The 470266-nt window shown below is 45.7% G+C and overlaps 5 protein-coding genes across 6 annotated transcripts; 3 read left to right on the top strand and 2 right to left on the bottom strand.

Annotated features, from left to right (window-relative positions):
- Positions 1-17198: 17198 nt before the first annotated feature.
- Positions 17199-63039, bottom strand: limd2 (LIM domain containing 2). Its single transcript, XM_052038931.1, has 3 exons — positions 62828-63039; positions 28051-28187; positions 17199-22292 (listed from the first exon to the last, which is right to left on the bottom strand). Exons 1-3 carry the CDS (start codon positions 62828-62830, stop codon positions 22139-22141), a joined length of 294 nt encoding a protein of 97 aa, XP_051894891.1. The 5' UTR covers positions 62831-63039; the 3' UTR covers positions 17199-22138.
- A 59375-nt stretch (positions 63040-122414) lies between these two features.
- Positions 122415-140753, top strand: ccdc103 (coiled-coil domain containing 103). The gene is made up of 4 exons (XM_052038413.1): positions 122415-122474; positions 128645-128796; positions 135786-135882; positions 138463-140753. The coding sequence occupies exons 2-4, from the start codon at positions 128654-128656 to the stop codon at positions 138958-138960; spliced, it is 738 nt and encodes a 245-aa protein (XP_051894373.1). The 5' UTR covers positions 122415-122474; positions 128645-128653; the 3' UTR covers positions 138961-140753.
- A 7656-nt stretch (positions 140754-148409) lies between these two features.
- LOC127582846 (Ig-like V-type domain-containing protein FAM187A) lies at positions 148410-153812 on the top strand. Its single transcript, XM_052038412.1, has 3 exons — positions 148410-148623; positions 151823-151976; positions 153191-153812. Exons 2-3 carry the CDS (start codon positions 151945-151947, stop codon positions 153810-153812), a joined length of 654 nt encoding a protein of 217 aa, XP_051894372.1. The 5' UTR covers positions 148410-148623; positions 151823-151944.
- Positions 153813-165117: 11305 nt separating this feature from the next.
- On the top strand, positions 165118-302780 carry LOC127583130 (solute carrier family 15 member 2-like). The gene is made up of 21 exons (XM_052038912.1): positions 165118-165155; positions 193180-193267; positions 221324-221376; positions 222190-222271; positions 223237-223378; positions 227999-228085; positions 230015-230114; positions 238754-238844; positions 250116-250193; positions 253173-253255; positions 261415-261507; positions 263462-263629; positions 267641-267729; positions 272220-272301; positions 277135-277305; positions 278256-278302; positions 279179-279313; positions 281713-281833; positions 291020-291151; positions 293647-293754; positions 294806-302780. Exons 2-21 carry the CDS (start codon positions 193207-193209, stop codon positions 294995-294997), a joined length of 2115 nt encoding a protein of 704 aa, XP_051894872.1. The 5' UTR covers positions 165118-165155; positions 193180-193206; the 3' UTR covers positions 294998-302780.
- A 363-nt stretch (positions 302781-303143) lies between these two features.
- Positions 303144-448072, bottom strand: ace (angiotensin I converting enzyme (peptidyl-dipeptidase A) 1). 2 transcript variants are annotated; one of them, XM_052038907.1, is made up of 25 exons: positions 447694-448072; positions 411986-412150; positions 407498-407597; positions 401782-401925; positions 399696-399887; positions 398288-398385; positions 392483-392655; positions 391679-391902; positions 381335-381479; positions 381136-381234; positions 378694-378816; positions 372269-372480; positions 368291-368427; positions 365308-365466; positions 357317-357404; positions 355270-355413; positions 354302-354493; positions 347061-347158; positions 343437-343606; positions 341505-341728; positions 335102-335246; positions 331254-331352; positions 326864-326986; positions 325497-325678; positions 303144-305010 (listed from the first exon to the last, which is right to left on the bottom strand). In XM_052038907.1, exons 1-25 carry the CDS (start codon positions 447913-447915, stop codon positions 304889-304891), a joined length of 3780 nt encoding a protein of 1259 aa, XP_051894867.1. In that variant the 5' UTR covers positions 447916-448072; the 3' UTR covers positions 303144-304888. The 2 variants fall into 2 exon arrangements, with proteins under 2 accessions (XP_051894867.1, XP_051894866.1); XM_052038906.1 differs by lacking the exon at positions 303144-305010 and adding an exon at positions 320838-322653 and having other exon boundaries at positions 447694-448067.
- Positions 448073-470266: the final 22194 nt, after the last annotated feature.

Below are 470266 nucleotides of genomic sequence, written 5' to 3'. Positions count from 1 at the left end.
TAAATTACTGGCATTAACCAGCTATGTCCACTTTGCTGCAGACTTCTCTTCATCTTTAGTCCAAATAAGGATGAAACTGAATTCTAGAGGTGAGTGAGAGTGTGACTGTTCTCAACATCAAGGATGCATTTACTGTAACTTAATGTAGTATATAAGAAACAAAAACAATGCTGGAAGAATTCAGCAAGTCAAGCTGCATTCATGGGGAGCAAAATGGAATCAATGTTTCACATCAAGTAGCCATTATCAGAATCCAAGAATTCTGGTAAAACTGGGGTCAAGGATGAGGGGTAGCTGACTAGAATCTTACCTTGCATATAATGGAGGACATGGTTGTTGCAAACTTCTAATTTCCTCACCCACCCCATACCCCTCAGCCCAACTTTCTTCAGATGCTTTATTAATGACTTCCCTTTGGAAATGGGATAAAGTTGGAAATGGACTGGATGAAAGCAGAATAGTTCATCACATTAAATAGCATTAAATCACATTGAATGAGCATTTGATGAAAGTCAAGGTTAGGGATTGAGGGCTGGAAGGTTGGAATAACCTAAATAAACTCCATTTTTGGCCAGCATTGGATGAATAGCCTCCCGTGCCACATTTCTAGGATAATACAATTCCAGTTGCTGAGATTTCATAATCAGCATCCCTCTGGTCAGTGATCTGAAGCTTAGTTGGGACAGCACATAAATACTGTGGTTATAAGAGTAGGATGGAGATCTATTGTAGCAAGTGGATCATCTGACTCCAAAACATTTGTCATGAGCAAGGTATGTCATAAATGTCATGGAATTCTTGCTTAAGTGCAGCTTGAAAGACAAAAAACTTAACACTGCTGAACAAAAGTCAATTCACGGTTGGAATGAAAAATGGTCACTGAATCAGTCAAACAGCTAGGTGAACAACCAGATGTGGTGGTACATACAGGTACCAATAACATAGGTAGGAGAAGGGATGAGGTCTTGCAGCATGTGTTTCAGGAGCGAGGTAGCTGTTTAAAGAGCAGGACTACAGATGCACTGTAGAAAGCATCCTATCTGGATGCATCACAGCTTGGTATGGCAGCTGCTCTGCCCAAGACCACAAGAAATTGCAGAGTTGTGGACATAGCTCAGTCCATCACAAGAACCAGCCTCCCCTCCACTGACTATCTACACTTCCTGCTGCCATGGTAAAGCAGCTGACATATTCAAAGACTCCTCCCACCCTAGCCAGTCTCTTCTCCCTTCCATTAAGCAGAAGATACAAAAGCTTGAAAATACACACCTCTAGGCTCAAGGACAGCTTCTATGTCACTGTTTTAAGACTCTTGAATGGACCTATTGTACGATAAAGATGAACTCTTGATCTCTCTGCACCTCATTTCTCTAATTGCACTACACTTTCTCTGTAACTAACACTATTCTGCATTCTTTTATTGCTTTTTTCTTTGCACTACCTTGATGTACTTATGTTTTGGAATGATCTATATGGATGGCATGCAAAACAGTTTTTCACTGTATCTTGATATGTGACAATAATAAAGCAATTATAAATTACCTCAAAGGTTGTAATCACTGGGTTGCTTCGGGTGCATGAGCTAGTGATTATAGGAGTAGAAAGGAAGGTCATATGAATGTGGGGCTGAAGGGATGGTGCACAAGGATGGACTTTAGGTTGCTGGATCATTGGGGCTATTTCTGGCAAGTGGGACCTATACTAGTGGGATGGTTGCACCTCAACCAGAGTGCATCAACATCCTTGCTGGGAAGTTTGCTAGTGCTGTTGGGGAAGGTTTAAACCAAGTTGGCAGGGGAAGGGAGCTCAGCAGTTCAGATGGAGAGATACAAGCACCTAGAGGAGAAATAGTAAGTCCAGTAGGCTGAACAAGCTAGTAAGTGAACATGATTCCCACCCATTTTAAGACCACTATCATCCCAGTACTGAAAAAAAAGCAAGATAACATGCCTCATTGACTACCAACCAGTGGCTGTGACATCCATCATCATGAAGTGCTTTGAGAGGCTGGTCATGGCACACATCAACTCCAGCCTCCTAGACAATTTCAACCCACTGCAATTCACCTATCGCCAAAACATGTCTCCAGTGGATGCCATCTCCCTGGCCCTGCACTCAGCTCTGGAGCATCTGGACAGGAAAGACATATGTTAGACTTGTTTATTGACTACAGCTATGCCTTCAATACTATAATCCCAAGCAAACTTGTCACCAAACTCCAAGACCTAGGACTCAACACCTTCCTCTAACTGGATCCTTGACTTTCTAACCAACAGACCGCAATCAGTGAGGATAGGCAGTAATACCTCTGGCACGATTATTCTCAACACTGGTGCCCCACAAGGCTGCATCCTCAGCCCTCTACTCTACTCCCTATACACTCATGACTGTGGCCAGATTCTGCTCTAACTCCATCTACAAGTTTGCAGATGATACCACCATTGTAGGCCATATCTCAAACAGCGATGAGTCAGAGTACAGGAAGGAAATAGAGAGCTTAGTGGCATGGTGTCGTGACAACAACCTTTCCCTCAATGTCAAAAAAACAAAAGAGCTGGTCACTGACTTCAGGAAAGGGGGCAGTGTACATCAACGGTGCTGAGGTCGAGAGGGTTGAGAGCTTCAAGTTCCTGGGAATGAACATCACCAATAGCCTGTCCTGATCAAATCACATAGGTGCCACAGCCAAGAAAGCTCACTGGCACCTACTTCCTCAGGAGGCTCAAGAAATTTGGTATGTCCCCTTTGACACTAACTTTTATTGATGCACCATAGAAAGCATCCTATCTGGATGCATCACAGCTTGGTATGGCAACTGCTCTGCCCAGGACCTCAAAAAAACTGCAGAGAGTTGTGGACACAGCCCCACACGTCACAGAAACCAGCCTCCCCTCCTTGGACTCTTTACCTCTCGCTGCCTTGGTGAAGCAGCCAGCATAACCAAAGCCCCCACCCACCCGGGTCACTCTCTCTTCTCTCCTCTTCCATTAGGTAGAAGATACAGGAGCCTGAGGGCACATACCACCAGGCTTAAGGACATCTACCCCACTGTGATAAGACTATTGAATGGTTCCCTTATACGATAAGATGGACTCTGACCTCATGAACTACCTTGTTGTGACCTTGCACCTTATTGCACTGCACTTTCTCTGTAGCTGTGACACTTTACTCTGTACTGTTATTGTTTTTACCTGTACTACATCAATGCACTCTGCATTAACTCAATGTGATGGCACTGTGTAATGAATTGACCTGTACGATCAGTATGCAAGACAACTTTTTCCACTGTACCTCAGTACAAGTGACAATAATAAACCAATACCAATCTTTAAAGCTAAATTGCATCTATCGAGGAGTATGACTAGTAAAGGATTAATTCATATTAACACAGGGGTCTATGATATTGTGGCCATCACTGAGAGACATGGTTGAAGGATGGGGAGGACTGGCAACTCAAGATTACTGTATAGAATTTTCAGGCAAGGCAGAGGGTGGAGTAAAAGGGGAGGTATTGCAGTATTAGCTGAAGATTGCATTACTTCATTACTGAGGGAGGATATCCTAGAAGGTCCATATAGGTAGAGATTAGAAACAAAAAAGATGGTTCTGCAGACCTCCCAACAGTCAAAAGGAGATAGAGGAACAGGTATGTAGGTGGTTATCGGAGATGTAATTAAAAGTAGGGTTATTGTACTGGGGAATTTCAATTTCCCAAATATTAATTGGGATTGCCTCAGTGTTAAACACTCAAAGTGGGTGGAACTTTTGAGGCATGTCCAAGAGAAATTTTTGATGCAGTGTGTAGATAGAGCAGTGAGGGAAGGAGCATTACTGGACATTGGGGAATGTAGCTGATCAAGTGGAGTGAGTGCCAATGGGGGAACATTTTGGAGATGGTGATCATAATTCTGTACATTTTAAGGTGGTTATGAAAAGAATAGGGATGGACCAGTAATAAAGGTCTTAAATTGGGGTAACATAAGGGAGCCCCTGGCAAAGGTAGACTGGGAGCATCTACTTGCAGGCAAATCTACTTATGTACAGTGAGAAGCATTCAAAGGAGAAATAACAGGAGTTCAAGGCCAACATGTTCCTGTAAAGGTAAAAGCCAGGGTTACAAGTATAGGGAACCCTGGATGTCAAGGGATACTGAGGGCTGGATAAAGAGGGAAAAAAGGAAGCATATAACAGGTATAGGGAACTAATGACAGGGTGGGCCTGTCAAGAATATAAAAAATGTAGGGGCACTTAAGAAATAAATTAGGAAGGCAAAGAGGGGGTACAAGAAATCACCATCAGACAAGATTAAGGTAAATCTAAACATGTTCTATATTAAAGGGCAATAAAATAACCAGGGAAAAAATTGTGACCCATTGGAGACAATGGGGGCAATCTGTGTGTGGAGTCAGAAGGTCTTGTTGTGAAACAGATTCAGGGTCTCAGAGGCAAGGACTCTGAACACAGTCTTAGAGATAAGTGATTTACTTACAAAAGACAAATGCAGGGAAAGGTTAACAGGAATAACACACACACCTAGTTTATAGCAAGCGTGGGGAAAAATCATAACAGAGGTAAAATACACACACACTGAACCAGGTACAGACAATTAAGGAAAAACAATATGATACCAGCCACCCCTTGACTCAGTGCAGGCACGACTCTATGCTACCAGGGATACTAACTAGGATGCTCCCAACCCTATTAACAGTGCACACCTTAGCAACAGTTTCTCCAGCACCATTCCACAGTTCCTCAGCCTGGGATGAAGCAAGATGATCCCTCGGGGCAGGCAAGAGAGAGTTGAGCACATGTGGCATTCTTTTTCAAGAAAGGCAGCAGGGAAAAAAGTCTTGTAAGTATAGACCTGTGAGCCTAACATCAGTGGTAGAGAAGATACTGGAAAAATTCTGAGGGATAGGATTAATGATCACTTAGAAAAATATGAATTAATCAGAGATAGCCATCATGGCTTTGTCAAGGGCAGATCCTGTCTGACCAATCTGATTGAATTCTTTGAAGAGGTAGCAAAGTGTATCAATGAGAGCAGGGCAGTAGATGTGGTTTCCATGGACCTTAGTAAAGCCTTTGACAAGGTCAGACATGGGAGACTGGTTCAAAAGATTAGGGCCCATGGATTCAAGGGCAAATTGGCAAACTGGATAGAAAATAACAAAGCGGATGAGCTTAGAGCGTGGATCAGTACTTGAAGCTATGATGTGGTGGCCATTACAGAGACTTGGATGGCTCAGGGACAGGAATGGTTACTTCAAGGTTTTAGATGTTTCAGGAAGGACCGGGAGGGAGGCAAAAGAGGTTGGGACGTGGCACTGTTGATCAGAGATAGTGTCACAGCTGCAGAAAGGTGGATGTCATGGAGGGACTGTCTACGGAGTCTCTGTGTGTGGAGGTCAGGAACAGGAAGGGGTCAATAACTTTACTGGGTGTTTTTTGCAGGCCGCCCAATAGTAACAGGGATATTGAAGAGCAGATAGGGAAACAGATCCTGGAAAGGTGTGATAATAACAGTTGTCGTGATGGGAGATTTTCATTTCCCAAATATCGATTGGCATCTCCCTAGAGCAAGGGGTTTAGATGGGGTGGAGTTTGTTAGGTGTGTTCAGGAAGGTTTCTTGACACAATATGTAGATAAGCCTACAAGAGGAGAGACTGTACTTGACTTGGTATTGGGAAATGAACCTGGTGAGGTGTCAGATCTCTCAGTGGGAGAGCATTTTGGAGATAGTGATCATAATTCTATCTCCTTTACAATAGCATTGGAGAGAGATAGGAACAGACAAGTTAGAAAAGCATTTATTTGGAGTAAGGGGAATTAAGAGGCTCTCAGGCAGGAAATTGGAAGCTTAAATTGGGAACAGATGTTCTCAAAGAAATGTGGCAAATGTTCAGGGATATTTGTGTGGAGTTCTGCATAGGTACGTTCCAATCAGACAGGGAAGTTATGATAGGGTACAGGAACTGTGGTGTACAAAGACTGTAATAAATCTAGTCAAGAAGAAAAGTAAAGCTTACAAAAGGTTCAGAGAGCTAGGTAATGTTAGAGATCTGGAAGATTATAAGGCTAACAGGAAGAAGCTTAAGAAGGAAATTAGGAGAGCCAGAGGGGCTATGAGAAGGCCTTGGTGGGCAGGATTAAGGAAAACCCCAAGGCATTCTACAAGTATGTGAAGAGCAAGAGGATAAGACGTGAAAGAATAGGACCTATCAAGTGTAACAGTGGGAAAGTGTGTATGGATCCAGAAGAAATAGCAGAGGTACTTAATGAATACCTTACTTCAGTATTCACTATGGAAGAGGATCTTGGTGATTGTAGTGATGACTTGCAGCAGACTGAAAAGCTTGAGCATGTAGATATTAAGAAAGAGGATGTGCTGGAGCTTTTGGAAAGCATCAAGATGGATAAGTCGCCGGGACTGGATGAAATGTACCCTAGGCTACTGTGGGAAGCGAGGGAGGAGATTGCTGAGCCTCTGGCGATGATCTTTGCATCATCAATGGGGATGGGAGAGGTGTCGGAGGATTGGAGGGTTGCGGATGTTGTTCCTTTATTCAAGAAAGGGAGTAGAGATAGTACAGGAAATTATAGACCAGTGAGTCTTACTTCAGTGGTTGGTAAATTGATGGAGAAGATCCTGAGAGGCAGGATTTATGAACATTTGGAGAGGTATAATATGATTAGGAATAGTCAGCATGGCTTTGTCAAGGGCAGGTCCTGCCTTACGAGCCTGATTGAATTTTTTGAGGATGTGACTAAACACATTGATGAAGGAAGAGCAGTAGATGCAGTGTATATGGATTTCAGCAAGGCATTTGATAAGGTACCCCATGAAAGGCTTATTGAGAAAGTAAGGAGGCATGGGATCCAAGGGGACATTGCTGTATGAATCCAGAACTGGCTTGCCCACAGAAGGCAAAGAGTGGTTGTTGACGGGTCATATTCTGCATGGAGGTCGGTAACCAGTGGTGTGTCTCAGGGATCTGTTCTGGGACCCATACCCTTTGTGATTTTTATAAACGACCTGGATGAGGGATGGGTTAGTAAGTTTGCTGATGACACAAAGGTTGGAGGTGTTGTGGTTTATTTTGGTAGGTCAAATATGATGGCAGAATATAATATTAATGGTAAGACTCTTGGCAGTGTGGGGGATCAGAGGGATCTTGGGGTCCAAGTCCATAAGATGCTCAAAGCAGCTGCACAGGTTGAATCTGTGGTTAAGAAGGCACAGGTTGACTCTGTGGTGTATTGTCCTTCATCAATCATGGAATTGAATTTAGGAGCCGAGGGGCAATGTTGCAGCTATATACAGTGGCATGCAAAAGTTTGGGCACCCCAGTCAAAATTTCTGTTACTGTGAATAGCTAAGCGAGTAAAAGATGACCTGATTTCCAAAAGGCATATAGTTAAAAATGACACATTTCTTTAATATTTTAAGCAAGATTACTTTTTTTATTTCTATCTTTTATAGTTTCAAAATAACAAAAAAGGAAAAGGGCCCGAAACAAAAGTTTGGGCACCCTGCATGGTCAGTACTTTGGCAAGTATCACAGCTTGTAAATACTTTCTGTAGCCAGCTAAGAGTCTTTCAATTTTTGTTTGAGGGATTTTTGCCCATTCTTTCTTGCAAAAGGCTTCTAGTTCTGTGAGATTCTTGGGCTATCTTGCATGCACTGCTCTTTTGAGGTCTATCCACAGATTTTCGATGAAAATACCAAACATACCTTTGCTCATTGCGGCCAAAAAGTTCTATTTTAAATTCATCAGTCCACAGGACTTGTTTCCAAAATGTATCAGGCTTGTTTCAACGTTCCTTTGCAAACTTCTGACGCTGAATTTTGTGGTGAGGATGCAGGAAAGTTTGGAGAAAAAAGGGTGCAGAATTTCATGAAAAGAACACCTCTCCAACTGTTAAGGATGGGGGTGGATCGATCCTGCTTTGGGCTTGTGTTGCAGCCAGTGGCACAGGGAACATTTCACTGGTAGAGGGAAGAATGAATTCAATTAAATACCAGCAAATTCTGGAAGCAAATATCACACCGTCTGTAAAAAAAAAGCTGAAGATGAAAAGAGGGTGGCTTCTACAACAGGATAACTATCCTAAACACACCTCAAAATCACAATGGACTACCTCAAGAGGCACAAGCTGAAGGTTTTGCCATGACCCTCACAGTTCCCCGACCTAAACATCATCGAAAATCTGTGGATAGGCCTCGAGCAATGCATGCAAGACGGCCCAAGAATCTCACAGAACTAGAAGCCTTTTGCAAGGAAGAATGGGCGAAAATCCCCCAAACAAGAATTGAAAGAGTCTTTGCTGGCTACAGAAAGTATTTACAAGCTGTGATACTTGCCAAAGGGGGTGTTACTAAGTACTGACCATGCAGGGTGCCCAAACTTTTGCTTCGGCCCTTTTCCTTTTTTGTTATTTTGAAACTATAAAAAATGGAAATAAAAAAAGTAATCTTGCTTAGAAATATTAAAGAAATGTGTCATCTTTAACTTTATGCCTTTTGGAAATCAGGTCGTCTTTTACTCACTTAGCTATTCACAGTAACAGAAATTTTGACCAGGGGTACCCAAACTTTTGCATGCCACTGTAGGACCCTGGTCAGACCCCACTTGGAGTACTGTGCTCAGTTCTGGTCGCCTCACCACAGGAAGGATGTGGAAGCCATAGAAAGGGTGTGGAGGAGATTTACAAGGATGTTGCCTGGATTAGGGACCATACCTTATGAAAACAGGTTAAACTTGGCCTTTTCTCCTAGGAGCGACGGAGGATGAGAGGTGACCTGATAAAGATGATGAGAGGCATTGATCGTGTGGATAGTCAGAGGCTTTTTCCCAGGGCTGAAATGGTTGCCACAAGAGGACACAGGTTTAAGGTGTTGGGAAGTAGGTACAGAGGAGATATCAGGGGTAAGTTTTTTACTCAGAGAGTGGTGAGTGCGTGGAATGGGCTGCCAGCAACGGTGGTGGAGGCGGGATACGATAGGGTCTTTAAGAGACTTTTGGATATGTACATGGAGCTTAGAAAAATAGAGGGCTATGTGGAAGCCTAGTAATTTCTAAGGTAGGGATGTGTTCCGCACAGCTTTGTGGGCTGAAGGGCCTGTATTGTGCTGTAGGTTTTCTATGTTTCTAAAATTGGTTTGGCAATAGGAAACGGTGATGGTAGAGGGTTGCTTCTGCGATTGGATGACTGTGACTAGTGTCCCACAGATTTGGGGCAGCGATATTTGTTGTTTGTAATAAACATGAATGACTTGGATATGGATGTGGGAGACACTGTCAGTAAACTTGTGGGACTCTCTCCCATCCATAAACAATTACTATGCTGCTAGTGTCAATTCTAAACCAAATAGTGTTTGCCCAATGTTCTTTCTGTCATAAACAACATGAGTTCCATGTCTCCAGTTGGGGAATGAAGGACAAGATTGTGTTGGTGGTGGACTGTGGACAAATGGAAAAGGATGAGAAGGGTCAGCTGGAGTACTGATCACAGGTTTCTGGGATTGATGTTAGGCTCATGAAGATTGATGGAGTTGTTGATAGTGTGGACGGTAATCTTAGGCAGCAGAGAGGTATTGATGTTTTGGTGACATGGGCTGAAAAATGGTAGATGGAGTTTAATCCAGACAAATGAGATGATGCATTTTGTGAGTACCAATGAGGCTAGGGCATACACTATGAATGGTAGGGTCTTGGGGAATATTAAGGAACAGAGGGTTCTCAGTACAAGTCCATAGATCCTTGAAGGTAACAGAGCAGGTAGATAACATTGTTAGGAAGGGATGTGGGATACTGGACTCTGTTAGGCACTAAATACAGAAGTAGGGTAGTTATACTCCAACTTTATAAAACCTTGGTCAGACCTCAGCATGCAGTTCTGGTCAGCAAGGTATAGGAAGGATGTGATAGCACCGAAGATGGTACAGGGCGATCCACCAGGATGTCGCCTGGCATGGAGCAGTTCAGTTATGAGGAGAGACTAGAGAAACTACGTCTTTTCTCCTTAGTGTAGGAGAGGTTAAGAGGGGACGTGATTGAGGTATATAAAATTATGAAGAGCAGAGATAGGGTAGACTGCAGGAAACTTTTCCCCATATTGGAGGTAGATAAAACAAGAGGATATTGGTTCAGGGTAAGGGGGAAGAGATTCAGAAGGAATATGGGAGAGACCTTCTTCACCCAGAGAGTGCTCAGTACCTGGAATGCACTGCCTAAGAGAGTGGTTGAAGCTGGATCACTGAAAGCATTTAAGTGTCTGAATGAACACTTGAATTGCTTAGGCATAGAGGGCTGGGGACCAAGTGCTGAGCCATGGGGTTAATACAAAAGGGGGCCCACTGGTTGGCATGGACCAGTTGGGATGATTGGTCTGTTTCCATGCTGTATGATTCCATGATTCTAAGGATGGAATAGGACAGATGGCTGAAGACATTTTTAAAAGGAGAAGGAGATGTAAAAACTTAAGGACCAGATGCCAGAAGCAGAAATCAAGCTTCTGAAGATAGTACCAGCATGCAATAGACCAACAAACTGCTGGTAGGCAATACAAGGATGATTTAAGTTCAGACATTAGTGAACTTGAGGTCATGGAAGATTTAAGGATGAAGGTAAAGATTTCACACTTAGTAAAGAACTTTAACCTCCAAAAATGATGAGTTTTATTTTGGTGGCATGAAAAATATTTGAAATCTACTCACTTAACAGGAAGTGGGGCGTGGTTGGTTATTGAAACGTAATAAGGCTGCATGCCTCAGAATTTAAAAAAAAATTAAATTTGACCCATCAGCTAAAGGGAGATGAGGACTGCTAAATCCAGGAGGGAAGTGGCTTTACACTTAACCTGCACATCCATGTTGCCTGCTTCACCAGATCCCTGTGATCAGACCCCCAAATGATCCTTCTCATCCTTTTCCGATCCTCCACAGTCTGGTGAAGATCCCCTATCTCCACCACCCACACAGTCTTGTCCTCCTCTCCCCAACTGGAGACACAGAACTAGTGTTGTTAATGATGGAAAGAACATTGGTCAAACATTATTTTGTTTAGAACCGGACAGTAGCAGCATAATAATTGTTTATGGATGGGAGAGAGGTTGTAAGTGCTGGAAGTATGTATAAACTGACAATTTGTATACTGAAATCTTTGAAACTGGTGGGAGAAGTTGATAACGCACTTTAATAAAGGCATAAGGAATCCTTGACTTTATAAGCAGAGGGACAGAGTACAAGAGCAAGGAATTTATAATAAACTTTTATAATTCAGTAGTAACCTCTCAGATGGTGTTGTATGCCAGCCTGAGCAACACACTTTAAAAAGCTCTCAAAGAATGTAGGTGAGATGTATCATATAGTATCAAGAATGAAGGACTTCAATTTTGTGGAGCGGCAAGAGGAAACAATTGTTCTCCTTAAAGCTGAAAATGATGAAAGCAGATTAAATGTTTTGCAGTTTAAATTCAAAATAATGAAGGTTTTAAATAAGGAAAAACTGGGGGTGGTGACTGGGAGTAGTAAGCAGGAGACAAATTTATAGTAATTGGCAAAACCAAAATAAGAAGGTTTTGTGTTGTAGGTTCTGAAATGAACTGCCTGATAGATTAATGGAAGCAGATTCAAAAGTAACTTTTGAAAGGGGATTGGAGAAATATACAAAGGAGAGAAAATTCTACAGTTGTGATTCAAAACTAGAAATGAGGGAGTAATCTGAATTTTCACAGGCACATTGGCCAAAATGGCCACCTTATAAAAGTAGGAGATGGATATAATTATGCCAGTGAGAGTAAGCTGTTTGTGTTGGGAACAATTTAGTGTTTGAAGCTAAACTCAGTGTTAAACAAGATGCCAAGATTTGGTGAAAGCATATTCAGTAACTGGGAATTGAAAAGTAATCAATGCCATGGTATGCACTTTGTGGCAAGAAGTGAGGATGATGGATTCTTTTATTCCTAATGCTGAACTAGGATTTGTTATGATTAGATGTCAGAGGAGCACACCACACCACAGAGATGGTTATGGAGTCAAAGAAGGCAATGGAGGTAAAGCTGAGTGTCACTGCTGTTCAAATGGAATGTGTCTGTTCTTCATTTATATATGTGTGGCAGTCATTAAAGGAAGCAAGTAGGTGACAGTGTCAAGGACAGAGTGCCAGCACAATATCCGTACAAGGATTCCAAAAGTGTAGCACTGGGAAGGGGGAAGCCTTTGCTGGAGTGCATTTGCTGTGAGAAGGAATGGAACCTTACAAGGACAATCACAGGAAGCTAGATGACAAAAGGGAAGTGCTGGAAGATGATGTGATTAACTGCATTAACTACTGTAGACTGGGAGAATGAGGTGGAACATTGCATTGCAGTTGCAGAGAATGTCCTTTGTGACTTTTGTTTGCACTGCTGGGAGCAGTAATGAAGTGATTCATACAGGAAGCCAAGGAAAATATGGGCATGTGACATAGAGATTACATGGGGATGTAATCTCTGCTTCACAAAATGGGGTTGTATTTTTATGGTATTTAGAATACTAAGCTGTGATTTAATGATATGTTCAAGATACCATGTACACTAGACAGTGAAAAACTATTCATTTATCACGGATGAGGAGTCTGAGATTTGGGGATATAGCCTAAATATTAAATCCAATCTTTCAGTAATGATATTGGAAAACATTTTTTAAATGGTGGAAGATCCATAATTTTGTAACTTCTGTCTGCAAATGGTAATTGTTGCTGTATCAATTTTTAAATCGAGATTAACTAGAGATTTTAGGAGATGTGGAAAAAAGGTTTGGAGTTCTGATATTTATCAGCATGAATGGCAGCTCAGAATTAATAGCCTACTACTCATTCTGTGTTTCTTCCACACCGCAAATGGACAACACCTCATGTGCCCATCCATTTATATAGTTTCTTTTACAGGCCATTCCAGATAAATGAAGGAGGGGTATCAAAATGAGATTTTTCAGAACGTGATATAAAATTACTACAATTCCTAAAAGAATCTTATTCCCTGTGATGTTGGTAGTGTGATTATGTAGTGCACATTGGAATTAATTAATAGACTATTTGGCTTTTTTGCTTAAAATTACAGTAGAGAAGCCCAAGTCCTTTCCTACAGGAACCAAGAGATTCTTATGCACACTGGTCCCTACTGTGTTCTTATTGGACTGTTGTGGATGGGAACACATTCTATTGTGTATCTTCTTGGGCAGAAAAAATCTCTCAAATCTCTGAAAATAAAGGAGGAAGCAAGAGAGTCAAATAGTCTTTTTTTTCCAAAAAAGAAACCAAACCTTCTTTGGTACCATTCCCCAACTCTTTCTCCATTACGTCGGCAACTGCCTTGGTGCTGCTTCCTGTAGTCATGCAAAACTTGTCAGTTTTATCACCTTTGCTACTAACTTCACGCGGATCATTTCTGACACCTCACCCCCACTTCTGGACCTCTGCTTCCATCTCAGGAGACTAACTGTCCACCAACATTTTCTATAAACCCACTGAACCCCACAGCTAACTTGACTACATTTCTCCCCTCCCTATCTCTTGTAAGGATGCCATCCCTTTCTCCCAGTTTCTCCGTCTCTGCCACATCTGCTCTCAAGATGAGGTCATCCATTCCAGGACATCTGAAATATCATCCTCTTTCAAGGAATGTGGCTTCCCTTCTACTGTGGTTGACAGAGCTCTCTCTTGCAATTCCTCCATTTCCCAGACTTCAGCTCCCCTAGAGTTCCCTAGTCCTCGCCTCTCTAGCTTCTGCATCCAAGTCATCATTCCTCATTATTTCTACCAACTGCAGCAGGATTGCACCATCTTTGCAGGCCTTCCAGGTGAGGCAAGGATTCACATGCACCTCCTCCAACCTTGTCTACTGCATTCAGTGCTCCCAATGTGGTCTCCTCTAAGTTGGCGAGACCAAGTGTAGACTATGCGAATGGTTTGCAGAGTGTCTGTGCTGTCAGCGATGGCCATCCCGAGCTCCCACTTACATGCTATTTCAACAACCCTTCCCATTCCCATACCTACCTGTCCATCCTTGACCCTTGCCTCCTGCAATCCCCTCTCTCTCCTTCCTATTTTTGCTCCCTTTCCCATACACCCCTCCCCACTCCCCCAGCTCCATCTACCTACTACCCACACACTTCACTCACTGGTTTCACCCGTCTGCCCATTTCTCCTTTAATAATTCCTTTTATCACCTTCCTTACTCATCAGATTTCAGCACTTATAGCTTTTGTGTCCCTGCTCATCACCCACCTGCCTCTGTCTCCCAACTCCAACCCCCCCCCCCCCCCCCCTCCACCTGGCTACACCTGCCCATCATTCCTCACATCTCCTCAGTCCACCTATCACCTACCAGTGACTCTTCCCTCTTTCATCTTTATACAGGCTCCCTTCCCTATCCACTCTCAGTCCTGATGCAGAGTCTCAACCCAATATGTCAACAATTCCTTTCCCACCCACAGGTGTTGCTCAACCCGCTGAGTTCCACTGGCAGATTGTTTTTTTGCTTCAGATTCCAGCATCTGTAGATTCTTGTGTCTCCATTTCCTCTCACTTTGTGCTAACCAACCACTTTCAACCAAGACAGGCAAAGACAGGAGTACTGATTTAGTAAGTGTGACCTCTGGATTGTGGAGCAGGTCCATTCATTATGATACTGACGATGCTGATTTTCAAAGGCCATTATACCACAGGGGTGCAGCTGCCTTCAAGCATTTGGGTATTCCTCAGCTGACTCCACTCCATCATGTAAGAAATGACAAGCAGTCAGAATCTCAAGCTCTGTAAATTTATGACTAGGCTTAAGATTAATTTGGTGTGAAATCTCTTGAATGGAAAATTGTGGAGTGATCTAACCAAGATGTTTAAAATATTAAATGAATTCAATGGGGTTGGTAGGTGAAAATTATTTCCTCTGGTGATGAGGAGAAAGAACTAGTCACTTCTACATACATCAAGAGCAAGAGGAGGGTAGGACCCCTCAAGTATAAAGGAGGCAACTTGTGCTTAGGGGCAGAGGATGTGGGCAAGATCCTAAATGAGTACTTTGCATTGGTATTTACTGAGGAGAAGGATGTAGCGGATACTGAGATCAGACTGGAGCATGCTAAGGTGCTAGGGCATTTCAAGATTAGAGAAGAGGTAGTGTTAGGTTTCTTGAAAAATATTAAGGTGTATAAGTCCCCAGGGCCTGATGGGATATACTCAGAGAGGCAAGAGATGAGATTGCTGGTGCCTTTACTAAGATCTTTATTTCTTTGCTAGCCACAGGTGTGGTGCCATAGGACTGGCAGGTAGCTAATGTTGTTCCTTGGTTCAAGAAGGGAAATGGAGATAATCCTGGAAATTATAGACTGGTGTGTCTCACATCTGTGGTAGAGAAACTGTTGGAGAGGATTTTTAGGGATAGGATTTATGAGCATTTGGAGAAGCATGGTCTAATTAAGGACAGTCAGCATGGCTTTGTGTGGGGCAGGACGTTTCTGATTGACCTGATTGAGTTTTACCAGGAGGTGACAAAAGTGATTGATAAAGGTAGAGCAGTGGATGTTGTATGCATGGATTTTAGTTAGGCATTCATCAAGGTCCTGCATGGTAAGCACATCCAGAAAATGAGGATCCACGGTGACTTGGATGATTGGATCCAAAACTGGCTTGCACGTAGAAGACAGAGGGTCGTGCTGGATGGGTCTTATTGTGGATGGGGGTCCATGACTTGTGATGTTCTGCAGGGATCTGTACTGGGACCTCTGTTGTTTATCACATATATAAATGATTTGGATGAAAATGTGGTAGGGTGGGTGAATAAGTTTGCAGACGACACAAAGATTGGTGGCATTGTGGATTGCATAGAAGATTGCCAAAGGATACAGCGGGATTTAGATCAGTTACAGATATGGGCAGAGAAGTAGCAGATGGGGTTTAATCAGGCAAATGTGAGGTGCTGCACTTTGGGAGATCCAATATAAAGGGAGAGTACACAGTTAATGACAGGATCCTTAACAGCATTGATGATCTTGGGTCGAGGTACATGGCTCCCTAAAAGTGGCCACACTGGTTGATAGGATATTAAAGAAAGTGTATGGTATGCTTGCCTTCATTGGTCAAGGCATTGAGTTCAAGAGCCAGGAAGTTATGTTACAGCTTTATAAAACTCTGGTTAGGCCACATTTGGAGTATCGCATTCAGTTCTGGTCACCTCATTATGGAAAAGATGTGGAGGCTTTGGAGAGGGTGCAGAGGAGGTTTACCAGGATGCTGCCACGTTTGGAGGACGTGTGCTGTGAGGAGAGGTTGGACAATCTGGGGCTGTTTTCTTTGGAGTGGCAGAGGCTGAGAGGAGATTTGAAATTTGATAAAGTTATGTGAGGCATAGACAGACAGTATCTTTTTCCCAGGATTGAAATGTCTAGTACTTAGAGGGCATGTATTTAAGGTGAGAGGGGAAAGTACAAAGGAGATGTATGAGGCAAGTTTTTTTTACACAGAGTGGTGGGTGCCTGGAATGCACTGCCAGGGGTGGTGACAGATACGATAGAGGTGTTTAAGAGGCTCTTAGATAGGCACATGAATGTACAGAGAATGGGGGGTTATGGTTAACGTGCGGGGAAGAGGAATTACGTTAGTTAGGAGTCATTAGTTTAATCAGTTCAGCACAACATTGTGGGCTGAAGAGCCTGTTCTGTGCTGTATTATTCTATGTTTTATGTTCCATGGAAAGAGAAATATAAATCTGGAACTCTCCCCTAAAATGGTGCAGATTTTGCATTTGTTTGCTAATGGTTTTGATCTAATTTAGCTAAAATAAGATGCAGGACAAAACATTCATAATCTAAATGAATGGCAGATCAGGGTCTGAATACTGCTGTTCTAAATGTTCCTACTCTGGGTCTCTGTACTAACATGGAACCAATGTTTATCAAGCACAGTTGCTGATATAGTATGTTTAATTGATGGATTGGTACAATAAGGCCATTTCTGGAATTTCATATTATGGTTTCTAAGGGATCAAAATGTGAATGTACACTCTGGGCAACTGATTTTTTGGACATTAATTCTATCCACTGAATGTTGAAGAAATGAAGACAGATGTAGGGACAGAGAATCTTATCCTCCACCGCCGCCCCCCACACCCCCCCCCCCCCCCCCCCGTAAGCATCTTGCACACAGAGATTTACACAATGGATATTTTAATGTCAAAACTCTAACATTTGTAAAGCAGAGGTGCATTCACAGATTCAAAGCAGCACTTTTAACAGTCGTGATCAGAGATATACAAACAGTAAAAAAGATACAAACATACAATATTTATAAGGCATGTATATTGGGGGGAACATCTAGTGGGTAAAAATATATATTGTAAATGCAGTAACCTACCAGTGACAGCTTCCTTCAGGAGTGTTAGTGGAATACAGAGTGACCAAAAAGGCAGTGAATTGTTTTACATGTATTTGCATTAAGTTAGAACACAACAATTGCAAATAGAAGAGACAATTGTGACAACCATATATAACTGACAGACAAAATAAGATGTGGTCAGACTCTGATCATAAGCTACATAGCCTTCATTCACATTTTGTGTCTGTAATGTGTAACAATTCACAGTAATGTGTGCAATGTGTACTAGCAAATTTAGACCCGTATATCTCATGGGGTTAGTTCAATATGCAGTGTATGATGGCCCATTAATACTTGGTGCAGGCCAAATGCAATAGGCCGTTCACATTCAAAGTGTATAATGTGGGATTGTTTCAGGAGTTGTTTGGTAAATAATGCCCAGTTCACTGTAGTCTGATGCCTATGCCCTGGAGCAAATTGCCTGTTTCTTTCTGACCACTAAAAAATAGTTGTGCGATCAGCAAATACCTGAAAATGATTTTCTTGTCTTCTCCACCTCCTGAAGGGACCAGCTGCAGCTGCACACAAATCGAGGGCCTCATCTTATTGTGGCTTTTCTAACTTAAGCTCGCAGGTTGTTTGGCATCAAGTCAACCCCCATCCCATCCCTGTCCGACATCAACATGCAGACGTCTTGCTGGACACTGGGTATTGGTCATTGATCAAGTTTTCCGTACCATCTTGGCAACTCTGAGGCCCCACTCATGAGGGTTTGGAGATCATTACTCTATTTTTATCTTTGCAATTCATTTATGGGATGTACTAGTCATAGTCCAGTATGTCCATGGATGAGCTGTGTTAACTGTGGTTATTGTATTTAGTGATTTCCAATTTCAATATTGATTGGATCCAGTATAACTGGGTAGTGGGGGATCCTGGCCCACCTATCGCATTGTTGAGAACAAATGTCTAAAAGACAAGAACCACCAATATAACAAATTCATGCAACCATTACAAAACAGCACTCACTTCGGGGAGACATCATACACCACCAAGTCCCGAAATGCTGATCACAGATTTATGCATGCAATATAGATTTTCCTCAAAATAACATCACATTTTATAAAACTCAGTTTCCAGGTTGCATTAATCGTAATCTGCGAAAACTCGGCATTCCTCATCAAGTTGGCGAGAGTAGTATAAGTTTAGAATGAGTAAGGGTTTTTTTTATGGGGTACATATAGAATCTGGTGGGGAAATTAGAACAAGCGTGTAATATAAAATTTATAGTGATGGGACACTCGAGTAAAATGAGGCAAAATTGTAGAAAGAGTAATAGAATGCAATACCACATAAGAGCATGGATGAACGGCCACAGAAATTTTCAAGCCTGAGATCAGTGGATTTTAATTAGTTTAAGAGCATCAGCGAATATGAAGACGGGCAAAATGGAGTTAATATTGCAAACTGGCCATAATATTACTGAATGGCAGAACAGGTCTGGGTTTGAATGACTACCTGTTCTTCTCTCCCTATTGCATTACCTGAGAGTGTTCAGCTCACAGATGGACAGAATACACATGGTAAATGAGTGATTAGAGGTGAGGAATAGTACGTGTTGATTGTTAAATTGGCATTCTGCATAGCAGTTCTGTCAAAGGTCTTCAGTCTAAAATGTTAATTCCGTGTTTCTCTTTCCACAGATACTGCCTGATATGCTGAGTGTTACCAGCATTTTCTGTTTTTATTCTGTAGATAACTTGTGGTATGGAAGGACTCTTTGATTGTGGATATATAGATCTGGCTGCACATCAGTGATGGCAGTGTGAAGTTGGACAGGAGCATACCACTCCTGTGAAAGTAGAATTGTAAGTTTAAGGACTTGGGCCGGGTAATGGGAATGCAGATCACAGCAGCCTCAACAGGAGGCAATTAATCCGCTCCATGCCTGAGATGGAAATAGGTGGAAATGTGAGATGACTGTGAGGCTTTGGTTGTCTTGCAGCCTGAGCTCCAAAAACATATGTCTTCCTTTGGATAGGAACATCATGAACAAGGGAAGCTGAACAGCTTACTTTGGATATGGAATGCACTACGCTTCTCTTTAAAAGAGGTTGAAATATAGCCAGGGTATGATCGGTACAGCCTTTGTGCGTTTGTTACTATCAGTGATGTGCACTTCATCCAAAAGCATTGCTCAATGCATAGCTAATTGGAGATGGAGCATAATGCTGGGCCAGTGTGGAAGTTCCCATTGTCTGTGGTTCACACAGAAAGAGGTGAAGCTTCAGATGCAAAGTTGACTTCAACTGCAAGTAGTGAAAGATGATGGTAGGTGAAAATATCCCTTTATCTGGTCTTCTTGGTGACCTTGGCATTGTTTTGGACCTTGCCTTATTCCAGCTGACACCCTAATGCTTCCAGCAATCCATTGGTGGCATCCGCACCTCGCATACTGAGACATTCAAATCTCAATGCATGAAACGACAGGTGGCAATTAGAAGTTGTGGAAAAGGAAGGAGGTAGGTGGTGGAGAGCACAAGGGTCATTGGACTTCCTCTAAAGTGGAAGTACGAGTCACCTAGGCCAATTCTTAGGTAACCTTGTCTGTGTAGAGCATAAGTGTTGGTTGTCTTTCCCGTTTCTCAATGGGGATCTTGTATTGACCAGGAGAAGGTCATTTGGTCCATCAGATCCATGCCAACTGCCAGGAGAGCAATCCCATTGGCCCCATCACCCCACTCCTTATTTCTCTGTATTCCTGCAACTTATTAACTTTCCCCTTTGATTCTTTTTGCCTTTAACCCACACGAGGTGGCAGTATGAAACAGCCATTTAATTGGGATGTGGGAGGAAACTGAAATATCTAAATGAAACTTATGTGGTCAAGGAGAGAACTTGCAGACTCTGCACAGACAGCACCTGGGTTCAGGATGGAACCTGAGTCCTTGGAACTGGGAGGCAGCAACACTGAGTGCTAAACTGTCATCATTTTGCTGAATGCGTGAAGCAAAGTAGAGGATAACTGTTGATCACAGTGACATTGGTCCAGGTCTCACACTGGCCTTTGGTTTAAGTAGTATAGTTATTTTAATTTCTAGTATGGGGGAGAGTGACAAAGGTATTTTAGATGGTTTGTTAATCTTTGTCAAATAGTAACTGTTTATAAAAGACTGGTGATATTTTTTTAATGAAACCTGGAAAAAATCTATTACTTGTGAACTGTAATATAAAATGCATAGGTTCACAGACATTAAACATTCAAGTACCAAAATATTATTCTCAACATGTAACTGAGGCACAGTTTTAGTTGAAAAAATGCATTCCATCTGCTAAGCCTGTGCTTGAGGATGTCCCTGAAGTTCAGTGATATCACATTGTGATAATTAACACAACTGAAATCCCACGCACTTAAATCACATGCAACCTTTTCAAAAACGTAGCCAAAGCTGGGAAAATGACAAAGCCATCACTAAAACTGACAATTAAAATCATTGGCCATTCAACCAGCAATTAAGTGGGAAGTAGGGGGGTTGGTGTGGGATGGGGAAGGTCTGCTTTCTGTATTGAGATAAAAGTTCCAATTGGTAGCTCTGAGTCAAGGTAGCACTGACCTATACCATGGGGACCAGGGGTTAGCAGGGTCTTGACATCTACCAGGATGGGAGGATAAGGTGGAAATAACTTTAACTATAGTGGGGGAGGGTGCCTGGTCTCTTAGAGGAGCACTCTTCATTGCTGGGGGCACATGATGTCTGTAACATGGATACAGATTGGGGGTGTATGTGGGAGAAGAGAGGGGTGCATGAGGTGAGGGTCTGCAGTGGAACTAGAGTCCAGCTTTCTGATAAAATATCTGACTAAAGTGCTCAAGGCACCCAGCTAAAATTGCTTGCAGATCTGCTCTGTTTGTAGAAGGGACTGCTCCAAACAAAAATGATCTGGACACTCATGTTTGGGTCATAGCCATCTGGATAATGAGGAAAGTGTACAGTGTAGCAAGATGTGCAAGTGATGCATCATGGTTCTCAAGGTTCTACTGAAACCTTTAGCAGATAAATCAGTCACAGCTGATGTGTAGGTGGCGCTGTGTCTTCACAATCCTTTTCTATAAAGCACAGGTATAATATCTGGCATAACCAGACTACTGTGTTAAAGCCACCCCATTTAAAAAAGAGATAAATATATATATTGTTGAGAGTATTCTGTGCAGTTGCAAACTGTTCCCACCAGGATGGGCTATCATTCCAAAGACATAGCAATGTGTATTTGAGGGAAGAATTGCTCTGGTTACTGTGTGGTAGTACTGAGAGTTTTATTCAGCCACATCTAGCTGATAGTACAAGTTATCAGGCCTGTGAAATTCCGGTAACTCGGTTCCAGTTTTACTTTTTTTTCTGATTCCCGTTATTAAATTGTGTTTGGCTTAGTTGGTTGAAATAGATGTTAATACTAGGGATTTCAGTGAAGAGAGTGTGCCTCTGCCTTTGGCCTGGCATTCTCCATGGGCAGGTTTAGATACTGCTTGATCAGTACAAACCCAGCCATCCACTGGTTGGTTTATGTTACTACATCCCCATGACCCTTTTCACGATGTCACTACACACAATAACAACAGCAATCCTTCCCTCTTGTTAGCAATGGCCCCTAAATTACACGCTATTTAAAGCAAATTAACGAATCGCAGCTGCTGTGCCCCTAGTTAAAGAGAGGCGAGGTGCCAGTGCTTCACACTTGGTTAGCTGCTAGCCACCTGCTCTTTCCCCTGCAATGACATCGTGGCTACTTGGAGCCACTCTCAGCCGTCTTCTGCTGCCATAGTTCCTTGTGCTGCTTGCGACCGAAGCCCTCATCGTAATTCCCCTTGCTTTTGAACAATTGTTGGAAGTGAGGCTTGCAATAAAACTCACCCTGCAGTGCTGCATAGCTTCCCAGACTGAGGGGACAAAATGGGAATGTCGTTAATTTCAGAACTTCAACAGTGCTACACCCAAAATCATATTGATAAGCCAAGTTAGCAAATGAATGTCCATTCTGTTTACCTCCCTCATGACTTCTTATAGATTGTCAGTGCTGGCAAGTGTACAGGTGGCATACCACTGCAGCAGCACAATCAATTGTGTTATAAATTCTGGCCACTCATTCCTACTGAGATTTTGCAGGCCATGTAGGTGAGTGTCTTCATTAAATGAAGCAGAGAGGGGATTTTGATATAAACATGCTAAGCATTTGTAAATTGAATTCCAGAGGTCAGGTGACATCAAGGCAGCATTTGAACAAGTGTAGCGTCAATGAGCCCTGGTAAACCTCAAGTCAATGGGCATCAAGGGGAGAACACACTAGTGGTTGGAGTCATGCTTTGCACAAAGGAAGAAGCTGCAGTTATTGACGGTCAATAATTTCAGGAAATGACAATTTCAGGGTTTTGTTACAGCAATTCCATAGGTCCAAACTTCTGCAACTGTTTCATTAATGAGCTTCCTTCCATTCTTGGGTCATAAGTGGGTATGTTGGCTGATGATTGCACAACTGCTCTCAACTTTTCTGCAAATGAAGCAGTCAATACCAGCAAGACCTAGACAGCATTCAGCATGGATTATTAAGTGTCAATATACATTTGTGCCATAAAAGTGCCCAGCAGTGACCACCTTCAACAAGGGAGAGTCTAACCACTTAACCTCGTCATTCAATGGCATTACCATTTCCCAAATCTCCTCGTCTAACATCTCAAGAGGATACAAATGACTAGAAGTTTAACTAGACCAGAAAGTTAAATACTGTGGCTACAAGAACAGGTCAGAGGCTAGCTTTCCTGTGGCAATTGACTCACTGCCTGACATCCAATGTCCTTCCAGCATCTACAAGACACAAGTCAGAACTGTAATGGAATAGTTCTCACTTGCCTGGATGAATGCAACTCCAGCAACTTTTAAAAAAAAATGTTTGATACCACCAAGGACAAAAACCTACAACTGAAATTCATCTACCACCCTAAATATTCATTTCCTCTACCACCACAGTAGTGGCCACTGTGTACCATCTACAAAATGCACTGGAGTTAATTGCCCAGGGTATTCTGACAGCACCTCCTAAATCACCGAGCTTTACCACACCAGCAGGCACATGGGGACACTACTGCCTGCAGGTTTCTCCTCCAAGTCACACACCATCCTGATTTGGAAATCTGTCACTAATCCTTCATCAGTTCTGGGTCTAAATCCTGGAACTCCCTCTTCAACAGCACTGTGGAAGTCTTTTCACCACAAGGACTGGTGTGGTTTAAGAAAATGGAATAATCACCAATTTCTCAGGGCCAATTAGGATAGGAAATAAATGCTGGCCTTTCTAACCACATTCCTGGTCCTGAAAAATTAATTGTAAAACAGTTGCTTGCAGTGACTTCTACTCTGATCATTTTTATTAAGTTTCAATCTGTCTCAGTAATAAATGTTACTCCAGGTCCTTCCAGATATTTGGCCGCTTTGCCCTTTTGTGGTTGGTAGATAGAGATAACTCCATGCCCTTCATCCTTCCAAAGGTGGGTGAGAATGCTGTCTTGGTTTCACATTTGTTTGACACGTCATTGACATGATTAGGAATATCGAAGTCACGCAGTTGTGGAATCCATACCCAATAGAGTTTCTAATTGTATGAAAAGGAGTGCACACCCTGACCATGTATGTTCACTTCTCATTTACCTGTGAACTTAATTTAGGCTGGAGGAGGCTAGGGTTACAAGTCCCAGGTACTATTGCTGAACCCAACTAACTAGAGAGGTGTAACTTGACCACAGAGAGCGCTGGAGTTCTCTGCTTCCATTGATGTACTTGACTACCTGGAGACCTATGCTGCTTCATGGCATATGCCCCTCTCCAGATCTCATCAATGAGCCAGGCTCTTTGCCCTCAGTGTCCTCATTCATCCTGGCCCCAAAAATAAGACTGGTGAGCCCCTCAGAACTGCCTGAACACACTCTCTCACACACACACACACACTCACAGTTCCTGGAGTAAAGCACAATTCTCAGCATGAGAAACAAACTCTGCTGCTTCCTAGAGGAGTGAAACATGGGGGTGAAACTAAAAATATGGTCAGGAATGGGTGCACAAAATATTATTTGTAGGTACAATCACAGGGTGACAGAGGATAGAACAGGTTCTATGAGAGACCAAAATGGCACCTAGCATGTAGAGGTGCAAGATGTATAATTCCCAATAAATACTTGCATCTTTCTAGGGAATGATACAGATATTGACATTAAGGAGGAAGAAGGTGAAATATTAAAATGATAACACAGAGAGAGGACATGTTAAGGGGTCTAGCATATTTTAAAAAGGTGGACAAATTGCCTAGCCCAAGAACTAAGAGAGAATAGTGCAGATTACCATTTTCTAAACCCCTCTGGCTACAGCTGCAACTAGACTAGATGAGGACAAGGTGTACTACACGTTGATTAAAATGGTAAAAAAGGTATAGGCTGAGTGGTGGGGAAATTATGGTAAAAAATTATAAAAAGGATAATATAGAATTATAATTTAGGAAGACAGATTAATCAAAAATATTCAGGGAGTGTCACCTCCAAATCACATGACCAAGTAACAAGGAGTTGATAAAGGTGACCGATCTGATGTAACCTACATAGATTTTAGCTTCTGATGATGGATCTTCGACCTGAGATAATTATGCTGTTTCTCTTTTCACAGATGCTGCCTGACCTGCTGAGTGTTTCCAGTATTTCCTGATTTTATTTCACATTTTAGCAAGCTGTTTGATAAAGTTGATTGAGAGAATAAAAGCCCAGTGGATCCATGGGAAATGACAATATAGATCAAAAGTTAGCTGGGAGAAAGGAAGTAAAATTGGAATTGAATTTAGGCGCTGAGAGGTAATGTTGCAGCTGTATAGGACCCTGGTCAGACCCCACTTGGAGTACTGTGCTCAGTTCTGGTCGCCTCGCTACAGGAAGGAGGTGGAAGCCAGAGAAAGGGTGCAGAGGAGATTTACAAGGATGCTGCCTGGATTGGGGAGCATGCCTTATGAAAACAGGTTGAGGGAACTCGGCCTTTTCTCCTTGGAGTGACGGACGATGAGGACGGGGGGGACCTGATAGAGGTGTATAACATGATGAGAGGCATTGATCGTGTGGATAGTCAGAGGCTTTTTCCCAGGGCTGAAATGGTTGCCACAAGAGGACAGGGGTTGAAGGTACTGGGGAGTAGGTATAGAGGAGATGTCAGAGGTAAGTTTTTTACTCAGAGAGTTGTGAGTGCGTGGAATGGGCTGCCAGCAACAGCGGTGGAGGCAGATACGATAGGGTCTTTTAAGAGACTTCTGGACAGGCACATGGAGCTGAGAAAAATAGAGGGCTATGGGTAAGCCTAGTAATTTCTAAGGTAGGGACGTGTTTGGCACAGCTTTGTGGGCCAAAGGGCCTGTATTGTGCTGTAGGTTTTCTATGTTCTAAAATGTAATGCTGAAGTGGAATTTTTATGATGAATGGGTTGTGAGAAGCAAGGGAATGAAAGGTTACTATGGGTATAGGGAATATAAAGTTAGGCTTACAGTCAGATCAGCTATGATTTTATTGAGGGCAGGGGCTGAGTGACCGATTCCTGCTCCTGATCAATATGTTTCTATTGGACTTAATACGAAATCCTTTGTTTTTCTATAGTGTACTTTGATGATTTAGACTTAAATATAGAGGTTACAATTGAGGTGATTCCCAATAATACCAAAATTGTCAGTGTCCTTGATATTGAGGAGACAAGTTCTGGGCTGCAGGAAAATATCAACAGACTGGTTGGTTGGACAGAAAACAGGCAATTGGAAGTCAATCTATAAATAAGACAAAGAAAAAACATGATAAGAACTATGGAGGAACAAGGACTATTGATCACATGTGGAACTGATTAAGGAAGCTAAAAGGATTCATGCCTTCAGTGGCAGAGGCACAGAATTAATGATTATGCTGGAACAGAGGAATTAAGGAATGCGTATAAATGGGTCTTACACTGGTTAGTGTGATATGACCAGAGGTATACTATGTGGGTCAGTGCTGGGGCCTATCTTTTTCAGTTTATACAACTGGATTGGATGAAGGCATCAAAGATATAGTTGCATGACTTGCAAAAAGCTAGTGAGCAGGTACATCAAATAATTCGGACGGGTAACACAATGTTATTGTGTATTGTAAGGGGAACTGAATGCAAAACTAAGCAGGTTATACTTCAGTTATATGGGGCATTGGTGAGACCATGTCTATATTGATCATCTTATCTATGGAAGGATGCTTTGGAAGTAGTTCAGATAATGTTTACTGGAATAATACCTGGAGTGGACAAGTACCATTTTTAGCTGATATGAACATGATGGGCTGAATTGGTGCTACAATTACTATGGTTTCAATGACCTCCAAACATCGAATCCAAGTTGCTGGAGTTTCCTTATGGCCGTGTAGTGGTCAGTGTGCAGGAAGCAAAGGCAGTGCTTCAGACCACTGGACAAAGATATTTTTGGTCCAAGCATTCCTTCACTGGGAAAATGGAGGAATTTCCAACCCCCAACCAACATGGAGTCTCTGAGATTATCTGATCAGTGTTATTTTGCCATTGATTACCATTAACTTTAAAATAATTCCAAATGGAAAGTTCTGGTGCAAGTAACTGTTTCCCAGGAGAAGCCAAGGAGACAAGAGACGACTGCCGAATGCTGTTTATGGTCACAACTTTCCACAGTGAGCAATGAGAGGAGAGAAACCTACAGGAAGAGCTGCAAATGCAGTCTACTATGCTTAGTTACAGAGTGGCTGTGACCTTGGGTCTGGCAACAACTTGCCTCTCGTGCTTTCAGGAGGGAATTGTGGATCATGAAAGCGAATTGGGAGTGAAATAAAGAAAATTATTCAGGCAATAAAGATGATGAGGACGAACAAGGCTAAACCCTAAAGCTGCTCTATAAACATTATCTATTGATTCAGATACCTTCTCCCATTCTGAAAAATTCACAATCACTTTTCAAGCAGCAAGAATCCTGTAACATATTGGTATGAGACATTGGCGTGAGCTGGAGTTAACCCATTCAAAGCCTGAAGCCCTGGTGGCTGTGATTAGTTTCCTCAAAAGATTTTGTTTGTTTTTTTTTGGCTCCGGTCCTTTCTTGGAGGCATGAATATAGGTTCCTCACTAAAGCAGTTACTCTGTACTGTTATTGTTTTTACATGTACTGCATCAATGCACCCTGTACTGACTCAATGTAACTGCACTGGGTAATGAATTGACCTGTACGATTGGTTTGTAAGACAAGCTTTTCACTGTACCTCGGTACAAGTGACAATAATAAATCAAAACCAATAATGACCATGTATGAAACTAGACACAACAGATTGGTGAGCTGGTTGGTGACATTGATGAACTAGTTGGTGATGTTGGCATCATATCCTCAGAATTGTTGACCTTTGTGCACCTCTAGTCATAGCCACCTCCAGCTAGCTGTACTCACCTCAGTAACTGATGGAGTATGAGGCAAGTTCCAGTTGATGTAACTCAGCACAGACCAATAGTTAATTTGGAATGTTTCTGGTGTGATTTGTTCATCTACTTGCTGCTTAACTGTGCTGTTGGGGTTGGGGTGGGGCTGGTGGTGTGGGTTGTGATGCTGAATGCAAAATTTTACAAGAGTTTACTTTCATATCTCACCTCAGTTTAGCTTTGCAATGCTTACAGCAGAAACAGGTGGTGTGGAAAACAAACTTATCAGCAACCAGCCGTTCCATGGGATACACCGTTTTATTGCAGGAAGTGCAGAGTTCCTGCGGCGTGGTCCTCATAAATGCCTGGAGTGAAAAGTAAAGTACAGACACCTCGTTAGCCTGTGCCTTTGGGAAAACCAACACCAGTAGCAGAGACATGCACTGCTACAAGTTCCCGTGGAAAAATAGCTGTGATCAGTTGCACAACCCCCTGCAGTGAACTGAGACTTTGGTCAGAGTGCTGGAACAAAGGGTGGCTCCATCGTTCCACCGTGCAAACATGTGCTCACAGACAAAGCAGTCCATAGGTGGTGGTGGTACAAACACTGCACTGATTGAAGACCTGGATTATGCACTTCCTAATTAGTCACCCCCATCATGACCAATCTGAGAATCACACTGACTACTGCTGCTCTGAGATGCTCATCAATGTGGACCCTAACAGCAAGAAGTTGAATTCATTTAACAGATCTGTGGCTGCTGACTGGAAGAAGTGCTCTCTCTCACCCTCACCAACTGCAGGCAAGAATGGTACCAGGAGACACAAGAGACTGCAGATACTGGAATCTGGAGCAACAAACAAGATGCTGGAGGAACTCAGTGGGTCAGGCAGCATCCGTGGAAATGGACACTCTATGTCTCGAGTCAAGACCCTTCATCTGGACTGAAAGAGTAGAGGAGAGAGAGCCAGTATAATAAGGTGAGGGGAAGGGGTGGAGCAAACGCTGATGGATCCAGGTGAGGAGGGGTGATAGGCAGATGGAGGAGGGAAGAGTGGAAATAGCGACAGATGTTGGGAGGTGATAGGTGGGGGCAACAAAGAGCTGCAGATGATGGAATCCGATAGGGAAGGAAGGTGGAGCATGGAATATCTCCAGCATTTTCTGTTTCTATTTCAGATCTCCATTTTCTACAATATTTTGCTTGGTGATAATTCCGAGGTTCAATGAGAGTCATACGTACATCACTTCCAGAATCCACGGAGTGATGCCAAACTAGGGTATCAACATGTTCCTGCTGTTAGGAAGCAAAAATGTAATTCCTCCATCCGGAGTGGGGTGAGCAGATGGGAACAGTAGTGGGAGGGGACCCAGTGGAAGGAGTGTGTGGGTGATGGGGAGATGGAGTGGTGAAGGATGGTGCCAGGTTTCAGCTGACCGTCAGCATGAGTGTACACTCATCACTCCTATTGCTGGGCATGTGGTTCCCAACTGATAAGTTCCAACTGGTGTGGATGGAGGAATTACATTTTTGCTTCCTAACAGCAGGAACATGTTGATACCCTAGTTTGGCATCACTCCGTGGATTCTGGAAGTGATGTACGTATGACTCTCATTGAACCTCGGAATTATCACCAAGCAAAATATTGTAGAAAATGGAGATCTGAAATAGAAACAGAAAATGCTGGAGATATTCAGCAGGTCAGGCAGCATAAGATATTTATTTATTAGTCACATGTACATCAAACACACACAGTGAAATACATCTTTTTGCATTGCCTAGAATGTGCTGGGGGCAGCCGGCAAGTGTCACAAGTCTTCCAGTGCCAACATAGCATGCCCACAGCTCCTAACCTGTATGTCTTTGGAATGTGGGAGGAAACCGGAGCACCCGGAGGAAATCCACGCAGACACGGGGAGAACATACAAACTCCTTACAGGCAGCAGTAGGAATTGAACCCAAGTCATTGGCGCTGTAATAGCATTATGCTAACCGCTATGCTACCGTGTCGCCCACCTATAGATCTATGCACCTCCTTAGTGTAAAGGGGATAGATGGGATGGAGTTTGTTAGGTGTGTCCAGGAAGGATTCCTGACACAGTATGAGGACAGGCTGACTAGAGGAGAAGCCATTCTGGACCTGGTACTAGGCAATGAGCCTTATCAGGTTTTAGATCTATCAATGGGAGAGTATTTTGGAGACAGTGACCATAACTCCTTGAGCTTTAACATAGCCTTGGAGAGGGATAGGAACAGACAATATGGGAAAGTATTTAATTGGGGGAGGGGGAACTATGATGCTATTAGGCAGGAACTTGGGAGCGTAAATCGGGAACAGATGTTCTTGGGGAAGTGCATAGCAGAAATGTAGAGGTTGTTTAGGGATTACTTGCATGGGGTTCTGGATAGGTTTGTCCCACTGAGGCAGGGTAAGGATGGTAGAGTGAAGGAACCGTGGTTGACAAGAGTGGTAGAATATCTTGTCAAGAGGAAGAAAGAAGCTTACCTGAGGTTTAGAAAACATGGATCAGACAGGGCTCTGGAGAGTTATAAGGTAGCCAGGAAGGAGCTTAAGAATGGACTTAGGAGAGCTAGAAGGGGGCATGAGAAGTCCTTGGTGAGTAGGATCAAAGAAAACCCCAAGGCATTCTACACATATGTGAAGGACATCAGGATGACTAGAGTGAGGTTAGGACTGTATTGTGGAGGGTCGTGGCTGTCACGTGATAGCACTGCCCCCTACCTGGTTGGAAGACACACCACTGCCAATCAAGGTTTGGCCCTGCCCCACCCATCAGCGCAAACCTGACCATTGGCCTTTGTAATCAATTAGTCCTCGCTGGCACTGGGCCATTAGCCTTTGTAAATTACCTGAGCTGGACCCCCCAGCCCTCCAGCACTATAAAGAGTGCCACATGTGCTCAGCTGTCTCTCTTTGCTTCAAGGGCTCACCCTGCTTCACTCCAGGCCGAGCACCGTGAAACGGCGCTGGAGAAATCATTGGTGAGGTGTGCACTGTTAAAGGGTTGGGAGCATCTTAGTTAGCGTCCCTAGTAGCATAGAGCTGTGCCTGCACTGAGTCAAGGGGTGGTGGGTATCATATTGTTTTTCCTTGATTGTATGTAGTTAGTTTGTTGTGTGTGTGTGTGTGTGTGTGTATTTTACCCCCGTTGCAGTTTTCCCACGCTCGCTATAAACTGTGCGCGTGTGTGTTATCCCCGTTACCATTTTCCCATGTTTGTCTTTTGTAAATAAGTCATTTATTTCCAGACTGTGTTCAGAGTCCTTGCCTTCTGAGACCCCAAATCTGTTTCACAAGGACCAATCAGGGATAGAAGAGAAAGCATGTGCCTGGAGTCGGAAGAGGTAGGGCAGGTCATTAATGAATACTTTGCTTCAGTATTCACCACAGAGAGAGTGAGAGAGAGACCTTGATGTTTGTGAGGATGGCATACAACAGACTGATATGTTAGGGTATGTCGACATGAGGAAAGAGGATGTGCTGGAACTTTTGAAAAACATTAAGATAGATAAGTCACAGGGGCCAGAGGGGATATATCCAAGGCTGTTACGGGAAGCAAAGGAAGAGATTACTGCGCCTTTGGAGATGATCTTTGTGTCCTCACTGGCCACAGGAGTAGTGCCAGATGATTGGAGGGTGGCAAATGTTGTTCCTTTGTTTAAGAAAGGGCGTAGGGATAACCCTGGGAATTGCAGACCACTGAGTCTTACTTCAGTGGTGGGCAAATTACTGGAGAAGATTCTTAGAGACAGGATTTATGGGCATTTGGAGAAGTATAGGCTGATTAGGGACAGTCAGCATGATTTTGTGAGGGGCAGGTCATTGCTCACGAGCCTGATTGAATTCTTTGAGGATGTGACAAAGCACATTGAAGGTAGAGCAGTGGATGTGGTATACATGGATATTAGTAAGGCGCCGATAAGGTTCCTCATTGGAAGGCTCATTCAGAAAGTCAGGAGGCATGGGATCCAGGGAAACTTGGCTGTGTGGATTCAGAATTGTCTCGCTCATAGAAGACAGAGGGTGGTGGTAGATGGAGCATATTCTGCCTGGAGGTTGGTGACTAGTGGTGTTCTGCAGGTATCTGTTCTGGGACCCCTGCTCTTTGTGATTTTTATAAATGACTTGGATGAGGATGTGGAAGGGTGGGTTTGTAAGGTTGCTGATGAAACAAAGGTTGGTGGTATTGTGGATAGTGTAGAATGTTGCTGTAGATTACAACAGGATATTGATAGAATGCAGACCTGGGCTGAGAAGTGGCAGATGGAGTTCAAACCGGAAAAGTGTGAAGTGATACACTTCAGGAGATTGAATTTCAAGGCAGAATACAAGATTAATGGCAGGACTCTTAGCAGTGTGGAGGAACAGAGGGATCTTGGGGTCCACGTCCATAGATGGCCACCTCAAAGTTGCCATGTAGGTTGATAGGGTTGTTAAAAAGGCGTATGGTGTGTTGGCCTTCATTAGTCGAGGTATTGGGTTCAAGAGCCGCAAGGTAATGTTGCATCTCTATAGAACTCTGGTTAGACATCACTTGGATTATTGTGTTCAGTTCTGGTCGCCTCATTATAGGAAGGATGTGGAAGCTTTAGAGAGGGTGCAGAGGAGATTTACCAGGATGCTGCCTGGATTGGAGAGCATGTCTTATGAGGATAGGTTGAGTGAGTTGGGGCTTTTCTCTTTGGAGAGAAGGAGGATGAGTGGTGACTTGATAGAGGCATACAAGATGATAAGAAGCATAAATCAAGTGGACAGTCGGACCTTTTGCCAGGGCAACAATGGCTAACACGAGGGGGCATAATTTTAAGGTGATTGGAGGAAGATATAAGGGGGGGTGTCAGGGGTAAGATTTTTTACACAGAGAGTGGTGGGTGCATGGAATGCACTGCCGGCAGAGGTTGGGGGGTTGGGGGGGGGGGCAAGTACATTAGGGACATTTAAGAGACTCTAAGATAGACACATTGAATGATAGAGAAATGGAGGGCTATGTGGGAGGGAAGGGTTAGATAGATCTTAGAGCAGGATAAAATGTTGGCACAACATTGTGGGCTGAAGGGCCTGTACTGTGCTGTTATGTTCTATGGAGACATTGTGTTTCAGGTCAACGACCTTTCCTCAGAAATCAAGGCACGGTAGCGTAGCGGTTAGCGCAACGCTATTACAGCGCCAGCGATCGGGGTTCGATTCCCATCGCTGTCTGTAAGGAGTTTGTACGTTCTCCTGTGTCTATGTGGGTTTCCTCCGGGTGCTACGGTTTCCTTCCACATTCAAAAGACATACGGGTAGGTTAATTTGGGGGTTTAAAATGGGCGGCGTGGACTCGTTGGGCCGAAAGGGCCTGTTACCACGCTGTAAATAAAATTTTTAAAAAAATTTAAAAAGGCATTTCGAGCAAATCCAGAAAAAAGCAAATTTGAAGAACCGTGCACAACCAGTCCACCAGGAGAGGGCAGCCTTCCATCGTTTCCTGCCTGCCTGCCAGCCATCACACCCTGCGTCAGTCTGAGGATTTAACCAAATGACACCAGCAATACTGGATGTAGTGTGGAAAACCTGGAAAAGCTAGGAATTCCTGCTTAAGAACAGAGGCTAAGAGGAGATTGGGCTGAGGTGCTCAAAGTCATGAGAGAGTAAATAAGGAGAGGTTGTCAGAAGCATCATAAACCAGAGAACCCAAACTTCGGGTGATGGGGAAAAGAAGTAGAGACAACTTGAGGAAACTTAAAGCAAGAAACAAAGTGAATGTAATCAGGAATACACTAACTGATTGCTGGAAGCAGAAGCAAAAGTAACTTTCAAAATAGAACTGGTTAAATATTTGAAGGGGAAAATATCCACAGCTCTGGGGAGGGAATGCAGAGAGGGTTTAATTGGTTTGCTGTACTGAACAGTTGGTGTAGGCAGGAGGGGCTGCATGCCCCCCTCTGATGCTGTTTCAGTCTAGGGTTTCGAGTAGTTCAGCTTCACACTCCTCAGCTTCATTGCCAATGTCGCCTAAATCTGGAGTCAGCGCCCGGCATGAGACCAATGCAAAGCAAAAACTTGCAGATAAGGAAGACAGAGCTCTGATTTGCCTCAATCAGCTTGGACTTTGCCACTGGTTGTCCACTGGAGTTAGTGCAAAGATTGGAAGTGCTTTGCATCAATGCCAATCCTGTTGTGTAAATGAAACCACAGAATCATTTCACACAAAACACTGGAGGAGTTCAGCGGGTCAGGCAGCATCTATAGAGGGAAATGGACAGTTGACGTTTCGGGTCGAGACCTGTCACCTGGATTGGCTGGAGGACTCGCTTAGTTCCCTGGGCTCCCCGTCTACATTTGAGTGTTGTTTCAGATTCCACCACTTGCAGTCTCTCATGTCTCCACAGAATCATTTGCTGCGGAGATCCTCCAGGAAACCTTCCCTGTCAACTACCAGAATTTTGCCAGTTTATCTATGGTTCCTGCTGATCTTTCATCAAGAAAACTGTGGCCAATCAAGAACACCCTTCTCTGAACAAGTATCTAGTCACACAGAAACTTGCAGATCAACCAAGACTGGTATTGTTCACCACGAGTTCTTCATTTAATCCCACGTTGTGTAACCATTCTCTTAACTGAATATATGCAGTCTGCTTCACTAACTGTTGGCGGCAGAGAAATCCACATGGTTTCCAGCCCCTACATATCTTTTTTTTAAATATCCCTTTTTGTGTAATGATCTTAAAGTCTTGGTGCCCATTCTGTTTCAGTTACTCTCAAAATTGAATGTTGCTGATTTTATTCTATTTATGTTTGCACATTCTCCAGCTTTTCTTTGTGCCGGTCAGAAGCTCAAAACTGGCATCCAGCACCAGAATAATACCACTGGGACTGGAGCTCCAGTACATTGCGCAGTGAGAAGCAGATCTGCATTGTACGTGTGGCATTCCCCATCCAAGCCTTGACCTGGTGATGAGAGAAGTCTGGAACTCCCCTGGGCTCCCCGTCTACATTTTGCAACTGCCCACTTATAAAGCAGCACTAGTAACACTGTGTGCCCAGCCACTCAGGGTAGCGAGTAGCAGAAGGAACCAAGGGATGTAAACAGGAAATACAATCCAATTATAACCAGAGCATTTGGTGCAAACCTGACCTGCCTGCTAAATGGGGGAGAGAGTAAAACTACAGCTTGTTTCTGGTTGATGAGTTGGCTTGCTGTCACTGATATTGGTAACTACACAATGACTGCAGGTGATGTAATAGATTGTAACTATATATTCAATAAGTATTACTGTTGGCTCAGAGTGTGCTACATAGCCACAACGCAATAACTCTCAAACCGCAAGGGACTATATAATAGGCTGTGACCTATCCCTGCCAATTGCAATCTGATAACGCAGCGTGCAGTACTGTACCTTTTTTTGCTCTGTAAATCCATTAGGTCTCTTTATTCCCAGCTCCCTCACTTTTCCTCACTTCTGCAGTAACAGTAGCTGAGATGGTCACAGCATGTCTCCCAAACTATCAATCCCACACATCATAGGGAAACTGGGTCTACTGATTGTATTTATAATAAAAATATCAGGGTTATCTGGATTCCCAGGACTTCTAAGCAAAGCTTTGGGATGACATTTCATATTTACAAAGACAATTCAGCATCTTTGGATTGATTACTTACAACTTGGATGGAATGTTCTCACCTCAAGCTACAGACTAGATACAGCAACAGCAAAGGGATAATGACCAAAATGTGCTTGTTTTGTTGGTTGTAGATTAAATAATTGCAAAGGCCCCAGCGAGAATTCCCCTGCGAGTCTTTGAATTGTGTAATGGGCTGATGGAGCCCAAATACTGTCAGCCAGACTTTGTGCTCGAGTCTAGAAGTGGGACTTGAGCTGTCAGTCTTCTGACTCAGACAAGAAGCAAGTGTCTTATCTCTGAGCCGCAGCTGACATCAAGCTAAGAGTTTAATCCTATTGCCAGTTGCTGCCAAACATAGTTATGAAGCAAACATTTAAACAGTTCCTCCTTACAGCCAGGCTTGATGTAACATTTCTCAAAGTTAAAGCCAAGCTGTACAGGGCAGCCGGACTAATTAACCTGTTGGCTGGACCCGGCAATGATCAAAGCACATGGAGCTAAACTGGACTTGCCCTGTAAGTGAGGGCAAAAGTTACAGTGCATGATTAACCCAGCCCCGTTTGCAGAAGTGTCCAGTGGAATTTTCCAAGGGACTTGAACCACCCCAGAAATGTTCACCATGTTTCATTCATATGAAAATTGATTTTTGATTGCATCATGCTGAAGAACGGTGGTCTGCAATTAAATTTCCAGACAATGAAATCCTGTTCCTTCTGCTTTAATTTCTGTTAGAGAATCTATAATTTTTTTTAATGTGTCTTTTCCTAATTTGGCGTGGAACCAGTCACTGTTTCTGTGTTGGAAAATTTGGACAAGGCTTCAGAAGAAAGCCCTGTGTGAGATTGCAATTGGATAGCTCCACAGTACTAAACATTTAAGGCCTTGTGGCAGGCAGATAATGCCCCAAGGTACCCATCAGTGTTAGCCTCCAAGCTGACCCACCATCGTCCCCATAAGATTCCTCCGGGACAAACTGCTGCATAACCTTGCCTTCTGGAAGCTGGCACAACAACTACACTCCCACCCCCACCCCCCTCCCTCCACCTCCTCGGCCTGGTCTCATGCTGTTTAGGTTCTGCCTCTGAACTACCTGCTGAACATACATAAGGTGCAAGGACCTGAGCTGATCAGCACAAGTACCACATATTGTTTTATTCCTCTTCAGAAGCCTCAGGTTACAAGGCAAGAGACTTAGAGTTACAGCCCCAAGCCATTTCTGTCAGGACAGATAGACGTAAACAGGCTGTTTATGAAGAGTGGCCGTGTCTCTCGGGTTTACTGAGGCTCAGGCTGCCTTACAATTGTCATCGTTTGGTTGCTTTTTTTTTTGTTCAGCCTTATAGATCCAGCACAGAAATAGGCCATTTGGCCCAATGAGTCTGTGCCAACCATCAAGCATCTGTTTTTACACTAATCCTACCCTAACCCATTTCATTCCCCTACATTCCCAGGGCTGAGGAGACATTTCTTCAGTCAGAGGGTGGTGAATGCTGTGGAATTCATTAACACCCAGGGCTGTAGAGGCCAAGTCATTGAATATATTTCAGAAGGAGAGTGGTAAATTACTAGATGCAAAGGGTGTCGAGGGCTGTGGGGAGGGAGTGGGAATATGGTATCAGCCATGAACGTATTGAATGGCTGAACAGGTCTGGAGGGGCAAATGTCCCACTCCTGCTCCTGTCTTAACAGCATTCCATCGATCACCCTAAACACTCACTCCCTCCAGCAATGGCACACAGTGCCTGCAATCTGTACCGTCTACAAAATGCACCGCAGTTCCTCACCCAGGCTAGTCCAACAGCACCTCCTAGACCCGCAACCTCTACCATCAGGACCAACAGAGCGGCAGGCACAGGGGAACACCACCACCTGCAGGTTCCCCTCCAAATCACACGTCACTCTGACTGGGAAATACATCACTTTATTCATAAAAGAACTCCCTCCCAAAAACACAGTGGGAATGCCTTCAACAGAAGGACTGCAGTGGCAGCTCACTACCACCTCTCAAAGACAGTCAGAGTGGGACAATAATTATTGCCCTAATCAGTGATGCCCAGATTTTGAAGATTGAACACAAAAAAGCAACCACACAATGACAATTGCAAGGCAGTCTTGGCTAAGTAAACCCTAGAGACACAGCTACTTTTCATAAACAGCCTGTTTTTATCCCTCTACCCTGACAGAAATGCCTTGGGGCTGTAAACATCCAATCTGATGCTCGGAAATGAAGATCTGATGCCTGTTGTGAATTATGAGATAGCGCAATTCTGTGCCTCTGCTCCAGTGGGAGCCAGGCTGCCTGCTGTTGAAATGCTGCTCACTTGACAGGATGTGTGAGACAGAGAGGAAGTGAGGAGGCTTTGCACTCTTGCCCCAAGAGTTGGGCTTCTGCTTACTGTTCCCACTCCCCAAGAAGGATCGTCCTTTAAACCCCGCTTCTGATAGAGTAAAGCAATATTCACCCCCAGTGGCCAGTGCTCTGGGACCCAATCCTTAAATAAACACAGCTGAGCTGCCTAATAACTGGGCGATGCAAGGATTGGGTCAGGATTCCAGTATGGAAGAAGCAGATGGAAATGTTCCACAGAAAACACTCCTTGTGATGAGACCAGATCCAGATCAGCTATATAGAACATAGAACAGTACAGCACAATACAGGCCCTTCGGCCCACAATGTTGTGCTGACCTTTAAACCTCACCTAAGACTATCTAGCCCCTTCCTCCTACATATCCCTCTATTTTAAATTCCTCCATATGTCTATCTAGTAATCTCTTGAATTTGACCAATGTACCTGCCCCCACCACTGCCCCAAGCAGCACATTCCATGCCCCAACCACTCTCTGGGTAAAAAACCTTCCTCTGATATCTCCCTTGAACTTCCCACCCATTACGTTAAAGCCATGCCCTCTTGTATTGAGCATTGGTGCCCTGGGAAAGAGGCACTGGCTGTCCACTCTATCTATTCCTCTTAATATTTTATACACCTCTATCATGTGTCCTCTCATCCTCCTTCTCTCCAAAGAGTAAAGCCCTAGCTCGCTTAGTCTCTCCTCATAATGCATACTCTCTAAACCAGGCAGCATCCTAGTAAATCTCCTCTGCACCCTTTCCAATGCTTCCACATCCTTCCTATATGTGCTTTAATGTCTTGCAGTTGTCTACAACCATTTGATTCAGGACCAGAATTCCAATGCTTTAAATTATTTCTGGCTCCTTGTTGCTGTTGCTGAATCTTAGTTATATTCAGGAGGATCGGTATTCTGCCAGGCTAAGGTGACTGCTTCATCCAAACACCTCGGGCTGTACTGGAGTACGAAGGTGAATTCTCTGAGTCACCATGGGACTAATTTTCACCCTGTTGCTGGGCAGTAAAACTGATGATGTGGAGAACCCCATCATGGAGACCTCCCATCAGAATGAAAACCAGGCCATTTCAAAACGTGTCGAAAAACTGCACCTGTGTCGCAGAACCCTAACTAAATTGCAAAATGACATTTCAGAATGTTGCAATGTATCACTCAATGCTATCCTGTACCCTGCTCCCCTCCCAACCGTTGAGTAAAGTAATCACAGGATCCCGTACCACCAAAGGGGTCTAGTCCTTCTGTTGTGCTCCTTGCACTCACTATTCATTTAGCCCTCTCACCCCAAAGGTCCTTCTTCTGGGCTCTTGTAAAGTGAACTCTGATCCGTTCTACTGGATTTCACCAATCAAAGTCTGACAATTTTCATTTTATAGATTTACATGGGGCAGGCACTGTAGTGTAGCGGTTAGCATAACGCTTTACAGCCCCAGCAACCCAGGTTCAATTCCGGCTGCTGTCTGTAAGGAGTTTGTACATTCTCCCTGTGTCTGCGTGGGTTTCCTCCCACATTCCAAAGGCATACGGGTTAGGAAGTTGTGGGCATGCTATCTTGCTGCTAGAAGTGTGGTGACACTTGCGGGCTGCCCCCAGGACATTCTAGGCAAAAGATGCATTTCATGTGTTTCGATGTACGTGTGACTAATAAAGAAATCTTATCTTACTTGTAGGATTCTACTGTGTGGGTGTGTGAGTGTGTGAAAAAGAGAGAGAGAGAGATGGAGGGGCCATTGTCTCCAGCATATAGGCCAGATACAAAAGCTGACTAAAGGCTCACTGCCCACACTGTGGAGAGAGAAGTTGTCCAGACTCCCCTGGTGTCTCAGAAAGAAATTCTGCTCCACAGACACAAAGTGTGTCTGTTTTTTAGGGGAGTGTAGATGAGTCAGTAAGGAAGCATGATTCTGCTTTGTGCCAAAGCCCACAGTTACAGGAGTCACTGCTGGGATTTAGCTTCACTTTTAGTTGAGAGGTGGTTGGGTTGTTGGTGTGGCCCGATGATCATTGAGCCACTTGCCTTCCTGTTGCCCACTTGTTGCAGAAGCCTCTTCCTCAGCGTGCCTCGGGAGGGTGGGGTTCGGGGGCAGGTGGCGGGGTGGAAGCTCCCGGCCTTTGTACCTGGCTCACGGTGGGCAGCCTTCAACAGAGCAAGTCTCTGACCAATCCCAGTGTGTCTGCCTCAGTCTGGGACTCATAGGAGTGGGGTGACATTGATTAACATTGCCCGTATAATTATTTGCCTAAAATACCAGCAGAGGTAGTTTGTGCAAATGGTTAGATGAAGGCAGACACCAGCCCTAATTAATTTGAACGTTTTCTACACTTGTGCTTCCTCCCAGATGATCGATGTGGTAACCCCAGTGACATTCATCAGCGGGAGGGTGGGGGGGAGGGTGGTAGGTACAAAAGGCCAGTCCTGATACCACAAAGAGCACAGCCAAGAGATAGCATCATGGGTTTCCATGGCAGTTACCTGTAAAATACAGGAAGCAATGTTACCAGTGAGTGCTGGTCATGTGACCACCTTGTATATGGATCAACATCCAATGGTTCGAGCTGCACTGCAGGGTCACCTGCCCCGTGAACACCATTTGTGGACACGTTGTGGCCGCAACTTGCCAGTGAGTGATGGGCGGACATCAGGTTAAATGATCCAGCCCACTGTTCCTTGGGCACAGCACAGAGAAAGGAACAGTGAGCGCGATTACTGGCCACTTCTCCTGGACTGGATGCCAACAGGGAACCCCAATCATGAGGGACAGCTTGTGGGAGGGGATTGCCCAGATGTTGCCACAGGCTAGTTCTTTGCCAGCAGCTGGAATTATGGCCTTTTCCTAGAAGTTGTTGGACGGCTACAGGTTTTGGCCTGAGTCTGACCTCCATTTGCCCTGCACCAATCACCTGGGGAACTCACTGCACTGCAAAGTGCCCACAGAGTTCAACTGGTCAAGAGTAGCTCTGAGCCCTGTTACCAGCATCACAGGCAGTGTTGGCAAAGAGATGGTCCAACATATGTGATGAGTGGTGGGATGCAGAGTGTTGCAGACTCACTAGCCCTCCCAATCTCCAGCTTCCCCAGCCCTTCTCCGGACTTCTCCTGGGGGTGTGACCCCATGCCCCAGGCAAGCTTGACCTTGACCTTGGAGCCCTGGAGTAATGTAAACCAAGCTTCAGTTAGAGAGGCACAGATTAATCTGGGATAATCAGCAGGGAACTGAATAACTTGATTGAATTGTCTAAGCAGGTAAAAAGAAGGGTTGATGAGGGTAGTGTATTTGCATACATGCACTTTAGCTTTGGACAAGGTCCTGCACTGCAGGCTGGACTACAAAATGAAAGCCCACGGGATCCAAGATACAGTGGCAAATTGTTTTCAACATTGGCTCAGTGGAAGGAAGCAAAAGGTAATGGTTAACGGGTGTTTTTTGTGACTGGAAGGCTGTTAGCACTGAGCTTCAAAAGGGCTCAGTACTTGATCCTTGCTTGTGTGATACAAATGATCTTGACTTAAATGTAGGGAACTGGACGGAACACAGAGGTTTGCAGATGACACAAAAATTGGCCAGGAGGTTGTCATTGTGGAGGAAAGTGGTTTAGGCTGCAGGAAGACATGATGGTCTGGTCATTTGGGCAGAAGAGTGACGACTTCGGAGAAGTGTGAGAAAATGCGTTTGGAATGTAGCAGCGTAGCAAAAGAGTATACAGTGCTCTTGTGGAGGAATAGAGGGACCTGAGAATGTAGATTCTTAAAGGTAGTGGAGTATAAATGACGTGGTTAAAAAGGCATACAGGATAGCTAAGGCACTAACAAGGCAGGAACCCATTACCAAGCTCTGTGGAACCATATTACATACAACTTTCCAGTCATTAAAACTCCTGTTGATCATTATCTTTATTTTCTGTCACTTAGCCAATTTTTAATCAAATATGCAAATCTCCCTTACATCCCACAGAGTCTTACTTTCGTGACCAATCTGCCACATGACATTTTGATAACTGCTGTGCCAAAATCCATGCCACGTACATAAAATGCACTACCCTCAACTGCCTCCTCAGAAAATGTAATCTCTAGTCAGACACAACCGTCCCTTAACCATGCTCACTGTCAGGGACTAACCCTTGTATCTCTAAATGCTGATTTATACCATTCCTCAGAACTTGTTTCCAATAATTTAGGGCCATAGAATCACACAGCACAGAAACAGGCCCTTCAGCCCACCAAGTCCATGCTGATCATCAACTACCTGTATATACTAACCCCGTTTACCTTTGGCCTTCTTTATCTTGCGAATTTAAGTGCTTGTCTAGCTACTTCTTCAATGTTGTGAGCCTACCTGTTTCCAACGTCCCCTCAGGCAGTATGTTCCAGGTTCCACCCACTCACTGGGTGAAAATTCTCCTCAGATCCCCTCTAAATCTCCTACCCTTGCCCTAAACCTATGCCCTCTAGCTTTAGATAACTCTGTTACAGGGGACAGTTTCCCTTAGTCTGTATGCCCCTCTTGTATTTTTCCATCAGATTCCCCCTCAGTCTCCTCAGCTCCAGGGAAAACAAACCCAGTCTATCCAGCATCTGTAACTGAAATGCTCCATCCTCCAGTGCAGTCACCTCCTCCCTGTGGTGCGCTGACCAGAACTGCACGCAATGCTCCAGCTGTGGCCTCACCAATGTTTTATAATGTTGTACCATAACATCCCTGCTCTTATATTCTGTGTCCTGGCTACTGAAGGCAAGTATCCCTCAAGCCTCCTTCATCTACCTGTGATGCCAGCTTCAGGGATCCATGGACATGTACACCAAGATCCCTTTGTTTCTCAATAGTCCCTAGGGCCCCACCATTCATTGCCCACCACTAATGTTAGACTGAGTGGTCTGCACCCTTTCTCCTTTATTAAATAATGGTACTAGGTTAGCTGTCTTTTAAGCCTTCAGGGCCTAGTCAAAGAGGGCTAGAACACAAGAAAATAGCAGGAGTCAGCCACCTGGCTCCTCAAATGTGCTCCGCCATTCAATATAATCACGGCTGATCTACCCCAGTCTTCACCCCCTCCTCTGTTCCAGGTCCCCACAGCCCTCAATCTCCCAATCTTTCAAAAAATTATCAACGTCCACTTTAAATATTTCTAATGATCTGGTATCCACAGGTCTCTGGGACAGAGAATTCCAGAGATTCACCATCCTCTGTGAGAAGAAATTTCCACGTATCTCTATCTTAAATAACTGGCTCCTTAACTTGAAACCATGTCTCCTCATTTGAGATTCTCCCATGAGTGGAAACATCTCAACATCTACCCTGTTGTGACTCTTGAAGATTTTATATGTCACAATGAGGTCACCCTTCATTTTTCTAAACACCAAAGAATACAAACCCAACCTGTTTAGCCTCTCTTGTTCAGACAAGGAATTGGCCTGGTGTGTCTCCTTTGGATTGACACCAATGCTATTCTTAGGTAATTCTTGGGTAAGGGGACCAAAACTGTGTGCAGTACTCCAGGTGTGGCCTCACCAACATCCTGTAAAATTGAAACTAAACTTGCTTCTTTTTAAACTCGGCAGTAGGGACCAACATGCAATTTGCCTTCTTAACCACTTGCTGCACCTGCCTGTTAACTTTTTATGATTTTTTAATATGATTTTTTTTGCAGTACTAACAGCACTTTGACACTCATTCTGTCATCTTGGACGTTGCCCAATCGGATGAATATTTTCAGCAGTGTTTCTGTTTTTATTTCACAACCTTACGTTCTGAAATAGAACAGAAAAAAAATCTGCAGAGCTACCAGAAGAATAATTTCTAGAAATCTAATACATGTAAGAAGATTGTTCTGAGGCTTGAGCCCGTAACCACTCCCTGGCTGGGCTATCTATGGCACCAACCACACATTACCCAACCAAGCATGAGCAATCATTACTGCCTTGAGTACATTAAAGGAAGAAAATAAATGCTGCAATATTGGCCATACTGATCTCACTAGCAATTAACCAATTACCATTGCAGCTTCTGAATATCCAGTAATGATCTTCCATATACAACAATCAAGCCGCTTATAATCTACCCATCCTTGGGGTGACTGTGATGCAGAGTGCACCAGTTCTCAGACAAGGAAACAAAAAAAAATGCACATAAGGATCCGCTTTCAAGATGTCTGAAAGACATCATAGCCAATGAAGTACATTTGAAGCATAGTCACGTTTTTAATATGAGGAAGAAACACACAGCAAACAGCAGAGTAAACTTTCGGCAATGCTGGCTCAGGGATAGATATTGGTCAGGACACAAGTCAGAATTCCACTGCTCCTGTTCAAAAAGGGCTTTAGTTTAACATATAATAAATTATCAGCTTGGATGCACTGAAGGCAAAGTCAGGAGAGGAGATAGGAATTGAAGGATATGCTGATAGGGTTCGAAGAAAGAGTGTGAGGAGGCTTGTGCTGCATGAACAATGCATATATGTAGTGTTACATGTGCAGGTAATATCTCATCCAAAAGATGATTCAGTAGTGCGCTGGGGTGCCACCCTAGTCTTGTGCTTGTCCCCGGAGTAAGACTGGAGTCTATGGCTTCTGACACGGAAGCAAGACACCAGACCCTGGATCATTTTCAGTTAATGATGTTCCTTAGCACAGCAGTGAACACCTTGAACTGTGAACCACCATGGATGTCGTTAGTGGTTCTCAGTTCTGTGCAGAACTTACCACATATTAACCTTTCCGATACAAGGTAGGCACAAGCAATTGGCATTTCCCCACAGTGAGTGAGGATGAAGGATAAGATATCTTTATCAGTCACATGTACATCGAAACACACAGTGAAATGCACCTTTTGCATAGAGTGCTCTGGGGGCAGCCCGCAATTGTCGCCACGCTTCCGGCGCCAACGTAGCACGCACACAACTTCTTAACCCGTACGTCTTTGGAATGTGGGAGGAAACCGGAGCACCCGGAGGAAACGCACGCAGACACGGGGAGAACGTACAAACTCCTTACAGATAGCGGCCGGAATTGAACCCGGGTCGCTGGCGCTGTAATAGCGTTACGCTAACCGCTACACTACTGAGCCTGCCCCGAACTGGAGAAACTTCCACCTCCTATTATAGAGCACTTTATGGAGTAGCAATGATCATGACCTGGTACCTTCTCTCCAACCTCTGAAGCTTGTACGATTGATGGTGAAGAAAATTCACTTGACTTCCATCCAGCTATGTGACAATTAAAGACAGCAACACTGAGAAACAAAAGGAATAGCTTTAACCCAACTTGACCAGCAGAAGCAATCAATTATGTTACTTGTCAGTGAGGTCGAATGCTATTCTCAAATTCCAATCATAATCTGATCCCCTATATAGGGGAGAGTAGGACTACCAACTATGGTGAGGCATATCCCTCGAGGTTTCATCCCTCCCTAGCAACCCCACTCTCCCACATTGGTCATCACACATCCCTCTTTGTGACACACTGCCTTCCTGCACAAAGAGAGTGAGCAGTAACACTTTGTTACCTAACTTTATGATTCATGACTACCTGCCCTAAAACCACTTCCCCAAACCTCCACCCCCTCAACATCTCCAATATCATTCACAGAAATCTGGTGGGGTGGAGGGGGTGCAGAGGAAGCACATATTCTTTAGTGCCTCAATGATGACATGATGTTTCCTTGGTCTGCTCTTAGCGGTGTCCAGGAGATTCCAAAGTACACCTACTGTTCCAACCAAAAGTCTGCACAGAGGGACCGGCACAGCTTCACATCTGCAACACTGGTGAGGAGAGCACCAAATGAATGGACTTCCCTGCTGAAGAACCCATCCAAAAGCAGATGTGGCCCTAACCTCCATTGTAACCACTATCCAAGAATAAGGAGCGCACTCCTTCAGTTACAGAGGAAATTAACAATGTGTTAAAACAACTGCTTGACCTAAGCCTTCACCCAGTAGCGTAGATCAGCTAGATAACATATACATGTAATCATAAAAAATAAAATAAAAGTAAAATAACATAAGAATTTGCAACTTGACAATATTGAGGTTCCTGTTTGTCCTTTGCATATAGCCTCTTAAAGATCTGAACCTTAGTGTCAGCTATCCGATACTGATCACTGGTCGCTGAAAATGAGGCAGTTTTGTAGCAAGCTTTGTCTAGCATTCTCTTCAATTGCTGGTAAAATCCTGCATTCACCTTCATTAGAAGTTAACAATCAGGTGCTGAATTAAGTGTGTGGTATATACAGCATATCCAATACTGAATCCTGCCCCTCAGTACCAGAGCTGGAGTAATGAGTACAATATACATTCGTCACCTCCACTGACACCAGGCACATTGTTCAATACACAGGTTGTACATCAGCCCCCCTGCACAGTATGACAATCACAAAACATAAAGATGGCCACTCAGAAAGGATCACAGGAAGCATTTCTATGCAAGAACACAAGTAGTAGTAAAAATCCATTATATGTTCACACAAAATGGCTTGCTTCTGTCCTGTGATAACACTTCAAATAACGGTTGGCAATGTTTTCTGTTCAGTCTCCAGACTTCCCAAAACTCTCACATGGGAACAAGAGGTGAAGCTAAAGATTAAATAAAACAGAGATGGAGCTAAAGACACACCTGAACAAAACGATGCAAGTCAACCATCATCAGCTCACTTTCCAGCTGTAAGCTGACATTGAATCAAACTCAAAAGAAATTAAAATAGACACAATGAGAGGGTACAGAGACATTGTTGTGCCATTCAGTTAAACTATGGTTGGTCAATAACTCAACTCCATCCACCCATTTTTGATATTCATGAACATCGCACCAAGTTTCTGCAGGACTTACCCCAGTAAATCTAAAAGGCGGCCAATGTTGTTTCGACCAGTGGAGCCGGCAGTCTGATGATGACCATTGTAAATGAAGCCCAAAGCACATTAAAGTTGCACTTACTAATCAATTATGCAGAACTGCACCAAACTCATTAAACCTACCTCTGCAAACATAATAAATTTGATAGGTTTAATGCTTTACCACTAACTAAACTAAACAACTTTAAAAAAGTATTACTTTAAATTAATTATTGATAACATAAGCACACACTTACCGCAAGTTTGCAATCATTCTGATTACCCACTTATCACAGTGTGGAAAGATTCACCATAATACAGGCAGCCTGTTCCAAAAGGAACAAGGCATGTATTGTGCTGTACTTTCTATGATATGATATGATATGATATGATTTAAGAGAATCATACTGGTACTTCTTCCTTGAGGAGCAGAAATGAACACGGTTATGAACTATTTGGAGCTGTCATTCAGAAGAGACTTTAAATCAATGCCGAACTGACATTTCAAGTTAGACCTAAAGACTCGCTGAAGCCATCTGACAAAGAGCAGAGGAGTTCCCTCCCTGTTTACTGCACTAGCATTTCTCCCCTGGCCAACATAGAACAGTACACCACAGGAACAGGCCCGTTGGCCCATGATGTTGTGCTGAACTAATCAAACTAGTCATTAAATGCCTAACTAAACTTATCCTTCTGCCTACACAATGTCCATATCCTTCCATCTCCTGCACATTCATCTGCCTATCTAAGAGCTTCTTGAATGCCTCTATCATATCTGCTTCCACCACCATCCCTGGCAGCACATTCCAGGCACCCACCACTCTGTGTGTAAAAAACTTGCCCCGTACATCTCCTTTGAACTTACCACTGCTCACCTTAAATGCATGCCCTCTGGTATTAAGCCATGGGAAAAAGATACTAGCTGTCTATCTATGCCTCTCATAATCTTATAAATTTCTATCAGGTCTCCCCTCAGCCTCTGCCGCTCCAGAGAAAACAACCCAAGTTTGTCCAACCTCTCCTTATAACACATGCCCTTTAATCCAGGCAGCATCCTGGGAAACCTTTTCTGCACGCTCTCCAAAGCCTCCACATCTCTCCTATAATGGGGTGACCAGAATTGAATGCAATACTCCAGATGTGGCCTAACCAGAGTTTTATAAAGCTGCAACATAACTTCCTAACTCTTGAACACAGTGCCTTGACTGATAAAGGCAAACATGCCATACGCCTTCTTTACTGCCCTATCAACCTGTGCAGCCACTTTCAGGGAGCTATGGACCTGGACCCCAAGATCCCTCTGTCTTGCCATTAACAGTGTACTGTTCCTTTACATTTGATCTCCCAAAGTGCAACACCTTGCATTTGGCCGGGTTAAACTCCATCTGCCATTTCTCCGCCTATATCTGTAACTGATCGATATTCTGCTGTATCCTTTGGCAGTCTTCTACACTATCCACAACACTGCCAATCTCGGTATTGCCTGTGAACTTACTTTCCTTACACTAGACTCCAAAATGCTCCCGTGACCGTAATGCACCGTGCATCATGAGTGGAAGCTTTCTTTCTGTTCCTTGGGTAAGAACGTGTGCATTTTACACCTATTGACCCAGGAGCAGAGGAAGGAGAATGGAAGATAATGAGTTGTTCCTGATCCTGGTTTCACCTGACAGTCACAGAGTAGTGCTCTGACAACGGGGCTCAGGGCTAATGGGCAAACTAGGAAGCCTGGCTATTTTTCTCTCCCACTTCAACAAGGTGACACTGATGACTGGGGGGGGGGGGAAATATTCCATCCAGATCTAATGACCCTCCATTCTGGAATTCCTGATGCACATTCCCAGAGCAGAGAGTTGACATATGTGAAATATATCCTTGTGTGCCAGCACAAAAATAGAGACATGGAATTTTGCTGAGAAGTCTGAACTCCCACAGAATTCTCCATGTTTATTTATAGTCAAGTAGTTTACTTATGTGTCAAGTTTGTTATAGCACGTCCTTTTAGAGAAAAAGAATATCATTTAAATTAAATATTGAATCAATTAAGAACAGCGACACAGTTGAGAACTGCAAGCACTTCCTAAATAGGTAATAAAAGACTTGCAATACATTTCCACCAGACCATTTACCTACTTCCTCTTCTGTTCAACAGTGTTTTTCATTTTGTATCATCTTCTTGTAATTTATCAAAGTCAAACCAGTTTCCTGTTTACCATCACACAAAATTGTGGTATGTTTCCAAAGCACTGTGACTTGTTGTGTAGTGGTATCTGAATCGCTTATGTGACCAACAGTATGCTCAAGTTGGTTACCAAGAGCCCCAACTGCGTTCTCACACAGTGCATTTATGAAAGCCTTTTTTATGATTACCCATCGGTCCTGAAGGTGCAAACTTTTGCCGGGAGGGAATTAAGAGGTAGCCCCAATCTCAATACCATTCAATAGCTGGAACTTAACCTTTCCAACAAGAATTGCTTGGATTCCCTCAAAATTAAAATAAAGTCATGTCAATCTGCCTTATCCTGGGCAGCGTTTGGTTTGTGCCAAGTTCTGATCTAATGTTCTATGTTCTGATGAAGGGTCCTTGACACGAAACCTTAACTCTGTTTCTCTCTCCATTGATGCTACCTGAACTGCTGAGTGTTTCCAACATGTTCTGTTTTGACTAGACTTGAGTGATTTGACATGGACACGGGCGTCTCAGACCCTGTTACAGGAATGCTCAAAGAAAGCGTCAAGGCATCAGCCTTCGACAGCAGGGACACCCAGACGACTCAGACCGCAACAACTCATGGCCTGCCTCATAGAGGGAAGCCCACTTGAAAGGGGTTTCAGATATTCTATGATGGACGAGACTCAAGAACGCGTGCACTGTTGAACAGGCCCTTAATGCCTTGCCCAAACCTGAGATCTCAGAGCAAGAGAGGGGGGCTGGTCTGCACTGTCAAGATCAATGAGTGGTTGGAGGGAGGATCACAGGGTTGAGGGGTGGCATCAGGCAGGAGCTCAGAGGTGGGAGTCAGGGAGATGACCGGGTGGAGGTTGAGCAGTTGGTCAGGGAAGTCTGAGAGAGGTTGGGGCAGGCAACAGCAGGTGGGGTGCCATGAGGTAGAGGTGATGATTGAGCTGATAATTAAGAGGTGAGCTGGAGCTCAGAGTTCCTGCCGACTATTAATCACCCATTTACCCAAATCCCATGTTTATTCTCCCCCCCATTCTATCCCTTAACCACATACCGGGGCAATTTACAGTTGGCAATTAACCTACCAACCTGTAACCAAAGCATAACCTCCCTACCTTTGTATTTAAATCCTTCACAACAAACAGTAACATTCTGTTAGCTTCCTTAATTACCTTCTGTGATTCATGCACCCAGATCACTTTAGATCTCAGAGGTCTGCGATCCCTCAACATTTAGATAATGTGCATCTATTTTAAAAACTTTTCCTTCCAAATTGGACGATTTAACATTTCTCCGCATTATATTCCCTTTGCCAGATCTCTGCCGATTCACCTTGCTACAAAGGGACATGGATAAGTAAGTGGGCAAAGTTCTCTGTACAGATTGTAAACCATTGAGGCCCATGTGGCACACCACTTGTTACTTGGGAATACTGGAGAGTTGCAGCCTCATGAGTTTTGATGATATCGCAGAATATGGACAATGAACACTGTTCGCTCCTTGACATCACTGTGCAAGCCCAGTGGCCTTTGTAAGCAGTGTGTCACACATTTCACAGAGGTGCCACAAACAGCTTCAGCCTTCTGCCTCAGACCTGCAAATAACCCTCTAATCACAAAAATGTTCCAGCCCCAATATTCTCAGAGTTAAAAGAGATGACAGAACAGATAAAGAACTAGGATAGTCTGTAATCACAACCGATCCTGGAGTGACTGGTTGCAGTTAGTGGACTGCACCACATTATATGAGTGGCTGGAGAACAGCCAATGGGTTTGGACTTCAGTCAAGGTGGTGGCAAGTCCCTATCTGTGATTTTTGTGGTTTCTAACAGCAGATTTAAACAAGCTGGGACTGCAGGTTGCAATCAAGGTGTTATTGAGATCACTGGCTGGACTGGTGCATCATTGGCTTTCATATGGAGCAGGTGATGCTGGCTTTGTTACTTGGGACCGGCGAGGTGGGGGTTTGTTATTTTGAGCGGATGAGGTTTGTGGTCGTGATTTGAAGTGTGTTAGTCCTTAACCCTCTGTAACGTCTCACGAGCATGTTAGCTGCATACTTGGGTATGCAAAGCAATGTGCTTCTGCTTTGTGCGGCAGGGTTTTGCATCAGTGGGCAGGCACTACTGTCACTGATGTACTGACCTGAACGTGGTGGTACTGGCACCTTGGTGTTTGGTTTGCATTTTACCAGCTGACTGTATTGCAATAATTGTGGATTAATTTTCCAAAGTCCTATTGCTGTTTAAGTTGAGGTCACAGGTGTGTGTGTGTGTGTGTGTGTGTGTGTGTGTGTGTGTGTGTGTGTGTGTGTGTGTGTGTGTGTGTGTGTGTGTGTGTGTGTTATTTATCAGAGATAAATGTTTCCCAAATGAATTTGAATAAGATATTTGAAACATTCCACATCCTTTAATGATATTAGAGAGGGTAGAGGGTTCACTATATTAGAGACTGGTGGGTAGAAATGTCACCATTTGTCTTCAGTTCTGGGCTCTTATGTAACCCACTCACTGCAAGGTTCTCCCCGTCACAATATTCAGACATCTCCATGGATCTTTTCAGAGCTTTCTTCTTAGTTAACTACATACACCCATGAGGTCCTGGTCATTCACCAACTTTCAAAGCTGAATTTCCTGAAGTTTATCAACTGTTTCTCATTCTAGATAACACAAGAAGTTGTCCTCTTGAAGCTTAACGTTTCCCCTGTGTGCAGGTAACAAGGCCGGAAAAGTTTGTACCCAAGGCCCCACTTGGTCTCACACTTGTCTCCACTGATCTGATGAAAGAGCTCAATGCCATCTTCAATTTATTAAATGCTACTTTGCAAAAAACTTCACCTCCAGCAGGTCCAACCTTATTTTGTTAAGCATGAATTTGAGACATTTGGAACATTCAACATCTTTCAATGAGTTTCCCTTGCATTGCCTGATGTTTTTGAATGTAGCCCTGTATCTACTCAATCCCAGTTTCCAGTCATTTATCTACTTTCAATGTATAATAGATATACTGAAAATTCAGTGAACGTGAGATTAGGGGTCATAAAAATATAATAAGGAATCCAGGTCAAGGATCTTTATCCAGAGAGTGGTGAGAATTTGGAACCTGCCAGCTGTGTTGAGTAGCTCAGATACAGTTAAATAGAGGCTACTTAAGTGTCGACTGCTTCACTTGGTAATGCTGTACCTCCTGAGTCACAGGCTGTGAGGTCAAGTTCTATGGGAGAAAAATGATAGAGAGAGGAACGGAAGGATTTGCTGTGGGCTGGGTGGGGGAGAGAAGAGGAATCAAGTCAACCAGTTGACACTTTGTTGTGGTCAATGCAATATGTAAGAATCGTGAGAGGTTCTGCAATGGAATGCAAAAGGGTTAATTCTGTTTCGTTGTGCAGGATGCAGCCGACTTCGAAGTCTCGGCTTGAGAAGGATGTTTGGCACATTTCCACAATTTTCACAGACTTTGGGTGAAGCTTTTGGGGGTTGACTGCACAGAAGCACTTCTGTCAGTTTCCTGTCAGTGTCAATTAACTGATCTCAGCTGGTGGTAGCAGTAGTACTGCTCTCCGGCGCCTTTGGGATGGAGAGGGAAAGTGTGTGCATGTTCTTAGTGTTTCCACACTGTCTGTATAGTGCGTTCAAACACAGGACATGAGCTGAGTACTTCACAGGGTCCGTGGCGTTCAAAACTTCACATCGGGCCACATAAGGCAATACTTGGACCGGTGAGAAGGTAACGGTTAACAGGCAGTTGGATATTGCGACAGGGGAAATGCAGGTTTTGGTGCACAGACAACTATTGGGGTCTTTCCTTCTTTGGGCAGAGAGAGGAGGCGAGGTTCATGGTGGGAGTCGCAGGGTGAAGTGCCGATGCAGCTGAAGGCATGGCTGCCAGTGGTGAAAGGCTGAAAAAAAATCAGGGGAAGAGTAAGATCCCAGAACCGGTGGAGGGTGGTAGGTCACAGGAAGTGAATGAACATGGCTGTGGTGTCCTCATAGTGAGAATGGTAGGCTGGACTTCATAAGTTAATGCATCACAGGGTTGTCCATTCAGTGCACGTTCACTACTTTAGGGGCTGGTAGGTAGAAATGTCATCATTTGTCTTCAGTTCTGGCTCTTACGTAACCCACTCACTGCAGGGTTCCCGTCACAATATCCAACTGCCTCCATGGATCACTTCAGAGCTTTCATCTTAGTTACCAACATACTCCCATAAGGTCCTGGTCATTCACCAATTTTCAAGGCTGAATTGCCCGAAGTTTAAGAACTATTTCTCATTCTTGATGACACAAGAGGTTGTCCTCTTGAAGCTTCCACTGAACGTTTCCCTGTGTGCAGGTAACAGAGCCAGAAAGTTGTACCCAAGGCCCAACTTGGTTTCATACTGTCTCCACTGATCTGATGAAAGAGCTCAATTTGGCCTTTGATTTATTAAATGTTACTTTGCAAAAGTCTCACCTCCAGCAGGTCCAACCTTAGTTTGTTAAGCGTTTGCCCCAATTGTTCTAGTAATGTGCAAGACTCACGTGCACTGGACTTTGCCCTCTTGAGTTTGGACAGCCCAGGCCAGTTGAGTTCAAAACTGGTGGTAATCCACATCTTGATGAGAGCCCCAATGGGTCAACCTGGCTACACTACTATACAGGGTTAAAGTAACCGGAGTCTAAATCGACATTTGTCTCTATAAAAAGACACATAATGACTATCTTTAGTGCACAGACTTCCATGGTCCACTGATATTAATGGTCAGCGTTAACTGAATGTCAACCCAAAGTCCGTGGAAATTGTGGAAATGTGCCAAAGCATCCATCTCAAGCTGAGACTCTGAAGACGGCTGCATCCTGCACAACAAAACAGAATCAACCCCTTGCTTTCCACTGCAGAACCTCTCCCGATTTTTACATATTGCATTGACCACAACAAACAGTATCAACTGGTTGACTTGATTCCTCTTCTCTCCCCCACCCAGCCCACAGCAAATCCTTCCGTTCCTCTCTCTGTTGTTTTTCTCCATAGAACTTGACCTCACAACCTGTGACTCAGGAAGGTAACAGCATTATCAAGTGAAGCAGTCGACACTTAAGTAGCCTCTATTTAACTGTATCTGAGCTACTGAACACAGCTGGCAGGTTCCAAGTTCTCACCACTCTCTGGATAAAGATCCTAGTCCTGGATTCCTTATTATCTTATATATTATGACCCCTAGGTTGGTCTCCCCAACAGGTATAACACATTCTCCATTGTCAACACTCTCCCTCCCTACATCCTCTGAGCTCACACACGCTCATTGCCTTGAGGATCTGTTTCTCAGGTTTTCTCCTCAGTTCACCTTACCCTTCATGACCTTTAGCTAATCCAGGATCCTTTCACACAATCCCCTCTCAGTGCCCAGCCCCACTGCATGTACTGTGACAGAGGCATCAACTGGTTTTCAGACCTCTCTGTGGTCCCACTTCATCCACACTGGCCCACATTCAACCTGAGCCCTGAGCCTCTTGGACTCTGGGCCTTGGCTGGTTCCTTGTCCTCTTCACCCCCTCGTCCCGCAAATCAAACCCACAATGCAACAGTGCAGGAAGAAACTCAGTCCTGTTTATGCCAATATTTATTTCCCACCATTTGTTCTGTTTTGTATTTTGTGAGGCTGGAGGTTTCAAAAGAACTAATTTCAGAGGTTGTTGCCTCAATGGAGGTTTGGTCAGGGACAGAATCCTAAGTCACACTGCCAGGATCAGTTTGAATCAGGAGCCAAAGCTTGGACTTCATTCTTCCCAACAGGAACAAGACTCCCAACCAGGTGTCAGGGCTAAGACAGCAGCATATTGATGGCAATACAAAATTAACCTTTGGACCTGATCCCTAAGATTCCAGGTCAGCACCTAAACAACTCAGAGACAAAACACTGCTGCTGTAATCCCTCCTGCCTTGATTTAAACTGAGCACACTCATTGCTTCTGTTTAAGCTATAGTTCCCAGAAAGCTTGTGTTCACAGAGAGGATAGGGTCAGTATCCATAGCAGTCAGGCCACACTCCGCCTCACACAGACAGCTGATCACAGTACATAGCTCGGCACACGAGGAGGTTAGCAAATAAGCAAATTTAGCGTGAAATTCCCCTGACCGCAAGTTACAAAGAAGGGACCATTTTACCCAGTCGGCGTTAGTTCTTTTTGTCTTTGGTATCAACCGTAGCTCAGATGCTCCTGACTCTAATGCAAAAGGTTCAAGCCCCACTCCAGCCACCTGAACACTGATATCTAGACTGATGCTTCAGTGAAGTACTGAGGGGCTGTTGCACAGTGAAACTCACTGCCTGTCAGGTGGACCTAAAATAATTCTTTGTGCTTGTTTTTGAGGAACACGGCCTCACTCAGGTACCACAGAAACAGATTGTTGGCCATTTTCACAGTCGTGGGGGCTTGTGCGCGCAAATTGGCTTCCCTTAAAACACTGACCAGAAACTGCTCCATTGGCTGCAGAGTGCTTTGCAAAGATCCAATATGGCCAGCATGGTAGTGTAGCAGTTAGCGTAACACTATTACAGTGCCAGTGACCCGGGTTCAATTCCCGCCGCTGTCTGTAAGGAGTTTGTACGTTCTCCCCGTGTCTGCGTGGGTTTCCTCTGGGTGCTCTGGTTCCCTCCCACATTCCGAAGATGTACGGGTTAGGAAGTTGTGGGCATGCTATGTTGGCACCGGAAGCGTGGCGACACTTGCGGGCTGCCCCCAGCACACTCTCAGCAATGCAACAAGACACATTTCACTGTGTGTTTCGATGTACATGTGACCAATAAATAAATATCTTATCTATATCTTAAATGCCACACTGGGTCTTTTCTAAAGCAGCCATTAACCTTTCAGAGCAGTGCCCTATTCCAGATGCGATAGGTTGCCTGAAGGAATGCTGTGGGTCAGTTATCTCAAGCAGTTGGTGTCTCAGACACACACACCAAAGTCAGCTTCAATCCTGACCCATGTGGAACCTGAGTTCTGGCAGTGTGGGTTCCAGACCTGCGGACCACTTCCCCAAGGTGCAGCTCAGGTGGAGAAGCTAGTCACTGTCTGTGGAGGGTGAATCCATCCCCATCGACCAGTAACGGATGCACAGCGGAACACCCCACACTGGCTGTACTGTGCAGGCAGCCACAGGCCTATCAAGAGGTTCCGAGCAGACTGGGAGGATCGTTCCCAGAGCATGGGTTCTGGACACCAGGGCTGTGGGATGGCAGGTAGGCCTGGGAGGGATCTCTGTCAGACCACAGGCCTCAGACAGCGCAGCTGGGGAGGGAGAAATCTCTCAGCCTGCCACGGGTAGTACTGAACCTTTCCTGAATCTTAGCTCAAGCACCACTGGGCAGGCAGCTCACAACTGGTCACGCTTATGTACCCTTGCAATGAGGTGCAAATCACACAGTGAAAGGCTGGTGTAAGGAAGGCAGTTGCAGATAGAAAAGGCCATCGGCCCACTTGAGTTATCCCGCCACAGACACCCACACTTGCAGTTCGACATTTTAATCCTCTGCTCTTCTACCCATGGAGTCACGAGAGAGAGTCAGGCAGGAGGGTGAGGATTATTTAACTAATGGGCATCAGAGCCTTGCTTCTCTTCAGAGCAAAGTAAAAAAAATGTTTCTCAGCCAGTGAAGTTGTTCATGGTGTTCTCCATGTAGGAAACGGGTCAAATATTTTGCCCACAAAAGACGCTACAGACACCCATTGGTTCAATAATCCTCATCCTCCTGCCTGACTCTCTTTCGTGACTCCATGGGTAGAAGAGCAGAGGATTAAAATGTCGAACTGCAAGTGTGGGTGTCTGTGGCAGGTTAACTCAAGTGGGCCGATGGCCTTTTCTATCTGCAACTGCCTTCCTTACACAAAAGATCCTTACACCAGCAACAAGGGGGCTCAGCCCAGAGATGGAACTAGCTTCTCCTGGGAACACCAATCCCATCTAGTTTTAATACATCTGGAGAGTCTGCAAGAGACGGTGCAGAGGATAAGGATCTGGTCTAACCTCCTATCATTAAAGATGTTGGTTTCCTTTTACTTAATGAATTTGATCAGTCCCCACTGCTGTAGGGGTTATCGTTTCAGAGTACAATTGTGCTGACGCTGCCTGAGGTTTTGGTGGATGTTTGCCATTTGTGTTCCTTGGCTCGTATTCCTGGGCACATTGGAATAATATTAGCTACAGCCTTGAGGTAAAGAAATACACACGTCAGTACAGTTTGGTTCAGAACGAAATGTGATATGCCACAATTAATTATTACTGTCAGGGGATTGTGATATACAGACAATAGGAATTTCATGCATTTCTTAAACGTTTAAGAGACAACTAAAATTGGAAAGAGACAACAGCAAGGTTCAACTTTATTTGGGCAAAAAATAGGACTGTTTATATTTTCTGCAGAAAGACAGGATGATGGAGTAACTCTGCTGAGGACTGGCATGAATTTGATAAGCCGAGTGGCCTCCTTCTGTCACATAATGAGTAAGTAAAGATATTGTGTGTATTTGCACTTGGTCTCATGCAAAGGAAAGAGCTGCATAACAGAATCAGACCTCATGATTCAGACTGCCATCAGACTGTTCTCTCAGGACTAATAAGGATATGACTGGGCTGCCTGTCCTCGGGCAAAATCCCTCAGCTTTCTCCCACAATCAAAAACTTGCATTATCCTTTATTCATATATTAATTGTTGTTGAGGGAGTTGAGAGAGAAATATTGGCCACAGACATGGAGAGAATAGCCTTGCTCTTCTTCAAGTAATTCCATTGGGCCTTTTAAATTCACCTGAAGGTAGACAGAGCCTCACTTTAACAATCTCATCTGAAACACAACATTCTCTCAGTGCTGGCACAAGAGACTGCAGATGCTGCAATCTGGAGCAACAAACAATCTGCTGGAGGAGCTCAGCAGGTCGAGCAGCATCTGTCGCTGTTCTGGATCGAAACCCTGCATCAGGACTGAGAGTGGAGGGGAGATGGCCAGTATAAAGAGGAGAGGGAGAGTGGGGCTCCCCCTCTCTCAGTGCTGCTCTGAACTGACAGTCTGCACTCTGTGCTCAGATCCTTGGACTGGGACACCCAGACCCACCTTCAGATTCAGAGCTGAGGGCACCAGTCACTGAGCATGACCAGCATACTGTTGATAAGCAGGATCTGACAAGGATGTAAATGTTCTCTCTGTTGCCTTATAGCGAGGTAAACCCTCCAGGGGAATTGATCAGATGACTTGTCCCAGGCCTGAAGCCTCCGTAATCAGGACCATGCATCAGTTGTGACACGACATCCTCTCAAATCATGAGAATCATGAGCTTGGCATGTCCGTTGTACCTTGGGAGAGGGTTTCCACAACAAGAATGACGTGCAAAAGCTGGGCACAAAGCTTGATTAGACTTTGTACAGTGTAGAAACAGATGATTCAGCTCTAAATGATCCAAGGTGGTGTTTATGGTCCAAGTGATCAACATACCCAATGTCTTTCCTCAACACATTTAGTCAGCTTTCCCTAAATACTTCTTGCTATTTACCTCATCTAATTCATGTTTCAGCAAGTTCCACTAAGGAAAAGCCAAATGATATTTCTGAACTATGGATGGTCAGAAGAGATGAGATGCATCAATAAGTAATAACTGGTCCTCACTCCTAAAGTCATCGGTGGCCCCCCCAAAAAAAGAGATCAACTCTGGTAATGGAATCAAAACCCAATCCAAACCCAATCAACACCCAACTGGAACCTGACCCAAGTCAAAGTGGTTACAGTATTTTCCATATCCAACCTAACCTGACCTGGAGACATTTGCAGAAAAACAGAAAAAAGACTTGCAATGCAGAAGATCCCTATGGTATCACCATACTAACCTAGATAAAGCAGAGCTCTGGGATTGGCATGGCACAGCATAGCCAGACCTAAACCCAAACATTTCCTCAGGATGTAAACCCAACCCCAACCCAACACATAGAGTCACATTCCACTGGGCTTGGGTTGCACAGCCAGGCTCTGTCCATAACCAGAGGGAATGGGCTTTCATGGGGAATGTCTGCTGGTAAGGAAACAATCAATGGGACAACGCGAGTTATTTTGGCGACATGTTTTAGGCACCTCTGGGTTTGTGATTCTTATACTGGAGAAACGGAGGCTACAGGAGCAGTCTTCTCTGGACTGCCACATAAACGGCTCGTGTAATGGGGAGTGGGTTCCCTTGCACCATTTCTCCAAGGCACTGCTTATTTATCCCGAGCATGCAGGGCACTGCTGCAAGACCCAAATGTGTAGATGGTAGGGTATGGATCCTTCAAAACTGCCACCGTCTGCTGTGTGTGCTGGATGTGGGCTCCATGCCTTTCCCAGCTGGTCACATACACAGGGCAGTCAGACAGCATGAGAGACCAGGCTGGTTGGCATCAACTTCCCCAGAAGAGGATCTTGCACGATCTTCCTACATAAATCCTGGACCCCTGGCTGGTCTCCCTTGGACACAGAGTCAATGAGAGGCAGTTGCTCAGGGATCTAGAATCCTGGGCGGCCCCTAAAATGGTCACCACAGACAAGGTGCAATGAGATTGGTGGTGCCATAGTATGTAGACTTCAATAATTATTCAACAGTATTACATGTAATACATAGCAAAGACCAAACTGAAACCCAGGGTAGAGAACGCCTCTGTCCTACAAAGCCATCAGTTACTGGATTAGTCAGCAGAGTATCGATTCTCATTTCTCACACTTTCATACCATCCAGAAGGAGGCCTTTCAACCCATCAAGATTATGCTGGCTGTCTGAGCACATCATGAGTCCCATTCCTTCATGTATCTCCCCAAGCAGCCTAATCTCTCACAATCCCATCAACTCCCTGCAATTCTCCTGTCACCCACCTACACTAGAAGCAACTTGCAGGAGTCTGAACACTGAACACTAACAGGGTGCTGCCTCATTAATACATACTCAGTGAATTGGGAGCACACTGACTGAGATGAAGGTGATACTTATCCAAATTATTCTGCCCATCCTCCTGATGTACCATGTGCCTCTCCACAGTAATACATCCTGATATTCCACTATACACACCACACTCCCCTCTGTAGTATGACATCAATTCCCCATAGCAGTAGAATCTCCAGCATATCACACTCAAATCTGCAGTCCAATCAATCACTTACAACTCTTTGTTTTATAGTTTCCAATATAACCAATACTGAGGAAGGTTGCCTCGCTAATGGACAAAACGTAGTAAATACAGTGCAAAAGCTCATATGCTTTCGGCATAGTTCAATTACATTTAAGGAGAGTTTTGCACACTGCAAAAGACGGACCATTTCAAAAGAGATTAATTTGAGGACCAAGAAACAGTTATGATGAAAGGCTTTGTTCTTATGAAAGGGCATCAATCCGAAACATTAAAACTGTTTCTCTCTGCACAGATGCTGCCTGACCTGCTGAGTATTTGCTCCTCCTACACCTGGCTCATCATCCCTCACCCCTCCTCAGTTGACCCATCATCTACCAGCCCCTGTCTTACTCTGCCCCCTTTCTTCTTTATTCCGGCTATCTCCCCTCTCCACCCTCAATCCTGCTGCAGGGTTTTGACCAGAAACTCCAACAATTCCTCACCCCCTCCCACAGATGCTGCTCGACTCGCTGAGCTCCTCCAGCAGATTGTTTGTTGCTCCAGATTCCAGCGTCTGCAGTCTCTTGTGTCTCCATTTTATCAAGAGACGTTGTGTTAGCCATAACTCAACGTTGCACTCTCAGCCTGGAGTCAAAAGTTGCAGTTACTCCAGATAATTGAACACAAAAATCTATGTGCAGTACTGCAGAAAAAAGACATTATCCCAAGGCCTTGTCTGTTCTTTTAAGGTGTAAAAGATCCTAATGCACTCTATTGAAGAAGAACGTCACCAGCACCAGCTTCATCAATGGTCTTCATTCCATTACAGGGTCAGAAAAAGTTTGCACAATGTCCAACTCCATTCACAACTCCTCAGCAAACGAAGCAGCCTACATCTGCATGCAACAGGACCTAGACAATGTTCAGGCATGGGCTGATAGGTGGCAAGTAACATTTGTGCCACAAACAGTTTCAGACAATGACCATCTCCAACAAGAGAGAGTCTAAGCACCTAACGACATTCAATGCCAAGTATCCCTCGATCAACATCCTGGAGGTCACCACTCACCAGAAACTCAAGTGAACCAGCCACACCTTCCACCATCGACAAGGAACAAGTCAGGAGTGTGACGAAATATTCTCTACGTGCCCAGATGACTCTCAAGAAATCAACACCATTCAGGTCAAAGCAACCTGCTTGATTGCTGGTCTATCCTCTGCCCTAAACATTCATCCCCTCCACCCCTAGTGCACCATAGCTGAATATGTACTATCTGCAAAATGCACTGTGTTTACTCACCAAAATTTCTTTAACAGCACCTTCTGAAACAGCACCCTCTGCCGCCTTAAGGACAAGGGCATCAGACACACAGCAACACCACCATGCAGGTTCTCCTCCAAGATCACTATCCTGACTTGGAAATGTATCACAGTCCCTCATCATTACTGTATCTAAATCCTGGAACTCACTATCCAGCAGCACTGCGTAAGTAACTTCACCATAACGACTGCATCAGATCAAGGCAGCTTACCACTACCTTCTCAGGGCAACTGTGAATGGGTCATACATACTGGTCTTGCCAGTAATGCCCACGGCCCTTAAATGAATAGAAAAACATATGTGGTCCTTTTCACATGAGGTTTGTGTGAACTCATGATATACAAATTGGCTGCCCCATCTCCTACATTACAGAAATTTGGATATAAATTACTTTGGGACACATGAGTAGTGCGATCATGTGAACAAATTGCAAACACACACACACACAAACATGCATGAACACATATGGGGCATGTGTTAGAACAATGTATAAAAAGTGACGGTGCACAAACAGTATGGTTTGTGATTAAACAAACCATACACAATCACACGCACACCCATAATATCACACTCTACCCACTTGTATACAGTACACAGACACTTGGAATGCATGCACATACACGTTACGCTGCTTCACACATACACCAGCACACCAACACTCCTCACAGAGACAGATTACAACGCCACACATCAGACTGCTTGCATGCAAAAACCCTGTCAAACTGTGTGGTGGAGGTGAGGCGTTGGGAGCCTCTTGAGTCCTACACTCAGGTTACACCCATAGAGTGGGGTCAATGTGTGTGTGTGTGTGTGTGTGTGTGGTGGGGGGTGGGGTGTCACATTACCGATCACAGTGGCAACGGTCAGATGGGCTGAGAACATCACTCCCTGTGAGGATCTGTGATCGGCTTCACATCTGACTGCTCCCTCACATCCCCTACAGAAGGACCCCAGCACCGGGGATGTGGCTGGTCCCAGAGTCCTGGGCAGAACACACACAAAGGAGCACCGGCTGACCGTGTCCCTGACATCGAGTCCCTCCTACCTCACGCCAGAACGGTTCCAGTGATTCTGGGCACCCTTTCCGTGTTGGGACCCCCCCCCCCCCCCCCCCTCTCCACCCCACACACAGACACACTGTCTCCCCAGGGCTCGGTCCACGCTCTCACCATCCCCGGGCCACCTCAGACAGATCGCCTGGGGGTGCCGGCGGCAGGGGTAGGGGGTGTGCGGCCACAGCTGACGGCGGGGGTCCCGGAAGACGGGCGGCCGGGGCGGGCTATTGTTCAGCAGAGTCCCGCCGCAGCGGGAGGATCCCGGGCTCCGGCTCCGCTCCTCGGCACCGGCTGCCACGGTGAGAAGCGCAGCGAGCGGCGGCAGACCGAGAGCCCGGGGGCGGGGAGCTGGGCGAGCGGGGCTGGGCTGAACAATGGACGGCTGTGTGTGCCCGGGCACCGGGCGGGCTCTCTCCCGGGCACCCCCGTCTGCTCCGGCCCGTTGCATTGAGCTGGATGCAGATGCAGCCCGCGGGCCGGACCCTGCTCCCCCCTGCACCGGGCGCCCTGGCCCTCCCGCCGCATGCACTCACCATGTGTGTGTCCTCCGGGTGCAGATGGCCGTGGGCTTGGGCTCTGAGCCGAGTTCCTCCGACCGTCAGTGTGAAGCTCCCCGTGTGTCAGCCCCCGGCAGAAAGCAGCGGCTGTCAGCAGGACGCGGCCGCTGATTGGTTCTAACCATCCAATTCCTTTCAGACGCTGCCTGCTCTCGGCTTTCTCGCCATCGCCCCTGAGGAAAAAGAACCAGTTCCCTTCCTTACACGCCGGCTCCGGATGTGCTCCGTCCCTTAAAGCAGCTCTCCCCTCCCCGGGCGCTGCCCACCCTCACCCCGCTGATCCAGAGGTAATTGTACCTTGTGACTGGAGTCCGGGTTGTCCCGGGGTCTCCAGGGACTCTCCTGCCGGGGTGAAACGCAATCTTGTACTTTCTTGGCACAGAATGAGACCATTTGGCCCATCCATGCCATCAGTCCCTGTCTCTGCCTCCCAACTTCACCCCCTCCCCTACCTGGCTCCATCTGTCCATCATCCTCCACCCCTCGTCGGTGCACCCACCACCTAACGGGACCGCGTCTCACCCCCTTCCCCTTTTCTCTGCATTTGGCCATCTGCCCTCTTCACTCTGATGCGGGGGTTTTGACCTGAAACATCAATAATTCCTCTCCCCCCACAGATGCTGCTGGACCCACTGAGTTCCTCCAGCAGATTGTGTGTTGCTCCAGATTCCCATCTCTGGTGTCTCCATTCTCCCAGTTATTTCCCTGTAACCTATTCTCCCTCACACACCATCAACTCCCTCCATTTCCTACTACCCACCCATACCGGGTGCCAATTAACCTAAGAGGAAAATGGAGCATCTGATGGAAACCAACACATTCACAGGAAGAACGTGCGAACACCTGAGGTCAGGATTGAACCTGAATCATTGGAGCTGTGAGCCAGCAGTCCTATTTGCTGTGCCAGCCTGCCATCTCATACAGCCACAGAGAGGATTTTTTCCTCCATTTCGTTGAGTCTGGTCCAGTTGTGTTCCTGGTCAGTGGTAACCCCTAGAATGTTGATGGTGTCAGCAATAGTAATGCTGTTGGGTGTCAAAGGGAGGTGGTTAGACTCTCTCTACATGGAGTCATAAACTTGTACAGCATGGAAACAGGCCCTTTGGCCTAACATGTCCATGCTGGCCAAGTTGCCTTAATGAACTAGTCCCATTTGCCTGCATTTAGCTCGTATCCCTCTCACCCTTCAACGTTTCAGGAACAGCTTCTTTCCCTCCGCCATCAGATTTCTGAATGGTCCACCATCCCCTGAACACTATCTCGATATTCCTTTTTTGCACTACTTACTTATTTATGTAATTTATAGATTTTTATATCTTTGCACTGCACAGTTACCGCAAAACAACACATTTCACGTCATATAAGACAGTGATAATAAACCTGATTCTGATTTTCTTTCCTATCCATATACCTGTCCAAATGTCTTTTAAATATTTATATTTTTCTTCTGCCCACGTCCCCATCAACTGTTCCTAAACCCCACCATAGATTCCACCACAGCCACACACAAAATTAACTTCCGACTTTGAGAAGTGGGTGGAAACCGGAGTACTTGGGGAAACCCATGTGGTCACAGTGAGAACATGCAACTCCACATAGACAGCACTCGAGATCAGGATCAAAATTGCATCACTGGAGCTGAGTGGTAGCTGCTGTGGCTGCTGTACCATCCCTCTTGCTGAAGGTGGCCACTGCCTGACACTGATGTGGCACGTATATTAATTTTCATATATCATTCCAAGCCTGAATGCTATTAGGTTGCTTCATTTTTCTGAGGAGTTGGGAAGGGAATGGAATACCTTGCTATTGTCGGTGAACATCCCTGTCAACCCACCTTATTATAAAGTGTCTTTGATGAAGCAGCTCAGTAATTAGTTCAAGAGTGAAACAAATAAAGCTGCAGATCTGAAACAAGAACAAGAATGCTGGAAGAACTCAGCGAGCCAAGCAGCATCTGTGGAAAGAGAAACCGTCAAGGTTTCAGGTCAAAGACCCTTCATCAGTTTCTTGTTCCACAGATGCTGCTTGCGCAGCCGAGTTCTTCCAGCATTTCTGTTTTTGATTATTTCTGGGGGATTGCCCAGAGGAATTCCTGCCCTCATGCCCTAAGGCTGGGAAGATTAACTGGGAAGATTTAACAAGCTCAGCAATGTTATTTTGTCGTAGATATGTCTCCAGCCAGTTCAGGAACTCTCATTGTTCACCATGCACAAGGCTAATTCAGGCTTAGATGTGAAGAATGCCCAGCGGAAAAAGGCCAGGATGCTTGGAATTTGATCCCGGTGTGCAGTCGCACCAATAGGACACGAGAGAAAATTGACAGCAAACAAAGGAAAGGGATTGCAGAGGGGATGAAGTAAATTGGGAATGATGATAAGCTAACCCAGGCTCAAGTCAGAAAGACAAAGAATTTCTAGTGTATCGAGGACAGTTTTCTGAAACAGAACTGACAAGGGAACAGGCCATACCAGATTTAGTAATGAGTAATAAGCTGGAATTAATTAATAATCTGACAATAAAAGAACATCTTGCAATAACCATAAAGTAATCAAGATTTGTGTAAATTTTCCAAAGGAAAAAGATTACCAGAAATTAAGGTCCTGAATTGGGGGAAGGCTGATTTCAATGTGATAAAACAGGATCTGGCAGCAGCTACTTGCAGTTAAGTCTATTTGTGACCAGTGGGAGTTATTTGAAGATGAAACAGGCGGATTTCAGGGCCAATGTATTTCCGTAAGAGTGAAAGGTAAATCCTACAAGTCCAAGGAACCCTGGATGTCCCTTGCACCAAGGAACCCTTGCACCTTATTGCACTGCACTTTCTCTGTAGCTGTGACATTTTACTCTGTACTGTTATTGTTTTTACCTGTACTACCTCAATGCACTCCATACTAACCCAAGGTAACTGCACTGTGTAATGAATTGACCTGTACGATCGGTATGCAAGACAGGTTTTTCACTGTACCTCAGTACAAGTGACAATAATAAACCAATACCAATGTCAAGGAGTATTGAGGATTGCATAAAAATGTATCTTATGGCAGTACAGAGCACTGAAAACTGGAATATGTAAAATGCAGGGGGTTCTTAGAAATGCAGATAGAGGTGAAGAGGAAGTGTGAAAGAGTACTGGCAGGGAAGATTAAGGAGGGGGATACTGGAATTCTAGAACAAATCACTGTTGAAAAGGAAGAAGATATTAGACATCTTGGCAGCTTCAAATCCCCAGGGTCTGATGTGATGTACACCAGGCTGCTGTGGGAGGCAAGGGAGGAGATTGCTGGGGCCCTGAAGGAGATATTTAAACCTTCAATGGCCACAGGTAAGGTGAAGATAAATGAAAGTCAGAAAAGGCGATGCAACAAACAATCTGCTGGAAGAAATCAGTATCTGTGGGAGGATGGAGGTGGGGCACAGGGGTATAAAGGCGAGGCCTTTGCTGAGGAAAGACCCAGCATCAGAGAGAGGGTCGGGGGGGATGGTGACGAGCCAGGAGGGGTTGGAGCTGGGGCAAGGACTGGGGACAGAAGATGAAGAAGAGAGTTATGGGATTGGTTGCTTGGGGGAGGTGAAATGAGGGGAGGGGGTGAGGTGAGAGGAGGAGGGATCTCAGGGGAAAGAAGGGAGGAGGAAGTAGCGGGGGCTGGGGGTGGGGCACGAGGTCAGAAGGTGGGGGACAGTGGTGAGAACAGGGATGGGGGAAGGAAGAGAAAGATCCAGTGGAGCGTTGGGAACTCGGGGCTGGGTGTGGGAGACCAAGGTGGCACCGACGGAGTTTCAGGAGCCTGAGCTCAGGTGAAAGAGTGAGGAAGTCCAGATGGATCTTCAGCTGTGTGTAAAATATGGTAACTGTATTCAAGAAGAGCAGCAGAGAGAAGCCTGGTAATACCATAGAACCATAGAACAGTACAGCACAATACAGGCCCTTCAGCCCACCATGTTGTGCCACCCTTCGAACCACACCTAAGACTATCTCACCCCTTCCTCCCACATATCCCTCTATCTTAAATTCCTCCATATGCTTACCTAACAATCTCTTGAACTTGACCAACGTATCAGCCTCCACCGCCACCCCAGGCAGCGCATTCCATGCACCAACCACTCTCTGGGTGAAAAACCTCCTTCTGACGTCTCCCTTGAACTTCCCACCCATTACCTTAAAGCCATGTCCTCTTGTTTTGAGCATTGGTGCCCTGGGAAAGAGGCGTTGGCTGTCCACTCTATCTATTCCTCTCAATATTTTGTATACCTCTATCATGTCTCCCCTCATCCTCCTTCTCTCCAATGAGTAAAGCCCTAGCTCCTTTAGCCTCTCCTCATAATCCATACTCTCTAATCCAGGCAGCATCCTGGTAAATCTCTTCCGCACCCTTTCCAACACTTCCACATCCTTCCTATAATGAGGTGACCAGAACTGGACACAGCACTCTAAGTGTGGCCTAACCAGAGTTTTGTAAAGCTGCATCATTACTTCACGGCTCTTAAACTTGATCCCACGGCTTATGGAAGCTAACATCCCATAAGCTTTCTTAATTACCCTATCTACCTGTGAGGCGACTTTCAGTGATCTGTGGACATGAACCCCCAGCTCCCTCTGCTCCTCCACACTACCCAGAATCCTGCTATTTACCTTGTACTCCGCCTTGGAGTTTGTCCTTCCAAAGTGTACCACCTCACACTTCTCCGGATTGAACTCCATCTGCCACTTGTCAGCCCAGCTCTGCATCCTATCAATATCCCTCTGTAAGCTTCGACAGCCCTCCACACTATCCACAACACCACCAATCTTTGTGTCATCTGCAAACTTGCTAACCCACCCTTCTACCCCCTCATCTAAGTCATTAATAATCACAGACTGGTGAGTCTAACATCTATGGTGCGGAAATAATTGGAAAACTTTTTTAAGGATAGGATTAATCTGCACTTGGAGAGGCAGGGATTAATCAAGAATAATCAGTGTGGCTTTGTTAACGGGAGACCCTGTGTGACTAATTGAATTGAATTTTTACAAACAGGTAACTAAGTGTGTCGATGAGGATAGTACCATTGATGTAGTCCACGTGGACCTTTGACAAGATGTCACATAGTTAGAGTCCATAGGATCCAAGAATATTTGGCAAATTTCTCCTGATTTGGCTTGGCAATCGGAGACAGAGGGTGATGGTCAAGGGTGATTGGAAGCCCATGACCAGTGATGTACCACAGGGATCAGTGCTGGGACCTTTGCTGATTATCATATCCATTAACAGTTGGATGTAAATGTAGGATAAGATTAGCAAGTTTGCAGATGTTATGAAGATTGGTGGTGGAACATAGAACATAGAACAATACAGCACAGGAACAGGCCCTTTGGTTGTGCTGAACTAATCAAACTCGTAATTAAATTCCTAACTAAACTAAACTCTTCTGCCTACACAATGTCCATATCCCTCCACTCTCTGTACATTCATGCGCCTATCTAAGAGCCTCTTAAACGCCTCTATCGTATCTGCCTCCACCACCACCCCTGGCAGCTCATTCCAGGCACCCACCGCTCTCTGTGTAAAAAACTTGCCCCGCACACCTCCCTTGATCTTACCCCCTCTCACCCGAAATGCATGGCCTCTGGTATTAGAGATTTTGACCCTGGGACAATGATACCAGCTGTCTGCTCTATCCATGCCTCTCATAATCTTATAAACTTCTATCAGGTCTCCCCTCAGCCTCTGCTACTCCAGCGAAAAATTTGCCCTACCTCTCTTCATAGCACATGCCCTCTAATCCAGGCAGCATCCTGGTAAATCTCTTCTGCATCCTCTCCAAAGCCTCCACATCCTTCCTATAATGAGGCGACCAGAATTGGATGCAATATTCTAGATGTGGCCTAACCAGAGTTTTATAAAGCTGCAATGTTACTTTCTGACTCTTGAACTCAGTGCCTTGACTAATAAAGGCAAGCATACCGTATGCTTTCTTTACCACCCTGTCAACTTGTGCAGCCACTTTCAGGGAACTATGGACGTGGTGTTGTTGATAGTGAGATGAGTAGTCTTCACTACAGAATAATATTGATCAATTGGTAAGATTAGCAGAGAAATAGCAGAAGGAATTTAATCCTATTAATATGAGGTGATGGATTTTGAGAGGACTAACAAGGCTAGAACATACATAGTGAATCATAGAGCCCTAGACATCATAGAGGAACAGAGGGACTTTGGTGAGTATGTCCAATGATCGCTGAAGATAGCAGCACTAGCAGATAAGATTGTTTAGAAGTCATATAGGATATTTGCCTTCATAGTTGGGGCATAAAATATATAAGCAGGGAGGTTATGGTACAACGATACAAATCATTCAGCCACAGCTACAATTCTGGTTGCCACACTAGAGGAAGCATGTTATTGAATTTGAGAGCGCAGAGGAGATTCAGCAGGATTTTGCCTGGAATGATGTGTTTCATTTCTGAGGACACAAGAGATTCTGCAGATGCTGGAATCCAGGGCAACACACACAAAACGCTGGAGGAACTCAGCAGGTCAGGCAGTATCTATTGAGGGAAGTAAACAGTCGAAATTCCAAGTCCTGATGAAGGGTCTCGACCCAAAATGTCGACTGTTTATTTCCCTCCATAGATGCTGCCTGACCTGCTGAGTTCCTCTAGCATTTAGTGGGTATTGTTTCATTTACGAGGATGCTGCCAGGACTCGAGAGGATGAGCAGGTTGGGACTTTATTCACTGGAGTGTAGGAAAATGAGGGATGATCTTATAGAGGCGTATAAAATCATCAGGGGCATAGATAGGGTGAATACGCACAGTCTTTTTCCCAGGGTTGGGAATCAAGAACTAGAGGAAAAGATTTAATAGGAACTTGAGGGACAACTTTTTCACCCAGAGAGTGGTCAGTATATGGAACGAGCTGCCAGAGGAAGTGGTTGAGGCAGGTACATTAACAACATTTAAAAGGCACTTGGATAGGTACATGGATAGGAAATGTTCAGAATGTTATGGACCAAATGTGGGCAAAAGGGACTAGCTTAGATAGGAATCTCAGTCGGCATGGACTAGTTGGGCTGAAGGGCCTGTTTCCGTCCTGTATGAATCCTGAGACTGGATAGGTTGGGTTTGTTCCCCTTGGAGCAGGGGAGGCTGTGGGGAGACCTGACTGATGTCTACTGCATTCTGAGGAAAACAGATAGCTACAGAATGAGAAACCACTCACTTTAGCAAAAGGTGTCCATAACCAGAGAATGTAGGTTTAAGGCAAAGGGTGGGAGATTTAGAGAGAATCTGAGGAAGATTTTTTTAAACGAAATTTGGAGTGGTGGAGGCAGCACAACGTTTTAGATGAACGCTTGAAATGCCATGGCATTGGAGGCTCCAGGTTAAGAGCTGGACAGTGGAATTAGTATGGATGGCCACGCGGACATTGTGAGCCAAAGCACCTGGCTCTGCACCATGTGACTCTGTGACCCGATAACTCACTCTGAAACCTTGGCTTTAAATTCAAGTGACACCAATCTTGAATAAATGAAACGTAAACTGAACATGGAAAACTATGGAGAAATAAACCTGCACAGAATAATGAGAAGTGTTCAAAGATCTACTTAATACAAGACTAATATGTAGCTCTGAGGCACAGAAGTCCCACATACACAAGCAAATGCCAAGGCACTGATCCCCTGGAGTGTTATATATTTATAGGAAAGAACAAATGGACACAAAGAAAATATTTTTTAATCAAATAGTACATGTTTTTATTGTACAAGGTTGAAGTAAAATATAAAATTGTTTGTGACACACGATTAGTTGCTTTTGGCAAGCCTCATGTTTAATCACACAATTTGGGGTGGTGTTGATCAATGCACAATTGATTCCTCACCTGTGAAATGGATTCACATGCAAATACTTGCCGCAGTGAGGCCCACATCTCTGAATAACAAGAGGAAGCCTAGTCCCTGCACGATTTAGAAGGGATCATCAGTCAGTGTTATAGAGTCGCAGAGCACAAAACAGGCCCTTCAGCCCACTGAGTCCATACCGAGCATCAAGCACTCATTTACATTCGTCCCATTTTATTCTCCCCATATTCCCGTCCACTCTCCCAAGATTCTACCACTCTCTTGCACACTAGACACAGCAGACAGTGGCTAACTAACCCACCAACCTACATACCTTTGGGATGTGGGAGGAAGTGGGAGGAAGTGGGAGCACCCGGACGAAACCCTGGGAGAACGTGCAAACTCCGCACAGACAGCACCAGAGGTCAGGATTGAACCCGGGCTGCTGGGGCTGTGAGGCAGCGGCTCTACCAGCTGTGCCACTGAACCGGCGGGTATGTCAGGGAGTCAGTGGAGCAGAGTCTGTTGGAATCAGACACAGCAACCTTTAGAGCTGCATCAGACCATGTGAGTTCACCGGTTCCACATACTTACCAGTCCTTCTCTTGTTCTTAAAAATGTGGGTGGATTAGTTCCAATCCCACGGTGCCTCGAGCAGGAGAGAGGCCATGGGGGAAGCTACCCTTGCAGACTAAGGACAGGGAGATGGGCTCTGACCTGGTTTCTAGCTCAATTGTTTAAGAGGCAATGTATCTAGAAGCTAAGGTTTTCAAAGGGTGATCGGGATATGTTCCTTCTGCACCCAGAGCTCCAGCCTTATTGGAGGATGCAGGGAGGGTGGAGGCTGAAGGGCCTGGGACCAGGGGGCAATGATTCAGGGTGTCAGGTTGGCCGTTTAGGACAGAGATGAGGAGAAATTTCTTCACTTAGGGGCTGGTGAATGGTTGGAATTCTCTAACCCTGAGGGCTGTGGAAGATCAGCCGTCATGTTCATTCAGAACAGAGGTCAGTAGATTTCTGGATGTTAAGGGAATTACAGGATATGGGGATAGTGCAGGAAAGTGGTACAGAGCCAGAACCAGCCATGATCTTAACAAATAGCGGAGCAGGATGGTTGGATTAAACCTGCTGCTATTTTTTATGTTCTTATGTAGTTATACTTGCACTGAACTGCCCATGAAGGTGGAGATCACCACCACTCTGAATTCCCTGGACTCCAGATCATTCCGGGCAGTGGTGGATAAAATTCACCATGTGCCACAATATGCTGGATGTGAGGTCTCGGCTCGAGGAGTGGACAATTCATCCGGGGAAGCAGGCAGGGCAGCTCGTGGATAATGTTCAAGCTGTGGGCTTTCTACAGGGAGCGATAATCCCCATCCTTGTAGAACTCAGGGTTTCACATGTTAACCCAGAGGACCCTGAATTTGCAGATAATGTGTAACCATAAAAATCCACTTGATCAGTGCAGTGTTACGTTCATGGGAAGCTCACACAATTTGTTTGTCCCAAGACGGTCTGATGCACCCATTCTGTTTCAGCCACACTGCCACATCAGGGGCAATGTTACCTCATCTCTCTGAGGTAGCTCATTCCAGTGCAGGCTCTTGGTTGTGCTGCAGATCACACTTGCAACAGGAGCACCGGGAATCTGGTGGCAATAGCCATTGCACTCCACAAGTTGCAGTCCTACTCCCTGTACTGCTCACATCCCAGAGAGGCCCTCACACTCTAGAATGGTCTGCTGCATGCTATGCAACCTGGCTGTCGCAAGATCAGCGGCAGCAGGAGGAGGGAGAAAAGGAGGAGGAGCAGGAAAGCTGCAGCAGGTGGTGACACATGGAGCCGCTCCATGCACATTTGAATTCAGCATCACACACTGACAAACATTTACCTCATTCAGCAGAAAGCAGCCCCGCTGCATTGCCATCCATTAACCAACCTGACTATTCACTGTAATCCGGCATTGACACAATGCCTTCATTGTGCACTGCATACCATATAAGATCTTAATAATTCACCAACTCTTCCTCCTCATTATAGAAGCAGCTTCAACCCCGCCACCGAGAAAGATAAGGCTTAGCTGTTGCTTGGTTACTTTATCATATGCAAATTAAACTCAATCCACAAAACATCCTTATATGTAATTGTCTTGCAGGGTCTCTCATTCACTGTGTTGGAGCTGCTCCCAAAACAGCAATGTCCAAGTTCCTTAAAGCCTTCCAGTGGGTCAGGAAGATGGCTCCTCGACCTTCCCAGCTGCAGTTGGGAATGAGCAATAAACACATAGCCTGCCACGCCCTCACAGCCAGAGAAATCCAAATCCCCATTGTGATCCAGCTCCCACATCACCACCTCTCTGTTACCGACCATCTCAGTAACCATGTCTGCACAAAATATCAAAGCCAGAACTAAACAACAGACCAAACATCTTTATACATCCATTCAAAGTCAATACTTCATAAGAGTTGAATAATTACACTTGCTCCTGTCTTCTGCTTGCCTTAGGCTAGCCTAATGTGAGATATTCCTCATGCCCTTGGAGCAATAGAGGTTTCTGATGTCCATTAAGGGAATGAGAGCAGTTTTGGGTCTATGTGACCAAGTTTTTCCCTAGATTGTGCCCCGTGAGCATCAACAGTCCAGGCTGGCTGGCTAATTTATGGATGTGAGAGCTCTGTTGGACTCAGGATGCTGAGAGTGCATATATTGTCATGCTGAGAGAGAACGGCAGATGCAGAGCTCTCCAGGACCGGACATCAGCAGTATTGGCAATCTGCTAGAGGACCTGAGACACTCTCCAAGCCCCTTTCAACAATGGAATCTACAGTCATGAGCAGCAATCTCATCTTGGGATCTTGTCAAAAGCCTTGCTGAAAACTATGTGGACTACATCAAATTAACCCTCCTCACTAAAACTTCAGAGGTCCCAGGATTCAACATTGAATTGCAATTCAGATAACCAACCTTTTCAGTTTACATCACAACTACAGAATCAAAGTCATGAGCCTGTAACTTAGCTGAGTTTCTCTCTCCACATAGGCTGATGTGCTGAATTTCTCCAGCAGTTCCTACTTTTTTTTGAGGCCTTTCTTGCTACCAACTCAAAAAAATTCATTCAGGTCAAATCTTCCTTTGACAAATCTCTGCTGAATCCTTTTAGATACACATTAATCTTGTCTCTTAGAACAGATTCCAATAATTTGTCCATGACTGAAATTAAACTAATTGGCCTGCAATTACTCCGTGAACCTCTTCCCCTCTTTTTAAACAAGAGCACAATATTAAAGTTCTCTGATCACCTGGCACCATTCCTGCAGTCAGAATGATTTCAGAAAGTCTCCTCCAATGCTTCCTTTAACAGCCGAGGATATATTTCATCTGGCCCTGGTGACTTATTCACATTACTCTATTTCAAAGGTATTAAACTCCTTAATAGCTCCTCATTAATAACCCCACCCACATCCTCTGCCTCCACATACAGGATCCATAGTGGTTTATTTTCATATCATGACTTCTGGAGGACGCGACTTTGATTTGTGATCCACTTCTTGCTATAACGAATGTTTATTTTTGATTCACAATGTGTCTATTTGTTCCTCAGTTGCTCTTTCTGTACTTAGAAACCACCTTTGGATTTTTTTGGTTATTACTTGTTGGTATTTTTCATTCCTCTTTTAGCTTTCCTCTTTTCCCATTTACTTACACTGCTACATTTCCTATATTTTAAGGCTTTCTGCAGCATTAAGTTCTTGATTTCTGCCATAAATTTCCCATTTTTGTAATTTTTTTTTGCATTTTCCTGGTCTCTTTGGACCTTGTGATCCAGGGAACTTTCGACTTGGCAGCTCCACCCTTTCTCTTTATGGAAGCCTGTTTTCCCTGGACCTCTCCAATTGCCTTCTTGTTTGCCTCCCGTGGCTTTGAGATAGATTTAACGTGAAGTGACCTTCAATCTGGTAAAACTGGCCCCATTCCAATGGAGAACTTGTACTGCTGTCTTATCTATGTCCTTTTCCATAATAATGCTAACTCTGAATTATGAACAGTATCATAAACCCGTTCTCTCAGTGATATTCCTTCTTCCTGTCCAGCCCCATTCCTAAACACTAAATCCAAAGTTATTCTTCTGAATGCACTATTCTCTGTTCTTGTACAGTCATTCTTCAATTTATAGATGCTGGATTTACACATTTTCACTTTAATGTCATTGACTCTTTGGGGGTAGGTGCCTTTGATTTGTAAATCTGCTTCTTGCTATAATGAACAGGGCAACACTCTCTGCCCAGCAGAGTACAACATACCAAAATAGCCACAATGCATTTCATCCAGCCTTTACAATTCACAAATTTTACTCAACAAAATGATTTCCAGCAACAATTCCCTTTTATAAATTGAGGAATGATTGTACTAATTGTTGGGTGGCATTGGGAGCAATATGGAGACTTAAATGAGGCACCTAGATAAAATAGGAAGGGCCAGCTAAAGTGGGGAGGAGACAAGAACAGGCAGAGTAGATTTAAAGTACTTTGCAGAAGGATTAGAGTGGAGATGTGGAAAACGTGGTGAGGGTCAAATTCTCTGCCTAAAAGAATAGTAAAGGCAGACACCCTGAATAAACAGTATTTAAACTTGTGTGTGTACCTGAAGAGCTGTGACCCGCAGGGCTAAAGACCCAATGCTGGAAGATGGGATTGGGTTGGGTGGCTCATTGATGACTAGCACAGACATGAAGGGCTGAATGGTCTTCTTATGGGCTACACATTCCATGATTCTAAGATTCTACACTACTTTTGAGGTCCTGTTTCTCAACCTAACTCTTTAAAATCCACCATCAGGACATCATTCCATTTTCTGCCCATATTGTTGGTAGTGTTTGGACAGCAACCTCTGGCTGTTCACCCTCACCCCCGCCAGAATTTTCTGCAGCCCCCAATAATATCTTTGGCCCTGGTGCGAGGAGGACACTGGGTTCGTGTCTGTGACCAAACGCCCGTCCACTTCCCAGATTATGGAATTGCTTCAAATACTCTTTTGAACTCCCAGCTCCCTCTCTCTACAACTGAGCCATCCATGGTGTTATGGTTTAGGCTAGGGCGGCAGTCCCAGGAGAACTCTCTTCAGAACTGAATACTGCTTAGAGATTAACATGCCCTCAGAGGTTTCCTGTTCAACCTGCCTGTTCTTTATTTGTTTGGCTGGCAGTCATCCTTCTGTTTCTGTCTGCACACTTCTGTAAAGCGCTATTCATGCAACACTCAGCCTCCTGGATGCACAGCGGTGATGTCAGTAATTGCTCAAGCTCCTCCAGTCTTTAGCTTCTCGTACTCTAGGATCTGGGCATCACTGACAGATTCCTAACTGCCCTTGAGAAGGTGGTGGTGAGCTGCCTTCATGAACCCCTGCAACCTTTCTGACAATAGTGCTCTCACAATGCGGCTGAGCATGGAGTTCTGCGATTTAGGCATGACTACAGTGAACAATACGTCAGTACATCAGTGATGTATTTCCAAGTCAGGGTGGTGTGTGAGCCACAGGATGCCCAGTCTCTTGTTGCCACAGTATTTATGTGTCTGGTTCAGCTGGGTCTCTGGTCACTAGTGGCTCAAGGATGTTGTAGGTAGTTAAACTTTCTCTTGTTGGAGATGGTCTTTGACAAACACTTTTGAATGTTACTTGCCACTTATGAGCCCATTCCTGAATGTTGCTCAGATCTTGCTGATGATTTGGATTAGATTGGGATTAGAGACATTTAAGAGACTCTTGGATAGTCACATGAATGATAGAGAAATGGAGGGCTATGCGAGAGGGAAGGGTTAGATAGATCTTAGAGCAGGATAAATGTCGGCATATTATTGTGGGCTGAAGGGCTGTACTGTGCTGTAATGTTCTATGTTCTAGAACACTGCCCTGAAGAACTTCTATAGTGAAGTCCTGGGGCTGGGATGATTGTCCTCCAACAACTACAACCATCTTCCTTTGTGTGAGCCATGACTCTAACCACTGAAGTGCTTCCCATTATTGCCCTGTGGATTCAGTTTTACCAGGGCTTCTTGATGCCGCACTCGGTCAAATGGCGCGTGATGCTCAGAACATTCACTCTCAACTCACAACACTTCCTGCTCCAGGTCAATGGAACCATCCTAGAGATCCCACTTGGCACAAGATGTGCATTCCATAAGTCTGACATTGCACTACCTTGCCTTTAATTATTTGATTAATGCAACTAACAGACAAAGAACATATTTAAAATACACTTAGCATTAAATTACTTCCTGCTTTACTTGCTTAATCGAATATTTTGAATTTCTCTGCTCTCTGTCGAAACCAACTGCTTGTTTAAACTCTCAGAATCTTGGTGTCCTGTGCTCCTTTTGAACTCTTTCAGAAGTGAAATTGGGAGACAGTTCTTCCATCAAAGGAGAATAGAAATCTAGGAGTCCCTCCCCAAAGGCTATAGATGCCGGGCATGAACTGAAGGATTCAACCCGTGCTGGGTATGTAAGGGTAGCAAGGGACATGAAGTAAAAGCAGGAAAGTGAAGTTGAGCCACAGATTTGTTTGAATGCCAGTGGAGGGTCGAGCACTGAATGGCCTCCTCTCTCTGTAGCTGGACTTCGTTAATGCATAAGCTACAGTATTTTCCTCAATAAGTCTGGGTAGATTTTAACAAAGATATCACTGCAGTGTGATGGTTTTGACTGTTTACTGCAAGATGTTTATAATAGAGGATTTGTGGCCTATTTCATTTCCAGAATGTAAACCGCTGTTTCCTTGGCAACAATTCCCACACAAATAAACACTCCAAACCATCTGCTGGAGCTGATAAATGGTGAGTAACACTCAGGCCACAGCAGCGCCAGGCAACAATCTCTCCCAACAAGAGAGAATCTAACAACTTACCCGTAATATTCAATGGCATTACATCGGTTTCTCTTTCCACAGACACTGCTTGACTGGCTGAGGACTTCGAGCATTTCTGTTTTTGTTTCAGATGCCAGTGCATGGAGTTTTATTTGTTTTCCATCCACGTCCTGGGGTTCACCATTGATCAGAAATTCACCTGGGCCATCCACATAAGTCCCATGGCTACAAGAGCACCTCCTCACGTCCTAAAGCCTTTCACCACCTTCAAGGCACAGGCAGGAGTGAGATGGAATACTCTCCACTTACCCGGATGAGTGCAGTTTGAAGAACCTCAACAGCATCCAGGACAAAACTATCCACTTGATTGGCTCCCCATCAACCACCCTGAATGCCCACTCCCCCCCACCACTGGTACATAGTGGCTGCAGTGTGTACCATCCAGAGAATGCGCTGCAGTTATCCACCGACACTGCTCTGTGACCTCAACCACTGAGAACGACAAGGCAGCTGGTGCGTGGTAACACCGCCACCGGCTGCTTCCCCTCCAACTCACACACTGTCCTGATTTGGAAATACATCTTCATTCCTTCATTGTCACTGGGCCTAAATCCACGGTTGTGTAGCGGTTAGCGTAACACTTTACAGCGCCAGCGACCTGGGTTCAATTCCCGCCGCTGTCTGTAAGGAGTTTGTACGTTCTCCCCGTGTCTGCGTGGGTTTCCTCCGGGTGCTCCGGTTTCCTCCCACATTCCAAAGACGTATGGGTTAGGAAGTTGTGGACGTGCTACGTTGGCGCTGGAAGTGTGGCGACACTTGCGGGCTGCCCCTAGAACATTATGCAAAAGATGCATTTCACTGTGTGTTTCGATGTGCATGTGACTAATAAAGATATCTATCTTAAATTGTTCTGTGGTAGTACCTTCACCAAGGGGGACTGCAGTGGTTCAAGAAGGCAGCTCACCACCACTTTTTCAAGATTAATTATGACGGGCAACGAATGCCTATCCTGAAGCAAAAATCAGATTCTAAAAAAAATGAATAATTTTTTCAAAAAATCCCATCCCTCTTCTTTCAATTTAATAATTTTTCTGGAACAGACTCTCACTTCATTCTCTGTACGTAAGTAACCTGACGATCTACTGTACTGAAAGTCAGGCTTCAAGGTCAGTGACAGCCCCTGATGGCGATGCATGACCTCAGTGTTCCTTCCCTGGTGCCCAGTGACACACTGGTTACAGTTGTTCTCACTAGCTGGTGCCCTCTTGCAAAGCCCTTGCTGAGTTGATGGCATTGGGGGGGGTATTCTATGGGCAAGATGAGGCAACAACACTGCTGTGTGGGAAACTCTTGTGCCTACTGCCACCTTAGACGGGAGAGAAAAGGCAGCAGACCAACCTCCCTTCCCTCCAGAGAAGTCTGCTGCTTGACCTTTTCCAACCCTTTCCTATGGCAGCTAGAGGACAATTTGAATCGAGAGTAACATCTCCTCCTGGCTGACAATCAACACAGGCGCACCTCAAGGATGCGTGCTAAGCCCACTGCTCTATTCTCTCAACACTCATGACTGTGTGGCTAGGCACAGCTCAAATTTGCTGATGACACCACTGTTGTTGGCAGAATCTCAGATGGCGATGAGGAGGCGTACAGCAGTGAGATAGATCAGCTGGTTGAGTGGTGTCGCAACAACAACCTCGCACTCAACGTCAGCAAGACCAAGGAACTGATTGTGAACTTCAGGAAGGGGAAGTCGGGAGAACATGCACCAGTCTTCATTGAGGGGTCAGCGGTGGAAAGGGTGAGCAGCTTCAAGTTCCTGGGCATCAACATCTCAGAGGATCTATCCTGGGCCCAACACATTGATGCAATCACAAAGAAGGGACCCCAGTGGCTCTATTTGTTAGGAGTTTGAGGATATTTGGTATGTCACCAAAGACTCTTGCATATTTCCACAGGTGTACGGTGGAGAGCTTTCTGACTGGTTGCATCACCGCCTGGTATGGAGCCGCCAATGTACAGAATCACAAGAGGCTGCAGAGGGTTGTAGACTCAGCCAGCTCCGTCACGAGCACATCCCTCCCTGCCATCGAGGACATCTTCAGGAAGGCGGCATCCATCATTAAGGACCCTCACCACCCGGGACATGCCCTCTTCACGTTACTATCGTCAGGGAGGAGGTACAGGAGCCTGAAGACCCACACTCAGGTACCTGACCCACACTCAACGATTCAGGAACAGCTTCGTCCCCTCTGCCATCAGATTTCTGAACGGTCCATGAACCCACGAACACTACCTCGTTATTCCTCTTTTGCGCTATTTATTATTTTTGTAACTTATAGTAATTTTTATGTCTTGCACTGTACTGGTGCCTCAGAACAACAAATTTCATGACATATGTCAGTGATAATAAACCTGATTCTGATTCTTATAATTTTATCTTTTGGTGTTCACGGCTCTTCAAATGAATGAGGCTGGGACACGCATTTGCCTTCTACATTTCATTTCACAAACAACACAAGTCCCATATAGGCTAGAAATCTTGACCTGACCTGCCCTCTCAGTGGCCAGAAGTGTTGCACAGGATGGTTGGAGGATCCACCCCTTTCAAGATCACCCAGACCAGGGCCTGACATATCCAATTCATACCTTGCCATCTGTATTGTGAAGGGCCGTGGCTGTCAAGTGACAGCACTGCCCCTACGTGGTTGAAAGACACACCACTGTCAATCAAGGTCTGGCTGCACCCCACCCATCAGTGCACACCTGACCTTAAGCACCTTTGTACTTGGCCTCGGGTTATTGGCCTTTTTGATCGATTAGCCCCTGCTGGCACCGGGCCATTGGCCTTTTTGAACTACCTGGGCTGGACAGCCCCAGCCCTCCAGCACTATAAAGAGTGCCACATGTGCCTGGTTCGCTCTCTTTAATTGCTCCAAGGAATCGTAAAACAACGCTGGAGAGACCGTTGGTAAGGTGTGCACTTCAACTGGGTTAGGAGCGTTCTAAGTTAGTATTCCTGGTAGAATAGAGCCATGCCTGCATTGAATCAAGGGATGGCGGGTAGTGTATTGCTTTTCCTTGATTGCCTGTACCCAGATTGTTGTGTGTGTGTGTGTGTGTGTTACCCTTGTTGCAATTTTCCCACGCTCGCTATCACCGGTGCACGTGTGTGTGTTGCCCCCGTTACCTTTTCCCTGTGTTTGTCTTTGTAAATAAATCATTTAACTCTAAGACTGTGTTCAGATTCCTTGTCCTTTGAGACCTTGAACCTGTTTCACAACACCAACTTTCATCCAATCTATAGGACTTCCATTGAAGTTACTTTAGGCCAGAGGCCAGTGCTTTTGTCAGTCCAGGCTCTGGGTGGTTCTGTGAAGCAGTTGAAGGGCATGGGCCTTCAATCCTTCAATGAAATGCCAAACCAACATCTAGTCAGCCTTTGCATTCTCATTTCAGATTTGTGGAACAGCTCAAGGACTACTGCGATGTCGAGGGGGTACAGTCGTGAAGTTAGCAAAGTTCCATCCTAACCTCCAGTGCTGTCTGTGTGGAGTTTGCACGTTCTCCCTGCAACCATGTGGATTTCCTCTGGGTGCTCCAGTTTCCTTCTACATCCCATAGACGTGCGGGTTGGTAGGTTATTTGGCTGCTGTAAATTGCCCCTAGCGTGCAGGTGAATTTGGGGGAGTTGATAAGGACATGGGGAGAATACAATGTGATTAGTGCAGGATTGGTGTAAATGGGTGGTTGGTGGTCAGCATGCACTTGGTGGGCTGAAGGGCCTCTTTCTATCCCATAGGACGCTGTGGCTCTCTAATTCCTCCCAGTGTCCTGTCCAACATGGTGCATGTACAGAACAATCTCTGAGCAAGGGATTTCTAGCACTGAGAACCAAATACACCAATGCCCTAAGGGACATTGGGCACTGGCACAGTTAGAGCTATCAGGATTGAGGCCAACAGAATTGCCTGTCAGGTATCAAGGGATATGGAGTGATGTGGTTTCTAATGTTGGCTCCACCTGCTTGGTTAGAAACATAGAAACATAGAAAACCTACAGCACAATTCAGGCCCTTCGGCCCACAAAGCTGTGCCGAACACGTCCCTACCCTAGAAATTACTAGGCTTACCCATAGCCCTCTATTTTTCTCAGCTCCATGTACCTATCTAACAGTCTCTTAAAAGACCCTATTGTATCCGCCTCCACCACCGTTGCCGGCAGCCCGTTCCCCGCACTCACCACTCTCTGAGTAAAAAACTGACATCTCCTCTGTACCTACTCCCCAGCACCTTCAACCCCTGTCCTCTTGTGGCAACCATTTCAGCCCTGGGAAAAAGCCTCTGACTATCCACACGATCAATACCTCTCATCATTTTATACAGGTCACCTCTCATCCTCCGTCGCTCCAAGGAGAAAAGGCCGAGTTTACTCAACCTGTTTTCATAAGGCATGCTCCCCATGCATTATGGACTTTGTAAATCTTTCTCAAAGCTACCAACCAGGACCTGCTAACTGGATGTTACCTGTTAACTGGTATGAAAAGCTCTCTACTTCCTCATCCATATCAGTAATTACGATCAAGAGCTCAATACCAATTGGAACTGTTGCAGAATAACACTTATTATCCTTCACCATTCAGGGAACACTCCTTTTTATCCTAGCTTCTCCTCACTAGCAACCAGTTGCTGATCTGTGTCCCATCTACCTCCATTTCTGAGGGTTTCCCCTTTTGCTTTTAATGCCTAAGTTACCAGACTAATATCCAGAGATCTGGAAAGGTGGGCTTGAGTCTACCACGGCAGCCGGTGAAACTCGAATCCATGTCGTTAAAACTGGAATAAAGAGCTGGCATCACCGAAGATCATAGAGTCATAGAGTCGTAACGCACAGGCCTTTCGGCTCACATCCGTGCCGACCATTTTGCCCATCTACAGTCATCCCATTTGCCTGCATTGGGACTGTGAAACTTCTGGATTGTCTTATAATCCCACCTGATTTACTAAAGCCCGTCAGCAAATCAAGGAATTCTGTTTTCCTTACCCGGTTTGACCCGCTTGTGACTCCAGATCAAAGAAATGTGGTTGAATCTGGTGGCCCCGTAATAGCCTTATTAGGGCAATTCAGGAAGGACAGATTCTGCTACCCTGCCAGAAATACCTACACACCCTGAACCAATAAACTGCAAGAAGTACTCACATAGAAAACGCACACAGCTACTTCCCTCTGCTGACCTCTTCCGAGGCCTGTGGGTGAGGAAGTCTCATTGTCTGCATTTCTCCTACGTTAGCCCAGTCCCCTCCTGCTGTTGTGCTCTGAGGGTCATCTAACACGCTCAGTAACCCCTTCAAGATAAAAAAAAAGATGCAGATACAGGAAATCTGAAATAAAAACAGAAAATGCTGGAAAAACTCAGCAGGTCAGGCAGCAACTGTAGAAAGAGAAAGAGGGTTAATGTTTCAGCTAGGAGAGCTTTTGTCAAAAAAACTAAAGGTTGGGCTGAAGGATTAAAGAAAACCTCAGCGACACATGTGTTTTGACCCAGTTTCAGTTCAGCTTTCCCTCCCCAATTACCCTGCCAATTGACGTCAAGCTCTAACCTGCTGCACATGTCTTCCCCTTTTACTTGTAACTTATCTGAGCAATCTGCTTCCCCTTTCATAGTCCCTGTTTGTCTTGACACACCTTCACTGGGTGAAAGTTCAGGCTGGTTTATTATCCACAAGGCCATGCCAAGTGTTGCTGGAGAACTCAGCTCTTGCATCCACGGCAGCATGAACGAGATGAGTCTCCTCCCTCTCTTTCTCTCTCCGTCCTCATCGATTGGAACTCGAATTCATTAATCAGGTGGTTCCTCTACTCTGTAACACCTCCCAGAATACCCGCTGCCTTTATATGTGTGATCAGTGTTGCTTAAGACTGATTATCTTCTCACGTTCATGTTGCTGTTTAAGGGAAATTGCTGTGTGCAAACTGACTGCTGCATTCTGATACTACAACAGCAAACCACATTTCAAAAGTACTTGGCACTCAAGATGGCACTGAAACGTGGCGACTCTTTCCAAGTTGCTTTCAGTGGATCTATTCACTACATTTATTATGATCATTCTACTCTTTTAAATCACAATTCTAAGACTGTAAGAATTACCAACAATGTTCTCTTAGATCCGCCTACAGATCTGGCAATCTTCCGCTGTAACTGTTACACTTTATTCTGCGTTGTTTTGTTTTCCTTTTGTACCACCTCGATGTACCGATGTACAGAATGATCTGTCTGGGTGGCACGCAGACAAAAGCTTTTCACTGTACCTCAGTACATGTGACAACAATAAACCAATTACTAATTACCTCCCTGAGGTGGTGAAGGTTTTGGGGGCTGAAGTTAATGAGTAACTAGGAGCTGGAATGAATTTAGTAACTTCGACCAGAAGCTGTTGGAGACAAACATAACTGGGATACAGGCTGATCTCCCCTTAGCAACACCGCTAATTTCACCAGGAGGGAACCCAGTCCCTGGGGGAGATCTGTGTCAGTACATAAGCCCCAAAGTGGTGCAGCCGTTTGCAAAAGCTGTGGGCATGTGGGCTCAGGACAATCAACAATTGTGACAATGGACCTGGAACTTCAGAAATTATAAGCTACAGATGTGAAATTCGCATCACTAATGTGTGCAGCAGGCAAAGTACTGCGCCATGTGTTGCCGCCTTGGAGTACCTTGTCACGTCAAGGCGGACGTAATGTTCTAGCGAGAGTGCGGGCTGCTGCGCCTCTGCAACTATTGGAGGTGGTTGCGATGGTGGTCCCACAGGCTGTCTGTATGGTCGGGGGGCAACTACTGTCGTGCTTTTGGCCTGGTTACCCTGCTGCAGAGAGGCAACTTCTCAATCACTGAAATCAAAGGGGTGGCTGGTGGGTATCTCCTGGCAGTGGATATAACATACCAAATACTCTGCTCCAGCTGATCGATGTGTACTCCTCACCCGTGCGGAACGAGCGGCTGGCCGTCCTCCAGCAGCTCCCACTGCTGCTGGTGACATCCTGGCCGGTCGTTCTGGCCAATGACACCAACTGTATCATCGATGCGGCTGGACGATCCGGCAGTGCCGACAACAGACTGGACAGCAGCTCCAGACTCCTGATGGAAACAGGTGAAGGTGCCAAGTTGCGCGACGCCTTCAGCACCCCTGCAGGTGGAGCACAGCCGCAACACACCTGATCGGGATCGGACAGCTCAGCCTGGTCCCCGATAGACTTCCTCTTTGTGTCCAAGGCAGCCATGGTTAGATCCACCAATATCACACTGGTGTTACTGTCTGACCACTGCCTCCTTTGGGCTGACTGTCACCTACAGAAGGACAGGAAGGTAACGGGGGGACGTGGAAGTTGTAAGTCATGCTGCTGACCCCAGAGAACATCGAAGAACTAAAGGGGGATTTCACAGGTTGAAGAACCATGATGCCCCTTTCTGCCTCCTCGATGCACTGATGGGACACAACCAAGGAGAACATCAAGAGGTTCTTTATCCCAAAAGGTGTACAGAAAGCAATACAGAGTTAGAGGGAATTGCAACAACTCCGGACACATTTCTCCTTCTCCTCCTGCAGTCGAGGGGGGTGTATGTGAGGGAGTTACTCCAGGAGGTGAAGAGCCAACAAGCTGCGCTCTTTGCCTCTGAACCCTCCAAGATCATCTTCTGATCCAGGGTCCGCTCCATAGAGCAGGATGAGATGTGCTCACGCTTCTTCTTCCAAAAGGTTCATGGGGGAGCTCTGTGATCCTCAGCCTTAAGGAGATCCTCATAGATGGACATGTTGAGAGTCTGCAGATCCTACTTTGCTAGTCTGTACAACACAAAGGCCACAGACAGTACAGCCCCCCAGAACTTCCTGTCCTCTATCATGGGGGTCTTAGACAACAGCAAGCAGGAAAGTATGGACCAACCACTGACCCTGGAGGAGCTGACTGGCTCCATCCATGCCCTAGAGCTGAATAAAACTCCTGAAAGCAACAACTTACTGGTCAAGTTGTCCTCAGCTCTGTGGGACTGGATGGGTCCGGACCTTCTGGAAATGTACAATGCTATGCTTCTGGCTGGCAGTATGCCAGAATCCATGAAGAAGGGCATATTACCCTCATCCACAAGCAGAAGGGGGAAGAGGACGGACATCAGGAATTGGAGATCCACCTTGCTGTTGAATGTGGATTATAAGATCCTGTCCAAGGCCATCGCCAATCAGGTGATCCACCCGGACCAAACCTGTGCTGTACCCAGCAGGAAAATCTCTGACAGCCTTGCACTGCTCAGGGTTACCATTGCCTATGTGTGGGACCAGGAAAAGGACTTTGACAGGATATTGTACATATACATGATAGACTTTGGGAAGGGAATGAGGAGTTGGATACAACTGCTCTGCACAGATATTGGTAACGCAATCCAAATGAATGGGTGGGAGACAGATAGCTTCCCCATCAAATCTGGAGTCAGGCAGGGTTGCCCACTTTCTCCTGTCTTGTTTGTGTTCTGTATAGAAACTTTTGCTGAATCCATCAGGAAGAGGGGTGACGGTATCAGGCAGTGGGGGCATTCATATCAAAACCTCCCTGTACATGGACGACGTCACTGTCTTCTGCTCAGATCCATGGTCGGTCCACAGATTGATCAGCATCCGCAACCAGTTTGAGTTGGCATCGAGGGCCAGAGTCAACCGCTGTGGAACATCTAGTTAGGAGAAAGAAGGCAGCACACATAAGGTTTAGGCAGCAAGAATCAGATAGGTCTCTTGAGGAATATAGGGTAGCGAGGAAGGAACTTAAGAAGGGGCTGAGGAGAGCAAGAAGGGGACATGAAAAGGCCTTGGTGAGTAGGATTAAGGAAAACCCCAAGGCATTTTTCACTTATGTGAGGAGCAGAAGGATGACGAGAGTAAAGGTAGGACTGATTAGAGACAAAGGTGGGAAGATGTGCCTGGAAGCTGTGGAAGTGGGTGAGGTTCTCAATGAATACTTCTCTTCAGTATTCACCAAGGAGAGGAGCCTCGATGATACTGAGGACAGTGTTGATAAGGTAAATGTTCTAGAGCATGTGGATATCAAGAGAGAGGATGCGTTGGAGCTGTTAGAAAATATTAGGACAGGTAAGTCCCCGGGGCCTGACGGAATATTCCCCAGGCTGCTCCGCAAAGCAAGGGAGGAGATTGCTGAACCGTTGGCTAGGATCTTTGAGTTCTCGTTGTCCACGGGAATGGTACCGGAGGATTGGAGGGTGGCAAATGTTGTCACCTTATTCAAAAAAGGTATTAGGGATAGTCCAGGGAATTATAGACCAGTGAGCCTTACGTCTGTGGTGGGTAAGCTGTTGGAAAGGATTCTTAGAGATAGGATCTATGGGCATTTGGAGAATCATGGTCTGATCAGGGACAGCCAGCATGGCTTTGTGAAGGGCAGATCATGTTTCACAAGCCTGATAATGTTCTTTGAAGAGGTGACCAGACAGATTGATGAGGGTAGTGCAGTAGATGTGGTCTACATGGATTTTAGTAAGGCATTTGACAAGGTTCCACATGGTAGGCTTCTTCAGAAGGTCAGAGGGCATGGGATCCAGTAAAGCTTGGCCGTGTGTATTCAGAATTGGCTTGCATGTAGAAAGCAGAGGGTTGTGGTGGAGGGAGTACATTCAGGTTGGAGGGCTGTGACTAGCGGTGTCCCACAAGGATTGGTTCTGGGACCTCTGCTTTTCATGATTTTTATTAATGACTTGGATGAGGGGGTAGATGGGTGGGTTGGCAAGTTTGCAGACCACACAGAGGTTGGTGGTGTTGTGGATAGTGTGGGGGACTGTCGAAGATCGCAGAGGGACATTGATAGGATGCGGAGCTGGGCTGAGAAGTGGCAGATGGAGTTCAATCCGGAGAAGTGTGAGGTGGTACACTTTGGAAGGACAAACTCCAAGGTGGAGTACAAAGTTAATGGCAGGATTCTGGGTAGTGTGGAGGAGCAGAGGGATCTAGGGGTCCATATCCACAGATCCCTAAAAGTTGCCTCACAGGTGGATAGGGTGGTTAAGAAAGCTTATGGGATGTTAGCTTTCATAAGTTGAGGGATCGAGTTTAAGAGCCGCGAGGTAATGATGCAGCTCTATAAAACTCTGGTTAGATCACACTTAGGGAACTTTGTCCAGTTCTGGTCACCTCATTATAGGAAGGATGTGGAGGTGTTGAAAAGGGTGCAGAGGAGATTTACCAGGATGCTGCCTGGATTAGAGAGTATGGATTATGAGGAGAGACTAAGGGAGCTAGGGCTTTACTCTTTGGAGAGAAGGAGGATGAGAGGACACATGATAGAGGTATACAAAATATTGAGAGGAATAGATAGAGTAGACAGCCAGCGCCTCTTTCCCAGGGCACCAATGCTCAATACAAGAGGGCATGGCTTTAAAGTAATGGATGGGAAATTCAAGGGAGATATCAGAGGGAGGTTTTTTACCCAGAGAGTGGTTGGGGCGTGGAATGCGCTTCCTGGGGCGGTGGTGGAGGCAGGTACATTGGTCAAATTCAAGATTACTAGAGAAGCATATGGAGGAATTTAAAATAGAGGGATATGTGGGAGGAAGGGGTTAGATAGTCTTAGGTGAGGTTTAAAGGTCGGCAAAACATTGTGGGCCAAAGGGCCTGTATTGTCCTATGTTCTATGTAAGAGTGAGGCTGTGCTCTTCAGTAACTGGCCACCGTCCTCTTCACCGTGAAGTCTAACTACCTGAAGGTGCCAGGGATCTGGTGTGGAGGGGCTGAGGCGTGTATCAAGAATTGGCCAGAGTAGATGGGCAAGGTTCGACAAAACTTGTGACTGTGGGAGGGGAGCTTTCACCTAAGACCTCAGGTGAGAGGTGCTCTTGCTGTTGCTGTACGTGGTGTAGGTGTGGCCCATACCCTACAACTGTGCTGTGACAGTCACCACCCAAGCTATCTTGGGATCCAAGACAGAATGTGCCTGATGGGTCTTTATAAACTTTATTTATACAGCACGATAACAGGCCCTTCTGGCCCAATGAGCCCACGCCGCCCAATTACACTCATGTTAATCTACTAACCCGTGCGTCTTTGGAATGTGGGAGGAAACCGGAGCACCTGGAGGAAACCCACGCAGACACGGGAGAACGTACAAACTCCTTACAGACAGTGACCGGAACTGAACCTGGTTCGCTGGCTCTGTAATAGCGTTACACTAACTGCTACGCTACCATGCTGCCCTTCTTCATGGATACCACTCATGATGCATAAGTCTCCACATAATAGAGGGTAAAGTGTACCCAACATCACAATTGTCCTGATGGCCAAGCAGAGGAGACAAGCACCATGTGTCACTCAGTGCTGAGGTTCCACCTGTACTTGGTGCTGTGAAGGATGGGCCCTCAAAATGGCTGTGATGGGGATGAGATGGTCACCCACCTCTTTGTAGACTGTGCATTTGCAAAGAAGGTCTGGAAAAGGATACAAGGGTCCTCGTTGAGATTCATCCTGAGCACCTGCGTAACAGAGGACTCTCTGATCTATGGGCTGTTCCCAAGGATGTACACCGAGACAGACATCAAGTGCTGTTGGAAGATCATCAACTTGGTGAAAGATGCCCTTTGGTCTCCCCGAAACTTGTTGGTCTTCCAGTACAGTGGGATATCTGTAAGGGAATGCTGCTGACTGGCACATTCCAGGCTGCAGGAATACGTGCTGAGGGACGCACTGAAGCTCGGTGAAGCCAGTGCAAAGGCTCTGTGGGGAAGGACTACAGTCTGCCACCATGAGACATTGAAGGGCTAAGCCCTGTGTAAAAGCTGCTCAAACACTTGAAGTTTGTATCACCCAGTGAGGTCACATGAATGGCAATGGTATCTTGTTCATGGAATGTGTTCACACTACAGATGTATAGACCTGACAACACTGTGAATGTAAATAAAGCCATGTACTGTTTTTGTATTTCTTGTACATATTTTTAATGAATAGTTTATTTTTGACACCACAACAAGGCTTAGGGAACATCGGTAGAGGCACTCAGACCAGAGGTACAAGTCATAAATTACCTGTTTTAATGGGCTATGGAACTAAATTGCTGCATAAACTTGTAATCATTAAATTAGGTTTGGACCTTCTTGTTTGGATAGCACATTCAGTGACCTGAGACCATATGGTTCTGTGAGCACACCTCTGCGAAGTACTCAGAATTCCAGGGCTGATATCAGTCCTCATACAGTTGTTTCCTCCTGTGAAACTGGAAATGGAACTATTACACAGAGAGCACCGTGGCACGGGGGCAGCGCAGTGGCGCAGCTGGTAGAGCCACTGCCTCACAGCTCCAGTGAACCGGGTTCAATCCCGACCTCCTGCACTGTCTGTGTGGAGTTTGAACATTCTTGCTGTGACTGTGTGGGGATTTCTTCGGGTTCCCTGGTTTCCTCCCACATCCCAAAGACGTACAGGTTGGTTAATTGGTCCTGGTGTTCAAGTAAATAGAATCTAGGGAGTAGTTGATAGGAATGTGGGGAGAATAAAATGGGTTAGAGTAGGATTAGTGTAAAGATGGATGCTTGATGGGTGCAGACTCAGTGCAGACTCTATGGCCTCACGAGAGTTGTAGCCCCAAGGAAATTAAGTCTGAACAGCAGTGACAAGTTTTTTGAAGGGATTACCAACTGCTAGCAGTTAGTGAGATGGCTGGAGCCAAGGTTGACAGAGTCAGGCTTAACAACTTCAGGGATCTACAAAAATTTGAGTGTATCTCAAGTCCAAGTATATTGTCACAGGCACGCATGCACAGGGGATAAACGCCATGAAGATGAGCTTTTTGCAGCAGCAGCACAGTACATTACAAGATGTGAATGTATCTGAATGTTGTAGAGGTGAAGCTATCACGTTTTCCTGAATAAATTGGGTCTTTGGTTGTGGTATCCTTGGTCCTCTGGTACAATCGCAGCAGGAGGAGGGGGTGAGGTGTGGGGCCTGGCAGGATGGTCACAGTCAGTGCCGAACCAAATGGAAAAGGACAGAACATGATACCAGGCTCATGAATGAAGCCTCGAGGATGCAAGAAACATCCTGTTGAGGTACTATGCTCTTGATCTTCAGGCACCCAATGCTGGGATGCAGGGGGTATGGTTGAGGGACTTCCTTGCCTGGTCACTCCTGCGCCTGGCTGAGGTGGCCACTCACTGGCACTGATGGTGGGAGATGAGGAAAAACTTTTTTTGGGTGCCTGAAGATCAGGCACATCCAGAACCTGAGGAGCAGCCCCTTCAGGCATTGAAGTAAAAGCTCCACACTCAATGTACATTTCTCTGTCCAAGGGGAAATGCAGCTGCAGCAAGGTTTACAAAGGCAGGAGTGATGTGGATCTGCACCTTCTGCAGGCTGATCTGTAGCCACACACCTAGGCTTGGACTGTTCTGCTCTGATGGTCTGATGCACTGAACTTCTCAGCATCTGGACTGTTCCAGACTGTAGAAGATGATGTACACCATTACCCCGAAAAGCAGTCCCGCCATATATGGGAGCAGACAACACAAGGCAGTCTGGGCTTCTAAATTTGCCCTTGCTGTGGGCTTCCCCAAGATCCAGGGAAAGACATCTGTACGCAGGTTGTTGCAAACTCCATGAACAAATCCAGAGCCTCAGGAACTGCAAAGACTGTCATTCTCCAAACATCTGGATTTTGCATAATCATCAGAGTCTTCATGATGTCATGCCTTGTCTTGGAGTGTTGAGGATGGTACCCAATCAAACTCTCCACGGAGGGTCCCACTGTTGTCTGTTGGATGCTGTATAATCTGGCAATGATTCGGGAACGAGCCTTGCCTGCAGCTGGAGCAGGAAGAAGTGAAGGAATATGAGAATATGAGAATATTGAAATATGAGAACATCTTTCTATATCAAATTAGGACCAAAACCGTGTGACTGTTAAGTACTTACCGCTGTGTATTCGTTTACTGCTTGTGTTAAGCATGCCTCTGCCTGTCCCATTACTTACACCCTGTGCCTTCCTTGTGGCTGCAGGTAAAGTGGTGGCTGTCTGCTCCCCTGGAGTAGAGGAAGTTGAAGTGGCCTTGAGGACAACTATGAGAAGTATTGGGCATAAATGGCTTGACTTTGCATAAACTACTTCATCACGAACAGCAGTCATCTAGCTGGGCAACAGCTGGACGAGGAATCGGGAATGGGCGAAAGAAATAGCTGAAAGTAGCCCGTTCAGCCCCTGGTGTTGACTCTGCTGTTCAATAAGGTCATGGCTCATCTTTCACCTTAGCACCACTCTCCCGCATTAACCTCATATCTCTTGATTCCTTTAATTATCTACAAATATATATATCACTGCCTTGAATGTACCGAGAACCCACGCCTCCACGGCCCCCTTGGGTAGAGAATTCCAAAGGTTAACTACCCTCTGGGCAATGAATTACTTCTTACCCCCCAGTCCTGAATGGCTAACCCCTTATTTTGAGACTAGACCCAGTGGCTCTAGACACCCCAGCCACGGAAACATTATCTCTGCATCTACCCTGTTAAACCCTGTAAGAAATTTGTAAGTTACAGTGAAATCACCTCTCCTTCTCCTAAACTCCAAACCGTATAGAACATAGAACAATTACAGCACAATTCAGGACCTTCGGCCCACAAAGCTGTGCCGAACATGTCCCTACCCTAGAAATTACTAGGCTTACCCACAGCCCTCTATTTTACTCAGCTCCATGTACCTATCCAACAGTCTCTTAAAAGACCCTATCGTATCCGCCTCCACCACCATTGCCGGCAGCCCGTTCCACGCACTCACCACTCTCTGAGTAAAAAACTTACCCCTGACATCTCCTCTATATCTACTCCCCAGCACCTTAAACCAATGTCCTCTTGTGGCCACCAATTCAGCCCTGGGGAAAAGCCTCTGACTATCTACCCTATCAATACCTCTCATCATCTTATATACCTCAATCAGGTCCCCCCTCATCCTCCATCTCTCCAAGGAGAAAAGGCCGAGTTCCCTCAACCTACTTTCATAAGGCATGCTCCGCATCCCAGGCAGCATCCTTGTAGATCTCCTCTGCACCCTCTCTATGGCTTCCACATCTTTCCTGTAGTGAGGCGACCAAAACTGAGCACAGTACTCCAAGTGGGGTCAGACCAGGGACCTATATAGCTGCAGCAATACCTCTGGGCTCCTAAATTCAATTCCCCAATTGATGAAGGATAATACACCATATGCCTTCTTAACCACAGAGTCAACCTGCACCACCACTTTGAGCGTCCTATGGACTCGGACCCCAAGATCCCTCTGATCCTCCACACTGCCAAGAGTCCTACCATTAATACTATATTCCGCCAACATATTTGACCTACCAAAATGAACCACTTCACACATATCTGGGTTGAACTGCAACTGCCACTTCTCAGCCCAACTCTGCATCCTATCTATATCCCTCTGTAACCTCTGACAGCCCTCCAAACTATCCACAACACCCCCAACCTTCGTGTCATCCGCAAACTTACTAACCCACCCCTCCACTTCCTCATCCAGGTTGTTTATAAAAATCACAAATAGTAAGGGTCCCAGTACAGATCCCTGATGTACACCACTGGTCACCGACCTCCACTCAGAATACGACCCCTCAACAACCACATTTTGCCTTCTGTGGGCCAGCCAGTTCTGGATCCACACTGCAATGTCCCCTTGGATCCCATGTCTCCTCACCTTCTCCATAAGCCTCGCATGGGGTACATTATCAAACGCCTTGCTGAAATCCATATACACTACATCTACTGCTCTCCCTTCATCGATGTGCTTAGTCACATCCTCAAAAAATTCAATCAGGCTCGTAAGGCAGGACCTGCCCTTAACAAAGCCATGCTGACTATTCCTAATCATATTATACCTCTCCAAATGTTCATAAATCCTGCCTCTCAGGATCTTCTCCATCAGCTTACCAACCGCTGAGGTAAGACTCACCGGTCTATAATTTCCTGGGCTATCCCTACTCCCCTTCTTGAATAAGGGAACAACATCCACAACCCTCCAATCTTCCGGAACCTCTCCCGTCTCCATGGACGACACAACGATCATTGTCAGAGGTTCCGCAATCTCCTCCCTCGCCTCCCACAGCAACCTGGGGTACATCTCATCCGGTCCCGGCGACTTATCTAACTTGATGCTTTCCAAAAGTTTCAGCACCACCTCTTTTCTAATATCTACATGCTCAAGCTTTTCAGGCCATTGCAAGTCCCCACTATAATCACCCAGATCTTTTTCTGTGGTGAATACTGGCATAAAGTATTCATTAAGTACTGATTCTACTTCATGTCTCCTCACACAACAAGCCAGTTGTCCTAGGAATCCATCTGATGAACCTTTGCTGCACGCCCTCAATCACATGTATATCTTTCTTTAGGAATGCAGACCCGAGCTAAACACAATATTCCCGATTCAATGTCACCAAGTTTCTGTATAATTGGAGCAAGATACTTTTAATTTGAGATGTACCAAAAACCTCTCGCAATCAAGTCCAACGTACCACTTGTAGAACCTGCATGTTAACTTTCAGTGATTCATGTTCAAGGATACCCAGGTCGCTCTGAACACCCAAATTTTTCCTAATCCTTACATTTAAAAAATAATACGCCTTTCCAGTTATACTATCAAAGTGGATGACCTCACATTTCTACGCATATTTTCCATCGGCCAAGTCCTTGCCCATTCTCCTAATTGGTCTATATCTTGCTAAAACTCCCTATATCCTTCTCACAGTCCATGCCTGTATCATCAGCAAACCTGGATCTATTGCACTTGATCCCCTCATTTAAATCATTGATAAACAGCATAAATGGCAGTGATGCTTCACTCCCCAATGAGCTCAATAACTCTTATACATGCTTTGAAAGGGAGAATAGCACTACACCTGTGTGAATCCCCACAACATCCGGTGACCCTGTGATCTCTGTCTCGGAGCACCTCAAGGATGCATCTTAGCCCACTGCTCTACTCTCTCTACAATCATGACTGTGTGGCTACTCAAGTGCCATCTATAAACTCGCAGATGACACCACTATTGGTAAAATCTCATATGACAACAAGGAGGCATACAGGAGTGAGATAGGTCAGCTGGTTGAGTGGTGTCACAACAACAACCTTGCACTCAACATCAGCAAGACCAAGGAACTGATTGTGGACTTCAGGAAGGGGAAGTCAGGAGAACACACACCAGTCCTCACTGAGGGGTCAGCAGTGGAAAGGGTGAGCAGCTTCAAGTTCCTGAGCGTCAACATCTCAGGGGATCTATCCCGGGCCCAACACATTAATGCAATCATGAAGAAGGCACGTCAGTGGCTCTAGTTCGTTAGGAGTTTGAGGAGATTTGGTATGTCACCAAAAACTCTTACAAATTTCTATAGATGTACAGTGGAGAGCATTCTGACTGGTTGCATCACAGCCTGGTTTGGAGACTCCAATGCACAGTCTGCAGAACCATAGAACCATAGAACCATAGAACCATACAGCACAAAACAGGCCCTTCGGCCCACCGTGTTGTGCCGTCCATCAGACCACCCTCACACTACCTAACCCCTTCCTCCCGCATATCCCTCTATCTCACGTTCCTCCATATGCCTATCCAACAAGCTCTTGAACCTGTTCAATGTATCTGCCTCCACCACCAGCCCAGGCAGTGCATTCCATGCACCAACCACTCTCTGGGTGAAAAACCTCCCTCTGACATCTCCCCTGAACCTCCCACCCATAACCTTAAAGCCATGACCTCTCGTCTTGAGCATTGGTGCCCTGGGAAGGAGGCGCTGACTGTCTACTCTATCTATTCCTCTCAATATTTTATATACCTCTATCATGTCTCCTCTCATCCTCCTCCTTTCCAGTGAATAAAGCCCTAGCACCTTAAGCCTCTCCTCATATTCAATACCCTCCAATCCAGGCAGCATCCTGGTAAATCTCCTCTGCACCCTCTCCAATGCCTTCACATCCTTCCTATAATGAGGCGACCAGAACTGAACACAGTACTCTAAATGTGGCCTAACTAGAGTTTTGTAAAGCTGCATCATAACCTCGCGGCTCTTAAACTCAATCCCGCGACTTATGAAAGCCAACATCCCATTGGCCTTCTTAACTGCTCTTTCCACCTGTGAGGCAACTTTCAACGAACTGTGAATATGAAACCCCAGATCCCTCTGCTCCTCTACACTGCCAAGTACCTTGCCGTTTACCCTGTACTCTGCCCTGGAGTTTGTTCTTCCAAAGTGTACCACCTCACACTTCTCCGGATTGAACTCCATCTGCCACTTGTCAGCCCAGCTCTGCATCCTATCAATATCCCTCTGTAAGCTCCGACAGCCCTCCACACTATCCACAACACCGCCTATCTTAGTGTCGTCCACAAACTTACTAACCCAGCCTTCCACCCCCTCATCTAAGTCATCTATAAATATCACAAAAAGTAGAGGTCCCAGAACCGATCCCTGCGGGACACCACTAGTCACTGCCTTCCAATCCGAGGGCACTCCTTCCACCACAACCCTCTGCGTTCTACATGCAAGCCAATTCCTAATCCACACAGCCAAGCTTCCTTGGATCCCTCGGCCTCTGACCTTCTGAAGAAGCCTACCATGAGGAACCTTATCAAGTGCCTTACTAAAATCCATGTAAACCACATCCACCACACTGCCCTCATCAATCTTCCTGGTCACCTCCTCAAAGAACTCTATCAGGCTTGTGAGGCAAGATCTTCCCTTCACAAAGCCATGCTGGCCGTCCCTAATCAGTCCATGATTCTCTAGGTGTTCATAAATCCTATCCCTTAGAATCCTTTCTAACAGCTTACCCACCACAGACGTGAGACTCACCGGTCTATAATTCCCTGGCCTATCCCTATTACCTTTTTTGAACAAGGGGACCACATTCGCAATCCTCCAATCCTCCGGCACCACCCCCGTAGACAACGAGGACTCAAAGATCCTTACCAGCGGTTCAGCAATCTCCTCCCTAGCCTCTCGAAGCAGCCTGAGGGTTGTAGACTCAGCCAGCTCCATCACGGGCACAACCCTCCCCACCATCGAGGACATCTTCAAGAGGCGGTGCCTCAAGAAGGCAGCCTCCATCACTAAGGACCCTCACCATCCGGGACGTGCCCTCTTCTCGTTACTACCATCGGGGAGGGGATACAGGAGCCTGAAGACCCACACTCAACATTTCAGGAACAGCTTCTTCCCCTCCGCTATCAGATTTCTGAATGGTCTGTGACCCCATGAACACTACCTCGTTATTCCTTTTTTGCACTTTTTATTTATTTTGTAATTTAATTTTTGTCTTTGTACTGCACTGCTGCTGCAAAACAAAAAATTTCACGTCATGAAAGTCAACGATAATAAACCTGGTTCTGATACAGATTGTGAATAGCTTGAGCTGCAACACTGAATCCTGCAGCACCTCAAGAACAAAGCCTCCCAACCTGAGTGACCCATTTATCCCCACTCTCTGTTTATGTCTGTTTACCAACTCTCCATCCTCACCAGGATGTTACCTCCAATACTGTACACTCTTTTTGTTTTTATAATGTCTTGTATGATACCTAATTGAAGACCTTCTGAAATTCCAAATGTACCACACCATCTGGTTTACCCTGTTCCATTCTGGTAGTTACAAGATCAAAAAAGCAACAAATTTGTCAAACATGGTGTCCCTTTCATATTGACTCTCCTCTTATCAGTTTCTAATTGCAGGAAACATCGCAGGAGGATGTTGTGTAATGATGAACCAGAAGGTGTGGGGAGAGGGGAGATGCTGGCTGTTAGCTGCCTTGTGGAAGGGATGCTCCTTCAAACCTGCAGCTGCCGAGAGTTCTTTGCCTGCTCAGCCATTCAGGTTCTCACCCAATGCAGCTGAATCGGTACTATGTTTTATTAAGCCCCACATTTGTTGACTGGCGGTAAAACTAAAATTCTGTTTTATTGCTCAGCATTGGGAAATAGGTTGCAGTTTTCAGAACCTGGGCAGAGAAAGAGGAAGAGGTAGTTAGAAATGCTTTGCAAGTGCTTTTAGAAGAGGCAGTGTCTGTTACCCAATTCACTGTTGGGAAACAGGCTGAAGAATTCAGAACCTGGGCAATAGACGATTTTAAACTGCTTTTAAATTCTTTGTTAACAATCTTTGCTCCTCTGTAAACAAATCCTTCATGGAGACAGAAGAGAGTCTGCGGATGCCGGAAATCTGGACCAACACACAAAAAGTGCTGGAGGAACTCAGCGGGTCAGGCAGCCTCTGTGGAGGGAAATGAGCAGTCGACATTTCGGGCCAATCTTGGGGGGAATGGACCATCCTGGGAGACAGGCAGTGTAGCTGTGAATGGTGATGACCGGCCTCGAAGTCAGCAGGAAGGTGGGTTTACAAAAGATGGAGAAACTAAAACAAAAATAAGAAAAAGTGAACATTTCAGTGGAAGCTCTAGGACCACGTTGACGTGGGGCTGTGGACAATGGAAAATAGTGTCATCTGAAGTTGTAAATTTGCAATGAAAGAGCACCTGTAGTCCCTAAAGGAATGTCCTTGAACTGTTGGGATGTAGGAAATGGAGCAAACAATGTGTGCACAGCAAGGTCCCACAATCGGCAACCTATTACGTATGGATAATGTTTTAAGAAGGATTAAGCATGATACCAAGGTTTAAAATTTAATTGTATTGCCTAAGTCTGGCTTGTATTTCTTCAAGTTTAGAAAATTGAGGAGTATTGAATTAAGGTGCTTAGAACGTCGAAAGGATTTGATAAGGACGGTAAGACAAAAAGCCAGCCCTTCTTTTAGGGGGTTCTAGGACAGGGGCACAGTCTTAAAGTTGGACCCAGCTCAAGGGAACAGAGGATGGTAGAAATTTGGGACTCCCTCTTCCCAGGCAGCTGTGGATGTTGTGGGCCAAGTGAAATTCTCAAGCCTGAGACATTTTTTTCGTCATTCAAGGGATGTGGGCTTTGCGGGCTGAGGCAGCATTTATTGCCCACCCCTAGTTGCCTGTGAGAAGTTGGTGGTGAGCTGCCTTGAACTGCTGCAGTCCTTGAGGAGTGGGTTCACCCACAATGCTGTTAGAGAGAGAGTTCCAGGATTTTGACCCAGCGTTGGTGAAGGAACGGTGATATATTTCAAGTCAGGATGGTCTGTGGCTTGGAGAGCAAATTCCACTGATGAGACTATTAAGAGTCTTAAAGTGTTTTGGTTCAAAGGTGGGAAACAGCCGTTACAGGTGAGCCATGATCCAATAAAATGGTGTAACAGCCCTGAGGGGACGAATGGCCTGTCTGTTCACCTGAGAGGATTGCGAGGTGTGGAAGCAATGGTCACCGTGTATGATTCAACAGGGAGACCCATCGCAGTAAATCTCATTTCAACTCAGAATTAATAATTGGGTCACATGCTCCATTGAAAATACTTCTCAGTAACATAACCTCGAAGGAATTCCATGTCCACACTCACTTGTTGCGTTCCATGTGATAGCAGCAGGCGGAGCTCCAGTAGGCAATTCCCTGTTCAGCCTATGACTGAAAACACTTCTAGGGCAACAAATCCTTTGAGGCTTCTTGAGTGGAGCTCCATCTGCAGGTGTAGATAAATATTTTACAAGGTTTCATTCCCTGCTCAATTAGTATGTGTTCTCTGGGGATTGCAGAGAGCTCAATCCAATACACACAGGACACAAAGAGCTGAAGCCGGGGTGCCTCCTCCTTATGGAGACAAGGGGGACTGCAGATAAGATATCTTTATTAGTCACATGTACATCGAAACACACAGTGAAATGCACCTTCGTGTAGAGTGTTCTGGGGGCAGCCCGCAAGTGTTGCCATACTTCCGACGCCAACATAGCATGCCCACAACTTCCTAACCTGTACGCCTTTGGAATGTGGGAGGAAACCGGAGCACCCGGAGGAAACCCACGCAGACACGGGGAGAACGTACAAACCCCTTACAGACAGTGGCCAGAATTGAACCCGGGTCAATGGTGCTGTAATAATGTTACGCTAACCGCTACACTACTGTGCCTGCCCTAATACTGGGATCTGGAGCAGCACACAAACCACTGGAGGAACTCAGTGGGTCAGGCAACATCTGTGGGAGGGAAATGGACACTCGATGCCTCTGGATGAAAGGTCTTGACCCAAAATGTTGACTGTCCATTTCCCTCTGTGGATCCTGCCTGAACTGCTGAATTCCTTCACTGGTCTGTGTGTTGCCTCCTCTTTATTCCAGGGATTTCACTGACTTGCTTGTGGAACTATCTATAAGGATTATTCTTGCATAACAGTGAGTTACAAGACATAAACCTTAAATAAATAACAGCCTCAAAGCAACAATTATTGGTCACAGCCAATGTTAGACTGCTCCCATTTGTAAAATAGAGCACTCACACTGAAGTTACATCCTCACATTTACTGTACTTTACAGATATAACAGGCTTAAAAACTAGCACAACTGAGGAAGTGGTAGAGGAAGCTACAATTATGGTGTTTAGAGGTCAGGTACTTGGATTGGGGGGGAGTGGGGGAACGTGGGCCTAATGCGGGCAAATGGGTTTGGCATACATGGGCATCATGGGCATGGACGAGTTGTGGGCTGAAGGGCCTGTTTTTGTGCTGTTCAACTCTATGAATCTATGACGTCATGTTACAACCTTGGTTAGGCCACACCTGGAGTACTGTGTGAAGCTCTGGTCCACCATATGTGGACAATGATCTGGGAAGTCAGGGAACTTCCCGGTCTCCCTGATGACCACATCTGTGGGAGGTGCACCCAGCTGCAGCTCCTGATAGACCGGGTCAAGGAACTGGAGCTGGAGTTGGATGTACTCAGGAACATTGGGGAAGCTGAGGGCTTCACAGATGAGGCTTTTACCGAGCTGGTCACACCCAAGGGACAGGCTTCAGAGAGATGGGTGACCAGGAAGAGTAAGGGGAGTGGGCAGACAGTGCAGGGATCCCCTGTGGCCATTCCCCTCACTGACAGGTAAACCTCTTCAGATACTGTTGAGGGGGATAATCTTTCAGGGGCCAGCAGCAGTAGTCAGGTCTCTGGCACTGTGACTGCTCTGAGGCTCAGAGGGAAAGGGCGCAGTCAGACAGAGTGATAGTGATAGGAAACTCGATAGTGATGGGGACAGACAGGAGATTCTGTGGCCACAGAGGAAACACCAGGATGGTGTGTTGCCTCCCGGGTGCCAGGATGTCGTGAGCAGCTGCAGAAAACTCTCAAGCAGGGGGGCGAACAGCCAGTAATTGTTGCACATGTTGGTACAAACAACATTGGTAGAACAAGGGATGAGGTCCTGCAGAATGAGTATAGGGATTTAAGTAAGAAATTAAGAAGCAGGACCTGGAGGGCAGTGATCTCCGGATTACTCCCAGTGCCACGTGCTAGACAGGTCAGAAATAGAAGGGTAGGCCTGATAAATTTGTGGCTGAGGAGCTGGTGCAGGACACAGGCATTCAGGTTCTTGGACCATTGGGATCTCTTCTGGGGTAGAGGTGACCTGTACAAGAGGGACAGGTTGCACTTGAACCAGAGAGAGACCAATATCCTTGCAGGGAGATTTGCCAGTGCTACACGGGAGAGTTTAAACTAGATTGTCGGGGGGTTGGGACTCTGAGCAGGAGCAAGTCATGGGATAGACCAGCAGCCAGCAAGAGCAGGATAGCCAGGGGCACAGTAAAAGGCAGGGAAAGGAATACCCAGTTACACTGAATTTATTCCAAGGTTTAACAGGTAAGGCTGATGAACTCAGAGTGTGGATTGGCTCTGGGGACTGGAATGTTATCACCATAACAGAAACATGGCTGAGAGAAGGGCAGGACTGGCAGCTCAGTGTTCCAGGATACAGATGCTACAGGTGTGACAGAGGTGCAGGTGAGCAAGGAGGGGGTGTTGTTTTTTTGATAAGGGAGGACGTAACAGAAGTGCTTAGAGACGACATTTTTGGGGGATTGTGCAGTGAGGCCATTTGGACAGAACTTAGGACAAGAAGGGGAGGTCACCCTGGTGGGGTGTATTATAGACCCCCCAACAGTCAGCGGGAAGTTGAGGAGCAGATGTGTAGAGAAATTGCTCATAGTTGTGAGAATAATAGGGCTGTATTAGTGGGAGATTTTAATTTTTCCGGTATTGACTGGAGAACCCAGAGTGTTAAGGGCTTGAACGGGGTGGAATTTGTGAAATGAGTCCAGGAAAGTTTCCTGAGTCAATATATAGAGGACCCTACTCGGGAAGGTGCAATACTGGACCTCCCCTTGTGGAACGAGGCAGGGCAGGTAACCGAGGTAGCAGTCAGGGAGCACTTTGACTCCAGTGACCATAATTCTGTTAGTTTTAAGACAGTGATGGAAAGGAACAGGACAGGTCTACAGGTTCAGGTCCTAAACTGGAGCAGGGCTAATTTTGAGGGAATTAGGCAGGATCTAGCAGAGGTCGATTGGGTGAGCTTGTTTGAAAGGAAAGGAATGGATGGCGAGTGGGAGACTTTTAAGAGTGAGATATCAAGGGTCCAGGAGCAACATGTTCCTGATGGGGTGAAGGGTAAACTTGACAAGTTTAGAGAAACTTGGCTGATGAGAGGTATTGAGGCTCTGGTCAAGAAGAAGAAGGAAGCATACATTGTGTTTAAGAGATCGGGGATGAGTGAATCCCTAGATGACCATAAAAAGATTAAGAACACTCTCAAGAGGGAAGTCAGGAGAACGAATTGAGATGGATCCGGCAGATAAGGTTAAGGGAAATCCCAAGAGGTTCTATAGCTATATTAAAAGTAAAAGGGTGGCCAGGGAGAGAGAAGGTCCCCTTAGAGATCAATAGGGCCGCCTGTGCCTTGAGCCGCAGGAGATGGGTGGGATTTTTAATGAATATTTCTCCTTGGTGCTTACTGAGGAGAAAATCATGGTTGCTCAAAGAGATAAGGGAAACTAGTGGAGGTGTCTTGGAGAACATTCATATTACCAGGGAGGAGGTATTTGCAGCCTTACAGTGGATTAAGGTGGATAAATCCCCAGGGTCTGACCAAGTGCATCCTTGGACTTTGAGGGAGGCCAGAGGAGAAATTGCGGAAGCCCTTGTGGAGATTTTTGCTTCATCGTTAGTCACTGGTGAAGTTCCTCAAGACTGGAAGGTGGCTAATGTTCTTCCGTTGTTTAAGAAGGGGAGCAAGGACAAGCCAGGGAAATACAGGCCGGTCAGCCTGACTTTAGTAGTGGGGAAGTTACTGGAGCAAATTCTGAGGGACGGGATCTACCAGCATTTGGATAGACAGAGTCTGATTAGGAGGAGTCAGCATGGTTTTGTGCGTGGAAAGTCGTGCTTGATGAACCTCTTAGTGTTTTTTGAAAAGGTGACCAGAAGGGTGGATGAGATGTTGTTCATTTGGACTTTATCAAGGCCTTGGACAAGGTCCCACATGGTGGGCTGGTCTGGAAGGTTGGGTCCCATGGAATCCAGGGAGAGCAGGTTAGGTGGATTCAAAATTGGCTTGGAGGAGGGAAGCAGAGGGTGGTGGTTGAAGGTTGTTTCTCGGAATGGAGGCCGGTAAGTAGTGGTGTGCCGCAGGGGTCGGTGTTGGGACCCTTGTTATTCATTATTTATATAAATGATTTGGATGTGAATGCACAAGGCTTGATCAGTAAGTTTGCGGATGACACAAAATTAGGATGTGTTGTTGATAGTGAAGAAGGTTATCGTAGATCACAGGGGGATCTTGATCAGTTCGGGAAGTGGGCCGAGGAGTAGCAAATGGATTTCAGTACAGATAAGTGTGAGGTGATGCATTTTGGAAAGTCAAACCAGAGTAGGACTTATAATATGAATTGTAGGGGACTAGGGAGTGTAACAGAACAGAGGGACCTAGGAGTACAAGTGCATAGTTCGTTGAAAGTGACGTCACAGGTAGACAGGGTGGTGAAAAAGGCATTTAGTGCACTGGCCTTCATCAGTCAGGGCACTGAGTATAGGAGTTGGGACATTATGTTGCAGTTGTATAAGTCAGTGGTGAGGCCACACTTGGAGTACTGTGTAAAGTTTTGGTCACCCTGTTGTAGGAAAGACATGGTTAAACTGGAAAGAGTGCAGAAGAGGTTTATGAGCATGTTGCCAGGACTCGAGGGCCTGAGTTATAGGGAGAGGTTGGCCGAGCTAGGCCAAATATTCCTTGGAGTGTAGGAGAATGAGGGGTGATCTTATAGAGGTTTATAAAATTATGAGGGGCATAGATAAGGTGGACAGTAACAGTCTTTTCCCCAGGGTAGGGGGGTCCAAAACTAGATGGCATAGGTTTAGGGTGAGAGGGGAAAGGTTTAAAAAGGACCTGAGGGCCAACTTTTTCACGCAGAGGGTGGTGAGTGTATGGAACGAGCTGCCAGAGGAAGTGGGTGAGGCAGGTACAACAGTATCATTGAAGAAGCACTTGGATAGGTACATGGAGGGGCGGGGCTTGGAGGGATATGGGCCGAATGCAGGAAATTGGGACCAGCTGTGTGGGCACCGTGGTCAGCATAGTCTGGTTGGGCCGAAGGGCCTGTATCCCTGCTGTATGACCATACTGTAGGAAGGATGTGTTTGCACTGGAGAGGATGCAGGAGGAGATTCGTCAGGACGTTGCCTGGATTGGAGTATTTCAGTTCTAAGGAGAGACTGGATAGTCTGGGTTTGTTTTTCCTGGAGCGGAATAGACTGGGGGGTGACCTGATAGAGGTATACAAAATTATGAGAAGGGTCAATAGTAAAGATCTTTTCCCATGCTGGGGGTGTCCTAGACAAGAGGCTGGAGGTTTAAGGTGAGAGGCAGGAGGCGTAGAGGGGATCCGAGGAGGAACTTCTTCACACAGAGGGTGGTTGGAGTCCGGAATGCACTGCCTGAAGAGGTGGTGGAGGCAGATACTTTCACAGTATTTAAGGAGCATCTAGACCGGTTCTTGAACCACCCAGGCACACACAAAAAGCTACAGATCTAATGGGTTTAGTGTAGATATGTACAATGGTTAGCATGGACCTGGTGGGCCGAAGGGCCTGTGTCTGTGCTGTACAACTCTGTGACTCTGAACTGGTTTGTACAATTACTGTGACCTCCCCAAAGGTGTTGGTGGCACCTGCAATGAACTTGTAGATTCCCAGATATTGTTGGAGTATCATCCAAATCTGGACTCACTGATGTTGTCTCCTCATGGCACTTAGCAACAAGGCCACAGGTTGATTCCTCTTCACCAGTTCTGGGATGCACTGCAGAAACATCCTCCATCTCACAGTCCTCCTTGCTCTGCTCCCCGATACCGTGCACCATAAGTGACCCACACAGACTTGGTGGAATCTGTTGCTGATTTTCACTCAGTAAGTCCCGGTCCTGTATGCTTTTAGTATCCCCACAATATTCCTTCTTTACATCTACTGGCTAGTCACACCAATCACGTATGCTTGTCTGGACCAGTGTTTGTAACAACTTCTTTAGGCAAACTGTGCACAGAAAAAGATAGATCTTAATTCCTCAATTGTGCAGTCTGCAGTGGTGAAAAAGCCAACATGTTTGACTTTTGGACACCTTGAATGACTGTCAATCGGTATCTGAGGACGCTCCACTCCTATTTTACATTCGTTGCATTGGACCCACTGGAATGATCTCACGGATCACTTCCACAATATAAGTCGGGCTTCAGAAGTTTGTGTAAAACAGTCCTGTAGACTGTACATCCACTGCCGAGGTCTATGTCTTCATTCATGCCAGACTGACGCACAGATTCCCTGGTCACTACCTCACATGTACCCAAATATGGAGTTCACTTAAATATGCTTCTGCTGCTGTTTTAGTATCACTCCTTGCTTTCCTAATTTACACAACTCTTGTTGATGGATAATTCATACTACCTGCTGTGAAACAGCGTCATCTCTTCAGACAAACACGTGTCTGAATCTGTCTGTTCATCGTGTACTTGAACATTGGGTGTCTTTGTGCAACTCTGCCACATCTTCTGCTGTGACAGGAAATTCATCATCTTCTGCCTGTATAGTACATAAGTCATCTCCTTCTGGATGAAGCCACATTTGCTTTGATTGAAGTTGACACTACACTGACACAGTATGTGGAGGTTCTCCTCCTTCATGACTATCATCCTGATTATACCAACAGTGCAACAATGCTGGATCCCATTCAGCATCTGATCCAGGGTCACCTGGAATATTGCTGGTGCTGATTTTACCCTGTACGGTAGCTTGGTATATAATGCAACCTCTTGTGGATATGAGTTATCAACAAATGGTAGCTTTCCTCACCTGAGCATGAGAAGGGTATACCTTTGTAAAACTTTATCTTTGACAATGCCATACAAATTTGGGGATTTGGGAAGAGGCTATTGCTTATCTTCTACTGGTCACTTTGTAATCTCTGTAGAGCTGGGCACTTTTGTTCACCTTAGAGACTGTTATAATGGCTGCTACCCATTCACTTTGTGCCACTTTCACCAATATCATACACCATTCACTTCTGCTTAGCTCTTCTTCTATCTACATATTTATGAGCTTCAGCCCCTCAGTGTCTGTGCAGGTATTCTAAGCATATCCCATTATTATTGAAGAGCCCTTTCAAACCTGTTTGTGATCTTTTATTCTGAATACATTTTTCGAATCCATCCTCAACTCTTTCCACTAATCCCTTTCTAGCAGGTTAGTCTGATAACACGATCAGCCTCTATCATTGGTAAAAGATCATATTCTCATTTGTCTAATACTCTTGGGCTTTCTTTTCCACTGGGACCTTGCTTGACTGCCACCATTCTGCTTTGCTGTCTTTTTTCCAGTTTTGTATGCAGATACTACGTGCTTCTGCTTGCAACAATTAACGCATTTTCTAATTCTCTAAGTGAATCAGCATGATCTGAATGGTTCCCATGGCTGTGTTTTCCAACATAGTTGTTTTTTGTATCACTGGTGCGCACAGAAACTGGATTTCACCATTATTCTTGCTATTGCCTGAATCCTGAGTTTAAACCAGCATGCTCTGCTAGCTGAAGATCCTTTACATTTTTAAAGGCTGTTAAGGGCATTAAAGGTGGTTTCCCAGTGTCACATAAATGTCTATTTCTAATAAAATGCTTGCCTTCATGCACTTGTGTACAACCTCACTATGAGCATCTTCACACTCATTCTCTGTTCCAATAACGTCATTCACTTAGAAAAACATCTTCGTGTATGAATTGAGTAGCTCCCTCACTTTGTCAGTGCCTCTGAGATTTTCAGTCTATCTGGTCAGGAAATGGCCTGCCATCTTGCACTGTCTCCTGTGCCAACAGTTACCAGTCTGAAGTTTTCCTTGCATGCACTACCTTTCTTCCATGGTGCCCAAGTCTGCATCTCCTGCACTCAATGGAGAATGAATTTGCCACATTTGATGCTGTGGTTCTTCATCATCCCTTCCTCGTCATCAGTGTGGGATCTCTGTTCTTTGTGCATTCCTGACATCCAATGAAGTGCTTGTGCAGTCAAAATAGACAATGCATGTGACACACAAGGAGCTCAAAACAAGATGTGTCCTGTTTTATTCAGGGCTCCTAACAGACTGCCCTTCTGGTGTTTTCTGCAAACACTTCAGCCTAGTGAGTAGTCACATTGCTCAGCCTGTAAAGAAATAACAATCTTAAAGCAACAATTATTGTTACATATGGTGCACTCTTAAATTCAATGTTGCTTCTTTTCATGACGACTTTACCAGGTTAATTCCAACTCTTCTGTTTTCCTCTTATTACTTGCCCACCGGTTTCTATCCTTTGGGTATTTTGCCCTGGTTCCTGCCTTCCCAGCTCTTATCTTTTTTTTGCATGAGTGTTGAATCCTGATGGGGTCCGTCCTGCTGCTGGTGGCTCTTGTTCCCAGGTGTCCAGGAGTCTTTCGTCAGGACAAGCCCCGTCTCAATCTACACTGGAACTTTCTTCCAAATGCCCACACAACTTTGTGGTCCATTTCTCCTTTACACACCAACAATTTTTGTACTTCTTGCTGTCTTGGTGTAGCAACCAACATAATCAAAGACCCCACGCACCCGGGTCATTCTCTCTTCTTGCCTCTTCCGTCGGGTAGAAGATACAGGAGCCTGAGGGCTAGTACCACCAGACTTAAGGTCAGCTTCTGCCCCACTGTGATAAGACTATTGAACAATCCCCTTATACAATGAGATGGACTCTGACCTCACAATCTACCTGGTTGTGACCTTGCACCTCATTGCACTGCACTTTCTCTGTAGCTGTGACACTTTACTCTGTACAGTTATTGTTTTTACCTGTACTACATCAATACACTCTGTACTAACTCAATGTAACTGCACTGTGTAATGAATTGCCCTGTATGATTGGTATGCAAGACAAGTTTTTCACTGTACCTCGGTACAAGCGACAATAATAAACCAATACCAATACCAATACAAAAGGCTGCACTTTGTGACATCACAAGTCCCCAACCAGAATTTCCCCTTTAATCTTAACTGGAGGCTGCACGGTTTCAATGCCAGATTTTGAGCACGTAATTCTGTCACAAATTCTGTCCTCCCACTTGCTGTACTTTGGTGGAGAAATAAATGATTTTATTGGATGGTTTTTGGCCACATGTTCGATCGAGACTATGCTTAAGTAAACTGTTTGCTGTAAGACCTGCCCCAGTTTCAAACTTACTGGCTGACGAAACAAATTAAAATTAAGTCTTCTGTCTGTTTCTTCAATTGGAGGGGGAGGTTGGGAGCCTAAACAATGAAGAATTGAGGTCCAGAGGAGAGACTGAAGACAATGAGAGAATAATGGGGGTCAGCCGCTGGGAGATGGAGAGAATGAGGGAAATAGAAAGAGCTGAAGTCAGAGGCTGGTAAAGGAAGTCGGCTCAGTGGCAACAGATTAATAAAGCACAAAGTCCAGATGTCAAAGAAATGGGTTTAATTTCTGAGGTATATTAAGATTTTACATCTCTAGGCAACTTTTCTTACACAAATTCTGGCCTGGAAAGTGTATCATGTGGTACAGTGGTTTTGCGTGCAGCTTGATGGAACACGATTAAAAATTAAATATTAAAAACAATGAGGAGGTACCAAGTACCAAGTGCACACGTGATGCACTTCCAGGGTTTTGTCAGGAGTCTCCAGTGTGTCGGATGTTGGCCACCAGCAAATGGTGTTGCACCATGTCATGTCATCCTTTCAGAAAATGATTCAGCACAGATGTGATTTGTGACTGGTGAGGGCCTTGCATGCTGCTGTAGGTTTTCATCAAAGGATTGAGAGCTGCTTGCCCATTAGTTCCATGGGCCTGACTTACACAGGCCACTGACAGTCCACGCCATCCTCTGTCTGACAGAAGGGTTCTCCTTTGAGTTATTTTCTTAGTGGTGGCTCCCAACCCCCATCTTCTGCCAGTACAGGTAGTTTTGCTATAACACGTGTTTCCATAATGCTAATTAGATGTAACGTGATTGGGGATAGTGTTAGGGAACACTATTTGTATTACATGGGCTGAATTGGTTATAACGCAATTTCGATCAGGAACTAGCCCCACAGTAATCAGACACCATTGTCTCTTAAGAACACAGGCTGCCAGTTTTACTGCGGGAGGCCTTTTAAGAGAGTTAGTTTGGAAATTGACAAGCAATCGCTTCTATTGACACTGGTGCAAATTCTATTAAACAATGTAACATATAGCCTTTAGCATCTTTAGCTTGCAATAACAAAAAACTTATAGCTATTAAAAACACCTTTATTTTGGACAATCCTGTTTGAAAAATTACTTTGTTATTGCAAATCTGAAACTCCCTAGCCTCTAACTCCCTTTTTCCCATTGATACATTTGTTTATATAATGTGATGTTCTAATATGTGAGGTTTCTTAGGGAAGCAACTGTCACGTTATAGAACTACGTGTACCCACAGACCATTTCCTCCAATAATCATCTCCCCGCCAACCTCTGATCTTCTCATTAATCCTACAACCACCTTGATCACTCCCAGTAATCCTCTCTTCAGTTCCCAGTCCTCCCTCCATTCCCTGACCCACTCTTCATGTCATATAAAGGCCGGGATTTAGCTGAGTGGAATTCACCACCAACACTTGCCACTGAGATGTGGAATCGTCCCGAACCCAGCAGATGTTTTACTGAGCCCTGGCCTGAGGAAATCCAGCAAATGGAGCAGCAGCTGAAATCACGAGAGGAGGGGGTAGAGAAAGGAGGGGGGAGAAGGGTTGCTGGCCACCATCAACAGTGCAATAGCATGTACCACTGGAAAATCAGAATGGCAGGGTTTGCAGAACGAGCCCTTCTGGATATGCTATCAGAGATTGCCTGGTTTCTAACCCACTCATATATCTCTTCCGGTGATGCAGTAATTTCCCACAAATGTGACAATGTTATTTTTTAGTTCCTCATAAGAGGCCAAATTTCAAAGAACCTGCAGCATAATTCATTACTCTCTAGAAGCTATTGAAAGGCATTCATAACACTGCCGAAGTGCTCATTACTTGAACACAAGATTTACTTTACCTAATGTATAGATTCTTGTCAGTGGACGTGAATTACTGTGCTAGGAATTGAGTGATAGACACACAGGTTTTTAAACTCAAGATTATGTAAGTACACTATGGTTCCTCTGTGGTGGCTGCTGAAAATATCAGGCTAGATTTACTCAGCCTGGGCACAATATTATTTTTTATATTACTTTCAGACTAGATCAATCCCCTCATGGTAAACATCTCTTTTCTTTGAGAATCTTTGCATATTTCACTCGTCTGGCTCAATAGCTATGTAGCCAGGGTTACTTTCATGAGTAAAGCGGCAGACAATAGCATGTGTTATGAACGTTACTGTCATTTCCCTAGTAGATTAAGTGTCATGCTGAAGCATAATGAAAAAAATACTGATCCTATCAAATTTGGATCATTTCCCCTCAATAACTTCATGGGATTAATTAATTTAATAGACAATGTTGCTAGACTCACTGCAATACTGGGCTTCCTTTTCAGAAATGCAGTTTGCCTGCTTGTAGCTGAGGGCCAGTGACAGAGATTTGTGTTCCAGGTTAGGCAAAGGAAAGGCAAGCAGAACCATGAACTCCTGTCTATACTTAAAGGTGATCACATGGCAGATCTGGTAGTATGGATGTACTGACACTGAATGCCTGACATATCTCCAAGAAGTCTCCAGTATGGACCTGTGTTGCAAGTGCCTCATGGACCACTGATTCTGAGACTTTGATCTCTATACATAAGCATACTGTAAGGGACTCTAGAAATACAATGCTCCATATATGGATGGAATGGCAAGGTCAAGCTTCCTGTAATTTTTGCTTTTGTCTTTATGAGGGATGAAGCTGCTTTTACATATAGTAAATCATTAATATCCAATCTGTGCTTGGCTGTTCTTGATTGAAGCCCAATTTTTCAATGGAGACAAGTGCTGATGGTCACCATATAAAGCTTGCATTTTTTGTTAGTCTATTGCACTCTCGTGCAATGGCAGACAATGATGGACAATAGTATCCCACGTCATCAATGAAAATTATGTGCCTATTGAAGGGAGAGTCACTATTGTCCAACAAGCCACAGAACGAGCTTTGAACCTGAGATGTGTCCTTCCCTTTGATTATTGCTGTCCTTCAATGATTCCCAAGCCCTTGCCATGTTGCAAAGACTGAATCTGTTGGTTTAGATTACAATAAAGATTTGCTGTACTTTGTATGGTACTCGTGGTTCTGCACAATTTCTTTGCTTGACAGATAGTTCAAGCTAAAACAAAAATTGCTTTATTCAGCATTGTGAAAGAAAATATCAATTTCTGAATATAAAAAAGGCTATTAGAATACTTTATCAAAATGATAATGGATAAAATAATTACTACACAATGTTAAATGAATATTTAGAGCCATAGTTCTTTCCTATTATGCTTGCTGTCCATGCCAGCATTGCAGTCCTACCAGATTGTAGCAGTGAGCCCTCTCTGAGTGCCACCTGCCTGCTATGAAGCTGCCCCGTTCAGTGGTAGGGGAAGCAGATGTCTGTGCTGGATGTCCATGATAAACATGGTATTCCATTCGCTGTAGCTGCAGTTATGGGAAAGCTGGCTATGATGCATCACTGCACTGTCAGGTAATGTGAGCTTGGAGGAGAAGTCCTAACGTCCTGTGGAAGGACAGGATCTCAAACCTTGCATTGATACTGCAAGCTCATGGCCTGGCATATCCCTCACTCTACAATTAGTAAATAGCAAAAACAACACGTAACAAACAGATTTAAGTGATCTCATCACAAATCAATCAAATTGAGACTCTGCAGTCTCACCATATCCAGTCACGAAGAGTGAACATAGAACAGCAGAGCACAGAAACAAACCCTTTGGTCCACCACGCCGGTGCGGACCATGATGCCAAGCTAAACTAATCCCACCTGCCTGCCAGTGGTCCATATCCCTCCACTCCCTGTCTGTTCATATGCTTGTCTCAATGCTTCCTGAGCAGTAATATTGTATCTTCTTCCACCACGTCCCCTGCAGCACGTTCCACTCTCTGTGTAAAAGACTTGTTTGTAAATCTCCTTTAAGTTTCCCCCCTCTCCCCTTAAAGCTATGCGCTCCAGTACATGACATTTACACCCTGGGAAAAACACTAATCTACCTTATCTATGCCCCTCACAATTTTGTAAACTTCTATCACACTCCTGAGAAAACAATCCAAACTTGTCCAACCTCTCCTTAGAGCTAATATTCTCCAAACCAGGCAACATCATGGTGAACATCTTCTGTACCCTCTCCAAAGCCTCCACACCCCCTGTAATGCAGCAACCAGAACTGCACACAATACTCCAAATGTGGCCTAACCAAAGTTTTATACAGCTGCAATGTGCCTTCTGGACTTTTATATTCAAGGCACAAACCTGTATACTTGTGTTGCCCCTTTCAGGGAGCTATGGACTTGCACCCCAAGATCCCTCTGTACATCAATGCTCCTAAGGGTCCAGCCATTTACTATACTCTTACATTTGACCTCCCAAAGAGCAACACCCCACACTTGTCCAGATTAAACTCCACCTGCCATTTCTCTGCCCACATTTCCAATTGATCTATATCCTGCTGTATCCTTTGACAACTTTCCTCACTATCCACAATTCTGACTATTTTCGTGTTGTCTACAAATTTACTGATCAACCCACCTACATTTTCGTGCAGATCATTTTTATACATCACAAACAACAGAGTTCCTGCAGCAGGTTGTTTATTGCAGGGGGATCCAGAGCTCTTTTTGAGAGGCAACTTCTCCCAGGCTGGAAGCAACAGCTGCTGGAGACACCTATGTTAAAGAACAATAAAACTCCAGTGGCTCATTTTTGGATGAGAATGTTCAAGGCATAGTTAGTAAGTTTGCGGATGACACTTAAATAGGTGGTATCACAGATAGTGAAGAAGGTTATTAGAAATTACAGCAGAATCTTGATCAGCTGGGAAAGTGGGCAGAGGAAAGGCAAATGGAGTTTAATTCAGATAAATGTGAGGTGCTGCATTTTTGGAAGTTCAACCAGGGTAGGACTTTTACAGTGAACAGTAGGGCTCTGGGGACTGTTACAAAAACATATGGATCGAGGAGTACAAGTACATAGTTCCCTGAAAGTGGCATCACAGGTAGACAGGGGGTGAAAAAGGATTTTGGCACGCTGGGCTTCATCAGTCAGGGATTTGAGCATTCAAGTTAGGATGCATGCTGCAGTTGTACAAGACGTTGTTGAGGTTGCACTTGGAGAATTGTGTTCAGTTTTGGTCACCCCACTAAAGGAAGGATGCCATTACACTGGAAAGAGTGCAGAGGAGATTTACAAGGATGTTGACAGGGCTAAGTTATGGAGAGAGGTTGAGCAGATTGGGACTTTTTTCATTGGAGCATAGGAGAATGAGGAGTGATCTTATAGAGGTGTAAAAAATTATGAGGGGCATAGATAGGGTGAATGCACACAGTCTTTTTCCTAGGGTTGGGAATCAAGAACTAGAGGGCATAGGTTTAAGGTGAGAGGGGAGATATTTAATAGGAACCTGAAGAGCAACTTTTTCACAGAGGGTGGTTAGTATATGGAACGAGCTGCCAGAGGAAGTGATTGAGGAGGAACCATAATAACATTTAAAAGGCATTTGGACAGGTACATGGATAGGAAATGCTTGGAGGGATATGGGCCAAATGGAAATAGCTTAGATGGGCATCTTGGTCGGCATGGACGAGTTGGGCTGAAGGGCCTGTTTCCATGCTGTATGACTCTATGACACCCTCCAATGCTGGTATTGTATTTCCTTTTTTAAGTAAAAGGAAACTGTACCCAGTCCTCCAGGTGCAGACTCACCATCAGACATTCTACAATTGTAACAATACTTCCGCTGATTATCCCGCTCGCCACCTATGCCAGGACCAATTTACGGTGGCCTATTAACCTATCAACCAGCACATCTTTGGGGTGTGGGAGAAAAAAGTTGCACCTGGGGTAAATCGGTACCACATGCAAAATTCATGCAGACAGCACAAGAGGTCAGAATTGAACCCCTCACTGGTGCTGTGAGGCACCAACACTACCCGCACTGGTGTGCCACCCTGGTTATTTTTCATGCAGAATCTCTTACAGTCTATTTTTTATATTTCTTGCTTGTTTATTCTCATATTTTACTTTCTCTTTATCAATGTTTTAGTTGGCTGCTGGACTTTAAAATTCTCCAAATCCTTAGGCATACCACAATACTCTGTAGCATTAAAAATGTTTGCTTCCAATCTAACACTAGCCCTAACCTCTTTAAGTGGTCATAACTGGATTATTTTCCCCATAGAGTCTGTATGTGTATATATGTAGGCTTGCATGTTTGCTTATACTTATGTATGTATCTTCCCTGCCATGGTTCATCTACTGTCATTCATCTTAATCTCATTTTCAAGTCCAATTTAGTCACTTCTCCCTTCATACCTACGTAACTGATTTTAATTAAGACTCTCATTTCTGCCCTTTGTTATTTTCAAACTGAATGCGAAATTTAGTTGCGTTATGATTACTCTTTCCAGAGGACCCTTTACAAGGAATTAATTCAATCTCCTTTCACAGGACGAGATGTAAAATAGCCATTTCCCTCAGTCACTGTAACGTATTGTTATAAGAAGCTACCCTGAATGCAGTGCATGATCTCATCCTCGCGATTACCTTTGGCAATTTGATTCACCTTATCTTTACAAAGATCAGGCAGTATCTGTAGGATGAGAAACAGAGTTAACATTTCAGGTCAAAGACCCTTCACCAGAACAAGGAGAGAAAACAGGTCAGTGTTAAGTTGCAGAGAGGGTACGGGAGCAATGGATAGAACAAAGGAAATATCTTCGATAGGGCAAGGCTAAAGTTACCATAGTGATATCTGGTTGATAGGTTAATTCTGGCAGTTAGAGAGAGAGAGAAAACACAAACAGAGGAATATAAAAGCTGGAGATAACTTCATTGGAATTGATTCAATTTGCTGACTTCCTAAGCCAAACCCATTTCTTCCTATTGTCTGACATGCCTCATTATCAGATCAACTCCCTGCTTCCTTTTCCATTCTGCCTATCATGGGTGAACTAATTAATGTGTTTGTCTATGTAATGTCACTAAACATATTTAAATAAGACTTTAGAAAGGCACAGATTAATGAAGAACAGTCTCCATGGTTTTGTCGGAGGTTGTGTCTCACTGAAGATTGAGTTTTTTGAGGAGGTAACAAGGAGGGTTGTGAGAGCCATCAGTATGATGTAGTCTATGGAACGGTTTTGATAAGGTTCCACTTGGAAGGCTGGTCAAGGAAATAAAAGCCCACTTGGATCCAAAATTGGCTCAGTGGCAGGAAGCAAAGGGTAATGGTGGAAGGATGTTAATAGCAGGGTTCATCATGTCTCTTTTCCTTGCTTTTTGTTGATTTAGACAAATGTAGAGGATATGAAAATGAAGTTTGCAGACAATACACAAATTAGCCATATGGTTGAAAATGAAGGGGAAAAGCTCCTGAATGAAGAATACTATAGGTGATGTGATCAGTGAGCAGAGAAGTGACAAATAGAAGTTAATCCAGAGAAGTGTGAGGTAATGCATTTTGGGGAAGTGGCAGGTGCAGCATGGCAAGAGAATAATGAAAGGTGTGAAGCAAGAGGGACCTTGGACTGCATGGCCACAGAATTATCCCAGGCTGCTATAGGAGGCAGTGGAAAAGATTATTGGGGCTCTGACTGAGATTTTTTAATCTTTGCTGGCCACAAGGTACCATATGTTTGGAGGATGGCAAATGTGGTCCCCCTTTTCAAGAAGGCAGCAGGGAAAAGCCTGGTAATTGCAGACCTGTGAACCTAACATCAGTAGCATGGAAGTTCTTGGAAAAAGTTCTGTGGGAGAGAATTAATGATTACTTGGAAAGGCGGGTACTAATCAGAGACAGCAGCATGGTTTTGTCAAGGGCAGATCCTGTCTGACCAAACTGATTGAAGTTTTTGAAGAGGTGACAAAGTGTATTGATGAGGGCAGTGCAGTAGATGTGGTTTACATGGACTTCAGTAAGGCCTTTGACAAATTCCCGCGTGGGAGACCGGTCCAAAGGGTTAGGGCCCATGGGATTCAGGGCAAGTTGATAAACTGCATCCAAAATTGGCTTGGCAATTGGACAGACAGGGTGCCTGAGATTAGTGGTGTTCCACAGGAACCGGTGCTGCAACCTTTGCTGTTTGTAAATTACGAGGATGATTTGAATGTGATGTAGAAAGTATAATCAGTAAGCTTACAGATGATACTAAGATTGGTGGAGTTGTTAATAGTATGGAGGGTAGTCTTAAATTATAGGATGTTATTGGTGTGTTGTTGAAATGGCAGATGAAAATTAATCCACATAAAAGTGAGTATTTTGGGAGTACTAATGAAGCTGGGATTACACCGTGAATGGTAGGGTGCTAGGGAGTATTGAGGAACAGAGGGACTTTGGTTCATAAGTCTAAAGATCCTTGAAGATGGCAGTGTAGGTTAATGTGGTTAAGAAGGCATGTGGGAGGCTGGCCTTCATTAATTAGGGCGTTGAATACATGAGTAGGGATTCAGAGGGCATCTAAGGGGGATCTTTTCACCTAGTCTCCCAAGAGTGGTGATTACCTGGAATGCACTGCCTGAGAGCGGTGGAAATAATCGCTGACAGCATTTAATAAGGGTTTAGATAAGCACTAGAATTGCCCAGGTATTGAAGGGTGTGGGCTGAGTGCTGGAAGATGGGATTAATATTGATGGGTAGTATGGACACGATGGGCCAAATGGTCTATTTCCATGCTGTATTACTCTATGACCCAAACTGTGGCAGGACAGGTCAATAAATGGTTAAAAAGGCATACAGAAGCTTTCTTTTGTTAGCTGGAGCATGGAATGGAAGAGCAAGTTGGTTATGCTGGAATAGTTTGGTTCTCAATAAAATTCTGGTGACCACATTACAGGAAACAAGTGATTGCACTGGAGAGGGTGCAGAGATTTATGTGAATGTGTCCAGGACTTAAAAACAAAGTAAGGAAAGATTGCATAGGTTGGGATTGTTTTCTTTGTAACATAGGAGGTTCAGGGTAACCTTAATTAAGATGTATAAAATTATGAGAAGCAGAACAAAGTTAATGGGAAAGGCCTATTTCCATTGACAGAGAGATCAAAATGCAGAGGCATAGATTGAAAGTAGGATTACAGAGGAGATGAAGATGTATCTTACTGGACAGTGATAGGGGTTTGTAAATCACTTACTGGAAGGGTGGTGGAGGCAGAAACCCTCATCACATTTAGGAAGTATTGGATGTGCATCTGAAGAGCTGTAACCTGCAGGGATACTGGCATGTGCTGGGATGTGAGTTTAACCCAGGGAACAACGTGCCAATGGCCTCCTTCTGTGTCATAAGTTTTCTATGATTGGCCATGAAACACTTAGGAAGGTCCCGAGGATGTGAACAACACTGACTTCAAGTTCTTTTTCAAACTCATGCCTTTCAGTATTGTACAGAGAAAGTTGTAGGAAATAATGGAATTGTTAGAGCACATTGTAAAAGCAATCCAATTGGTCCCATTCCCTGGCTATTTCCCTACAACCCAGCACATTCTTTCCTTCAATTATCTTCGGTTCTCTGCCAACCCCCTGTCTTTACACACTTTAAACCTTTCACGACTTTTGAACATTTCCATGAAATCTCCATTTTATCTTCTCTCCTCTGAGGAGAATAACCCCAGATTCTCCACTCTCTCCATTCAAAGATCCTTTGTACCCAGGGAAAAAAACTTTAGTAAATCTTTTGTGTGCTCCCAGAATGGTACACAGTGTCCCAGTGACAGTAAGTCAGTGTTCACAGAGCTTCCTTGCTTTTGTATTCTGTACTTATAAAACCCAGACTTTTTTTTAACCTTTCCAGCTAGTTTCAAACATCTGTGCATACTTACCTACAGATCATTGTGATCCAGTACCCTCTTCCAAATTGTACCCTTCATATTATTTCCTCTACCATTCTTTTTACTAAATCTTTCTGTTACATGTCCCTGCATTATATTTCATTTGCCTGTATCTGTTGTCTAAATTTCTTTGAAATCTATCACAACTCTCCTAAGTTTGAAATAAACCACTGTACAAGGTTCAAATTGTTAAAATATCTGTAGAAAAGCGGTTGTCCCCAGCACCAGTCTCTGAGGCATGCCACTTTTCTGCAGAAAAACAATAATTCACAACTCTGTTTAGTGTTCCCCAGCCAGTTTTGCATCCATGCTTTCATTGCCTCTGTAATTTATTGGTCTCCAATTCTGCTGATAAACATATCATGTAGCATCTTACCAAATGTGCCAATATGGTCAGATCAACCACAATCACCTCATCAACCCTCTCTTAATTCACCAAAAAAATTCAGTCAAATCTGTTAAATACCATTTTAAAATAATCATTAATTTTGGCTTGGTATATTTCAAGCAGCTTTCACACCACCAAGATTAAGTTGACTGGCACATAGTTGGTAAGTGTATTCATATCATCCTTTTCAGAATAAGGGTGTAACATTTGCCGTTCTCTAGTCATGGGCCAGAAGTTTATATAGCTGTGGCTCTGCTATTTCCACCCTTACTTCCCCTCAATAATCTAGGATGCATTCTATCCATCCGGATAATTCAGCACTAGTAAATGCAGCTAGCTTTTCTAACACCACCTTCTGAACAATGTTTAGCCTACCAAGTATCTCAACTACCTTTTCTTTGATTGTGGCCTTGGCAGCATCTTTCTTTGTAGAGAGAGATGCAAAGTCCTCAATTTGTACTTCTGCCATGCCTTCTGTTGCAGTGTATACATGTTTTTTTGTGATTCCAAATCAGGCCGGAGAGACTGTCCCCTTATGTGTCTGTATTACATTTTGGTTTTCCTGTTGTGTTAGCTGCAGGTCTAATTTCATACTCAGAATTGCTGAGAAAAGGCCATTTCTCACCTAACTTTACTATGAAACCTCTTTTATACATTGTTTAATCATGGTGGCGTGATTACTTACACACTTAAAGGTCAAACTCTGCAGTTGTTTAAGCAATGCGGTTTAATTTACCTCCATCTTTATTCTTTTCAATCTGGATGGTGGACTTACACCACAATCACAATATATAAATATGAGATTGAGTGTTAACATTCATTTTGTACAGTGGTCTTAATCAATCGTTGGTCTGTTTTGCACAGGGGTCTCGGTGGTCTTGCCAGTTAGCACCCTACTGTTGCCATTTATGCTATTTCTGTGTAAACAATGTAATCTTTCCTCAGCATTTGTTGATTTATTGATGTGGGTGAATTGTACAAGCACGAGCAAACATCTCAACACAAATCTTTAAAAAAGGTTCAGAAATCAACATAAAAAATGACATGGTTATTAATTTATCATTTTAACTCACGCATAGTATTTGTCATTTATATTTTTGTCTTTCTGCAGAAGTGTTTTCCTTGCAGATTCCATGCTCCAGTAGCTTTGTTCTAAGTCTCTGTGGTTCTGTCTGCGTTGCACTTGTTTCCTCTCATTCGGTTTCTCTGAACTGGGCTCCTGCTCAATCTCCCTTTGCAAACTCACTTGCGCTCATTTAATTTCCCTCTGTGGGGCTGCTTGCCTCTCTTTCCCTCTTGGTGCAGTGTCTTTTCCCCACAACCGCTGCTTACTTGGGTGTTTGCTTTCTCTGTGGCTGCTGCATCTTTCCCTCTCAGTCTCCCTCTGCCATGCCACCTGCTCGAACACTCCACTGCAACGACTTTTTTCTTACTCACTTTACACTGCGCTGTCTGCTTGCTTTCCCTGTGTATCCAGCAGTCATTTTCTTATTATTTATCTTTTCTTTGCTGTGCTGTCTGCTTGCACTCTTTCTGGATGCTGCTGTACTTTTCTGGTCCCTCAGCTTCTCTTTGTTGGACTGACTGCTTCTATTCCCTTTGTGCACTGCTGAGCCTCTTCTGTCATTCAACTTTTCTCTGCTGGGCTGCCTGCTGGCTTTACCTCTCTCAGCTGCAGAATTTTTTCTGACTTTCAGACTCTCTTTGCTGGGCCGTTGACTTATTTTTCCTTTCTTGTCTTCAGAATATTTTTTGCCCTTAATGCTCTCTCTGCTGGGGGATCGGTTTCCTTGGCCCCTGCATTCTAGACTGTTCTTTCTATTATCTACACTCTCCCTGCTGTGCCGTCTACTTGCACTGCCTCCATGTATCGCAGTGCCCTTTTTAACATTCATATTTTCTTTGCTGTGCTGTCTGCCTGCTCTGCCTCTGAGTACTGGTGAAGGCTTTCCCATTTGGTGTCTTGTGCCCTTTTTAACCTTTGATTTATCTGTTCCTTTTGTCTGCTCTTTTATTGGTTTCTCTTTTCTCAAGTGCATACTGTTCCTCTCAAGGGAACTGTTCATGAAATGGATTTCTCTTCTATCACCATTGTCTCTATCACCATTCTCTCTGTTTCCTCTGTGGCGTAATCTATGTTTTGTTTGTTGTGTAAGACTATCATCTTCCATGCAATCTTTGCAGCAAAAATTTTGAAAGGCTTTGCAAAAATTTGAGAGCATTGTCATATCTTACTGGCTGGAAAGATACTGGAATCTTTACTTAAAGCTGTAACAGAAAAAACATCTGGAAACCAAGAATATTATTGAAATTAATGCTGATAAACCTTAAAAGGCATGGTCAAATATACTAAGTTACTAAGTACACAAAAAGTACACAGGATAATTTAATGGATTTTGTATAAATAGAATCGCAAAAGGCAAGGAACGACATAGACATCAAAGCAGGCATCAAACTGTATGCAAACCAGCTAAAGAGTATAAAGGGTAAAAAAGGAGTCAGTACTAGGATTGTTGTTGTTCATCATTTACGGAAAAAATATGGATGAACCAAATGAACAGCTTCTTAATGAGTGAAACATTCCAGATTTGTGGTGGTGGTGGCAGTAGTGTTATGCTTAATACCAATGAGAATTTTGACAAACTACAAGAAATTAATAAAACACTATGAATGCTTATATTCCAAAATGGAAGTAGAAAATGTTGGTAATGAATACATTTGCAAAATAGGTACCCGAGTAGAAAATCAATTTGAATTTTGGTAAGTGTTTTGGCAGAAGGAATAAGGCAGCCAATTATATTTTGGAAATAATTTAAATGATGTACAGGAACAGAAAACAAAAAGGTGCAGTTGCATTATATTTCTATTGTACAAGTTAAAAAAACTACAGAATGCATAAATAATTTATTGTATCTGGAGAAAATTAAAATGTAAATGCACAAAAATTATATCAAGTCGACCACACTTATGTATCTGGTCTTCCTTTTATAAATAAGCACATTAAAACTCAGATTTTCATTTCCCCTTGATATGCACACATCAAAATAACACACATGCTGCCGGTAGTGAAAAAATAGTAATTCCAGAGCTCAGAGCCTGGAACTATCTACAAAACTTGAAATAGACTACGATGCTTTTTATAAAAACAGATGAGGAGTGACCTGCATACATGCTTCATAACAGAGGTTAGCTGTTTCCATATGGAAGAATTCAAAACTTAGGTCCCGAAATACAAGATTCAATCCAATCCAGTCGGGAATTCAGGAGAAAACTGTTGCACTGAGAGGGGTTAATGTGTGAGAGATAGCAGGCTCAGTAGTGCAGCGGTTAGTGTAACGCTATTACAGCACCAATGACCCGGGTTCAATTCCGGCCGCTGTCTGTAAGGAGTTTGTACGTTCCCCCCGTGTCTGTGTGGGTTTCCTCCGGGTGCTCCGGTTTCCTCCCACGTTGCAAAGACGTACAGGTTAGGAAGTTGCGGGCGTGCTACGTTGGCGCTGGAAGTGTGGCGACACTTGCGGGCTGCCCCCAGAACACTCTACGCACAAGACGCATTTCACTGTGTGTTTCCATGTACATGTGACTAATAAAGAAATCTTACAGCACAGAGGCAGGAGGAGGAGGCAGGTGATGGGGTGGGGGACAAGGATATTATGAAGGGAGATGAAGAGGGGCCACCGTGTGGGAGCAGACACCAACCAGCATGGGCTCGATGGGCTGAATGGCCTGGTTCCGTGCTGTACATTCCAGGGAGCCGGGCAGCCCCCTGTCCCGCCGGGAGACACGGCCTTACGTGCCCTCGTCCAGCGAGCGGCGGCGGCTGCCCACTTCAGTCGGCCGCCGGGCGAGCTCCTCACACACCGAGCGCCGACCCGCCCTCCCCCACCCCCCGCAGCTCAGCGCCGCCGCCGCCCTGTCACGTGTCAGCAGGCCCATTGTCAAGGCAACGACACGCGCGGCCCAGTGAGGGGGCGGGGCCTGGTCCCATGGCAACGGCTGCAGCGGCCGGGCCGGGCCGAGCCGAGCGGGGCCGGAGGCCGGGGGGAGCGGAGCGGGGGGAGCGGGTCAGTGCTCGGGGGAGAGGAGGAAGGGGGAGGGAGACGGGGAGACGGGGAGACGGGGAGGGAGGATGGGGAGGGAGGGGAGGGAGGATGGGGAGGGAGGGGAGGGAGGATGGGGAGGGAGGGGAGGGAGGATGGGGAGGGAGGGGAGGGGGGGAGGGAGGATGGGGAGGGAGGGGGGGAGGGAGGATGGGGAGGGAGGGGGGGGGGGGGAGGGAGGATGGGGAGGGAGGGGGGGGAGGGAGGATGGGGAGGGGGGGGGGGAGGGAGGATGGGGAGGGGGGGAGGGAGGATGGGGAGGGAGGGGGGGAGGGAGGGGGGGAGGGAGGGAGGGGGGGAGGGAGGATGGGGAGGGAGGGGGGGAGGGAGGATGGGGGGGGAGGGAGGGGGGGAGGGAGGATGGGGAGGGAGGATGGGGAGGGAGGGGGGGAGGGAGGATGGGGAGGGGGGGAGGGAGGATGGGGAGGGAGGGGGGGGAGGGAGGATGGGGAGGGAGGGGGGGGAGGGAGGATGGGGAGGGAGGGGGGGGAGGGAGGATGGGGAGGGAGGGGGGGGAGGGAGGATGGGGAGGGAGGATGGGGAGGGAGGGGGGGGAGGGAGGATGGGGAGGGAGGGGGGGAGGGAGGATGGGGAGGGAGGGGGGGAGGGAGGATGGGGAGGGAGGGGGGAGGGAGGATGGGGAGGGAGGATGGGGAGGGGGGGAGGGAGGGAGACGGGGAGGGAGGATGGGGAGGGGGGGGAGGGGGGAGGGAGGATGGGGAGGGGGGGGAGGGGGGGAGGGGGGGAGGGAGGGAGGGAGACGGGGAGGGAGGGGGGGAGGGAGACGGGGAGGGAGGGGGGGGAGGGAGGGGGGGAGGGAGACGGGGAGGGGGGGGAGGGAGGGGGGGAGGGAGGATGGGGAGGGAGGGGGGGAGGGAGGATGGGGAGGGAGGGGAGGGAGGATGGGGAGGGAGGGAGGATGGGGAGGGAGGGGAGGGGGGGAGGGAGGATGGGGAGGGAGGGGGGGAGGGAGGATGGGGAGGGAGGGGGGGAGGGAGGATGGGGAGGGAGGGGGGGAGGGAGGATGGGGAGGGGGGGGGGGAGGGAGGATGGGGAGGGGGGGAGGGAGGATGGGGAGGGAGGGGGGGAGGGAGGGGGGGAGGGAGGGAGGGGGGGAGGGAGGGAGGGGGGGAGGGAGGATGGGGAGGGAGGGGGGGAGGGAGGATGGGGGGGGAGGGAGGGGGGGAGGGAGGATGGGGAGGGAGGATGGGGAGGGAGGGGGGGAGGGAGGATGGGGAGGGGGGGAGGGAGGATGGGGAGGGAGGGGGGGGAGGGAGGATGGGGAGGGAGGGGGGGGAGGGAGGATGGGGAGGGAGGGGGGGGAGGGAGGATGGGGAGGGAGGATGGGGAGGGAGGGGGGGGAGGGAGGATGGGGAGGGAGGGGGGGAGGGAGGATGGGGAGGGAGGGGGGGAGGGAGGATGGGGAGGGAGGGGGGAGGGAGGATGGGGAGGGAGGATGGGGAGGGGGGGAGGGAGGGAGACGGGGAGGGAGGATGGGGAGGGGGGGGAGGGGGGAGGGAGGATGGGGAGGGGGGGGAGGGGGGGAGGGGGGGAGGGAGGGAGGGAGACGGGGAGGGAGGGGGGGAGGGAGACGGGGAGGGAGGGGGGGGAGGGAGGGGGGGAGGGAGACGGGGAGGGAGACGGGGAGGGAGGGGAGGGAGGGGGGGAGGGAGGATGGGGAGGGAGGGGGGGAGGGAGGATGGGGAGGGAGGGGGGAGGGAGGATGGGGAGGGAGGGGGGAGGGAGGATGGGGAGGGAGGGGGGGGAGGGAGGATGGGGAGGGAGGGGGGAGGGAAGATGGGGAGGGAGGGGGGAGGGAGGATGGGGAGGGGGGGAGGGAGGGAGACGGGGAGGGAGGATGGGGAGGGGGGAGGGGGGAGGGAGGATGGGGAGGGGGGGGAGGGGGGGTGGGAGGGAGACGGGGAGGGAGGGAGGGGGAGACGGGGAGGGAGGGAGGGGGAGACGGGGAGGGGGGGAGGGAGACGGGGAGGGAGGATGGGGAGGGAGGGGGGAGGGAGGATGGGGAGGGAGGGGGGGAGGGAGGATGGGGAGGGAGGGGGGGGAGGGAGGATGGGGAGGGAGACGGGGAGGGAGGATGGGGAGGGAGGGGGGGGAGGGAGGATGGGGAGGGAGGGGGGGGAGTGGGGGAGGGAGGGGGGGAGGGGGAGGGAGGGGGGAGGGGAGGGAGGGAGGGGGAGGGAGGGGGGGAGGGAGGGGGAGGGAGGGAGGGGGAGGGGGGGGAGGGAGGGAGGATGGGGAGGGAGGGGGGAGGGAAGATGGGGAGGGAGGGGGGAGGGAGGATGGGGAGGGGGGGGAGGGAGGGAGACGGGGACGGAGGATGGGGAGGGGGGGGAGGGGGGGAGGGAGGGAGGGAGACGGGGAGGGAGGATGGGGAGGGGGGGGAGGGAGGGAGGGAGGGAGACGGGGAGGGAGGGGGGGAGGGAGACGGGGAGGGGGGGAGGGAGGATGGGGGGGAGGGAGACGGGGAGGGGGGGGAGGGGGGGAGGGAGGATGGGGGGGAGGGAGACGGGGAGGGAGACGGGGAGGGGGGGGAGGATGGGGAGGGAGGGGGGGAGGGAGGATGGGGAGGGAGGGGGGGAGGGAGGATGGGGAGGGAGGGGGGGGAGGGAGACGGGGAGGGAGGGGGGAGGGAGGATGGGGAGGGGGGGGAGGGAGGATGGGGAGGGAGGGAGGGGGGGAGGGAGGGGGAGGGGGGAGGGAGGGAGGGGGAGGGGGGGAGGGAGGGGGAGGGAGAGGGAGGGGGAGGGGGGGAGGGAGGGGGAGGGAGGGGGAGGGAGGGAGGGAGGGGGAGGGGAGAGGGAGGGAGGGGGAGGGGGAGGGGGGGAGGGAGGGGGAGGGAGGGGGAGGGGTGAAAGGGAGGGGGAGGGGGGGAGGGAGGGGGAGAGAGAGGGAGGGGGGGAGGGAGGGGGAGGGGGGAGGGAGGGGGGAGGGAGGGAGGGGGGGAGGGGGAGGGAGGGAGGGGGGGAGGGGGAGGGGGGAGGGGGGGAGGGAGGGGGGAGGGGGAGGGGGGGGAGGGAGGGAGGGGGAGGGGGGGGAGGGAGGGGGGGGAGGGAGGGAGGGAGGGGGGGGAGGGAGGGAGGGAGGGAGGGAGGGGGAGGGGGGAGGGAGGGGGGGGAGGGAGGGAGGGGGAGGGGGGGAGGGAGGGGGAGGGAGGGGGAGGGAGGGAGGGGGAGGGGGGGGAGGGAGGGAGGGGGAGGGGGGGGAGGGAGGGAGGGGGAGGGGGGGGAGGGAGGGGGAGGGGGAGGGAGGGGGGGGAGGGGGAGGGGGGGAGGGAGGGGGAGGGGGGGAGGGGGGAGGGAGGGGGAGGGGGGGAGGGAGGATGGGGGGAGGGAGGGGGGGAGGGGGGGAGGGAGGGGGGGAGGGGGAGGAGGGGGGAGGGAGGGGGGGGAGGGAGGGAGGGGGAGGATGGGGGGGAGGGGGGGATGGGGGGAGGGGGAGGATGGGGGGGATGGGGGGAGGGGGAGGGAGGGAGGGGGGGAGGATGGGGGAGGGAGGGAGGGGGAGGGAGGGAGGGGGGGAGGATGGGGGAGGGAGGGAGGGGGGGAGGATGGGGGAGGGAGGGGGGGAGGGGGAGGGAGGGAGGGGGGGAGGATGGGGGAGGGAGGGAGGGGGAGGGAGGGAGGGAGGGAGGATGGTGGAGGGATGGAGGGGGGAGGATGGTGGAGGGATGGAGGGGGGAGGGAGGGAGGGAGGGGGGGAGGATGGTGGAGGGAGGGAGGGAGGGAGGGGGGAGGGTGGTGGAGGGAGGGAGGGGGGAGGATGGTGGAGGGAGGGAGAGGGGGAGGATGGGGGGGAGGGAGGGGGGGAGGATGGGGGGGAGGGAGGATGGGGGGAGGGAGGGAGGGAGGGGGGGAGGATGGGGGGGAGGGAGGGAGGGGGGAGGATGGGGGGGAGGGAGGGAGGGGGGAGGATGGGGTGGGAGGGAGGGAGGGAGGGGGGGAGGATGGGGGGGAGGGAGGGAGGATGGGAGGGAGGGAGGGGGGGAGGATGGGGGGGAGGGAGGGGGGAGGGAGGATGGGGGGGAGGGAGGGGGGGAGGATGGGAGGGAGGGAGGGGGGAGGATGGGGGGAGGGGAGGATGGGGGGAGGGAGGGGGGAGGGATGGGGAGATGGAGGGAGGGGGGAGGGATGGGGGGAGGGAGGATGGGGGAAGGAGGAGGGGGAGGGATGGGAAGGGGGGAGGGGGGATGGGAAGGAGAGGGAGGGGGGAGGGATAGGGAGGGAGGGGGAGGATGGGGGAAGGGGAGGGAGGAAGGATGTGGGGGGGAGGGGGGAGGATGGGGGATGATGGGGATGGAGGGAGGAGGGCAGGGGGTAGGAGAGGGGAGGAGGAGAAGGAGGAGTAGGAGAGGGGTAGGGAGTAGGAGAGGGGTAGGGAGTAGGAGAGGGGAGGAGGAGGAGGAGAGGGGGACGGTAGAAGAGGGGGAGGAGGAGGGGAGAAGGAAAGGGGGAGGGGAGGAAGAGGAGAGGGGTAGGGGGTAGGAGAGGGGAGGAGGAGGAGGAGAAGGGTAGGAGGAGGGGGGGAGGGGGTAGGTTGTACAGCACAGACACCAGCCCTTTGGCCCACCACATTCTTGCCCATCACCACTAATCCCGTTTGCCTGCATTAGGTCCGTGTCCTTCCATGCCTCGCTTATTTAAATGTTTGACAGAGGCACCAGAGGAGCATCAGGCAACTTGCTGGAGGAACTCAGTGGGTCAAGCAGCATCTGTGGGGGGTGGGGACGGTCCTGATGCAGGGTTTCCACCAGGATTGCAAACCACAAATTCAGACTAACCAATCTTTGTGGTTGAGCTGGGCTTCCAACGACCAACTTCACTGGGAATCAAGAGGTGGGACTGAGGTGGGGAGGGTTAGTGAAGGGATTTCCACAGTGCAGCTAGGGAGGGAGTTCGGGGATTTAGAACAAAAATGCTGGAAACACGCAGTGGGTTGGGCACAGTGCTTCAGGTCAATGACTTTTGGTCAGAACTGGACTTAGGTTGGGCTTGCAGCATTTATGCTCTCCAAAATTGAAGGTAACCCTGGCCCTATGGAGGATGAGGCTGGAAAGAAGAGATATGCCAGAGATTCCAAATTATTATGCAACACACACAAAATGCTGGAGGAACTCAGCAGGTCAGGCAGCATCTATGGAGAGAAAGACATTTCAGGTCAAGACTCTTCAATCTTGACCCAAAACAGCTTTCCCTCCACAGATGCTGCCTGACCTGCTGAGCTCCTCCAGCATTTTGTGTGTGTTGCTCCAGAATTCCAGCATCTGCAGAATCGCATGTGTTTCCAAATTATTATTTTGGATTCATAAAAAACACTAAAAGTAAACCAATAGTAGGAGATAGTGAAGTAACTTTCAAGAAGAGAAATTACAGTGGCAGAGCGGTTAGTGCTGCTGCTTCAGCTCTGCAGACCCGGGTTTGATCCTGACCTTGGAAGCTGTCTGTGTGGAGTTTGCCCATGCTCTCTGTGATAGATTAGGTTGATTCCTGGGATGAAAAAATGTTTGATAAGTGATCTTATTGAGATATATAAGATTCTGACATGGCTTGACAGGGTGGATCCTGAGAGAGTATTTCCCCTGGAGGGTGTATCTGGAACACGTGAAGCATAATTTCAGAATAAGGGGCCTTCTATTTCAAATGAGGGGCAACTTTTTTCCCTTGGAGTTATGAACCATTACATTGTCTGCCACAGAGAGCAGTGGAGGCTGAGTGATTGAATATATTCTAGGTGAAGAATGACAGACATTTAAACTATGAAGGTGAAAAGATGAATGGGAGAGAGTGGGAAGAGTGACGTTGAGGCCAGGATTGGATCAGCTTTGATCTTATTGAATGGATGAACAGGTTACAGAGGCTGACGAGGCTGACTTGTTTACTCCGACTTCTGTTTGATATTTTCTTACGTTCCACCAAATGGGGTGGCGGATCATTCATCCAGTTTGGAATAGTGATGTCCAGATTGGTTCCTAATCTGAATTGGAGCAATGACCAGATTTATGATAGATATTAATTTCAGCGCTAGCACCAGGTGGTTGCTTTGGTCAACAACAGCTTTATCATTCTCCAAATGATGCACTGTCTATATCTTAACATGTAATTTTCATTGTTTTCCAGTAGGTACAAATGGAAGAAAGTGAGACCATTGATTTTCAAGCTCTGGAGAGGGAGTTACAGGTAGCCTTGGCCCTTGATGAGAAACATAAGCGAGAAAATGACGCCAAGTTTAGAGCAATTCATCAGAAAGTGGGATCATATGAAGAATTTAGGTAATGATTCGTTTAACATTGCAAAGGAATGTCAAAATCTGTAGCTGGATGTTGTGGGTGCTAATGCACTGGGAAGTTTGCATCTTTTGTAGAGGGCATTCAGTGCCTCTGACTCCTCTGCACAAGTAACAAGCTTCCTATGGGTACTGTTCTTCACCAGCCTGTCTGAGTCCCTCTGACTGCTCCCTCTTTCTCCCAGGAGCACTTTACCACCTCTCCAGTCATCATTGCCTCATTCATTCATTAAATGCTAACATTCCTCAGTAACTGGAAGAGTACTGCTTGTCCTTTGGTATGTTCTCTTCTACGTTGCTGCCAGGTCATGGCTGCTAGGCTAAGTGCGAGCAGCTGTGAGAACTTACACTATCAGATAAGATAAGATAAGATATCTTTATTAGTCACGTGTACATTGAAACACACAGTGAAATGCATCTTTTGCGTTGAGTGTTCTGGGAGCAGCCCGCAAGTGTTGCCACGCTTACGGCGCCAATATATCACTAAAGAGTGCATGCTGGCACTAACAGAATGAGATGTTACACAGGGATACCTGACAGTGCTCTCCTGGGAATCTCACCATTGAAAATCACATAATTTATAGGATTTTCATAAACGGTGTTAGAATAACACACAACTACAAGTCTGCTCAGATATGAAGTTAAGAATCTGATCTGACCACCACCAATCTAAGGGAAAGAATTTATAATTTTTTTGGTACCCAACCCACACATTATTGGGCCCTGTCGGGTTTGGGTTGTGAGAAGGGCTATGGAATCCCCTGTCTGTTTACGTGCCATTCCAGTCCAAATCAGATGTTATGCTGAATAGACTAGTTCTTCCAGGAAAATGTGAGCCCTAGCTATTGTTCCCTATTGCTGGAACTTAGTGTAAACAACTAAGATAAGATTAGGATATCTTTATTAGTCACATGTATATGGAAACACACAGTGAAATATATCATTTGCCTAGAGTGTTCTGGGGGCAGCCCACAAGTGTCGCCACGCTTCTGGCGCCAACATATCATGCCCACAGCTTCCTAACCCGTACGTCTTTGGAATGTGGGAGAAAACTGGAGCACCGGAATCCGATGCAGGTATGGGGAGAACGTACAAACTCCTGACAGACCGCAGCCAGAATTGAACCCGGGTCACTGGCGCTGTAAAGCATTACGCTAACCACTGCACTACCGTGCCTGCATAGTATTCAGTGGCTGCATGGTATTCAAGTGCATTGCAATTCTCAAATTCTCTATGAAATGATCTGTGGTCATTTATTAGATCGCATTAATTTGGAACATATTTCAGAAACACTGATGAAAATTCATTTTTTAGAAATCCTTCAGACACTGGCCAATTATGCCTAATCGTTTCTGATGCTGTCTTTTTTACTTCACAAATTCAGTGCCTCATTTTCTGGTCGTAGTTTCTTTTCTGTTTCGGCTAGTTGATTTGGGACTGTGCAGTTCAGACTCAAAGGAAGGACTGTGGGAAGCCGACATGTGGAGGTTTGTCAACTTACACAAAGATTCAGTGCAGACAGATTGAGAAATGGGAACCAATTTTTGGGTTGCCTGCATTCTGGAAGGGCTATTTGCAGCAGTCAGCCTGACCACATCCGAAACTACTGAGTGCATTTATTTATAAAGAGTCAGCCTGACTCAACGTGAGCCCAATGACCTGTAATTTTTTTCCTACCGATCTGATGGAAACCTGCCGCCTGTAGTCTGGTTTTATCAGGGTTGGTTCAGCTAGCTAGGGCTTGTTGTCATTAAAATGCAGCAAAACAATTTCTAAAGGTACTTTTTTGGAAGTTCTTTGGAACATTCAAATGCTGAATAAGGTAGATTATAAATACAAATTGTTTCTTTTAATGTTTTGGTTCAAACTCTGTATTTTTGGGTTGTATGCATTACAACTTGACCTCACAATCTACCTCGTTATGACCTTGCACTGCACTTTCTCTGTAACTGTTACACTTTAGTTTGCCTTTTGTTATTTTACCTTGTACTACCTCAATGCACTGTGCAATGAATTGATCTGTAGAACGGTATGCAAGACAAGCTTTTCACTGTACCTTGGTACATGTGACAATAATAATAAACCCAATTCCAAAAAAAACAACTTGGATAATCACAGAATAATGGATTAGGGGATCACATTGTGAATCAGTAGCCACAGCTTGAATGAAAGCCACAGTTCCATTGATAGCATACTTGTGTCTAAGTCACAAGGATCTGGGTTCAAGTTTCACTCCAAAGACCTGGTGGGAAAATGAACAAACTGAAGCTCCACTGCTGTACTCAGGGAATGCTGCATTGTTAGTAGTGTAATCTTTCAGAAGAGACATTAAACCAAGGCCCTGCTTTCTCTTTCACTTGGAAGTAAAAGATCCATAGCATTGCTTTGAAGAGTGGCAAGGTGTATTAATGATGTCCTGCATTATATTTATTCCTATGTAAATGTTTCTAAAATGGATCATTTGCTCATTGACAGACCGCTGTTTCTAGAAGCCTGCTGTGCACAAACTATTTGCTTCCTTCTACCGTCCAGCCTCTCACAAACTTTCCCTCCCTCTACATTCCTGCTTTTCTACATGCTAAAATTAGCTTTTGTGTTTCTTACATTGCAATAGGCAGCTACACTTTAAAAACACTTATTTGGCTAAAAAGTTTTTGTTTGATGTCTTGAAGTAGAAGTGAAGGGCACTGTGCACATCCAAGTCTTTCTGAGAAGCTAGTTTCGGGCAACACTTCCACTGCCCGGCTATGGGTTCATTTCACAACTAGCAGTGACTGGGACTGGTTCAGAGCAACACTCTAGTGTTTTGGGACCGTTTTAAAGCAGGACTGCAGTAATAAGACTATTTCAGAGCAGCAGTCATGGTGATAGGGAACTGGAGAGTGTTATATGTGGAATTATAAATGGACAATCCAGTCCACAAATGCAATGGGCTAAATCTTGCTACAGTAAGGCATCTAATGCACATCCAGTTAGAGCTTTTGATGCAGTTTCAATTCAAATATGATATACCTGGTTATAGTAAAAGCTGTTAATGTAAAGAAAGACAAAAGGACAACTCAGGCTTTAATGAACTGTTAGGATTGAGACAGGAAACAAGAGAAAGGAACAGGATGATTTGGAGTCAAATCACATACAGAAAAAGAATATAAAAGATTGGATTGAGAGCAAGAAGAAATAGAGAAGTAAAATAAAATGTAAAGTTTGAAATTTCAAAAATCGTCAAGAAAAATTTATTACCTACAGTAATGTGATGCCAATTTAAATTATTCACATGGGCAAAAGGATTAATTGGGATTACATTCACATCACATTATTAAGAGTCCTTGCTCTGTTATGCATGAGGTCTGCTTTCTGTAATGAGTTTAAATTAATATGCAAATCTAACATGTTTGTAAAACTAACAGTGGGCTAAAGGCACAATGCTGTTTGTGTGAAATAAACAGCAGAATGGGATAAATCAGCCAGCGTGGTCTGGGGATTCACAGCTTGCAGTGTAACCCTTCTTTCCTTAGACTTACTGCCTATTTGCCGATTAATTAATGTATATCATTAACATGCAATTACTTTTCAAGAAAGAGTTGGCCCAGTAATTAGAAAAATCTTTTTCTAAGGTTCCTTTGTGCATCTCTACAGAATAGCAATGGATGCAGATGGAGCTGGCATCAGATAGTTGAAGCCTCTCACCCAGTGCTTTTGCAGAAGCTGAAGTTTTTGTTTAATATTTTAACAAGCCCAGGAGTATTTAGTTATGTTTGGTATTGTCCATAACTTTACACTTTGGACACGTTGCATTCTACCCTCACTTTAGAATTCTTTGTGTCTCCCCTGTGCCAGAAAAATCACTCCACTCTAGTGTTATTACTGACAACCTGAAGCAGCTTCTGTTATGTTAATTTGAAATAATTGTTAGTTGAATCTCCAGCTTGATTAAAAGCTCCATAATGCTTTTTAAATGTGGTGTAGAATTCAGTGGGTGGGATACAGAGAAAAAGGTAATACAGGTTGGAACTACCTAGTCTGGTACCCTTAGGACCTGACTGGTACCGGACCACAGAAATTGCCCCTGATCATCTTCCTCTGAGCAGGAGAATGGTCCTTTTTAAGTATAGATACTCCCTGGGCCATGTAAGGGTTCCGAGAACTGTCCATAACCCAAAGTTTCTGTGAATTGGAAACGCTGTTGGCTGAGATCGCTAAAGTTGCACTGGTAGGTTAATTAGCTACAGTTTAGTACCAATCATAGTTAATTTTAACATTGTGGCCCTTTGGCCCACAATGTTGTGCCGACCTTTAAACCTCGCCTAAGACTATCTAACCCCTTCCTCCCACATGTCCTATTTTAAATTCGTTCATATGCTTATCTAGCAATCTCTTGAATTTGACCAATGTACCTGCCTCCACCATCGCCCCAAGCAGTGCCTTCCATGCCCCACTCTGGGTAAAAAACCTTCCTCTGATATCTCCCTTGAACTTCCCACCCATTACTTTAAAGCCATACCCTCTTGTATTGAGCATTGGTGCCCAGGGAAAGAGGCGCTGGCTGTCCACTCTATCTATTCCTCTTAATATTTTGTACACCTCTATCATGTCTCCCCTCATCCTCCTTCTCTCCAAAGAGTAAAGCCCTAGCTCCCTTAGTCTCTGCTCATAATGCACACTCTCTAAACCAGGCAGCATCCTGATAAATCTCCTCTGCACCATTTCCAACGCTTCCACATCCTTCCTATAATGAGGCAACCGGAACTGGACACAGTACTCTAAGTGTGGTCCAACCAGAGTTTTGTAGAGCTGCATCATTACCTCATGGCTCTTAAACTCAATCCCACGACTTATGAAAGCTAACATCCCATAAGCTTTCTTAACTACCCTATCACCTGTGAGGCAACTTTCAGGGATCTGTGGATATGAACCCCCAGATCCTTCTGCTCCTCCACGCTACCCAGAATCCTGCCATTAACTTTGTACTCTGCCTTGGAGTTTGTCCTTCCAAAGTGTACCACCTCACACTTCTCCGGATTGAACTCCATCTGCCACTTCTCAGCCCAGCTCTGCATCCTATCAATGTCCCTTTGCAATCTTCGACAATCCTCCACACTATCCACAACACCACCGATCTTTGTGTCATCTGCAAACTTGCCAACCCACCCTTCTACCCCCTCATCCAAGTCATTAATAAAAATCACAAAAAGCAGAGGTCCCAGAACTGATCTTTGTGGGACACCACTAGTCACAGCCCTCCAATCTGAATGTACTCCCTCCACCACAACCCTCTGCTTTCTACAGGCAAGCCAATTCTGAATACACACGGCCGAACTTCACTGGATCCCATGCCCTCTGACCTTCTGAAGAAGCCTACCATGTAGAACCTTGTCAAATGCCTTACTAAAATCCATGTAGACCACATTTACTGCACTACCCTCATCAATCTGTCTGGTCACCTCTTCAAAGAACATTATCAGGCTTGTGAAACATGATCTGCCCTTCACAAAGCCATGCTGGCTGTCCCTGATCAGACCATGATTCTCCAAATGCCCATAGATCCTATCTCTAAGAATCCTTTCCAACAGCTTGCCCACCACAGACGTAAGGCTCACTGGTCTATAATTCCCTGGACTACCCCTACTACCTTTTTTGAATAAGGTGACAACATTTGCCACCCTCCAATCCTCCGGTACCATTCCCGTGGACAACGAGAACTCAAAGATCCTAGCCAACGGTTCAGCAATCTCCTCCCTTGCTTTGTGGAGCAGCCTGGGGAATATTCCGTCAGGCCCCGGGGACTTACAGTATCTGTCCTAATATTTTCTAACAGCTCCAACACATCCTCTTTCTTGATATCCACATGCTCTAGAACACTAACCTTACCAACACTGTCCTCAGCATCATCAAGGCCCCTCTCCTTGGTGAATACTGAAGAGAAGTATTCATTGAGAACCTCACCCACTTCCACAGCTTCCAGGCACATCTTCCCACCTTTGTCTCTAATCAGTCCTACCTTTACTCTCATTATCCTTCTGCTCCTCACATAAGTGAAAAATGCCTTGGGGTTTTCCTTAACCCTACTCGCCAAGGCCTTTTCATGTCCCCTTCTTGCTCTCCTCAGCCCTTAAGTTCCTTTCTTGCTACCCTATATTCCTCAAGAGCCCTATCTGATCCTTGCTGCCTGCACCTTATGTATGCTGCCTTCTTCCTCCTAACTAGATGTTCCACCTCTCTTGTCACTCATGGTTCCTTCACCCAGCCATTCTTTCTCTGCCTCACCGGGACAAATTTATCCCCAACATCCTGCAAGAGATCTCTGAACAACGACCACATCTCCATAGTACATTTCCCTTCAAAAATGTCATCCCAATTTACACTCGCAAGTTCTAGCCTTATAGCCTCATAATTTGCCCTTCCCCAATTAAATATCTTCCTGTCCTCTTTGCCCCTATCCTTGTCCATGACATTGCTAAAGGTTAGGGAGCGGCGGTCACTATCCCCCAAATTCTTACCCACTGAGAGATCTGTCACCTGACCTGGTTCATTACCTAATACTAGATGTAATATGACATTCCCTCTAGTCGGCCTGTCAACATACTGTGACAGGAATCCGTCCTGGACACAATTAACAAACTTTGCCCCGTCTAAACCTTTGGTACTAAGCAGGTGCCAATCAATATTTGGGAAGTTGAAGTCTCCCATGATAACAACCATGATAAAAATATGAACTATTTTAGATCATAGTTAGATCTTAGTTAGAATTAGTTAATTAGTATAGATCTGTACCACAGATTCAAAACATGCTGGGCCACAGGAGTTGGCGGACCACAGAATGTTGGAGAAGAGAGTTTCAACCTATAATTCCTATTTAATTTTGTGACTGACTTTCCTTTTAAATTTGCTTGTGATGGCAAAATTAGAAGTTAGAAGAGATGGAAATGTGAAGAAATGCAGTGAGTAAATCCTGTCTAACCACTTTAAATTCTGTAGGGATATTGTGCTAGCTTCACATTTGAAGCCCCTGGAATTGCGAGACAAGTTGGGAGCAAGAAATCAACCCTGGAATACGTGTGCCAGATTAACGAGTGCAAAAAGCAGTGTTTAAAGTGGGATATCCAAGGTCAGTATTCAGTGCTCGAGTAAGGAGATTCTGGAGTGTTGGGGTCAATGGCATTTTCGGTTCATCCTTAGAACTCTGCAAAATGTGATCTTACTAAGATATTTATGAGTAAAGGATTTGGAAGGGTAAGTAGGAATAAAGTATTTTTCCTGTGGGAAAGTCCAGAAAATGGAGGCAAAACCTTAAAATTAGTGCCAGTAAAAACAATTGTTTCTGTAGAGGGTACTGGAAGTTTGAAGTACTCTTCCTCAAAAAGCAGTTGAGGTTGGGGATCAACTGAAAATATTAAAACAGAGGTTGATATTTTTGGTAGGCAGGGGCATTGAAGGGTAGGTGCGCAGAGGTTCAAATGACTATTTCTACAAATACCATATAATACTACATCAAAGTTCTCTGTGGGGAATGGTCTTTACTGACCACTATCCCGCCACCTCATGCACAGGGCTTCTTATACAGTCATGTAAGTAGCTTTTAAGGAATTCTACTGCCTTTTCTAAGTTCTTTTTTGATCATCTTGCTCTTCCTTTCCTCTGTGCAAAGCTACATCAAGTTCTAGCCACATTCTTTTTATCTCTCTCCTGGTCATTTTGATCTTCCTCACAAGATGGTGCAAGAGAAATATGAGGAATGCCATTCAACTCAAGAAGGTTCAAAATTCCAGAAAAGCAGTGACGCATTCAAACTGATAACTGCTTCTTAACTGATATTAGGACGTCTTTCCTAATATTAGACTTGTTTGACTCAGGTCCTCTGCTCGCTTAATTTAAGTGAAATTTGATTTTTCCTTTTCTTTACAGTGTTATCCTCCACACAGTTTCCCTTTGTTATACTTTTGCAAGGTGGAAAAATCAACTTTGTCCATATTATTTGTGCACCGGTTTCCTTTTTCCTTCAATTTCCCTTTTTCTGTGTTTTCATTTATTTCAATCTAATTTCTCTGTAACTTCTATTTGATTTTTACTTGCATCTTATAATTTTACGTGCCTGTGATGCTGCTGCAAGTTTTTCATTGTATCTGTACCTCACCGTCCTTGGAACAATAAACTCGAATTGACATTCCTTCTATGCCACTCCCTTTTCTCACTTGGTAAAGCAGCCTGTATAATCAAAGACCCCACCCACCCCGGACATTCTCCCTTCTCCCCCCTCCCATTGGGTGGAAGATACAAAAGCCTGAAAGCACGTACCACCAGGCTCAAGGACAGCCTCTATCCTGCTGTTATAAGACTATTGAATGGTTCCCTAGTACGATAAGATGGACTCTTGACCTCACAATCTCCCTTGTTATGGCCTTGCACCTTATTGTCTGCCTGCACTGCACTTTCTCTGTAACTGTAACACTTTATTCTGCATTCTGTTATTGTTTTACCCTGTACCACCTCAATCCACTGTGTAATCAATTGATCTGTATGAACGATATGCCAGAGAAGTTTTTCACTGTACCTTGGTACATGTGACAATAATAAACTAATTTACCAATTTGCCACTTTTTTTTGTTCAGTACTTGCTTCATTGTTTCCACCCCTACATCAAACCTTTGGGGGCAATTCCTGTATCTACCACCAACCTCTCCCAACATCCCTGACATCCCATCTTTTATTGTACAAGCAGTTAAACATTTCTGGACAATGGACAGAGCATGAGCAGGCATCCAAAGGCACAGACCTTCTGAGACTCATGCTTGCTGCCTTCAGCATATTTTCTTGTCTGTGCAAACAATCTCTTCTCAATCTCTCCTTTGGGCTGCCTCATGGAAAAACACAAACTATAGCTTTGATTTGGGTGAATACTGATATTGAAGGAAGCATTTGGGAGGAGGGGGCTGGTGTATGATGGTAATGCTGTGAACGGAAGTGCAGTGTATTAGTGCTTGGGTGTTACTTGCCATGGAGCAGGCCCAATGCAGTTATGTTCCCATGGTTACCGATGGGGTGGCTTCCCCAAATTCTGCTGTGGGAGGGGTGCTAGGCTCTTCTCCCAGGAAGGAGGTCCCTGTACTCTACAGTAATTCTCTAATCCCTCCTAACTGCTAGTTACTGGGCAGTATTGAGCTGGAAGATGTAGTTCCGGTAGCTGATTCAAGTAGCTTATAAATCCTGGTGCAAGTGAGCTGAATTCTGTAATAACATCAGACTGCTGTTTACGTGTTAATCCAGTCCTTCATCAATCAGAGTATTTTTCCCTTGGTTCCTTCCATTGGAACAGTCACTGTTTGTGTATTCATTGACATCACTGCAGGATTTTCGGACACCCAATGTTAAGATGAATCACTCCCATTACTCTGGAAACAACTACACTTACATGTAGAGCTCCATTTACACCATCTTAGTTCTCTAGTTCAGCTTCATCCTCAAAAGAACACTCGGTTGTCTTAAGTGATGGTTGAATGTAGCCTCTTTGAGTGAGAATGCTAAATTAATGAGATTGTGGACATGTTTTCTGCATCGAGTCCATGTCCCTGCAGAATGGGGTTGAGACTGCCTGACTGTCACTGTCATTGAAGCAGCATTGTTGGAAAACATTGTCTTATAACTCATGTTGCTTTAGAGTGAAGACAGTATCATGCTAACTCTTCCCAACTCACAGCACACAGATTCCCAGCCCAGGACAGCAGCGGAGTTTAGCCGTGACTGGAGAAGGTATTATTGCACAGGACCAGAGAAGTATGCCTTCCTTCTCACCTTAGGTGCCCAGCTCTTAGGAAACATATTCCATGCTGAAATAGGATTTGGACTCCTTGGTGAATTCCTGGTCATACTTTGCGATCATTTCCAACCGGGAGATGCCCAAGCTATTTATTGGATCCTGCTGCATCTCTCTCAAACTCAACGGTTCAGCCTGAATGTGGATTTCCTGAGCAGCAGAGAGAGGGAGAAATGCCAAAGGCTTTTTCAACTGCTGGAGGAGAAGCTGGGTGGAGTTGTGCAGCAGGGAGGTGAGACAGAGCAGGATCCTGAGGAAACTACAAAAGAGGAGCATGCTGCTGAGGAGGCAATAAATGTGATAACACTCCAACAATTAATGAAAGCATACAAGTTTAGCTAGTCCAGTCTTTATAACTCTGAACTACTCTATCCCATTTCAAATTTGGGAATTCCCCTGCATTACTGTCTGTACAAAATCTGATTTTTTAATTTCTAAATGGGAGTGTCAGTCTAAAAACCAGTATAAGAAACAGCAGCAAGTGTAGGCAGTGTGACCTTTCAGGCTTGTTATACATTTCAATAAGATCATGACCACATTTCAACATCAACTCTGTCCCCATGTCCCTTGATTTCTTGAGTGTCCATAATCTATTAACCTTGATCTTGAACATAATAGATTGAGCATCCACAGCCCACGATGAAGAATTCCAAAAATTTGTGGTATTTTTGCTTTGTTAATTCCCCTGTTGTCCATTCAGAGCAATTTAGTCCCCTCTGGAATGTAGACATTTGAAACAGGCAGTAGTTTGTACAAGACAAATGCAATAACCACAATCCGTCTGTGTTAATTTTGGTTTCAAAGTTGTCAGTTGCAGTGCCTTAAGTGCTCAGGTTGCCTAAAACAAAAAGCATTTCCAATGAATTTATGCTGATAGTTTATTGGCTTGAATCAAATCAATTAAATCACTTTTTGAACCATTGGTGTTTGAAAGTTAATAATAAGTAGATGAATTGAAAAAAACAAGCCCATCTGTTCAAGTACTTCCAGACCAGATGTATTTTTGAAGGACTTTTATTTTTACTGGTGTTTCAATATGTTTTATTACAGGTTTAATGTAAATAGCAGCTGAACTTTCGACGATAGCTGCTCTTAAAGTTTTTAATTTTTAATACAACCTCTATAAACCAGCCATTGCACACAGCAGGAAAAGTGTGCACCAACACTCTTGCTACATGCAGTAGGGACTATAACATTTAAATAGTTACAATGTCACATTTTGGCTGTTACTTGTTTTCTTGGGGTTGGCTAATGTCTTGATTACTGTGCAGATACATGTGCACCTTCTGGCAGTGACAGTATTCCTAGAATACTGTCTGCTGAGACTGGGAAAAATAAATTGATTTTTAAGGAAGTTAGTGATTTTCACGCTTCCCACCCATCACTCAAATAAGGAAAAAAATATTTATCAGGATTTCCATTTCTCCTCAATTTAGTTTCTAAAGCATTTTGTTTATCAATTAGTTGAAGCTGCTTGATGGAATTCATTACAGAGGACCCCTCATTACGTGCACATTCTGGGCAAGCTGTGGCATGTACATGCATATTAACTCAAGCTCTGAATTCTAGTTGTTGCCCTGGCCTCAATTCCTGCTTCCCTGCTCAGGGTTTGGTATCTATCACCATGTCCTTTCCTGGTCCCAATTCCTACTCCCTCTCCAAGCCCTGGCATCCACTCTTTCCAGACCTGATTTTTCCCATGAGTCTGAATGGATGACTTCGTGCCAACATTTACTGCTTTTTCAGATTCTGCCTGGAGCATATGGCTGAGTTATTAATCTGGAAGTTCTTTACTTGGGCTGTTCAGCTGGGGGTATGAGCAGATAATCCCAGCTCTGGAAGATCACATATGTCAACCTTCTTCGAGACAATCCAGATAGAGAATGTGTAGATGATTTTGCCATCCCTGAGGAAGTGGTCTTTAGGAGGGTGGGCATCTGATATTGAATGTCTTGCTCTTTGTGTCAGAATCCGCGATGTATATTTTGCGAATGTGTTAATGTCAACAGAATACACAGCCCCTTGGATAGGTTCTTAATGGCTATCGGATGTTTACTTTGAACAATAACACTAAGTCTGCTGTTATCTTTATGTTATCAAATTTTGTTTAATGCATAAAAAAACAAATAAAAAGATTACTTTCTTGACATTCCTTTTGTGTGAATTTTCCACTAATCCAGACAGAATTGTGAGTACTGAAGATTATAGGATATTTACCCTCCTTAGGAATTCAATGGGTCATTTAACTTCAGGCAATGAGAAGCGAAAGTGGCTGAAAAATGCCTTTGATGCGGGAAGTTTGTTACCTCTCTTTTATCCGATCAATCCCTGCATGACAAGGTAATGCTCCCTCTACTAAAGAGTTTCGGATCAGCATAAAAGTAAGTGAAGCTGCGGTATTGTAATTTATTTCCCCGACTGCAGCCATTCCGTGGTTTCTGCCTTGTCAGTGGATGCTGAATAAGGGATAGTTTTGATCTGTGTGCACAGGCCACTACCAACTTCTTCAAGACTGGCCTGCTCACTTCTGGGATTCTTACAAGGAGACTTCTAGCACATTATTAGCTGGATTTGAAGGCAGCCCCCAGGGATAAAGGGTTAATATTTAACCCAACCATATCTATCATGCATTAGTACCACATCCTGCTACTATACAGAACTTGAAAATGTCATCACTTTTGCTGCCAGTTTCCACCCTGCTCTCACGTTTACATGGTCCATCTCTGACACTTCCCTTTTTGAAGCGCTCTGTCTCCATCTCAGGTGATAGACTAGCCACTAACATCTTTTAGAAGCCCACAGACTCCCACTGCTACCTTGACTATACATTCTCTCACCCTTTCTCCTGTAAGGCCGCTGTTCCTTTTTATCTGTTTCTTCGTCGCCATTGAATTTGTTTCTGTGATGAGGCTTCTGCTCTGGTGGTGTTGAAATGTTCTCCTTCCTGAAACATGGCTTCCCCTCTGCCATAGTGGATGGAGCTCTCAACTGCATTTCTTCTATTTCCCATATGTCTGCTCTCTCCTCTCTGGGACAGAACAAAAATTGAGCTCCCCTAGTACTCCCCTTCCACTCCACCAGCCTGCACATTCAATGTAATATCCTTTGCAATTTCCACCAACTACAGGAAAGATATCAATAAGCTTGAAAGAGTGCAGAGAAAATTTACAAGGATGTTGCTGGGACTCGAGGACCTGAGTTATAGGGAAAGATTGAATAGGTTAGGAGTTTATTCCCTGGAACACAGGAGAATGAGGGGAGATCTTAAAGAGGTATACAAAATCATGAGGGGTATAGACAGGGTGAATGCATGCAGGCTTTTTCCCATAAGGTTGGCTGAGACTAGAACTAGAGGACATAGGTTTAGGGAGAAAGGTGAAATATTTAAGGGGAATTTGAGGGAGATCTTCTTCACTCAGAGGGTGGTGTGCGTGTGGAACGAGCTGGCAGCGGAAGTGGAGGATGTGGATTCAATTGTAACGTGAGAGAGGTTTGGATAGGTACGTGGATGGGTTTGGAGGGATGGTGCAGGCAGATGGGATTAGCCATAAGATCGGGTCAGCATGGACTAGATGGGACAAAGGGCCTGTTTCTATACTGTAGTACTCTATGACTCAAAACTCTTTAACATGATCCCACCACAGGTTACTCTTTCCCCTCTCCTCCCATGTTTGCATTTTGCAGGGACAGATCACCGTGACTCTCTGGTCCGCTCTTCCATCCCTACCAACCACTCCCTATTCCATGGCACCTTCCCGTGCAACTGGAGGAGATATCCATTCACCTCTTCCCTTCCTTGGACTCAATTCACCATTCCAGGTGAATCAGTGACTCACCTGCACTTCTTCCAATCTAGTCTACAGCATTCAGGGTTCATAATGTGGTGTCCTCTACACTGGAGAAACCAAATGCAGATTGTGTGACCCCTTTGCAGAGCACCTACACACAGTCCACAAAAGTGACTATGTAACTTCCTGTTACATAGAACATAGAGCATTACAGCACAGTACAGGCCCTTCAGCCCACAATGTTGTGCCGACATTTTATCCTGCTCTAAGATCTAACCTTTCCCTCCCTCATCACCCCCCATTTCTCTATCATGTGTCTATCTAAGAATCTCTTAAATGTCCCTAATATATCTGCCCCCCACAACCTCTGCTGGCAGTGCGTTCCACGCACCCACCACTTTCTGTGTAAAAAAACTTACCTTTGACATCTCCCTTATATCTTCCTCTACCTTAAAATTATGTCCCCTTGTGTTAGCCATTGTCACCCTGGGAAAATATCTCTGACTGTCCACTCGATCTATGCCTCTTATCATCTTGTACACCTCTATCAAGTCACCTCTCATCCTCCTTCCCTTTGAAGAGAAAAGCCCTAGCTCACTCAACCTATCCTCATAAGACAAGTGACCTACATTCGCCTTTAATTTTCAATCCACTGCCAGGTTGAGGCCCAACTTAAACTTGAAGAACAACATCTTGCATCTAGGTACTTTGCAACCTGGAATGAACACTGAATTTTCCAATTTTGGGTAAGCTGCTCTCTCATAGTTTCCCACTATCACACTTATGCCCCTTTCCTATCCTGTTACTTTACAAAACCTCGCTAATGCTCATGTGTGACTGCTGACTGGAGATTAAAGATAGAATACCAATCATCCTTGTAAGACATCACTAAGCATTTTACAGTCAGCACTGTGAAGTAAAATTACTGCTGTGGAAAGCTCAGCAGCTAATTTGCACAAAGCAATGAAATAAATTACCCAATCATATTTTAGTGTTGGTTCAGGGACAAATATTGTGCACAGTCTTAGGGAGAAGAACATTGCTCTTCATCGAATAATGTCGTAGGATATTTTACCTTGGCCTGAGAGGATGGATCTTTATATCTGTCTTGTTTGAGTGATGGTGCATTGCAGTAGTTCAATGCAGGTGTCACCGTCTTTACAGCAATTCTGGTAATGGAAATTCGCCCTTACAGAATTCACAGACAGAAACCAAAGATTCTGAGATACGGAATAAAAATTCACTCATGGGATTTGTGTCAACATTCTTTTATGTTTAGCTCGCACTTCTTGGTGCATACGCAGCTGATATGGCTTTGCATTGGAGAAAAAGATGATAAGAGTGGTTTGCTGGGAATGCAGCTATCTTGTAACATGTACTTCCTTAGTACTGGAATTTCAGCCTTTGTGCTCAAGTTTCTGGAAGGGGACTTGAAACCACAGTCTTCTGATTCAGAGTGCCACCTACTGACCTGGCCCATGTTTGAGGAAGATTGAAAATTGTGCCTGTAAACACTGAACCATTCTGCATTAAATCTTAAGAAAATTAAGTCTGATGCTGCTAAGTAAATGTTGAATCAGTGCATTCATATTCGAATGTATAACTTTAATTTTGAGGGTATTAAGATAAGATAAGATTTCTTTATTAGTCACGTACTTCGAAACACACAGTGAAATGCATCTTTTTTGCGTGGAATATTCTGGGGGCAGCCCGCAAGTGTTGACATGCTTTGCTTCTCGCATTTTCTATTCCTGGAGAGTTTGCCATTTATTGAAAATTATTTTGTTTGTCTGTACTTTTAAGTATGACACCAAACTTTATTTTAGACACTCTTTCACCCATAATGTGATGAGAAGAGAGGGTGCATATATAATCCTTTCAGAATGTAGGTTAGTAAATCCTTCGGAATTTAATGCCCCTTTTATATGAATGGGAAGGTAGTTGTTAGCACAGAGGATGCTAGCAGTGAAATTGATTGCTTCTAAGATTGGAGTATGCCATTAATATAAGCGATGGATGGGAGCATTGTGGTCCAATGTGAAGTGAATCAATCCTTTCCCTAGGTTCCCCTAGATTTTCTGTCAGGTTAATGAATATAGACCAACGCCAGGATGATGGAAGTACAAAGGTCCGAGAGAATGATGTCCAGGTATCAATTACATTTACTGTGGCACAGCTATCTTCCATGAATAGGACTTGAACATTTTAGTATTAGCAGATTAGCAACTGGAGAAATGGCCCTGAAGACTTAGCTTGAAAATCTTTTTATTCACCAATCCATCTTGGCAATGAACGTCAACCATGTAAAACCACCCAACACATTCATTTCCGCCACAGCTCTTGCAGGTTGGTTGCAGTGTGCAGCATCTACAAATACACCGCCGTTACCTGCTGAGGCTACTCCAACAGCACCTCCTGCCACCTCACCCCCAAGGATATGGGGAGCAGGTGAATTGAAACACCACCACCTGCGGGTTCCCCCCAAAGTTGCACATCATCCTGGCTTGGAAATATATCTTTGGTCCTTCCTCATTGCTGGGTCTACATCCTTGAACTCCTTCCCTAACAGCACTTTGGGAGTACCTTCATTAGTGGCTCAAAAAGGTAGCCCACTGCTACCTTCTCAAGGACAATGAGGGACGGGTGATAAATGCTGGCCTCGCCAGCTGTGTTCAGGTGCTGAACGTGAATAAAAAAAAGGAAAAAAAAAACATGGAAAGCACTGCAGGAGTACAATTTGGTGAAGAAATGGAATGAAAAAATAAAGTTCTTCATCATTACATGGAAATTATTATCACAATGTCATAGATTTTACAACGTGGAAGGAGGTCAGTTATTCCACTGTGTCTGTGGCACATGAAAAAGAGCCTCATTATCTAACCTCACCTTCTAGCCCTGGTCCTGCAGCTCTGCAGGACACGATGCTTCACCAAGTCCATTTAAATGTGATGAGGTCTTCAGCCTCTCCTACCCTCACACCTCTGGCTGAAAATATTCTCCTCATTTCTTCTCTAATCGTTCTACCAATTACTTCAAAACTAGTTTTTCACCATTCTACTAAGGGAAATAGGTCCTTCATACTACTTCATCTAGGCCCCAAGTAACTTAATAAACCTCAATTAAGTCTCCCCTCAGCCTCCTCTGTTCCAAAGAAACACAACCCAGGCCTGTCCAATCTTTCCTCATAGTTAATTTTTTTCAGTGTTGCCAATATCCTCATGAATTTCATTTGTCCCCCCACCAGTGTCACCACATCCTTCCCGCAATGTGTTGATCAGCACTGTAATCTGTTAAACTGTGGCCTAACAAGCATTGTGTACAATTCCAGTGTAACCTTCCTGCTCTTGAATGTGTTGGCTAATAAAAAAAACATGTCATTTTTTGACCATCTTATTAACATCCCTACCCAGGATTTGTGGACATATTCTCCAAAAGTATTTCTGTTCTCCACACCTCTCAGTATTTTCCCACTCATTATATATGCCTTTGTCTTGTTGCCTCTCTCCAAATGAATTCCCTTATACTGCTCTGGATTAAATTCCATTTGCCACTTTTCTACCCAGCTGACCAGACCATTTTTTATCCTTCTGAAGTCCAAAGCTTGTCATCCACATGGCTCATTTTAGTATCATCTGCAAAAAAAGAAAGGGACTCGGTGCTCAGCCTTATGGAACCCCACAGTTGTAAAAATACCTGCCACTGAGCCAATTCTGGATCCAACTTGTCCCTGTTCCTTGATACCCAAGGGCTTTTGCATTTTTGATCAGCCTGTCTTCTCAAAATCCTTGCTGAAATGCATGTATCAAATGCACTGCCCTCATTAACTGTCTTTATAACCTTCTAAAAAAATTCAATTGTTAGACCTAACCTTCTCTAAACAAATCTATGCTGATTATTGTTGTGTTTATTTGAGGAAAAGTTTATAATGTACCTCAGAATTCATTCCAGAAACTTGCCCACTACTGAAATTAAACTAACAGTCTGCTCCTCAATCTATCCCTTCCCTTTAAACAATAGCAGTCCTCTTATCCTCTGGCACCACTCCTATAGCCAGGGATGATTGAAAAATGATGGTCAGAGCCTCTAACCCCAATTCTAATGCTTCATTTAATAGTCTGAGATATAATTCATCTGAGCCTGGTGATTTATCCATTTTCAAAGATGCTAAATCTTCCAGTTACCTCCTCTTTTACCATGGTTACCTGATCCATCACACACACACACACACACACACACACACACACACACACACACACACACACACACACACACACACACACACACACATCTCTTCCACAGCATCAGTATCATTCCTCTCCTTTGTAAAGATAGCTGCAAATTGTCTAACACTTCGCCCACATCCTCTGTTTCCATACATAGATTACTTTTTTTTGTCCTAAGTAGGCCCTACTCTCCTTGTTCTTGTATTTTTTGTGCTTGGCAGGCACACTAATGTAGCGGTTAGCGTAACCCTTTACAGCACCAACGACCCGTGTTCAATTCCGGCTGCTGTCTGTGAGGAGTTTGTACATTCTCCCTGTGTCTGCGTGCGTTTCCTCCGGGTGCTCTGGATTCCTCCCACATTCCAAAGACGTACGGGTTAGGAAGTTGTGGACATGCTATGTTGGCACCGGAAGTGTGGTGACACTTGCGGGCTGCCCCCCAGAAGACTCTGCGCAAAAGATGCATTTCACTGTGTGTTTCGATGTACATGTGACTAATAAAGATATCTTACCTTGTAAGACATCCTTGAATTTTCTTTTATTTTACCTGCCTGAATTTTCTTATGCTTTCTCATTGTTTTCCTAATTTCCCTTTTACTTGCAGCCCAATGCTGTCTATATTCTTCTAGGCATTCTGCAGGATTAAATTCCCTGCATTTGCCATAAACCTCCATTCTTTGCTTTATTTTACTTCTTATGAACCTTGTAATTAAGGATCTCTAGATTTGTCAGTCAAAGCCCATTTGGATGGAAGGATTGCTTGGGTTCCTGGATGAAGGGAAAGGAAGAGGTAGAAGAGCAGGTTTTGAATTTTCTGTGGTTACATGGAAAAGTGCCGAGAACTGGTGGAGATGGAAGAGCAAATCGGGGATTTGTGGAGGAAACAGTCCCTTCGGAATGCAGAAAGGGGAAAGGGAGGGGAAGATGTTTTTGGTGGTGGCATCTCATTGAATGTGGCAGAAATTGTGGAGCATGATCGGTTGAATGTGGAGCTCGTGGAGTCGAGGCTGTGGATGGGAGGTGAGGAATGAGACAAATGGGCAGGAAATAAAAAAATAACAAAGGAGCTGGAATATACCAAGAAATTCATCAATATCATGGCTGATTTTACTGCTGTTCCCATATCCCTTGATTTTTCTAGTATTCAGAAGTCCAGCAGTCCCAGGTTTGCACGCAGTAGTTCTCTGGGTAGAGAATTTCAAAGATTCACCAAACTGTGTGAAGAAATCTCTCCTCATCTCAGTCCTGAATGGCTGACCATTATTTTGAGTCTGGAGAATTTTGCATGTTCAAATGAGATCACCTCACCTTTTCTAAGAGAATAGGGGGCTGACCAACTTAAATCTCTTCACACGACAGATTTGCTGTCCTAGGAACCAGCCTGGTGAATTGAACAACTACCCTTTCCTAATCATTCACCATTTAAAAAACAGATAATTATTTGTTTTCACATTAAACCCCAACTACCATTTTATTGCCCACTCACTTAACTTATCTCTAACCCCTTGAAACATCTTTGCATTCTCACATGCTCTAATCCTGTTTAATAATTTCCTATGTGAGACCTTATTAAAAGCCTCCTGAAAATCCGTAACACTATAGCCACCATTTCCCATTTACCTACTCGACTACATGCATTCTCAAAGACAAACATGGTTTCCCTTTAATAAATATTATTTTGCTCAGATTACAATGTTCTAAGTGTCTTGATATCTTATTTTTTATTACAGTGTAGTGGCTAGCTAGAATAAAGACATGGAGTCTGTTGCTTGGAGTCAGAAGTCGATTGATCGACAGGGGCGCAGTGTGCCTTTTAATACCGAAACTCTTCCCACGCTTCAGTTCCCGCACTGACGTCACGCGCGGGTTACCTGACCTTCCCGCACGGGGGCTTTCCTAGCCCAATGATGGAGAAGAAGGAGGGCCCGGCGCCACCTTGGGTCGGGGCCTCCTACGATGCTCGCGATCTCGGGAGCCGGTTCGATACCGGTAAGGTGAGTCGCCACAACAGATTCTCTCAAGTACCAATGTTTGGCTAACAGGTTGGTAGCTCCCTGTTTCCATAAGACCATAAGACATAGGAACAGAATTAGGCCATTCGGGCCATCGAGTCTGCTCCGCCATTCAATCATGACAGATTTTTTTTCAACCCCATTTTCCCGCCTTCTCCCCATAACCCTTAACCCCTCTCTCTCTCTCCTTTCCTACTCCATCCTCACTCTGGGATGTGGATTATCAGGTCCTTGATATATATGAGTTTTCAGGTTCATTAACTTCTCCCATAGATTTTCTGACTAATACTAATTTATTTTACTTCTTCATTTGCACTGAACCCTTGGTTCTCCACTATTTCTGGGAGTTTTCTTTGCAGTTTCTTCCATGAAGAGCACACAATGCATTTGTTTATTTCCTCAGTCATTAAATTTTTTCCATTTCTTCCATTTCTGTCTGTAAATTGCCCTAGCTTTTTACATGCCTTTCCACAAGCTTTTACACACCATATTTGTATGTAACGCTAGAATACACTCATATTCTGTTTCTCTTTCTTTATCACTTTCTTGGTCATCTTTTGCTTCTAATCCTTAAGCTTACTGCTTTTGCTGAAACTTTATGAATATTGGCCATAAAGGAATTAAAATCTGTAAAACATCTAACTGGAATGAGTCAAGGACGGTGGAAGTAGACAAACCAGGTGTCTTAGTTCTTGCCGTGTGGTGGGAGGAATAGAGGCTGCCATTTTGTGAGACTGTTCTTGCGGCCACCATTTTGTGAACTGTTCTGTGAACTGGTTCTTGCTCAGGGATAGTTTGATTAGAGAAATTGAAAGTGGACACAGTGAGGTCCCTACTGATAATCTGCTAAACCAGAGATCATTTCCAAATAAGAAGCTGTTTGTGATCTCATTTGGTAAGGTAGGAACTGCAGGGTTATAGAAAGAACAGCCTACGGCCTGAAGTAGCCTGAGCCCAGTGTTTGGCTGACCTGACTAGACTGGTCTGAACAGTCCTGACTCAAGGGGAACAAAGAAAGTGATGCGAGGCACAAGTCTGGTAGAAGAGCAATAAAGTAATATTGCTTGTAGCCTTGGGCCAGATCCAATGAGAAGCTGACACAGGCTAAGCAGATAAGCCTGAGTCAACAAAATCAAAACACAACAGTTTGTTCTGATAAGAAAAAGGATAAGAATGGAGGATTTGGGGAGTAGAAGCAGCGGAAACTCTGAAGACCAACCATCGGTGAAGTGGATGACCTCTCGATGGAAAGGTAGAGATTACATCGGGATCAAGAGGAATGCCTGCCTAGCGTCAACTCCTATTCCTGGGTGTTACCTTTTCTGTTCTTTGAGTGTTCAGGGAGGGTCAGAGAAACTTAGTGGGAGTGCACACAGATATTTAGTTTTGTATGACTTGCACCTTTGTTTTCAACTGAACCGATGAAGGTAATTGTCAGTTAATGCAGATTCTCTTTGTGCCGAACCAATCATTGTTGTTGAGGGTAAATACCTGCAACAAAAGTGTTTTGCAAATAATTTCAATGGTAATCCATGTTTGGGACTGGTTGGGCCTTTTCATGGAAGCGAAAAGATCTCTCAGCCCTTCCTAGTGCAGGATGGAGGTAAAGTGGGATTGAATATTCATGGCAGAGGTGAGTTGGTTGGAAACTGCAAAATGCCAGAGGGCATCAGAAATGTAAGAGGGAATTGACTGAATAAAGGAAAAACAATAGAGTCAAGGTAGGAAGAAATAAATTCTGTGGAATGAGAACAGACTAAAACATTGGGACTTCAAACTCGTGGATCTCGGAGATCATGAGGTAAAAGCAGTTTGTGCAGGTTGGGGGACTATGGCAGGAGTTGGTGGATTGAATATTTCATGAGGAAATAAAGTGATTGGGAGACACTGCCCTGGTAGTCAGTGTTGGGGTCAGAGTCCAATGTGAGGTATGAAGGAGTCTCTGAGAGGACGCAATCAGTTTTTGAAGTATTGCCCTTGTCAATAGGCTTGAGGACAATATTAGGACTGGTCCTTAGTGAGAGGATTGGACAGGAGACGTATTGAAATGGTTCGTGTTGCATTGGCTATTGCAATGAATATATCAGGAGTGGGTATGAGGCCAGAGGGTGGGGTGCAGTCAGGAGAAATGGTCCACAGCCTGAGGTGAAGACAACTGGCCAAAGAAATGGAGGTGTAGATAGCAGATGAAAAACACTTCATTATTTATATAGCAATGTCTCTCCTGCTTCCAAATTCTTCTAAACTGTATGGATGCAATCCATCTGGCCAGGAGTTTTGTCCTCTGAGTTTGTTTGGCTTATTTAATAGATCCCTTTTTTCCTATTTTAAATAAACTCATTTAATCCTTCTTATGTATTCCCTCAGGATTGAGGATGACTTGCTCCCACTGTGGGTTTGTGGATTCTGATCTGGGTATTGAGGCCAATGTGGGAACTGCAGACTCTTCCATAGATGAAGCAGGAACTGCCTGACCGGATGGTGGCTGGGTAGTTTGTACAGTGGTGCATTCCTTCCCACTGCTTACACAAGGCCTCTTTGTGTTCCCAATGCATGGGTTTAAGCTTCTCAATGCAATTCTCCACTTTGACCAGTTAATGGGCCGAAGGTTCCCAGGTGTCAGTAGGGGTGTTGCATTTCTTCAAGAAGGCTTTGAGCACATTCTTGAACCTTTTCCTTTCCTCGCCTGGTAATTCTTCCCATGACAATTCCCATGAGATTGCAGTAGAGTGTTGGTTTGGGGACTCAGGTTTAGTTCCCATTGCTGTATTCAATAATGAATCCACTGTCATTCAGCTTTTAATACACAGGGCTAAGAAGGAGTCCTGTGCACATTGAAGAAAATCCATTCCCTGTCCCCCTTCTCTGTTCTGTCCAATTAACCCTGGGATAGTTGAAATCCCTCATGATTATTATTCTATGACTTTTACTCATTTATCTAATTTGTCTACATATTCCATCCCCCACCTCCACGTTAGATGGTCACTAGACTCTACCTTTTAGTGTGATTGATACTTTATTGTCTTTTATCTTGGTCTGTATGATTTCTATTTTGGTTTTCATTTTAAGTGTATTCCTTTCCTTCATCAATTTGTATCACTATTTCACCTCCTCATTTTTGTTCTCCAGCCCAGAAGAAGGGTCATTTACTGAAACGTCGACTGTCCATTTCCCTCCACAGACGCTGCCTGACCCGCTGAGTTCCTCCAGCATTTTATTTGTTGCTCCAGGTTCTAGCATTTGCAGTCTCTTGTGTCTCCAGTGAAGAGCAACATGTTCCTCTGAAAGAAGTGGCTCTCACAGATGAGATATTGGAAGGAATTGGAACTGAACAGGTATGAAGCTGGGTTACGCATGTGTCCGTCCCACCTCTGTGGTTCACAATTCTTATAAAGTCATAGAGTCATACAGCACGGAAACAGGCCCTTCAGCCCAACTGGTCCATGCCAAGCAAGGTCCCCATCTATGCTAGTCCCATTTGTCTGCATTTGGCCCATTTACTTTCCTATCCATGTAGCTGTCCAAGTACCTTATAAATGTTAATGTACCTGCCTCAACCACTTCCTCTGGCAGCTCATTCCATATACTGACCATTCTCTGGGTGGAAAAAGTTGCCCCTCAGATTCCTTTTAAATCTCTCCCCTCTCACCTTAAACCTATGCCCTCTAGTTCTTGATTCCCCAACCCTGGGAAATCAAGAACTAGAGGGCATAGGTCTTGTTCATGCAAGATCTGTGTCAATAAGCACTTCCATCTGAACACCAAGCTGGCTCTAGAATTCCTACTGGCAAAGCATGTTCTTTAATTCATAATGGTGGTGTTCTAGAACCTAAAGGTACTCCTTCTAGAACGTAACAGTTTTCTGTTGGTCTTCACCCGCTTGCCTTTCAGTCTGTAGCAAGATTTGACCAGTCTTTCGGAAAATGTTGACCCCACACGTTGTTCTTTCATTTATACCCATTCTGTGGGCTCTATCTGCTTATGCTAGTGAGTTTGTAATAGAAGAGAAAGAAGATATATTCAAGATCCAGTCCTGTCCCGCCTTCTTAATGTTCCAGAATGCTGCCTACCTGGCTGATATGACCTTTGAACTACCGTGCCTCTGTAAGCCTGAGGGGGTGACCTCGGTTGTCTGGTATTATCAAAAGAAACTGGGCAAGGGACACACGAGGGTGCTGAGTGACTTCAATGGAACAAAGATCTTGGATACTTCCCAATTACGTTCTGGATCGCCAATTAATTCACGGTTCAGTATCTTGATGTTCAGCCTGGTGGTTTTCAATGCCCAGCCCCGAGATTCTGGGCATTATATGTGTGGCTCTGTGAAGGGCGATTATTTCTACGGCTATGACATCGATGTGCAGAGTTACCACAATGCACACATAACCTTCCAGGAGCAGAAGGAGAATCCTCAACCGGATGTGGAGACTAAGACCTACAGGATTTTTACATTGTACTGGGACTGGACAGTGTGCGATCGGTGTGGGGTGAGAGGGGAGCAACGACGCATTGGTTTGTGTTACTTCCACAGCCTGTACCTCTATTTCAGATACAAGAAGACCATACCTGATGTGGTGTCCTGTGGCTCTGCTGCTGTTCCCCGCAGGTACTGGCACACCGTGAAGAAGAGGAAAGCTGAGATCTTGATACGGAGCTGCTTCATACCATGCTCAACACATTACCCCTCCACCGAAGGGCAGAAGTTCGTCTTTGACCTGTTTGGCTACACCAATGACAAGAATAAAACGATTCCCAAAGTCCCAGTGCAGACGCACATCCATTCCATTACAAACCCCTTGATTCTCGCCTGCCCAGGAGCCAGAGCAGAGCAAGCAGTGGCCTGGGACAAGGGGCAACGACACCTCTACAGGCAGGAGTACATGATGGGTGTGAACCACAGCATGAGGATGTACATTGATCATGGCAATCACCTTGTTTTCCGTGCCTTCCAGCTGAATGACATAGGGACCTATTTCTGTTGGAGGCAAGGTCAGATGGTGGCTGGGATTAGGCTGATGGTTGGCCTCCCAAAGAGGATCCATAGAAATTTCACCGATGCCGAGTCCATCTTTGCGATGCAAACAATCCTTAGCTCTTTCTTCATATTGACGATAATATTTATCTTCATCAAGTGCATAAAATGTTTCAATTATTATCTTGATTGTTGTTGAAACAGGAGCTGGAGGCAGACATTTATCCCCTCAACTGTTCAAAGAAAATGGTCACAGTCGATGTCTGTTTTGAATTATGTTTGTCAGTATATGTTTATTGGTCTAGCTATTCATCTGGAAACCGAACTCACTTCAGTGGGACTCAGTGTTTCAGTTATTGAATAGGAAGGGTTAGGTCAGATGCCTGTGTGGTTTTGGCATTCTGTATGATGAGCACAAGTACCCAGAAAATGATTATAGTGATCTTTTATTAATATAAAATATATAACCCCATATTAAAGATTGGCTTCACAGTGGTTATAATGACTACATGAAATTTAGGGATATCATACAGGAGACTTTACCTCATTAGCCCAAATGTCATAAGAATGTAGTTAACCATCAATGGAGGGGAGGCAGCCATGTGAATCGACTTGTGTTGCAGACATTCGGAGAAGAGTTAGGATTCCAATGCTGAGGAAGCTAATCGAGTTTCAGACGTGGAAAATCCACAGTGCAGTAAGTAACAAGCTGGACGACAAATGGTTATAGCTAAGTTCATCACAACATGAGTTTGTACAGCCTAACAGCATTCTGCAGAACGTGGCCATATTTGGGATCCACATCTGTCTGTTGTAATTAAGAATGTTAGTGAAGCAAAATACTGGAATTCCTGGGGTATTGCTCCAAAAGGATTCCCTGGTATGTGAGCATATTCAGTATCTATGCCTCAGTTACAGTGCATGAAGGTTTTGTGTTTTAATTTCTCATTGGCTTGATTTAATAAAGAGCGTTAACCAGATATTTTGAATGATTCACGGTTCTCAAACTTTTATTAGAGATAAAGGATGGATGACCATATCCATATAAGGGCCATATGGATATTTGATAACACCTTAAAAGCAAAATGCTGCAGTTGCTGGAAATCTGAAATAAAACCAGCATGGCAGGCAGCATCTGTGGAGAGAGAATCAGAGTTAACATTTTAGGTCAATGACCCTGCATTGTTATGGCTCCCTCTAATGCTGTTTGTAAAAGTTCCATTAACTTATCAATCTTCAACAGCAAGCTTCACGCAACAGTGTTGCTGGATTTCCCTGTTTAATGCTGCCTTGTGTCAGTTCAATCTGTTCCAAGTCTCCCTGCTGCTGGCATTTAGCCAAGTAACTGTGACTCGGGAAGAGATATACAACACGGAAACAGCATTCTTCTGGCTACTGGGGAGGATTACTACTTAATGAACGGATGCTGGAATAATTGGCGGAGGTAGGGGTGTGTGGGTGGGGGGATAGAGGTGATTGAGGTGTGTAAGTGCTACCTGGGTGTCAGAAGGACCTGGGCAGGCTCATGAAGAACAGTACCTACAAAGGGTCTACAGTTAGGTGTGCCTGGTAAGTGGTTGTCGGGGGGGGGGGGGGGGGGGCGCGGGGGGGCTCTGTGACAAGTAATGCTATAAGATTGCAATCTGTGAGCACCAGCACTCTGGGGAAGCCTGCAATGCTGTGCCCAGTCTGCATTGAAGAGGAATTTCCCAGATTTTATTCAGCTTGATTTTCTTATCTTTCTTGTGAAATCACTGTATGGGTCAGGAGTCAAGGGAAAACATAATGATACACGAGGTACACACTAGAAGGAAAAATAGACCCTGGTGACCCCCCCTAATGCATCAGTGAAGCAGCCTAGTGAGCTGAGGCTAAGATCATACTGAGCTGGGAAGCAGACAGTGACCCTGACCTTGACCTCCGTGGGCAAAGCAATCCATGCACACGTGAGGGTGACACAGTGGCAAAACACTTAGTGTTGCTGCTTTATGGGTCTAGACCTGACCTTGGGTGCCGTCTGCATGGAGTTTGCACCTTCTCCCCATGACCATGTGGGCTTGGTTTCCTTCCACATCCCAAGTATGTGCTGGTAAGTTAATTGGCTACTGTAAATTGTCCCTCACTGTAGATTAATGGCAAAAAAGAATGAAAAGGAGTGTTGATGGACAGAGTGAGAGAGAATATTGCAGGGGTACAGGGAATTAAGGAGAAGGGGGAATGAGACTAATGATATTGTCTCCCATGTGACTCCTTCTGTGTCATTATAAGTAGAAGGAGAGGCAGTACTTGAGGTCACAGCAGGTCACATCTCAGTTAAGATAAAGAAAATATTTGGCCCAATGTTTCAGGACAAAAATAATTATTGAAAGCTGGCTGTCCTGTGAGTAAATAAGAATTGTCATTTTTCAGACCTGTGAGCTTGAAAAACATAGTGGAGATGAATTTTGGGTATTAGTGCTAGCACAAAGTCTGATGTTGAATTTCCCAATGGACACACTCAGACCCCCAGAAATGGGTGCAACATTGCCCTACTCCAGAGCATTGCACCCTTTGGAGTTGTGATGGACTTTCTAGCCCCCTCTGTTCCATCCAGCCTATTCCCACTATTGGGAAACCTTCCATATCGCTATGTTTCCTCTTGACAGCTGACCCATGCTCTGGGACAGTCAAGAAACCAGATAAAAAATCAGGGCAACTTGGTGAATAACTTCTGGGGAGTTCTCTTCAGTGTAACCCAGGCAGCCACGAAGTGATTTATTGTTAGAACTGTTCCCTTCCAGGTTCAGAAACTCGTTCAGCTCTTGCTTCAAAGGATTTCTTCAAGTAGGAATTCCTTTTGCAAATTGGCATCCATGACCTAAGCCAAAAAGCCCTTCCCAAAGTCCTATTATTCTCTAGAAAAAGAGGTGACCCTGACACCTTCCTTAATATGACCTGTGAATCCTGGTCCTCCCTAATCTGTTTAATTAGAATACGCTACCATCTTGAAAGCAAACTAATCACTTCATCTCTTCAGGGCACTTTAGGCATTATACTTCTCTAAAGTGTTGTATTCCAGCTCACAGACTATCTTGATAATCAAGGCTGATGCTCGGCTTCCCCTCCAACCTTTCCAAAGTTTCAGTAACGCCCATCATATTTCCCTCCATCCTCATGTCAGAAGTGGGGATGTCTGCTGATGACCGCACAATGTTCAATTCCATCTGCGACTCCTCAACAAATGAAGCAGTCCGTGCCTGCAGGCAGCAGGAACTGGTCAACGCCCAGACATTGGCCAGTAACATGGAAATGCCAGGCAATGGCCATCTCCAAGAAGAGGTGGCCATCACCACCTACCCTCGACATTCAATAGCATTACCATTACAAGTCCCCCACCATCAACATGCTGGTGGTCACCATTGACTAGAAGCTAAACTGGATCAGCCACATAAGTACCATTACTACGAGAGCAGGTAAGAGGCTGGGTGTTCTGCAGTGAGTGACTCCCCTCCTGACACCTCAGGGCCTTCCCACCATCTGCAAAGCACAAGTAGGGGTGTGAAGGAAAACTCTCCGCTTGCCTTGCGTGCAATGTCAACAACTCTCGAGTAGTTCAACGTCATCTGGAATAAAACAGCTTGCTTGGTTAGCGCCGTGTCAACCACCCAAAACAATAATTTCCCTCCCCCACCAGTGCAGAGTGGCTGTAGTGAGCATCGTAAATAAAATGCACTGCAGTTACTCACCCAGGCTACTCCCAAAGCACACAACCTCTACAACCAAGAAAGGCATGAGCAGCAGACACATTGAAACAACATCACCTGCAAGTTCCCCTCCAAGTCTGACGTCATCCTGACAGAAATACAGTATATTGCTGTTCCTTTGTCTTCAACGATTTTAAATCCTGGATCTCCCTCCCCAACAGTCTTCACCAGAGGACCTGCAGCAGTTCAAGGAGGTGACTCACTACCACCTTCACATGGGCTATTAGTGATGGACAATAAATGCTGGTCTCTCCAACTATGCCTAGATTTGGAAAATGAATTAAAACAACACTTGCTTTTGACAAATTTAGTAATCTTATAACACCACGTTGAATATGTCCTTCCCTATTCAAATAATTACTCCTACTGGTTTCCCCAAACCTCCTTTCACTACTGGTGTCAAACTATGGAGACCCAGGTCTGCTTCTTCACATTTTTTAGTTGGAAACAGCATTAACTACCAGCCACTTTCCTGCTGAGTGTGGCATTTGTTCCTAAGTGCGCTTACTCATGTGGTCCTCCAGAGGGCAGGCATGTACTGGTTCCCTGATCCAAGGTGCACAACCAAAAATAACCTGGTATCTGAACGCTCCTCGTAAATCACAAGAGACAGAAGGCCCAGCTGAGTTAACTACCCATTATCTGGCCATAGCCCTATATTGCTTTTACCAATACTTTTGGCCCTTTTTTGTTAAAGTGGAGCAGATTAGAGCACCTTGTGATTGAATGATCCAACAATAGTTGGAAGGTATTTATCACAACATGAATGAAAAATTGAAGGATGAATATTTGTTGCTGTTGTGTGTCAGCTTCTGTCTGTTATTTTAGTACTTGAGAGCTGGCACAAAACTCATGGTCTGCTGGGCAGTGGTGATCCCTGCTTCTGAGACCTGGACTACCAATAGCAGGCACCTCAAGGCAGTGCAATAATATCTCTCATGCTGTCTCTTCAAGATCCTCCAAGCTCACTGAAGGGACAATTTGGCCAATGTTAGTGTCCTCTGCCAGGCCAATGTCTCACCATTGAGGCCCTAATTACACTCAGGCCACAGTGGACAGATGCCTGATGTCAGGCGCTGAGATAGATGCTATTCTGAGATCTGTCATGAGAAGAAATTACCGGGGGAGCAAGTGGAGGAAAAGGTTCAAGGATGTGCTTAAAGCCTCCTTAAAAAAGCTGCAGCTTCCCCAATGACTCCTGGAAATCTCTGGCCCATGACTGGAGAAGGAGCGTTCGGGAGTGTACTGAGAACCTCGAGTCCATGCATTGGGAGGACACAGAAGCCTGATGTAAGAAGCAGGAGGAGTGCATCACCTCACTAGCTACCCCACCTGTAAAAGAGTCTGCGGATCCCACATCAGCCTCATTAGCCCCTCAGAACCCACAGTGGCAGAGTGAGGGCAAGTCAACCTCAATTCTGGGTGAATGCTGAAGAAGAGGAAGATTATTTATTTGTAGGGTTGCTAACTGTCCAAGATTATCCTTGGGTCCAGGAATTACTGATCAATCTCTTGGATGTTGTTGTGAGCAACATAGGAAAAGAACTTCAGGCATGCTATGAGAGAGGTGCCTGTTGCTAAGGAAATTCGGCATGCCTCCAATGATTCTCACCAATTTTTATCGATGTACCATACATATCATCCTCTCTGGATGCATCACAGCTTGATATGGCAACCGCTCTGCTCAATATCTCAAGAAATTGCAGAGAGTTGTGAACGCAGCCCCAGTCTATCATGGAAACCAGCCTCTCCTCCATTGACCTCATCTACACTTTCTGCTGCCTTGGAAAAGCAGCCAACATAATCAAAGACCCCTGCCACCCTGGAAATTCTCTCTTCTTCCCCCCTTCCATTGGGTAAAGGGTATAAAAGCTTGAAAACACGCGCGACCAGGTTTAAGGACAGCTTCTATCCTGCCGTTTTAAGAATCTTGAATTGACCTCTTGTAAGATAAAGGTGAACTCTTGACCTCACAATCTACCTCGTCATGGCCCTTGCACCTTATTATCTGCCTGCACTGCATTTTTTCTGTAACCGTAACGGTATATTCTGCATTCTGTTTTTGTGTTTCCCTTGGTACTACCTCGATGTACTTACGTTTGGAATGATCTGTATGGATGACACACAAAGTTTTTTACTGTATCTCGCTGCATGTGATAATAAACCAATTACTAATTTTTTTTGAACTTATCATTTATTAGTTTTACAAAAAAATGCAGGGTGGCAGAGAAAGGCTGTTTGATAGATTGCTGTTTACTACTTGGGTAACCCATGAGAGGCCAGCGTACCCAGGGATGGGCCAATCAAGGGAATGCGGTGATGAGGCAATTTGTGGCACTTGGTACGGAGGCTCCAACGCACAGGATCGCAGGAGGCTGCAGAAGGTTGTAGACTCAGCCAGCTCCATCATGGGCACAACCCTCCCCGCCATCGAGGACATCTTCAAGAGGCGGTGCCTCAAGAAGGTGGCATCCATCACTAAGGACCATCACCATCCGGGACATGCCCTCTTCTCGTTACTACCATCGGGGAGGAGGTACAGGAGCCTGAAGACCCACAGTCAATGTTTCAAGAACAGCTTCTTCCCCTCCGCTATCAGATCTCTGAACGGTCCATGAACCCATGAACACTCCCTCGTTATTTCTTTTTATTTATTTTTGTAATTTAAAGTGGTTTTTATGTCTCTGCACTGTACTGCTGCCGCAAAGCAACAAATTTCACATCATATAAGACAGTGATAATAAATCTGATTCTGATTCTGAAGTGATGATACCTACTGTAGAAGAAATCTCCAAATTAGAATTGGCACCCAATGTATCTGTGGAGAGAGCCTATTTATGGCATTTACAACTAACATTTGTGAAACAGCACAACACCTCCAGTTTATTTCCTACTTTCTGTCTGGTCTCATCCAGAAACTTGGACCTGGGAATCTTATCAGGACCCAGGTGATATCAAGGTCTGCTTCTGGTGTCATTTTTCCAGCCTATGCATTTCATTATTATTAGAAGGATTGGAAGGGGGAATTGGGAAGGATGGGCTGTGGGAGCTTTAGGGAATTGGGAGATTGGGTTTTGTGGGGAGAGCTGGGAACTGGAAGAATGGCTTTTTGTATCATTATCAGTACTGGAAGTGTTGAGATATCAGAAGAATGGGCTCCTTCAGGAGTGTTGTGGCACAGGAATTATTGGCTTTGTTGTATATTGAATTGGTGGTTGGAAGGATGGACTGTTGGGAAGTTAGGTTATTGGAAGTTTGAGCTTTGTTGGGGTGTTGGACAGAAAGAGGTCCCAGCTACGGACTGGAAGCGAACAGTAAAATGAAAACAATGGCACCTTCTAATCAGGCCCTTGAATTTATTTACATTTCGTACTCCAGACTTGGGCGCTCCACAGACAATGCTGAGAGCACTGGTCACTCTGGAAAAGCAAGCAGTAGAAATTATTGCAGCTCCTCTACATACCATCTACAGTATATTATTCGGTTAGTGTTTCTCATCCTGCTGCTTTATCTATTAGAATAGAATAAAATAAAGGTTTGTGTTTCTATATGTCCTCTGTGTTTTGGTTGAAAAACAACTTGGAGTCCAGAGCTATAGATAAAGCAAAAGCAAAAGCAAAAGGGAAACCAGGTGAAAAATCTCCCTGAAATTTACATACACTGAGCTTTATATTTTCTAGATACAAAGTCAAAGTCAAATTCAAAGTCGGGTTTATTGTCATATGCACGAGTACATGTGTGCACAGGTGCAATGAAAAACTTGCAACAGCATCGCAGGCACAGATCATCAGATATACGACATGCACAAGAAAAATACAAATTAGCAACATAAATTATACAAGAAAGAACACAATTAGTGGTCAAAGGGGTCATAATGTTGCTATACTGAGGTGGTGATTAACGTTGTGCAGGTTGGTTCAAGAACCGAATGGTTGAAGGGAAGTAGCTGTTCTTGAACCTGGTGGTGTGGGACTTCAGGCTTCTGTACCTCCTGCCCGACGGTAGCGGTGAGAAGATGGCACAGCCCGGATGGTGGGGATCTTTGGTTATAGATTTTGCCTTCCTGAGATCGCGCCTTATGTAGACACTACTGATGGTGGGGAGGGATGTGCCCCTGATGTATTGGGCTGAGTCCACTACTCTCTGCTTCTTATGTTCCTGCACATTTGAATTGCATGATGCAACCAGTCAGGACACTTTCAACAGTACATCTGTAGAAGTTTGTTGGAGTGTTCGGTGATGTGCCGAATTTCCTTAACCTTCTAAGAAAGTAATGAGGCTGGCACGCCTTCTTTGTGATTACGTCTATGTGCTGGTCCCAGGACAGGTCATCTGATATGCTGGTGTCCAGGAATTTAAAGCTATTGACCCTCTCCACTGCCAATCCACCAATGTAGACTGGCGCATGTTCACCCTCCTTAGATACAAAGATAATGCATTACATTTGATTGACAGATCAACAAATGTGACCATGATCACTTTTGGTGAGACGAGGTGGCCAGGTAGCCATCTGGAACCCCCATGCATAAGACAGAGACAGAGGGTATTTGTGTTCCAAGGGTGCCAAATGTTGTTACTCAAATGCAAAGACCATTCATCCATTTTTTCCCCCTTTAATAATGTTGTCTGGTACACTTCACATCTCTCTGTATTACACTGATTTCCTTCTGATCTCATCAGGTTCCTAAGTGTCTCTAAGGATTTGAGTGGAATCCAATTAACACATCTCTTTGTCTCAGCTGCCTTGAGAATGGCCTCATTATGTTTACAGTACCTTTGGCTAATTGTCCAGGAATACCTCATGGTCACGTCACATATTGCCCTGTACTGAACGAATATATCTATACACATGCACACACTGAGAAACCAATCGTTTGATAAATACAGTGATCAATTTGCAAACCATTTGTGTCAAATGGCTGCCTGCTGTGTAACTTTACAGCTGCTCTTCCTCATACAGAGTGGTCTTTGTTGTACTTTCTGATTTCAAAACTGCTTGCAGTTATCAATACATTCAATAGAAATGGTTTGAAGGCAGGCTCTTGACTGTTGCAATGATTCCTATATTAACTTCATATCCTCTGACTATGGCTCTCTCTACTCCCTAACACTGTAATATACCCAGGACTTCCCAAGACAACTAAGAGTCCTTGAAGTGTGATTTTGGAAACCTGACAATCTTCTACACATGGATATATACCAGCATGAGGTAATCATCAAATTATTGATGGTTGGTGTATGAGGGTTAAATATCGGCCAGGATACTGGGATGGTTTTCATCCTCTGGGGTTGCAGAGGATCTAATGGATCCATTACATCCATTTGAGAGGGCAGATCAAGCCTTGAGTTACCACCTCATCCACATGACAGCACTGCCAATAAGTGCCAAGGTTATGTCGTCACCTTGCTGCTGTGGTGAAATTCCATGGCCTGACTCAGAGACAAAAACGTTACCACTGAGCCATGGCTGAGCATGTGTCTGGGTGGAGGTGTGGTGTTACGTGCCTCTGCCATGTTCTCTGGAGTTTCATCGTCCAGAGAGTGGGTTGGTACAAGACAAAAGTTGACCCCTTGTTCCTAGTCCTTTTCACTATCCAGTGATCCCTGCCAATGAGGGAAAAGGCGCTGTTAGCAAATCACCTCAAGCAGGATTGCCTCTCAAAATCTGGATTCACACATGGAGATTTGTGTGTGGTAGTTGAGAGCTGAATGCCAAAGAAAGCCAATAATCCCACAAGTTTGTTCCTCATCACTTGAATCACCAAGGTCTAGAGGGCTACGGACCAAGTGCTGATGTATGGGATTTGTGTGGATGGGTAATTGATGGTTGACATGGACACGGTAGACTGAAGGGCCTGGTGTGCTGTAAGATTATAACTGCAGTGAGTGACTGCTGGTGTGTTTGGGGTTAACAAGGATAAACCAGCTGCTGTGTGTGTGGGGCGAGCTGGAATAGTCCAGGACAGTTTGTAGGTTGAGTTGGGATGGTACACAGACTGGGTGTTGCTGTGCATTTGGTGACACTCGAGGGACAGATGGTTCATGGGTGTGTGGGGTGAGGTGGGACAGGCCAGGGAGGGGACGTAAGATATAAGATATCTTTATTAGTCACATGTACATCGAAACACACAGTGAAATGCATCTTTTGCGCTTCCGGTGCCAACATAGCATGCTATACGATAGGGTCTTTCAAGAGACTGTTGGATAGGTACATGGAGCTGAGTAAAATAGAGGGCTATGGGTAAGCCTAGTAATTTCTAGGGTAGGGACATGTTCGGCACAGCTTTGTGGGCTGAAGGGCCTGAATTGTGCTGTAGTTGTTCTATTATCTATGTTCTATGCCCACAACTTCCTAACACATACATCTTTGGAATGTGGGAGGAAACCGGAGCACCCGGAGGAAACCCATGCAGACACGGGGAGAACGTAAAAACTCCTTACGGACAGCGCCTGGAATTGAACCTGGGTCGCTAGTGCTGTGGTAGCGTTACGCTAACTGCTACACTACCATGCCTGCCCATAAAAACGTAAGAAAATAGGAGTAGGAATAGGCCATTCGGCCCTTCAAACCTGCCCTACCATTCAGGGCAGGCTTGAAGGATCTTTCCCAGCCCTCAACTCCTCTGATGTGCCAGAGAAACAAAGGACCGCAGATGCTGGAATCTAGATGAAAAATACGATGAACTCAGCAGGCCAGGCAGCATCCGTGGAGAAAAGCAGGTGGTCAACGTTTCGGGTCAGACGCAGACTAGGTGACCGTTTCGCAGAACACCTGCGCTCTGTCCGTAACCGCGATCTGCATCTCCCCATTGCCAGTCACTGCAACTCCCCCTCCCACACTATCACAGGTTTGACAGTCCTCGGCCTCCTCCACTGCCAGGAGAAGTCCGAGCGCAAACTGGAGGAACAGCACCTCATTTTCCGTCTTGGAACCTTGCAGCCTAACGGCATGAACACTGAATTCTCCCACTTTAAGTAACCCCCACCCCCCTTCCCCACACCCCTCAACTGTGCCTCTTCTTTTCTTCCTTTTCCTAGCCTCTCTCTCTTTTTTCTACCCCTTTTTTTCTCTCCTTTGACCCATCCCCCGGTGGATCTGCTCTCCCCTCCTCCCCCGCACCTGCCCATCACAATCTCTTACCTGCATCTACCTATCACCACCCTGTGCCCACCCCGCCTCCCCTCTTTTGTCCGCCTATCACTGCTCTGCTTTTCCCTCCTATATATTGGGCTTCCCCTTTTCCTATCTTCAGTCCTGAAGAAGGGTCCTGACCCGAAACGTTGACCGCCTGCTTTTCTCCACTGATGCTGCCTGGCCTGCTGAGTTCCTCCAGCGTCATCGTGTTTTTCATCTCCTATTTAAATACCTTGAATCATGTTACCTCAGAAACCCTTTGGCGGGCAGAGAATTTCAGAGACTCATCACCCTCTGTGAGACGTTCCTACATATCTCAGTTTGAAAGTTTGAAATGACAGCCCCCAATCTTGGTGACTATGTCCACTCATTTGAGATTCCGGTGTGTATGGGGTGCTCCCACTCTGTGACAGATTGTGATATGTGGGAGGGTTGCCTTCTGTGTACAATTCTGATTACTGGGATTTATGTAGGGAGGGACAGCACAGCTATCTTGTGCGTGCAGTTGTTCCCTGCCCAGTTTTATTTCTAAACCTGATTGGAGGTGGAAAGTCTGAGCTGTCTGTAATGTGAAACTGGAAGAAGAATCAAAACTGGTTTAGAGCAAGTAGTTCACTGAAGGAACACGGAAAAGTATTTCTGGATTTCTAAGTCTGAAGTCAATGTAAGTATTTAAATATATTTATCAAAGTTAAATTTCTGAGCTGCCAGTTTCAGTCTGCTTGCTATTGAGCTGGTCCCCTGGTGTGCAGTGTGAGGAGGCAATAGACCCTCTCCAAATTGTTGTCTCTTGACTTAGAGATAGAATGTCTTTGACAAAATAGTAGGACTTGGTCTTCATAGAATATTGCAACATAACTGTACCACCTCTTTGATAGAAGTCCCCATTTAATCTTCCTTTCCTACAATTTACCTGTCACCACCAAAAATAAAATCCTTTTTAAGGCTATAAGTATTTCTGTATTGAAAAATGCGATTTAATCTCCTTCCATCATTTCTCCAGGCTGTGTATTTGCTTGTCTTTGTAATTTTTTAATCCCTCTATTCTGAAACCTCTTCCTGGGTTCAGGATTGATATGGGATTAGGTTCTGCATTCATTGCCTTTCACTGAGGTTCAGTTGGATGAGCACCACGTCTCACTGCGGGTTCATGTTCCTTGGTACTGTTTCACGTCGATGTCTATGTTCTGGTCGTTACCTCTCGCCTCGTTCTATGTTTGCTGTTAGACATTGGGGTCTGGTTCCGTGGGCAATGCCCCTTGTTGTAGTCTGGGTCTCCAGGGTAACGTATTCCACTGGAGTCCAATTCGACAGGCACTGCTCCTCAAAAGGGTCTGAGTTCCATGGATTCTGTTTATCACTGGTGCACTGTTCCAGGGAATGACTATTATTGGAACCAGGGATATGGGGATTATCCGACGCTGAAGGATTTGGGTTTATTTTCACTTGAGTTTAGGAGGAGAGCCGATTTTGTTGAAATAAATAAGAACCTGGTAGGAAGATGATGAGAGGCTATTTCCACTCGTTGGAGAGTCAAGACCAGGGCATAACCTGAGATTGAGGGGGGGTGACCAACTGGAACTGAGGTAAAGAGACATTTCTGTGCTTAGGTGGTTGCGAATCTTTGAAATTCCTTACCACAGAGGGTGATGGATGTTCACCTGTTGAGGATACTTATATCTGAGCTTGGCAGATTGATGGCACTAGAATACAGATGTTCTTACTGAATGGAGGAGCAGACCAGGTGGGTCAGAGTTCTGGCTCCTGCTTCTAACTCGCATGTTCTCATGACAATCTGGTGGACTGCGTTCCTGATTATTGCTGTTCTTTGTGTGAAAAATGCTTCCTACTTACACTCCTGTATGATCAACTCTAATTTTAAGACTATGCCTCCTTGTTGAATCGCCCAGCAGTGGAAATCATGTCTCTGTAACTACGCAGATTGCATAAATCTGGCTTGTATTCTCGTAAGGCTAGAAGGTGGAAGGATGATCTGACTGAAGTTTTTGAAGTTATAGTGATTTGATATGTTGATCACATTGTAGACATGAGTGGAGTCATAGACACTCTTTAAAGAGGAATAAGGAGGGGAGTACTTGTCCCTTGCCCACACCTAAAAACTGGTGACCATTTATGTGATTGCTGTGTGGGGAATCTTGTGTGGAAAGACTTGCGTCTATTTGCCTACATTACAACAGTAGTTACACTTCAGAAGGTACTGAATTAACTATGAAGTGTCCATTACTCTATACTATACAATAATTAGGGAGGATTTTAATATATATAGAGACAGGACAAACCAAATTAGCAATAATAGTGAGGAGGATGAATTCATGGCATTGTACATGCAGATTTACCATATTTCCGTGCAAGATAGAAAAGGCCATTCAGCCCATTGACTCCATGCCAGTAGTCAGTGCAATCCCATCAGCCCCATTCCTTGTCTTATTCCCCTGTAACCTATCCTCTCACACATGTCTGTTAACACTCCCACACACTTGGAGCAGCCAATTAACCACCAACTAGGGCACCTTTTTTGATGTGGGAGCAAACTGGAGCACCCAGGGCACATCCCTGCAGTCACAGGGAGAACGTGCAAACTCCACACAGACAGCAAACCGAGCTGCTGACGCTGTGAGGCAGCAGCACTACCTGCTGCCAGAATCAGTACATTATGGTATCAGACATGGAATGGATTATTTTCACTCCAGAATTGTGCAATCGGAAAGTGTTAATTAATAACCTTGTAGTTAAGCGCCTTGAGGGAAGAGTGATCATAATATGATAAATTGAGGGTAACTTAGTTCAGTTGTCGTAGATACTCTTTCCACATGCTACCTGACTTGCTCAGTGCTTTCAACATCTTCTGTTTTGATCTTAAATATAATTTCCTCTGTGGTTTGTGTAAAGTTGATGTTTTTACTGGCTGGAGAGTCTGAAACAAGGGGTCACAGCCTCAAAATAAGGTGCTGGCCATTCAGGACAGAGATGGGAAGAAACCTCTTCACCCAGTGGTGAATCGTTGGAACTCTCTACCTGGGAGGTTCAGTTTGTGAGTACATTCAAGACTGAGATCCATAGATATGGGAATATTAAGGATATGGGGTTAGCGCAGGAAAGTGGCTCTGAGGTCAGTAATGATGAAGCAAGAGAGCCTTCACCTGCCTATATTTTTATTGTTATGTGAGTGCTCATTAATATATTTGCGAAATCAAAAGGGACGAATGTGTTCCTTTGTTTAGACACGTACAGAGCACTGAACTGTGTGGACAGGAAGTCTTCAAATACTGACTCTGCAGCAGCAGCAGAGGGTAGGAGCTTTGGGTCTGGCTGGTTGCTCCAGGGTTAGGGTGAGCAATTCCATCGGTGGTTCACTAGTATAAATTCTTCACTCAGCACTGTTTGCCTGTGGGACACTGTTCACTGTACACTTCAGTTCAACAAATTGTCGCTGATTTAGTGTCACAGCTGGTGAGCACAGTGACTGCACGTTATCTGTAAAAGCTTCAGCTGGCGGGGTGGTTATCTGTCGATTAATAGGTTGGGTAAACAAGGCCTCTGGTATCAGTGGGGCTTTTTGTAAGTGTGGGTGGTAGGTGATACCGTGCAGCCTCCAATTTGATAGTGCTCTACCTAGCTCAGCTCCCGCTGAGAGCTGCCGAATTAATGAGGAGTCTGAACAGGTGGAGCTCAAGGGCAGGAATTATGACAAGGCCAATAAAGGTTGTTGAAGTAGCCAACACAAAAGGGTCCAAGGGTCAAATCAAGTGTTGTCTGTGGTATGGCTGGGCTGGGAAGATGGAGGGAAGGTGGGTAGATGGGGGTCATCTCTGGAGATGAGGTGAGACTGTCAATGCGTTAGGAGGAAACTATTGCTTTTATTGAGCGTCAGTCACAACCTCAGGATGTGCCAAAACATTGTACGGCCAATGACTATTGCAATGGAGCAGCACCCACAGCTGATATGTAGACAGTGAGATACCACAACATCAATGTGATAATGATCAGGTACTGTAATGTTGTCAACTGGAGGATAAACATTGGCTAAAACATCAAAGAAAACTCTTGCTGTTCTTCAGTATGGTTTGTGGGCTCCCTTACACAGGCCAGCGAGGGCAGTCACTGAAGCAGGAATTCTCCCACAGAGACCTTAGGTTTCTCACTTCTTTTGAACTGGCCAGGATTTACAGTGAATTCTCCTCAGTTCAAGCTCCCTGCTGAACGTTGGTGGAAATGTGTGGAAGGACTGATGCCTGTGGTGAAGGTGCATGGCGTTAGCTGTGTTGTGGTATTTTGTTTTGCTGTTGTGAGAACCAGTTTTTGACCAGCTGGTTAACTGCATTTCTTCCCCTGGGTGGTTCTAGTGCTGGAGAAGGGTGCAGTAACTCTCTGCATGATCTCATCGCAATTCAGTTTCACTCAACACCTTTATCACTTCCTCTTGCAGAACGCCTATAAATCGGGATTGCTAAATCTGATTGCATAGGCAACACAGCAGCTCATGAAGCCGTTTTCTGGTGACTTCCCTTCTTCATAGCTTAAACATTCCATGCCGGGAAACATCCTGGTGAATCTCCTCTGCACCTCCTCCAATGCAATCACGTCCTTTCTAAAGTGTGGTGAGCAGAACTGCGCACAACTGTGGCTAACCAATATGTTTATATGTGCTCATACGTGTACTTGAATGTGTTTGCATGTATCAGATCATGTGTCAGTCTCCCTCATTTCCTTCCACCTCCATTACAGTCTCTCTGAGTTCATCCTACACAGAATATCACCCCCTGCTCCCTTAATCCTTCTACTTAACTGCTCTCCACCAAATACCACCCCTCTCGCCCTGCCACCTCACATCTCCTGCCCCCCAGCTTGTTATTGCTGACTGCTTTCTCTCCTCAAATACTGAACATAGAACATAGAACACTACGGCACAGTACAGGCCCTTTGGCCCACAATGTTGTGCTGACATTTTATCCTGCTCTAAGATCTATCTAACCCTTCCCTCCCACATAGCCCCCCATTTCTCTATCATTCATGTGTCTATCTAAGAGTCTCTTAAATGTCCCTAATGTATCTGCCCCCACAACCTCTGCCGGCAGTGCGTTCCATGCACCCACCACTCTGTGTAAAAAACTTCCCACTGACATCCCCCTTATACCTTCCTCCAATCACCTTAAAATTATGCCCCCTCATGTTAACCATTGTTGCCCTGGGAAAAAGTCTCCTACTGTCCACTCGATCTATGCCTCTTATCATCTTGTACACCTCTATCAAGTCACCTCTCATCCTCCTCCTCTCCAAAGAGAAAAGCCCTAGTTCACTCAACCTATCCTCATAAGACATGCTCTCCAGTCCAGGCAGCATCTGGTAACTCTCCTCTGCACCCTCTCTAAAGCTTCGACATCCTTCCTATAATGAGGCGACCAGAACTGAACACAATACTCCAAGTGTGGTCTAACCAGAGTTCTACAGAGCTGCAGCTTTACCTTGTGGCTCTTGAACTCAATACCCCGACTAATAAAGGCCAACACACCACACGCCGCCTTAACAACCCTATCAACCTGCGTGACAACCTTGAGGGATCAATGGACGTGGACCCCAAGACCCCTCTGTTCTTCCACACTGCTAAGAGTCCTGCCATTAACCTTGATCTGACATTATTATTCACCTCCTCAAAACCTGGGCTCCATTGTCCATGCAAATTACAACCTCATCTATGACCTTCTTCCTCCAAAGCCTCCTGAATTTGGACCTACTTTTCCAGGAACCCTTTGCTTGAATACCCCGTGATCAATTTTCTAGCCCTGTCACAGGGAATGAAATTTCGCTGACAATAACCATACTGATTGTGGGTGGCGTGGTGGTGCCGCCGGTAGTGCTGCTGCCTTACATCTCCAGTGGCCCAAGTTCGAACCTGACCTCGGATGCTTTCTGCACAAAGTTTGCATTTTCTCTCTGTGACCGCTGGGGTTTCCCCGCCCCCGTGTTTTGTTACCTCTCACATCCCGAGGATGTGGCGGTTGGTAATCCGGCTTCTGTAAATTAACTGCACTGTCGGTAAGTGGCAAAGGAATCAATGGGCAGTTGATGGGTGTGTGAGAGAGAATAATGTGCAGGGTTATAGGGAAATGAGTGGGGGAGTTGGATTGAGGGATTACTCTTCTGGGGATGCCAGCATGGACCGGTGGATTGAATGGCCCCATTCTCTTTTGTAACAAGTAAACCTAATCTCTCCCTCCCCATTCTTCTCCACCTGCGATTTATCTGTGACCTTTCTGCCCTTTCCAGTTGGATTCATTCCATCTACCCGGCCATAGCCTGGCAGGCTCGGTAGTGTAGCCGTTAGGGTAAAGCTATTACAGCGCCAGCGACCCAGGTTCAATTCTGGCCACTGTCTGTAAGGAGTTTGTACGTTCTCCCCGTGTCTGCGTGGGTTTCCTCCGGGTGCTCTGGTTTCCTCCCACATTCCAAAGACGTACTGGGTTAGGAAGTTGTGGGCATGCTATGTTGGCAGTGGAAGTGTGGCGACACTTGCGGGCTGCCCCCAGAATACTCCACGCAAAGATGCATTTCACTGTGTGTTTTGATGTACATGTGCCTAATAAAGATATCTCACCTCACCTCACCTCACCTCACCTCACCTCACCTCACCTCATCTCATCTCATCTCATCTCAACCTTCTACCCTTGGACCCCTCTATATTTTACCTACATGTTGCTACCTAGCAACATCATCCAAAAGCAGCCAGTCTCCACATATTCGCTCCAGAGTTAAGCTGAGCAACTCCACAGGTGGTTCACCGGTATAAAGTCTTCACAACATCTAACCCCATTTCAGTTTCACCTGTCTTGACCTGCCCCTGTTTCTGTCCACCCTCCAGTGCTGAATGAGAAAACATTTCCTCCCTTTAAATTACAGGAAGACCAAACTCACTGTCTTTGTTCCCGCCACCATCGACGGCATTCCCTTCTCTCTCACTGGCATCTCTCTGGGACTGAACAAGACCATTGGTGTCAGACTTGACCCCGGTGCGAGATAAGGACCACTTCTGTATATCCGCCTCTGTGGCACTGTCCAGCTCTGCCACGTGTCAGCTTCCCTTTCACTCATTGGCCGGATGTAGGCTTCATGGACAAGCCCAGCATCTGTTGCCCTTGTGAAGCTGATGCTAAGCTGCTTTCTTTAGCTGCTGCTGTCCTTAGAGTCAAAGGCTCATGCAGCACAGGAACAGAACCTTAAGCCCATCGAGTCCATGCTGGCTCTCATGTATCCATCCATAGCAAGCTCATTCACCAGCTCTTGGCTGATAGCTTGCCATGCCATGGCATTTCAAGTGTTCATCTAAGTACTTCTTGAATGATGTGAGATTAACCATCTCCACCACCCCCTTGGGCAGGGCATTCAAGATTCCAACCACTCTTTGGATGGATATTTATTCCCTCAAATCCCCTCTGAATCTCCTATACCTTACCTTGAAACTATGCCCTCTAGCTATAGACACCTCTGCCATGACAAGAAGTTTCTTTCTCTCTACCCTACATATTCCCCCCATAACTTTGTACACTTCACTTAGGTCCCCCGCAGATTTCTCCATTCCAAGGAAAACAAACTCAGATGAAAAACACGCTGATGCTGGAGGAACTCAGCAGGCCAGGCAGCTCCGTGGAGGAAAGCAGGTGGTCAACGTTTTGGGTCAGGACCCTGCTTCAGGACTGAAGATCGGAAAAAAGGAAGCCCGATATACAAAGGAGGGAAAAGCAGAGCAGTGATAGGTGGACAAAAGAGGGGAGGCAGGGTGGGCACAGGGTGGTGATAGGTAGATGCAGGTAAGAGATAGTGATGGGCAGGTGCGGGGGAGGAGGGGAGGGCAGATCCACCGGGGGATGGGACAAAGGTAAGGGGGAAAAAAGGGGGTAGGAAAAAGAGAGCGAGGCTGAGAAAGGGAAGAAAAGAAGAGGCACGGTTGGGGGGGTGGGGGAGGGAGTGGTTGAGGGGATTACATTTTTTGGTAGAAAGGGGTGGGGGGGGAAGATATGCTTGGTGATGGGGTCCTGTTGGAGGTGGCGGAAGTGGCGGAGAATGATGTGTTGGATAAGTAGGCTGGAGGAGGAAATGTGAGGACAAGAGGGACCCTCTCCCTGTTGGGTCTTGGGGGGGGGGTGGAGGGGTGTTGGGGTGAGAGTAGAGGTGCGGGAGATGGAAGAGATGCCGGTGCGAGCTCACTCGACTACAGTAGGGGGAAAAAGCCATGGTTAGTAAAGAAGTTGGACATCTCGGATGTCCTGGAGTGGAAAGCCTCATCGTGGAAGCAGATGCGGCGGAGGCAGGGAAATTGAGAAAAAGTCATCCTTGCAAGAGACAGGGTGGGAGGAGCTGTAATCGAGGTAGCTGTGGGCGTCAGTGGGCTTGTAGAAGATGTCGGTGAATAAGGAATCTCCTGAGATGGAGATGGAGAGATCGAGGAAGGAGAGAGAGGTGTCAGAGATCGTCCAAGTGAATTAGTGGTGAAAGTTATGAAACTGTCGAGTTCCGCAAGGGCTGTCGTCAATATAGTGTTGACCGCCTGCTTTTCTCCACGGATGCTGCCTGGCCTGCTGAGTTCCTCCAGCAACATGGTGTTTTTCATCTAGATCCCAGCATCTGCAGTCCTTTGCTTCTCTAAAACAAACCCAGACTCTCCATTCTCTGCTCATAACTGAAGCGCTCCATCCCAGGCAACATCCCGGTGGGTCTCCTCTGCACCCTCTTACAGCACAATTACACCCTTTATATAGCGTGGAGTCCAGAATGATGCACAGTACTCCAGCTGTGGCTTAAACAATGTTTTATAAAGTTATACCATAACCCCCCTGCTCGGATATTCTATGCCCTGGCTAATGAAGGCAAGTACCCTTTATGCCTTCTTATCTACCTATGCTTCCACTTTCAAGGCCCATCTGCTCTTCAGTACTTTCTGGGGTCTTTGATTCAATGATGTTAGACTGGTGTAAATTTCTGGCTTGTCCTTGCTGCCTTTCTTGAATAGAGGTTTCACAGTTGTCATGTTCCAATCAATGACACCTCACCTGTGGCCAGATTACTTTGAAACATTTCTGTCAGAGTCCCAGCAATGACCATGCTTGCCTGCTGTAACAAGCTGGAACACATCTCCTCGGACCTTAGGAATTTATCCACCTTTAAGCCCACTAAATCATCTAATATTCCTTCCTTTTCCACGGCAATCCTCTGAATTCTCAACTGTAATTTACTTGTTCACAATGAATACAGATGAAAGGTATCCTCTGGCTCCATACATAGATTACTCTTTGGTCACTAATGGGCCCTACTTGTTCCCCGGTTACACTCTTGCCCTTAATACACCTGTAAATATCTTTGGGATTTCCCTTAACCTCACCCAGAACTGCTATTTCATGGTTCTACTTCACCCTCCTATCAACTTTTTGAAACAATCCCCCACGACCTTACACTTTCTATATTGGCCTCCCCAGTTTTTAGTTCTCTAGACCTGACTTAAACTTCTTTTTTTTCTTTATTCAGTTCTCAATACCCCTTGTCCTCCAGGCTTCCTTGGAATTAATGGTCTTACCTTTCCTCCTGACTGGAACATGTTGGCCTTGAACTCTCATCATTTATGTTTGGATGAGCCCCAATGGTCACATGTGGACTTCACTGCAAGTAACTGCTCCTGTTCACTTTTGCTGGGTCCTGTCTTATCAAATTGAAATTAGCCTTCCCCCAATTCAGGACTGTAATTTCCATTCTATGTTTTTACTTCTCTAATAATAACTTGAAGATTTTCAGAGTTCTGGTCACCAGAATTCTCTCCCACTGACACTCCAAAGTCAGAAGTCAAAGTCAAGGTCGAGTTTAGTGTCATGTGCACAAGTACATGTGTGCACAAGTGCAATGAAAAACTTACTTGCAACAGCATCACAGACACATGGCATCAGAAGAGCAGCATTCACAAAAAAAATTAAGCATAAGTTACAAGACAGAACATAATTAAAACAAAAAAAAGTTCGTTTTAGTGCAAAGTGGTCATAGTGTTGCTATACTGAGGTAGTGATTAAGGTTGTGCAGGCTGGTTCATGAACTGAATGGTTGAAGGGAAGTAGCTGTTCTTGAACCTCGTGGTGTGGGACTTCAGGCTTCTGTACCTCCTGCCCGATGGTGGCTGCGAGAAGATGGCACAGCCCGGATGGTGGGGATCTTTGATGATGGACGCTGCCTCCTTGAGGCAGCGCCTCCTGTAGGTACTCCCGATGGTGGGGAGGGATATGCCCGTGACGTATTGGGCTGAGTCCACTACTCTCTGCAGCTTCTTACGTTCCTGCGCGTTCGAATTGCCGTCCCAGACCGTGATGTAGCCAGTCAGGACACTTTCAACAGTACCTCTGCAGAAGTTTGTTAGAGTGTTTGGCGACAAACCAAACCTCCTTAACCTTCTAAGAAAGTAAAGATGCTGGCGCGCTTTCCTTGTGATTGTATGTACTGTATGTGCTGGGCCCAGGACAGGTCATCCAATATGTTAATGCCCAGGTATTTAAAGCTGCTGACTCTCTCCACCGCCGATCCCCCGATGTAGACTGGCACATGTTCACCCTCCTTCCCCTTCCTGAAGTCAACAGTCAGCTCTTTAGTTTTGCTGACATTGAGCAAGAGGTTGTTGCAGCACCACTCACCCAGGTGTCCTATCTTGCTCCGCTAAGCTGACTCATCGCCACCTGTGATTTGTCCGACAACAGTGGTGTCGTCGGTGAATTTGTACATGGCATTGGAGCTGTGCTTAGCCACATGTGTATAGAGAGTAGAGCAGGGGGATAAGCACACAGCCTTGAGGTGCAACTGTGTTGATGGTCAGTGAAGAGATGTTGTTACCGATCCTCACTGACTGAGGTCTGCCGATGAGGAAGTTGAGGATCCAGTTGCAGAGGGAGGTACAGAGGCCCAGGTCTTGAAGCTCGATGATGAGTTTGGATGGGATGATTGTGTTGAGTGCCGAGCTGTGGTCAATGAACAGCAGCCTGACGTATGAGCTCCTGTTGTCCAGATGGTCCAGAGCAGAGGGAAGAGCCAGAGAATCACATCTGCTGTTGATCTGTTGTGGCGGGAGGCAAATTGAAGTGGATCCAGGTCATCTCTGAGGCAGGAGTTGATTCGTGCCATAACCAACCTCTTGAAGCACTTCATTCCGGTTGATGTAATCCATTACACTAGATGGGAGTCATTGAGGCAGGTCACCTCGTTTTTCCTGGGCACCGGTACAATAGATGCCTTTCTGAAGCAGGTGGGAACCTCAGACAGTAGAAGCGAGAGGTTGAATATGTCCGTAAATCCTCCAGCCAGTTGGTCCGCACGGACCTTTAGCACTCGGCCGGGTACACCGTCTGGACCAGATGCCTTTTGTGGGTTCACCCTTTTGAAGGATGCCCAGACATCGGCCTCAGAGTCTGAGATTACAGGGTCATCCGGAGATGTGGGGGCTCGTGTGGGTGTGTTGTGGTTCTCCCTATCAAGGTGTGCATAAAAGGCACTGAGCTCATCCGGGAGTGATGGGTCACTGCCACTTATGGTACCCGATCTCGCCTTGTAGGAAGTTATATTGTGCAAGCCCTGCCACAGCTGTTAAGCCTCCACCTATAGTTCCAGTTCAGTCTCAAGTTGCCTCTTTGTGCTCTCAATGGCCTCTGGAGGTCGTACCTGGACTTTCTGTGTGACTCTGGGTCACCAGCCCTAAACGCCACAGATCGAACCCTCAATAGATGACCAATCTCCTTGTTAATCCAGGGCTTCTGGTTGGGGAAGACTTGGAACATTTCTGTGGGTACACCCTCATCCACACGTCCTTATGAAGTCGGTGACGACCGTGGCATATTCATTTAGGTCCACTGACGAATCCCCGAACGTGATCCAGTCATCGACTAGAAACAATCCCGAATCCGCTTCTCCGCCTCTGCCGTCCAGCTCTTCATCGTCCCCTTCCCCAGTGCCGCGCTCTTCAGTTTCCGTCTGAACGCAGGCAGAAGGAGCACAGCCAGGTGGTTGGATTTACCAAGTGCGGGCAAGGGAAGGAGCGGTCGGTGTTCCTGATGGTGGTTCACCAGTGGTCGAGTGTGTTGGATCCTCTGGTGTTACAGGTGATGTGTCGACAGGAGTCAGGCAGAGACTTCTTCAGGCTGGCCTGATTAACGTCTCCCGCCATGGTGTGACAGGGGTTGGGGTACACTGCTTGGTTCCTGTTGATCACAGCACTCAGTTCCTCAAGTGCCAGCGTGATGTCTGCCTGAGGTGAGGTGAGGACTGCAGTCAGGGTGACGGCGGAGAACTCCTGCCGTAGGTAGAATGGTCGGCACTTCACTGCCAGGTGTTTCAGGGTGGGGGGAGCAGGAACGGGACACGACCGCCACGTCCATGCACCGCCACGAGTTTATCCTACAGCAGACGCTGCCGCCTTTTGCCTTTCCCGATGCTGCCATCCGGTCCATGCGGTGCATCAAAGAACCTTCCGGCTGGAGCGCCGTGTCAGGAGAGTTGGGGGTGAGCCATGTCTCTGTGACACAGAGTACACAGCAGTCCCTCATGTCCCTCTGATACAACAGTCTTGCTCTCAGGTCTTCTATCTTGTTCTCCAGTGATTGCACATTGGCTAAAACAATGCTGGAGAGGGCAGGCCTTAGGACCCTAAGCTTCAGTCTGACCCGAAGCTCCTCCCCGGCGACCACGTTTTCTGACATTATGGAGACCTCCCCGACGTTTCCAAGTGCTGAGCTCACCTTCTGGGTAGTCTGTTTTGCCCAGGTTCATCGGATCACTCATTCACTTAAATGGCTTAAAAGCATGTTATTTTACTGCAGTTGTTTCCACTGAAGTTTTCAGTTTTAAACGGTCACATCTTGAGTATGTAACGATGTTGTTGTTAGCTGCCAGGTAAATGTCGCCTCTCTCCAGCACCATCTTGAGTCATCCCTGATGGTCCAGTGGTTAGAAATCGGCGCTCTCCCTATATTTGCCTGGCTTCATTCTCTAAGAGTAGATCCAGTACTCCTCCTTCTCCGGTTGGACTATCTATACATGGGTTCAAAAAATCTCCTGAATGCTCTTTAAGAATTCTGCCCCCCCCAAGTCTTTCACACTAAGGTGATCCCTGTTAATACAAGGGAAGTTGAAATTTCCTCCTACCATTACCCCATTGTTTTTATACTGCTCTGTGATTTGGGCCTATCTCCTGCTGTCTGTAGTACAGCCCCAGAGAAATAATCACTCATTTTGTTTCTGAGCTCCATCCATATGACCTCATTTGAAGATGATGATACCTTCCCTCCTTCTTGTAGTAATGGACTCCTTGATTAATATTGAAATGCCATTTCCTCTTTTGTGTCACCCTGTCACAGCTGGAGGTTCTACCCTGGAATGCTGTGTTTCTAGTCCTCCTCATCATTCAACAATGTCTCTGTGACGGCAACTTTATTAGATCTCTGTGTATGAATCACCACCCTCAGGTCATCTGCCTTCTCAGACTCGTTGCAAGACTGGATTGCAACTAAAATAGTTCCTCAGTTGTGCCTTGTCAAGTTATATGTAAACTGCCTACTAGACTGACTTAGTTTTCCTTTTCTATTTGGCTGTTCCTCATTTTCTGGTGAAGGAACTTCAACAGTATCGATGGGTTTTGAGTACAGGCGGTGTATAGCGACTGTAGAGTGGTTTTCTTCAGGGTTCTGCAAACGGGACGTTTTGATGCATCTGAACGACTTGAACTCAGGGATAAACGGCGTCATTTCAAAGTTTGCAGATGACATGAAACTCAGAAGAACTGTAACCAGTGAGAAAGATGGTAAAGGTTCGCAGAGGATTTCAACCAAAGAGGGGAACAGAAATGAAACTTAAATTAAATAAAACTTAATTGAGAGAAGTGTGAAATGATGCATCTGGGGAGAAACAGTAAGGCAAGTCAAAGTTCCTATGTTCTCCTTAGAGAAGAAATAGTAACTGGAGACGTTTTTTAGTTATTCATTGGATATAGATGATACTGGCAGTGCCAGCATTTATTGGCCAGGCCTAATTGCCCTACAGAAAGTAGTGTGAGCTGCTTTCATGAACTGCAGAGTCTTTCTGATGAAATGCTGACCCAATGCTGGTGGGTAGCACTTACCCCCAGTCCTGGCCTTGCTGCATGCAGGGGTGGGCTGCTTCACCTTCCAGGAGTTGCACGTGGAATTGAACATTGTGCAATTGCCAGCGAGCATCCCCCGCTTCTGACATTCTGACCTGACGGAAGGATTGAGCCAGTGAAGGTGATTGGGCCTTGGGTACTTCCCTGAGGAACTCCTGGAATTGAAAGGATTTAAGGATTTAAGGACCTCTGATGTACGATTCCAACCAATGAAAAGGTTTCCTCTTTTAGATTTAAATTTTGCCAGAGTTCATTAACATCCAACTTGTTCAGATGTGAAGGGAGCCACTCTCAGCTTACCTCTAGAGTTCAGTCCAGATGAAGGGTCTCGACCTGAAACGTCGACTGTCCATTTCCCTCCACAGATACTGCCTGACCTGCTATGTTCTTCCTGCATCTTGTGTGTTGCTCCAAGTTCCAGCATCAGCAGTCTCTTGCGTCTCTAGAATTCACTTCCTTGGTCCATGTTTGGGCTGAGGTTTTGGAGTCGAGCATTCCTGGCTAAACCCACATGCATTTTATTGGTGAGTATGTGCTGAAGTGACACCTTCCAGAACTTTATTGATGATTGACATCAGAATTATGGAATAGTTAATATTGCATTTGGATTTGTCCTGCTTTTTGTGGACAGGACAAACATGGGCAGTTTTCCACACTGTTGGAGAGATGCCAGTGCTGTAACTGCACAGGAACAACTTCACTCAATGTGCGACTATACAGCTGAGATTGTTGGTCTCATCGTCTTTGTTACTGCAGATTCTGTCTGATGCCTACATTCTCTAGGACTCTGCCACCTGATAGTGACACTGATGCTACTCTAGATAATGGACATTGAAGTGTCCCACTCATAGTTCAGGGTCATTCAAAGTTATGAGGCACAGACATGATGGGCTGAATGGCCTCCTTCTCAGCTAGGTGTATCAATGACCAAAATTTTACTTAACCCAGGCTCAGTTATTGCTTCAGAAAAGGTTGCACTCCCTCCACTGAGATCACCTGTCCATTGCTGAGCTTCCTGTAATGTGGGAGGTACACCTGTAGTCACAGGAAGAGGGCTGGGCCCTTGGATTCTAAGACCCAACAACGCAACTTCAACATTGTGACTGTGGTACATTGGTGTTCAGGTTTATCATAGAATCATAGAATCATAGAACAATAAAGCACAATACAGGCCCTTCAGCCCACAATGTTGTGCCGACCTTTAAACCTCGCCTAAGTCTATCTAACCCCTTCCTCCCACATATCCTTCTATTTTAAGTTCCTCCATATGCTTATCTAGCAATCTCTTGAATATGACCAATGTACTTGCCTCCACCACCACCCCAGGCAGCGCATTCCACGCCCCAACCACCCTCTGGGTAAAAAACCTCCCTCTGATATCTCCCTTGAACTTCCCACCCATTACTTTAAAGCCATGCCTTCTTGCATTGAGTATTGGTGCCTTGGGAAAGAGGCGCTGGCTGTCTACTCTATCTATTCCTCTTAATATTTTGTACACCTCTATCATGTGTCCTCTCATCCTCCTTCTCTCCAAAGAGTAAAGCCCTAGCTCCCTTAGTCTCTCCTCATAATGCACACTCTGTAAACCAGGCAGCATCCTGACAGATCTCGTCTGCACCCTTTCCAACGCCTCCACATTCTTCCTATAATGAGGCGACCAGAACTGGACACAGTACTCCAAGTGTGGTCTAACCAGAGTTTTGTAGAGCTGTAGGACTGCTGTAGGACTCTCTATGACTCTATCAATAGAATACATTCTATTGTTAGAGTCGCAGAGAGTCCTACAGCATCAAAACAGGCCCGTCAGCCCAGAAACCTCCAAACACCACCCAATGCAGGGTGTCTAGAAAGAAACCATATTCTCAAATATGAGGTCATTTGTTCAGTATTCAGATGAGAAGAAATTTCTTCACTTGGGATAGTGAATCCTTGGAATTCTCAGAGTGTAAATTTTAAGAGTGCTGCAGAGGCTCAGGATTTAAGTATATTCAAAACCTACTGATATATTTTTGGATACTAAGGGAATCAAAGTTAGTAGAGAAAGTAGCACAGAGGTAATCAAACTACCATGATCTTATTGAATGCTGGAGCAGACCACAGTGGCCTACTTCTGCTTCAATTTCATATTTTCTAATATTAATCCTTGAGTAAATGTTGGAACTCTTATAACAGAACTAGGAAGGCATGGGTTCAATTACCAATTCAGAGACTGGGATATATAATCTAGGGCAGATGCTTGTGCAGTACAGGAGTGCTGCACTACCTTTCAGATGAGGTGATAAACTGAAACCTTGCCTTTGCACTCTGAAAGAGATAAAAAATCTTTCCCTGTACTCCACTGGTAATACTGAGGAATCTCAGCAAGACTAGGCTCTGCTGCCAGATTTCAGCGGCAGAGTAAGTGGACAGATATGGTCCTCCATTAGCAAGTTTGGGAATTCTTTGCTTGTCAATGCATACATGGAAGGCCGGGACACGTTACTGTTCGAAACCACAAGGTCTACCTACCGATTATTACAATCACATCCTGATCATTGGCAATGTAAATCTTGCCCTGGTCAGTACTCCGAGACAGGAACAGTAGGCCAATTTCAGTGAGGTTTGTTAGTGCAGTGTTGATGTCCCAAGGATCAATTGTCAGTGCAATTATGGTAGGAGACCTACTCTCTAATCACCTTGGGTGGATTTGGCCTCCAGCTGACATTCTTTCCACCCCTTTCCTCCACACCCTTCCAGCAGCTAATCCTGTTCTACGTGTCATCTGTTCATCCCCCTACCATGCTGTCTTCCAAGAGGAATGCCCATGAGTTCAGCCATTTCTGAATTATCACAGAGTGTTTCAAAATCCTGCTATATCACATGCCAAAGATGTCTTAAACTTGAAACAATGGAATATCGTTATAAACTTGTAGAAGTATAACAACATCCAGAACAAATTAACTTACAAGATGACCTGGATGAGGAAGTAGAGGGGTGGGTTAGTAAGTTTGCAGATGACACGAAGGTTGGGGGTGTTGTGGATAGTTTGGAGGGCTGTCAGAGGTTACAGAGGGACATAGATAGGATGCAAAGTTGGGCTGAGAAGTGGCAGATGCAGTTCAACCCAGATAAGTGTGAAGTGGTTCATTTTGGTAGGTCAAATATGATGGCAGAATATAGTCTTAATGGTAGGACTCTTGGCAGTGTGGGGGATCAGAGGGATCTTGGGGTCCGAATCCATAGGATGCTCCAAGTGGTGGTGCAGGTTGACTCTGTGGTTAAGAAGGCATATGGTGTATTGTCCTTCATCAATCGGGGAATTGAATTTAGGAGCCGAGAGGTATTGCTGCAGCTACATAGGTCCCTGGTCAGACCCCACTTGGAGTACTGTGCTCAGTTCTGGTCGCCTCACTACAGGAAGGATGTGGAAGCCATAGAGAGGGTGCAGAAGAGATTTACTAGGATGCTGCCTGGAATGCGGAGCATGCCTTATGAAAGTAGGTTGAGGGAACTCGGCCTTTTCTCCTTGGAGAGATGGAGGATGAGGGGGGACCTGATAAAGGTGTATAAGATGATGAGAAGTATTGATAGGGTAGATAGTCAGAGGCCTTTTCCCCAGGGCTGAAATGGTGGCTACAAGAGGACATAGGTTTAAGGTGCTGGGGAGTAGATATAGAGGAGATGTCAGGGGTAAGTTTTTTACTCAGAGAGTGGTGAGTGTGTGGAATGGGCTGCCGGCAGCTGTGGTGGAGGCGGATACGATAGGGTCTTTTAAGAGACTGTTGGATAGGTACATGGAGCTGAGAAAAATAGAGGGCTATGGGTAAACCTAGTAATTTCTAGGGTAGGGACATGTTCGGCACAGCTTTGTGCGCCGAAGGGCCTGAATTGTGCTGTAGTTTTTCTATGTTTCTATGATACAGAATGTCTCCAATTTTCTTTCAGTGTTGCTCAGATTTGATTTTCCTCTCTTCCTCCTCCTCCTTCAGCAGTCTATCAGGATTGAGGAAGTTGTTTCCACTCCTGTTCCTTGGGTTCAGAGGTGGCTGATGAGACCAACGTGGTTGAAAAAAATATCAGCTTGTGGAGTTGGATGGAGGTAATGCATTGATGTGGAAAGAAAATTGTCTGGCTAACAGCGGACGGAATGTATAAATGTGTCTTTCACTGGCTGGCAAGATGTAACAAGTCAAGTGCCGCAGTGATTTGTGGTGCACCGCAGGTTTTGACATTTATGTAAATGATTTGGATGGTTGTTACATTGCCTGACAACACAAAGATGGGTAGGAAAGTACTTGTGAAGAGGCTATAAAGGTTAAAGGAATAGATACTGATCTAGAAAATGGAGGATAATGTGGGAAAATGTGGAACTGTCCGTTTTGTTAGGAAGAATTAAACAGCATTTGGTGAGAGTTTGTAGTGCATTAAAGTGCAGAGGACTTTTGCCCGGGCATGTTTTACCTACCAAAAGCAGGATAAATCCAATTGGGTTAATTACTGGCAATCAGTCTATTCCCAATCACCTGCAAAGTGATGAAGCAGTCACTGACAGTGTCCTCAAGTGGCACTTCCCCACTAGTGTGTTGCTCACCAATTTTTCCAGGATCTCTCGGCTCCAGACCTTATCACAGCCTGAATTTAAGGGCAAATGGCTCTGTGGTGAGACAAATAATGCTTCCCGGCTTACAGAGCTCAAAGCACACCACATCCCTGCAGTCTCCCTCATGCTGCGTATGTGGTCTGACAGTGCCTGAGTGTTCTTTAAATGTACATCTAGACATTTGTATGTGCGCGATCATGAGCGTGCATACATGTGTGTGTGTGTGTGTGTGTGTGTGTGTGTGTGTGTGTGTGTGCGCATGCATACATGTGTGCATCCATGTAGGCATCTTCAGCCATCTTGGACCTCCTTGCCATCTGACCAGGTCCAGGTGGTAGCTGGTGTGCAATGACAGCCTCATCTAACAAGAAATCACACACAGGCATCTTCTTCCACTCCTCAAAATGACATTCAGGACCTGGAAGGTAAGGATCCTCATGGACTGTCCCACCAACGACCCTGTCGGTCACTTCAACATTGATGTCACACTGAGTGACACACGATGGGCAGGAGATGGCCAGCGGAAAGAACAAGACAGGGCCTCACTTCCATCTGGAACAAAAATGGGGTGGTTTTATCGTTGAATGAGCTAGTCTGGTGTCCTAGTGACTCCCTTTGTGGGATAAGCTCATTCTAACACAAAACAAGCAATAAGATGTTGTAACCTTGAAGAAAGGAAACATGTCTGATTGTGCTACTTACAGAGCGGCCTCCCTGCTGTTTGCTACAGGGAATAGGTCCTCGTCGACTGTGTCCTCTTGTTGGCTGAAGAGCTCATCCTAAAATCACACTGTGGACTTTGTCCATCAAGATGGTATTATGGACGTGATCTTCACTGCACAACGAATCCCGGAAAGTGTAGAGCGCAGCATTGACCATTTGATCTTTCTCAGCCTCACAAAAGCCTTTGACTTCATCAACTGAGAGGATTGTGCAGAATCCTGTTCAAATTTAGCTGTCTTCCTTCAGAAATTCATTGTTGTACAATATCCACTATATAATAACATGCAAACTGTGTTCTACCTAATGGTTCACCTTAACCCAATCCCAGTGCAGACTGGGTTCAAGCAAGCCTGTACCATTGCACCAAAACTCTTCTTAAAATTCCTTGCTGCAATATTGTCCCCTACCTCCAACAAGCTTCACACAGGAATGGAGTTAACCTACAGGAACAACAGGAATTTCTTCAACCTTTGTCACCTCTGCTTCAGAATCAAGATACCCCAAACTCAGGCTTCAATTCACAGGACACGGATGAGACTAGCGTTGTGTGCACATTCAAAGACCAAGCTCCAAGTGACACCTTCACTGAAGTGTACAAAAGGATGAACGTTCAACTAATTATCCGGAAGTCAAAGGTCCTTCATCAGCCAGTCCCTGCTGTATAATACTACCCTCTCCTCGCCCCCAAGTATAAAGGTCCAAGATGAGAACCTGGAAAAAGTGGATTACTTCTCGTATTTTGGGAGCTACCTCTCAGCAAAGGCAATGACACAATTCATCATCTCCTCCACTGCACCAGCACAGCTTTGGGTTGACTTAGGAAAAGAGTGTTCAGGGACCAAGACATCAAATCCAGCACAAAGCTCATGGTCTACCAGGCGGCAGAGATTCCTGTCCACCTGTATTTCCAGGACATGGACTACTATAGCAGGCACCTCAAAATGCCAGAGAGATGTCATCAACCTAATGGTCCACCTTAACCCAATCCCAGTGCAGACTGGGTTCAAGCAAGCATGAAAACTCTTCTCAAAATTCCTTGCTGCAAACTTTACACAGAAATGGAGTTAATCCACAGGAAGAACAGGAATTTGTTCACCCTTTCTCACCTCGGCTTCAGAATCAAGATTGGTATTGGTATTGGTTTATTATTGTCACTTGTACCGAGGTACAGTGAAAAACTTGTCTTGCACACCGATCGTACAGGTCAATTCATTACACAGTGCAGTTACATTGAGTCAGTACAGAGTGCATTGATGTAGTACAGGTAAAAACAATAACAGTACAGAGTAAAGTGTCACAGCTACAGAGAAAGTGCAGTGCAATAAGGTGCAAGGTCACAACAAGGTAGATCGTGAGGTCAGAGTCCATCTCATCGTATAAGGGAACCGTTCGTCATATCACAGTGGGGTAGAAGCTGTCAAGTCTGGTGGTACGTGCCCTCAGGCTCCTGTATCTTCTATCTGATGGGAGACGAGAGAAGAGAGAATGACCCGGGTGGGTGGGGTCTTTGATTATGCTGTCTGCTTCACCAAGGCAGCGAGAGGTAAAGGCAGAGTCCAAGGAAGCTGGTGTCTGTGATGCGCTGGGCTGTGTCCACAACCCTCTGCAGATACCCCAAGCTCTGCAAAATCCAATCCTATTGACAAGATAAGCAAACCAACGTCAGCATCGTCTCCCAGCCAACACCCCCAGCATCGAGGCTCTGACCATCTGGAGCAGCTCCAGTGGGCAGGCTCCATCAGCTGCTTGCCTTAGACCAGACTCCTGAAACGCTCTGCTCTGAATTCCATCCCAGCAAAGGACTTCAAGAAGAGCAGAAGAAAAATGTAACAGCCTCACTCACTCATGGGAAACCCAGACCCGTGAGCACTCAGAATGGAAAAGGAGCAACATGAAGGGTCTGAGCATCTTGAGCCTCTACAACGGAACACACAGAGGCCATGTATAAACTGTGGGAAGAGTGCTGAGTCTTCCAAACTACGTGCCTGCTTGCCCTATCAAGCACTTCCTGCCCAATCTGTGGGAGAATCTGCGCACCACACTCATCATCTTCATCAGAGCCTACAAGGCTGGATGAGGGCAACTTATCCTCGACTCCGAGGGACTGCCTCAGAAGAAGTGAGTGATGGGTAGGTGGGAATGGATGGGGTAGGAGGGCTTAAAGGAAATGAACCGTATAGAAATCCAATGTTGACACATAAAGTAGACCTGGAGTTGGCAGATCACCTGTCCGTATGTGAGAGGGGGTGAGTAGGTGTTTCGACTGAGGGTGTGGTGTGCACATGCAAACTGTGGGGAGTAAATGGGGTGACAACTTGTGTGGAAGGGGAGGGAGAAATGTGAATGAATAGAGAATTGGTTGACTTGTCCGCACAGCCTAATATCACAACTTTGAGTAGGTCCAGCGCCCTGTGACTCCTGCCCCTGCTATGTGCCTCTAGTAGAACTACTGGAGGTTCCTCAGGTGCAGTGAGCTTCCCTCCACAGTTGGGCCCCACCCTGTCAGAGGAGTTTATCCTGCCACCCTCTGTGCCATCATAATTACTGGCTCGTGGGTCTCTCTGCGTCAATCTGCTGCCTTCCTGTTGCAAAACCTGTTGTTTCTGAATTGCCTCTTCTTCGTGCATCCATCCTTTTACCTCAATTTATTGTGTGCAGCCGGTGGCATTAAAGCTGAAGCCATCTGAAGCACAGCCACAACATCTTATGAGAGCAATGGACATTTAACAAATACTTCATCCAGAAGAAAGCCTGTGGGTGTGGGTGTGAGGTAAGGCAAGACCAGTGACTGCCCTTTCTCGAATTAAATGCAATTGCTGCTGTTGGTCCTCTGCCCTTCTTTGGTGTTGCTTCTCTGTTGCCACAGCAACTGAACCGTTTACACCCTCTGAAAGGTGTTGATTTCTACCGGGGTATTCTGATGCTAACCTCCAAAATTACTCCAAGACTTTGGGTTGCTCACACGCCAGGAAGGAAGCAACAAGGAGGAAAGTCAGAGGGCCAGTAAAGTAAGGACGGTTTCAACTGTTTTGTGCATTAGTTGTAAAAATAATGATGTGTGGAAAGTGAAGCCTGTTTGACAAGGACGATCCAGATTGGTAATGGTGAAACCATCTACTTTCCACTGACAGGGCACCCTGAAGACTGACATGTTGGTCGACCAGTGGGCTGGTAATTGTGAGTGGGTTGAACAGGGCTCTGAATGATGCTCAAGGTGCTAGAAGAACTCGGTGGGTAAGGCAGCATCTATGGTCTTGACCTGAAACGTCGACTGTTCATTTCCCCCCCACAGATGCTGCCTGACCCATTGAGTTCCTCTAGCATCTTGTGTGTAGCCCCAGATTCCAGCATCTGCAGTCTCTTGTGTCTCCGGGGTTTTGAATGATCTTGTTACCCAGGCTCACCGAGGGTCCATGGGGCTGGGGTAGTTGGAAGGAGACAGATCTACCCAGATACCATTTGTTTTCTAAACTCCATACTGACACCCAGTCTCTGTTGCAATGTTAGACTCCACTGTATGATGTGGAAACCCATAGGATGGTCTTTCACTGAAGGGCACTCTCCAAGATCCACATAGTCCTGGGTCTTCAGCTGAAACATTAACTCTGTTTCTCTTACCACAGATGCTGCCTGACCAGCTGAGTGTTCCCAGCTCCTTTTGTTTATACGGCAATAACACAAACTTTACATATAGACACACGGGCCATCAGATCAGGAGTGATACACTTTGATACAGAAGTTTAAGTTGTACTATGATGTGCTTTCTTTTCATTAAGGCAGAATCCAAACAACATTTCTTCATTCTGTGTGTGTTCTTTGACGATGTTTTGATGTGGCTCGTGCTGTGTTGGTAACTGTATGAGGGTTGAACATTTCGTTACTGAGACCCCCCCCCAACTCACCTCATCCCGAGCATTTCCAACCTGCCTCTAATGGAGCATGATGGACAAAGGGAAAGGGGATAAACTAACCGCTGTGCCACAGTAGAGGAAATGTGCAAAAGACTGTAGACATCATTCAGTAAATCACCACATTGAACACAGGATGCAGGAAATGGCCCTGAAAGGATAGTTGATCTCCCTTGAAAGAATAAAGAGGATCTGTGGTCTTGAGATGTGGGGATTAGTGGGCTAGAGGGTTACCAGCTGGGCTTCTGAACCCTGAAAGGTTGTTGATACACTTCACTCCAGAAAAAAAAACGATTGTAAAGTACATGAAGGGACATCATTTGGCAGTTGAATTTCCAGCTTGATATGTTGCTGCAATACTCTGCAAGTCTTAAAATGGGAGGGCAAGGTCCCGTGGAAGCTGTGTAACAGAGGGTGACTGTCTGATGACTTCACTTGTTGGAGTGCTGGACCAGCAGAGCAATGTTGTACTGTGCTTGTTTATCCAACTCACCTTGTTCACCCATGGCTCACAAACTCCCTTGCAGCAGAGCTTTGAATTTAAAATTCTCATTCTCATTTCACATCTCTCCATAGTCTCCCACCTTCCTATTTCTGTAGTCTCGTCCAGTGCTTCAACCTCTCATAACCTCATTGGTATTGGTATTGGTTTATTCTTGTCACTTGTACCGGGGTACAGTAAAAAACTTGTCTTGCGTACGGATCATACAGATCAATTCGTTACACAGTGCATTGAGGTAGTACAGGGTAAAAACAATAACAGAATACAGAGTAAAGTGTCACAGCTACAGGGAAGTGCATTGCAGGTAGACAATAAGGTGCAAGGTCATAACAAGGTAGATTGTGAGGTCAAGAGTCCATCTCATTGTATAAGGGAACCGTTCAATAGTCTTATCACCATGGGATAGAAGCTGTCCTTGAGCCTGGTGGTACGTGCCCTCAGGCTCCTGTATCCTATGCCTGATGGGAGAGGAGAGAAGAGAGAATGACCCAGGTGGGTGGGGTCTTTGATTATGCTGGCTGCTTCACCAAGGCAGCGAAAGGTATGGACAGAGTCCATGGAGGGGAGGCTGGTGTCCGTGATGCACTGGGCTGTGACCACAACTCTCTGCAGCTTCTTGTGGTCCTGGGCAGAGCAGTTGCCATACCAAGCCATGATACATCCAGATAGGATGCTTTCTATGGTGTTTCGATAAAAGTTAGTGAGTGTCAAAGGGGACATGCCAAATTTCTTTAGCCTCCTGAGGAAGTAGAGGTGCTGGTGAGCTTTCTTGGCCATGGCGTCTACGTGATTGGACCAGGATGGGCTGTTGGTGATGTTCACTCCTAGGAACATTGATCTTCTGTTTCTGGTACCTAGTACACCCCTGACTTTCATCCTTCACCGTAGGATTGTAGAATCAAAGAAAGTTTACACCTCTGATCATGTCTGATGTAAGTCCTGAATACACAGCTTAAACCCATCTGGTAACACTGGTTTCTGGAACACAAGAACACAGGAAAATAGGATCAGGAGTAGGTCACAGGGCTGCTCGAATCTGCCTTGCCATTCAGTGTGAGGCAGCTCTATGCTGGCCTCAACTCCTCTTCTGTGTCAGTTCCCTGTAGCCCTTAATTCCCTGATCTTTCAAACATTTATCTCCACCTTAAGTATGATTTAGTGATCTGGCCTCCACCACCCTCAGGGGAAGAGAATTCCAGAGATTCACCACCATCTGAGAGAAGAAATGTCTATGCCCCTCACTTTTAAATCACTAGCCTCTTATTTTGTAGGTATGTTCGCTTATGACTCTCCCACTAGTGGAAACACTTCGACATCTACCCTGTCAAACCCCCTTAGGATCTTACATGTACGAATAAGATCACTTCTCATTCTCCTAAACTCCAAGGAATGCAGTCCCAAACTGCCTGGTCTCTCTTGATAGGGCAACACTCTCATTCCAGGAATTCGCCAGGTGTGGCCTCACTAACGCCCTGTACAGCAGTAACAAAACCTCCCTATTCTTAAATTCCAATCTCTTCACAATAAAAGCCAGAATGCTGTTTGACTTCTTAATTACCTGTTGGACCTGCCTGCTAACTCTTTTGCGATACATGCACTTAAATACCTGGATTCCTTTGAACTTCATTCATTTGCAGTCTCATTTCACTTAAATAATAATTCACCTTTTAATTTCACTTACTGAAGTGCCTGACCTCTATATTAACCCCATATTAAACTCCAGGTTACCAGATTTTTGCTCAATTATTCAGTCTAGTGACTCAATGATGACATTCCTGCACAAACCTAACCATATCTCAACAACAGAACACTACAGACCACCTCTTGCACTACCATGGACTCGTCTCTGATTGTTTTTGTTTCACCCAAATGTTTTGTTTTGCATTTTTTTTGCTTCACTGTCTGGTATAATTTAAGTATACTTAAGTTCTGTATGTTGTCTGTACCTACGTGCCTGTGATACTGCTGCCAGTAAGGTTTTCATTGTACCTGCGCCTCACTGTGTTTGTGCACATGACAATAACTTGACTTGACTGTTACAGAAAGACAAAGTCCTCACCACAACAACCTACCTTCGTATCATCAGCAAACCCGGAAACCTTACTTTTCCTTCCTGCTCCTGGTCATTAATATAATGTAATAATTTGGGATAATAACCTAATATTTCAATGTTTGAAGGTGAGAACGATTTCTGTCTCCATCAGCCTTTGAGGCAGTGAGTTCCAGACCCCACCCCCCTCTGTGTGAATGAAAATTCCTCACCTCCCATCAAATTAAGGAGCTTGCATATTCTCCCTGTGACCACGTGGGTTTCCTCCAGGTGCTCCGGCTTCCTCCCACATCCCAAAAATGTGCCGACTGGTAGGTTAATTGCCCCTAGTGTGTAGGTGTGTGGGGTGAATTGATGGGAATGTGGAATAGGGTAGGATTAGTGTGACAATAATACTTGATGGTTGGGCCGGACTTGATGGGCTGAATGGCCTATTTCTATGCTCTATCCCCCAATGTCTCTATGAGTTTATGACTTTGAATTTGCGTCCTGTATTTTCCCACACCCTCTCTGTTTTCCCAATTTTCCTGTTACTTCAGTCCTTTCGCAGGCCTGCTGAGTTCCTCTGGCATCATCGTGCTTTTCATCTAGATTCCAGCATCTGCAGTCCTTTGTTTCTCCCAAACGCCCTTACACTTCCTCCAGCGCTAAGCTCAGTGTCTGATGTAAGCTTCCCTTTTATCTGCCTTATCTCACCTTTAATGCACCTTGCCATCCAGGGCGCTCTAGAGTTGGCACTCCCCTCCTGGTCCACTTTCCAGTCCAATATAATTGGTTTTTCAGTACTTTAGAATCTTTTCTCTTCTTTGTATTTTTGTTGCTTTTCATAATAATGAGTTATGATCACTACCATAAAAATACTCCCCCAACTCCCATCTGCCTGGCTTCATCCCCAAAAACTAAAGCCAGAATTGAACCCCTGCTTGTTGGACTGATTACACATCGGCTAAAAACAGTTGAAAAGATCCCACTTTCCGCAGAACCAGTGGTTCTGAAACTGAAAGCCTGCCCTCCAGTCACATCATCACCTGCTCTGTAATCCTGTTTCCGTACTTGGTGACATGCGGCACCTGGAGTAATCTAGAGATCGCTGCCTCTGTAGATCCTGTTGCTTAATCTCTTCCTAAATGTACAACCTGCCTGGCTACAACGATCTCGAAAGCTCTCTCTAAATCTTTTTCAAAAAGATGCGTTATACATCCTAACTTGGGTGTCATAACTAACATTTGACATTATAAAATTTCTAACCTCAATCTCTATTCTTTGGTGATGAATTTAAACTTATGCCTCCTACTTATTAACTCGGTAACCAAGGAGAAATATAGTAATCGCTAACTTACCTGAATAAATTCTCAAATACTTTAACCAATCAATGAGCTGGGAGCAGATTGACACAGAGTGAGCATTGAGCATTGACAGCAGTGATAAGGCTTGGACTTGGATTGAATGCTGACTGAAGGCTGTAGTGTGCTGGTGTTGACCCAGGGTCTCGGGCACTGTGGAATGATCATTACATGGTTCCTTGTGCGCTGCAGAACGTGTGATGGACATGTGGTGTCCAGGCTGGGTTCAGGGTTTCGGTGGGGAGAGTGGGTGGCAGATGAGGCACTACTAGGGGTTGTGGGGAGGAGGTTGGTAATCGGGACTGGAGCCAGGAAGAAGAATCATTGGTCAGGATCAGAGTCTGGAGGGGGGCTAGGGGAGGGGTCTGTGATCAGTAGATGAGGAGCAGTGGTTGAAGGTTCACTGCTGTTCTTGCCCACTGATTTCCCTCCCGACCCGCACCCCTTCCCCTTCTCACGGCCGGTGGGACCTGCTAACCAGCCCTTCCTAACGAAACAAAGGATAACCTGACAGTGGCTGCAGGTTACATGGAACTCAGCTTCACGGTCTGATGTTCTGGCATGTGTGCATAGGTATCCATGTGTGTGCATGTGTGTGTATGTGTCTGTGTCTATTTGTGTGTGTGTGTGTGTCTGTGTATATGTGTCTGCGTGTGTGTGCATCTCTGTGTGTGTCTGTGTCTGTGTGCATTTGTGTGTGTGTGCGTCTGTGTGTGTGTTGGTGTGCGTGCGTCTGTGTGTGTGTGTCTGTGTGTGTGTGTCTGTGCACATGTGCATATGTGTGTGTGTGTATGTGTGTATGTCTGTGTGTGGGTGTGTATGTCTCTGTTTGTGTGTGTGTGTGTGTGTGTGTGTGTGTGTGTGTGTGTGTGTGTGTGTGTGGGAGAGAGAGAGAGGATTTGTGTATGAAACAAAAACAGAAAATGCAGGAGACAGTCAGGTCAGCAGGTCAGGCAGCATCTGTTGAACGTGCAGCAGTTAATGTTTCAGGCCCACATGCAGTACATTAGAGTCATATTGCTGTTGGCACAGAAGCAGGTCCTTTGGCCCACAACATCCATGCTGACCCTTTGGTCCAGCTCCATTGATCCCATTTGCCTGCAAGTGTGATGAGATTGGAAGATGTGCGGGTGAAACAGTGAAAGGGCAGCTGTTGGTCACCCCCCCCCCCCACCTCCCCCCGCCCAGCAGCTGCATGGGAAAGTACTGGAGGAAGGGGAGTGACCTTGTACTCTCTGCTTCACTCCTCCATTTCCATTGACCACTCCAGTTCTTGAGGCAATTTCCCCTGCAACAGTTTTTCTTTACATACTTCCTGCATCTGTAGTCTTTTTGATTTTTATTTTGTGAAAGTCTGCATGTGTTCAGCGGTGTATCGTAATGAAGCCTGTAACTACGTTCCTTCTCATTCAGGTCCTGCTACATTGTGCCGATACATCCATGCCTGAGTACGAGACCTTGGGTGATCACCACTCACAAGGAAACGAGAATGTTGAGCCAGGTACGGTCTGAGTCCATCCCAACCTGTTGCTTGTTCAATGACAAACCCCAGAGTCAGATTTCACCTTACACCCTGTAGCCTATAACCACCTCAGCCAACTTTTTCCAAACACTAATGCCTAGAAATTGGACTTGGAGTGTATCTGTACTCCAAGATATCCCACGTAACTCATGCCTTCCAAGTAATATGTGACCTCTCTGTTCTTCTTATCAAAATGTACTGCCTCATAATCATCTGTGTTGGACTTCAATAGCCAAGTCATTTCCCCATTTGATAGGTTTATTAACATCTTCCTCAATCTTGGCTATTTGGGTATCGTGTGCAAGTTTAGAAATTATGTTTTTGATTCCACATTCCTAACTGTGAACACGAGAGGTCCCAGCACTGATTCTTCTGGAACAACATTTCCCATCCTCGTCAACTGCCTGTCTTTATTCTCAGCTCTGCTTCCTGTCCTGAACCCAGCTAGCAATTCATTCCGCTACTTGGTCTGCTACTCATGACTGACCTAATTCAGTAACTATTATGGCGTATGTTATTGAACGTCTTTTGAACGTCTGGGTAAATTACGTCAACGTGTTACCGTTCTCTGCTCTCTCTGTGAGCACCTCAAAAAGACGCTTCCTTTTGAAGTCCATCCTGATTATTCATTTTTATATTTTCTGTCAGTAGATATTCTTCTGTTCTCTCCATTCCAATGTTTTCCTGACCGTAGGTGTTGAGCCAACTGGTCTACAATTTCCAGGGAAACAAGGGACTGCAGATGCTGGAATCTAGATGAAAAACACTCTGATACTGGAGGAACTCAGCAGGCCAGGCAGCATCCGTGGAGAAAAGCAGGTGGTCAACACCTTGGGTCAGGACCCTTCTTCAGGACTGAAAATAGGAAAAGGGGAGGCCCAATATACAGGAGGGAAAAGCAGAGCAGTGATAGGTGGACAAAAGAGGGGAGGTGGGGTGGGCACAGGGTGGTGATAGGTAGATGCAGGTAAGAGATAGTGATGGGCAGGTGCGGGGGGGGGGGGGGAGGGAAGGGGAGGAGGAGGAGTTCCAGGACATTTCCAGGACATGGTCTATCCCACTTTGTAAACATAGGTACTATACTAGCCAGCTGCCAGTTCTTTGATGCTACACCTTTTCCCAATAAATAAGTAAACACATGTATCAATACCTCTGTGTACTCTTCCTTAGATTCTTTTAAATTGTTTGGATACAATCTATCCAGGGGTTTAACCCTCTCGGAATTTGATTAGTTTATTTAATAGATCCCCCTCTCCTACTTTAAGTGCACTTATTTCATCCCTTATCTCATTGTCCCGTGCCATACCCACCTGGTAAATACTGAAACAAAATAATGACTTACAATTTCTTTCATATCGTTACTTGTGCGGTTGTCCTGTCTGGCTCTTAAAAGCCCTATTTCCATTGCAAGCTTCCTTTTTTATTGATGAATCTGGAATATTATTTACTATTTTGTTGTTTGTTCCTAGATAATTTACACTCACTTGTCTGTCCTAATGTTTCCTGGCTTCCCTAATGCCTTCACATTCTCTCCTGTGCTTATTTGGCATCCTGGCATTCATAAATTAAAGTATTGAGTACAGGAGTTGGGATGTTATGGTGAGGTTGTATAAGTCATTGGTGAGGCCAAATTTGGTGTATTGTGTGCAGTTCTGGTCACCTAACTACAGGAAGGATATCAGTAAGATTGAAAGAGTGCAGAGGAGATTTACTAGAATGTTGCCGGGTCTTCAGGAGCTGAGTTACAGGGAAAGATTGAACAGGTTAGGACTTTATTCCTTGGAGCGTAGAAGAATGAGGGGAGATTTGATAGACGTTTACAGAATTATGAGGGGTATAGACAGAGTAAATGCGAGTAGGCTCTTTCCACCTAGATTAGGAGAGATAAATACGAGAGGACATTGCTTTAGGGTGAAAGGGGAAATGTTTAGGGCGTACATTAGGGGGAACTTCTTCACTCAGAGAGTGGAGGGAGTGTGGAACGGGCTGCCATCTGACGTGGTAAATGCGGGCTCACTCTTGAGTTTTAAGAATAAATTGGATAGATACATGGACGGGAGAGGTCTGGAGGGTTATGGACTGGGTGCAGGTAAATGGAACTAGCGGAATAAAGTTTCAGCACAGACTAGAAGGGCTGAATGGCCTGTTTTCAGTGCTGTAGTGTTCTATGGTTCTATGGTTCATTTTAAGCTCTGTCTTTACCCTCAATCACTCCCTTCAGTCTTTATTCATTCGTGGAATCTCATGAGTGTACAGTTTGTCCTTTGTATTTTACTACCTTGAAGAGTTGTTAACCTGTGAATTCCACATCCTGCACAGACAAAGGCTGTGGAAAGAACATTGAAGTGGAAGGGAGGAGAGGCTCTGGCGGGCGAAACAGAACAGGAGGGTCAAAAATCAAAGGGTGGGTGGATATCAGGTGGGAGGTGGAATAGGTTTAGGGGGAAAGGTTTTAACAGTGTGTGAACTCTCTGAGCTATGGAGCAGCTGATCTGTGGAGGGGGTAGTGACAGATGCCACATTGGGGCCAGGGCGGTGAGTGGGGTATTGGTATTGGTTGCAAGCGGCGTGATTATCACTTTGCCCTTTGCCTTCAAACCCTGAATGTTACAAACGAGAAGGAGGATGTCCCTGGCATTATTTAAATGGAATCTTGTCAATTTTCATTCAAAACCTTGGAAAGTTTGGGAGACATGTTGCTTGTTTTACATTGTAGCCTTTGCCTAGAGGATTATCTAAAAACGCTTGAAGTTACTGTGGAACCCGTCCTGCGGCAGCTCCCTCGCTCTCTCCTAGTGTGTTAGTTGCGGTAATGCATATCACAGGCCTTAAGTTCAGGTCCTGCTTCCACGAGCTGGACGCGTAATGCAGGCCGACAGTGCTGAGGGAACACTGCGTCGTGGAAGGCAGCATGTTTCAGAGGAGGCATTCAGCCCTCGCTCTGCACGTCCTGTCAGGTAGATTTTAAAACGTCCCAAGGCATTTTTTTAAAAAAGAGCATGGGATTTGTCCATAAGACCATAAGACAAAGGAGCAGAAGTCGGCCATTCGGCCCATCGAGTCTGCTCCGCCATTCTATCATGAGCTGATCCATTCTCCCATTTACCCCCACACCCCCGCCTTCTCACCATAACCTTTGATGCCCTGGCTACTCAGATACCTATCAATCTCTGCCTTAAATACACCCAATGACTTTGCCTCCACAGCCGCCCGTGGCAACAAATTCCGCAGATTCACCACTCTCTGGCTAAAGAAATTTCTCCGCATCTCTGTTCTGAATGGGCACCCTTCAATCCTGAAGTCGTGCCCTCTTGTACTAGACTCCCCTACCATGGGAAACAACTTTGCCACATCTACTCTGTCCAGGCCTTTTAACATTCGAAATGTTTCTATGAGGTCCCCCCTCATTCTTCTGAACTCCAAGGAGTACAGCCCAAGAGCCGTCAAACGTTCCTCATGTGTTAACCCTCTCAGTTCTGGAATCATTCTAGTGAATCTTCTCTGAATGTCCTTGGGAAGTATTTAATTTTTAAATTAGCTTCCAGAATTTTTCAGTCATTATCAATTTGCCATTTGTGGAATCTTGTTGCGTGCAAATTGGCTGCTTCATATCCTAGATTACATGGGTACCTCACTGGATGTAAAGACCCTTCCACTTGTTCGAGTGAAAGATGATTCCTTCTTCCCTTCTTCACTATTGGAAACCCTTTGGTAATTCCAGTGTGAGAGGGGGCAAGGAGGAACAGCAGTCACTTACCTAGGGGAATGGAAAGCTTTTGAATACTGATGACACCTCTGGAGAGGATCCAGCTGCTGATTCGAACGCCTAGCCAGATGTGGAGGCAGTGTGGACCTTGTGGCATTCTTGCATCTGGATGAGATTATTAGCGGTCATTTATGGCAGCTTCAGTGGAGATTAACAAAGATAGAAGGGGAATTGTTACTAATTCAGGAAGATCACAGCCGACCCTTTGCCTCAGCACCACTTTCCTGCACTGACTTCATATCCTTTTATTCTTTAAATATCCCAAAAACTAGTGATCCCTGTCTTGAAAACATTCGGTATACTTAGAAGCTGGGGTTGGCACAACATTGTGGGCCAAAGGGCCTGTATTGTGCTGTACTGTTCTATGTAATTCAGCACTGGACAGAATCTGTGTCATTGAGGGGAGTGTTCAGACTTGTTACCGTAGTGAGCTGATTGCCCATTTTACATCTCTCCTGATTTTTATTCTATTGAAGTAAATGAATTTATTTCAAGAGCAGATTGCGCGGTACAGGTCCTCCCTAGCTCATGGACACTTGACTTATGTACAGCTCGTACATACGAACGGGCATTTGGGAGACTGGCGGGATGGATTTGCCGGCTGCTATGGGGCTGCAGGAATCTTCTGCCACCTGGGAACTCGGTTTCGTATCCGCATTTCTGACTTATGATCTGCCCGGGCTGTGAGCAGTTCACAGGAACGGAACACTGCCGTTACCTGGGCAGGACCTGTATTTGGGAAGGTTGCTTTGTCCTGCTGTAGGAGTGCTCCTCACCCTGGAGTACAGCAGAATGCTGCCAGAACTCGTAAGCTTTGCTGATGTCTGGGGCTGATTTGACGTGGTTGAAGATTGGCAGCTGTGATGTTGGGGTCTTCAGCAGGAAGTTGAAAGGTGAGGTTGGTGAGGGCTGGAGAGTCCAATGTTTTCCTTTGCACACTTTGGGCTCCCTGTGGATGTTTGTGGAACCTGTGATTGCTGTTAGTTGTTTAATGGTCCCCATTTTTCATGACTGGTTGTGATAAATGACAGAAATGTTTCGGCACAGAAGAAGGCCATTTGGCCCACTGACTCTCTGCCAGCACCAGAGCAACCCCATCAGTTCCATTCCTTGCTCTCCCTGTACAATTTACAGCTCTGCAGATTATTTTTCCTCACGTCTGACCACTTCCCTTTCGAAGGTACAGATTGACATTTTTTCCATGTCCAGATCATGGACATTCTTTGACCACAAGAGGTTTCTTCTCACAACTCCCCTGAACCTTTGCCCATTGTTTTAAATCTGTGCCCCGTGGTCCTTGAAATTGAAGCACTCATCCCCTCATCCCTTGCTCCTTGAACTATCTACTGATGTGACCACCTCCTCACCCCGTCTCAACCTAACATGTTCTTGTCCCCTTCTCCCACATCTCCCTTCAAGGTTCTTTCCTTTAAAGAGAACAACCCCAGCTTCTAAATATACGGAGTGTTTTCAAGACAGAGATCAATAGTTTTTGGGATATTTAGGGAATAAAAGGATCAGTGCAAGAAAGTGGTGCTGAGGCAAAGGGTCAGCTGTGATCTTCCTGAATGGTGGGGCAGCCCGGAGGGCCCTTCTCCTGCTTCTTTTTTATCTTCTAATAAATCTTTTCTGTAGCCTCTTCAGGACCTTCATACCTTCCAAAAGTGTTGTGAACTGGACTGGATGTCATACCCTAGTCACGGCCTAACCAACGTCTTATTAATGTTCAACATCACCTCCTTGCTTTTGTTAATCTGGACTGCTGTAGAACTGTTCCATCTAGTCTATGTTTCCTTGGTCTAATGGTATGCACTCTGGGAGATCTACTAAGAGTAGAAGGATAGGATAGAGACACTGCTTGGTAGGCCCAAGGGAGTACTGAGGAACAGAGGGACCTCGTTGTACAAGTCCAAGGATCCCTAAAGTGTAGCACAGGTAGATAAAATGGTGAAGAAGGCACATGGGATACTTGCCTCTATTAGCTGAGGTATGGAATTTAAGACCAGGAAGGGTACCGTACAACCTTGTACAACTCTGTTAATTCAGTTGCAAGGAGAGACTTCTTGCTTGGAGTGGAGCAGGTTGAGGGGTGATGGTATTTGGGTAGGGGGTGGGGGGGGGAAGCTGATAGGTGTATGAAATCATGAGATAGTAGGGGATTTTTCCCAACAGCAGAAGAATCTAAATCTAGAGGGCATAGGTCTCGGGCAAGGAGTTTTAGGGGGGATCTGAGGAAGAAATTTTTTACCTGGGATGCACTCCCTAAGTGAGTGGTGAGGAGTGTGGTCTCATAAGATTTAATTATCAAGGGCAAGTGCTGGTAAATGGGGTTAGTATAGATAGGCACTTGATGGTGGGCCGAAGGGCCTGTGCTGTGTGATTCCTTGACCCTATGAAGTCAAAGATCCTGTTTCCTTTACTGACCCTCACAATATACCTGGCCACTCTCAAAGATTTATGCATTTATACACCCAGGTTACTCAAGGCCTTTAAAATTGTTCCATTTAGTCAGAGTTACCTTGTTATTTTGTCTTCACTTATTCTTCCTGCCACAGTGAACGACTTAGCCTTTTTCACCAAGTTTCACCTGCCACATGTATTCCTATTCTCGAGGCTTCTCTGCATCCCTTTGCAGCCTCTCGCCCTCCTCCTTTCTGTTAACCCATCACACCTCCTAGTTTTGCATCATCATCAGGTCTTGAAATTTCACTCTAGACCCCTATATCCAAGCTGTTAATAAATATTAAAAGAAACAATGAACCTTGCAGTGACCGTGAGCACTGAGGAACAACCATTTACCATGACTCGGCTTTCTGAGCTTCAGACAGTTTTGACAGGGCAGTTCGGCTCCTTGGTTTGGGATTGCATCTGGGCATGCTTGCCAATAACATCTGAGAGAACTAGGGCTTAGCCACATGGGATCCAAAGGGTGGTTTGTTGGTTGACTTGATGGTCTGTAATACCAAGGACAGATGAAAGGAAGAGAGTCAAAGAGATTGGAGGAGCAAATCCAGCCACAGGGACTTTAAAAAGAGCACTGCCCAGTCACAATGTAACCTCAACTGTCCGGCAAGCAGTGAACTTCTTGAGAAGCCATTCAGTCAAGAAGCAGCAAATGAATCATCCCACTGCGTGGGGAATTAAAGAGCTGGTATGCTGATCCGTAAGGAGTGAAGTACACACACACACATGCGAACGTGTGCCCATGCACACAAATGTGCTTACATGCTCACACGTATTCATAAATATGCTCTCACACATGGATGCATGACTTTTCACCACTGAGTATCATATGGTGGTGAATGACGTGCATCCACAGTGAGAAACTGCCATTCAAAAGGCACAATAAACTAACTGACAGGGCATAGACAGATCGACTGACTGTTTATTTCCCTCCATAGATGCTGCCTGACCTGCTGGGCTCCTCCAGCACTTTTTGTGTATTGCTCCAGATTCCAGCATCTGCAGAATTTCTTGTGTCTTCGACTGACTACTGTTCCCTCATTGCTTGTGTGCAGTCACAGTATAAAAACAGCATGCACCTTCCTGAGAAATGTTCCTGTCATATAAAACACCCATACCCAAGTAAACCATTACAACGGCCATGCTCCACCTGGTGTACAGATTGAGTAGATATCTCCTAGCAAGTTCAAGCAATGTGCTCACACTCTATTCTGTACTGTATAGCAATACTGCAAGCCACAGGTACTCACACCCCATGCAGCTCATTTATATTCCCAAATACTTGCCCTCGTAAAACACCTTTCTATCCAATTTATTCACTATTGTTGTACGTTGCCAGCCTATACCTGAGCCACCTGTGTTGGGATTTTAACAGAGGCCCAACCAGTTCCCCTCCACCAACACACTCGTTCACTGGCACAACTCATTCTCAGCATCTCCTTGGACTCCACCCACTTCCTCCAGACCAAAGTAGCAGTAGCTGTGAGAACTTGCCCAGGTTTAAGCTCTGCCTGTTTCTTTGTGGGATACGTGGAACAGTCTTTGTTTCAGCCCAACTCTCGCCCACTCCCTCAATGCTTTTTCCATTGGTGCTGATTCCATACAGAACTCGAAAATGTCATCGGTTTTTGCTGCCAGTTTCCACCCTGCTTGTCTTCATGTGGTTTATCTCTGATCTTCCCTCTCTGGGTGTTCTCTGGCAGCGAGAAAGGGAAGGGTCATCTCTTACGGAGTTGAAGAGGAATTTCTTTGGCCAGAGGGTGGTGAATCTGTGGAATTCATTGCCATAGACGGCTGTGGAGGCCAAGTCATTGGGTATATTTAAAGTGGAGGTTGATAGGTTCTTGATTAGTAAGGGCATCAAAGGTTACAGGGAGAAGGCAGGAGAATGGGATTGAAAGGGAAAAATAAATCAGCCATGATTGAATGGCGGAGAAGACATGATGTCTCCTATGTCTTATAGTTTTATGGCTAGTTTGGCTGTGCATCATCCATCTGTAATGGGCTTTTTATCTCTCCACTATGTGTGGCCTGACTTGCTGACCATGTTTGACAGCTCTGCACTTCATGGTGTTCACATTGTTTTTTTTTATGTTCTTTCTCTCTCTAACTTCCCTCATTAACTTATCAACTGTCATCAAGAGCTTCTCACCATGGCAACCCTGGCCTCACCCTGTCAGAAATGTTCCCCGTATCCTATCCATTCTCTGCAAATTAAAACTACCTTGTTTTCTCTCTTTGACCTGAATATTAACTCTGCCTTCACAGACAACACCTGACCTGCTGGATGTTCCCAGCATTTTCTGGTTCTACTCTCTGTTTCCTTAATTTGCTGTCAGACTCTCATTCGGTTGGGAATTTTTTGTTTGTTTTGGTAGGCCTGCACCCAAAATTAGAGGATCAGATTTTACTGAGGCAGTGCACATGGCTCGAAACAGACTCATTCCAAGGGTGATTTAGAAACCACAACACTAATTGATTGGGGCATGCCCTTTGTATCACGGTGGAACCTGAGTACCTGAAGGGTTTGGCAAACATTCTAGGAAAATGCTTCCTGCCCAGGTGAACTCTCATTGTGGATCCTGAGGTTTTACAAGCCTAAATGTAGGCTCAGCACTTGATGGATTCAGTCTATGCAGTTTGTGATCCCAGTGCTGGTGTTATATACAGACTGGGTGATGGAGTGAACTGGGAGTGTGTGTGTGTGTGTGTGTGTGTGTGCGTGTGTGTGTGTGTGTGTGTGTGTGTGTTTGTGTGTGTGTGTGTGTGTGTGTGCGTGTCTATACAGGGTGATATTTAATGTCCGTCGTCTTTCTTTAAGGGATCCATTAAAAAAAATCTAAATAACTAGTTGCTCCCATGGCAGCAACTACAACATGTGCCTTTAACCTGTTAAAAGTTACTAAGTTGTTTCACTAAAATGTTATGAAACAAAATCTTGTTACGAACATGAAGGGGATATTTGGGCTTGCCAAAGAGTAAGTCTTAAGCTTTGTCTTTTGGAGGAGAAGAGCTGGGCTGGGATCTGTGGACGAATCCAGAGCTTATGGCCTGGGCAGGTGGGCCCAGCCACAGTGGTGTTGATAAAAATCTAAGATGCACGTAAAGCGAGAGGTGGAGGAAGGGATATCAGAATCAGAGGGCTGTGGGGCTGGAGGAGAGGGTAGAAATAAGGAGCGTAAGAGAAAATGGATGGTTTTGTAAGTAATGTTGAAAGTTTAAAACTGGAGGTATTGGTGTGGGAGGGGAAGACTGGAAGTTATGAATTTAAGCAGCCAACTGCTGGAATTTAAAGGTGGTGTCAATCAACCATTGGTGCATTGCATGTTTATGTTTGAATTTTTATTTACTCTGTTTCCTTGAACCACTTTAGATACACATCTGTGAGTGAAGGTGAACTTTTAACTCTGTATCTAGTTGTAACTTGTGCCAGGGAAAGTTGATTAATTCTAAATATTACCCGTAAAGACCAATTAATTCTGCAACATGGTCAAAAGTTGGATCTATGTATTGACACTAACGTGTCCTAAAAAGTTTCTGATGAATGTTACCAAGCAAAAATTGACACCAAGCCATGTCTGGAGATGACAGGGCAGGTGACCGAGGGCTTGGTCAAAGAGGGAGAACTTAAGGAGCAGTGCGGTGGTGCAGCCGTTACTGTGGCTGCCTCATCGCTTCAGGGACCCTGATTAACTCCTGACCTCTGGTGCTGACTGTGCAGAGTCTGTACGTTCTTTTGCGTGGGCTCACCTTGGGTGTTCCGGTTTCTTCCCACGTCTCAAAGACGCGCTGGTAAGTTAATTAGCGAGGGTAAACGTCCCCTAGTGTAGATTGTTGGGAAAAACAATCAAAGGGGAGCTGATGAGCATGTGAAAGAAAGAATAGGTTTCTGGGATACGTCATAGAAAACGTCCTATCTGGATGCATCAAGGCTTGGTCTGGCAACTGCTCTGCCCAAGAAATTGCAGAGAGTTGTAGACACAGCTCAGTCCATCACAAAAACCAGCCTCTCCTCCATGGACTCTGTCTACACTTCTCACTGTCTCGGTAAAGCAGCCAACATAATCAAAGACCCCACCCACCCCGGACATTCTCTCTTCTCCCCCCCTTTCCATCAGGCAGAAGATAACAAAAGCTTGAAATCACACACCACCAGATTCAAAGATAGCTTCTATCCCACTGTTATAAGACTCTTGAACAGATCTCTTGTACGATAAAGATCTCACAATCTATTTATTTGTAGCCCTTGCACCTTATTGTCTTCCTGCACTGCACTTTCTCTGTAACTGTAAAGCTAACACTAAATTCTGCCTTTCCCTTTGTACGACCTCAATGGCATGGAAAACAGCTTTTCACTGTATCTTGTGATGTGTGACAAAAATAAACCAATTACCAAATAAGCAGAGAGAAAATGGAACCAATAGGAATGTTCTCCTGGGGGCCAGCATAGACAGGATGGACTGAATGGCCTCCTTCTAGGTCCTGATAAAATAAAGGAATATAAAAGAAGAAAAAGAGGCAGAGAGCTGGAGAGGTTTAGTGAGGGAATCACAGAGCTGAGGGCACGGACAACTGAAGGTATGGCCGCTGATGATCAAATTCAGGGATGGTCAAGAGGCCAGAGTTGGACACAGATAGATAACTGGGAGGCTTAGGGCTGGAGGAGATAACAGAGGTATGGAAGGAGACTACGAGTGGTTTGGTATTGGTATTGGAATTGGTTTATTATTGCCACTTGTACCAAGGTACAGTGAAAAATTTATCTTGCATACTGATCGTACAGGTCAATTCATTACACAGTGCAGTTACATTGAGTTAGTACAGAGTGCGTTGATGTAGTACAGGTAAAAACAATAACAGTACAGAGTAAAGTGTCACAGCTACGGAGAAAGTGCAGTGCAATAAGGTGCAAGGTCACAACAAGGTAGATCGTGAGGTCAGAGTCTCTGTTTGAACGTGAACATGAGACTTTTCAAGCCGCAATGTTGCCTAATCGATGGTTAATGTAGAGGAGTGAACACAGGGGTGCTGGGTGCATGGACAGTAATGCTTTATCTTCCACATCTCCTGTCTGGGAATCACAAGTTTAAGTGATTATGCCATAACCATATAGGGCCATATTAGTCCTGTAGGGACCTTCTATTGTTTCTGAGGAAGTTATCTCTTTCGGTAAACAAGCCCGTCTCCCTGAACATACCTTCACACCCTGCATGGTGCATGGGTGGGGGAGTCTAATGAAATCATCAGATACTTGCTGATCTCCAGAAATTCAAGGCCGTCTGCTACACAAGGCTGCAGGTCACTGTCAGGTCATCGAGATCCTGAACATCTCTGGCAAGAATCAAGGAAATGTGACGTGTATTTATGTGGTGCACTTAACAATTTATGTCATTCCCATTCGTGCACAGCAAGGTCCCACAACTAGGAACACTAGACATGTTTCTCACTGGGTTTTGAGAGATAAGTATTGGTCAGGATACTGGGGATAAGAACAGAAATACTGGAAGAACTCAGCCAGTCAAGCAGCATCTGTGGAGAGAGAAACCAACCAATGTTTTAGGTCAGTGACTCTTCCTCAGAACTGGGGGAGAGTGGAGGACTTACAGTTTTAAAGCAGAACTGGGGTGGAGAGAGGTATAAGACAGGAGACTGTATGGAGGTAGGTTAAAACAGATAAAGCGATAATGAGCATGAGTACTGACAGTTAATGAGAGATTTTAAGGAAACAAGCTGAGAAGGGCATATAAACACAATAATGGGAAATGATTGGCCTTCATTAGTCGGGGTATTGAGTTCAAGAGCTGCCAGGTGATGTTGCAGCTCTATAGAACTCCGGTCAGACCACACTTGGAGTATTGTGTTCAATTCTGGTCACCTCATTATAGGAAGGATGTGGAAGCTTTTAGAGAGGGTGCAGAGGAGATTTACCAGGATGCTGCCTGGATTGGAGAGCATGTCTTATGAGGATAGGTTGAGTGAGCTCGGGCTTTTCTCTTTGGAGAGAAGGAGGATGAGAGGTGACTTGATAGAGGTGTACAAGATGATAAGAGGCATAGATCGAGTGGACAGTCAGAGACTTTTTCCCAGGGTGACAATGGCTAACTCGAGGGGACATAATTTTAAGATGATTGGAGGAAGGTATAAGGGGGATGTCAGGGGTAAGTTTTTTGCACAGAGAGTGGTGGGTGTGTGGAACGCACTGCCGGCAGAGGTTGTGGGGGCAAATACATTAGGGACATTTAAGAGACACTTAGATAGACACATGAATGATAGAGAAATGGAGGGCTCTGTGGGAGGAAAGGGTTAGATAGATCTTAGAGCAGGATAAAATGTCGGCACAACATTGTGGGTCGAAGGGCCTCTACTGTGCTGTAATGTTCTATGTTTTATGAGAGAGCAGTTTACCTGAAGTTGGAAAATTCAATGTCTGAAAAGCATTTGGGATCCTATGATTCATAATAGAAGCATAGAGTACAAAGGCAGGCAAGCTATATTAACACGTACAAAACAAGGTCACTACAGGAGTATTGCATCCAATTCTGGTCAACACACTTTCAGAAGAAAGTGAAGATCTGGAGAGGTCACAGCAAGGGATATTGCTGCAACCTCTGCTGGGGTATTTCCAGGAATGAATAAGTCCAGCTGCAAGGTTTGGTTGGGATTGTTCTCCTCAGAGCAAAGAAGGTTGAGAGGAAGCTTGATAAAAGTGTGTGTGATCATGACTGGTCCAGACAGATCAAACCGAGGCAAACTGCCCCCATTAATGGAAGGACAAGGACCAAGGGACGTGGGCTTAAAGTTTTGCACAAAAACATACCCATGGGTGTGAGGAGAAGCTTTTTTCTGTGGATTTATGATGGTCAGGAGCCCACTGTCTGTAGCAGTGATGGAAACAGAATTAGCCAGGGCTTCCAAAAGGGAACTGGAAACTTGAAGGATAGTAATTTTCAGGACTTTGTGGACAGGTCGGGGGAATGGGAATGAAGACCTGCTTACGAGGAGATAGCATACACTCAAAGGGCTGATCGGTCTCATTCTGAGCCATAACAATTCCACAATTCTCTTCTATAAATCTATAAAAATCAGTGTTTTTGTTAGTTGTGCAACCATATTTCAGTCTTACGTCGCTAAATAGAGGACAGTTAATTTTGTTCTTTACCAGAGAGTTTCCTTGAGTCGGCCCAAATAATTGATGTAGAGGGTGGAAGGATGGTTAAGCAAGTTTGTCTCTCCTCCACCTTCCTCCTCACCTGCCCACCGCCACCCACCTCCCCACCTCCCCACTGCCCCCGGTTATCCCTGGTCTTCCTCACCACTGTGCTACATGATGACTTCTGTTTTTACAGCACAATTGTGGTGAGATCTTTCGGCAATCTTTGGTGGGCCACACTTGCCTCAGTCCAAGCAGCAGAATCTGTCATAAAGTGTCCTGAAGTCATCCTCCTGAAGTGGTAATCAATTGTACTTCTGCGTCCTCTTCAGTAGTAGGCCACTCGGCCCCTCAAGTCTGTCCCACCATTTAAAGTGATCATGGCGGATCTGTCCTCAACTCTGACCAGGCCTCAATCTGACCAGGCCACAACTCCTCTTCTGTGCCAGTTCCCCATCGCTCTTAGTTCCCTGATCTTTCAAGAATTGACCTACCTTCTCCAGTGATCCAACCTCCACAACTCTCTGGGGTAGAGAATTCTAGAGATTCACCATCCTTTGCACTGAGAATGGAAAGATCATCGTCAGGCTGAAGAGGGGAAGATGGGTCTTGCAACAACCACTCACACTGTGCTCCCTAAGCTCACAATCTCCCCTTAACCTTGGAAAGAACCCTGACACACTTATCTTGTATGTGAGGAAGATTGTAGAAAGATACATCTTTGCATATGTTTTCCCTGAGGTAAGAATCCAAATGCTAGGATGACATAAATAGATACAGGAGAATTAATGGCGTGCTGACAACTACACATTTTCTTTATTGAATTGTCCACTATCAGAATCAGAATCAGATTTATCATTACTGACTTAGATGACGTGAAATGTGTTGTTTTGCAGCAGCAGTACAGTGCAAAGACATAAAATTACTATAAATTACAAAATAAATAAATAGTTCATGTGTTCATGGACTGTTCAGAAGTCTGACGGCGGAGGGGAAGAAGCTGTTCCTGAATCATTAAGTGTGGGTCTTCAGGCTCCTGTACCTCCTCCCCGATGGTAGTAACAACAAAAGGGCATGTCCCGTTTGGTGAGGGTCCTTAGTGATGGATGCCGCCTTTTTGAGGCACCATCTCACATTACATTAATTTTGTTGGAAGAGTCAGAGCTTGTAGACAGCAGTGTTCCATAATTGGATTGACCCTGATGGAAGAGGTTAGTCTGGTACCTGAGGCTAAATGCTGAGAACAGTGGGTCGATGCACCGCTGCGCACCAGTTATGGCCAGCTGTAATTTAGATAAACTATCGGGGTCTGGAAAACCAAAGTGAGGGAGGAGCAGAGGCCGGAGAAATGGATAGATTCTGTGGCCTTGACATCTTAGCAGCCAAGGCAAGAGTCAACAAATATTACCTGCATTTATAAAGAGAAGGCAAGACATGCTGCATGTCTGAAATAAAAGCAGAGGTCATTGGAAACAAAAGGACAGGTAGGCTCTGTGGAGAAAGAAACATTGAAGTTGAATGATCTTTCCATTGGAGAACTTGGTGTTGTGAAATGTCTCAAGATGTTCCATAGGAGTGGAAGTGGACACAGTTTGATACTGAGTCACTCGAGGACATGGAAATGCAGATGGCCGAAAGATTAACCAAAGAGGTTTTAAGGATTGTCTTAAGAGATGACAGAGGAAGAGAGAGAAGTGAGATCAGGAAGGGAATTCCACAGTTTAGGGCCCTGGCAGTTGAAGGTGCAACTGTAAGTGACGGAGCAATTAAAAGTCAGACTGAAGGCTGCAGCTGGTGGAGATCTGAGCTTGATACACCATGGGAATGGTATAGCCCTTGGGTGGGCCAAGGCTGTGTAGGGATTTATAGGATGATAATTTTAAAATGCATGCTAGCAAGAACAGGAGAGATTGGTGGATCTCATCCCAACCAAACCCTTCTGAAGCACGGTTCTTTTCATAATGTGAAGAAAGACACCAATTCTCACATAGGACGCTATAAGCAGCGACACAGTGAATGAGCCGGGAAATTTGTTTTGCTGGTGTGAGTGGTTGTGGGATTAATGCTGATTAGCACTCCTTCCCTGTCCTGATATTACTGTGTGATCTTTCATCCACCTGCAAGGACAGAGGGAGCATGAGGTAAACACGTCGCCTGAAACACGGCACGCCTGACAGAGCAGTACTCATGCAGTGCTGCCCCGGTGCATCGGCTTAGGTTCTGTGGCCCGCCTCTGGAGAGCGGCTTGAACGCTCATGTGTCGCAAGAAAAACGACAGCACCACCATTGAGTCAAAGCTGACCCTAATATGGAAGATGAGGCAGGGACTTCTAGTATCAAGGCCCCACAGTCAATGAATAAAACCTCAGATAGTCCTCTCAGCATGACGAAGGCAAACGTTTAGTTAAGTACTGGACTGAAAGCCATGAGGAAAAACTAAAATAATCAATCTTGTGGGTGATAAATACTTCTGGAATATAGCTGATAAAGACTAAAAATGTACATTGGCAAATTTAACTAGATCTTTGTTAAACTCCCTGAGTCATTTCTAAATACTAAAGAAGGTTATTAAGTGGTGCTGACTTATCTGCTGAGTTTGGTTGGGTGGGAAACCTTGTCAACATAAGCTCAGGTATGCCTGGGGTAGAGTGAGCATCACCATCTCTCGTAAGTATTGACGAATCAACGTAAGGAAACCTTGGTGTCTCAGGATGAACAACATCTATAAGGTGGATGGTAACAGTCTATTCCCCAGGGTAGGGGAGTCCACAATGAGGGGGCATAGATTTAGGGTGAGAGGGGAAAGATTTAAAAGGGACCTGAGGGGCAACTTTTTCACGCAGAGGGTGGTGAGTATGTGGAACGAGCTGCCAGAGGAAGTGGGTGAGGCAGGTACAACAGGATCATTTAAGAAGCACTTGGATAGGTACATGCAGGGATATGGGCCGAACGCAGGAAATTGGGATGAGGTGGGTGGCACCTTGGTCAGCATGGACTCATTGGGCTGAATGGCCTGTATCCATGTGGTATTGCTCCAAGACTCTAACAGTGTTACTCTTGGTGGAGTTCAAGGTACTGGTCTAAACTTGGTCCCCCAGACCACACATGCCCTTAGGGAGGGTGATGTGTCTTCATACTCATGGGGAGATTCAATCCCATCCAAGCAATGGTTAAGGCAGTCATCACTCCTTATCTTGCTCCTGGCCTTCCTGTGATACCATCCTCCCACATTGCTGGTTGCCAGTTGCCTTATAAGGGATAGTGGAACTTCTGCTCTTTTCAAGGTAACAAAGGAATTCGCTCAAAATGGGTCTGTCGCTGCAAACCTTTCTCCGTGGTTTTGCTGAAGTCAAGGCAGGAGTCAGCCCTCAGACTCTGATAGAAACGGAACTGTGGTCGTTGTTGAGTGGCCTTTCCCAATCCATGCCTTCTTGTGTCTCTTCTGGTGTCCGACTCAGGCTGAGAGCAGCTGAACCCCCTGGGGTTTACAGTGTGATGGAGGGAGACCAAAGCCTGGTGCCAGGTCAGTCTGGGGCTCCAGCAGTCATGATGATGTAGAGTCAGAAGATGGCTCCGGGGTGTGGTGACTCGTTGCAAGCTGCTCTCCACAGATTTACTCATTACCCTTACTATAATCGTTCCACACTTTTAAACTTAAACACTATGTCACTTACTACTACCTCAATGCACTCTGTACTAACTCAATGTAACTGCACTGTGTAATGAATTGATCTGTACGATTGGTATGCAAGATAAGTTTTTCACTGTACCTTGGTACAAGTAAAAATAATAAACCAATACCAATACCTACTTTGTACCAATGACCACCTTGTACTGTATACTTGCTTGTCACTGAGGTGACTCTAATCATTTAAGCAGAACCTAATCCCAGCAAAGCGAATTAAATGGTGAGTAGGAACAGGAAATTGAACTGACTTTGCTCCCTCCTCGCCCAGGAGCACTGAGATTGATCATGTCTCTTTATCTAATGTTTAATTCAGTACAGGCTGGATAGTGACCGAGTGTTTTCCCTGTCTGTGTGGCTATCACTCATTTTAAATTGAATTTCAGTCCCTTTCAGTTGCAAATAAATTTCTGCTTAGTGTTAAAATGTGTCGTTGAGGCATCTTGTTAATAGACCAACTATTAAGAATTCTCCATTGTCGTCACTTCATGACCACTCGATATTTTCCGACTAACAATCTGGGCAAGCGAAACACAAATTATAATTTCCAAAGTTTGGTGATTTCTGAACAACTGCGTGAAATTCTCTGCAGCCCGGGTTGTAGCCGTGGGGCGAGAAACAGAGTTAGTGTTTTGGATCAATAACCCCTCATCAGAGCCGGCAAAAGTAAGAGGTAAAAAGTTCTTAAGACGCGGAGAACTTGGGAAGTGGAGGAACGCAGAGAAGAAAAGGGGGGGGGGTCTGTGTCAAGCGGAAAGGAGAGAGGAAGTGGCAGAAGAGACAATGATGAAAGGAAGTGATAATGTGACAAGAAGCAAGGGATGGGTCAAGAGGAGATGTAAATTGAAGCAGGAGATCATTATGTGCTGAACAGTGTTGAGTCTGGACGGCTGTAATGTGCTTAGTCAGATGAAGAGGAGCTGCCATTCAAATTTATACCGAGTTTCATTGGGAAAGGGGTGGGAGTGGGACATAGAGTTAAAATATCAGGTGACAAAAAGCTGAGGGCATAATTGTGGACTGAAGGAGGTGGTCCGAAATCTAATCATCCAATCTTCATTTGGTCTGCCCATTTCAGGGGAGGTCACATTGTGAATGTAGAAACATAGGATGATAGAAAATTGTAGGGATAGGCCATTCAGCACTTCAGTCTGTCTACCGTTCAGCACGATTCTGGACAGTCATCTACATTCTCCCCAGAATTCCTTGATCGCTTTAGCATTAACTCCTGGAACTCCTGGAATATATTTCCTGATGGCCCCATTGCATTCTGTGGTGGCGAATTCAGAGGTTCACCAATCTCTGGACCTTGGTGCTAAATGGTTGCCCTGAATCCTGGTTCTGGACTCTCCGGCCAATAACAACACCCTCCCTGTATCCAGTCTGTCCAGTCTTGTTCGAACCTTGCAAGTTTCTATGAGATTCCATTTCTATAAACCCCAGTGAGTACAGGACTAATTGACCCAATATCTCCCATGCTTCAGTCTTGCCATCCCAGGATCCAGTCTAAGGAACCTTTGTTGGGCTCTCTTCATGGTAAGAACATCCTTCTTCAGAAAAGGTGATCAAAACTGCAGACAAAACTCCAAACTGTGTCTTACTAATGTCCTGTACACCGCAGCAAGACAGCCCTACTTGTGTTCTCAAATCATACCATTTACCTTCCTAACTGTTTGCCGCACCTGAAGGCTTGTTTTCAGCAACTGGTGTACGCAGACACACAGGTCCTTGTTGCCCTTTTCCTTTTCTTAGTCTGTCAACAATCAGATAATCTGCCTTTCTGTTTTTATAACCATGGTGGATAATGTTTATCCACATTATCCACATTAAACTGCATCTGCCATGCATTTGGCCACTCACCCAACTTGTCCAAATCACACTGGAGTCTCTTCGTACCCTTCTCAAAGCTCACCCAGCCCCAACCCCAAGTTTTTTGTCAGTTGCAAACTTGGAAATGCTACATTTTGTTCCTTTATCCATATCTTTGGTGTATGTTGTGAATACAGTGTACTAAATTAAAGAAGCATCAGTAAATCAGGTTAGTGCTCCTGGGAAGGGTGGAGATACAAGGACTAGTATTGCAGCTCTTGCAATTGCATTGGGAAGTGTCATGGGCAGGGGAGGAGATGTTGAGGGTGACCAAGGAGTGGACCAAGCAGAGGAAGGAAAAGCCATGGGTGGGGAAGATGCATCTGAAGTGCCATCATTCTAGAAACTGTGGAGACTGACCCGTCAATCACTGAGGATGGTAGGGTAGAAGCCAACGTCAAGATTCCTTTCATAGTTCTGGAGGTGAAGAGCAAAGTGGGAGCAAGGAATAAGGAATGATTAGGTCCAGCTGAGGGCCCTGTCAGCAGCTGGGGACGGGAATCCTCGGTTGAGGAACGGAAGACGTATTGGAACTGATGATATTTATGGTGACATCGTCCGAACAGATGTGTTAGAAGCCGGGAAACTGACAGAAGGGGGTAGAGTCCTGACAGGGTGGGAGGAAGTGTAGCTAAGATAGATGTTGGAATCCATGGGCTTCTAATGGATACAGTCAGCAGCCTGCCCCCAGAAATGATGACAGAGAAGTGAAGGAGGGAAGTCGATGGACGTGGTGGACCATGTGATGGCAAAGGGAAGGTGGGAACTGGCAGCAAAATCAACAATGTTTTCGATTTCAGGGTAAGAGAAGGATGTGGCGGTGCTGTAGTCATCAACATACCAAAAAAAGAGCTAAGGGAGGTGACCTGAGTAATGTTGCAACAAGTAATTTTCCTCATATCTCATGAACCAATAAACACTTGGACTCACTATTACAGCGCCAGCGACCCGGGTTCAATTCCGGCCGCTGTCTGTAAGGAGTTTGTACGTTCTCCCCGTGTCTGCGTGGGTTTCCTCCGGGTGCTCCAGTTTCCTCCCACATTCCAAAGACATATGGGTTAGGAAGTTGCGGGCATGCTGTGTTGGCGCCGGAAGCGTGGCGACACTTGCGGGCTGCCCCCGGAACACTCTATGCAAAAGATGCATTTCACTGTGTGTTTCGATGTACGTGTGACTAATAAAAGATATCCATCCATATCCATACTATAGAGAGCAGTGAGTGGATTCAAAAGAAGGTGCTTAATGCATTAACAGGTGGCGAAGGCTGGTGGCAGAGTGGGTTCATTCTCTGTTTAAGGAAGAACCAAAGGACCTTGAGACCACCCTGGTGTGGAAGGGAGGGGGAGAAACAGGAGGTCCATGGTTAAGTGAGACGGTGGGGGCCAGGGAAACAGAACCTGTTGACGTTGGAGAGGACGTTGGACGTCTGACATAGGTGGGAAGAAACTGGAGTTGGGAGAAATAACAGGGACAAGGCAGGAAGAAGTGAGTTTCATGGGGAAAGAACGAGGTGAAGCAAAAGCTGGACCTGGCTGTGTGAGTCTGTGGGTCCTGGGACTCAGGTTGAAACATGCGTGTGGTTAGGTCAGAGGTAATGGAGGGAAGATCTTTGAAGCAAATGAGATATTGAGGACCTAGGAAGTATTGTTCAGTGGTGAGGTCACACCCATGAGGAGGTCTCAGGGAGTTGGCAAAGTGGGTTGGTTTGTCACTCTGTCAGCAGATTTAATGTCAATGATTGGGTTAGATTATATCTGGGGTTGGCATGTTAAAGTAAGTGAATGGAATGGAAAGATTAAGATAGTTAATGTCACACTGGAAAGGTTTTATGGGGGTAAATGGTCAGAGAGAGAGGGGTTTGGGTGTGTGGGGAATTCTGAAACCTGGGTAACTTACGTTATGTGGGCATTGGGAGGATGGTGGGGGAATGGGCTTTTGTCCGAAGTAGGAACCAGAGTGCAGTCATGACAGGTGTTTAGACAAAGGGCAGGAGAAAGAAATACAGTTGTAAGTGGAGCAACAGTCTGAGAAAGAACTTGGAGGAACTGTTACCCTCTCCTGGTCATGTGGCTAGAAGGTGCCAAGTGAGCCAATAGGGAGCATGCAATAAGGATCCATGCCCAAAGACAGTGGGGTCCTCGTTTGAGTCATTCCATCAGTCCTGTGTATCTCATTATTCCAGGCCTGAATCAGGGAATCGCTGGGACTTCCCTGCCAGAGTAACCCTGCCGGAATTAGGAGCCAGCCTCGGAAATCCCCAGCTTTGTGTAACTTGACACACAAAACGCTGGAGGAACTCAGCAGGTCAGGCAGCATCTATGGAGGGAAATAAACAGTTGACGTTTCGGGTCGAGACCCCTCATCGGGTTGATGAGTCCTGATGCAGGGTCTTGACCCGCAACGTCGACTGTCTGTTTCCCTACGTGGACGCTGCCTGACCTGCTAGGTTCCTCTAGCGCTTTGTGTGCGTTGCTCCAGATTCCGGCATCTGCAGAATCTCTGGTGTCTCTGTCTTTGTATAATTTGATTTGGTTTCCTCATGGGTCCAGCACAGCAGGTCTTCTCCTTTGGACCCCACAAGGAAGTCACTGACTCCCCTACTCTGGGCTCGTCCCCTCCCCATGAGCCTCCGCTCACCCCCAGTCTAGTCTGTTGCCTTGCTCCCTGGCTACAGCTCACTGCTGCCCAGTGCTACTCATCACTAGCTGATAAAATTAGATGGAGCCACTACTGGACCAGCCCTATGGCGAGGCCAAGTTCCTATTCAGGTCTGGCCCAAGAGTAGGTCAAAGGTCCCCTGGAATGTGGGAGGGGGTGTCAGGTTCTGAATGTTGTGCCAGTTTTAAAGTCACTGAGTAATAAGAATGCTTTTTTGTTTCTCCATAGGAAGTTAATTGAGAACAACTAAAACACCCTTTTCCAATCTATTGTTGCCTGGCAATAGGTAGTTCTACAGCACCAGCACCTGAGGGGTTTTATGGGGTTGACACCGTCCATACTGTTATGGTGTTGCTTTAATAAATACAGTAGAAGGTACTCAAAACACCCCGTGGTATCCCTCTCAGCAGATGCTGCCTGACCTGCTGAGTATTTCCAGCATTTCCAGTAATTTGCTTCCAGGCCACTTGGAATCTCTTTGGATGCCTCTTGCTCATTAATGCTGTGCCTCCCAATCACAGGTATCCCAGGTACCCACTGCTGTGAGGGGTGGACAGTTTATAAGATAAGATTTCTTTATTAGTCACATGTACATCGAAACACACAGTGAAATACATCTTTTGCATAGAGTGTTCTGGGGGCAGTCTGCAAGTGTCGCCACGCTTCTGGCACCAACACAGCACGCCCACAACTTCCTAACCTGCATGTCTTTGGAATGTGGGAGGAAACCAGAGCACCCGGAGGAAGCCCACGCAGACATGGAGAGAACGTACAAACTCCTTGCAGACAGTGGCCAGAATTGAACCCGGGTCGCTGGTGCTGTAATAGCGTTACGCTAACCGCTACACTACCGTGCCTGACCTTAGATACTCTTCTGCACCTTTTCTGTTTCATCTGGATCCTGCAGTGATTATACTCTCAGGTCAAGGTAAAAAGTATCCCCCAGCACCATTTTGAAGGAATTCAGGGAGAATGCTCCTCAATGCGATGGCCCATGTATTTACTAACACCGATCACCTTGGTTGCCCCCGTCAGAGATATCCCCTCCCCTCTCCTCCCCTCCCCTCCCCTCCCCCCCTCCCCTCCCCTCCCCTCCCCTCTCCTCCCCTCCCCTCCCCTCCCCTCCCTGCAGCTTAACAAGCTACTTTTGTCTCCTTCCTAGATCTGACTTGAAATGTTGACTTTATTTTCCTTCCTATAGATGCTGCTCGACCTGCTATTTCCAGCATTTTCTGATATTGTTTTATATTGCCAGTATCAGCAATTTTTAAAAAATGTTCACTAAATCCTATTACTTTGCTGTGATCATATGCTTGTTAATGGGAGTTTGTTGGGTGAAAATTGCTGCTCTAATTACAACCATCGTTAAACTTGAGTTTGGTGCCAGTGGGATTTGTGGTTATAGTGGCACGGGGAGGGTGGTAGGTTCAAGGGGGAGGAGGCAGGAGGTGCGTGAAGTGTTTCACAAATGAATTCACCTGCCCTGTACTGCCCTCTGCTGCCCAGCAGCTGTATTGCTAGACTGACACAGCTCACCCACACACCCGAGTTTGCTCAGCCACTCAGCCGCCGCGTATCCAAGACATTTCCCTCTCACCCATGAGGCATGCTGACTGGTTCGACAGATTATTGTCCTGTGTGCAGCTTCCCTCGCTCCCCCCCACCTCCCCCCACAAGGCTGGAAAGATTAAGTGGACGTGAGGGTCACTGTGGTTAATTCTCTGCCTCCCTGTAGTAGTATTGAGAGAGGCTGCAATCTGTGGATCTTAACACAGAAAATGTAACCTCTGCACTGATCCTGTCACAGTGTGATCCACAACATAAACCCGGGCTGGCACCGTAGCAGTTAGATGCAGAGTATAGCCACAGAACCTTAAAAATTCACAGCTTAAAAAAGGGCTGTTCCATGCGAGTTAAAATGTGGTTTAGCTTAATTGTAACTTCACTGTAGCATTGAGGTCAGTAACATAACCACAGGATTGATGGTGTCGGAGTGAAATCCATGACATAGGGGGAAACGACAAGATCCACAACATTGCCCTGGACTCTAAGTTGTGAGGGGGACATGGGAAGCTACAAAGGGGTATCATTGGTGTAAGTGAATCTGTCTGATGGGGTATAATGTGGGAACATGTGACATTCTCCATTTTGGCAGGAAAAGTAAAAGGGAAGCATCTCATCTAAATGGTGAGCGATTGTAGAGATGCAGAGGGATCTGAGTGTCCTGGTTAGTGATTTACAAAAGATTAGTATTCAGTTAAAGCAAGTAATTAGGTAAGCAAGTAGGTTGTTATCATCTATTGCTGGGGGAATTGAATGCGAAGGCAGGGAGGTGATTCTTCAGTTATATCGGACGTTGGTGTGACCACATCTGCAGTATTGGTCTCCTTATTTAAGGAAGGATGTCAGTGTAGTGGAAGCAGTTCAGAGAAGGTTCACTAGACTGATACCAGGAAGGGATATATGAGGAAGGGTTGGGCAAGCTAAGCTTTGTATCTGCTGGAGTTTAGCAGAGAGGAAACAGTAGATCCTGAAGAATCTTGCCAGAGTGTACGTGGATGACATGCTTCCTCGCGTGGGAAAACCAGGAATCACTGTCTAAAGACAAAGGGTTGTCCGTTTAAGACCAAGATGAGGCACTTTATTTTCCCAGTGTGCTTTTAGTCTTTGGAGCTCTCTTGCTCAAAAGGCAGTTGGAAGTCTTTGAATATTTTTAAAGTAAAACTGTATCGTTTCCTGATAAACAAGGTGGTGAAAGGTTATCACAGTTTGACAGAAATGCAGAGTTGAGGTTGGAATTAGATGCCCATGGTCTCATTGAATGGTGGAGCAGGTTTGTGGGGATGACTGGCCTCTCCTGCTCTTAATTCATCCGTCGATATGTTTGTTTGTATGTACATCTCAACAGCTATACTGGGCCACTGAGATCCTTAATACCCACACCACTGATAGATTACTAGGTGTTAAAGGAATCAAAGAATGTACCGTTAGTACGGGAAAGTGATGATAAAAGGGGCATGGCAGACAGTTAGTGCCGCTGCCTCACAACTCCAGGGACCCGGGTTCAATCCTGACCTTGGGTGCTGTCAATGTGGAGTTTGCACGTTCTGCCTGTGTGACTGCGTGACTCCCCCCTCTACCCCCCACCCCACCCCTGGGTGCTCCAGTTTCCTCCCATTTCCCAAATATGCGCAGAGGGTTAAGTGATCACTGGAAATTATCCCTTTGGATAGGAAAGTGGCAAAATGAATTAAAGTAAGATATCTTTATTAATCACATGTAAATCGAAACACACAGTGAAATGCATCTTTTTTTTGCGTCGAGTGTTCTGGGGGCAGCCCGCAAGTGTCGCCACGCTTCCGGCGCCAACATAGCATGCCCACAACTTCCTAACCCGTACGTCTTTGGAATGTGGGAGGAAACCGGAGCACCCGGAGGAAACCCACGCAGACGCGGGGAGAACATACAAACTCCTTACAGATGGTGGCTGGAATTGAACCCAGGTCACTGGCACTGTAAAGCATTAGGCTAACCACTACACTACCATGCAGGTGAGTTGAGAGAGACTAAGGTGCAGCTACAGAGTAATAAGGATAGGGATTGAGACAGACGGGAGTGCTCTGCCTTGAGTCAGCATGGGCCCACAGCTTAACGGACTCCTACTGTGCCATAATGATAGAAGGACCACAGGAGGATGAATGGCTGCCTAGCTGCTTCTTATCTTCACGGCCCCCGTAGCCGTCCCCGCACGGTTCTGAAATGCGGAACATAACCCCAGGTTTATAATGTAGCTGTGGGACCACAACGTAACCCCCAGTCTGATCCTGTGGGGATGACATCCGTCATGTGGATCCTTACAGCAGTGACTGGAAGCCTTGGCTGGGGAAGGTTGGTGCAGGTTTGGTCTGAGGGTACCACAGGAAACTGAGGAGTTGGGAGAGGGTTAACTCAGTGTGAATACAAGCTGTTAAAAATCAGGATACACTTCTCATTTATAGACTGGGTGGGTTGTTAATTCATAATGTTAACAGAGTGTGCTCATGAACCTAACTTGGGTGTATACTTTAGGTCTGTACTCTATGTGTTTCTAAGTGTGTCTGTGAGTGAGGCTACAATTGTGTGTGAATATCTATTTATACCATACATGTACACCAAAAATTCCTTCACTGTATTTAAAATGTACCTTTATTCCCTGGATTTGTTTTATGAGGGAGCCAGAGGTAGTTAGGTGAGGGGAGAGGGAGGTGCGAGGACATATCAAGGCTCTGCTAAAGACGACTGCGTTTTAAATTATTCTAGCAGTTCTTCAACATTCCCTTAATCCTCGTTGTACATATTGCAATACCAAATTACTTCATACAGCCAAGGACTTGCTGTTTTCTCTCACCTTCCCATCCCCCTATCCCCATTCTTTGTTCAATTTTTCAAACCTCTGTCATTTTATCAGAGTCAGGGAGCTGGAAGTTGGCCTCGATGGGTCTTACATCTTATGGAGGAATAGAGTGATCTTGGGGTCCAGGTCCATAGATCCCTCAAGATTGCCACGCAGATCGATAGGGTTGTTAAGAAGGTGTGTGGAGTGTTGGCCTTCATTAGTCGGGGTATTGAGTTCAAGAGCCATGAGGTAATGTTGCAGCTCTGTAGAACTCTGGTTGAACCACACTGGGAGTATTGTGTTCAGTTCTGGTCGCCACATTCTAGGAAGGATGTGGAAGCTTTAGAGAGAGTGCAGAGGTGATTTACCAGGATGCTGCCTGGATTGGAGAGCATGTCTTATGAGGATAGGTTGAGTGAGTTGGGGCTTTTCTCTTTGGAGAGAAGGAGGATGAGAGGTAACTTGATAGAGGTGTACAAGATGATAAGAGGCATAGATCGAGTGGACAGTCAGAGACTTTTCCTAGGGCGACAATGGCTAACACGAGGGGACATAATTTTAAGGTGATAGGAGGAAGGTATAAGGGGGGTGTCAGGGGTAAGTTTTTTACACAGAGTGGTGGGTATGTGGAACGCACTGCTGGCAGAGGTTGTGGGGGCAGATACATTAAGGACACTTAAGAGACTCTTAGACACATGAATGATAGAGAAGTGGGGAGCTTTGTGGGAGGGAAGGGTTAGATAGATCTTAGAGCAGGACAAAAATGTCGGCACAAACATTGTGGGCCGAAGGGCCTGTACTGTGCTGTGTTCTATGTTCTACTTTACATCGAGCACTTCCTATATTCTACTTAAACACAACACACTCTGTATTTTCAGATGGTACTGAGCAACAGTGAGTACTCAGGCTGGTACTCGAGGGCTTGAGCTATAGGGAGAGACTGGATTGGCTGGACTGTCTTCAGTGAAGTGAAGGAGGGTGAGGGTCAACCTTATAGAGGTTTATAAGATCATGAGGGACACAGATAAGGTGAACAGTCAGTCTTCTTCCCGGGGTCGGGGAATCTAAAACTGGAGGGCACAGGTTTAAGGTGAGAGGGGAGAGATTTAAAGGGGACCTGAGGGGCATCTTTTTCACGCAGAGGGTGGTGAGTATACGAGCTGCCAGAGGAAGTGGTTGAGGCGGGTACAATTACAATGTTTAAAAGACATCCGGACAGGTTCATGGATAGGTAAGGTTTAGAGCGGTATGTGCCAAACGCAGGCAAATGAGATTAGCTCAGGAAGGCACCTTGGTTAGCATGAATGAGATGGGCCAAAGGGCCTGGTTCCGTGCTGTATAACTCTATGACTCAAGGAAATCGAGGAAGGAAACATTTGCCCCAGGTTTCCAATCCTATACATTTCCTATTTCCTCCCATTTCCTCTTATTCACTGAAAACACATTTGACATGTCCCAAATGTGTTTTTATTGATCCCAACACTTAACATTTCAGTGCAGTTTGTGGATTGGGCTGTGCGTGAACTGGAAACGGTGTTTCCTACAACAACAAATTTAAACAGTATTTCATTGGCTGTAGATTATTGCCGGGTGGAAGCATTTCCTGGGGCTGCGGAGCTGCTGTTGTAATGCCTGTCATCATTTCCATCTCCGGGCTCGCTCTTATCATTTATTCCAGTTTTGGGTGAAAGCCCACTCCTTTCTCATCCCCTCGCCCACTGGATAAATGTCCCGATCAATCTGATCGACTCTCTTCACATTTGAGTTTACTGCTGCACAGAAAAGAATTAGAAATTTCCAAGCTTTTCTGTTATCCTAAGGAAACATTTGGTGAATAAAACAATGCAAACCTGCCCCGGTTTCCTGTGTCCTGGGTCGAGCCAGTCATCCATGTACAAGGTCTGATGACTGAAGTTTGTTCCATGAAGACCACCGAAGTCCACATTGTGAACAGACCACTGAAGTTTGTCCACACTGAAGTTGTTCCATGGATTCAGTGAAGACATTTCCCACATTGCAATACCCCTCGCCCATCAGATACACCATTGTCATTTTGTCTCTTGTTCCAGCTTCAAAACCAGAGCTTCCCAAAGTGAGTGGACGAGCCTGGGGAAGACTGCTGGTGAGTGTGGTTGTGTCCTGCTGGGAGGCAGTGCTCAGTCATTGACGAATCTCCATCTTATGCTATGAGTGGTGAGCTGGCATTGTGGTGGATGGGGGATGGCTGCTGGTGGGCTGGACTTTTCTACTGTGACTGGGTGTGGGGCTGCTGGTGTGCTGGTTTACATGCTGTCAGTGAGGGTGCTTGCTGGGAGGATGGCTTTTGTACTGTGGATGGGGATCAGCTGCTGGTGAGCTGGGAGTCTTGCTGTGGGAGTAGCTGCTGGTGAGCTGGGATTCTAGCTATGGGTGTAAGAATGAGCTGCTGGTGAGCTGGGGTTTGTGCTGTCAATGGAGCTGGCTACAGTGTGGACAATGATTAGTCGTCAGTGAGCTGGTTACTCATTGATCTTGCTGTCTAGTGTAACACTTCTCAGCAGAAAGGTTAATGGATTGTTCACAGTAACAGAAATTTGCTGGTTGACTTTTCATTGTAAAGAGCTAGAATCGGAATAGCAGCCATAACATTCCCAGATTGTCAGTGGTTTCCATCTGCTTCTCCACTGGAAGGAATTAATCTCATTATTTCCCTGGCCAATACGTGATTCCAGACTCAAACCAATCTCTTAACCATGAACTGATTGGCAGTTTGATCCTGCACACTTGAGCCAGCTGACAACAGGTTGATTCTGGTCAGTTGGCAGTGAGCACCTGATAATAATCTACTCCATTCAGCGGCTGTGGGAGGGAAAAGGTTGAGCAGGTGGTGTTTCACGCCACAAACCTTGCTGAGTGTTGACTGCCGGTATCTACTGATGGATTCTTCATTTTTCAGAAAGTCTTTGACTTGTCCTGTGCCACGTCCTTCATTTTGATCACTGATTTCTTTGAAAAGCTTGCTTATTTTGGACTAAGAGGTAAGGGCAAATTTCTATAAATGTCCTGGAGTCGAGAAACCATTCCTAATATATCCCAGGAACCAAAGGTTGCTCCCTGAGTCCTGGTGATTTTTAAATATTCTGGAGGTGCAGGGTTATTGCAGTTTAAGAAGTTCTCACCATTTGGTTACTATTGGTTTATTACTGACCCATGTAGCGAGATACAGTGAACAGCTTTTGTTTTGTGTGCCATCCAGACAGATCATGCCTCACATAAGTACATCAACGTAGTAAAAAGAAAACAGAATGCAGAATATAGTGTAGCAGATACAGGGAAAGTGCAGTGCAGGAAGACAACCAAAGTGCAAGGGCCACAACACTTTAGCTGGGAGATCAAGAGTTCATCTTTTAGCGTATGAGAGGTCCATTCAAGAGTCTGATAGGAGTGGGAGAGAAGCTGTCCTTGGGTCTGTTGATACATGCTCTCAAGCTTCTGTATCTTCTGCCCAACTGGAGAGGGAAGGAGAGAGAATGACTGGGGTGGGAGGGGGTCCTTGATTATAAGGGATCCCTAAACACTGTGCTGTGGGAGAGACCTTTACTAACTATCTTGGTCTCAAAGCTAAAATTGCTTTCCCTAAACAGGTCAGTTCACTCACTGAACAGCTTGGGATCAGAAAATTAGTCATTGAACATCCTGGGATTAGAAGATCATTCATTAATTATCCTGGACATCAAATCAATCTTTAAATGTCCCAGAATCAGAAAGAATAGGCACATGGCATTCATACATTGAATTCCCAGGTCCTGGGACTGGGAATTAAACTTACATCCTTCTGATTCAGAGGGAGGATGTTACCACTGAATTACAGTGGAAGGGGAATAGTTGATCAGTATAAACCACTCCGTTGACTTGCTCAAGAAAGCTTAGTTTAGTCGTGTTGGCAATCAGTTTCTGTGAATGTGATGTGTTTTCTCAATGACACTTTTGTATCTTGTTTGAGCTATCCTGGTGTTATACTTCACTGATGCACTCTTCCTGACTGAGAGCAAGGCCACATCTCTCTACCATATACTCATCTTCTTCTCCATATCCTTCAACATCTTGGGAGCCTTCCTCTCGGATTTCTGCTGTGGTCGATACAGGTATGAGACAATCCGGCTTTAGAAGCTCAAGAGATAATCTATTAGTGATGCAGGAGTTTAAATGACCTGATGGGGTAGATATAAACTGTTTCTTCTGGTGAGGCTGTTCAAAACAAGGGTGTAGCTTTAAGAATGCTGTCCAGGGTCACGTCAGGAAGCACTGTTTCACCCAGAGGGGGGTGGAAATCTGGAACACACTTCTCTGAAAGCTCTTGGTAGCACTGGAGAGGGTGCAGAGGGGATTCACCAGGACGTTGCCTGGGATGGAGCATTTCAGTTAAGAGGAGAGACTGGAGAGCCTGGGTCTGCTATCTCTGGAGCAGAGGAGGTTAAGGAGGGACATGATTGAGGTACATAAAATTATGAGAGGTATAGAAGGGCAGACTGCAGGAAATGTTTCCCCATATCAGAGGTAGATAAAATTAGAGGACATAGATTTAGAGTAAGGGATCAGGTTTAGAGGAGATCTGAGGGGAACCTTTCTCACCCAGAGAGAACACGCTGCCTGACAAGAGCAGTGGAAGCAGAGCCACTGACAGCACTTAAGAGGTGTCTAGATGAACACTCGAATCATGAAGGGATAGAAGTTGGGATTAAGCAGATGGGTCCCCATAGGTCGGCATGGGCGTGTGGGCTGAATGGCCTGTTTCTGTGCTGTATGAATCTATGACTTTATGACTCTTGAGGCTGTGGGAACTGAAAGTTGATATGGTTTTGTTGGACAAGAGCATGGGGTTAAGGAACAGATCCAGTTCAGCAACAGCCCAGCCGAATGGGGAATAAGCTTGAAGGACTCCTTGAAGTGTGGCACCTCAGGTGATTCACTGGGGACACAAAGCCCAGAGTCACTCACGAGACACTCTCTTGGGACTCTTGTAGGTTTTTAAGGAAGGGTGAACTGGATGGTTAAGTTGCTTTCCAAGATGTTATCTGGTAACTTGTGCTTGGTACCCTCAGGATGGTTGTTGCTTCTCTTCTCGGAGGTTGGAATAACATTCCTGAGAGAGGCACAGATCACAAGTTAATGGCCTTGGGCTTCAGGAGTGCTGGGGCACCAGAGAGATATTTGATCCAGAGAAACAAAGGACTTCAGATGCTGGAATCTAGATGAAAAACACTCTGATGTTGGAGGAACTCAGCAGGCCAGGCAGCATCCGTGGAAAAAAGCAGGCGGTCAATGTTTCGGGTCAGGACCCTTCTTCAGGACTGAAGATAGGAAAAGGGGAAGCCCCAATATACAGGAGGGAAAAGCAGAGCAGTGATAGGTGGACAAAAGAGGGGAGGCGGGGTGGGCACGGGGAGGTGATAGGTCGATGCAGGTAAGAGATAGTGATGGGCAGGTGCGGGGGGAGGAGGGGAGAGCAGATCCACCGGGGGATGGGTCAAAGGTAGGGAGAGAGAGGAAAAAAAGGGTAGGAAAAAAGAGAGAGAGGCTAGGAAAGGGAAGAAGAGAAGAAGCGTGGTGGGGGTGGGGAGATGGAGTGGGGTGGGTGTTGTGGGGAAGGGGGGTGGGGATTACTTAAAGTGGGAGAATTCAATGTTCATGCCGTCAGGCTGCAAGGTTCCAAGACGGAAAATGAGGTGCTGTTCCTCCAGTTTGCACTTGGAATTCTCCTGGCAGCGGAGGAGGCCGAGGACTGACAGATCTATGATCGTGTGGGAGGGGGAGTTGAAGTGACCAGCAACGGGGAGATGCAGATCGTGGTTACCGACTGAGCGCAGATGTTCTGCGAAACGGTCACCTAGTCTGTGTTTGGTCTCACCAGTGTAGAGGAGGCCACACTCGGAGCACCGAATGCAGTCGATGATATTAAAGGAGGTGCAGATGAACCTCTGTCTCACCTGAAAGGACTGTTTGGGTCCCTGGACGGAGGTGATGGAGGTGGTTGTAGGGGCAGGTGTTGCACCTATGGCGGGGGCAGTGGAAAGTTCTCAGGGTGAGAGACGGATGGGTGGGGGGGGGGGGAGGAGTGAACTACGGAGTTGCAGAGAGAGCGTTCCCTGCAAAAGGCAGAAAGGAATGGGGAGGGGAAGATATGCTTGGTGGTGGGGTCCCGTTGGAGATGGCAGAAGTGGCGGAGAATGATGTGTTGGATACTTGATATTTGATCCAATCATCCAGCCTCTGCCTCCGACTCCTCTCACTGTTGAGCTATTACTGCTGCCTCTGCAAATACTTGCACAAACTCCTGCAAGTATCCACAAATGGACAACAGCATTTGGAGCATACTTAACATTAACAACCCTGCTGATTGACCACCTTTTGGCCTCACGATCTGTTGGAACCAGATGAATCCCTTGGAACTTGATCTTTCTGTTGCTTTGGACATCCTTCATAGAAAGCACATACAATCCAGGATGTTGATTTACCAGGATGATAATGGGGATACAAACATAGAAGCATTGATAGGGAGGTAGAGACCATTTGGACCCACAGACTTGTCCAAAGGAATTGTGGTACCTTGTTATATCAGTAAATTGGTATTGGTATTGGTTTATTATTCACTTGTACTGAGGTACAGTGAAAAACTTGTCTTGCATACCGATCATACAGGTCAATTCATTACACAGTGCAGCTACATTGAGTTAATACAGAGTGCATTGAGGTAGTACAGGTAAAAACAATAACAGTACAGAGTAAAGTGTCACAGCTACAGAGAAAGTGCAGTGCAATAAGGTGTAAGGTCACAAGGTAGATTGTGAGGTCAGAGTCCATCTCATCGTATAAGGGAACCATTCAGTGGTCTTATCACAGTGGACAGAAGCTGTCCTTAAGCCTGATGGTACGTGCGCTCAGGCTCCTGTATCTTCTACCTGATGGAAGAGGAGAGAAGAGAGAATGACCTGGGTGGGTGGGGTCTTTGATTATGCTGTCTGCTTCGCCAAGGCAGCGAGGTAAAGATAGAGTCCAAGGAGGGGAGGCTGGTTTCAGTGATGCGCTGGGCTGTGTCCACAACTCTCTGCAGTTTCTTGCGATCACGAACAGAGCAGTTGCCGTACGAAGCCGTGATGCATCCAAATAGGATGCTTTCTATGGTGCATCAATAAAAGTTGGTGAGTGTCAAAGGGGTCATACCGAATTTCTTTAGCCTCCTGAGGAAGTAGAGGTGCTGGTGAGCTTTCTTGGCCGTGACATCCATGTGATTTGACCAGGACAGGCTGTTGGTGATGTCCACTCCCAGGAACTTGAAGCTCTCAACCCTCTCAACCTCAGCACCATTGATGTAGACAGGGGCATGTACACCGCCCCCTTTCCTGAAGTCAATGACCAGCTCTTTTGTTGACATTGAGGGAAAATTTGTTGTCATGACACCATTCCACTAAGATCTCTATCTCCTTTCTGTACTCCGACTCATCGCTGTTTGAGATACGGCCTACAACGGTGGTATCATCTGCAAACTTGTAGATGGAGTTAGAGCAGAATCTGGCCACACAGTCATGAGTGTATAGGGAATAGAGTAGAGGGCTGAGGACGCAGCCTTGTGGGGCACCAGTGTTGAGAATAGTCGTGCCAGAGGTATTGTTGCCTATCCTCACTGATTGCGGTCTGTTGGTCAGAAAGTCAAGGATCCAGTTACAATGATGTAGTCTCTGGATAAAAAAATACAAAATTCCCCCTCAGTCCCTTGGAGATAATAGGAAGAAGGGGATTACTCTGGTCCCGAGTCCTTGCAGTCGGATCTTTTGCAGAAGATGCTGACTCTGGTCAGAAACAGGTGCTGACTGCTCTTGAAAGGAATCAGTACATCGGCCTGTACTGCGTAGACCAGCAAGCTGCTGCATTGGTCTGTGGAAAGAGCCAGACTAGGATATCATCCCTCAGTAGGGAATTTACAACATACAACATAACTACTTACCCTCTGTTACCCATTTAATCGGAACAAGCTGCCAACTGGGGCAATATGTTTCTGTCATTATCTTAAAACATTCATTTCACCCTTCCACCTCCCATAAGAGCAGAGTCCCTCTCCTTTAGGCTGCTCTGATAAAGCACTGTCATTTTGTGGAGTACCTGACCTCCTTCCACCCTACACTCCTTCCAAAGCTTCAGTCTCACCCATGGGCAACTGTGGTTATCAGGAGCCGCTCGGGATACTTGCGAGGAGGATCTTAAGAGGTTGTGATTGTTTTGATTACAGGGCAGAGAAAGCTAAAGGGAGATTCCAATGGAATTGTTCAAAGTTATTATGGGTTTAATAAGAGAAGTTGCTTCCACTGACAGGATGTGAGCAGCAGATACACATTTAAATTAATTAGATAAATTAAATTAGATGTGAGAAGTGGAGGAACATTTTGTGCAGCTAATTTATGAACAAGGGGAGGTAGAATCGAAGATAAATCTCACGAAGCGGTTAGACGTGTTAACCTGGAAAGTTTGCTGGTGTTATGGGTGCAGAGCTGGGGATTAATTAGACAGCTCTATCAAGGAGCTGACACTGTTCAGTGAAATGGTCTCCTCCTGTGCCGTTAGATCTGATGATTCTATTTGTATCCCTGTGCCTGTGCAGTGGATAAGTGGAGCATTCGGCAATTAGGTAATGGTGGGGTGAAGGTCGGGGAGCAGCGAGTTGATTGTGTGGCATCGTCTCTAATCCTTGTTTTCTGCACCTTGAATTCCAGGTGTATTCTCATCTCCACCACATTGTACCTGGTTGGTACTATTGTATTGTCAACCACTGCCATTTCAGTACTAAATGGGAAGTCAGGGTGAGTTATAAACCAGTCCTGGGTGAGCGTGGGTGTGAATGGTGAGGTCCATCTGTAATGTGTCTGGGACCTTTGGGTGGGTGTGGGTGTGGATGGTGAGGTCCATCTGCAATGTGTCTGGGACCTTTGGATGAGTGTGGGTGTGGATGGTGAGGTCCATCCATCATGTGTCTGGGACCTTTGGGACTTTGGATGAGTGTGGGTGTGGATGGTGAGGTCCATCTGTAATATGTCTGGGACCTTTGGGTGAGTGTGGGTGTGGATGGTGAGGTCCTTCTGTAATATGTCTGGGACCTTTGGATGAGTGTGGGTGTGGATGGTGAGGTCCATCCATCATGTGTCTGGGACCTTTGGGACTTTGGGTGAGTGTGGGTGTGCATGGTGAGGTCCATCTGTAATGCTGTCTGGGACCCTTTGGATGAGTGTGGGTGTGGATGGTGAGGTCCATCCATCATGTGTCTGGGACCTTTGGGACTTTGGGTGAGTGTGGGTGTGGATGGTGAGGTCCTTCTGTATATGTCTGGGACCTTTGGATGAGTGTGGGTGTGGATGGTGAGGTCCATCCATCATGTGTCTGGACCCTTTGGGACTTTGGTGAGTGTGGGTGTGGATGGTGAGGTCCATCCATTCATGTGTCTGGGACTTCTGGGACTTTGGGTGAGTGTGGGTGTGAAGGTGAGGTCCATCCGTAATGTGTCTGGGACCTTTGGGACTTTGGGTGAATGTGGGTGTGGATGATGAGGTCCATCTGTAATGTGTCTGGGACTGCACAGAATGGCCAGAAGCATTTATCTCACTGCTTCTTTTAATCCTTGCTCAGCTTGATGCTTACCTTGTTCACCTGGACAGGCCATCCAGAGGTTCCTGCACAATTTGTTTTGGGTCCTGGATGTGCAGGAGTGAATCTCCAGCATTTGCAAAAGTAATCGGACTCATTCCCCTCAGGGTGACAGTGATCCCATCCTCACCCACATAAATCAAACAAACCCCCCCCCCACCCCCACCCCCCAGTCCCATCCTACCCAGTCACAGTACCTTGCCCTGACAGTGACAGCTCTGGCCCCATCTCCTGTGCCAAGTGTGGTGAGCTGTCCATTTGTTGTCCTATGCTTAGCTTGTAAATGAGACGAGAGTCTCAAGATGGCTGCAGAGCCTTCACCATGGAATCAGGCAACTAAGTGAGACTAAGAATATCCACAAAAATCTTTTCTGGTCCTTGGAATTAAAAATGGGTCCATGAAAGTCTCTGGGTTTGACTGGCTGTCCTTGTGTTGAGTACCAAACAGACATGTCCTCATGCATTGGCTCCTACCCCTGCTTTGTCTCCCAGTGGGGCAGGTGCACCGGTGGCTGACTGGATGTGGTTGGAAGGGATGTGGGGATCATGCAGTTTAGCTGAGCCAATCTGTCCCCTTAAACATGGCCCATGGTAAATGGAGCTAAGTCTGGGCCAAGGGATGGAGCAAAGTGGGATACCTGGGATTGGGGTGAACCTATTGTGAGTTAAGCCAGGATCCTTCCTTCACAAGACCCTTGATAACTGTCTTCCTGCTCCCTTAATCATGAAGTCCAGTCGTGGCTGACAACCACCTTGTTGGCAATTGGGAGCCCAGAGATCAGCTGGCCACAGTCACCAGACTCACCAGCCCTGCCATTGTCAATCGTGATATTATTATCTGGTGACCTCAAGCTCCTGTCCCCTTCTGGCTCCTGCCCGTCAAATGGGGAATGATGCTTCTGTATAGAAATTCTGTCTGGGTAAGAATGGCCAGGACCTTGGGCTGCCCTCTCCACTGGGGTGATGAATTGGGGAGGATATCCCCTTTAACTTATTCTGTCCACATTAAGTCAAGCCCTGCCCTTGCTTCACCCGTCCATTCCACCATCTAAATACCACTCGCACTGACTGGACTCTTTCTTTGTTTGTAGGGTGGGTTCCTACATTGGGCTCTTCCTCATTATGTTGGGATCTGGCTGCATCCGATCCAACATGCCGCCCTTTGGTGCTGATCAGATTGGTGCAAAAGAGGTGAGGACAGATCGACCGCGCGGTACCAAGAGTTTGGGGTGGTCTGGGAGCATGTGAAGGGAAGCTGAATAAGGAGATGTGATGAAAGACTGACCTGAGGAAGGATGGAAGAGACCTTGAGTGGAGTTCAGCGACAGCAAATCTCAGCAGAGCCCTCACCCTTGTTTCACTGCTGTAGATTGCATGTAATTCGATGTCATTATTCTGTGAATTAGCTACAACTTCCTAACTCCAATAACATTGGAAAGATCAGGGTAATATTACAAATGCACCTTATTGTCTACCTGGACGGCACTTCCTCTGTAGCTGTGACACTTTACTCTGTACTGTTACTGTTTTTTGCCTGTACTATCTCAATGCACTCTGTACTAACTCAATGTAACTGCACTGTGTAATGAATTGACCTGTATAATCGGTATGCGAGACAAGTTTTTCACTGTACCTCAGTACAAGTGACAATAATAAACCAGTACCAATACCAATGATGCTGGAGGAACTCAGCAGGCCAGGCAGCATCTGTGGAGAAAAGCAGGCGGTCAACGTTTCGGGTCAGGACCCTTCTTCAGGATAGAAGATAGGAAAGGGGGAAGCCCAATATATGGGAGGGATCACAGAGGTGGAGCATTGAGAGAGGGATTCATGAGCTCCCGTCTAAGAGAGGAAGAAAACTTCTTCAAAGCGGGCATCCTTGAAGAGACGTTGACCGCCTGCTTTTCTCCACGGATGCTGCCTGGCCTGCTGAGTTCCTCCAGCATTATCGTGTTTATCATCTAGATTCCAGCATCTGCAGTCCTTTGTTTCTCTAGTATTACAAATGCACCATTTCCCCAAATCTCTCAGGAACTGCACAGTGTGTTTTGAAGTACAGGTAGTTCTGCTATAACGTGCTAGTTACGGTCCTAAGAAACCTTGCATTATAGAAAGTCGTGTTATAACAGAACAGGCTGTAGTTCCCTTCAAAGCACAGATTTAAACAGGTTTTCTCATTTGCGCTGCAACTAATGTGGACTGTGTAATGCAAACCATGTTCCGTAATCCACCAATCGCGTTATAACCAATTTGCATTATGGAAACATGTGTAATAGACCTGTAATCACTGTAGGTAGGTGCAACATCCTGTTAGCTTAGCAACACAGACATATTGACACCTTCAGGGACATTTGGAACTGTTTTAGGTCGGAATGGACATCACCTCAAGGAATTCAGGGCCAAAGTAATCTCACGGACAAAGTTATATCCCAATATTTCCTCATTGGCCTGGTTCCATCCCTGGCCACTTGCCTCTCCTTCCTTTGCCACTTTGGATGGGTGGGAGGGTCTGTATTGATATAACCATAAAACCATAGAACCATACAGCACAAAACAGGCCCTTCAGCCCACCGTGTCGTGCCGTCCATCAGACCACCCTCACACTACCTAACCCCTTCCTCCCGCATATCCCTCTATCTCACGTTCCTCTATATGCCTATCCAACAAGCTCTTGAACCTATTCAATGTATCTGCCTCCACCACCACCCCAGGCAGTGCATTCCATGCACCAACCACTCTCTGGGTGAAAAACCTCCCTCTGACATCTCCCCTGAACCTCCCACCCATAACCTTAAAGCCATGACCTCTCTTCTTGAGCATTGGTGCCCTGGGAAGGAGGCGCTGACTGTCTTCTCTATATATTCCTCTCAATTTTTTATATACCTCTATCATGTCTCCTCCTCATCCTCCTCCTTTCCAGTGAATAAAGCCCTAGCACCATAAGCCTCTCCTCATATTCAATACCCTCCAATCCAGGCAGCATCCTGGTAAATCTCCTCTGCACCCTCTCCAATGCCTCCACATCCTTCCTATAATGAGGTGACCAGAACTGAACACAGTACTCTAAATGTGGCCTAACTAGAGTTTTGTAAAGCTGCATCATAACCTCGCGGCTCTTAAACTCAATCCCGCGACTTATGAAAGCCAACATCCCATTGGCCTTCTTAACTGCTCTTTCCACCTGTGAGGCAACTTTCAACGAACTGTGAATATGAACCCCCAGATCCCTCTGCTCCTCCACACTGCCAAGTACCTTGCTGTTTACCCTGTACTCTGCCCTGGAGTTTGTCCTTCCAAAGTGTACCACCTCACACTTCTCCGGATTGAACTCCATCTGCCACTTGTCAGCCCAGCTCTGCATCCTATCAATATCCCTCTGTAAGCTCCGACAGCCCTCCACACTATCCACAACACCGCCTATCTTAGTGTCGTCCACAAACTTACTTACCCAGCCACTCCACCCCCCTCATCTAAGTCATCTATAAATATCACAAAAAGTAGAGCTCCCAGAACCGATCCCTGCGGGACACCACTAGTCACTGCCTTCCAATCCGAGGGCACTCCCTCCACCACAACCCTCTGCTTTCTACATGCAGCCAATTCCTAATCCACACAGCCAAGCTTCCTTGGATCCCTCGGCCTCTGACCTTCTGAAGAAGCCTACCATGAGGAACCTTATCAAATGCCTTACTAAAATCCATGTAAACCACATCCACCACACTGCCCTCATCAATCTTCCTGGTCACCTCCTCAAAGAACTCTATCAGGCTTGTGAGGCAAGATCTTCCCTTCACAAAGCCATGCTGGCTGTCCCTAATCAGTCCATGATTCTCAAGGTGTTCATAAATCCTATCCCTTAGAATCCTTTCTAACAGCTTACCCACCACAGACGTGAGACTCACCGGTCTATAATTCCCTGGCCTATCCCTATTACCTTTTTTTGAACAAGGGGACCACATTCGCAATCCTCCAATCCTCCGGCACCACCCCGTAGACAACGAGGACTCAAAGATCCTTACCAGCGGTTCAGCAATCTCCTCCCTAGCCTCTCGAAGCAGCCTGGGGAAAATCCCGTCAAGCCCCGGAGATTTATCTGTCTTAATATTATTTAACAACTTCAACACATCCTCTCTCTTGATATCAACAACCTCGAGAACATTACCCCTACCAGCACTCCCTTCCGCATCATCAAGACCCCTCTCCCTGGTGAATACCGAAGAGAAGTACTCATTCAGAACTTCTCCCACTTCCGCCGCCTCCAGGCAAATTCTCCCACCTTTGTCCTTAATCGGACCTACCTTCACCCTAGCCATCCTCCTACCCTTCACGTACTTGAAAAAGGCCTTGGGATTTTCCTTAACCCTACTAGCCAAAGCCTTTTCATGTCCCCTTCTAGCTCTCCTCAGCCCTTTCTTAAGTTCCTTCCTCGCTACCCTATATTCCTCACGGGCCCTGTCTGAACCTTGCTGCTTATACCTCACGTATGCTACCTTCTTCTCCCTAACAAGTCGTTCCACCTCTCTCGTCACCCACGGTTCCTTCACCCTGCCATTCCTTCTCTGCCTCACCGGGACATATTTATCCCTAACATCCTGTACCATATGTACAACATTATGTACAAGGCATTTCAGTACGTGGGATGGGCAGGAGGGACAGATGTTTGTAACATGCCACAAACATGCCTGAGGGAGAAATGTTGGTAAAGAAACTGGGAGAATTAGCAACTCTTTAAATAGAATCGTAGGATTTTAACAGACAATGAACATGTGAGGTCTTCTGAGACATCCCAAGGACTTGAATAGAAGTTGACAGGCACCTGTTTGCACAGTTGCGCACATCAGACCATAACTCAGCACAACTCAGAGGTGGCTGGAGTCCCAGACACTGTGTGCTGCTGAATAAGCTGCATACAGGAAAGGTCTTTCTTTGATGCATTTCATCAGTGCAGGGTGCACAAGGCATGTCAGTTGTCTGAGGTTCTCTCTCCCACGTTGTGGGTGTTGTAGGGAGGTTGTGGGGGAGATCTGAACGTCAGGAGGAGTTTGTCAGGACAGGTCACAAGCAGGAGGAAGTTGCAGAGACCCCGGCTGCACACTTCAGGGGTGGTACCTGAGGAGTGGAAAACACCCTTACTCATAATCATAGAATCATAGAATCATAGAACAGTACAGCACAATACAGGTCCTTCAGCCCACAATGTTGTGCCGACCTTTAAACCTCACCTAAGACTATCTAACCCCTTCCTCCCACATATCCCTCTATTTTAAACTCCTCCATATGCTTATCTAGCAATCTCTTGAGCTTGACCAATGTACCTGCCTCCACCACCACCCCAGGCAGCGCATTCCATGCACCAACCACTCTCTGGGTAAAAAACCTTCCTCTGATATCTCCCTTGAACTTCCCACCCATTACTTTAAAGCCATGCCCTCTTGTTTTGAGCATTGGTGCCCAGGGAAAGAGGCGCTGGCTGTCCACTCTATCTATTCCTCTTAATATTTTGTACACCTCTAGCATGTCTCCTCTCATTCTCCTTTTCTCCAAAGAGTAAAGCCCTAGCTCCCTTAGTCTCTCCTCATAATGCACACTCTCTAATCCAGGCAGCATCCTGGTAAATCTCCTCCGCACCCTTTCCAACACTTCTACATCCTTCCTGTAATGAGGCGACCAGAACTGGACACAGTACTCCAAGTGTGGTCTAACCAGAGTTTTGTAGAGCTGTAATAATAAAAATAAATGGACGAACGCTGAGATACAGATGCAATTTAACCTCAGTAACGAGGAAATTTCTAGGAACAATAATCAGGGACAGACTCTTGAACAAGTATGGATCGGTTAGAGAAAGACAGTATGGGTTGGCGAAAGGCAAAGTTTGTGCAACCAGTTCAATAGAGGATTTTAATGAAGAGGGTTGAGGAGGGAAATGAGGTGGATGTGGTGTATATGGATTTCCAAACGGCATTTGATAAGGTTTGATACCAAGATTGAAGGTCACAGAATGAAAGGAACTGTAGCAGCATGGATGAAAACGTGGCTCGCCAACGGGAAACAGAATAGCAACGGAAGGTTGTTCTACAGTCTGGAAGTAAGTGTAGCGTCAAAAGCAAAAAAAAAAGCTACAGTTGCTGGAAATCTAAAATAAAAACAGAAAGTGCTCAGCCTTGGACTTGAAACATCTACTCTTTTCCTCTTCCCACTGATAAGAGACCTGCTGAGTATTTCCAGCATTTTGTGTTTTTATTGTAGAGGGGAACTTGACTTGGCCATCGCTTCAGTGATATACCTGACTGGAATGTGCTGCGCAGGGTACAATTTCTAAATCTGCAAATGATACAAAAGTCTGTGAGGTGTGAGGAGGGCAGTAACGTTCCTCAGAGCTGGTGGAGTTGGCAGATAGGGGGCTGATGGAATATAATGCTGAGAAATGTGAAGTGTTATATTTTAGTAGGTCAAATGAGAAAAGGCAATGTAAACTAGAGGTGCAATTCTAAAAGGGGAAGGAGAACAAGATATTTGTTTTAATAAATCCTAACAAGGTTGTGAAATCTAACATTGCAGTTTGAAAGCAGTTATCAGTCTCCATTGTGGAATACCACACTATTTCAGAACAGCTGTCAGCACCTAACCATGCAGTTTAGAGCTCATCAGACAACTCTTGAAGGCACAAGTGCATAACCCCACCAGCACTCTTCCATCTACTGGAGAGTGGTACACCCAACGTCAGTGATTCCTGAAGGCAGTAAGCAACCTCTCATAAAAAATAGAAGTAGGCCATTCGGCCCCTCAAACCTGCTCCAGCATTAAAAGCTTACAATTGATCTTTTACCTCAGTGTCACTTTCCTAAACAAGCTCCACATTGCCTGATTCCCTCAATATCCAAAAATCAATCCTAAATGGCCAACTCCTTATTTTCATTCTGTGACCGGCCAGGTTTTAGAATAGCTCTGCCAGGGGAAACATCATCCCTGCATCTACCCTCCTATAACATTTCGTACATTTCAAAGCGATCACCTCCCATTCTTGTAAATTCAAGAGACAACATATCCAGTCTGCCCGAATACTCCTCACTGGCCAAGCACCCGCCCCCCCCCCCCCCCCAAAACCAGGAATCAGTCTGCTGAACCTTCATTGTACAGCCTTTATCACAGGTATATCCTGCCTTAGGAAGGGACACCAGCCCTGTTCATGATACTCTGGAGGCAATCTTGCCTAGACTGCACATAATTGTAGCAAGGCATATGCAAATCCTCTTGCAGTAAATCTCAGCATACTATTTGTCCTCTGAGTTCTTGTTGTATCAGTGGATAAATTTCATGTGATTGTTGTTCAAGGATTCCCAGGTCGCTTTAAATATCAATTCATACTCCTAACATTTTAAAATTGATATAGATTGTGATCCGCTGGGGCCCAATCACTGATCTCTGCGCTGCTTCACTTTATGCTCACTCTCTGTTCTCTGTTTGTTAACAAATCCTCATTTAACAGTTCATATTACCTCAGTCTCATGTGCTCCAATTTTATTTAATAATCTCTTGTGTGGCACCTATACAAATACCTTCTGAAAGTCCAAATACACCACATCTACTGGATTCCTTTGTTTACTCTGCAGGTTACAACCTCAAAAAGTCTAACAGGTTTGTCAGGCATGAAATCCCTTTTGTAAATCTGTATTGATTCCCTCCAGTCCTATTACCACTTTTGAAATGGCTGTTTTCCTTACAAATCAATTCTAAATTCTCACTAGTCTGTTTTTCCTCATAGTGGAACTGGATTCGCTACCTTATATTTCATGGGTGAGTCGATGCTTTGGGTCAAAACCCTTCATCTGGACTGTCCAATCCAGATGAAGGGTCTCAACCCGAAACGTTGACTGTCCATTTCCCTCCACAGATGCTGCCTGACCCGCTGAGTTCCTCCAGTGCTTTGTGTGTTGCTCCTGACTTCCAGCCTCTGCAGTCTCTTGCGTCTCCTCTCTCTTCTATGGGAACTGTTCCAGAATCTCTGTAATGTTGGAAATCTCTATCAGTGCATTCACTACAGCCACCTCTTCAAAACCATGGGATGCAGTCATTGGTTCTTGGGGATTATTTACTTTCAGTCCCATTACTTTCTGGAGTACCTTTTCTTCCCCAAAGCTAATTTCTTTCAACAACTCATTCACTCTGGACCTGTTGCTCCCTAATGCATCCGGGAGGTTTTCTGTGTATTCAGCGCAGACAGAAACAAAATATTGCTTTAATTTCTCTGCCAGTTCCTTATTCCCTAATATAATTTCTCCTGTTGCAGTTGATTAACTCCCACTAATCTGCATTCTGTAGGAGCTGGTACAGGCTGTTTTCATGTTTCTCGTTTGGTTATTTATGTTCCCTGCTCTTCCTTTACTTGTTGATTTCTTGGTCCTCCATAATGACTTCTGATTTTTTTCCGTCTCTCAGTTTATGGATCTTTTGGGCAACAATGTAAATGTTAGCCTTTGGAATGATGCCGTTTTTAACTTATTTTGTGAAGTGGCCAGACCATTTCTTCTATTGTTTTTTTTGTGCCTTGAAGGTATTAATATTTAATGGAAACTATGCATTATCTCTTTCAGTGTTATCCATTGCCCACTTCCTGTCATACCTTTCAATGCAGTTTCCAATTTACCCTAATTAACTTATGCCTCACAGCTTTGTAATGTAGTTTGCAGGCACGGTAGTGTAGCGGTTAGCGCAACGCTTTACAGCGCCAGAGACCCGGGTTCAATTCTGGCCGCTGTCTGTAAGAAGTTTGTACGTTCTCCCTGTGTCTGTGTGGGTTTCCTCCGGGTGCTCCGGTTTCCTCCCATATTCCAAAGACATACAGGTTAGGAAGTTGTGGGCGTGCTATGTTGGCGCCAGAAGCGTGGCGATACTTGCGAGCTGCCCCCAGAACACTCTATGCAAAAGATGCATTTCACTGTGTGTTTTGATGTATGTGTGACTAATAAAGATCTTATCTTATCTTATCTAGTTTAGTTTCAAGATCCTGTTTACAGATTGAACAAAATCACTTTCATTCTTTGTTTAAATTCTATCAGATTATGGTCACACTATCCTCTAAATGCTGTTTACCTATCAGATTATTAACTGTTGCTTTCTTATTGAACAATACTAGACCAAATATAACCTGTTGCTTCATTGGTTTCTCAACATACTGATCTGGAAAACTATCTTTTACACATTCCATGAATTTGTCCTCCACAGTATTATTGCTAATTTGTTCTCGTGCTTCTCGTGCGAGAGCAAAGTCCAGTCTGTTTAATCTCTCTTTATAAAATAATCCCCTCATCTCAGGAATTAATCTCAGCGTTACTGAGAGGGACCTTGAGAGGCCTCCTCCTAGGTTATGAAGAAATAGGGATATGGAAACATGTCCAAAATGGTTTAAACCTGCACTAATTCAGTTTGCAACTTTACAACAGTTTTTTTGACTTTGTGCACGCATATTTCCAGGCTCTTGTGACTACTTAGTTCCATTCATGACCTCAGAATATCGCTAGTCTATGAACTATTTACATTGAGCTATTTGTTTAATGTAAATTCATCATAGAACCCTGAAAGACGTGTACATACGAGTGCATTTTCTCTGTAACTGTAACACTTTATTCTGCATTCTTTGTTGTTTTACCTTGTACTACCTCAATGCACTGTTGTAATGAATTGATCTGTATGAACGATATGCAAGGCAAGTTTTTCACTGTACCTTGGTATATGTGACTTTACACTTTACATGTGAGAGTGCGGGGGAGTGGGTGAGGGCGTGTGTGAGGACATGTGTGTTGTTACTAACTGAGTTTGTTTTCTCCTTGCAGGAGAAACAATACTGGGTGTACTTTTCACTTTACTACTTTTTGATGAATTTGGCATCTTCAGTCTCTGGGATTGCCATACCGATTCTGAGAGGTAAGGGAGCTCGGTGAGTGAGTGGTAAAGCCCATTGGGAATGAGTTCACATCTGGCAAGCTTTGCAGTCAGTGCTGTCAGGGGAAAGCGTCGGATGTGAGGAAATGGAGCAGGGGAACATATCTGGGCCATCCCGCAGCCATCAGTAGATACCCGAGACCCCTGCAGGCTCATAGCGTTACCCTGAGCAGAAAGACTGGGAGACGAGAGGCTGGTTGCCTGGTGAGATCAATCTCTGTTACACTAAGAAACCCACTGGTAGAAGTCCCATCATCGCCTTTGGCAATGCTGTGATGAAGGAATCTTTATCTTGTCACTCACCCTACAATAGTGAATTGCACCCAAGTAATTACATCTGATCAGTGCTGATGTCTTCCATTGAACCTTGATGTGTATTATGATTAAAGTGATTCTGACTGTTTTCAGTGTCTTCAAGCCGTCTCTAATCTCTTCCACTCTTATCTGATCTGTCCTGATAGCTTCCAGTTACATCCGATGTGCTTCCGTCACTTCCAGTTACACCTGCTTTGTTCCAGTGTCTCCCACTGATAACTAATCTGTCCCAGTGTCATCCAGTAATATCAAATGAGTCCTCCAAATGTTCAGCAATACCATCGGTCTTCCAAATGTTGGGTAATAGCTAAGCAGTCCCCAACCTTTCAGTGATTCTGATCAGACTCACCTGCTTCCTGTGATACTTGCTTTCCATTTCATCCATCTCAGTGACTTTGAATGATATCTAAGATGACCCAATGTCCTCAATTGATAAGATGAGATTAGATATCTTTATTAGTCACGTGTACATTGAAATACACAGTGAAATGCATCTTTTTTTTGCGTAGAGTGTTCTGGGGGCAGCCCGCAAGTGTTGCCATGTTTCCGGCGCCAACATAGCACACCCACAACTTCCTAACCCGTACATCTCTGGAATGTGGGAGGAAACCGGAGCACCCGGAGAAAACCCACGCAGACACGGGGAGAACGTACAAACTCCTTAAAGACAGCAGCCGGAATTGAAGCCGGGTCGCTGGCGCTGACTGCTACACTACTGTGCCTGCATTTGCTTCAAGTGATATCTGCTTTCTCTCAGTGGCATTCAGTGATATGAGTTATGACCCAGTGCCTTTGAGTGTTTCACTTCCCTCCATTATCCTCCAGTGATTTTTTTATTACCTTTTCTCCAGTGCCTGTGAGTTATGTGCAGTGATTAGTAGTGAACGCGAGGTCAAGGATTCTCCTGGGTGGAATTTGTTCTGCAAGAAGCACATCCGATACAAATGTGGTTGTTCTTCCTCTCTGCCAGTCTCTGGCTGTTACTTTCATGCATGTATTGCTTATTGCAATCTCAGACAAGTTTGTAAGACTGCATGAAAAGGGTCAATGATAAAATGAGCTGGAAGAGATGAAAAATTTACGGAATTCCAGAACTTGGGGCCAAGGTAGCTGAAGGCTCAATATGGAGAGACAGAAAAGATTTGCAGAAAGAGGCAGTCACAGAGTAAACAGTAAGAGAAGTCTTATAATTAAAAGTTTCTGTATATCTGCATGTGCAGAAACTCATCAGATAATATGAAGTGTAGGGAAGAAACTTGTTCTTTCAAAACAAATTAACAAAAGCCATTACCATGTTAAGAAAGAGACTGAAAGGAAATAACTTGTGGTCTGTATAATAACTAATTTATTTGGTTAATGACGAATTGATCAGGGAAATGTAGAATCAGAATTGGGAGAGCAAAATAAATCATCAGTTCAAAAAAAAGTCAATGATTGCAGTGTGCAACATTACTTCATCCCTGCACTTCAAGAAAGGAAGGAGTAGACCAGTTACCCTAACATCAATTTTACCCCGTACTACCTCGGTGCACCGCGTAATGAATTGACATGTACGATCGGTATGCAAGACAAGTTTTTCACTGTACCTCAGTACAAGTGACAATAATAAACCAATACCAACACAAGTGGTGTAAATACTGTTGGAATATATTAATAGGGACCTTGTAACTAAACAATCGTAAAAGCAGAACATTATTTTTGCAGCCACAACATGGATTTATGTCAAGGAAATTATATTTGAATTGTATCTATTACATTTTTGAACTAGTAACTAATAGAATATATAAGAGGGAAAAATACGAGAAGGAATCTGGCAGAAGGCCTTGTTGGCAATTTGAGTCGGTCAGGCAATCAGGTGTATCTGGCTATATTCTAATAACAGTTCTCTCTGAAACCATGTCCACTGTGTGGTCCATTCTATCCTCTCTCTGCACCACCTCATCAGTGCCCCATCATCCAAAAACACCATGTCATCCACTCTCCTCACCACCTGCATGTTTCCGTCGTGTCAGCCAATCATCCTTTTGCTTTCTCCTGGCCTTGGAGTCCGAGGTCCCCGGTGCTCCCGTGTGGTTCTCACCCAATGTCTACAGCGTAGCTGTTGGAAGGCTTTAGACTGTGAGTGAAGGAGTCTGCAGATGGTCAAGGATGGTTCAAGCAAATCTAAGTCAAGAAGGTCCATCTTTACCCTCTCACCTTGAGCCAGTAGTCTGGTTCACAGGCAAGGCTTATTCAGAGTGGTAGGTTTGAGAGGATAGTTTCCAAGTCAAAGAGCAGATCAGGTCTGTCATCTATTGGAGGAGAGATTGCTGAACTGATCTGATCAGTTGCGTTTGTGGGCAGAGAAATGGCAGATGGAGTTTGACCTGGATAAATGTGAGGTGTTGCACCTTGGTAGGACTAATATCAAGAGGCAGTACACTCTTAAGGGCAAGACCCTTAAAAGTGTTGAAGAGCAGAGAGACCTTGGGCTACAAGTCCATGGCTTATTGAAAGTGGCTACACAGGTAGATAGGATGGTTAAGGAGGCTTATGGAATGCTTACTTTCATTAATCGAGGTATTGAGTACAGGAGTCAAGAAGTTATGATGCATTTCTATCGAACTCTGGTTAGGCTGTATTTAGAGTATTGCGTGCAGTTCTGTTCACCTCACTGTAGAAAGGATGTCGAGGCTTTAGAGAGGGTGCAGAGGAGGTTTACTAGGATGCTGCCTGGATTAGAGGGCATGTGCTATCAGGAGAGGTTGGACAAACCTGGGCTTTTTTCTCTGGAGTAGCGGAGGCTGAGGGGTGATCTGTTGGAAGTGTATAAAATTATGAAGGGCATAGGTAGGGTGGACAAGCAATATCTTTTTCCCATTATTGAGTGATCCATTACCAGAGGGCATGCATTTAAGGTGAGAGGGGGTAGGTTCAGAGGAGACTTGAGGGGTAAGTTATTTACTCAGAGAGCGGTGGATGCCCGGAATGCATTGCCTGATAGGGTGGTGGAGGCAAATTCATTGGGGGCATTTATGAGGTGCTTGGATGGGCACATGAATGAGAGGAAAATGGAGGGATGTGGGCATCTGTAGGTAGGAGGGATTAGCTATGTCGGCAAAACACAGTGTGCCGAAGGGCCTGTTCTGTGCTGTACTGTTCTATGTTCTATGACACACCCGAGCCCTGTCGAACACCGGTGCCCAAATCTATGATGATAGCAGTCTAAGCTTCTATTGCAGCGCTTGGCTTCCATTGTGCAGCAGGGGAGATGAAACATCAGTCGTCAGATCTGGTCTGATCGTTAGATGGGCAGTGTCAAAATGGCACTGACCACCACTAATATGCTACAAGGGATGGGCTCCAAGCTTTGCACAAAGCCTGGTGAAACTTGCAGCTGGGCTCCTTGATCTTGTACCTAGGCTATCTGGCTGATTGGCCAAGCATTTCATTCGGCATGCGGATCAGTTGATTTCAGACAGTTGAAACTTAGTTCTTATCATAATCTATGCAAAAGAACTCGTATCTTGTCCACTCGTTCCCCATGACTCACTAAATTAACATCTCATCAGTATCTGAGCAGCTAGCTGTGAGAAGTGATGGGTGCCTTCTGCTTCCTTCCAATGTTGTTGCTCAGAACTTCTGCTGGACCACCTGGTTTCCTTAAAGGTGGGGTAAGGGAGCTCGGAGTGGGAGGTGTGTGGCAAATGAAGGAGACAGATGACTTCAGCAGGTAACTGGGAAACCATATGGAATATTGGGCGTGGATTGTGAGGAGCTTATGACTACTGTCATCTATGGTCTCCGCGGTACCTGAGGCCGTGGACTGCAGCCCCAGCATACTCTGCTCTGGAGTGGTGACCTGCGGGAGATGTGCTTGACCCCAGTCTCTCTGCTGCTATTGCAACAATTGCGCACCACCTTGTCCTGCCTGAGAGAGGGAACTGTGTCCGTCAGTGTCACGTTTGGTCGATGAAGTTGGAGGAGGTGGAGTTGTGAGATGTGGGTGTGAGGCTTGGGGTAGTGGTAAGTTTGCAATAGTGCGATGAGAGTTAGGTGGGTCCTGCTCGATGGGTTGTTAGAGATGGCTAACCCTGAGTGCTGATGGTTTATTGTATTGAGCAGTGCGGAAGGGCGTTTGTCATGCTTTAGAAGAGAACAAAATCTACTGATCTTGACCTCATAGGGGCAGGTCCGGTAATGTAGCAGTTAGCGTAACGCTATTACAGCGCCAGCAACCTGCGTTCAATTCCAGCCACTGTCTGTAAGGAGTTTGTACGTTCTCCCAGCGTCTACGTGGGTTTCCTCCGGGTGATCCGGTTTCCTCCCATATTCCAAAGACGTACGGGTTAGGAAGTTGTGGGCACGCTATGTTGGCGCCAGAAGCGTGGCGACACTTGCGGGCTGCCCCCAGAACAATCTACGCAAAAGATGCATTTCACTGTGTGTTTCGATGTACATGTGACTAATAAAGAAATCTTATCTTATATATGATGTCATTAAACTTCTTGGCTCTTGATCCTCGGGGTTTGACTCCAGACATTCACTTCCACAATATTCTCCACCCACTGGCACTTCACCAGGTGGCATGGGGGCATCCTGGCCTCTATGGGTGGAGGGCAGGCATAACTTCTCTAGCCCAAGCAACAAACAAGATGCTGGAGGGATTCAGCGGGTCAGAAGCATCTGTGGAGGCAAATGGACCGTCGACGTTTTGGGTCAAGACCCTGCATCTGCGCTTCAGACCATTCCCCTCTGCAGATGCTGCTCGACCCGCTGAGTTCCTCCAGCATCTTGTGTGTTGCTCCAGATTCCAGCATCTGCAGTCTCTTGTGTCTCTACTTCTGCACACCCACCTCATCCACCAGAGCAATAACTAAAAACGAACACGCTCACCCCCTGCTGTTGCCGTCACCTCTATTCTACATCTCTTGTCAACCACGGTTCCTTCACTCTGCCACCCTTACCCTGCCTCAATGGGACAAACCTATCCAGAACCCCATGCAAGTACTCCCTGAACAACCTCTACATTCCCACTGTGCATTTCCCCAAGAACATCTGTTCCCAGTTTACGTTCCCAAGTTCCTGCCTAATAGCATCATAATTCCCCCTCCCCCAATTAAATATTTTCCCATGTCATCTGCTCCTATCCCTCTCCAAGGCTATGATAAGGGTCAAGGAATTGTAGTCACTATCTCCAAAATGATCTCCTACCGAGAGATCTGAAACCTGCTCAGGCTCATTGCCTAGTACCAGGTTCAATATGCCCTCTCCTCTAGTCGGCCCGTCCACATACTGTGTCAGGCATCCTTCCTGGACACACCGAACAAACCCCATCTACCCCCTTTACACTAAGGAGGTGCCAATCAATATTTGGGAAGTTGAAATCACTCATGACAACAACCCTGTTATTTTTCCACCTCTCCAAAATCTGCCTCCCGATCTGCTCCTCAGCGTCTCTGCTGCTGTTGGGGAGTAGAATACTTCCAATAGAGTGATCGCTCCCTTCCTGTTTCTGACTTCCACCCACACTGACTCAGTGGACGATCCCTCCAGGACGTCCTCCCTTTCTATAGCTTTAATACTGTCCCTGATCAGCAAAGCCACTCCCCCACCTCTTTTACCTCCGTTCATGTCCACTTTGAAACATCTAAACCCTGGAATATTCAGCAGTCATTCCTGCCCTTGTGACAGCCAAGTCTCTGTAATGGTCACCACATCACAGTTCCATGTACTTACCCATGCTCTAAGTTCATCACCCTTGTTCCTGATGCTTCTCGCATTAGACACACTTCAACCCATCTAACTGACTGCAATTTTGCCCTTTCAACTCACAATCTTTCTTCACATTGCATCTACTTGTACACTAAATGCGCCAACCTCTGACCTGTCACTTTGGTTCCCATCCCCCTGCCAAACTAGTTTAAACCCTCCCCAACAATTCTAGCAAACCTGCCCACAAGAATATTTGTCCACCTCCAGTTCAGGTGTAACCTGTCCCTTCTGTACAGGTCGTACCTTCCCCAGAAGAGATCCCAGTGATCAACAAGTCTGAAACCCTGCCCCTGCACCAACTCCTCAGCTACACATTCATCTGCCAAATCAACCTATTCTTACCCTCACTGGCACGTGGCACAGGCAGCAATCCAGAGATTACTGCCTTCGAGGTCCTGCTTTTCAGCTTCCTACCTAGCTCCCTATATTCCCTCTTCAGGACCTCATCTCTTTTCCTACCTATGTCATTGGTACCAATGTGTACCACGACCTCTGGCTGTTCACCCTCCCCTTCGGAATGCTGTGGACCCAATCCGAGACGTCCCCGACCCTGGAACCTGGGAGGCAACATACCATCCGCAAGTCTCTTTCACGTCCACAGAATCTCCTGTCTGCCCCCCCTTACTATTGAATCCCCTATCACTACCGCTCTCCTCTTCTCCCCCCTTCCCTTCTGCTCCACATAACCAGGCTCAGTGCCAGAGACCTGGTCGCTGTGGCTTTCCCCTGGTAGGTCGTCCCCCCAACAGTATCTAAAGCGGTATTGAGGGGAACAGTCACAGGGGTACTCTGCACAACCTGCCTATTCTCCTTCCTTCTCTGACAGTCACTCAACTACCTGCCTCCTGCAGTTTAGGAGTGACTGCCTCCCTGTAGCTCTTGTCTATGAACTCCTCGCTATCCCATAGGAACCGAAGGTCATCCAGCAGCAGCTCCAGTTCCCTAACACGGTCTGTAAGGAGCTGCAGCTGGACGCACCTCGTGCAGATGTAGCTATCAGGGAGACTGGAGGTCTCCCAGAACTCCCACATCTACTTCAGGTATTATTGACTTCAGTACATCCCCCAATTAGCTCTTTATGAAGGCCTGTTCAATAAATGTTGCATTAATGTAATCACCTCCATACATTTGAACACCCTGCATTGCTTGCTCTTGACTGCCATCCTAATGTGACCTGAAAGCAGGCCACAGTTAAGTTAAATAAACTGTGTTATTTGTTGTAGGTATTATACCTACAACAAATAACCTGCATTTGGCACACTATGGAACATCACAAACTCAACGATGTCAAACCCTGCCCTGGTAGCCTGCTAGTGCTTCCTACCTGAGTTCTCATTGCTGTCTTGCATCAGGACTTTCTTCCTTCTTCATAAACTGCGTTCTCCCCCTTCCTTCTTTCTCTGTTTGGCCTTTTCTGTGGATCCGTCTACCGCTTTCCCTTTTGAGGCCTCCATCTTGGGCTCAGTTTCTCCATCTGCAGTCCGGCTGGTGCTGAGCTTCAGCACCCCGACAGGACCCCAGCAACCACAGGTTGCCCGGTGCTCAGTCTTCCCCTGTCCAGATGATGAAGGAAAATGTGTTCTCCTGCCTGTTGCTTCTTTTTGCACTGGATGTTCTCACTCTGAGGATCCGAGAACAACCTTGATCAGATGTGTGTGGTGGGTGACCTGAACAATGAAACACACCTTAAACTTCCTTTATTTTCTCATCACCTGCACCTTGTCTGCACCAACCCCTGCCATCAACTTCCATTTTTGACCCGGAGTCCACTGCACAGTTCCCTTTCCTGGATGCTGGCTCGGCTTTCGGCCACTCTTGCCCACATCCTGCTTTACCTGCAGTGACTTTGCTTTTTTATCCCAATGGGTGCTGTGCATGTTCATGTCCAACCTCCATTTAGTCAGGACTAGCTACCTTGGGTGCAGTATGTGTCTTTGAATCTTGTGATGATTCCTGTCTTTCATTTTGAAGATAGAAATTTCTAAACAATTTCATTCATGGCCTATCCCATAACTTCTATGGCCTGACTTTGTTTCATCGTTAATGCCAGTCAGCTCATTCCTAAATTCAATAAATGCGGCACCTCAGGATTGGAATTCAAGTCTGGAATTCCAAGTCCACCTCCAAGTCTGGATTTAGAATGATAATACACCCTTGTAGATCTCCTTGTGCTCAGGGGCATCATTTTGTACAGAACATTCTTAACAAACAAGGCGCTGCAATTGTACTTTGAGTTGTTCACTCTGCTGTACATTCACCACATTCCCTCTGGGTCACAGTGCTGCTTCAAACTAATTAAACAATTGTTTCTCCTTCACCGCTCTCCCAACTCCAGGGAATTCATTTCAATTCCTGCCTTGAAGCACTCTATTTCCTGGCATCTCTGCATGTGGTTGGGAACTCTTATCAGAAAGCATCTGCTGAAGATTATCTCCCTGCCTCTGTGGACCTTTCACTGTCACCTGATAAGACAATTTAGTTTGATCAAGCTCATTACCAAGGGAAAAACACGATGATGCTGGAGGAACTCAGCAGGACAGGCAGCATCCTTGGAGAAAAGCAGGCGGTCAATGTTTCGGGTCAGGACCCTTCTTCAGGACTGAAGATAGGAAAAGGGGAAGCCCAATATATAAAGGAGGGAAAAGCAGAGCAGTGAAGTGGTGATCGGTAGATGCAGGTAAGAGATGGTCTTAGGCAGGTGCTGGGGAGGAGTTCTCCTAGATGCTGCCTGGCCTGCTGAGTTCCTCCTTCTACCTATCGGATGTATCAGTATTACAGTTGAGTCAAGGTAATGACAGAAACATGAGAGAGGAACTGGCCAATGTTGATTGGAAGGGGACCCTGGCAGGGATGACAGTAGAGCAGCAATGGCAGGAGTTTCTGGGAATAATTCGGAAGACGCAGGATAAGTTTATCCCAAAGAAGAAGAAGCATTCTAAAGGGAGGATGAGGCAACCGTGGCTGACAAGGGAAGTCAAAGACAGCATAAAAACAAAAGAGAGGGCACACAATATTGCAAAAATTATTGGGAAGCGAGAGGATTGGGAAGCTTTTAAGAACCGACAGAAGGCAACTGAAAAAACAATAAGGGGAGAAATGATGAAATATGAAGGCAAGCGAGCCAATAATATAAAAGAGGATACTAAAAGTTTTTGCAGATATATAAAGAGTGAAAGAGAGGCAGGAGTGGACATGGGTCCACTGGAAAATGATGCTGGAGGGGTAGTAATGGGGAACAGAGAAATGGTGGATGAACTGAATAAGTATTTTACGTCAGTCTTCACCGTGGAAGATCAGTAATGTGCCAGAAATTGGAGAGAGTCAGGGGGCAGAAGTGAGTGTAGTCGCTATTACTAAGAAGAAGGTGCTTGGGAAGCTGAAAGGTCTGAAGGTGGATAAGCCACCTGGACCGGATGGACTACACCCCAGGGTTCTGAAAGAGGCAGCTGAAGAGATTGCAGAGGCATTAATAGTGATCTTTCAAGAGTCACTAGAATCAGGAATGGTTCCAGAGGACTGGAAAATTGCAAATGTCCCTCCACTCTTTAAGAAGGGAGGGAGGCAAATGACAGGCAATTATAGGCCATTTAGCCTGACTTCAGTGGTTGGTAAGATGTTAGATGCCATTATTAAGGATGAGGTTTCGGGGTACTTGGAAGCTCATGATAAAATAGGTCAAAGTCAGCATGGTTTCCTAAAGGGGAGATCTTGGCTGACAAATTTGTTGGAATTCTTTGAGGAAGTAACAGGCAGGATAGACAAAGGAGAGACATTGGATGTTGTTTACTTGGATTTTCAGAAGGCCTTTGACAAGGTGCCGCACATGAGGCTGCTAAACAAGATAGGAGCCCATAGTATTACAGGAAAGGTACTAGCATGGATAGAAGATTGGCTGACTGACAGAAGGCAAAGAGTGGGAATAAAGGGGGCCTTTTCTGGTTGGCTGCCAGTGACTGGTGGTGTTCCGCAGGGGTTGGTGTTGGGTCCGCTACTTTTCACATTATATGTTAATGATCTGGATGATAGAATTGATGGCTTTGTGGCTGATGATACAGAGATAGGTGGAGGGGCAGGTAGTGTTGAGGAAGTAGGGGATCTGCAGAAGGACTTGGACAGGTTGGGAGAGTGGCCAAAGAAGTGGCAGATGGAATACTGTAGGGAAGTGTATGGTCATGCACTTTGGCAGAAGGAATAAAGGTGTAGTCTATTTTCTAAATGGGGAGAGAATTCAGAAATCAGAGGTGAAAAGGGACTTGGGAGTCCTGGTGCAGGATCCCTAAAGCTTAACTTGCAGGTTGAGTCAGTAGTAAGGAAGGCAAATGCAATGCTAGCATTCATTTCAAGAGGACTAGAATATAAAAGCAAGGATGTAATGCTGAGGCTTAATAAGGTGTTGGTCAGACCACATTTGGAGTACTGTGAGGAGTTTTGGACCCCATATCTAAGGAAGGATGTGCTGGCATTGGAGAGGGTCCAAAAGATGTTTACAAGAGATCACTGGAATGAAGGGGTTAATGTATGAGGAGAGTTTGATGGCTCTGGGTCTGTACTCACTGGAGTTTAGAAGGATGAGGGGGGGATCTCATTGAAACCTATCAAATATTGAAAGGCCTGGATAGACTGGACGTGGAGAGGATGTTTCCAGTAGGAGTCTAGGATCAGAGGACACAGCCTCAGAGTAGAAGTACATCCCTTTAGAACAGAGATGAGGAGGAATTTCTTCAGCCAGAGGGTGGTGAATCTGTGGAATTCATTGCCACAGATGGCTGTGGAGGCCAAGTCATTGGGTGTATTTAAAGCGGAGGTTGATAGGTTCTTGATTAGTAAGGGTGTCAAGGGTTACGGGGAGAAGGCAGGAGAATGGGGTTGAGAGGGAAAAATAAATCAGCCATGATCGAATGGTAGAGCAGACTTGAAGGGCCGAATGGCCTAATTCTGCTCCTGTGTCTTATGGTCTTAATGTGCATCAGTTCTTATGTCAGTTTGCCAAATGTGCAGCGATGTCTTATCTCAGTATATACTCTGTACCCGTGTGTATTACTGCCTGATCAATGGTCCTATTGTCTAACTAGAGTGTACCGATAACTGTGTGATGGACATTATGGTCTACATGTACACTGGGCGCTATGGTAGAAGTGATAGCAGCTACTGATATCGTGAACTATTTTTTCTCTCCACTTCCAGAGGATGTCCAGTGTTTCAATTCCGACTGCTTCCCCCTTGCATTCGGAGTTTCTGCGATAGCCATGCTGGTGGCTTTAGGTAAGTTTCACCTTTGCTGGATCTATTTTCTGTGGGCACAGTGCTGAACCTGGAAAGCAGGTGAGGCAGGTCTGCCAGTGTTTCCATGTTTTCTTACAACACCGAAGGCAGCCAATCAGCCCACTGAGTCTGTGCTGGTCCACAGGCCACTCCATCCCCGCGCCAATTCTGTAACCTGCTCACCCCACATTCACATCAGTTTCACCACCCACCTCCCCTTGGGGCAACTTACAATTAACCTGCTAACCCCCAACATCCTTAGGATATGGAGGCGGGGTGGGGGGGAGCTGGCGCACCAGGTCACAGAGTAACGGCAGGATTGAACCCAGGTCACTGGAGCTGTGAGGTAACAGCTCTACCCAGCTGCACCACCATGTAGACTGTGCCACCTTTTTTAGAACAGGATACTAGAAGAGGAACTGATAATTTTGATTTAATACCTGATTCTCAACAAAACACCAAGTAAACTGTGCAACTGTCTGGCTCTCCCCCAGTGTGGGCTCTGGCTCCTTACCCCCTTCCCCTTCAGCTTCCACCTTCCTTTTTAATATTTGGTTCTAATGAAGGATTAACAAGCTGCAGACTGATCTCTGGGCTTTCTCAAGCTTTTCTATTCTAATTTTATATTCCCAGCACTTGTGGCTCTTTATTCGTACAATCCCAAATGTTGTGTTGTGCTGTGGGCCAGGGCTCAATACTCACCGGGCCAGTCGGCTCCTGTAGCTTGCTGCTTCCGTGTTAGGTGTGTCTTCTCCAAGTGAGCTGCAAGCGAGGTTGGAGAGTTGCGGTGTGGGGAGGGCTGAGCGAGGATGGGAACGGCGTTTGCTCCTGCTTCCTGCGAATTAACACCTCTCACCTGACATCAGTGCAAGACCTGGACCTGCCCTCAGGACATGGAGTCATGGTTCTACAGCACTGAAGCAGGCCCTTCACCCCAACACATCCATGCTGACCAATGTCCCTACCCTAGCTAGTCCCACTTGCCCATGTTTGGCCCATATCCTTCTAAACCTTTTTCTATTTGTGAACTTGTCCAAAAGCCTTTTAAACATTGTAACTGTACCCGCCTCCACCACTTCCTCTGGCAGCTTGTTCCACATACCCACCACCCTCGGTGTGACAAAGTTGCCCCTCAGGTCCCCTTTAAGACTTTCCTCTCTCTCGTTTTAGACTTCCCTACCCTGGGGATTGGACTGTGACCATCCACCCTATCTATGCCCCTCATAATTTTGTAAACCTCTGTCAGGTGACCTCTCAGCCTCCTTCACTCCAGGGAAAACACTCCCAGGCTATCCAGTCTCTCCTCATTACTCAAGTCCTGCAGTCCCGGCAGCATCCTCGTGAATCATTTCTGCACTCTCTCCAGCTTAATCACATCCTTCCCATTGTATGGTGACCAGAACTACACACAATACTCCAACTGTGGTCTCACCAATGTCTTGCATTCTTGTACTCAATGCCCTGACCAATGAAAGCAAGTGTGCCATACACCTTCTTCGCCATCCTACCTGACTATGTCGCCACTTTCAGGGAATTATGTGCTTGTGTCCCTTGGTCCCTCTGTTCTACAGCGCTCCCTCGGGCCCTGCCATTCACTGTGTATGTCTTGGCCTGGTTTAACTTCCCAAGGTACACCACTTTGCACGTGTCTGAGTTAAATCCCATCTGCCAGCCCTTTGCCCACTTTCCCAGCTGAACTAGATCCTGTTGTAATGTTAGACAGCTTTCTTCACTGTCCACTATACCACTGGTTTTGATGTCCTCTGCAAACACAATAATCATGCCACCTATGTTCTCATCCAAACTGTTAACATATATGACAGACAACAGATAACCCAGCACCGATCCCTGCGTCACACCACCGGCCACAGGCTTCCATTCTGACAAACAACTCTCCACTGCCATCCTCTGACACCTACTGCCAAATCAGTTTTGTATCCAGTTGGCTAGCTCATCCTGGATCCCATGTGATCTAATCTTCCAGATCAGCCTATCACGTGGGACCTTGTCAAAGGCCTTGCTAAAGAAAGGTTTGAACTTAAGCCATCTCACCCGGAGATGGGAATAGTGCTCCTGAGCCATTGGCCACTCTTTCGAGGTCTGGTTCTCTTGCTGGGTATCAAATAAATGAATCAGACACCGTGCTCTGGTCTTCAATGATAGGACCTGTCAGGCAATAGCCTTCAGATTTTAGCTGTCTTGGTGCTGCTGGGTATGTAGCTCCTGAGCCAGGAGCCCATTGCTCTGTTTTATTTAAGCTTTTTATTTGTATTATATGATCAAAATTAAATTTAACTTAAAAAAAGGTCCCAAGAGGGAAATAGACCCTGAAGCGAGAAGGGAATGTTGGAAGGGGTGATGGAAGTCTCGATGTGAGATGAAGTTCAAGAACAATTTTGAAGAAAGATGAAAAATGGCAAAAGTAAATGGGAGGGAGCTGATGTGGAGGAGACAAGTCGCACAGTCAGATAATCATGCAGTCATACAGCACGGAAGCAGGCCCTTCAGCCCAACTGGTCCATGCTGACCAAGATGCCTGTCCAAGCCAGTCCCATTTGCCCGCATTTGTCCCATAACCTTCTAAACCTTTTGTATCTATGTACCACCCTCTGTGTGGAGAAAGTTGCCCCTCGGGTTCCTATTAAATCTATGTGGAAATAAGAGGGTCACGTGATGGTGTGGGGTTTCATGACTAATCCAGGTTTGAAGAACGCCCCAGTGGTCAGGTTCAGGCCAAGACAGATCAAGTGTGAAGCTACCTTTATACAACGATATTGGTAGTTAATGGCTGTGAGGGGAACCGGTATCAGCAGATGACAAGGTACTGTGGCTTCTTGGGAGATGTGAGCTACAGCATTGACTGCTGTGTCAATCACATAAAGACTAGGGGAAATGGAAGGTGCTGTGTACTTGTGTAATCAGTGTTCAGTGACTGAGAATGGATGTTCTTTGCCTGATGTAAGCTGTCTTGTTTTTCAGTGGTCTTTGGACTGGGTACATTCAGGTACAAGAACTACCCACCAACTGGAAACCTGTTCTGCAAAGTGTTGTGTGCCACAGGGGTAAGTCACGCACTGTGCAACAAGGTATAGCTTCCTGACCAGTGGAACAGGGAGAGAATTTAACAGGTTTAAAAAAAAGTCAAATCATTATTATTGAATTTCAGAGAACCTTTGGTAATGACAATGTGCAGTGAGTTCCACACTGATCTTCTACTTTAGGAACCTTAGCTCTGTCCTAGCCTAGATTCATAGGATCAGAATTTTCCTCAACTCTCTGGGTACCTGGGTCCTAAATAAAGAGAGACCGGGTTCTCTCACTGGGCACCAGCTTGCCGATCTGGTGCTACATCGGCACCCTAAACATCCAGTGCGTCCGTCAAAGGCACATGGTGGCCCAGGTGTATGTTATTGACAGGTTACACAGCAAGATCTCACCATCTTCCTCAACAACATCTCCCGACCCCTGAACCCCTACTGCCTAGAAGAATAAGAACATGCTAAACCCATTCCTTTCAGGTTTGCCCGCAAGGTGCACAGAATCGTGTTGTGGATATAATTTGCTACTCCTTCATCAATGCTGAATAAAAAATACAGGAAGTCCACTTGTAACGGCCTTGTGGGAGAACATTTAACCCATACATTGCAACAGTTAAAGAAGCAGCCTTCTCACGTACAGCCAGGATGAGAGAGAGTGGTGAGCTTGCGATAAGCGGTAACAATCAAAAAATGAGTGGAGATAAAGAGTGTGTAGAGATGTGTATGAATGTGTATGAGGATAGGATGAGTGAGCTAGGGCTGTTATCTTTGGAGAGAGAGGATGAGAAGTGACTTGATAGAGGTGTACAAGATGATAAGAGGCATAGATCGAGTGGACAGTCAGAGACGTTTTCCCAGGGCGACAATGGCTAACACGAGGGGGCATAATTTTAAGGTAATTGGAGGAAAGTATAAGGGGGATGTCAGGGGTAAGTTCTTTACACAGAGAATGGTGGGTGTGTGGAACACACTGCCAGCAAAGGTTGTGGGGGCAGATACATTAGGGACATTTAAGAGACTCTTAGATAGACACCTAAATGATAGAGAAATGGGGGCTATGTGGGAGGGAAGGGTTAGATAGATCTTAGAGCAGGATAAAATGTCGGCACAACATTGTGGGCTGAAGGGCCTGTACTGTGCTGTAGTGTTCTGTGTTCTGTGTTCTAGATTAGATGGCAGAGGAGGTTTCTTGGATATGTCACATGTAAAGCAAATTAAACCCTGCCTGTGAAAGAGTCTCATCATTTTAAGTTGCTGTGGCCACAGCATACATAGGAAATGTTTTTCCAGAACTCTGTGTTGGGGATGGACAGTTACCGGAACACCAGGAGGCACAGTTCTCCAGCTAAAACCAAGCACACTGTGTTGAGGGAGCTTTACTCTGTATTGGACCCAGAGTGAAATAGCACCTGTTTGTTTTAATGCACATCACAGAAAGAGCTTTACTTTGTATCTGATCTATATTGACGTTTTCCTCAGAGTGATGGAATAGACAGTACAGAAGGAGCCTTTCTCTCTATCTAACCCTTGTTGAACCTGCACTGGGAGCGTTTCAAAGGACAGTGTGGATGGAGACAAAAGAGACTGCAGATTATGGAACCTGGATCAAAAACACGGGAAGAACTCAGCGGGACAAGAAGCATCTGTAGAGGCAAAAGTTTGAAGTTGACCCTGTCAAGACCCTGTATCGAACTGAGTGGGAAGCGGAAAGAGAGTCAGGATATGGCAGTACTTGTGGGGTGGGACGGGGGCTGGTAGGTGATGGGGGGAACCAGATGGGGAGGGGATGATGAGCAGATGGAATATATGGGAGAGGTGAACAAAGAGAGAATAAAACTAGGTAGACAGGTGAGTGTGTGTGGGAGAGCATCAGGGGTGTGGAGAACCTGAAACTGGTAAATCTACTCCAGGGCTTCTGAAATGCCCTCCTTTTTCATGAAACCTGGCTTCCCCTCTGCCATAGTTGATGGAGCCTCACACGCATTTCCTCCATTTCTTCCATGCCTGCTCCCACCACCCTCTCTGCTCTGTACCCTCTCTCCCCGGACAGAACAGCAATAGAGTTCCCTTGGTCCTCACCTTACACCTCACCAGCCTCCATGTCCAACGCATCCTGTTGTTTCTGCCAGCATCAACGTGATGTTCTCTTCTCCCCCTCTTTCTGCTTTCTGCAGGGACCATTCTCGTTGCGACTCCCTGGTCCACTCATCCCTCCCCACCCACCCCTGGCACCTTCCCCTTAAACTTAGGAGGTGTAACACCTGTCCCTTCATCTCCTCCCTCACCACCATCCAGGGACCTAAGCAGCCCTTCCAGGTGAGGCAGAGGTTCACCCACACCTCATCCTGCATTTGTCTCCTCCTCTACAACAGTTGAAACCAAGTGTAGACTGGGCCATCATTTTGTGGAGCGCCTATGCTCTGTCCGGCTACACGTCGTTTTAACTCTCCTTCCCACTCCCACACTGACCTGTCTGTCCACTGCTATGGAGAGGCCAAACGCAGATTGGAAGAACAACATCTCATATTCTGCTTGGGAAGCTTTCAACCCAATGGTGTGAACATTGAGTTTCCCAATTTCAGGTAACCCACACCCCTGTGTTCTCGTCCCACACACACTCACCTGTCCATCTAGTTTTTGCTTCCCTTTGTTCATGTCTCCCATACCCCTCACCCACCTGTTTCCATCTGCTCATCATCCCCTCCCCATCTGGTTCCACCTATCACTACGAGCCTCAGTCCACCACCAAACCACCCCACCTGTTGACCTTTAACCTGGTCAAACTGACCTAGGTTGGTAAATTGGTTTATTATTGTCACATGTACCAAGGTACAGTGAAAAACTTGTGTGCATACAGATCATTTCATGACAACAGTACGTTGAGGTAGTACAAGGTAAACGATAACAGAATGCAGAATAAAGTGTTAGTTACAGAGAAAGTGCAGTGCAGGTAGACAATACGGTGCAAGGCCATAACCAGGTAGATTGTGAGGTTAACAGTCTATCTTATCATAGTAGGAGTCCGTTCAATAGTCTTATAACAGCAGGATAGAAGCTGTCCTTGAGCCTGGTGGTATGTGCTTTCAGGTTTTTGTATCTTTTGCCTGATGGGACAGGGGAGAAGAGAGATGGTTCGGGGTAGGTAGGGTCTTTGATTATGTTAGCTGCTTTACCGAGACAACGAGAAGTATAGACAAGAGTCCATGGAGGGGAGGCTGGTTTCTGTGATGTGCTGGGCTGTGTCCACAACTCTCTGCAGTTTCTTCTGGTCCCGGGCAGAGCAGTTGCCATACCAAGCCATGATGCATCTGGATAGGATGTTTTCTATGGTGCATTGATAAAAATTGGTGAGGGTCAAAGGAGACATGCCAAATTTCTTTAGCTTCCTGAGGAAGTAGAGGTGCTAACAAGTTTCTTGGCCATAGCATCTACGTAGTTGGACCAGGACAGGTTATTGGTAAGATTCACTCCTAGGAATTCGAAGCTCTCAACCCTCTTGACCACAAAACCATTGATGTAAACAGGACCATGTGCACCACTCCCCTTTCTGGTTAATATCCAGCTTTTTTGTTTTGCTGACATTGAGGGAAAGGTTGTTGTCATGACACCCTGTCACTAAGCTCTCTATCTCCTTCCTGTACTCCAACTCATCACTATTTGAGAAATGTCCCACTATGGTGGTATCATCTGCAAGCTTGTAGATGGAGTTAGAGCAGAATCTGGCCATGCAGTCATGAGTGTATAGGGAGTAGAGTAGGGGGGTTAAGGACACAGTATTGTGGGGCACCAGTGTTGAGGATAACTGTGGTGGAGGTGTTGCTGCCTATCCTCACTGATTGCAGTCTGCTGGTCAGGAAGTCAAGGATCCAGTTACAAAAGGAGGTGTTGAGTCCCAGGTCTCGGTTTGGAGATGAGTTTGCTTGGAATTATAGTATTGAAGGCAGAGCTGTAGTCAATAAACAATAGTCTAACGTAGGTGTCTTTACTGTCCAGATGCTCCAGAGATGAGTGTAGAGCCAGGGAGATGGTGTCCGCCGTAGATCTATTTCAGCAGTAGGCAAATTGCAGTGGGTCGAGGTTGTCTGGGAGGCTGGAGTTGATGTGTGCCATGCCCAGCCTCTCGAAGCACTTCATGATGGTGGATGTCAGAGCCACCGGGTGGTAGTCATTAGGGCACGTTACCTTGTTTTTCTTAGGTACTGGGATGATAGTGGTCTTCTTAAAGCTGGTGGGAACCTCAGATTGAAGCAGGGAGAGGTTACAAATGTCTGTAAATACCCCCACCAGGTGATGTGCAGGATCTAAGGACACGGCCAGGGACACCATCGAGGCCAGATGCTTTCCACGGGTTCACTTCCCGCAGTTAGTTGAACAACCACACAAATCCAAATTAATTCAAAATTTGCACTTTATTGTATCAACGCAAATACCCACGTAAATTATGTTGACCCCCGGTCGACATTCGTGAATTCTATTGTTCCTTTCGTACCAGTACTCAGCCAAACTACAGCTCCCAAGATAGGGGATCTCCCATTGGCCAAACGATTGATCCTTCTTCTTCCTGCCCCAGGCACGGGGGTCTTCCTTGCGATAGTTGGTCTCTGGAGTTCTCGCGAAATCCTTCATTCTTTTTTTCCTTATCAGCTCTACACCATTATACTTCAAATCCATTGGTTCTGACTTATCGGGCAACCGTGTGTCAACCTTTCATTGGCTCTTGCCGTGGCTACAAGCACATATCATTGCTCTTCTCCCAAATAAGGATGTGCCTCTGATGGCATTCCCGTGCTTTTCCCTGAATCAGGCCATTTCAAACCAGTTACAGCCAGTTCAAGTTAGACACTGGGCTCAGGTTACTTCAGTTCACAGACACAGACTGTTCTTATAAGCCTGCATTGATTCTTCTACCTTATCAAAGAACATCCCACAAATAACTTCTTATTTGCAAATAATCTCTGATTTAGCAGATCATTGGTAAGGCCTCGTTACGTTCACTTTCGATTACTTTAATCCAGCAATGGTTAGCTCAGAAAACCAGTTCACAAAATGGTGGTCACAAGAACAGTGTCACAAAATGGCAGCCTCCATCTCTTCCATCACATGGCAGAACAAATAACATTTGTTTTGTCTACTCGTCCACTGTCCTTGACTTGTTCCAGCTAGCTGTTTTGCAGATTTTTAATTCCTTGGGGCCAGCACCCTGCCTCCCCCTTGTACTGCTACACACTGGCAATCTTTCCTCTTCCTTCTCAGTGCTGAGGCAGGTCTTGAAACGAAACATCAGCTTACACGTTTTGCCTCCACAGATGCTGCTTGACCTTCTGAGTTCTTCCAGTGTTGTTTATTGTTCCAGTATGAATGGAGTTTTGCTCTGTATCTAACCTGTGGTGAACTTGCTCTGGGAATCTTTGAATGGAAGGTATAGAAACTCTGTGTCTAACACATGAGAGAAACTTGAGTACGGGTTACCCACTGACTAATGCTCCTTCCACACTCAACATTCAAATACTCCCAGTGCGAAATCAGGGATTAGACCAAAACAAACATCTTCTCTGAGTATTCAATAATCCCGAGTGCAAATTCAGTTTACGTTAGCTATAATATCCATTTGAAACAGCAACTGCAGGTTCACCATGGCTTAGACACATGCTCCTTATTCAATCACTCCCAATGTAAATTTATCATGGATTAGGTACAGGGAAAAGCTTCAACAATACTGTCCATTCAAAACTCACAGGAACACATTAGTATTGGTTGGATACAGAATAAAGCTCCTTCTGTACTGTACATTAAAACAATCCCAGTGCTAATTCACCAGAGATACCATTCAAGGTAAAGCTCCCCCTACATTGTGTACTTAGTCTCATCCGAGTAGACCAGTATTGGTAATTGTCCACCACATACACGTGCATTCCAGGAAAGTATTTCATTTGGGATACAGAATAAACGACCTCTATATTCTCCAGAGTCTCCCATTGCAACATCATCATGATGCAGATAGAGAATATAGCTGCTTCAAAATCATGCATTAAATAACCATCGGTGGAAGTTCAACCTGAATTAGATAGAGAGTAAACTCCCTTCATAATATTCATGCAATAATTCACGGTGCAAACTGAACTTGCATTGGGAATGAATGAATGAAGAATAGAAGGGTCTGAATCTGTGTCTAACCCATGCTGATCACAAGATCACAAGACAAGGGAGCCATTTGGCCCATCGAGTCTGCTCCAAAGAAAAGGGAAAAAAGAAAAAGAAATGAGAAATGGGGGGGGAGGAAAAAAAAACTATTCTAATCCCAATTTCCGGCCTTATCCCCATATCCCTTGATACCCCAACTATTTAGATATCTATCTATCTATCTCTTCCTTAAACGCCTCCAATGATCTGGCTTCCACTGCTGTACCTGGCAAGGAATTCCACAAATTCACCACCCTCTGGCTAAAGAAATTTTTCCTCATCTCTGTTTTAAAACTGTACCCTCTAATTCTAAGATTGTGCCCTCTGGTCCTGGACTCACCCACCAAAGGAAACAGCCAAGCCACATCTACTCTGTCCAGTCCTTTCAACATTTTAAATGTCTCTATGAGGTCCCCTCTCATTCTTCTGTACTCCAGTAAGTACAGTCCAAGAGCCAACAAACGCTTATCATATGTAAGCCCTTTCATTCCGGGAATCATCTGAACCCTCTCCAACATCAGCACACCGTTCCTAAGATATGGGGCCCAAAACTGTGTGCAGTATTCCAAATGAGGCCTCACTAGTGCCCCGTAGAGCCTCATTGCCTGATGCTGCACCAGTGGTACTTGAATGGACATTACAGAAGGAGCCTTCCTACAGAAGGAACAACCTGTGAATTTGCACTGGCAGTTTTGAATTGGTAGAGGACCTTCATCCAGTATGTGACACGGGCATTTATATTGTATAACAGTATCCCAGGAGTTTTGCTCTGTGTCTAACACATAATGAACTTCTACTGGGAGTTATTGAAGGACAGTTTTAATGGAACTTTATTCTCTATCTATACCGTAAGGTCCTTGCATTGTCAGTGACTGAATGAATAAAGTTTAAAAAAAATTGTTTTGAAGATGTTTACTTGGTGTTTGACCAGTGGTGATATCTTACTGGAAGTATTTAAATAAATAGTACAGTAGTAGTGTTATTTTATACCTAAATTGTGGTGAACTTGAACTGGGAGTGTTTGAATAGACAGCATACAAAGAGATTTACTTTGTATCTAACTCAGGATATCTGAGTGTACAGTAGATAGGAAGCTTCGTGCTCTATCAATTGTAGCTGAATTTGCAGGGGGATTGTTTGGGCAGTATTGAAGGAGGTTTCCTCTGTGCCAAGCCCTTGAAGAATTTGCCAAAGGGTGTTCTAATGGTGGTAGTTTTACTCTGTCTCTTAGCTGTGCTGAAGCTGCACACAGTGTGTGTTGGAATGGATAGGGTGGAATGAGCTCTGTATCACCTGTGAACTAGGGCTGTTTGAATAACGATAAGAACGTAAGAAGCAGAAGCAGGAGCAGGCCATTCAGCCCCTCTTGTCTGAACAACATTCAATAAGATCACTGACCTCAGTGCCATTTTCCTGCATCAACTCCACATTCTTGATTTCATAAATTTTACAACAGGAAGTTTATAGTGTAAGTAAAACATGTTGATCTTGTACTGGAAATACTTGAATGGACAATGTAGAAGTAGATTTACTCCGTATTTAGTCAATTTTAAACTGCACTGTGAGTGTTTGAAGGGACAATATTGAAAGAACTTTGTTCTGTCTCTAACCTCTGGTGAAGCAGCACAAGGGGAGTGTACGATGAGCTTTACTCCTTGTCAAACCCGTGATGAATGCACTGGTAGTGACTTAACAGACAGAAGATGGAGCTTTACTCTGTAACTAACTCCTTCTAACTGTGCACTCTAAGTTTTTATGTAGGTGATGTGGAGTGAGTTCTACTCTATGTTTAACATACATCATTGATCAGGTTGCACTCCCAGTATCCCTGATGAGCTCAAAAACCCCTTTGATAAGCATGCTGTGAATCACATCTTGTCACCACATGTATGTATATTGTGATACGCACCCATCTGTTACCTGTCCTTGGATTGGGTGAATTACATCCATTTCTCTACCTGACTGCTCAGTGCATTAACCCTGGTCCCGTTTGGGTTGTACAGAGTGCCCTCAAAAACAAGATCAAGTGGTTCATGAATAAGAAGAAGGAGAAAGCTAAAGACCATTGGTTGGACTGGGCTGACCCAACCTATGAGGTAGGTAACTTTGCGTAATGCCCACTACAGTGCCAGCAGCACATATTGTGAAGGCAGCACTGGGAAGTCTCAGTGCCATGAATGGTAATGTAGGGAACTTGGGGTAATCCCCCTTCCAGTGCCAGTGTCTCTCACTTAAATGGGTTGAATGATAGGTCTTTACATTCCTGGCTCAGATAGGTGAATTGAATGATCGGTAGAGTAATTGTGGGATGAGGCAGATATTTGGGATGGGTTCCTGTTCTCCTGGGATTCTCTATCTTTTGCAAAAGCCTGTTAAATTCTTCTGGGTTGGTGGGAGAGGCTGAGGGGGTGGAGGGGAAGGCAGAGGGGTGCAGCTCGGGTACAATATCACCCAGTGAACACTTTACTATTGATCAACCATTGCTTCCCAGTTATTTTATTAACTTCCTGTCCTGAGTAGGCCCTCTGTACCACAAGAGTTGGACTTCCCTCGTTGCTGAGTGCCCCACACCCTGCTTGAAAACGGGTACTGAGTGGGACAGTCTGAAAGTCAATCCTGGGCTTGTAGTTGGTCACTGCGCTGCTCACATTCTCAATGCTTCCGGCCAACCTGTGCCTGGAAAGGGTGAGCAGGGAAGTTTGCACAAGGGATTGATGGGGGAATGTGCCACAAAGTGCTGCCTCAGATTCTGAAGGTCATAGGCTCATTCCCACTCCAGGACACAGCTGACAATTCAGTACAAACCTGAGGGACCGTTTGTGGGTTAAGCCATTAAACCAAGACCCTTTCTGTCCTCTTGCCAAGGATCCATTGGCAATTGTTCAATGAAGATCAGGGAGATTCTCCCTGGAGTCACAGCTGATACTTATCCCTTAGCCAACAGCACTAAAAAAAGACTAGACATTACCACGTGACTGTTAACGGGAACATTACTGAATTGGCTCCTGAGTTTCTATGGATTATGTGCTGTAGTGGCAGTGCAGTGGTTTGGGACATGCTGAGACAGTGAAAGACATAATCTAAATGCAAGTTGTAAACTGGTCGAAGAAGGTAACCATGTAGGTGCAGCAGGTGTTTAAGAAGGCAAATGGTACACTGGCCTTTATATGCAAAACAAGTTTTTCACTGTACCTCGGTATAAGTGACAATAATAAACCAATACCAATACCAATACTAATAATGAGGGGATTCGAGTACAGAAGTAGGAATATCTTAGTGCAAGACACAGGACCTTGGTGAGACCACATCTTGAGTAAAATGTGAAGTTTTGCTCTTCCCTTTATCTGAGGAAGGATGTTCTTGCAATGAAGAGAACGCAGGGTGAATGTTCACCAGACTCCTTCCTGGGATGGCAAGATTGATGTATGGACAGAGATTGGGATGATTGGGTTTATGTTTGCTGGAGTTTAGAAGAATGAGAGGGAACCTTATTGAAACTTATGAAAGGCTGACAGGACTGGGCAGATAGCTGGGTGCTCCAGAACCAGGAGTCACGGTCTAAGGACGGGTAGGCCAATTGGGACGGAGATGAAGAGAAATTTCTTCACCCAAAGAGTGGTGAACCTGTTAGATTCTCTGCCACAGAAAACAGATGAAGCCAAATTATTAAGTATAGCCAAGAAGGAGTTAGATGTTGTTCTTAAGGCTAAGGACATCAAAGGATATGGAGAGAATGCAGGATCAGGGTACTGAATTTGGATGCTCAGCCTTGTTGGTGTTGAAGGGCTAGAACATCTGCTCCTGCTCCTATTTTCTACATTTCTATTTCTATCCAGACTGAAATGATTTTTAATCCCCCATGAGAATTAACCGCATCTTTGTATCAGAGCAATTATTTTTAACATTTCTTAATGGGGAGGTGGTAATCAGGCAAAGGAAAGACAGTTTCTGAGGAGAAGGGGAGACAATGCCCTGATTACAGGACATGGAGATCAGGTGGAGATGACGGATAGATGTTACGTTTGCTGCTCAATTTTCTTTGTGTTTCAGAAAGAGATCATCAGTGATGCGAAGCGCCTGTATAACTTGCTGGCATTATACCCGCTGCTACCAATGTACTGGGCCCTCTATGAGCAACAGGGCTCACGGTGGACCCTTCAGGCCCAGGAGATGGATAAGAACGTGGGTTCACTCAAACTGAAAGCCGACCAACTACAGGTATGGGCACCGTAGATCTTCCAGGGGTGACAGGGTCTAGAGTGTGAATTGATTGAAGGAACGGGGACAATGTTTGGGTTGCTGCAACAGAGTGTTGGGTCAACGCACCCACAGGGGCCCTCACACCACAGGACATTGTCTGGATGCTGGGGTACAGTTTAGAGGGCAGCATGGGTCAATTTTAGTTTGCTTTATCAAAGGGCTGACATGTGAACGGCATGAGGGCATGAATCCTAGAGAGAGATGTGGCAGAGAGAGGGACACGAGGCCCAGAATCATAGGTAGAGGGCTAACAGCCCCAGACTGAGATAGGGAGAGATTTGAATTACAGCGTCAGTGAGCAAGTACAGAGGGAGATGGTAAGACCTAAAATAACAAGTAGACCATTACGAACTCTGGAGCCACTGAGAATGGGGCGTGGACCCCATAATGAGAGAGAGGGGGCTATAGAGAACCCAATAGAGAGAAAGGGACATGAACTCTGGATTTGCAGAGAGTGGATCAAGAAACTCAGAGACATAAGGAGGGGTCATAAACACCACAGCTACATGGAGGGAGATATGAGTCATTGTGATACAGAAAGACATGAATCAGTGAGTACAGAGGGTGAGGGTAATATGCCCCAGAGTCATGGGGAGAAGGGTACTAAGTAGTAGGTGGATCAACGTGAACTCTAGACCCACAGAGAGTGGGGTGTGGACCCCATAATCAGGGTCGTGTCTAACCCATAGTCAGAGAACAAGGGACATGAACTCCAGATTATTATAGAGAGAGGGACATGAACCCTTGAGTCACAGGCTGAGTGTCATTCACCTCTGGAGCCAAAGAGGAACATGAACCCCAGGGTCATCAGGGAGTTTGGCACAGATGGGAAGCTGAGGAAAACTTCAGAAAAGCACATGTAGAACTGAAAGGCAGGGACTTGTTGAAAGGGTTTTGCGGATGGACAACAGATAGAAGGGGATAGTCCATAAGGCAAATGAACTGAAGCAGAGACAGGCTTTCACCTTGTGACTCTGGGTTTCCTGACTCACATTCTGTTAATCATGTTCCTTGTTCTCTGACTATGGGTTAGACATGACCCACTCTCCATTAGGTTCATAGCCCACTCCCCCTCATTATGGGGTCCACAGCCCACTCTCTGTGCCCCTAGAGTTCACATTAGTCTACTTACTACTTTGGGTTTATACCCCTGTCCCCATGACCCTGAGGGTCATATCCTCTCCCTCTGTACTGATTCATGTCTCTCTGACTCTGTGATTCATGTTCCTCTCTCTGTTACTCTGGGGCAGTCTCTGCCTTCAGTGCATCGACCTTATTCTCTATCTATAATACAGTATGTTATTATAGCTATCACTAAAATATGATTTAAAGAGGGGGAGGACTGACAGTTTAACATTCAGACTAAAGTGTTTTCAACTGATATGGAGGGAATGGAGAAAAAAAGGACAGGTGTTATCAATGTTAGTTCAATAAACGTCAGGTTTCCAATAGGTTAGAAGGATTACCGCAAGTGGGTGTATGAGGTGAAATAAGAGCTTTTCTGGGGCACTTCCACAGAGTTGTGAGAAATTGAAGAGTGAGTTTGGGAGGAAAATTTGTGACATATGTGAAGTTACCAAGGTGGTAATAGAGGGGGATTTTAATTATCCAAACCTAACTGGGATGTAATCAGTGGTATAAAAGGTACTGTATAGATGGCATAGAATTTGTATATGCCAGTATGGAGCAAGGCTAACACGAGAGGGGGTTTCTGGGTTGAGTTTTGGGGAATGAAGCCGGGCAGCTGAAACAATCAGTGGGAGAGCAGGTTTGTGATGGTGTTCATAAATCAGTTTGCTTTAACATAGCTGAGGAAAATGGCAGGATAAAGCAATCAGACAAGACTAAGAAACGTTGCTGCAAAATTGGACTGGAAATAGCTCAGTGGGAGGTGTTTGAGGAGACTCAAGGAGCACAGACTGAGCGTTCCAACAAGGAAACAGGGAGGGACTGCCAAATCTGGAGCCCCTTGAACCATGAGGCCAAAGAGGATATGATAAGGTAATAAAAGGAAGCTTGTGAGATAACGAGAACTTATTACTGCAGAAAGCCTGGGAAGCATCGGTCTAAAGTTAAAAGGGAAATTCAGAAAGCAAAGAAAGAGCATGAAAGTATACAGGCATGTAACATCAATGAAGTTATAAAAAGCAAGAGGGAAATCAAGAGTTGGGCCAGTCTTGTACCAAGAAGTAGCAGATTTGAAGGCAGAAGATGTGGAGCTTAATAAATATGTTGCAGTTACCTTTATAAAAGAATGGCTCAAGTTGATATTGCTGTTAAGAGGAACGAGTGTGAAATATTGGATGACATAATAAAGAAGAAAGTATTAAGAGGATTTGCATCTTTGAAAATGGGTAAATCGCCGAGCCTTGATGAAGTGCATTCCTGGCTGTTGATAGATGGTAAAAAGAGGAAGCTGGGGGGGTGGGGGGGCAGAGGGGGGAGTGGGGGGTGCTCTGACTACAAACCTTCACTCCTCCTCAGCTACAGCACTGTTGTTTAAAGTTGAGGAAGGGATTATAGGATAGTTAACATCAGTTCGAGGCAAATTATTGGAATTGATTCTAAGGGATATTTTAAACATTCAGTTAGAAGGGTATAGATTAATCAGGGACAGTTTGAATTTGTTAAAAGAAGGTCATGTTGAAATTTTTGAGGAGGATTGATGAGGGTGGTCCATTTGATGCAGTCTACATAGACTTCAGAACGGCTTTTGACAAAGTCCCGTGCATCAGGCTAATCGAAAAAAGCCCCTGGGATCCAAGGGAGATGGGCAAATTGGCTCAGCAGCTTGAAGGGTTCTACCAGCAGGGGGCCACAGGGCTCAGAGCTCAGTTTCCTGCTACTTGTTGTCGATATCAATGACTTAGATATGTGATGTGTGGTCAAGAAGTTTGCATATATAACTGGCAACATGGTTGACAGAGAGGAGGAAAGCTCTCACATGCAGGAAGATTTAGATGGTCTGGTCGCTTGGGCAGAGGAGTGGCTAATGGAACTTAATCTAGAGGTGTGTGAGGGAAGGTGCAACAAAGCAAGGGATTGTACAGTAAGTGGGAGGGCATTGATGATGTAGAGGAACAGATGGACCTTGGAATGTGTGTTCATGGAGGCTTAGGGGTAGCAGAACAGATAGTTACATGGTTTACAAGGCATATAGGATACTTTCCCTTATTAATCACAGCGTAAGATCGGTGAGGCTCTGCTGGGACAGTAAGGCCACAGGTCGTGTATTGTGCACAGTTCTGTTCATATCATGGGACAGATGTAAGTGCACTGTAGAGGGTGCAAGGGAGATAGAGTCCTAAGGTTATACAGCACAGCAACAGGCCCTTCTGCTCAACAGGTCCACACTGACCAAGATTCCCATTTAAGCTAGTCCCAAGGAAGATTTGGGCCAAACGCAGGAGATATACAAGGAAATAAAGACCGAAAATATTGGAAACACTCAGTAGGCCAGGCAGCAGCAGTGGAGAGAAAACCAGAGTAAATTTTTCACAGAAAAATTGGATAGGCTGGAGATGTTTATTTTGAAACAGAGGAAGCTGAAGGAAATCTAAATGAGGTACATAAAGTTGTGAGGAATCTAAACAGGAGGGGTCCCATTTACTCTGTTTCCCTTAACACAAGGGGCAGAGATTTAAAGTAATTGGGAGATGGATCAGTGGGGAAAGGGGGGATTTTCTTTCACCCGAAGGGCGGTGGGAATCTGGAACTCACTGCCTGAAAGGGTGAACAGCAGAATCAGAAGGAGGGAGATGTAAACCAGACAGAAGGGGAGGGAGGGGTGTGAACTCAGAAGTGATTGGGAAAGTGACCCATTTCCCCAGAGTCACAGGGAGGTGAAGTGAAGCCTTGGGTCGACAAGAGAAGGACATCTAACTGTGGAGCTTCAACATTCCCACAGTCGGCAGGGGTTATTCTGATTTGCATCCCTCCCTTTATTTCCACGTCTTTATTCTGTTCCAGACTCTGAACACGTTCTTTGTGCTGGTGCTGCTGCCGTTATTTGAAGGAGTCATCTATCCTCAGTTTGAGAAGATAAACTTGCTACTTCAGTAAGAACTATGTGTCTATGCTTCACTCTTCTAACAGCCCATGGGAATCACTCAAGAAATGACCGTCTAATTTGAAGGTGTAGCCTCCATATCTCCTGGTTTCTGGGCTCCTTTGAAAACTCATTCAGCTGAACCACACAATGTTCTTGTAATCCCTCCTCATAGGTTTTGCAATTCCTATAATAAGGGTTCTGAGGGTGAGTCTCTCAACTGCAGAGGTCCTGCATGTAAAGTTCTGTCTGTAACCGGTGTCTTGAGGGAGAAACTCCTTTTATATTGTGAGAATGTTAATGGGTTGCTTTCAAAACAGTTTCTCAGAACAATACATTGCGGGTTACTGGGTCCAACCTCCCCAACCACCTCACCTCCCACCCTTTCCCCCACTCTCTTCCATGTCTCAGACCTTAGGCTGACCCTCTTCAATTATTAGCCCCCTAAGCTCCCAGGAGATAGGCCAACCCTGTCCAGCCACCACCACCAATCCTGTGCCCAAATCCAAATGGTCAGCTGACCCTCTCCAAACACTAACTGAGTGCCCCTCAACCCACGGATGTTAGGGTCTCCTTCTCCGGACACCTTACCTTCCCTAAAATCCTTGATGAATGCTCACTACTTCCCATCTTCTGAGGGACAATTAGGGATTGTCAATACATGCCCAGATTGCTGAAAACAAATAAAAACCATCTGAGTAATGCCAGAGACTTCATTGACCATCAGTCTGTAGAAAGCATTAGTGCTTTTGGCTGTTCTCCTTCAGCACTGCGTTCCCCAGATTGTACATATGGAGGGCCACCACCTAATATTCTGGGGCTATATAACTGGCTTTAGACTGCGCCATCTTAGATAAAATATCTTTATTAGTCACATGTACATCAAACCACACAGTAAAATGCACCTTTTGCGTAGAGTGTTCTGGGGGCAGCCCGCAAGTGTCGCCACACTTCCGGCGCCAACATAGCATGCCCACAACTTCCTAACCCGTACGTCTTTGGAATGTGGGAGGAAACCAGAGCACCCGGAGGAAACCCACGCAGACATGGGGAGAACATACAAACTCCTTACAGACAGTGGCCGGAATTGAACCTGGGTCACTGGTGCTGTAATAGCGTTACGCTAACCACTACACTACTGTGCCTGCCCTAATATTTTAACTGCATTGGCCGGAAATCGAACCCAGGCCTCCTGCATGGCAGGCAAGAATTCTACCACCAAAAATTCTACCACTGAAGCACCAATGAAACATCTTGCCGTGAGTGACAGCAATTGGTTAGCAGACTGATGGGCAATAGCGAGGGTGTCATTGACTGCCATTGCAGGGTGTGCAGCAGATTCATTGTACTCTATGAAGCCTTGTTCTTTACCCCAAGGAGTGGCATCAGTAACCCAGTAATCTTTCAGAAGGGATCATGGTAGGGTGTGTGGTACCCAGCTCCCTCCAACAGTGGGGTCCTGGGCTATGATGACAGTGTTCTGGGACATGTTGGCAGAAAGAAGACCCTTCATTGAACCTCTCCGACTTTACCTGTGCTGTCATCCACGTCCAGCCAGCTGAGCTGAATGATGGTTGAGTCCATGAATGTGGAGACTGGCCGAACACATTGGAAAATGGTGGCTTCTAGTTCCATGCAAATGCACGACATTTGGAATCGGGCTTCCCGTGCTCCCAGGTGCCAGGATCAGGCTTTCTGAGAGGTCAGATAAAGACTTGCAGATCTCGATGTGCACGTGCATCAGGCTTTATCAGTGGGCTGTCCCATCTGAGTCTTCAGCAGCAGAGTCAGTAGAACGTAGAACATAGAACACTACAGCACAGTACAGGCCCTTCGGCCCACAATGTTGTGCCGACATTTTACCCTGCTCTAAGATCTATCTGACCCTTCCCTCCCACATAGCCCCCTATTTTTCTATCATTCATGTGTCTATCTAAGAGTCTCTTAAATGTCCCTAATGTATCTGCCCCCACAACCTCTGCCGGCAGTGCGTTCCACACACCCACCACTCTCTGTGTAAAAAACTTATCCCTGACATCCCCCTTATACCTTCCTCCAGTCACCTTAAAATTATGCCCCCTCGTGTTAGCAATAAACGAGCCAGTATTTTGGCATGGTTGCTGGGTCCCCTGCAGTTTGGATGAGAACGTAGGTGGCATGGTTAATAAGTTTTCAGATGACACCAAAATTGGTGGTGTAGTGGACAATGAAGAAGGGTTGTCTACGGTTACAACAGGATCTAGATCAACTGGGAAAATGGGCAAGGAATAGCAGTGATGACTTTGGCAGGGCATAATGAATGCTAGGACCCTGGGGAGTGTTGTTGAACACAGAGACCTTGAAGTACAAGCACATACTTCCCTGAAAGTGCAATACAGGTAGACAGGGTGGTGAAGAAGGCGTATGACATGCTTGCCTTCATTGGCTGAGGTACTGGGTACAAGAGTAGGGACATCATGTTACAGTTGTACAAAATGTTGGTTAGACTGCACTTGGAGGATTGTGTTTGGTTCTGATTGCAACGCTATAGGAAGGATGTGATTAAACCAGAGAGGGTGCAGTGAAGGTTTGCATGGATGTTGCCGGCACCGGAGTATTTGAGTCATAAGGGGAGATTGGATAGGTTGGGAACTGTTTTCCCTGGAGTAAAGGAGGCTGAGGGTTGACCTTATAGATGTTTAAAAAATTATGAGGGGCGTCTATAAAGTGAATGGTTGCAGTCTTTTTCCCAGGGTAGGGGAGTCTAAAACTAGAGGGCATAGGTTTAAAGTGAGAGGGGAAAGATTTAAAAGGGACCTGAGGGACAAGTTTTTCCATGCAGAAGATGGGGGTATATGGAACGAGCTGCCAGAGGAAGAGGTAAAGGAGGGTAAAATAACAACGTTTAAATGATATTTGGACAGGTTCATGGATAGGAAAGGTTTAGAGGGATGTGGGCCAAATGCATCTTAGATAGATAGATAGGTATCTTGGTCAGAATGGACAAGTTGGGCCAAATGGCCTGTCTCCATGCTCCATTACTTTATGAATCTGATTTGTGTTTGTCCTTGACCTCTGGATAGCTGGTTACACCGCCCCTCCCACCCCAGGCCCCCATGTCCCCCACAGTCCACTCATGCTGCTGGATCACCACCTCTAGGCTGCCCCCTGTGTTGACGGAGGGCCAACGGCTGACCCGGCGACTGTGAGTATCTTCTTCGGTTTCATGTGGTTCAGCTAGGATGGGGTTTCCAAGTAGTTCTAAGGTGTGGCCATTGTGGGGGAAGAGCACACACTTAAACTATCTGAAATTGACAGAGATGGTGGAACGGATGTGAGAACGCACTCCCACCGTTCAGTAAGTGAAAGTCCTCCTGACCATCCTCCATATCCTTTCTACAAAGACCCTGATGTTCAATCATCCCACCACCTCTATCTCTGCTTCTGAATTTTCTCCCTCCCCCTCTTTGCCTCTCTCTTTCCTTCTCTGCCTATTTCTTTCTCTCTTCCTATCTTCCTTTCTTTGGTTCAGATATCTTCTATCTCCCTCTTTCTCTCTCATTCCATCTCTGCTTCTGATATTTTGATATCTTTCACTCCTTCTCTCTGCTTTTCATGTTTATTTCCCTCTCTGTTCTGAAAATTCTCCTTCTCTTGCTTCTTCTAGTATCTCCCCCCCCCTCTCTCTCTCTCTCTTTCTCTCACGTTCCAATTTTTTACTTCTCCATGAATAGTTCTGTTATTTTTTCTCTCTCTCTGGTTCAGATATTCAGCTCTGTCTCCCTCATTCCCTCACTGGGACTGATATTCATCTCTTTACCTCTGCTGTCTGGTTCTCTCTCACTCTCTCTCACTCACACTCTCTCTCTCACTCTCCCTCTCTCTCGCCCTCTCACTCTCCCTCTCTCACACTCTCTCTCCCTCTCTCTCCTTCTCCCCATCTCTCTCTCTCCCTCTCTCTCTCTCCCCACTCTCTCCCCCTCTGACCCTCTCTCCCCCTCTCTCCCTCTCCCTCTCTCCCCCCTCTCTCTCTCTCCCCCTCTCTCCCTCCCTCTCTCTCCACCCTCTCTCTCTCCCTCTCTCTCCCCCCTCTCCCTCTCTCCCTCCCCTCTCTCCCTCTCCTGCTCTCTCTCCCTCTCTCTCTGCCCCTCTCTGTCTCCCCCCTCTCCCTCTCTCCCTCTCTCTCCCTCTCCTGCTCTCTCTCCGTCTCTCCCTCTCTCTCTCTCTCTCCCCCCTCTCTCTCCCTCTCCCTCTCCCCCTCGCTCTCCCTCTCTCTCTCCCTCTCCCCCTCTCTCCTTCTCTCCCTCTCTCTCTCTCCCTCTCTCTCTCCCTCTCTCTCCCTCTCCCCTCTCTCTCCTCTCCCTCTCTCTCCCTCTCTCTCTTCGTCTCTCCCTCTCTCTCTATCCCTCTCTCTCTCTCTCTCTCTCTCTCTCTCTCACTCTCATTTGTCTATCCAGTCCTGATATTTGCCTCTCTTTGCTTCTGATTTTTAACCCTCTCTGGTTTGCTGCCAATTTACAGGCCGGTTGCAAGGATGTCCTTTGGGCTGATTGGAGCTGTTGTTGCATTTTTGATCGCTGGGATTGTCCAGTTACAAATTCAGGTGAGATGAGGCTTGGAAGCTACTGCTCAGCTTTTAACTTTCACTTCTGTAGTTTTTCAGTTTGGATGAGATTCTTTGTTCTGTGGTGGATTTCATTGCCAAGTGGGTGAAGGTGGAGTCTATGCTGTGGTTCTGATTAAATGGAATTACCTTAGCCCTGTACCTTAGATCCAAGTATCAGAGACCCACCTACCTGAATGTGATATAATTCTCACCTATCTCTAACCTGGGTGTGTATTAGTCCTGACAGTTGTCAGCCTATGGAGATGAGCTGATGCACTTGTTTCATGACACCATGACAACAGAGCTGCCTTTCCAATTTTTTGGGAGATTATGATTTAGTATTTATTCTGACATTAAGAGAGCTGTCTGCTCCCTCAAGTGAGGAGCTTAAGGTAAAGGAACTCTTAGGAGGCAGTGATCATAATATGATAGAATTCACCCTGCAGTTTGAGAGGGAGAAGCTAAAATTGGATGTATCGGTATTACAGTTGAGTAAAGGTGACCATAGAGGCATGAGGGAGGAGCTGGCCAAAGTTGATTGGAAGCGGACGCTAGCAGGGATGACAATAGAGCAGCAATGGCAGGAGTTTCTGGGAGTAATTCGGAAGTCGTAGGATCAGTTCATCTCAAAGAAGAAACATTCTAAAGGGAGAATGAGGCAACTATGGCTGACAAGAGAAGTCAAAGACAGCATGAAAGCAAAAGAGAAGGCAATTAAAAAAGCAGTAAGGGGAGAAATGATGAAATATGACGTTAAGCTAGCCAATAATATAAAAGAGGATACCAAAAGTTTTTGTAGATATATAAAGAGTAAAAGAGAGGCAAGAGTGGACATGGCACCACTGGAAAATGATGTTGGAGAGGCAGTAATGGGGAACAAAGAAATGGTGGATGAACTGAATAAGTATTTTGCATCAGTCATCACTGTGGAAGACACCAGCAACATGCCAGAATTCGAGAGAGTCAGGGGGCAGAAGTGAGTGTAGTCGCTATTACTAAGAAGAAGGTGCTTGGGAAGCTGAAAGATCTGAAGGTGGATAAGTCACCTGGACCGGATGGACTACACCCCAGGGTTCTGAAAGAGGCAGCTGAAGAGATTGTAGAGGCATTAGTAGTGATCTTTCAAGAGTCACTAGAGTCAGCAATGGTTCCAGAGGACTGGAAAATCACAAACGTCACTCCACTCTTTAAGAAGGGAGGGAGGTAAAAGGCAGGATGTTATAGGCCAGTTAGCCTGACTGCAGTGGTTAGTAAGATGTTAGAGTCCATTACTAAGGATGAAGTTTCGAGGTACTTGAAGCTCATGATAAAACAGGATGAAGTCTGCATGGTTTCCTTAAGGGGAGATCTTGCCTGACAAATCTGCTGGAATTCTTTGAGGAAGTAACAGGCAGGATAGACAAAGGAGAGTCAGAGGATGTTGTTTACTTGGATTTTCAGAAGGCCTTTGACAAAGTGCTGCAACATGAGGCTGCTAAACAAGATAGGAGCCCATGGTATTACAGGAAAGGTATTACAGGCATGGATAGAAGATAGCTGACTGGCAGAAGGCAAAGAGTGGGAATAAAGGGGGCCTTTTTTGGTTGGCTGCGGTGACTGGTGGTGTTCTGCAGGGGTCGGTGTTGGATCCACTACTTTCATGTTATATGTTAATGATCTGGGTGACAGAATTGAAAACTTTGTGGCCAGGTTTGTGGATGATACAAAGATGGGTAGAGGGGCAGGTAGTGTTGAGGAAGCAGGGAGTCTGCAGAAGGACTTGGACAGGTTGGAGAATGGGCAAAGAAGTGGCAGATGGAACACAGCATCGGGAAGTGTAGGGTTATGCACTTTGGTAGAAGGAATAAAGGCATAGACTATTTTCTAAATGGGGAGAGAATTCAGAAATCAGATGTGCAAAGGGACTTGGGAGTCCTAGTGCAGGATTTTCTGAAGGTTAACTTGCAGGTTGAGTCGGTAGTAAGGAAGGCAAATGCAGTGTTAGCATTCATTTCAAAAGGACTGGAATTTAAAAGCAGGGATATAATACTGAGGCTTTATAAGGCATTGGTCAGACCACATCTGGAGTATTGTGAGTGGTTTTGGGCCCATATCTAAGGAAGGATGTGCTGGCACTGGAGGGGATCCAGAAGAGGTTTACGAGAATGATCCTGGGGATGAAAGGGTTAACGTATGAGGAGCATTTGATGGCTCTGGACCTGTACTCACTGGAGTCTAGAAGGATGGGGATGGGGGGGGGGGCGATCTCATTGAAACCTATCGAATATTGAAAGGCCTGGATAGAGTGGACGTGGAGAGGATGTTTCCAGTTGTGGGAGAGTCCAGGACCAGAGGGCATGGCCTCAGAATAGAAGGACCTCCCTTTAGAACTGAGATGAGGAGGAATTTCTTTAGCCAGAGGGTGGTGAATCTGTGGAATTCATTGTCACAGATGGCTATGGAGGCCAAGTCATGAGGTATATATTTTAAAGTGGAGGTTGATAGGTTCTTGATTAATAAGGGCTTGAAAGGTTACGGGGAGAAAGAAGCAGAATGGGGTTGAGAGGGAAAAATAAATCGGGCATGATCGAATGGTAGAGCAGACTCGATGGGCTGAATGGCCTAATTCTGCTTCTATATCTTATGGTCTTTATGGGCTCACTTATGCCAGAAGTATATCTGCCCCACTCCACCAGAGGTCAATTCCAGTGCCCGACCCAACTTTTGGGGTGCAGATTTTCTCCGGCTGTGGGTGGGGAGGTGACAGGGAACTGTACTGGGCGTCTCTCAGCAGGGACGAGAGACTTTAACCTCTCCTGGAAGTTCTGATGTCTGGATTTCTTTTCACAGAGGTGGCAGATTCTGCCTCAGCCAGATGGTGTAACTGAATTGAAAATTTTTAATGGAGCTTTTTGCAACCTTAACATCGATTTTTGGAAATCACATTGTTAGTGATCAGCAAACGGTAAGAATGATTTATGTTGTAGCTTCCTGTACAATTACTCGAGGTACTTTACAGAGAACCATATGTGCTGATTGTGATTTGGAATGGACCGCCTGACAGGATGTTGGGAACAGATTTGATGGGAAATTTGTGCCCGTGCTGTGTTCCACACAATCCTTCTCCCAGTCTAGTTCCTCTCACCCGACCATCACATCCTACTCCTTCCTCATCTTTATCCAGCTTCTCTAAAATCCATCTCCATTGGTTATCTCACCCACCGTCAGGTGTACCACTCTTTGTGAGAGAAGTTTCTCCTAGTAAAGTTGTTGGTGACTATCTTATGTTTATAACCCCTGATTTTTGGATGTTCATATATCAAACCCAACAAGCCTTCTCATAGTTTTAAAACTTGCTATTCAATCACCCCATGCTCTCTTCTCTTGATAAAAGGACCAACCTTTTTCACTTTGAAAGTGATTGTATGAACCAGCCATTGTCGGCAAGAAATAATGCAGATGAAATGTAAAGGAGGAACACACCATGGTTTTGGGCAGTTGTGAAAGCACACAGGAGTGGAAATCCATCTTCTGTTGTGTGCACATTGTGATAACATGCACATTAAGTTTGCCTCTGAAATTCATTTCCATCGATGTTCATTTCTCAAGTGCTCATAACGAACTATATTATGCATTTGAGACAGAGCACTGAAGATAAGTTTCTATCCACATTGTATTTACTCAGAATTATGGTTACGATCCTTGGCTCAACTCTTAGACTGACATGGAGTAGGATGGGGGTGGGGTGTGTTGGGGGATTGGAGTTTCTGTCTTGGGCCCTAACCCATTCACACCCTGATCTGCTGAAGGTCAGCATCTGTATATGTATTGGAAAAATTTATTTTATAAAATTAGTATTTAGCTGGACTTTGGAATGCTTAGGCAGCTGGCTCTAAAACCAGGCAGGCATGGACTCTGTGTTGATCTTGGATCCGTTGTATTATGTTTCTGATTGCCTCAGTTTCATAAACCATACAGATCTCTCTCCTGTGGCCACTTTACAGCGATGATCTGCAGATTGAGTGTCAGGAGGGTCACCATCAATGCGGGGCCCTGTAGAAAGCCCCCAGTCTCCACCCATCCAGATTCCATACCTGGATTTCCAACGGGAGTGCCTGGATAGTCATTGGGACAGAGCTGAGGACTGATGTTCTCTGGAGAGTTGAGGTCATGTGTCTGGCTGAGATTAAGTAATTCATTCCTGATGGCATGATACGTTAGCCTGGTGGTTACGATACTGACAGTAGCAACTCAGGGTCATCGTTTCTAATCCTACTACAGCAGGTTGTGAAATTATGTTCAATAAATCTGGAGATTGGTGGTTTAACACACAAAAATTAGCAATGAGAGTTGAAGGCTTGTTATTGAAAACTCAACTGCTTACCCGATTTCTATCAGGGAAGATACCTGCCCCACCTAGGCAACTTCTGGAGAGCATCACATGCACCCCTAATATTCTGATCTCTGATGCTCCCTCCACACAAGGCCAGGCTGATCATGGCCTTTGAAAGAAGTACAAGTGGTTCAACTTCACCGCTGGGAATGTGCCTGAGGGACAAGTAGCACACCCCTCAGAGAGCAGTAGAATTTCGAGGCAAATCTGCTCATCTCTGAAATGCCCTCAGATGTCTTATTCTCAGGACGCTGAGAGATGGAGAAGTATGATCCCTCTCAGAATCACCCTTGTTGTCAGGGGAGCAACTCACCCCTCTTCTCTGTAAAATTCTGCCACATTTGATGTGCTCCTTCACCTTAATGTGTACCAGCACTGTCATGGGTCAGGCTACAATAAACACAAAAACAAATTGGAAATAACTTGCCATACTGACTTGAATAATTCGTTTGTTTTAGCTATCACCCAGTTATCCTGTGCCCGTTGATCCCTACACACTACACATTGTTCCTGTACACTGCTCAGTGCCTCCATTGTCAGAAAGCATCAACTTCACAACGGACTCGAAGACCAGGAGTACCCTCTTCGTTGTGCAAGATCTCAAAACCAGGGAACTTACTGTCGAACAGGTGAGCAGGATGAACGGGTAAAGGTAATGTGGCAAAAAAGGTATTTGTGTAAATGATACATTAAGGTATTCATTTCTAGCTTGTCATTCTACATAGAAGCTTCAAGGCTAATCCCAGAAGTGGACTCAATTTTTTCTTAATACACAAAGCTCCAATGGTATAGGTGTAGGTCTGCTGAGGTCTTGAGGACAGACCATTCAATTCAGTCACATGCATGGTGTGGCCATTACTTGTACGTCCAACTGGTAGCACATTTTAACCAAGAGAGATACTAAAATTTCATACAAATTGAGGCCTAGCTACAAAGTAATTCCCTGCCAGTCTTACAATGGTGAGAGGTTGAGTCTTACATTTTACATGTACTGTCCCTGCTCTGGTAGGTATCAATGGAAAATAATGAGAGAGTTTTATGTTTTGCCTATATCGTATTGCACCTCTATATTCAACCTATGCCACAGCAGATCTGGAAGTGAGGATAGAATAATGTAGAGGGAGGTTAACTCTGCATCTGACCTATGCTGTAACAGACCTGGGAGCGACGATGGAATAGTGTAAAAGTGTCTGTATCCATTCTATGCTGGCACAGACCTGGGAGTGATGATTTAGAGGGAGTTTAATCTGTATCTCATCCTGTGCCATATCCTATCAAGTGGTGTTTGATGGGATAATGTAGAAGGAGCTTTACTCAGTATCTGACCACTGCACAACTTCTCCTTCGGGATTGTTTTTATGGGCAGATGGGGGTTCATTCTGCATCTGATGCGTGTTGTACCCAATCCAGAGATATTTCAAGATGCCTCTATAATTGAACTGTACAGTATTGCATTCCCATTACCAACAGTACTAAGTACTCCAGTACTAAGGGCAAAATTACCCAAGAGCACCTGATGAACTATAAATTTTTGGCTCCACGCTTGTCGAAATGTTTGTGATTGTTTATATCCCTACAGGTTCCTGACAACAATATGAAGATTTCGGATAACTTAGCTCTTGTTCGGTATGTTGTTTGCTGCACTTGGAGGTGTTGATCTCCAACCATTCACGTAGCAGAAGTCCCCTGCATGCACTTGAGTATTACATGGTATCTGCATGTGTTGGGCCATTGATAAGGGAACCTACAAGCTTGGGGCATTGTAAAGTTCACCTGCATGTACTGGGGCATCCATTTCTGACTCTGAAAGCTTTTGGAATTGTGGAGCCTGAAATAAAATGTGAAGCTTCAATTAACACTTCGGGGTCATGAGCTGCACATCCAGTCATGGACCACGAGAAGCAGTTGTAAAAAAAAAGGCCCTCAGAACTCTGCTGAACTTGGGCTCTGATTTGGAGGTCTCCTGGGTCCACAGAACAATTGTTGAACATAGAACATAGAACCCTACAACACAGCACAGGCCCTTCGGCCTACAGTGTTGTGCCAACATTTTATCCTGCTCTAAGAGCTATCTAACCCCTCCCTCCCATGTAGCCCCCCATTTCTCTATCATTCATGTGTCTATCTAAGAGTCTCTTAAATGTCCCTGATGTATCTGCCCCCACAACCTCTGCTGGCAGTGCGTTCAATGCACCCACCACCCTCTGTGTAAAATTGCTGGGCACTTTCTCACCACATCCCCCACCTTGATCGTTGCTGTTCCTGGGACTTACCTGTGGGCTTTGATGCAGCTTATAATTGTTATGCCCTGACAGACAGATAACTTCAGGGAACCTGAGTGGCATCAGTTGTTCACTGGAATTGTAATGGGAAGGACCCAGGACGAACGGCTGCTGGAGTTAGGACCACTGGGGTGTGCAGCTCATTAAGAACCTACTGATTAGACCTGCAGGACTGCTCTATTGATGAGATGTTGCTATAGTTATGATGTACCTTCTGCAGGATCTTGCCCCTGCTGGGAACAGCATCATCTAACCACAACAGAACTGTGAGACTGATGTGCAACCCAGATGCTTTTGAAGACTTGGATGTGAGACCATCTGTCCCATCGAACTACACATCTCTACAACTGGGCAGGTGAGATTTTGACGGCGTGAATTTTCAGTTCCAACTCCCATTCTGTGGGAACTGTGAATGTCTTCCGTTTAGATCTTTTCCTGTCCGCATGTCGAAGGCCCTTTTCCCATCACTGACATCTCCCACTCTTCAATGTTTCCACAGTTCTCCATTCTTTATCCTTGGAGTTTTGTCTTTATTTTCCAATGCCTCTTGTAATTGTCTTTGATGTATTGTTGGGAATGTCGGGATATTACTTGCTTCCCTTCTTCTGCCATATAGTTTCAGCATTGTCCCGGGCTTGTCAAATGTCCCCTTATGCTTCATTGGTTAATTTGCCCCTTGTTGCTTTGGATGACGTCCTGTTCCTGCCTGGTGTTTCTCTGAAATGTAGTTGGATCTTACAAAAGTGCAGAAGTGGTGTGTGACTCTCAACTTGACATTCAAAGTCTTTCCACCATCTATAAGGCATACTATGATGTGGGGGAATAATCTCTACTTGCAATATAGGTGGACATGAAATCCTGGGCTTGTCAGTTACACCCACATTCCGTAAAAGAACAAAGTAATTATGAATTAAAGGTGCCAAGATTCTTCCTCTCAAACTTTGCCTAAGGCTGACTCTTAACAATAGGAATTTTCTCAAAGATTAAACGTTCCCGACTCCTGCACACCTCCTTGTTCAGGCAATCTAGAAAGTCAAATGCACATATAAACATACACACACCCACCCCGCACATTCTCTCTTCTCCGTCTCCCATCAGGCAGAAGATAGAAAAGCCTGAAGGCATGTACCACCAGGCTCAAGGACAGCTTCTATCCCGCTGTTATAAGACTATTGAATGGTCCCCTAGTACGATAAAATGGACTCTTGACCTCACAATCTACCTCGTTATGGCCTGACACCTTATTGTCTGCCTGCACTGCACTTTCTCTGTAACCGTAACACTTCAATCTGTATTCTGTTATTGTTTTCCCTTGTATTACCTCAATGCACTGATGTGATGAAATGATCTTGTATGGATGGGATGCAAAACAAAGGTTTTCACTGTATCTCAGTACATGTGACAATAATCAACCAATTTACCAATTTACATACATAGAAACGATAGGCACATAAAAACAAATTGTGGGATATGCGTTCTCTATGGAATCCTAATTTCCAAGAAGAACCATTTGCATACCGCGGGGATCAATCTAGACAAGACACAAGAGCTGGAAACAGGATGTGCCCTTTTTATTCTAGGAAGCCTTTTATAATCATTGTTACAATACAGAGAGCAGTGAGTCACACAGTATAATCCGTAAAGTAGTAATAGTCTTCAAGCAGCAATTACTCTTCATAAGGGATGCATGCACACACAAGACATTCGCAAACAGGTGAGGCAATAGCACTGCTGCAGGGACTTGATTCTGATCTCAGGTGCAGTCTATGGTGAGTTTACATGTTTTTTCCCTGTGAAACATCTATCCTGCCAAGCCCAATATGAAATGAGATGTGAGATTTAAGACTGGAGGTTCGGACTTGAACTACCTCACTTTCAACAATATAAAATTCTATCAAATTATGATTACTCTTTTCCAAAGGCCCCTTAATTACAACATTTCTATATCCCAAGAATTAGCTTGAAAATAATCTGTCCCCGGTTGGTTCCCGGTGGCCCTGCAGGTAGTGCTGCTGCCTCCAAGCTCCAGGACCTGGCCTTTAACCCTGACCTTGGCTGCTGGGTGTGTGTGGGCTCTCTCAGAGACTATCTGAGTTTCCTCCCACATCCCAGGTATATTGGCCACTGTAATTACCCCTCAGTGGAGGTAAGCGGTAAAAGATGTGAGAGAGAATAAGGTGCAGAGCCACAGAGACATAGGGCAGTGGGATGGATAAGATTGCTTCCCTGGGAGCTGGTATGGACCCAGTGTGCCTTTGGTGTCAAACTAAGTAAATGCCAAGACAAACCCACACACAAGAGCAGCCTACACATTCACACTTAGAGACTTTTACACATTCAAAACACAATCACTCACAGAAACAAAAAATCATTTCCTTTCTGAATGAGCCTGTGAATCATCAACATTCAGACTATTCTTGATCTTATCATTTGGTTTAACTGTGCCCTGTGTGTTTTTATTAGCGGTTAGCGTAACGCTTTACAGCACCAGCGACCCGGGTTCAATTCCCGCTGCTGTCTGTAAGGAGTTTGTATGTTCTCCCCGTGTCAGCGTGGGTTTCCTCCGGGTGCTCCAGTTTCCTCCCACATTCCAAAGACGTATGGGTTAGGAAGCTGTGGGCATGCTATGTTGGCGCCGGAAGCGTGGCGACACTTGCGGGCTGCCCCCAGAACACTCTACGCAAAAGATGCATTTCACTGTGTGTTTCGATGTACATGTGACTAATAAAGATATCTTATCTTATTTTACCCCAGGTGCTCTTTACAGCTGTTGGGGGAAGCTGGGTTCAGTTTTCTCCCTGTTGAGGGAGAGGTGGAACTGAAAGAAGGTGGAGTTTATACAATTGTTCTCTATCAAGCTAACAACACAGGGAATGTAAGTATGGTGGAGGGGTGGAATACACAACTCCCTCTGGTGTACATGACATCGATTTCCTGGACCCTGTGTCCTCCATTCCAAAAACTGCTTCCCAAACACTTGTTTCTCCTTGTAGTAAGAATCCTGAAATGTTGGCCAGAGAGCACAAGGGACAATTGCTGGGATCAAATGTGTGTGTTCGTGGGGTCAGGGTGACCTGGGTGCTAGGTAACCAAGGTATTGTCTCTGCAGACATGAGCCTGCAGTGCTCGAAGCAATGGTCATGTAATGGGTTGACCTGGACGAAGGATCGACCCAGGTAGGGGTGGAGAGAAATGACCAGGGTATAAAAGAGTGAGCACACCGGTGGGGAGGCCTCTTGGATTTGGTCGCGACTGACGCCGTGGACTGATTGGAATGGGGCGCTGCAGTTAAACAGGCTCAGGCGTGTTTCTGAGATAAGTATCACTTCTTGTAACTTAGCAATAGAGTGTGTTGTGTGCAGCACTGCGTGTGCAAGGCTTATTTCCATCAGATCTGTGAATAATCCTGTTTAGAGCACACCCTTCCCCCCCCCCCCCCCCCCCCCCCCACACACGCACACACACATTGTTCTTTGTCCTCTCTAGCCGATGTTTCAGGACTTTTCCTACCCTCCTTCGTGAAACACTCGTCAGGAAGGCAGATTTCTGAAGCCCAGACTCACCTAAGACTTGAATACTACTCCCATATCTGGGGAAGGTTAACACTCAAAAAATGTTGCCCCCTTACCCACAGATATTTGGCAATATTTTTTTTTCAAGTTATTTTTCTTCTTCTTTTATCCCTAATGTGGAGGCTATCGTTCTTTATTGATCTGTAGTTGTTTTAAAAGGAAAAATGAATAAATATTTCAAAAAGAGAAAATTTAGATGCACATGGGGAATGGGAGAATTGATAGCTTTTGAGAGTGGAGTGGAATAGCTCCTGTGTTGTAATTTTCAGTGCTTTTAATATAATTTTATGAGTTCTTTATTGATTTAACAATCCTTATTCTTTATACTTGTAATGCCTCCTGTGAACCGGTGGACTGGAAGTTCAGTGCATGGCAGAAATAATGCACAGGGAGCTCAGGACAGGTGGATGTGAAGGCAAGAGGATGTCATGCTCTCCCCCACACACAGCATAGAGAGTGATAGAGTTGTGCAGAAATAGGCCCTTCAGCCCTCCCTGTCCATGCAACCTGTTGTACGGCATTTTTCTGCACGTGGTCCGTATCCTTCTATATCTTGGCGATTGACTTGTTGATGTTTCTTAAATGTTGTGAGAGTCTCTGCCTCCACCTCCTCAGGTGGCATATTCCAAACTCCAAACACTCTCCGTGTAGGAAAAAAATCCCCTTCAGATCCCCTATGAACCTCCTACCTCTCAGCTTAAATGTTAAACAGAACCAATGTTGCATGAATACTTCTCTCAAAGGCCGTTCCTACAATGCCAGAGATTGGGGAGCAGATTGCAAAGGGGAAAAGATGAATGGTGTGTCTGGTATATTACACACATGCACACGCACACAGGCACACATGGCACACAAACACACCCACACGCACATGCACACGCACACAGACACACATGGCACACAAACACACCCACACGCACATGCACACGCACACAGACACACATGGCACACAAACACACCCACACGCACATGCACACGCACACAGACACACATGGCACACAAACACACCCACACGCACATGCACACGCACACAGACACACATGGCACACAAACACACCCACACGCACATGCACACGCACACAGACACACATGGCACACAAACACACCCACACGCACATGCACACGCACACAGGCACAGGCAGACGCACAGCCACACAGATACACACAGACACATACACATACTCACATACACACACTGACACACACATGCACTGACACACACACCGACATACACACACACACACACACACACATACACACACGGCACATGGACAAATGTGACCCTCATGCACGCATACTCTCATGCACTCATATGTGACACACATGTACGTACAACAAACACGCATGCACTATCATACACACAGACACTCATGCACGCATATGGCATGGAAACTGCAGTCACACACGTGGCCGGTGCACAAATGTGTATGTGGCTAAATGACACACACACACACACACACACACACACACACACACACACACACACACACACTTTGCCACACATGTGTAATGACATATAACTAATATTTTCTGAAGTTTACTACAGTACGTAGATAAGGTAAATGAATTTCCTGAATCCCCCCCACTGAATTTTTTGAACAGTCAGTCCGCAGAAATAAATCTGGACATGGTGAAAACCTGTAACTGTGCCCTTTTCATGTTCTTTGATAGTAAAGCTGTATGAGAACCAACCACACTGATCTGTGTTAGTGTTTAGGCTCCAGCCCATCTGTTACAGCAGCACTAGGTTCCTCTGTAAGTCACAGGCTATGTGTTGCTCAACAGTCGACCGTGGTGAAGGAGTGGGCATGGCTGGCGGAGCAGCTGTCACTCACATTTCAGCCTGTTCAGCCTTGCATTGGGAAAGGCCACATTTCAGCGAGGCTTTGTTGAATGCTGCAGAAAGGATGCTGGCTGATTCAACACCAACAAATCAAGCACCCTTGAGTGTACATCTCAGGGCCACATCAAGCCTTGTGTTTCATGGCTGGGCAATTCAGGGTACTTCCCCCACCCAACCCCTCCATTCCTGCCTGAACAATAAGGCAGTGTTAGTCACTGTGATTGCAGTCTCATTATACCTGGAAAAAGCTGGAGCTGTTCTGCCAGTATTTGGCTCCAGCTCCCTGTGGAATGCTCTTGTCTGTCCTTCTAACTTTTAAGATGCACACTGTCTGCCAGAAAGCTCAGCATTAATTAGTTCCCAGTGTAAACAAGAGAACAGGAGCTCTCACTCATTTTATTCATCTCATTCTGTAACTTCCAGTTCCTTTCTCCCTCATGTGATCTTCCAGTTTCTCCTTAAATGTCTCGAGTTCCATGTTCCTACCATCCGGATAAAGAAACTTTTCTTGAATACCATACTGGATTCACTAATGACCATCTGTGGTCCCTACTTGTGATCATTTTGTAGGTGGAAACCTCATTTCCTTGAAATTCAATCATTCATGATATTTTTTCAGCATTATGGGATTAAATTTTCACTCCACCTTGGTGCACGGTGATCATGTCTGTTTCAACATCATTTCGTGACACGTTGGAAATTCCATCAGTGATTTAGCTTTGAATGCACGAGCCAATTTCTTTGTTAGTTGCATTACTGTCTGCACTTGCTGCTGCCTTGGGAAAGCAGCCAGCATGATCAAGGACCCCTCCCACCCTGTCGTTCTCTCTTCTCCCCCCTCCCATCAGGCAGAAGATACAAAAGCTTGAGAGCACGGACCACCAGGCTCAAGGAGAGCTCTATTCCGCTGTTATCTGACTCTTAAGTGGACCTCTCAAACGCCAAATAATGAGATCTTGAACTCTTGATCTCCAAATCTACTTTGTTGTGGTCGTTGTCCTTCACCTGTCTGCCTGCGCTGCACTTCCTCTGTAACTGCAACACTATATTCTGCATTCTGTTTTTCCTTTTACTACCTCGATATAATTATGTATAGCGTGACCTGTCTGAACGGCATGCAAAGCAAGGCTTTTCACCATATCTCTGTACATGTGACAATGATAAGCCAATCCCATCCAGTACAGGTGGCATCACTCCCTGCACAAAACTCCCTTCAAGGCACTGTGAGAAAACTTAGTTAAGTGTGACCATTGTTGGCAACTCCTGGAACAACTCGTTCTTTAAATTTTTTTTAACAGTGCAGCACAGAACAGGCCCTTTGGCCCACAATGTTGTGTCGACGTAGCTAATCCCTCCTGCCTACAGAGTGCTCATATCCCTCCATTTTCCTCTCATTCATTGGAAAATCATAAAGATAGATTGGCTCCTTGTAGAACGTAGATCACTTACTCTGGATCCTTCTCACCAGCCCCCACCCCACCCAAAGCCAAATCAAAGTATTGAATTCAACCCCTTCCTTCCCAATCTAGTAAAGTTTCTTAACCCAGAATGGTGAACAGTGATGGGAGGGCCACTGGGTTTTGAAGGTAGGTGGTTACATTCTCTCTTGTTGCCTGGCACTTTAGTGATACGAATATTCCCTGCCACCTATGAGCTCATGGCTGAATGTTACCTCGGTTTTGCTTTATGGCAGTATGGGCTGCTTCGCTTGCTGTGGAGCGGTGAATGGAAATGAACATCGTGCAATCATTCGTGAACATTCCCACTTCTGACCTTACGATACAGTTGATTTAGTTAATGAAGTTGATTGCCTTGAGGAACTCCTGCTTGTTGCTCTGGGCGGGTGTTGATTGGCCTCCAACAACAACAGCCATCTTCCTTTGTGTGAGGTATGATCCCAAACACTGGAATATTTTCCTTTTGATGCTCATTGACCTCAGTCTGATCAGGGCACACTCACATGCCACACTCTGTCAAATGCTGCCTTGATATCAAAGGCGGTCACTCCCAACTTACCTCTGGAATTCAGCTTGGTCCACCTTTGGCTTGGTGGTGTTGGCAAGATCCAAACAGATGATCAATGAGCAGTTGTTGGAGTCTCTTCCTCTTGTTTGACAGAACCATTGATGACACCTTCCATCATTTTGCTGCTGATCGAAAGTAGGCTGATTGGATTGGTAATTAGATTGGATTTGTCCTGCATTTTGTAGCTTTATCTCGGCAATTTTCCACATTGTTGGGCAGATACCAATGATGTAACTGTACTGGAACAGCTTGGTTACAGGTGCACCTAGTTCTGGAGCCCAATCTTCAGTCCTATAGCTGGGATGATGCCTGGTCCCATTAAGCTTTGCTGTATCTGGTACTCTCAGCTGTTTCTTGATATCATATGGAATGAATGAAATTGACTGGAGCCTGGCGATTGATGGTGGGGATCTTGGGAGGAGGCTGAGGTGGGCACTTCTGGATGAACGTGGTAGTGAACCTTTCAACCTTGTCTCTAACACACACACCCTGGGCCCACCATTATTGGGGATGAAGATGTTCTTGGACCCTCCTCCTGCTATTGGCCATTTAGTTGTCCACAGCCTATGCTACCAGATTTAGGGGGAACATTAGGAGGAACTTTTTCACTCAGAGAGTGGTGGGAGTGCGGAACGAGCTGCCATCTGACGTGGTAAGTGCAGGCTCACTCTCAAGTTTTAAGAATAAATTGGATAGATACATGGATGGGAGAGGTCTGGAGGGTTATGGACTGGGTGCAGGTTAATGGGACTAGCGGATAAAGTTTCAGCACAGACTAGAAGGGCCAAATGGCCTGTTTTCTGTGCTGTAGTGTTCTATGGTTCTATGTGGTAGGACCACAGAGCTTCCATTTGATCCATTGATTGGGGGTCTACTGTTTAACACATGTGTGATCCTGTACTGCAGCTTTGTTTAGCTATCCCCGATGCTTTTCCCTGCTTTCCCTACAGACTCCCCACTGAACCAGGGTTGATCCCCTGGTTCAACAGCAATGGTAGAGAGAAGGATATGAGGTTATAGATTGGGAAAGCATACATTTCTGCTGCTGTTTTAGACCAGTTTTGGACTCCCCACCATCACAGAAGCCAGCCTATCTCATCTATCATGTTTGTAATGCCACACACAACCAGTGGAGGGTGTCCTTGGTGTGAAGACGTGACTTTGTGTCCACAAGGACTGTGCGGTGGCCACTTTTACCAATGCTGAAATGGGCAGAAGCATCTACCACAGGTAGGTTGGTGAGGATGTCAAATAGGTTTATCCCTGGTGCTGGTTCACTTGCTGCCTTCTGCAGACCCAGTCTGGGAGCTCTGTCCTTCAGGACTTGGCCAGGCTCAGTCAGTGGTGGTGCTACTAATAGCCTGTCCTCGTCCAACCACATAGATGCCACAGCCAAGAAAGCTCACCAGCACCTCTACTTCCTCAGGAGGCTAAAGAAATTTGGCATGTTCCCTTTGACACTCACCAATTTTTATCAATGCACCATAGAAAGCATTCTATCTGGATGCATCGCGGCTTGGTACGGCAACTGCTCTGCCCAGGACCGTAAGAAACTGCAGAGAGTTGTGGATACAGCCCAGCGCATCACGGAAACCAACCTCCTCTCCTTGGACTCTGTCTTTACCTCTTGCTGCCTTGGTGAAGCAGCCAGCATAATCAAAGACCCCACCCACCCGGGTCATTCTCTCTTCTCTCCTCTCCCATCAGGCAGAAGATACAGGAGCCTGAGGGCACGTACCACCAGGCTCAAGGACAGCTTCTATCCCACTATGATAAGACTATTGAATGGTTCCCTTATACGATGAGATGAACTTCTTTGACCTTGCACCTTATTGTCTACCTGCGATGCACTTCCCTGTAGCTGTGACACTTTACTCTGTATTCTGTTGTTGTCTTTACCCTGTACTACCTCAATGCACTGTGCAATAAATTGATCTGTACGAATAGAATGCAAGACAAGTTTTTCACTGTACCCCGGTACAAGTGACAATAATGAACCAATGCCAATACTGCTGTTGGTGGTGGACATTGAAGTCCCCACCTAGAGTACATTCTGCGTCTTTGCTACTTTCAGTGCTACTTCCAAGTGTGGATGAACAAAGAGGAGCACTGATTCATCAGATGAGGGAGGACCATAGGTGGCAACCAGGAGGAGATTCCCATGCCCATGTTTGACCTATTCCATGAGACTTCATGGGATGTGGAGTCAATGTTGAGGTCTCCAAGGTTACTCCCTCCGTCCTGTATTTCGATGAGTGCCACCTCTGGTGGGTCTGTCCTTTGGGTGGAACTGGATGTACCAGGAGCTGTAATGGAGTTCATTGCACATTCCTTGCACATTGTCTGCAAGGAATGATTCTGTGAACATGGCCATATCAGGCGGTTGCTTGACCAGTGTGTGGAACAGTTCTTCTAATTCAAGTACCAGTCCCCAGATGTTTGTGAGGAAGACTGTGCAAGGTTGGCTGGGATGGGTATGATTTACCATGGCAGAATTTGGTGCTGAGCTCAACGCCATGCGATCTGTCCAGTTTTATTTCTACCCTGGAAACATGTGGTGGCACAGATGCAACTGAATGGTTTACCAGGCACCTACAGAGGGCATTTCAGGCAACCACATCAGGGTGCGTTTGGAGCCAGACCAGGTAAGTTTAGCAAATTTCACTCCTGAAGGGTATTAGTGAGCTAGAGGAATTTTACAACCATATGGTAGTTTATGTGGTCATTATTACCAAGACTAGTTAGTAATTATTTCCACTCTAAGTTCCAGATGACGAACCGAATTTAAATTCCACAGCTTCTGTAGTGATCTGTGGATTACTGGTCTGTGTCATCAGTGTACATGCAGCTGACAGGCACGTAGTGTAGGGAAGGGAAGGAGGGGAGCAGGTTGGAGTCGGGAGACAGTGGCAGGTCGGTGATAGATGGAGGCAAACAAAGAGGGGAAAATGAGAGGCAGATTGAACGAGGCGGGAGGAGGGGAGGGGACGGTGAAGGTTGGAGACAGCTGCTGGAGGGAGATCAGCAGGAACACAAAGGGCTACCAGGTTACTAAACGAGGTGAGACTACAAACCATTGGGGGAGAGCTGTATGGCAGATAGAACCAGAACCAGATGGGGTAGAGGAAGCCTGTGGGTGAACTGTGTGTATAGTTGGTGGGTGGAACCAGGAGGGGGAAGGGGATGAAGATGGGTGAATGGCTGGAGGGGTGGGAAAAATGGGACAAAAATAGGAAGAACCGAGGAGGATTGGAAGGAGAGAGAGGGGGAGGGGGAAATCCCACCAGAGGAGATAAGTGGTTGAGTTGTCGAAAGAAATGTTTCTGTTGCTGAGGGTAGAGCAGTGGATGTTGTAGACACGGATTTTAGTACGGCATTCAACAAGGTCCCATGTGGTAGGTTCACCCAGAAAATTGGGACGCATGGGATCCATGGTGACTTGGCTGATTGGATCCAAAATTGGCTTGCACATTGAAGACAGAGGGTAGTGGTGGATGGGTCTTATTCTGGATGGAGGTCTGTGATGTGTGATGTTCTGCAGAGATCTGCACTTGGACCTCTGTTATTTTTCATGTATGTAATTGATTTAGATGAACATGTGGTAGGGTGGTGAGTAAGTTTGCAGATGACACAAAGATCGTTGGCATTGTGGATTGCATAGAAGATTTCCAAAGGATACAGCGGGATTTAGGTCAGTTGCAGATATGGGCAGAGAAGTGGCAGTTGGAGTTTAATTCGGGCACGTGTGAGGTGCTGCAATTTGGGAGTTCCAATATAAAGGGAGAGCACACAGTTAATGGCAGGATCCTTAACAGTGTTGATGAACAGAGGGATATTGAGGTCCAGGTACATGTCTCCCCAAAGGTGGGTGCACAGGTTGATAGGGTGGTAAAGAAAGAATATAGCATGCTTGCCTTCATTAGTCATGGCACTGAGTTCAAGAGCCAGGAAGTTATGTTACAGCTTTATAAAACTCTGTTTAGGCCCCATTTAGAGTATTGCATTCAGTTCTGGTCACCTCATTATAGAAAAGATGTGGAGGTTTTGGAGAGGGTGCAGAGGAGGTTTTCCAGGATGCTGCCAGGTTTGGAGGACATGTGCTGTGAGGAGAGGTTGGACAATCTGGGGCTGTTTTCTCTAGAGTGGCAGAGGCTGAGGGGAGATTTGATAGAAGTTTATAAAAGTATGAGAGGCATAGACAGAGTAGACAGCCGGTATCTTTTTCACAGGATTGAAATGTCTCGTACTAGAGGGCATGTATTTAAGGTGAGAGGGGAAAGTAGAAAGGGATGTGCGGGGCAAGTTTTTTACACAGAGAGTGGTGGGTGCCCAGAATGCACTGCCAGGGGTCGTAGTAGAGGCAGGTAGCATAGGAGCATTTAAGAGTCTCTTAGATAGGCACAGGAATATGCAGAGAAGGGAGGGATGTGGCCAATGTGTGGGGAAGAGGGATTAGATTAATTAGGAGTCATTAGTTTAATTAGTTCAGCATGACATCGTGGGCCGAAAGGCCTGTTCTGTGCTGTACTGTTTGACCTTCTATGTTGCTGTTGAGTTTCACCTGCTCCATCTTACTTCCATGTTCTTATGTGCTACAAGTAATGATCTTTCTCTTTGCCAGGTCACCATGCAGTTGCACATTGACAACTGGCCAAAGATGGTCTCAGTGCTGTGGCAGATTCCCCAGTATCTGGTAATCTCAATATCTGAGATACTGTTTGTGGTACCTGGACTACACATGGCTTATACTCAGGTAAAGGCTTTAACTTACAGAGGCATTGTCCTTTCTAGTTCTGCTCACATTCTTTCCATCATGAGGCACATTAACCAGGGACCAAGCCCAGCCAGTGTCCTTCCTTTGAGCATCTCCTCTGTATTTTAAGTTTGGGTTGAAAGTTCTTCCTTAGGAAAAAATTGCAAATTTTGGGATTTCACTGGCCCATAGGAATAGCAAGAATCATTCAGCTCCTCAATTCTGTTTGTCCATTTGATTAGTCACAGTTAATCTGAGGTTGGGATCCCTTTATCCACCTTGGTTCTGTAACCCTGGCCTGCATTGTAAATTCAGAACATTCTATGTCACGCTGATTGTGTTCCATTCACTGGGATGGGTCACAGTTAAATTTGGAGACCGTAGATGAAGACCGACTTTTTTCAATTTTTGGCTGCAGGCAAGAAGGATCTCAAAATATTTTTAAAGTTGCAGCTAATTTCTGGACACTTTCTTTGAGGGCAAACACCAAGAAAAAGGGGTTGTTAACTTCACATTTGACCTCAAGGAAAGCTCCTGAATTTTTTTCTTTGGACATATCCATTTTTTTAAAATCCCAAATTGTAGTGCAGCCTAATTTTTTTGAGATAAAGCGATTGCTCTCAAATTTGAGCTGCTCTGTCACTATGCAAGGAACACTTTGGCACTGCCCAGAAAATTATTATCGGGTGGTGATAATAATTAATTGAACATTTTTGAGATAATTCTTTATTTAGGATTTTACTTCAGCATACCGCAGGGATGTATGGGGTGGGGACAGGCTTGTTTTTTGGAGGTGGGAATTGAGTACTAGACAGGTCTTCCCCAGGTTATGAACACCTGACTTATGTACAGCCCGTACATGTGAAGGAGCGTTTGGGAGATCGGTGTGGTGGATTTGCCGGCTGCTTTGAGGCTGCAGGTATCTTCTGCCGGGTAGGAACTCGGTTCGTGGCAATATCTGAATGGTTGAGTTAAACGTCCTGGTTTAACTACACATTACCCTTGGTTGACCTATGTTTTTATTTAAATATATTGCTGGGTGGCCACATTTCCATCTTGTGAACTGTTTTGGTTGCAAATGGTTCTCAGGAAGGGAACCCTGTCGTAACCTGGGGAAGACCTGTAACTGGTCATGTTACAAATCTATAAAACTTTTGCAGTCTTCTTAAATCTTTATGATTAAAGTCCTTCTTCAAGAACTTTCCATTTATGGCAATAAACATCAATAGGAAAGTATTGACGGTGACTTTAATGACCAGTAATAAAAGCAGAAAGCGCTGTAAACATTCGGCAGGTCAAGCAGCATCTGTGGAAAGAGAAGCAGAATTAATGTTTGAATTGGGGAAGTGAGTTAGAAGCATTAATAGGTTTTAAACCTTCCATCGGGAGCAGTGAACCCCATTTACCCAGACCCTTTCCTGCTTCTCCGCCATCCAAGCACAAGTTTATTTTCAATGCTTGCAGTACAAAAAAATAAATGCCTTGGAAAGGTTCAGGGGGTGAGATCCAGGAAACTCAGTCCTCCCTTGAGTATTAGCTTGAACCTGTGGAAGGATTCAGTCTGGAAACCACTCCTTCAATGCTTTTAACTCTCTTCAGGTAGGTTGATGGAACATTTAGTCATCTATATTGATACACAACCCAAGCATGGGCTGTTACAGTGTCACCTTGTGAGAAATGGGAGTAAAACTCACCTTCAGCTGTTGGTGCCGAATGCAGTGAGAGTCTCAGCTGCTGCTTGGACCCACTTCTGAACATTTGGTTCCACTCAAGTCAACAGACCCAATGTGAGGGAGCCCAACGACTGACACTTCACGTTCAAGGAACTGAGGGAAGTTTCTCATTGAAATCCTTTGCTGCCATTGCTGCAGATGCTAATTAAGTCTGGAGGTTAATGTTTTAACTTGGGAGTGATAGAAATACATTTCAAATGATAGGCTTCAGCTTGGCAGATAGATTTTATATTTATTTGGGAGTCCAATTTTATTTGCATTTCCTTAATCTCAGTTCAGATTTATCCTTGTTACTTAAGACACAGAGTTACCAGGATTGATTTAAACTGCAGCAAAATAGTTCACCTGTTGCAGGACTGTGCAGTAGAAGGTACAAAGGAGATTTTATAGAGTGAACACTGACAGGAGATGTTGCAATTCTGTGAAAAGGAAGGAGCCCCTGCTTCATGGCCTTTCTCTATTTGTGTATTTACAATGATCAAAGGCTTCTATACTGAGAGAGAAACAGACAAAAACAATATTTATACAAAGTTTTTTAGGTTTCTGCAATCCTTCCCCTGATGGTGCAGAATCTGGTCAATGGGTTCCTTCACGGCTGAAGTTATAGATGAGGATATCGAGGGATATGAGAGAAGGGAGCTGAGGGTAGATCACCGTGACATGGCTGTGAGGCAGAGCCGGCTCCAGGAGCTGGGAGGCTCCTCTCCCTGGGGAGCAGTTGAATGGGATGACACCCAGGTTACTTGTTGGCTTGTGTTGCAGGCACCATCCTCCATGAGGTCCGTGACTATGGCAGCTTGGTTTGCTACCAAAGGTGTGGGAAATATCATTGTGGTGATAATTGCAGAGAGCACACTAATAAAAAACCAGGTATGTGGTCTAGGCTCACCTGAGGTACAAAAAGATTCGCAAAACATAACCTATGAACTTGAAGCAGGAGCAGGCCATCTGACGCTCGAGCAAACTACCATTCCATATCGTCAAGCCTGATTCTCTGTCTCAGTACCATATCCCTGCTCTCTTTCCCCATACCCGCTTGATGTCTTTTATGTCTAGAAGTCTTCTTCCTTCTAAAATATATTGGCTGACCCTCCAAAGTTTTCTACAGTAGAGGATTCCACAGGTTCACCAGCCCTGAGTGAAGAATTTTCTCCTCATCTAAATGTGATGTGCTTATCTACAGATACTCAGTGCCCCTTATTTTCTTGCCAGAATGGATGTTTCTACATTTTCCCACACCATGCTCCATTTGTCAGCTTTCTGCCCACTTACTCAACCTATCTACATCCCTTCCTAGTGTCCTCTTCACAATGTATTTTCCTACTTAACTTTGTGTCATCAGCAAATTTAGCAACCATATCTTTGGCTTTTACATTAATTGTAAAAAGTTGAGCTCCAGTCTCTGTGGTGGACCACTTAGTAAGTCTTCCATACAGAAAAAGACCCATTTATGCCTACTCCATTTCCTTCTAGCAAACCCACCTTCTATGCCTGCCAATCTGTAGTATCCTTTCCCCTTAATTCCTTTGCCTGGGACAACACAACATCAAGAGCACTCCTCAGGTTTGCTGATGTGCAACCACTGGTCAGGGGGAGCTCCGGCCACTGGAAAAGGTGCAGATTTTGGGCAGATCATTGGGCCTCTTTGATTGAGGAGATGATACTAGTCTCAGTGTATGTCCCAGGGAACAGACTGTGCAGCACAGTGTCCTGTGTATTAAGAAAACTGTGCTGCACACCTGAATTTCCAGGCCCTCTTACTCTAAAGCAGGATGACTGATGGGTTTCCTCCTGGAGCTCAGGTTTCTTCCCACATCCCAAAGTCATGCAGCTTGGTAGATTGTTTGGCCTCAGCAAATTGCATGGTCCAGCTTTTTAAAATTCACTAACACAGGTTTCCTCCTTTCTCTCCTGGAAACAGGCAGTGGAGTTCTTTGTGTTTGCTGCACTCATGGGACTGATGTCAGCCATCTTCTTTGCCACATCAAGGTTTTATAAATATCAACCGATTGACACTAGCAGCACAGGCAAAGAGAATGAATCTGATGTATTGAATTCAAACTTTAAAGCACCTTACTCAGGCAAAGAGAACAGAACTGAGCTCAACAGATAGCTCCTCAGAACACCAGAGAGCTACTCATCCAGAGCCTACCAAACTACAAGTGGAAGTCACCATAGTTTGTGTGTATGTGTGCGTGTACATGTGTGTGTATGTGTGTGTGTGCATGTGTGTGTGTGTGTGCGAGTGTGTGTGTGTGTGTGTGTGTGTGTGTGTGTGCGTGTGCACGCGTGTGTCTCAGTAGAGCATATTCTCCAGCTCCGTTATATTTGTTAATCTGAACCAGTATGTTCATTGACCTCAACTAGGTGCTTCATTTGACTGGAACTTGGTGTTGAAAATAACCAGTGCCATCTGGATCTGATACACCAGGAGTAGACTCTGATGGGACCCAGTGATAGTATAAGCCACAGCAGAGATCTGAGACCATAAAGTTCTAACACTTTTCTAGGCTTGAGATGAATAATAAACTGGATGTGTGCAGTTGCTATGGAGATTTTCAGTATTTTCTCATTTCCATTAGAAGGTAACCAAGGAGTTCCTCAAGGCAATGTCAACCATCTTCAGCTGCTTCGTCAATGACCTTCCCTCCATCATACGTGGGGATGTTCACTGATGGTTGCACAATGTTTAATTTCTTTTACAGCTTCTCAGCAAATGAAGCAGTCTGTGCCTGCATGTAACAAGACTCAGGTGGGGCTGAAAAGTGGCAAGTAATGCTCACACCTTAAAAGTGCCAGGCAATGGCCATCTCCAATGAGAGAAAGTTTAGTCACCGACCCTCAATATTCATCGGTATTACCATTACCGCATGCCCCAACATCAGCTCAGCAGGGTAGATCACCAACAACTCGAAGTTCAACTGGACCAGTTACATTAATGCCAAGGGCAGGTCAGAGGTTGGCTATCGTGTGGTGAGTGATTCACCTCCTCATGCCCCAAAGCCCTTCCGTCATCTACAAGGCATCATCTAGGAGTGTGATGGAATGCTCTCCACTTGCCTGGACAAGTGCAGCACCAACAATGCTCAGGATGTCAACGCCGTCGAGGGCAAAGCATCCTGCTGGACTGGCAACTTATCCGCCAGCTCCAGCATCCAATCCCTTCACCAGTGGTGACCAGTATCTGCAGGGAGTACCATCTAAAAATACATGCAGTTCCCCACTGAAGCTATTCCGACAGTTCCTCCCAAATCCATCACCTGTATCTCAAAGGACAAGGGCTTTAGGTGCATGGGAACACCACCACCTGCAGGTTCCCCTCCAGGTCGCACGACATCCTGACTTGGAAACATATCAGCATTCATCCATCGTCACTGAGTCTAAATCCTGGAACTCCCTCCCCAACAGCACGCCGGGAGCACCTTCACTGGAGGGACTGCAGCGGTTGAAGAAGGTGGCTCATCTTAACCCCTTAAGGACAATTAAGGGTGGCAAACAGATTCTGGCTTTGTTAGTGACGCCCAGATCCCAAAAACGGAATAAATGAGAAAGAGAACGTAAAGTTGCTTTCGGTGCAGATTATATCAACACCTGCAGTGTGACAGCACAGCACCAAGATCGTAACTGATGCAGGTGAGCAGAATTTCTGTTGGAAGGACACCTGAATTATTCCGACAGTGGGGAACACCCCAGAGCAAGTTACTGTTCAAGACTACAGGAGGACATACACTTTTTTTCATTAGTGATAACCCCAAAGTTTCCTGTTGCTGGATTGTAAGTGTATGATTCGGCTCCTAGATAGGCCACATCTTGCTTACAAATCCCTTATGGGCCTTGCCCCCCTCACACAAGGATATGGGAGCAGGAATAGGCCACAGGTCCCTTGAGTCTGACCCACCATTCAATCTGATCACTGCTGATCAGTCTCAGGCCTCAACTCCTGCTCTGTCCCAATTCCCCGTAGCCTCCATTTCCCCAATCTGCCAAGAATTTGCTAATGTTGTGTTCTATCATTGTCACATGTACTGAGATGTGCTTTGAAAAGCTTTTGTTTGTGTGCTGTCAAGTCAGATTGTGCAATACATAAGTACATCGAGGTAGTATAAAGAAAAATAGATTGCAGGATATAGTCTTGTAGCTACAGAGAAAGTGCAGTGCAAGTAGATGAATAAAATAGAAGGGTTCAACTGGGAGATCAAGAGTTCACCTTTTAGCGTAGGAGAGGTCCATTCAAGGGTCTGCTATCAGTGGGATAAAAGCTGGTGGTACATTCTTTCAAGCTTTTGTATCTTCTGCCCGATGGGAGAGCGGAGAAGGGAGAATGGCCTGGGTGGGACTGTGGTTGATTATTTCAGCTGCTTTACCGAGGCAGCGGGAAGTGTAGATGGAACCAATGGAGGGGAGGCTGGTTTGTGTGATAGACTGGGCTGTGTTCACAACCATCTGCAATTTCTTGTGGTCTTGGGCAGAGAATGCTGCATCTGTGAAAATTAGTAAGAGTCACCTTCAAATACCCCCAATGACCCTGCCTCCACCATCCTCCAGGGTAGAGAATTTCAGAGATTCACCAGCGCTTGTGAGAAGTTCCTTTGCACCTCAGTTTTAAATGACCACCCCCTTACCTTGTAACTATGTCCCTTGATTGAGGTTCTCCTACTGGTGGAAATGTCTCAACAGCTACCCTGCCATGACCCCTTTGGATCTTATTTCCTTTGTTAAGAACACCCCTCATTCTTCTAAATTCAAAAGTAACCAGGTCTAACTTCCTTAGTTGTTCACATTAGGACAATCTTCTCATCTCAGGAGTTGAATAAACTACATGTGTATGCTATTGTGTGCTATCACATGTTGAAGCTCTCTCATCCAGCATGCTTGGGACCTGGCTAGTGCCAGACCATCAAAAACCCAGACCACAGAAATTGCCCCCAGTCATCTTCCTCTAAGCAGAACTGTTCTTTTTCGGTAAAGGCACTCCCTGGGTCACGCAAGGGTTTAGAGAACTGTCTGTCACCCAAAATTTCCATAAATCGGAAATGCTGTTAGCCAAGATTGCAAAAGTTGCATTGGTAGGTTACCTACGGGTTAGTACAGATCTTAGTTAATTGTTTAGATTTAATTAATTAGTTTAGATCTGTACTACACATTCAAAACAGATTTAAAATGGGAGTTGCTGGACTCGAGAGTTTCATCCTGAGCATCCTTTTGTTAAGTAAAGGGCCTAAAACAATATCCAGTCCTGCACTTGTAGCCTCAGCAACACCCTGTAAAACTGTAAAAATTCTGCTCATATTTTAAATTCTAATCTCCACCAACAAAGGCCTAAATGTCTTATGCCTTCTGAATTACTTGTTGTACTTGCCTGCTAACTTTTTGTGATTCATGTACAAGAACACCTCGATCCCTCTCTCCTCCTACCCATTTGCAGTGTCTCTCATTTGGATAATAGTCTACCTTTTGATTCCTCCTACCAAACTGCTTGACCTCACACTTTTCTACTCTGTTATCCCAGTTTTTGCCTATCTATGTCCCACAGAGCCCAAATATCCTCATTGCAGCATATCTCTCTACATATTTGCCTATCAATTGCAAATGTAGAAACTCAGTCCCCCTCATAGAACATAGAACATAGCACAGGAACAAGCCCTTTGGCCCGTGATATCTGCGCTGACTATGATACCAATCCAAGCTAATCCCATCTGCCTGTACATGGTCAGTATCCCTCCATCCCCTGCCTGTTAATGTGCCTGTCTAAACACCTCTCAAACGTTGCTATCATATCTGCTTCTCCCACTTGCCCTGGTAGCGCCTTCCAGGGATCTACCACTCTCTGTGCAAAAAACTTGCCTTGTAAATCTCCTCCAAACGTTCCCCCTCTCACCATAATGTTAAGCCCTCGAGTATTTGAGAAAAAAACCGTGACTATCTACCCTATCTATGCTCTCATAATTTTATATTCTTCTTTCATGTTATCCCGTCAGCCTCCAATGCTCCAGAGAAAAAAATCCAAGTTTGTCCAACCTTTCCTTATAGCTAATACCCTTCAATCCATGCAATATCCTGGTGAATCTCTTTTGAACCGTCTGCAAAACCTCCACATCCTTTCTGTAATGTAACACACCTTCTCTGTAGCTGTTAAACTTTATTCTGCACGTGTTATTGTTTTACCTTTACTACCTCAATGCACTGTATAGTGAATTGATCTGTATGAATGGTATGCAAGACAAGCTTTTCACTGTACCTCAATATGTGACAATAATAAACCAATCCAATCCGATCCTTATCTTATCTTATCCGGCAACTGGAACGTTACACAATACTCCAAAAGTGGATTACCAAAGCTTTATACAGCTACAACATGACTTCTCAACTTTTATACTCACACTCTGACCTCAATACCTTCTTTACTGCCCTATCTAAGAAAAGATATGATAAGATATCTTTATTAGTCACATGTACATCAGTGAAATGCACCTTTTGTGTCGATTGTTCTGGGGGCAGTCCGCAAGTGTCGCCACGCTTCCAGTGCCAATGTAGCATGCCCACAACTTCCTAATCCGTACGTCTTTCGAATGTGGGAGGAAACCAGAGCACCCGGAGGAAACCCACGCAGTCACGGGGAGAACATACGATCTCCTTACAGACAGCAGCCGGAATTGAACCCAGGTCACTGGCGCTGTAATAGTGTTATGCTAATCGCTACACTACTTGTTTTGCCACTTTCACGGAGCTATGGACTTGCACCCCAAGATCCCTCTGTACATCGATGCTCCTACGAGTCCTGCCATTTACTGTATACTTTCTTCTTACATTTGACCTCCCAAAGTGCAACACTCACACTTGTCTGGATTAAACTTCATCTGCCATTTCTCTGCCCACATTTCCAACTGCTCTATGTCCTGCTAATCCTTTGACAACCTTCCTCACTGTCCAAGACTCTGCCAATTTTTGTGTCATCTGCAACATTACTAATCAGCGAATCTACATTTTCATCTGGATTACTTATATATATCACAAACAACAGAGGTCCCAGCATTGATCCTTGTGGAACACCACTGCTCATAGACCTTCAGTCGGAATAAAGTCAAAGTCAAAGTCGAGTTTATTGTCATGTGCACAAGTACATGTATTCACAGGTGCAATGAAAATCTTACTTGGTATTGGTATTGGTTTATTATTGTCACTTGTACCGAGGTACAGTGAAAAACTTGTTTTATGAACCGATCGTTCAGGTCAATTCATTACACGGTGCAGTTACATTGAGTCAGTACAGAGTGCATTGATGTAGTTCAGGTAAAAAACAATAACAGTACAGAGTAAAGTGTCACAGCTACGGAGTAAAGTAGCAGCACAGGCACAATAACATCCCTCCACCACTGCCCTCTTGTCTTCTACGGCCAAGCCAATTTTGAATCCAATCTACCAAGTCTCCATGGATCTCATGTTCTTTAATCATCTGCATCAGACTACCATGAGGGATCTTGTCAAAAGCTTTACTGAAGTCCACGAATACAACCTCCATTTCCCTACCCTCATCGATCATCTGCATCACCTCGTCAAAAAGCTCAACTAGTCATTAGTGGAGATGGTAAATAAGCTGAGGACAGTTTTGAACCTGATGTGTTTGTCTTCAAACTGTATCTGGAGTTTTTCTATTCTCTGCTTACTACTCCCAGAGGATCTTTAACTACAAAATCTCTTATCAATCCTCCCTTATTATAGGTGATCAAATCTAAAATTGTCTGTTCCCAGGTGGATTCCAAATGCTGATTAAAATCCCCCATAAGAATTGCATTTCCATTCTCGCACATTTTTGATTTTTCCCCATTTACGCTTTGTCCGACTGTGATGCAGTGATGGACCTATGACACGATGAAGAACCTATGACACGATGAAGAACCTATGACACGATGATGGACCCATGACATGACGATGAACCTATGTCACGATGATGGACCTGTGACATGATGAAGAACCTATGACATGATGAAGAACCTATGACACGATGATGGACCCATGACATGACGATGAACCTATGTCACGATGATGGACCTGTGACACGTTGATGGACCTGTGACACGATGAAGAACCTATGACACGATGATGGACCCATGACATGACGATGAACCTATGTCACGATGATGGACCTGTGACACGTTGATGGACCTGTGACACGATGAAGAACCTATGACACGATGATGGACCTATAGACCACTCCCACCATGTTGTCTTTCCTCTGCTGTTCCTTATTTCCACCTAAACTGATTCCACATTGCAATCTACCGCATCGCTTTCACTACTCACCACCACACTGATACCTTCCTGGGTTAACAACACTATTCCACCTCTTTCTCCATTCTGTACTCTGTGATCCCCTACAACTTTGCTGCATTATGAAATTTCTGCACACCTCCAATTCCGACCTTCAATCACTCCAAGACTAGGGTCTGTGCCTGCAGCTGCCAAGGCCCCAGGCTCTGGAACCCATTCCAAAACCCTTCCACCCTCCAAGCTCTCCTTTCTCCTTTGAGATGCTCCTTAAAACCCACCTTGCTTACCCTGTCATTACGTGACTCATGTTCTCCTCCAATGTGCCTTTGGAAAAGGCTGCCGTCTTAAACATACATTCAAGCACGCCTTTGAATGATGTTGCTAAATGCCCATCTCTCTCACCCATTTTGGGCTGCAAGACTCTGAACATGGGATGACTGGTCACCAGGTGACTACAGGTTGTACGAACTTCATGTCATTGACACTCACAGGGAATGTGTATAGAACCAAAACAATACTAGACACTACAATTCTCTATTTTGCTTCCCATGAGAAAGTTCACTGCTCCTCAGGTTCATTCCCACTTCCCCAAAGAGATTACACGTTAGAGCACAGCATTAACTACCATGTTGCAGCAACATTCCTAAATACACATGCATTCAGGCCTCAGAAAGGGTGTATCTGGGGTTGCATGTGCCCAAGGACACTGGAACCCATTGCTTTGGTGTACATCCAAAGAACCTAGAAGGCAGCAGTGCAGGTAGATAATGTGGTTAGGAAGGCATATGGGACCTGTTTCCGTGCTGTGTGACTCCATGATGAAGTGCCTGATAACAAGGGCAATTCTGACAGGCCAGGGACATGTCCACACTCTGGGGTGGGCTGGACAACCAGAACTGGCAATGAGGCAGTGGGTGATATGAAGCCAAGCAAACTGGAACTCACTCCGGCCTTGTTTGTGCTCTCCCTGGGGGCTCAGTGGTTGGCCGGGGATCAGGGCAGCACGTCTCCTACCCCATGAGCCTCCATGCAGTCAGAAGAGGCAAACTGGGCTGGTTCGAGGACATTCAGGGCACGGCCTATGGGAAGATTGACGACACACACCTCACAGCAGCAGGGCACAGCTAACTGGACAAGGTTGTGTATGTTCAGGTGTGCACAAGCACTGATGGAGTGTTTTGGGATGTCTATGAGAATATCTGTGTGTGCGTGAGGCTGCGTTTGAGTGAGTATGTCTGGATGTCTGTGGCTGTGTGAATGTTGGTATTTATGTGTTGGAGTGTGTGCATAAACGTGTACAGAATTAGTTTGTGTGTGTGTGTGTGTTTGTGTTTGTATGTGTCTACATTTGTGTGTGCTTGCGTGTGCGCATCTGTGTGTTTGTGATTGTGTGTGCGCGCGCGTGTGTGCGTGTTTGCGCGCGCGTGTGTGTGTTAAATCTTCTTTCTTTCTTTTTACAATATTTTTATTAATTCCACAAAGAAAATAAAGAGTAGAAGCATCAAAAAGAGGATAAAAATACTACTGAATATATTGTGTTAAATCACACAATACTTTATGTTAATAATCACATGTGATAGTTAGTTAATGAAAAAATTGGAATAATTTTATTATTAAAAAATATCTAAACCCACTACCGAAAACCGGAGCTGTTATTGACCCTCTGAACAAGTCTTACGCGATTGCTGATGTCACTGGCCCTCCATTACCGTCTGCCTGTTTTGGATTAACGTCTCCAATAATAAAATGACCAAAAGGAACAACGTGTAATAGTGGAGGTTAAGTTGAGTGATTCGTATTTGATACTCGGTACTGATCTAATTATTCTCAAATGATTACTAACATCAGGCCCAATTGTTTGCCTTCTGGCAAACTGGTGTCTGCCAGAGATATTTAATCTAAGCACCATAAAGAAAAATATTCCATTGTAGCGGCTAGCTACACACTATAAAATGAAGACACAGAGTCGCTGGTTTGAAATCAGAAGTCGAATGAACGACAGGGGCGTGGTGTGCCTTTAATATCCCAAAACTCCCCGCGCTACAGTTTCCGCGCTGACGTCACGCGCGGGTCACCTGACCTTCCCGCGCGTGGGCTTTCCTAGCCCGACGATGGGGAAGAAGGAGGGCCCTGCGCCATCTTGGATCGGGGCCTCCGACAACGTTTCGCGATGTCGGGAGCCGGTTCAATGCTGGTGCGGTAAGTTGCTACACCATCAACAATTTTCATTAAGAAAGTCAGAAGACATGGGATCCAGGGAAACTTGGCTGTGTGGATTCAGAATTGGCTCGACCATAGAAGACAGATGGTGGTGGTAGATGGTGCGTGTTCTGCCTGGAGGTCGGTGACCAGTGGTGTTCCGCAGGGATCTGTTCTGGGACCCCTGCTCTTTGTGATTTTTATCTTGGATGAGGATGTGGAAGGGTGGGTTAGTAAGTTTGCTGATGACATGAAGGTTGGTGGTGTTCTACATAGTGTAGAAGGTTGCTGTATATTACAACAGGACATTGATAGGATGCAGAGCTGAGCTGAGAAGTAGCAGATGGAGTTCAACCCGGAAAAGTGTGAAGTGATACACTTTGGGAGATCGAATTTAAAGACAGAATACAAGGTTAATGGCAGGACTCTTAGCATGTGAAGGAACAGAGGGATCTTGGGGTCCACGTCCATAGATCCCTCAAGGTTTCCGTGCAGGTCGATAGAGCTGTTAAGAAGGCGTATGGTGTGTTGGCCTTCATTAGTCGGGGTATTGAGTTCAAGAGCCGCAAAGTGATGATGTAGCTCTATATAGCTCTGGTTAGATCACACTTGGGGTATTGTGTTCAGTTCTGGTCGCCTCATTCTAGGAATGATGTGGAAGCTTTAGAGAGGGTGCATAGGAGATTTACCAGGATGCTGCCTGGATTGGAGAACATGTCTTATGAGGATAGGTTGAGTGAGCTAGGGCTTTTCTCTTTGGAGAGAAGGAGGATGAGAGGTGACTTGATAGAGGTATATAAAATGATAAGAGCTGCAGATAGAGTGGACAGTCAGAGACTTTTTCTCATGGCTAACACGAGGGGACATAATTTTAAGGTGATTGGAGGAAGGTACAATGGGGATGTCAGAGGTATGTTTTTTACATGTAGAGCAGTGGGTGCGTGGAAAGCACTGCCAGCAGAGATTGTGGTGGCAGATACATTAGGTACATTTAAGAGACTTTTAGATAGCCACATGAATGATAGAGAAATGGGGGGCTATGTGGGAGGGAAGGGTAGGTTGATAACATGTCGGCACGACATCGTGGGCTGAATGGCCTGTACTGTGCTGTAATATTCTATGTTCTATGTAACAAGTCACCTCAGCTTCGGACAGATCTTGATTGTCTTCTTGTTACTTCTATTATTAAGGGACGTGGACCAATGTGTGTAAGTTGGAGGGTGGATTCCCTTCACTCAGTAACAAATTGGGTCTATGTACAAGAGGCAGCTGGCCCGGTCAGGGTGGAACAGGTTTGGGCGCCTTCCCCCAGAAGCTAGAGAACGTTGACCTTTAAGATTGTGGAAGTGTTTTGATAGGATTGGCATAGAGGAGATACTTATAGTGGTCCAAAAACAAGGTGCCATAAAGCGAAGGTATTATCAACAACTGACAGGGATGTTAAGAGGAAATGCTTGGTGCTGAGTGTGGTGGGATTGTGGAAGTCACTGAGGGAGGGAGTGGTGAAGGCGAGAATCATCGATCAGTGGTGCCCAGCTCACTGGTTGTCCATTATCAGGGGATCCTGACCCACCTCAGTGACACCCACACTCGATCCCTCCTCCCCCCACTCACTGAAAGGTGTGTGGTCCTTGGAGCAGACTCCTGAGTGATGAGCCCCTGTGGAGAACAAGTCCTTGTTACAAATGTTGTGACATTCACAGATATTCAAAAATTATTAAAAATCAAATTATCAAAAATTAAACATTTAAGAAGAGAACAAAACACTAAAAGCTTAAAAACAAAACATAAGAAAACACAAAACAATGAAAAATGCTGAAATTAAGAACACATTAAAATTAATTCAGTTCATTCCAAATAATCTAAATGGCCTGAAACTTTTACCCAGTGTGACAATGGCTAATACAGGGGGACATAATTTTAAGGTGATTGGAGGAAGATATAAGGGGGATGTCAGGGGTAAGTTTTTTACAATAGAGAGTGGTGGGTGCACAGAACGCACAGCCTGCAGGGGTTGTGGGGGCAGATATGTTCGGGACATTTAAGAGACTCTTAGATAGACACATGAATGATAGGAAAATTGGGGCTATGTGGGAGGGAAGGGTTAGATAGATCTTAGAGCAGGATAAAATGTCGGCACAACACTGTACCGTGCTGCAGTGTTCTATGTTCTATGTTTACCACCCCCTCCCCCAGAGATAAGTCTGTTCATTGAAACCAGAGAGTCTCTCAGCCCGGGATGGATCTGACCTGCTGCAGGTTGAGCAGGAGGTTTTTGGAGGAAACTGTGGGAGGTTGTTGTTCCACCAATAGTCTCTGTGAGGACTGCAACCTCATGTCCTGGTCAGATCATCCGTGGTGGAGAGGCTCAGTCCTTGCATGCCTTTTTAAATGGCCATTTAAAGATTTTTAGCTGGCCCTCCCCTAATCAAAAAAGCACACTAATGCCTCTGCTTCTTCAGAAGGATAAGGAAATTCAGTATGTCCTCGAAGACCCTCACCAATTTTAACAGTGGCATTGTAGAAAGCACTATATCCAGATGCATCAGTGCTTGGTATGGTAACCGCCCTGCCCAAGAGTGAAAGTAATTGCAGAGAGTTGTGAACCAGCCTCCCCTCCACCGACTCTGTCTACACTTCCTGCTGCCTCGGGAAAGCAGCCGACAAAATCAAGGGTCCCTCCCACTCCAATCATTCTCTCCTCTCCTCTTTCCCATTGGGCAGAAGATACAAAAGTTTTAAAGTATGTACCACCAGACACAAGCATAGCTTCTATCCCGAAGTTATCAGACCTTCGAACAGACCTCTCCTATGCTAAAGGTGTATTCTTGACCTTCCAAACTACCTTCAGAATCAGAATCAGGTTTATTGTCACTGACTTGTATGACATTAAATTTGTTGTTTTGCAGCAGCAGTACAGTGCAAAGTCATAAAATTACCATAAATTACAAAAATAAATAAATTGTGCAAAAAAAAAGGAATAATGAGTTCATTGGTCCATGGACCGTTCAGAAATCTGATGACGGAGGGGAAGAAGGTGTTTCTGAATTGGGTATTGTGGGTCTTCAGGCTCCTGTATCCACTCCCCGATGGTAGTAACGAGAAGAGGGCATGTCCCAGATGGTGAGGGTCCTTAGTGATGGATGTCGCGTTCTTGAGGCACCGCCTCTTGAAGATGTCCTCGATGGTGGGGAGGGTTGTGCCCTTGACGGAACTGGCTGAATCTACAACCCTCTGCAGCCTCTTGTGATCCTGTGCGTTGGAGCCTCCATACCAGGCTGTGATGCAACCAGTCAGAATGCTCTCCACCGTACATCTATAGAAATTTGCAAGAGTCTTTTGTCCCACACCAAATCTCCTCATGCTCCTAGTGAAGTAGAGTAGCTGGCGTGCCTTCTTCGTGATTGCATCAATGTGTTGGACCCAGGATAGATCCTCTGAGATGTTGATGTCCAGGAACTTGAAGCTGCTCACCCTTTCACCCACTGACCCCTCAATGAGGACTGGTGTGTGTTCTCCTGGCTTCCCCTTCCTGAAGTCCACAATCAATTCCTTGGTCTTGCTGACCTTGAGTGCGAGGTTGTTGTTGTGACACCACTCGTAGCCGATCTATCTCACTCCTGTACGCCTCCTCGTTGCCATCTGAGATTCTGCCAACAACAGTGGTGTCATCTGCAAATTTATAAATGGTGTTTGAGCTGTGTTTAGCCACACAGTCATGAGTGTAGAGAGAGTAGAGCAGTGGGCTAAGCACGCATCCTTGAGGTGTGCCTGTGATTGTCAGCGAGGAGGAGATGTTATTACACATCCACACTGAGTGTGGTCTCCTGAGAAGGAAGTCGAGGGTCTAGTTGCGGAGGGAGGTACAGAGACTGAGGTTTTGCAGCTTGATGATCAATACTGAGGGGATGAGGGTGTTGAACGCCAAGCTGTAATCAATAAACAGCAGCCTGACATATGTCTTGCAGTTGTCTAGGTGCTCCCAAGCAGAGTATAGAGTCAGTGAGATTGTCTGCTGTAGACCTGTTGTGATAGTAGGCAAATTGCAGTGGGTCCAGGTCCTTGCTGAGGCAGGAGTTAATCCTAGGCATGACCAACCTCTCGAAGCACTTTATCACGGTAGATGTGAGTGCTACCACATTGTTGAGGAAGCTCACTCTGCTCTTCTCGGGCACCAGTATGATTGATGCCCTTTTGAAGCAGGTGGGAACCTCCGACTGCAACAGTGAGAGGTTGAAGATGTCCTTGAACACTCCAGCCAGTTGGTCGGTGCAGGTTTTCGGTACCCGGCCAGGTACACTGTCGGGGCCTGACGCCTTGTCGTGGCACTTGCACTTTACCTGTCTACCTGCTCTGCACTTCCTCTGTAACCGTAACACTATATTCTGCATTCTGTTTCTCTTTTTACCACCTTGATGTACGATGTATGCCATGATCTGTCTGGATGGCATGCAAACAAAAGCTTTTCACTGTATCTCACGACATGTGACGATAATAAACCAATTCTAATACCAAAGGTTGTGCACCATTGTTTGTGTGCACTGCAGCGGAAGTTGGGTAGAGACGGAGGGTTGGAAATGGACGGATGTGCAGCTCGGGCAGTCTGGCTGGTCCCTCCGATTCCACTGAAATCTTTGTGAATCAGCATCACACAAACCCCTCGGAACATTCCCACAAGTGAAAAACAAAGGAAACCAAACTTGCATGTTGAAAATAGGAGCTGGAAATAGAAAATGCTGGAAGCACGTCAGTCTACACCACCATGTCCAAACAAAGGTCCAGATCACAAATGTAAACCAATGTTATTAACTGACTTTCTTTTCAATTGAAGAAATTTCCTGCAGCTCTTTGGCTTGGGGAGGAGGCACCATGACCTGGGAACTTCCTGGATTGGCTGCAGCATCCAGGCAGATCCAAGGAACCCACAGGGTCATAAAATCAGAGCAAACTCATGTAGGAGGAGGTCCTTCAACATTGCATCTGTGCCAGCTGAAATAGTGCTGCTCAGCCCCATCCTTCTCACCTTCCAGCACTGCATCCGTGTCCGACAAATTACAGCTCTTTGAGTACACACCCCTCACCTGTTAAAACCTGCTGAGGGTTCCTGCCCCAGCCACTCTTCTCAGGCAGTGAATCCTGGAGCCCATCACCCCTGGAGCCCATCTCCTCTCTCATCCTTCTACCAATTACTTTCAATCTATCTTCCCTGTTTTGTGACTGGGGAAGTAGGCTATTCTTTTTAAATCTCTGCAGGCCCCTCATCATTTTACACACCTCAGTTAAATCTCCCCTCAGCCTCCTCTGTTCTAAAGAAAACAAGTCCAGCTTGTCAAAAATTTCCTCATAGCTGCAATTCTGGCAGCTTGCTGGTAAATCTCCTCTGCAACCACTCCAGTGTAATCACATCTTTCCTGTAATGTGGTGGCCGGAACTGTACACAGAGCTCAAATTGCACCCTTACTAATTGACTCAGTTCTCGCAAGACTCTTCCTGTTACTTGCTATTAAATTCCCAGCTGTTCTGCTTTATTGAGCTCGGTGGTTGTTATATTGGAACAAGTCCTGAACACTCTGCACAGAACTCTATTTACTTTAGTGGAATGAAAGATCTGAGAAGGTGCTCCGAGAACAAAGTGGGTGGTGACGATATGGGACTCACCACATATCTCAGTGCTCAAACATCAGGGTAGTGGATACGGACTGCACTTGAAAAGAAGGGAAAGAGATGGATTTTGATAGTGCATTTCACATATTTAGGACATGCAAGGGCTTTGCAACCAACAAACTTCATATGGATTGTCATTGCTGTAGTAGAAAATGCCTGATGCTGAAACCACGGATATTCTGAGAAAGACATTGCAGTGTTTAATGATTCAGTGAAAAGTTTTATGATGGAAAACTATATTGAAAATAACCCAGGGGTGAGAACTTCAAATTTAATTCCATGATGCTTCTGAAATGCTTTTATTTTTAGTTTGTTGTTGGTAATAACCATCATCTCAGGAATATAGATCAGCAAAAACAATCTCATTCTATAATTTGCAAAGGCTTTTAAAATTTCCGTTTATGGTATCTGGGCAAACACTGTTAAGGTCACATTTATTTTGCAGTGTGGTGTGTACCGGGAACACACTGCCCGAGAGAGTGGTGGAAGCAGAGTTGCTGACAGCGTTTAAGAAGTGTTTAGACAAGCACTTGAATGTCTAGGGTTGGAAGGCTACGAGCCAAGTGCTGGAAGATGGGATTAATAGAGATAGGTGGCCACTGGTCACCATGGACACAGAGGGTAGAATGGCCTGTTTTCATGCTGTGTGACTCCATGATGAAGTGCCTGATAACAAGGGCACTTCTGACAGGCCAGGGACATGTCCACACTCTGAGGTGGGCTGGACAACCAGAACTGGCAATGAGGCAGTGGGTGATATGAAGCCAAGCAAACTGGAACCCACTCCGGCCTTGTTTGTGCTCACCCTGGGGGCTCAGTGGTTGGCCGGGGATCAGGGCAGCACGTCTCCTACCCCATGAGCCTCCATGCAGTCAGAAGAGGCAAACTGAGCTGGTTCGGGGACGTTCAGGCTATGCACAGCCTATGGGAAGATTGACGACACACGCCTCACAGCAGCAGGGCACAGCTAACTGGACAAGGTTGTGTATGTTCAGGTGTGCACAAACAATGATGGAGTGTTTTGGGATGTCTATGTCCATGAGAATATCTGTGGGTGCGTGAGGCTGCATTTGAGTGAGTATGTCTGGATGTCTGTGGCTGTGTGAATGTCGGTATTTATGTGTTGGAGTGTGTGCATAAACATGTGTACATATGCATGTGAATTAGTTTGTATGTGTGTGTGTGTCTGTTTGTTTGTGTGTCTATGTTTGTGTGTGCGGGTGTGTGTGATTGTGTGTTTGTGTGTGTGTGTGTGTGTGTGTGTGTGTTAAATCTTCTGTTATTGACCCTCTGAACAAGTCCTACACGATTGCTGATGTCACTGGCCCTCCATTACCGTCTGCCTGTTTTGGATTAACGTCTCCAATAATAAAATGGCCAAAAGGAACGATGTGTAATAGTGGAGGTTAAGTTGAGTGATTTATATTCAATACTTGGTACTGATCTAATTATTCTCAGATGATCAGGCCCAATTGTTTGCCTTCTGGGACCTACTAAACTGATGTCTGCCAGAGAAATTTAACCTAAGCAACATAAAGAAAAATATTCCATCAACAAGTCACCTCAGCTTCGGACAGATCTTGATTATCTTCTTGTTACTTCTATCATTAAGGGACGTGGACCAATGTGTGTAAATTGGAGGGTGGATCCTCTTCACTCAGTGACAAACTGGGTCTATGTACAAGAGGCAGCTGGCCTGGTCAGGGTGGAACAGGTTTGGGCACCTTCCCCCAGAAGCTAGAGAATGTTGACCTTTAAGATTGTGAAGGTGTTTTGATAGGATTGGCATAAAGGAGATACTTACAGTGGTCCAAAAACAAGATGCCATAAAGTGAAGGTATTGCCAACAACTGACAGGCATGTTAAGAGGAAATGCTTGGTGCTGAGTGTGGTGGGATTGTGGAAGTCACTGAGGGAGGGAGTGGTGAAGGCGAGAATCATTGATCAGTGTTGCCCAGCTCACTGGTTGTCCATTTACAGGGGAGCCTGGCCCACCTCAGTGACACCCACACTCGATCTCCCCTCCCCACACTCACTGAAAGGTGTGTGGTCCTTGGAGCAGACTCCTGAGTGACAAGCCCCTGTGGAGAACAAGTCCTTGTTGCAAGGCTTGTGACATTCACAGATATTATACTTACATATGCTAAAACTATGTGGACAGTCCTGAACACTCTGCACAGAACTCTATATTCTTTAGTGGAATGAAAGATCTAATAGAGCGCTCCCAGGACAAAGTGGGTGCTGACGATTTGGGACTCACTGCATATCTCAGTGCTCAAGCATCAGATAGAGGATATGGACGGCACTTGAAGAGAAGGGAAAAGGATGGATTTTGAAAGTGCATTTTGCAAATTTAGGAAATGCAAACACTCTGCAGCCAAAGAAAAAACACATAGATTATCAGCAAAACATACGTCAGGCTGCTGTTTATTGATTACAGCTCAGCGTTCAACACCATCATCCCCTCAGTATTAATCAACAAGCATCAAAACCTGGGCCTCTGTACCTCCCTCCGCAACTGGATCCTCGACTTCCTTATCGAGAGACCACAGTCAGTGTGGATCGGTAGTAACATCTCCTCCTCACTGACAGTCAACACAGGCACACCACAAGGATGCGTGCTTAGCCCACTGCTCTACTCTCTCTACACTCGTGACTGTGTGGCTGAGCACAGCTCATAAACCGTCTATAAATTCGCCGATTACACCACTGTTGTTGGTAAAATCTCAGATGGCGATGCGGAGGGGTACAGGAGTGAGATAGACTGGCTGGTTGAGTGGTGTCGCAACAACAACCTCACACTCAACGTCAGCAAGACCAAGGAATTGTTTGTGAACTTCAGGAAGGGGAAGTTGGGAGAACACACACCAGTCCTCATTGAGGGGTCAGCGGTGGAAAGGGTGAGCAGCTTCAAGTTTCTGGGCATCAACATCTCAGAGGATCTATCTTGGGCCCAACACATTGATGCAATCATGAAGAAAGCACGCCAGCAGGTCTACTTCATGAGGAGTTTGAGGAGATTCGGTATGTCACCAAAGACCCTTGCAAATTTCTACTGATATACAGTGGAGAGCATTCTGACTGGTTGCATCACCGCCTGGTATGGAGGCTCCAATGCATAGGATCACAAGAGGCTGCAGAGTGTTGTAGACTCAGCCAGCTCCGTCACAAGCACAACCCTCCCCACCATCGAGGATATCTTCAAGAGGCGGTGCCTCAAGAAGGTGACATCCATCATTAAGGACCTTCACCATCCGGGACACGCCCTCTTCTTGTTACTACCATCGGGGAGGAGGTACAGGAGCCTGAAGACCCAGACTCAACAATTTAGGAACAGATTCTTCCCCTCCGCCAACAGATTTCTGAATGATCCATGAACCCATGAACACTACCTCGTTATTCCTCTTCTGCACTATTTATTTATTTTTGTAACTTATAGTAATTTTTATGTCTTTGCGCTGTACTGGTGCCTCAGGACAACAAATTTTATGACATATATCAGTGGTAATAAACCTGATTCTGATCATTGCTGTAGTAGGAACTACCTAATTCTGAAACCTACAAGTTTGCAGATCATCACCGTAGTGGGTTGTATCTCAAATAACGATGAGTTGGAGTACAGGAAGGAGATAGAGAGCTGAGTGACATGGTGTTATGACAACAACCTTTCCCAAAACAAAAGAGCTGGTCATTGACTTCAGGAAAGGGGGCAATGTACACGCATCTGTCTACATCAACGGTGCTGAGGTCGAGAGGGTTGAGAGTTTCAAGTTCCTAGGAGTGAACATCACCAATAGCCTGTCCTGATCAAATCACGTAGATGCCACGGCCAAGAAAGCTCACCAGCACCTCTACTTCCTCAGGAGGCTAAAGAAACTTGGCGTGTCACCTTTGGCACCCACCAATTTTTATTGATGCATCATAGAAAGCATCCTATCTGGATGCATCACGGCTTGGTATGGCAACTGCTCTATCCAGGACCACAAGAAACTGCAGAGACTTTTGGACAGCCCAGCGCATCACGGAAACCAGCCTCCCCTCCATGGACTCTGTCTATACCTCTTGCTGCCTTGGTGAAGCAGCCAGCATAATCAAAGACCCCACCCACCTGGGTCATTCTCTCTTCTCCCTTCTCCCATCAGGCAGAAGATACAGGGGCCTGAGGGCACGTATCACCAGGCTCAAGGACAGCTTCTATCCCACGCTGATAAGACTATTGAACGGTTCTCTTATACGATGAGGTGGACTCTTGACCTCACAATCTACCTTGTTTGACCTTGCACCTTATTGTCTACCTGCACTGCGCTTCCCTGTAGCTGTGACACATTACTCTATACTCTGTTATTGTTTTTACTTGTACTACCTCAATGCCCTCTGTACTAACTCAATGTATCTGCACTGTGTAATGAATTGATCTGTACGGATGGTATGCAAGACAAGTTTTTCACTGTACCTCAGTACAAGTGATAATAATAAACCAATACCAATACCAATACCGTGTATCTTCTGAGGAAGGCATTGCATTGTTTAGCTGTTCTATGAAAAGCTTTAGTGATGGAAAACTATGTTGAACATAATCCAGGAGTGAATGCTTCAAATTTAATTGTTTGAAAATCCTGATATACTGGATCAGTTTTTATTTTTAGTTTCTGGTTGGTTATAACATATCATCCTCTCAAGAAAAAAGACCAGCAAAACAAACTCATTCTGTAATTTGCAAAGATTCTTCAAAATCTCCATCTATTGCATCTGGGCATCACTGATAAGACCACATTTATTTTGGATCCCTAATTGCCCTTGAAAAGGTGGCGAGGAGCTGCCTTCTTGAGTTGCTGCTGTCTGGCTAACGAGCAGTGTCACTGGGGAGAGGGTTCCTGGCACCTCTGAAGGACTGACATACATTTCCATATCAGGATGGTGTATGACTTGGAGGGAATTGTTCAGGTCCTGTTGTTCCCTCGTGTCTGCCACCTCCATCCTTCTTGACGTGGTGGAAGTCGAAGTTTGCTGTCAGAGAGGAGTAGTGCAGTGCATTTTATTGATGACACACACTGCAGACGCATTGACTAGATCTGTACGGTGTGGCAGGATCAATTAATGGTCTGGAGGTAAAGGATCCTCTGGAGAAGAATGATTACAACATGATAGAATTTCACTTTCAGATGAAAAATACAAATCTTTGGCTTGAAATTAGAGTCTTAAACTGAAATAAGGACAACTTGGAAGGCAGAGTGTGTGGAAGTCGACTGGGGAAATAAGGCATGTGGGTCTTCTTGTTAGGCAGCCCCTGTAGATCAAGAACAACTTGCTTCCAGGCCAGTTCTGTGGGTTCTGAGGTGACTGAGGAGCCCAGTGTGAGAGCGGAGATCCTGCCACCGTACGGTCGGGTGGGTGGCTGGTTTTGGAGAGGGTGCGCTCCTTTCACCGTTTGCACGGGGTTTCTGTGTGCTCCTGATGTATGTGCTCAACTTCCCATCGCCACCTCAAACTTTCCTTCTCCATTGTAACTGGTCCTGGACCAGGGGCCCCCATGTGTCTCTGGGAGTGTTACACATTTTCAGAACACCTTTGAATCTTTTCCTCTGTTTGCTCTGTACTCTTTCTGTGACAGAACTTGGAATAGAGGGTCTGTTTTGGACATAATCGGGACATAAAAGTGACATGAAAATCAAACTCAAGAGGATGAAACCCTGGTCTGCTCTCTGATGGTGCTTCCATCTGTCTCTCCTGCCTCGTTCACCCTCCATGGTGTCTCTTTCCCTTCTTGTCTTTGATAAGGTGTTGTCCGACACCAGCTTCTCTTTCCTTCACACAGCTCTCCAGCTCGTTGACCAGATAACCTTGTTTATAGTTTATCCCCTTGGAAACCCAGGTTTTACCCTATCAGAGACATCCCCCTCCACCACTTTCCCTACAGCTCTACAAGCTTCTTATGTCTCCTTTTCAGTTCTGACAAAAGGTTCTGTAACATTGACTCTGTTCCTCTTCCCACAGGTGCAGCCTGACCTGCAGCATTTTCTGTTTCGATATAACAGTGACACGGACTGCCCAATGGAACTAACTGTGAGAGCCTCGATGCTGGGGATCTTGGCCCGGAAGACGGTAGTGATGTTTGTTTGATAATTGTGCCAGTGGGTTAGGAGAGTTTTGTGAAAAAGGAATGGTACTGCCTCTGCAGTGCTTTGTGGTGCCTGGTGTGGGTCGTCCACGTCTCCGATGTACACAGGATCAATATAGCTCAGACGACCACGGGCTTAGTGCTGGGTTTGAGATCTTGGTCTTCAAAGACTCTTCTTTCGTAATCGGTCTACCTTCATTAAGAGGTGGTTCCTAAGATACCATGAGCAGTCCACATTTGTCAGAGGGTAGTGTTGTACAGCAGGGGCAGACTGGTAGAGGTCCTTTATTTTATTGGACGTTAAGTCTAAGGCCCACCTTCTTATATGCTTCAGTGAATGAGTTAACAATGACCTAGAGCGTGAGGCTGTGAGAAACGGAAGCAGGAGGAAACCGTATGCTCCCTCATGCCTGCTCCACCATTCGACGGCTGATCTTTTAACTCAGTGCCAATCTCCTGCACTCTTCATGCAACCCTCTGATTATACACGTATGGAGACATCATCTCCATACTGTGGAGAAGTGACCCAGGTTGGTGTGATCTTGGTTCTGGACTAGAGACAATGTAGGTTGACCAGTTTCTAATTAGTCTTACAGGTCAGCTCCACTTTGATGGGGGGGGCTGCTTTTTGGAGAAGGGATGTGGCTTTGTGGTGAGAGTGACTGAGAAGAGAGTTGGGACAATGACGTAACCTTGCTTGACTAGCGGTTGGCATTGAGATTGGATCTATGGACATCCTCCTGGTATATTGCCCAGAAGATGAGAAAATCTATCAGATTCCAGTGCCTGGGTCAGGGGTGTCAGGGGTGTTTTGTGCTCGTTCTCCATTTGTTTCAGTTACTGGGACTGAAAAATTTGGATTGCAGGATTGAAGTTCTCTTTCCCGGTGTTGTATAGTTCGGGCGGCACAGTGGTACAGCCTCACAACTCCAGAAACCCGGGTTCAATCCTGACCTGGGCTGCTGTCTCTGTGGGGTTTTCACATTTTCCCTGTGGTTTCCCCCTACATCCCAAAGAAGTGCAGGTTAATTTGCCGCTGTAAATTGCCCCTGGTGTGTAGTTGAATGGTAGAATCTGGGAGGCATTTGATGAGAACGTGGGGAGAATAAAATGGGCTTGGCGTAGGATTAGTGTAAGTGGGTGTCTCATTGTCAGCACGGACTCAGTGAGCTAAAGGTCCCATTTCTGTGCTGTGTGACTCTGACTCTACCGTGTATAGACTGAGAGGCAATGGGTAACACTCGTCAGACAAGAAAACTATGCTGGTGGTACAGGAGTCCCCTGGGTGTAGTTCACACTCTGACACATATTCTCTCTGAACACTGGCGAGGGAATAATTCCTCCAAGAAATGCAACTGGGGCAAAGTCTGCAGCCTATGAGTGGCTCAATTCTACAGTAGAGAATTCAGAGAGTCAAGAAAGGTTTAGCATTTGGGAGATTCAATAGTTCGGGGGTAGCAGGAATTACTGTGTCCAAGGATGTATTTTGGGGATGGTATTTTGGTATTGGTATTGGTTTATTATTGTCACTTGTAGAGGTACAATGAAAAACCTGTCTTGCGTACCGATCGTACAGGTCAATTCATTACACAGTGCAGTTACATTATGTTAGTACAGAGTGCATTGATGTAGTACAGGGGTGTCTGGGTCTAGGGTGTCACCAAGCAAGTTGCTGAAGGCACTGAGGGGGAGAGTGACCATCAGCGTTCATGGTTTGCTTCACTACTAAGGATGTGAATAGAGAATGGAATGAAGTATTGATGGCAGATTATGGGGAATCATAGAGTCATAGGACACAGAAGCAGGGAAACAGGTCTTTTGGCCTATCAAGTCCACAGCCACCATTAAGCACCCATTTACACTAATCCAACACTAGCCCATTTTATTCTCTGCACATTCACCTCTAGGAGATAGGAATGAAATTAAAAAAAGAGCTCAGGGACGATAATCTCCAGATTATTGAAGGTTCTTTGCACAAGTGAGTTGAGAAACAGGAGACACTTCATTGAAAACATGAATGAAGGAATGGTTCGGAGTGGGGGGGGGGGTGAGCTATAGAGTGCTGAGGTACTGGGATTTGCTTTAGGGAAAGTGGGACCTGTACATGCCAGGCAGATTGTGTCTCTTGACAAGGCAAGGACAAATATTCTCCTTCAGAGGTCTGTGGGTACACTACTAGGGAGTATGAACCAACTTGGCAGGGAGATGGGAACTCAGAAACATGAAATGGGCATTCACATTGGAATGTATACTGGACGCCCGAACCATCAGAAAGAGAAAGGAAATCAGATATGTTGATAAGTTTCTGGTCAGCACAAAAATAACAGGAAAGATATGTAGGGAACTTCAACCAACCTAGCTGGCACGTGAATAATGTAAAAGATGTCGAGGATGAAGAATTCTTCAAGTCCATTCATGAGGATTTTTTAAATTACTCTAAACCAGTGCCGAGATATTGGATTGTGGTTGAGTGAATAAGCCCAGACAATGAAAAAAATATCAATGGAGGATATTTCACTAACAGTGATCTCATTGCAGTTAGATTTAGCATAATAGAAAGACAAGGAGTAGAGTAAAATTAGGGTAAAATTGGTCTGGAAGCAGCTACTTGAAGGTAAATCAGTGTTAGTTCAGCGGGATGTATTGAAAGGGGAGACATGGAAGGGTCAGACCAAACATGTCCCACCATAATAAGGAATGGTGCTCCCAAATTTGCATCCCTTGGATATCAAAGAGCACATAAAGGAAGGAAGCTCATTTCATCGAACTCAATACTGCAGAAGTACAGAAAGGTTAGGAGTGAAATTGGTAAAGGAAATTAAGAAAACAAAGAGGGCCCATGAAAAATACTGATGGATAAAGTCAAGGAAACTCTAAGCTGTTTTAAAAGGCAAGAGTCCAGGAAAGAGTCGGAGACTGGAGTTGACTGTGTGTGCAGGCATGTATAAGGTTCTTAATGAATACTTTATGCCTGTCTTTACAATACAGAATGTGAAATACTAGATATACTTAAAATAGAGGGAGAGGAAATATTAAGGGCTTTAGCATTTAAAACAAATAAATAAATTGCCCGGGTCTGGATAAAACTTAATTCGAGGTGCTTAGAGATGCAACAGTTGAGACTCTGGCCATCATTCTCCAAACAGGGGGTAACTGTTCAGATTATTTGACGGACTGATTTCCCAGGAAGTAAGGATATTTTTTCATGCTGTGAAAAATGTTGTTGGATGAACTGTCGATGTTTTGTACCCAGAGGTGGAAAGTCGATTTGGACTGAATAGCACATCCTCCGTTGGCATGGACGGAGTGGTCACTGTTTGTGATGTATACTTTCACGAACCTGCAAACGTCTTCAGCCCAATCTTCCAATTAACTGGCAAGGTTTGTGCTTGGTCTTATAAACCCCACTGGCATCAATTTAGGAAAAACCACTAACTAGGAAACCGATCTCACCTGGAAGAGGCTGTGTAATGAAACGGTGCATCCCTTCGCACAGTTTGTCATTTTCCTATGGGATATGGGAGCAATTTTCAGTCCCAAGACTTCGCAAACCATACCCCTGCCCCCATTGCTGCCCATATCACTATAAGTTGTGTGGATGAACAGCCATTACCTTCCCATAGGCTGGTTACTAATTATTTATAGGCCTCCAATTCTTAAAAATGTGGTAAGCTGAAGATTTTATTCCTGGGACAAGTATTGTCGTCTTCACTTGAATCACAGAATCATAGAAACATACAGCACAGAAATGGGCCCATTCAGCCCACCTCATCCATACCGACTGTGATGCCTCTCTGCACCAATCCCATTTGCCTGCATTGGGTCTATAATCCAATACATCTTTCCTATCCAAGTACCTGTCCATGTGCTTCTTAGATGTTGTAATTGTACCTCTGGCTCTTTCCTCTCCTGCATCCTGAGTGGTTTCTATCAGAGGAGAGTGGCTGAATGGACATGCGCCATGTTTCTGCTCCCTCCAACCTTGACTATTCCAGTGCTCTCTGGCTGGTCGTTCATCTTCTGCACTTGACCGGTATCCAAACTCACACTGGTTCATCAGTTCCCTCTGTGCCCAGTGACCGAAACTGGGTCCAGGATAAACAGCAGGTGAATTTTCAACTTCTCATCCTTGTTTCTGATCCATGGCCTGGCCTTCCCTGTCTCTGTAGTTCACTCCAGATACACAACCCTCTGATCTCTCTGCTCACCTCTAATTCTGGCATTATTTTTAACACATCCAAACCCATCAGTCCAGCATTCTTTTTTTATTTCAGGCTTCTAGCAATAGCTGGGTTCTACATCTCTCAGTTCCAGCATTGTTCCTCTCTGCTGATCTCATTCACCTCCCTCCTGTTACACTTCTGCAGACAGATCAGCTGTGGTTAACAAATGTTTGTCACCCTCTCTGAGAAGGCTTCAACAGCATGTGTGACACCTGGACAACCTTGGTCTCCACCCAATTACAGGCATTCTCTCTGTTCGCTAAACATTTCTCTGCAGCTTCTGCAGATGTACAGTTGAAAATATCCTGATTGGTTGCATCGTGGTCTGGCACAGCAATTCAAATCCACAGGAACGTAAGAAGCTGCAGGGAGTAGTGGACTCAGCCCAGTACATCATGGGCACATCTCTCCCCACCATTGGTAGTATCTACAGGAGGAGCTGCTTCAAGAAGGCAACATGTATCATCAAAGATCCCCACCATCCAGGCCGTGCCATCTTGTCGCAGCCGCCATCGGGCAGGAGGTACAGAAGCCCGATGTCCCACATCACCAGGTTCAGGAAAAGCTACTTCCCTTCAACCATTCGGTTCTTGAAGCAACCTGCACAACCTCAGTATAGCAACACTATGATCACTTTGACCACTTTGCACTATAATGGACTTTGTTCCTTTTTGTTCTATTGTGTTCTTTCTTGTGTACAATTGTGTATAATTTATGGTTAATTTATGTTTTCTCGTGAATGCTGCTTATCTGATGCTCTGTGCCTGTGATGCTGCTGCAAGTAAGTTTTACATTGCACCTGTACATTCTTGTGCATATGACAATAAACTCTGACTTTGACTAAAACAACTCTTGCTTTCTCATTTTTCTAGTTCTGATTGAAGGGTCATTGATGTGTAATATTAATTCTGTCTCTCTCTCTCTTCAGATGCTGCCTGACCCGCTGAGTATCTTCAGCATTTTCTGTTTTTATTTTAGATTTCCAGCATCTGCAGATTTTTGCAATTCCTATCACTCCGCCTTCTGGCAGCCTTGCCTTCAGTTGTTTAAGTCCCAAACTCTTCAACTTGCTACCATCCTCTCTTCCCTTAAGCTAAGTATTTAGGCACCTATCTCGATATTGCCTTCAGTTCACTGTCAACCCTTGTCCAATGACACTCCTGTCAAATATCTCAGGTTATTTTGTTGCATTAATGAGACCTGCGATACAATTCCAAGTTGGTGATTTTGTTCATGGAAGAATTCTGATAGATTATTCACAGGTACACTCCCTGATCAGTGGGTGAAAGAGTACAAAATAGATCAAGGCTGGTCTCCAGCTCCAGTGGCTCTTGTTCCTGCAGTACATTCTGATTTCACCAGAGCTAAATTGGATTCCAAGGACATCGTTCCCGCCCATTAATGCACAGCATGAAGGAAAGGCAAAGGTTTCCACATATTGTGATAGCAACACTGCAGTGAAGAAAGCAAACAGAGCAGAATACAGTTAAAACAGCTCAAGTATATTGTGCATGCTGTTAGTTACACCAGACCCTTCAGTCCTTTGGTATACGACTCCCCACAGAACATGGATTGGAACTTGTACATAAATCATGCAATGAATGCACGTAAGTACATGAGAGAAACAATGTAATGCTATGAACAAGATCTTTATAGAACACAGCAGAATATTTTTCAGCGGTTGTCACTGGATTTGATCTCTTTGATGGGATCTTGATATGTTTACCTCACCAGTTTTACTCTTCTGCATGTGTTGGCTCCTCACTGGGTTTGGTTCTTGGATTCACCGGTTGCATCCTGGTAACTTTGTTGTTCTTCCCGCAAGGCTTGACGGTGAGTGTTGATGGACTCCTCAACTAGCTGGGCATCACAATCCAACCTGCCCATCTCCTTGTCCCACGTCCACCGGATGTCATTGAGTGGCAATCGGGAGTTCAAGCACTGACTGAACTTCACCTCTCTAGACTTCAGATACTCTGGCTAATTCTAAACTTCCAACTCTCGCCCTGGTTGAGCTCAATCAACTCCACACAAACTGCCAACCAAATCTGGCAGCTGAGCATTTACTACAGTTCATTAACACATAGGCTGAGCCATAGCAAGGACGTTTATACATTAGCACCTCTTCAACAGTTCATCATTTTAGAAGAGAAATGGAGTTTAAAAATATTTAGAAACATTTTTAAAGTCTTATGAGGCTTGATAAGCTGGCACAGTGCTGTCCATGTTACCCGTTTCAAAGTAATCAACAATAGCTGAAGTAATCTTTTGTTGAGGTACATTGAGTATGTCAATTAACTTTGATATCATCCCACACCAACCACATCCCACAACAGGATTCCTCATTTAGTTTAAGTTCAAGTTCAAGTTATACTAATGGATTCTCCATGTGATTGTTTGAAAGATCTCACATTCTGCTCAAAATTTGACAATCCGATTGTTGGCACCGTCACACCAGGCCAAGTGTGCTGTGGGACCATCTCTGTCAGCCAAAGCTCTAACAGGTTCAGGTTACTCAGGTGGGGTATCAGGACTTTGTGTGAAGTGCAGCTTTCATTACTCCACTGCTGGAATACATCAACCTTGTTTTTGGTTGAATGCCCGATCACAAAACATTTCCATTACAGTTAGATTTGCCTGCATTTCTACTGTTGTAAGATATGGCTGCATTTTCACTGCTATTATGTACTGTTGCATGTTCTGTGCTGATAGCATTGGTTAAATACTCACTGAAGTTTTATACATGTGGCCTCATTTTCACTGCGATTCAACACGGTTGCATTTCCAGTATACACATGCTTAGCATCTGAACAACACCTATGTCATGGAATCTCAATAATGTAACCTGAAACTGCTTGAATTTACATTCAAAAATTACAGTGAATTACAAACATAGGAGAACAATTTGATATATTATTCATATCCCTGTACTGAATACCTAATCACTGCTAGAGATTATATAAGTGACTGATTAAACATTCTCAGACCAGATTTACAAACTGAGCACTTGCATAGTGAAATAGTTCTGACCTGACAAGATTTCCTTTTATTCCATTTGACAGTCAGGTGGTGATTTGTTAGGACTTCACTTTCTTCTAAACATTTTTATTGAAAAGACTATGACAGCTATGGCCAGACCAAGTGCCAATACGAACAAAATCCACTGCCCTGCCTTTGCCTGGCTTGGATCTAAACTCAGTCCCAGGAAATACACTTTGCTGTTTGGAACAGTCACAGGATTCCCCTCTGGAGTGGAAGTTGTTGCTGTTGGACTTGGAGGTTCAATGAAGGCAGAGACTGGAAAGAAAGGAATGAAAGTTAATCCCTGTTCTGAGCAGATGAAGACTGGAGCATTGGTCAGCCACGCAACCTGCTTTGCCGCTCTATCCACACAAGTAATCGGGACAACTCTCGCAGCCTTCCTGCACAGCCCTTGGGCTGCTCAGCTCAAGATATCACAAAGTCTTCAAAACCCCAGTTGAACACCCCTGCTCCCCCACCCTCTACGTCAACAGCCTTTTCGCGGAGAAGGTTCGGGATTTCCATTTGTGCTTCTTGATGTCGATCCCGAACAGCCCATTTCTAGCTTTACACCCCTTGATCTCCCTGTGCTCTCTGTAACCACCAATCTGATCTGTCCTTTTAACCACCTCGGTTAGCTCATTCCTTGATGTTCCATTCTGAAAGGGGCACTTCAACAATAACAACAGGCCCCAATGAGAAAGCAAAGGAAAGCTTTTTCCTTTAATCTTCAGTTCCCAATAGAGTGGCATGGAAATGGTGGTCGATCCTTCGTGGAATCAATTACTTTCCCACAGTAACATTTTGAGGCTACTGTGTATCAAACATTATTCAAAATTCAGAGATACAGAAATAATGAGTCTTTATTCATTCAATGAAGCACGCAGGGGTGAGCTCTGACAGTTGTCAGAATATGTTGATGTTATACACGGCACAGTGGCTCAGCTCGTAGATCTGATCTTCGGTACTGTATGTGTGGAGCTTGCGTGTTCTTCTTGTGGCCGTGTGAGTTTCCTCCAGGTGCTCCTGTTTCTTCCCACATCCCAAAGACATGTGGGTCAGTAGTTTAGTGGCCGCTGTAAACTGTGGAATTACGGCCAGGGAGCCATAAATACCCTGATGTTTCTCCACTTCACCAGCTCCACTGCAGCAGTACTGCAGTTGTACAGTAGTCACAGCACTGTGGCTGCATTGTATGTAAACTCCAGCCATACTTTAGTCAAGCTGCAGCCCAATGTATCAGAACAGCAGCTGTACAGCATCAGTACTGCAGCAGTATGGTAGTTGCACCATAGCTGGACTGTTGCAGTGCCGTAGCAGCAAGGTTGCCATACTGCAGCCACTGTGTATCTGTACCGTAGCCAACCTGCAGCAGTATTGCAATGGTTCTGCAGCAGTTCTGCAGAAGCGCAATAGATTACTGTAGCATTGCTGCAGTGGCACTGCTGTTTAGTGCAGCTGTACTGTCACAGGACTGTAGTCAGACCGTCGCAATACCAAAACCTTTTAGTAGAAATAATGCAGAATGGTTACAGTGATGTTGCAGTAGCTGTACTGAAACACCACTGCAATATTCTGCAGCAATACCACGGCTTTCCTGTAGCCATACTGAAACAATATTGCAACCAAACTGCAGCAGCACTGCAAGTAGTGCAGCCACAGTAATGTAACAGTAACACTGTTGCAGTAATGTACTTATTCTGTGGAGGCACTGAAGCAGTCTTGTCGCTGTACAGTACTCTAGCAGGACTGTAGCTGCACTGTATCCTTACTGAATCAGACTGTGTCAGTCAATATTAGAAAAGTATACTTTGATCTTTTAAATTATGGAACTAAATAATTTGAGTTTGGCTTTACTTGTAACAAGATTCCAGTCATTGCATGGAGCCCTGGTGAAACCTATAATCACAATATAGTGACCTTCCTGCCTGTGGCCTCCTGCACTGTTACAATGATGCTCAAGGCAAGCTTGAGGAATAATACCTCATCTGTTGTCTGGGCACGTTCCAGCGTCTCGGGCTCAATATCAAATTCTCCATGATGACAGATAAACCAATGATAAAATGTTCCAGTCAACTTGAGGTGCCGGTCTACAGACCAATGGATACGACCAAAGCAGCTTGTGTTTTGTTCCCGATGCTCAGACTGATTCCTTCTCCAGACAGTTGCCTGATATTTGACCTTGATACCGGTGGTGCCATCACACACAGAACTGTAAGGGCTAACAACTGCTGGTGATATTTTATACAACTGTACAAAGCATACGATAAGGAGCAGGAGGAGGCCCTGCACGCTGACTCTGCCATTTAATGAGATCATGGCCGATCTGATTCCAATCCATATGCCGGACCTTTTCCCAGTCACAGCCCATCAACATCCCTTTGTTGTTTTCTTGTGTGCTCTTCACAACATGTCAAGGTTAGTATCAGACTATAGGAGCAGGAGAAGAGCATTCAGTGGCTCAGGCCTACTTTCTATTCAGTTAGATCGCAGCTGACCCAGACTTGATCTCCATATGCTTACTGTTGCTTCATACCTGTTAACACCCTTGCCTGACTGACAGAAATATGTCAATCTTAGTCCGACTATTTTTAACTGAACCCCTCACCTCGATAACATCTTGGTGGGCAGGTGAGTGGCTAGTGGGGGTGGGCAGGTGAGGGGCTAGTGGGGGTGGGCAGGTGAGTGGCTAGTGGGGGTGAGCAGTTGAGGGGCTAGTGGGGGTGGGCAGGTGAGGGGCTAGTGGGAGTGAGCAGCTGAGGGGTTAGTGGGAGTGGGCAGGTGAGGGGCTGGCTGAGGAGCCAGGTGAAGAGTTGCTGGGGTCGGTAGGTGAGGGGCTGTTGGAGGCAGGCAGGGGAGAGTTTGATGGGGGGTGGTGGATGAGGGGTTGGCAGGTTTGGAAAGTGACGGGTTGGCAGGGTGGACAAATGGGGGCTGGTGGAAACAGGAGGGTGAGGAGTTGGTGGAGGGATTAGTTGTTTGGCAGGTAAGGAGTGTGTGGTGACTCCTAGATTCCTGCTTTTCTCTGTGTGATCACCCTGAGGCTCTGAGCTCTAGATTTAGAATGTAAGGGAACACCCAAACGGGAAGGATTTTTTTTACTCGTTAACATTACTGACCTGGCTTCCAGTCATATTCGGGCCATCCCAATGTCTCGTTGTTCTTCTTGTTTTTGGCTTCGAGCCATGTGATCAGCGGCTGAAAGTATCTCAACAGGGAAGCAGCCGACATAGATGTGTTCCCAGTGATCATTCTCATGGCCTCGTACCAGGTCTTGCTGCTTCCCAGTTTCATGGCATCCCTGAGGTGGACACATAGAAGGAGTCAGACACCAGATCTGGTCCTGAGTCACAGACAGCAGAGTCTGGAGGAGGCAAGGCAAACCAGCGAGCTCCACTCAAAATACCACTGGCTCCATTGTACTACAAGGATTTGCCATCTGCTAACACTGTGTTGGACATGGCTTTGCAGAGTTAAATTACAAAATACAGCCTATGAAGTGAAGGGTTCCTAGCTTATCCTGAACCAGAATATATTGTGGGCAGCTTCTAATGTCAATCACTTATTCCAGGGACACTTCCCATTGGATCGCCAATGCCGCCCCCCTCCCCCAGTGAAACGTGTTGGCCCTGTGTGAGGTAGGGGATTGAGGTGTGACCTTCTGATCTTGTTTGGCTGTTGGTGGTGATCCAAGCTGAGCTGAATGGGGTCACATACATTACAGCAGTGGGAGGTTTCCTGAGACACGGAAACACCAGCAGAGCAAGTTAGGGCTTGAATAAAGTGATTTTCCACTTTCTGCCTTTGGTACCTCTGCATGCGAATGCTAATTTAGTCCTAATGTGTAACATATAGCAACCTTGGTTTGTTTTATTCGATTTTTGAGATCTGGGTCTCTTTAGCGAGACCAGTATTTACTGTCTATCCCCATTTGCCCTTGAGAAGATGGTGTTGGCTTGATTCACGATTTCAGAAGGTAGCTCGAGTTCACATTAGGGGGCTAGAGTGTTATATAAATACCACCCCATCCTTCTTGAAGAGTATCAGTGAACTAGATAGAACATTTAGTTCAGTATAGAACATACAACAGTACAGCACAGGAACAGGCCCTTCAGCCCACCATGTCTGTGCTGACCACGATACCAATTTAAACTGCTCATCTGCTTGCACGTGGTCTACATCCCTCCCTGTTCATGTGTCTGTCTAAATGCTTCTTAAAAATTGCTATCATAGGTTTAGCAGTAATTCAATACTTTTTGTAATCATCATCACCAAATCTCAATTGAATTTAAATTCCATATCAGCCATGGTGAGGTTTGAAGTGGGGTCCCAGGATTGTTAGTTCAGTCCTCTGGACTATGAGACCAATATCTCAAGTGTTGCACCTCCATTACCCTTATTGGTATTGTCCTGTTTCACTTAAGAGCTACACAATGGAACATAATTCTAGATGTAGACCATGACAGCCCTTTTACATTGTCCTTACCCAATGAGTTTTCCAGCTGCTCTTGACTTATAGATGTCACATTTGTAGAGAGGTCCTGTGTGACCAGCAGCTTTACAAAGGCTCTCATGGAACTGGAACTGGATGATGAAGCTTACAAAGTACCTGAGAAAAAGTGAGGCAAGTAGCTTTCAGGTGTATTGCATAACTAAACATATTCATGAAACTCAGTAATGCTGTCATTGTTCTGCTGAACAGAACCAGTTCAGAAGATTATTGCAAGGCATCATAGAACCCAATTTAATTCTTGTGAAATCGGTCAGGCCTTCTTCTTGCTTCTCTCACCAGCCTCCCGAATGCTCCCAGACTCCCATTTCTGACCCTTATCACCACCTGCACTTCGCAAAGAATGTTGGTTTTGCCTGGACCACTCAGTAAGTGTGGAGACCATCTACAGCTTTGGGGCATCAGAGGTGAGGAATATGGAATAAGCAGCATGTTTATTGGGGTTGTCTGTGACAGCTTAATCTGCACCCAAGTCATGTGGATCACACACGTGCTTCATAAACACTTAAGAACCAGGAGCCGGTTTAGGCCATAAGCCTCCCTGAGCCTGCTCTACCAATCAGTAAGATCATGGCTGATCTAGTCATTGGCTTTGACTTCATTTTCTCACCTAATTCCCATTGCTCTTAATTCTTCGTTGCTCAAAAATGTCTCAGCCATCTGACTCTATATCCATTGCTCCCTGGGTGAAGAACTTTTAAGATTCACAACCTTCTAAAAGAAGAAATTCCTCTTCATTTCACTCATACATTCCCATTCTGACACCATGACTGCCAATTTCAGTCTTCCCCTCATTCCGTCCTATCAAGCCCCTTCGTATTCTTATACTTCAATGAGATCCACTCTTATTCTTCTGAACATTAGGCAACATCGACACACTCTGCTCCGTCTTTCCTCACAGAACAACCCCCTCAGCCCAGAAACCAATCCAGTGAACTTCTTGCACTGTTTCCAGGGCAAGAACATTCTTCCTTAAATAATGAGGGCAAAACTGCATGCAGTACTCCAGATGTGGTCTCGCCAATCCCCGGTATTGCTGTAGCAAGACGTCCTTACTCTGGTATTCTATCGCTCTGGCAATAAAAGACAACGTTCCTTTTGCCTTCTTAATTAGAGTCACAGTGTCATAGTCACACAGCACAGAAACAGGCCCTTCGGCCCACCAAGTCCATACCCACCTGCACTAATCTCATTTTCCAGCACCTTTTACAACATTTTACAATTTTATTTTATATAAAAAAACACATTTTACAACACCATACCCCAACCTTCCCTGCCTTGCTATTCTAGAAACTGTTTCGTTGTGAGAGTCTCTGCCTCCATAACTCTTCAGCCTGTGTCTTCCAGAATCCAATCACCCATTGGATGAAAAAATTCTTCCTCAGATTCCCTGTAAACCTCCTGCCTCTCACCTTACACCCATGCCCTCTGGTTTTAGACACCTCTAATATGGGGAAAAGTTTCCTCTAATCTACCCTTATCTATGCTCCTTATAATGTTGTATACCTCAGGCAGATACTACCTCAGCCTCCTCACCTCCTCACCTCACCTCCAGCTATCATCTCTCCCCATTATTGAAACGCTCCATCCCAGGCAGCATCCCAGTGACTCTCCTCTGCACCCTCTCCAGTGTAATCATACCCTTCTTATAGTGTGGTGACCAGAACTGCACAGGTACTGCACTTGCAGAAACTGTGTGCTAATTTTTTTGTGTTTCTGTCAACATCGTAATTTAATCGTCTCACACTAACATTCTGCTCTGTTGTTCTTCTTACCGTGGTGGATATCTTCACATTTCCTCTCATTCTCGTCCATCCACCTCACTCGCTCCACTTACCTAAGACCGTCTGCACTCTTTGTGACTCCTCACAACCTCTCCACCTGCCTTTGTACAGTAAGCAAACTTAGATACATCACAGCTGGCTCCTTGGCATTAGTATGGATTATATATCGTAACTTTTGTGGAATTATTCGTTTTAATTTCCTCATTCTCTTTATTTCTCAACGGAATGAATGCTCAAATTGTGAAATTTTTATTTAAATGTCTGCCATACATTTTAATCTTATTTGCCGGTGCCTGAGACCCCAGTGGAACAACTCCCTCCTTCCCCAGTACTGATGCTAGTGGCTCAGAAATGAAAGCTCCTTTGTCCAGCACTCTTTAGGCTATTGGTTCAAATCCAGATCTTCTGGACCTTATCCCACTTTGTATTTGGCTCAGGTAATAGTCCAATGATTAGCACCTTTGTGGTTTGTCTCATTACCTTAGTGCCTCAATCCTCATACTCCCTTGGGACAACTCCTTCTGTAATTCCACCTATATTTTTGGTTTGCACATAGACCACAAGAACTAGATCCTCCTCCTCTGACTGTTCCTCTCCAGCCCTGAAGAAATGGCCTTAATTATGCTTTGGGACACATGTTCATGGCTGCTATCCTTGTAACAATACTATCCTCTGTCACTAAGTCATTCCCTCTCAAACCCTTCCTCAGCTTGCCTATTCTGGTGCCCTGATCCAATTGGTTATCTTCCTTATGGTCTTTGTTGCTGCTGGTCTACACAATTGGTACCTTTTTACCTGTGGGACAAGATCAAAGGCTGAGGCATGGCATCCCAGGTTCCCAAACCAACCAGGCCTGTTGTCATGTCCTCCTGTCCCTGCGTACTTCCCAACCCCAGATTACTGCTTAACTCATGGGGTGCGTCTACACCAGGGAGCAAGTGTCCAGAGAAGTGATGAAATATAATAACCTGATAAAGCTGATGTCTAGAACTCAAGTTGCAGCTCAACATGCCTCAGCTGACCCTTACTGTAGGTGTGATTCCTGGGCATCTCACGGGGCTCCTCTGAATCCCACAGGTTGCAGCTCCAGTACATCACCTACCCACAAACAGTAACTAATACTGGTCTATGTAATGAGTGTGTGTCACAGGTATCAGTGATGGGGCCTCAACTCTCTTACTTTATACACTCAATTGGTTGCCATTTCTGTTTGATATCTAATTTGATTTTTGAACTTTTTTATCCAGCAAGGATAAGTTTCTTACTTATTTACCTTTTAAATTGTTGTAAGCCATAAAAAAATACATGCACGTCATCCTGCACTTATCAACAAATAAACTTGGAACATTTACTGCCTGAAGCTAACATTAACCATAACAGATACAGTCAAACATACAAACTGGGGACAAGAGTAGGTTATTGGGTCCCTCAAGCCTGCTCTGCTACTTAATAAGATCATGTCCGATCTGATTGTAAACTCTTCATTCCCAGCTCTCTGCAGTAACCCTTAACCACCACCCCCCACTCGTCAAGTATCTATCTACCTCTGCCGTAAAAATGTTCAAAGACCCTGCTTACAATGTTCTTGTGGATGAGATTCCAAAGACTTATAACACTTGGAGAGAAAATAAATTTCCTTCACCTTTCTCTTCAATGGTGACCTCTTACTTTAAGAGGATATGTCCTCTCCACATCACACTGCCCATCCACCTCATGATATTATACTTTTCAGGAAAGTTCCCTCTCACTCTTCCACACTCCCACACATCCGAGCCTCTTCGCTTCTTGTTTTCCTACTTATCTTTGTGTCACCAGTAAATTAGCAACCACACCTTTGGTGCCATCATCCAAGTCATTTATAGAAATTGTAAAAAGTCAAGGCCCAGCACCCATTGTTTGTGATATGCCCCTCATTACATCTTGCTAACCAGACAGACGCATTTATGCCTGCTCTCCTGTTCTTGTTAGCTAGGCGATCTTATATCCATGCCAAAACGTGACCAATATGTGAACTTTTATTCCCATGATAACCTTTATGTGGCATCAAGTTTTGTCAACAGCAAATGACACAGCCTTCCCTTCTGAAAGCATTTCCCAAACTGGCCAAATTCTCACCTCACACACCATATCCAAGCTCCAGACCATTTAAGTTATTCAATGAGTCTCTTCCGTAGTCAGACCATAAATAACAAGGAGTCTTCTGAAGTCATTTTTCAACATGCTATTGACTGAAGCAGTTCTGACGTTATTCCGATGACGTGGCAGATGGTCAATATCTTTGGTTAAACATATTTCTGCAAATTCCGTCAAATGACCTTCCACCCCCCTCAAGGCTGTGAAACAGAATTTTTCTCACCTCTGTTGATTTTATAATTTATTGTTGAAGAAAGGAAACAATTCTACTAGCTTCATGTTGATTTTCTCCCACGACTGCTGGTGGCGGGAGGTTAATTTTTACGTTCTGGTGTCTCTAGCACAACCCTGAAGGTTTGGAAACCTGAGATCTTTGAGTTAAACCAATGTACCATTGGATACATCGACACTATTGGAGAGCTGGATAAACATCTGTGTCCAGGACATACCTGATATACGGGACACTTGAAGGAATGTGGAATTTTGCACCAGGATCAAAATCTTCCTCTGAGCGAAGGACAGGAGGACACAGGCCTTGATATTTTAACCTGTGGATGAGATGTACAAGGTAAGTTGGGCACTAGCACAAAGCAGCCCCAGTTTGGCATCTACCCTCAAGCTTTCTGCTTGGTACACTTCAGAAAGCCATTCTACTCAGGATCTATGGGGGGGGGGGGTTGGTCAACATACCAAATGCAGCCAACAATATCTGAACACTTTGACACAATTTGACTGGTAATCATTCACAAGATTGGCCTGGCCAGCATTCATTGCCCATCACTAATTGTCCGAGAGAAGGAGGGCTTTTTTCTTGAACTGCTGTTGTCTTTGTAGTGAAGGTTGTCAGATGGAGATTTCCAGCACTCAGACCCAGTGGTGCTGAAGAGTGTGTGACATGGAGAGGAACTTGGAGATCATGGCATTGCCATGCACCTGTTGTCCTCTCCCTCCTTGATGGTAGAGGTCATGGCTTTGGGAAATGCTGTCAAAGAAAGTCTTGCCCTTGTTACATCCTGGAATCTTGGTAGCCCTGCTGGAGAAAGTGAAAATTGAAGCTGGTGTCACACTTCTTGAAGCAGGCACGGTAGTGTAGGGGTTAGCATAACGCTTTACAGCGCCAGTGACCCAGGTTCAATTCTGGCCACTGTCTGTAAGGAGTTTGTATGCTCCCCCCATGTCTGCGTGAGTTTCCTCCGGGTGCTCCGGTTTCCTCCCACATTCCAAAGATGTACAGGTTAGGAAGTTGTGGGCGTGCTGTGTTGGCGCCAGAAGCGTGGCAACACTTGCGGCTGCACCCAGAACACTCTACGCAAAAAGATGCATTTCTCTGTGTGTTTCGATGCACATGTGACTAATAAAGATATCTTATAGCATGGAGATGAAAATCATCAGCTCACGAACCATAAGGTGATTCTGTTGGAGTCACACACATAAAACCATTTTCCTCAGACAACACTCCAGATTCTTCCATTTTTTTCCCTGTATGTGTCCAGTTGTTCCAATAGGTCAGAAGCACTCGGGGTAAATGGGAGGGAGTGCATGGGCCTGTAGTCACAACATCTTTCTGGGCTGCATGAAATATCATGGTAGCAGCTCTACCACTTCCCTGCATCTCTCAGCTGAAGGACTTCTCTGTGTCAAACACTATGTGGTAAAGCTACTTCCTCCCTGTTCCCTGAGGTAGTTGTCATCTCTCTCTCTTCCTCTCTTTCATTCACACTGTTACCTGGGGGACTGTTGTGAGAAATCCACATGGCTGTCACATGACAGTAACGACACTGACCCCGCTGACCGGGGGACAGCGTTGCTCCTCTGAGCGGAAGTGATACTACTGTCAATCAAGGTGCGGCCCCACCCACCCCTCAGGTATGGGAGTACCTTTTGCCTCTGAAATTGCCTGACCACTCTGAACTTACCTGACCAGTACCCCTTGACTCTGAACCTGCCTGACCATTGGCTGTGGCAGGAACCTTTGTCTTTGACTCCCACACCATTAGCTCGTTTAAATCACAACAGTGAGGCTCCACCCGGCCTCCTAGCACCATAAAAAGGGCTGCCTCCCCTAGCCCTTCCTCTTTCGACGACCCCAGGAGTAGTGAGACAACGCTGCAGAGATCACTGGTAAGAGTGCATCACCACATGGTCTGGGAACGTTCCACTCAGACTCCAGGTAGTATTAGAGCCAAGGCTAGTGTGGGACAGGCATTGAAGTGCTATATCCTGAAGTTGTACATTGTTACTGTGTGCTTGGTTGTATCAGTGTGTGTGTGTGTGTGTGTGTGTGTGTGTGTGTGTGTGTGTGTGTGTGTGTGTGTGTGTGTGGGCATGTATTTTACCCCAGTTGTGCTTCCACTCTCGTGTTCGTGGTATCCTGTGTGTGAGTGAGCGTGTGTCTGTTCCCATCCCTTCTGTCCCGCGTTTGCCTTTGTGATTAAACTAGTTTTGGTCTACAAAGCTCGCGTTCAGAGTCCTTGATCCTTAAGACAGAAAAAGAACAATTTCACACAACAGGGACTCACTATCTCTTTCTGTCACTTGAAATACTTGCAGTCTCTCTCTCGCTCTCTCTCTCTGTCCCTGTATGGTCAGCATACCAAATGCAGCTGTTAGTAAACGAATAGGCTAATGGGTTGGTTCTAAACAATGCAAGCACCACGAAAAGTGCAGAATTCATTCTCAGGATGGGGCATCACTGGTATACCCAGCATTCATTAACCATCCGTAATTCTCCTAGATAAGGTTACTGATGTACCCACATTCTATCCCTGGCTCTGTCTTCTGATGTTGTACCTATGGATATAGGTGTGCCGTGTAGGTACGAAGTGAAGGAGGAACTGCGCAAGTTAGAAGAGCAAGGGTTGATGATGAAGGTTCACACGGTGATTGGCGGTGGTCCTGTGGTGGACACAATGGTTCGTTTATGTGAAGAGGGCAGTCACTTGAAACAGGATCAGTGGTGAGCAGAATCCTCGGCCCACCTCGGAAGACTCGATTGTGGAGCTGGGTGAGTTCCAGGGATTTCAGTAGCTGGTCCCAAACTATATCTGTGTTTCACCAAAACGTGGATTCTGGGAGTTGGAACTGTGTGGCTGTTAGTGGAGGCAAAGCGTCAAGTGCTTACACCAAAGCTGCCACATAAGGTGAAGACGTTAGGATCTACTGGTCCACAATGGATAAAGTGCTGCAGTAAGTCCCATGTATCTCCGCAACCAAGGTGATGTCATTGCCAGTTGAAGGTACAGGCAGAGTCCTCGGTGAGCTACAAAACTCAGTCGCTGCTGAAATGGAATGAGTATACATTTCCCCAGCCAGCAGTTGTTTACATAGGGTTCTGAAGGAAAGGTTGTGGATGGTGGGAGGGGAGAGAACTGCCTGTTATTACTGAGGTCGCTCCTACTTCAGCATGTTTCAGTTCTCCTCAAAACCTTTACAGTAGATGAGTTGCCCACGGTAAACTGGGGAACTACATGAAAAGATAAGACAATAGATAAACAAATGCCAGCATTTAAAGAACTAAGACACAGTTTACAATGAATACACCTCTCTTTATCACACAAAAAACTCACAGGAGAAGAGGTCTAGCTGTGGCAAAGGGGACATGGTTAAGGATCATATTAGATGAAAGTAAAACGCCTATAACGTTGCCAAGAAAGGCAGTAAACCTGGGGACTGGGAACATTTCAGAATTTAGCAAAGAAGAGCTACGAAATTGATAAAGAAAAGGAAAACTGTTTACAAGAGTAAGATGGGAAGTACCACAGAACCATATATAAATTTCCATTGAAATGTGAAAAGGAGAAGATCACTAAAAGTTAATGTGGGTCCCTCACAGACCAGAAACAGGAGAAATTATATTGTGGAATAAGGAAATGGGAGAGAAGTTAAAAGAAAATGTTGTGTGCCTGACGTCACAGAAGGCACAGAAAACCTTCCATTAATAGCGCAGAACAAAAGATCCAGAATGAATGAGGAAATTCACATTAGTGAAAAAATAGTACAGGAGAAATGAATGGGATTGAAAGCCAATAAGTGCCTGAGAATTTCAGATCATTTAACCTGAAGAAAAGCGCTGGAATCTATTACTAAGAATGGGTGAGCCCTTAGAAAATAGGATTGGGCAGTCAACATGGATTTCTGAAAGGGAATCATGTTTGACAACCTATATGTGTTTTCTGGTGATAAGGGGGGACCCGTAGGTGTGGAGTATTTAGACATTCAGAAGGCCTTTGATAATGAGCCATGCAAGATATATTTTTGTGACACTCCCAATCACAGAATGTTAGTTACTGTTTTGTACCTCAGGTTCCACCACTCTCGGTTGTAGTTACTTTCAGAGATCCGCCCATCAAAAACCTTCCATCGCCATTGGTCTATCAGGTAGCCAAATGGGATGAAGGCGACCTTGTCCAGGGCCATGCTCATCAGGAAGTTAATATCACTCTCTGCAGAGAAAAACCTCCAGTCATTATATCCATAGTGGTTGCACTGGCAATATAAGTTCTGCTTTGTTCACGCTAAGTTCTAGTGCATGCAGATAGCAGATACCTGCTGCTGATGGGTCTGTCAAACAACACAAGATGATACAAATAGGCAGGCCATTCAGCCCATCTTAGGCCATCTGTATGGAAAACCAGTTCATGCCAACTGAGTGCAGCACTCACTGAGTGCAGCATTCACTGTGTGTGGACCTTGGTGAGTAAGAGGTTAGTTTTATCTTAAATACTTCTTTATTTTTACTGTTAGGTTTTCTTAATCTTGCAGCCATCATTTTCATTTGTAATCTAGCGGTAAGAAGTGATGGGCCAGCAGCTGCCAACCTCCCAGCCATTCACCTGGAACTGAAGAACTGAAATTACTGTTCACTGGCTCCGAGCCTGAGGAACCTGGTTCTACAAATCGGTGGCTTCTGCTAAGGCACAGCATGTTTTAGCAAGGTCGGCAGTGCTCACAGAGTGCAGTGACGATGGACATAGAACAGTACAGCACAGGAACAGGCCCTTTGCAATGAACATGCCAAACTAAACTAAATCTCTTCTGTCTGTACGTGATCCATTTCCATCCACTCCCTGCATTTTCACGTGTCTATCTAAAAGCCTCTTAAACACCACTATCGTATCTGCTTCCACCACCAACCCTGGCAGCCCGTTCCAGGCACCCACCGCTCTCTGTGTAAAAAGTTTGCTCTGCACATCTCCTTTGAATTTTCCCCCTCTTGCCTTAAATGCATGTCCTCTAGTATTTGAAGTGGAGTGTCGACTTTGGTGCGGAAGGAATTTTGGAGAGGCAAGGCAACGGTACACCTCCATTTTTGAAGAATTAAATAAATGATTCTGGTTTCTTCTCCGTGAGCTGGCTGAAGCTGAAGGAGGCACACCGTTTCATCTCAGAGCAGAGGAGTGCACCTTCCGTGCTGTGAGAGACCTCCAGGACACTCTGTGTATCCTGTGAGGCTGAGTGTTTGGACAGAACGTTTCAGGAGATGTCACCATACCGTTCAGGAGAGTGCAGGCGGAGAGGATAAGTTGTTCAGGGGACCACCAAGGTCTGTCTAACCTGTACAGGCTGTTCCTGGGTTACGACTTCCTGACTTATGGACACCCTACATGTAAGTGAGCTCCCATAATATTATTAAATTCAGAAGTCTGATGTACATATATACGTCGTTATTATGAAAGGCAGAACTTGTTTCCTTGCTCCATTTCGAGTATTTTTTCTTTCTTATCAGTCTTATGTGCTTTTGATGCCATTCATTACAACACTGTGAAGGTATAGTTACCATATCAAGTGATTTTTATGTACTTTCTGACTTATGGACAAAATCAATGTATGGATGTCTGTGAAAATGGAACCCGTTCATTACCCGGGGGCAGACTGTACTCAGTTCTGAATCCCGACGGGGCTCAGCCAGAGCCAGGACCCCACCACCAGGGGTGGCTCAGCTGTACAGGAAGGAGAAAGATCAAGGAGCAACTCCAGAGATGGAGGAGCGGATGGGTGTTTCTGTGATGGCAGACGCAGGATGGTTCCAGGATGGTCTGTTGCTTCTGGTGCAGGGTGAGGGATAGTGCTGAGTGGCTGCAGGATGTTCTGGAGGGAGGGTGGCTAGAGGTCTAGGTCCATAGCAACACCAACAACAAAGGGATGATATCCTGCATGCAGAGTTTAGGAGTTAAGAAGGAGATTAAGCAGCAGCAGCTGGAAGGGAGTAATCTCCGGATTACCCCTGGTGCCATGTGTCAGTGAGTACAGAAATAGGACAGTGCAGGTGATTGTGTGGCTGGAGAGATGATGATGGAGATGCTCAGGGAGCAGGAGCTTCAGATTCCTGGGCCGTTCAGAGTGGTTCTGGGAAAATGGGGAAAAGTGGCGGTGCGGTAGCGTAGCGGTTAGCGCGACGCTATTACAGCGCCAGCGATCAGGGTTCGATTCCCGTCGCTGTCTGTAAGGATTTTGTACGTTCTCCCGTGTCTGCGTGGGTTTCCTCCGGGTGCTCCAGTTTCCTCCCACATTACAAAGACGTACGGGTCGGTTAATTTGGGTTTAAAATGGGTGGCGCGGACTCGTTGGGCTGGAAGGGCCTGTTACCACGCTGTAAATAAAACTTAAAACTTAAACTACAGTCCCAGAGGTGGGGGTTGGGGCACCGCAACAGGGCTGGGGCTAGTGTCATTGTGGGCAGGTTTGCTGGTGTTAGGAAGGGAAAAGCAGAGCTGGAAATGGAGGTCAAAGTTAGTGGGAGTGGAACTGGAGCAGAGGAAGGATGGAACACGGGCAAGAACGGAAGCGTCCTCCACTGCCGAGTCGAGGCGAGATGCAGATCAGAGGAACCTCATATTCCAGTTGGTAGTCTCCAATCTGACAGCATGAACATCGATCTCTCTAACTTCTGGTAACCTCTTCCCTCTGTCCTTTCCCAACCCTATTTTTCCTCCTGATCCCACCGGCCCCCATCATCCCATCTCTTTCCCCTCCCTTCACCCTCTCCATCCGCCCGTCACCAAGACATTGATCCCACCGGTTCCCCTCCCCACCTCCTTCCCTTAATTCCATGGTCCACTCTCCTCTCCTATCAGATTCCATCTTCTTCAGCCCTTTCCCACCTATCACCTCTCAGCTTCTGACATCATTCCTCCCTCCCCCACCTGGATCCACCCACCACCCGTCAGCTCTTGACCCACCCCCTCCCCCCACCCTTCTTGTTACTGGCCATCTCCCCTCTCTCCTTCCAGTCCTGATGAAGGGTCATGACTCGAAACGTCGATTGTCCATTTCCCTCCACAGATGCTGCCCGACCCGCTGAGTTTCTCCAGCTCCTTTGTGTGTTACTCCAGATTTCGGGCATCTGCAGTCTCTTGTGTCTCCAAAGAGGGAAGCTGAGATGTTTATAACGATATATACCAAAATGCAAAGTGTACAGTCAAAAAGGTGGATGAGCTGAAGGCACATGTAGACACATGGAGGCTGAAGTTGTAGCTCTTACAGAAACATGACTTTGAGGGGCAGGACTGAAAGCTGAACGATCTTGGTGCAGGATGAGATGGAGAGGGGGAATTTTAAAGAAGCAATCACAGCAGTGAGAGGAGTGAACTGTTGCAAGGTCAGCAAATGATTCAAAAGGGTCGAACCAAAGGACAGAAACAGGGCAATCTCACTGCCGAACTTTACCCTGACTATCTCCTGTTTAGTACACAGTCTGAGGGAGAGGGAAGAACAGATCTGCACCGAATTTCTGAGAAATGCAAAAGCAGTTTTAGTGCAGGGATTTTAATTACTCCAATGTTAGTAGTTGGTGTAAAAGCTTTAGAATTCTTAACTTGCGTTCAGGAGATTTTCTTTTTGGCCAGTTTGTGCCATGGCAACAAGTGAGAAAGTGAAGGGTTAAGAATTGCAACCATACCTATAACTGGTAAACAAAAAAATATATATATGCATTTATATTTCTCTAGCAAGGACTAGCAAGCTGCTGACCCACTGGTTAAGTTGGAATGTTAAGTATGTTAACTGCCTTTGTTTCGGGTAACGGACCATTCCGTTACGCCAGATGGTGGCGATACTGGATGTAATTAACATGGAGGTGGAGGCTTGATCTAAACAATGAAGGGTGATACCTGCCTTTGAATGCCTTGATTATAACTCAATTATACTAAGACAAGAGGTGTGATAGCTGTCTCGGGATCTCTATAGCTTGACCGAAACTCACAGCGCCATATGCATGGGATGTGCGTGACAATTCCTGTATAAATGTCTGTCTGCCCTTTGTGCGGGGAGAACTTGGGAAGTGACTCTTAGTGAGTGCTGAAGAGAATTCTCCTAGCAGTGTACTGCCAATAAGGGTATTTGTTCGAATCGACCTCGTGGCACTGTGTTACTTACAGCGGACAGAAGGGGAAAATTAATTTCGGGACGACACAAGGAGGGTCATTTCTGGGTTTGACTTCAGGGAGTGAAGTTGGATGGCTGGAAGGGATATCAGCAAGTTTGTTACAATGATCTTGCTTCATTTATACTTAGAACAATTATGGAAAATTAAAACAGGGTTTATTGTTCTAAAACAAAAAAAACTGCACTTGCTGGAAATCATGGAAAATTTACAATGTATTCTGTCCACGGTGTCAACTGGAAACAAAAACAGAAACACTCATCTGGTCAGGCAGCATCTGTGAAGGAAGAAACCGAGATGATGTTTCAGGTCAATGACCCTTCAGCAGAATGGTGACTACAGCAGTGCCAAATGATTGGAAGACTGCTAATGTACAATTGTTTATAAAAGTAGAAAGGGTTAAATGGAGTACTGGCTGGCTTGTTATTTTAACAGTTGTGAATTATCATTTAAACCTTCAGCTGATGGAAGATCATCACCTGAAACAATAACTCTGTTTCTCGTTCCACAGATGCTGCCTGACCAGCTGAGTGTTTTTAGCACTTTCTATTTTTATTTCAGATTGTCAGTATCTGCAGTTATTTCCGTTTTGATTACTTGAAGGTAACTCGGTCTCAGATAATGAGTTGCATATAAGGAGTTCAATGGTGAAAGTGCCAATTCCAGAGCCTCTGGGATAACCAAGTACAAACAAGATTCTGGTAAGGCAAAATAGGGCAGCTCCGGTGAGTGCATTTGCATATAAACGAGGCTTGTTACAGACTCCTCATGGTGGGCTGGTCGACATAGGGAGACTGGTAAATTATGTCCAACATTGTCTTCTTCTTTTTCTTGTATGTATTAATGATTTAGACCTAAATGTGGGGGCATAATAAAGAAATTTGCAAATGATTCAGAAGATGTCTGTGTGGTTGACTGCAAGAAGGAGGGCTCTTGAACTGCAGGGAGGTATGGATGGTCTGAGCAGAGGAGTGGTGAAATAACTTTAACCCACAGAGGTGTGGGGTCCTGCATTTGGAGAGGAGTAACAACGAAAGGGAATGTACCAAATTGGAAGATATTGTGTGGTATACAGCAATAGAATGCTCATCCACAGATCCTCAAATGTAACAGGGCAGGTGAATAAGTTAGTTAAAAAGGCATGTGGGATGCTTTGCTTTATTAGTCAAGTGATAAAGTGTAAGAGCAGGGGTGGTGTGCTAGGACCGTATGCAGCACAAGTTAGATCATGGCTCAAGTACAATGTATGGTTAGGCCGCATCTGGAGTATTGCATTCAGTTCTGGTCTAGGAAGGATGTCGAGACTTTGAAAAGGGTGCAGAAGAAGTTTACCAGGATGCTGCCTGGATTAGAGGGCATGAGCCATAAGGAGAGGCTGGAAAGAACTTGGGTTGTTTCCTGTGGAGTGGCGGAGGCTGAGGGGAGACCTGATAGAGGTTTATGAAAGGCATAGAGAGCTGGTATCTTTTTTCCCAGGGTTTAAATGTCTAATACCAGAGGGCATGCATTTAAGGTGAGAGGGGGTAAATTCAAAGGAGATGTGTGGGGCAAGTTTTTTACACAGAGAGTGGTGGGTGCCGGAAATGCACTGCCAGGTGTGGTGGTACGATAGGGGCGTTCAAGAGGATCCTAGAATGTGCAGGAAATGGAAGGATATGGACATTGTGTAGGCAGAAGGGATTAGGTTAGTTGGGCATTTGATTATTAATTTAATTAGTTTGGCGCAACATTGTGAGCCAAAGGGTCTGTTCCTGTACTGTACTGTTCCATGGATAGTTGTGGTCACTACGTTACAGGAGAGTAGGGATTGCACTGGAGAGGATGCAGAGGAGATTCACAAGGACGTTGGCAGGACTGGGAAATGGTAGCTGTGAGGGAAGGTTGGAAAAGCTGGGGTTGTTTTCTGTGGAACAGATGACAAGAGGAGACTTAAGGGGCTTATTCAGAGTAAATAAGAAGGACCTATTTCCCTCATAAAGATGGGTCAAAACTTGAATTTGTTTTCCATCCTGAGGGTGGTGGGATCTGGAATTCACTGCCTGAAGGGGTGAGAGACAGCCAGAAACCTCCACCACATTTAACCTGTACCTGGATGTGTATTTGAGAAGCTGTGATGTACAGGGCTCAGGACCCAGTGCTGGAAGAAAAGATTCAGCTGGGTAGTTTTGTCTCGACCAGCACAGACACAATGGGCTGAAGGGCCTCCTCCTGTGTGATACATTTTCTATGCTTCCAATGGTTCACAGCTTAGCCAGATGCCAGCGAGCAACTAGCTCCCCCTGACCTCAAAGACATCCTGTAGTAAGAGTCTTGGGTTTACCTTTGTTGTTCTCCACCTTGCTGAGCAGCCCAATGCTGTGGAGGTGTGCGGGTGTGGATACTGACAGAGCCATTACATCACCGATGGCCTCGTGGAACCCAGGATTAGCACCTTCACGGAACGAGATGTGCAGGTCTTTGTACTGAAGGAAGTATTGGATGTGTCCCATTTCATGATGCACAGTCACCAGGTCATCCATGTTCACCACAGTGCACTGCTTAATTCTGGGAAAAGGATCAACAAGTATTGACAAGAAGAACTGAAAGGATGCTTTAGTATCTTCTGAGCAATTACCTGATTAGGAAATTATAACGGAGCACAGGAAGCATCCTCACACCAATGTGGCTCTCTGTGCCTGAAGCTGCTGAAGGGTTCAAGAGTAGCAGGGTTACTTACTGCCTTGGTGCTGGTCTGAACCCTAGTGCAGGGTTTAACGGAAGCACTGGACATACTCTTGCTCCCAGGGCAAATTGTACATGAGAAGGCAGGCCAGGGGATGTGGAGTTGTATTCTGACAGGGAAATGTGAAGCCAAGATGCCTTCAAGATCACGCACCAGGTATTATCCTTGTGCTAACCTGTAATAGCTGGCACAGTGGGTCCTGCTGGGGTCAGGGAAGCACAATCTTCATTTGGAATAAAGGTCAGAGAAGTGCTGGGATCCTGCTGGATCTCGCCAGTGACTAATTTGATGAAGAAGTGCTTCATCCTTCTTTTCTGATCAGAATTTCTTGCCTGCCCAAAAATGAGTTGGTGCTGCAGTTAAACAATTTCCAACACTTATCCCAATTCCTGAATAGAGCAGGTGTTTCAGACACCAAGGGGAAAGAGAAAGGATATTCTGTGTCTTGTCCTAACACAAACTGTATTTACCTTTTAAACATCGCATGGAGAGAGATTAGTTGTTCACTAGAACCTGTGGACGTCTACTTCCGTGACTCCACATAAGTGAAATGCTTGAGGAACAGCACCTCATCTTCCATCTGGGCACGTTGCAGCCTCTTAGACTCAATATTGAATTCTACAATTGCAGGTAACTTGATTTCTCGGTCTGTATCAGTCATCCGTACAGGATCGCAAGAGTCTGCAGAGGGTTGTAGACTCAACCAGCTCCGTCATGGGCACAACCCATCCCATCATTGACAACAACTTCAAGAGGCGTTGCCTCAAGAAGGCAGCCTCCATCACTGAGGACCCTCACCGTCTGGGACATGCCCTCTTCTCGTTACTACCATCGGGGAGGAGGTACAGGAGCCTGAAGACCCACACTCAACGATTCAGGAACAGCTTCTTCCCCTCTGCCATCTGATTTCTGAATGGTCCAGGAATCCATGAACACTACCTCGTTATTTCTCTTTTTTTTGCATTATTTATTCATTTTTGTAATTTATAGTAATTTTATGTCTTTGCGCTGCACTGCTGCCGCAAAACAACACATTTCACATCATCTAAATCAGCGATAGTAAATCTGATTCTGATTCTGATCCACCTGCGATATTGGCTAACCTTCTTTTTTAACTTTTTTTATCTCTCTGGGAGTGGAGGACATGCCCAACTGACCTGCTAGGTTTGTCCTCCTGCTCCGCATTCTGTACCTCCCACAATGTTTTGTCCACGTTCTCGCTCCCTAACTGCTCCCATTCATCCAATGACCGGATAACCTTGTTTGCAACTTATCCACATGGTCACCCCGGTTTTATCAGAGACATTCCGCTCCCCCAGCTCCCTGCAATTTACCAAGGTTCTTTTGTCTTCATTTCAGTTAACTCTCTGACCTGAAATGTTGACGGTTTCCGTCCTCACAGATGTGGTCTGACCTGCTGAGTATTTCTGTCATTTTCTGTTTTTGTTTCAGATTCCACTTATAAATCTCATCAATGTGTGATACAGCACATCCGAGCACCGCCATTTCTGCTCCTTGTCCGACACTAACCGGAAGTCCTTGCGGTTGTAGAAGTCCCAGGCGGAAGCGTGGCACACAACTTCTCGGTCCTTTGGCTTCTCGATCATCGACTTACTCCAGAACTCTCTCGGCATTGGGATGAGGCCAAGTGATTTGAAGAAATTATCTGATTCCTGAAACATTCTTAAAGGAGTCCATTTCTGTTCAAGAAAGAATCGGGTATTAAAGGCAATAGGGTCGGAAAGCCGAACAGCTCAGTGGTCCCTTTTCATCAGCCTGCTGGATGTCCATTTACAGTATTACAGAATATAGGATATCATCTTTCCAGGCCCTTTGTAAACAGCCCAACAACTGACAAGCACAGATGGAGTTAGGTGACAGCCTAAGCTACATAGAACATAGAACAGTACAGCACAGGAACAGGCCCTTCGGCCCACCACGTTGTGCTGAACTAATTAACTGAATGACACCTAATTCCTTCTGCCTGCAATGGGCCATATCCCTCCATTCATGTGCCTAAGAGCCTCTTAAATGCCTCTGTTGTATCTGCCTCCCCTGGCAGCCCATTCCAGGAACCCACCACTCTCTGTGTAAAATAATTTGCCCCGCACATCTCCTCTGAACTTTCTACGTCTCACCTTAAAGTCATGGCCTCCAGTACCAGGCAATTTGTCCCTGGGGAAAAAAGATACCGGCTGTCTACTCTGTCTATGCCTCTCATAATTTTATAAACTTCTATCAGGTCTCCCCTCAGCCTCCGCTGCCCCAGAGAAAACAACTCAAGTTTGTCCAACCTCTCCTTATATCCCATGCCCTCTAATCCGGGCAGCATCCTGGGAAACCTCTTCTGCACCCTCTCCAAAGCCTCCACATCCTTCCTGTAATGGGGTGACCAGAATTTAAAATGTCAAGTAACTGTGCAGTTGCCATGGTGTGGGCATTAGCTTTGGATTGCATTGTGCAATTAGATTGGAATCTCAGCCATGCAGGTAATGAGTTGTCATTTTGCGATGGATTGGTTTCGTTGGTACTGTTCAGAACAGCAGTAGGTCTGGACTCTCACTGCGATTAGACTGGGTTCTAAGAGCAGGGGTTGGATTGGGATCTGACTGTGCAGGTATTCAATTAGATATTGCTGTATGGGGTTTGACTTGGGATCTTCAGGGCTTCAAATGGGGTCCAACTGTGACATCTCACGGTGAAAGTATGGATTGGATTAGATTCAGCTCTCACTTTACAGGTGTTAAACTGTGATCTTGGTTGATTTGGGATCTCACGATGCGTGGGCTTGATTGGGATTTTGCTCTGTAGTGGTTAGATTGGGACCTTATTGTGTACGTTTGGATTGGGCCCTCCCCGAGTTGAGGTTGGAGAGTGGAGATTGTGCAGCTGGACGGGGTCTCACTGTAACTGGTTAACCTGGGGTCTGACTGTGCGATTGGGTTGTGATCTGATAGTGTGGGTCAGGAATGGGATCTTGCAGTGTAATTAGATTGGTTATGATATTGCAGTTGTTATATTGGTTATAATATATTTGTTATAATATTTGGCAAGAGTAGGTTTAGGATGTCACTGTATGATTGATTTAGATCCTGCTGTGTGAATAGATTTGGGGCTCACCGTGCAGGGGTGTGATGGTTGTAATAGGACGTCCCCATGCATGGATTGTATTGAGATCTCGCCATGTGATTGTGTTGGGATTTCAATGTGCAGTGGCTGCGTTGGGATCTCAATGTCCATGCGATGGTTTGTGATTGGCCAAACGGTGAGTGGATTGGGATCTCAGAGTGCATTGTTTCATTTGGGATCTAACTGAGCATGGATAGGATTGGGATCCCACCATGCAGATGTTGGATTGTATGGGATCTCAGTCTGTGGGCTTTGGGTGGGATCCTACCATGCATTGTTTGGATCGATATCACACTGGGTGATTCACCTGGGTTCTCACTGTCCAGGGTTTGAACTGTAAGGTGACTGTGCTGGGGACGGGTTGGGATTTCATTGAACATGAGTTGGATACTACCTCAGTGAATGGATTGGATGTGGATCTCTTTGCACAGGGATTGGGTGGGATCTCTCTGCAGAGAGATTGGGTGTGGATCTCTGCACAGGGATCGAGTGTGGATCTCTGCACAGGGATTGGATGTGGATCTCTCTGTGATTAGATAGCCAGCTCACTATGCATGAATTGAATTTGGATTATACTTTGTGCATTGGTGGGATTGAGATCTTACTGTGCAGAGTTAGAATGGGGTTGCCATGTGCAGGGTTTGGATTGTGTTCTTCCTGTGCAATTTGATTGGCATCCCACTGTGCAGGTGTCCATTTGGGATCTTACAGTGCATAGGTTGGAGTGTGGCCTCATTGTTCAGCATGTGGTTTGAGACAATGTGATTAGGTTGTCATCTGTCTGTGGAGGTGTTGAATTGGGATCACACTGTGCGTGTAGACAGGCATCTAACTTTGCAGGGCTTGTTCTGGGTGCTCACTGTGTGAGGGTTGATTTGGAATGTTACTTTATAGTTGTGAGACTGTGACCTTATTGTACTGGATGGGACTGAGACCTCACTGGGCAAGGGTTAGACTGGGATCGCACGGTGCTGCAGTTAATTGGGATAGTACTGTGTGCAGTGGCTATGGAATTCACTGAACAAGCATAGAATTGGGATTGGACTATGTAGTGGTTGGATTGTGATCTGCTGGTGCAGGGATCAGAATGTGATCTTACTCTCCAAGGCTTGTGGATGGGCTCACACTGTGAGGGGGATGGCTTGTGGATTCACAGGGCTCTGATTGCCAGCTCACTGTGTATGGGTTAGCTGGGAATGTCACTGTGGAGGAGTCAGACTGGGATCATGCTGCATGGACATCTGATCTCACTGTACAGGAATTTCAATGGCAACTCACTGTAGGGGGTTGAATTGAGATCTTACTGTGCAGGTGTTTGTTTGGGATCTTGCTGTGCAGATTTTGGTTGGGATCTTACTGTGCATATCATTGATTGGGACCACGGTGGTGTAGCGGTTAGTGTAACGTTTTACAGCGCCAGCGACCCGGGTTCAATTCTGGCCACTGTCTGTAAGGAGTTTGTACGTTCTCCCCATGTCTGCGTGGGTTTCCTCCGGGTGCTCCGGTTTCCTCCCACATTCCAAAGATGTACGGGTTAGGAAGTTGTGGGCATGCTATGTTGGTGCTGGAAGTGTGGCGACACTTGCGGGCTGCCCCCAGCATATTCCATGCAAGAAAGATACATTTCACTGTGTGTTTCAATGTACATGTGACTAACAAAGAAATCTGTTCTTATCTTATTGTGCATGTGTTGATCTGGGATCTTGCTTTGCAGGTGTTTGGTTGGGATCCCACCGTGCGTGTATTGTGTTGGGATCTTGCTGTGCAGGTGTTTGGTTGGGATCCCACTGTGCATGTAATAGGTTGGGATCTTGCTGTGCAGGTGTTTGGGTGGGATCTTACCGTGCAGTATTAGATTGGGATCTTACTGTGCAGGTGTATCGGTGTAGGAATGGATTGTGATCTTTGGCACCCTGGCTTACACTGCAGTCACTTTGTGTGGCTGTTGCTTTAGTGAGACCACATTTTACAGACCACAATTCACTTCCTCCAGCAGTCAAACTGAAATGCCCTCATCAGACTGACCTGTTTGATCATTTCAGGTGTGGCATCAACATGGCTGGCATTGGGATAGGGCGTCAGCAGATTGTAGATATTAATCCATGACTGGGCCCACATGTTACCTGGCGGTGTAGAAAGATAACATTAACCACAAACAATATCCAGAAAGTCTCACTATGCATCTGTTCAGACGTCTGCGCAAACTCCTCGTTATCAGCTCAGAACGTCAGCAGTAACTGTCGTGGGACCAACGTTGCCTTCTGGCCTGTCACTGTGGCACTGTCTTGGGGCTGAGAGTTTGGTGCTTCAGGCCTTTTTCATGAGCTCAAAATCTAATTTATTTTCCCAGCGTAGTACTGAGGGTGTGCTACAATACCCTGTGGATATGATATGGAACCAATGTCTAGTTACCCACCAGAGGATTTAAAACTCTCTACGGTATTAAATCAATCTTGAATGTACCTCTCCAGGGTTTCCTGAGTGGGCTATCCACCAGTAAAGACTGCATTACGGATTTAATTAAACTGTGGAATTTGGAAAACTGAAACTATAGCAGGGGATGCTAGAAACCTTCAGCAGGTCAGGCAGCAAGACCTGACCTGCTGAAGGCATCTTTTCTCGATGCTGCCCACATTGCTGAATAGTTCCAGTGCTTTTTATTTTTCACAGTATCACAGAAAAGTCACAAAGAGGGAGACCTTCGGCCCATCATGTCTGTGCTAGTTGAAAACAAACTACCCAGCTGAAGCCCACCATCCAGCACCGGATCCTTAGCCCTGCAGGTCACCACTCTTCAGATACACATCCCAGCACGGTTTAAGTGTGATGAGGATGTCTGCTTCCTCATAATTTCCTTCTAACATTCCTTATTTCCCTTATAAGATCCTCATCTTCCCTCTAATCCTTATACCAGTTATATACGTTCTTGACCCCTCTTATAAGGGAAATTGATCCTTCATATTTATTCTGGGTCACAAAGTCCTGGAGGTTTACAGCACAGAACACGCCCTTCGGCCCACCATGTCCATGCTGACCTTCTCGCCCATCTACGCAAACCCCATTTGCTTGCAATAGGTCCCTCATTAACTTCACACACCTCAATTAACTCAGCCTCCTCGGCTCCACAGAAAACAATTCCAGTCTATTCAGTCTTTCCTCATAGTACAGTCCTTGTAATGTCCTGGTGAATTCCCTCCACAACTTCTCCTGTGCAGTCACATCATTCCTGTGATGTTTCGACCAGAACTACATGCAGTGCTCAAGCTGTGGTATAACTGGATTTGTGCACAGTTCCACCATAACTTTCCTACTCTGCTTTATGGCTAATAAAGGAAAGCATCCTGTACTCCTCTGAAAGCACCTTACTGATGTCCGTATCTTCCCATTTAATGCACGTTCCCTTGTTGCATCACCTCACAGTTCCCCATATGTCTCTGTGGAACCCTACTGGTAACTGTCTTCCAGTTGGAAAGCTTTGTAACATCCATGTCGACTTCATAAAAAGGAATGTGCCTATCTATCCTGTCCATTCCCTTCTCAAAAAATTCAAACAAGTTAGTCCGTCACAACTTTCCTTTAATTGATGCATGTTGTCCGTCTTTGAATAATCTGCACCTTTTCTAAATAAAATCTCAGAACTGATACCAAAAACTTGTTCTCTATCAAAGTTAAACCAATTGGCCTTTAGTTAACTGGTTTACCCCTTCTGACTTTTTATTTGGCAGGGAGCGAGGAAAGATTATTGGATTAAATTGCATTTATTTCAATGCTAGAGGCCTGACGGGTAAGGTGGATGAACTCAGGGCATGGGACTGGGATATTATAGTCATTATGGAAACATGGCTAAGGCAGGGACAGCTAATTCTTCCAGGTGCCACAGGTGGGACAGAGATGGAGGAAAGAGAGGACGGGGAGTTGCACTTCTGATTAGGAGAACGTCACGGCAGTAGTCTGAGATGAAATTATTGAGGAGGAGCAGAAGATAAGAAGAGGATGATGACCTTGTTGGGATTGTACTATAGGTCCCCGAATAGTCAATGGGAATTAGAGGAACAAATAGAGGAGATTGTGGAAAATTGCAAGAATAATCGGATTGTCATAACAGGAGATTTTAACTTTCCTAATATAGACTGGGACTGCTGTAGTGCTCAGAGCTTAGATGAGGTGGAATTTGTTAAGTGTGTTCAGGAAAGTTTCCTCGTACAATATATTGAAGGCCCTAGCAGGGAGAGGGCAAAGCTTGATCTGCTCTTGGGAAATGGGGCAGGACAAGTGACTGAGGTGTCAGTGGGGGAGCACATTGGGACCGGTGATGTATTAGTTTTAAATTAGCTATGGGAAGGGACAGATCTGGTCCACAAGTTCAAGTTCTAAACTGGGGCAAGGCAAATATTGATGGTATTAGACAGGAACTTAAGTTGATTGGAGTAAGTTGATTGGAGTAGGTTGTTTGCAGACAAAGGGATGTCTAGTTAGTGGGAGGCTTTTAAAAGTGATGTATTGAGAGTTCAAGGTCTGCATGTTCCTGTTAGAGTGAAGGGAAAGGCTGGCAGGAGTAGAGAACCATGGATAACAAGGGATATTGAGGCCCTGACCAGGAAAAAGAAGGAGGCATGGGTCAGGTACAGGCAGCTGGGATCGTGAACCCCAGGAGGAGTATCGGGGTTGCAGGAGAATACTTAAGAAGGAAATCAGAAGGGCATAAAGGGGCATGAGCTAGCTTTGGAAGAGAAGATTAAGGAGAATCCAAAGAGATTTTATAAGTATATTAATGGAAAAAATGTAACTAGGGAGAGAATAGGACCCCTCAAAGACCAAAGTGGACAGCTATGTGTAGAGCCACAGGAGGTGGGCAATATCCTCAATGAATATTTCTCCTCTGTTTTTACCCTGGAGAAGGATGTGAAGACTTCAGACCTTGAGGTGGTTAATGGGGAGGTCTTGGGAATAGTCTGCATTACAGCAGAGGTGGTATTGGATGTCTTAAAACGAATGAAGGTAGATAAATCTCCAGGGCCTGATTAGGTATATCCAAGAACACTGTGGGAAGCTAGAGAAGAAATTGCGGGACCCCTGGCTGAGATGTATGCACCATCATTAGTGATGGGTGAAGTGCCAGAAGACTGGGGGGAGGCGAATGTTGTGCCTTTATTTAAGAAGGGCGGCAAAGAAAAACCTGGGAGGTATAGACCAGTAAGCCAAACATCTGTGGTGGGTAAGTTACTGGAATGGATTCTGAGGGATAAGATATACAAGCATTTGGAAGGACAGGGGTTGATTAGGGACAGTCAGCATGGCTTTGTCCGTGGGACATCACTTCTCATGAATTTGATTGAGTTTTTTGAAGAAGTAGCCAAGAAGGTCGATGAGGGCAGGGTGGTAGGTGTAGTCTAATATGGACTTCAGTAAGGCCTTTGACAAGGTTCTGCATGGTAGGTTGTTATGGAAAGTTAGATCACATGGGATCCAGGGAGAGCTGGCTAATTGGATGCAGAATTGGCTTGATGGTAGGAAGCAGAGTGTGATGGTGGAAGGTTGTTTCTCAGACTGGAGGCCTGTGACTAGTGGTGTCCCCCAGGGGTCAGTGCTGGGCCCATTGCTATTTGTCATCCATATCAATGATCTGGATAAGAATGTACAAGGCATAGTTAGTAAATTTGCAGATGACACTAAAATAGGTGGCATTGTAGACAGTGAAGATGGTTCTCAGGATTTACAGAGGGACCTTGATCAGCTGGGTACGTGGGCTGAGGAATGGCAAATGGAGTTTAATACAGATAAGTGTGAGGTGTGGTATTTTGGGAAGATATATGAGTGTAGGACTTTCACAGTGAACCATAGGGCCCTGGAGAGTGTTATAGAACAGAAGGACCTAGGAGTACAAGTACATGGTTCATGGTGTCACAGGTAGGCAGGGTGGTGAAGAAAAGTTTTGGTATGCTGGTCTTCATCAGTCAGGGTATTAATTATAGAAGCTGGGATGTTATGTTGCAGTTGTTGATGGTGCACTTGGAGAATTGTGTTCAGTTTTGGTTGCCCTACTATAGGAAAGATGCCATTAAGCTGGAAAGAGTGCAGAGGAGAATTACAAGGATGTTGCCAGGATTCGAGGGACTGAGTTATAGAGAGAGGTTGAGCAGGTTGGGACTTTATTCACTGGAGTGCAGGAGAATGAGGAGTGATCTTATAAAGGTGCATAAAATCATGAAGGTATAGATATGGTGAATGCGCACAGCGTTCTTCCCAGGATTGGGGAATCAAGAACTAGAGGGCATAGGTTTGAAAGGGGAGAGATTTAATAAGAACCTGAGGGACAATTTTTTCACTGAAAGAGTGATCAATATATGGAATGAGCTGCCAGACGAAGTGATTGAAGTAGGTACATTAACAACATTTAAAAGGCACTTGGACGGGTACATGGATAAGAAAGTTGAGAGGGATAGGAGCCAAACGTGGGGAAATAGGATGATCCCAGATGGGAATCTTGGTTGGCCTGGACCAGCTGAGGTGAAGGGCCTGATTCTACGCTGTATGACTCAATGACTCTATTTAATTATGAAATGTCAGCAGTCCTCTAGTTCTCTGGCACCATGATTGTCAGAGCTCTGTGATTTCCTCCCTTGCTCCTTTTAACAGACTGATATATATATATATTCCAACACTTCCCAATACTTTAACATAGTCACAGGGTCATAGACCATAGAGTTATACAGCATGGAAACAGGCTCTTTGGCCCAACTCGTCTATAACGACCAAGTTATCTGCCTGAGCTAGTCTTATTCTCCCCCCTTATGCCCATATCCCTCTGAACCTTTTCTATCCATGTACCTGTCTCAATGTCTTTTAAAAGTTGTAATTGTATCTGCCTCCACAGCTTCCTCTGGCAGCCCCTTCCATATACCCATTACCCTCTGTGTGAAAGAGTTGCCCTTCAGGTCACTTTTAAATCTTTTCCCTCTCATCTTAAACCTGCGCCCTCTAGTTTTAGACTCCCCTAGCATGGGATAAAGACTATGAACTTCCACTTTATCTCCGTCCCTCATGATTTTATACACCTCTAGAAGGTCATTTGTGTTACAAGGGAAAATGTCCCAGCCTATCCAACCTCTCCTTATGACTCAAGCCCTCCAATCCTGGCAACTCCCTTGTGAATCTCTTCTGCACCCTTTCCAGCTTATTGGCATCCTTCCTAAACCCAGGCGACCAGAACTGTGCATAGTACGGTCTCACCAACATCTCGTGCACCCGTAACATGACATCTCAGATCTTGTACTCAGTGCCCTGACTGATGAAGGCAAGCATGTCAAATGTTTTCTTCACCACCCTGTCTACCTGTGCATCATCCCTTGTTTGTAAAGACAGGTGCAGGGTCCTGCACATAACCTTCATCCCCACAGACGAGTCAGATTTGCATTTTCTAATTGTCCTAATAGGAGTTCACAGAGTTTCTTCCTCTTCCACTGTAGTGGTATTGGTATTGGTTTATTATTGTCACTTGTACCGAGGTACAGTGAAAAACTTGTCTTGCATACCAATCGTACAGGTCAATTCATTACACAGTGCAGTTACATTGAGTTAGTACAGAGTGCATTGAGGTAGTACAGGTAAAAACAATAACAGTACAGAGTAAATTTCACAGCTACAGAGAAAGTGCAGTGCAATAAGGTGCAACATCACAACAAGGTAGATCGTGAGGTCATGCCTTGTACAAATTAAACATCACTTTCTTAAGTTTATATCTACTGGTGAAATAATTGTCCATTTTCAAAGTTTCTTACCAAATCTCCCTCCAAGGCCCACAAATCTCAGCTGGCTAGCCTTGCTAACCCATCTCCTCTCTGGGTACTGTGACCTAAACTTCAGTTGGCGTTTGCAGTGTTGCACTGAACAATGTTGCGTTCTTGGGAGCACCAGCAGGAACCTCAATACGCACAATGCTTTGAATCTTTTTTACCAACAGAACGTACACCAAGTGAGCCCTCGTCTTCACCTGAGCTGCCATTGCAGGGTGAGCAGAGGGAACCAGGTGTGTCCGGACCAAGGAAGGGGAGAGAGTTTGGGGTTGGTGGAGAGGTTGTGGATTCAAAGAGGAGATTAGTGCGAGCTCAGTTGCTGGTGGTCAGTGATGTTGTGGGTGCATTGCAATCGTTTTTTGGGGAGGAGGAATAGAGTTTGGGAGGGGGCTTCCATTGTAGGGAGTCAGGGGAGGAACTCCATTTGATTGGGATGGGAGTGGAGTTGGGGATTTCTGATTGGTTGGGTGTCAGGGGAGTGGAGTTGGGAGGCTTCGGTCATTCAGGGTTGGTGGGTTGAATTGGGGTGGGGCTTTTTCTGACCAGTCAATGTGAGGGAATAGGGTCTGGGGGGGCTCAGATGGTGGCAGTGGGGTGAGTGTTGGGGGAGGGGCTTTGGTCAGTAAGGGTCGTGGGGTGGGGTCAGGGTTACTTGGGGGTCAGGGGAGTGAAGTTGGACTGACGTCTCTGTTTGGAGTTGAGGGAGTGGAGTTGGCGGGGTCTCTGGTCAATTGTGTAGAGGTGGATGGTTGGTGGGATGCATTGCCATCGGTTTTTGGGGAGGGGGAATGGAGTTGTTCCTTTCAAAACAATCTTCACCTCCCAACTCACAATGAACACCCCCGATGATGTCCTTGCTAATTCTCAGCCACCTCCTGGGTCCTTGTAACTCTCAGTCTCAATCACTCCGATCAGATTTCCAACCCACCCACAGCACAGGAACAATGTTAATTAAAAGCCAAAGCTTGGGTGGGGTTAGGTTGAAGCAAGCATGGGGGTCCTGCTGGGATTCAGTGTGAGCAGCAAAACCTGCTCCGAATTGCCCTCATTATACACCCCATCGATACTCTGGACTGAAAGCAATGCCTTGCTGGAATAAACTTTGTGAAAAACACGATGATGCTGGAGGAACTCAGCAGGCCAGGCAGCATCCGTGGAGAAAAGCAGGCGGTCAACATTTTGGGTCAGGACCCTTCTTCAGGACAGAAGATACGAAAAGGGGAAGACCAATATATGGGAGGGATCACAGAGGTGGAGCAGTGAGAGAGGGACTCACAAAGCTCCCATCGAAGAGAGGAAGAAAACTTCTTCAAAGCGGGCATCCTTGAAGAGACATTGACCGCCTGCTTTTCTCCACGGATGCTGCCTGGCCTGTTGAGTTCCTCCAGCATCATTGTGTTTATCATCTAGATTCTAGCATCTGCAGACCTTTGTTTCTCTAGAATAACTTTGTGATGCAAAGATCGATCTTACCTAAGAGATGGGCTGGGATTGGGCCCTTCAGGTTAATGTACTTGTCTCCATATTTCTTGTGTAATCCTCTCCTGACATAAGCGTGTAAGTTTTGGTACAGGGGCTTCAACTCATTGTAAATCTTCTCTAAATCTGCTTCAAAGGTCTTGGAATCATAGAACGACCTCCAGAATTCTCCTGCATCAGCGTGGCCTGGAGAAACAGAAAGGGAAACCAAATGGTAACTGCAGTATCACCAGGTAAAGCACGCGATAAATCAGCTCACAGTAACGGGCACACTGTAAAGATGCATTGATGGAATGGCACAATGGGCTTTGCACGGCCAATTCTTAGGCCAGCTCCTTACTAAATATGGACTCCAAGCTTCAACTTATTTTGGTGCGTAATGTCACTCAGAACATACCGGAGAAAATTGGTTTTTTAGAAATCTATGGCACGCTCTCCCTGCCTTGGAAGTGTGTGGCAGGACAATGTAGAGGGAGCTACACTCTTATAACAAGTGTTGTCCCTGATCTGGGAGTGTGTGATGGGACCGTGTTGAAGGAGCTTCACTCTGTGTCTAACCTGTTTTTTGGGGCCTTCATCCCTAGGTCCTCATTTTGTATACTTTCACTTTAACTTTTGTTTTAAAAATAATTTTACTTACATATTTTAAATTAAAATATTATCCTTCTTGTCCCGGATGAAACCCAGTTCCTGCCGCACCTACATATCAAATCTGTGCTTTACCTGTCCTTTGTTTGATGTAACCGTGATTAACCAGATCCAAACATAAAGTGATTGAACAGACTTTACAAGTTTATTCTATCTGAGTGCCATTAACTATATGGGCAGAAGGCAAAGCCAGACAGAAGAATTAACAGAAATTGCAGCTGTAAATGCTGCAATTTGTGATAACTAATCTTTGTCTTAACAAAAGAAGTAAAGTAACTAAAACCCCTGGTTTCCCTTCACCCCGGGGTCCTCACCATTAAGTGTTGCAGCCTTGTTGCTTAGCGTCACATATCTCTTGAAGTTTGTCCTCATTTTCTTTCCTGAAGCATCTCTCCATCCTTTCCAGGCAAACAGCAGCTCGTTGTAGTCGGTTGAAGTGGCCAAGATATGTGTCAGATCTGTGGATGACAGAAGGGTATGACACCTGCAGGAGCAGAGTCCAGGGCAGCAAACCTTCAGCACCTGACCACACTGGCCAGCACTCCACACTGCGGCAGCTCGGCACCCAGTGGAATTTCTTTATCAATAGTAATTTATTCACTTCTCTCTCATTTGCACTGGACCCTTGGTTCCCTAGTGTTCTGGGAGGTTTTTCTATCTTTTTCCATGAAGATGAACAGAAAGTATTCCTTTGGCATTTCCTTATTCCTCAAAATAAATTCTCCCGATTCTGTCCAAAGGACCTGCATTTGCTCTGCTTGTCTGTGCCTTTTTACATACCTGTCGAAGCTCGTACAGCCTGATTCTAGGTTTCTGATCAGTTTCTACTTTCCCTTTCTTATCAATTTCTTGGTGAATTCTAAATCACTCCCAACCCTCAGGTTTACTGTTTTATCTGTAACATCTTTATAAACCTTTTCCTTCGATATAAAACTATCTTTAACTTCTCTTATAGTCTATAGTTGGACCACTATTCCTGTTGTGTTTTCAAACCAGTATTATTTCTTTACATGCTACCCATTGCCTGCCCACAGTTAGACCCTTCAATGAAGTTCCCCCATCTACCGTAACCAGCCTGTCCCTCATATCTGATTAGATTACTCAGATTGAATTACAATCATGTTAAAACTTAATGTAAAGTTTCATCATATTATGGTCATCCTTTCCTATGAGTTCCTTTACATCAAGAGTATTAATTACCACTTTTTCATGGACACTATACTGGATCTAAAATAACTTGTTCCCTTGACAGTCCCACAACGTACTGAACTGGAAATCCACCTCATGTACATTCCAGGAATTCATCCTTTACATTAGTCCTAATTTGATTAGGTCAGTCTGTATGTAGATTAAAGTCCCCCATGATTACTGTATCATCCCTGTTTAATGCACCTCTGGTTTACTGCTTTATACCATCCTCTACATCACAACTGCTATTTGGAGGCCTATAAACAACTCCATCAGAGTTTTCTGCCCCCTGCTGTATTTTAAATTACCACACAACTGATTGTAATTCCACATCTTTTCTAACTACTGTAATGAAGTCATTCTTTCTACTCCACCTCCTTCTGCTTTTTGCCTTTCCCTCCCAAACGTTGATAGTCCAGGATGCCCCCGTTTTAGAAGGAAGCTCATTGTGTGTGCGTACATCTAATTTGCACACTTCTGCTGTGAGCAATCCCCCTGTTCTTGCAACTCCAGTGCACTCCCTGCGTGTGAGCTTCCTGGGTGTGAGCTGTTTCTGCTCTTGGTCTGTGCATGCACTTCCTCTGTGCTTTTCTCCTGTGTCCTCACTGAACATGTATGCTTTCCTGTTTGCATGGTCCTCTGCTGTTCAAATGCAGGGCAGCTCGGATGGTGGTTCCCACTGATGTACTTTCTATCAAGCAAACCCATTCTCAACTTACCACAGTGCAGCACACCCACTCTGTACACCAGGAATGGTATTGCACACCCACTCTGTACAACTGGAATGGTGTTGCACACACACTCTGTACAACTGGAATGGTGTTGCACACACACTCTGTACAACTGGAATGGTGTTGCACACACACTTATACAACAGGAAGGGCATTGCACACTATACCACAGAAACAGTGTTCCACCCTGTATAGCAAGAAGGGTATTGTACAGTCACTCTATACCTTTAGAAGTATTGCACACTCACTGTGTACATCTGGAGTAGTGTTGTACATTCGCTATGTACAGTTGGAATAGTGTTGCACACTCACTCTGTACATCTGGAATGGTGTTGCACACCCGCTTTGCACTAGGGGATTGAAACTTCTCTAGTACATGAACTGTGTTTAGTTGACGTGTGATAAAGTTGGTGAAACTGTCCCACTGCAGACTGTAACCTACCGGGGTCCAGGGGGTGACAGGTCCCGTTCTCTCGGCATACTTTAGCAACACTGTAGGTGGTCTCCATGTCAGACACGACTTTGTTCAACTGTAAAGAGAAAAATGAATTATTGGAATCCTGTACAGACCACACAAAACAAAGTACAAAGCCTGCAGAAGAAAGCAGTCAGTGAATTTTTTAATCTGAAAACCTGGGCATCACTGGCAAGCATTTATTGGTGATAGAGGCTGTGGTTTGCGACGTGCTACCAGATAGCCTGAGCAAGTAACTACAGTGCACATTGTAGTTGACACACACTGCAGTCATGGTGCACTGGTGAAGAAGTGAACACATATGTTAAGATGGTGGATGTGTGCTGCTTTGTCCTGGAAGTTGTCGAACTCCTTGAGTGTTGGAGCTACCCTCATCCAGGCAAGTGGAGAGTATTCCATTGCACTCTTGACTTCTAGATGGTGGAAGGGATTTGGGGTGACAGAAGGTGAGTCTCTCATCATGGTGCTGCTCAAGCATGCCCTTCTGCACTCCCCATTGACACAGGGTTGATATCCTGGTTTAACGATAATGCTAGAATGAGGAATATGCCAGGCCACAACGTTACAGATTGTAGTGGTGCACAGATCTGCCGATGCTGATGGTCCATAGCAGCTCATTGGATGCCCAGGTTTCAGCTCTCAGACCGGTTCTCAGTCAGTTCCACTTAGCATATTTGAGGCATGGTACAACATGCTGGTGATTGGTCATTTGCTTATTATTGTCTCATGTACCAAGGTGCAGTGAAAGGCTTTGTTTTGCACGCCATCCTGACAGACCATTGCACACATAAGTACTTCAAGATAGTACAAAAGGAAAACAATAACAGAATGTCCTCAGAGTAAAAATGGAACTTTCTCTCCGCAAAGACTATGGGGTGGTTACTTGCACCAGTTCTCGACAGCTACATCTACCACAGTGGCCTGCTGAGGATGAAGACAAGTCAGTTTATCCTTGGTGTTGGTTAACACACTACCTGCCAGAGACCCAGTCTATGGACTCAGCCCAATAAACCACGGGTACATCCCTCCCCACCATTGGTAGTATCTGCAGGAGGCGCTGCCTCAAGAAGGCAACATCCATCATCAAAGATCCCCCCCAGTCGGACCATGCCATCTTCTCACAGCTGCCATTGGGCAGGAGGTAGAGAAGCCTTAAGTCCCACACCACCAGGTTCAAGAACAGCTACTTCCCTTCAACCATTCAGTTCTTGAACCAACCAGCAAAACCCTCATCACCACAGTTTAGCGACACTATGACCACTTTGATCACTTTGCACTAAAATGTTTTTTGGTTGTGATTGTGTTCTTTCTTGTAAAAATTGTGTATAATTTATGTTTAATTTATGTTTTTCTTGTGAATGCTGCTGATATGATGCTATGTGCCTGTGTTGCTGCTGCAAGTAAGTTTCTCGTTGCATCTGTGCACACACGTACTGTGCACATGACAATAAACTCGACCTTGACTTTGACTTTGACTGATAGCTTTGTCCTTCTAGACCTGGCCAGTTGGTCCATGCTGGTGCTGCCAAGCTACTCCTGCGATGGATATTGAAGATCCCAGCCAGAAGACATTCGGTGCAGGTTTCTATGTTAACTATGTCAGGCCATTGCCTGACTAATCTGTGGGACAGCTCTCCCATTTAGGGCACCAGTTTGTGAGGAGGACCCAAGGGTGACTGGGCTGGTGAAGGTTTTGCCATATCTGAATTCAGAGCATGGGTCTACCTCGGTTTTTATCAGAATGCAGCCAGGAGTTACTGTGGTCGAGAGTCACATACACATGAGACTGCAGAAGGACATTAATGAAACAAAGGTTTTTATAACAGTTTGGTAGTTTTGTGCTCACCATTGCCAAGATTTCCCCAAGGAGATGGACAGGGAGGATAGTGAGATCAGGAAGGGGTAGGCTGATACTTGAGGGCAGGTTGATATCAAGAAGGAAGAGGCATTAGGGGGCTTGGGGAACATTACAGGTGAACAAGATCCTAGAGATAGGATCTATCCCAGGTTATTGAGAGAGGCAAGAGTGGAGATTTCTGCAGCTTTGACAGAGATCTTTGTATCCTCTTTAGCCACAGGTGAGGCTCCAGAGGATTGGAGAAAAGCCAATATTGTTCCTTTGTTTAAGAGGGGCAAAAGAGGAACCAGGAACTGATTGGCTGGTCAGCCTTACATCAGTAGCAGGAAAAGTACTGGCGAAGGTTCTTAGGAATAGGATCTGCTCACACCTGTAAAAGCATAGACATTAGGGATGGTCAGCATGCCTGTGTGGGGGGGAGGTCATGTTTTACAAACCCGACTGAGTTTTTTGAGGATGTAACAAAACTGATTGATGAGGGTAAGGCAGTGGATGTTAATTATATAGACATTTGTAAAGCAATCAACAAGGTCGCTCATAGTAGGCTGATCCAGAAGGTTAAGTCACATGGGATCCACAGTGACTTGGGAGATTAGATCCAAGATTTGCTTTGTCATAGAAGAGGGTTGTGGCGGAGGGGTGCTTTTCCGACTGGAGGTCTGTGACCAGTTCTGTTCTGTCAGGATCAGTGCTGGGGCCTCTGTTGTTTGTGATATATATAAATGACTTGGACGAAAATGTAGATGGGCTGATCGGTCAGTTGGCAGATGACACAAAAATTGGCGGAGTTATGGATAGAGAGGAAGGTCGTCAAAGGATACAGCAGGATCTAGATCAGTTGGAAATGTGGGTGTAGAAGTAGCAGATGGAGATTAATCTGGACAAATGTGAGGTTTTGCACTTTGGGAGGTCAAATACAAGAGGAAAGCACACAGCTAATGGCAAGATCCTTAGAAGAATTGGTGTACAGAGGGGTCTTGGAGTGCAAGTCCACAGCTCCCTGAAAGTGGCAACACAAGTAAATAGGGTGGTAAAAAAGGCATACGGCCTGCTTGCCTTCATTGGTTGGGGCATTGAGTATAAAAGTAAGGAAGTCATGTTGCAGCTATATAAAACCTAGGTTGGGCCAATTTATTGTGTTGAGTGCTGGTCACTGCACTACAAGAAGGATGTGGAGGCTTTAGAGAGGGTGTAGAAGAGATTCACCAGGATGTTGCCTGGATTAGAGAGTATTAGCTATGAGGGGAGATTAGATAAACTTGGATTGTTTCCTCTGGAGCACTGGAGGCTGAGGGCAGACCTGACAGAAGTACATAACATTATAAGAGGCAGAGAGAGGCTAGAGAGTCAGGGTCTTTTTCTCAGAGTGGAAATGCCAAATACTAGAGGACATAGGTTTACGGTGAGAGGGGAACAGTTTTTTTACACAGGGAGTGGTAGGTGCCTGGAACGCACTGCCAGGGCAGGTGGTGAAAGCAGATATGATAAGAACATTTAAGAGGCATTTAGACAGACACACGAACAGGCAGGGAATGGAGGGAGATAGACCATGTGCAGGCAGATGTGCAGTTTAAATTGGCATTATGCTCAGCACAGAAATTGCGGGCCGAAGGGCCTGTTCCTGTGCTGTATCCTTCTATATCTGTAATTTATCTTAAACCTGAATTTAAATTCCACAGCTGAGATGGTGAGATTTGTGGCTTATGTGTCCACTAATCAACCACCATCCTGTGTCAGTCAACTTAACCTTCCTAATTTGTTTGCTCTGAAGAAATCTTCAAATCCCAGCAGATTAATATTAAATAAACAGTGAAGTTAGAGGGAAATTTCATTGCCAGAAAATAAAAAATGTGAAATAAGTGATCAGTGAGGGTACTAAAATGATGGGAACAATCCACTAAAAGCTTCAGGAGTTGACAGAGAGAGTGATTTGAATTCAATGTTCGACTACACAGCTGATAATCATGCAGTGCACTGCCAGAGCAACTACAAACCCATTTATATACACAATTTAAACATTCTAAAGCATTGATAATCCATACTAAATATTCTGCAGTGGAATCAGTACTCTGTGTACGGTGCAGTACAATGGGCAATTCATACTGAATAATGGACAATTTACAGTGAACACAGCAGGGTGCAGTTATCAACTCTCAGCACATACTGTAAGGGCCTGTAGGTTATCTTCTGTGATCACAGTAAGGGTTGGCAGAATAGTTAGATAATTTATGGCACAATTGGTCATTTAATTGAATATTAGAAGGGAACAATTTGTAATTCATGTTGAATTATAACATGACACAAGTGGTAATTGTTCTCCTTAAATCACTCTGTTTCCCAGACCCCTTCCACTGTGTGTTGATGTGGCTTCTCGGGTTCCCCACGTTTGCTGCTGGGACTGGGTGATCTGACCCCAAAAGCACTTTACCTGCCGATAGAAAACCTACACGCCATCCCTTCTTTAATCCTCCCATCTACCAATAACCTTGTCGGGATGTGCTTGATTCTCAGGAATACCACGATGGTTTCTGCAAACATAGCAAAATGCCGAATAGGTAACTAATAAATGTAATTCTCATGGTGAGAGAGCCATGTCCATTTGGGATAAAGTTCAGGGGCTGCACACTAAGTTTTCTATTAGCCAAACTTAAACTGGCTTCTGCAGCTGCACACTTGATCATTTCTTGTTTGGATATGGATGGATTATTGTGGAACCCTTAGAATGGATGTGTCCCAGTGTACTGTTGTCCTTTGAAGGAGAAGGGAAATTCATGCTGATCTGTCCACACTCAGGTAGATTGAAAACAATGAGGTCTGTAACATGATACTGCTGCTCAACTTGGTGCAGCACTGATTACATCTACCACAGCAGTGACCATTGGACACACGCAGGAATGTTCTTGTTTCATACTCTATAAATCGCCATTCTCCATGATCTATCTAGTTTCTTAATAGGTCAGATTGGTGACTTTATGTGCATTTCTGGAGGTGGTAAAACCCACTGCACCACGAGGAACCTCACTTCCAGCTTGAAATCCCTTTCTCTGGGTAAATTACATGGACTCTGGGATTTTCCTAGATTTTCCCTCTGCCATCATCTCTGCTCCTGATATCCTGCTCTAGTTGCCCCTGTGTTGGACAAATGTCCCCCCTCCTACTCTACAACGTCGTCCCTCTACTCCAGGGCTTCTCTATCCCAATGTTTCCCAGTCAAATGCTCCCTTTCCTGAAATACACCCTTCCACAGCCATCCTCTGACTGCCCTTCACTGCCTTTCCACAGACATCGATTGACTAGGCCTACCATGAAGCCATTTGTTTCTGCACAGTCTGATCCCAATCCTCCTCTCTGAGAGCACAGCCACCAAGTCCCAAGTGGTCCCTTTTGTAAGCGGAGGGATGTTCATACCACACCAGCAATATGTTTCCTGTGGATCATCCCAAAGAATAAGCTTCACACTGCTGCACCAATTGGAGGTCCATTGGTCCTTCTCTGGACCATGCTGAGAGAGGCCCCTGTATCTCCCAGGTATTCCTATTTAACCCATGTTTGACCATCTGTGGCTGTCATATCTAAGTAGGCACAGGTACGATGTGTGACCGTTACAGCTATTTCATTGCTCAGTGAAGGTTCCTATCTCCTTCCCAGGTGGAGTTGCAGGTCTGACCCACCACCTTCCAGGGCTTTGGCCAGTGGGACTATCGGATACTGTTCTCTCACTCCCAAGATTCTTTCTCCATCGTTCCCGATTCCTTGATGCTCAGCATTCCTGAACCATATACCTGTTGTTTATCCCCATTTAGTTTCCTCAACGATGGTCCCTCTAATTTGACTCCTTCCTAATTCCACCTTTTCCCTTGGCACCGTCTAGGGGCTGGGTCAGGAGCAGTCAGGGGTTTTATTCCCTGTATTTTCCCCTCTTTCCAACTGCTCCCGTCAGCCTGAAGAAAAGCATCTAGATTGAAAAGCAGCCAACAGAGAGGTGTGTGGGTCTTTGAGGGGACAGCTCTAGCTGTTGAAACTATGGCCGGTGACACCCTCCTGCCTCACTGGTAATGCAGCGCACATACAAACAGGCACCAACCAAGTATGAGGGAGGACGATCGGTGCTTGAATCACACTCGGGGAGCCTGGGATCAGGGGTGGGAGGTGGGAGTCACGTAACAGTCACGTGCTGAAGTGGTCTGCTGCCCAGGCAAGGCTGCTGAGTAGAGAAAATGGGATCAATCATGGGTTGTGGTCTTGGTACTGGTATTGGTTTATTATTGTCACTTGTACCGAGGTACAGTGAAAAACTTGTCTTGCATACCGTTCATACAGGTCAATTCATTACACTGCGCAGTTACATTGAGTTAGTGCAGAATGCATTGAGGTAGTACAGGTAAAAACAATACCTTTCTGACTCTCTCTTGGTGGCTAAGTCTTTAGGATATTGAATGTCACATGACTTCTGCATTCAGCTAGCTGACCCTTCCCTTTACCTACTCCCTCTCCCAACTCGCTTCCAGTACAGGACACAGCTGGAGGGCACATGGTTGAAAGTCAGCCCTGGACTTTCGTGTGAATTCAGCAGATCGTTGGACTGGCTTGAGGGTCCCAGACTTTGGGGAAGGACTCTCCAGGGGATGTGGTAACCTTAGAAGCAGGGGCTGGTGGGGAAACTTATAACAGGTACTTCCTATTCAATGTTTCTGACTATGGTGGAGAATGGGGTGGGGGAATCAGGAGAAAGAAACCTCCGTGAAATGGGGCTCAGCAAATTGTCAGGGCACCCCTGAAATGGTCGGTTGACACAAATGCTGGGTTCCCCTTTAAGTGTCGAAGGGTGGCGTGTTCAACAGAGATAAAGTTCTTCAATCTTCCAAATGAGTTCTGATAAGGAACAACAATTGTAAATGAGTACAAGCTGAATGTATTTATTCAAATTTCCAATGAAGTTAGATATGAATTGTTTAAACACAGCAACACTTATAGCTCATGTATAGCAAGTGAAAAGTGCCAACAAATGAGGCAAACAAAAACCAAAACACAAGAATGGTAGGGACCACTGCTACTTGGTAGCCTGTGGGTTTTGAGCCCAGTCTGAGATCCCGATCTTCAAACCTGCTTTTCCTCAGTTGTGCAGAGGCTTTGAAGCTGATGGTGGATCACAAGGTGAAGTCAATGAGGAGAGGATCCCCTCTTGGGTGTGTCTGAGTGTGAGCTGTGGGTGAGGTGGACTGGGAAGAGGTGAGCTCTGTATGAAAGAGGCAGTCTAGCCCCCAGCCTGTAGTGCACAAATCCCTGTGCCAAGGGACTGTTCTCCATGCCCAGCCTCTTGATCAGTATCGGGATCAAAGAGTTGGGGGACTCCAGGAGTTACATTCAGTCTTGAGTCCAGTTCATCTGGCTTGTGGTTGGACTGCGGGGAGAACCAGCTAAATGAGAGTTGTGCCTGCCATGAAGTTCCCAAACAGCAGGGCTGGCAAAGGCCTGGTGCAGGGAACCAAAGGCTCGCTCCTCCGATAACCTGCCTCCCATCCTGCATCCTGGAGATCTTCCTGGCAGCCCGGGAAGGAACATGAGGCACTCCATCTCAGTGTTTCCAGCTGAAGGTGGTGGCAGTGCTTCAGGTTTGTCCTTGGTACTCATGAACTGGGCACCATTGATGCTTTCACTGAAACATACGAGAGGATGGGCTTTACACCCAACACTTGCGAGACAAAGGTCCTCTGTCAACCTACCCCCACCGCACCACATTGTCCTCCCACAATAACGGTACCTGATGACACCCTGGAAAATGTAGACCACTTCCCACCTCTTGGCAAAGGCGGATATAAATGATGAAATTCATCGCTGCCTTCAGTGCACCAGCACAGCCTTTGGTTGACTGAGGAAAGGGGTGTTTGAAGATTCAAGACTTCAGTCATGGTCTACTGGGCAGCAGTGCTCTCTGCCTTCATGCTTTTGCTGTGTCTGTGGGTCCCACATTGACCTCATCAGTCACCTCTGAACCCACAGAGCAGGAGTGGAAACAAATCACCTTCAATATCAAAGGACCACTTGAGAGGAAGGAATTTACATAAGAAGGGGCACCTTACTGCAGTAACACAACACTAACCTCCTTCACTTCTGCTTCAGGGAGTGCCGACTGACCAATGTCACTCAGCTTCTTCAGAATGCGTTTGATTTCTTGGTTCTGGAAGTCTGTGTAATCGAACTCACGAGCTTTCAGCCCGTACTTTAGTGCATGATTGGACAACTGCAGGCTCTGCTCCAACTGATGGAAGAAAAGAAGTCTTTATAAGATCTTTATTGGTCACACGTACATCGAAACAAACAGTGAAATGCATCTTTGCATAGAGTGTTCTGGTGGCAGCCCGCAAGTGTCGCCACGATTCTGGCGCCAACATAGCGCGCCCACAACTTCCTAACCCGTACGTTTTTGGAACGCGGGAGGAAACTGGAGCACCCGGAGGAAACCCATGCAGACACGGGGAGAACGTACAAACTCCTTAGAGACAGCGGCCGGAATTGAACCCGGGCCACTGGCGCTGTGATAACGTTACGCTAACCACTTCACTACTGTACTGTACCGCGCCTGGATGTTTTCAATCTGTGCCATATGGATTGAACACAAGTACAGTATTTATATACACACACACACACACACACACACACACACACTCATTCAAACATGTATATTGCTATCAGGAACACATATTTCAGCATGAACATGCATACTTACAAGCATGCACCATCTCCATGGAGACACACACTGTCACATGCAGTGACACTCAGACATTCTGTAAGTATCTGTGCGCTTGCAGACACATGCTTATTCCCTCATGCACACAATGCAACTAAGATCAGGTGACACCTCTCCCCACCCCTCACCCCCTCCAGTTCACTGGGTGCTTCTTAATGCACTTCAGTGTAAGATCATGTTGTGGGTGCAGTCAGTGCTTCATCAAAGCTCTTGATAGTTTCCCATTGGCCGGGCTATGTTAAAATTCTGTGTCGGTCTTCACGGTGGAGGACACGTCTAACATGCCAAGAGAGATATTATGGATGCGATGGGAGGTGAGGACCTCGATACAATCACTGTCAGTAAAGGGGTAGTGCTGAGAAAACTAGAGGGCCTAAAGGTAGACAAGTCCCCTGGTCCTGATGGGATGCATCCCAGGGGACTGAAAGAAATGGCAAATGGCAAAAGTTATAATAGATGCATTTGTGATAATTTACCAAAATTCTCTGGACAGGTCCCGGCGGATTGGAAGACAGCGAACGTCACGCCACTGTTTAAAGAAGGATGTCGTCAAAAGGCAGGTAACTATCGGCCAGTTAGCTTAACGTCTGTAGTCGGGAAAATGCTTGAAGCTATCATTAAGGAAGAAATAGCGAGACATCTAGACAGAAATGGTTCCATCAGGCAGATGCAACATGGATTCAGGTAGGGCAGGTCCTGTTTGACAAACTTACTGGAGTTCTTTGGGGATATAATGAGCACAGTGGATAGAGGGGAACAGGTGGATGTTGTATACTTGGAATTCCAGAAGGAATCTGATAAGGTGCCGCATAAAAGACTTATCCATAAGGATGCATGGAGTTGGGGGGTTATGTATTAGCATGGATAGAGGATTGGTTAACCAATAGAAGGCAGAGAGTTGGGATAAATAGGTGCTTCTCTGGTTGGCAATCAGTGGTGGGCAGGGTGCCACAGGGGTCAGTGCCGGGCCCATAACGGTTCATGATATACATTAATGATTTGGAAAAGGGGAGCGAGTGTAGCGTGTCTAAGTTTGCTGATGACACTAAACTGAGTGGAAGAGCAAATTGTGCGGAGAGTCTACAGAGTGATATAGATAGGTTAAGTGAGTGGGCAAGGGTCTGGCAGATGGAGTACAATGTTGGTAAATGTGAGGTCATCCACTTTGGAAGGAAAAATAGAAGATCATATTATTTAAATGGTGAAAGATTGCAGCGTGCTGTTGTGCAGAGAAACTTTGGAGTGCTTTGCATGAATTGCAAAAGGTTGGTTTGCAGGTGCAACAGGTTATCAAGAAGGCAAATAGAAAGTTTGCCTTCATTACAAAAGGGATTGAATTTAAGAGCAGGGAGGTTATGTTGCAACTGTACAGGGTACTGGTGAGGCCACACCTGGAGTACTGCGTGCAGTTCTGGTCTCTTTACTTGAGGAAAGATATACTGGCTTTGGAGGCAGTGCAGAGGAGGTTCACCTGGTTGATCCCGGAGCTGAGGGGGTTAGCCTATGAGGAGAGATTGAGTCGCCTGGGACTATACTCGCTGGAATTCAGAAGAATGAGAGGGGATCTTATAGGAACATATAAAATTATGAAAGGGATCGATAAGATACAGGCAGGAAAGTTGCTTCCACTGGTAGCTGAGACTAGAACTAGGGGTTTCACGGGAATAGATTTAGGACAGAGATGAGGAGGAACTGCTTTTCCCAGAGAATGGTGAATCTGTGGAACTCTCTGCCCAGGGAAGAAGTAGAGGCCACCTCATGAAATATATTTAAGACACAGTGAGATTTTTGCACAGTAGGGGAATTAAGGGTTCTGGGGAAAAGGCAGGTAGGTGGACCTGAGTCCATGGCCAGATCAGCCATGATCTTACTGAATGGCGGAGCAGGCTTGACAGGCCAGATGGCCTACTCATGCTCCTATTTCTTATGTTCTTATCTAGTTCCAGGATCACAGACATAGTATATTGTGTGTTTACAAGGGTTGTTCTGCGGAAGTCTAAAGTCCATTGGCAAGCTGTTCTCTTGGACAATGGCAAGGATGACTCTATGGTAGTTTACTGTGAATCAGTAGATCCTTGCTGTTGTGGCTTATTATCAATGATGCCTGTAATTCATTTGGCAGGACTCACCAGATTATCTAAAGAGTTTAAGTTCTGCCTTCTATCGCACGCCTCGTGGTCTCAAGCAAGGAACTGAAAAGATCTGCTCTGTATTACAGGCACTGCTCATTGGGCAATGAAATGGCCAATCTTCTCAGCAAAATAACTGCCACCCATCACCTTCAGTTTGGCCAAATAGTTTGGGCATTGAGTGCAGGCACGGAGGGTGAACATACCACAATCTTGTTGTTATGTTCAGTAATGTTGGTGTTATATGTCCATGAGGCCTCTGTGTAGTTGTACAACACCTTCTCGGACACTGTGTTGTACTCATTAACAAAGATCTTTGCCTTATTTTCATCAGTGATTTTACCTGTAAGAAACCAGAAATGAAATAAGTCATGGGTTGACAGGAGCAACAACAACTTGCATTTATATAGCTAGTTAGCATAGTAAAACAACCCAAGGTTGGGACACATTCAGACAAAACCTGCCACCTGGGAGCCGACAGCCTGATCGTGAAGTATGTTTTATGGAGTGTTCATGGGGAGGCGGAGAGGCTCAGTGACAGAATTCAAAAGCTCAGGGCATAAGAAGTTAAGAGCCTGGCTTCTGGCAGGGTGATGGGAAGTGGGAATGCCTTAGAGGACTGCAAGAAAATCAGAGGGCTTGCAGCTGGAGGGTGTTACAGAGATAGCAATAAAGGTGGTGTCTGTGCCAGGAAAGCAGTGTTAAACTGCTGCCACTGTCGAACTGAGTGCCAACAGGGTGACCGCGCTACTCACAAGGTGGACATTCTTTGGCTGCCTTAGGTCTGTATTTGGCCACCGGGGACAGTAACGGGCTGATTAAGGAAATGTCAACGCAGTGCATGTTGCCTTGAAGACTGAGGAATCGTGGGCATCATGCCCAGCAGCAAGTTGATGTTACCAACAGATCATGGGCCTTCATTTGCCAGTGTAACAACAGCATCAAGAGCAGCCATCTCCAAACCTCAGTGCAACGATTCAACATTCAGACCAGGGATAAGACAGAAATTGAACTGAGCTAAGAGCAATCCTTTGGGCTTAACTGGGTCACCATACAAATGGAGATAGTCTGCCCATTATAAAGTGAATCAATTTTGGCTCTAGTTATTCACTGTGCACAGAGGTTAACATTTTAGCTGAAACCTGTAGTCAAAGATCCAACCCCTGCTCCAGCAGACATGATACGCAGTCCTGGAAGTTGACAGCAGTAAACTCGAAACACGGTGGGAAGGAAAGCAGGGAGTTGATGATTAATTGGGAAACCTGGAATTCTGGGTTGTCATACATGCTGTGGAATTTTGACTACATGCCATCCTTGGATCGGCGGTAGGAAAAGCGAATGCTGTGTTGGCATTCTTTCGAGAGGTACAATGTATAAAAGTAAGGAAGTGTTGATGAGGCTTTATGGGGCACTGGTGAGATCTCATTTGGAATATGGTGTGCAGTTTTGGGCCCCTTATCTTATGAAGGATGTGCTGATGTTGGAGAGGGTTCAGAGAAGATTTACGAGGATGATTCCCAGAATGAAAGGCCTTACATACAATGAGCGTTTGTCAGCTCTTGGACTGTACTCACTGGAGTACAGAAGAATGAGAGGGGACCTCATAGAAACATCTTGAAAGTTGAAAGGACTGGACAGAGTTGATGTGGCTAAGCTGTTTCCCTTGGTGGGTGAGTCCAGGACTATAGGACACAGTCTTAGAATTAGAGGATACCCATATAGAAAAGAAATGAGAAGAAATTTCTTTATCTAGAGGGTCGTGGATTTATGGAATTCTTTGCCACATACAGCTGTGGAGGCCCGATCATTGGGGGTACTTAAGGAGGAGATTGATAGGTATCTAATTCATCAAGGTATCAAGAAATATGGGGAAAAGGCTGTAAATTGGGTCTAGGTGGGAATAGTTTAGGTCATGGTGAGGTAGTGGAGCAGACTCGATGGGCCGAATGGCCTACTTCTGCTCCTTTGTCTTGTGATCTTGTGATCCTTCTTATTTTCAGCAGGAGTCCCACCTGGAAAGCCTTGGCTCTGGATTAGGTGGAGAGTTCCCTGGAGTAGGCCAGAGCCATGGGTACGGCTGAGGAACCAAGGAGGAACCAAACTGAGGGAGAGTGGGGGAGTTATTCCTGGTGTCCTGGCCCACATCACTGAAAAGCAGATTCCACATTCCATAATTCAGTATGACCTAAGAGGAGGTCATTTCAGCCAAATGAGTCTATATAGTTTCAAGGAGAATCCCATTCCTTCACTAATTTTCCTTGTAACCCATTTTCTCCTTATTACCATAAACTCTCCCCAGATTTTACCGCACACCAACACCTCCGCCAATGAACCTACCAACCTACGTGTCCTTGGGATGTGGAAGAAATTGAAGCACCCAGGGGAAACCCACTGGGTCACATGGAGAACATTCAGACTCCACACAGACAGCACCTGAATTCAGGAATGAACCCAAGTCGCTGAGCTATGAGGTAGCAGCTCTGCTAACTGTGCCACTGAAAACCAGGTGAGCTGATCATTGAGTCTTTGTTCTGTAAGGGACCTTGTGTGCCCAAAACAGCTGCTGCCTTTTCTAAACAACAGAACTGACAACATTTTAAAAAGGCAAAATACTGAAAACACTCAGCTGGTCGGGCAGCATCTATGGAAAGAGAAATAGTTAATGTGTCAGGTCTGGGATCCTTCATCAGGGAAGGGTTCTGAACCCGAAACCTTAACTGTTTCTCTCTCCAAAGACACTGCCTGACCTGCTGAGCGTTTCTAGCATTTTCTGTTTTTATTTCAGATTTCCAGTGTCTGCAGTTTTGTTTTATTTTCATCACTTCATTGGTTGAGACATGGATTCAGCCAACTTAAAGTTGGTAAAAGTGCCAGATTATTACGTTGTTTTCAAGGGTAAAGGAAGTCACTCTATATGCACAGCAAGGTGAGCTCTTTCAACTGATTGATGTTCCTAAGGAAAGCTAAAATTGTTCCATTTGGTGTCAGGCCCGGCTCTGCAGAGCATGGTCTTCAAGTGTGATGTTGGGAATGAACCGTGATGACCAGTGATTGGTAGGAGACTGCAGTCAGCTTACACATGGGGCTTGCCTTTACTTTCAGTCCGTCTGGGAGTCATTGTCGAGGGTATTATTTCCATTGTTGATTCTTAAACTGGTTGGTGATAAACCTCCCCACCTCCCTCCCTCTATTCCATGATCCACCTTCCTATTAGATTCAACTTCAGCCCTTTGTCACTTCCACCAATCACCTCCCAGTGTCTGACATCATTCTTGCCTCCACCTGCCTATCACCCCCCCCTCACCTGGATCCACCTATCACCTGCCAGCTCTTGCTCCACCCCTTCCCTCCACCTCTTTATACCGGCTATCCATCCTCTATTTTTCAGTCCAGATGAAGGGTCTGGACCTGAACGTCGACTGTCCATTTCCCTCCGCAGATGCTGCCTGACCCGCTGAGTTCCTCCAGCACTTTGCGTATCGCTGTGATAGACCTGCTCATTTATCATCTGGGTTGCGAGGGGCTTTGTTACTTTCATATCATACAAAAACCATTACATATATAGCAACTGTTGTTCTCAGGACATCCTGGAGTGTTTTACAACCAATTAGTCCTTTTAGATGTTGCCACTGTTCTGAAGCAGGGGGAATGCAGTAACTAATTTAGTATAGCAAGGAACTGCTGGGTGAAAAGAGTTTTCTTGTTCATCTACCACTAAACTAGTCATCATGTGTTACAACAGATAACACAGTTGTTGACTCGTCTGGACAATGGATCACCGCTTACCAACACCAGCAGTGGGGAACTATGATTCAAGGGGCCCGAATTCAGCCCTCCCCACCAAGCCTGCAAAGGTCTTGTCTCAAACTATCTAATGTTATATCACAGAAGGTACCTAATCCTATTGAGCTTCAGGACAGAGTAATCCAAAGCACTGGTTCTACAAGTTCTACCTGCACTGACTGCCACACATGCCTAGTAAGTAGTAAGTGAGCCAGCTGATTTGACTATTTTTCTTTAAATAACATATCTATAAAACTGAATAAATCAGAAAAATAAGCCATGGCTGACAAGATTATTGAACGTGATTGAATCAAGGTGATTGGCTACTGTAACCGGCTTGGAGCTAAGCAGCTCTGAGCCCACCATTTCCCATGCCCACTTCCATTTCAGTTGGTACTTACCAATGCCATTTGGGTATCCCTCAGGGACAGGGGGACGCCAATCAAAGTCAGGCCACCCCAGCTGTTCACGAGTTTTGTTGTTTTGCTCCATCAGCCACTTGGTGACAGGTTTGAAATACTCCAGCAGGGCAGAGGCATCCATTTTATTACTGCCTGTAAAACTCTGAAGGACATCCTGCCAAGGTTTTGAAGCGCCGACCTTCAGTGCGTCACTGAAAAAGATACCACAAGATGCAGTTAAGCTTCATTGTAGAGGACTGGACAAACAATCATGGGTTGACTTCTTCTGTGGTTAGGATTATGGTTTAGAAGGTTGTAGCAGAAACTCCTGGCTGGTTCGAACAGCTGTAGGTTCTAGGATCATACTCATCGCTTGCTTTTTCCAACTTGAATGAAACTACTTCATCATTTCTCCGAAATGTTTCTCTGTTCATTTTTCAGCTGTCACTAAGAGAGCCGTGCTGGTGTTGTTAAGTGGTGCCCACATCACAGTCTTCAACTTGGGTTGTCAGAAAGGCTGGATGATTGGTTCTTGGTGTGCTTCAGCCCACATTGTGCATGATAATTCATTTATGATTTATACATTGAAAAGGTTCCAGCTGTTCAAAGAGTTTCCATAGAACCATAGAACCATACAGCACAAAACAGGCCCTTCGGCCCACTGTGTCGTGCCATCCATCAGACCACCCTCACACTACCTAACCCCTTCCTCCCTCATATCCCTCTATCTCACGTTCCTCCATATGCCTATCCAACAAGCTCTTGAACCTGTTCAATGTATCTGCCTCCATCACCACCCCAGGCAGTGCATTCCATGCACCAACCACTCTTTGGGTGAAAAACCTCCCTCTGACATCTCCCCTGAACCTCCCACCCATAACCTTAAAGCCATGACCTCTCGTCTTGAGCATTGGTGCCCTGGGAAGGAGGTGCTGACTGTCTACTCTATCTATTCCTCTCAATATTTTATATACCTCTATCATGTCTCCTCTCATCCTCCTCCTTTCCAGTGAATAAAGCCCTAGCACCTTAAGCCTCTCCTCATATTCAATACCCTCCAATCCAGGCAGCATCCTGGTAAATCTCCTCTGCACCCTCTCCAACGCCTCCACATCCTTCCTATAATGAGGCGACCAGAACTGAACACAGTACTCTAAGTGTGGCCTAACTAGAGTTTTATAAAGCTGCATCATAACCTCGCGGCTCTTAAACTCAATCCCGTGACTTATGAAAGCCAACATCCCATTGGCCTTCTTAACTGCTCTTTCCACCTGTGAGGCAACTTTCAATGAACTGTGAATATGAACCCCCAGATCCCTCTGCTCCTCCACACTGCCAAGTACCTTGCCGTTTACCCTGTACTCTGCCCTGGAGTTTGTCCTTCCAAAGTGTACCACCTCACACTTCTCAGGATTGAACTCCATCTGCAACTTGTCAGCCCAGCTCTGCATCCTATCAATATCCCTCTGTAAGCTCCGACAGCCCTCCACACTATCCACAACACCGCCTATCTTAGTGTCGTCTGCAAACTTACTAACCCAGCCCTCCACCCCCTCATCTAAGTCATCTATAAATATCACAAAAAGTAGAGGTCCCAGAACCGATTCCTGCGGGACACCACTAGTCACTGCCTTCCAATCCGAGGGCACTCCCTCCACCACAACCCTCTGCTTTCTACATGCAAGCCAATTCCTAATCCACACAGCCAAGCTTCCTTGGATCCCTCGGCCTCTGACCTTCTGAAGAAGCCTACCATGAGGAACCTTATCAAACGCCTTACTAAAATCCATGTAAACCACATCCACCACACTGCCCTCATCAATCTTCCTCGTCACCTCCTCAAAGAACTCTATCAGGCTTGTGAGGCAAGATCTTCCCTTCACAAAGCCATGCTGGCTGTCCCTAATCAGTCCATGATTCTCAAGGTGTTCATAAATCCTATCCCTTAGAATCCTTTCTAACAGCTTACCCACCACAGACGTGAGACTCACCGGTCTATAATTCCCTGGCCTATCCCTATTACCTTTTTTGAACAAGGGGACCACATTTGCAACCCTCCAATCCTCGGGCACCACCCCCGTGGACAACGAGGACTCAAAGATCCTTACCAGCGGTTCATCAATCTCCTCCCTAGCCTCTCGAAGCAGCCTGGGGAAAATCCCGTCAGGCCCCGGAGATTTATCTGTCTTAATATTATTTAACAACTTCAACACATCCTCTCTCTTGATATCAACAACCTCGAGAACATTACCCCTACCAGCACTCCCTTCCGCATCATCAAGACCACTCTCCCTGGTGAATACCGAAGAGAAGTACTCATTCAGAACTTCTCCCACTTCCGCTGCCTCAAGGCAAATTCTCCCACCTTTGTCCTTAGTCGGACCTACCTTTACCCTAGCCATCCTCCTACCCTTCACGTACTTGAAAAAGGCCTTGGGATTTTCCTTAACCCTACTAGCCAAAGCCTTTTCATGTCCCCTTCTAGCTCTCCTCAGCCCTTTCTTAAGTTCCTTCCTTGCTACCCTATATTCCTCACAGGCCCTGTCTGAACCTTGCTGCTTATACATCACGTACGTTACCTTCTTCTCCCTAACTAGTCGTTCCACCTCTCTCATCACCCACGGTTCCTTCACCCTGCCATTCCTTCTCTGCCTCACCGGGACATATTTATCCCTAACATCCTGCATAAGATCCCTGAATATCGACCACATCCCCATGGTACATTTTCCTTCAAAAAGGACATCCCAATTTACACTCCCAAGTTCTCTCCTTATAGCCTCGTAGTTAGCCCTTCCCCAATTGAAAAACCTCTTGTCCTCTCTGCACCTGTCCCTGTCCATGACAATTTTAAAGGTTATGGAGCAATGGTCACTGTCCCCAAAATGCTCACCCACCAATAGATCCTTCACCTGTCCCGGTTCATTTCCTAAGACTAGATCTAACATGGCATTCCCTCTAGTCGGCCTGTCAACATACTGCGTCAGGAATCCCTCCTGGACACACTTAACAAATTCTGTCCCATTTAAACCTTTGGCACTAAGCAGGTTCCAGTCTATATTTGGGAAGTTGAAGTCTCCCATTATAATAACCCTGTTATTTCTGCTTCTCTCCAAACACTGCCTGCCAATCTGCTCCTCTATATCTCTACTGCTACCGGGGGGCCTATAGAATACTCCTAGTAGAGTAACTGCTCCTTTCTTGTTCCTTAACTCCACCCATACGGACTCTAGAGATGATCCTTCTACAACATCCATTTTTTCCACAGCCGTAACAGTGTCCCTGACCAGTATCGCCACCCCTCCACCTCTTCTCCCCCCTTCCCTATCCCTCTTAAAACACCGAAAACCAGGAATATTCAATATCCACTCCTCTCCTGACGTCAGCCACGTCTCAGTAATAGCCACGATATCATAGTCCCCCATACTTATCCAAGCCCTCAGTTCATCCCCCTTATTCCTGACACTGCATTTAAGTAAACACACTTCAGTCCATCTACCTTACTACTTTTACAGCCTGTATTCTGCTTCTCCTTCCCCAAAGCCTCACTACCTGTTTGATCTAACTTTTCCCCATTCCCTTCTTCCTCTGACCTACTCCTCCAGTTCCCTTCCCCCTCACAAACTAGTTTAAACCCTCCCGAACCACCCTAGCAAATCTCGCCGCAAGGATATTGGCCCCCTTCTGGTTCGGGTGTAACCCGTCCTCTCTGTACAGGTCCCACCTTCCCGAGAAGAGATCCCAATGATCCAGAAATCTAAAACCCTCCCTCCTGCACCAACTTCTCAGCCACACATTTATCTGCCACCTCCTCCTATTCCTACCTTCACTATCACGTGGCACTGGCAGCAATCCCGATATTGCTACTCTTGAGGTCCTGTTCCTCAATTTTCTGCCTAGCTCCCTGAATTCACTCTTCAGGACCTCATCCCCCTTCCTACCTATGTCATTGGTGCCAATATGGACCACAACTTCTGGCTGCTCTCCCTCCCACTCAAGAATTCTGTGGATCCGATCAGTGACATCCCGGACCCTGGCACCTGGGAGGCAACATACCATCCGGGATTCATGCTCACTGCCACAGAACCTCCTGTCTGTTTCCCTGACTATCGAGTCCCCTATCACTACCGCATGTCTCTTTCCCACCCTTCCCTTCTGAGCAGCAGAACCAGCCCCAGTGCCAGAGACCTGGTAACTGCAGCTAGGCCCCTGCAGGTCATCCCCCTCAACAGCTTCCAAGGCAGAAAACTTGTTACTGAGGGGAACAGCCTCCGGGGCTCTCTGTCCTGTCTGCCTGCCTGACTTCTTCTTCTTCCCTCCCCTGACCGTCACCATTCTATCTGCCTCCTGAACCTCAGATGTACCTACCCTAAGGGGGGTGACTGTCACCTGATGCACCGTGTCTACAAAACTCTCTCCCTCCCTTATGCTGCGCAGTGTTTGTAGCTGTGACTCCAGCTCATCAACTCTGAGCCGAAGTTCGTCCAGCCTCAAGCACTTACTGCAGATGTGGCCATCTTGGACCGCAGCAAGGTCCACGAGTTCCCACATCAAACAGCTGCAGCACACCACCATGTCCTGCTTCTGACTACCTTTTTTTTCCCTAGTTAGTCCCACCTACAAATCTATAATGACCAAAAGCTAAACCTTGCCTTTACCTACTTACCAGCTACTTACCCTCCTTGCCCCTTCGCGCCGAAGCCCCTTGAGCCAAAGCCCAGAACACTCTGCTCCCACTCACTCTGCTGCCCGCTCCGACGCTGCCCGCTCTATAGGCTGTTTGCTTTTTAAGCTGCCTGTGCCGCGCCTGCGCAGTCCAGCCCCCACTCGACTACTTAAAAAACTTACTAAAAAATCTAAACCTTACACTAAAAACCCTAACAAAAAACTAACCCTTACACTCAAAAACCCTAATAAAAGTGATAAACAGAGAAAACACTTAGCTGCTCCGAAGTCCTCTGAACCGAAGCCCGGGTCTAGTTCCCCAATGTTGGTCATGAGTTAGTTGTTAAAGGGCCAACTGCCATTTCTACCATCTTGTTCAAACTGTTGAGGACCTCAGCACAGAGTGGAGGCTGAAGGTTGAGGAATGAAGTGACAGAAGTGGTGTGGGGGCAAATAAGTAAGGGAAGATACCATACCTGGGAAGTAGCTATCTGGGGAGATCACAAGGTGGCTACACAGGGAGATCCTGCCCCATGCCTGGGAGGGGCTCATCCCCAGAAATCCTTCTCTGGGAGGTGGCAATCCCAGGATATTCCTTTCTTGGGAGATGGCCTTCCCAGAGCACCTCGTGCCTGGGAGACAGCATCCAGGGAGTTTTCATACCTGCGAAAGGGTGACTTGAGACATAGTCTTACATGGTTTCATGTGACTTTCCAATGCTTCTCATGCAGCAGGATGCATTATGGGAAGGCCACTAATTTGAGTGATTTAGGGTCGTGTGTGTAAGTATGCGGTTACGCAGTGTTATGTCAAAAGCTTCAGGGTTCCAGGTTCCAGACTTAATAGTACAAAGTGCCTGCAGAGTATTGGGGTGTATTTTGCATTCTGCTGGTCTTCTGTTAAGTTCTAACCATAATAGTGTCTGCTGAATACAAAATAAGGGTACGTAGCCTTTTCTGTTCTAACACCAAGGCACCCCAGAACATGATGTTTGCTTCATCTATACACACAGTGATATCATGTGATTTATTCCCATATTATACATAAATTTACCACAGTGTCTGCTGAGGAGATCACTGGGGAAGGCATTTGCGAAGATGATCAGGGGTGGGGGTGGGGTGATGCTGGGGTGAAGATGGAGAAAGATGATTGGGGAGCTGATTGGGGGAAATTTGGGGAGACGATCAGGGTGGGAAGATAATTGGAGGAGAAGTAATTGGGGAAAATGGGGTAGAAGATTGGGGGTGAATTGGCAAAATGATCAATAGAAATGGTGAGGGTCAAGGTTGGGTTTGAGGAAGTTGTAGATTGTCACATTGATGGGGACACTAGTGAAGGAGAATGAGGAGTAATCTGAGAACCACGCAAGGGGCGTGTGGGAGCAATCAGTGTGGGTGAGAAGGGATACAAGTAACCCAGTGTCAGACCGCTTGATGCATGGATCGTCCCACCTTACATCTGGGGAGAGATCTCTTAACCAACTCTGGAGCAGACCTCATCCCTCCCATCTGCACCTGTGTTAGTGTTTAAAACCTGCCTCGTGCAGGAGGATTTCATATCATCACCATTAGTTGTGTGTTGAATCAGGATTGATGTAACTCAGAGGTCCCAATGGTCATGTGGTACCCACAAGGAAAAGGTCCCTTGTGTCCAGTGATTGTGTTTCAGATACATTTATTTGTATAGTGCACATTGCAAGAGAACTTCTGAACCACTATTTCCCCATTTTTTACTTCCAACAGGGCTAAAGATGAAGAACCCACCTGAGTAATTTCCCAGCTGCAGTTGAGTTGTAGATGTCACATTGATGCAGAGGTCCTGTGTGTCCACTGGCATTGCATAGTGCTTTGTGGAACTGGAACTGTAGAATAAAACTCACAAAGTACCTGTAAAAATGAGAGGAAATTGTTTTTTTTTGGAGAATGAGAAATGGAGGCAACCTTTCAAACTCTCTTCCACGCACTTAGATCACGACCAATCTGTCACCAACCTCCTGTGACCTGCCTTTGCTCTATATTCATTGGTATGGTCACCCTTTAAAAATCTCAGCCTTCAGGATTTCATTGTCTGAGTTATTCGTACCATTAGTGCAGAGAGTTCCACGTTTCCTCTTTTGTGTACCTGATTTCACCCTGTGGGTAGTGGTGCTGTTTCCAGGGCTAAACCCTAGCTGCTGGAATCCACCACCAGCCAATTACATTCCTTCAATTAGATAGTCCGTCAGCTTCCTGAACGCAAGACAACACAAGCCAATTCCTGTTATTTATTCATTCACAAGGCAGTATTTATTGCCTTATTATTTGCCCTAATTACCCTTGAGAGGTTGGTGGTGAGCTTTTGAACTGCTCTGGTTCTCAAGCCCTGGGTTGGTTCTGGGGAATCTGTGCTGTGCATTCTCCAAGGGCGCAAGTATCCTGACTGAAGGAGTCCAAATGTTTAATGGTGCTTCTCACCCCCTCTCTGGAAGCTGATGAGGTATGTTAAAGCCCAAATTGTTTGGCACTTATTGCCTGCCATAGCCCCATACCAAGATTCCTTGCTTGGGCCTAGATTAAATGACTGTGGACTATTTTTTGGGAGGCATATTACTGTTAACTCTAAATGTAAACGAAAAATCTGCAGATGCCAGATATCTGAAGTAAAAATTGAAAATGCTAAGAACACTCAGCAGGTCAGGCAGCATCTGTAGAAAGAGAAGTAAAGTTAATGCTTCAGTTTGAAGACCCTTTAAAGGATCCTTGACCTATCTATATTAATTCCATTTTCCTTCATTTAGCACCTATTCCTTTCTTATCCATGTACCTGTCAAAATTTTTTTAGTTGCTTTGGTTGTACCTACCTATACCAGCTCCCCTGGCAACTTGTTGCATATACCCACCACCTTCTGTGTGACAAACTTGCCCTTCAGATCTCCTTTAAATATTTTCCCCCTCACCTTAAACCTCTGGTTTCAGACTTCTTTACCCTTGGAAAAAGCTGTGATAATCTACCCTACCTATGTCCCTCATGATTTTATAAATCTCCATAAGGTCAGCCTCCTGCACTCCAATGAGAACAGTCCCAGATTATCCAATCTCTCCTCGTAACTAAAGCCCTCCATTCTAGGCAACATCCTGGTGAATCTCTTCTGCACTCTTTCTGAGCACTACTACATCCCTTCTATAGTGCAGTGACCAGATCTGCACATAATATTCCAAGTGTGGCCCAACCAAAGTCACATGCAGCTGCAACATTATGTCCCAACTCTTATACTCACTACCCCTGGCTATGAAGGCAAGCAGGCAAAACATCTTCTTCATTATCCACTTGTGTTGCCATTTTCAGGGAGCTATGAACTCGCACCTGAAGGTCCCTCTGTATGTCTATTGTTTACTGTGTATGTCCAGCCAGTATTAGATGACCCAAAATGCATTAACTCACACCTATCTGGATTAAGTTCCATCTGCCACTGCTCTGCCCAACTTTCCAGCTGATCTATATCCCTCTGTATCCTTAGGCAACTATTCTCACTATCTACAACTCCACCGATCTTTGTGTGGTCAGTAAGTTTACTTATCAGACCACAAACTTTCTCAGCCAGGTCATTTATCTGTAGTTCTGTATATTCCAAAGACGGAAGGGTTGGTGGGTTAATTGTCCGCAGTAAGTTGCCCTTAGTACGCAGTTGAGTGGTAGGATCAGGGGGGAATTGATGGGAATGTAAGGACAATAATTACAGTGAAAATTAGTAAAGGAGGGAGTAGACTCGATGGGCTTTAGGGCAACGTCCCACATCATAAGGAACTATGGAATTTGAAAATTTGAGGAGAAAGTTGCTTTGAAGTGGAATGCACTGCAAGGGTGCTGGTGTCAATCAGTGATCACATTCAGTAGTAACTAATTGGATAAGTACTTCATGAAAGAAATTGCAGAGAGCTCTGGGAAAGATTGCGTGGCTGGGTAGGCAGTTGTAGACATAATGGGCTGCATGACCTCCTTTTGTGGCTTGTGAGTCTGTGGTCACTTTGGACAAAGGGTGATGGTTGGATTGGGCACTGAGCAGGAAGTCCTCCAGCTTTTCTGCCACTACTTTAGTGGGAGAGTTGTAGAAACGAGCAGCATAAGTGAGGGGGAAGACCTGGACAATTGCATGCCTTCCACATCTCTGGCTTTGTGAAGCAGATAATTGAAGGAGGTCTTGTGAAATCTGTTCTTTGGACATTTACCTGATGTAAGGAGTATTTGCAGCGATGTGGTACTTGGCACCAGGGTCAAAGTTTGTTTCATTCCTTGGAACAGGGGGGCAGATGCCTTGGTACTTTGTCCTGGAAGACACAAGTGGAGACACAAACTAAATCCTGATGCAAACCCAAGAGGAGGCTCAGCTTATGTTGATCTCTCACCGTGGACCATACTCTGTTTTACCTCAGGTACCACCATTCATAGTTGTAGTTGTCTGGGGAAATCTGTCCGTCGAACACTCTCCAACGCCACTGATCGATCAGGTATCCAAACGGGAGGAAGGCAATTTTTTCCAAGGCCATTTTCAGAAGGTAGTTAACGTCAGACTCTGTCAGGAAATCAAATCATAGGATTGAACAAAATAGAAGCTAAGTACTTTTATTTCCCTTTTTAAATCCCCTTAAATTTTCTGTTTGGCTTTCCAATATCTCAGCTAAATAGCCATCTACTGCACTGGGCTCTACTCCATAGGGAGGGATAGAATATTGAACATAAAACAGTACAACACAGGACCAGGCCCTTCGGCCCACAATGTCTGCGCCAAACACAATGCCAAATTAAACTAAATCCCTTCTGCCTGCCCATGATCCATGCCCCTCCATTCCCTGTATATTCGTGAGCCTGTCTAAAAACCTCTTAAATGCCACTATTGTATCTGCCTCTACCACCACCCCAAGCAGCCCATTCCAAACACCCACCACTCTCTGTGTAAAAAACTTGCCCCGCACATCTCCTTTGAACTTTTCCCCTCTCACTTTAAAGCTATGCCCTCTAGTATATAACATTTTAAAAACTTTAAAACTTTATTTATACAGCATGGTAACAGGCCCTTCTGGCCCAACGAGCCCACGCCACCCAATTACACCCGTGTTAACCTACTAACCCATGCGTCTTTGGAATGTGGGAGGAAACTGGAGCACCCGGAGAAAACCCATGCATACACAGGGAGAACATACAAACTCCTTACAGACGGCGGCGGGAACTGAACAGCGATTGCTGGCGCTGTAATAGTCTTATGCTAACTGCTAAGCTACCGTGTCCTCCCATGTCTTTCTACTCTGGGAAAAAGATTCTGATTGTCTATCCTATCCATACCTCCCAAAATTTTATAAACTTCTATCAGGTCTCCCCTCAGCCCCTGACGCTCCAGAGAAAACAATCCAAGTTTCCTCCAACCTCTTTTTATAGCTGGTACCCTCTAATCCAGGAAGAATCCTGGTAAACCTCTTCTGCACCCTCTCCAAAGCCACCACACCCTTCCTGTAATGGGGCAACCAGAACTGCACACAATGCTCCAAAGTGTGGCTGAAACAAAGTTTTGTACACCTTCAGCAGGAGTTCCTGACTGTAATACCCTATGATGAAGACTGATGAAGGCAAGCATGTCGTACACCTTCTCTACCACCCTATCTATTTGTATTGCCATTTTCAGGGAGTCTTTTGAGAGGGCGGGGTGGGGTGTATTACCTTGCTGGGAGACTGTCTGGTATGAGAAAATATAAGACAAAATTGGGGCCTAGAAGTTGCAGTCATTGCGTTGTTATAGGCAACAGAGACCGAATGAGAAGAACATGCTGTATAGTTGTCACAGAAAGTAGAGTAAGAGGATCAAACAGCACAGAAACAGGCACTTTGGCCCACAGAGTTCGTGCTGACCATCAATTATCCACCTAGCCCATTTACTGGCACTTGGTCCAAAGCTTCTGTGCTGTGGCGATTTAAGTGCTCGTCCAGATACTTCTTAAGTGTTGTGCAAGTAACTATCTCCACCAGCCCCTCAGGCAGTGCGTTCAAGATTGCAGAAAATTTTCCTCCATTCCCTTTAACCCTTCTACTCCTCACCTTAGACCGATGACCTCAGGTTTTAGACGTTTCTATTATGGGGCAAAGTTTCTCATTATCTGCTTTTTCTCTGCCCCACGTAATTTTGTGCACGTCCGTCAGGTCCCACCACCCTCCTCCGCCCCCTCAGCCTCCTCTGCTCCAAGGACAACAAACCCCGTCTGTCCAATCTCTCCTCATAACTGACATGTTCCATCCCAGGTAACTTCTTGGTAAATGTCCTCTGCATCCACTCCAATGCATTCATGTCCTTCTTATAGTGTGGTGACCAGAAGTGTACAGAGTACTCCAGCTATGGCCTAACCTATATCTTGTACAATTTTACCATGTACTCCCTGCACCTATATTCTATGTCCTAGCTAATGAAGGCTAGCACCCCAATTGCCTTCTTCATTAATTTATCTACCTGTGCTGCCACTTTAGGGATCTATGGCCTTGTACACCGAGGTCTCTCCATTCCTCAATACTCACTGAGACCCTACTGTCCACAGTGTATGTCCTACCCTTATTAGACATCCAAACACAATTGCACTTTTTGGGATTAAGTTCCATCTGCCATAGCTCCACCCAACTTACTAGCTGACCAATATTGTTCTGCAACCCAAGACTATCCTCCTTACCTCCAACACTGCTCCCAATTTTTGCTTCATCTACAAACTTACTAATACTTCTTACATTCATGTCCAGATCATTAATATATATGACAAACAATATAGGTCCTGATACTAATCCTTATGGTAAGCCATTGCTTGCAGGCTTCCAGTCACAAAAGTCTCCATCATCACCCTCTGTCTCCTAGGGCAGGCACGGTAGTGTAGTGGTTAGTGTAACACTTTACAGCGCCAGCGACCCGGGTTCAATTCCCGCCGCTGTCTGTAAGGAGTTTGTATGTTCTCCCCGTGTCTGCGTGGGTTTCCTCCGGGTGCTCCGGTTTCCTCCCACATTCCAAAGATGTACAGGTTAGGAAGTTGTGGGCATGCTATGTTGGCACCGGAAGCGTGGCGACACTTGCGGGCTGCCCCCAGAATGCATGTTGGACATTGTCAAAGTTCTTACTGAAGTCTGTATAGATTACATCAACCACACTGTCCTCATCAGTATCTTTCATTAGTTTTTCAGAAAACTCAGTTAAACAAAATCTCCCACCGACAGACCCATGCTGTGATCCCTGATCAACTCCTGATTTTCCAAATGTAGGTTAATCCTGTTCCTCAGATTTTTTTCCAATAGCTTTCCCACCACCGCTGTTGGACTCACTGGCCTGTAATTACCCGACAACCCTGTTGCCCTTTTTGAACAAAGGAATCACATTTGCTGTCCTCCAGTCATCTAGCACCTCACTTGTGTCCAGTGAAGATTTAAAAATCTTTGTCAGGGTCCCAGCGATCTCCTCCCTTGATGCCCACAGCAGCCAGGGATACTTCTCATCAGACCCTGGGGAATTATCCATCTTTATGCCCACTAAGACATCTTACCTGTCCTCCTTTTTAATGATAACGTGCTCAAGAATATCTCTGTCCCTCTCCCTGAATTGTCCAATTGCAACATTTGTCTACTTTGTGAACACAGATAAGAAGTATTCACTTAAAATGTCAACTCATCCACTGGATCCATGCACTGATTACCCCTTTTGTCCCCAATGTACCCTGTTCTTTCCCTTGTTACACTTTGCTCTTAATATTCTTATTAAAATGCCTTGGGATTTCCCTTAATTTTGTCAGCAGTGATATTTTGTGGCCATACTTTGCCCACCTAATTTCTTTTTTAATACGTATTCAATACTTCTGTAGGCCCTCCCCTGTTTTCAGTACTCCATATCTACCAGATACTTCCTATTTTTGTGTTTAACAAACCCTCAATATTCCTTGACATCCAGGGATCGCTAGACTTGCCTTCCTTACCTATCACCCCTACAAGAGCACGTTGGCCCAGAGTTCCAACAATTTCACTGCCCCGGGATTCTACCACTCAATTAATCCACCAACCCATCCGTCTTTGGGGTGTTGGAGGAGACTGGAGCACTGGAGGAAACAGTCATGGTCACAGTGACAACCTACAGACTGTAGTGACAGCACTAGAGGGCAGAATTGAACCTGGCTTCCTGGATTTGTGAGACAGCAACTCAAGTGGCTGTACCACTGTGCCACCCAATTCTATTCTCTTCCCATGTTCCTGAAACACAGAGCTGGCAACATTGCTTGTGACGAAGAAGATATGTGTTATCATTCTTTCATCACTTATCTTTCAGACCTTTTCTAAGGCCTGGTAAATGTTATCCACTGGGACTCATTAGGTACTGTTAAGTTACAAAGCTTTCCACAAGAATACCAGGAGATTAGAAGAATGAGAAGAAACGTCAATGAAACATTCAAGATTCTGACAGAACCCAACAGGGTGAACGTAGGAAGATGTTTCGCTTGTTGGGAGGTTTAGAGTCAGGGATGAGAGCCCTGGGATACAGGTTAAGACATTAAAGACTGGAGGATGTCTGATGTTGTTTAAGACAGGTTGCAAGGAAAAGCCAGGGAACTACAGGCTGGTGAGCCGAACATCAGCGATGGGAAAGTGACTGGAGGGGATTCAGAGGGACAAGATCGACCAGCATTTGGAAAGGCAAGGACTGATTAGGGATAGGCAGCATGGCTTTGTACGTGGGAGATCCTGACTGAGTTTTTTTGAAGAGTGACCAAGAGAATTGACGAAGGCAGGGAGGTGAATGTTGTCTACATGGACTTCAGCAAGGTCCTTGACAAAATCCCGCATGGCAGGCTAGTCCAGAAGATTAGGACACATGGGATCTAGGGTGAGCAAGCCAATTGGATGCAAATTTGGCTTGGTGGAAGAAGTCAGAAGGTGGAAGTGGAGGGTTGTTCATCAGTTTGGAGACCTGTGACCTGTGGTGTGCCGTAAGGATCCGCGCTGGGTCCACTGTTGGTCTTCATCTATATTAATGATTTGGATGAGGATGTAGTTAGCATGGTTAGTAAGTATGAAGATGACATTCAAACTGGTAGTGTGGTGGGCAGTGAAGAGGATTATCTAATGTTATAATAGGATCCAGAACAACTGGGGAAGTGGACCAAAGAATGGACGATGGAATTTAACTCAGACAAGTGCAAGGTGTTGCACTTTGGTAAGTTAAACCAGGGTACGACTTACACTGTAAATGGTAGGATCCTGAAGACTGTTGTAGAGCAGAGGGACCTAGGGGTAGTTCCCTGCAAGTAGCAACACAGATAGACAGGGTGGTGAAGAAGGTATTTGGCACCTTTGCCTTCCTCGGTCAGGGCATTGAGTACAGGAGCTGGGACATCATGTTACAAGTGCATAAGCTGTTGGTGAGATCACACTTGGAGTACTGTGTGCAGTTCTGGTCACCCAGCTATAGGAAAGATGTCATTAAGCTGGAAACAGCACAGAAGAGATTCACAAGGATGTTACTGGGACTGGAGGGCTTGAGTTATAAGGAGAGGATGGATATTTTGAGAAATTTTCCCCTAGAGTGTAGGAGGCTGAGGGGTGACTTTGTAGAGGTATAAAAGCATGAGAAGCATAAATAAGGTCATAGTCTTTTTCCAAGGCCAATGGAGTCTAAAACTATAGGTTTAAGGTGAGGGGGGAAAGATTTAAAAGGGATCCGAAGGGCAACTTTTTCACGCAGAGGGTGGTGGGTATATGGAATGAACTGCCAGAGGAAGTGGTAGAGGTGGGTACAATTACAACGTTTAAAAGACATTTGGACAGGTACATGGATAGGAAAGGTGTAGAGGGATATGGGCCAAACACAGGCAAATGGAACTAGCTCAGGTAGAAAACTTGGCTGGCATGGGCAAGTTGGGCTGAAGGGCTTGTTTCATGCTGTATAACCCTGTGACTGAGATAAAGATCAATCTCTTCATCCAGAGGGCGATGAACCTGTGGAATTCTTTCCCGCAGAAGGCAGGAGAGGTCAAGTCGCTGAATATATTTAAGAAAGAGGTAGCTAGATCTCTGGACACAAAAGACATCGGGGGATTTACAGAGAGAGTGGGAATATGGTCCTGAGGTAGAGAATCAGGGGTAATTGTATTGAATGGCTGAGAAGGTTTGAAGAGCCGAATGGGTTTTTCTAGTGTTTCAACATCTGAGCAGCTAACGGCTGTGAAGTTGAGTGTGAATCAGTTGAAAACATTCTCTGTAATGTAAGGGACCAAGGTAAGACTGGATGTGCACAGTGGTCAGCAATAGGTCCTGGGCTTGTTAAGGTTAAATCTGCAAACCCTGGTTACCTCTCCGGCCCTGTATCCTTGGACTATTGTTCTACAGATTAGATTTTGAATCCCACAGTTGGGAAATTCAAATTTATTTTTAAATTTTGATATGAGAAATCAATATCAGTAAACAGTGACCATAGACCAACCACACCTTGTACCATTTACTTCACTAATATCTGTTGAGGTAACTTGCTATCCTCACACTGCCTGGCCAACATATGACTCCAAACCACATCTGTCCTGACTTCCAACCCCCCCCCCCCCCCCGCCGCCCCGCAGTAGTTTAAAGGACCCTCGCTTCAAAGGCAAGTTGGAATGGACAATAAATGCTGGCCTTATCAGAGATGTCCCCTTTCCACAACCCACAGTGAAGAACCAATGGGTGCAATGTTTAGTGAGGGAGCTGTGGTGAGGTGTTGAGTCACACATACAAAAACACTAGTGAATTATGCTTTTGCATGTGACTTGACAGCTCACCTCAGTTCTCACTTTGTATATTGTTATTCACACATGATAGAAGGGCAGTTACTTTGTCCATACATATCTTATGATAGACAAAACTGGTTGATCCAGCTAGATTCAAGGGATTCCGCAGATGCTGGAATCTGGACCAACATACAAAGCGCTGGAGAAACTCAGCAGGTCAGGCAGCATCCATGGAGGGAAATAAACGGTCGATGTTTCGGGTCGAGCCCCTTCATCAGGACTGGAAAGTTATGCCCTCTTCCTTTCCAGTCCTGATGAAGGGGCTCGACCCGAAACGTCGACTGTTTATTTCCCTCCATAGATGCTGCCTGACCTGCTGAGCTCCTGCAGCATTTTGAGTGCGTTGCTCCAAATAGATTATTGTTCTCTTTGTAAGGGAGGATGCACAAGGTAATATGGGGATTAACGTTAATATGGGGATTAAGCAGGCAATAATGGGGATTAACATCATCAAAGCAGCAGGTCTACCTTCTCCCAGCTACCATCGGGCAGGAGGTACAGAAGCCTGAAGTCCCACACCACTGGGTTCAGGAACAGCTACTTCCCTTCAACCATTCGGTTCTTGAACCAACCTGTACAACCCTCATCACTAACTTAGTTTAGCAACACCATGACCATTTTGATCACTTTGCACTAAAATGGACTTTTTTTTGCTTTTAATTGTGTTCTTTCTTGTAAAAATTATGAATGCTGTTTCTATGATGCTGTGTGCCTGTGATGCAGCTGTAAGTAAGTTTTTCATTGCACCTGTGCACACATGAACTTCTGCACATGACAATAAACTTGACTTTGACTTTGAAGCTATTCTCTAAAGTTACAGTGAAACCACTTCAGGTCGCTTTACCTTGCTGGGTAAACACAGCAGAGTTAGCTCCTTAAATGTAAAAGTGTTAGAGGGTAGAGAATGGGAAGGGGAGAATCTCTGTCGTTTAAACAGAACAGGTAAAGTCTAGATGGCTCACAACGTATCCAGAGAGTTTACCGAGCTTGGTGTGAACCTGGTCTGTCACTGAACTGGATTAACTGGCTGTCAAACAGAAGCCCCTGTTTGAATATTTATAGATGACCTGAAGGGCAACTTTTCCACACAGAGGGCAATGGGTTTATGGAACGAGCTGCCAGAGGAAGCTGTAGAGGCGGGTAACATTACATCATTTAAAAGACATTTGGACAGGTACATCGACAGGAAAGGTTTAGAGAGATCTGGGCCAAATGCAGGCAAATGGGACTACCTAGGAAGGGACATGGTTCGGCATGAACAAGTTGGACTGAAGGGCGTGTTTCCATGTTGTATAACTCTACGAATCTATGGCCTGAAACACATTTTGACGGATGCAAAGTAGTATCTATATTGGACTGACACTGAATATTGAGTGCTCATTGTATATTGTTGGTCACACATCACACTGAGGGCAGCTATTTTCTCCATACCTATCTTATGATGGGCAATACAGGGTGATCCAGTAAGATTTTGTAAGAAAAGCTCACCAAGGTAATATTGCTGTAGACAATGAAGGAGATTAAAATCAGCAAGGTGGGAAACTAATTCTCTAATGACAAATTAAACTTTAAAATGTTGTTCCCTCTTTAGTTCTGTCGGCACAGAGAAGCTGGGATAGGAAGCATCTCTGATGTGATGGGTTTGCATCCTTCAGTAATGAAAGCCAATCCACTACGGGAGGGCAGGGGCTTCCTCAAACCTCATCTTCCTTTCGGTCAGAGTGTGGGAGTCCTGATCAGATGGTTATTCCATCAATTAGGGTTTGTGCTCAGACATAGGGTGTGTGCTCCAGGCAGAAACCTAAAGACCAAAGACAGCAGAAGCAAGGTATTAACAAATTGTCCCACCCCATCAGAAAGGCCTCTTGCTGCAGTTTGTGAGAAAGCCTCTGATCCACTCCAGCTTTTCTTTTTGATCTTAGTTCAATAAGTCGTGGGATCAAGTTTAAGAACTGCCAGGTAATGATGCAGCTCTACAAAACTCTGGTTAGACCGCACTTGGAGTACTGTGTCCAATTCTGGTCGCCTCATTATAGGAAGGATGTGGAAGCGTTGGAAAGGGTGCAGAGGAGATTTACCAGGATGCTGCCTGGTTTAGAGAGTATGGATTATGAGGAGAGACTAAGGGAGCTGGGGCTTTACTCATTGGAGAGAAGGAGGATGAGAGGAGACATGATAGAGGTGTACAAAATATTAAGAGGAATAGATAGAGTGGACAGCCAGCGCCTCTTTCCCAGGGCACCAATGCTCAATACCAGAGGGCATGGCTTTAAGGTAATGGGTGGGAAGTTCAAGGGAGATGTCAGAGGGAGGTTTTTCACCCAGAGAGTGGTTGGTGCGTGGAATGCGCTACCTGGGGTGGTGGTGGAGGCTGATATGTTGGTCAAATTCAAGAGGTAGTTAGATAAGCATATGGAGGAATTTAAAATAGGGGGATATGTGGGAGGAAGGTGTTAGATAGTCTTAGGCTTAGTTTAAAAATCGACACAACATTGTGGGCCGAAGGGCCTGTATTGTGCTGTATTGTTCTATGGTTCTATGGTTCAAGGTTCAGAGAAATCAGTGCCTTGGTGGTTCATGGCTATGAATAAGGATAAGTATGGATCTTGCAGGAAAGGTTTAAATTGGGGGAGGGCAAATTAAGAGAGTATTAGGCAGGAGTTAGGGAGAGTCAATTGGGAACAACTACTTTTGGGCAAGTCCACATCTGACATGTGGAGGGTGCTTAAAGACCGACTGCACAGAGTAAAGGACAGGGATGTTCCAGTAAGAAGGAGGAACAAGGATGATAAGGTGAGGGAACCTTGGATGATGAGAAAGGTGGTGAATTTAGTCAAGAAGAAAAAGGAAGCATGTGTAAGGTTTAGAAAGCCAAAATCAAACAGAGCCCTTGAGGAATATAAAGAAGCCAGAAAAGAATTCAAGAAAGGAATTAAGAGAACCAGGACAGGCCATGAAAAGCCCTTGGCAAGTAGGATCAAAGAGAATCCCAAGGCATTCTATACTTACATCAAAAGCAAGAGGACAACTGGGGAGAGGGTAGAGCCACTCAAGGATAAAGGATGGAACATGTGCTTGGAGGTGGAGGCTGTGGGAGCGGTCCTAAAAGAGTACTTTGCATTGGTATTCACTGAGGAGAAGGATGCAGAGGATAGTGAGATCAATGTGGAGCGTGCTAATATTTGAGATGAAGAAAGAGGTGCTGTTGGGTCTCTTGAAGAACATTAAGATGGATAAGTCTCCAGGGTCAGATGGGATATCCCCAGGAGTTTTTAAGAGAGGCAAGAGATAAGATTTCCGGGACCATGACCAAGATCTTTGTGTCCTCTCTAGCCACAGTTAGGGCATTAAGTATACAAGTTGGGACGTTGTGTTGAAGCTGTACAAGACATTTGTGAGGGCACACTTGGTGTATTGTGTACAGTTTTGGTCATCCAGTTATAGGAAAGATGTTATTAAGCTGGAAAGAGTGCAAAGAATATTCATGAAAATGTTGCCAGGACTCATAGGGAGAGGTTGGGTAGGCTAGAACTTTACTCCTTGGAGTGAAGGAGACAGAGGGTGACCTTATAGAGGGGTATAAAATCATGAGGGGCATAGGTAGGGTCAATGAACACAGTCTTTTACCCAGGGAAAGGGAACCAAAAACTAGAGGGTATAAGTTTAAGGTGAGAAGGGAAAGACTTAAAAGGGACCAGAAAGACAATCTCTTCACACAGAGGGCGGTGCGTAATATGAAACGAGCTGCCAGAGAACGTAGTTGAGGCAAGTACAATAGCGACATTAAAAAAAGACATTTGAATATGTACATGGATAAGAAGGACTTACAAGGATATGGGCCACACACAGGCAAATGGGACAGGCTTAGGTGGGCACCTTGGTCAGCAGGGATGGGTTGGGCTGAAGGACCTGATTCCGTGCTGTATGACTCTATGAATCCACATACCCTCATCACTGGTGGCACTTTCCAGTAGTCCGATCTTTTGCAAGTGAATGGGTGTTGAGACTGAGAGTGCCAAAACATCCCCGATTGCTTCATGGAAGCCTGGGTTGGCTCCGCTCCTGAAGCTGACTGGCTGGTCCTTATACTGTAGGTAGTACTCCACGTGTCCCATCTCATGGTGAACCGTGAACAGCTGCTCCATGGTGACGGTCGTGCACTGTTTGATTCTGGAGAATGAACAGAGGGGACATTACCATCACACGCTGCGGTGGATTTCAACCCCAGGTCCCCATCATCCCCAGAATAGAGCAAAGGGTAAGAAACAGCCACACAAATAGAAAGGTTAATAACTATACAGAGCTTTTCACAAGCTCAGGATTTCTCAAAATACAGTCAATGAAGTCAAGTGTAGTCACTGCTGTAATGTAGGAAAGGTAGCAGTCTAGTTGTACACAGCAAGATCCCAGAACAAATCACCACATATTCTGTTTTGGTGGTGCTACTTAAGTCATAAATGTTGGCCGGGATGCAGTGTAGGATTCTTCACATATGGTGGCATGTGATCTTTTATATCTCAAAGGAGAGATTTGCTTTAATATCTAATTTAAAGGACAAGGCAGCACTTCTTGGGAACTCTGTTCAACCACGAAAGGGTGGTCTGGTATCCACAGCGTTAGGGTGTTATCACTGAGCCATTAGCAGTGCATTACATGACCATATGGCACACAAATGGTCTTTGCTCAATGAGTAATCCCTACATTCACATTGCTTCTGAGCAGCTTCACGTCTGTTATGTAGAGAACCAACCTGAAGTCCTTCCGGTTATAGAAATCCCAGGCAGATGCATGGCACACAACCTCCCTGCCATCATCAGGTTTCTTAAGCATAGAGTACTTCCAAAATTCCTCTGGCATCTTGATGAGCCCCAAGGATGCGAAGAATTCCTCAGACACTCTGAACATGAAAGTGGCGTTCCATTTCTGGAGAATATCACAAAGGTATGAGCAGTAAGTCATCTGCACAAGTGAACAGGTACCTCTCAACATCTGCCACCCACCTTTGGCCCCACACCGTGACCCCTGATCTTTGGTATTGCTATTGGTTTATTATTGTCACTTGTACCGGGGTACAGTGAAAAACTTGTCTTGCATACCGATCATACAGATCAAATCATTACACAGTGCATTGAGGTAGTACAGGGTAAAAACAATAACAGAATACAGAGTAAAGTGTCACAGCTACCGGGGAGAGCATTGCAGGTAGACAATAAGGTGCAAGGTCAGAACAACTATATGCCCTCAGGCTCCTGTATCTTCTACCTGATGGAAGAGGAGAGAAGAGAGAATGACCCGGGTGGGTGGGGTCTTTGATTATGCCGGCTGCTTCGTCAAGGCAGCGAGAGGTAGTGTCATCTTCAATCATGACACTATTCTCCTCTCACCCCATCACAGCTGAAGCTTTGGATGAAATAACCATTTTCTTTAAACTGACAAACATAGCAATTTTAAAATTATATCAGTGAAAATCAGTGGTGGGGACAGAAAATGGATTTAAGGAGCTTTTACTTTCCCAGTGTGGATTTACTGATCACTTGCTCCTGGCACTTCTTGAATATAACAAATCTCTGGCTGCTCGCCACTTCATGGAGATTATTCAAGTTTTCAAATTCACACTGTTGTTGTACTAATTTATTCATTACTGTACCTATGGAAATATTAATCCTCTGGCTCCCGCTGTTGCACTGATGGTTATTTATCTGACGTGCTCCCTGCTCTGTGTGCCCAGCATTCCATTAATTGCCTAGCCTATCAGTGTTCCTGCTGATCTGTCGCATACCAATTCAGTGTTGCCTCTTGCTTCATTAATTTGTTTTTAATTCCCCACTGTGCTTGGTGGTGTTTAAAGTTATTAATTCCTTGGCTCCTCTTTCACTGTTCACTGAGTTACTTGTGAATTTATTAACTCACAGTTTAGTGAGTTGTGATAGTACGTACTTTATTACAACTCAGAGGGAGACATTGGGACCATGTTGACTCCTAGGGGAACAATCCCATTATTTCCCATTCTCTCTCCTTGTTTCCCTGTACTCCTAAAACTTACTTTCTCATACATATACCTATCAATTCACCTCTGATCACTGAAACCAGGCTCCCCTCCATGGACTCTTTCTATACCTCTCGCTGCCTTGGTGAAGCAGCCAGCATAATCAAAGACCCCACCCACCCGGGACATTCTCTCTTCTTCCCTCTCCCATCAGGCAGAAGATACAGGAGACTGAGGGCACATACCACCAGGCTCAAGGACAGCTTCTATCCCACGGTAATAAGACTATTGAACCCTTATATGATGGGATGGAACCTTGACATTACAATCTAATTTGTTATGACCTTGCACCTTATTGTCTACCTGCAAGGCACTTCCCTGTAGCTGTGACACTTTACCCTGTATTCTGTTGTTGTTTTTACCCTGTACTACCTCAATGCACTGTGCACTGAGGTAGTACAGTACGAACAGTATGCTAGGCAAGTTTTTCACTGTACCTCGGTACAAGTGACAATAATAAGCCAATACCAAAACCAATGGCAATGCCAATACCAATTTTTGGTATTAACCTATACTAAGAGGTAAGTCACAGTGGCCAATTAACCTATCAGCAGGTCTCTGGGGCATGGGAGCAAACAGAATTCCCCGGAGCCAAACAGTCTCAGGGAAAAGGTACAAACTCTGTACAGACACCACCAGAGGTTTAGGTAAAACCTGGTCCACTGGAGCTGTGAGGCAACAGCACTAACTATTGACCACTGAGCCGCCCGTTTTATTCGTGTGTTGAGCTGCTTTCTACTTGTTCAACTTCCATGTTGCAAGGATCTATTCTCACTGACATTTTCCAGTGTCCAGTTTCTCAGTTGAATAATTCTTTGGTTAAGTTTATTCTCTCACTTCTTTTGGGAATTCACCAGGAATTCCCTCATTAGAAAAGCACTAGTGCAGTTAGTGGAGCTACTCCCCAACCAGCGGCAAAGGCCCAGGTTCAATCCTGACCTCCGGCGCTGTCTGTGTGCACATTCTACTGGTTTCCACCCACATCCCAAAGGCATGAAGCTTGGTAGGTCAACTGTTTGCTGTAAATTGCCCCTGGTATGTAGGTGAGTGGTGGGATCTGAGAGGCGATGATGAGAATGTGTGAGGGTATAAAGAAAATATGGTAGTAGTGCAAATGGGTGGTTGATTGTCAGCATGGATTTGATGGGCCGAAGTGCCTGTTGCTGTGCTGTATCTCTCTTTAACTTTATAGCTCTTCTCCCAATACGTTGCTGCAGTTTTGGTGGCAAACTTTCTTCGATATTTCCTGGGGATTTCCCACAACTTTGCTCCAAGGAATATCCCAAGAAAATTCTTAGTAATCAATTGAAAGATGTTCATGATGGTACAGGCATGATTTCTCATTTTAGGGTGGTAGCGTTGAGAATGGTTACAGTGAGAGTGATGGGAAAGGACATACAGGGATTTGAAGAGAGCATCAAGAATTTTACCACTGTGTCAGGCTGATGTGTGAACAGCAGGGCAGACCTGTGCTGAACCCAACCAACAGCCCATCTCCCCACTTGTCAACTGCCCAATACCTCCACACCAATCCACCATCCATCTCGCCACACCAACTCACTGTCGATCTCCCCACACCAACGCACTGCCCATCTCTCCGCACCAACCCACAGCCCGATCTCCCCACCCCAGCCCACAGCCCGATCTCCCCACCCCAGCCCACAGCCTGATCTCCCCACCCCAACCCACAGCCCGATCTCCCCACCCCAGCCCACAGCCCGATCTCCCCACCCCAACCCACAGCCCGATCTCCCCACCCCAGCCCACAGCCCGATCTCCCCACCCCAGCCCACAGCCCATCTCCCCACACCAACGCACTGTCCGATCTCCCCACCCCAACCCACTGCCCGATCTCTCCACCCCAGCCCACTGCCCAATCTCCCCACACCAACCCACTGCCCAATCTCCCCACACCAACCCACTGTCCATCTCCCCACACCAACCCGCTGCCCAATCTCCCCACACCAACCCACTGTCCATCTCCCCACACCAACCCGCTGCCCAATCTCCCCACACCAACCCACTGTCCATCTCCCCACACCAACCTGCTGCCCAATCTCCCCACCCCAACCCACTGCCCAATCTCCCCACACCAACGCACTGTCCATCTCCCCACACCAACCCACTGCCCAATCTCCCCACACCAACCCGCTGCCCAGATTTGCCCCATCAGCCCACATTTACATCTGTTGTGCCTGAATGAGCTGACCTCTGTACCCGATGGGCATCCAGTGAGGAGCAGTGAGATCTGGGAGGTCAGAAAGCCTCGGATGCCACGTGAGGCCCCTCCCCTCAGACACTCTGACAGCCGTGCACAGCTCACTGGCTATCGAAGGCTTTTTAACAGCATTAAATATTTTGAATATTAAATTAATTCATCTTAAATAATTTTAAAAAGTAAAAGTTATTTAAAATCAAATTAGATCGACAGCACATTAAAACACTGGCAAATAATTAACATAGAACAGTACAGTACAGGAACAGGCCTTCGGCCCATGTTGATGTGTCGAACTAATTAAACTAGTAATTAAACACCTAATTAACCTAATCCCTTCTGCCTCCTAAAACATAACAATGAATTAAAATAACTTTTCAGTGCTTTATTTTCCCACCGGGTCCACAAAGGGAGAATTGGGTTGCCCAATTCCACACCAGCCTCCCTGGTGTAAAGCTAAGGGTGGGTGTGGAGCGTGCCCAGACCTGCCTCAGCGAGTCATCGCTCCTTCCCTCAGTCGGTGATGTCCAGCGGCTGGAGGGACGGCAGAAGTTCCACATCCGCCTTTTAGGAAATTTTGGATTTCCATGTTTGACCGGACACGTGTCAGTGTGAGACATCCTGAGGCACAAGTGGCCGATGGGAGTCCCTTACTGTACTGTGGGCTTCTCGCTGGCCCCAGCTGGAGACAGTTGAGTGAATAGCTTGAGGAAGGCTGGGATGGGCCTGGGGTGAGGATGGGGGACCTATGGGTGGGCTCGAGGTTACAGATGGTTAAAAATGGGACATGGGTGGTTGGACACTGGAATAGCCATGTCTGGGAGCTGGGGTGAACATGCAGGAAGGTTCCAAGCACAGGTAGGCCCAAGCAATGGGAAGGCAGGTGATATCCCTGAGGGGACGGTCTTTGTCTTGGGAATGGAAGATGGCCTCAGCATCAAGTCATGTGCGCAGGACAGGAACTGACGAATCAACCAATGACAATGACCAAGGAGGACGAAGACTTCCCAGTGGGGGCTGAAGAGAATAGCTTTCGACTTCTCAGTGTTTACTTGGAGTGAACTCATCCATGGATGACAACACAGTGGCAAAGCTGGTAGAGCCACTGCGCTGCCTCACAGCTTCAGAGACCCGGTTTCAATCCTGACCTCTGGTACTGTGTGTGTGTGTGTGTGTGTGTGTGTGTGTGTGTGTGTGTGTGTGTGTGTGTGTGTGTGTGTGTGTGTGTGTGTGTGAGTGTGTGTGTGTGTGTGTGTGTGTGTGTGTGAGTGTGTGTGAGTGTGTGTGCGATTCCTCCGGATGCTCCAGTTTCCTCCCACATTCCAAAGATGTGCAGGTTGGTAGGTTAGTCGGCTGCTCTAAACTGTCCCTAGTGTAGGTGAGGGGTAGAATCTGGGGGGAGTTGATACGAATGTGGGAAGAATAAAAATTAGGATTAATGTAGGATCAGTGTAAATGTGTGGTTGATGGACGGCATAGACTCGGTGGGCTGAAGGCCCTGTTTCCATGTTGTATCTCTATGCCCTCTATCACCTTTGTGACTCCAGTCACTGTGATTGACCCAGAACTGCTGACTGAGGTGGTCGAAGAAAGCCAAGAACTGTTGCCCATTGCTTCAAAATCTGTTTCAAGGCAACCAGGGCTGGGGACTTGATGCCAGCCTTGTGACTGATGGTCACATCCTGAGAATGGTGCTTTAAATGTCACAGGGACAGGGCTACTGCAGTTAAAACAGAAAGAAAGGAAGGGGTGGTTATATTAGTGCTTTCTGCATCTCTATCAGGATGTTCGAAAGTTGTTTGCAGCTAGTGAGGTAGTTTAGAAGCATGGACAATGTTGTGATGTTACACATTATAGAAAATGGGACACTCTATATAAGGTACCTGATTATATGTGAAAGGATTCAGGATGGTATATATGTTATAACTGGAGCACCTGGTGGTATATTTTAGATACATTATAAAGTAAGGTATCTCTCTCTCTCTCTCTCTCTCTCTTTCTCTCTCTCTCTCTCTCTCTAACTCTCTCTCTCTAACTCTCTCTCTCTCTAACTCCCTCTCTCTAACTCTCTGTCTCTCTAACTCTCTGTCTCTCTCTCTGTCTCTCTCTCTCTCTCTCATGCCCTTATCTAGATTTTGACAAGATCCCAAACTATTGCATCAGTGAATAGGTCTGTTCTTCGTTATCTTTGTCGAAAGTGAACACTTTCCCCTTTCTGCCTGAGGTTTCTGGTGGAACTGCTGATGTCCAATTGGTGTAGTACCACACGGGGTATTACAATCCAATCAACTCACCTGCTTAATCATCGTATCGGTAACATCAATGTTGGGTTTGTTTGGGAATGGGATCATGGTGTTGTAGATGTTGTTCCACCTCTGGGCCCACATATTACCTGAATGGAGAAGAAATCTCAGATCAAGAATGGAATTTTGTCTGCAGTAACAAAGACGTGCATTTATATAGTGCCCTGACTGAGGTATGATCCAAGGTCCTGTGCAGGAGCAAAGTCAGACAGAATTTAACCCCAAAAGGAGGAGGCATTGAGACAGAGGATCAAAGAGAAAGAGGTATGGCACAGCAGAGGGATTTAAAGGTAGATGTGCATTTTCAGAGTGCCTATTGTATGCCTTTCAGGATATCCCAAAGTACATTTGAAGTGTCATCACGGTTGTAATTTAGGAAATCAAATTTCTGTGCTGTAGCATTCCATGTCAGCAATTGGATAATGTCCATAAAAGCTGTTAGTAATATTGCATTTGGGAAAAGTATTTCCAGGAGGCCATGGGTAATTCCTTTGCCCTTCTGTGGAATGATACCTTGTGATTTTTCAAATCCATCTGCATCTGCTTCATCTAAACAATGGCAGTTCTGGCAATGCAGCACACCCTCAATACTGCTCAGTGTCAACCTAATCCTTGTGCTCAAGTCTCTGGATTGGACCCACAAGCTTCAGTCTTGGAGCTGATTGCCTTCTGAGCCACGGTTGGCACCTTGGGAAGAAATTCCACATGCCTAGAAGTCCACGGGAAGTAAAAGATAACGGAAATGGAATAACTATGGATTTTTGGAAGATTGTAGGGCTATAGGATAGTGGGAGAGGTAAGCCATGAAAGGATCTGTACAGATCGATAAGACTTGTAAAATTGTCTTTTAGGACCTGAAGCCTTTGAGGAATTAAAGGTGAATAGATAGTGTGATTTAGGAATAACTGTGTTTGAAAATAATAAACGTTGTTTCAGCGTGAGGTTAGACAGAGCCCGGGGATTCAATAACACAAAATTACAAAATAGCAAATCCAACCTAAGCTGATTCAGTCAACTACCGAGTTGTATTTGGCAATCTTGAATGTATTCTGGAACCTTCCACCTCCAACTGCTTGGCCTCAACTCTTCTACAACTGATTACCCGAGTTATACATTATATTGTGCAACTCCTTTCTTTACCAGTCAGAAAATAGATGTCACATTTGTTCATCTGTAAATGATTTCTTCTCTGGCTGCTTGCAGTGGTGTCCAGGATCTTAATATGTAATGCCTGGTGACTTGGATTATCTGGCAGAGTTGTCCAAGTAATCAATTGACTACAGGATCAGTCATCAGTTTGCAACTAATTCACACCCAGGCCAAATATCGAGGTCCACCTCCAATTAATTTTAATAGTTTTACTTATAAAGAACAATACTTTTTTGCAGACAGTAATTACCCAATAGATGTGCAGGAATAGGTCCTTTCAGATTGATATATTTGGATCCATATCTCTCGTATAACTTCCTCCTCACAAAAGCATGAAGATTAAGGTAAAGTGGTTTGATATCATTGTAGATCTTTTCAAGATCCTCAGTGAACGTTGACGAGTCATACCAGGATCTCCAGTACTCTCCAGTGTCACTAAAGCCTGTAAACAAAGCCAGGTAACTATTGCCGCACTGTTACAAACCAAAGACTCATGCCACTAAATAACAGCATCTTATATTCATAGAAGAAAGGCCATGTGCTTAAACGTCCCAAGGAGTTTCACAGCAGTGTAATCAGACTAAGACTGACATTGATCCAAAGAATTTGATATTAGGACAGGCCACCAAGTGCTTGCTCCAAGGAACAGGGGAGAACTTAAAGGAGGAAGGACTGAGGGACAAAGAATTGTCAGAATGGAATTCAGGACAAATATCTCTGTAGCGCTTTAGTTGCAATATGCAGATCTGGTGGGAAATGTCTGGGCCATTTGTCAAGCAAGCACAGTAGTGTAGCAGTTAGCATAACGTTATTACAGCACTAGCGACCCGGGTTCAATTCTGGGCACTGTCTGTAAAGAGGTTGTATGTTCTCCCCATGTCTGCGTGAGTTTCCTCTGGGTGCTTCAGTTTCCTCTGAAATTCCAAAGACGTATGGGTTAGGAAGTTGTGGGCCTGCTATGTTGGCGCCAGAAGTGTGGCGACACTTGCGGGCTGCCCCCATAACACTCTACGCAAAAGGTGCATCTCACAGTGTGTTTTGATGTACATGTGACTAATAAAGATATCTTATCTTCTGACCATTGGATTGAAAGGAGCAGAATCTATGGTCAGAGCAGGAACAATGGCCTGGCTGAGAGAACCAGGTCATCAAAGGTAAAGGGGAAGCTGTATTTGATCTGACTGGTAAACAGAGAAAAGGCTGGGCAATTGAGATGCTGGCAGGTGGACAGTCAGATAGTGAGGCTGGTTGGAGATCAGGTGGATGGGCATGGAGCAGAGCTGGACAGGGGGAGAGAAATGTTGGGGAGATGGTTGTTGGTGATTGCGCGATGGATAAATTGCAATGGCTACCTGATTGTTCGGAGGCCAGGAGGATCCTGATGAGGTTGGGGTGTGGTTTGATTGGAATGGGAGATGGGGTGGGTGGGGTGGGTTGGTTGGGCTGGGGGACGGAGTTGGGGGTTCATGAGTGAGGATGGGATGGGGACTTGACTGGGTGGGGACAGAGTGGAATGAGTGGGGCGGTGAGTTGTTTGGGGTGGAGATTGGGATAATGGGTAACTGGGTGGGGGATGAGTTGACTGGGTGTGGGATGGGATGACTGGATGGGGGATTGGGCAGGAAAATTGGGAGACATCCAAGGGTGATTGATCGGTATTAGGAAGAGATAGGGAGCTGAAGCTGGGATACATGGAGTAACTGGGGATGACTGATGGTGGGGAGGGGTGTGAGAGAGAAATACAGGGGCGGGAATTGGTGGGGTGCAGAGACGGGAGATCGTTGCATGAGGAGAGGATGACTGGGAGGTTCTCTGTGGGCACTGCAGGAATGGGATGCTAATATCCCTGTTTCTAAGACTTGGGGAATGGGATTTTCCTGCTGGCTTTGGCCCTTCCTGGCTGTCTGGTATTCCCTAGGACTGGGAGACCTACCCTACAGCCTCTAAATTGGAATCACAGCTCTCGTCCGAGGCAGGCAACCTCAGACCACGTAAAGCTACATAAATTACCCTCCTGCTCCTGGACTCTGGCCCCATAAATCACTCCCTTCAGACCAGAGCTGAGGTCATCCCCCCACCCTGGCCCTCTTGCACCTTTCCTATGGGATGGGCCCCGAGGAAGGTCAGCACCTTCAAATGAAAAGGGTGACATGATTAAAGAGAACTTGTTGGAAAAGCTGAGATTGAGCTTTTGCACTGAGGAACAGCGCAGGTCTCATTCCCCCACAATCACTCGTACCACAAGGGCTCCTTACCGTTAACACCTGACCATTTTCTGGAAGTCAGAGCTGGAGCCCACCTAAGTGTGTTCACGTGGAGGGGTTTAATCTACTTACCATCCAGTTTAGAGGCATTGTTGCTCATTTCAACAAATTGTTTGTAGTTCTCTCTCTGTGGGTTCCCTGCAGAATTGTGCCAGCCTTCCCATGCGTACAGCAGCTCCTTGTAACTCAAAGACGTTGCCATCTTATCCGTCAGCTCTGCAACATCAGAGAGAAGGAGTGAGTTAGAGAGAGAGACAGAGTTGGAGAGAGAGAGAGAGAGAGAAGGAGTGAGTTAGAGAGAGAGACAGAGTTGGAGAAAGAGAGAGAGAGAGAAAGAGAGAGATAGAGAGAGAGGGTTAGAGAGAGAGAGTTAGAGAGGGAGAGTTATTGGAGAGACACATGCATGGTTATAGTACCAACACATTCACTGATGACAGCTCTCTGACAGACCTAGACTCCTCTTCTGACATCGGACAGAAAGTTTATAATTTTGAGACAATGTCAGACAATGCTTAACCAGATACCTGGGAGAGATGCTGCAGAGAATTTGTAGACAGCAGAGAATGCTGCCGCAGTGCCCCAGACATAGAGTTTCAGGTGGTGAATGGGGTGCCAATCAAGATGGCTGCTTCATCCTGTTGTCAAGCTTCTTGGGTGTTGTTGGAACTGAACATATCCCGTCCCGTCAAGCAGAGAACATTCCATGACCCTCCATAATCTTGCTTTGTAGATGGTTTTGGAGTGTCAGGAGGTGAGTCTCTCACTGCAGGATACACAGCCTCTGATCTGTTCTTATAACATTTGTATTTATGCAGCTGGTCCAGTTGACTTTCTGGTCAATTGGAACCTCAGGATGTTGACAGTGGGTGACTTGGCAGAGGTAATGTCATTGAAACTCGAGGGAAGATAGACTCTATCTTGCTGAAGATGGTCACTGTCTGGCCCTTGTGTAATGCGAATGTTACTGACCACTTATCAGCCCATGCCTATAATTTTATCCACGTCTTGCTGAGGGGATGCAAATAGAATTGAACTTTGTACAATCATCTCCAGCTGACTGTGTGATGGGAGGAAGGTCATTAATGAAGCAGCTGAAGATGGCTCTCCCTGACACTGCGCTAAGGAAGTCCTGGGGCTAGGGTGATTAACTTTCATCAGCCACAACCTTCCTCTGTGTGAGGAATGACTCCAACTATTTGAGTGTGGTCCTATTGAAGACCTTTGACTTCGGGTTTACCGAAGGCACCTTGACCAAGTTCTTCCTTTCTGAAATTCAACTCTTTGGTCCATGTTTGGATGAAGTCCTGGAGCTGAGTGGCTCAATGAAATCCAAACTTAAAGATCTGTTTCTCTCTCCATTGATGCTGCCTGACCTGCTGAATATTTCCAGCATTTTTCATACTTACTGTGGGGTATTGGTGGAATTCTCTGATCCTGTGTTCCTTGACCGGTCTGTGGGACAGTTCTCCCGATTTAAACACATTCCACATCTATGAGGAGGACTTGCAGTGTTGATTAAACTGAGCATGCAGTCACCAGGTCCAGATCTGCCTGTGCCTAAGTAGGCTCTGGGTCATCTGTCCAATGATAACATCGTTGTGGTTTGATGTATCCATTTGGAACAGGTGATTGGGTTGCTAAGTCATTTCAGGAAGCAGTTAATAGTCAATCTCATTTCTGTGGGTTTGGGCAGCTGTACAGACCTGACCAAACATGGATGGCAGAATTCTTTCTAGGTGGAACATAACTGAACTATGACGATCCAGTGGCTTCATGGCTAACTCAATGGAGATTGGTTCTTTTATTCATATTATTTACTTTATTGCATTTAAATTCTACAGAACTGGTAGAAAAATCATATTCCCAGATCAGAACTTCAGCCCCATGGATTAGTGGTCCAGTAATTTCCAGACCAGGAAGCACCATAACTTGGGCAATCTAGACCAAAAGTAGACTTACTAGACCTATCACTTCCTTGTTAGTATAGTGCTTAGTATCCCTGCCTGTCATGTGGGAGACTGGGGTTCAATTCCCCGAAGGGGAGATGGTTTTTTGGTTTCTAAATATAACTGGAAAAAGAAGGGCAATTTTGAATTTAGCAAGCATGGTAGTGTAGCGGTTGTGTAACGCTTTACAGCGCCAGCAACCTGGGTTCAATTCCGGCCGCTGTCTGTAAGGAGTTTGTACGTTCTCCCCGTGTCTGCGTGGGATTCCTCCCGGTGCTCCGGTTTCCTCCCACATTCCAAAGATGTACGGGTTAGGAAGTTTTGGGCATGCTATGTTGGCGCCGGAAACACTACTATTGCCTCTACAATCTCTTGAGCTACCTCTTTCAGAACCCTGGGGTGTAGTCCATCCGGTCCAGGTGACTTATCCACCTTCAGACCTCTCAGCTTCCTAAGCACCTTCTTCTTAGTAATAGCGGCTACACTCACCTCTGCCCCCTGACTCTCTCCAATTTCTGGCACTTTGCTGGTGTCTTCCACAGTGAAGATTGACGTAAAATACTTACTCAGTTTATCCGCCATTTCTTTGTTCCCCATTTCTATCTCTCCAGCATCATTTTCCAGCAGTCCCATGTCCACTCTTGCCTCTTTTTATATATTTGCAAAATCTGTTGGTATCCTCTTTATATTATTGGCTTGCTTACCTTCATATTTCATCTTTTCTCCCCTTATTGCTTTTTTAGTTGCCTTCTGTTGGGTTTTAAAAGCTTCCCAATCCTCTAGCTTCCCAATAATTTTTGCAATATTTTATGCCCTCTCTTTTGCTTTTATGCTGTCTTTGACTTCCCTTGTCAGCCACGGTTGCCTCATCCTCCCTTTAGAATGCTTCTTCTTCTTTGGGATGAATGATCCTGCGACTTCTGAATTACTCCCAGAAACTCCTGCCATTGCTGCTCTACCATCATCCCTGCCAGGGTCTGCTTCCAATCAACTTTGGCCAGCTCCTCCCTCATGCCACTGTGGTCACCTTTACTCAACTGTAATAGCGATACATCTGATTTTAGCTTCTCCCTCTCAAACTGCAGGGTGAATTCTATCATATTATGATCACTGCCTCCTCAGGGTTCCTTTCCCTTAAACACCTTAATCAAATCTGGTTCATTGCACAACACCAAATCCAGAATTGCCTTTTCCCTAGTGGGCTCGACCACAAGCTGCTCTAAAAAGCCATCTCGTAGGCATTCTACAAATTCCTTCTCTTGGGATCCAGTACCAACCTGATTTTCCCAGTCTACCTGCATATTGAAATCTCCCATGACAACCGTAACATTTCCTTTCTTACAGGCCTTGTCTATCTCCTGTTGTAATTTGTACCCCACATCCTGGCTATTATTCGGAGGCCTGTATATAACTTCCAACAGGGTCTCTTTTAACCTTACCCACAAGGATTCTACACTTCTGATCCTATGTCACTTCTTGCTTTGATTTCATTTTTTACCAACAGAGCCACCCCACCCCCTCTGCCCACCTGCCTGTCTTTTCGATAGGATGTGTATCCTTGGATGTTTAGTTCCCAGCTTTGATCTTCTTTTAGCCACGACCCTCTGATGCCCACAGCGTCATACCTGCCAATTTCTAACTGCTCTATAAGCTCATCTACCTTGTTTTGTATACTGTGTGCATTCAGATATAACACCTTCAGTCCTGTATTCACCACCCTTCTTCTCAAATTTGTCTCCATGTTGCCTAAAGTTAAATTCTTATCCCTTTTTAAACTTTATGTCTTATTTTTTTATTCTGAAGACTTCAGTAACCTCTCTTGCACTCTCCTTCCCTTTTACCTGATCCATACTTTTCCATTCTGTTGAACCCACACACCCCCCCCATACTATTTAGTTTAAAGCCCTATCTACAGCCCTAGTTATCCAATTAGCCAGGTCCCAGCGTGGTTCAGGTAGAGCCTGTCCCATCAGCACATCTCCCTCCTTCCCCAATACTGCTGCCAATGTCCCACGAATTCAAACCCACTTCTCCCGCACTAATCTTTGAGCTATGCATTTAACTCCCTGATCTTATTTACCCTGTGCCAATTTGCATGTGGCTCAGGTAACAATCCAGATATTATTAACTTTTCGGTTCTGTTTTTTCAGTCCCTAGCTGCTCAGATTTCCTCATCAGAACCTCTTTCCTTTTTCTCCCTACGTCGTTGGTACCCACATGGATCACGGCAACTGAACCTTCCCCCTCCCACTCCAAATTCCTCTGCAGATCAGATGAGATGTCCCGAACCCAGGCACAAGGCAGGGATCCCAGCCTTTGGGATTCTCGATCCTTGTGACAGAGAATTGTGTCTATGTCTTTGACTATACTATCCCCAATTACAAATATATTTCTCTTCTCTCCCCCCTCTTGAATGGCTTCCTGAACCACGGTGCCACAGTTCGGTTGCTCATCCTTCCTGCAAACCCCACTCTCATCTGCACAGGGAGCAAGAATCTCAGACCTGTTGGAAAAGCTCAAGGGCTGAGGCTCCTCCAGCACTACCTCTTGGATCCCCCTACCTGCCTCACTCACGGTCACACCCTCTTGTCCCTGACCACAGACTGAATTTGAAGCAGTTAATCTAATGGGTGTGACTGCCCCCTGAAACACAGCGTCCAGGTAACTCTCCCCCTCCCTGATGCGTCGCAGTGTTTGAAGCTCAGATTCCAGGTCATCAACTTTGAGCCCGAGTTCGTTGAGCAACCAACACTTGCTGCAGATGTGGTCACCAGGAACCACAATGGAGTCCACCAGCTCCCACATTATACAGCTACAACACATCACCTGATCCTGCATCCCTACTTTATTTAATTAGTTGTAATTTGGTGTCCTTTTATTTAAATACTATAAAAGTAGTCAAAACATCTTCACGTTTTGAAAGTTCTCTGCCTTCTTTTCCATGCTCTTTCTGAGCAGCTGAATCTTCTCTGAGCCAGCACAGGTGATGCAAGCCTTGGGTCTGCAATAAAACCTTCTCTTCCTCCTGCAGGCTCCACTCAGTGCCTTCATGAAAAGAATAACGGAGAGCTGGCTTATCAAATGTCCCTAATTCATCCATTAGCTAATAGAAAGATTTCCAGGTCTTGTTGGAAATTCCTGTTCCGTGATGCTGCAGGTTTAGGGAGACCTGTGGCTCATTTCCTAGCAGCTTACATTAAACACGGCATCCCAAGGTGAAGAATGTGTCTCAGTGGCCTTGGAAGACTCAGCCTGTATCCCACAATCCATGTTGGCATTTTCTTCCCAGCATGCTGCATTAACTTGCCATCAGATTTCTACAGCATTTTACAAACCAAGACATAATGAACAGCCACCAACATAAACGCAACAGAGACATGGAGTAATCATTGCTGGAGGCCTTGAGAACACCTACCTCTAGGTTCAAGGACAACTTCTATCCCACTGTTATAAGAGTCTTGAACAGTCCTCTTATATGACAAAGATGAAGTCTTGATCTCCCAACCTATCTCACACCTCATCTGTCTGCTTGCATTGTACTTTCTCTGTAACTGTAACACTATGTTCTGCATTCCGTTATCGTTTTCCTTTTGTACTACATCGATGTACTTATCTGTCTGGATGGCACACAAACAAAAGCTTTTCATTGTATCTCGGTACATGTGACAACAATAAACCAATACCAATTACCAATTAGCTCTCTACACAAAGTGTGTGGAGTGGGTTCTTCTTTTGGTCTACATTGCCCAAGTTATAGTGCTTCCTGGTCTGGAAGGACTGAATATTACTGTTCCCTCTGCTACATCACAGCCACTGAAGTTACAGCTCCCTATCTGACTTACCTGGCTCAAGAGACCAACATTTGTTGGGATCCTGTTCACCGGGTGGGCACACCTTAGCTGTGGAGTATATATTGTCCATTTCACTCAGGATGGTGTTGTACTGAAACAAAGGACAGTTGGTTAGCACCCTGCAACACAAACGAAGGGTCTGTAATGCTGGAAGAGGTGAAATGTAAAGGCTATAGTTTTGTTTCCGCTAACGTCACCTGTGCACTAGTTCCCCTGTTATTACAGTGAGGAAATAGAGCAGAAGCCTATCATAGGACATGCCCATCCTGCTGTGGTTGGGTATTGTTTCTTGGACAGCTAAGTTTTCATCTAAACATGGGAATCTATATAATAAGATGGATTAGACATTTGATTATTTTCTAAGCAGATTTAAGGTGAGTGGTGCTTGCGAACACAAAGTAGGAAAGTTAATAATACCAACAAGAGAGAGAAGGCAGGGAAATGCCAGTGGGAAATAATTTGTTTGGAAAAGGATCAAGAATAGAGGGAGAGGTTCTCATGGATAAGATGAGCTTGGAAATCACAAAGCAGGAGACATGTTAGAATTGGGAGAAAGATGTGATTGTCCAACTAAGAAAATTAAGGGAGGTTTGGCCAGTAGGGGAAGAGACCTCCAGCATCAATGAAGAGAGGTCATTATTTTCATGGCAAATGATTCATGAGCTCCTCTCAGGATGATGGTAGAGGTGATAATTGTGAAGAGCAGGACTTGATGAAAGGTATAACCAGACCTGAGGATGTATTCTTAGATTGTCATTGTCATTGTTTAAACCAGTCTTCCACCAAAGAAACTGTGAATGGCATGTCTTGGACTTAAAGGAGTAGGAATGATAGTTATCCCATGAGGAATGATTAGGGAGAGATGGTAATGGTTATAATAGAGGCAAAGACAGAGATTGTTGACACGATGGACAGTGGTCGGAAGGCTGGCTCATGGGGAATTTGCATCGTGTGGCTCAGGGATTTGTGGGTGGGTTTTTTCCAGGGGATGGATTCAGAGAGAAGGAAGCCCATGGAGGGGTTGGCCAGAGGGGGGCAGAATTTGGTTGGAGAATGACATGGAAGGTGGCCTATGGTTGGAGCAGCAAGGGTGTGGGGTGGCTTTGGGGACGAACCTGGGTAGAAGATCATATGTGTGGGGAGAGACTTATTGAGATCCAGACTTTGCTGTCAAGGTCAGCATTTAATGCCCATTCCCAAATGCCTTTGAGAACGTGGTGGTGGTGAGCTGCCTTCTTGAACCACTGCAGTCCTTCTGCTGAAGGAGCCCCCAGAGTGCTACTGGGGAAGGAGTGCCTGCATTTAGACTCAGTGCCAATGGAAGGACCAGAGATTTATTCCCAAATCAGGATGCTGCATGGAATGGAGGGGAACCTGCAGCTGGCGGTGCTCCCATGCAGTGGTTGGGTTTGGGAGATGCTGATGGGCTTGCCTGGTTGAGTAACTGAAGTGTACTTTGTAGATGGTGCACCAGGACCGCAAGAAACTGCAGAGAGTTGTGGACACAGTCCAGCACGTCATAGAAACCAGCCTCCCCTCCATGGACTGTCTTTACTTCTCGCTGTCTTGGTGAAGCAGCCAGCATAGTCAAAGACTCCACCCACCCGGGTCATTCTCTCTTCTCTCCTCTTCCATCAGGTAGAAGATACAGGAGCCTGAGGGCACATACTGCCAGGCTCAAGGACAGCTTCTACCCCACTGTGATCAGACTATTGAATGGTTCCCTTATACGATGAGATGGACTCTGACCTCACTACCTATCTTGTTGTGACCTTGCATCTTATTGCACTGCACTTTCTCTGTAGCTGTGACACTCTGTACTGTTATTGCTTTTACCTGTGCTACCTCAATGCACTCTGTACTGACTCAATGTAACTGCACTGTGTAATGAATTGACCTGTACGATCGGTATGCAAGACAAGTTTTTCACTGTACCTCGGTACAAGTGACAATAATAAACCAATACCAATACCAATACGCTGCAGCCATGGTGCACCAATGAGAATGTTTAGGTTATGGATGGGCACCAATTTGGCCTGGATGGCATTGAGCTTCTTGCTGGCACTGGTACTCATTCTGGCAGGAGGAGAGTATTCTATTACATTGCTGACTTGTGCCCTGTAGATGTTGGAAGGACCTTGGGGTGTCTGGAGGGCAATCACTCATTGTAGGACACCCAGCCTCTGACCTGCTCTTATAGTCATAGCACGCCATAGCTCCCTGAAAGTGGTAACACAAGTGGATAAGGTGGTAAAGAAGGCATATGGCATACTTGCCTTCATCGGTCGGGGCATTGAGTATAAAAGTTGGGAAGTCATGTCGTAGCTGTATAAAACATTGTCTGGGCCACATTTGGGGTATTGTGTGTGGTTCTTTCTTCTACACTCTAGGAAGGATGTGGAGGCTTTGAAGAGGGTGCAGAAGGGGTTCATCAGGACGTGGCCTGGAATTGGAGTGTATTAACTAAATTGGACAAACTTGAATTGATTTTTCTGGAGTGTTGGAGGCCGAATGGTAACCTGATAGAACTACATAAAATCATGAGAGACATAGATAGGGTAGATAGTCAGGGTCTTTTTTTCCCAGGGTAGAAATATCAAATACTAGAGGGCATAGGTTTAAAGTGAGTGGGGGACAGTTTAAAGGAGATTTGTGAGGCAAGTTTTTTACACAGAGACTGGTAGGTACCTGGAGCACACTGCCAGGGGAGGTGTTAGAAGCAGATCTAACAGCAACATTTAAGAAGCATTTAGACAGACACTTGAACAAACAGGGAATAGAGGGGTACAGACCATGTGCAGGCAGATGGGATTAGTTTAGATTGACATCATGGTCAGCACAGACATAATGGGCTGAAGATGTTGTCCCATTCTATGCTCTATGTTCATTTATCCAGTTGGTCCTTCTGAGTTTCTGTTCAATGGCATACCCCAGACTGTTGATAGTGGGGTCTCAGATATATAATGCCATTGAATTCAATGGTAGCTGGTTAGACTCAAGGGATTCTGTTCTTGACTTCGGGAGAAGAGCTAGGTCGCTGCCAACATTCATTGAGCAGGTCAGGTGATGGGAGGATGACAGGTAGGATGTTCACGATGTCACCCAGCAACCAGGCCAAGGCACCAACGTTGTCACTGATATAAACTGCAGGTTGGCAAGAGCCTTGATCACAAGTGAACTAGCGTTCTGGAGTGAAACACAGAGAGGTTGGTGATATTTGGTCCACTTCTAAATCCAGAATGGCAAGTATAGTTTGGCAAGATTAGCTCGCAGCAGGTACAACAGGCAGGAGGAGTGTGAAGAGATTGGGATTGGTCACTGAGGTGCTGCTGATACGGACTGGAAGGAGAGCCTTGTCTGGTGTGGATGTTTTCAGAGGGTGTGAGATGACATAGAGGGAAGCTGCAGGATCATGCAAGATGGATGGAGCGGGAGAGTAGTGAAGACAACGAGAACTGAAGGATTCAACTGAGCGTAGAACACCTGAGGGCAGGCCAAAAAAAGGAGGCACAGTGAGTACGAAGGTGAGGAGGGAAGAGGAGCAAGGGGAGAAATTGGTAAATTGGTTTATTATTGTAACATGTACCCAGGTACAATGAAGAATGTTGTTTTGCATGCCATCATTTCATCACAACAATACATTGAGGTTGTACAAGGGAAAAGCAATAGAAGAATGGAGAATAAAGTGTTACAGTTACAGAGAAAGCGCAGTGCAGGCGGACAATAAGGTGCAAGGCCATGACGAGGTAGATGGTGAGGTCAAGAGTCCATCTTACTGTACAGAGGACCGTTCAATAGAAACAGAGTGGAGATGGGTGGACCCAGAGAAGAGTGTGTCATTGAGAGTTGGTGTTACAGTCAGTGAGGTGCGATGGTGATGGCTTTCAATATATTGATGGGGTTACATATTACTCTGAGCATGAGTTGGTGAGATGGTAATTATGCTGAAGCATTAGTAACAATGAGTTGTATTGAGCGGTTAGGATATTTGAAATTCAATGCTTATTCTGACAGGGAAATCCAGGAGAGGACAGCATCATGTTAACATTAGAGTTTGGAAATTCAGGAATAAAATTAGGAAGCACATTTTCAGTCAAGCTTGGGGAATATTTGGAAAGGCTGTGGATGCTGGATACTGTAGGGGTGAGGTTGGGCAGGGTGTTGTGTATTGGATTTGGGTGGTGCTAAGGCTGAAGTTGGTAGATTTTTTCGAAAGATAAGGTATGGAGCAGAGGAAGGTAAATGGAGTCTTAGTCCAGACCAGCCACGGTCAGATTGGAATGAGTTCAAGCAGCTGAAAGTCCTCTTCCACCTCTCAAGGAAGCATTTGCCTTTGGCTTCCAAAACAAATTCCGGCTGGTCATTCTTGGGCTCGGAGTTGGGAACTTAATGGCTGCCTTGGGAGGGATCGAGATCTGGCAGCAGGGAGGCTGGTACCACTGGCATGAGGGTGTTGCCCTGCCAGTATGAAATACATACCACCTTCCTCTCACTAGGCGGGAGGTTAGCAGAGCTGAGGATGCGAATCTTGTTGAGGAGTTTTATCAGCGTTGTATCATTGAATTTGTTTTTGACGTCATCAAACTCCTTCGCTTTCTTGGCCCAGGCTTCCACAAATTCCTGCTCTTCCAAGGAGGCATTGATCTGTGGAACAAAGAGACAGACCACTTGTTCAGTTAGTAATGTTAATGTCCTGCTCCTTTGAGCTGCTGTAAACATGGAAAATGCTGGAAACACTCAGCAGGATGGGCATCATCTCTAGAGAAAGAAACAGAGTTAATGCTTCGGGTCAAAGACCTTTCTTCGGAACAGGGACAGAGAGAAAACTAGTTTTAAGTTGCAGAGAAGGTTTAGGAGGGATGGATAGTACAGTGTAGTGGTTAGCATAATGCTATTACAGTGCCAGTGACCCCGGTTCAATTCCGGCCGCTGTCTGTAAGGAGTTTGTACGTTCTCCCCGTGTCTGTATGGGTTTCCTCCGGGTGCTCCGGTTTCCTCCCACATTCCAAAGACGTATGGGTTAGGAAGTTGTGGGCATGCTATGTTGGTGCCGGAAGTGTGGCGACACTTGCGGGCTGCCCCCAGAACAATCTACACAAAAGATGCATTTCACTGTGTGTTTCAATGTACATGTGACTAATAAAGATATCTTATCTTATCTGATAGGGTGAGCTCAGGGTTGCCATGGGGATAAATTGTAGAGATAGTCTAGTTGATAGGTTAAAGGTGACAGAGAATGAGACTACAAATTAAGGAGTATAAAGAGTTGCAAAATACATGAATGTTTCTGAGCAAGGGAATGAAGATGATTTTACAACCAGGCAAAGGGTCAATAGACAATAGACAATAGACAATAGGAGCAGAAGTAGACCATTTGGCCCTTCGAGTCTGCACCGCCATTTTGAGATCATGGCTGATCCTCAACAATCAATATCCTGTTCCTGCCTTGTCCCCATATCCCTTGATTCCCCTATCTATAAGAAACCTATCTAGCTCCTTCTTGAAAGTGCCCAGAGAATTGGCCTCCACTGCCCTCTCAGGCAGCGCATTCCACAAATTCACAACCCTCTGGGAGAAGAAGTTTTTCCTCACCTCTGTCCTAAATGGCCTAGCCCTTATTCTTAAATCATGCCCCCTGGTCCTGGACTTCCCCAACATCTGGAACATACTCCCTGTCTCTATCTTGTCCAATCCCTTAATAATCTTGTATGTTTCAATCAGATCCCCTCTCAATCTTCTCAATTCCAGCGTGTACAATCCCAGTCTCTCCAACCTCTCAGCATAAGACAGTCCCGACATCCCCAGAATTAACCTCGTAAACCTACGCTGCACGCCCTCTATAGCCAGGATATCCTTCCTTAACCCTGGAGACCAAAACTGTACACAATACTCCAGGAGTGGTCTCGCCAGGGCCCTGTACAAATGCAAAAGAATCTCTTTGCTTTTGTACTCAATTCCCCTTGTAATACAGGCCAACATTCCATTAGCCTTCATCACTGCCTGCTGTACTTGCTCATTCACTTTCAGTGACTGATGAACAAGGACTCCTAGATCCCTTTGTATTTCCCCCTTACCTAACTCCACACCATTCAGATAATAATCCGCCTTCCTGTTCCTGCTCCCAAAGTGGAGAACCTCACACTTATCCCCATTAAACTTCATCTGCCAAGTATCTGCCCACTTACCCAACCTATCCAAATCACCTTGAATTCCCCTAACTTCCTCTACACATGTCGCACTGCCACCCAACTGTGTATCATCAGCAAACTTGCTAATGTTATTCACGATGCCTTCATCTAAATCATCAACATAGATCGTAAACAGCTGCGGTCCCAGCACCGAGCCCTGTGGCACCCCACTAGTCACGGCCTGCCATTCTGAGAAACATCCATTCACCCCTACCCTTTGTTTCCTATCCGCCAACCAGTTTTCCATCCATGTTAATACCCGCCCCCCAATTCCATGAGCCCTAATTTTACCCACCAATCTCCTGTGCGGCACTTTATCAAATGCCTTCTGAAAGTCGAGGTATACAACATCCACTGAATCTCCCTCGTCTATTTTCCTGGTTACACCCTCAAAAAACTCCAGTAGATCAGTCAAGCATGATTTGCCCTTGGTAAATCCATGTTGACTCGACCCAATCCTATCATTGCTATCCAAATATGCTGCTATTTCATCCTTAATAATGGACTCTAGCATCTTCCCCACCACAGATGTTAGGCTAACTGGACGATAGTTCTCCGTTTTCTCCCTCCCTCCTTTCTTAAAAAGTGGGATAACATTAGCCATTCTCCAATCCTCAGGAACCGACCCCGAATCTAAGGAACATCGGAAAATGATCACCAATGCATCCACAATTTCTAGAGCCACCTCCTTTAGTACCCTGGGATGCAGACCATCTGGACCTGGGGATTTGTCAGTCTTCAGCCCCATTAGTCTACCCATCACCATTTCTTTCCTAATGTCAATCCACTTCAGTTCCTCTGTCACTCTCTGCCTTTTGTCCATCCTTACCTCTGGGAGATTTCTTACGTCTTTCCCCATGAAGACAGATCCAAAGTACTTATTAAATTAGACTGCCATCTCCCTGTTTCCCGTAATAATTTCACCCAATTCGGTCTTCAAGGGCCCAACATTGTTCCTAACTAACTTCTTTCCCTTCACATACCTAAAAAAGCTTTTGCTATCCTCCTTAATATTCCTGGGTAGCTTGCCTTCGTACCTCATTTTTTCTTCCCGAATTACCTTTTTAGTTAAATTCTGCTGCACCTTAAAAATTTCCCAATCTTCTATCTTCCCACTCAGCTTGGCTCTGCCATACTTCTTCCTTTTTAACACAATGCTATCTCTGACTTCCTTTGTCAGCCACGGTGGCCCCTTTCCCCTCTTTGAGTCTTTCCTTCTCTGGGGAATAAACTGATCCTGCACCTTGTGCATTATTCCCAAGAATACCTGCCGTTGCTGTTCCATTGACAATTCTGCTAGGATGCCGCCCAGTCAACTTTAGCCAGCTCCTCCCTCATGGCTCCATAGTCTCCTTTGTTCAACTGCAAAATTGACCCTTCTGATTTGCCCTTTTCCCTCTCCAATTGCAGATAAAAACTTATCATGTTATGGTCACTACCTCCCAATGGCTCCTTTACTTCGAGTTCTCCTATCAAATCCTGCTCATTACACAGCACTAAATCCAGAATAGCCCTCTCCCTGGTTGGCTCTCATACCAGCTGCTCCAAGAATGCATCCCAGAGGCACTCTATAAACTCCCTTTCCTGGGGTCCAGTACCAGCCTGATTTTCCCAGTCCACTTGCATATTGAAATCCCCCATAACTATTGTGACATTACCCTTGCCACATGCCAACATTAACTCACTATTCAGCTTGCACCCAATATCCATGCCACTGTTCGGAGGCCTGTAGATAACACCCATTAGGGTCTTTTTTCCCTTACAGTTCCTCAGTTCTATCCACACTGACTCTACTTCTCCTGATTCAATGTCCCCCCTTGCAAGGGACTGAATCTCATTCCTCACCAACAGGGCCACCCCACCCCCTCTGCCCACCTTCCTGTCCTTACGATAGCATGTATACCCTTGAAGATTCATTTCCCAGGTCTGATCTCTCTGCAGCCATGTCTCCGTTATCCCAACAACATCATACTTACCCATTCGTATCTGAGCTTCAAGCTCGCCTACCTTATTCCTGACACTCCGTGCATTCAGATATAGGATTTTTAACCCATTTCTCCTCTCTCCAATTGTATTAATGTTCCGAAATTGTGTAGTTCCTACCTGTCCTCTACCCTCCATCTCGCTATCCTCTCTCTCATTCTGGATCCCCTCCCCCTGCAAATTTAGTTTAAACCCCCCCGAGCAGCATTAGCAAACCTTCCTGCAAGAATGTCAGTACCCCTCCATTTCAGGTGTAAACCGTCTCGTTGGAACAGATCCCATCTTCCCTGGAACAAATCCCAATTATCCATAAACCTGAAGCCCTCCCTCTCGCACCATCCCCTCAGCCACATATTAATCTGCCTAATCTTCCTATTCCTCTCCTCACTCGCATGTGGCACAGGCAGCAATCCTGAGATTGTTACCCTGGATGTCCTGCCCCTCAACTTAGCACCTAACTCCCTGAACTCCTTACGCAGGACCTCCTCTCTTTTCCTGCCCACGTCGTTAATCCCTACATGGATCACAACATCTGGGTTCACGCCCTCCCTCCTGAGAATAACCTGAACCCGATCGGAGATATCCCGGACCCTGGCACCAGGGAGGCAACAGACCATCCGGAATTCCCGATCATCCCCACAGAATATCCCATCTATAATGAACAATAGCTGATTACGCACCCACCCAAGCATGTTCTGGGTGGTTTGTCGGCAGAGTCTGTCATGATCAGTTGCCAGTGGAGACATCAATCATTGAATCTGGGAATGGCTCAGCACCCTGCTGCCTCATAGTCCAATAGACTTTTATTGGCATTTATGTAAAATAGGCTTAACCAAATGGAAAGATGAGCAGAGATCTCCAAAAGGTAAAGATTTCCTTCAGTGTGATCTCTTGTTTGTATTCTTGCAGTACAATCATAATATAAGAAGCTAATACATACGTAGTCGGATCCCACAGACAACATTTTTTATGTAAGTTGGATAAGGGATAAATATTGGCCAGGACACAGGACAGAACTTCCAAACCGCTCAGCCTTCAAATAACCCACTTATACCCACCTGAGAGGAGAAACGTTCCAAAGGCAGTAGCTCTGGACATGTAACACCCCCTTGGCACTCGGCTGAAGAACCAGCCAGGGGTTTGTGCTCAAGTTGTGGGAGCCTTTCAGACTCGGAAGTGTGAGTGCCTCAGCCCACGCTCTCGGACCCCACCGTCCAGTCTTCAAGTGAGCTTTGCTCTGCCCACGTTCAGTGTGAGTCACTGGGTACCAGGATGCTGCCATTGATCCTTGTACATCTCTTTCACTCAAAGGCCAATTGTGTTGAACCAAATACTACCCAAAATCAGGTACTTATTTAACAGGCTTACAGCTGAAGCAATCGATTCACCTTGCTCTTTCATATAGGGCCAGAGACAAGAAACATTGTGGACTATTGGAAAAATCAGATCATTCAGTTAATAACCAAATCATTGCCTGCAGATTGTAGTTAGTTATCCTATTATTTGGCCATAGGTTTATTTTTTAAAAAAACATAAAACAATTTTCTTGAAGCTGACCCAATAAAAATGCTATTAAGTAGAATTTACAGCATAGGCACATCCTTGATGGTCCAGGCCAGTGTTCTTGTTCCTCTCTCACCCTCACTTCCTCGGCCTTTCTTCCAACTTCCAACTTTCCCGAAACACATTTGCTGTTTTCACTGCTTTCAGGGTGACAAAGTTTATCTTGTATACTTTAGAGAATGCATGAGTGATTATCAATGACGGCCCCTGGTTGCTGAATGGATTCTGGAAAACCCTTCACCAACCACCACCCCCCCCCCCCCCACACACCTCCCCCACCCACCCAGCCAGCGCGGAAAGCTTGAGAAGATTCAGGGCCTCGGTCATCGTGTAAAGTGAAGCAACTGAGTTGTTCCCTGCGGCATGTTTGGAGGTTGGTTTGAACAGTTTCACAGTCAGATTTGGAGCAAAGTTTTGCAGCTCTTGAAGCTGCTCCTCCCCGTCGCTCCCATTGTCTCTCTGTTGGTTGAGAAGCTTTGTGCCTGGCTTTTGCTGCAAACAGATATTGGCACAATGAGCTTTCTCCCAGCAGTCGCTCTCAATTTATATTGTAGTAGAGAAAAAGAAAGCATGTCTGGTCAGACTGGACCAGAGGTGATTTATCAGTATCCTGCAATCTAGATCTTTGGACGGAGACGCAGCCTCCTGCCTGGTACTGCCAGCTGCTCCAGCCTGTGTCTTCAACTCAGTGCACGGCATAAGCCAGCGTGTAAGCCAGTCCAAATTGTACAACTTTCTTTTGGTTGTGCAGGGCACACACTCTGCCTAGGATATTCTGTAGCTGCAGTGTTCAGTGTGTGACAGGCCTTAACCTGTGAGTTTCATAATTGACAAGCTACAATCTACAGGGTCTGAGTGTGACACGGCTTGGACTGGACTTTAGAACATAGAACATAGAACAGTAGAGTGCGGGCCAGGCCAGTTGGCCCACGATGTTGTGCTGATCTTGATGCCAACTTATACTAAATGTCCTCGTCCTGTGTATCATCCACTCCATATTCATGTGTCTATCTAAAAGCCTCATAAGCTCCACCAGGCTGCTTGCCTCCACTGCTATCCCTGGCAGCCCATTCCAGGCACCTACCACTCTCTGAGTAAAAAATCTTGCCCCTCACGTCACCTTTAAATGTCCCTTCCTCTGACCTTAAAAGCATGTCCTCTGGTGTTTGACCTTTCTACCCTGGGGAACAGATTCTGACTGTCTACCTGATCTATGCTTCTCATAATTTTAAAAACCTCTATCAGGTCTCCCCTCAGCCTCCGACGCTCTAGGAAAAACAACCCAAGTTTGTCCAAGCTTTCCTTATAGCTCATACCCTCCAATCCAGGCAGCATCCTGGTAAACTTCTTCTGCACCATCTCCACAGTCTCCACATCCTTCCTGTAATGAGGCAACCAGAAATGCACACAATACTCCACGTGTGGTCTGACTAAAGTTTTACACAGCTGCAGCATGACTTCCTCAACACCCCTACCAATGAAAGCAAGCATGCCGTGTGCGTTCTTTACCACCTTATCTACTTGCTTAGCCACTTTCAGTGAACTATGGACCTGGACTTCCTGAGATGACACACTGTGTTTTGTGAGTATGATCATCTCCAGCCTTCTGCTTGTGTGTTCGAGTGTGACGTTCTCTCTATGGTGCCTGTATTCTATGTGTGTTCTGAGTGGAGAGAAGATAATTTGCTGCCTAGCTTATTGATTGCTCAATAGTGCAGGGTACTGCAACTGGCCACAGGCAGAAAATGAAATCTCAGGGACATGTTCTGTGAAAAACGCTTTGACTGAAGAAATTTTACCTTGGAGCTTATGTGGGAATTGCACTGGAGATAATGAACACTTGACACAAGCTGTTCATCTGCACAAAGTTGCTGCTTCTCTGACCCTTTCATTCTGTTTATGGCAGTTTCATTACAAAGTGAAGGATTCAGCACAGTAAGCAGCTCAAAGTGCAGTGGTTTAGGTAAGGTGGAATAATTTGGTGGTTATGCTTACAGACCAGTCACCCAGTCAAACCAAAAATAAAACAGAGACCTTGATTAAAATTATTCTGAAGCAGTTTTTGAATCTTGCAATCAATTTAAAAAGCAATCAGGGTTAAAATGGCTTGTATCAGGCTGTTGGGTTGTTGCAAAAAACTCAACTGGTGCTGTAGCCCTTTAGCTTATACGTGACTTCATCTCCTCAACAATATACATGACCCTTAAGAAAAGTCCCGCAGATGCTGGACATCTGAAACAAATACAGAAAGTGTTGAAAATCATCTGCAGTCATGGATATAAGATGTCAACCCTGTATCTCTCTTTGCACATACTGCCTGACCTGGTGACTATTTCCATCATTTTCTGTTTGTATTACAAAGCACTTATACACCCTCTGAAGTGGTCCTACCAAACCACTAAGTTGTATCAAACGCCAACACCAATAGCAGCACTCTGGGAACACCTTCCCTACTTGCCCCGGAGTAGATCAGGAACTAACGTCTCAAGGCTGACTTGGGATGGTTAATAAATGCACACATATCTCAAGAATTACTAACAATGAAAGTAAATTATCTAACCTAGCATTGACTGCCTTCTGATAACCACCCAGCCATCATATTGTTAATACTGTAGACTGGCAGCTTTTGTAGATCTGCTTTCAATATAAATTCATATTCCACAGTCAAGGAGGCAAAGGATTGCAACAGCATCTCACATTCACTTCACATGGTGCTACTCACGTTATGTTCAACTGAGGGAATCAACAGGTTGGTGATGCATATTTTAGACCATCATCATGATTTGTTGGTTATCTCCTGAGCTCTTGTGACATCCTACACAGCTCCCTAATGATGCCATAGAACCACAGAACAATACAGCACAATACAGGCCCTTCGGCCCACCAAGCTGTGCCGACCTTCTAACCACTCCTAAGACTATCTAACCCCTTCCTCCCATATATATAGAACCATAGAACAATACAGCACAATACAGCATACAGGGACATAACCTCTGATGTGGCTTCTTGGGAGGTCCAAGCCTTTCACTCTTGGCATTGGTTTACACGCCATCTATAAATTTGCTAGTGACAGCACTATTGGTGGAAGACTCTCAGATGGCAATGAGGAGGTGTACAAGAGTGAGGTAGATCGGCTGGTTGAGTGGTGTCACAGCAACAACCTCGCACTCAATGTCAGTAAGACCAAGGAATTGATTGTGAACTTCAGGAAGGGGAAGTCGGGAGAACACACACCAGTCTTCATTGCGGGGTCAGCGGTGAAAATGGTGAGTGGCTTCAAGTCCCTGGATGTCAACATCTCAGAGGATCTATCCTGGGCCCAACACATTGATGCAACCATGAAGAAGGCACGCCATCATCTCTACTTCATTTGGAATTTGAGAAGATTTTGTATGTCACCAACTCTTACAAATTTCTATAGATGTACGGTGGAGAGCATCCTGACTGCTTGCATCACCGCCTGGTATGGAGGCTCCAACGCACAGGATCGCAAGAGGCTGCAGAGGGTTGTAGACTCAGCCAGCTCCGTCACAGGCACAACCCTCCCCGCTATCGAGTACGTCTTCAAGAGGTGGTGCCTCAAGAAGGCGGCATCCATCACTACGGACCCTCACCACCCGGGACGTGCCCTCTTCATGTTACTACTATCGGCGAGGAGGTACAGGAGCCTGAAGACCCACACTTGATAAGTTAGGAACAGCTTCTTCCCCTCCGCCATCAGATTCCTGAACGGTCCATGAACCCATGAGCACTACCTTGTTATTCCCTTTCATTTGCATTATTATTTATTTTTGTAATTTATAGTAATTTTTATATCTTTGCGCTGTACTGCTGATGCAAAATAACAAACTTCACGTCATCTGAGTCAGTGATAATAAACCTGATTCTGATTCTTGTGTGGCACAGACACTCCTTGCCACTTTCCTTACCTACATTCTGCTTGCAAGTTGCAGACAGCCGTATCCCCTTCAAGGATTGACACCTATTCTTTGTGCAGTCTTCTCCTGCGAAGGTCCTTCTCTCCTCCTCCTGACAGTCCCCCATTTGTCACCTGCTCTTTTACCCATCCCTCGCCACTGGCCATGGGCTGGATGCTGGCAGCATAATTAAAGTAGCCAATTCTAACGCTGGCGGCAACTAAAGGATTCCAGGTGACGTTGTGTTGGAGGTTGCCCTTGTCAAACATCAATAAGACGTAGACCAGACAGGGCCTGCTCTGAACTTGATGGAATTAATAATTCAAATTTAGAAAGTAGCCAGAAGATGTGGCAATGGCAAATGATGCATTCTGCAGCCAAATAGCTGGGTGCTGAAATAGAGGCCTAAGCTCACAATAACCACCAGCCCAATATAGTCTTACTGATGTCTTAAACTTGAGGTTAAATTAAGTATTTTTCTCCACTACCCTGGCACTGTTTCTAAGACATTAACTCACAGTGATGTGATTCTGCCAAGATGTTGGCAATTGCCACAAAAATACATGAACCTTGTGTGAGATGTAACATCAGAGAGAACTTCAGCTGCATTACACTCATTAAATTCAGTCAGCCAATTATGGCACTTGCTAAATCCATGGATGGATTCAGCACTAATTACATAATCGACTGGGAGATTAAAGATCTCCTGAACCAACTCAGCAACTCACCCAAACCTCTCTCCTTGACTCTGAATACATCACACTCCAGACTCATTAATCAGTAACACCACTTATTGCCTCAAGGGTAACGTGGATTCACAGTCCAAACACACCCCAGGACAGGTCATTAACACAACTGTGCCCTGACCCCTAACCTCATCCTAGATAGGATAAGATTTCTTTATTAGTCACGTGTACATCAAAACACACAGTGAAATGCATCTTTTGCGTAGAGTGTTCTGGGGGCAACCTGCAAGTGTCGCCACGCTTCCAGCGCCAACATAGTATGCCCACAATTTCCTAACCCGTATGTCTTTGGAATGTGGGAGGAAACCGGAGCACCCAGAGGAAACCCACGCAGACACGGGGAGACTGTACAAACTCCTTACAGACAGCGGCTGGAATTGAACCGGCGTCACTGGTGCTGTAATAGCGTTACGCTAACTGCTACACCACCGTGCCTGCCCACAAAACTTGCTCAGCACGCGTTCTACCACAGTTGTTACTCGGGAGAACTGGGATCGGGGCCCTGGTGAGTAGATGGGGAGTGCCGCAAACATCAGGTGCTGAACTGTTGGAATTTGCGGATAGTCGAATAGCGAATTATCGGAGTTTAGCTGCAGTCCAGAGAAGTGGCCAGTCCAATCTTGCTGTGGGAATTTAGCCAGGAAATGTCATCAGCTTGATGCACACCAGGTTAAATCACCTTCAGTCAGTCACTAATAGAAAGCTTGTATTGATCAGTCCAATAGCTGGGCTGTTGCACATTAGCACAGCCTCTCTCGCCTATTCAGGACTGTACCTGCAAGCAAGAGGGTTCCCTTACAACCAGACCAAGGAGTGGCGCTGTCTGTCAGCAGGCAGGGGGAAAACAGTGGCCTATGGCACTCACATTGCTGAGCAGTTCATGACCAAAAGAACCCCCCTGCAGACTCAATCACAAATCCACAAACATATTTCTGTTGCAATCCAGCACTCTCCTCGAGGGGTGGACAATAAATTGAGACTAGTGTAAATGGTTGCTTGCTGACATGGACTCAGTGGTCTGAAAGGATTGTGTCCTTGCTGTATGTTCACTCATAGAGAGACAGCATGGAACAGGCCCTTTGGTGAATCGACCCACACTGACCCATTTACGCTAATCCAACATTAATCCCATCAACTCCCCCGAGATTCTTCCACTCACCTGAATGCTAGGAACAATTTAGAGTAGCCAGTTAACTTACCAACCCGCACATCTTTGGGACGTGGGAGGAAACTGGAGCACCCACGGAAACATGTGCAGTCACAGGGAGAACGTGCAAACTCCACACCAGACAGCAGCAGAGGTCAGGATTGAAACCCCGGTCTCTGGCACTGTGAGGCAGCGGCTCTACCAGCTGTGCCACTGTGGTCCTATGACTCAAAGTTTCTCGGACCACATCTACCTCATACCCTGAGCAGGAGGATGGTCCCAGTGGGGAGAGCTGGCAGGGGGCTCTTGGTGTAGAGGGTGGATCAGCTCCTCCTGGCCTTCCTGGTGTGAGCCTTTACCCTGCTTCTGCTGCTGAGCCTGATCTTCCCTTTGCTCTGTCACGGCAGCGTACAACAGACCATGCAAGAGATCCTGGCTGCTACATGCTGCAGCACACCACCAGAGTGGTGCAGACAGTGCATTCACATTTTGAGCAAACTTATTGTGGTCGCCACTGAACATCAGCTGAAGCAGGAACCGTGGTGTGGCTGAGCTAGTGTGCTTGGTGATCTGACACCTGAAAACTTCTGTTTACATTCTTGGATTGTACCACGGATGTGTTCATGAATCCAAGCCATTGTACAACCCTGGACAAGGGTGGAGACAATCTACAACCTGGAGACTGGAACCATTTGTGCCTTTTTATTTATGCATCATTTGAGTATCTGCTTATGCTTTAACATCATAGCGATCCTTTGCTGTTGAGATCCTGCCCGTAGCAAGATTGGACCACACACGCCCTGATGAGAATCACCTTGGTGTGGCTGATGTCCTCCTTATACTGATTCTGCCTTGCCAATGGAAGTGAATGTGTACCCTCTGACCTTTGCTTTTAACTCCCAGTAAAACAAGGCACAAGCCTCTCAGATGGTCAGCAAGGAAATGTGAATTAAAAAGTTCCCTGCTGGGAAAATTATGTATTGCCTGCATGAATAGTTAATGCTCTGTAAACTTCCCTTCTCACTGCTGAGTCTCACAGCGTGTGTTGCATTAGTACTCAGCAGAGCTAAGGACCAGGCTCTCTGCAGAGTGATGGGCCCATGCCTCCCATTTTCTTCAGACCATTCTTGGCTTTGAACTTGTGATCGTGATGAGGTGTGGGGGCGGGGGTGGGGGGGGGGAGAGAAGAGCTGCTGCCACACACAGACACACACACACACACACGACACTTGTGCCCCTTCTTTTCTGCTGCTGTACCGTGGCTGCCATGGAGAGAGGTCTTTAAGTCTGTGACCTGCTTCGCATGATTCCTGGCAGCAGCTGCCCCCTCTGCAGGCAGCTGCTGTCAGGAATCATGCAGCTTGCATTTTAATGCAGCAGTCAGGGTGAAAAGCGCCCCAACGATTCTTAAAGGTAAGTTGCCTCAATTTTGCAATATTTTTAATGCCCCCACAACTGCCAATAAAATCAGCACTTGTTTAGCACACTAAATTAAGATGTAATTAACTTCAGTTCATATACCGGGGATATCCAGCATCGCACATCAGTAAAATGTACGCTGTAAGATTCACAGCATAAGAGCTGATGGAGGGGTAGTGATTGGACACCTTCATCAAAGTGCCAGCACATTCTCCACAGGCAGTGGCTGTGTTATTATGTAGGTATAATAAAGAACTACAGTTCCAAGTAGGCAATACAAGGGGTCACATGGGGGAACAGGAGGTGGCTGTAAAAAGAGAGGGAAAGCAAGCCAGGCTGGTGTGTTGGTTAATAAAAATGTTCAGATGTTAAACCCACGCGAAGTTTGTCTCTTGATGAAGAACAAACGTAACAGTGGCCTCTGACAGAGTCATGTGCCTCTCACATTCCAAGCTCCTGGGACGTAAAGACCAGATGAAGCAACCTGTACTCAGTGTCAACATTCATGGTTCAGGAAACTCCAGCTTCTAGTCCGAATAAAAATGTCTTATAGCTATAATAAAAAATGAAGGTTTGAAGATGTTGTGCTATCACTAACAGCATGTTGCTGAGGTCGCAATTGTGGAAGCTTTGAGTTCTTAATATGCAGACTTTGATGCCATAAAAAAAGCCTCTGCAGTGTATCTGAGTGAGGAGGAATAAGGAAAATAGTTACCAAAGACTCCAGAAACTGTGAAAAAACTGCTGGCCTCTTCAGCATCGGCACACTGTTCCAGAGCCAGTGGGCAGAGGCGGGTGAGAGGATTTCACTGTGCCAGTGCCAGTGCCAGCTCTGTCAGTGATCACATGCATGGAAGTGGGTACAAACTGCAGTTTGTGATCCTGCCCACCACTGTCCCGCCACACTTCCAGCAGCCCAATGCCCTCCCCCCCAATAACCCTTCCGCGCACCACTACACACTCTACTCCCACATCTGCAAGTCCCTGACGACCCACCCACACCTCCATCCCTCACACCCTCTCTCCCCACACCAGTCCCCCCTCCCCCCCACTTAAGAATCTCACTTTGAGGGACCTAAAGTAGCAAGACTAGGCCATTTGGCCCCTCATCGCCAATCCTTACCTCAGCTCCACTTTCCTGCAATAACAATATCCCTCGATTCCCAATAACATTTAAAAATCCATCGCCATCTGTCTTGAAAACTGAACACCAGACTTAAGGACAGCTTCTACCCCACTCTGATAAGACTATTGAATGGTTCCCTTATACGATGAGATGGACTCTGACCTCATGATCTACCTTGTTGTGACCTTGCACCTTGTTGTGACCTTGCACCTTGTTGTACTGCACTTTCTCTGTAGCTGTGACGCTTTACTCTGTACTGTTATTGTTTTTACCTGTACTACCTCAATGCACTCTGTACTAACTCAATGTAACTGCACAGTGTAATGAATTGACCTGTACGATCAGTATGCAAGACAAGTTTTTCACTGTACCTCGGTACAAGTGACAATAATAAACCAATACCAATACCAACTGTCATCTCAGGTAGAAAATTCCAAAAATTCACCAACATCTGGGTGACAAACATTCTTCTCATCTATGTCATCTTCATTTTGAGATGCTGAGTCCTGCTAAAAGACACCCCAGCCAGGGAAAACATCAACTCTGTATTCACCTGCTGACGCCCTGTGAGAATTTTGGATGCTTTAATGAGATCACCTCTGGCTCTTCTAGATTCAAGAGAGTTCGTGCCTGCACTGCTAAGTCTGTCATCATGTGACTTAGGAATCAAATGTAGGTCTCCCACTGTCAGAAACAGCGGAAATCACATCTGGGAACAATGAAATAGCAGAACAATTAAATACAGACTTTACAAAAGCAGGAACCTCGAGAAATGTTGGTGAACAAAGGTTTATTGAGAAGGAGGAACTGAAGGAAATTAATGGGACTCAAGACTGACAAATCCCCACAGCCTGATAATCTACATTCCAGAATAATAAAGGAAGTGGCCCTGAAAATAGCCTCTCGAGCAGTTCCGACACATTGGACGATGGTATATGTAACCCACTATTTAAAAAAGGATGGAGAGAAAGAACAGGGAATTATAGACCAGTAAGTGGAAGATGAATAATGGGGGAAACACGAATATCCATTATAAAAGATGCAAAAACATAACATTTGGAAAGCATTAACAGGATTGGACAGAGTCACTATGGTTCTATGAAAGGGAAATGGTGCTTCGTAGATCTACTGAAGTTTTTCTTTCTGTCAATGTAATAATAGAAGAGATGAAGAAGAGCCAGTAAATGTGGTGTACTTAGACATTAAGAAGGGTTTTGATAAGGTCCCATGTAAGAGGTTAGAGTGCAAAATTAAAGCACATGGGACAGGCGTAAAGATTGGGGATTCAGAACTGATTGACAGGCAGGAAACAGTGTAGGAATAAACGGGTCTTTTTCAGGCTAGCAGGCAGTGATGACGACCACCACAGGAATCTGTGCCTATACCTCAGCTTTTAACAATACATGTCAATATTTTGATGAGGGAACTAAATGTAACATCTCTAAGTTTGCAGATAACCCAAAGCTGGCAGGTGGGGTGGGCGTGGTCTGAGCTGTGAGGTGTATGCAAAGAAGATCCAATGTGATTTAGACCAGATTGTACCCAATATTCCAGGAACTGTCTCACCAGGCCTCGATGAAATAAGGAGCATTTGGAATTACATTGAGAATCTCAAGACAAAGGGAGTGTCTGTACTAAAGATCTATTTGCAGCTCTCTCTTTCCCAGTTCTGACAAAGGGTTACAGACCTTAAACATTAACTGTTCCCCCCTCCACAGATGCTGACAGACCTGCTAAGCTTTTCCTTCAATTCCTCTTTCTTCATAGGCAATTGCTCCCAAACGTACCTGGGAAATTCTAAGTGTCTTCTTTTATGAAGACACAACCAAAGTCTGTATTTAATTGTTCTGTTATTTCATTGTTCCCAGATGTGATTTCCCCTGTTTCCGACTATAGGAGACCTACATTTGATTCCTATGTCACATGACGAGAGATTCAGCAGTGTAGGCAGGAACTCCCTTGAATTTAGAAGAACAAGAGGTGATTTCATTAAAACATGCTAAATTCTGACAGGGTTTCTGGATATATTATCCTTGGTATGCCCCATTGTTTGCTAGTCAGGCTGTGTTGTTACGGACTCAGTGAAAGTCCCTTTAAGATAGAGAGTGTGTGTGTATGTGTGTGTGGGGCGTACTTACGTCAATAGAAGATAAAGGACGTAATGACGTTGTTGAAGAAGTAAGAAGAAGGAGAGAGAGAGAGAGAGAGAAGGGAGAGAGACACCAGCCTGCTAGTTTTCTCTATCGATGGATGAGAAACAATAACTGTGTCTGCCACTGAAATCCATGTATGGAAGTCGGAAGTAATCCGGTGGAGTTCACTTTGTTGCTGACCTGTAGAAGGAAACAGGTATTTGTGTGTGGACGACCACGGTTCGGATGCTTTTCGGGGTGAGGAAGTCACTACCGAGTAAACACTGAAGTGTCGTTTGGGTTCCATCATGGAACATTTGGATTTCGTATGTACTCTCTCTATGTTTTTCTACATCTACATCTTATCTTCAGACAACGGTGGTTGTTTGAAGAAGCCCTTGCTCATGTTTCACCTTATGGCTTGCGGAACTGAACTTTAAGAACCATTCCGGAACTGGGAGTTTTGGACTTTGTCACACACACACACGAAGAGTTTAGTTTTGGGGTTAACGTTCGAGTTTTAACATTTTTGAATTCTAACATACTAACATTTTTACTTTTATTTTACGTATTATCATAAGCAGTGATTAATAAAATAGTTTTAACACTGAATCATGCTCAGTGTGTTTCTTTTGTTGCTGGTTTGTGACAAAATTGGGGGCTCGTCCGGGATAGTTCCCAAGGTTAATGAGATTCGTCCGGGATAGTTCCCAAGGTTAACGAGTGTCGTCTGGGATTGTACCCCAGATTGACGAGATTTGTTCGGGATTCAATCCAAAGATTTTTGAGGGAGGTCTGATAAATTCTTTTTAATTGGCTTGTGTGTGTGGAAACCAGCAGCAATGGATATTAAGGCATTTTTGGAGTCACCAACCCAAAAGGGATTGGAGGTGGCGAAAAAGGATGATTTGATAAAGATTGCTACAAGGCTAAACCTTACAGAAGTAAAGCAATCTATGAGAAAGGCAGATATTCAGAGACTGATAGCTGGCCATTATGTGGAAAAGAAGGTGTTTGAGAAGGAAGTGTTAAAACAGTTTCCTGGCAGTGAAATAGCAATTTCTGAGGCACAGGTGCAGCTGGCAAAGATAGAGGCTGAACGAGAGCAAAATAAATTAGAAGCTGAACGAGAACAAAAGAGATTAGAGGCCGAACAAAAGAAATTAGAGACTGAACAAAAGCTAACTCAGATGAAGATAGAGGCTGATCTAGCAATGAAGCAGATGGAATTGAAGAGGATGGAGCTGGATAACGAGGAGAAAAAGAGGCAGCATGAGTTACAAATGAAGCGTAGGAGTTCGGAATCTGATTCTAATGATGGTTTTTCAGCCAGCAGGGAGGTTCGATTAGTCCCTCCGTTTGAGGAAGATCAGGTTGATCAGTATTTCCAACATTTTGAAAAGGTTGCTGAGAGTTCAAACTGGCCAAGGAAAGGATGGGCTCTTATGGTACAGAGTGTGATTAAAGGTAAAGCTCAAAAAGCTTATTCGGCTTTGTCTGCTGAGGATGCAGCTGATTATACCAAGGTAAAACAAGCTATTTTGAAGGCCTATGAATTGGTCCCTGAGGCTTATAGACAAAAATTCAGAGACTTGAGGAAATCTGCAGATCAGACTTATATGGAATTTGCCAATGGAAAGAGAATATGTTTTGAACGATGGTGCCTGGCTAAAAATGTAGATGGGGATTATGATAAATTGACAGAATTGATACTAGTGGAAGACTTTAAAAGATGTGTTCCAGCTGAATTAACAACATATTTAAATGAAAAGGCAGTGGAAACTTTACAAGAAACTGCTAGGTTGGCAGATGATTATGCTTTAACCCATAAATCCAAATGGGAAACATGTATCAGTACTAATCTGATAGTCTGTAGTTGTGTAGAATGATAATTATTAACATTACTAACTGTATGCGCGGTTAAAATTTTCTTGGGAAAATTTTTTTTTTAGGTGGGAGGTGTTACGGACTCAGTGAAAGTCCCTTTAAGATAGAGAGTGTGTGTGTATGTGTGTGTGGGGCGTACTTACGTCAATAGAAGATAAAGGACGTAATGACGTTGTTGAAGAAGTAAGAAGAAGGAGAGAGAGAGAGAGAGAAGGGAGAGAGACACCAGCCTGCTAGTTTTCTCTATCGATGGATGAGAAACAATAACTGTGTCTGCCACTGAAATCCATGTATGGAAGTCGGAAGTAATCCGGTGGAGTTCACTTTGTTGCTGACCTGTAGAAGGAAACAGGTATTTGTGTGGACGACCACAGTTCAGATGCTTTTCGGGGTGAGGAAGTCACTACCGAGTAAACACTGAAGTGTCGTTTGGGTTCCATCATGGAACATTTGGATTTCGTATGTACTCTCTCTATGTTTTTCTACATCTACATCTTATCTTCAGACAACGGTGGTTGTTGAAGAAGCCCTTGCTCATGTTTCACCTTATGGCTTGCGGAACTGAACTTTAAGAACCATTCCGGAACTGGGAGTTTTGGACTTTGCCACACACACACACGAAGAGTTTAGTTTTGGGGTTAATGTTCGAGGTTTAACATTTTTGAATTCTAACATACTAACATTTTTACTTTTATTTTACGTATTATCATAAGTAGTGATTAATAAAATAGTTTTAACACTGAATCATGCTCAGTGTGTTTCTTTTGTTGCTGGTTTGTGACAGTGTACAAAGGTACTTTTTGAAGTAATGGCAGGAAATTCTCCCGATGTCCTGACCTAACCAAAAAGTGTGTAAACTGATCATTTATCTGATTACTGCACATGAGGGTTCTGTGTGAACTGGTTGCTATACTTGTCCACAAAACTGTAATAAATGGGGTTTCAGTGTAATCCATTAACAGTGAAGTGGTTTTTGGAAGCTTTGGGAGCTAAAGAAATGTGAGTTCTGGTTTTATTTGAGTTTTACTTCTTCAGAGGAATCAGGAGCTTTCTGTTCTTCTCTGCTGACCTGACTATGTTAACAACTTGCAATACAGATTAGCATTTCTTTCTGCTTTCCTAACCGCATTGGTACGTTAACTTCCTGCGTACAAGAAGATCCAAACTCCTCTGACGTCAAAACTAGTGAGTCTCTCATGACACGTTCACCGGTGGTGGGTCCAGCATGTGTCTACAGTACTGAAGCATTCCATCTTGAAATGGTGAGCAGATGATCCAAGCTGAGCTCCTCCTGAGGTTGTCACAGGGCTGAAATTGGCCTCACTTTCCCACTGTAGAGCTGTACCAGTAAATGCAGTATGTTCTCCCATTTCTACTGAATGGCTCAGACTCTTTCCCAATGCTGTACCATCCTGTACCAGCTTACTTCTCTTGGTGCCCATAACCACAGATGTCGACTTCCTCTGGAATTAAGGAAGAGTCCAAACACACCAGAGGCACAGAGTCTTTCATTGGCAGTGATATATTAATTACTTGAAAACAATTGTTCTGCAAAACCACTTGTGTCCCCAGCCAAGTTGTTCCAGGACAATTACAACACTGGCATCTACCTGAAAATGTGGGAAATCCCCTGGTATGTTCTTTCCACAAAAAGCAGGACAAATCCATTCCAGTCTTTTACCATCTATTCTCAATCATCCACAGGAGGTTTCCTGGACCAAGGACTTAGTACCCATCACTTGGCTCCAGATCTTATTGTAATTTTGGTCCAATGTGGGCAAAAGAACTGAACTTCAGTGGTGATGTGTAGGTGACAATCCTTGATGTTAAGTTAGTAGTTAGAATCATAGAGTCATAGAGCAATACAGCACAGATACAGGCCCTTCGGCCCAACCAGTCCATGCCAGTTACAATGCCCATCCAGCTAGTCCCAATTTCCTGTGTTGGGCCCATATCCATCTAAGCCCCACCCCTCCATGTACCTATCCAAGTGCTTCTTAAATTATATTATTGTACCTGCCTCAACCACTTCCTCCAGCAGGGAAAAGACTGTTACAGTCCACCTTATCAATGTCAATCATAATTTTAAACACTTTGATAAGGTTGCTTGCCCATTCTCCTACACTCCAAGGAATAAAGACCTAGCCTGGTGAACCTTTCCCTATAACTCAGGCCCTCTGGCCTTGGCAACATCCTCATAAACATTTTCTGCACTCTTTCTAGTTTAATCACGTCTTTCCTTTAACAGGGTGATCAAAACTGCACACAGTACTCCAAGTGCGGCCTCACCAATGATTTATACAACTGCAACATAATGTCCAACTACTATACTCAGTGCCCTGACTGATGAAGGCCAGCATGTTAAACACCTTTTTCACCACCCTGTCCACCTGTGATGCCGCTTTCAATGAACTATGCACTTGTACTCCTAGGTCCCTCTGTTCCATTACACTCCCTAGTGCCCTACCATTCATTGTATAAGTCCTACACTGGTTTGACTTTCCAATTTGATCATGCAGGGCATCAAAAATTTTATGTAAACTTGGTGTCACTGGGAATCAGGTGGAAAGCTCAATAGTTACATGGAGGGGTGGGGCTTAGATGGATATGGGCCCAACACAGGAAACTGGGACTAGCTGGATGGGCATTGTAACTGGCATGGACTGGTTGGGCCGAAGGGCCTGTATCTGTGCTGTATTGCTCTATGACTCTATGATTCTAAACTACTAACTTAACATCAAGGACTGTCACCTACACGTCACCACTGAAGTTCAGTTCTTTTGCCCACGTTGGACCAAAATTACAATAAGATCTGGAGCCAAGTGTTGGGTACTAAATCCTTGGTCCAGGAAACCTCCTGTGGATGATTGAGAGTAATCACCTTGGCTCCAGGACATTCCTCAGCACGGTTCATTAACAACACAATGGCAAATGCTCTGCTGAGCAGCTGGCACAAGATTCCAGTCATTTGACCACATCAACCTTTGTTTTTCAATTTAGTGGATGAGTGGGTTTAATTTACATTCACGGTATATACCATACAGGATCTCTGACATTCTTTTGCAAAACAAATTATCTTTTGCAGAATTTATGCTTAGATAATTATTCCCAGTTCGTATTGCTACATAGTCAGCATATTGTATTCTTTACCAATGACATTTCCTCCAGATAGCGCAGAATTGGAGAGATTTACTGATGATTACACAATATTCATTAAATTCGTTGTGCAGCAGACCTGTTCTAACAGTGACCTGTTCTAACATATATCCAGGACTTGGTAAAAGTGTCAAGTAACAGTCAGAGACCAAATAATGAGTATTTCCAACAAGTGGGAGTCAAACCATCCTCTATTAACTGTTCCCAGCATCAAATCCCCGCTGTCGATAGGGACCTTGGTGTGTGTGGGGAGGAAGGAATGATCAACGCCGACCAGAAACTTAACAAGACCAGCAAAAACAGGTCAGCGGCGAAGTGTTCTTTTGTGAATGACTCTCCCCTGACTCTGAAAATCTTTCTAAATTGGGGCTGTTCAATGACATTAAAAAAAAGCTTTAGAAATAGCACAATACAGGAATGTGATGCAGTTCTGTCCACTTGCCTAGACTGGTCCAGCTCCAGCCACACCATCCTGGATCAAGTTGCTCACTAGATTGGAAGCTCACACAGCACCGTAAATATTCATGCCCTCCTCACCTCTTGGTGCCTTGGTTTCCTTCCACATGTCAAAAACATGCACAGCGAAAGGCAAGAGAAGCAGGGGAGTCCGTGAGATGTGAGAGGTTAAAAAAAAATGGGATAAGTGTAAAAGGGTGGTTGATGGTTGGCTGGAACACCCGACCTATGTACAGGCCGTACATATGAATGAGCTTTTGGGAGACCAGTGGGATGGATTTGCCGGCATGTTGCAGGGCTGCAGGTATCTCCTGCCTTCTGGGAACTCGGTTTGTGGCTGCATTTCCAACTTGTAAACTGTCCGGGTTATGAGGGGTTCACAGGAACGGAACCCTGCTGTAACCTGGGACCAACCAGTACTGTTGAATGCCACCACAGATTGGTACCATGTATTTGAATTTCCTGTCTGATCCTGGCCTAATTCTATCCAGGACTGTGCTGGACTACAAGGGAAACAAGGTGCTGAGGCTCACTGCTTCTCCCTTACCACCAGCTCCATTTTGCTCCCATCAGAACTGACTTTGCCCTCCCTGTCCACAACCTTACTGCCTAAAACAATGGATGGAATTAAACTAATTAACAAAAGCAAAGACCATTCTGCCGAAAGGTCATTAAGCTGAAATATTAACTCGGTTTCTCTCACCATAGATGCTGCCTGACCTGCTGAGTATTTCAGCATTTGCTGCTAACATTCAATAAAATCGGTAATGTCTCCCCCTCTGTGTGGAGACTTGAGTTCCATCTCTCCCAACAATCACCCTGATGTACCTTCTTTGATTCTTTGCATTGAATTTGGTCTTCTTCCAGTTTGTAGATAGTTTCCCTTCCTAACATCCTGTTTGATCACAGTGTGAAATTTTCCAAGCCACCACTGTCACCTTTTTGTCTGTTGTTGACTTTAATTTGCATGGAAACCCACTTAATTGAAATGCACATTCATCTTTAGATTGTTAAAGTGTGGGATTCATCCATCCTTCTTTTCTCCCCTTTTTAAACCACAGTTGTTAACCTACAATCAAACACTCAACCCTTCAAATGGTGTTTGACCCCCTCACCAAAACCACACACAATTTACTTTTCCACTATTGCTTAATCTCTAGAAACTCCAGTACCAGAACTTTTATTTGCTCGATGTATTACCTCCAGTCCATGAACCCTTTGTCTGAACTCGGCAAACACTATCTTGCTTTCCAATGGTTTATAACATTATGGGGCATAGACCACGGGAGCTGGCCCTTCAGTGCACCACATCCGCACCAACCACCAATTGATCTTCAATTGTTTGTTATTTATATCAATGATCGGGAGGAAGAAATGAAATGTAAAGTTTCCAAGTTTGCTGATGATACAAAAATGGGTGGAAGGGCATATTGTGATGAGGACATCGGGATTCTGCAACGGGATGTAGATAGATTGAGTGATTGGGTGAAAACCTGGCAAAAGGAGTTTAATGTGGGGAGATGTGAGGTCGTAAAGTTCGGTAAAACGAATCAAAAGGCAGATTATTACCTAAATGAAGAGAGACAGCACGTGAGTGAAATTCAGAGGGATCTGGGTGCTCCAGTGCATGAATCACAAAAAGTTACCAGGCAGGTCCAACAAGTGGTTAAGAAGGTAAATGACATGTTGGCCTTTATTGTGAAGGGATTAGAGTTTAAAAATAGTGGGGGGGGGGGGGAGTGTTGTTACAGTTGTACAGGGTGTTGGTGAGGCCACACCCAGAACACTGTGTACAGTTTTGGTTGCCTCACTGAAAAAAGGATAAAGTAACATTGCAGGCAGCCCAAAGGCAGTTCCTGGGATGGGAGGGTTGTCCTATCAACGGAGGTTAGAGAGTTTTGGTCTGTATTCCTTGTTAGTTTAAGAGAATGAGAGGTGACCTTATTCAAAGATGTAAGATCCTAATGGGGCTCGACTGGATAGATGTTGAGATGTTTCCACCCATGGGAGAGTCACAAACTAGGGGGACATAGATACAAAGTAAGGGGCTGGTCATTTATAAGTGAGATACATTGAAATTTCTTCTCTCAGAGGGTAGTGAATCTCTGCCCCTGAAGGTGGTGGATGAGAGACCATTAGATATATTTAAGGTGCTAGTCGGTAAATATTTGAAAGATCGAGGAATTGAGGGTTATGGGGAAGAGGGGTTGAGGCCAGCATAGATCAGCTATGATGGTGGGATGGGTTTGTTAGGCATGGAGGCCTACTTCTACTCTTATCTTCCTGCATTTGTGTGTTCTTATTGCAAAGGGATTGGAGTATAAATGTGGGGGAGGTTTGCCACAGCTGCATAAATACAAGAGGACATGGCTTTAGGGTGAAAGGGGAAAGGTTTAGGGGGAACATTAGGGGGAACTTCTTCACTCAAAGAGTGGTGGGAGTGTGGAACGGGCTGCCATCTGATGTGGTAAATGCGGGCTCGCTCTTAACTTTTAAGAGTAAATTGGACAGATACATGGACTAGAGAGGTCTGGAGGGGTATGGGCTGGGGGCAGGTAAATGGGACTAGCTGAATAATGTTTCGGCACAGACTAGAAGGGCCAAATGGCCTGTTTTCTGTGCTGTAGTTTTCTATGGTTTCTATGGTTTCTGAGGAGTTGGTGAGATCACATCCGAAGTAATGCATGCAGATTAGGTGCTCTTATCTGCAATGAGATATTCTTCCCTTCTAGGTGGTCCCTCAGATGTTCATGGGATGGATTCCTGGGGTGAGGAGGGCTGTCCCATGAAGAAAGATTGAGGACAATATTCCACTGTTCTTTGGAGTTAAAAAGAATGTGAAGCAATCTCATTGAGACATTAGAAATTGTATGGGGCTTGGAAGAGAGGTGCTGTGCATGTGTTTTCCCCTATGGGAGCGTATCGAACCAGGAACAATTTAAGCCTGAGATGAGGGATGATTTCATCTCTGATATGGTTGAGAGTTGTCCACCCAGGACGCTGTGGGTCATTAGGTACACTCCAGCCAGTGACAGATTTTCAGTCTGCAAGGGAACTGGGTTATAGAGATCAAACAGAGTCGAGGCCAATGAATAGATCAGCTGTAATGTTATTCCAGTAAAATTCCGAAAATCTGGCACCTTCAGGACTTTAGTGGTGCCAGATGAGCCATTGGACGTTACCCCTGTTAATATCCAAGCTTTTCACTTTTATTACATGTTACACAGTTGTGCAATAAACCTTCAGGTGAACTCAGTGAGTTTAAAGGGGGTGGGTGTCAGTGTGATCAAGTGTTATTAAGAAAGAAACTTCGGGCAAAGCCACCAAGGCTGCCAGTAACAGTTTAACAAGAAGTGAATATCACCACTGGCTACCAAGATTCAGCAAACCCTGAGACTGACCCCAAAATGTTACAAGTACTCCAGACCCCGACAGCCACTCACATTCATGACCCCTGATGGTGCAGACCCCAATGCTGGTTTTGGACACACACCCAGCCCACACTCCAGACCTGGCTTTGACCACACACCCTGCTTTCACTGTGGACTGCCGGCTCCTATTGCAGACCAATGAGGGAGCCAGATGTAGGACAGTTACAATTTCCAAATAATCAGATGCTGGATTATCGGAGTTTTATGTTATTTGCAGGAGCAGGTTCAAGGGCCAGATAACCAACCCTGTGTCTATTTCACAAGTCCCATGAACTATCTCTTGAGAAAACAGGTTTTGATGTTATAACCTCACAGCTGTCTGAAGTATTTTACAGAACAAGGGAGATTTTGAAGTATTCTTACTCTTCTGAAGAACACAGCTGATCTCCATTCAGTGAGCTTCCAGAGTTATAATGAGGTAATTAATCCGGCGTCCTGTGCTCCAGTGAGATCGATCCCAACCTATCCAATCTCACCTTGTAACTAAAGCCCTCCATTCCAAGCAACATCCTGGTGAATCTTTTTTGCACTCTCTCTAGCACTTCCACATCCCTTCTATAGTGTGGTGACCAGAATTGCACACAATATTCGAAGTGTGGCCTAACCAACATCTTGTCCCAACTCTTGTACACAATACCCTTGTCTATAAGGCAGGCAAATGAAATGCCTTCTTCACTACCCTATCCATCTGTGTTGCCATCTTCAGGGAGCAATGAACTTGCACCCCATCTGTATATTAATGCTTCTAACGTCCCTGCTGTTTACTGTAAATGCCTGACCAGTATTAGATGACCCAAAATGCAATATCTCACACTTGTTTGGACTAAATTCCATCTGCTACTGTTCCGCCCAACTTTCCAGCTGATCTATGTCCCCCTGTATCCTTAGGCAACCATCCTCACTATCTACAACTCCGGCAATTGTTGTGTTACCAGCAAACCTACAGCAGGGTTACAAGCACACCCCCACATTCTCAGTAGCTTCTTAGACCACTGCAGACGGAAGATAACAGTCGGCTGTATTGGGGTAGTGATACTGGCTGCCTTGCTTGCCGTGCCCATATACTAAAAACAAATAAATTCACCCAACTGGGTTTCCCAGCAAACCAATCTGGCTTTAAATTAAAGGGATAAAAATGCAGTGGAAAGTTCTGGTTGAGCTGTGGGAGTTTGGATGCAGACAGAAACGGAATGCTGAGATGTGTTATAATCCTCATCCATCACTCACAGAACACCACAACTGACAGATAACATGTAAACTCCCTTATCACGTCTCTGCAGTCAAGGTAACACTTCGCCTACACATTCCCACGATCTGATAAGGATGGATGCAACTTCTTACCTTCTTCCACAGAGTACATATACCACAGAATACTCTGAAAGGCTGCCATAGCTGCGTTTTGTCTTTCAAGATCAGATACTCCAGTGAAGGGTTCATTCAGATAGGTCAAGTGAGACCTCCCGAGAGGACTAGGACACAAATGGACTGCAAGGCACAATTTCTCTTGGTATTATGGCTGAAATTTTGCTTCTAGTTTTGATATTGACTTACAAGCACAAATTGTTAGCACTGGGGCTCTTTGCTTAATAGTACAGGAGCGCAGTGTCATGTCTGGATAGTAGGTGTTGATTTGACACCAGTCCTACCAAACATGTCTGCAATCATCCAGTTATACACATGGCTCCCTGAAAGTGGCTGCACAGGTTGATAGAATGGTAAAGAAAGCATTACGGCATGTTTGTCTTTATTAGTTGAGGCATTGAGTTTAAGAGTCAGGAAGTTATGTTGCAGCTTTATAAAACTCTGGTTAGGCCACATCTGGAGTATTGCATTCAATTCTGGCCACCCCATTATAGGAGAGATGTGGAGGCTTTGGAGAGGGTGCAGAAGAGGTTTCCCAGGATGCTGTCTGGATTATGTGCTATGAGGAGAGGTTGGACAAACATAGATTGTTTTCTCTGGAGCAGCGGAGGCTGAAGGGAGACCTGATAGAAGTTTATAGGATTGTGAGAGGCATAGGCAGAGTAGACAGCTGGTATCTTTTTTCCCAGGGTCAAAATGTCTAATACTAGAGGGCATGCATTTAAGGTGAGAGGGGGTAAGTTTAAAGGAGATGTGCAGGGCAGGTTTGCTACACAGAGCGGTGGGTGCCTGGAATACACTGCCAGGGGTGGTGGTGGAGGCAGATATACAGAGGTGTTTAAAAGGCTCTGAGATAGGCACCTGAATGTACAGAGAACATATGGACATTGTGTAGGCAGAAGGGATTAGTTTAGTTGGGCGTTTAATTACTAGTTTAATTTGTTCAGTACAACATTGTGGGCTGAAGGGCCTGTTCCTGTGCTGTACTGTTCTATGTTCTATGTGTCAATCACACACAAGGAACCCATCAACCCATCAATCAGCAGCAGGAAGAACCCCCACCATAACTATAACTACCCACACCACCTAATTTCCTGTTCACCACCTGCACTAGTTCAAGCCTTAATCACTTGTAGGCTTGCTGGTGATTGAAAGAAATTCACCAGAGCGTGGCCTCTCCATATACCTTTCTGTGGCACCACTGACAACCACTCAGCTGGGTCACCTGACAGATGGAGCTATGAACTTGCACCCCAAGGTCCCACGACTTGTCTAAGCTCCACAAAGATTTGCAATTGCTTCCTCAAGCAGCAGCCAGCGATGAGCACCTCCCCTTTACGAGGTGCAAGTGTGGATTCAGCTGGGGTTAACCCCTCATGAGTTATCACCCCATGGACAAGCACTAAAGAAGTAGTTGGTGCTGTCTGGATGCTGGCATTATGATAAAGAAATGGCATCATGAATCTCGTGGGCATCACACACACTGAGTCACCAGCATACGTTTACCTGTCCCATCATATTTAACTGCCCCCACCAAGTTAAACCAGAAAAGAACGGTAAATAGACACAGCATTACGAACATGGTATGTAATGAAGTAAGTAAATAGACTGCTCCAAACAACAGCAGGCACGGTAGTGTAGCGGTTAGCGTAACGCTATTACAGCACCAGTGACCCGGGTTCAATTCCCGCCACTACCTGTAAGGAGTTTGTACGTTCTCCCCGTGTCTGCGTGGGTTTCCTCCGGGTGCTCCGGTTTCCTCCCACATTCCAAAAACGTATGGATTAGAAAGTTGTGGGCATGCTATGTTGGCGCCGGAAGTGTGGCAACACTTGCAGCTGCCCCCAGAACACTCTACGCAAAAGCCAGGAGTTTACTATTGGCTATTGTTGATGTGAGTTGTAAATGCTACTTAAAGGCATGGTGGAGCCATGAGAAGGACCTCTGATACACATCGGACAACTGTCTGAGGCACTTTGTTAAAACTCTGGCACTGTGTAGAAGATAGAACACAGAACTGCACCCTTCGGCTCATGATGCCAACTTAAACTAACCCCATCTGCCTGCACATGGTCTGTATCCCTCTATTCACTGCCTGTTCATGGGCCTGTCTAACTGCCTCATAAATTAGAATTTACTCCTTAAATTCTCTGAAGGCTTTATCTAACAGTAGGGAGCCTTGGATTGCATTCCCTTATTGGACACCTTTCAGAGGTGAGGAGAGAGGACTGTTTGTGGAGGGCATTTAACATGCTCGCCCAGGTCTGAGTGAGGAACTGGAGGAGGACATGTAACCCAGAGGGACAGGAGGGTGAGGAAGGCGAGTGGGTGGCTTGCCTCTGGTCAATGCAGGGCATGCCTCATCCTCTGGACCACCTCCACTGCCTCTCCCTCGGCCCCTGAGTCGTCTGCCAAATTTCAGATGCGTGGCTGGCAGTGCCTTGAATTAGAATGATTTATTATTGTCACATGTACCGAGCTACAGTGAAAATCTTGTCTTGCATACCGTTCATACAGATCAATTCATTACACAGTGTATTGAGGTAGAACAAAGGTAACTAAGGGGTGGCACGGTAGCGTAGCGGTTAGCGTAATGCTATTACAGTGCCGGCGACCCAGGTTCAATTCCCGCCACTGTCTGTAAGGAGCTTGTACGTTCTCCCCATGTCTGCATGGGTTTCCTCGGGGTGCTTCGGTTTCCTCCCACATTCCAAAGACGTACAGTTTAGGAGCTGTGGGCACGCTATGTTGGCACCGGAAGCATGGCGACACTTGCGGGCTGCCCCCAGCACATTCTCAGTAACGCAAAAAGACACATTTCACTGTGTGTTTCGATGTACATGTGACTAATAAATGAATATCTAAAAATATCCATATCTATCTAAAACAATACAGAAGGCAGAATAAAGTGTCACAGAGAAAGTGCAGTGCAGGTAGACAATAAGGTGCAAGGTCATAACAAGGTAGATTGTGAGGTCAAGAGTCCATCTTATTGTACCAGGTAACCATTCAATAGTCTTATAACAGTGGGATAGAAGCTGTCCTTGAGCCTGGTGGTACGTGCTTTCAGGCTTTTGTATCTTCTGCCCAATGGGAGAGGAGAGAAGAGAGAATATTCAGGGCGGGCGGGGTCTTTGATTATGCTTGCTGCTTTACCAAGGCAGCAAGAAGTATGGACAGAGTCCATGGAGGGGAGGCTGGTTTCCTTGATGTGCTGAGCTGTGTCCACAACTCTCTGCAGTATCTTGCAGCATAATCAAAGACCCCACCCATCTGGGTCATTCTCTCTCCTCTTCTATCGGGTAGAAGATACAGGAGCCTGAGGGCATGCACCACCAGGCTTAAGGACAGCTTCTACCCCACTGTGATAACACTATTGAACCGTTACCTTATATGATGAGATGGACTCTGACCTCACGATCTACCTTGTTGTGACCTTGCACCTTATTGCACTGCACTTTCTCTGTAGCTGTGACACTTTACTCTGCACTGTTATTGTTTTTAACCTGTACTACCTCAATGCACTCTGTACTGACTCAATGTAACTGCACCGTGTAATGAATTGATCTGTACGATCAGTATGCAAGACAAGTTTTTCACTGTACCTTGGTACAAGTGACAATAATAATCCAATACCAATACCAGTCCTGGGCAGAGCAGTTGCCATTCCAGGCTGTGATGCATCTGGATAGGATTCTTTCTACGGTGCATCGATAAAAATTGGTGAGTGTCAAAGGGGACATGCCAAATTTCTTTGGAAGGAGAGGTACTGCCCCACCTTCAGTGCAGGTGAGGAAGTAGAGCCACAAACTGCTGTCAGAAACAGAATGCAAACCACACTTGAGGTTCGGGTGAAAATCCTGCAGAACTCAGAGGAGAGAGGGCCAGCTTCACAGTACCTGTGGCCATGGGTGCTGCCCATCTCCCTTCACTGCCTCCCACATAGGCAGAGCTTGTGAAGAGAAGGCTTTTGTCAGTGTTCAGTCACGCACGGTCTGTTCTGTGACACAAGTGCTTTTGTGTAGAGGGGCCACCTTCAGCACATGTGGTGTCCTGCACGTCACCATTTCATTGCTCGTTTGAGGCATGGAACATTTACTTTGACACTGTGTTAGCTTATAAATTGCTCTCCGCTTTTACTACATTACATATGTTTCATATTACAGGGAATCTGATAACAATTTCTCAACAGCAACATTGACCATCGGCGACCAGTTTTCAGAGACATACTGCAGTCCATGTACTTGGGAAACAAGTCACCCTTTAGTAAAACTTGTAACCATAAAACATTGTAGTCAGCTAGCTCATCCCCCTGCTCTCTCACTGAAATGGTGTTGCATTGGAACCCTGGGCTATTTGGCCCATTGTCTCAGTATTCACTCTGACCATGGATAGACGTGAAGTGAAGGTGAGCTCTGCAGATTTCAGTTGTTGGAGAAAGGAGTCATTGATTACCAAGGGGCTAGGTCACCGGCAAATGGGAGTTGTTGTGGGTTCAAACACGAGCAGCAGAATTTTGGGCCTGCTGCCCTTTTTACATCCCATCCAATTTCCTTCTCCTTGACTTCAATAAACACTATTACAGTGCCAGCGATCGGGGTTCGATTCCCGTCGCTGTCTGTAAGGAGTTTGTACGTTCTCCCCGTGTCTGCGTGGGTTTCCTCCGGGTGCTCCGGTTTCCTCCCACATTCCAAAGACGTACGGGTTAGGAAGTTGTGGACGTGCTATGTTGGTGTCGGAAGCGTGGCGACACTTGCGGCTGCCCCCAGAACACTCTATGCAAAAGGAGGTTTTGAATGGAAAAAAGGCACAAATGTGGATAACGAGAGAGGTGAAGGCTGAAATAAAAGCAAAAGGGAGGGCATACAAGGAAGCAAAAATTAGTGGGAAAACAGAAGACTGGGAAACTTTTAAAAACCTGCAGAAAGAACCTAAGAAGGTCGTTAGGAAAGAAAAGATGAATTATGAAAGGAAGTTGGCAGATAACATTCGAAAGGATACTAAGAGCTTTTTTAAATATATAAGGAGTAAAAGACAGACACGGGTTGATATAGGACCAATCGATAATGGTGTGGGAGAGATTATAATGGATGATAAAGAGATGGCAGAAGAACTAAATGAGTATTTTGCATCAGTCTTCACTGTGAAGGACATCAGCAATATACCAGTTAGTCAGGGGTCTCACGGAATGGAACTGAGTTCAGTTAAGATTACTAGAGAGAAGGTGCTAGGAAAACTAAATGGGCTAAAGACTGATAAGTCTCCTGGACCAGATGAGGTGCATCCCTGGGTTCTGAAGGAGGTGGCTTTAGAGATAGCAGAGGCATTGGTGATAATTTTCCAGGAATCAATAGACTCTGGCATGGTTCGGGAGGACCGGAGGGTCACAAATGTAGTTCCACTGTAAAAGAAAGGTGGGAGGCAGCATAAAGGAAATTACAGACCTATTAGCCTGATGTCAGTGGTGGGAAAGTTATTGGAGTCGATCTTCAAGGATGAGGTTATGGAATACCTAGAGGTGCAAGGCAAAATAGGTCCGAGCCAACATGGTTTTGTGAAGGGAAGATCCTGCCTGACCAACCTATTGGAGTTTTTTGAAGAAATCACAGATAGGGTGGATAAGGGAGAGGCGGTAGATGTTGTGTATTTAGACTTTCAAAAGGCCTTCGACAAGGTGCCGCATAAGAGACTGATTAATAAGATGAGAGGTCATGGAATTACAGATAGGATAACAGAATGGGTGGAGCATTGGCTGGTTGGCAGGAAGCAAAGGGTGGGAATAAAAGGATCTTGTTCTGGTTGGCTACCGGTTACTAGTGGTGTTCCGCAGGGGTTGGTGTTGGGGCCGCTTCTTTTTACCTTGTACATTAACGATTTGGATGATGGAGTAAACGGTTTTGTGGCTAAGTTTGCGGATGGCACCAAGATAGGTGGAGGAGTAGAGAGTATTGAGGAGACAGGAAGGTTGCAGAGAGACCTAGATAGTTTAGGAGAATGGGCAAGGAAATGGCAGATGAGATTCAATGTTGAGAAATGTACAGTTGTACACTTTGGAAACAGAAATAAATGGGCAGATTATTATCTAGAAGGAGAGAAAATTCAAAGTACAGAAGTACAAAGGCACTTGGGGGTACTCGTGCAGGATACCTTAAAGGTTAACCACCAGGTTGGATTGGTGGTAAAGAAAGCGAATGCTATGTTGGCATTCATTTTGAGAGGTGTAGTGTATAAAAGTAAGGAAGTGTTGATGAGGCTCTACGGGGCACTAGTGAGGCCTCATTTGGAATACTCTGTGCAGTTTTGGGCCCCATATCTTAGGAAAGATGTGCTGATGTTGGAGAGGGTTTAGAGGAGATTTAGGAGGATGATTCCACGAATGAAAGGGCTTACATATGATGAGCGTTTGTTGGCCCTTGGACTGTACTCACTGGAGTACAGAAGAATGAGAGGGAACCTCATAGAGACATTTAAAATGTTGAAAGGACTGGACAGAGTAGATGTGGCCAAGCTGTTTCCCTTGGTGGGTAAGTCCAGGACCAGAGGGCACAATCTTAGAATTAGAGGGTACAGGGTTAAAACAGAGATGAGGAGAAATTTCTTTAGCCAGAGGGTGGTGAATTTGTGGAATTCCTTGCCACGTACAGCAGTGGAAGCCAGATCAGTGGGGGCGTTGAAGGAGGAGATAGATAGATATCTAAATAGTCAGGGTATCACGGGATATGGGGATAGGGCTAGAAATTGGGGTTAGGTTTTTTCCCTTTTTTTTGGCCCCCTCCCCCAATTTCTCATTTCTTTTTCTTTTTTCCTTTTCCTTGGAGCAGACTCGATGGGACGAATGGCCTGCTTCTACTCCCTTGTCTTGTGATGTATTTCACTGTGTGTTTTGATATACACATGACTGATAATTAAATCTTATCTTAAAAAAGGAATATCAGGTGGTTTCTAAGGTGGAGGAACTGTTTCTTAGCTCTTGCCTGTGGGCACGGTTAAAGTCCATTTTATTTCAGTCAGTTCATTTGAACTTGATTTATTATTTTCCAGCACCTAAGACTAAGTTAAGAAAGTTGGAGAGATCATGATGTACAATTGCATTCTGCAGCTCCTCAACTTTCAAAGCCTCGTCTTCAGCTTACTGCTTCAAACTCTGGTCAGACTCACTGCCAAAGCCTGGTTGTTCAGGGAAACATTTTTAGTTTGCATATTCTAATGATAAGAAACATTGATATCTATTAACTACAGCGGGAGCACATTGAGAGATATCCCCAGCATTTCATTACCTGCTTCTTATTGAGTTATTACAGTTTTGGTTCCCTCCATCTGTTCTTCTGCATTGTTTCTGATATTCTATGTGTCTGATCAGACTGTAGTTGTCTGGCCTTCAGAGTGACACATTTTCATCTTCTGCGTTTCATTCTCAGGAACCTCATCACTGCTGTATGATCCCCGCACAGCAATAACCCAATGCTGGTCAGGGGATGTATATCATTGACCCACATTGACTGCTGGTCAAGTCCTATTGACATTTCAATAGCAACTGACCACATTAAATCTGCTTAATTCACATTTCCTTGGAGGCATATCCTGAGGGGAACAGTGGGCAGAGGGGACCGGGGGGGGGGTGGGTGTGGTGGTATATGCTGAGATCACAGGCCTAGAAACCGGTGGTGGTGGTGGTATATGCTGAGATCACAGGCCTAGAAATGCTGGAGTTTATTTTGTTACGAGTCAGGTTGCTATTTGGTGAATGTCCCTTTAAGGCACCTGGACAATAGAGTAGTAATGTGTGTGTGTGGTGTCATCAAGACAGCAAGAAGATTAATACAATGTGCTGACAGTTTTGCTCAGTGAATCAAAGTGAGTCAGAGAGAGAGAGAGAGAGAGAGAGAGAGAGAGAGAGGGAGAGACTGACTGCTGGTCTCTGTAACAATGGATGAAGAACAATAGCTGTGTCTGTCACTACAATCCATGTATGGATTTTTGGAGCAAACAAGTGGAGTCCACTTTGTCGTTAACCTGTAGTGGGAAACAGGTATCTCTGTGGGCGGCCACGTATCGAATGCCTTCAGGGTGGCAGATACTTCGGAACAAAGCAATGGAGATCATCGGAGATTGAGGTGTCGTATGGGTTCCATCGTGGAACATGTGGACTTCGTAATTTCTCCCTACATTCTCTCTACATTTTCTCTTTGGTCAACAGTGGTTTTGTAAAAGCCTTTGTTCACGTTTCACCTGATGACTTGCTGAACTGAACTTTGAGAACTATTCCTAGACTTGGGGTTTGGGAATTTGCCACACACACACTTTGAGTTTAGTTTTGGGGATTATGTTTGATATCTAATGTTTTTACTTTTCTTATTAACATAAGTAGTTATTAATAAAATAGTTTTTAACACTTGTACATGACTCAGTGTGTTTCTATCGTTGCTGGTACGTAACAAAATGCTTTCCTGATCAGACAAAGCTTCATGTCCACTCATGTCCACCTCGCTCACTGCTGACCAGTGACCAGAACAAGCCTACCCATTGTGTTTGTGCTCTCGTTCTCCAAAGCCCGACTTGGAGGGCTTTGGAGAACAAGTCATGAGATTCCTCACGACTCTCCTTCAGAGATGGACAGTGCCAGAACAAGCCCAATGACAAAACTTACAACATCTTTGACAGCTGGCTAAGCCAAGATCCCCAGGGGTTAGCTGGCTGTCAAACTTGTCAAAAACTAAGAACATTTCTGTCTCTCACATTCAGAAACATTCAAAATGATTCAAAAAACATCAAAGGTGAATGAATAAGGAGAAATTTCCCAATGAGAAGTACAAAGTGTGAGGTTGGCATGAAACACTTAACATGCTTCCATTAATATCTCATGGTTTGTACATTACACATTAATTTTTTATTTCTTAAGAAACAGTACCTGCTGCCCTTAACTGGTCAGTTATAACATGGTGCAGGTTGTCTGCTTGTTTCCCAGCCGGTATCTCTGTATACCTGAGCTTTTTTGCAGTCGGTCAATAAGTCAGGGAGGCCAAAGGCACTGCATGTCTAACCACTCGCTCCCCCCATGCATTTTGTCGATCGCCTTTAATGTGAAGTCTTCACAACAGCATTATCAAACAGAATATGGCACCCAGCCTATCTACGGAGTCAGTAGGACAGTTGACTAAAAATTTACATAGAATTATACAAAAATTACAATACACCTGTTGGCTATGGTGGAATTTATTTCCCGGAGTCTTCCTGTCGTCCCTCCTCATCTCATTCTCCTGAAATAGCCTGTTCATTTCTCTCTCATGTCTTTATCCAGCCTTTGTGCAACCTCCTCATTATTAGATCAATGTCCATGAAGTGAACACTAATGCTGTACACTAGACTGGAGGAGGTACAAGTGAACCTCTGCATCCACGATATTCCCCTCAGCCACTGTGATCGTGCATTCCTGGTTTTCACTGCTCTTGACGCAGAAGGTTCCAAGAAGCCTCTGAGAGGGGAGGGTTGGGATGGGGAGGTTCGGAGAGGGATTTCCAGAGCCAGGGTCTGGATGACTGACGGCAGGGTTGTGAACATCAGGTGAAGGAAATGCAGGACGAGCAGAAGGATGGAAATTGGAGCAGTGTCGGTCAGGCAGTGAGATCAGGCAGTATAGCTGCTAGAGCTTAATAGGAAGAGCTGGAAGACAGTACCTGCTTCTGTTGGTTGTATTCAGTCAGGTTCGTGTTGTAATCCCAGCTGGCTGAAACACTCTTGAAGAGGACGATCTCTGCTGTTGAGTTATACTCGGTCACAAAATGACTTGCCCCTGCTTCGTCTATGGTGTAGTTGCCAGGCATTGAAGCATTATCCAGGGCACAAGTGCTGCCAAGGAGGGTGAACAATCCAAGCAGCAAGGGCATGGTGGTTAGCATGTTCTGATGCCTCTCAGTGCTCTCTCTCCTGCACCAGCCTCTATAAATACAATTGTGTCCAGCCCAGTTTTCCCAGTTCTGTATCGCTAATAACACATTAACTTACAGCTGTCACTGATAGGACTGTTCAAAATAATAAAATCCCTCCTTGGTTGCTTCCTTGTTGTACAACACTCTGTGTCAAAGCACCTCCCTGAGCCATCGGCTGCCAAAAGCCCAAGCAAATTTCTTCACATCTGTCAGCAGATTTACTCCTGCTGTACGAAGGTTGCTTCTTATTACAGGAGCTGAGTCTCGCTTAATGTAACACTGCCTCTGAATGGTGGCAGAAGGAACCTTAGACTGAATACCCCCCCCCCCTTCTCTCTCTCTCTCACACACACACACACACACACACACACACACACACACACACACACACACACACACACACACACACACACACACACACACACACACACAGAGTCTCACACGCATATATTCACACTGTCAGATGGGCTCTCTCTGAAGCCGTGCTCACTGTCTCTTTCTTCATTCTTTGAGGAGTCTGCAGCTTTACATTTCACTCAATTCATGTAAATGCAAAACAACAGCACTAAAAGGAACCCAGGCAGAACCTGGCTAGCTGTTCACACTGGCCATTCACAGCTTATTTTTATTAACATGTACGCATACCTTCCCCATGTTGGTGCCTTGAAGTTTGGCACTGGAGCAATGGTCAAATCCATCGCCGCTGCCCATCCACTAAAGCCAGATAGCAGCTGATTTTATTTCCTTTGCAGTATGTGAACGTTCACTTCCAAACTCATGGATAGGAGGATTTCCACAGAATTTAAAAGCCTCACATAAGATTTTGTGGTTGAGGTACTGCTCAATCTGTCTGTAGAATTGTTTACATTTCAGTGGAAGTTAGCCTCCCCCCTCCCCCACCCCCCATCTTTTTACATCTCATCTGATCAGCATATTCTGTAATCGCCATCAAATCATAGAGCAGTAGCAACACAGAAATAGGTGATTCGGCCCATCGTATCCATGTAGTCTCCCTGCCAGAGCAACCTGTTGCATTTATTTGGGGGCTGTTGCTTCCCATGTCTGAACACAGTGGAACTTGGAGAGGGATCAACGATTCCCTCTTCTTGGACACCACCATTCCATCTTTGTAGCCGAGTCTAATTCCTGGAACTCCCCTACAGCACTGTGGGAATGTCTTCACTGGAAGGACTGCAGTGGTTCGAGAAGGCTGCCCGCCACTACCCTCTCAAGGGCAGTTAGGGATGGCTAATAAATACTAGCAAGTCCTTTCGGAAATCTAAGCTCCAAAAATACAGAAACTGCAAAGAGTTTTCACTGATGTGGTGGACATTATGTTTTAGTCAGCATCGTGACATTGGCAGCACTATATTTTGACCTGTATCTATTGTCTGCCCTTGTGAAACATATCCCCTGGTGCCAATTTCTAAAGAGAAACACTCCCTTGGGGCGGCACATCTGTGCAGCTTGTAGAGTCACTGCCTCAAAGCGACAGAGACCGGGGTTCGATCCTGACCTCGGGTGTTGTCTGTGTGGAGTTTGCACGTTCTCCCTGTGAACCTGTGGGTTGCCCAAAGATGTGCACATTGGTACATTATTTGGCCATTGCAAATTCCTCCTGGTGTGCAGCTGAGTGATAGAATATCCCAGGAATTGATGGGAATGTGAGGAAAATAAAATAGGATAGTTCAGGATTGGTGTAAAAGTGTGCTTGATGGTTGGCACCGATTCAAGGTTGTATAACTCAAGAATATGAAATTCATAATGGACGTGAGTAAAAATGAAATTTTCTGGTTATTATCATTCTGTTGCTTGTGGGATGTTGACTTCAATGCTTACAAAGTTACAGCAATGTCTACATTTCAAAAATCACTTAATTATTTGTAGAGAGATATCGGACTTTTGAGGTTGCAGAAGGTCTTTCTCTCACCTTTTATCACCTCCTCCCTCACTCATCTTCTTCTCTGAATGTGCCTTTGCCCTGTCTGTTCCCACCAGTCTCTCCTCTCCTCTGTCCTGTTGTGCCCGATGGCAGGAAGCCTGTGGACAGTCAACATTTCAGTTAAGATACCACAGATTTGCCAGGACAATCTTGGAGTCATGGAGCGGTGCAGCACAGAAACAGGCCTGTCAGCTCACCATGTCCCATCTATATTAATCTCATTGACCCGCACCTGGATGATTTTCTGGGTTGCCCGGGGCAATCGCCAGAGCCAATCCTAAACAGAAATAGAAACAGCCATCAGCAATCCAGCCTTTGTGCACACTCTTACATTCAATAAGATCATGACTGATCTTCCACGTCAGCACCACTTTAACTATAGAACAGTACAGCACAAAACAGGCCCTTCGGCCCACAATGTTGTGCCGACCTTCAAACCACACCTGAGACTATCTAATGCCTTCCTCCCACATATCCCTCCATTTTAAATTCCTCCATATACTTATCTAACAATCTCTTGAATTTGAGCAATGTACCTACCTCCACCACCACCTCAGGCAGCGCATTCCATGCACCAACCACTCCCTGGGTGAAAAACCTCCCTCTGACATCTCCCTTTGAACTTCTCACTCATTACTTTAAAGCCATGCCCTCTTGTATTGAGCATTGGTGCCCTGGGAAAGAGGCGCTGGCTGTCCACTCTATCTATTCCTCTTAATATTTTATACACCTCTATCATGTCTCCTCTCATCCTCCTTCTCTCCAAACAGTAAAGCCCTAGCTCCCTTAGTCTCTCCTCATAATCCATACTCTCCAAACCAGGCAGCATCCCGGTAAATCTCCTCTGCACCCTTTCCAATGCTTCCACATCCTTCCTATAATGAGGCGACAAGAACTGGACACAGTACTCCAAGTGTGGTCTAACCAGAGTTTTGTAGAGCTGCATCATTACCTCGCGGCTCTTAAACTCAATCCCATGACTTATGAAAGCTAACATCCCATAAGTTTTCTTAACTACTCTATCCACCTGTGAGACAACTTTCAGGAATCTGTGGATATGAACCCCCAGATCCCTCTGCTCCTCCACACTACCAAGAATCCTGCCATTAACTTTGTACTCTGCCTTGGACTTTGTCCTTCCAAAGTGTACCACCTCACACTTCTCCAGATTGAACTCCATCTGCCACTTCTCAGCCCAGCTCTGCATCCTATCAATGTTCCTCTTCAATCTTCGACAATCCTCCACACTATCCACAACACCACCGACCTTGTGTCATCTGCAAACTTGCCAACCCACCCTTCTACCTCATCATCCAAGTCATTAATAAAAATCACGAAAATCAGAGGTCCCAGAACCGATCCTCGTGGGACACCACTAGTCACAGCCCTCCAATCTGAATGCACTCCCTCCACCACAACCCTCTGCTTTCTACATGCAAGCCAATTTTGAATCCACACAGCCAAGCCTCCCTGGATCCCATGCCTTCTGACCGTCTGAAAAAGCCTACCATGTAGAACCTTGTCAAATGCCTTACTAAAACCCATGTAGACCACATCTACTGCACTACCCTCATCAATCTGCCTGGTCACCTCCTCAAAGAACACTATCAGGCTTGTGAGACATGATCTGCCCTTCACAAAGCCATGCTGGCTGTCCCTGATCAGACCATGATTCTCCAAATGCCCATAGATCCTATCTCTGAGAATCCTTTCCAACAGCTTGCCCACCACAGACATAAGGCTCACTGGTCTGTAATTCCCTGGACTATCCCTACTACCTTTTTTGATTAAGGGGACAACATTTGCTACACTCTAATCCTCCGGTACCATTCCCGTGGACAACGAGGACTCAAAGATCCAGGCCAACGGTTCAGCAATCTCCTCCCTCACCTCGTGGAGCAGCCTGGGGAATATTCCATCAGGGCCTGGGGACTTATCTGTCCTAATATTTTCTAACTGCTCCAACACATCCTCTCTCTTGATATCTACATGCTCTAGAACATTAACCTTACCAACACTGTCCTCCACGTCATCAAGACCCCTCTCCTTGGTGAATACTGAAGAGAAGTATTCATTGAGAACCTCACCCACTTCCACAGCTTCCAGGCACATCTTCCCACCTTCGTCTCTAATCAGTCCTACCTTTACTCTCGTCATCCTTCTGCTTCTCACATAAGTGAAAAAAGCCTTGGGATTCTCCTTAACCCTACTCACCAAGGCCTTTTCACGTCCCCTTCTTGCTCTCCTCAGCTCCTTCTTAAGTCCCTTCCTTGCTACCCTATATTCCTCATGAGCCCTGTCCGATCCTTGCTGCCTGCACCTTATGTATGCTGCCTTCTTCCTCCTAACTATTTGTTCCACTTCTCTTGTCACCCATGGTTCCTTCACCCTGCCATTCTTTCTCTGCCTCACCAGGACAAATTTATCCCTAACATCCTGCAAGGGATCCCTGAACAACGACCACATCTCCATAGTACATTTCCCTTCAAAAATGTCATCCCAATTTACACTCGCAAGTTCTAGCCTTATAGCCTCATAATTTGCCCTTCCCCAATTAACTATCTTTCTGTCCTCTTTGACTCTTTGCTCCTATCCTTGTCCATGACAATGCTAAAGGTTAGGGAGCGGTGGTCACCGTCCCTCAAATACTCACCCACCGAGAGATCTGTTACCTGACCCAGTTCATTACCTAATACCAGATCTAATATGGCATTCCCTCTAGTCGGCCTGTCAACATACTGTGGCAGGAATCCATCCTGGACACACTTAACAAACTCTGCCCCGTCTAAATCTTTGGTACTTAGCAGGCACCAATCAATATTTGGGAAGTTGAAGTCTCCCATGATAATAACCCTGTTATTCTTGCACTTTTCCAAAATCTGCCTCCCAGTCTGCTCCTCAGTATCCCTGCTGCTACCCGGGGGCCTATAGAATACTCCCAGTAGAGTAACTGCTCCTTTCTTGTTCCTAACTTCCACCCATACTGACTCTAGAGAGGATCCTTCTACATTATCTACCCTTTCTTCAGCTGTAATAGTATCCCTGACCAGTAACGCCATCCCTCCTCCTCTTCTCCCCCCCTCCCTATCCCTTTTAAAACACTGAAATCCAGGAATATTCAATATCCATTCCCGCCCTGGTGACAGCTAAGTCTCTGCAAGAGCCACAATATCATAGTCCCATGTACCTATCCAAGCTATCAGTTCATCTCCCTTATTCTTAATACTCCTTGCATTTAAGTAAATGTACTTTAGTCCATCTACCTTTCTACTTTTATACCCTATGCTCTGATTGTCCTTCCTCAAAGCCTCTCTACATGTTAAATCTGACTTTACCCCATGCACTTCTTCCACTGATCTATGCCTCCTGTTCCCTCTTGCAGTAATCCTACTTAACCTCTTTAATAACAAAAAAAAACGTCAATCCCTGGCTTGCGTAAAGTCCAGGTGAAGAAATTACTTCTCATCCCTCTCCTAAAGGCCCAGTCCATTAATCTGACACTGCGACCCATGGTTCCAGGAACCCCAGCCAGGTAAACAGCTGTATCGACTTTACCAAACCCTGGTAGGATTTTGTGTGTCCAGTGAGATCACTTCTCATATTTCTCAGTGAGGATGTGCACAACTCCTTAGCATTAATCCTTAATACATTCTCTGTAAGCCATTTAGACAAAATTTATGAAAGTTTGACATTGTAGTTGTGGAAACAACTTCTCATCCACACGCACTGTGTGATGTTCATGTCTGTCCATCTCCAAGAAGCATTCTGACAAAGATAGATAGATAGATAGATAGATAGATAGATAGATAGATAGATAGATAGATAGATAGATAGATAGATAGATAGATAGATAGATAGATAGATAGATAGATATTTATTTATTTATTTATTAGTCACATGTGCATCGAAACACACAGTGAAATGTGTCTTTTTGCGTTACTGAGAATGTTCTGGGGGCAGCCCGCAAGCGTCACCACTCTTCCGGAGCCAACATAGCATGCCCACAACTTCCTAATCTGTACGTCTTTGGAATGTGGGAGGAAACCGGAGCACCTGGAGGAAACCCACGCAGACATGGGGAAAAACGTACAAACTCCTTACTGACAGTGATGGGAATTGAACCCGGGTCGCTGACTGTAATTAGTGTAAATGGGTATCTGATGGTTGTCATGGTCTAAAGGTCCAGTCTCTGAGCTTCTGAGACTCTGGAAGGATGAGGCAAGGTCATGTGGGGAAGTGCTGTGGAGGAACAGTGGCACAGTTTGTAGAGCCACTGCCTCACAGCACCAGAGACCCAGGTTCAATCCCAATCTAGGGTGCTGTCTGTGTGGAGCTGTTTGCATATTCTCCCTCCGACCACATCTGTTTCCCCGGGTGCTCCAGTTTCCTCACAGATCCCGTAGACGTGCAGGTTGGTAGGTTAATTGACCACTGTAAATTGCCCCTGGTGTTCAGGTGTGGGGTAGAATCCACGGGGGAGTTGATGAGTACAGGGCAGAATAAAATGGGATAGGGTGGGATTAGTGTAAATGGGTATCTGATGGTTTTCATGGGCTGAAGGTCCTGTTTCTGAGCTTCTGAGACTCTGGAAGGATGAGGCAAGGTCATGGGCTGGACATTTACAAGTTTCAGTCTTGAAAATGCGGCTTTGGGTTGTGACCCTGCTGTATGTTTGGCTGGTGTTTGTATCTGCAAGCTTTCCTGAAGTGAATTGAAGCAGACTGACAGTAATCTCTGAAATAGGATTTAAGCCTGGAGCAAATTGGCAGAGCGTCAATCAGAGCAAAGAGCTGAATGCACGACTCTGGGGATGGTGTGGGAGAAATGTTTCTTCGATTCATGAGGCATCGGCTCCTTTTCTGTGATAGAGCGAGCTTTCCAAAGCGGTGGGCTTTACTTGCATTGGGCTGGAGCCAATGTCTGAGTGGAGTGAAGGTGAGACTTTAATTTGTGTGGGGGTGGAGGGGAGGATTCAGGGAGAGGAAAGTATAAGGAAAGGATGAAGAGAGAGTTCAGCACAGCAAAATGGAAAATGAAAATCCAGTAAGTGCTGGAAACATCCAACAGGTCAGCAGCATCCGTGGGAAAAGAAACAGAGATGGCATTTTGGTTAGGAACTTTTCACTAGACAAGGAAAATTGAAAAAAAACAAAAGTTACAGGGAGGGGTAGAGAGAACAGAGGGAATGTCTGTGGACCAAAGTTGTGGAAGTGACAATCATTCTCAAAACTAGGAATTAGTCACAGGAGAGAAGATAAACAAATTAAAGCAAGGAGATACAACTACATCTGTGGAGAGAGAGAGAGAGAAATACTAGATATTAGATATTTATTTATTAGTCACATGAACATTGAAACACACAGTGAAATGCATCTTTTTGTATTACTGAGAATGTCCTGGGGGCAGCCCGCAAGTGTCGCCACTCTTCAGGCGCCAACATAGCACGCCCACAACTTCCTAACCTGTACGTCTTTGGAATGTGGGAGGAAACCGGAGCACCCGGAGGAAACCCACGCAGACACGGGGAGAACATACAGACTCCTTACAGACAGCGGCGGGAATTGAACCCGAGTCACTGGTAGTGTAATGGCGTAACGCTAACTGCTACACTACTGTGCCACCAGAAGCTTGCAACATCCCTGGGTGGGCTTGAACCACCAACCTTTTGGTTAACAGCTGAACGTGCTAATCGATTGAGCCACAGAGACCTACTACAGAGAGAGAGAGAGGGAGGGAGGGAGGGAGGGAGGGAGGGAGAGAGAGATTCCCTAAAATTATTAATTCCCAACGACTACAACTTGCCCAGATAGGAGGGTGAGGTGATGTTCTAATCTCCTGTCTTTAAAAATTTCATGGAATGGAGTGCCGGAGGAAGTGGTAGAGGTGGGTACAATCACAACATTTAAAAGACATCTGGACAGTTTCATGGATAGGAAAGGTTTAGAGGGATATGGGCTAAATTCAGGGAAATGGGCCTAGCTCAGGTAGGCATCTTGGTCAGTATGGATGAGTTGGGCTGAAGGGCCTGTTTCCATGCTGTATAACTCAACAACTCTATGACCCTACCTCAGCAAATCAAGAAGTAGAATCAGCCTGAGAATAGTCAATAAACAGCAAAGGCACAAGTCACTGGTGGGCATTGCATATGAGTGTCGAGATGCTAGTCATAATGGTGGCTGTTGTAACTGATTAAGTCACCAGAGAGACACTGAAGCTGGGAGATATAGAAGTCTTTATTCAACATAGCAGATCTTCTGAAGAGGATTTAGATCTCCTCTCCCGACACAATGTTTTATACTTCTTAAACACTAAGACAACGATAAACGATTAATGGAGACACAGTTTCAATGGTTACGATCATCTACTTAACTTTAACATTTTGAATGCAGACAGGTAACTGTGCAGAATTACTTATTTACAATGGTAGCATATAAATTTAAATGTAAAATTTAAAGAAAATTTTTTTTTAATTTTTTTAATTTTATTTACAGCGTGGTAACAGGCCCTTTCGGCCCAATGAGTCCGTGTCACCCATTTTAAACCCCAAATTAACCTACCCTTACATCTTTAGAATGTGGGAGGAAACCGGAGCACCCGGAGGAAACCCACGCAGACACGGGAGAATGTACAAACTCCTTACAGACAGCGACGGGAATCGAACCCCAATCGCTGGCACTGTAATAGCGTCGCGCTAACCGCTACGCTGCCGTGCCACCCCCCCAGCAGAATCCCTTTGAATACTCAAATACCAGTGGCTGGTCCGAGAGCTTCTGAGCACAAACTCCAGACACCCAAAATGGACCCCTTTTCTTACAGCGTTGAGGGATGACTTTTTTTTAACAAAATAATCTTTATTCATAATAAAAGACAAACTATATACAATTACAAAACAGTGCAAACCTTTACATTCTTGTACAGATCATTCATTAGTGTTATGTTTTTATATAGAAAACAGCACCGATGCCACACGTGTGGCTCCCTGGAAACTACCCGGTCCTGTATTTACAATATTTAGGGGCTTTCTCGCCTGACCCCGCCCCTCCCTCTCCAGTGGCAGAAGAACCCTAAACTGCAGTCCTTCCCCACCGAGACTTTGCGATGGCTGCGTCCAGCTTCAGTGCGTCCCTCAGCACATAGTCCTGCAGCCTGGAATATGCCAGCCAGCAGCATTCCCCTACGGACATCTCGCAGTGCTGGAAGACCAACAAGTTTCGGGCCGACCAAAGGGCGTCTTTCACCAAGTTGATGACCTTCCAGCAGCAGTTGATGTCCGTCTCTGTGTGTCCCCCCAGGAACAGCCCATAGATCAGAGAATCCTCTGTTACACTGCTGCTGGGGATGAACCGTGACAAGGACCCTCGCATCTTTCGCCACACCCTCCTCGCAAACCCACAGCCCACAAAGAGGTGGGCGACCGTCTCGTCCCCAGCGCAGTCCTCCCGGGGGCAGCGCACGCTGGGAGTGAGGTTCCAACCATACAGGAAGGATCTGACTGGGAGGGCCCCTCTCACCGCCAGCCAAGCGAGGTCTTGGTGCTTGTTGGTGAGTTCTGGCGATGACACATTCTGCCAGATGGTCTGGACAGTCTGCTCAGGGAACCACCCCACGGTGTCCATTGAGTCCTTCTCCTGCAGTGTCTGCAGAATGTTCCGTGCTGACCACTGCCTGATGGACTTGTGGTCAAAGGTGTTGGTCTGGAAGAACTTCTCCACGAAGGACAGGTAGCGTGGCAGCGTCCAGCTGATTGGGACGCCGTGTGGCCATGGGGCCAGGCCCATCCTTCGCAACAGCGGGGACAGGTAGAACCTTGGTACGTAGTGACACTTGGTGCCCACGTACTTGGGTTCCACGCACAGCCTGATGCAGCCACAGACGAAGGTGGTCATCAGCATGAGGGCGACAATGGGGACACCTTTACCCCCATTGTCCAGGGACTTGTGCATGGTGGCCCGTCAGACCCACACCATCTTGGATCCCCAGATGAACCGGAAGACGGCACGGGTGATTTCCAAGCCAGAGGAGCGAGGAACAGGCCACACCTGCGCCAAGCACAGCAGCCCTGAGAGCACCTCACACCTGATGACCAGGTTCTTCCCAGTTATCGATAGGGAGCGCCGTTCCCACAGTCCCAGTTTCTGCTTCACCTTCCCAATCCGCTCCTGCCAATTTTTGTTGCACGCCCCGGCCCCTCCGAACCAGATCCCCAGCTCCTTCAGATAGTCGGGCCTGACGGTGAAGGGGACGCTGGATCGGTCGGGCCAGTTGCCGAAGAGCATGGCCTCGCTCTTCGCGCGGTTGACTCTGGCCCCTGATGCCAACGTAAACTGGTCGCAGATGCTGATCAATCTGCGAACTGACCTCGGGTCCGAGCAGAAGACGATGACGTCGTCCGTGTACAGGGAGGTTTTCACCTGGGTGCCCCCGCTGCCTGGCAACGTCACCCCTCTGATGCTCTCGTCCTTCCTGATGGACTCGGCAAAGGGTTCTATACAGCACACGAACAAGACAGGGGAGAGAGGGCAGCCCTGCCTGACTCCAGACTTGATGGGGAAGCTGTCTGTTTCCCACCCATTGATTTGGACAGCGCTACGGATGTCTGTGTAGAGCAGTTGGATCCAATTCCTGATTCCCTCCCCAAAGCCCATTTTGGAGAGCACGTCCAACATGTACGTGTGTGATATCCTGTCGAAGGCCTTCTCTTGGTCCAAGCTGACCAGGCAGGTGTCCACCCCTCTGTCCTGCACGTAGGCGATGGTATCCTTGAGCAGCACGAGGCTGTCAAAGATCTTCCTGCCAGGTACAGCACAGGTTTGGTTCGGGTGGATCACCTGTCCCAGAGCAGACCTGACCCTGTTGGCGATGGCCTTGGACAGGATCTTATAGTCCACATTCAACAGTGAGATGGGTCTCCAATTTCCGATGTCTGCTCTCTCCCCCTTCTGCTTGTAGATGAGAGTGACGGTGCCCTTCCTCATAGACTCTGACATACTGCCAGACCGAAGAATAGCCTTGTACGCTTCCAGCAGGTCCGGGCCCATCCAGTCCCACAGAGCCGAGTACAACTCCACTGGTAAGCCGTCGCTTCCGGGAGTTTTATTCGAAGCAAAGGAACGGACGAAGCCAGTCAGCTCCTCCAGGGTCAGTGGTTGGTCCAGACTCTCCCGCTTGCTGTCAGCTAAGACCTCCGCTGATAGAGGACAAGAAGTTCTGGGAGGCGGTGCTGTCTGTGGCCTTTTTGTTGTACAGACCGGCATAGAAGGATCTGCAGATCCTTAATATGTCCGTCTGCGAGGATGCTACTGAGCTGTCCTCTTCCTTAGAGCTGTGGATCACAGAGCTCCCCCTGTGCACCTTCTGGAAGAAGAAACGTGAGCACGTCTCATCCTGCTCCACCGAGCGCACCCTGGATCGGAAGATAATCTTGGAGGATTCGAGGCGTGGAGCTGGGCTTGATGGCTCTTTGCCTCTCGGAGCTCCTCCCTCACATCCACCCCCCTCGACTGCAGAAAGAGGAGTTGCTGCAAGTCTGTCTGGAGTTGGCCCAGTTCCCTCTGATTCTGTCTTGCTTTCTGGACCCCCCCTGTGGATGAAGAACCTCTTGATGTTCTCCTTTGTCACTTCCCACCAGTGGACAGGAAAGTCAAAGAGAGGTTTCATGGTTCTCCAACCTGCGTAATCCCTCTTTAGTTCCTCCACGCTCTCTGAGGTCAGCAGCTTGACGTTCAGCTTCCACGTCCCCCTGCCTGCCTTCTGGTCCTCCTGTAGGTGACAGAAGGCCCGAAGGAGACGGTGGTCAGAGAAGAACACCGGCGTGACGTCGGTGGATCTGACCGTGATTGGCTCCGACACGAACAGGAAGTCGATCCGGGACCGAGCTGAGCCGTCCGACCTCGACCAGGTGTGTTGCGGCTGTGCTCTGCCTGCAGGGGTGCTGAAGACATAACATAACTTGGCACCCTTTACCATTTCCATCAGGAGTCCGGAGGTGATGTCCAGTCTGTTGTCGGCATCATCCAGCCGCATCGATGATGCAGTTGAAGTCACCGGCCAGAACGACCGGCTGGGACGTCGCCAGCAGCGGTGGGAGCTGCTGGAGGACGGCCAGCCGCTCGCTCCACACAGGTGAGGCGTACACATTAATTAGCCGGAGCGGAGTATTCCGATACATCACATCTGCCACAAGGAGCCTCCCCCCCCACCACCTCTCTGACCCCGGTGATTGAGAAGTTGCCCCCCCACATCAGAATCCCCAGGCCAGAAGCGCGACAATCATTGCCCCCCGACCATACTGACAGTCTGTGGGACCACCATCGCGACCACCTCTGACAGTTGCGGAGGTGCGGTAGCCCGCACTCTTGTAAGAAAGTCACATCTGCCTTTACCTTGGCGAGGAACTGTAAGACGTTAACACATCGCACGCTGCTCTTCACACTGCGCACGTTTAGAGATGCCAGTTTTATCTCCATGGCTCTTTTGGAGTTCAGTTCCAGTTACACAGTCCATTTTCATTTGTCCTGGGCCCTCATGCCCATGGCTTTGGTGAACTGCCTCACCGATTCTGGGCTCAGATATTGGCAGTGGTCTCCCCCTGGGTGTGGAGGTTACAGCGTTGAGGGATGACGCCCTGAATATACAAACAGCCAGAATATTAAGTTGCAAAACAGACCTGTCCTGAACTGTGCATTAAACAGCAGGGATACACCTTTAACAATGGGTTAATACAGGAGATGGCCACTTAACACCTTCCCTGATCTCATGCTGAAGTTTTCAATGACCACTAACTGACATAGAACATAGAACAGTACAGCACAGGAACAGGCCCTTCGGCTCACGATGTTCTGCCGAACTAATTAAATTAGTAATCAAATGCCCAATTAAACTAATCTCTTCTGTCCAAAACCAAATCCATATCCCTCCACTCTCTGCACATTAAGAGCCTCTTAACCACCTCTGTCGTATCTGCCTCCACCACCACCCCTGGCAGCACATTTCAGGCACCCACCACTCTCTGTGTAAAAAACTTGCCCCACACATCTCCTTGGAACTTGCCCCCTCTCACCTTAAATATATGCCCTCTGCTTCAAGACATTTCAACCCTGGGAAAACGATACTGGCTGCCTGCCTATGCCTCTCATAATCTTATAAATCTCTATCAGGTCTCCCTTCAGCCTCTGCTGCTCCAGAGAGAAGAACCCAAGTTTGTCCAACCTCTCCTTATAGTACATGCCCTCTAACCCTCTAATCCAGGCACCATCCTGGTAAACGTCCTCTGCACTCTCTCCAAAGCCTCCACATCCTTCCTGTAATGGGGTGACCAGAATTAAATGCAACACTCCAGATATGGCCTAACTGGAGTTTTATGAATCTGCATCATAGAACATAAACAGTACAGCACAGGAACAGGCCCTTCGGCCCACGACGCTGTGCTGAACTAATTAAACTAGTAATCAAATGCCCAATTAAACTAATCTCTTCTGCCCAAAAATTAACTTCCCAACTCTTGAACTCAGTTCCTCGACTAATAAAGGCAAGCACGCCATTCGCCTTCTTTACCAGCCTATCAACTTTCAGGGAGCTATGGACTTGGACCCTAAGATCCATCTGCACATCAACACTGTTAAGGGTCTTGCCATTAATGGTGTACTGTCCCTTCACATTTGATCTCCCAAAGTGCAACACTTCATATTTGGCGAGGTTAAATTCCATCTGCCATTTCTCTGCCCATACCTGCAACTGCTGCATCCTTTGACAGTCTGCTATGCTATCCACAACACCACCAATCTTCGTATCATCTGCAAACTTCCTAACCCACCCATCTATGTTTTCATCCAGGTCATTTATATATATCACAAACAGCAGAAATCCCAGTACGGATCCCTGCTGGACACCATTAGCCACAGACCTCCAGCCAGAATAAGTCCTATTGACCACTACCCTCTGTCTTCTATGGCAAGCCAATTCTGAATCTCTCGTGTCATCCAAGGTTCCCTTACCTTGCTATCCTTGTCGTTCCTTCTTACTGGAACATACCCGTCCTGCACTCGGTGCAGTTGGTCTTTAAGCACCCTCCATACGTGGACGTGCACAAAAACAGCTGTTCCAAATTAACTCTCCCTAGTTCCTGCCTAATACTCTCATAATTTGCCCTACTTCAATTTAATATCTTCCCGCAAGCTCCATACTTATCCTTATCTATAGCTGTCTTAACACTTAAAGAGTTGTGCTCACTGTTCCCTAAATGTTCTCCCACTGAAAGGTCGGTCACCTGGTGAGGCTCATTACCCAATACCAGATACAGTACGACCCCTCCTCTCGTTGGACTATCTACATATTGATTTAAGACCCTCCTGGATGCACTGAACAAATTCTGCCCCCATCTAAACCTCTTGCACTAAAGAGGTCCCAGTCTATATTAGGGAAGTCACCCACTACAACAACCCTGTTGTTTCTGCACCTTTCCCTAATCTGCCTGCATATCTGTTTCTCTATGTCCTGGTGGTTATGTGGGGGGGGGGGGGGGGGGGGGGGTGGTCTGTAGTATAATCCCATCAGAGTGATTGCACCTTTCTTATTTTCGAGTTCTGCCCATATAGACTCAGTGGATGAGCCCTCCATTATGCCCCCTCTGAGTGCAGTTGTGATATTGTCCCTGATTAATAGTGCAACTCCCCCTCCCCCACCTCATTTTACCTCCTTCGCTATCTCTTCTAAAATATTGAAACCCTGGAACATTAAGCATCCATTCCTGTCCCTGTCTCAACCAAGTCTCTGTTATGGCCACAACATCAGATTTCCATGTACTGACCCATGCCCTAAGTTCATCTCCCTTGCCCATAATACTCCTAGCATTAATATACACACACTTCAACCCATTCCGTCCCATTGTGTCTATTGCCTTGCTCCTGTCTGTTCTTACTGGTCATGTCATCGACCTTCCTCTCAATCCCTCCACTTTCTGACCGGGTGCTCTGGTTCCCATCCCCCTGCCAAACTAGCTTAAACCCTCCTGAGTAACACTGGTGAACCCCCCCCCCCCCAGCCAGATATTGGTTCCTCTCCAGTTAAGGTGCAACCCGTCCCTCTTTTACAGGTTGGCCCTGCCTCAGAAGAGGTTTCACTGATCCAAGAACCTGAAACCCTGCCCCCTGCCCCCTGCACCAGTTCCTCAGCCACTCATTCATCTGTTCTATCATCCTATTCCTGCCCTGACTAGCACGTGGCACTGGGAGTAAACCAGAGATTACTACCTTGGAGGTCCTGCTCTTCAGCCTCATTCCTACCTCCCTATACTCACTGCTTAGGACCTCTTCCCCCTTTCTACCTATGTCATTGGTGTCAATGTGCGCCACAACCTCTGGCTTCTCCCCCTCCCCCTCCCCCTTGAGAATGTTCTGCAGCCGCTCTGAGACATCCTCGACCCTGGAGATTCTGTGGCAGCCAGAGGGGCTGGCAACCAGAATCTCCTGTCCGTCCCCCCCTAACTGTCGAGTCTCCTATCACTCTTGCCCTGCCTGACTTTACCCTTCCCCGCTGAGCCTCAGAGCCGGCCACAGTGCCACTGATAGGTCATCCACCCCAGCAGTATCCAAAGGGGTATACTTGTTGCTGAGAGGAATGGCCACAGGGGGACCCTGCACTCTCCGGCTCTTCTCCTTACCTGTCCTGGTGGTCACCCAACTACCTGCAGCCTGTACGTTAGGTGTGAGCACCTCACTAGAACTCTTGTCTATGATGCTCTCAGCATCCCAGATGATCCTAAGTATGTCCTAATCCAGCTCCAGTTCCTTCACATGGCCAGTCGGGAGCTGCAATGGGGCACACTTCCTGCGGGTGAAGTCACCAGGGACACTGACTTTCCACATCCTGCAGGAGGAGCATGCCACCGTCCTAACTGATCCCAGCTACTCTAATAGCAACAATAATTCCAAGGAAAACCTCATCTGCAGTATCCTCTCACTGAAGCCTCCTGAACCAAAACCTCAGCGCTTGTACTCAACCATGGCCCTCACAGCTCAAACACAGCCACTCCCAAAACGGCTGCTCCGCCAGAGCCTGCTTCTGTTTTATGTTGCACCTGAAAAAAAAGCAACTGAGCAAACAAGTTCTTAACTGAGAAAAAACTTTCAAAAAGCTGCTGGCTCCTCCCCTCTGCTCCAACAGGGGAAAGAAAACATGGACATTCAGCTGAGACACAAGAGATTCTGCAGATGTTGGAATCTGGAACAACACGCACAAAATGCTGGAGGAACTCAGCCGGTCAGGCAGCATCTATAGAGGGAAGTAAGCAGTCGACGTTTGGGGTCGAGACCCTTCATCAGGACTGGAAAGGAAGAGAGCAGAAGCCGGAATAAGAAGGTCGGGGGGGAGCGGTAGGAGTACGGGCCGGCGGGTCAGTGGTGAGTCCAAGCGAGAGGGGAAAGGTAGGAGGATGGGAGGAGTGGGATGAAAGGGAGTGATGTGAGAAGCTGAGAGGTGATGGGTAGAAGAGGCAAAGGGCTGAAGGAGGAAGAAACCAGGTGAAGAGGGCAGCAGACCATGGAATAAAGGGAAGAAAGTGGGGAGGAGATGGGCAGGCCATGACGGTCTCAACATCCATTTCTCTAACGTCTGGTAAACCCTCCCCTTTCTCCTCATCTTTTTTTTACCTTTCACCCCCTACCTTTCCTTTTCCCTCCTTCCCGTGGCCACCTCACCCCGTCTCTGTTGCTCCCCCAGGAGAAAGAGCGAGGCCCTTGTGGAGATTTCTACTACGTCGTTGGCCGCTGGTGAAGTTCCCAAAGACTGGAATGTGGCTGATGTTGTTCCGTTGTTTAAGAAGGGGAGCAAGGACAAGCCAGGGAACTACAGGCCGGTCAGCCTGACTTCAGTGGTGGGGAAGTTACTGGAGGGAATTCTGAGGGACGGGATCTACCAGCATTTGGATAGACAGAGTTTGATTAGGAGGAGTCTGCATGGCTTTGTGTGTGGAAAGTCGTGCTTGCTGAATCATTTAGAGCTTTTTGAAGAGGTAAGCAAAAAGGTAGATGAGGGTAGGGGAGTGGATGTTGTCTATTCGGACTTTAACTAGGCCTTTGACAAGGTCCCACATGGCAGGCTGGTCTGGAAGGTTGGATCCCGTGGAATTCAGGGAGAGCGAGTTAGGTGGATTCAAAATTGGCTCAGAGGTAGGAAGCAGAGGGTGGTGGTTGAAGGCTGTTTCTTGGAATGGAAGCCGGTGAGTAGTGGTGTGCCGCAGGGGTCGGTGTTGGGACCTTTGTTATTTGTTATTTATATAAATGATTTGGATGCGAATGCACAAGGCTTGATCAGTAAGTTTGCGGATGACACAAAATTTGGAGGTGTTGTTGATAGTGAAGAAGGTTTTCGTAGATTACAGGGGGATCTTGATCAGTTCGGGAAGTGGGCTGAGGAGCGGCAAATGGATTTCAGTGCAGATGAGTGTGAGGTGATGCGTTTTGGAAAGTCAAACCAGTATTGGACATAATATGAATGGTAGGGCACTGGGGAGTGTAATGGAACAGAGGGACCTAGGAGTATAAGTGCATAGTTCATTGAAAGCAGCGTCACAGGTAGACAGGGTGGTGAAAAAGGTGTTTAGCACGCTGACCTTCATCAGTCAGGGCATTGAGTATAGGAGTTGGGATATTGTGTTCCAGTTGTATAAGTCGTTGGTGAGGCTGCACTTGGAGTACTGTGTACCGTTTTGGTCACCGTTATAGGAAAGACGTAATTAAACTGGAAAGAGTGCGGAGAAGATTTACGAGCATGTTGCCAGGACTCGAGGGCCTGAGCTATAGGGAGAGGTTGGCCAGGCTAGGCCAAGTATTCCTTGGGGTGGAAGAGAATGAGGGGTGATCTTATAGATGTTTATAAAATCATGAACAGCATAGATACAATAGATGGTAGCAGTCTTTTTATCCAGGGTAGGGGAGCCCAAAACTTGGGGCATAGATTTAGGGTGAGAGGGGAAAAATTTATTGGGGACTTGAGGGGCAATGTTTTCATGCAGAGGGTGGTCAGTATCTGGAACGAGCTGCCAGAGGAAGTGGTTGAGGCAGGTACAATAGTAGCACTTGGATAGGTACATGGAGGGGTGGGGCTCGGAGGGATATGGGTCGAACACAAGAAATTGGGACTAGCTGGGTGGGCACTGTGGTCGGCATGGACTGGTTGGACCGAAGGGCCTATATCTGTGCTGTATTGCTTTATGACTCCATGACTCTAGTTAGTTCTACATAGGTTATCCATCTGTAAGATGAGCTCGATTTTTCTCTATCTACGGATGCTGCCTGGCCTCCTGTGCATTTCCAGCATTCTTCTTCTGGTTTCAATTCTCCGAAACACTCTGTCCTGCATTTCACAGTTTTTACACACCATTTTTTTTTATTTTTCACTTTCTCTATTAGTTAAGCTGAGGCTTGTAGAGACAGAGAGAGATCCAGGTCCTGCAGCCCACTGAATCCAAGTCAATCATCAGCCACCCATTTGCACTAATTCTGCATTAAGCTCACTTTTTATTCTTGCCTCATTCTCGGCAACTTTCGCCAGATTCCACTGCTCACCTACACACGTCGGGCAGTTTACAGTGGCCAATTAATCTACCAACCCCGCACATCTCACTCTGTCAGAGATTACCCTTTGTCCTATCTAACCTTCTCACACTCTCTCCCCAAAATAAAGCTGATATTGTTTTCTCACTTTCCCAGTTCTGCTGAAGGGTCTCGGACCTGAAACATTACCTCTGTTCCTCGTTCCACAGGTGCTGCCACACCTGCAGAGAGTTTCCAGCATGTTCTGTTTTTATTAAATACATATTTTTTGTCTTCATGGAAATTATAGAACACCCCTTTGGTTATAATGGAGATCAACAGGCTAGAATGAATAAGTAGTTGAAAGAATTAGTAAAATCAAAATGGAGAAATGAACAGAATTGAAAGAAAGTAAATCTGCAGGAACTGATCACCCGTGATGCATAGATTTGAAGGGGTGACATAGATTTATGCAAAGGAAAACACACCTGATAATTCTGTTAGACACGTCTGGGATTGTAATTTATAGAAAAGAAACTATTTGATGTGGTGTATTTGGATTTTAAGTAAACTTTGGATGGGCAGGCACGGTAGTGTAGCGGTTAGCGTAACCCTTTACAGCGCCAGCGACCCGGGTTCAATTCCGGCCGCTGTCTGTAGGGAGTTTGTATGTTCTCCCCGTGTCTGCATGGGTTTCCTCCGGGTGCTCCGGTTTCCTCCCATATTCCAAAGACGTATGGGTTAGGAAGCTGTGGGCATGCTATGTTGGCACCAGAAACGTGGCGACACTTGCGGGCTGCCCCCAGAACACTCTACGCAAAAAAAAGCTGCATTTCACTGTGTGTTTCAATGTACATGTGACTGATAAAGATAAAGAAATCTTAAAGAAACCACACCAGATGGGACTAAACAAAATTAGCGTTAAATGATAATAGGGATTTTCCACAATGCATTCTGAATATATCCAGATCTATCGATCCATGGTTCTGAATATATTCCACAACCAATCTGAATATACTTTACAAAAGAACACCCCAATCTGAATATACTCCACAACAGCTCATCAAAAGCTTTGAATAAACTCTACAAGTAATCCCCAGTTCCATGTATACTCTACAACAGATCATTCGCAGCTCTCGACGATGCAGAGTTGCAGATTCACATCCCCTTGTGTATAAAAAATTCCTTTCACCTCCACCCCTTAACCAGAAACTCTGTCCCTTGTCCTTATCTCACCAGTCAGTTTCCACCCTGTCACATCCTCTCGGAATCTTGTCCATTTCAGTAAGATCGTCTTATTCTTCTACATGGTGAATAGAGGCCCCTTCCACTCTTTATCTACACTGACAAACACAAGGTTGCGGGAAGCCAGTGTGTGTGTCAGTGTTGACACAGGATTGCCTCCAAGACAGGCATGCCTGTCCTTGGGCATGGAAAGTTGCACAGTGCACAACAAGTGTGACCTAACCTCACACCATTGCAACAAGATATCCACAGTCTCATTCTCCACTACTGCAGTGATAAAATTCAAGGTATCTTTGGTCCCCTGAATGCTACCTGCTTGTACATTCCTGTTGACTTTTGATATTTGGTGCAACAGCTTTGTTCTGGACCAACATTTTGCAATCTGTCACCATTTAAAGACATCCACTCTGCCCGGGATCTAGTTCCTCTAGCAGCTGATTGGTAATGCCCAATAGAATTCAGCATCTTCCTGTTTGAAAGTGGCCTGCTCCATCCCAGGGTTATTGCCTGCTGAAAATGTCAAGGAGATTGCAATCTCTGACATGCACAATCACTAAAAACTCTCAGATGTTTATAATAATTAAAGATATTACTCTGTTGTGGACTCTGTTCAATACATCACAGACACATCCCTCTCCACCATCGGGAGTATCTACAGGAGGAGCTGCCTCAAGAAGGCAACATCCATCATCAAAGATCCCCACCATCCGGGCTATGCCAGCTTCTCACAGCTACCATCGGGCAGGAGGTACAGAAGCCTGAAGTCCCACACCACCAGGTTCAAGAACAGCTACTTCCCTTCAACTACTCGGTTCTTGAACCAACCAACAAAACCCTAATAACTGCAGTTTAGCAACACTATGACCACTTTGATCACTTTGCACTAAAATGGACTTGTTTTTTTGTTTTAATTGTGTTCTGTCCTGTAAAAATTGTGTATAATTTGTATTTATGTTTTTCTTGTGAATGCTGCTAATCTGATGCTCTGTGCCTGTGATGCTGTTGCAAGTTTTTCATTGCACCTGTGCACACATGTACTTGTGCACATGACAACAAACTCGACCTTGACAATTATTAAAACTGTTCAAAATTATTTAAAAATAGGAAGTATATTAACACACTTAAGTAGTTTAGAAAATAAAATTAAGTATATTCAAATGATGCATATTCAAATTAATTATATTCAAATTAGCTCAATTAACCTGGGTTCAATTCCGGCTGCTGTCTGTAAGGGGTTTGTACATTCTCCCCGTGTCTGTGTGGGTTTCCTCCGGGTGCTCCAGTTTCTTATTTTATTTAGCACAACCTTGGCTGACTGTCCTTTAGTAAAAGGCCAGATCTGGAATTCCCATTCTAAAACTTTCAGTCACTTCCGTCTTGCTCCCTATAGGAAGTAAAAGTCAAGGGGTTCCATCAAAACTGGACACAGTGCTCCTCCAGTTTATTAGCCAGATGATAAAAGTCAGTCTCTATCCTGTTGGATGTTACTGGGCAGAAGAAACCACCAGAGTAGTTTGTGTAAAGAATCTGGTCTAATCGAAGTCTCCCGCTCAGTTCCTTTCTGTTCGCTCTGCTTCCTCTCTGTTTTGAGAATCTGTCTAATGGAAGCAGTTTCAGACAGGAGAAGTCATTTGGTCCGTCTAACCTTCCCGTTCCTACCAATGCCCTAGCGTATTCCCAATATCTCTGAATGTTTTGTGGAATGTGCATGGACTTGCTGCTAGCTGTTTGCCAGCATTTTCCTAGTTACCCTTTGCCATAGAATTCCTTGTGAAACAGTCATTTTTCTAGAGCGATCATACCAACACAAACATAGAAGCAGGAGAAGGCCATTCGGTCCCTCAGCCCTGTTCTGCCATTCAATAACATCATTGCTGGTCTCTTATGCACCACTATCCTGCACTAACCCCACATCCCTTGATTCCCTTTATAATCCAAACTTCTATAGATATCAGTTTTGAATAAACTTAGTGAATAAGCCTCCACATCCATCGTGGGCGGAAAAGATTTACCTCTCTGTGCGAAGAATTTTTTCCTCTTTGTCCTGAATAGCCAATCCCTTAGTTTGAGTCTGCGATCCCTAGTTCTAGACCACCTGTCACAGGAATTTTGAAAGAGAAACAGAAAATGCTGGAAACACTCAGCAGGTCAGGTGGCATCTGTAGGAAGAGGAACAGAGTTAATGTTTGAGATCCAAGAACCTTCATCAGAATTAGAAATGAGAAAATATTAATTTTAAAGTGTGGAGGAGGTTGGATAGGGATGGATGGGACTTAGAAAATATAGGTGACAGGGAGAGACCACAGTTTATTGATCAACGAGGACTGTTAAAGAGGGTTGTAAAAATTTTTGACATTTCAATGAGGACACCTCTCACTCTTCTAAGGTCAGGAGAGTATAGGCCAAGTCTCTTCATCTCCATCTTCAAACTGTCCATCTCACAAACTAATCTGCACTCCCTCTATTGCAAAGATATTGAGGTAGGGAGATTTTTTTGTTCTCTCAGAGGGTTGCGAGACTTTAAGAAACACTTTTGCCCAAAGTGCAGTGGAAGCAGAGTCTTTGAGTATTGTAAGGGCAGAGGAAGCAAGGGTGAGTAAATGGG

Source organism: Pristis pectinata, chromosome 25, assembly GCF_009764475.1.
Source record: "Pristis pectinata isolate sPriPec2 chromosome 25, sPriPec2.1.pri, whole genome shotgun sequence".
Classification (NCBI taxonomy): domain Eukaryota; kingdom Metazoa; phylum Chordata; class Chondrichthyes; order Rhinopristiformes; family Pristidae; genus Pristis; species Pristis pectinata.
Note: the sequence above shows the minus strand (reverse complement) of the source record. Positions and strands in the feature narration are given on the sequence as shown.

What these genes read in the sequence shown, in the direction of transcription:
- ccdc103 (XM_052038413.1), top strand. Translation starts at nt 128,654, where the DNA reads ATGGAAGAAAGTGAGACCATTGATTTTCAAGCTCTGGAGAGGGAGTTA. An exon ending in GGATCATATGAAGAATTTAG is followed by an intron (nt 128,797 to 135,785) that starts GTAATGATTCGT and finishes TAAATTCTGTAG; the next exon opens with GGATATTGTGCTAGCTTCAC. An exon ending in CGTGTGCCAGATTAACGAGT is followed by an intron (nt 135,883 to 138,462) that starts GCAAAAAGCAGT and finishes ATGTTGCTTTAG; the next exon opens with AGTGAAGACAGTATCATGCT.
- LOC127583130 (XM_052038912.1), top strand. Translation starts at nt 193,207, where the DNA reads ATGCCTGAGTACGAGACCTTGGGTGATCACCACTCACAAGGAAACGAG. An exon ending in AAACGAGAATGTTGAGCCAG is followed by an intron (nt 193,268 to 221,323) that starts GTACGGTCTGAG and finishes CTCTTGTTCCAG; the next exon opens with CTTCAAAACCAGAGCTTCCC. An exon ending in TGAAAGCCGACCAACTACAG is followed by an intron (nt 263,630 to 267,640) that starts GTATGGGCACCG and finishes ATTCTGTTCCAG; the next exon opens with ACTCTGAACACGTTCTTTGT.
- limd2 (XM_052038931.1), bottom strand. An exon ending in CATTGCAAAGCTAAACTGAG is followed by an intron (nt 22,293 to 28,050) that starts GTGAGATATGAA and finishes TTGTCCCCTCAG; the next exon opens with TCTGGGAAGCTATGCAGCAC.
- LOC127582846 (XM_052038412.1), top strand. Translation starts at nt 151,945, where the DNA reads ATGAGATATTGGAAGGAATTGGAACTGAACAG. An exon ending in AAGGAATTGGAACTGAACAG is followed by an intron (nt 151,977 to 153,190) that starts GTATGAAGCTGG and finishes CCTCTATTTCAG; the next exon opens with ATACAAGAAGACCATACCTG.
- ace (XM_052038906.1), bottom strand. Translation starts at nt 447,915, where the DNA reads ATGCTAACCACCATGCCCTTGCTGCTTGGATTGTTCACCCTCCTTGGC. An exon ending in TATAACCGGAAGGACTTCAG is followed by an intron (nt 391,903 to 392,482) that starts GTTGGTTCTCTA and finishes TTCATTCTCCAG; the next exon opens with AATCAAACAGTGCACGACCG. An exon ending in TCAAGTGTCCCGTATATCAG is followed by an intron (nt 326,987 to 331,253) that starts GTATGTCCTGGA and finishes ACTTTTTCTCAG; the next exon opens with GTACTTTGTAAGCTTCATCA.